This window comes from Bos javanicus, chromosome 15 (assembly GCF_032452875.1).
Source record: "Bos javanicus breed banteng chromosome 15, ARS-OSU_banteng_1.0, whole genome shotgun sequence".
Classification (NCBI taxonomy): domain Eukaryota; kingdom Metazoa; phylum Chordata; class Mammalia; order Artiodactyla; family Bovidae; genus Bos; species Bos javanicus.
Window position 1 is genome coordinate 4,995,700 of NC_083882.1, and position 576,716 is coordinate 5,572,415.

Here is a 576,716-nt window from a genome sequence, read left to right on the forward strand (position 1 = left end):
TTAAATTTATTTATTTTAATTGGAGGCTAATTACTTTACAATATTATATTGGTTCTGCCACACGGTTTGAATCTTGCAAAGTCACTCTGTTTACAGATAAAAATGTTCATATATCAGCAATTTCCTGTGGGTCAACACAGTAACAGCTTATAGAGGCGCCCTGAGGAACTCACACTCAGACTGCTGAGAGAAGAGCATTATCGAGCTAGTACTGGAATCTCTGAGGGCCCGTGAGAGTGTGGTGGGAGTGTGAATAACTGAGATCTGAAACCAGCCTTCTCTGCTGGGAAAACGGTGGTCCCAGCCCTGAGAGAAACAAGGCGGCAACAGGAAGGAGGGCGTCCATCGGCCTACTCCACTCTTCTGTCTCCCTCTGGGGTCCTGTTGGCAGAACTGCACAGGGAGCCAAGTGACAAAGAAGAAGTAGTTTGCAGAGGCCCACCAGTCCCCAGTTCACAAAGAAATAATGGAAGGCTCGCCCTGGAGTCTACAAACAATAGCTGAGTGATGACGGTAAAGAGAAGAAAGCTCAAAGGACGCTAAGCCAAATAACAAGGAGGAGTGGCTCCTATGAAGTCAAAAATCAAGAGAATAAAAAGTAAGTAGACACACTGAAGATATTTACGTTGAGGTTCTCAAATAGAGAACACAAAAGACTTTCTGAGATTTTTAAAATACTTTATAAATTTTTAAAGATAAAGAGATTTAAAAAAAGAATGATCACTGTTGAAAAACTGCTGTACTATTCTGAAATTTCAAACAGAAGAAATATAGGACAAAAAAGAATATAAATTAAATGTCATAGAAAGCATGAGTGAAAAAGATAGGAGCATAAAAAACAGATGGTCCAAATAAATAAAATCAGAAGTGCAAAAGAGAATTAGCAACCAACACCACAGATATACATATAGGATTATTATATGCCAAGAAAATGAACAACCTAGAAAAAATTGACAAATTGCTAGAAAAGTACAATCTACTAAGATTAAATCAGGAAGAAATAGGAAATATGAGCATACTGATTTCTAGTAATGAAATTGATAAGTAGTCTAACAAAAAATTTCCAACAAATAAAAATATAAAACCAAGTGCTTCACAGGTAAATTCAATACAATATTTTTTAAAAAGTTAATACCTATCCTTCTCAAACTACTCCAACAAATTGTGGAAAAACACTTCTAAATCCCTTCTGTGAGGCCAACATAATCCTGATACCAAAGCCAGAAAAAGTATCACAAAAAAAGAAAATTACAGGACAATATCACTGATGAATACTGATGAAAATCGTCAGCAAAATATTAGCAAACGGAATCCAACAGTACATTAAATGAACCATACATCATAATCAAGTAGGATTTATCCCAGGGATGCAATAATGAATGATTTAATATCCACAATTTAAAAAGCCTATAAACAAAACAAAATTACTTTGCATAAAGGGAATATAAGAAATAAATACACCAGTATGTTTATTGTAATTTTGTGTTTGATTGTAATTTGAGTAGATTATTTTGCATCCATTTACAATTTATAATTATAAAAATGTGTTTAAATGTTTTCAACAATTTTAGATAGATAGGTAGTTAGATAGACAGGGGTCATAAAGGATGGATTTAGAAAAAGTAATATGTGAGAATAGAAGCTTTGGGGTACAGAGACACACAGTATACACAAAGAATGAATAGAAGAAAAGTTTCTAGAGCTGAAAAATGTGAGATTTCAGATGCATCAAGTCAAACAGAAAATAAGAAAATATATAGCAAAACCAATACAATATTGTAAAGTAATTAGCCTCTAATTAAAATAAATAAAATTTTTAAAAAATATTTAAAAAAACCTACCTAGATATCCTTTTCATACTGTTCATGGCGTCCGGTCCCATCATTTCATGGCAAATAGACGGGGAAACAATGGAAACAATGACAGACTATTTTCTTGGGCTACAAAATCACTGCAGATGTTGACTGCACCATGAAATTAAAAGATGCTTTCTCCTTGGAAGAAAACCTATGACCAACCTAGATAGCATATTAAAAAGCAGAGACATTACTTTGCCGACAAAGATCCGCCTAGTCAAAACTATGGTTTTCCAGTAGTCATGTATGGATGTGAGAATTGGACTATAAAGAAAGCTGAGTGCCCAAGAATTGAGGCTTTTGAACTGTGATGTTGGAGAAGACTCTTGAGAGTCCCTTGGATTGCTAGGAGATCCAACCAGTCCATCCTAAAGGAGATCAGTCCATATTCATTGGAAGGACTGATGCTAAAGCTTAAACTCCAACACTTTGGCCACCTGATGGGCAGAGCTGATTCATTGGAAAAGACCTTGATGCTGGGAAAGATTGAAGGCAGGAGGAGAAGGGGATGACAGAGGATGAGATGGTTGGATGGCATCACCGACTCAATGGACATGGGTTTCAGCAAGCTCTGGAAGTTGGTGACGGACAGGGAAGCCTGGCATGCTACAGTCCATGGGGTTGCAAATAGTCAGACACAACTGAGCGACTGAACTGACCTAGAATCCTGGTGAAATTCCTAAACTCCAAAAATAAAGAAAAACTTTTGCAAGTTTCCAACCAGTGAGAACGGTTTACCTACAAAGGTAAGAAAATTGGAATAGCATTAAATTTCTCATCTGCAACATAGCAAACTAGGATGCACTAACATTTATGAACTGTGGACAGGTTAGGAAAGATAGCCATTAAAATCAGGAAAAAATGAGGCAAATTTTACTTTTTGAGTTTGTGTGATTGTATATGTAACAAAATCTTGACAGCTCATCTGAAAGCCCATTAAAGGGAACATATCAGTGGGAGATAGGAGTCTACATGATACCTCCCAATGTCTAGAATGGACATTGTAGCAATAGTGTAGCAATATATTATAATGCAGTGCCTAGAATACATACCCATGAGGACATATTTATATAAGTAAATGGTTGTTTGATTGAATAAGTAAACAAAAAGAGAATAATCTTCTTTACAGAAGAATTACAAATAAGATATGTAGACACTCTCTTCAAAAAGATTAAGCTTAATTATCCTCCTTCTCCCTTGACTGTGGGCTGGCCTTAGCAACCTCTATCTAAAACAAACAAACAAACAAAAAAACAGTATATGGAAAGAGGTGAAGGGAGAAGCCTGGCAAACACTGTCTCAGCCAGATGATCAGGATCAACATCAGCAGCGATATGTCATGTTGACAGCATGTATCTCCTCACAGGAAAGGATCAAAAGGGCACCAACCCCAACCTAATCATGACAAAAACATCAAACAAAGGCACACTGAGGAACATTCCAGAAAATACCTGACCAATGTTTCTCAAAACAAGAAAAGGAGAAACACTTACAGACCAGAGGAGACTGGGAACACGACATCTAAGCATGACATGTTATCTTGGATTAGCTCCTACAGCAGAACAGGACATTCATGGAAAAACTAGTGAAGCCACACAAAGTCTGTATTTTGGTCAATAATAACGTCCCTATGTTAGTTTCTTTATTGTGACAAAGTACCGAAGAAAAGTTATGACCAACCTAGGTAGTATATTGAAAAGCAGAGACATTACTTTGCCAACAAAAGTCCATCTAGTCAAGGCTATGGTTTTTCCTGTGGCCATGTATGGATGCGAGAGTTGGACTATGAAGAAGGCTGAGCGCCAAAGAATTGATGCTTTTGAACTGTGGTGTTAGAGAAGACTCTTGAGAGTCCCTTGGACTGCAAGGAGATCCAACCAGTCCATTCTGAAGGAGATCAGTCCTGGGTGTTCATTGGAAGGACTGATGCTAAAGCTGAAACTCCAGTACTCTGGCCACCTCATGCGAAGAGTTGACTCATTGGAAAAGACTCTGATGCTGGGAGGGATTGGGGGCAGGAGGAGAAGGGGACGACAGAGGATGAGATGGCTGGATGGCATCACCGACTTGATGGACATGAGTCTGAGTGAACTCTGGGAGATTGTGATGGACAGGGAGGCCTGATGTGCTGCAATTCATGGGGTCACAAAGAGTCGGACATGACTGAGCGACTGATCTGATAAATAGAACTATTAAAATAAACCACATGTGGGAAAAGTGATCAAAGAAGGTCACTAAATAAATCAAAGGATAAATCCAAGAAGAATATATAAAACTATGAATATAATATGCACCCAAAACGGGAGCACCATAGTACGTAAGACAAATCTAAAAAGTATAACAGTAAAAATAACAATTAACACAATAATAGTGGAAGACTTTAATACTGACCACTTTACACCTATGGATAGATCAACTAAACAGAAAATTAACAAGGAAAGACAAACTTTAAAGATACAATAGAAAAATTAAAAACCTAATTGATATTTATAGGTCATTTCATCCCAAAACAATACCTTTCCAAGGCACATGGAACTTACTGGATAGATCACATCCCAAGCCATAAAGCTAGCCTTGGTAAATTCAAAAAAATAGAAATATTCCAAGCATTTTTCTGACCACAATGCAAGTAAGATTAGATCTCAATTACAGGAGAAAAACTATTAAAAATTCCAACATAAGGAGGCTGAACACACGCAATTGAATAACCAACAAATCACAGAAGAAAGCAAAAAAGAAATCCAAATTTGCATAGAAAAAACGAATGAAAATGAAAGTACAACAACCCAAAACCTGTGGGAGACAGTCAAAAGTTGTCCTAAGGGAAAGTTCATAGCAATACAGGCTTCACCTCAAGAAACAAGAAAAAAGTCAAAGAAATAACCTAACTCTACACCTAAAGCAAGTAGAAAGGAAGAAATGAAGAACCCCAGGGTTAGTAGAAGGAAAGAAATCTTAAAAATTAGAGCAGAAATAAATGCAAAAGAAACAAAAGAGACCATAGCAAAAATCAACAAAACCAAAAGCTGGTTCTTTGAAAGAATAAATAAAATTGACAAACCATTAGCCAGACTCATCAAGAAACAAAGGAGAAAAATCAAATCAACAAAATTAGAAATGAAAATGGAGAGATCACAACAGACAACACAGAAATACAAAGGATCATAAGAGACTACTATCAACAATTATATACCAAATGGACAACGTGGAAGAAATGGACAAATTCTTAGAAAAGTACAACTTTCCAAAACTGGAACAGGAAGAAATAGAAAATCTTAACAGACCCATCACAAGCCTGGAAATTGAAAGTGTAATCAATCTTCCAGCAAACAAAAGCCCAGCTCTCTAGAGGCTTCACAGCTGAATTCTACCAAAATTTGAGAAGAGCCACCTATCCTGCTCAAGACTCTTCCAGAAAATTGCAGAGGAAGGTAAACTTCCAAACTCATTCTATGAGGCCACCATCACCCTAATACCAAAACCTGACAAAGATTCCACAAAAAAAGAAAACTACAGGCCAATATCACTGATGAACATAGATGCAAAAATCCTTAACAAAATTCTAGCAATCAGAATCCAACAACACATTAAAAAGATCATACACCATGATCAAGTGGGCTTTATCCCAGGGATGCAAGGATTCTTCAATATCCGCAAATCAATCAATGTAATACACCACATTAACAAATTGAAAAATAAAAACCATATGATTATCTCAATAGATGCAGAGAAAGCCTTTGACAAAATTCAACATCCATTTATGATAAAAACTCTCCAGAAAGCAGGAATAGAAGGAACATACCTCAACATAATAAAAGCTATATATGACAAACCCACTGCAAACATTATCCTCAATGGTGAAAAATTGAAAGCATTTCCTCTAAAGTCAGGAACAAGACAAGGGTGCCCACTTTCACCATTACTATTCAACATAGTTTTGGAAGTTTTGGCTACAGCAATCAGAGCAGAAAAAGAAATAAAAGGAATCCAAATTGGAAAAGAAGAAGTAAAACTCTCACTATTTGCAGATGACATGATCCTCTACATAGAAAACCCTAAAGAGTCCACCAGAAAATTACTAGAAATAATCAATGACTACAGTAAAGTTGCAGGATATAAAATCAACACACAGAAATCCCTTGCATTCCTATACACTAATAATGAGAAAACAGAAAGAGAAATTAAGGAAACAATTCCATTCACCATTGCAACGGAAAGAATAAAATACTTAGGAATATATCTACCTAAAGAAACTAAAGACCTATATATAGAAAACTATAAAACACTGGTGAAAGAAATCAAAGAGGACACTAATAGATGGAGAAATATACCATGTTCATGGATTGGAAGAATCAATATAGTGAAAATGAGTATACTACCCAAAGCAATTTATAGATTCAACGCAATCCCTATCAAGCTACCAACAGTATTCTTCACAGAGCTAGAACAAATAATTTCACAATTTGTATGGAAATACAAAAACCTCGAATAGCCAAAGCGATCTTGAGAAAGAAGAATGGAACTGGAGGAATCAACTTACCTGACTTCAGGCTCTACTACAAAGCCACAGTTATCAAGACAGTATGGTACTGGCACAAAGACAGAAATATTGATCAATGGAATAAAATAGAAAGCCCAGAGATAAATCCACGCACATATGGACACCTTATCTTCGACAAAGGAGGCAAGAATATACAATGGATTAAAGACAATCTCTTTAACAAGTGGTGCTGGGAAATCTGGTCAACCACTTGTAAAAGAATGAAACTGGACCACTTTCTAACACCATACACAAAAATAAACTCAAAATGGATTAAAGATCTAAACGTAAGACCAGAAACTATAAAACTCCTAGAGGAGAACATAGGCAAAACACTCTCCGACATACATCACAGCAGGATCCTCTATGACCCACCTCCCAGAATATTGGAAATAAAAGCAAAAATAAACAAATGGGACCTAATTAACCTTAAAAGCTTCTGCACATCAAAGGAAACTATTAGCAAGGTGAAAAGACAGCCTTCAGAATGGGAGAAAATAATAGCAAATGAAGCAACCGACAAACAACTAATCTCAAAAATATACAAGCAACTCCTACAGCTCAACTCCAGAAAAATAAACGACCCAATCAAAAAATGGGCCAAAGAACTAAATAGACATTTCTCCAAAAGACATACAGATGGCTAACAAACACATGAAAAGATGCTCAACATCACTCATTATCAGAGAAATGCAAATCAAAACCACTATGAGGTACCATTTCACACCAGTCAGAATGGCTGCGATCCAAAAGTCTACAAATAATAAATGCTGGAGAGGGTGTGGAGAAAAGGGAACCCTCTTACACTGTTGGTGGGAATGCAAACTAGTACAGCCACTATGGAGAACAGTGTGGAGATTCCTTAAAAAACTGGAAATAGAACTGCCTTATGATCCAGCAACCCACTGCTGGGCATACACACTGAGGAAACCAGAAGGGAAAGAGACACGTGTACCCCAATGTTCATCGCAGCACTGTTTATAATAGCCAAGACGTGGAAGCAACCTAGATGTCCATCAGCAGATGAATGGATAAGAAAGGTGTGGTACATATACACAATGGAGTATTACTCAGCCATTAAAAAGAATACATTTGAATCAGTTCTAATGAGGTGGATGAAACTGGAGCCTATTATACAGAGTGAAGTAAGCCAGAAGGAAAACATAAATACAGTATACTAACGCATATATATGGAATTTAGAAAGATGGTAACAATAACCCGGTGTACGAGACAGCAAAAGAGACACTGATGTATAGAACAGTCTTATGGACTCTGTGGGAGAGGGAGAGGGTGGGAAGATGTGGGAGAATGGCAATGAAACATGTAAAATATCTTGTAGGAAACGAGTTGCCAGTCCAGGTTCGATGCATGATGCTGGATGCTTGGGGCTGGTGCACTGGGACGGCCCAGAGGGATGGTATGGGGAGGGAGGAGGGAGGAGGGTTCGGGATGGGGAACACATGTATACCTGTGGCGGATTCATTTTGATATTTGGCAAAACTAATACAATTATGTAAAGTTTAAAAATAAAATAAAATTGGAAGAATAAAAAAAAAAAAAAAGAGTTTTGTGAATAGGTAGTTTATAGTCTTATTACAGGCTTACATTAGATAGGAAGAACAGGATATTGATTATGAATTCACTCAGCATTAAAGTACGAGCACGTATTGAGTCCTAAGTCAAACACACCCGCAACGCGAGATCTATTCAGCCCTGCCTGACTCTGTCCTGCTATTGCTAATATTGCTAATACAACAGATACCTAGCAATATCTGCTAATATCCAGATATTGCTACAGGTGCCCATTCCCAGCGAATGGCACAATTGGCAGCACTGTGCGGTGGGCCACTTGCCTCCCTCTGGACCCAACGGTGGGACTCCCCAGGTCCTGCTCAGTGCCTAGAAATGTGAAGCCAAGAGTGCAGAGCAGTTTGCCTTCTGAAGATTGCACAATTTTTTATAAATATATATATTCTGTTGAAGTATAATTGACTTACAATGCTTCAGGTGCACAGCAAAGTGATTCAGTTATACAAATAGACATATATTATTTTTGAAATAATTTTCCATCATAGATTATTACAAGATACTGACCATGGTTCCCTAAGCTATACAGTAAACCTCTGTTGCTTGTTGCATATCTATTTTTAATTAGAAATCTAGCATTCTATTCATGCTAAGTCAAACAACTGGAATCAAAATGTCATAATTTTATTAGTTGGGCAAAAATTCATGTTTTCTAGAATATAATATTATACATATTTATATATATTTGTATACAAAAGCTTTTTAATACACTTGATAAAGGCTTGAGAAAGAACATTAAAAAAAAAAAAGAGAGATGGAGAAATTGGAGAACATATGAAATGGGAGCACTGAATATGAATTAGAAAAAGTGAAACTAGAAAAAGGTGAAAGATCATCATATCGTCCAGTTGTTTTTAAACATGCCTGCTCATTAGAAAGATATCTGGAGCTCTGCAGAAAAAAAGTAATACCTGAGCATTTATATTTTCCAAAAAATTTCATGCTAATTCTGATATGCCTCTGGATTTTAAAAAGTGATTACAGGTTTTCCTATTAGATCCTAGTTCTGGTGATATAGAGTTCTATTATTTTTCTGTTGACCAATCATGGCACAATGGTATTGAGAGCAATAGTTACATAATCACAATAGTAAAAGGTGTTCATCAGTTTTCACAATCAATATCTAAACAAAAAATAAAAGACAATTACAATTGCAAGCCATAATGGGAACATGATTAACTTAACAATATAAAACAATTACATACAGTTTTGTGGGTTCAAACAGAGTGATGTGGTTAACTGGAAGTGCATACACGCACATGTTTTCATTCACCCAGCCAGTTTATGTCTTTTCATTGGTGCATTTAATACATTTACATTTAAGGTAATTATTGATATGTATGATCCTATTACCATTTTATTTATTTGGGGTTTATTTTCAGTAGGTCTTTTTCTTCTCTTGTGTTTCCTTCCTAGAGAAGTTCCTTTAGCATTTGTTGTAAAGCTGGTTTGACAGTGACATTGACATTGAAGTCACTCAGTCATGTCCGATTCTTTGCAACCCCATGGACTGTAGCCTACCAGGCTCCACCGTCCATGGAATTTTCCAGGCAAGAGTACTGGAGTGGGTTGCCATTTCCTTCTCCAGGAGATATTCCCAACCCAGGGATCGAACCCGGGTCTCCCACATTGTAGGCAGACACTTTACCATTTGAGCCACCACCAAAGCTGGTTTGGTGGTGCTGAATTCTCTTAACTTTTGCTTGTCTGGAAAGCTTTTGATTTCTCCATCAAATCTAAAGGAGAGTCTTGCTGGGTAGAGTATTCTTGGTTGTAAGTTCTACTCTTTCATCACTTTAAATGTATCATGCCATTCCTTTCTGGCTTGTAGAGTTTCTGTTGAGAAATCAGCTGATAGCCTGATGAAAGTTACCTTGTATGTTGTCATTTTTCCCTTGTTGCTTTTAAAATTTTATCTGTCTTTAATTTTTGTCATTTTGATTACTGTGTGTCTCAGTGTATTCCTCCTTGGGTTTATCCTTCTTGGGACTCTGTGTGCTTCCTGGACTTGGTTGACTATTTCTTTTCCCATGTCAGGGAAGTTTTCAGCTATTATCTCTTCAAATATTTTCTCAGGTCCTTTCTCTCTGATTTCTACTTTTGGGACCCCTATAATGCCAGTGTTGGTGCATTTAATGTTGTCCCAGAGGTCTTTAAGCCGTCTTCATTTCTTTTCATTCTTTTTTCTATATTCTGTTCTGTGGAAGTGATTTACAGTATTCTGTCCTCAGGTCATTTATCTGTGCTTCTGCCTCAGTTATTCTGCTATGGATTTCTTCTAGTGTGTTATTCATCTCTGCTTGTCTGTTCTTTAGTTCTAGGTCTTTGGTAAACATTTCTGGCATCTTCTCAATCTTTGCTTCCATTCTCTGAGATTCTGAATCATTTTCTCTATCATTATTCTGATTTCTTTTTCTGTATGGTTGCCTATCTCTACTTCATTTAGTTGTTTTTCTGGGGTTTTATCTTTTCCCTTCATCTGGGACATAACTTTCTGCTTTTTCATCGTGATTAACTTTCTGTAATATATTTTTTGTTTTAGCCACTGTGAGACTGTGCTTCTTTTTGCATCTTCTGTCCACCCTCTGATGGATGAGGCTAAGACACTTGTGTAAGCTTCTTGATTGGAGGGACTGGTGATGGGGAAAAACTGGGTCTTGCTCTGGAGGGGGTCTGCCTGCAATGTAGGAGACCTGGGTTTGATCCCTGGGTCAGAAAGATCTCCAAGAGAAGGAAATGGCAACCCACTCCATTAGTTTTGCTTGGAAAATTCCATGGACAGAGGAGCCTGATGGGCTACAGTCCATGGGGTGGCAAAGAGTCGGACCTGACTGAGCGAGTTCCCTTTCCTTTTTCTGGAGGGCAGGGCCTTGCTCAGTAAAGCTTTAATCCAATTATCTGCTGATGGGTGGGGTTGCACTCCCTTTCTGGTAGTTGTTTGCCTGAGGCTCTATCATAGGGTTAATGGTGAATTCCTAGAGGATTTACACCAGTGGGGATTTTCCTGTTTCCGTGGTGAGCCCCTGCTGACCTACACCCCCAGGGGGAGGCCCTCCAACGCTAGCAGGTGGTTTTGGTTCAGTCTCCCCTGGGGTCACTGCTCTTCTCTGTGTCTTAGTGTGTGCAAAATTTTGTTTGTGCCCTCCAAGATCGGAGTCTCTGTTTCCCTCAGTCCTCTGGAAGGCCTAAAACCAAACTCCGCTGGCCCTCACGGGCAGATTCCCTGGAGATCCTCAATCCCTTTGTCGGATCCCCAGGCTGGGAAGCCTGAAGTGGGCTTCAGAACCTTCACAATAATGTGAGAACTTCTTTGGTATTATTGTTCTCCAGTCTGTGGGTCACCCACATGGTGGGTATGGGATTTGAGTTTATCATGATTGTACCCCTCCTACCATCTTACTGTGGCTTTTTCTTTGTCTTTGAATGTGGGGTGTCTATTTTTGGTTGGTTCCAGGATCCTCCTGTCAACAGTTGTTCAATAGCTAGCTGCAATTTTGTTGTTCTCACAGAAGATGAGTGCACGTCCCTCACTCCACCATCTTCAGCTTAAGTGAAGGTTGTAAATTTTACAAATAATTGACTGCTGGAAGATGCAGGTCAGCTGATTAAGGCTTTCTCCTTCATCCCTTCCCTGGACAACCAGCCTTTCCTTAGATGCAACCATTTGAATGACCCCTTACAAGATGCTTCCCCAAATGGAGTGATCAATGGCAATGGCAACGATTGCCTCCTCAGGAACACACTCTTCCATTGCTCTACTCCTTCCCTGCCTCATCCCTGGATCCTCCTCCCTGCTCCTCTGGAAACTTCCCACAAGGAAGCTTTTGCCTTAAACTCTACTTTCTCACATGTATCGATGTGAGAGTTGTACCATAAAGAAAGCTGAGCACTGAAGAATTGATGCTTTTGAACTGTGGTGTTGGAGAAGACTCTTGAGAGTCCCTTGGACTGCAAGGACATCAAACCAGTCCATCCTAAAGGAAATCAGTCCTGAATATTCATTGAAAGGACTGATGTTGAAGCTGGAACTCCAATACTTTGGCCAGTTGATTTGAAGAACTGACTCATTGGAAAAGACCCTGATGCTGGGAAACATTAAAGATGGGAGAAGGGGATGACAGAGGATGAGACAGTTGGATGGCATCCATGACTCGATGGACATGAGTTTGAGCAAGGTCCGGGAGTTGGTGATGGATAGGGAAGCCTGGCAGGCTGCAGTCCATGGGGTCGCAAAGAGTAAGACACGACTGAGTGACTGAACTGAACTGAGGTACTTTCTGGGGAATCTGGGCTAAATCTTAAACAGTTTTCTATGTTTGTGTAAGAAACCATTGCTAAAGTTAGTGCTTAAAGCAGCAATGATTACTAGATTTCACAATTCTGTGGGTTGGCAGGGTGCTAAAGCCTGAGTGAACTCATGAGGTTACATTCATTTGGCAGGAGAGATTTCAGTTAGTTCTCCTGAATCTCTTTCTCCATTGGGTCTTTCTCTCTGTGATTTCTCTTCTAGGCAGAGAAAGGAAGCTAGCCAGGCTGCCCATAGGCAGCAAAGACCTAAAGGAAGGAAAGAAGGAAAAAGGAAGCTATGCATTCTGTTAAGGCCTAGTTTCAGAAGCTGCATGACATCCCTTTGCTACATTCTATTGGTCAAAATAAGTCATGAGGCCAGACCAGATTCAATGGGAAGGTGATGGGAACAGGCTACCCCTCCTGATGCCAGGAGCAGCATATCGTATAGCAAAGGGGTGTGGGCACATGATCCACTGAGGGATACTGTAAAAATAATCTAATCCAAATCCTCTCACCCAAAATCAGTCTTCTGAAATATTTTCCCTGAATAAAATTTATTTTGAGAAAGCCATTCCCCACGGTAATTATGCAGCTTCTGTAGGAACACATGAAGCAGGATAAGAGGATGGATGGCCTGTTCAGCAGCCAGATCTGTCAGATCAACTCTAGCAGCAGATGGACAGGAGCTCTCACAGCCACATGACTCACAGCTGCATCCTAAAGGCTTATCGCGAAGAGATTTAACCATGTAGAAAGTGATATATTTTTTTGAATGCTCCTCACAAAGCTATGATTTTCCCAGTAGTCATGTACAGATGTGAGAGTTGGACCACAAATAAGGCTGAGCACTGGAAAATTGATGCTTTCAAACTGTGGTGTTGGAGAAGACTCTTGAGAGTCCCTTGGACTGCAAGGAGATCCAACCACTCAATCATATAGGAAATCAACCCTGAATATTCATTGGAAGGACTGATGCTGAAGTTGAAGCTCCAATACTTTGGCCAGCTGACTGAAGAGCTGACTTACTGGAAAAGACCCTCATGCTGGGAAAGATTGAGGGCAGGAGGAGAAGGGGGCAAGAGAGGATAAGATGTTTGGATGGCATCATTGATTCAATGGACATGAGACTGAGTAATTTAGGGAGATAGTGAAGGACAGGGAAACCTGGCCTTCTACACTCCATGGGGTCACAAAGGGTTGGATTCAACTTCAGTTCAGTTCAGTTCAGTTGCTCAGTTGACTCTTTGCGACCCCATGGACTGTCCATCACCACTTCCTGGAGCTTGCTCAAATTCATGTCCATCGAGTAGGTGATGCCATCCAACCATCTCATCCTCTGTCATCCTCTTCTCTTCCTGCCTTCAATCTTTCCCAGCATCAGGGGCTTTTCCAATGACTCAGTTCTTCCCATCAGGTGACCGAAGTATTGGAGTTTCAGCTTCAGCATCAGTCCTTCAAATGAATATTCAGGACTGATTTCTTTTAGGATTGATTGGTTTGCAGTCCAAGGGAGCCTCAAGGGTCTTCTCCAACACCACAATTCAAAAGCATCAATTATTCTGTGCTCAGCTTTCTTTATAGTCCAACTCCTACATCCATACATGACCACTGGAAAAACCATAGCCTTGACTAGTTCTTCACTTTCTGCCACAAGGGTGGTGTCATCTGCATATCTGAGGTTATTGATATTTCTCCTGGCAATCTTGACAGGTAAGCAGGGTACAAGCTGGATTCCAGGCCTCACCCCTCAGCCGGTACAGTCTGCACAATCAGAGAGGCAGTGGCCCTGGCCAGGTGGCCACGGATTGTCAAAGTAAGCTAGAGGGAGTGTGAGCAAGGAAGGAAAAGTAGTCCAGACGCAATGGTGCAGAGGAGACAGAAGGTGCAGTAACAAACCTGTATTTCTGCCAGTTCTAATCCATCACGTAGGTTTTCCTCATGAAATGGAAGAATAAAAACATTTAATCTAATGGAAATATCTACAGTCTGTATTTAGGGAGACAGAGAATAGCAACAAAGTTATGAAACAAGGACAAATTCTCTGATTAAACAAATGCTCATTGAAATTTTGAGTAGTAGAGCTAATGAAACAGAAACAAGTTAATAGAACTGAAAATGGACTCAGTAAGCACACACAAAACCACAGAAGAAAATAACAAAGGTGACAATTCAAGAGAGATGACAAAATTATAGATGACAGTGCATGAAGAAGCAATGTAAGATTAATTAAAGTCCCTAAAGGAGAACACAGAACAAGTGGAAGAAGTTTATCAGAGTGTAATTGAATAAAACTTTCCAGAACTTAAAAAAAAACCTGAAAAGTTAAAAACTTAAAATTGATATCTAGGTTCCAGTAGACAAATAATAAGCAGGCTCTAATGGCACTCCACTCCAGTACTCTTGCCTGGAAACTCCCATGGATGGAGGAGCCTGGTAGGCTGCAGTCCATGGGGTTGCTAAGGGTCGGACACGACTGAGTGACTTAACTTTCACGTTTCACTTTCATGCATTGGAGAAGGAAATGGCAACTCACTCCAGTGTTCTTGCCTGGAGAATCCCAGGGACGGGGAGCCTGGTGGGCTGCCGTCTATGGGGTCACACGGAGTCGGACACGACTGAAGTGACTTAGCAGCAGCAGCAGCAGCAGAACACATTATACTGGCTTTCTTAATCTTTAAGAAATAAAATCCTTCTTATCTTTGAGCTAAATGGAAGAAAAAAATTTTACAAAATTGCCTTTTTTAAAAGAAATCTTAACATACCTAGCTAAATTGCTAGAAGAAACACGTTTGACATTTCTGAGGGGAGAGTGTGACACCACAGTGCTATAGAAATAAAAATAAAGACATTTCTCAAAGTAGCAGAAAGACATAGATTTGTCAAAATATCCAAAAAAGTGAGTTACAATCTAGGAAACAATGTAGCATTTACCTGCACTGTTTTACAAAATTTTCTCTCACTAAGGACTCCAATAATCTCCTAAATGTAAAATCCAGTGGTCAGTTTTTACTCCAGGGTTTGACTTTTTAATGGAATTTGATTTATCTTTATAATTTGAAAGTATTGCTCACTTGTTTCTTGAGAATATATTCTGCCTTAGATTTATCAACACTTCTTCCTACTATCAGTTCAGTTCAGTTCAGTCACTCAGTCATGTCCGACTCTCTGCAACACCATGGACTGCATGCAGCATGCCAGGCTTCCCTGTCCACCACCAACTCCTGGAGCTTGCTCAAACTCATGTCCATCAAGTCAGTGATGCCATCCAACCATCTCATCTTCTATAGCGACTATCGTAAGAATAACCTGAGAAAGTCATTAGGAATTATTGATAAATTCCTGGGTCTCACTCACAGAGACCCTGATTATGAAGTTCTGATCAGGACCTAGGTTTCCGAGTTTTTAAATGAACAGGTACATCTGCAACCGTGGACATTCCTATGGATGTGCTGCTGCACTGCTACTTCTCACTCTGTTCTCTCCTGGGCTCCTCCACACCAGCCTCCTGAACACAGGTCGTCTTTGGGGTTCAGTGCTTACCCCACTGAGACTCCCCTCTCTTCAGTGGGACTCCACCGACTCCCATACAGTCAATGGCTTCTTGTGTTTTGGACATTTACACAAAAATATCCTGCTGTAACCTCAGAATCCCTGTATCCAAAGCCAGATTCATTAATATCACTCCTTTGAACCTGCTTCTTCTCCTGTATGCTCTGTCTCAAGCAGAAACAGCACCTGTCACCCAAGATGGACACCTCAGCTTCCTCCCCATCCAGCAAAGCCATCATCACATAAATTCCTCTTTGCCCGTTGCGTAAGTGCTACAGTGAATTATGCACATGAGAGAGCATGTGTTACAAGGAATCTAAGCCAGGCTGAGGGGCTACCTGGAAACATCTCACAAAGGAAGAGAGCCTGGGTGTGACTTTCACGCCCCTCACATTGCGGCTGCCAGGATGTCACGTGCCCGGCCCCACTCCGCCCAGTGCCTTCCGCTGCAGCACACACCCGCTCGGTCCACACGGCAGACTCGCCCTGACTCGAAGTTCCCTTTGACCGTGAAACCTGCCCTCTGTGGACGTGTCTTTCCCTACCTTTGACCTCTTCTTTCCTTGCTCTCCTGGGCAGATAACTGACTTTAGTGTCCTAAATTTTTTTTTCAATATGGTCTGAATCCACTTGTTTTGATTTTCTCTTAGTCACAACCCTCACCTTTTTCTCACTTGGTCTCCCTGACATCCTCATTGATGCTCACTGCTTTCCATTTGAAAAGATATAATCTTTTGACATGAAAATTGTTTGATTTAACATTATGACATGAAAATGGTTAAGTAGTATCCAAAAAAAAAAAAAGTTTTTCTTGTATTTAGAGAGTTTTCTTTGTAAGCTATGGACCAAAGAGCTAATTTGAAGTAGTTTGGTGACTTACGCATGACCAAACTAACCCATATTTGTAATAAACACATTTAATCATGTTGTTTTGCTTTAGCTCTCACCAATATTGTCCCTGGAGTTGAACCTTGAAAAATTGATGTTCCAGTTGAGAAAATTGTATTAAGTTTTAAGAAAATACCAATTTTAATTTGACCTGGACTGACATTCTTTGCATTTTGGCTAAGGCTGAAATAATGTTCCCATCAGGTTTTTGGGGTTTTTTTTGCATTTTTTTTTTTTCTGGACAGAAAAAGTTAAAATGCTTTAAAGTATCTTCTGGTTGTTGTTTCAATTGCAAGATATCTTGAAAGTTTATTGCTGTAATAACTGAAAAGTCATTCTGAGTTAGGCTGTTCACTGACATTGAAATAAAATATGCTTTCTAATCAGTATTTCTAGGTATTCCTTGGGGATAAAGGAAGGTAATGTGGAAGGCACTTAGACTTCCTGTCTCCTCTAATCCAAATTCTTACTTCTTTTGACTACAGCTCCTGTGCTTGGTGTCTGTTTTCTATATCTTGTCACCCTACTGGGCAAACCTTTGATCTCCACTCTCTTAAAAGTATACCTATTAAAAGAAACGTAGCAAACTTTGCTAAAGTTTTGGATAGGAAGAGAGTGAAGGGGGATTACATAACATTGCAACAAAGGAAGAAAAAAAGACTTTTGGGTGAAATTTTATTCAAAGGTATAAACATGTTCTATTTTCTACTTAGGTTATTTAGTGTGACCTTCCTCAGCAATCAATGCAAAGAAATAGAGGAAAACAACAGAATGAGAAAGACTAGAGATCTCTTCCAGAAAATTAAAGATACCAAGAGAACATTTCATGCAAAGATGGGCTCAATAAAGGACACAAATGGTATGGACCTAACAGAAGCAGAAGATATTAAGAACAGGTGGCAAGAATACACAGAAGAACTGTACAAAAGATCTTCACAACCAAGATAATCACGATGGTATGATCACTCACCTAGAGCCAGACATCCTGGAATGTGAAGTCAAGTGGGCCTTAGAAAGCATTACTATGAAAAAACCTAGTGGAGGTGATGGAATTCCAGTTGAGTTATTTCAAATCCTGAAAGATGATGCTGTGAAAGTGCTGCACTCAATATGACAGCTAATTTGGAAAACTCAGCAATGGCCACAGGACTGGAAAAGGTCAGTTTTCATTCCAATCCCAAAGAAAGGCAATGCAAAAGAATGCTCAAACTACTGCACAATTGCACTCATCTCACACACTAGCCATCTATGGGTCACACAAAGTCAGACACGACCGAAGCAACTTAGCAGCAGCAGCAGCAGCGCATACTAGTAAAGTAATGCTCAAAGTTCTCCAAGCCAGGCTTCAGCAATGTGTGAACTATGAACTTCGAGATGTTCAAGCTGGTTTTAGAAAAGTCAGAGGAACCAGAGATCAAATTGCTAACATCCGTTGGATCATGAAAAAAGCAAGAAGAGTTCCAGAAAAACATCTATTTCTGCTTTATTGACTATGCCAAAGCCTTTGACTGTGTGGATCACAATAAACTGTGCAAAATTCTGAAAGAGATGGGAATACCAGACCACCTGACCTGCCTCTTGAGAAACCTATATGCAGGTCAGGAAGCAACAGTTAGAACTGGACATGGAACAACAGACTGGTTCCAAATAGAAAAAGGTATATGTCAAGGCTGTATATTGTCACCCTGCTTATTTAACTTATATGCAGAGTACATCATGAGAAACACTGGGCTGGAAGAAGCACAAGCTGGAATGAAGATTGCTGGGAGAAATGTCAATAACCTCAGATATGCAGATGATACCACCCTTATGGCAGAAAGTGAAGAGGAACTCAAAAGCCTCTTGATGAAAGTGAAAGTAGAGAGTGAAAAAGTTGGCTTAAAGCTCAACATTCAGAAAACGAAGATAATGGCATCTGATTCCATCACTTCATGGGAAATAGATGGGGAAACAGTAGAAACAGTGTCAGACTTATTTGGGGGGGCTCCAAAATCACTGCAGATGGTGATTGCAGCCATGAAATTAAGAGATGCTTACTCCTTAGAAGGAAAGTTATGACCAACCTAGATAGCATATTGAAAAGCAGAGACATTACTTTGCCAACAAAGATCCGTCTATTCAAGGCTATGGTTTTTCCTGTGGTCATGTATGGATGTGAGAGTTGGACTGTGAAGAAAGCTGAGTGCCGAAGAATTGATGCTTTTGAACTGTGGTATTGGAGAAGACTCTTGAGAGTACCTTGGACTGCAGGAAGATCCAACCAGTCCATTCTAAAGGAGATCAGTCCTGTGTGTTCTTTGGAAGGAATGATGCTAAAGCTGAAACTCCAGTACTTTGGCCACCTCATTGAAGAGTTGACCTATTGGAAAAGACTCTGATGCTGGGAGGGCTACATTAGGGGCAGGAAGACAAGGGGACGACAGAGGATGAGATGGCTGGATGGCATCACCAAGTCGATGGACATGAGTTTTGTGAATTCCGCGAGTTGGTGATTGACAGGGAGGCCTGGCATGCTGCAATTCATGGCATCACAAAGAGTCAGACATGACTGAGCGACTGAACTGAACTGAACTGAACTGAACACTCTTAACTGTGATCCCTATTTATTCAATACTCTGGTGATTCTCAACCTCTGGTGTACATTAGAAGGATTTACTGAGCTTTTGGAGAATGGCATTGAAACATGTATAATATCATGTATGAAATGAGTCGCCAGTCCAGGTTCGATGCACGATACTGGATGCTTGGGGCTGGTGCACTGGGACAACCCAGAGGGAGGGTATGGGGAGGGAGGAGGGAGGAGGGTTCAGGATGGGGAACACAGGTATACCTGTGGCGGATTCATTTCGATATTTGGCAAAACTAATACAATATTGTGAAGTTTAAAAATAAAATAAAATTAAAAAAACAAACAAACAAAAAAATAAAAATAAAATAAAATAAAAGATATCAGTGCCTGGGGACCATCTCCACTGAACTGAGATGGGTACAGGAAAATATAGGACTTTTTAAAAAGCAAGTGATTCTAATGTGTAACCAATGCTTAGAGCCACTGTAGTATTCCTTCTTGATCTCTGAGTTTATAAAAATTTCCATTTCTTAGTCTTGGTATTTGTCAACTGTGGGCAGCAAATAGCTAAAGAAAGCTATTCTTTGTAAAGAAAGTGACCTCCTCAGAAGTCACCTGTGATTGTTATTATTGTTTGGTTGCTAAGTCATGTTGACTGTGACCCCATGGGCTTCAGCATATCAGGCTTCTCTGTCTTTCACTATCTCCCAAATTTTCTTCAAATTCATGTTCATTTAGTTGCTGATGCTACCTTGCTGTCTTATCCTCTGCCACCCTCTTCTCCTTTTGCCTTCAATCTTTCCCCACATTAAGGTCTTTTCCACTGAGTTTACTCTTCGGATCAGATGCCCAGAGTATTGGAGTTTCGGCTTCAGCATCAGTCCTTCCAATGAATATTCAAGACTAATTTCCTTTAGGATGGACTGGTTTGATCTCCTTGCAGTCCAAGGGACTCTGAGTCTTCTCCAGCACCACAGTTCAAAAGCATCAGTTCTTCAGTGCTCAGCTCTTCTTATGATCCAGCTCTCATATCCATACCTGACTACTGGCAAAACCATAGTTTTGACTATACAGACCTTTGTTGGCAGAGTGATGTCTCTGCTTTTTAATGCACTGTCTAGGTTTCTCATATTGTTTCCAAGGAGCAAGTGTCTTTTAGTTTCTTGGCTACAGTCATAATTTGCAGTGATTTTGGAGCTTAACAAAATAAAATCTGTCAATGCTTTCATTTTTCCCCTTCTATGTACCCCTTCTATTTTCCCCTTCTATATTTGTCATATATTAAGAAAAATATATAATCACTATGAGTAGCAAAACTAATAAAATGGACCCAGTACAAACCTGATGTGGGTTTCTCACCCATGTGCTTTGAGCACAAGGAGCAGAGTTGATTAAACAAGGATGTATTTCATCGGTGGGAGGGAAAACGTGTAATTTGGAAAGTGGCGGGTCTACGTGAGAGACTAGAGGGAGAAGGGGCCGGGAAGGACTTCCACACTCTGGTCCTGAAGGAGGGACACCCTTCTACTTTCTGAGATCATTCCTCAACCTTCTCTTCCCAACCAGTAGGTGGGAAAAGACAGGAAAAAATAAAAAATAAAGAAGATTTAGTGGCTTCTGCCTCCAAGGAGAGACATGAGCAAAAAGCTTGTGTCAGGGTTAACTAGACAAGTCCTTCAAGACTTCACATATTTGGGCACAGATGGAATGTTGCTATAGTTAAGCTTTTGGTTTTTAATCATTCCTTCACTCAGAAATTGACTTTCTTCAGAAATCTTAACAAACCAGCTCTCGACTTCTTACTTGCTACTTCTTTAAATTTCCAAATAATCTCTACTTCTCGTGTGACCCAGATGGTAAAGAATCTGGTCGCAAGTCGGACACGACTGAGTGACTTCACTTTCACTTTTCACTTTCATGCTTTGGAGAAGGAAATGGCAACCCACTCCAGTGTTCTTGCCTGGAGAATCCCAGGGACGGGGGAGCCTGGTGGGCTGCCGTCTGTGGGGTCACACAGAGTCGGAAACGACTGACTGAGCAACTAACACAGCACATACTTCTCACCATTTCCTGATTATACACCTTCCTTTTTCACCACCAAACCATCATGAGGGCATGACTCTATGCGTTTCACCCTATACCACTTGGATGCTCAGTGAAAGTTTGTTGAATGAAAGTACTGTATTAATTGTATAGAATCTTTGCTTCCACCAAGATGGAGTGGCAATTCATTTATTCTCCCATCTAAAACAACCCCCAAATGGACAAAATACATGGACTAACAGCCCTATGATTCCCCTATCTTACTGCCTTGACAGAGTTTCTAGGATACAGCGTAAGGAAAGAAACCCCAAGCAGAGACAACAAACTCTATAATTGCAGAGATGTTCCTGATGGTCAAGGTAGCCAAGTGCTCTCAGGACAGGGCACTGGGGAGAACAGAATGGATGAAAGAAAACCCCAGAGATATGTGAACAGTTCAGTATTCAGCTGAGTACAGGTCAGCTCATGTGTGTGAGCTCATACTCAAGGCCAAGGGAAAAAACAAAAAACACTCAAATGAATCAGAGGTAACAGTGCCTGGATGGTACCTGATCTCACCAACAAAGCTGGGAAAACCTGAATATTCACAGAGCATTTTGTAGAGCACATGCTGAAGAATGCACTGGCTTCAGTAGTGGGGAATAATCCGCCTTAGAGTAAGCAGCATTCTTTCCTACTCAGCAGATGTTAAAGTAGGATCTGAAAGTATCGAACTGTTTGCAAGTAATTTAACTGAATACCAAATAAAGTCCAAGAGCATTTACAGGAATTTTAAAATATCAAAACCCCAGAAGGTAAATTTTATGTCTGGTCTTTAATTAAAAATTCACCAGGCACGCAGATGAGTGTGAAAATATGACCCATGATCAGAAGCGATAGGAATAAAAAATGACACAGAATTGAGGACAGATGTTAGGATTTACAGATAAGTACTTTAACACAGTTAATGATTGTACTCACATGTTCAATAATTTAAGAAGAGATATGAAAGACATTAAAGAAATAAAACTGGAAAATACAAACAAGAACTTAAAAAACAAAAGCTACAATGTGTGAAATGAAACAGAGATGAACTGCAGATTAGATACAGCAGAAGAGATTAGTGAACACATAGCAATAGCAAATAGTGAAAATGAACAGAAAAAATAATGAAGAAAATAAACTGAAAAGGGCATCAGTGAGCTGTGAGACAACTTCAGTCTGCCTAATGTATGTGTAGGCAGTCCCTAAAGGAGAGGAGAAGGCCAGAGTAGAAAACAAATCTGAAGAACCAAAGGCCCATATTTTTCTAAATTTGATGAAAACTGTAATCCATAGATCAAAGAAGTTCAATGAACGCTAAGCACGAGAAGTGTGAAGAAAATAAAACCAAGGCATATCACAATATACCTGCTCAAAATCGGAGAAAAGGTGGAAATGTTAAGAGCAGCTAGAGAAAAAAAAGTCCTTCAGAGGAACAAAGAATAAGAATGCCGGCAAAGTCCTCACAGACGAAGTGCCAACAAGAGCTAGTGAAACACAGGTTTAAAGAACTGAAAGAAAAAAATGTACCAATACAGAAATCTGCACTTACTGGAAATTTCCTTCAAAAATAAGAGTGAAAAGGACTTTTTTTTTTTTTCCCCAGGGTTTTTTGGAGTTTTATTTTTTATTTTTTTTAATTTTATTTTATTTTTAAGCTTTACAATATTGTATTAGTTTTGCCAAATATCGAAATGAATCCGCCACAGGTATACTTTTTAACACTGGATTTCATTGTTGTTGTTGTCCAGTCTCTAAGTTGTGTCTCTTTGCGACCCCATGGACTGCAGCACGCCAGCCTTCCCTGTCCTTCACCATCTCCCGGAATTTGCTCAAACTCATGTTCATTGAGTCGGTGATGCCATCCAGCCATCTCATCCTCTGTCGTCCCCTTCTCCTCCTGCCCCCAATCCCTCCCAGCATCAGAGTCTTTTCCAATGAGTCAACTCTTCGCATGAGGTGGCCAAATATTACCATTGAATAATTCTGATAAATTAAATCCACTTATGTTCTCTTTGGGAAAAAATTGGTAGTACTGATGGATACCGTTCCCCAATATCTCTTACCTTTTTGATTATTCTCTGTAATAGTCCTGTGTTTCTTTGGCAAATTCCTCTTACACGGCCCACGAGCTGGTTCCAGAGGACAGGATTCATTTGGAGCAGATGAGTGATCTCACAGCAGCTTTGTATGAATTCTGTGCTTCAGCTGGGTTAGTGTTAATTCTCCTATTTTAAATATTTCTATCACTCTCTTTGATAAATAAATAGAAATTAACAGTCCACAGTGAATTATCTACTACATGGCCATAAGTCCCAAGCAGTTTTTTCCCTTCCTTGCTCTGAACAGAATATTAAAAGCCCTTTTAAGCTGGTGTGAGTGTTTCCCACCAGCCCCTCGCTTCAGTCTGCATAATGCATTTCTACTTCCTGTGCTGTTCACACTTGTCCTTAGTTAATGATGCCTCTTTCATCTTCTGGGTTTATTCTTGTTTGTTTGATTTTATGGGGTTTCTAAAAATTGGGTCCCTAAAGACAGTTTGTAGAACATTCAAACAGTGCAAATAGGTATATCTGAACTGAGAGGTGTGTCTGAGTTCTGAGGGTCACCATGGAGAACCGCACCAAGCAATGCCTCAGCTGACATTCAATTATGAGCACCTTCAGGTCTAACACTGCTTATTTTTTTAATTTTATGTTCCCTTTTTGAAATCTTTCCTCTGAATATTTACAAGGAAATGCGACTAATTCATTCTCATTTTGGTAAAGGAATCAAAGAATCAAAATATTGGTTATCTTATTATTTTTTAGTTATTTTTTGAAAAGATTTTCTTGGTTCCCATCTGTGACTTTGCTACATCAAACTAGAAAATTCTAAGTCTATATGCTATTTCTTAAGACCAAATCTGAAATTTAGATTAGATTAAGTCTAATTTAATCTAATTTAAATCTAATATAAATTTAATTAGATTTGAGAAAAATGTTTTTTCTGTGTTTTATGGTAAACTTATCCAAAACCACTTCTATATGTTAGCATGCATTTGTGACTAGGTATACAATGTGTCAAAAGAATGCTGCCTCAGTGTTCAGGGTGAAGAATGGGGTGGCTGTGGCAACTTCTTAAAATAAGACAAAATTAAGTTTGCTGTATTGATTGACTCTTTCATGAAAATTTTCTCTATAGCTTGCACTGCTATTTGATAGCATTTTACCTACAGCAGATTTATTTCAAAATTGAAGTCAGTTCTTTCAAACATTGCCAGTGCTTTACCAACTAAGTTTATGTAATATTCTGAATCATCTATTGTCATTTCAATAATCTTCACAGCATCTTCACCAGGAGCATATTCTATCTCCAGAAGCCACTTTCTCTGCTCAACCCTAAGAAGCAACTTCTCATCCATGAAATTCATATCATGAGATTATAACAATTCAGTCACATCTGCAGGCTCCCCTTCCAATTCTAGTTCTCTTGCTATTTCTACCACAACTGCAGTTACCTCCTCCACTGAAATCCTGAACCCTCAAAGTCATCTATGAGGGTTGGAATCAACTTTTTTCAAACTCTTGTCAAAGTTGACATTTTGACCTCTTCTCATGAATCACAGATGTCCTTAATGACATCTAGAATAGTGAATGCTTTCCAGAAAGTTTTCAATTTATTTTGCCCAAATCCATTAGATGAGTCACTATCTTCAGCCCTATAGTCTTATGAAATGTGTTTCTTAAATAAAAGGATTTGAATGGTGAAATTTTTTCTTTATCCAAGCGATGCAGAACAGATATTCTGTTAACAGGCAAGAACACAACCCAAATCTCATTGCACATCTCCATCAGAGCTTGCGGGTGACCAGATAGAGTGTCAATGAACAGTAGTATTTTGACAGGAATCTGTTTTCCTGAGCAGTAGATGTCTAGTAAACTGTTGTAAACAGCTGTGCTGTCATCCAGCCTTTGTTGTTCTATTTATAGAGCACAGGCAGAGTAGATTTAGCATAAATCATAATGGCCCTCGGATTTTCAGGATGGTAAGTGAGCTTTAACTTAAAGAAGTCACCAGCTGCATTAACCTTTAACAAGAGAGTCAGCCTGTTCTTTAAACTTTGAATCTGGGTATTGACTTTTCTCTAGCAAAAGAGCCCAGCTTCGTCCAACAGAAGACTGTTTTGTCTATATTAAAAAATCTGTTGTTTAGTGTAGCCATAGCCACCTTCATGAACTTTCTTTGCAAGCTTTTCTGGATAACTTGCGGCACTTCCCACTTTCCTACATCAGCACTTGCTGCTTTACCCTGCATTTTGAGGTTATGGAGATGGCTTCTTTCCTCAAACCTCATGAACCAACCTCTGCTAACTTCAAACTTTTTTCCTGCCACTTCCTCACCACACTTAATAGTCACTGAATTGAACAGAGTCAGGGTCTTGATTTGGATTAGACTTTGGCTTAAGGGAACGTTGTGACTGGTTTGAACTTCTATTCAGACCTCCAAAACTGTCTCCACACCAGCCATAATGCTGTTTCATGTTCTTATCATATGTTTACGGACAAGAGTAGCACGTATGACTTCCTACAAGAGTCTCCCTTTGCACTCACAGCTTGGCTAACAGTGCAAGAAGCACAGCTCTCATTCTGTCTTAGGGTTCTGACATGCGTTCCTATTCAGTTCAGTTCAGTTCAGTTCAGTCGCTCAATCGTGTCCGATTCTTTGCCACCCCATGAATTGCAGCACGCCAGGCCTCCCTGTCCATCACCAACTCCCGGAGTTCACTCAAACTCATGTCCATTGAGTCGGTGATGCCATCCAGGTTTCCTATTATTTCTCGCTTTTGATTTAAAGTGAGAGACCTGTGACTCTCCCTTCCTCTTGAACATGTAGAGGCCATTGTGGTGTTATTAGCTGGCCTAATTTCAAAATTGTTGTATCTCAGGGAACAGGGAGGTCCAAAGAGAGGGGAAGAGGTAGGACAGCTGGCAATGGAACAGTCAGAACACACATTTATTAAGTTCACCATCTTACATGATTTGTCGCACCCCGAACAATTACTACAGTAACATCAAGTATCGTTAATTACAGATCACCATGACAACACAATAATAATAATAATAATAAAGTTTGAAATATTATAAGAATTACCAAAATATGACACAGAGACTCAAAGTGAGCAAATGTTACTGGAAAAATGGAGCAGATAGACTTGCTCAATGGATGGCTGCCACAAATCTTCAATTTGTGAAAAATGCAGTATCTGCAAAGTGCAATAAAACAAGGTATGCCTATACAAGTGGTTGGAGCTTCCCTGGTAGCTCAGTTGGTAAAAAATCTGCCTGCCATGCAGGAGACATTCGTTTGATTTCTGGGTTGGGAAGCTCCCCTGGAGAAGGGATTGGATACCCATTCCAGTATTCTTGGACTTCCCTGGTGGCTCAGACGGTAAAGAATCCACCTGCAATGCAGGAGATCTGGGTTCTATCTCTGGGTTGGGAAGCTCCCCTGGAGGAGGGCATGGGAACCCACTCCAGTATTCTTGCCTGGAGAATCCCATGGACAGAGGAATGTGGTGCACTACAGTCCATGGGGTCCCAAAGAATTGGACATGATTGAGTGACTGCCCGAACTGAACTAAGAATATGAATAGGGTTATCAAAGAACTTTACTAGATCTCAGGTATCTTTATTGAAAAATAGCTAAACTCTTACATGTGCTGTGCTTAGTTAGAGCTGTCCATCACCAACTCCTGGAGTTTACCCAAACTCATGTCCATTGAGTCAGTGATGCCATCCAACCAGCTCATCCTCTGTTGTCCCCATCTCCTCCTGCCCTCAATCTTTCCCAGCATCAGGGTGTTTTCAAATGCTTAACATAGCTGCTATTTCTTCAGTTCCTGATATATACTAGAGACTTATCACAATATTATCTGTTATACCAACTGCAACCCTGAGCTGAGGATATTTATCTCTATATAACAGATGCAAAAACTTAAGAACAAAGAGCCAAAATGACCATCATGAGGCATACAGCTGTCACATAACAAAGCAAGAATTTGGGTTTATGTTTCTAACTAAAAACAAAAAGTTGATACTTTAGATCTGAAACCTACATGTTGTAAACATGTTTTTCTTCAGTTCAGTTCAGTTCAGTTCAGTTCAGTCGCTCAGTCATGTCTGACTCTTTGCGACACCATGAATCACAGCACGCCAGGCCTCCCTGTCCAACTCCCGGAGTTCACCCACAGTCAACGTCCATAGAGTCAGTGATGCCATCCAGCCATCTCATCCTCTGTCATCCCCTTCTCCTCCTGCCCCCAACCCCTCCCAGCATCAGAGTCTTTTCCAATGAGTCAACTCTTCTCATGAGGTGGCCAAAGTACTGGAGTTTCAGCTTTAGCATCATTCCTTCCAAAGAAATCCCAGGGTTGATCTCCTTCAGAATGGACTGGTTGGATCTCCTTGCAGTCCATGGGACTCTCAAGAGTCTTCTCCAACACCACAGTTCAAAAGCATCAATTCTTCAGTGCTCAGCCTTCTTCACAGTCCAACTCTCACATCCATACATGACCACAGGAAAAACCATAGCCTTGACTAGACGGACCTTTGTTGGCAAAGTAATGTCTTTGCTTTTGAATATACTATATAGGTTGGTCATAACTTTCCTTTCAAGGAGTAAGCGTCTTTTAATTTCATGGCTGCAGTCACCATTTGCAGTGATTTTGGAGCCCAGAAAAATAAAGTCTGACACTTTTTTTGTTAGAACATTTTATTTTTAAGACTATTATTTATTTCATTTTCTTTTCAGCTTTTGTCTGGGAGAAAATATAAAGCAATTAAAAAATTTTAATTTAATTCATCTGCAAAGTTGTACTGGTTTTCGCACACTTATGGGAAGTAGCGGTGGTGGTGACATCAGTGGGAATCAAAGTCAGAGACTCTCAAAGGGGAGGCTACCCTCAGTGGGATGATGTCAGTGAGTTAAACTCTTAACTTTTTTTTTTACATTTGGAAATAATAAAATCATTATTTGTTCAATGAAAGTTACAAAAATGATAAAGAACACACTATTTTTTCACCCAGATGTATCTATCATTAGTATTTTGTCCCATTTCCTTTCTTTGTGTGCAAACGCAAGTTTTTCTTTTTCCTGAACATTTGAAAATAAGTTGCATATATCATGTTTTTTACTCTTAGACAATTCCAGGTGCATTTCCTAAGAAAAGTAATGGTCTTTTATATAGCAATAGTTTGGTCATCAACTTCAGTGAACTTAACTCAGTAAAATGATGAAAGATAATCGTCTATTTCCCTTTTGCCAGTTTACCTACATGGGAATGTCCTTTCTAGCATTGTTCTCCCTCCAGTATAGGATGCAGCCAAGAACACACGCGGTATTTACCTCTTGTGCCTCCTTTAATCTGGAACAGTTCTCCAGCTTGCTCTGGCTTACAACATTAATATTTCTGAAGAATACAATCAGCGGCCCATTTTCTAATAACCCCTTATTTTCAAGCAGAAATTCTTTTTTTCAGAGCTTATCTTTGCTTAAACTTTACAGCGGTTTTACATACGGCCAGTTAGGACTGGAATCAAGCCAAGTATGTCGGTGCCAGAGATGCTAAGTGTACAGAGAAATTTTTTTTTTCATTTTAAAGAAGGATAATTGCTTTACAGAATTTTGCTGTTTTCTGTCAAACTTCAACATGAATCAGCCATCAGTTCAGTCGCTCAGTCATGTCCAGCTCTTCGCGACCCCATGAATCGCAGCACACCAGGCCTCCTGTCCATCATCAACTCCCGGAGTTCACTCAGACTCACGTCCATCGAGTCAGTGATGCCATCCAGCCATCTTATCCTCTGTCGTCCCCTTCTCCTCCTGCCCCCAATCCCTCCCAGCATCAGAGTTTTTCAAATGAGTCAACTCAGGTATACACATATCCCCCTCTTTTGAACCTCCCTCCCATCTCCCTCCCCATCCCACCCCTCTAGGTTGATCCAGAGCCCCTGTTTGAGTTTCTTGAGCCATACAGCAAATTCCTGTTGGCTATCTATTTCACATGTGGTAATGTAAGTTTCCATGTTACTCTTTCCATACATCTAACCCTCTCCTCCCCTTTCCCCCTGTCCATAAGTCTATTCTCTATGTCTGTTTCTCCACTGTTGCCCTGTAAATAAATTCTTCAGTGCCATTTTTCTAGATTCTGAATATATGCATTAGAATACAATATTTATCTTTCTCTTTCTGACTTACTTCAACCTGTATAACAGGTTCTAGGTTCAACCACCTCATTAGAACTGACTCAAATGCATTCCTTTCTATGGTTGAGTAATATTCCATTGTGCATATGTACCACAATTTCTTTATCCATTCATCTGTCGCTGGACATCTAGGTTGTTTCCATATTCTAGTTATTGTCAATAGTGCTGTAGTGAACAATGGGATACATGTGTCTTTTTCAATTTTGGTTTCCTCAGGGTATATGCCTAGGAATGGGATTGCTGGGTCATTTGGTGTTCATTGGAAAGACTGATGCTAAAGCTGAAACTCCAATACTTTGGCCACCTCATGCGAAGAGTTGACTCATTGGAAAAGACCCTGATGCTGGGAGGGATTGGGGGCAGGAGGAGAAGGGGACGACAGAGGATGAGATGGCTGGATGGCATCACTGACTCGATGGACGTGAGTCTCAGTGTACTCTGGGAGTTGATGATGGGCAGGGAGGCCTGGCGTGCTGCGATTCATGGGGTCACAAAGAGTCGGATACGAATGAGCGATTGGACTGAACTGATGGTGGTTTTATTCCTAGTTTTTTTAAGGAATCTCCATAGCATCTTCCATAATGGCTGTATCAATTTACATTTTCACCAACAGTGCAACAGTGTTCCCTTTTCTCCACACCCTCTCCAGCACTTACTGTTTGTAGATTTTTTTATGATGGCCATTCTAACTGTTGTGAGGTGATATCTCATTGTAGTTTTGATTTGCATTTTTCTAATAATGAGCACTGTTGAGCATCTTTTCATGTGTTGTTAGCCATCTGTATGTTTTTTTTGGAGAAATGTCTGTTTAGGTCTTTTCCCCACTTTTTCATTGGGTTGTTTGTTTTTCTGGTATTGCATTGTATGAGCTGCTTGTATATTTTGGAAATTAATCCTTTATCAGTTGTTTCATTTGCTATCATTTTCTCCCATTCTGAGGGTTGTTTTTTCACCTTGTTTATAGTTTCCTTTGCTGTGAAAAAGCTTTTAAGTTTAATCAGGTCCCACTTGTTTGCTTTTGCTTTTATTTCCATTACTCTAGGAGGTGAGTCATAGAGGATCTTGCTTTGATTTATGTTATGGAGTGTTCAGCCTATGTTTTCCTCTAAGAGTTGTATAGTTTCTGGTCTTACATTTAGGTCTTTAATTCATTTTGAGTTTGTCTTTGTGTATGGTGTTAGGAAATGTTCTAATTTCATTCCTTTACATGGAGCTGTCCAGTTTTTCCAGCACCATTTATTGAAGAGTCTGTCTTTGCCCCATTGGATAGTCTTGCCTCCTTTGTCAAAAATAAGGTACCCATAGGTGCATGGGTTTATGTCTGGGCTTTCTATCTTGTTCCATTGGTCTATATTTCTGTTTTTGTGCCAGTACCATACTGTCTTGATGACTGTAGCTTTGTAGTATAATCTGAAGTCAGGAAGGTTGATTCCTCCAGCTCCATTCTTCTTTCTCAAGACTGCTTTGGCTATTCAGGAACTTTTGTGTTTCCAGATGAATTGTGAAATTTTTTGTTTTAATTCTGTGAAAAGTACCAGTGGTAATTTTATAGAGATCATATTGAATCTGTAGATTGTGTTTGGTAATATAGTCATTTTCACAATATTGATTCTTCCTACTCAAGAACATGGAATATCTCTTCATCTGTTTATGTCATCTTTGATTTCTTTCATTCAGTTCAGTTCAGTCGTTCAGTCGTGTCTGACTCTTTGCGACCCCATGAATCGCAGCATGCCAGGCCTCCCTGTCCATCACCAACTCCCGGAGTTCACTCAAACTCACGTCCATCGAGTCAGTGATGCTGTCCAGCCATCTCATCCTCTTGCGTCCCCTTTTCCTCCTGCCCCCAATCCCTCCCAACATCAGAGTCTTTCCCAATGAGTCAACTCTTCGCATGAGGTGGCCAAAGTACTAAAGTTTCAGCTTTAGCATCATTCCTTCCAAAGAACACCCAGGACTTTTCATTAGTGTCATAATTTTCTGTGTACAGTTCTTTTGTCTCGTGGATAGGTTTATTCCTAGATATTTATTTCTTTTTGTTGCAATGATGAATGGGATTGATTCCTTACTTTCTCTTTCTGATTTTTCATTGTTAGCATATAGAAATGCAAATGACTTCTGTATATTGATTTTGTATCCTGCAACTTTGCTAAATTCACTGACTAGCTCTAGTAATTTTCTTTAGGGTTTTCTATGTACAGTATCATGTCATCTGCAGACAGAGAGAGCTTTACTTCTTCTTTCAGATCTGAATTCCATTCATTTTTCTTCTCTGATTGCTGTAGCTAAGACTTCCAGAACTATGTTGAATAATAGCAGTGAAAGTGGACACCCTTGTCTTGTTCCTGATCTTAGGGGGAATGCTTTCAGTTTTGCTCTGCCCCAGTGAGGGTTGAGCATGAAGGTGGCACAGCTGCTTGGCTTATAGGAACCCTGGAGGCACCAAGTGTGCTGGGACATGGAGTGCCTCTGCTGCAGGAGTTATGGACCCATCAGAGTCTTTTTTTGAGCCTCTTGGAGAAGCTCTTCTGAACAGAAGGACCTCTGACAATAAAGGGAGTGTGAATGGGCAAGGGGGCTGAAAAACTGAAGAGTATAAGTCCTCAGAGAGCAGGTATATATAGATAACTACACACACACACACACACACACACTTTTGATACAAGGCTTAAAGTTATTCATAGCACATTAAATGGTGTATGTATTGAATAGATCCTGCATATTCAGTCCTGTGTTCTCCAAGGGTTGACTTAAATTTCTTCTTCCCAGGAAGTCCTAAGTCCACAGTCTCAGAAAAATACGTATTGCTGGAGCAGTCCTCAGCAAACAGAGCTCTCAGAAGGAAGGTTCCTAGCTAGGGAATCAAAATCCGTTCTATTCATCCATAGGAGTAGCAGTGGCTCTTTGTCACTGGGTTCAGTGAGAGATAGAAGCATTTTAAGTTGATTTTACAGGCAGGAATTTTGGGTCCTGAGCTTGAACATTCAGCTCAACCCCCCCAAATCTCAGATTCTACAACTGGCTTGTAGTCCTCACAGGGTTGTGATAATGTATGTGAAAGTGAAGTCGTGTCCACCTCTTTGCGACCCCATGGATTGTAGCCCTCCAGGCTCCTCTGTCCATAGGATTCTCCAGACAGGAGTACTGGAGTGGGTTGCCATTTCCTTCTCCAGAGGATCTTCCTGACCCAGGTATAGAACCCGGTTCTCCCGCCTTGTAGGCAGACGGTTTACCATCTGAGCCACCAGGGAAGTCCTAATAATATACGTAAAATCACATATATAATGCTGCATAATTTGGAAAGTGCTTTACAGACTTTATCACAACCTTGTAAGGGTACAGGCCAGTTGGAGTACTAGACCTTAAAAATGAATTCTTGAGGGTCTCAGAGTCTAATCTTGTACAAATCTCTTCTTAAAGAGCCATTCTATTTAACCTCCTGCAAGTTCCTGGAGTTGGTGATGGACAGGGAGGCCTGGCGTGCTGCGATTCATGGGGTCGCAAAGAATTGACACGACTGAGCGACTGAACTGAACTGAACTGAAGGTCCCTTTGCCTCTGCCACGTGTAACCAAGTGTCCTGTTTTCCCAGCTTGGAGATACTGCCCCAGAGAAGTGAGCAGACACAAGACCTATTTTCTCTTAGGAAAAGGCCTACTTTGAGCCTAATCTCTTTCCTCATCTTTCCTATACCCCGAATTTGGGCTTGGACTGTTCAATTCCAGGGCCCCAAGTCCAGCCTGAGTTCACATGGGAAGGAAACCCTTGGGGAAGAGGACATGAAATGAAGCCGTGGGGTGAGGGCTAAAAGAGGTGTGGGAGGATGGGGTGAAGGGCCCCATGAGCATCACCAAGCTCGCCAGGACCTCCAGGCCCCACTCTTCTCTTGGCTGGAGCGTCTGCCTTGTTCCCTGCAGCGGCCTGGGCAAGCACACTATGGAGAGCGGCTCTCCACCACAGTTCTACTTTCAGCGACAGCCTGGACTAGAGGCATCCGGAAAGTTCCTCCCGTTACCCTAACTGTCATATAATCCCCTTATTTTGTTGTCACTGCATCACAAACTTCCAGATTTAACTTTTATACAGGAAGCCTTGCTCATGAAAGCACAAATCTGCAGTTCAACTCTTGGACGTGATTAGGTTTTTCATTTCTTTGGCTCTTGGATAATTGTATGTATTTTCAGTACAACTCTAAAGACTTTTGGTATTGTAAGACACCCTATCTAAATTTCCTATCTAATGATGATGAACAGTTGAGATTGGTGGATTCCTAAACTATGCACATATTTGTTCTATAGTGATAACGAAAAGACCTTTGAAGTGACAAAGGAAAAGACACCTGCAGACACCTACATATAGGTGACACTTGAGCTTGCTCAGTCGCTCAGTCGTGTCTGACACTTTGTGACCCCATGGACTGTAGCCTTCCAGGCTCCTCTGTCCATGGGACTTTACAGACAAGAATACTGGAATGGGTTGCCATTCCTCCTCCAGGGGATCTTCTCGACACAGGAATTGAACCCAGGTCTCCTGCAGCTCCTGTGTTGGCAGGTGGATTCTTTACCGATGAGTTCACCTGGAAAGCGTGGGTGACACTTGGCAAGACAGCTTTCTTTCTCAGAGGAGTGACCAGAATTAGTAGCAAAACAGACTGTCAGTGAGTTTATGATTATGCAAAGTCTTATCTTTGCATAATCTTCTTTGCACTTATCTTCTAGACACATCCCTTTATTCTAAGCCTAATTTGAGCCCAAAGCAATTTATGATTTTGGCTTTAAAACTCTACACGAGAAATCTTCTCCCAAAGCTTATCAACATAAAACATCCACATTGTGTTTGCGTGAATCTCCTGACCAGCAATTAAAATCCTGTCTAGAGCTCACTTTGTATTAGAGTTTTAATTTCTCCTTTAACAGATATTAATGGACTTATACCCTTCCATTCTTTTAGAACTATGTGTTACAAATATCAAAAAAGACAAGCAACTAAATTTTGGACCTGCACATGGCTTTATCTGACTTAAAGTTTCTATTTGAGATCATTTTATTAACAAAAAACAAACCTTTGAGCTGTACGGGAAAAAAGTTGTCAGTTGAATGACCTTGTTCTGGAAAAACAAACCAGACAAAAGACTGAAAAATTCTACTGCATTTCAATTAAAAAAAAAACTTTTGTGCATCAAAATAAAATGCATGAAAAGATAACTCAATAGGAAAAACTTGGGCAAAAGGTGAAAACAGCATTTCACAGAAGAAAAGTTATAAATGGACAACAAAACATAAGAAAAGTTGCTTAACTTTATTTGTAAATAGGGAAATGCAAATTAAAACTATCATGTAATGCCATTTCATATCCATCAGATACACAGAAATGTTAAGTACTGAATAAGGATACAGAATGACAAGAACTCATACACCCTGCTGGTGGGACTGTAAATTGGTTCAACCACATTCACATCTATGATTATAATAAAACTAGTGCGAGCCCTCTTTCAAGTGCTTCATGTATGTTAAGTCATTTAATCACCTGCAAAATCACTTGGCATTATCTTATTAAGTTGATGGTTTTTCTCTGGAGACTCAGTCACTCCCCTTCTAGGTATGGCCCTAGAAGAAGTCTTGTAAGTACATGTCAGGAGACATACCAAGAATATTTTACATCAACATAATTTGTAAGAAAAAATGACAATTAAAATGTTCCAGAAGAGACTGCATAAGCAAATTTTGTTCAATTCATATTGAAAAAACAAAGGCCACAAGATAGATGTCATTCACATAAAAATAAAAAACAAGGGAAGGCAATGCCAAAGAGTGTTCAAATAACCATACAATTGCACTCATTTCACATGTTAGAAATCCTTCAAGTGAGGCTTTAGCAGTATGTGAACTGAGAACTTCCAGATGTACAAGCTGGATTTAGAAAAGGCAGAGGAACCAGTGATCAAAAAGCAAGGGAGTTCCAAAAAAAATCTGCCTCTACTTCACTGACTATGCTAAAGCCTTTGTCTGTGTGGATCACAACAAACTGTGGAAAATTCTTAATGAGATGGGAATACCAGACTACCTTACCCACCTCCTGAGAAACCTGTATGCAGGTCAAGAAGCAACAGTTCAAACCAGACATGGAAAAACAGACTGGTTCCAAATTGGGAAAGGAGCACGTCAAGGCTGTATATTGTCTTATACCCTGCTTATTTGACTTTTATGCAGAGCTGTTGTTCAGTCCCTCAGTCATGTCTGACTCTTTGTGATCACATGGACTGCAGCATGCCAGGCTTCCCTGTCGTTCACCATCTCCCCAAGCTTGCTCAAACTCATGTCCATTGAGTCCTTGATGCCATCCAACCATCTCATCCCCTGCCGTCCCCTTCACCTCCTGCCCTCAATCTTTCCCAGCATCAGGGTCTTTTCCAATGAGTCGGCTCTTCGCATTAGGTGGCCAAAGTATTAGAGCTTCACTTATCATCAGTCTTTCTAATGAATATTTAGGATTGATTTCCTTTAGGATTGACTGGCTTCATCACCTTACAGTCCAAGGGACTCTCAAGAGTCTTCTCCAACACCACAGTGCTCAAAAGCATCAAGTCTTCTTTATCATCTAACTCTCCCATCCAAACATGACTACTGATAAAACCATAGCTTCAGCTATACAGACCTTTATTGGCAAAGTAAAGTCTCTGCTTTTTAATACACTGTCTAGGTTTGTCATAGTTTCTGTGCAGAGTATATCATGCAAAATACCAGCCTGGATGAAGCTCAAGCTGGAATCAAGATTGCCAGGAGAAATACCAACAACCACAGATATGAAGATGATACCACTTTAATGGCAGAAAGTGAAGAGGAATTAAAGAGCCTCTTGATGAAAGTGAAAGAAGAAAGTGAAAAATTTGGCTTAAAGCTCAGCATTAAAAAACAAAGATCGTGGCATCCAGCCCATCACTTCATGGCAAATAGTTGGGGAAAAAGTGGAAACAGTGGCAGATTTTCTTTTCTTGGGCCCCAAAATCACTGCAGATAGTGACTGCAGCCATGAAATTAAAGGATGCTTGCTCCGTGGAAGAAAAGCTATGACCAACCTAGACAGCATATTAAAAAGCAGAGATATCATTTTGCTGACAAAGGTCTGTCTAGTCAAAGCTATGGTTTTTCCAGTAGTCATGTATGGATGTGAGAGTTGGACATCCATGAAGAGTCCCAAAGGAATTATAAAAAGGGTTATTTTCTTGAACGCAGAGTAGGATATGAGATACTGAAAACATATGAAGGAGGTTAAGCGGTGCTAGTTAATGTCCTTTCTTAAAGCTATGTTAGTACAGGCAACCATTCTGTTATTCTTTATGCTGTATATGCCGTGTATACTTACACTGTGCATATCTGTATGTCTGACATATTTCACAGTGTTCTTTATAAGAAAAATAAAAACATGGTCTTGATTTCATTATCGCTCTTATATCACGAAGGGAAAGCCCTCAAGGCCCCTTGAACTGTACTGTGCATGCAAAAGATACTCAGAATTTGGAGTATAGACTGAGAGCTGAGTTCTGAGAGCTGAGTTCACAATTCAAAATATTTCCTTCCCATATTCCCTTTCTAAGTTTTATGGAGGTGACTTTTCAATGAAAATACATAATGTAACAAGTATTTTGACTGGTACTGTCAATTCTTCTTATCTTCTTGCCAGAAACTCTGCTGTAGCAAATATTTGTCAGGTTGAAGAGCTGACCAACCTGTGGTGCTGAAGTGGCCCTGCTCATTCCTTTTCGCAAACTCGCCAAAGAATTCAACTTCGCTGACTTTGTTCTTTCCTTGAGGGGAGGGAGTGCTGAGTGAGTTTTCTCCCTTGCATTTTACCAGTTTGTTAGCTGAGCAAGTCACCCATCCTGGCCTTGTTTTTCTCATTAGGAAAATGTTCATCATAAATGAATATAATTACCTGTCTATTTCTCTTTCGTCTATCAATCATTCGGAGCAGTGCTCAGCTTGCAGTCAGTGCTAAGTCTTAGTTATTGTTATTATATTGATACATTGGTCATATAGACTTGGTTTTGAACAAAATGCTACAGATGACAGTATCTGATTAAACTGTGGTGCATCTTGTGAACACAAAATGGATTTTTAACACTGGAAAAATAGTCACAAATAAGCCAGATAGTGGAAAACTTGAGAATACTACAATTAAGTCATTCTCAGCTTGTTATTTCTAAGTAGCAAATTAATGGTTGCATAGATTGTGATTTATAATTTATTTTAGCATTTAAATTCACATCCAGTATCAAGATGTTAAAACAGTAACTCAAAGTTAAATTTATACTAGTTTATATAATGTTATGATGTGACATTTCATTTGCTCTCCAAATTACACTTTGGAATGGGAACAGTGATTCACATCTCATAAATGAAGAAACCTAAGCTCAGAAGGATCCAGTATCTTGGCAAATTTGGGGTAACCTTAAGACTGGCAGCCTGGGGTCCTAACCCCACGTCCAGGACTCTTGCCACTCTGTAGTTATATATAAGCCTTTAAATTGACTTCAGTAAACTCTCCCTTGACTCACCACTTCTTTTACCACTATAGATATTAAACTTTAAAGTTACATACATATCTGATTGCAGCTATATGCAAGGTAGAAATACCCTGTTTTTGATTTAAAATAATTAATCACATGCCAGTTATATACAAATCCCAATGAACCTATACTTGAGGTTATAAAAAGTTAAATAAAATAATTTCTACAGCAACAGTACTACAAATAGACTAGAAAGCTTGCAAATAAAGAGACTCTGAAAGGAATTATCTCAGTATGTGAAAAGCTAATGTTCACACATTGTTTCATTTATATTTTTATTTCCTTTCATTTTAAAAACCTAGTGTTTTAATTATGAAAACAATACAGTCTCAGAGCATTTGAAAAATGTAAAAATATACCCTGTGTAAAGCAAAAATTACCTATCATTCTACCCAGAGATAAATATAATTAAATATTTTAAATACCTCCCTCTCAGAGATATGCCATATATACATGTTTAACTCATTAAATTATATCATATAACATGGTATATCTTTTCCCACTATCATTATGTCATAAACATTTCTTTTTTTAATTATCATACAAAGACCAAACACAATTTAGTCCAAGGATGCTTATCACAGTCACCATGGATGGTGAGTTGAGGCTGGCCTGAATGCCTTCCAGGGCCAAGAAGGATGTCATTGATCACTTCAGCTGAAGATAGAACATATTTCCTACCACCATTTGGAGAAGGCAGTGGCACAACACTCCAGTACTCTTGCCTGGAAAACCCCATGGACAGAGGAGCCTGGTAGGCTGCAGTCCATGGGGTCGCTAAGAGTCGGACACGACTGAGCGACTTCACTTTCACTTTTCACTTTCATGCACTGGGGAAGGAAATGGCAACCCACTCAGGTGTTCTTGCCTGGAGAATCCCAGGGATGGGGGAGCCTGGTGGGCTGCCGTCTACAGGGTCGCACAGAGTCGGGCATGACTAAAGCGACTTAGCTGCAGCAGAAACAGCAACCACCATTTAGTTAGATGACTCCCCATATAGGGAAAACTGTCCACAAGGAGCACATAAATAATGAAGCCGTTATTCTCCACTAAGTAACCCTAGGCAGTCTCATTTTGGAAAGATCCACAAAGACCTTGTGGATCAGATAAAGATCCACTGTCTGAGGGATAAATGACCTACAGGCAGTGCTTTTCTATATACTTGCAGTTCTCCTAGGCAATGGAGCCCCACTCCAGTACTCTCGTCTGGAAAATCCCGAGGACAGAGGAGCCTGGTGGGCTGCGGTCCATGGGGCCGCTACAAGTCAGACACAACTGAGCGACTTCCCTTTCACTTTTCACGTTCATGCATTGGAGAAGGAAAAGGCACCCCACTCCAGTGTTCTTGCCTGGAGAATCCCAGGGACGGGGGAGCCTGGTGGGCTGCCATCTATGGGGTCGCACAGAGTTGGACACAACTGAAGTGACCTAGCAGCAGCAGCAGCAGCAGTTCTCCTGTGGCCACCCAGAAAGTGGCCAGAAGTTCAAGTGCCTTTGGAGGGAGGCAGGTTAATGTCTGACTTTCACATGAGGAGTGCAGTCCCAAAGGTACCCCTGGTGTCACTGGAAAAACAGGTTTGTTTACAGCCGTTGCCCACCCAGCTGGGTCCTGCCTCAGTCAGAGAGCTCAGGTCTTTAAGTGCTTCCAACTCAGGGTTCTCAGTTCAGTTTGAGAGTTAGAGTCAAGTCCTTGTTTTTGGAGGGACTATCTGAGTCCTGTTCTATTTGTCCATGCCACTCGTCAAGTGGCTTTTATACACTCCATCGAGGGTTTTATACACTCCATCATTTATCTCTCTTGATAAATGAAGTAAATGAAGTGCAGAGTGAAATGGCTCAGGGACAGCATCTACTCTCCAGTAAGAGAACCAGGGTCCTTTCGTGTTGCTGCTCTGCCTGTTGTGGCCATAAACACGTCTCAAGATGAGAGTGGCCCTGTGCCCGGCAGAACAGAGGAAGAAATGAAGTGAGAGAATGACATATTGATCGTGTCCTATGCAAAAGGCTCTTAGAAGTTGCAATGTGATATCTGTGCTCACAATCTTTTGGGCAGAAGTGAGTCATATGATCACACTTGAATCTAAGAGAAATTTGGAATTGATTTCAATCTGAGTACCCTGGGATAAACATTGAATTATGGCAATCAGTTCAGTTCAGTCGCTCAGTCGTGTCCGACTCTTTGCGACCCCATGAACTGCAGCATACCAGGCCTCCCTGTCTATCACCAACTCACAGAGTCCACCCAAACTAATGTCCATTGAGTCAGTGATGCTATCCAGTCATCTCATCCTCTGTCATCCGCTTCTCCTCAGGAGAATAAGTAGCAGTCTCTAACATGGGAAGAGTTGTGATTGATATTATAAACCAGTTAGCAAATGCAGCATTGTTAAGGATATAACAACTACAGCAGAACCAGCTCTGTTCAGCCAAATTCCTATTTTAATAACTGGTTGATATTTCAAATGGAAATAAAGCAACTACCAAATCATATGGGTGTCACTGACTTTAATAAACATTCAGATTCTATATTTAGGCTATGATGTGATTCCATTATTCTTTCTGTGTGGTTTAAGTCGGTATCTTCATTGCCACGTGAGCTTTCTATAAAATGCAAACTTCATGTTTTCTTCTCTACCTTTACTTTGCTAACCAATAACTAGTCCCCTTTGAAAACAAGGAGAAATCAAAGATTATCTATCCATCCACCCTCCTGTCTCTGCTTTTCTCTTAATTTCTACTGATGTGTTCTTGCCTGGAGAATCCCAGGGAAGGGGGAGCCTGGTGGGCTGCCGTCTGTGGGGTCACACAGAGTCGGACACGACTGAAGTGACTTAGCAGCAAACTCTTTTGAAATGGTTTTCAGGAACCGTTTTCCTTCAGGAAAAGAGAGAGGAGGGCAAATTAGACATAGAATAATCAGAAGTAATAAGACCAACACAGTACTTTGGCTTATACTTGTTTTTCCCTTTCCAGGTAAAAAAAAATGCTGATCATCATGTATGGAAATTACCAACATAAGTAGAGACGTTTACTCTATCTCAACAGGCTCTTTTTTTCCCTTAGCTTAGGCTTGTTTTTCTTGTCCTTCTACCAATGACTTAACTATTTGAATATGTCTTGTGTGAGAGGTTTGCAGTATCAACATTTGGAAGAGCTTCAGATAAACTAAGAGGTGACCTGGTTTGAGGTTTTGGGCCCTGCCAGGTACACCTCTACTCCTTATAGCAGATTCTCTGGTGCCAACCACAGAACCCACCTCACTCATGATATTAATTCTCCTCCTAGCTGCAACGTTAGAAAATCTCAAGTTCCCAATAAACGAAAAGCATTTAGGAAGGTAGGACTAGGAAGCAAAACTAAAACAGCATAAACAAAATTCCAACCAGTCTCTCCAACAAGTCTTATCATTTCTGAAGAATTTTGATTTTAAAACTACATATCCAAGTAAGTTATCTTCTTCATAGTTATATAGGGAAATTGAGGCTACCCTTGCTCAAATATTTTTAGAACTTCTCGCTCAAATTTCCTGAAGGACTTTTGGATAGTCTTAACTATCGTTAATGATGGGAAATACACATTGTTTGAGCATGAGTTTGATTTTGCGAACAATCTAAACTTGAGACATACCTGATGATTAAGTCGTCTGGAAGTGGTTTCAGTCACTGATCTAGTAAATATGTATTGAGCTCCAGTGTGAACAAACCCGGCAATGTACGCAAAGTACACTTCCTGCTCTCGAGATGCTTAACGTGTAAGAAGGCCAAAACCAAGGTCAAGGTGGCGGATTTCGAGTCTAACGTGCTTCCTTCTGTCTCTGGTGTGTCCCCGGGGCCCTCTGCAGTCTTGTCCTGGGCATGTTTGGGAGCTTACTGGTTAGATCCCTTTGTACTCACACTTTCCTGAGGAGATGGGTGGCAAGTAATAATTTATACACATTTTATTTTGGCAAATGGAAATGAGTGAACGGAAGTCAAATGTTAGAAACTCTCTCAAAAAACAAACAAACAAACAAAAAAACAACAAAAAAAGAAACTCTCCACGTGTCTCAATCACGTGGAGTGATTGTCATTTCTGTTTTCTTACATCAGTCTCCATCTGTCTTTCAGGACTTACAGCACAAAGCCTCAGAACAGAAAAATAAAACGTTCACAGATTTCTGGAGAAACGCTTAACACTGTTAAACTCACAGTTTCTGCACTTAAACTTTTATTTTTGTATGTCCAGGTGCTAAAAATTACAAAAATTAAGAGATGAGCAGAGGACTGATGGGAGGGAGGGGGTGCTGTCTTCTTCCCGAGCATACTTTTCTCTTACTTGCTTTTTCCCTTTTAATTCTGCCTTTATTTTCATTTCTGCTATTGTCTTGTTTCTAAGCATGGCTTTTGTTTTTTCTTATTTGCTTTGACTTTTCAATTCCACTTTTATTTTTCTTGTCATTCTGTGCTGGTCAGGATCTCTGAAGAATTTTGAACTGACATGGTAAGCTGTATCTTATCTTAAAGAGAATGTTTCTATTTCCCCATTAAGAATGACCTTTGCTGGTTTTTTCTTTTTTCCCCATAGATATTCACTATCCATGAAAAGAAGTTCCCTTCTATTCCTGATTTACTGAAGTTTTTATTTTTACAATCATTGTCCTGATTGGGCCATTCCACCATCTCTGGGCCTGGGAATCTACAACTATTGTTTGTTGCTTCTACTGATGAGAATTTCACTTTGTTTTTCTGACGTTTCAGAGTTCCCATTCATTAAAAAAAAAAAAAAAAACCAACAACTTCTCCTGTACTGTTTTTGGCCATACATTTTGTCATAATACTAATGGCTTGCATACACAACGAATCCATGCCTCTGAACTGGGAAAGATGAAAACGCGACTGTTAAAGGAACATGAAGGGTTTCACTGCTTTAGAAATTGTTTAAAATTTTAAAAATTCTTTTTTTTTTATTTTGTTCTTTTAATTTTTATTTTTAAACTTTATATAATTGTATTAGTTTTGCCAAATATCAAAATGAATCCGCCACAGGCATACATGTGTTCCCCATCCTGAACCCTCCTCCCTCCTCCCTCCCCACACCATCCCTCTGAAAAAATCTAAAGCGAACACCACAGCGTGCTATTTGTTCATTTTGGAAGACCAATAAATGTATTTTCTATCCTTTGTAACTTAAATTTTCAAAGTTAGTTTTCCAGAAAGAAAGGAGCTAATTAATTAGCCCAGTCTTGATAAGCTTTGATTAAACAACATACATAGTAGAATTAGTCACTCCATCCTCTGAAATCCTATAACCCTTTGCTGGTATGTCACATAATAGATTTCATTGTACTATAATTTTTTTCTATATTTTCTTTTTATGTATTATATATTAAATACAAAATATGACTGGAGAAGGAAATGGCAACCCACTCCAGTATTCTTGCCTGGAGAATCCCATGGACAGAGGAGCCTGGTGGGCTGCTGTCCATACGGTCGCACAGAGTGGGACACGACTGAAGAGACTTAGCAGCAGTAATATGACTATCATTAAAAGAATTTACAGAGACATTGTTTTTACCTCTCACTATCTTATTAGGTCTTAAATCTCTCAAAAGCACGGACAGTGTATCCATCTTTGTATTCCTGGGATCTGGCCAGTGTCTGGATCATGTTATCTTATTGCTCAAAGTGTTACAATTCACAAGCACAAGGTTTGGAATGAGAAGATCAATTAAAGGCCTTATGCTTCTTTAATGTTTTTTCAGTCCTCTTATGCCTTGTCTTGAAGGCATTTTAGGAGTGAGCTTTCTCTGCTGGATGGGAGGGGGCAAGGACAGCTAGCGAGCCCCTCCCTGCTTCCCTTCTGAGCTCCCAGCTAGACCGCATTTCCCACGCCCTAGAAAGCAGGTGCAGCCACGCGATTCAGTTCTCTGTAACACAACATAAACATAAGCTGTGTGTGACATTTCCAGACACAGCCCACAAAGCCTTCCCTGTATACTCCTTCCTGCTTCTCCCTTGCCGTTTATTTAAAACTTTCAGCCATTGTAGAATTTTACTGTTCCACAGAAACACAATGGAAAGCCACATACAGGAGAAACTACAACTTTTCATCATTTAATTATTCTATTTGTAAAATTCTTATCCTGGATTCTGTGCAATTATTCCTCATTCTTTTCCATTACTTTGAGATGCTGGGTTATTTAACTATAATGCATCCTTCAATGTTTAAAAAGACATTTTACATAATATATGTACATATATGCATATATATATATATGTAAAACCATGAAAGACTGAAACATTAATATCTTATATGTCATTAAATAATGATACAAAAATTATAGCCAAAATATTAGATTTCCTAAATATTTAAAAACTCTTATTAAAACATTAAATTTTTGAGCCACTGAAAGTAAAGTGCCTCACAGAAATGCTTAATACAGTAAGTCTTCTACATGTGAACCTTCAAGTTGCAAACTTTTAAAAAAGCAAACATGTGTTGCATCAACGTCAGGCGTGAGTGAAGTTGCAGTTTGCCCTCCGTCTCCTCTTGCTGATGATCCTTCAGCTCTACCGTCTCCCACCTCCTCTTCCTCACCTGTAACATAGCTTGCTGGTTCACTTGATGCCAGCCCTATATGCCAGCCATCATGATGGACTACTGTGCTTCTCAAGGTACTACAGTATATTAAAAATGTCTTCTCTGTTTTGTTTTTATGTATTATTTGTGTGAAAGTATTATAAACCTATTACAGTACAGTACTACATAGCAGACTGTGTTAGTTGGGGACCTGTGCTCTGGGCTGAGTCGCTCAGTCGTGTCTGACTCTTTTTGACACCATGGCCGCCAGGCTCTGTCCATGGGATTCTCCAGGCAAGAATACTGGCGAGGATCGCCATGCTCTCCTCCAGGGGATCTTCCCAACCCAGGAATCAAACCCACGTCTGCCACGTTGCAGGCGGATTCTTTTACCATCTGAGCCACCTGGGAAGCCCAAGAATACTGGAGTGGGTAGCCTGGGCAAACTCTGTTGGACTTATGAACCAACTGGACTTACAAATGCACTCTCAGAATGGAACCTGACTGTATGTAGGGGACTTATTGTGTTATATAAGGAATACTCTATTCTAACGTTGACTTAAGTTATTACTTTAAAAGGTACAAGGTGCTATCATTATCCATTAAAGTAAAAACTCGAGATAAACGACACAGGACAACTATATGCTAATATTGTGGGCCATGACTCATTACATATTTTATTCAAAGCTTAATTAATAAATGTTTCTTCTTGCTAAGACAGCTTTTACTGACATTAGGTTCTACTGGTTTTTGAGAAATAGAGCTGCTCCACACTGAATCCACTGGTCTTGGTTGCCTCCACATGGAATGCTGACATTGATCACCACACGATCCCTCTCAGCACTTGTGTAAACAGGCAAAGATATGCACTCGTCAGGGGAGTACGGACCATACGCAGCCTGTTTAAAAGAATTAATTTTGTTTTAAAATACAGCAGTATACTGTTGAAGCAGATTAGTAGATAACCAAAGATATAAACATAAAACCCTCCCAAATAATACGATTTATTTAACATTTTATTATAAAATGTTTAAAATAAAGATTAGCATAATAAACCCCATCATTCAGCTGCAACAGTTATCAACTCATTGTATTTCATTTACAACCTTCCCCCAGCAACAAATATTACAGTATTTTGAACCAAATCCTACACAAAAAATTCACCTTAAATATTAAAATGTCTATGAATAAAATATAATCACAATAATATTATCACATAAAAATATGAACAATAATTCCTTAATATCACCTTATATCCATTATCTCATTAACCCATACTTTTAAAAAGACTTTTTCTAAGAACAGCGGTTCAAACAGAGCCTTCATTCTGTGGTCTGCTATGTCTCTTACATCTCTTGAATTTACAAGTTTTCCCTCCTTTATTCTTTGCAATTTGTTTGCTAAAGTACTATACCAAAGAGTTTCCCACATTCTAACTTTTGTTGGCTACATCCCCGAGGTATCTTGTCCTTTTGTTCTCTTTACTCTTGTAAAGGGATCTGGAGGTGAGTTCAGACTCAGATTACGTTTTTGGTGAAAACACTGCATAGGTAACAGTGTGTGCTTCATTCAAGAACAAATAGAGTGTGGCTGCCTCTCGTTTTTTATTGAAGGTTAACTGCTTTACAGAATTTTGTTGTTTTCTATCAAACCTCAACATGAATTAGCCATAGGTATACATATGTTCCCCCTCTCTTCAACCTTTCTTACATCTTCCTCCCCATCCAACCCCCCTAGGTTGATACAGAGCCCCTGTTTGAGTTCCCTGAAACATAAAGCAAATTCCCATAGATATTAGGTACCATTGATGATGATATAAATCTTATTTATATTTAAGATTACAAAATGATGATCTAATTACATTATTTCTTCTTCATTTCCAAATAGAAACATATCTATAAAGAAGAAATTCCACTTATCAATCATATGATTACCATGGAGGGAGGAAAGGCTAGATAAATGCTATCTAATTTCCCTTTATGTGCTTTTAGAAAAATGAATTTTTTTCCTGTTATACTGAAAAGGTGATCAGTGACTACCTATTTTTGAAGTATCATTATGAACTTGTAGATTTAAACATATTCAATGTGTTTCAATGTAATGTAACCATGATTTTATTGGTGTTCAAATTGTCAATTTTTGTGCAATGGGAACTCATTAATTTGGCCCCTGAGGGTTTTGTTTCTACATGTATCTAATCTTAGGAAGCATCCCTAGGGCCTTAGGAAGCATCACTACAAACAAAGCTAGTGGAGGTAATGGAATTCCACTTGAGCTATTTCAAATTCTAAAGATGATGCTGTGAAAGTGCTGCATTCAACATGCCAGGAAATTTGGAAAACACAGTGGTGGCCAAAGGACTGGGAACATCAGTTTTCATTCCAATCCCAAAGAAAGGTAATGCCAAAGGATGTTCAAACTCCTGTACAACTGACTCATCTCACACGCTAGCAAAGTAACGCTCAAAATTCTCCAAGTGAGGCTTCAACAGTATATAAACCGAGAATGTCCAGATGGTCAAGGTGGATTTAGAAAAGGCAGAGGAAGCAGAGATCAAACTGCATACATCCATTGGATCACAGAAAAAGTAAGAGAGTTCCAGAAAAACATCTACTTCTGCTTTATTGACTACACCAAAGCCTTTGACTATGTGGACCACAATAAACTGTGGAAAATTCTGAAAGAGATGGGGATACCAGACCACCTTACCTGCCTCCTGAGAAATCTGTATGCAGGTCAAGAAGCAACAGTTAGAACTGGACATGGAACAACAGACTAGTTCCAAATAGGAAAAGGAGTACGTCAAGGCTGTATATTGTCACCCTGCTTATTTAACTTATATGCAGAGAACATCATGCAAAATGCCGGGCTGGATGAAGCACAAGCTGGAATCAAGATTGCCAGGAGAAATATCGATAACCTCAGATATGAGGATGACACCACCCTTATGACAGAAAGCAAAGAAGAACTAAAGAGCCTCTTGATGAAAGTGAAAGACAGTGAAAATGCTGGCTTAAAACTAAACATTCAGAAAAAAAGAAGATCACATCATCCAGTCCCATCACTTCATGGCAAATAGATGGGGAAACGATGGAAACAGTGAGAGACTTTATTTTCTTGGGCTGCAAGATCACTGCAGATGGTGACTGCAGCCATGAAATTAAAAGACACTAGCTCCTTGGAAGAAAAGCTATGACCAACCTAGACAGCATATTAAAAAACAGAGACATTACTTTGCCAACAAAGGTCTGTCTAGTCAAAGAATTGCTGCACTTGAACTGTGGTGTTGGATAAGACTCTTGAGAGTCCCTTGGACTGCAAGTAGATCAAACCAGTCAATTCTAAAGGAAATAAGTCCTGAATATTTATTGGAAGGACTGATTGATGAAGCTGAAGCTACAATACTTTGGCCATCTGATGTGAAGAACTGACTCACTGGAAAAGACCCTGATGCTGGCAAAGACTGAAGGCAGGAGGAGAAGGGGATTACAGAGGATGAGATGGTTGGATGGCATCACTGACTCGACGGACATGAGTTTGAGCAAGTTCCGGGAGATGGTGATGGACAGGGAAGCCTGGCGTGCTGTCCACGGGGTTGCAAAGAGTCGGGCACGACTGCATGACCTAACTGACTCTCTTATGTCCCTGCTGCTGCTGCTGCTAAGTCTCTTCAGTCGTGTCCGACTCTGTGCGACTCCATAGACAGCAGCCCACCAAGCTCCCCTGTCCCTGGGATACTCCAGGCAGGACACTGGAGTGGGTTGCCATTTCCTTCTCCAATGCGTGAAAGTGAAGTCACTCAGTCGTGTCCAACTCCTAGCGACCCCATGGACTGCAGCCCACCAGGCCCCTCCATCCATGGGATTTTCCAGTCAAGAGTACTGGAGCGGGTTGCCATTGCCTTCTCCGTCTTATGTCCCTAGTCATCTTCAAAAGCTTTTTTTCCTTCTAGTGTCTCAAGACGCTGTAAGTTCATCTTGTTTATCTGCTGTCTCAGAAATAAAGGACAGTCATTACTCTGAAGATCCTCAGATCCTTTAATGAAAAAATGGTGCCTGCATGCATGCTCATTTGCTGAGTCCTGTCCAACTCTTTGTGACACCATAGACTATAGCCCGCCAGGCTCCTCTGTCCGTAAGATTTTTTTCCAGGCAGGAATACTGGAGTGGGTTGCCATTTCCTCCTCCAGGGGATCCTCCAAACCCAGGGATCACACCTGCATCTCCTGCATAGTAGGTGATTCTTCACTACCGAGCCACGTGGGATGGTTCTAGGGACCACAGTCTGGGTGCTAGAAATGATCTATCATTTTCCTTCTAGGACGTTTTAGTGATTGAAGCTCAGAAACACGTATTTTTTAAAGAAAATCATCAGAAGTTCCTAATAATTCCAGTTCAAATTTAGGATTAATGTTATTTATTGAATATATAATTTTATTTAAAGTATGGATTATGTTTAGAGTTAGAATGAAACATAAGACAAAGTTGGACTCATTCTAAAATTTTACAAATGATAAATTAGAAACTTATGGAAAAATTTTCATAACTTGGTTAAGCAAGTGGCAAAGTTGTCATAGGTAGTACAGTTGAAAAAAAAAAAAAATGGCATTTGAATACCTGCTTGTCTAGGTGCTCCTGACCCTACAGTGTAGATTATTCTCTGACTATCAGTTTCCCTATCATCAAAGGGACATAAACAACACCTGAATCCAATGATATATTTAGGAGTGGAAAGTATTATTTATCCACATACCTTCAAATCTTAGGACTACATATGCATACATTGTCTTTAATTCTTACTAACTGTAAAATCAGTTTAAGAAAAGTCCCAGCTTTTTACCATCTACTACATGTCATGGATGGTGCTAGGATAGAGAGAAATAAAAATATTTTTGCTTCATGAAAAAATTTAAAACATTCTGTTTTTAAGAGTGGTATCATAGATTACTTTGCCAACAAAGGTTCGTCTAGTCAAGGCTATGGTTTTTCCAGTGGTCATATATGGATGTGAGAGTTGGACTGTGAAGAAGGCTGAGCGCCAAAGAATTGATGCTTTTGAACTGTGGTGTTGGAGAAGACTCTTGAGAGTCCCTTGGACTGCAAGGAGTTCCAACCAGTCCATTCTGAAGGAGATCAGCCGTGGGATTTCTTTGGAAGGAATGATGCTAAAGCTGAAACTCCAGTACTTTGGCCACCTTATGCAAAGAGTTGACTCATTGGAAAAGACTCTGATGCTGGGAGGGATTGGGGGCAGGAGGAGAAGGGGACGACAGAGGATGAGATGGCTGGATGGCATCACTGACTCAATGGACATGAGTCTCAGTGAACTCCGGGAGTTGGTGATGGACAGGGAGGCCTGGCGTGCTGCGATTCATGGGGTCGCAAAGAGTCGGACACAACTGAGTGACTGATCTGATCTGATCTGATCATATAGAATTTTGATTATCTTTTTCAAGCCTCATCTCTATTACTCAAACAAACATGAAAATAATGTTCTAACTTTTCTAAGTCCTTGATACAATTCAGTTAAGTCTCTTTAAAACTCATTCATTTCTAAACAATAACATAAGAAATGTACATGAGAAAATGTATTCTTTTTGAAGAATCATTATCTAAATAGATAAAAAAAACCATCTGCCTTGAATCTTTCTAATTTTTTTCTCTATGTTTGTATTGATGATTCTGTCAGTTACTCATCCACTCATTTACCAGCATTTATGTGCTAACATTGTCCCTGGAATTATAAAGGTTAAGAATTTCAATATATATTCAAATAGGGAAAAGAATAATCATCTTTGAAACTTATAATTTAGTTTGCTGCTGCTAAGTCACTTCAGTCGTGTCCGACTCTGTGAGACCCCATAGACGGCAGCCCACCAGGCTCCCCTGTCTCTGGGATTCTCCAGGCAAGAACACTGGAGTGGGTTGCCATTTCCTTCTCCAATGCATGAAAGTGAAAAGTGAAAGTGAAGTCGTTCAGTCATGTCCGACTCTTAGCGACCCCATGGACTGCAGCCTACTAGGCTCCTCCGTCCATGGGATTTTCCAGGCAAGAGTACTGGAGTGGGGTGCCATTGCCTTCTCCATAATTTAGTTTAGGAAACAGCATACACATCAAATATTTAGAATGCAATTTCTGGGAAAATTAGTACTTTACAAAATCAAAGTAAACTACTACTCTGGGATATATTAACCTAACAAGGATTAATGGAGAGAATGAATCCTGAGTGGGGCCTCAGAAAAAATATGGAACTTGGTGTAAAGAGAATTTTCAACCATTTTTAGTCACTGCCTAATCTCTTCCCTCTTTTCCAATTCTGCTTAAATGGCAAAGCTTTAGGATTCAGAAATTCCTGTAATTTTCATAACACCTCAGCCGTTCCTAAAGTTAGTACCTAGTGCAAGCTTTCTTTAGGTATTGCCTTTAAATTCTTCAGCAAAGAGCAGACAAACATTACATATTTGTTGAACTGAAATGATGTGAATCTTTGAATGTCTATTTATAATCCCAGGAAAGGTCTTCAATTATCTTTCTCTGCCACCTGATATTTGCTTTGTTTCATCTAACTTCTATGGTCAAAAATGAAAATAAAACATCACACTGAAATGTTTTATAATGCTATCACTTTCTATTCAGAAGATTTCTTTATATCTCTTCATTTTAACACCAAGCAATTTTCTCTTTAAATCAATAATCTAAGAATAATGCAAAGTTGATTCTTTGAATATTCAGTATCAATTTACTAGTGTTTGTATATATTTCCAAATCCTTCCAAACCTGCTTTTGGTTGTAGGCTTTATGTTTAAGTGAGGGTACAAATCTCCCCAGCAAAAACCCACAGTATTTTAAAAGCAAAGTACCATAGTTGCTTCTTAACATTTAACTGTTCAAAATCTTGTACATGGTAAATGTTAAAACCTCCTGTAAAAAAGTTAAATGGACTTGCTCTTAGGTAACCAATAAATAAATGACCAAAGTAATAGAGCTAAGTGCTTTGTCATTTTCACTCAGCATATCTTATGCAGACAGAAGTTTCATAAATATTGTTAACTGAATTAAATTCTTATGGCACAACTCCCTCTTTAATATGTTTATCTTAATAGAAAAAGCATAAGACCCTACTGGGCAGAAATATTTGGATGAAACTAAAATTTTATTAATTATTAATAAATATACTAAGAGCTCAATGCAAAAAAAGAGATACATTAGAAGGACTTCAAATATTTCATATTACATAAACAACTTAGTTTGAAATTATTAAAATTAAACATATAAAAACCTATATATTGTGATTACTCACACTCATGCCTAGGCCCTAGGGAAAGTGACTTAAAAGTATATACATACCGCAAATAGAAGGCAACATGCTAATAAGTAAAAGAAGCTATTTACAAAGTCAAATGGTGATACTAGGTATCACTTAGCCAACAAACCAAAGAAAATAACAAAATAAAATAACACCAGAGAACAAACAAAAAAACACCCAAATTAACCCCAGGTGAATCATGATAACTATTTTGCCAATATCAATTCAAATTTCACTCTAATAAAACATGTGAGGGCAAACTTCACATGATGAGAAATAGCTTTATGCATAAGGTCCAACTTATTTGTGCATAAGGTCCAACCAACTTCTATTATGAACCAAGTCAATGAACAGCTATTCGCTTTAGAAAAGAAGATGTGAGGAAATCAGAAGTTTAATGTACATAAAAATGGCATTATGAGTAATGCAACCCTGAAAAAAATAACTATTTCAGAACAGGAAATTAAACAACCTGCCAACAATAAATATTTTGAAAGACTCTGTTCTGTCAAGAATGTCTAGCTACTCTTTAAAATGTACTTTGGTAGAGAACTACTTCACTGTTTTTCAATAATACAATGCTAACAACACTGCTTTCAGAGTAAGTCCTTAAGAAAAAAAAGTCACATAGAAAAAATAGTACTTTTTAATATTTTTAAATCAGAGTATATAAAAGGCAGAGTTTTCAGCATATATCATTTTATACTGTGAGGGGTATGTGTAATCATTTTATAGTCATAATTTCCCTGGGAATGAAATGGTTTCTAAAGTTGAACTGGCAACTGTGACACCTCTTGGAAGGTATAGGCCTGTGGGGTTCAGGCTGGTCCAGAATTTCTATGTTACTGTGGGGCTGACAGACCCTAAGTAATGCTTTTCACTGGAAAAATAGATGAAAGGCAAACTGACTTCCTATGGAATTTAAGAACAGGGCATTATAAAGACTGACCTACCTAACTGTTATGTGGAACACTAGATCCTGATTGAGGTGGGGTGCAGGTGCAGGAAAAGGGTTGTTTGTTAGGAAACTTTTGGGAATTCTCAGTTTTTAACATTCTCAAAAACACCATGAATTTCTAAATTTAAATTTGTATACTGAACAAGTTTTCTGAGAACCATTATGGAAAAATGCAGTGTAGAACACTTTGGAGAAAGTGAATGCTTTTTTGGGTAAAATCCCTTAGGGGAATCTTAATTTGGACCTATGTTAATTTAACCCCCAGTACTGAGCTGGAACTGGAAGAACCTTAAGAATCTGCATCATGAATGAATGAATGAATGAACGCTTAACTGAATCATGTGAGTGTAGGGTATATTACTTGCTGAACATCAATAATGGTAAACAGAAACACTAGGAAAACAGCACCAGCGTTTCACTACCTTTTAATTCTTTTGGACATTCCTACTTAGAATTTTGTTAGCTGACAAAGTACATTACATATAACAGAAGCAATAGTAAACCTCCTACTTTCCTCAATAAAAGTCTTAAGAATTAGCTGTTCATATCCTTTGTTATAAGGGTGGTGTCATCTGCATATCTGCGGTTATTGATATTTCTCCCAGCAATCTTGATTCCCGCTTGTGCTTCTTCCAGCACAGCGTTTCTCATGATGTACTCTGCATATAAGCTAAATAAGCAGGGTGACAATATACAGCCTTGACGTACTCCTTTTCCTATTTGGAACCAGTCTGTTGTTTCATGTCCAATTCTAACTGTTGCTTCCTGACCTGCATATAGGTTTCTCAAGAGGCAGCAAGGAGATCCAATCAGCCCATTCTAAAGGAGATCGGTCCTAGGTGTTCTTTGGAAGGAATGATGCTAAAGCTGAAACTCCAGTACTCTGGCTGCCTCATGCGAAGAGTTGACTCATTGGGCAAGACCCTGATGCTGGGAGGGATTGGGGGCAGGAGGAGAAGGGGACGACAAAGGATGAGATGGCTGGATGGCATCACCGACTCAATGGACGTGAGTTTGAGTGAACTCTGGGAGTTGGTGATGGACAGGGAGGCCTGGCGTGCTGCAATTCATGGCGGTGCAAAGAGTCGGACATGACTAAACAACTGAACTGAACTGAACTGAACTGATCCTTTGTTAAGTATTACCATGTAAGTTCTTCGGTCTTTCACAACCTAAAATGCTCTTTTATGATGTAAACACCATGCACCTCACAGCAATGCTGTGCAAATGACTGGCTATGCAAATGACTGGGCCTCTTTCCACTGAAATAGAGTTGTTCAGGACTTTCAGATGTCAGATGCACATGTGCACGCACGCTCAGCGCTGTCCAACTCTGTGCGACTCCAGAGACCGCAGTCCGCCGGGCTCCTCCGTCCATGGGATGCTCCAGGCAAGAGTACTGGAAAGAGTTGCCATGCCTTCCTCCAGGAGATCTTCCCAAACCAGGGATCAACCTGTATCTCTTGTGGAACCTGCACTGCAGGCAGATTCTTTACTTTTGAGCCACTGGGGATGCCCTTCTTTCTCCTTGTTGCTGCTGCTGCTGCTGCTGCTAAGCCGCTTCAATCGTGTCCGACTCTGTGCGACCCCACAGACGGCCTCCTACCAGGCTCCTCTGTCCCTGGGATTCTCCAGGCAAGAACACTGGAGTGGGTTGCCATTTCCTTCTCCAATGCATGAAAGTGAAAAGTGAAAGTGTGTAAGTGTAACACACTTAGTTGTGTTCTCTTAGCAACCCCATGGACTGCAGCCTACCAGGCTCCTTTCCAGGCAAGAGTACTGGAGTGGGGTGCCATTGCCTTCTCCGTCTTTCTCCTTAGGTATCAGATAGTATGATGCAAATAGTTTGTGGAATAACCTTATTCAGGCCCAAAAGGAATTAGCTACCAAAGTTCTGAACTTCCGGATTTTATTTAAGCTTACTACATGATTCTGCACTTTCTGCAATAAAGTAGCTGTAAGAGCAAGTGGGAAAAGAGCTCGTTTACTTGTTTATGTGAGTTGATGTTGATGCTTCCTTCGATTTTATATTGGTTCCTACCCTCTTGGTAAAAATGCATTAAAATATGATGATCCCCACCAAATTCTGAAAAGCTTATTAAAGACAGAGATAGCTGGCATAAAAAATAATTTCTTGAACAAAATAATACTTAACTCAAGCAGAAGTTGGAGAGTTTGACAGTTTATACAGAGTCAGCAAACTTTTCTGTAAGACGCCAGATAGTAAATAATTTCAGGATTTATGGGCTATATGTCTTGGAGGTAACTATATCTTTAACTCCACTACAGCAGTCTGGAAGCATCTACATAAATGAGCAGAGCTGTTTTCCACACAAAATTTTCTTCATGGACACCAAAATTCACTTAATTCATTTCAGTTAACTTACATGTCATAAAATACTATCCTTCTGAGTTTTGCATCTATTTAAAAAGATACAAGTCATTCATGATCACATTACTGTGGGCTGCACAAAAATAAGCAGTGCACTGGATTTGGCCTGTGGACTGCAGTTTCCTAAACACTAGTTTATACTATAGGTTGACTCAGTATCAGGCCCAAGATTTAAGAGAAATAACCTGAATTTGAAATTTACTTGCCTACCTTGATCAAGCTACACAGTCTTTTAAACTTAGGTTTTCTGAGTTTACAAAGGAGATGATCACATTTTTAATGTTTTAAAATGTTTTTATAACAATATTTTCCTATTTCAGTATTTCCTATTTCAAATATTTTTGGAAGGTCTATCTTATGTTCTAAACATCCTGTACAGTGTTTGACACATAATCAATACAGATAAATATTCATTGCTATTATTCAAACACTAATGCTACTATTGGGGGACCTATAACAAATCACTTAGTTTACCAGATTTGCAGTTTCTTCCTCAATAAAACATAGAGAAAAACTGCTCTACCAAACTCAGAGGATTACTGTGAAAACATATGTGATTGTATTTCACTCTATGTCAATCTTCAGTTCTCTCAGTGCTACACCAATTTTCTAAAACTAAAAATCTGATCTTACCACACACCTGTTCTGCATTCTTAATGACTTTCTATTGATCATAAGGCAGGCTCAACTCCTTGGCATGGCTCCAAGGCTTGTCATACTTGGGCTCAGCTTTTTTTTCTGACTACATCCCCTATCATTCTTCGATGTGAACCATTCCAGTACATTCCAGATGTACTATACTTGCACTTCCCAGAACAACCTAAATTCTTTTCATATCTCCATGCATTCAAAACTACGTCCCCTTCTATAGAGAATGCATTTTTGAATTTGTCCTTGAACTTTTCATACTTCTATTGTGAATACAGTTTGGGGAAGATTCTTCCTTTCCCTGTGAGATCATCAGACTTTCCCTCTTCTGCTTACACATGATAGAGCTGAGGTCTCCTTCATCTGCCAAAACATTTTATGTAATCCTCCATAAATGTACTTCTGTAACTTTGAACTGAATAGTTTCTCTTCCCCTTTGTCTCTACTCAACAGAAGATTCTTTGAAGGAAGAAATTTATTTTGTTACCCTACTCTTCAGAACATGGTATATAACAGGAACTTAAGTATTGAACGATGATTGAAAGCACTTAGTGGAGAAGGCAATGGCACCCCACTCCAGTACTCTTGCCTGGAAAATCCCATGGACAGAGGAGCCTGGTAGGCTGCAGTCCATGGGGTCGATAAGAGTCAGACACAACTGAGCGACTTCACTTTCACTTTTCACTTTCATGCATTGGAGAAGGAAATGGCAACCCACTCCAGTGTTCTTGCCTGGAGAATCCCAGGGACGGGGGAGCCTGGTGGGCTGCTGTCTATGGGTTTGCACAGAGTCGGACACGACTGAAGCGACTTAGCAGCAGCAGTGTACTATAGTGTACCATATGAAATAATTATCATATTATTATAAAAATATTTTAAAATGTTCACTTCAGGATAAGTCAGACTTACCACATGTACTAAGTAACCATGTAAGTTAGTAACTTACCCTGGTGAGTACTTCACAGATACAGGGGCTCAACATGGTTCTATAGGAAACACCAGTCTCCACTTTCAAATGAGGCTCATTGAGACCAGGCAATTAGCCCCAAATCACCCAGATCATAAGTTTGAGAGCTGAGAATGGGATTTAGTCTGTTAGACTCCAAAATTCTGTGTTCTGAAACATTTAGCAACATGTCCCATATTCTCTCTCCTCTTAGTTGATCCAGGAGAGGCAGTCAAAACAGTAAGGTTATATGGGAAAATGAGCCTCACTTAAGGGAGGAGGGGAAAAAAGAGGTGGGGAAGCACCTTAAATCCTTCCATTATGTGTCAGGAAACAGTGCAAAAGTCTTGGAGGAAATCCCTTTTACAAAAATAATAAATTCATCTTATCTTTCAATAATCTCTTTTATTGACTATGCCAATTCATTTTATCTCTCTTTACATGAACTATTTTTTGAATTAAATTATTTTTAGCTTTCCATCCCAGTTCTTTTTTTTAAAGTATGGTAAATAAAATGGTATAGAAATGATACTCAGACCACAGTGTTGTAGAAGGATAAATTCCAAGTCTTACAAGGTTATGTTGCTTTTTATACAGCCCAGTACAACACTGCATTTTTGATTTGCATTCAGATAATGGTCAGTTATGTGGGTACTGCTTGAGGTCATTGTCTTCTGCATTTATGCCTACTCAGGTCTTCTCCATGCTCTCTATTTTATTGCTGGGATTTCTCTATAACTGAGGAGAAGGCAATGGCAACCCACTCCAGTACTCTTGCCTGGAAAATCCCATGGATGGAGGAGCCTGGTAGACTGCAGTCCATAGGGTTGCAAAGAGTTGGACATAACTGAGCGACTTCACTTTTACTTTTCACTTTCATGCATTGGAGGAGGACATGGCAACCCACTCCAGTGTTCTTGCCTGGAGAACACTGGGCAAGGGATGGGGGAGCCTGGTGGGCTGCCATCTATGGGGTCGCACAGAGTCAGACATGACTGAAGTGACTTAGCAGCAGCAGCAGCAGCCCCATAAGGGAACCAGTTTATACATGTCCTACCTTTCCTCTTCATCAAGGTCACCATATGGCTTTTAATTTTGTTTGCCAAAGAATTAACACTTTACATAATTAAAAAATTGGCATCATATACAACTTTATATGTTATCTTAACCTTAACTTTTATACATAACTTTCAATATGGTTCATACACCTCATGTGCATAATCCATAATTGATTGATATACCAATTTCTTACATGAATCAATAGCTTGATAGAAATAAAATAATTTCACTTTCTCTCATTTCATAAGAGAAAATGAAGCTTATATGGCGGGGGGAAATGGAGAGTTTCTCAGAAATGTATGTTCTTTTAGGTCAGAGGATGCTCTTATATATCTCTGAGCAGTAACTGCTATGGTTTTATTAGTTTCTATTTTAAAATACATATTCTTATTTTTTTATTTTTTTTACTTTACAAAAGAAATTATAATAATTAGAAAATTCAATGAAATATTTCCCAACTATAAAATTATTTTTCTTATAGTAAACAGTATAAGAAATTGTTTTGTTGGTGAATATATATACAATCAAAATTTTAAGCTTACATGTATTCATACTTACATTTAAAAATTCTACTGTTAAGTAAAAGTTACACACTTCATCTACAAATATGTCCTACTTTAAAGACAAATATCCCTCAAGTTCCATTGTTAAAAAATTGAAGGTTTTAAAAGGGAAAGTGAAAGTCACTCAGTTGTGTCTGACTCTTTTGGAACCCATGACTACACGGTCCATTGAATTCTCCAGGCAAGAATACTGGAGTGGGTAGCCCTTTGTTTCTCCAGGGGATCTTCCCAACCCAGGGATCGAACCCAGGTCTCCCGCATTACAGAAGAATTCTTTCTTTACGAGCTGAGCCACAAGGGAAGCCCCTTAAAAGGGAAAAGTTAACTTAGTAAGTCTCTGTCAAGACAGTTTTCTTCATTTGCCAATCAGGACAAGGTATGATATGAAAGCCAGATGTGTATTAACATCGTGCTGCTTTCGATTTCTGCATGCTTAGATATACGAAACACATTTAAGTTATGTGACTACATATTTCCTCATTTAAGCTATGTGAACACATTTCCACATTTGAAAACAGGAATAATAATATCCACCTTTCAGGGCTACTCAGAAAAGTATATAAGGTAAAGTATACAAAGCATTTAGCACATTGCTGAAAGTAACAGGAACATTGGTAGTTCACATAACCATTCAGCGTTTTTTTCTTTTCAGACTAAAGCTTATTTAGAAATTATGATGTTATTCTTTTCATAACAAAATAAAGGCTTTAAAATGTCCTATCAGTTCAGTTTAGTCACTCAGTCATGTCCGACTCTTTGCAACCCCACGGACTGCAGCACGCCAGGCCTCCCGGTCCATCACTAACTCCCAGAGATTACTCAAACTCATGTCCCTTGAGTCGGTGATGCCATCCAACCATCTCATCCTCTGGCATCCCCTCCTCCTCCCACCTTCAATCTTTCCCAGCATCAGGGTCTTTTCAAATGCATCACCTCTTCACATCAGGTGGCCAAAGTATTGGAGTTTCAGCTTGAGCATCAGTCCTTCCAGTGAATACTCAGGAGTGATCTCCTTTAGGATGGACTGGTTTGATCTCCCTGCAGTCCAAGGGACCCTCAAGAGTATTCTCCAACACCACAGTTCAAAAGCAGCAATTCTGCAGCACTCAGCTTTCTTTATAGTCCAACTCTCACATCTATATATAACTACTAGAAAAACCATAGCCTTGACTAGACAGACCTGTGTTAGCAAAGTACTGTCTCTGCTTTTTAATATGGTGTCTAGGTTGGTCACAGCTTTTCTTCCAAGGAGAAAGTGTCTTTTAACTTCACGGCTGCAGTCACCATCTGCAGTGATTTTGGAGCCCCAAAAATAAAAGTCAGCCACTGTTTCCATTGTTTCCCCATCTATTTGTCATGAAGTGATGGGATCAGATGCCATCATCTTAGTTTTCTGAATGTTGAGTTTTAAGCTAACTCTTTCCCTCTCCTCTTTCACTTTCATTAAAAGGCACTTTAGTTCCTCTTCACTTTCTGCCATAAGGTGTCATCTGTATATCTGAGGTTATTGACATTTCTCCTGGCAATCTTGATTCCAGCTGGTGTTTCTTCCAGCCCAGAATTTCTCATAATGTGCTCTGAATATAAGTTAAATAAGCAGGGCGACAATATACAGCCTTGATGTACTCCTTTCCCAATTTGGAACCAGTCTGTTATTCCATGTTCTAACTGTTGCTTCTTGACCTGCATACAGATTTCTCAGAAGGCAGGTCAGGTGGTCTGGTATTCCCATCTCTTGAAAAATTTTCCACAGTTTGTTGTGATCCACAAAGTCAAAGGTTTGGCATAGTCAACAAAGCAGAAGTAGATGATTTTATTAAACTCTCTCGCTTTTTCTGTGATCCAATGGATATTGGCAATTTGATCTCTGGTTCCTCTGCCTTTTCTTTTTTTTTTTAAATTTTATTTTATTTTTAAACTTTACATAATTGTATTAGTTTTGCCAAGTATCAAAATGAATCCATCACAGGTATACATGTGCTGCCCATCCTGAACCCTCCTCCCTCCTCCCTCCCCATACCATCCCTCTGGGTCGTCCCAGTGCACTAGCCCCAAGCATCCAGTATCGTGCATTGAACCTGGACTGGCATCTCGTTTCATACATGATATTTTACATGTTTCAATGCCATTCTCCCAAATCTTCCCACCCTCTCCCTCTGCCTTTTCTAAAGCCAGCTTGAACATATGGAAGTTCATAGTTCATACACTGTTGAAGCCTGCCTTGGAGAATTTTGAGCATTACTCTGCTAGCGTGTGAGATGAGTGCAACTGTGCGGTAGTTTGAGCATTCTTTGGCATTGCCTTTCTTTGGGATTTGAATGAAAACTGACCTTTCATGTCCTGTGGCCACTGATGAGTTTTCCAAATTTGCTGGCATATTCATTCAGTGAAGGACTTCAACAGCATCATCTCTTAGGATTAAAAATAGCTCAACTGGAATTCGATTACCTCCTCTAGCTTTGTTCATACTGATGCTTCCTAAGGTCCACTTGACCTCTCATTCCAGGATGTCTGGTTCTAGGTGAGTGACCACATCATCATGGTTATATGGGTCATAAAGATCTTTTTTGTATAGTTCTTCTGTGTATTCTTGCCACCTCTTCTGAATATCTTCTGCTTCTGTTAGGTCCATACCATTTCTGTCCTTTATTGAGCCCATCTTTGCATGAAATGCTCTCTTGGTGTCTCTAATTTTCTTGAAGAGATCTCTAGTCTTTCCCAGTCTATTGTTCTCCTCTCCTTCTTTGCATTGATCACTGAGGAAGGCTTTCTTATCTCTCCTTGCTATTCTTTGAAACTCTGCATTCAAACAGGTATATCTTTCCTTTCCTCCTTTGCCTTTCATTTCTCTTCTCTCAGCCATTTGTAAGGTCTCTTCAGACAACCATTTTGCCTTTTTGCATTTCTTTTTCTTGGGGATGATCTGCTCCTTGTCTCCTGTACAATGTTACAAACCTCCATCCATAGTTCATCAGGCACTCTGTCTATCAGATCTAGTCCCCTCAATCTATTTGTCACTTACACTGTATAATCATAAGGCACTTGATTTAGGTCATACCTGAATGTTCTAGTGGTTTTCCCTACTTTGTTCAATTTCAGTCTGAATTTGGCAATAAGGAGTTCATGATCTGAGCCACAGTCAGCTCCTGGTCTTGTTTTTGCTGACTGTATAGAGCTTCTCCATCTTTGGCTGCAAAGAATATAATCAATCTGATTTCGGTGTTGACCATCTTGTGACGTCCATGTGTAGAGTCTTCACTTGTGTTGTTGAAGAGGATGTTTGCTATGACCAGGGTGTTCTCTTGGCAAAATTCTGTTAGCCTTTGCCCTGCTTCATTCTGTACTCCAAGGCCAAATTTGCCTGTTACTCCACACATTTTTTGACTTCCTACTTTTGCATTCCTGTCCCCTATAATGACTGTGGGCAAGAATCCCTTAGAAGAACTGAGTAGCCATCATAGTTAAGAAGTGTCCAAAATGCAGCACTTGGATGCAATCTCAAAAACAACAGAATGATCTCTGTTCATTTCCAAGGCAAACCATTCAGTATCACAGTAATCCAAGTCTATGCCCTGACCAGTAATGCTGAAGAAGCTGAACGGTTCTATGAGGGCCTACAAGACCTTCTAGAACTAATACCCCCCCATAGAAAAAAAAGTCCTATACATCTTAAATATAATAAAGGACACAGTATTTTCAGTATAAATTTGTTCAAATGCAGGTGAGATTAAAAAGTAAACAAAAAATTCATAGGCCAAGAACATCTTATTAAAAAGATTTAATCCAAAAATGTATTGATTAAAGCTGTCCCTGTTAAAAATGTATTACCTGTGGAATCCAGCCCATAAAACAAGGGAGAACTGACGATACACTAGGAGAATCATGCTGATTTTCACAAAGTCGATTTCCATCAAAACTGCATCCTTCCAGCAGTAAGCCACTGATCTGCCACGGAGATATACAAATCATTAAAATACATATTACAGTCTGAAACGACAGGAGTTACTCTATTATATCTTCAGAAGGAAGGCGACAATTTCCATTGTAACTATACATTTCAAACAGTGTTCAAACAAAGACTATGGTATTTTATCTGAGAATAATGAAGGAGAAGGCCTGGACCAGTGTTCACTATGAGCTTTAGGCTTAGTCCTGAATTTTAGCAAACAATTGAGAAAAAAATACTTATAAATGTCATCAGTTATACAACTGCATGTGCCTTGGCACTAGAATAATAGAAATATAATGACAAAAGCCAAAATGTTACTCTTTTTCCAGGAAGGGGAAAGATAAGCACAAAGCACACTAGAGAAAAAAACAAGTGCTCCTTGCTTGGAATTCTGACATCATTTTCTAAAGAACAGAACAAAATTCAGAAAGGTTAATGCAAAATAATTTTTAGCAAGTCACACACAGCTGAAAGAAGAATTTAAAAAAGGAAAAAGAAGAGTTCATCTCCTGGGGACTTCCCTGGTGGTCCACTGGTTCAGAACCTGCCTTCCCCACTGCAGGTTTGATGCATGAAGCAGGGCACCCAAAGCCAGTGCTCTGGGACAAGCCAGACGGATAGGGCGGGAGGGAGGTGGGTTCAGGAAGTGGGGACACATGTGCACCTGTGGCTGATTAATGCCGAACTATGGCAAAAACCACCACAATATTGTAAAGTAATTATCCTCCAATTAAAATTAATAAATTAAAAAAAAAATCTGTCTTCCATGGGTTCAATCCTTGTCAGGGAAGTAATTCCACGTTCCACAGGGCAACTATGCTCACATGCCTCACCTAGTGTAGGTGACAGCAGCTCAGTCACACCCGACTCTTTGCGACGCCATGGACTGCAGCCCACCAGGCTCTGTCCATGGGATTTTCCAGGCAAGAATGCTGGAGTGGGTTGCCATTTCCTTCTCCAGCTGCAACTAGAGACACAGCCAAAAATATATTTAAAAAAAAAAAAACAAACAAAAAAAGGAGTTCATCTCTAAATTATTAGTGTAAATTTATGAAATTACGAAAAAAAATATAAATATTTTGATAATGTTAGCTTCATATTTCTTAAGTTCATTCTTTCAGTTTCTGATAAGAAATGTAGAGTCTGCATTTTAAATCCAGATCCATATCTATATTCTCATAATTTGAACTTGATAGAAAATAAAACAATCTTATAAATATTGTTTAGTGCCTTTGAAGTTTTAACATACTATAGAATTTTAGAGGTAAGGGAATGCATGAAGTTCAAAGAGCTGAAATCATTTTCAACTACATTATAGTTAGAGGATGGTTATGGGAAGAGTACTAGTAGAGTATGCCTTGACAAACAGTTCTGATTAGTTGCTTTACCATAAAAACATAAACAACTTGTTTGTCAGTGAACGAGTTGGGATAAAAACAGAATTACTGAATCCCTAAGTTCAATATTCTTTCTGTACCACTGATATGATGTTATAAGGCCACTTTAAGGGTTGCTTAAGTATCAGACCAGATCAGATCAGTCGCTCAGTCGTGTCCGACTCTTTGGTATAGCCTTGAAAAAAAGTAAATTAAAATTTTTTTAATTAATTTAATTGGAGGCTACTTTACAATATTGTAGTGATTTTTGTCATACATTGACATGAATCAGCCACAGGTGTAGATATGTTCCCCATCCTGAACCCCTCCCTCTTCCCTCCCTATCCCATCCCTCAGGGTTGTCTGAGTGCACTGGCTTTGAGTGCCCTGTTTCATGCATCGAACTTGGACTGGTGATCTATTTCACATATGGTAATAAATATGTTTCAATGCTATTCTCTCAAATCATCCCACCCTTGCCTTCTCCCATGGAGTCCAAAAGTCTGTTTTTTACATCTGTGTCTCTTTTGCTGTCTCGCATATAGGGTCATCGTTACCATCTTTCTAAATTCCATATATATGCATCAATATACTGTATTGGTGTTTTTCTTTGACTTATTTCACTCTGTATAATAGGTTCCAGTTTCATCCACCTCATTAGAACTGATTCAAATGCGTTCTTTTTAATGGCTGAGTAATACTCCATTGTGTATATGTACCACAGCTTTCTTTATCCATTCATCTACTGATGGACATTTAGGTTGCTTCTGTGTCCTGGCTATTGTAAACAGTGCTGTGATGAACATTGGGGTACACGTGTCTCTTATAGTTCTGGTTTCCTCGGTGCGTGTGCCCAGCAGTGGGATTGCTGGGTCATATGGCAGTTCTATTTCCAGTTTTTTAAGGAATCTCCACACTGTTCTCCATAGTGGCTGTACTAGTTTGCATTCCCACAAACAGTGTAAGAGGGTTCCCTTTTCTCCACACTCTCTCCAGCATTTATTGTTTGTGGACTTTTTGATAGCAGCCATTCTGACCGGCATGAGATGGTACCCCATTGTGGTTTTAATTTGCATTTCTCTGATAATGAGTGATGTTGAGTATCTTTTCATGTGTTTGTTAGCCATCTGTACGTCTTCTTTGGAGAAATGTCTGTTTAGTTCTTTGGCCCATTTTTTGATTAAAATTTAAGTGTTTACTAATTTCAGTGCTCGAAAATTCTTCCCTATCTAGCCTATCCCTTCTCCAAGGGATCTTCCCAACCCAGGACTCAAACCGGGGTCTCCTGCATTGCAAGCAGATTCTTTACCAACTGAGCTATCAGGGAAGCCCTAGGAAGTCCCTAGGCAACATAATTCTTCTAAGGCCTCTTTCAGAAATTTCACTGAGGTTTGAGCTCAAGTGGTCTCTGTAGAAATTTGTAGAAGCAGTCCCCACAGACAGTGTCACAACTTGACTATGTAATATGCATAGTACATATGCTATTGTCGGTGTTCCATCACTAAGTCACGTTCTACTCTTTGTGACTCCATGGACTGCAGCACGCCAGGCTCTTCTGTGTGTTACCTCCCAGAGTGTGCTCCAATTCATGTCCACTGAGTTGGTGATGCTATCTAACTATCTCATCCTCTGCTGCCTCCTCTCCTATGGCCTTCACTCTTTCCCAGTGTCAGTCTTTTCCAGTGAGTTGGCTCTTTGCATCAGGTGGCCAAAGTGATGAAGCTTCACCTCCAGCATCAATCCTTCTAATGAATATTCAGGGTTGATTTCCTTTAGGATTCACTGGTTTAATCTCCTTGCTGTCCAAGGGACTCTTCTCCAGCACCACAATTTGCAAACATCAGTTCTTTGGCGCTCAGCCTTCTTTATGTTCCAACTTTCACATTTGTACATGACTACTAGAAAAACCATAGCTTTGACTATATGGGCCTTTTGTTGATAAAGTGATGTCTCTGCTTTTTAATACTGTTCAGGTTTATCATACCTTTCCTTCCAAGGAAGGAATTTACCTTTAATTTCATGGCTTCAGTTACCATCTGCAGTGATTTTGGAGCCCAAGAAAATACAATTCGCCACTGTTTCCACTTGTTCCCCATCTATTTGCCATGAAGTGATGTGACTGGATGCCATGATCTTAGTTTTTTGCATGTTGAGTTTTAAGCCAGCCTTTTCACTTTCTTCTTTCACCCTCATCAACAGGCTCTTTAGTTCCCTGTTATATTGCTATCACCTGCAATATGATATCTGAGATTGTTGATATTTCTCCTACAATCTTGATTTCAGCTTCTGACTCAGCCAGCCTAGCATTTCACAAGATGTACCTTGAGTGCATGCGTGCTCAGTGGCTCAGTTGTGTCTGACTCTTTGTGACCCTTTGGACTGTAGCCCACCAGGTTCATCTGTCCAAGGTATTTTCCAGGCAAGAATACTGGAGTGGCAACTGGACAACTGACAAGTGGAGTTGTCATTTCTTATTCCAGGGGCTCTTTCTGACTCAGGGTTTGAACCCATGTCTCCCGTATTGGCAGTGGATTCTTTATCACTGAGCCACCTGGGAAGACCGGATGTATTCTGCATTTAAGCTAAATAAGCAGGGTGATAATTACAGCCTCGTCATGCTCCTTCCCAAATTCTGAACGAGTCTGTTGTTTGATGTCCATTTCTGTTGCTTCTTGATCCACATATGGGTTTCTCAGGAGACATGTAAGGTGGTCTGATATACTGCCACCTCTTTAAGAATTTTCCACAGTTTGCCGTCATCCGCACAGTCAAAGGCTTCACGGTAGTCAGTGAAGCAGAAATAGACGTGTTTCTGAAATTCCCTGGCTTTCTCCATGATCCAAGGAATGCTGGCGATTTGATTTTTCAATATGCATATACAGAGATATAAACTGAGATATATATTGAGTTTTGAGCTCAACTGGACTCTACAGAAATTTGTAAAAGTAGTCTCCACTGACAGCATCACAACTTGACTATGTAATATGTATATTGTTTTAGTGAAGTCACTAAGTCATGTCCAACTCTTTGCAACCTCATGGACTACACAGCATGCCAGGCTCCTCTATCCTCCACTATCTCCCAGATTTTGCTCAAGTTCAATTGAGTTGGTGACACTATCTAACCAAGTCATCCTCTACCACCCCCTTCTCCTTTTCCTCTTTTAATCAGGGGGTTTGTGGGGTGTTAAATACTGTCCTTTAGAGCCTTATTTCAATAACTGACACTACTGACCATGTAGTTGCTTGATCAGACACATGGGAGACATTCTTGGTTCCATCTTCTAAACTTCCGATATACTATCAACTGCCAATGGCTGTCACCACCTCTAATAAAATCACCACCTCTAATAAAATCCTCTAAATTTGTCCTTTTCTCTCTCATCCTCTATCGTTCTCCAACTCCAGAATTTAAAGAAAATTAAAACATGGACTTTCAAAAAGCAATAGCTATTGTTTATATAATAAAATGATAATATTGATATATCAGAGATTGGAGTGGTATCAACAAATGGAACCCTGTTTCATCTGTAATTCTGCATCAATGGAAAGAGACAAAGCAGAGAGGCCTAAAATACTACTTTTTTTCCTGGAAAAAGATAGTTTGATGGATGTGATAGATCTCCAGGCAAATGTACTTGCTAATACCAAACACAAGAATTTGGAAGGCTTAACTCCTAGTTATGACAGTACTACGCTAAGGAGCCAGCTACACCAGATGCAGGGACTACCTTGAAGGGGCGGAGCAGAATATGTAACCCAAGAGAAGAGCATAGGAAGGCACAGTATTCAGCCCTGGGTTCCTGACTCAAACTCATAATCAGATAAAGTGACACCTTTCCTGGAAAGGGAGGAGTCAGGTAGAAGGTAGAGAGTGTCTAGGAATATGAACATTAGTAAATATTCCTCCACATGGAAAAACTACAGGAAAGGGAAATAAAAGTTCTCCTCTAATATCATATTTAAAATACTTGGAAAAATGCCTGATATACAGTAAGTGCCCAAAGAATAGCTATTGCTATTCATTTAAGCTAATCCATCTACTAGTTTCTAGACATTATCTTATCTTATCTAGAATTATCTTACATAGTGCATCCATTTAAATAAGACAAAATAAAGGTTTTACTGGAAATTATTTGGATATGCCAGCAAATTTGGAAAACTCAGCAGTGGCCACAGGACTGGAAAAGGTCAGTTTTCATTCCAATCTCAAAGAAAGACAATGCCAAAGAATGTTCAAACTACTGTACAATTGCACTTATTGCACATGCTAGCAAAATAATGCTCAAAATTCCCCAAGCTAGGCTTCAACAGCATGTGAACTGAGAATGTCCAGATGTTCAAGCTGGATTTAGAAAAGGCAGAGCAACCAGAGATCAAATTGCCAACATCCGTTGGGTCACAGATAAAGCAAGAGAATTCCAGGAAAATATTATTCTACAGCAGAGGTGACCTTGATTCTGTAACAAACAGTGGTATGAAATAAAAAGATGAACTTGATCTAGATGTGAAAAGACATAAGGCACGCAATAACCAAACACAGTGTCTAGACTTTGACCCGAATCTGAACACACTATTGGAAATTATTTTTTTTTTTAGACAGTGGTAAATACTGCTGTGAACTAGCTATTGCCAAGGAATGATGCCAAGGAAATATTGTTAATTTTTGTATGTGTGACAATATATTATATTTATATGAGAATTTTTTTTTGAGAAATGGAGAAGTAAAATGCCTGGACTTTGCTTTAGCAAAGACAATAAAAAAAGAGAAAAAGAAGAAATATCTCTAAATCTTGAAAACTTTGAGTATAGAGATTCATTTACTATTCTTTCCTCTTCTGTATTTTTTTGTTTAATAAGAAAAATAACTAACAATGATTGGGAATAAACTTGAATGCCAGAAAATGTTTAATTTTCTCTAGGGAATTACCTTCTCTCTTTAGAGCTACTGTTCAGTACAGTAGCCAAGGTCACATATGTTATTGAACACTTGAGATGTTACAAGTCTGAAATGAGATGTGCCATAAATACAGAATATATGATAGATTTTAAGGACTTTGTATAAGAAAAGAGAAAGTAAAATATGTCATTCATAATTTTAAAATATGTATTACGTGCTGACGGAGAAGGCGATGGCACCCCACTCCAGTACTCTTGCTTGGAAAAATCCCATGGACGGAGGAGCCTGTTAGGCTGCAATCCATGGGGTCGCACAGAGTTGGACACGACTGAAGTGACTTAGCATAGCATAGCATAGCATTACATGCTGAAACAACAATATGTTGTATATATTAGGTAAAATAAAATAACACTAAGAATATTTTTATGTTTCCTTTATATTTTTAGTGTCACTACTAGAAAATATAAAATTATGTATGTGGCTTGATGTAGGTTGAAGAAAGGAGAATATGCTAGGGACAGTTATATTCCAGTAAGAAATACAAACAGGTTTCTTAAAAGTTTTTGAAAGCTGGGGAAGGACTAGAACAGTTAATGGAACTTAGTACATAATCCCAGCACTTTGAATCTTTTAGGTTTTAGAGTAGAGACACTTTCCAAACAGGAAATTACAGCCAGTTCTCAGCCTCCTACTGTATTTGGAGGTCATGAGAAGATAGCATTAAGTTGGCCAGGCTATGAAACAGTATAGTCAACTAAGAATTAAAAGGCTTTATTTTTCTTTTTGAGAATTTTTATCCACTTATTTATTTTTGGCAGTGCCGGGTCTCTGTTGCTGCATGGGCTTTTCTCCAGTTGTGGCAAGCGGAAGCTACCCTCTACGTGTGTTGCGCAGGCTTGTCACTGCAGCCGCTTCTCTTGTTGCAGAGAATGGACTCTAGAGCGCGGGCTTCAGTAGTTGTGGCACGTGGGATCAGTAGTTGCAGCTCCCAGGCTCTAGAGCGCAGGCTCAACAGTTGCGGTGCGTGGGCTTAGTTGTTCCCTAGCATGTGGGATCTTCTGGGATCAAGGATCAAACCTGTGTCTGCTGCACTGGCAGGCAGATTCCTTACCACTGAGCCACGAGAAAAGCCTCTGAAAGCCCATTAAACTGGTGTAAATATAATAAGACACTCTAAGCACTTAATGCTACAAGAATATCAGATTTAAAACCTTTGATTGCTGCAGTCATTTAAGTTTTTAAGAAAAATAATTTTTTGTTGACCTAGTTTTATATCACATTATCTTGCAAACACCAAATCATTTTAGAGATTGACTTTCAGAGAAAATCATATTGCTAAGCATTCTTAAAGTTCCCCCATGATTTAAAAATAATATCTACTTGATAATGACAATATAAGGATATTCACATAAGTGCTCAGTTTTAAAAATGAAAACTATTAGAAATATATGTCTTAAAATGACAAAAGCAAACAAGTGGGACCTCATTAAACTTAAAAGCTTTTGCACAGCAAAGGAAACTATAAGCAAGGTAAAAAGACAACCCTCAGAATGGGAGAAAATAATAGCAAATGAAACTGACAAAGGATTAATTTCCAAAATATACAAGCAGCTCATATAACTCCATACCAGAAAAACAAACAACCCAATCAAAAAGTGGGAAAAGACCTAAACAGACATTTCTCCAAAGGAGACATACAGATGGCTAACAAACACATGAAAAGATGCTCAACATCGCTCATTATTAGAGAAATGCAAATCAAAACTACCATGAGATATCCCCTCACACTGGTCAGAATGGCCATCATCAAACAGTCTACAAATGATAAATGCTGGAGAGGGTGAGGAGAAAAGGGAATGTTCTTAGACTGTTGGTAGGAATGTAAATTGATACAGCCACTATGGAAGACGGTATGGAGATTCCTTAAAAAATCTAGGAATAAAACCACCATGTGACCCAGCAATCCCACTCCAAGGCATATATGAAAAATTGAAAAAGACCAAAATTGAAAATGTATCCCATTGCTCACTGTAGCACTGTTTACAACAGCTAGAACATGCAAAAAACCTAGATATCCATAGATGGATGGATAAAGAAATTGTGGTACATATACACAATGGAATATTACTCAACCATATAAAGGAACATTACTCAACCATAGAAAGGAACACATTTGAGTCAGGTCTGATGAGGTGGATAAACCTAGAACCTATTATACAGAGTGAAGTGAGTCAGAAAAAGAAAGATAAATATCATATTCTAACACACATACACAGAATCTAGAAAAATGGTACTGAGGAATTTATTTACAGGACAGCAGTGGAGAAAGAGACATAGAGAAGACTTATGGACATGGGGAGAGGGGAGGAGAGGGTGAGATGCATGGAAAGAGTAACGTGAAAACTTACATTACCATATGTAAAATAGACAGCCAATGGGAATTTGCTGTATGGGTCAGGAAACTCAAACAGGGGCTCTGGATCAACCTAGAGAGGTGGGCTGGGGAGGGAGATGGGAGGCAGGTTCAAAAGGGAGGGGATATATATATACCTATGGCTGATTCATGTTGAGGTTTGACAGAAAAGAGCAAAATTCTGTAAAGCAACTATCCTTCAATAAAAAAAAAAAAAAGAGGTCCTGTCACTGAATACTGGTTGGTCTATTTGAGTGGAAAGATGGAGAGAGGTTGTATTTTGTATTTTCCTCTGGACTATAATTATCATATTTGGTAGACATAAGGCCATAGTAATGCCAATAAACTATTTCAAAATGTCAGTTAAAAATAAAAGAATTATTTAAGGGTTTTTTTTTTGGTCAGGGGGAGATAAGTTTTTCACTGCTGGACTGATAAGCTACAACTGGCAGCTCACACTCATTTGGGGAAGATGTGTCTGAAGCTTGTAACTCCTAATTCTGATGAGCCCATTCTCCTCATGAAACCTCAAATGTCTAAATCTCCAATTTCCTCATTGTTTTAACTTTTATTTCCTAGTAAGCTCTAAAAGAGAGGGAGTTGAAATACAAATAGTATACTAACCACTTGGTAAATGGGCCAACCCTAGCCTGGCATGAAGCAGCCCAAACGACCTGGCAAGCATAAGTGGCTTTAATATGCTACTAGGTCCCAAAGGAGCAGCAGCTTTCAGGTATCTCAGACAACTGTGCATTATTAACAAGAGTATAACGTGTTTAATAAGCCTGATTTGCCAAGGTAGAAGACTTGATTTTGCCCTTTGTGTTTGGCAGCATTGCCAGTCAAGGAGCGAACTGGAAGCGGCCCAGGTTTGCCAGAGCCAAACTTTCACAGCCTTGGGCAAGATCAAGCATGCAGGCTGAACAGGTGTTTGATTGATGCATTTTCTGGTACTAAGTTTCAGAACTGCTGTTAACAAGTAACAAATCAATAATGGAAGTGAGGAAATTTTAGAGGGCCACATTCAGGATCTAAAAAAATCAATATACATACATATTCTCTTAAGCGGGTCTAAGGGGTTTGAGATATTGATTGATGTGGGAACTATATAGCCTTGCTTGAAGATTTCACTAGTTGAATTCAGTTTAGGGTGGTAGAGACTGAAAAAATTTAAAGCCAGTTAAGTTTTACAGTGACAATAAAATTCAAATATAATTCAAATCCAAAATTTTCCTATCAAAACAATCCTTTCATTGAAAATTTGATTGAAAGGAACCTAAATCAATTATTTAAAACTTACTGATTATGCCAACTGCAGTGAGGGGTTGCAGTTATAACTATAAAAAGTTATAAAAACTTTTAATCTGAGAAATATAAACTGCAGGTAAGAAATTAGGAAATATGCTCCTATTGTTTACATGAATGAGGGGCCAGAGAGGAAAAATTCTGTTGAATCAACTCAAATCCCATATGAAGGGACTTTTTTTAAAGTTTAAGACATAATTCTATAAAACTTATTCCTAAACATACTGACCAACAAATATTTTAGTATTTAACAATAAAGTTGCTTTTATAAATTTCAAATGAAAAATGAAAGAATTCTGCTTTACTAGATAAAAGCAGAGAACTTTATACTAAAACATACTTTTGTTTCTAATTAAAAACACACACACTGCCTAATAAAACCTAATCCAAATCTAGAGAAATAAATAAACACACACACACATATATAGGTTTTCAGAGACCTTGTAATAAACATGTCAAGGAAATTATTATTTATATCCATGATAAAAGAGACAACAAAGGCTCAGACTGCTCTATTAATTACTTTAAAAAGTCACATGGCTCTGTTTTGGGTGACTTAAGATTAGAATTGTGTTTTATGTCAGCCTCCCCTCCTCCCATTTATAAAACAAAACATATACACTTGGAGATTTTCTGATTGTAGATAATTTTATTTCATTTTGTAAGAACAGGGGGATAATAGTTTGGGAAATATGAATACACCTTGACACAGAGTAAAATAAAATTTGTTCCCCTTGTTTTTTATAGTAGTTTACCTAAATAACGATACTACATTCTATGTGTATGCTAAGAGACCACACAATCAGGTTAAGTGCACGGTTCACGGGTTTCCTCCTTCTCCTTAATGACTAGGCCACAGTTTATGTATACCAATAACAATTAAGGTAGCTTTTATGGGCTAGAGATTAAGGTTAAAATGCAAAGGATGAACAAGAACCTGCTAATTTTGCTTCAAGGGAGAATGTTTCTGTAATCTATAAAGCCAAAAGGGAAAGACCTAACTTATTGCCAATGATCCAATGTCTGGCACACTGTACATCACAGTTGATGTTAATAAGGCCGGTTATAGTGCCTCTCCTATTGTTGGTCCTCCACTCAACAATTCAACTAGAGTATAATTAGTGGTTATTATGTATGAGGTTTCGCTGGAGGTATTTGAGATATAAGAAAACTGAAAAAAAAAAAAAAGACTATTCTCATGGGGCTTACATTCTAATAGAGTAAGACAAACAACAAATAACAAATATAATAAATTATACAGTATGTTAGAAAGTAGTAGTGATATGAAAAGAAAATCGTTGGCCTGGAAACTAGGATTATGAAACAGAATTTCTGATATGTCAGTTGCATAAGGTTAACTAAGTTAAAGAAATATAGTCTTACATTAATTGTGTGTGTGTGTGTGTGCGCACGTGCACATGCTCAGGCATGTCCGACTCTTTGTGACTCCACGGACTGTAGCCTTCCAGGCTCTTCTTGTCCATGGGATTTCTCAGGCAAGAATATTGGAACAAATTGCCATTTCCTCCTCCCAGCAGATCTTCCTGACTCCAGGATCAAATCCGCATCCCCTTTGTCTCCTGTGTTGCAGGCAGATTCTTTACCCACTGAGTCATCAGGGAAAGCCCTTACTTTAATTATGTGTTAAAACACTGAACTAGATGCTAAGGATCTGAGGATAGATAAGACAGTCTTCGTCTTCAATGACATTTCAGTCTTATAAGACAGACCAATATATAGAGATAACCATACTAAAACATGCAGCATCACGTACTGCTGTTCAGTCACTAAGTCGTGTCTGACTCTTTATGACTCTAGGAACTGCAGCATGCAAGGCTTCTCTGTCCATCACTATCTCCCTGAGTTTGCTCAAACTCATGTCCAGTGAACCAGTAATACCATCCAACCATCTCATCCTCTGTCATCCCCTTTTCCTCTTGACCTCAATCTTTCCCAGCATCAGGGTCTTTACCAATGAGTCAGTTTTTCGCATCAAGAAGGCAATTCTATGTGTGAGAATGTGAAAAAGGAATGGTACAGATGTGAAGAAGATGATGCAGAAGAAGGCTGGAGTTGCTGGGGAAAGGATTTCATTAGTTTTGTCATTATATTTGAATGGATATTATTATCTATTATTGCAAGAATAATGAATGCACTTTTATCAGTAAAGCTGCTATGAAAATTTATATGGCAAAAGATGGTTTAATTTTTTTTTAACATGGTAGGTTTGATTTTAGCAGACACCTAATGCATTAACAAACTGTAAACTATCTAAGGACAAGATTTAATTTAAAATTTTAATATACATTTACACGTACTTTGAAAGTGACAGTTGCTCAGTCGTGTCTGACTCTTTGCGACCCCAAGGACTATAGTCCATGGAATTCTCCAGGCCAGAATACTGGAGTGGGTACCTTTTCCCTTCTCCAGGGTATCTTCGCAACCCCACATTGCGGGTGGATTCTTTACCAGCTGAGCCACAAGGGAAGCCCAAGAATACTGGAGTCGGTAGCCTATCCCTTCTCTAGTGGATCTTTCAGACCCAGGAATCAAAGTGGGGTCTCCTGGATTGCAGACGGATTCTTTACCAACTGAGCTATCACATACTTTACTGTATAGCAAGTATTTATTACCTTGAATGTTGGAAGAGGTAATAGAACTTCAAGATTTATATCATTTTTTAATGAGTTATATTTTCAAATATGTTATATTCCCAATATTCTTATTTTTGTATTAGAATAGGTTGTATTTTGTATAGCTTGCTTCATGTTAAATCTTAACTTACTTTGATTTTTCACATAGGTAATACAATCTATTTCTTGTGACTTTGAGACTGGAGGAGAATTTCTTTATCATAGTTGGTACTTATATAATCTTTGACTCAGATAAATATGTAAAATCAGTCTAATACCTTAATTTGAAGCTTTGCTTCCTGTAGGCGACCTTTCCATGATGCCACAAATTTGAGGCTATCCACAGAACAGACCATAGCTCTGTAAAAGTGAAATGTCAAATGTCAGAAAGCAGTAATTTTCAGGAGCTATAGAATATATTGACTATCACTCTTAATGCAGGTATATGAGGGGGGTTCAATAAATGTTTACCAGCTCAACTGAAATATTGATATTTAGAATAAGATCTCAAGGTGCAACAAATTTGAAGATCCCCTAAAGCACAAAAAACTACATTTTTTCCCAGTGTATTTTTGGAAGGGTCTCTTTCATTACATTCCAATTTGTCTTAAAACAGTTTGATCTTAACCATCAAATACTGTTTCCCACAAAGAAGCCTAGTCAGCACTGTCTAAGAGAAATTTCTACAAAAAAGATGAAAATATTTTCATTCAGTTCAAAATGGCAGTCACTACTCACATTCGGCTATTGAGAACTACAAATGTGGCTAGTATACTGAGAAATCATATTTTTTCTTTGACCCCTTTTTATGGGATTGTTTATTTCTCCTGATATTAAGCTGAACAAGCTGTTTATATATATATTTTGGATACTGACCCCTTGGCCATTATTGCACTGTTTGCAAATATTTTCCCCATTCCATTTTGTTGATGGTTTTCTTTGTTGTACAAAAGCTTTTAAGCTTAACGAGGTCCAATTTGTTTGAGACCCTCTGTATTTCCTATACTTGGATATCTATTTCCTCTTTCAGGTTTTTGAAGTTTCAGCATAATTTCCTCAAATACATTTCCATTCTTCTCTCTTCTCCTTCTGAAGCTAATATAATGCAAAAGTGAGGATACAATGTTCTCAGAGATATTTGTTTCTTGAATTGCTTTGTTTTCCTTTCTGGTGTTCTGACTGGATGATTTCCATTATTCTATCTTCCCAGATTGCTTATGTGTTCCTCTGTATCAGTTAGTCTGCTATTCATTCCTTTTAATGTTTTTTTTTTTTTTAATTTCAGCTATTGAATTATTTTTGACTGGGTCTTTATATTTTCTGGTTCCTAGTGAAGAAGCTCATATTTTAGATCAATTCCTTTTCCTAATTCAGTTAACATTTTCACTTCCAATATTTCCAATAATTTATCTGATAAATTGTTTATTTCTCTTTCATTATCTATTTTTTCAGGGGTTTTCTCTTGCTTTTTTCAATTAGGAGTAGCTCCTCTGGCTTTTTCATTTTACTTACTGTTCTCTGCCTCTATGAATTTAGGTGAAACAGTTACTTATTACATCTTGAAGGGGTATTCTTATGTGGGAGTATCTTGATGTAGACCCCATGTGCTCAATGCTTTTGATGGAAGAGCTAGATCTGATGCGGGTGCCAGTCACGTCTTTCCTCAGAGTGTGCTGTCAGCTACCACTTTGGTAAGGCTTGAATCTGAAGACAGAGTTGGCCTGGGGTTTGAGGCAAAACTCCCTCTGTGGTCAGTAGCCATCCATGCCCTATTAAGGGAAGGGTCTGATCCTCTGGCTGGAGTGGAAGACCTGTGCGTCAGGCATGAGCTGGCTCCATTCTCATTAAGCCTATGTCTTGCTCTCTCCCCACACCAGGAATTTTGTCTCTGGAGGGGAGTGCTGAAGCAAGTGAGCTTCCTGTGCTTAAAGCTGCCCAGTGTGCTGACTGTGTAGGCATCTGTGGTTCCGCTCAGATACAGCGCACGGTCAAGTCATTCCTGCTCACATCTGCCCAGATCCAGCGCTGTGCTGAGGCATGGACTGAGGGACGCCAGAGTGTTTGCTTAGCTTGGGCTGTGGCGTGTGATGAGGTCGTTGCATCAGACCATGCACCCGCTACAGCAGCCCTCTCTCTGCCCTGTGGTGGGGGCAAGGCCTCTGTGTCTCTCACAGCTGATCACATCTTCAACACCTCTATGTTCCACAGGGGAGGCAGGGCCTGTGTGGTTTTCTTTCACCCCCATGGGGTGGGAAGTTAAGCCATAGGATACAGTAGCTGCTCTCATAAATCCGGGATGCTTCTGGGGCACCAATCGAGTAGGTGCCAACAATGGCCACCACAGACCCCCCAGAGTCCAGCTCAGGACCGAGTCCCCTCTGCCTCCTAAGGCATAGTCTTTTCCTAGGTCCTGGTCACCTCAGATCCAGGGCCACACTGTGGCACGGAGCGTGTGGGGCCAGAGATTTGCTTGGCTCAGGCCGGGGTGTACAATGAAGCAGTCACGGGAAGCCCAGCAGCTGCTCGAGCAGACCTCTGTCCACCCTGCCTCAGGGCTAACCAGTGTGTACACACTTGTCTTGCATGGAGTCCCGCCTTCCTCATGCTTTCTGTCTGTCCCAACAGTCCTCCAACCAGCAAAGGGGGTTTGTCTCCTCCATGCAGGACCCCAGGAATTGGATGCCCAGTCTGTAGTTCGATGTAGTATGAGGGTCTGCCCATAAAATCCCCTTTTCCCTGAGTCTCCCTCTCAGGGTCACAGGTCCTGACTTGATTGCTTTTCTTTCCTTCCTACCCAATTATACGTGTTTTTTTCTTACAGCCTTGGTTATAAAGGAGTTCTTCTACCAGTTTCCAGTGAGTTTTCAGTGAGAATTGTTCCACACGTAGATTATTTTTGAAGTGTTCATGGGGGGATGTGAGGTCCACATCCTCCTACTCCACCATCTTGGTCTCCTTGCTGCTGCTGCTAAGTCATTTCAGTCGTGTCACACTCTGTGCGACCCCATAAATGGCAGGCTTAATCTTATTTAAATTCATTAAAATTTAAATAGCTCTATTTAACTTCTGCCTACCATACTGGACACAATAGGTCTAGAAAGATAAATGACCAAAATGTTAAAAATCAGAGTTTGTTTGTTTGAATTCTAATAAAAAATCACATCATATTTCAAAAGCAATGTTCTCTAAAAGTTAACTGTTATTAACAGTAAAGTACTAAGAAATAACACAAATATTTGGATTCAACAATAAATTTATTTCTTGACAATCAAGCAAATGTGATCAGAAGTGAACAAAGTGTGCAATTAACCTCTCAGACAAATAAGTACTTCACTCTATTTACCTTGCAGTTTCCTGGCGAAGAGCGTTGAGAAACGTGTCTGGATGGAAGAGTTCTGATAGGTCAAGTGTGTCAGAGAGAAGAGTCTGTTTTTCAGCTCTCTCTACCCAGCTCTAGAAGGAGGGCAATACACAAATACACATTTAAAAACTCTGCAGATTTGAAAGATAAATATCTATTAAAGAATAACTATGCAGAAATCATTTTCAGTGAGGAAGTAATGAAATTTCCAAATGCTCTGAAATGATGTGTAGGGAAAAAACTTCCACTGTATGTTATGAAATCCACTGCAGCTTTTTGGCATAATATCCATCTATCACACAAAAAAGCTTCCTTGCACAACCTTTCGTCAGTACTTAGTGTGAGTTGCGCAGTTGCGTCCAACTCTTTGTGACCCTGTGGACTGTAGCCCATCAGGCTCCTCTGTCCATGGAATTCGCCAGGCAAGAATACTGGAGTGAGTTGCCATTCTCTTCTCCAGGGGATCTTTTTGTTAGTAGAGATCTACTCAGAATAAAAAGTGCAAAATATGACATTTAATCTCCTATACGGCATTTAAGTCTGGACTAGTACTTCTTTTACTGATGACTCACCTTTCAAAGTATGCTCTGGAGATACTGAGCATCTAGGTCTAAAACTAGAATTCCCAAGGTTGCTAATTCTGGATTTGTGTTCAAGATTTAATAGTAAATTTGCCATTTTACTAAATCAAGTATTAGAGTGGACAGTAATGTCCAAGAAAAAATAATTTTTTTGTTAAAACATGTTTTTTTAAATAGTCGTTTCTACTTATCTGCCACTTCGTAAATCAATTTATACTCCATTTGGAGAAAGAAACATTATCATAAAGTATGTCTGATAAGTATAATGAAAGATTGATATTTGGAACAAATAAAAACAACAAAGTCGAGTGCAAATTTGTTATATGCTTTCCATGTATTGGCCAATTTTATGCTTACCACAGTCCTGAAGTTGGTTAATATCCCCATTTTACAATCAGAAAATGGAGGCATGGTGAGCTTAAGGGCATGCCCAAGGTCACATAGTGTTGGGAGTCAGATAATAAACTCAGATGATTTGTTTCTCTGTAATATTTCCTGGCGGTGCTATTGTGCCTTAAGAGATAGATAGCTTTACTGACAATTTCTTAATCAGTTTGCTATTTCAGCTGGTACACAGTGATGGTACTGCAGCAACTTTCCGAACTCTCATTTACTCAGTAATTAATTTTGCATGATTTATAAAGTCTAGGAAAAATAATTTATTTAATGTATTACTGTGTAGTGGAGAAGGGACTCCTCCACTGGGACCACTCTAGTATTCTTGTCTGAGAAATTCCATGGACAGAGGAGCTGGTAGGCTACAGTTTATGGGGTTGCAAAGAGTCAGACATGACTTTGCAACTACAAGATTATTGTGTAGACAGGCTGTTTCATATCCTATAACACTCTGTTATCCATCCAAGCATTTATATCTGTCAGCAGGTCTAGAGTAGGAGAAATTAAAATCTCCAAAGCTAGTGTGCTTGCATTAATTAATATCTTCATGCATTTGACTATTATTCCTACCCTACAATGAGTAGAAAAAATGTTCCTATGTCCATCCTACCAATTGATAATATGTTGATTTTAAAATGAGAAAAGACTATATTTTTCTTTTTAAATTTTTATTGGAGTACAGTTGATTTATAATGTTGGATTAGTTTTAGGTGTACAGCAAGGTGAATCCTTACACATATACTATATATATCCACTCATCTTTTTTTAGATTAAAAAAAGCATAGACTTCACAAGTTATTACTAAAAAAGACACAAACAGAATATGTGACAAAAATATGTTCAGAACCAATTATGTTAATGGTTAAATTTAAGATTTTGAACTACTACCCATATAAAGTTAATTATGAGGAATTATTTAAAATTTTAAAACATTTGTTACTAAATCATTCAATCAAGACAAATTTACAGATAAATTAATTATCTATTTGGGAGGAAAACATTCTTAGTTAAAATAAAGCCTAAAGCCTAGATTCATTTCTATTCTATTATTCCTCAACTCCCCCAAATACAAGTATAAATAGATATATATGGATTTTTTAAAATATAGAAATGATTAAAAAGATATCTGTTTAACAAAGTATAATTATTTTTTCTTAGATATTACCCTTTTAATAATGACACTTTTAAATAACAGTCCATAAAGTAGATATACCATAAAGCATTTACTTCTCAATTAAATAATTTAAAATTATATATAACAAAGATTATTTACTCCTTATCAAATATTTTATATCTGCCTTCTATTTTCATTACCTAACCACAGACAACAAATTATGCTTCCATGGTCCATTTTTATTGTAAATATTAATTCCTATTATCTTAAAACACTATTTTAAAATAATCACTTACTGTATAAATATATCAAATTATACTATTATTTCAAAAAATCCTTTAATTTTTAATTAAAAAACTCCAAGAGTTGTTGCTAACAATGGATGTGCATGGGTTCAAATTAATTGAAAGTTAGAGTGTGGCTGATAATCAGAATTTTACTTCATTAAAGTTTCAATTAAAATAATTAGTCAAGAATAAGCTTCTTTAGTAAAAATGTTTTTATTAATCTATAGTAACAATAACCTGTAAGTCTATTCAACTAAAGCAAAGGTATATTTGACAAGATAAAGTTTAAATAAAAAAGATTCTTTTAATGTATAATAATATCTTTGAACAGGAAACTACACAAAATAAAGAGCCAGTACAGGAGTGAGTAGCAGTTCCCTTCTCTAGGGCATCTTCCCAACCCAGGGACTGAACTCAGATCTTCCGCATTGTAGGCAGATTCTTTATCAGCTGGGCCACTGGGAAAGCCCTTTAAATTTTTAATAACTACATTAAATCTGCTCATGAATGTTTATAGAAGCTCTTATTCATAATCGCCAAAACTTGGAAGCAACAAAAATATATCCTTTAGTAGGTGAATGGACTCATCAACTCTGTTATATTGTGATAATCGAATATTATTCAGTACTAAAAACAGATGAACTATCAAGCCATGAAAAGACATGGAGAAAACTTAAACACATACACCTAAGTGAAAGAAATCATCCTGAAAAAAACTTTACATACTATATGATTCCAACTATATAACATTTTGGAAAAGGCCAAATTGTGGAGACAGTAAAAAGATCAGTGGTTAGCAGGGATGAGGGAGCAGAGAGAGATAATAAACAGGAAGAACAGAGAATTTTTAGGGCCGTGAAAACACTCTGTATGTTATTAAAATAATGGGTATATGCCACTGTATGTTTGCCCAATGCACAGAATGCTAACCATCGAGTGACCCCTACGGTAAACCATGGGCATGGGTGATTAGATGCGTCAACACAGATTCACCCTTGGTAAAAATGTACAGTTCTTCAGAGTTGATAATGAGGGAGTCTATGCATGTATTGATGCAGGGAATATATGGGAAATCACTGGACCTTCATCTCAATTGTGTTGTAAGCCTAAGATTGGTCTAAGAAAGAGTCTTTTTTTAAAAAAAAAAAAAAAGACATTTATATTCATTTAAAAGAACAGAAATAAAGACAATTAAACAGCATAATCTTTAATGAGCTTTGGACTGAGCTTTCAACAAAGTTACAGATATTACTGGTAGTTATTTTCCAGTAAATGTTTCTCCTTTATTCCACTCCAGATTACAAGCCGTGCTCTTTTTAAAGGACAATGCTTGAGACTAAACATAAGACCTGTGCCTCTCCTATGAGACTACATATCTATAATTCTTCAAATGCTATATAATAGAGGTAAATATGGATGTAAGCAAACAAATAATAGAATTGAACAACTTATTGGGGTTGGACAATTTCTTAAATATTATAAACACACACACACTAAGATTCATAGACAGAAAAACTTCTAAGCTGGATGAACCACAGAGATCATTGACATTTCCTTACTATAATATATAGAAAAAGATTTTTCCAAGGTGATACAAGAAAATTTAAAAATACTGCAAGATTTTATTTTAAAAAGGCTAATGATGAAGCAGAATGCATAAACAGAAAGGGCATTCCTTCACTCATTCAGAAACACTTGCTGAAGGCAAGGAGCTTATCAACTAGTTAGGAGAGACCAAACATGCATAAATCGCTGTGCTTAAAGAAGTAAGTGGAAAAATCATACTAGACATGAATAATGTATCGTGAATGATCTGCTCCTATGGACCAAAATATATAGAATTTTGAAGGAAAAGGCTGTTCTGCTAAGAATTTAACATCTAGTTAACTTACCGTTCATTTGTAAATATAGATGAGTATCATTCTTTATGCCAGAGTTCAGAAAATAAATAAACCATACCTCTGTATCTTTTTTTCTTGTAAATACTACTCAAAAATGTTCTCCAACTGTTCTATATATTACTCAAAATTAAGATTTTTAAAGATGTAGGAGTAAGTTAAATCATTTAAATACACATATAAATCTAAATGGTGGTTATCATAGACCACTGGGGAATGGAAAAGTTCAATAAACAGTGCTGGTGGAAAATGATTAACTTTTTGGAGGAAAAAAGTTTAAAATTTAATTCTTATCCAGCTTAAATTTATGTTAATTGCATTCAGAGTTGAACTAATATTGAAAAAGAGAAAGCCAATTTAAGACAAAGGAAAAATAAGATTATGTCTGATTAGAAAAACAGATTATAAAAAATTCTATATATAAAAATTATCATAAAAAAGGTAAAACCACTGAAATTAAATTTGGAAAAAAATTTTCCACAAATATGGAAATGAATTCAGTTCAGTTCAGTTCAGGTATTTAGTCGTGTTTGACTCATTGAGACTCCATGAATTGCAGCATGCCAGGCCTCCCTGTCCATCACCAACTCCCAGAGTTCACTCAAAATCACGTCCATCGAGTCAGTGATGCCATCCAGCCATCTCATCCTCTGTCTTCCCCTTCTCCTCCTGCCCCCAATCCCTCCCAGCATCAGAGTCTTTTCCAATGAGTCAACTCTTCACATGAGGTGGCCAAAGTACTGGAGTTTCAGCTTTAGCATCATTCCTTCCAAAGAACACCCAGGACTGATCTCCTTCAGAATGGACTGGTTGGATCTCCTGGCAGTCCAAGGGACTCTCAAGAGTCTTCTCCAACACCACAGTTCAAAAGCATCAATTCTTTGGTGCTCAGCTTTCTTCACAGTCCAACTCTCACATCCATACATGACCACAGGGAAAACCATAGCCTTGACTAGACGGACCTTTGTTGGCAAAGGAATGTCTCTGCTTTTGAATATGCTATCTAGGTTGGTCATAACTTCCCTTCCAAGGAGTAAGCGTCTTTTAATTTCATGGCTGCAATCACCATCTGCAGTGATTTTGGAGCCCCCCAAAATAAATTAGTAACATTAAAATAACTATAGATTGCATACATGCTTATTGAAACATAAAAGATAGTATCATTCTTAATAGTTATGTTAATTTAAAAAAGTAAGATATGCTTTTAGTCCTTCAGAATAGCAGAATGACAAATGATAAAGCTCAAGTGTTGGCAAGTACACTACACAGACAAAATTTTTGTGGAGTATACACTGGTGCAATATTTTTATAAGTAATTTGATTAATGTGCCAAAAGCTTTAAAAATATTCAAGCCATATTACTCAGTAATTCCTTTTCTTGGGATGTAATTAAGGAAATAATCAAGAGATTATTAAGGTTTGCTTATTTAAGATTATTTGCAGTATGAAGAAATTCGTTGTTGTTCAGTCACTCAGTTGTGTCCAACTCTTTGCAACACCATGGACTGCAGCATGCCAGGCATCCCTGTCCTTCACCATCTCCTGGAGCTTGCTCAAACTCAAGACCCTTGAGCCGGTGATACCATCCAACCATCTCATCCTCCGTTGTCCCCTTCTCCTCCTGCCTCCAATCCTTCCCAGCGTCAGGGTCTTTTCTAATGAGATGGTTCTTTGTATCACGTGGCCAAAGCATTGGAGCTTCAGCATCAATCCTTCCAATGGATATTCAGGGTTGCTTTCCTTTAGGATTGACTGCTCTGATCTCCTTGCAGTCCAAGGGACTCTGAAGAGTCTTCTCCAACACCACAGTTCAAAAGCATCAATTCTTTGAGGCTCACCTTTTTTATAGTACAACCCTCACATCCATACATAATTACTAGAAAACCATAGATTTGACTAGATGGACTTTTGTCAGCAAAGGAATGTCTTTGCAGTGATTTTGGAGCCCAAGAAAATAAAGCCTGTCACTGTTTCCATTGTTTCCCCATCTATTTGCCATGAAGTGATGGAACCGGATGCCATGATCTTTGTTGTTTGAATGTTGAGTTTCAAGCCAACTTTTTCACTCTCCTCTTTTACCTTCATCAAGAGGCTCTTTAGTTCTTCTTCACTTTCTGCCATAAGGGTGGTGTCATCTTCACATCTGAGGTTTTGATATTTCTCCCGGAAATCTTGATTACAGCTTGTGCTTCATTCAGCCTGGCATTTCTCATGATTTACTCTGCATAGATATTAAATAAGCAGTGTGACAGTATACAGCCTTGACATATTCCTTTCCCAATTTTGAACCAGTCCATTGTTTCATGTTCAGTTCTAACTGTTGCTTCTTGACCTGTACACAGGTTTTGCAGGAGGCAGTTAATGTGGGCTGGTATTCCCATCTCTTGAAGAATTTTCCACAGTTTGCTGTGATCCACATAGTAAAAGGCATTAACGTAGTTGATGAAGCGTAAGTAGATGTTTTTCTGGAATTCTTTTGCTTTTTCTATGATCCAACAGATGTAGGCAACTTGATCGCTGGTGCCTCTGCCTCTCCTAAACCCATCTTGAACATCTGGAAGTTTTCAGTTCAGATACTGCTAAAGCCTAACTTGGAGAATTTTGAGCATTACTTTGATGGCATGAAAAATGAGTGCAATTGTGTGGTAGTTTGAACATTCTTTGACATTGCCTTTCTTTGGGATTGGAATGAAAACATACCTTTTCCAGTCCTGGGGCCACTGCTGCGTTTTCCAAATTTGCTGGCATATTGAGTGTAGCACATTAACAGCATCACCTTTTAGGATTTGAAAGGAATGCATGTACACCTGTAGCGGATTCATGTCAATGTATGACAAAACCAATACAATATTGTAAAGTAATTAGCCTCCAATTAAGATAAATAAATTTATACTAAAAAAATAAAATAAAAATAAAGATAGCAAAGTAAGAAAAAAAAAAAAAAGAAAGAGCTCAGCTGGAATTCCATCACCTCCGCTAGCTTTGCTCATAGTGGTGCTTCCTAAGGCCCACTTGACTTCACACTCCAAGATATATGACTCTAGGTGAGTACAACATTGCGGTATCTGGGTAATTAAGACCTCTTTTTGTATAGTTCTTCTGTGTATTCCTGCTTCCTCCTAATACCTTCTGCTTCTGTTAGGACCATACTGTTTCTGTCCTTTATTGTGCACATCTCTGCATGATATGTTTCCTTGGTATCTCTAATTTTCGTGACAAGATGTCTAGTCTTTCATATTTGATGTTTTCCTCTATTTTTTTTCCTTTAATTAAAAATAGAAATTATATATAACATATATGTGCTGTGCTTATTTGTCCAGTCATGTCCCACTCTTTGCAACCCATGGCCTGAAGCCCGCTAGGCTCCTCTGTCCATGGGATTCTCCAGGCAAGAATACTGGAGTGGGTTGCCATGCCCTCCTCCAGGGGATCTTCCCACCCAGAGATCAAACTCAGGTCTCCTGCATTGTAGGTAGATTCTTTGCTGACTGGGCCACCAGGGAAGCCCTTATGATAATGTACATAAAATAATATAAATTAGCTAATTAAATTATGGTACATGAATACAATAAAATATATAACAATAAAAACTAGTGTTTGAAAAATATTTGATGACATTGGAAAGTGTTCATTACTTAATATATTTATCAGAATGTATACATAGTATTAGCCTAATTATGTAAAAATAATTGAACACATAAAAAACATTGATGAAAGTCATAATCAACTTACATCATTTCAACTGGGTCTGGCCCAAACTCTACTAACGACTGTCTTTATTGATATTTTATAGCAATTATTTGGTATAAGATGAAATACATTAGTAAACTATGACATTTTTATTTTGTTTTAATGAACTGTGTTTCTTCAAAAAATGGTTTAAGACAAATAAATAATTCAGGCAATTATTTTTCTCAGTGTGACATCTTTTATGCTTCTTCATCTTTTCTCAAAATTACTTAGTATAAATTACAGATTTAAGGATTTGAGAATAAATTCATCTAGAATTAAAATCTAATATATCTGGAATGAAATTAAGTACAACCTGTCATTAACTGGAGTAAACAACACATTAAAAGTGATTAGCAGGTGGACGACTCTGTACATAAGAAGTTTCTCAGTTTATTGGACAAAAAGATAGTAATAAACTGCAGCTCATCAACAGGTAGATTATCAGGAATTATACTGGAATTAAAACTTCAGAATTAGTTTAATGACAAATAACATAGTTCTTCCTAGGAAGATTTGCTATACCAACTTCAAAAGGTAGTGGGTGTACTACGAGATATTTGCCATTCTTCAGTCTAAATTTTTCCTAAATGCAAACCTAGGTTTGCATCAACATTTATCAAATCTTATACATTAGTACTAGTAATATAAGTAATATACTAGTAATATAAGTAATTAGTACTAGTAATATACGCATGGGAGAAAAGATAAATTAAGCAAGCTCCCCAAGTTTCAATTTCAAGTCATTACTTTAAGTACCTTGTGAGACTGAGATGTAAAACCTGGAGTTCAAGAGAATAAGACTGATTTGGACAAGTTTTCTGGAAATCTAATCATTTTGAGTTATGATCCTTAAAAAGATAATTTCTTGCCTCATGTACTCCACTAATAAAGTTACCTTGCATATCAACTTTAGAGAACTCTTTTTCTAAAAGTGTATTAAATGTGCTGCAGTTAAGATTCCATCCATTTATATTCTGCTAACCATTTACATTGATTTTAACTCTTCATAGTATCTTAGAATTTTGATGTACTGTGTTTTGATTTTTACTCAGCTAAATTAATTTCTAATTTTCTTTTTGATATCCTCTTCTCCCATCAGTTCAGTTCAGTTCAGTTCAGTTGCTCAGTCATGTCCGACCTGCGACCCCATGGACTGCAGTATGCCAGGCTTCCTGGTCCATCACCAAATTCCAGAGCCTATTCAAACTTATGCCCAGCATGTTGGTGATGCCATCCAACCATCTCATCCTTTGTCATCCCCTTCTCCTCCTGCCCTCAATTTTTCCAGCATCGGGGTCTTTTCAAATGAGTTGGTTCTTTGCATCAAGTGGCCAAAGTACTGGAGTTTGAGCTTCAGCATCAGTCTTTCCAGTGAATATTCAGGACTGATTTCCTTTAGGATGGACTGGTTGGATCTTCTTGCAGTCCAAGGGACTCTCAAGAGTTTTCTCCAACACTACAGTTCAAAAGCATCAATTCTTCTGTGCTCAGCTTGCTTTATAGTTCAACTCTCTCATCCATACATGACCACTGGAAAAACTATAGCTTTGACTAGACGGACCTTTGTTGGCAAAGTAATGTCTCTGCTTTTTAATATGCTGTCTAGGTTGGTCATAGCTTTTCTTCCAAGGAGTAAGCGTCTTTTAATTTCATGGCCACCATCACCATATGAAGTGATTTTTGGAGCTCAAGAAAATAAAGTCTCATTGTTTCCATTATTTCCCGTTCAAGCTGCAATGAAGTGATGGGACCAGATGCCATGATCTTAGTTTTCTGAATGCTGAGTTTTAAGCCAACTGTTTCATTCTCCTCTTTCACTTTCATGAAGAGGCTCTTTAGTTCTTCCTTGCTTTTAGCCATAAAAGTCATGTCATCTGGGTATGTGAAGTTATTGTTATTTATCCCAGCAATCTTGATTCCAGCTTGTGCTTCATCCGGCCCAACATTTCTCATGATGTACTCTGCATATAAGTTAAATTAGCAGAGTGACAAAATACAGCCTTGACGCACCCCTTTCCCAATTTGGAACCAGTCTGTTGTTCCATGTCCAGTTCTAACTGTTGCTGCTTGACCTGCATACAGATTTTCTTGGGAGGCAGGTCAGGTGGTCTGGTATTCCCAACTCTTGAAGAATTTTCCACAGTTTGTTGTGATCCACACAATCAAAGGCTTTGGCACAGTCAATAAAGCAAAAGTAGATGTTTTTCTAGAACTCCTGCTTTTTCTATGATCCAGCGGATGTTGGTAATTTGATCTCTGGTTCCTCTGCCTTTTCTAAATCCACCTTGAACATCTGGAAATTCATGGCTCACATACTGTTGAAGACTGGCTTGGAGAATTTTGAGCATTACTTTGCTACTTGGTGAGATGAGTGCTATTGTGCAGTAGTTTGAGCATTCTTTGGCATTGCCTTTCTTTGGGACTGGAATGAAAACTGACCTTTTCCAGTCCTGCAGCCACTGCTGAATTTTCCAGATTTGTTGGTATACTGAGTGCAGCACTATTATAGCATCATCTTTTAGAATTTGAAATAGCTCAACTGGAATTCCATCACCTCCTCTAGCTTTGTTTGTAGTGATGCTTCCTAAGGCCCACTTGACTTCACACTCCAGGATGTCTGGCTCTAGGTGAGTGATCACACCATCGTGGTTATCTTGGTTATGAAGATCTTTTTTGGATAGTTCTTCTGTGTATTCTTGTCATCTCTTCTTAATATCTTCTACTTCTGTTAGGTCCATTTCTGTCCTTTATTGTGCCCATCTCTTAGCATGAAATGTTTCCTTGGTATCTCTAATTTTCTTGGATAAAATTAGGGAAAAAAAAAAGATACTAGTCTTTCCCAGTCCATTGTTTTCCTCTATTTCTTTTCATTGATTGCCGAGGAAGGCTTTCTTATCTCTCCTTGCTAGTCTTTGGAACTCTGCATTCAAATGGGTATATCTTTCCTTTTCTATGTTGCTTTTCTTTTCTTTTCTTTTTTTTTTTCTAATTTTATTTTATTTTTAAACTTTACATAATTGTATTAGTTTTGCCAAATATCAAAATGAATCCGCCACAGGTATACATGTGTTCCCCATCCCGAACCCTCCTCCCTCCCCATACCATCCCTCTGTTGCTTTTCATTTCTTTTCTTTTCACAGCTATTTGTAAGGCCTCCTCAGACAGCCATTTTGCTTTTTTGCATTTCTTTTCTTCAGGATGGTCTTGATCCCTGTCTCCTGTACCATGTCACGAACCTCCATTGATAGTTCATCAGGCACTCTGTCTATCAGATCTAGTCTCTTAAATCTATTTGTTACTCCCACTGTATAATTGTAAGGGATTTGATTTACACCAGACTGGGAAACAGGCTCTTGGAGGGCACAGTCAACCATTTTGCCTTTTTGCATTTCTTTTTCTTGGGGATTGGTCTTGATTACTGCCTTCCGTAAAATGTCACGAACCTCCATCCATAGTTCTACTCCCATATTTTATTTAAAAGTAGATATTTATTTAAAAGCAGATATTTAACTTTCAAGCATTTTAAATTTCCTAAAATCTTTTTGCTACTAATTTCTAACAATTATAAATACTTATAGATTATTTAAGACAAGTTTGATCTATCTGCTGCTGCTAAGTCACTTCAGTCGTGTTCGACTCTGTGAGACCCCACTGACGGCAGCCCAATCCCTCCTCCGTCCCTGGGATTCTCCAGGCAAGAATACTGGAGTGGGTTGCCATTTCCTTCTCCAATGCATGAAAGTGAAAAGTAAAAGTGAAGTCGCTCAGTCGTGTCCAACTCTTAGCGACCCCATGGACTGCAGCCTACCAGGCTCCTCCATGATTTTCCAGGCAAGAGTACTGGAGTGGGGTGCCATTTCCTTCTCCTTGATCTATCTACATTAGTATAATTCTGTGTGCACTTGAAAAGATGTGTACTATGCTGTTGTAGAATGTAATCAAGTGATCGAGGAAATCAGTCCTGAATATTCACTGGAAGGACTGATGCTCAGGCTGAAACTCCAATACTTTGCCCACCTGATACAAAGAACTGACTCACTGGAAAAGATCCTGATGCTCAGAAAGACTGAAGGCAGGAGAAGGGGACAACAGAGGAAGAGATGGTTGGATGGCATCACCAACTCAATGGACATGAGTTTGAGTAAACTCCAGGAGTTGGTTATGGACAGGGAGGCCTGGTGTGCTGCAGTCCATGGGGTCACTAACAGTTGGACACGACTGAGTGACTGAACTGAATGAATAGAGTAAGCTCTCTGCTTTGCTTTACTATTTCTTGAAAATTAATATCCTAATATTTATACATTAAGTTAATATTTTCTTCCTGTTTAAACCCTTGGCATAATGAACACAACCTATCTCCATGGATGTAAAAAAGAACATTTCTTAAAGATTCTCCTATAAGAGACCTGTTACTTGTTAGGCATTCTTTATAATTATGCCTCTAGTATATTAAAAGAGTAAGGTTTATTGTCTCAGTATTTATCGGACAATTGCAAATAATATAAAGAATGAAAACAAAACTTTACAGTATTTTGGATTCCACCTTACAGGTCATTATCTGAATTGTCAAAAATATCAAAATAACAAATCTTGAATTAACAAAGTACAGAATAAACAAACCAAAAAACCTTACCCAGATTATTGAGATACACAGAAAAATGAAAACTTCATAGCAAACCTGGTGCTTATAAAACAGAGAGCATGCTATATATTTCTCATTGCTTAAAAAACTTAGCTACATATCTATGGCAAAAATGGCCGAATAGGAAGGCACTGAGCTCAACACCTCCCATGGGAACAAGAAAATTATAACTATTTACAGAAGACTTATCTACAAGAATGACTTGAAGACTAACATAAGATATTCCACAAGTAACAATATAAAGAAGCAACCACAATGAGACAGGTAGGAGCGGCTGAGATGCAGTTTAGTCAAGACCCACATGACCATGTAGGCGACCCATAACTGAGAAGATAATAATTGCAGAGGTTTGCCAAATAAATGAGGGGTCCAAATTTCATACTGGCTTTCCAGTCCATTGGTCCTGCAAATTGAAGAGGAACCCCTAAATATCTAGCTTTCAATACCAGCCAGACTTGGGGATGGAAGAACTAGAGGTTTACAGGAAATAAGTGTCTGCTCTTAAAGGGCACATGTAAAATCCCACACACTCTAAGTCCCAGCACAGAGGCAGTAATTAGAAAGGAGCCTGGTGTGAACCCACTTGCTGATCTAGGAGAGCCCCCTGGAGAGGGAAGAGGTAACTGGGATAACTCCTGGGTACACAGACATTGGCAGCACCATTTTGGGGGTGCCCTTTCTACCATGGAACACTGCTGGGAAGCTCCATATTGGAGAACTCTATCCCACCTATTATTGCCACAAGGTTACATGCCATCTTGGCAAATAAATGGCAATGGAAACAGTGACAGACTTTATATATTTTGGGGCTCGAAAACCACTGCAGATGGTGACTGCAGCCATGAAATTAAAAGATGCTTGCTCCGTGGAAGAAAACCTATGACCAACCTAGACAGCATATTAAAAAGCAGAGACGTAACTTAGACGACAAAGGTCTGTCTAGTCAAAGCTATGGTTTATGCAGTAGTCATGTATGGATGTGAGAGCTGGACTATAAAGAACTCTGAGCACTGAAGAATTGATGCTTTTGAATTGTGGTGTTGGTGAAGACTCTTGAGAATGCCTTGGACTGCAAGGAGATCCAACCAGTCCATCCTAAAGGAAATCAGTCTGAATATTCATTGGAAGGACTGATGCTGAAGCTCAAACTCCAAAACTTTCGCCACCTCATGCGAAGAACAGACTCATTGAAAAAGACCTTGATGCTGGGAAAGATTGAAGGCAGGAGTAGAAGGGGATGACAGAGGATGAGATGGTTGGATGGCATCACCGACTCGATGGACATGAGTTTGGGTAGACTCCGGGAGTTGGTGATGGAGAGGAAGGCCTGGTGTGCTACAGTCCAGGAGATTGCAAACAGTCAGACGTGACTGAGCGACTGAACTGAACTGAACTACATGCCATCAGTGGCTGGCACCAGTCCTAGGACCCACTGGCTAGTGCAGTCACCTGTGCAGGGTCCATTTATTGGCCACCATCAACACTGGCAACTACAGTCTGAGATAGGGCTTGGCAGCCAACCAGGCCAGAGCCACTCCTGCACACCAGCATGTCCACAGTAACTGGTCCTGACACAGTGAAGGATCCAGAAGCCCATACACAGGGCACCCTAGAGCATCTAACTCTGATGACCAGAAAGGTATCTGTTACTGGGCCCCACAGAACATCTACTTTATAAGGCCACATCTACAAGATCAGAAAATGTAACCAGCATAGCTAATACACAGAAATAAGCATAGAGAATCAGGTAAAATGAGGAGACAGAGGAATATGTTCCAAATAAAGGAACAAGGCAAAACCTCAGAAAGAGAACTAAAGGATGTATAAATAAGCAATCTAAGAAAGGATCACAAAGATGCTCAAAAAGATGCAGAAGAATGGAAGAACACAGAAGTTTAACAAAGAGTTGGAAAATATAAAAGGGAATCAAACAGAGAAGAAGAATACAATGAGTAAAATAAAAATAAGATAAAAGGAGTCAACAAAAGATAAATTGATACATAGAAACAGAACAGTGAACTGTGAGACAGAGTAATGGAAATCACACCATCTGAACAGAAAAGAAGAAATTTAAAAAATGAGAATAACTTAAGACACCTCCGAGACAACATCAAGCATACAAGCTTTCATATTACAGGGGTTCCAGGAGTAGAAAAGAGAGAGAAAGGGGCAGAGAACTTATTTGAAAAAATAATAGCTGAAAACTCCACTAACATGGCAAAGGAAAAAAGCACCCATGTCCAGGAAGGACATAATCACAAATAAGATGAGCCCAAAGATAGTCATACTAAAAATTAACACAAAATGGCAAAAATGAAGATAAGGAGAGAATTTTAAAAGCAGCAAGAGAAAAGCAGTTAGTTACACAAAAAGGAACCATAAGTCTATTTGTTAATTTTTCAGTGGAAACTTTGCAAGCCAAAAGGGCTTAGCATGATGTATTCAAACTGATGAAAGAATAAAACCTACAATCAAGAATACTCTATCTGACAAAGCTATCATCCATTATAAGGACCGATAGAGTTTTATAGAAAAGCAAAAGCTAAAATAGTTCATGCACCACTAACTCAGTGTTACAATAAATATTGAAGGAACTTCTCTAAACAGAAAAGAAAACACAACTAGAAACATAAAATTATGAAAGGAAAAATCTCTTTGGTAAAGGCAAACATGGAATAAAGGCAGTGGATCCATCACTTATAAAGCCAACAGGAATGTTAAAAGACAAAAGAAGTAAAATCACTTATATCCACAATAAGGAGTTAAAGGACATACACCGAAAAAGATGCAAATATGAATTTAAAAATGTTAAATGGCAAAAGGAGAAGGGGAGGCAGAGGATTAGATGGCTAGACAGCACCACCAACTCAATGGACATGAATTTGAGCAAGCTCCAGGAGTTGGTGATAAACAGGGAAGCCTGGCGTGCTGCAGTCCATGAGGTCGCAAAGATTCAGACTGTGTGACTGAACTGAACTGAGAGGCAAATAAAAAGTGAAATCCAAAATCTATTAAACACAGCTAAAGTAATTTTAAGACAGACAAGTTTATAGCAATACTAGACTACAGCAGGAAACAAGAAAATCTCTAATAAATAATCTAATCCCACACCTGAAGGAACTACCTAAAGAAAAACAGAAATCTAAAGTTAGTAGAAGAAAAGACATCACTAAGATTAGAGCAGAAATACACAAAATAGAGACTTAAAAGAAAACAACAGAAAAGATTAATGAAACAGCTTGTTTCTTTGAAAAGATAAATAAAATTGATAAATTAGCCATAAATATCAAGAAAAAAAGAGAGTGTATAATCAATAAAATAAAAAATGAAAACAGAAAAGTTACAACTGACACCACAGAAATACAAAGGATCATAAGAGGTTACTAGAAACAATCTTATGCCAATAAAATGAACAACCTAGAAGAAATGCACAAATTCCTGGACTATGCAATCTCCCAAGATTGAACCAGGAACAAACAGAAAATATAAACAGACCAATTTCCAGTAAATGAAATGGAATCAGTGAAAAAAAAAAAAACCCTACAAAAACAAAACTCCAGAACCAGAGGGCTTCACAGGTGAATTTTACCAACCACGTCAAGAAGAGTTAATATCTATCTTTCTCAAACTAATCCAAAAAATTGTAGAGGAAGGAACACTTCTGAATGCATCATAAGGCCAGCATCACCCTGATATAAAAAATCAGACAAAGATACCACAACAAAAAAGGAAATTACAAGTCAATATCACTAATGAAATCTGAGGAAACCAAATCCAGCAATACATTAAAAGGGTCATACAGTATGATCAAATGGGATTCATCCCAGGATGCAAGGGTTTTTCAACATCTGCAAATAAATCAATGTGGTACACCACATTAAGAAACTACAATAAAAAAAACCATATGACAATATTAGTAAACCAAGAAAAATCTTCTGACAAAATTCAACATCCACTTATGATAAAAACTCTCAACAAAGTAGGCAAAGAGAGAATACCTCAACATATTAAAGGCCATATATGACAAGCCCACAGCTAACATCATAGTCAATGGTAAAGATCTGAAAGCATTTTCTCTAAGATCTGGGGCAAGACAACAATGCCCATTCTCTTTTATTCAATATAGTATTGGAAGTGCTACACACAGCAATCAGACAGGAAAGAGAAATAAAAGGAATCCAATTTGGAAAAGAAGGTAAACTGTCACTGTTTGCAGATGCCATGATACTATATATAGAATATGCTAATAACACCCAATAACAACACCAAAACACTGCTAGAAGTTATCAATGAATTCAGTAAAGTTGAAGGATACAAAATTAATATGCAGGAATCTATTGTGTTTCTATGCACTTCTATAAAGTATCAGAAAGAGAAATTAAGAAAACAATCCCAGTTAAAATTACATAAAAAAGAATAAAATGACTAGGAATAAATCTAACTAAGGAGGTAAAAGACTTGTACTTGGAAAACTAAGACACTGATGAATGAAACTGAAGACAACAGAAACAAATGGAAACAAATATCATTCTCATGGATTGGAAGAATTAATATTATTAAAATGATGACAAAACCCAAGGCAATCTTCATATTCAATGCAATCCTTATCAAAATGCCCATGGCATTTTTTTTTTTACAGAACTAGAACAAAAAAATTCTAAAATTTGTATGGAAACATAAAAGATCCTGAGTACTCAAATCAATCTTGAGAAAGAAGAATAAAGCTAGAATTATGATACTAATTTAAAACTACACTACAAAGCTACAGTAATCAAAACAGTATGGTACTAGCACAAACCAGACACATAATTCAAATGCAACAGAATAGAAAACCCAGAAATAGAACAGAAAAATCTAAGAACTCACACTTACATGGACAATTAATCTATGCCAAAATAAATAATTGAGAAAAGACAGCCTCTTCAGTAAACAGACAGCTACATTCAAAAGAATCAAACCAGATTCTACTTTCTCATACCATATACAACTCAAAATGGATTAATAACTTAAATACAAAGCCTGAAATCACAAAACATAGAATAATACATAGACAGTATGCTCGTTGATATCAGTTTTAGCAGTACTTTTTGGTCTATCTCCTCAAGGCAGGGAAAACAAAACTAAATAAATGAGACTACATCAAGCTAAAAAGCTTCTGCACAGTAAAGTATCAGCAAAACCAAAAGGCAGCCTACAGAAAGGAAAGAAAATATTTGCAAATGATACATCTGATAAGGGATTATTGTCCAAAATATACAAAGGACTCATACAACCCAACATAGAAAAACTATTTTAAAATAGAAAGAGAACCTGAATAGACATTTTCCCAAACAAGATACAGAGATGGCAAGTGGACATATGAAAAGATGCTCGATATTTCTAATCATCAGGGAAATGAAAATAAAAAAACTACAATAAGAGGCTATTGCACACCTGTCAGAAAAGCCTCATTAAAGAGATAATGACTGGTGATGAGGATTGGAAAAAATGGGAACACTCATGCACTGTGGGTGGGATTATAAATTGATGCAGCCATTATAGAAACATACAGAAACAGTGTGAAGATTCCTCAGAAAAGTACAAACAGAACTGGATGTGAAAAAGTGAAAATGTTAGTTGGTCAGTCATGTCTGACATGGCCTGTGACCCACCTGAATCCTCTGTCCATGGAATTCTCCAGGCAAGAATACTGGACTGAGTAGCCATTCCCTTCTCTGGGGGGTCATCTCAACTCAGGAATCAAATTGCAGGCAGATTCTTTACCATCTGAGCCACCAAGTAGCACCAGAACTGCCATATGATCCAGCAATTTCACTTCTGGGTATTTATTCAAAGGGAACAAAAATGCTAATTCACAGAGATATTTGTACTCTAATGTTCACTACAGGAATATTTACAACAGTTAAAGATATGGAAGCAACCTAAGTCCATCAAGAGATGACTGGATAAAGAAGATGTGGTATGTAGAGAAAATGGACTATTACTCAGTCATAAAAAATGAAATTTTGCTATTTGCAACATGGATGGATTTAGAAGGTATTCTGCAAATTAAACATGTCAGGTTAAGAAATATAAATACCACATTTTCTCACATGTAGAATTTAAAAAGTAAAACAAATCCAAATAAAACAGAGCCACAGATACAGAGAACCAGTAGGTGGTTATCAGAAGGGCAGGGGATGAGGTAGTGTGTAAAACAGGCGACTAGAATTAAGTGGTACCACCCACCAGTTATACAATAAATAAATGACTTGTCTATAATATACACCATATGGAATATATGGTCAATAATACTGTAACCACTTTGGATGGGGACGGAGGATTACTAGACTTATCATGGTAGTTTCATTATGTATACAAACATATAATATGTGAAAATAACATATTGTATGCCACCTATATTTCAACTAAAAAAAAAAACTTAGCTGCAATAAAACTTTTAGAAAACAATATCTGGCCATGTAGTTTGGTAATGGATAAAGATTCAGGGACAAACTACTTTCAAACATGAATTTGGTAAGAGCATAATGGGGCTTCCCTGGTGGCAGTCATAAAAAAGCCGCCTGCCGGTGCGGCAGACGCAGGTTCGATCCTTGGGTCTGGTAGATTCCCTGCAGAAGGAAAAAGCAACTCTCTCCAGTATTCTGGCCTGGGAAATCCCATGTGCGAGGAGCCCTGAGTGCTACAGTTCAAGGAGTCACAAAGAGTTGGACACAGTTAGTGAATAAACAACAGCAGCAAAAAGAATTGCATGACAGATATCTAGAGGCTTACTTCTAACTCTATAAAGTCAACCAGGCTAATTTTGAAAATCTGAATTGCTTTCTAACCGGGTTCTACTCTAGTCAAGGCTATGGTTTTTCCTGTGGTCATGTATGGATGTGAGAGTTGGACTGTGAAGAAAGCTGAGCACCGAAGAATTGATGGTTTTGAACTGTGATGTTGGAGAAGACCCTTGAGAGTCCCTTGGACTGCAAGGAGATCCAACCAGTCCATTATAAAGGAGATCAGTCCTGGGTGTTCTTTGGAAGGAATGATGCTAAAGCTGAAACTCCATCCAGTACTTTGGCCACCTCATGTGAAGAGTTGACTCATTGGAAAAGGCTCTGATGCTGGGAGGGATTGAGGGCAGGAGGAGAAGGGGACGGCAGTGGATGAGATGGCAGGATGGCATCACCAACTCGATGGACATGAGTTTGAGTAAACTTTGGGAGTTGGTGATGGACAGGGAAGCCTGGCGTGCTGCAATTCACGGGGTCGCAAAGAGTTCACGACTGAGCGACTGAACTGAACTGAACTGAATGATCCCTCACATGTATATGTGACTTAAAAACAAAATTCAAGGTGTATAAACATGTAAATGAAACTAATCTCTATAGTCATCTTGAATGAAATGATACTGCTAGCTTTTTAAACTTAATTGAGTTAACAGACATGGTCCATCAGAGAGTAGACAGAATGAAAAACACAATCACAGAAAACTAACCAAACTGATCACATGGATCACAGCCTGGTCTAACTCAATGAAACTATGAGCCATGACATGTAATGCCACCCAAAATGGATGAGACATGGAGGAAAGTTCTGACAAAACATGGTCCACTGGAGAAGGGACCACTTCAGTATTCTTGCCTTGAGAACCCCATGAACAGTATGAAAAGGTAAAAAGATATGGCACTGAAAGATGAACTCCACAGGTCAGCAGGTGCCCAATATGCTACTGGAGAAGAGCAGACAAATAGTTTCAGAAGGAATGAAGAGGCTGAGCCAGACTGGAAACAACATCCCAGTTGAGGATGTGTCTGTGGTGAAAGTAAAGTCCGATGCTGTAAAGAACTGCATGGGAATCTAGAATGTTAGGTCCATGAATCAAGGTAAACTGGAAGTGGTCAAACAGGAGATGGCAAGAGTGAATACTGACATTTTAGGAATAAGTGAAATAAAATGGATCAGAATGGGCAAATTTAATTCAGGTGACCATTATATCTACTTCTAAGAATCCCTTAGAGGAAATGGAGTAGCCCTCATAGTCAATAAAAGAGTTCTAAATGCAGTACTTGGGTGCAGTCTCAAAAACAACAGAATGGTCTCCATTCATTTCTGAGTCAAATGATTCAACATCCCAGTAATCCAAGTCTATGTCCCAATCACTAATGCCAAAGAAGCTGAAGTTGAATGACCTACAAGTTGAATGACCTATGATGACCTGTAAGACCTTCTAGAATTAACACCAAAAAATTATATCCTTTTTATCACAAGAGACTGGAATGCAAAAGTAGGAAGTCAAGATGTATCTGGGGTAACAGGCAAGTTTGACCTTGGAGTACAAAATTAAGTAGAGCAAAGGCTACCAGAGTTGTGCCAAGAAAATGCACTGGTCATAGAAAACACCCTCTTCCAACAGCAAAACGGATGATTCTACAAATGGACATCACCAGATGGTGATTACTGAAATCAGATTGATTATATTTTTTGCAGCCAAAGATAGAGAAACTCTATACAGTCAGCAAAAACAAGCAGGATCTGACTGTGGCTGAGATCATGAACTCCTTATTGCCAAATTCAGACTTAAATTGAAGAAAGTAGGGAAAACCACTAGACCATTCAGGTATGACCTAAATCAAATCCCTTACAGTTATGCAGTAGAAGTGACAAATAGATTTAAGGTACTAGATCTGACAGACTGCCTGATGGACTACAGACACTGTAGAGGAGACAGGGATCAAGACCATCCCCAAGAAAAAAGAAATGCAAAAAAGTAAAATGGCTGTCTGAAGAGGTCTCACAAATAGCCGTGAAAAGAAGAGAAGTGAAAAGCAAAGGAGAAAAGGAAAGATACAAGCATCTGAATGCAGAGTTCCAAAGGACAGCAAGAAGAGATAAGAAAGCCTTCCTCAGCAATCAATGCAAAGAAATAGAGAAAAACAATAGAATGGGAAAGACTAGAGATCTCTTCAAGAAAACTGGAGATACCAAGGGAACATTTCATGCAAAGATGGGCACAATAAAGGACAAAAACAGCAAGGACTAAACAGAAGCAGAAGAGATTAAGAAGAGGTGGCAAGAATACACAGAAGAACTATACAAAAAAAAAGATCTTAATGACCCAGATAACCACAATGGTGTGATCACTCACCCAGACCCAGATATCTTGGAGTGCAAAGTCAAGTGGGTCTTAGGAAGTATCACTAAGAACAAAGTTGGTGGAGCTGAATGAATTACAGCTGAGTTATTTCAAATCCTAAAAGATATTGTTAAAGTGCTAAACTCAATACACCAGCAAATTTGGAAAACTCAGTAATGGCTACAGGACTAGAAAAGGTCAGTTTTCATTCCAATCCCAAAGAAAGGCAATGCCAAAGAATGTTCAAACAACTGCACATTGCACTCATTTCACACGGTAGCAAGTCAGCTAGCTCATTTCACATTTTCCTAAGCCAGGCTTAAATAGTATGTGAACCAAGAACTCTTAGATGTTCAAACTGGATTTAGAAAAGGAAGAGGAATCAGAGATCAAATTGTCAACATCTGCTGGATCACAGAAAAAGCAAGAGAATTCCAGAAAAACATCTCCTTCTGCTTCACTGACTATGCTACAGCCCTTGACTGCATGGACCACAACAAACTGTGGAAAATTCTTAGAGATGGGAATACCAGACCACCTGACCTACCTCTTGAGAAATCTGTATGCAAGTCAGGAAGCAACAGTGAGAACTGGACATGGAACAACAGACTGGTTCCAAATCAGGAAAGGAGTATGTCAAGGCTGTATATTGTCACCCTGCTTATTTAACTTTTATGTAGAGTATATCATGAGAAACACTGGGCTGGATGAAACATAAGCTAGAATCAAGACTGCTGGGAGAAACATCAACAACCTCAGATATGCAGATGACACCACCCTTATGGCAGAAAGTGAAGAGGAACTAAAGAGCCTCTTGATGGAAGTGAAAGAGTAAAGTGAAAAAGCTGGCTTAAAACTCAGCATTCAAAACACTAAAATCATGGCATCCAGTCCTATATTTTCATGACAAATAGATGGGGGAACAATGGAAATAGTGAAAAACTATCTTCTTGGGCTCCAAAGTCACTGCAGATGGTGACTGCAGCCATGAAATTAAAAGATGCTTGTTCCTTGACAAACCTAGAAATTTGCAGAGACACTCTTTGTCAACAAAGGTCTGTCTCGTCAGAGATATGTTTTTTCCAGTAATCAGGTATGGATGTGAGAGTTGGACCATAAAGAAGGCTGAGTGCCGAAGAATTGATGCTTTTGAACTGTGGTGTTGGAGAAGACTCTTAAGAGTTACTTGGACTGCAAGGAAATCAAACTAGTCCATCCTAAATGAAATCAGTGAAGCGCCAATACTTTGGCCACCTGATGCAAAGAACCAACTTATTGAAAAAGACCCTGATGATGGGAAAGACTGAAGGCAGGAGGAGAAGGGGGCAAGAGAGGATGAGATGGTTAGATGGCATCACCAACTCGATGGACATGAGTTGGAGCACGCTCAGAGATGGTGAAGGTCAGGGAAGTCTGGTGTGCTGCTTCCATGGGGTCACAATGAGTCAGACACGACTGAGTGACTGAGCAACACACAGACCAGGGACTCCCTGATGTCAATGGCTAAGACTCTGTACTTCCAACACAGGGGCTCTGGTTCAGTCAGGGAACTATATCTCACATACCACAACTAAGAGTTAGCATGCCACAACTAAAGATCCTGCATGCTTCATGAAGAATGAAGCTTCTGTGTATCGCAATTAAGACCCAGCATAGCCAAATAAATAAATTAAATTAAAAAGAAATAGAATAGACCTCCCCTTACCTTTGAAAAGGGATTCCCTGGTGGCTCAGGCAGTAAAGAGTCTGCCCTCAATGCAGGAGACCTGGGTTCTATCCCTGGGTCAAGAAGACCCCTTGGAGAAGGAAATGGCTACCCACTCCTGTATTCTTGCCTGGAAAATCCCATGGATGGAGGAGCCTGGTGGCCTATAGTCCATGGGGTCCGAAAGAGTTGGAAACGACTAAGCGACTTCACTTAAAAAGGGATATCTTTACTCTTCCCCTACCCTTAATATATCTGTCTTTTAGAATACTGGGAAGTCTATTTAAATCTATAGTATTTTTTAATTTGAAAAAATAGAAACCATAAATCTGAGTTTCTAGGCTTAATATTTGACCCAAGGAAGTGTTATTTTTCAATAAAATCTCATGGTTTTCTTTTATACTCTTGTGGAGAAAATTTTGGAAACTATAGTTTGATTATCTAACATTTTTTCAATCACTGATGGCTTCCCCTGTGACTCTTCCAAAGGCAGGATCGAGTCAACTCTTACAGGATTCAGGCAGAACCTGAATTACTGTGAGAAACAAGGTCATCTTTTACATATACTTATTTTTTAGTGTGGCAAGCCAGGAATTTATTAATAATCAATTATAATTTATAGTTATTCTAAGTTCTTATTAAGACCAATCCTTCACATATACACAGCAACCAATTTCCTCCTGTCTTTCCAAGAACTGTACTTCTTAAATTATTTCCTTCCTTCTTGCACCATTATTTTTTCTCTTATATGGGATACCGACATGATGAAACAGGTTCCATTAAAAACAAACCAAAAAACACTCCCTTGGTCTTTCTCCTCATCAGCTACTATCCTATTTATCTGTGCCACCTCATAACAAAGCTCTCTAAAAAAACTGTCTCATCTCCTCTGTAGTATTTGAGATAGCTGATGACTTGGACCTTTTTAAAACACTTATTTTCTTGGCTTCTCCATCACTGCAAGCACCTCTTCTTTTTCTGTCTTCCTGACTGTCACTTCTTGGTGTCCGTGATTGGCTCCTCTTCCTTTCCTGGACTTCCTGATACTGGAGTGTTCTAAGGACCACTCATTCTACAGTCTTAAAGATTAGCTTTCTATGCTCATGACTCCCACTCCTACCTGTTTCCTGTCACTTACTTTTCTGACATTTCCACCAGGATGTTTAAAAGGTATCTAAACATGTTCAAATCAGAACTCTTAACACGCAAGACCACCTTCCTCTTCCCTAAGCTATCTGCTCTACCACCAGAATCCTTCAGCTCAGTGAAAAATTCAACTGATTGTTCAGGCCAAAACCTTGCAATCACTTTTGCGTCTTTCTCCTATGTCCCACAGCCAAAATCACAGATCTGATATAAAAATCTTAGCACATCTTCATTTCCACAGCCACCATCTTGATCCATAACACCAACATAATATCACTTGGATTACTGCAATAACTTCTTAACTAGTGAGCCTGTTTCCTGATTCAGTTGATTTTCCCTTAGAAATGTTCATGGTTTGCTTTCTTAACTTCATTCAAGTCTCTATTTAAACATCACCTCCTAAGAAAAGCCCTACCTGACCACTCATGCTGAAGTCTCACCCTCTTCAACCTACTTCCTTTCTAACATCTTTAATCTTTATCAATTTACTCTATAACATCTTGATACTTATTAGAAATAAAGTTCAGTTCAGCTTCAATATTTAGCCAAGATCTACTATTTGCCTTCATCTTTTGGTAGGCTCAATAGACAAATGCTTACTTTAAAACTGTCTTGATATTTCCAGAAATGAATAATATAAACAGATGTTACTACCCTATCTAATAAGTGTAACAACATTACAAATGCCAAAAAGGTATGATATTTAGATAAATATTAGATTACATACTATCACATATAATTGGGCATTTTATATGCTACTTTGAGTGAAAATAACTCTTTATGTGCTCTGTAGGTTGAAATTCTTTTAGTCTAAACTGTAAATATGTATTAAGAGTAATGTTTTACAAATAATCATGAAAACTGAAAATTTAGAATAAAAAATTAAGAACTCTATAGCTTAATAGAGAAATTAAAAATTACAAATATTAACAGAGAATATATTAATAATAGCTAGAAAAGTTTAAGGAAAAATATTGAAAGCATTTTCATCAAAACACATTAATAAAAATTAAACTAATGTAAAGTATATTATACATATTTGACTATCTTAAAATCTAAATCTTTGTAAAATTGTTTGACATATTTGCATTCGTGCACTAAATAAAATTATTTTTAAGAACAAAATTTAATTGTAGGTTATTTAATAGTGTTTAAACATGAGTCCTTCAAAGGGAAGTCCTACTTGGGAATACTTTCTCTCTTGTGAGAATGGAATATCATCTATGCCATCTTGAATTTTCTCAAGAAAAAAAAAATGCCCTATTATCATTTACAAAAAAATTCAATATAAATTATCTTTAATCAAATTTTTTAAAATATAGAAAATAAATTATATAATCAAATATTTTTCACTTATACAGTTTCAAAACAATAGACATTAAAAGAAATATTTATTTAGGAACAATTTTTCCTTGAGGTTTTGAATTTGTGAAGTTTAAAAAAAGCTTGACAAAGTCATTAATATAGATTAACAATCATTTTCAGGACATGAAGGACAAGGGGTTTTGAGATTTCTTTAAGCTGTGGTTCTTACTTTCAAGATTCTTCCTAAAAAATATAATACTGAAACATATTTTCCTAAACTATTTTTACTATTCACAAACAAGCTAATATTATTAGAAGTATCATTAAGTATACTTTAATATTATGTGCAATAGACAAGTTAGTACATATATGCACAAAACATATGAAAGTTCTTTTAAAGTATGACAATATGTAAATTAGCAATGAAACCAATCGCTGCTTTTCTTGTTTGTGAAAACTTTTCCAGTTGCAGATAGCTAACAGAAAAGTGAACCTGACAGAAGATATATTACCAAATGGAAAATCAGCATCCAATTATCACTGACAATGGAATACATGTGGTGAAGACTATGAATGATTTAGGAAACAAAAGTACACATGTTTTTTTTGCAATTTTCCACTAGGTTTTCAGAAATAATACCAATATTTGATAGGACAGACATTAACTACAGTAGAAAAACTGTCAACTACTTTCACTGTTCTTTAACCAAAGATAAAACTATACGACATAAAAAACCTTTTGCAATTGTCTTACTATATATTACTAAACTCTGTTCAAACAAGATGTATTAGAACTCTTTAAATGGTAAAAAATGGCTTCATGAACCAAGGAAAGCCTTGAAACATTGTTTTGAAAATAAGGGTACCAAGAGAGTAGATCTTACTATCACTGGTTACTTGCAGAGAAAAAACCAAACTGTCTTCAGAGTTTAAATTCTCTGCATGTTTTCAGCTGTAAAGATCCTCCTACTATGATGCACCAGGAAGATGCTGAAATTGGTATGCATGTAATAAAAGCTGAGATGCAGATAAAAATTCAGGGAAGATTCTGTTATCTTGAAAGCCAATTATGTTGCTATATTGTCACATGGTTTATAGGACTGCTTCTATAAAACCACAGATCATCATAGACTACTGTTTAGTATTCCAAATGTGCAAGACAGTTGACTGCAGGCAGAATTTATCAGATGACAGCATTGAGAAATTACTGTCTTCTACAAAATTTGACTCCTAAAATTCTATAATTCTACTGCTACAGTAACAGCTATATTTCAGTGGATAAAATTTCAGATATACTATATCCTAAGTTCATTCTATAATGGTGATAAGCCAGTTTAAAGTTTGGCTGTATATTAATCTTACATCTCAGAATTTTGGCAAAGGTATATTTTTCTATGCTATTAAAATTTAATGTAATTATTTATTATATATCTCCTTCACTATGCAGAAATTCTTATGGGCAGAACAATAAATGGCACATAATAAAAACTCAGTAAATGCTCACTGAATGATGAACAAATTAATGAATATGAATAAAAAACATCCATAAGGTAGCTCTTTTAGGTGAGTACAGTACATAAAAATAAAGATGCTGGAGATTTTTGACCACATACAGAATACTTTTTCAGTTTTGTTCATGTTAAGTCTTACTGTCACTTCCATGGTGGCTCAGACGGTAAAGTGTCTGCCTACAATGCCAGAGACCCGGGTTCAATCCCTGGGTCGGGAAGATATCCTGAAGGAGAGAATGGCAACCCACTCCAGTGTTCTTGCCTTCTCCCCACCCCTCAAAACACGGACTCAATGCGACCGACCACGCAGAAGCTCACCAGCTGTGACGGACTGCGCAGAAGCGTGGCTGAGAGGAGCTACCCCTTGCCCAAGGTCAGGGGTGGCGACCGACAGTGTCAGGCTGCATCGGCACAGGAGCAGCTGAGAGGAGCTACCCCACGCCCAAGGTCAGGGGCGGCGGCCAAGAGGAGCTACCCCATGTCCGAGGTGAGGGGAGGTGGCCAAGACAAGCTGCCGCACGCCGGAGGTCAGGGCATGGCCAAAAGGAGCTACCACAGGCCCGAGGTCAGGGGCAGCAGCTGAGAGGAGCTACCACAGGCCCGAGGTCAGGAGCGGCAGCCGAGAGGAGCTACCCCACGTCCAAGGAGTGGCAGCTATGCAGGCGCAGGAGAGCCGAAAGGAGCTACTCCACGTTCAAGGTCAGGAGGGGAGGCTGTGAGGAGATACCCCTCGTCCAAGGTAAGGAGCAGCAGCTGTACTTTGCTGGAGCAGCCATGAAGAGATACCCCATATCCAAGGTAAGAGAAACCCAAGTAAGACGGTAGATGTTGCGAGAGGGCATCAGAGGGCAGACACACTAAAACCATAATCACAGAAAACTAGCCAATCTGACCACATGGACCACAGCCTTGTCTAACTCAGTGAAACTAAGCCATGCCCTGTGGGGCCACCCAAGACAGGCGGGTCATGGTGGAGAGGTCTGACAGAACGTGGTCCACTGGAGAAGGGAATGGCAAACCACTTCAGTATTCTTGCCTTAAGAACCCCATGAACAGTATGAAAAGGCAAAATGATAGGATACTGAAAGGGGAACTCCCCAGGTCAGTAGGTGCCCAATATGCTACTGGAGATCAGTGGAGAAATAACTCCAGAAAGAATGAAGGGATGGAGCCAAAGCAAAAACAATACCCAGTTGTGGACGTGACTGGTGATAGAAGCAAGGTCCGATGCTGTAAAGAGCAATATTGCAGAGGAACCTGGAATGTCAGGTCCATGAATCAAGGCAAATTGGAAATGGTCAAACTTGGAAGATGACAAGACTGAACGTGAACATTCTAGGAATCAGAGAACTAAAATGGACTGGAATGGGTGAATTTAACTCAGATGACCATTATATCTACTACTGTGGGCAGGAATCCCTTAGAAGAAATGGAGTAGCCATCATGGTCAACAAAAGAGTCCGAAATGCAGTACTTGGATGCACTCTCAAAAACGACAGAATGATCTCTGTTCGTTTCCAAGGCAAACCATTCAATATCACGGTAATCCAAGGCTACCTCATGCAAAGAGCTAACTCCTCGGAAAAGACTCTGATGCTGGGAGGGATTGGGGGCAGGAGGAGAAGGGGACGACAGAGGATGAGATGGCTGGACGGTATCACTGACTCGATGGACGTGAGTCTGGGTGAACTCCGGGAGTTGGTGATGGACAGGGAGGCCTGGCGTATTGCGATTCATGGGGTCGCAAAGAGTTGGACATGACTGAGCGACTGAACTGAACTGAACTGAACGCCTACACCCCAACCAATAACATGGAAGAAACTGAAGTTGAATGGTTCTATGAAGACCTACAAGACCTTTTAGAACTATCACCCGAAGAAGATGTTCTTTTCACTATATGGGATTGGAATGCAAAAGTAAGAGGTCAAGAAACTCCTGGAGTAACAGGCAAATTTGACCTTGGAGTACGGAATGAAGCAGGGCAAAGGCTAATAGAGTTTTGCCAAGAGAACGCACTGGTCATAGCAAACACCCTCTTCCAACAACACAAGAGAATACTCTACACAGGGACATCACTAGATGGTCAACACCAAAATCAGATTGATTATATTCTTTGCAGCCAAAGATGGAGAAGCTCTATACAGTCAGCAAAAACAAGGCCGGGAGCTGACTGTGGCTCAGATCATGAACTCCTTATTGCCAAAAAACCACTAGACCATTCAGGTACGACCTAAATCAAATCCCTTATGATTATACAGGGTAAGTGACAAATAGATTCAGGGGACTAGATCTGATAGACAGAGTGCCTGATGAACTATGGACTGAGGTTCGTGACATTGTATAGGAGACAGGGATCAAGACCATCCCCATGGAAAAGAAATGCAAAAAAGCAAAATGGCTTTCTGAGGAGGGCTTACACATAGCTGTGAAAAGAAGAGAAGCGAAAAGAAAAGGAGAAAAGGAAAGATATAAGCATCTGAATGCAGAGTTCCAAAGAATAGCAAGAAGAGATAAGAGAACTTTCCTCAGCAATCTATGTAAAGAAATAGAGGAAAACAACATAATGGGAAAGACTAGAGATCTCTTTAAGAAAATCAGAGATACCAAGGGAACATTTCATGCAAAGATGGGCTCAATAAAGGACAGAAATGGTGTGGACCTAACAGAAGCAGAAGATATTAAGAAGAGGTGGCAAGAATACACAGAAGACCTGTACAAAAAAGAGCTTCACGACCCAGTTAATCACAATGGTGTGATCACTGACCTAGAGCCAGACATCCTAGAACGTGAAGTCAAGTGGGCCTTGGAAAGCATCACAACGAACAAAGATAGTGGAGGTGATGGAATTCCAGTTGAGTTATTTCAAATCCTGAAAGATGATGCTGTGAAAGTGCTGCACTCAATATGCCAGCAAATTTGGAAAACTCAGTAGTGGCCACAGGACTGGAAAAGGTCAGTTTTCATTCCAATCTCAAAGAAAGGCAATGCCAAAGAATGCTCAAACTACTGCACAATTGCACTCATCTCACACACTAGCCGTCTATGGGTCACACAGAGTCAGACACGACCGAAGCAACTTAGCAGCAGCAGCAGCAGCGCATACTAGTAAAGTAATGCTCAAAATTCTCCAAGCCAGGCTTCAGCAGTACGTGAACCATGAACTTCCAGATGTTCAAGCTGGTTTTAGAAAAGGCAGAGGAACCAGAGATCAAATTGCCAACATCCGCTGGATCATCGAAAAAGCAGGAGAGTTCCAGAAAAACATCTCCTTCTGCTTCACTGACTATGCTAAAGCCCTTGACTGTGTGGACCACAACAAACTGTGGAAAATTCTGCAAGAGATGGGAATACCAGACCACCTGACCTGCCTCTTGAGAAATTTGTATGCAGGTCAGGAAGCAACAGTTAGAACTGATCATGGAACAACAGACTGGTTCCAAATAGGAAAAGGAGTACATCAAGGCTGTATATTGTCACCCTGCTTATTTAACTTATATTCAGAGCACATCATGAGAAATTCTGGGCTGGAAGAAACACAAGCTGGAATCAAGATTGCTGGGAGAAATATCAATAATCTCAGATATGCAGATGACACCACTCTTATGGCAGAAAGTGAAGAGGAACTAAAAAGCCTCTTGATGAAAGTCAAAGAGGAGAGTGAAAAGGTTGGCTTAAAGCTCAACATTCAGAAAACGAAGATCATGGCATCTGGTCCCATCACTTCATGGCAGATAGATGGGGAAACAGTGGAAATAGTGTCAGACTTTATTTTTTGGGCTCCAAAATCACTGCAGATGGTGACTGCAGTCATGAAATTAAAAGACGCTTACTCCTTAGAAGGAAAGTTATGAACAACCTAGATTACATATTGAAAAGCAGAGATATTACTTTGCCAACAAAGGTCCGTCTAGTCAAGGCTATGGCTTTTCCAGTGGTCATGTATGGATGTAAGACTTGGACTGTGAAGAAAGCTGAGCGCTGAAGAATTGATGCTTTTGAGCTGTGGTGTTGGAGAAGACTCTTGCGAGTCCCCTGGACTGCAAGGAGATCCAACCAGTCCATCCTAAAGGAGATCACTCTTGGGTGTTCATTGGAAGGACTGATGCTGAGGCTGAAACTCCAATACTTTATCCACCTCACGCGAAGAGTTGACTCATTAGAAAAGACTCTGATGCTGGGAGGGATTGAGGGCAGGAGGAGAAGGGGATGACAGAGGATGAGATGGCTGGATGGCATCACTGAATGGATGGACATGGGTGTGGGGGAACTCTGGGAGGTGGTGATGGACAGGGAGGCCTGGCGCGCTGCAATTCATGGGGTCGCAAAGAGTCGGACATGACTGAGAGACTGAACTGAACTGAACTGAAGTCTTCCTGAATACCTAGTATGTGTAAAACACTATAGAAATGGCTGTGAAGTTACTGAGTTAGGAAAAAAAAAAGTTTCCCTTTTCAGGAATGAGACGGATTCAGGAATGAGACAGATTCAGGAATGAGAGACTGAGATGGTTGGATGTCATCACTGACTCAATAGTCATGAGTTTGAGTAAACTTTGGGAGTTGGTGACGGACAGGGAGGCCAGGCGTTCTGTAGTCCATATGGTTTCAAAGAGTTGGACACGACTGAGCGACTGAACTAAAGCACTGCAGAACCTTACAAAACAGATTAAGACATCTCAGAAAGTGAATAAAAAGGAAACATGTACTCTAATAAGATTTCTTTTAAAGTTCAGGATCTTAGGAGAAAGTGAAAGAAGTCTTCAAATGTTAGATGGTGGAGTAGATTATAAAGTTAAACTATAGTGTTTATTAGGTAGATTTAGACAGCTAAATCTCAGAAATATATCATGGGTACTACAAAATACATCTCTGCAGGGTTAATCATGATGATTGGGAAACACGAAAGAGATTTATGTTACTTTGATTGAGAATAACCCAAATATTGACTGAATCAGTCATTTATTCAGCAGATATTTAGTAAAAAAACCTACTTGTGTAAGCCACTATTCTACATGCTTAGACACAGCAGTGAACAGACAACTATCTCTGTCCATTCAAGTTTCCATTTTCATGGAGGGGTACAAATAAACAAATAAATAACAAAGTAAATATACAGAATACTACATGAATATATATGCTATGAAAAAAATTTGAAAGGGAAACAGGATGAAAAGTATCATGGAAGGGGAAGGTTATGATCTGAAATAGCATGTCAGGGAAGGCCTTACTGAGAAGGTGATATCTGAGCAGAGACCTGAAGGAGATAAAGAAACTTCCTCATACACACACACACACACAAAAGAAAAAGAAAGAAAGAAACAGAACTTCCTTGTAGACATCTGAGAGAGAGCATTCCAGATAAAAAGAAACAGCAAGAATAAAACTCCTTTGGGGGAGTGTATCATGCTATTCACTGAAAACTATAGTTGGAGCAGAATAAATTAGGGGGCAAGAAGTAAGAGAGGAAATCACAGAGGTAATAGGCCAGATCTTGTCAGGATTTTGTTTCTCTGAATGAGATGAGAAATCATGGGGAAATATCCAAGAGAGGAGTGATATCATCAGATACATCAGCCAGGATATTTAGACTGCTGGGTTGGGAACTGACCAGACAGGAAACTAGGGTAGCAGCAGGACCATGCAGGAGGCAGCTGACGTCAGTCAAAGTAGCAGCAGCCAGAGTGGTGAGAAGTGTCTCTGAATATGTTTTGAATATGTAGCCAAGGTAACTTTTCTGACCGCCTGGATGCAGTGTACGAAAAGAGCCCTCAATGATTCGAAGACTCTGGGCCTATGCCACTAGAAGGGTGCAGGTGTCATTTACTTTTAAGGAATGGCTGCAGATAGCACAAGCTTTGCAGTAAAGGGCAGGAGTTCAGTTTTGAATATGTTAAGTTTGAGATGTTTATTAAACATCCAAGTGAAAATCTGAGAATAACAAAAGTTTAGATGGGATTCAAAGTCATAAGATCACTTTGGGAGGAATACAGATGGAAAAGATCACAGGGCTGTGCTCTCCGGAATCCAGTTAGGGATGAGGAAAAGGAAAGCCAGAGAAGCAGACAGGTAAGGAAAAAACAGAAGTGTGTGGTGACCCCAGGCCTAAATTATAAAAAGGTTTCAAGGGATACAGAGTGACGATCTTTTAAAAATGTTGCTGATAGCTGTGATCAACAACTCTGGATGTTATTATAGAAAGGGGACTTCAATATAAGTTCTGCCATTTATCATATACATTTTGCAAATTATTCTAGAATATGGGGCTTATGGCTTACTTTTCCCATCTTTAAAAATGGAAATCAAAGTATCTACCACATATGTTAAATATTTCTGCTGCTGCTGCTGCTAAGTCACTTCAGTCGTGTCTGACTCTGTGCGACCCCACAGACGGCAGCCCACCAGGCTCCCCTGTCCCTGGGATTCTCCAGGCAGGAACACTGGAGTCAGTTGCCATTTCCTTCTCCAGTGCATGAAAGTGAAAAGTGACAGTGAAGTCACTCAGTCTGTCTAACTCTTAGCGACCCCATGGACTGCAGCCTACCAGGCTCCTCTGCCCATGGGATTTTCCAGGCAAGAGTGCTGGAGTGGGGTGCCACTGCCTTCTCCGTTGTTGCTGCTGCTGTGTCGCTTCAGTCGTGTCCAACTCTGTGTCACCCCATAGACAGCAGCCCACCAGGCTCCCCCAGCCCTGGGATTCTCCAGGCAAGAACACTGGAGTGGGTTGCCATTTCCTTCTCCAATGCATGAAAGTGAAAAGTGAAAGTGAAGTCGCTCAGTGGTGTCCGACTCTTAGCGATCTCATGGACTGCGGCCTACAAGGCTCCTCCGTCCATAGGATTTTCCAGGCCTGACAACCAAAATGTGATCACTTCATATAAATCTTCATTTCTCTTTCTATCCTTCACTGGATCATTTAAAAAGTTTGAATATATGTTTGAAGTGGCACACCAAAAGGAAAGACAGTGATCTGAAGCTCAAATACAGTTAACTAGTATATTTTACTGCTAGGGAAGAGAGAAGAGCTATTTAGATGAATTCCAAAAGGGTGTAAAGAGCCACATTTCTAGATTTAGAAATTGTAGTCTGACATATTAGTGATAATTAAGGTTAAAGGGGAAGAAATAAGAGCTAGAGGCTCACAGATTTGTTTCAATGGAGAACTAGTTTTCTGGAAGTGGGTAGAAATAAAATGTATGTGAAATGTTAAAGTAATCCATGTTGTCAAGGCAACAACAAGCATTTTTACAGACATGCAAGAAACTATGTATCTGTATCTGTTTAGTAATGTTCATTTGTTGGCTGTGCTGGGACTTCCGGGTTTTCTCTAGCGAATCTTCCTGTGGATCAAACTCAAGTCCCCTGCACTGGCAAGTGTATCCTTAACCACAGGACCACCAGGGAAGTCCTATGTACTTGTATATTTGAAAGAAAGATGGGAAGTAGCTAAAATGATTTTCAGAAAATCACACAAGTAAAGGAGGTGTAGGAGCTGATGCCTATAATAGGGAAAATTACACTTCCCAGCATTCCATGGTGGAAGGGGTTGGAAGGAGACAGAATTTTTAATTGTTAAATGATGAATGTAAGAAATTTAAATTCTGTGAGGCAGAAACTGTATCTATTTACCAACCATTGTATCTCCAGTACTTCACTCAGAGCTTAGCATAAAGTTGCTGCTTACAATATGTTCAAATCACAATAAATGAATGCCACCTTGACCCTAGTCACTCTCACCTTATTAGCACAAAACCCCTGTAATGAACGGCACTATATGTAACACTTGGAGAAGACAATGGCACCCCACTCCAGTACTCTTGCCTGCAAAATCCCATGGACGGAGGAGCCTGGTAGGCTGCAGTCCATGGGGTCGCTAAGAGTTGGACATGACTTCAATTTCACTTTCATGCATTGGAGAAGGCAATGGCAACCCACTACAGTGTTGCTGCCTGGAGAATCCCAGGGAAGGGGGAGCCTGGTGGACTGCCATCTACGCGGTCGCACAGAATCGGACACGACTGAAGCGACTTAGCAGCAGCACCATATATAACACTTGCAGTAACTTATTCTATTTCTTATGTTATGCCTGAAATTAAAGGCTCTGGGATTTTAATCTATGGTTGGAACTGAGCTCAACCTGCTTCATACCTGTTTGGAAGCAGTCTGATCATTACAACTGCACAAAAAAACAAAAGCTACCATTTTCACAGATATCTGAAAATAGTACTTTGAATTTTCCCTGCCCTCCCGAAATTCTCAGTCCTTTCTTACCCACCTAAGGAGCCATACTGTTCCGCTCAACTTTGTGAGTTGCTCTGGTTACTCCTCTGTGAAAAATAAAGGGCACAAATAAAATCAAAGAACCTAGAAGATCCTTGGAAAAACTAGATGGAAAGTGGATCCCAACATTAAAGTTTATCTCAGGGAAATGGATATCTGTACATTTATAACTAAAAACAAAATATTAAGGCAGAAAAACCATAGAAAGCATGTCCTTAAGTGGTTATACACTTATTGTTGTTCCTTATATAGGAATTTAAGATAAGCTATGGCCAAGCTGGAAAATTATCCTGAGGGTTAAGAGGATATTTCATCATTAAGGCTGAAGCGAAGTGAAGTCGCTCAGTCGTGTCTGACTCTTTGCGACCCCATGGACTGTAGCTTACCAGGCTTCTCAGTCTATGGGATTTCCAGCAAGAGTACTGGAGTGGGGTGCCATTTCCTTCTCCAGGGGATCTTCCTGACCCAGGGATCGAAGCCCCGTCTCCCGCATTACAGGCAGACACTTTACCCTCTGAGCCACCAGGGAAGCCTAATTAAGGCTAAATGCCTATAAAGCTTTTAAGAAAATCACACAGTGAAAAAGTTTTCAGTTTTGACGACCGGTATACAATATACTTAATAATCAGGCCAGAAATTTGTAATAAATTATGTAAACTGTTTTAAATGATATTAATTTCAGTATCAATGATACATTTATTGTCACATGTACATAGCATAATTATTAAGCACACTTATACATACAGTATAATAAGAGCTACCAATCTGCAGCAAATAAAATTTTCTGCCCTCTACAGAAACAATCTAATGTGAATAATGCATATACATAATATATACATAACGTATAAAATAATAACAAATACATGAAATGGTGAAGAATCACAGCCATGCAATTACAACACACCAAGGACTTCAGGGCATTTCCATATCTTTATGACAGCAGTGACGGGCTATCTGTCCTTCCTCTCCTGCCTTCTCTATCGTTCCCTCCATTCTTTGGGCTTCTATTGATAGATCAGATAGATAGGTAGACAGAGAGCAGCCCATAGAAGATAAGTAAATCTGAGTCTTCTCTACCTGATAATTTTAATTTCATTTTCAGATCCTGTAATTTCTTCTCTAATAATCCTACAACTGAGAGATGGATTACACTAGAAGCCAAACAAACATTCAGATGAGCCCTGACCCCTCCAAAGGAGTACCATTTGCAGACTGGCAGGACAGAGTAAGAAGAGATGAAAATAAAGAACAAGGCAAGGCCCCCCTGGAGGAAGTGTCTAAAGACATGAGAGCAGATGAAATCAAGTAGAAACCTCTAGGGATGAGCTTCAAGAGCAGAAGGTCAACTACTTTTACATTAGAACAAAGATGACGGGTGTGAGTTTAGACAAATTTGTAGTGGGTCAGGGTAGGCCTTTGGAGAAGGAAATGGCAACCCACTCCAGTATTCTTGCCTGGAGAATCCCAGGGACGGGGGAGCCTGGTGGGCTGCTGTCTATGGGGTCGCACAGAGTTGGACATGACTGAAGAACTTAGCAGCAGCAGCAGCATATTCCATAGCTTGAATTTTCTCTGTAAAGTGAAAAGCAGGGTGTTCTGCTAAGGGAAAAGTTAAAGATGTGGACAGGTGTGTGCACTACTGAAAAAAATGGAATGAAGATTACTGTATCTAGAAGAACACTGATCAAGTTTCTCATAATAAGTTGTAATAAGTCGATGTGACAAAGAAGATTATTTTTGAAGCAGTGTAACAAGCAGAGAAGAAGGCAGTAAGACAGTGCAAAAACCACACAGGAAAAGGGGTACATTGCATGTACCAACTGACTATTTGTTATTACTTAAAAAAAAAAATCACCCTGTCTTTATCCTTCTATCTCATCCCTTATTCTGTTCAATTTTCCTTCAGTTATCTGACTGGGTCACTCTGAAAACATCTGATCAATTTGGGAAACAAACAAACAGAAAAAGCAGCTCCCTATAAGGGGGATACACCCTAAAGCAATTAGTCACAGTCATGAGTGAGTTTCAGTTGACATCTCTATGTTCCATCTAAATTAAAATTGTAGGCTTTTTCTCTAAATTCTCACAGATTATGAAAACCCACACTACACAGAGAGAACAATTTTTTGTTTTTGTTTTTGTTTTTTGAGTGCTATATAAAATCACAGATGACAGAACAAGAAAGGAATATATGGTGTTTTGTGTACAAAATCATAATACTCTCACTAGTTGCTAGCAGAATGGTTAACAATATGAAAGTTTATAATGTAACTGCCATATAGTCATATCATACAATTACTAAATAATTTCATCTTACCTGTATTGCAAGGGCACGAGCTACAAGACCTCTAAGGTACTGTAATGGGTCTTCAGGACCTTCCCATTTGCTTTGCCATGTGAGAGGACACTGCAATTTTGAAAGGATAAAAATTAAGTTTATACATTATAATATTACATATAGAAGACCTTTCAACATTTGTGTGATGGGGAAAATATTTTGGCATAATTCATATTATGTGTATCATGAATTAATTTCATTAAGATATGTCTGTTTCTTTGATCTTATATCATTAAAACTGAATGATATATAAAGTCAGAACAAATTAATCTGTTTTCCAAAAAGGAAATATTCTGAAGTAAAAATTCTTAAAAGAATAAACAAATGAACTTCAATGAGTATATTGAAAGTAGCAAATCATGTTTTCTTGAAATAATAGTTAATGCATAATAAAATGAAACTAAATTTGACAAGTTCATTTTATAAGTGATAAAAGGCAAAAAACAACCAGTCTTGTGTCCCTACAGAATTTAAATTATAACAAAAGCATTGTAATGGAAATTTTATCTCCCAAAGCACACCAAGATATATTATAAAAAGAGAATAAAAAGAAAATAAATATTATAATTAAAAGCTTTCTAAAAAGTTATCTTTTAAATATCTGATCTTCTTTTAACTGGCATTCTCCATTAATACATTCATTACAATACACCTTCTTTGTGAAAGCTTATGTTAGTCGCTCAGTCATGGCCAACTCTTTGTGACCCCCATGGACTGTAGCCCACCAGGTTCCTCTGTCCATGGGATTCTCCAGGCAAGAATACTGGAGTGGGTTGCCATTTCCTTCTCCAGGAGATCTTCCCAACCCAGAGATCAAACCCAGGTTTCCTGCATTGCAGGTGGACTCCTTACCATAGTCTGAGCCAACAGAGAAGCCCCATTAGAGTTTTATATATTATCCAAATATTATGCAAATGTCATTCAAACTTAATATTTACTTTTCTGAAGTGGAAATAATAAGGAGAAGCCATCAATTTCTTAACCCCAAACACTGTCTGATTACATAGCTGAACAACTAACCCACACTAGAGTATATCAACAATGTATGGAAAATAGAAATTATAAGATAACAAATCTTACAGTGGAAAGGATCTTAGAAAACATCTAGTTCAATACTCTCAATGAGTGAAGTAATCTTTCTTAGGAATATGTAGCTAAGTGCTGTGAACTGAAACAAGTGTGGTGTTTTATTTATGTTTAAATTTTTTAAAATTTATTTCTAATCAGAGGATAACTGTTTAACAATGTTGATTTCTGCCATCACTTCTGCTACATTTACAGGACTGCATATAGATGTGGTAATTTTAAGACATGACCCCAGAACCTCTGACACTGCCTGTGAAGACGAAGTCTGCTCTCCTGAAATAAGAGTCCTGTGAATGTAACAGAAGTGATGGGGTGCCAGTTACCAGGTCCAGGTCTTAAGGAATTAGTTTCTTATTATTACCTGTCTTTTGAGATTCTTGACCCTGGAGTCTGTCCAGCATACTGTGAAGCCCAACTTGTGGAGAGTTCCATGTGGAGATGAACTGAGCTTCCCAGTTCTCGGGCAGCACTGATTTGCCAGTCCATGAGTGAGCGGAGTGGAAGACACAAGCTTTCTCTAACAAGGTGTACCCAAATTTCAGATATGGAAGCTTAAATGATTTTTTGAAAATTATGATGTTTTAATCTACTAACTTTTGGTGAAATCTGTTGTACAGTAAGACTTAACTGCTAAAGTTCTTTGGTCTCCAGAAGTAGGATCCTACCTTAACAAAAACCTAAAACACATGGCTTTGGATTTGAGATTAGGTGGTCGGCTGAAGCTGGAAGGACCTTCAGAAGAATATAAGTGGAAACCTAAAGGACTTCTAAGAGAATAGTGGAGGCATAAGGGACTGGTTACAAATAGGAAAAGGAGTTCGTCAAGGCTGTATATTGTCACCCTGTTTATTTAACTTATATGCAGAGTACACCGTGAGAAACGCTGGACTGGAAGAAACACAAGCTGGAATCAAGATTGCCGGGAGGAATATCAATAACCTCAGATATGCAGATGACACCACCCTTATGGCAGAAAGTGAAGAGGAACTCAAAAGCCTCTTGATGAAAGTGAAAGTGGAGAGTGAAAAAGTTGGCTTAAAGCTCAACATTCAGAAAATGAAGATCATGGCATCCGGTCCCACTACTTCATGGGAAATAGATGGGGAAACAGTGGAAACAGTGTCAGACTTTATTTTTCTGGGCTCCAAAATCACTACAGAAGGTGACTGCAGCCATGAAATTAAAATACGCTTACTCCTTGGAAGGAAAGTTATGACCAACCTAGATAGCATATTCAAAAGCAGAGACATTACTAGACAGACAACAAAGGTCTGTCTAGTCAAGGCTATGGTTTTTCCTGTGGTCATGTATGGATGTGAGAGTTGGACTGTGAAGAAGGCTGAGCGCCAAAGAATTGATGCTTTTGAACCGTGGTGTTGGAGAAGACTCTTGAGAGTCCCTTAGACTGCAACGAGATCCAACCAGTCCATTCTGAAGATCAGCCCTGGGTTTTCTTTGGAAGGAATGATGCTAAAGCTGAAACTCCAGTACTTTGGCCACCTCATGCGAAGAGTTGACTCATTGGAAAAGACTCTGATGCTGGGAGGGATTGGGGGCAGGAAGAGAAGGGGACGACAGAGGGTGAGATGGCTCGATGGCATCACTGACTCATGGACGTGAGTCTGAGTGAACTCCGGGAGTTGGTGATGGACAGGGAGGCCTGGCATGCTGTGATTCATGGGGTCGCAAAGAGTTGGACACGACTGAGTGACTGATCTGATCTGATCTGAAGGGACTTTGAGAATTTAAAAGGAGGAAACAATCCCAGACAGACAGAAGTACTCTCAGCACCTAAAGGTCATGCCCTGGACACTCTTAAGCAAAAAAGCTTCAGCAAATCTTAAGGGTGTTGTGCCACAGCCAATGCACAAGAAGCCTAAGGTAGAAAGAAAGACTTGTCATGATGAGATTTATGGTCACGGCTTTTGTCTAATGTTGTGAATCTCAAGTGAAAGTCAAACTCTTAAAGATTTTAAGAAAACTGTTCTAAGCTTCATCTGTTTGGGATTAATGGCGAAAAGAGAGAGCAATTAAAAGAGAATTTAGAACCCCAGAATCGCTATAGGCAAGAAGCAGGCTGAGAAAACCACTCAGCCGCAAACATGGCTCCATCTTACCAAAACGTATGCATAATTAAGAGGCAAGGATCAGCAGCTCAAAGCCAAGAGCTGTGGACAGTCATACCCAGTGAGCAACATGGAATCCTAACAAAACAACTGAAGACATAAGCTTGCTTGGATTTCTGAATTGCTAAGGACACATGAGCCTCCTATTTCCTCACTTTTTAAGTGAGAATGACTATTGCAGTTACCTGTCCTACCACTCCAGTACTCTTGTCTGGAAAATCCTTCCAGGACAGAGGAGCCTGGAAGGCTGCAGTCCATGGGGTCGCTAAGAGTTGGACACGACTGAGCGACTTCACTTTCACTTTTCACTTTCATGCATTGGAGAAGGAAATGGCAACCTACTCCAGTGTTCTTGCCTGGAGAATCCCAGGGATGGGGGAACCTGGTGGGCTGCCGTCTATGGGGTTGCACAGAGTCAGACACGATTGAAGCAACTTAGCAGTAGCAGCATCTTAACATTTTGTATTGGATTTGTAGGGGATAGATAACTCATCTGTGCAGTCCACAGGTCCTCAGGTGAGAACCATACTTGAGAAAGAGCTTTTGAGGAACCACACCTAAGAAGCCTCATCCATCCTTCCACCTGATCTAGATGACATCTGGCCTGAGCCTGAGGCTGGAATGGAATGAGACATTTAGGGAAACTTAAAAGGAGATGACTGCATTTTACATGGGGGAGAAAGGCAAACAATTTGTGCCCAGAGGGCAGACTGCAGCAGCTTCAAAGTATGGCCCCCAAATAACCTGGCACTCTTCCCATTGAGAGGTGAGGTCTGTGTCCTCTTGCCCTTGACACCCTAACCAATACAATGAGGGGGAGTGGCACTGTGTAAGTTGTCAGATCTAGGCCTTAACAACTTCACATCTTTCATGTCCTCTTTCCTGGGGTATACACTGCTAGAACCAATATATCATGTTGTGAGGTAGCCAAGCAGTACATACAGAGAGGCCCAAGTGGAGACATCTAGAGAGCAACCAAGGCCTCTAGTCATCAGTCCCGATGAGTACCAGCCAATAATCGGCACCAACTAGCCAGTGCTGTGACTGAGCGCCTGCTAAGTAGATCCTGCAGCTCTAAGATGAGCTTTTCCAGCTGGTGTCACATGGAGAAAAGACGAATCTACTGCACCAGATTGTGCCCAAAATGCACACGCATGAGCCAAATAAATGGCTGCTCTTGTTTTTAGCCATTAAGCTTCAGGGTAGTTTATTACACAGCAATAGATAGCTGATAGATCAGGCTTTCACAGTCTCAGTTTTATGCTTCTCCTGTTATAGAAAGATAGCTCCTTTGGAGTTTATTAGAGACAAAAAGTTACTGTGGTGTGCGATTGGTCCCAACGATCCCTGCCACTTGGTATTCATGTCCGTCCTTGTGAAATTCCCTCACTTTGAGTATGAACTGCTTCTGGGGACTTGCTTCTAATGAAAGAATATGGAAAAGTGATGAGAAGCCACTTCTGAGGGTAGGTTACAAATACTGTGACATCTGTCTAGCTCCCTTTCTCTGCATCTCTTCCTTGTTCACTTGAAGTGGAAAAGTTGTATGCTGTGAGCTGCGTTATGGAACGCTCATGTAGCAATGAACTGGTTTGTCCAGTCAACAATCAGTGAGGGCCTGAGGGCTGCCAATAGCCCTCCCACATGTGCTCCGAGAGGCTCCAGCAATTGCAGCCCTGGTGACACCTGACTGAAGGCTTGTGAGCGACCCTAAAACAACATGCCCAGCTACGTTATACCTGGATTCCTGACTCACAGAAACTGATGTGATAAAGTTTTGCTGTTTATGTCACTAAGTTCTAGGGCAATTTATTATGCACAATAGATAATAACAGAGCTATCATATATTAGTGTCTGATGTAATACATTCATGCCATAAATATTTAAATCCTCATTGTCCATTCATTCAGCATTTACTAAGAGCTTATAAGGTGCAGGCATTATAAGGTGCTTGCTTTTATGGAACCTACATTTTACTGGGGGATAAAAGCAAAACTGTATTATAAGAAAAAGATGACATAGTGTTAAACCCTATGTAGAGAATTATAACAGTATCTGTGATATGAGATTCTTTGAGATTCCTCTGGTCAGCAAGGAGATCAAATCAGTCAATCCTCAATGAAATCCTGAATATTCATTGAAAGGACTGAGGCTGAAGCTCCAATAATTTGACCACCTGATGTGAAAAGCTGACATTGGAAAAGACCCTGTTGCTGGGAAAGATTGAAGGCAGGAGAAGAAGGGGATGACAGAGGATGAGACTAGATAATATCACTGACTCAATGAAAATGAGTGTGAGCACACTCCAGGAGACAGTGAAGGACAGGGAAGCCTGGTATGCTTTAGTCAACAGGGTCCTAAAGAGTCAGACATGACTTAGCACTGAAAAACATGTGGTATGATGGAAGAAATATGAAATGATAGTGATATGATAGAAGATTAGAGGGAATAAAAAATGAATAAAGTATATTCTTTATCCTAAAGAGCATTAGCAACCAATAAGAGATAGATGGCTAAAGTCCCTAATGGTGTTTTATTTTTTTATTTTTTATACGTTTCAATGCTATTCTCCCAAATCTCCCCACCCTCTCCCTCTCCCATAGAGTCCATAAGACTGATCTATACATCGGTGTCTCTTTTGCTGTCTCGTACACAGGGTTATTGTTACCATCTTTCTAAATTCCATATATATGCGTTAGTATACTGTATTGGTGTTTTTCTTTCTGGCTTACTTCACTCTGTATAATGGGTTCCAGTTTCATCCATCTCATTAGAACTGATTCAAATGTATTCTTTTCAATGGCTGAGTAATACTCCATTGTGTATATGTACCACAGCTTTCTTATCCATTCATCTGCTGATGGGCATCTAGGTTGCTTCCATGTCCTGGCTATTACAAACAGTGCTGCGATGAACATTGGGGTACACGTGTCTCTTTCCCTTCTGGTTTCCTCGGTGTATATGCCCAGCAGTGGGATTGCTGGATCATAAGGCAGTTCTATTTCCAGTTTTTTAAGGAATCTCCACACTGTTCTCCATAGTGGCTGTACTAGTTTGCCTTCCCACCAACAGTGTAAGAGGGTTCCCTTTTCTCCACACCCTCTCCAGCATTTATTGCTTCTAGACTTTTGGATCGCAGCCATTCTGACTGGCGTGAAATGGTACCTCATAGTGGTTTTGATTTGCATTTCTCTGATAATGAGTGATGTTGAGCATCTTTTCATGTGTTTGTTAGCCATCTGTATGTCTTCTTTGGAGAAATGTCTATTTAGTTCTTTGGCCCATTTTTTGATTGGGTCATTTATTTTTCTGGAATTGAGCTGTAGGAGTTGCTTGTATATGTTTTAGATTAGTTGTTTGTCTGTTGCTTCATTTGCTATTATTTTCTCCCATTCTGAAGGCTGCCTTTTCACCTTGCTAATAGTTTCCTTTGTCGTGCAGAAGCTTTTAAGTTTAATTAGGTCCCATTTGTTTATTTTTGCTTTTATTTCCAATATTCTGGGAGGTGGGTCATAGAGGATCCTGCTGTGATGTATGTCGGAGAATGTTTTGCCTATGTTCTCCTCTAGGAGTTTTATAGTTTCTGGTCTTACGTTGAGATCTTTAATCCATTTTGAGTTTATTTTTGTGTATGGTGTTAGAAAGTGTTCTAGTTTCATTCTTTTACAAGTGGTTGACCAGTTTTCCCAGCACCACTTGTTAAAGAGATTGTCTTTAATCCATTGTATATTCTTGCCTCCTTTGTCAAAGATAAGGTGTCCATATGTGTGTGGATTTATATCAGGGCTTTCTATTTTGTTCCATTGATCAATATTTCTGTCTTTGTGCCAGTACCATACTGTCTTGATAACTGTGGCTTTGTAATAGAGCCTGAAGTCAGGCAGGTTGATTCCTCCAGTTCCATTCTTCTTTCTCAAGATAGCTTTGGCTATTCGAGGTTTTTTGTATTTCCATACAAATTGTGAAATTATTTGTTCTAGCTCTGTGAAGAATACTGTTGGTAGCTTGATAGGGATTGCATTGAATCTATAAATTGCTTTGGGTAGTATACTCATTTTCACTATATTGATTCTTCCAATCCATGAACATGGTATATGTCTCCATCTATTAGTGTCCTCTTTGATTTCTTTCACCAGTGTTTTATAGTTTTCTATATATAGGTCTTTAGTTTCTTTAGGTAGATATATTCCTAAGTATTTTATTCTTTCCATTGCAATGGTGAATGGAATTGTTTCCTTAATTTCTCTGTTTTCTCATTATTAGTGTATAGGAATGCAAGGGATTTCTGTGTGTTGATTTTATATCCTGCAACTTTACTATAATCATTGATTAGTTCTAGTAATTTTCTGGTGGAGTCTTTAGGGTTTTCTATGTAAAGGATCATGTCATCTGCAAACAGTGAGAGTTTTACTTCTTCTTTTCCAATTTGGATTCCTTTTATTTCTTTTTCTGCTCTGATTGCTGTGGCCAAAACTTCCAAAACTATGTTGAATAGTAATGGTGAAAGTGGGCACCCTTGTCTTGTTCCTGACTTTAGAGGAAATGCTTTTGATTTTTCACCATTGAGGATAATGTTTGCTGTGGGTTTGTCATATATAGCTTTTATTATGTTGAGGTATGTTCCTTCTATTCCTGCTTTCTGGAGAGTTCTTATCATAAATGGATGTTGAATTTTGTCAAAGGCTTTCTCTGCATCTATTGAGATAATCATATGGTTTTTGTTTTTCAATTTGTTAATGTGGTGTATAACACTGATTGATTTGCGGATATTGAAGAATCCTTGCATCCCTGGGATAAAGCCCACTTGGTCATGGTGTATGATCTTTTTAATGTGTTGTTGGATTCTGATTGCTAGAATTTTGTTAAGGATTTTTGCATCTATGTTCATCAGTGATATTGGCCTGTAGTTTTCTTTTTTTGTGGGATCTTTGTCAGGTTTTGGTATTAGGGTGATGGTGGCCTCATAGAATGAGTTTGGAAGTTTACCTTCCTCTGCAATTTTCTGGAAGAGTTTGAGCAGGATAGGTGTCAGCTCTTCTCTAAATTTTTGGTAGAATTCAGCTGTGAAGCCGTGTGGACCTGGGCTTTTGTTTGCTGGAAGATTTTTGATTACAGTTTCAATTTCCATGCTTGTGATGGGTCTGTTAAGATTTTCTATTTCTTCCTGGTCCAGTTTTGGAAAGTTGTACTTTTCTAAGAATTTGTCCATTTCTTCCACGTTGTCCATTTTATTGGCATATAATTGTTGATAGTAGTCTTTTATGATCCTTTGTATTTCTGTGTTGTCTGTTGTGATCTCTCCATTTTCATTTCTAATTTTATTGATTTGATTTTTCTCCCTTTGTTTCTTGATGAGTCTGGCTAATGGTTTGTCAATTTTATTTATCCTTCCAAAGAACCAGCTTTTGGCTTTGTTGATTTTTGCTATGGTCTCTTTTGTTTCTTTTGCATTTATTTCTGCCCTAATTTTTAAGATTTCTTTCCTTCTACTAACCCTGGGGTTCTTCATTTCTTCCTTTTCTAGTTGCTTTAGGTGTAGGGTTAGGTTATTTATTTGACTTTTTTCTTGTTTCTTTAGGTATGCCTGTATTGCTATGAACTTTCCCCTTAGGACTGCTTTTAAAGTGTCCCACAGGTTTTGAGTTGTTGTGTTTTCATTTTCATTCGTTTCTATGCAAATTTTGATTTCTTTTTTGATTTCTTCTGTTATTTCTTCTGTTATTTCTATCTGGTTATTCAGCAGGGTGTTGTTCATCCTCCACATGCTGGAATTATTAATAGTTTTTCTCCTGTAATTGAGATCTAATCTTACTGCACTGTGGTCAGAAAAGATGCTTGGAATGATTTCTATTTTTTTGAATTTACCAAGGCTAGCTTTATGGCCCAGGATGTGATCTATCCTGGAGAAGGTTCCATGTGCGCTTGAGAAAAAGGTGAAATGCATTGTTTTGGGATGAAATATCCTATAGATATCAATTAGGTCTAACTGGTCTATTGTATCCTTTAACGTTTGTGTTTCCTTGTTAATTTTCTGTTTAGTTGATCTATCCATAGGTGTGAGTGGGGTATTAAAGTCTCCCACTATTATTGTGTTATTGTTAATTTCTCCTTTCATACTTGTTAGCATTTGTCTTACATATTGCGGCGCTCCTGTGTTGGGTGTATATATAATTGTTATATCTTCTTCTTGGATTGATCCTTTGATCATTATGTAGTGACCATCTTTGTCTCTTTTCACAGCCTTTGTTTTAAAGTCTATTTTATCTGATATAAGTATTGCTACTCCTGCTTTCTTTTGGTCCCTATTTGCATGAAAAATCTTTTTCCAGCCCTTCACTTTCAGTCTGTATGTGTCCCCTGTTTTGAGGTGGGTCTCTTGTAGACAACATATGTAGGGGTCTTGTTTTTGTATCCATTCAGCCAGTCTTTCTCTTTTGGTTGGGGCATTCAACCCATTTACGTTTAAGGTAATTACTGATAAGTATGATCCCGTTGCCATTTACTTTATTGTTTTGGGTTCGAGTTTATACACTGTTTTTGTGTTTCCTGTCTAGAGAATATCTTTTAGTATTTGTTTGAGAGCTGGTTTGGTGGTGCTGAATTCTCTCAGCTTTTGCTTATCTGAGAAGCTTTTGATTTCTCCTTCATATTTGAATGAGATCCTTGCTGGGCACAATAATCTGGGCTGTAGGTTATTTTCTTTCATCACTTTAAGTATGTCTTGCCATTCCCTCCTGGCTTGAAGAGTTTCTATTGAAAGATCAGCTGTTATCCTAATGGGAATTCCCTTGTGTGTTATTTGTTGTTTTTCCCTTGCTGCTTTTAATATTTGTTCCTTGTGTTTGATCTTTGTTAATTTGATTAATATGTGTCTTGGGGTGTTTCGCCTTGGGTTTATCCTGTTTGGGACTCTCTGGGTTTCTTGGACTTGGGTAGTTATTTCCTTCCCCATTTTAGGGAAGTTTTCAACTATTATCTCCTCAAGTATTTTCTCATGGTCTTTCTTTTTGTCTTCTTCTTCTGGGACCCCTATGATTCGAATGTTATAGCGTTTAATATTGTCCTGGAGGTCTCTGAGATTGTCCTCATTTCTTTTAATTCGTTTTTCTTTTATCCTCTCTGATTCATTTATTTCTACCATTCTATCTTCTAATTCACTAATCCTATCTTCTGCCTCTGTTATTCTACTATTTGTTGCCTCCAGAGTGTGTTTAATTTCATTTATTGCATTATTCATTTTATATTGACTCTCTTTTATTTCTTCTAGGTCCTTGTTAAACCTTTCTTGCATCTTCTCAATCTTTGTCTCCAAGCTATTTATCTGTGATTCCATTTTGATTTCAAGATTTTGGATCAATTTCACTATCAGTATTCGGAATTCTTTATCAGGTAGATTCCCTATCTCTTCCTCTTTTGTTTGGTTTGGTGGGTATTTATCCTGTTCCTTTATCTGCTGGGTATTCCTCTGTCTCTTCATCTTGTTTAAATTGCTGAGTTTGGGGTGTCCTTTCTGTATTCTGGCAGTTTGTAGAGTTCTATTTATTGTGGCATTTCCTTGCTCTGTGTGGGTTTGTACAGGTGGCTTGTCAAGGTTTCCTGGTTAGGGAAGCTTGTGTCGGTGTTCTGTTGAGTGGAGCTGTATTTCTTCTCTCTCCTTTCGAAGACTTAGGTTGCTTTTCTGGGTGCCTGATGTCCTCTGCTGGCATTCAGAAGTTGTTTTGTGGAATTTACTCGGCGTTTAAATGTTCTTTTGATGAATTTGTGGGGGAGAAAGTGTTCTCCCCGTCCTACTCCTCCGCCATCTTCCCTAATGGTGTTTTAAAAATGACTTTATAACATGTTTCTGGAGCTTAGTGGAACAGTGACTTAATCAAGGAAGTATCTGTTAAGTTTTGAAAGTTGTACTGAATTTTGACAAAGGCAGACAACTGGACAGGACTGTTTAAAACAACCATTAATGTGTTAGTATCTGTGCTAAGTGCTGGATGGGCATCATCTCATATACTCCTCACAATAATCCTCAGAAGCAGATACTATTATAATTTCCATTTCACAGAGGAAAAAATACAGAAACAAAGAGAATAGCCTGTCCAAAATCACTGAGCTGGTAAATGACAAGTCTAAGATTTGGACCCATGTAATCTAACTCTAAAGTCTGTTTGCAGCATCAATACTGCCTCCAATGTATTTTATATTTCTGTACTGTACAAAGGCAACATTTGAGATCTGTCGACTGAAAAAGAATACACCACGTGAGAGTTGTGTGTTAAGCTTTATTTGTGGCAAAATGAGAACTACAGCCCAGGAGACAGCATTTCAGGTAGCTTTGAAAAACTGCTCCAACGCGTTAGGGGTGGAAGGTCAATATATTTCTGAAATTGGTGAAGGGGGAGTACATGGAATTGAGCACTTATTTTGCAAAAGGCTGCTCCTAGCCTCGGGAAGATTCAATATAAGACAATCACGCATTGGGAATTAAAGTTCTAATAATGGGGAAACTAAGGCTCAGAGTAGTTTTAATTAACTAAACTTTTTAAATAAATCTAAATGGTAGAGAACTTGAATCAAGGTCTAACTCTAATTTTGTTATCCCATGTTTTTCATGAAAGATGTCATAAAACCAAAACAGGATAAGAGCAGACTCTTTCAAGCATCAATCAATTAATTGATAACTCAGCAATCATCTGTTAAATAGCTGCTATTTGTCAATCATTTGTTAGGTCCTGGGGATACAGATATAACACGATCCTAGTGCTAGAGGTGGAGATGGATAATGAAAGAAGGCAACTACAGACAATACAGTGAGTTCCCTGATAATGATAAGCACTGTGCCTGTGAAACACGGATGTGAGGTACACCAAATCCACACTGTGCATAAGGGCAAGTCAGGAATGGCTTTCTAGAGGAGATAACGCTTCAGGTGAGACTCAAAAGATACACAGCATACAGTAGAGAAAGACATGGAAAGCAGGAAAAGGAAGGGGCATTAATAAAAAAGACATGCATGAACTAGGCTGATGGCCAGGAGCTTTTGAATACTAATACTGAGGAGCTTAGTCTAGAAAGCGATGATAAAACTGAACATTAATTAGGGAAGTGACATAATCATATTTGGATTTTAGAAAGATTATCCTAGTAGAAGTAGGGACAACAGGCACTAGAGTGAGGAAACTGAAGTCAGAGAGGTGAATTTGGAAGGTAGTGTAACACAGGCATGAATCAAAGGGGACATGCATCAGTGAGAATAAGGATAACAACAGAAACACTTCTGCAGCACTTACAAGTGCAGGCCTGTTCTCAGCATTTTACTTACATTAGCCCTTTAGACTTCAAATGGACCCTCTGAGATGGATACAGTTTTATTATTCCTGCTAGGAACATTTAGAAACTAAGGTGGTGGTGTTTAATTGCTAAGTCGTGTCTGACTCTTTTGTGATCTCATGGACTGTAGCCCACCAGGCTCCTCTGTCCATGGGATGTCCCAAGCAAAAATACTGGAATAGGTTTCCATTTCTTTCTCCAGGAGGGGGTTCCTGACCCAAGGATCAAACCCAAGTCTCCTGCATTGCAGGCGGGTTCTTTACTACTGTAAATTAAGGTAGAGAAAGCTTAAGTAACTTGCACCAGAAAACATTCCAGTATGTAATCTTCGATGTTTGATTTCCACTCTGCAACCTTAATATGTATATTATATGAACTTTAGAAAAAAAGGACCACCGTTAGTAACTCTTTTTCCTTTTCATTTAATAATGTAACTGTCTCTCCTACTGACAAACTCTACCCTACAGATTAAACTGATGTGCTGGCCTTCACACCTGAGTGGGATACTGGTAATCCATCATCCGCACACTGCTGAAGTTAAGCCAACACTGGCTTATAGTGTACGGAAATGAACTGACTCTCACTTGATTCAAGCTCATTGCAGGGTCTGAAACAGAGAGCAAGCTTTGTAATTGCTATTTATTTTGAGCACTAGAAGTTGCATTGGGATTTCACAGTATGTGGAAAGAAAAGAATTCAGTTTGCATATTTTAATGAAAAGGAGAAAGACAAAAGGAAAAACAAAAATATAATTCACTGTGATTTCAATTTTATATGAAGTGCTTAACCCATATGTACAGTTTATCACGAACTCCTAAACTACCCATAACTTACAACTTTCTACAATTAATTAAATTAGCTAAAATCCATTTCATCCACATATACATCATGAGAGAATATTTTTCAGAAGATTAAATATAGCTTCAGAGTAAAGCACTTTAATGATAGAACCCTTACCTTCTATACAGAAGAGAAAGTACAACTCAGAAGATAGCTTGTGATAAAAGAGAATACATTCTGATTTAATCTTTCTAAGACCTTTATTTAGCTCCAAGGATTTCAATTTTCTTACCCGGGAAACAATTTATAAACCATCACCAGAACCAACGAAGAACTTTCAGATCCAAGAGATTTAATTAATTGAACTACTTTCTTTTCAAATATGTGTTATTTTAAAAATCCTTTTATTTACGTCTTTTCTTTTAAAAGTCTCATATTATTTGTTTTCTCAGGACATGTAATTTCAGTTTCCCATTAAAAATTCCCTGATATCTCAGTTGGTAAAGAATCTGCTTGCAATGCAGAAACCCCAGTTCACTTCCTGGGTCGGGAAGATCCCCTGGAGAAGGTATAGGTTACCCACTCCAGAATTCTTGGGCTTCCCTGGTGGCTCAGCTGGAAAAGAATCCACCTGCAGTGCGGAAGACCTGGGTTTGATCCCTGGGGTGGGAAGATCCCCTGGAAAGGAGAAAGGCTATCCACTCCAGTATTCTGGCCTGGAGAATTCCATGGACTGTATAATTCATGGGGTCACAAAGGTTCATACATAACTGAGTGACTTTCACTTTCACACTTTCATTAAAAATTATAAAATATGTATAAGAGTATACATATGTATACTGGCCTTATGTATACACTAAGTTATATAAAAAGTTTGGAAAGGTAGAAGCAATCCATTGATGAATGAATGGACAAACGAAATCTGACACAGAACTAACTTGACCCAAAAAGAGTCTTGTCCAAAATAAACCCACTCCAAGTTGAAAATATCCTGTCGAAAATGCATCTAATGGACCTAACTTACTGAACATCATAGCTTTTAGCCCAACTTATTTTAAAAGTGCTCAGAACTCATACGTTAGCCTTCAGTTGGGCAAAGCCATCTAACACAAAGCCTGTTCTATAATAAAGTATATAATATCTCAAGTAATTTATGGAGTACTGCATTGAAAGTGAAAACAGAATGGCTGTATGGGTACAGAATGACTGAACTGTATCGGTTGCTCACCCTGATGACTGTGTGGCTGAGTGACAGCTGCAGCTCACTGCCGTTGCCCAGCATTTCAAGAGAAAAGTACCACGTATGCCAGCCAGGGAAAAGATCAAAATTCAAAGTATGGTTTCTATTGAATATATCACTGTTGCACCATCCTAAAGTATAAACCACCTTAAGTTAGGAACCATTTTCATATATGTACAATGGAAAAATTTTCAGCATTAAAAAGAAAGGAAATATACATGCTAAAAATGAATGAACCTTAAGGATAATATGCTTAGTGATACAAAACAGTCAAATAACTATGATTCCACTTGTATGAAGCACCTAGAATACTTAACTTCATAGGGATAGAAAGTAGAATGCCGGCTGCTGGAGGCTGGGTGGTGGGGGAACAAGAAGGTATTCAGTGGGTAGTGTTTCCATTCCATTTTGTAAAATGGAAAAGAGTTCCGGAGATTGGTTGCACAACCCCATGAATGTACTTAACTTTACTGAACTGTACACTTAAACTGGTTCAAATGATCAATTATATATGTATATTGGCACAATTTAAAAACTTCGTTAGAAAACATGCAAAAGGAAAAGAAGAAACCAGTTTCCTTCCTGAGTCTATGGCAGTATTGTGTGCTTGATAATTTATTTGTTACCCACACTGAGTTCACTGAATACAGAAACCATGCCCTGTGCATTTTTTCCTATCTCCAGGGCCCAGCATGGTATAGAGAGTCCATGGTAAAGGGTCAATAAACATTTGCAGAATGTTCTTTATATATCATTCAGTAACAACTTGAAATTGAGTTCATTTTAGGGCTTGAATCCTGACATTATTAGCACAAAAATTTAACTAAATGCAGAATTACCAAAAATAAATAAAGAAAGAAAGAAGACAAGCAAGGAAATAAAACAAAGTGGGTAATTTGTCAAACACAGAGCTGTTGTGATGACGGTACTGTTGCCATTCAGTTGTAAAGTCGTGTTCAAGTCTTCGTGACCCCACAACTGCAGCACACCAGTCTTCCTCGTCCTTCACTGTTTCCTGGAATTTAGTCAAACTCCTGTCCACTGATTCAGTGATGCCATTGAACCATCTTATCTCTGTCTTTCCCTTCTCCTCCTGCTTCAATCTTCCCCAGCATCAAGGTTTTTTCCAATAAGTGGGCTCTTCACATCAGGTAGCCAAGGTATTGGAGCTTCAGCTTCAGCATCAGTCTTTCCAATGACTATTCAGAGTTGATTTACTTTAGGATTGACTGGTTGGATCTCCTTGCTGTCTAAGGGACTCTCAAGAGTCTTCTCCAACACCACAGTTCAAAAGCATCAATTCTTTGGTGTTCAGTCTCCTTTATGGTCCAACTCTCACATCCATACATGACTACTGGAAAAACCATAGCTTTGACTAGATGGACCTTCCTTGACAAAGTGATGTCTTTGCTTTTTAATATGCTGTCTAGGTTTGCCATGGCTTTTCTTCCAAGGAATAAGCATCTTTTAATTTCTTAGCTGCAGTCACCATCCACAGTGATTCTGGAGCCCAGGAGAATAAAATATGCCACTGTTTCCACTTTTTCCCCTTCTATGTGCCATGAAGTGATGGGACTGAACGTCATGATCTTCGTTTACTCAGTGTTGAGTTTTACAACAGCTTTTTCACTCTCCTCTTTCACTCTCATCAAGGGACTCTTCAGTTCCTCCTCACTTTTTTCCTTTAGAGTGGTACCATCTGCATATCTGAGGTTACTGATGTTTCCCCTGGCAATCTTGATTCCAGCTTGTGAGTCATCCAGCATGGCATTTCGCATGATGTACTTTGCAGCTAAGTTAAATAAGCAGGGTGACAATATACAGCCTTGTCATATTCCTTTCCCAATTTTGAGCCAGTTTGTTGTTCCATGTCCTGTTCTAACTGTTGCTTCTTGATCTGCATACAGGTTTCTCAGGAGACGGATAAGGTGGTATGGTATTCCTATCTCTTGAAGAACTTTGCACAATTTGTTGTGATCTACATAGTCAAAAGCTTTAGCATAGTCAGTGAAGCTGATACTTTTCTGGAATTCCGTCGCTTTTTCTATGATCCAATAATGACTTAGTCGCTAAGTCGTGTCTGACTCTTGTGACCCCATGGACTGTAGCCTTCCAGGTTCCTCTGTCCATGGGATTCTCTAAGCAAGAATACTGGAGTGGGTTGCCATTTCCTTCTCCAGGGAATCTTCCCAACCCAGAAATCAAACCTGGGTCTCCTGCACTGCAGGCAGATTCTTTACAGACTAAGCTACCAGGGAAATATTTTAGGTTTAACAAATATCCCCAAAGATTGGACCTGGTATGACTCATGCACACATGCTAAGTTGTTTCAGTCATGTTCGACCCTTGCAACCCTATGGACTATAGCCTGTCAGGGTCCTCTGTCCATGGGATTCTCCAGGCAAGAATACTGGAGTGGGTTGCCAGGCCCTTCTCCAGGGTATCTTTTCAACCCAGCAATCAAACCCGCATCTCTTATGTCTCCTGCATCGGCAGGCAGGTTCTTTACCACTCGTGCCGCCTGTGTTTCAAATACTTTGGAGTAGGTAACCTTTCTCTTCTCCAGGGGATCTTCCCAATCCAGGGATCAAACTCAGGTCTCCCGTACTGTGGGCAGATTCTTTACCACAAGGGAAGTCCAAGAATACTGGAGTGGGAAGCCTGTCCCTTTTCCAGCAGATCTTCCTGATCCAGGAATTGAACTGGGGTCTCCTGCGTTGCAGGTGGATTCTTTACCAACTGAGCTATGAGGGAAGCCCATCCAATGGATGTTGGCAATTTGATCTCTGGCTCCTCTGCCTTTTCTAAATCCAGCTTGTACATCTGGAATATCTTGGTTCACATACTGTTGAAGCCTAGCTTGAAGGATTTTGAGTATTACCTTGCTAGCATGTGAAATAAGCACAATTATATGATAGTTTGAACATTCTTTGGCATTGCCTTTCTTGGGATTGGAATGAAAACTGACCTTTTCTAGTCCTGTGGCCACTATTGAGTTTTCCAAATTTGCTGCCATATGAGTGCACTGCTTCTAACAGCATCATCTTTTAGGTTTTGAAATAGCTCAGCTGCAATTCCATTACCTCCACTAGCATTGTTTGTAGTGATGCTTCCTAAAGCTTACTTGACTTCACATTCCAGGATGTCTGGCTCTAGGTGAGTGATCACACCATCGTGGTTATCCCAGTCATTAAGATGTTTTTTGTATAGTTCTTCTGTGTATTCTTGCCACCTCTCTTTAATCTCTTCTTCTTCTGTTAGGTCCATACCATTTCTGTCCTTTATTGAGCCCATCTTTGCATGAAATATTCCCTTGGTATCTCCAACTTTCTTGAAGAGATCTCTAGTTTTTCACATTCTATTGTTTTCCTCTATTTCTGTGCATTGTTCACTGAGGGAGGCTTTCTTATCTCTCCTTGCTATTCTCTGGAACTCTGCATTCAGTTGGTTCTCTCTCTCCTTTTCTCCTTTGCTTTTCACTTCTTTTCTTTTCTCAGCTATTTGTAAGGCCTCCTCAGATAACCATTTTGTCTTTTTGCATTTCTTTTTCTTGGGGATGGTTTTGTTTAGCATACCAAAATAATTTTAAAGGCACCTTGAGGCACCTGATGATCGAAAATGGCTATTGGTGGAGAACGATAAACTCTATTCAAAATGTACATACATTTTAAAACAAATGTTGTTCAATATCTGTCATTCCAATATGTAACAGACTCACAGTATCCCCAGCATGGCATACACATACACTTGCAAGTATTAAAACTATCTATAATGAAGTTTTGGGAAAGATGATTAAGCTTATCTTCAAGTATGTTCAGTACATAAAGTGATAGTCTAAAATTTTTTTCATCTAATAAAATCTAATAAAAGCAGATCAAATGTATATTTACTTCTGTGGAATTTATTTCAAAATAATGTTCAATAAAAAACTCTATGCTTTTAAATTCATTAAGATTTTATGATTTCATGGATACTTTCTGTATTGTTTCCTGTGATAAATTCATTTAGGCCAATGTCATGTTGGTGTAAGTAAATATATGTATATTTTCTTGATAAAGTGTCTATTCAAATTTTTTTCTCATTTATAACATTGGGATGTTTGTCTTTGCATTTTTGAATTGATTTCTTTTTAATATTTCCATACAAATACACGTTCTTTGGTTGGATGTATGTCTTGCAAATCTTTTCTCCTAGTCTGTGGCTTACTTTTCATTCTTAACAGTTAATTCTTAACAGTGTGATCAATTTGGGGATAATTTTTTTATATGTTTGGAGGTACAGGTGTATGCATTATTATTATTAGGCTTTTGGCTATTTAATTGTTCTACTACCATTTGTTAAGAGATTTTCATTTCTTCATTTAATTGCCCTAGAATATTTGGTGGAAATCAACTGATTATCTCTGAGTCTATTTCTGAACTCCTTATTCCATTTTACTGAGCTATACATCTATCTTTATACCATTAAGAATCCTGGTGGCTCAGAGATTAGAGCATCTGCCTCCAATGTAGGAGACCCAGGTTCAATCCCTGGATCGGGAAGATCCCCTGGAGAAGGAAATGGTAACCCACTCCAGTATTCTTGCCTGGAGAATCCCATGGACAGAGGAGCCTGGCAGGCTACAGTCCATGGGGTTGCAAAGAGTCGGACATGACTGAGTGACTTCACTTTCACGCATTGAAGAAGGAAATAGCAACACACTCCAGTATTCTTGCCTGGAGAATCCCAGGGATGGGGAAACCTGGTAGGCTGCTGTCTATGGGGTCGCACAGAGTCAGACATGACTGAAGCAACTTAGCAGCAGCAGCAGCACACCAGGTCTTTTGCATTTTATTTGAATCAAATTCTCCATCACTAAAAAAAAAAGTTCTATACAGGTTATTTAAAAATTTTTTTTTTATTGTGTCTGTGTGGAATTTCAGGATCAGTCTGGAAAAGACTAACATCTTAAGAGCACTGGGTAACCTGCTGTGTGAACACAGCACCCCTTTCAGTGCATGTTTCCCTTTATTTAGGTCTTTTTAAGTTTCAGTCATCAGTGTTTTATAGTTTTCAGTGTGTATACAAGCTTTACAAATCTTTTATCAATTTTATCCTGATATGTCATCTTCCTGATATAATTACAAATGATACTTTACATTTCAGTTTTCAATAGTTTTTTTTCCAGGATACACACTACATTTTTAATGTATTTACTTAAACTCTCTTCTTAGCCTTTTAGATAGCTTTTAGATTTCTTAAGATCCTGAGAGTAGTTGATCATATCCTCTGCCAAAAACAGACAGGCATCCTTCCTCCTTTCCAGTGTGCATGCCTTTTATTTCTTTTTCTTAACATGGTGCACTAGGCAGCCCCTTCAATGAAATGCTTAAAAGCAGTGAGACAGGACCTCAGTACCCTATGCCCAATCTTTGGAGAAAAACATTCAGTCTTTTACTCCTATATTAGCTATAGTTTGTTCATAGATGCCTTTTCTCTGGTTAAGAAGGTTCTCCTAAAATTCCAGTTTGGTGACAGGTTTTGTCATGACTGGATGCTGAATTCTGTCAAATGCCTTTTCTGCATCTATTAATAATGATTTCTAAAATTAATTATTAAAACGGTAAATAATATTGATTTTTCATTAACTCAAATTTAAGATAAACTCCACTTGGTTATCTGTTATTTTGAATTCAATTTGCTAAAATCTTGGTGACAATTTTAGTATCTATATTTATGAAGGAACTCAGTCTGTAGATTTCTTTTATTATGATGTCTTTGTTAGGTTTTATTATCAGGTAATGCTAGTCTCACAAAAAAGCAGGGAAGTATTCCTGCCTCTTCTATTTTCTGAAAGAGTTTACAGAATTGATATTATTTCTTCCTTATGTTTTTGTTAGATTTCACCAGTGAATTCTAGGTGTTCTCTTTGTGGAAAGGCTTTTTAATAACAAATTCAACTTCCTTAATAGAAAGATACATAAGTTACCTATTTCTTCTTGACTGAGCTTTGGTACTTTGTATCTTTCAAGGAATTTCTACATTTCATCTAAGTTCATCTAAGTATATTCTATTATGGCAAATGAAGGTTATAAGTTAGGGATAGGGTATATGAAGGCCCCTTGTTCTTACATAGATCAACAGGAACTGATTTCCATTTATTAACATAAGTACATCTAATTATTTTTTCATTATAAGTAAAGCTAGAAATGAGGAGGTGGGGGAATTCTATGCTAATATTTGGTAGGCCTTTGGAGATGAGTATGTGGAGTTCGTTCTTCATAAAGCTGATCACTGCCTCTCATAATAAAGACTACCATTTAGCTGCCTGGTCAAATTAACAAAACATTCAATGAGAGATGAAAAAGAAAGAACAGTGAGCCAGGAAACACAACATCAGGACTGCAGTATGGGCTCTGACGCTTTACCAGGTTAGCAACCCCTTTCAGCTCTGGTTTTCTAACAGAAATAAAAGGGAGATGATAAAGGCAGAGAATCAGTGTTACATGAAACATAAGCTTCAACTCCATTCTAATGGACAACTGCAAATTATTCAATATGAATAATTATCATTGGGTAAAATAGTTTGTATGTGACTTTTCTTAGAACTTATTTGTATAAAGGTAGGTAAATTTGAAAAGGGGGGCCTTTAAGAAAAGATGAGATCTCCAACCATTTAATACGAACCATTTAATCTTTTCCCCCAACGACTGGAAGATGGATAATGGAGGTCGCAGCACAGATGGTGACAGTGGTGTGGGGATGGCATGAAGGAGAGGCAGCACCTGCCACTGCCCTTTCTGATGAGACTGTCTACAGAGCAGCATTTCTGAAACCTCGGCATGCAGCCGGCCCTCTCAAGGCACTGACAAAACACAGACTGCAGGGCGACATGTTCAGAATTTATGACCAGTTAGTCTGGGGTGGGGCCTGAGAGTCTGTAATTTTACCAAGTTCTCAAATGATACTGATGTTATTGTCTGGAGACCCTACTTGAGAGACACTGCTTAAAGAAGACCATGGCAGAGAAAGGAGTGAAAGGAAAAACCTGTCTAGCAGAGGAGCTCGCAACTCTTAGAGGAAATCTTAATAAAGCTGGTGTGTGTGTGTGTGTGTGTGTGTGTGTGTGTGTGTATGCGTATTTTTTAAAAGTGTAGGTCTTTCCTTCAAGTTTTAGAAGTGTCACTAATTTGACAAAAGGTTAAACATCAGTTGTTTGGAAACTTAATGAGTCAAGATCTATTAGCAATTTTGCTGTACTGTTGAGTGACTCCTTGCTTTAAAGATTAAAAAGCTTTAGTGTTACCACCTAATATGTTAAGATAGACTGAAATATACAGGAAATACCTACACTGCCTTTAAAGGGATACTATTAAAATAATCTTTTCTAAAGCAATACAATCTATTAATTTCTGCAAAATGGTAATTCACGTAGTGATTATTTAGCAAGAAAGATGAGGTAATTTAGTGTTGTATCTTTCCAACTTTTGTTTATCTTCTAAATTATGATTAAAAGCCTATGTCTTAATACATAAAAGAAGAATAACAATATTTTACAATATCATGTCCTAACAAGCATATTATAAGTACGGTGATTTTTTTACAAAAAAGTTTCAGTAGATCACCAGAAATGTGTCAAGGAAAAAATGTCATAATTCTCCCTAGGAAAATTCTTACTTCAGTCATTTCAGAGACTGTAAAGAAAATGTCAAGTACTGAACTATTTCCTAAATTACATTAAGTCACATCACATAATTCAGAACTTGTCACATTCAAATGTAATAAAACATTAAATTTTTATCCTGAAATAAATGGGATAGTACTAGATTCAAATTTTTGGTAAAATGCATTAGAAAGTAAATGTCAGAAACTATTTTAACTGATCCTATCCCAGTGAAAGTCAGCCTTGCCTTATTTGAGTTTTACCAAACACCCTGAAATATTTCAAAGATACTATATGTGATATAATTTAAATGTGCTTCACAAAGCACATTTTTTATCCTTAGAAAGAATTTTAACAAATTCACTTTCAGGCAAATTATACAAATATTTTAAAAATAGTGATATTTTAAAGGCTATATTTCTTAAGTCAAAGTGTAATGTAGAACACAATAATTAACAATGAGATTGCCCATATCTTACATAAACATATTTTTAAGAAATAAGTCATCAGATCCTATATCAAGGACAGGAACACTTAGCAGAGCTTAATGGGCTGAAGTGAAGATAAGAAATGTTATAAATAATTAATAATCTAGAACCCTTCCCTAAAATATCATTCTTTGGTGTTATTCAAGGAACATGTTTCATATAACAAAACCATTTAGGTTTTTTTCGCTATCTTTCAATAAGATCTATTGTAAACCATATTACATTACAGTTATAAAAATAATTTATCCATTTTCTTGAATGTGTATGTCAAAGATAACTCAAATGGTTACCAGCAGAAACAAAACAAGAAATCACATTTGTCATTACCTTTCATATTTTTCACTAATATCACATAGTATCCTCAAGCACTTTATCCATGATAACAATTTAACTTTCACAACAATCACATGATGTGGGCCCCTTTATTATTCTCATCTGACACAAGAGAAAGTTTAAGAGGTTTAGGTGACCTGTCCAAAGTCACACAGCTATTAATTGGCAGAAAAGAATGAAACAGGCCGACCTATTCTGGAAGCCACATTCTGAGCTTCTTTATTACATTATATTTACATGAAAATATTCTTATTTCCTATAACATTTAATCCAAACTCTTTTCTTTGGCTTTAAAGACCTCAGAAATCTGATGTAACCTTAGTTTTACCATACTTCGTTGTATACCACTTCCACTGGACTTACTGTTCTCTTCTATACAGGTCATGTTCTTCCAGCATCACTGGTCTCCTCTTATTCTTGATGCAACTGTAACTGTCTATACCATACATTTTACCCATATACAGCGTGGAGTTGGATTTAAAGATATACACTCTCATGAGTATTTATCTTTTCACAAATAAATTTAATCATTTACATTTATTATGACAATCAGACCTGTCTAGATTCAAATCCTGACTGTGTAAATTACTCATTGTGTGACTGGTTAAATTATATAATGCTTCTGTGCCCCAGGCTCCTCACATTAAAATGGGGCTAACATAGCACCATCTCGTACTGTTAATGTGGTGATTAACTGAGTTAATTAATGTAATTTTAAAATTCTTAGAACACTTAACCACTGTTTCCTTCACTGTGTCATGATGCTTTCATGATTGATAATATATCTACTTTAAATTGGAAACAAATTAGTTACAATTTGTCATACAGAACAGTATTACACCACTCTGATTAATAGATTATTAATTATTAACAAATTACTGAAACTGGAGCCTATTATACAGAGTGAAGTAAGCCAGAAGGAAAAACACCAATACAGTATACTAACGCATATATATGGAATTTAGAAAGGTGGTAACAATAACCCTGTATACGAGACAGCAAAAGAGACACTGATGTATAGAACAGTCTTTTGGACTCTGTGGGAGAGGGTGGGATGATTTGGGAGAATGGCATTGAAATATGTATAATATCATATATGAAATGAGTTGCCAGTCCAGGTTCGATGCACGATACTGGATGCTTGGGGCTGGTGCACTGGGACGACCCAGAGGGATAGTATGGGGAGGGATGAGGGAGGAGAGTTCAGGATGGGGAACACATGTATACCTGTGGCGGATTCATTTTGATATATGGTAAAACCAATACAATATTGTAAAGTTAAATAAAATCAAATTAAAAAAAGAAAAAAATTATTAACAAATTAGTAACAAATTAACATTATTAACAAATGATTAATAGAGATAGTAATCTACACAAAAAAAACACAATGCAAAGCTGAGACTCTTTTTTCCAGGGTAAAGAAAAGAGGAACATACAGTTGATACATCTTTTTTTGAAATTTTTTAAAAAGTTTATTTAATTTGTTGATTTCTTATGTTGAATTTTTGGGGCCATACCCTGTGGCATGCAAGATCTTATTAGGATCAAACTTGCCCCCATTTCAGTAGAAGCAGGGAGTTGTAACCACTGGATCTTCAAGAAAGCCCCTGGAATAGATCTTTTTGTATATGTGAATAAAGAATTTTAAGATGGGCTGAAAGTTTCTATCCCCCCAAAATATGTATGTTGAAACCCTAGACCCTGCTGTCATGGTCCTGAAGCTAAGGTCTGGGAGAGGTAATTAGGTTACACGGGTGAGGTCTGGGGGAGGTAACTGGGTTGTAAGAGTGAGTGGAGACTTCATGATACAATTAGTGTCCTCAGAAGGAGAGACAGGAGAGAGTTTGCGTTTGTCCTCTATACCCTGTGAGGACACAGCGAGAAGATAGCCATCAGCAAATTAGGAAGCAGGTCTCACCAGACCCCAGATCTAACAGTAATTCAGTCTTCAACTTTCAAGCCTCCAGAATTGTGAGAAATAAGTATTTGTTGTTTAAGCCATCCATTCCATGTTAATTTGTTATAGCAGTCTGAATTAAAACAGAAATCTTTTTTATGTTAGGGAGTAAGATACAGGCAGTTCTAGGAAGACTATCTTTTATTTTCAAACAGAGAAGACTTTTATGTTGACTATCAGTTTCTCTATATTGAGGGTAAACAGCAGGAGAAAAAAAAAAAACACATTTTCTCTTTCTAAATTCCTATAGAGCCCTAGTGACATCTTTTCCAAAGGCCAGGTTCTGCAAAGTTTATATTCTCCAAATTAGCTAAAGTGAATCTACATAAGATACTCTGAATGCTTTGTTTTTACCCAAGAGATATGAAATAACATGGATTTTAATGTCATTTATAATGGTCCGATTACTCATCAAGAGATGTGTTGATTTTCTTTTCCTCTGCTTATGATGTTTCTACTTGGTACGTATCCTTCCCTTACTTGTAGTGTATGTATTACAGATGGAGCAGAATCTCTCCCATGGGAGATGCATTTGGCTTAAGCCCCAGCCAGTGAGACCTCTGCACAAGCTGCCCACAGAACTAGTAAAGGACTAGGCACAAAACACAAGCCGTTCAGTCTGAAGCAAAGTTAATCCCAAGATTTTTGCTTGAGTTGCCAGGAAACAGGCATTCTTTCTCCTGGACTTAGACGACATAAGACTTGAACTCCTGGGAGACCACCATGTGTAGACGACCCACCCAAAAGTGAAGTTGTTATGGAAGATGCATACACACACATGCACACAGACACACACACGATGACTAAAGAGGTAGATAAATAACACAAGCTGAGATCCTAATAACAACTTTAAGCTGCATCAAGCTGATTTAATGCTGCTACCTTTGGATCCTTCAGTTGCAACAGCCGATTAATTCTACGTGGCTTAAGCTAGTTTACCCTGGAAAAGGGAAAAGCCACCCACTCCAGTATTCTGGCCTGGAGAATTCCATGGACTGTATAATCCATGGTGTCACAGAGTCGGACACAACTGAGAGACTTTCACACTAAGCTAGATTAACTCGGATTTTCTGTTACTGTAAATTGTAAGACTTCTAACAAAGGTATACAAGATGGAGGAGTCACTTACATTAATGAAAATAAAACACATATATTTAATATCGGCTTACCTTTTGGTTTAATAAAGCACTTGCCAATTTTTGTACTTCTGAACTCAATAAGGTGGTTCCTCTGATGACTTTGCTGAGAGCAGCAAGAGACTGATGGACACTCTGTACTAAGCGGATGGCGTTAAATTGTTCAAGAATGATGAAGGATAATATTGGAGATCCTTGTCGATCATTAGGAGGCAACAATTTCTGATGAATCAGGTTTGAATTCTAAAAGAATAATGTATCATTTAATATTTGCTGAAAAGTAACACAAATATATCAAAACATTCAAAAGTTATTTAAACCTTCTGTTGGTATACTTGTTTTGAAATACTCTCTTATGAATGGCCAAATGTATTAAACCCATAAATACATAGGAAAAGAATTCTGGACTTCACCAACTTAAATGGGGTGAGAGTGGAAACTGAGAAGGGGAACGCAGCAGTCGATACGGCTGGAAAGTGTAAGAACGGCACACTGTAAGCCAACGCAGAGACAGCAGCACAGCTGAACTACAACTCGATCACTACAAGGAAACCAGAAGGAATCATGCCTTTGAAAAATATGTGAGCAAATACTTATTTCAATTTGAAAATTTACTGTATGTAAACTTAAAAAATTACATTAAAGATCGGTACCAGTGAATATTGTACCTTAGTATTTATTTCTACATCTACACTTTAAGAGAGGCTCTGATACATGGAACTTGGGGCTTCTCAAATTGTTAAAAAAAAAAAGTCAAGGAATCCCAGTCATTTCCGAACAGTCTACATAGCTAAGAAGAAAAAAATATATCACTTCATTAGTATTCTAAAAGTATCAAAAACCTGTCAAAGGGACAGCACTGGCAAGTCTGCACTCATACCTACTGTCCATTTTCCTGACTCCCTCTGTATGAACATATGAACTGTATGCTTTCAGTCCTAGTGAAGGGTCCCTTCTTCTTTTCTAGTGGTTGTCACACTCCCATATTCCATGAGAGCACTGTCTGGTTTTCATGTTTTTGGATGATTTAATATCATAATATGAAGATCTAGCCATTAAATAAAAAATTATGAAATAAATTTTACTGGCATGAAGTCATTCCTGAAAATAGATTCAGGCTATGAGTTCAAATTTAGGCATTTTATTTGTATTAATACTACATTTAAAATACTAAAGCTGTTGGAATCTTTGATAGACAAAAAAATGCACATAAATGTACCTATAAAAGTACACAGTGGTGAACTCTAAATCTAGAAGAGAAAAACAGTATATTGTTAAAATTAACTATAAATATTATCCCCTAGATTGGAATTATTTGAACCAGAGCATGAAATAAATAATACTTAACACATCTTCAACCTTAATCAAGTTATAAAACTGACATAAAATTTAGATTATAGACTTTCCATAATTCCTCATATTAAAAACCATCCCTGGAAGTGAATAATACGTGGTACTTAAATCTTTATCAATCTTACACTAAGACTGGTAAAGATTCAGTTCAGTTCAGTGACTCAGTCATGTCCGAAACTGCAATCCCATGGACAGCAGCACACCAGGCCTCCCTGTCCATCACCAACTCCCGGAGCTTGTTCTAACTCATCTCCATTGAGTCAGTGATGCCATCCAACCATCCATCCTCTTTTGTCCCCTTCTGTTCCCACCTTCAATCTTTGCCAGCATCAGGACTCTTTTCCAATGAATCAAATCTTCTCATCAGGTAGCTAAAGTATTGGAGTTTCAGCTTCAGCATCAGTCCTTCCAATGAACATTCAGGACTGATCTCCTTTAGGATGGACTGGCTTTATCTCCTTGTAGTTCAAGGGACTCTCAAGAGTCTTCTCCAACACCACAGTTCAAAAGCATCAATTCTTCAGCACTCAGCATTCTTTATAGTCCAACTCTCACATCCATACATGACTACTGGAAAATCCATAGCTTTGACTAGATGGATCTTTGTCAGCAAAGAAATGTTTCTGCTTTTTAATATGCTTTCTAGGTTGGTCACAGCTTTTCTTCCAAGGAGCAAGCATCTTTTAATTTCATGGCTGCAGTCAGCATCTGCAGTGATTTTGGAGCCCAAGAAAATAAAAGTCTGTCACATTTTCCATTGTTTCCCCATCTTTTGCCATGAAGTGATGGGACCAGATGCCATGATCTTAGTTTTCTGAATGTTGAGTTTTAAGCCAACTTTTTCACTCTCCTCTTTCACTTTCATCAAGAGCCTCTTGGTAAAGATTACTGAATAATAACTTAGTTTATAGATTTTTATCCATTCTATTAAACTGATGAGTCAAATCTGCACTGTTCACAGTTACTTTATAGAAGAAGAACACACAAAAATGGAATCTTAGATCATTCAAACAAGATTCCACTTATTTATGATGCACGCAAATAGAAAACTTAGTGTACTGAACTTTTTAAAAAGCTGATTTAAGAGAGTACCTATCAAAACTACTTAAAATTGAAATAGAGTTCATGTAAGAAGTATGGTCTAGAGATGTGCAGTAAGTGTAAAATACCAACTGAATTTCAAAGACTTAATATGAAAAGGATGTGAAATATCACATTAATAATTTTATATTGATCACCCACTGAAATGCTAATATTCTGAATATATCAGGTTAAATAAAATATATTATTAATTTTATTTCTTCATACTTATTTGAATATGGCTGCTAGAATATTTAAGATTACAATTATGGAGTCTATTTGTGTTTCACATTATATTTCTATTTTATAGTGTTGGTCTAGAAACTATCAAGTAAAATGATATGAGTTCATATGAGCAATAAGAACAGAAGAACATGGCAGAAAACAGCACACAGTAGGGTCTTAAAAAAGTGTTTGATTAATGAAAGATGAAAAAAATTAACAGTAAAAAGCCCCAAAGTGATATAAATTGTGATGAGAGAAATACAGCAGAAGACATCAAAGAATATTATATTTTATAACATAATTGATTTCCTACAAGCCTTCATAAAGCTTTATTAAAAAATTAATACAACTTTAACTATAAAAATATATTTTATACATTCTGAAAGAGTTAAGTATAGAGATTTATAGCAGTAGAAACATGTTAAAGTGTTACATTCATCTTAAAATAACCTCAAATTAAGTATTATTTATAATTCAAGTAGCTAAAACTGCCATAAGCAAATTACCTCACTGTAAGACATTTTTCAACGAAACTATCTAGGGATGGCAGTCATAGTTTTAGTAAATTGATTATAAGAAAAACTTTTTTATGAATAAATATAATTGGTTGAATCATGTACTTTGGAAGGACATCTTTCACATTTTAAAGTTCATCTTATCATTAAAAAAACTAAGTGTATTCATAGGGTATCATTATCTAATTATGAAGCTGCTGGAGAAGAAATGATTGGGGATTTTTAAAAACTGTTAAGCAAGAAATATCTTTTGGGCAAGAAAAAGACTAGTCTAACTTTGGTACAATTTAGGTATTAATCCAGAATTTTTGTGTTTTAACTAGAATAGTTTCTAAAGCGAGATACTAATTTAGACATAAGTAAAACAGAAGTACTACTCTCTCTGTTCTTTTAAAAATTAAAGCTTTTTGAAAATGATTCCTTCTCAGAAAGAATTTTTGCCACTAAAGGAAATTCAAGCAATGAGTAAAGGTTAGCAAGTTTTTCTATGAAGATTCAGATAGCAAATGTCAGACTTTGTGGGACATAAAATCTCTGTTATAACAAATCAACCCTGGCTGTTACCGTGTAAATTTAGCAACAGACAATACATAAACAAACAGGCATGGATGACTTTCAATAAATGTGTATTTACAGAAACTGGCAGCAGTTTAGACTTGGCCCATGTGCTGTAGTTTGCCAGCCTCTCAGGTACACTACCACTTATTCAAAGCATTATGGAGATTCACATACTGCTCTAGATAACATCGGAGTCCTTCCAGAGCTTAGTTCAATGAAATTAGTAAGATGTGAACTGTAGTTTTATGTATGTATTTACCTATGACTCATCGAACAATAATCAACAATTGGACACAAGTATTTTTCCTCTTGTCATATGATCATGTCTTTGTGGAAGATATGTTTTTTATGATAAAAAGATACTAAAAGACTTAACACAGTCATTTTAAAAAGCGAAAAAGGAAGTGAGAAACATCAGAAAGAAAGATGGGGTGGCTCTGAGTTATAGAAAAGGGGGAGATATCTTCATTTCCATGTGGCAGAAATTCTACTTATGCCCTCCAGTAATCCTTCACTCCACTTCAGATAATAATTTCCTAATATCTCTCTGGGAAGATCCCAACTCTAAGTCCAAATGGTTCTGGTAGAGTTGACTCTGGTATATGACTTGTGTGCACACTAGGTCCCTTCAGTCATGTCCGACACTTTGTGACCCAGGCCCTCTGTCCATGGACTTTCCAGGCAAGAACACTGGAGTGGGTTGCCATTTCCTTCTCCAGGGGATCTTCCCAACCCAGGGATCGAACCCGGGTCTCCCGCATTACAGGCAGCGTCTTTACCATCTGAGCCACCAACTTCTAAGTATATGACTTAGAAGTTAACTAATCAGAGCATTCCATTCCGGACCATAGTCACTGGTTGTGAGATGGGCAGATTACCAGAGATAACAAGACATAGTAAGAATTTTGCCTGCATCTTCTGATAAACAGATAATTCTTCCTTTTCACTATACTTGAACTGAAGAGATCATGAAGTAGAGAACCAATGCAATCATTTTTTGACAATAAAAAGAGAGGCTGTATAAAAAATGGAGCACACACACAAATACACATATATCATGCCAGTTTCAGTGCAGCATCAGCCCTTTTAGAATATACACACCATGTATATTATAATAATTATATATATGTGTATATGTGTGTGTATATATATATGTGTGTGTGTATATATATATATAATGGGTGTATATATAACGCCTCCCTGGTGGTGCTAGTGCTAAAGAAACCACCTGCAATGCAGGAGATGTGAGAGATACAGGTTCAGTCCCTGGGTTGAGAAGATTCCCTGGAGAAGGGCATGGTAACCCACTCCAGGATTCATGCCTGGACAATCCTGTAGACAGAGGAGCCTAGCAGGTTATGGTCCATAGCGTCACAAAGAGTCGGACATGACTGAAGCAACTTAGCACAATACACACACACACACATACACACACATATGTATGTGCATATGTGTGTGTATGTATGTGTGTGTGTGTGTGTATATATATATATACACACACACACGTGTATGTACGTGTGTGTTTATATATGTGTGTTTATATATACACACATATATCAGAGAAGGCAATGGCACCCCACTCCAGTACTTTTGCCTGGAAAATCCCATGGATGGAGGAGCCTGGTAGGCTGCAATCCATGGGGTCGCTAAAAGTCGGACACGACTGAGCGACTTCGCTTTCACTTTTCACTTTCATGCATTGGAGAAGGAGATGGCAACCCACTCCAGTGTTCTTGCCTGGAGAATCCCAGGGATGGGGGAGCCTGGTGGCTGCCGTCTATGGGGTCGCACAGAGTCGGACACGACTGAAGTGACTTAGCATAGCATAGCATATATAGTGGGATTTCTCTGGTGGCTCAGTGTAAAGAATCCACCTGCCAGTGCAGATAAAAGATGTGGGTTCAATCCCTGGGTTAGGAAGATACTCTGGAGAAGAAAATGGCAATCCACTCCAGGATTCTTGCCTGGGAAATCCTATGGACAGAGGAGCCTGGAGAGCTATAATCCATGGGACTGCAAAGAGTTGGACATGACTTAGTGACTAAGCAACAACAACTCTCTCTCTATATATATATATATATATAGAGAGAGAGAGAGAGAGAAGGAAGGAGAAAGAGAGATGCTGGTGACTAGCAGAGCAAGTAAGGTCAATGCCAAAAGATCTTATGGACTCTGTGGGAGAGGGAGAGGGTGGGAAGATTTGGGAGAATGGCAATGAAACATGTAAAATATCATGTAGGAAACGAGTTGCCAGTCCAGGTTCGATGCACGATGCTGGATGCTTGGGGCTGGTGCACAAGGACGGCCCAGAGGGATGGTATGGGGAGGGAGGAGGGAGGAGGGTTCGGGATGGGGAACACATGTATACCTGTGGCGGATTCATTTTGATATTTGGCAAAACTAATACAATTATGTAAAGTTTAAAAATAAAATAAAATAAAATAAAATACAACCCTTAAATAAAAAAAAAAAAAAAAAAGAAGAGGGGAGTACTTTGAGTTGCTACACTGAAGCTGATACTGTAAGCTATTATACCTTTCTAAAAGAAAAATTGAAATGAAGCTAGTAAGTGCTAATAGAAATAAGCTTTTGTATTAAATACAAATGACTTATTTTACATGCCTGAGAATTTCATAACTTTTACTTATAATATTGTGATGTTAATATATACCAAACACAGTACCCCTAAAGAGACAAGTATAGGATTGACAGTCATCACTCAGCAGGACCTTTAGATCTGTCTGTATCTTTTGGGTCTCTAATAGAAAGTCATTATTCATTTATAACTTGGGTATGTAAAACAAAATGGCAATTAAAAAAAAAAAACATGGATTAATATAGAAATGGCATATTAATAAAACCACATTTATTTCTAGGGAAGAACTTTAATAGGCTATCTGCTCCATAACTCCCACTCCAGTATTCTTGCCTGGAGAATCCAGTGGACAGAGGAGCCTGGTGGGCTGCAGTCCACAGGGTCGCACAGAGTCAGACACGACTGAAGTGACTTAGCATGCATGCATGCATGCATTGGAGAAGGAAATGGCAACCCACTCCAGTATTCTTGCCTGGAGAATCCCAGGGGCAGAGGAGCCTGGTGGGCTGCCGTCTATGGGGTCACGAAGAGTTGGATACAACTGAAGCCACGCAGCAGCAGCAGCTCCATAACTTGGTTACAGGAATGATTCTGCTGTTCTGTCAAACTACTAAGAAAAGAGGTAATTTAGTAGCATAAATTCTTCCTGGTTTGGGAAGATCCCCTGGAGGAGGGCATGGCAACCCACTCCAGTATTCTTTCCTGCAGAACCCCCATGGACTGAGAAGCCTGGTGGGGCTACAGTAGTCCATAGGGTCGCACAGAGTTGGACACGGCTGAGCTAAACACAGGGAGCACACAGCAGAATAACAGAGTAATAACAAAATTTCAATTTAAAAGATCTACACAGATCATGATACTTAAATGGAAAAACGAATAACATCTGAGAATACTATGTGCCAGGCACATCATGAATTTCATATGAAGCTTTTTTTTTTTAACAGTTTCAGCAATATAAAGAAAGGGAGTAAGAAGAGCAGATTATGAAGAATGTTAAGAAATGTCACAAATTTGAAAACTTATACCTGTTTAGAGGAAACACAAGAGCACATTTTATAAAATGGACCCACAATGAATAGTTTATCTTTCCTTCCATGTCATCCTAAAAAATGATGTATATATTTTCATGACAGTGGAATGCTTTCTGGCATTTCTGTGTGTTCAACTAACTGTTAGATAAAATGCAACAGCATAAAATGCTTCTGTGTATGTACGCGTGTGCGAGTGTGTTGCTTAAAAGTTTGAGAAGTGACCAACTGTTTTCATATAGTGAGCAAACTGGTTCATAATTTTAAGACTAAAAGGAACAGTCAGCATTTCAACAGTCAGTGCAGATATTCACTGAGGAAAAAAAATCTCTGAAGTCCAACACTGCATAATATTACTTAACAGAAAAAGAGAGTCTACAAAGCATAATCACTTTAGAGACACACGTTAACTTACAATGTTTTCAAAATCAGAAGCAGACTTTCAGCTTCTGTTTTTAGCAGAGTTAAGATACTGCGGAAAACAACTAAACATGTTTGGTAAAATAGTAAAGCAACTTCTTAAATACACTCAATTACAGCTATGATCTGAGAAAGGTGAAAGTGAGAGTGAAGTCACTCAGTTGTGTCCAACTCTGCGACCCCATGGACTGTAGCCTATCAGGCTCCTCCGTCCATGGGATTTTCCAGGCAAGAGTGCTGGAGTGGATTGCCATTTCCTTCTCCAGGGGATCTTTCCGACCCGGGGATCGAACCCAGGTCTCCCGCATTGCAGGCAGACGCTTTACCGTCTGAGCCACCAGGGAAGCCCATGATCTGAGAAGAGAGAAATAATTATTCAAACAAGTGAGTATTGGATTTTTAAACTTCATCTTTATTAATTTCATCCTGAATGTTAACACAAAGTATTCTGGATTAAAAAGAGATTATTTATCATCTCACAGCAAATAATGTGCTGCTCCTACACCTTTGCTCCAGGTCTTACCTTTGGGGTGACTAAATGACAGCCACACCCTGTGCAAGTAGCCACACACTCGGTGAGCAAGGTGTGCAAAGGATGGGTGAAGAGGTTATCCTCTGCTTATAAAGAGGAAGAAGGACGCTGCTGTGTTCCCCTCCAAAGAGGATGTCCTAGGAAATCTAACCAACCCTGTAGTATGTAAATAAAACTCTTTTCAGGAGCCAAATGGTCTACTTGTTACTCAGTCGTTCAGTCATGTCTGACTATGCTATGCAATGGACTGCAGTACCCCAGGCTTCCCTGTTCTTTGCTATCACCGGAGTTTGCTCAAACATGTCCATCAAGTTGATAATGGCATCTCATCCTCTGCTGCCCCTTTCTCCTCTTGCCCTCAATCTTTTTCAGCATCAGGGCTTTTCTAATGAGTCAGTTCTTCACATCAGGTGGCCAAAGTATTGGAGCTTCAGCTTCAGCATCAGTCCTTCCAATGAATATTCAGGACTGATTTCCTTTAGGATGGACTGGGTGGATCTCCTTGCAGTCCAAGGGACTCTCAAGAGTCTTCTTCAACACCACAGTTCAAAAGCATCAATTCCTCAGCGCTCAGCTTTCTTTATAGTCCAACTCTCACATCCATACATGACTACTGGAAAAACCACAGCTTTGACTATACAGACCTTTGTTGGCAAAGTGATGTCTCTTGTTTTTTAATATGCTGTCTAGATTGGTCACAGCTTTTCTTCCAAGGAGCAAGCGTCTTTTAATTTCATAGCTCAGTCACCATCTGCCCCAGTTATTTTGGAGTCCAAGAAAATAAAATCTGTCACTGTTTCTGTTTTTTCTGCATCTATTTGTCATGAAGTGATGGCACCAGATGCCATGATCTTAGTTTTCTAAATGTTGAGTTATAAGCCAGCTTTTTTCACTCTCCTCTTTCACCTTCATCAAGACGCTCTTTAGTTACTCTTCACTTTCTGCCATTAGGGTGGTGTCATATGAATATCTGAGATTATCAGTATTTCTCCCAACAATCTTGATTCCATCCTGTGTTTCATCCAGCCTGGATTTTGCATGATGTACTCTACATACAAGTTAAATAAGCAGGGTGACAATATACAGCCTTGACAGACTCCTTTCCCAATGTTGAGCCCATCCATTGTTCCATGTTTGATTCTAAATGTTGCTTCTTGATCTGCATACAGTTTTCTCAGGAGGCAAGTAAGGTGGTTCAGTATTCCCATCTCTTTAAAAATTTTCCACAGTTGGTTGTGATCCACACAATGATCTAGAGATGTTTCCAAGTCTGGGCTTTATCCTTCTGTCATGGAAATACCTATGAAGATAATGCTCTAGTCTTGCCAGTGCCCTGAGGCTTAGAAGGAATTTACAGCTATCACATATGTTGCTCTCAGAGAGATAATACAAGTTTTATTATCCTTTTTGATTATAGCACTTAGCTAGATAAATAGTTACAAAGTTAATTTTCCTAGTATATGAAGAGTCACATAAGGCTGGGGTTTTTTTTATGAGAATACAAGACATCCAGAAAGGTTTTTATTTCTCCATACTAAGAATGAGAGAGTAGCAAACAAGCCACTGAAGTTCAAAGACACTGGTGAACCTGAGCTTTGGTATTCATATACATGGCTTGGGAGACCAGGGATAATGTCCAATATCTGCTCAAGGTGGAGAGGTAAAAATGATACATCTAAAAAACGTGAAACCCCAAATGATTACATCCTTGATAAAAGACTGAAATAGAAACAACCTGCCTTCCACCCATCACCTGTGCCTCAGGGACTACAGGAAAACTGCCTCCACTGAAATCTGGTACTAACTGGAGTGGGGAGTTTATGCGTCGGAATCTCTTGTCAAAAAATAGCCACAATCACGTATACCCCAATATTCATCGCAGCACTGTTTATAATAGCCAAGACATGGAAGCAACCTAGATGTCCATCAGCAGATGAATGGATAAGAAAGCTGTGGTACATATACACAATGGAGTATTACTCAGCCATTAAAAAGAATACATTTGAATCAGTTCTAATGAGGTGGATGAAACTGGAGCCTACTATACAGAGTGAAGTAAGCCAGAAGGAAAAACATCAATACAGTATACTAACGCATATATATGGAATTTAGAAAGATGATAACAATAACCCTGTGTACGAGACAGCAAAAGAGACACTGATGTATAGAACAGTCTTATGGACTCTGTGGGAGAGGGAGAGGTTGGGAAGATTTGGGAGAATGACATTGAAACATATAAAATATCATGTAAGAAACGAGATGCCAGTCCAGGTTCGATGCACGATACTGGATGCTTGGGGCTAGTGCACTGGGATGACCCAGAGGGATGGTATGGGGAGGGAGGAGGGAGGAGGGTTCAGGATGGGCAACACATGTATACCTGTGGTGGATTCATTTTGATATTTGGCAAAACTAATACAATTATGTAAAGTTTAAAAATAAAATAAAATTAAAAAAAAAAAGAAAGAGAGAAAAAAAAAATAGCCACAATCAAAACTTTAATGTTAGTTTGTATGCACTCCCTTGGAATTTCCAATAAATTTCAAGAATAAAATTTAATTTATATGGTTCCAAACTAGTGCTATCGCCAAGTATTTGAAAGGAGCATAATCCTTATCTTAACACAAACCAAAGCCTACTCCTACACTCCAAATTGAAAAGGAGCCTGGCGGGCTACTGTCCATGGAGGTCACAGTCAGACATGACTGGGCGACACGACTTTCACTTTCACTACTTCCAAATAAGAGAATGCCTATTCCTCAGTGCCCAATCTTAACTTGCTTAGTTTAAAATATGATTTTTTATGGGAATTATTATGCAAATGATAAGTCCATACTACAGAAATATGAAGAGGGAAATGAGTAACAGCTGAAAAGGCTTCTGGAAGCTGCTGGGACTTTACCTGCCCATCCCTGGTTTAGCACAGCCAGGAGATTCCAGTAGAAGGAAACAGCATTTGGAAAGTCCTCATAGACAGAACCACTGAGGTCTGCCTCACTATGGAAAAGGCTTACAGTTTAGGTTGGATATGGAGCCATGTTGTGAAAAACGATTTTCTTTAGGAAAACTAATGTTATAATCTGAAATATGACTTTGAGGATGGACATATAAGTAGAGTCAAATTTGCTGTTTTCTGCAATAATATGTATGAGAAAGAATAAAAGCCTGAATTATGGCAATAGCTTCAGGAAGGAAATGGGAGAGATAAAAAAATAAAACATAACAGGATGAAGCACAAGATATTTGCAAGATTAATTTGACTATAAAATATTATATGAATACAATATAATAATAACTATCTTTTAATGAGTCTCGGAGAAGGCAATGGCACCCCACTCCAGTACTCTTGCCTGGAAAATCCCATGGACGGAGGAGCCTGGTGGGCTGCAGTCCATGGGATCGCTGAGGGTCGGACACGACTGAGCGACTTTACTTTCACTTTTCACTTTCATGCATTGGAGAAGGAAATGGCAACCCACTCCAGTGTTCTTGCCTGGAGAATCCCAGGGACGGGGGAGCCTGGTGGGCTTCCGTCTATGGGGTCGCTGAGGGTCGGACACGACTGAGCGACTTTACTTTCACTTTTCACTTTCATGCATTGGAGAAGGAAATGGCAACCCACTCCAGTGTTCTTGCCTGGAGAATCCCAGGGACGGGGGAGCCTGGTGGGCTTCCGTCTATGGGATCGCACAGAGTCGGACACGACTGAAGCGACTTAGCAGCAGCAGCAGCAGCAACTATCTTTTAATGAATCTATATTTATCTTACAAATAAAAGTTAAAATGACATTTTAAAAGTTATGCTTGTTTCTGGACAAAATGGGCAACCTATCTCCCACTTCTGCATTCTGTCTTGGACAAAACAAGAGGATACTGAACCCAGAAGATGGCACAAAAAGAATGGAAAACATCTGGGAGACAGAAAGTGTTTGGGTAAGAGGCAAGTAGAGAATATGGTAACCTATAGCTGAGGGCTGGATGCATGGCTGGGGTCAAGCTAGGAGAATTTTGGGTTGCAAACCTATCTTTTCATGTTTCCCTGGAAAGAATACTGCTCACCATCTTACCATTTCAGGGCTGAAAATAGCAGTATTAAGCGCCCACCAATGACAGCACAGTACTAGATATTTCACAGCATGCAGCCCAGCTATTGAGGAATACATTGAAACAGGTATAGCTGGGAAGGCTGGCTTTTGGAATTGCAAGTTCTCAGAGTATCAAACAGAATAGATGCAAAACAAAACAAAATCTACACCTGTATTTAATGTGGTGAGATTTAGGGAAATTAGAGACAAAATATTCTAGCAGGCAAAAAACTAATGAGTTACAAAGAAATAAGAATCAGATTAACAGCAAATTTACTCAATAAATTTGTATAAATTTGATTTTAATTTAAAGTATAAGCAAAGGCTGGTTTAAGAAAAAAAAAGAAGGTTAAAGAATAATAACTTCAACATGAATTGATACGAAGAATGGAAATCAGGGCCATGACTTCATGGTCAGGAATCTGTGCAATGTGGTTACTTGTATGCCTCAGGCACAAGTGGAGAGCCTGGGTTTGGAACGCCAAGGGATGCAGTGTATCTTTTCACTCTCTAATTCTTCCTCAAGCAAGTTTTATCAATCTGATAGTCTAAATAAAGTGGCAAGTCCAGTTAGCTGAGGTCATTATTTATTCAGACACCCAACAATCACCAATTGTTGACACTAAGAATAACTTGAAAACTGTAAGATTTGAGGGTTTGAAATTTTATAGGTCCTGAAATAAGCCTAATTTGACTTCCCTTATTGGAGAAGGCTATCAGTATATAAACATTTTTATAGCATTACTAAACATGAGTTGTAAAATTATATTTTTTAATTTCAGAAAGCAAGTCCTTATTCAATTAGAACAGCAACCATTAATACTGTAATGGTTTTGCCTAGAGAGCAAGCAACCATCTATAATCTATAACTGTTCTGCAATATAGAAATAAGTCAATTCTAGTCGATGAATTGCTTTTTCTAAGCACTTGGATTCCTTTGAAAAATTTCACATTTAAGAGCAGTCACTGACTTTACAGAAAGAGGGAAGAGAAGACAAAGAGTGAGCAAAATATGCATCAGCCACAGAGGACGTCACAGTACATTACCAGGATAAGACAAATCACACTGATGACACTACTTCTTGGGCTGGTCTCCTTCTGTTACTATTATTTCCTCCATCTTTTTCCAGGATACTGCACACATTAAGGGCACATCAATGCCAAAATTTACCAACATATTTATCAACATGGACAATTTGGAGATAAAACTCGAGGAAAAAAAGGATATGGAGAAAAAAGAAAATACAAAGGAAGAATGTTCTACTACTAACCTGATTTAATTTCTTCCAGAGATTGAGGACAGGAGAAAGTTCGTTAGACCAGATTTCTCTATCAAATTTGCAACCAGCTGTTACGGATCTGCCTAAGATCTTCAACTGTGAAATAACCTGAATGAAGAAAATAAAAAGCAATAAATGAACATGACCATTCAGTAGGATACAAAAATAGCCATATTTAGCCTATAGTGTGTGTGTGTGTGTGTGTGTGTATATATATATATTTATGTACATATTATAATGACTCTTCATTTAAAAAGCTACTTCTTTAGTTAGATCCATTCTTAATAATCTATTTGCTCACTTCTGAAATAAAAATATTTTTCAATTGGAATGATTTAAATCGCATAACCTCAAAATGCTGATATCATTTTTTGAAAAGATGAAATGACAGAAAAGATAGTAAAAAGTATGAAAGTGAAGTGAAAGCGTTAGTCGCTCAGCTGTGTCCTACTTTTCACGACCCCATGGACTGCAGCCCACCAGACTCCTCTGTCCGTGGAATTCTCCAGGCAACAATACCACAAAGGGTATCCATTCCCTTCTCTAGGGGATCTTTCCAAGCCAGGGATGGAACCAGGATCTCCTGCATTGCAGGTAGATTCTTCACCATCTGAGCCACCAGGGAAGCCCAGTAAATAGTATAGCAAACTATGAAATAGTAAAACAATTTTAAGTAACTACTGGTATTCATTACAATAAATCTAAGCTTTTAGGATTCTATATTGATTTTAAGTTGCCATCTCAATGTTTCTTCTATATGTAAGAGTCAAATGAAAGAAGTTATAGATCAATTAGTAAAAATCAAGCAAAATAAATTCTTCTTTCCTACTTAGGGCTTTCACTTCTGTGAAAAGTGTCTGATGGCTCAGACAGTGAAGAATCTGCCTGCAATGCATGAGACTTGGGTTCGATCCCTGGGTGGGAAAGATTCCTTGGAAAAAGGAATGGCTACACACTCTAGTATTCTTGCTTGGAAAAATTCCATGGGCTGAGGAGCCTGGTGGGCTACAGTCCCTGGGGTTGCAAAGAGCCAGACACAACTGAGCAACTTTAACTTCACTTCTGTAACTTTCAAGTTATCAGCTTCTCTGTCACCATTCTCTGGAGAAGAAAATGGCAGCCCACTCCAGCATTCCTGCCTGGAGAATCCCATGGACAGGCCATGGGGTCACAAAGAGTTGAACTCGACTGAGCGACTAACACACACACACATCCTCATTCTCATCAAAATCAATTCACTCACATCTTCAACACAGTGTATAATGGCTTCCATTTCAATAATAAGTCTTCTTAATCATTTACTAAGAATGATCCAGGATATCACTGAGTATTCTATATATTATATTATAGATATTAGAGCAGGTGTATAAAATCAGTTAAGTATCTTTTGATGGTTCTTCATAAATATTTCAACTGAATATTAAAACTGTGCTAGCTCATTGCTTATCTGACAGAAACAAAATAAATCACCAAATCCAAACACTGTGTTTTCCTAAGCTAATATTTTATACATCAACATTTGCCGGGTATCAACTATTTTTTCTCTTTTACTTTTTGAGAAATATAAGCTGTTTTTCCTTTTTAATAGATTCTGGGGGTTCTTATACTATTAAAGTTCACAATAAAATAAGGACCATAAATCTTTCACAATAAATGCACTAATTAACTGATAAACATACAGATTCCTGCTGTTGAACTCAAGTTCCTTCTAGAGTTTTTTATTGATTCTCTAATCTAGAAAAAATTGTGGTGATTCATTGTTTCATTTTCTTTGTTTTTCTGATAAATTATTTTCATTTGCTCTAGCTGAACCCTACAACAGCATCTAATTCATCAGCTCTGCTAGACCACAAAACATCACTAGTTGGCAGCCAGAAGAAGTGCTATTTTGACTCTGGTAACAATTGCTATCACTTATTTGTGTTTAAAATTTGTCAAACATGACAGAAAACAAAATAAGAATGCAAAGAGATGTCTAAAGGAAAAAAGGTTCAAATATTTTTCTACACGTGATGTTTTTTAGAGTTGATGTTAAAAACTATTTTAAAATAAAATGTTTACCAGCCCAAAAAGGTTTTCTTCCCAGAAAAATAACATATGAGCACTGCTTTTCATAGTAACACAATTATAATCTTTAATGAATAAATAGTAATGAAAAGGGAGTTCAAATGCATAATAAAAATGCTGTATAACGAGGATGGGGTTATAACTTGTAACAACGGATCGTCTATTGTTTTTATAAAATCTGACACATTTATCTTTTTACAAAGTACAGATGATACAATATCTTTTCATTACTCATGTGTTAAACCAATTAAAAATACTTTTCTCAATGATAGTCCTTTAAAATGGTGTCAAAGGGAATGAAATTTCCCATGAAAAGCACATCACTTCTTCCATGTGCTAACTGTACTGCACAGCTCCCACCATGCCCCTGGCACGCTCCGGGGCAGCGGCAACGCTGTGGGGCCGGCAGGAGGCGCCGCCACTGCTCTCCATCGGCGCTCACTAAAAACAACAGAGACACCTCGGGAACGCCTAGGCTTCTCCTTAGCAGCTGTGTCTTTATTGCAGCATACTAAATCTTACAATTTTATTTTTCCTTTCTTTTCGATGTTGTAAAGCACACAGAAGAATTTCTAATCTAACAACATCTTTACAGAACCTGAGAGCATGAGTTGTTGTTTGTCTTCTTTTGGCATAAATTGTTTCCCTAGTTTTCATTTCCTAATTTTCTCTTTGATTTCCTCAACTATTGATTTTACACAAATAGATTATTTTTATTTCTGTAAGTCACTTCCAGTAAAGTCCTTCTTGGAATGAGAAAGAATATAGACTTTACAAATGAATACTCATTCTCAAATTACAGGTGAGAAAATGGATTTGTCAAACAAATTAAGCAAATTACATGTTTGTCTCGGGGTATATGCAGCAGATTAAATACCTGCAGAAAATTTTATAACAGTGCGATTTAAAATTATGCATAAATAAAAATATTAGTAACAAAAAAACGTTTAAAATTTATCACTGAAACGCGAGGGAAATCGAGTTTGGAAAGCGTTAAATGGTAGAGCCAAAGAGGCAGAGCGGACCTAGAGACCGGGTGGGCTCTTAAGCCAGCATTTACCCTGGGGTATCGGCCTAAGGGGCCTACAGCTTGATTGGTTTGTCTGTTTACTTTTCACTGTGAACTATTTTTAGATTTATATAAAAGTGGCAAAAATAGTACAGAAAATTCCAATTGTACACTTAACCCCTAACGATAGTAACATCTTACATAATCACAGTATAATTAACAAAACCAGGAAATTAACACTGTACAATACTATTAACTAACCTACTACAAACCATGTTCGAATTTCACCAGTTTTCCCACAGATTTCCTATTATTCTCTCAGGAAAATAACACATTGCATTTAGCTGTTATTTATCACAGTCTCACCCAAAACTGTGACAATCATTCTTTTTCCTTCTGACCTTGACACTTTTGAAAAACATTGGTCAATTACTTTGTAAAATGGCCCTCATTGAGTTCATAAGGTTCAAATTTTCAAAGAGAGAAAACAGAACTCCAGAACTTTCAATAAAAGTACTCAATAGGCTAGTTAGAAAACAAACTGCCTTACAGAGGGAAAGAGCAGGGACACTTGCTGTTTGTTATCTTGGCTTTTGGGTGATAATGTGATCTGTCTAAATACAGTGATCAAAACTCAAACTACACTCCACACACTGCATCATGAAAATTCTACAAATCAAAACTGATAGAACTACAGTGAATGAGATTCATAGAGGAAAATTAAAGCAGAAACCACTTATGTTCAAACAGAAGCATTGCTGAAAACCAAGCCAAATATAACAACTTATAAAGTTGAGAATGTAGATGGAAGAAAAGAGTAAGACCAAAATTAATAACATAGAAAACAGATATAAAAGAGATCAGATTTTTTAAAGTAACTAAAGATAATAAAATTATGAGACTTCTAACTAGATTGAATGATATATAGCTACATGATAAAATAAGAGAAGGCAAAAATGTATTTAAAATTCGAATTTTATAAGGAATATAATTAGACATGCTGTGTAGGGCAATCCAAGATGGGACAGCTCATGGTGGAGAGTTCTGACAAAAGCTGGTCCACTGGAGAAGGGAATGGTAAACCACTTCAGTATTCTTGCCTTGAGAACCCCATGAACTGCATGAAAAGGAAAAAAGATATGATACAAAGATGAAGTCCCCAGGTGGGTAGGTACCCAATACACTACTGGGGAATACTGGAGAAGTAACTACAAAAAGAATGAAGAGATAGAGCCAAAGTGATAACAATGCCCAGTTGTTGATGTGACTGATGTGGAAATAAAGTCTGATGCTATAAAGAGCAATACTGCATAAGAACCTGGAATGTTAGATCCATGAATCAAGGTAAATTGGAAGTGGTCAAACAGGAGATGGCAAGAGTGAATGTCAAAATTTTAGGAATCAGTGAACTAAAATGGACTGGAATGGTTGAATTTAATTCAGATGACCATTATATCTACTACTGTGGGCAAAAATCCCTTAGAAGTAATGGAGCAGCCCTCATAGTCAACAAAAGAGTTCAAAACAGTACCTGGGTGCAATGTCAAAAATGACAGAATGATCTCTGTTGGTTTCCAAGGCAAACCATTTAAAATCACAGTAATCCAAGTCTATGCCCCAACCACTAATGAAGCTGAATGATTCTATGAAGACCTACAAGACCTTCTAGAACTAACACCAAAAAAAGATGTCCTTTCATTATAGGGGACTGCAATGCAAAAGACGGAAGTCAAGAGATACCTGAAGTAACAAACAAGTTTGGCCTTGGAGTACAGAATGCAGCAGGGCAAAGAGTAACAGAGTTTTCCAAGAGAACGCACTGGTCACAGCAAACACCCTCTTCCAACAACACAAGAGAAGACTCTACACATGGATATCACCAGAAAGTCAATACCGAAATAAGACTGATTATACTCTTTGCAGCCAAAGATGGAGAAGCTCTATACAGTTAGCAAAAACAAGACAGAAAGCTGACTGTGGCTCAGATCATGAACTCTTTATTGCCAAATTCAGACGTAAATTGAAGAAAGTAGGGAAAATCATTAGACCATTCAGGTTGACCAAAATCAAATCCTTTATGATTATACAGTGGAAGTGACAAACCGATTCAAGATATGAGATCTGCTAGGAGTGCCTGAAGAACTATGGACTGAGAGGTTCATGACATTGTACAGGAGACAGTGATCAAGACCATCCCCAAGAAAAAGAAATGCAAAAAGGCAGGCAAAATGGTTGTCTGAGGAGGCCTTACAAATAGCTGAGAAAAGTAGAGAAGCAAAAGGCAAAGGAGAAAAGGAAAGATATACCCATTTGAATGCAGAGTTCCAAAGAATAGCAGGGAGAGATAAGAAAGCCTTCCTCAGTGATCAATGCAAGGAAATAGAGGAAAACAATAGAATGGGAAAGACTATAGAGATCTCTTCAAGATAATTAGAGATACCAAAGGAACATTTCATGCAAGGATGGGCACAATAAAGGACAGAAATGGTATAGATCTAGCAGAAGCAGAAGATATTTAAGAAAAGGTGGCAAGAATACACAGAAGAACTATACAAAAAAGATCTTTACGACAACAATGCTGTGATCACTTACGCAGAGCCAGACATCCTGGAATGTGAAGTCAAGTGGCCTTAGGAAGCATCATTACAAAGCTAGTGGAGGTGACTGAATTCCAGTTGAGCTATTTCAAATCCTAAAAGATGATGCTGTGAAAGTGCTGCATTCAATATGCCAGCAAATTTGGAAACTTCAGCAGTGGCCACAGGACTGAAAAAGGTCGGTTTTCATTCCAATGCCAAAGAAAAGCAATGCCAAAGAATGCTCAAAATACTGCCCAATTGCACTCATCTTACACACTAAGCAAGTAATGCTGAAAATTCTCCAAGCCAGGTTTCAACAGTACATGAACAGTGGACTTCCATATGTTCAAGCCGGATTTCATAAAGGCAGAGGAACCAGAGATCAAATTGCCAACATCCATTGGATCACAGAAAATGAAAGAGAGTTCCAGAAAAATATCTACTTCTGCTTTATTGACTTAGGCAAAGCCTTTGACTGTGTGGATCACAACAAACTGTGGAAATTCATAATGAGATGGGATACCAGATCACCTTACCTGCCTCCTGAGAAGTCAGTATGCAGGTCAAGAAGCAACAGTTAGAATTGGACATGGAACAACCGACCGGTTTCAAATTGGGAAAGGAGAACATCAAGGTTGTATATTATCACCCAGCTTATTTAACTTATATGCAGAGTACATCATGCGAAATGCTGGGCTGGATGAAACATAAGCTAGGATCAAGATTGCCAGGAGAAATATCAATAACCTCAGAAACTCAGATGACATCACCCTTATGGCAGAAAGCAAAAAATAATTAAGAGTCTCTTGATGAAAGTGAAAGAGGAGAATGAAAGAGTTGGCTTAAAACTCAACATTCGGTGTGGGGAGGGAGGAGGGAAGAGGGTTCAGGATGGGGAACACATGTATGCCTGTGGCAGATTCATTTTGATATTTGGCAAAACTAATACAATTATGTAAAGTTTAAAAACAAAATAAAATTAAAAAAAAAAATTAAAAAAAAAAAAAACTCAACATTCAAAAAACTAAGATCATGGCATCCAGTCCCATTACTTCATGGCAAATAGATAGGGAAACAATGGAAACAGTGAGAGACTTTATTTTGGGGGGCTCAAAATCACTGCAGATGATGAAATTAAAAGATGCTTGCTCCTTGGAAGAAAAGCTGACCAACCTAGACAGCGTATTAAAAAGTAGAGACGTTACTTTGCCAACAAAGGTCCATCTAGTCAAGGTTACGGTTTTTCCAGTAGTCATGTATGGATGTGAGAACTGGACTATAAAGAAAGCTGAGCACCGAAGAATTGATGCTTTTGAACTGTGTTGTTGGAGAAGATTCTTGAGAGTCCCTTGGACAGCAAGGAGATCCAACCAGTCCATCCTAAAGGAGATCAGTCCTGAATATTCACTGGAAGGACTGATGATGAAGCTAACTCCAATACTTTGGTCACCTGATGGGAAGATGGGAGTCACTCAAAAAGATCCTGATGCTGGGAAAGATTGAAGTCGGGAGGAGAAGGGGATGACAGAGGATGAGATGGTTGGATGACATCACTGACTCGATGGATATGAGTTTGAGCAAGCTCTGGGATTTGGTGATGAACAGGGAAGCCTGGCATACTGCAGTCCATAGGGTGGCAAAGTGTCGAACATGAATGAGTGACTGAACGGAACTAATCTACACAAAAATATCTAGTAATCCCCAAACACGCTAAAAGCCATTAAACGTATACATATTGGAAAGAAAAATAGCTAAATCATCTTTTCTTCCAACAACAATTTACAGAAAAAGAATTTATCATACATTTCATATAATGTGTAACATTTTATATGCATACGTTATATTTTTCCATTTGTATTTGAAATAAATATGAATTCATTAGATAATATTATTTTTTTAATTTCAGCTCAAGTATTATTAATATTTCCTTTTTCAATAGCTATTTGGGTGCCTGTAAAAGTTTACTTAGCCCATATTTTCTCTTTCACTCACTCCCAGACATTGTCATCTTCCCTCTGGGTGCCTGGCTAGGTACAATATGTTTCACTGTGTTACCAAAAATATCAGGATGTAACAAATTATATTAAATCTTGCTGCTGCTGCTGCTGCTGCTAAGTCGCTTCAGTCGTGTCTGACTCTGTGAGACCCCACAGATGGAAGCCTGCCAGGCTCCCCTGTCCCTGAGATTCTCCAAGCAAGAACACTGGAGTGGGTTGCCATCTCCTTCTCCAATGCATGAAAGTGAAAAGTGAAAGGGAAGTCGCTCAGTTGTGTTGGACTCTTAGCGACCCCATGGACTGCAGCCCACCAGGCTCCTCCATCCATGGGATTTTCCAGGCAAGAGTACCGGAGTGGGGTGCCATTGCCTTCTCCATAAATCTTGCTACATACTGTAAAAGGAAAACAGTAGACTAACCTGTTAAAGTGAGATAAAGGAGAAAATCCAGAGGTTTATCTTTCTAATGTTAAAATATGCAAGATAAAGGGTGAAGAATCCTTTCTCTATGCCCCTCTTGTGCTCAATAATAATATTTATGCAGGTCACATTCAAGACCAAACTGTAATTTATGTTGGTGATTTGACAGATAAGATTGCACTCAAGATCCAAAGTGAAATGTGAAGGCAATCTAACATGTCAAGTACTCACATCACCATTTTTCTCTCATATTTCTAAGCAATATATTTAAAGCCTGAAAATAAATATAAGGAGATCTCCTAGCTTTTTCAATTTTAACAAGCAAATTAAGAATGAATTTCTCATCAAAAGACATTTAAGTTTTACTAAAATTAGTTATATCAGTTTTCAAATACTGGGGTATAAATTATTTGGAGTGATGGCCTGAACACTTTGGTATAAATCATATATATCGATGTTTTATGTATAACTCTGGTTAATATTAAATAACTCAAATCTGGAATTAATCATTAGACTATATGAAATGTTTGGAACCATCTCTGCCTTGTAGAGATATAATCATGATGTTTTGTAGAGTGATAATTTTTTGTATAATCATAAATTTTCATATAATTAGTGGTTCTAACAATCCAGCTTGCTGGGGGTAAAACTGTACTTTGTTATTTTTTAGACAGACACAGAATATATGAATGCTTTACATCACATATACATACCTAAACATACAGATATAAAAGACTTCATGTTTCCTAATACTTTCATATATTTATTATGAAAAATTTATTAACTGACACTTAAACACAGTTTGGAAGTTTATTAAAAAGTAAACATGTACCTATCATATGATCCAGCCATTCACTCCTAAGTATTTGTCCAAGAAAAATAAAAGCATGTGCTCATAAAAAACAGAAAAGGTTCAAATGTTCACAACTTAACTTAATCTTAGTAGCCTCAAGCTGGAAACAATATAATGTCTTTCAAGAAGTGAATGAATAAGCAAGCTATAGTACATCCATACGATGGTCTACTAATAAGCAATTAAAAAACCCATAGTCCCAGTAAAATCACATAGATGAATCTTATAATAATAATGTTGAATGAGAAAGAAACCAAACCAAAAAGAGTACTTAACTCTCACTCTTATGTAAAACTCTAGAAAATGCAAACCTCACTCAAACTGACAAAATAGAAATCAGAGTTGCCTGGGATAGGGGAGGGAAGAGAAGACGAAGGGACTGTAAAGTGTGAGGGGAAACTTTGGGGGTGACGGAAATGTTTGCTATATTGTGATGCTCTCACAATGCAACACATGCCAAACTTCATCATAAAATCATAAAAACCAAACATGTGCAGTTCATTAAATTAACCACCATGAATTAAACACCCTCTTAAAACAACACAAGAGAAGACTCTACACATGGACATCACCAAATGGTCAACACTGAAATCAGACTGATTATATTCTTTCAGCCAAAAGTGGAGAAGCTCTATACAGTCAGCAAAAACAAGACCGGGAGCTGACTGTGGCTCAGATCATGAACTCCTTATTGACAAATTCGGACTTAAATTGAAGAAAGTAGAGAAAACCACTAGACCATTCAGGTATGACATAAATCAAATCCCTTATGATTATACAATGGAAGTGACAAATAGATTCAAAGGATTAGATTTGCAAGACAGAGTGCCTGAAGAACTATGGACCTAGGTTCGTGGCACTGTACAGAAGGCAGTAAGACCATCCCCAAATAAAAGAAATGCAAAAAGGCAAAATGGTTGTCTGAGGAGGCCTTACAAATGGCTGACAAAGGACAAGACACAAAAGGCAAAGGAGAAAAAGAAGGCTATACAGACATGAATGCAGAGTTCCGAGGAACAGCAAGGGGAGATAAGAAAGCCTTCCTCAGTGATCAATGCAAAGAAATAGAGGAAAACAATAGAATGGGAAATACTAGAAATCTCTTCAAGAAAATTAGAGGTATCAAGGGAACATTTCATGCAAAGATGGGCACGATAAAGGACAGAAATGGTATGGACCTAACAGAAACAGAAGATATTAGAAGGGATGGCAAGAATACACAGAAGACCATTCCAAAAAAGATCTTCATGACCCAGATAACCACGATGGTGTGATCACTCACCTACAGCCAGACATCCTAGAATGCAAGGTCAAGTAAGCCTTAGGAAGCATCACTAAAAACAAAGCTAATGGAGGTGATGAAATTCCAATGAGCTATTTCAAATCCTAAAAGATGATGCTGTGAAAGTGTTGCACTCAACATGCCAGCAAATTTGGAAACCTCAGCAGTGGCCACAGGTCTGGAAAAAATAAGTTTTCATTCCAATCCCAAAGAAAGGCAGTACCAAAGAATGCTCAAACTACTGCACAGTTGCACTCATCTCACACACTAGCAAAGAAATGCTCAAAATTCTCCAAGCCAGGCTTCAAGAGTATGTCAACTGTGAAATTCCAGATGTTCAGGCTGGATTTAGAAAAGGCAGAGAAACTAGAGATCAAATTGCCAACATCCACTGGATCATCAAAAAAGCAAGAGAGTTCCAGAAAAACATCTACTTCTGCTTTATTGACTTCGTCAAAGTCTTTGTGTGAATCACAACAAACTGGAAAATTTTTACAGAGATGGGAATACCAGACCACCTGATCTGCCTCCTGAGAAATCTGTATGCAGGTCAAGAAGCAACAGTTAGAACTGGACACGGAACAACAGACTGGTTACAAACCAGGAAAGGAGTACGTCAAGGCTGTATATTGTCACCCTGATTATTTAACTTATATGCAGAGTACATCATAGGAAATGCTGGGTTGGATGAAGCACAAACTGGAATCAAGATTGCTGGGAGAAATATCAATAACCTCAGATATGCCAATGACACCACCCTCATGGCAGAAAGCAAAGAAGACCTAAAGAGCCTCTTGATGAAAGTGAAAGAGGAGAGTGAAAAAGTTGGCTCAAATCTCAACATTCAGAAAACTAAGATCATGGCATCCGGTCCCATCACTTCATGGCAAATAGATGGGGAAACAGTGAGAGACTTTATATTTTGGGGCTCAAAATCACTGCAGATGGTGACTGCAGCCATGAAATGAAAAGACACTAGCTTCTTGGAAGAAAAGCTATGACCAACCTAGACAGCATATTAAAAAGCAGAGACATTACTTTGCCAACAAAGGTCCATGTAGTCAAAGCTCTGGTTTGTCCAGTGGTCATGTATGGATGTCAGAGTTGGACTATAAAGAAAGCTGAGTGCCGAAGAATTGATGCTTTTGAACTGTGGTGTTGGAGAAGACTCTTGAGTGTCCCTTGGACTGCAAGGAGATCCAACCAGTCCATCTTAAAGGAGATCAGTCCTGAGTGCTTATTTCAGCTAAAGCTCAAACTCCAAGACTTTGGCCACCTGATGCAAAGAGCTGACACATTAGAAAAGACCCTGATGCTGGGAGGGATTGGGGGCAGGAGGAGAAGGGGACGACAGAGGATGAGATGGCTGGATGGCATCACCAACTCGATGCACATGAGTTTGGGTGAACTTCAGGAGTTGGTGATGGACAGGGAGGCCTAGTGTGCTGTGATTCATGGGGTCACAAAGAGTCAGACACGACTGAGCGACTGAGCTGAACTGAAGTGAACCTGAACCATGATAATCATTAAAACAATGTTTGGGAGTTCACAGAACAGGAAAGTAGAAAAGTTGACATTTAGGGCCAGTGAAAACATGGGTTATTTCAGTCAGAATAAGTAAGGAAAAGCTGACTCTTCTGGTGCACACAGAGGATGTGAATTTTCTCACTCTCCTCTCTGGCCTTGGCTCAGGAACCAGAGCTTGCCTCAAGTGCCCCTGCCTCCTTGATTCACCAGATCTGTGCTCATAGGCTGCTGCTCGTGCCTGCCATGCCTGTGCTCCAGCTGAGAAGTGGGCTCAGAATATTTGCTTCTTCCAACACCTAGCTTGGAGTGACCTGCTGCCTACTATTTTTTGGAGGTAAGTACTGAAAGCTGTCTCCATTTTAACTGGGTGACAAGGTGAAGAAGACCAATAAATATCTATCACATTTATTGAAACTTTGTACAATTAATTTTATTGTGGACATTTTCAAAGATATACAGAAGTTTATTTTACTAAGAATATTTTTAAAGATACCTATCCAGATTCAGCTATGGTCAAGATTTTCCTGAATTTGCTTCTCTAATCTCTAACTTATTTTCTTTTACTTTGGCATTATTCCTTAAGTGTTTTCAAACAAATTCAAGGACTTCCCTGGTGGTCCAGAACCTGCTTGTCAATGCAGGAGACCCATGTTCAGTCCCTGATCCAGGATTCCACCTGCCACAGAGCAACTAAGCCCATGAGGCCCAATCACTGAGCACACGCGCCACAACTCCTGACGGCCGCTCAGCCCAGAGCTGTGCTCTGCAACAAGAAGCCCACCACTGTGACCACAGAGGGCCCCCAGTCCCACAGCTAGAGGAACACGCCCAGGTGCGGCAACAAAGACCCGGCAGAGCCGCAAAACAAGACCCAGGGCATGTTATTTATTTCTCTTATTTTCAATATGCAGCAAAAAAAAAAAAAAAGAACATAATCAGAACACTGTTATTTCACCTAAAATGTTAATAAAAAACCATGGGTGTATATCATACACAGCCCATATTTAAATTTCCCTGATTGGTCTCAAAAGTTGTTTAAATTGGATTGTTCAACTCAGTATCCACAGAAAAGGTATGCAATTGTTCTGTATTTTGAGTCTCTTTAATGCAGAGGAGTCTCTACCCTTCCTCTTTTGCATGCCCTCAACTGCTGGTAAAACCGAGTTATCCTGCACGATGTCCCACAATCTGGAATGAACGGTGTCATTTATACTGTTCTTTTGCCCTCTGTGCTTTCTGTTAGGTAGAAATTACTTCTAAAGGCTTGATTAAACTCAGGTTCACTTTGCTGAAAGACTATTTGTGGAAAGCGCTCTTCACAGTGCATCACATCAGGAGGCACAGAGAGTCTGAGAACTTCCTCTTGTGATGCAAAGACTGGTCGCTGGGGACACGCGGTGAGAGTTGATCCCTCATGCACATTTCCCCATCAATTTTCCATCTAATGGTTTCAACCTTTGATAATAATTTTCTGAATCAGTTATTAGGGTTGGTAAAATAGTGACTTTTCAACTTCTTCATTCCTTTTATATTTATTATGTAGAATTATTCAATAAAGAAAAATTTTCTGTTATCAACTTTTCTTTCATTGCCATAAAATATAATTCACAAAGGAAAGAGGAAATAATGCTTAATTCTTTCCCTTTAATTGCCAGTTTTTCAAACTAAGAGACATTTTTGTTTTTTAACTAAATGATCAATTATAGAAGTAAAAACTTAAGTATACAATATTAGTGACCTCATATTTCCTTATAAGCACTCCGAAGTAATAAATACAAAATCATTGTGTATGCTACAAAATTAAGCAGACTGATAAAAGTCTCCCAATCCACTTGTTTTTGTCTTGCTGTGGTCATAAAACTCAAAATGTTACAAGTATTCAAACTTAGATTTGCTTACAGTTAGAAGCCAGAAGGTTACATATACACACTGTATAAAAGTACATCTGTATTACTTCTTTTTGCCAGTGGTGCTACTGGAAAAGCTGTAAATCATAAATGCTCCTGAAATGTGAGTTAATATATTCAAATAGAAGGATATCTGCAAGAAAAGATTATCTTAAGCTTCCTGATTTCAAAAAATGAATTTACCAGGAACTTGTGACTTCTCTAATAACTGATGCAAAACCATTTGAGTCAGGATAACTGCAGCTGCTGAGTCTGAGTAACCACAGCTGCTGAGTTCATAAAAGCCATTCAACACAACGTTGCTAAAATTATTACACTAGCAATTAATCCTCCATCTTTGGCAACAGAAAAGCCATCGTTACATTTTAAGAATAAATATAACACATTTTAAGATTTTGCTAGGAAACTACTAGTGAGTCTGTGAAAAAAATAATAAACTTTTAGAACTTCAAAGTATGGTTTTTAGAAAAAAAATAAGTGAATATGTAGCTTTAATAGAAAAATAAAAGTTACTCTTACAGAACTTCTTGTTTACAGAAAAATTAAAGCAAACAAGGAAAATGATTAATAATAACTGCTTCCACAAATTCGCTACCATTTTTGAGCAATACAGCAGCCTACTGCAATTGTTTCTAACTTGCTTCAAGTCTTCAACCCCTTGTCAATTCTCTGTAAGTCACACAGCCCCAGACTGACCTCGTCATTACCGCAGCTCACTCATGAGGCTCGGCGTTATCCAGTGCCCCCTACCCCACTGACTCTACCCACATCATACCCGCATTCTGCGTCTCCCTCACTGTGCTTCAGCCACAGCTCTCACTGTTGTCCCTCCAATTAAAACAGCAGGGATGGCCCACAGACGTGTGAAAGGATGTTCAATCTCATTAGTTATCACAGTGCAAATTAATACTACAGTGAAATACCATTTTAACTCAGTAGATTGTTAAATATGAAGACATTTCAAAATACCTAGTACTGGCGTGAATAAAGGATGTAGATATTACCTACTTCTCGTGATAGAGTAAATTAGTACAGTTACTGAAGACAGTTTGACACAATTCTCTTCCTAAGTATTAACATATAACCAAGAGAAACTCTTTCCCAGACGTTCCAGGAGACAAGCACACAAATGTTTACAGTAACAATATCTGTAATAGCCACAACCCCCAAAAGTGTGTTATATTTATACGATGAAATATTAGCTAAACTGACAACATGAACAATCTTAGAAAAATAAAGTGGAATGAAATAAATCCTAGAATATCAAACATAATATACTGTTTTATAAGGTTCAAAAATGAAACAATGAATTTTTAGGCACAAATGTGTCTATGTAAAAACATGCATGGCACACAACGATTAAAAAAGTATAAAGCTGTAAAAAAGTTGTAAATAAAAGTCTGCTCCATTAGCAGAAAGGTTGGGGGATAGGATTGAAGAGATTAATTTGATACAAGTTTCTATATCGTTGAGTCATTATTGGCTCAATTTTCATTATATCATCATGCTCTTAATGTTTACATATATTAATATTTAAATTTTAAATCTATTGTCTCTTACATGTATCAAAGATTGCATTTTGAAAGAGAAATATGTAAAAGTCCCATTGGATCATAAATCCTACGGCACATTAAGTCTTAAGAAGAAAAACAGGTTAAGGGAATAAGCAATAAAAACTGTTGAGGCAAGTGGCTGCTTTATGTAAGTGGTCAAGAAAGGCCTGTTTGAAAAGTTAACAGTTAGAGACCTAAAGGGAGTTAAGAGTAAACCAAGCAGATATCTAGGGGATAAATGCCCCAGGCAAAGGAAACAGAAGGCAGAAGCTCAAGACAAGTGAGATGAGTGTGGCCGTCCTTGAGTGAGCAAGGAACAAAGGATTCAAAGACAAGGCAGAGAGGGAGGAGAAGGCCTGAGCAAGCAGGTGCTGGGAGACCTTTGTAATGAATGTTCTTCTTCTGAGTTAGGTGGGAAGGGATCATAGGAAAATAACCATTGCCATCACCATTCATAAAATAGGAAAATGTCCTTCCTTTTGTTAGAAGACCTTATTTTCCAGCTAGAGTTGGACTGGCCTAAAATAAGGAAGTATTTTTCTAGAAGCCAACCCTTATTTGACCATATCTAAAATCCCCATCCTGGAGGAGAGCATGGCAACCCATTTCAGTATTCCTGCCTGGAGATTCCTCGTGGACAGAGGAGCCTGGTGGGCTACCATCCATGGGGTCGCAAAGCGTTGGACCTAACTGAGCGACCTAGCACACACACATAAAATCTCCATAGAAAGATTCAGGAGTTTGTGTAAATGTGAATTCAAATGACTTTTAAAACTTTCTGAATCATGTGGGGTATTGACCAGATGTACAAAAGTGAGAATTATTTGCACCAAACTTTCACATGATTATCTCAGATTGCTCCAGAGATTCACTGATTTCTAAAGAAATTCATGGTGTGGTTTTGCTGAAGACTACTTTAAGAACTGCACTTTACCATTTCCCTGAGTTTATTAATTCTATAAATCACAGCTTAAAATTGTTGAAGAGGAAAGTCTTAAATACCAGATTCAATAAAGAGTTTTTCTATTATAACCATGGAATCGAATCACAAACTCAGGAATACTTTTATTTATCTATTTATTTTTTGGTTTTAAATAGAAGAATGAAACTGGCAATTACCAAACTTAGGAATTCCTATGCTTAGCAACTCATTTCAGAAAAAAAATATTTCTAACGAACTGAATTCTTGAAAACAAAATTTTCCCTTACGGGGGGAATATAATAATATAATAATTTAAGAAACTTAAAATTAGAGTAAAATTATACACTGCTTACCAATGTATAACAATAAGAACTCAGTATCTCTCTAAACAAAGTTTTGAATAGGTTATTTCTAAAGTCTGTTCTACTAGTATAAGGCCTTAGCATCTGTTTTGTTTTTTAAATTCTGAGTTTAGAGTCAGGTAAGAAATGTGACATTGCTTTGACCAGCTTGTAAAAAAGAATATGATGTGCAGGCTTCAAGTCATTTAGGATACCAAAACGACCATACAATGACTTAACAAGTAAGATAAGAAATCTGATAAAGGACACCTATGAAAAACTCTCTGCTCACGTCATATCTAATGGTAAGAATGCTTTTCCACTAACATATGGACAAGGCAAAGTCTATTCTGCCTAATCAACATTTACTGGCAACCCCCGTCACATCTGAAAGGCAAAAATAAATAATAAATAAAATACATACAGATTGAAAAGGAAAAGTCAAGCTGTCCTTATTTGTAGAAAAGATAATTGCTTACATATAAAAAGCTAAGCGTTAGTCACTTAGTTGTGTCTCTTTGCAATCCCATGGACTGTAGCCCGCCAGGCTCCTCTGTTCACAGAATTCTCCAGGCAAGAATACTGGAGTGGGTAGTATTTCCTTCTCCAGGGGATCTTCCCAACCCAGGGATCGAACATGGGTCTCCTGCACTGCAGGCAGATTCTTTACCATCTGAGCTACCAGGGATGCGCATTAAAAGCTACAAAAGAGGTTGTTAAAAGGGTGGGATGATTTGGGAGAATGGCATTGAAACATGTATATTATCATATGTGAAATGCATCACCAGTCCAGGTTCAATGCATGATACAGGATGCTCGGGGCTGGTGCAATGGGATGACCCAGAGGGATGGGTTGCGGAGGGAGGTGGGAGGGAGGTTCAGGATTGGGGAACATGTGTACACCCATGGTGGATTCATGTCAATGTATGGCAAAGCCAATACAATATTGTAAAGTAATTAGCCTCCAATTAAAATAAGAAAATTTATATTTTAAAAAAAGAGTTTGTTAAAATGAGTAATTTAGCTTAGCAAGGTCACAGAATAACAATATCATTTAAAATCACATCAGAAAAGATAGGTAAATTCAAAAAGATCACAGAAATATATTTTAAAAGACCTAAAACTTGAGATCGATGTTTTTCTGGAACTCTCTTGCTTTTTTGATGATCCAGCAGAGGTTGGCAATTTGATTTCTGCTTCCTCTGCCTTTTCTAAAACCAGCTTGAACATCTGGAAGCTCACGGTTCACGTACTGCTTAAGCCTGGCTTGGAGAATTTTGAGCATTACTTTACTAGCGTGTGAGATGAGTGCAACTGTGCAGTAGTTTGAGCATTCTTTGGCATTGCCTTTCTTTGGGATTGGAATGAAAACTGACCTTTTCCAGTCCTGTGGCCACTGCTGAGCTTTCCAAATTTGCTGGCATGTTGAGTGCAACACTTTCACAGCATCATCTTTCAGGATTTGAAATAGCTCAACTGGGATTCCATTACCTCCACTAGCTTTGTTCGTAGTGATGTTTTCTAAGGCCCACTTGACTTCACATTCCAGGATGTCTGGCTCTAGGTGAGTGATCACACCATCGTGATTATCTTGGTTGTGAAGATCTTTTTTGTATAGTTTCTTCCATGTATTCTTGCCACCTCTTCTTAATAGCTTCTGCTTCTGTTAGGTCCATACCATTTCTGTCCTTTATCGAGCCCATCTTTGCATGAAATGTTCCCTTGGTATCTGTAATCTTCTTGAAGAGATCTCTAGTCTTTCCCATTCTGTTGTTTTCCTCTCTTTGCATTGATCACTGAGGAAGGCTTTCTTATCTCTTCTTCTTCTTTGGAACTCTGCATTCAGATGCTTATATCTTTCCTTTTCTCCTTTGCTTTTCAATTCTCTTCTTTTCACAGCTATTTGTAAGGTCTCCCCAGTCAGCCATTTTACTTTTTTTGCATTTTTACATCTGCTGGATCATTGAAAAAGGAAGAGAGTTCCAGAAAAACATCTATTTCTGCTTTATTGACTATGCCAAAACCTTTGACTGTGTGGATCACAATAAACTGTGGAAAATTCTGAAAGAAATGGGAATACCAGACCACCTGACCTGCCTCTTGAGAAACCTATATGCAGGTCAGGAAGCACAGTTAGAACTAGACATGGAACAACAGACTGGTTCCAAATAGGAAAAGGAGTACGTCAAGGCTGTATATTGTCACTCTGCTTATTTAACTTCTATGCAGAGTACATCATGAGAAACGCTGGGCTGGAAGAAGCACAAGCTGGAATCAAGACTGCCGGGAGAAATGCCAATAACCTCAGATACGCAGATGATACCACCCTTATGGCAGAAAGTGAAGAGGAACTAAAGAGCCTCTTGATGAAAGAGGAGAGTGAAAAAGTTGACTTAAAGCTCAACATTCAGAAAATGAAGATCATGGCATCCGGTCCCATCACTTCATGGGAAACAGTGGAAACAGTGTCAGATTTTATTTTTTTGGGCTCCAAAATCACTACAGATGGTGACTGCAGCCATGAAATTAAAAGACGCTTACTCCTTGGAAGAAAAATTATAACCAACCTAGATAGCATACTGAAAAGCAGAGACATTACTTTGCCATCAAAGGTTCGTCTAGTCAAGGCTATGGTTTTTCCAGTGGTCATGTATGGATGTGAGAGTTGGACTGTGAAGAAAGCTGAGCACCGAAGAATTGATGCTTTTGAACTGTGGTGTTGGAGAAGACTCTTGAGAGTCCCTTGGACTGCAAGGAGATCCAACCAGTCCATTCTAAAGGAGATCAGCCCTGGGTATTCTTTGGAAGGAATGATGCTAAAGCTGAAACTCCAGTACTTTGTCCATCTAATGTGAAGAGTTGACTCATTGGAAAAGACTCTGACACTGGGAGGGAATGGGGGCAGGAGGAGAAGGGGATGACAGAGGATGAGATGGTTGGATGGCATCACCGACTCGACGGACATGAGTCTGAGTGAACTCCGGGAGTTGGTGATGGACAGGGAGGCCTGGCATGCTGGGATTCATGGGGTCACAAACAGTCGGACACGACTGAGGGACTGAACTGAACTGAAAACTTGAAAGATCCTCTATGTATAGGTCAGTAAAACTGATACTAATATTTTGATTCTCCTGAATTGATCTCAAGTTTCAATGTAATCCCAATCAAAATTCCAGTAAGTTTTTTTGTGTGGAAACTGACAGCAACTGATTCTAAAATTTCTATGGAAAGTCCAGTATTACCCAAAATAATATTTGCGAAGAAAAAACTTAGAGAATTTTAGATTATCAGATTTAAAGACTCACCGCAAAATTACAATATTAAGAAGTTGTTTTAACATACCAGTAGACATATAGATGGAGAAGGCAATGGCACCCCACTCCAGTACTCTTGCCTGGAAAATCCCATGGACGGAGGAGCCTGGTAGGCTGCAGTCCATGGGGTCGTTCAGAGTCGGACACAACTGAGCGACTTCATTTTCACTTTTCACTTTCCTGCATTGGAGAAGGAAATGGCAACCCACTCCGGTGTTCTTGCCTGGAGAATCCCAGGAATGGGAGAGCCTGGTGGGCTGCCATCTATGGGGTCGCACACAGTCGGACACGACTGAAGCAACTTAGCAGCAGCAGCAGACATATAGATCTACTGAACAGTATAGTACTGAGTTCATTAAATATATGGTCAACTAATTTTCTACAAAGGATCCAAAGTAATTCAATGGGGAAAACAATAAAGAACACTTACAACTCAGTAGTAAGATAACTGATAACTGAATTTTTTAAAAATGTGCAAAAGATTTGACCAGACATGCATATTAAGGTTATGCATATTAAAGTTAGCATATTAAAAGTCACTCAATATATTTGTTATGAGAAAAGTATAAATTAAAACAATATTGCAATATCATTTCATATTCACCAGAATGGCTAATACTAAAAGACAGGCAATACTAGTACATTTAGAGATGAACTTTTAATACATCTCAGTAGCAGGATAATTCAGGTAAGCACTAAAATTGTCTATATATAAAATTAAAGCTAATGATCCAAAAAGATTAAAAATATCTTTATCATCCATTAAGTACTAGACAAAAAGTAGACGTTAACAACAACTAGATAAAAATTAGATATTTAAGAAAGGAAACAGGATAACACATTTCACTACAAATTCATGCTATCTATTCTCACTGAACATTATCTGATGCATCACTGATTCTTTCTGAAAAAACCCTGAACACAGACACTTATCTAAACTTTTCCCACTTTCCTAAACTTCTAACCTTACGCTTTAGTGAAAAGATTCAGAAAACCAAGGACATGAGAATCCTCAAATTTCTCCTCTCTGCTTCAAAACACCTCATTTTGTGACCTGTGTTCTTTTTCATCTCATCTTTAAGGAACAATTATCTTTTCTATTTTTACAAGGCTAGCATACCTGCCCAAGTCTCCTTGTTCGCATGTATCAACCCATTTCTTGCACATCCAATCTCCACCTCTACACTGGTTGCTTTAATCTCAGTCATCAAACACGTTTAAGTTGCCCATCACCTTAAAATTTGTCGTAAACCCATAGCTTACTCAAGACACATTCACCACTGATATTAACAAAAGAGTATTGCGGGGATTCAGGACACTACCCCTAAATATGGCACCTTGGCATATCGGGTATTGTAAGTTACAGGCATCTGAGAAAGAGCCTGTACAGGATGGACTTTCTTCTCTTGAACAGTGATAACACCCTCAAGTGAGAGGTATCCTCACTATAATCTGGAGAAAAGGTGCATACTTATCTTTAAAGTCAGAAGGACACAGAGAAATCTTAACAAGCAGGCCATGCTAAATTTCCCCCAGCTTGTAATTCTTAGCTCATACCACTCTGTCCTATTCACATTTTTCCATGACCTTCCACCCTTCCTCAGACCTGGCCTAAAATCGCTCAAGTTTAACAGCTTCTCTGTTTTCTTGTGAAGGTTCCTATGGTATGTAAAACATGAATTTGCAGGCTCTTCTCTTGTTAACTTGTATTTTCTAATAAAGTCACAGCTGAGAATCTAGAAGATTTGGAAAAAAAAATTTGTTTCCTCCCCTATAGTATTATACATACAGTTCATTCTGTACATCACATTATTTGCACTCTGGATAAAAATATTCTGTTCTCAATGGTCATAAAATATGGTAATATCTAACTCTAATCTTCAATTGAGCACTTCTGTTAATTTATCTCCACATTACTTTTTTACAACTTCTTTAAAAAATAGTGGTTACCCTACAGTTTATACTCTACACCTTTAATTAATCAGTGTCAGCCTTCAAATATTATTATACTGCTCCACAGGACTTCCTTGGTAGCTCAGTCAGTAAAGAATCTGCCTACTATGTGGGAGACCTGGGTTCGATCCCTGGGTTGGGAAGATACCTTGGAGAAGGGAATGGCAACCCATTCCAGTATTCTTGCCTGGGAAATCCAATGGACCGAGGAGCCTGGAGGGCTACAGTCCACGGGATCACAAAGAGTCAGACACAACTGAGCAGCTAACGCACATACTGCCCCACATGTTCTCTAAGGAAGTTAAACTGTATACTCTCAATTCCTTCCTCCTAACTTGTGTGCTTTTGTTGCTGTCTGTTTTATTTTTACATACACTATAGACCATCAGGAGTTTGAAACTATTAATACTTTCTGTTTTAGGCTGTTAGTTATCTTTCAAAGAAATCAAAATAAAAATTTAGTTTAACTCACTTTATTCCATGTCTAGAGCTCTTCATTCGTTTGTGTCAAACCAACATTCTGTTCGCAACCACAGCTCTTATGCCTGAAAAACTTCCTGTAACAATCTTGTAGAGTAAATCTGCTAGCAATAAATTCTGGTTTTATTTAAGAAAAACTTCAACACTTCAGTTTTGAAAGATATTTTGCTCGGCACTGATCTCAGGGTTGAAAGTTTTTTCATTCAGCACTTTACAGTCACTATTCTACTGTCTTCTGCCTTGAATAGCTTCTGAGAAAAAGGCAGCTCTATTACTTCTCTTTGTTCCTTTATATGTAGCGTGTCTTCTCCCCCTCTCACGGTCTTCAGTATTTTATCCTTTTGTTTTCAACAGTCTAAATATTCTATGCTTAGGTGGGCTTGTTTTTGTTGGTGTTAGTAGGATGGGGATTTATCCAGCAAGGTGTTCTTTGACCTTCATGGATTTGTGGATCCCAACTACATAATTGTTACACTGCTCCATATTATTCCACAATATTGGATGCTTTCTTCCATGGTTTTTTTCACTTTTTTCTCCTCTGTTTCAGTCTGGGTAATTTTTATTGATTTACCTTCAGTTTCAGTGATTCTCTCCACGGCTGTTTCAAGTCTATTGATTATCTTGTCAAAGACACCCTACACCTCTGTTAGTGTAGACTGTATTTCTAGCACTTCCATTTTATCAGTTTATAATTTCTAAATCACAGTTGAAACCATCTGATCTGGCATATAAATAAGTACAACTAACAGTCTTAGGTAGACACTGTGTCCCTGGGTCTTAGAGACGTGGCCTTCTCAGAGCCCCTTCCCTCGTCCCAGCTGTAGTTCTGCACAGATTCCTGCCCCTTCCCACAGGGGTGGAGGATTTTTTCTGTTTGCCAGAGTATCTCAGAGAGGGTCTGTCTGCGTTGATGATAACCTCCTGGCACTGAAATCACTGCTACTTCTTTCTTGATGGTGGAGAAGGGATGACAGCATTCTTGTTGTCCTGATTTGACCTCAGTCATAGGTGGATATTGTGCCCACAGAGCTCAGGGATGTGGCCCCTCTGAACTATAACTCAGGCATACATTCCCTTCCCTAACAGAGGGGTAGAGAGTTTTCCCTATTCCATTTTCCTAGTTGAGTTTTATTCAGTACTATAAGGTCAAGAGCAGCTTTCATCCTTCTCGTTGTGTTTCTTCGTATCTCCCCACAGATGAAGGCTCCTGCCCCATGAAGTATACAGGGACAGAGTTCCAGGCCTCTCCTTCTTACCAGCTGACACTCTTCTCTGCCCTTGGGCCACCCACTGCAAAGGAAGCGTTTTAAGTACCCTCACCATATAGAGGACCATGAGTAGAACTCTGTTATTTGTGGCCTTCATCCTCTACCAGCCTGCCTGTGGCCTTGACCAATTCACTAAGCTTAATTCCTACAAGTCCCTGCTTGCACCTGCTCCAGGTAGACAAACCCTTGTATCTTATAATCACCTGTAGGCACCTGTCTTTCCTTAGATTTCAGTTCATTGTTCTTCAAACTCATCTCTCCAACAGGTTCAAGAAAAGTCATGAACTTGGTTTGGACTCTTTTATTGTAAGCATAGAAATAATGCTCTTTTCATCGCTCTGTCTCTGAGGTTAATCTATTATTGATCCTTCTTTCACTCCATGTATGGCCATAATCAACAACAGATTTTTAATATTCCCATTTATCTAATCCAACGAAAAGGCCGCCTGTTTGGTCTCAGCATCTAAATATTAATCCAGGGAAAAAATGAGTGACTTTGCTGATGTACCTCCACCAAGGATGTAAGAGAACTGTTTTCTGCTCAGTTTTGGTTTGAGGGGAGAAGGGATGTGAAAGAGATGGATGGAAAAATGGCATTGTCATTAACAGTTCTACCAAGCAAAATAATGGGATCGACAATTTCCTGAGTGCTATTTTAAGTGTATCATGTATCTGGACAGACAAAAATCAATATATGTCCCCAAAAGATACCGCCTCACCTTGGTAAACAAGGACACACACTAATGATAACAATTTAGGGACTTACTGATTAAAGAACATGATTTTAAATATTTATTTGTTTGACTGGGTCAGGTCTTAGTCGTGGCACTGGGATCTTTCACTGTGGCACATGGACTCTCTAGCTGTGGCGCATGGGCTCTGGAGCTGCTGCCTACATGCCCAGCTGCTCCACTGCATGTGGGATCTTTGTTCCCTGACCAGGGGTCAAACCCACATTCCTTTCACTGCAGGGCAGATTCCCAACCAAATGGACTATGAAACAAGCCCCAAGAACATGATTTTAAATGTTAAACTTAATTATGTTTAGCTTTCATTTTCTCATATAAAAAACTTTTGTTTAACAAAACAAACTGTATCAACTAGAACTTATTTTTAACAATAAAAAAGATAAAATTCAGCCATAAAAAGGACAAAATAATGCCATCTGTAGGAACATGGATGGACCTAGAGATTGTCATACTGAGTGAAATAAGGCAGACAGAGAAAGATAAATATCATATGACATGGCTTTTACGTGGAATCTTAAAAAAAAAAAGGGTATAAATGAACTTATCTATAAAACACAAATAGAGTTACAGATGTAGAAAACAAATTTATGATTTCCAGAGGATGATACTAGTTATCTATTTTATTATTTATAAATAAAATAAGGATGATATTAGTTATCTATTTTATTATTTATAAAATAGATAACTAATAAGGACCTACTAATATATTAATAGCACAAGGAACTCCACTCAATACTCTCAGCTTTCTCAGTCTCCTTTTTCACTCTGCCATTAGAGTGGTAACATCTGCATATCTGGTGTTATTGATATTTCTCCCTTCAATCTTGAGTTCAGCCTGTGAGTTTTCCAGCTTGACATTTTGCATGATGTACTCTTCATTTAAGTTAAATAAGCAGGGTGACAATATACAGCCTTCTACTCCTTTCCTGATTTTGAACCAATGTTTCATGTCTGGTTCTAACTATTGCTTCTGGTCCTACATACACGTTTCTCAGGAGGCAGGTAAGAGTGAAAAAGTTGGTTTAAAACTCAACATTCAAAAAACTAAGATCATGGCATCCAGTCCCATCACTTCATGGCAAACAGATGGGGAAACAATGCAAACCGTGACAGACTTTATGTTCTTGGGCTCCAAAATCACTGCAAACAGTGACTGCAGCCACGAAATTAAAAGATACTTGCTCCCTGGAAGAAAAGCTATGATAAAGAAAACCTAGACAAGCATATTAAAAAGCAGAGACATCACTTTGCCAACAGAGGTCTGTCTAGTCAAAGCTGCAGCTCTTCCAGTAGTCACGGATAGATGTGAGGGTTGGACCATAAAGAAGGCTGAACACTGAAGACCTGATGATTTCCATTTGGTAGTTTCAGGTATTCACTCAGTAAGTCAATGTTTGTTGAAAGCCTACCACATTCCTGGCAGTAGCTAGCAACTTAGTCTTATACATATGTCCCTCTGTTCCTGGGGAAATACACATGGAAACAGTTAAAAATCAATACAGAGCAAAAGCTCTATTGAACTAAGAACAGTATACCACAGAAACAAGTGAAAGTGAAAGTGAAGTCACTCAGTCGTGTCTGACTCTTTGCGACCCCAATGGCCTGTAGCCTGCCACACTCATCCATCATGGGATTTTTCAGGCAAGGATGATGGAGTGGGTTGCCATTTTCTTTCTCCATGGGATCTTCCTGACTCAGTGATCAAACCCAGGTCTCCCACACTGCAGGCAGACTCTTTACTCTCTGAGCCACCAGGGAAGCAAGTCCAGATTTGAAGGGATAAGGAAACATCTTCTAAAGGAAGAAAAATCTCAGTTGAACCCTGAATTTAAAATAGGAGGCTGCTAGCTGAGTGCTGCAGAATAGATGCCTTCAAATAGTGGTTCTGGAGAAGACTTTTGAGAATCCCTTGGACTGCAAGAAGATCAAACCAGTGGATCCTAAAGGAAATCAACCCTGAATATTCACTGGAAGGACGGATGCTGAAGCTGAAGTTCCAATAATTTGGCCACCTAATGCAAAGGGCCGACTCACTGGAAAAGACCCTAATGCTGAGAAAGATTGAGGGCAATCTTTGAGGAGCAGAAGAAGGTGGCAGAGGATGAGATGGTAAGATAGCATCATGACTCAATGGACATGAGTTTGAGAAAACTCAGGGAGGTAGTGAAGGACAGAGAGGTCTGGCATGCTGCAGTTCATGGGGTCACAGAGTCAAACATGACTTAGGGACTGAACAACATTCACTTGCACAGCTTCCCCTCTCTCCACCTCCCCAAACACTGTAATTTGATATCTATCCTCTAAATTTCTACAGGAAGAGGCTCTAAAGAAGTCTTGAAAAACTGCTCAAAGCCTGTGTGTGTGTGCATGGTATGTGCTCAGTCATATCAGACAGACTCTTTGCGACCCTATGGACTGTAGCCCGCCAGGCTCCTCTGTCTATGCAATTTTCCAGGCAGGAATATTGGAGTGAGTTGCCATTTCCTCCTCCATGGGATCTTCCTGACCCAGAGATCAAGCCCTCAACTCCCCTATTAGCAGGCAATTCTTTACCACGGAGCCACCTGGGAAGCACATGACTTACTCTCAGTTCTAATCAACCTTTACCACTGATAATTCCTCCTCCATTCTGCTTAAAACTCTTGCCACACACTACCATCACCTTGGAACCTGCCTTTAAAATTCTGATTGATTGTCTTATTTTCCGACTGCAGTTTACTCTTGCTAAAATCTTTCCAGGTTCACACATATGTTAAATGTAGGTATTTCCCAGGGTTCTACCCTCAGGTATCTTCGCTTTTTGCTCTATCAATGTTTTCTAATAATCTCTGATTCCCATGACTTCCTCTCCCACAAACATGTTGCTGTTTGTCAACCCCTTTTAAATCATATCTATATCTGAATTCTCTCCTGTGTTTATTTAGTCAAAATTCCCAGTAGACATTTCAAACTAGATATTTTACATGGAAACTTCAAATAAATATTATTAGAAATAATATTCATTTATATATCAAATTAATATATCAAGATGATGTCTTCCCCTCCCCATCATCAAAAATAAAATGGTATGATCATATATGATCATCTGTACCATTTTTCTAGATTCCACACATAGGTGTTAATATATGACATTTGTTTTTCTCTGACTTCAGTCTGTATGGTAGTCTCTTGATCCACTGCTATACAGTAGAAACTAATACAATATTGCAAAGCAACATTATTCCAATAAAAAATAACTTAAAAAACAATGTAAAATAAAACCCATAGTTTCTTCCTTTTGGGGTTTCCTAGTGGTCCAGTGGTAAAGCATCTGCCTACCAGTGTAAGGGAAATAAGTTCGATCCCTGGTCCAGGAAGATGTCACATGCCATGGGGCAACCAAGTGTGCAGACCACAACTGCTGAAGCTGCCTGCGCACCCTCGCTCCACAACACGGAAAGCCAGGGCAATGAGAAGCCCGCACACGGCAACCAGAGGAGCCCCGCTCACTGCGGTGAGAGAGCCCACACAGCGATTGAAGACCTGAGGCAGCCAAAATCATAAACCAATTAGAGAATTTTCTTCCTTTTGACACTCACCATTTGACTACTGCTACAACATCCGTACAGTATTTATAACATGGTGGGAGAACTGAAGGAAAAAGGGACAGTGTAATAGCTAGTGTCGATGAAATACCTTATTGTGGAGATACTGCAACAGATTAAAACAAAAAATCAGAAAGGTGACCGCCAGCCTCATGGAAATATGACTCACTCCTCTTTTTTCTCCTTTTTGATTTACAACTAATTGGACATCTCTAAATGAAAAAAAAAAGAAAAAAAGCAACTCCGCACATCACACTGTGACACTTGTGAGACCCACACACATGTGCACCGGAAGGGAGCAGACAGCAGAACTAGAGCTCGGCTGTGGCAGTGAGGTGGCGCTAGGAGGGCGGAGATGGCGGAGGTGGCGCTGAGGTGGCGGAGGTGGCTGAGGTGGCGCTGAGGTGGTGGAGGTGGCACTGAAGTGGCAGAGGTGGCTGAGGTGGCGCTGAGGTGGTGGAGGTGGCTGAGGTGGCGCTGAGGTGGCAGAGGTGGCGCGGGGATGAGGGAGGTGGCTGAGGTGGCACGGAGGTGGTGGATGGGGCCCTGAGGAAGCGGAGGCCACGTGGCGCTGAGGAAGTGGAGGTGGCGCTGAGTTGGGAGCGCAGCGTCAGGCAGTGGAACCGCGTGACCTTCCTGGTGAAGGAGGCGGAGCGAGCGGAAGGCTAGGCGGCAAGCGCCTCACGCTCTGCAGCAAGAAGAGCTCACCGCTCTCTGAGGACAGAGGGCAGTGACTGGGGAAGGGAGACGGAGGCAGCCGACAAAGAGATACGAAGGAAGAGCTTCCTGCTGTCTGCCCCAGGATGCTGGCCCTAGAACTGTTGGGAACCCTCCGACTGAAACGAACCCTACTGGGTCATGGGTAAGCCAAATACGCAAGTGCTAAGGACACACTTCCTCCAACTTGAGTGAGTGAAGTCGCTCAGTCATGTCTGACTCTTTGCGACCCTGTGGACTGTAGCCCACCAGGCTCCTCCGTCCATGGGATTCTCCAGGCAAGAGTACTGGAGTGGGTTGCCATTTCCTTCTCCGGGGGATTTTCCCAACCCAGGGATCGAACCCAGGTCTCCCGTGTTGCAGTCAGACGCTTTAACCTGTGAGCCACCAGGGAACCCCAACTTAGCTGCCACCTTTTTACATTTTTTTTAAAACGCATGCTCTTGTCCCCCAGCTTAGCAGCAGCCAAGTCCTCGCTAGTAAGAAAAACCAAAAACTTGTGCTCTACTGCCACCTTCTGGCAAACAAAAAGGCTCCTAATTACCAACCTATTGAACAGTTAGAACCACAGTAAACAAACTCTTGCCTAAGTGAGAAAGATATTCACTAACTCAAATTTGATGGCAAAGGCACTTTTCATCAAACACCATGAAAAATTCCAGCAATAAAGTATTACGAAAAGAAAAAAGCAATTTTCTAGCAGCCAAACCTAAAGACACAGAATATTGCAATTTAACTGATAAAGAATTAAAAATAGCTGTTATGAAGAAATTCAGTGAGCTACAAGAAAACTCAAAATGACAATACAATGACCTTAAGAATAAAATAAGGAATATTTTACCAAAGAGGCTGAAATTCTAAAAAAGAACCAAACTGTATTGTACTCACACAAAAACAGACACATTGACCAATGGAACAGAATAGAAAGTCCAGAATTAAATTCCAGTAGATAAAGTCAACTAATATTTGACAATAGAGCCAAGAATATGCAATGGGGAAAGAGTAGTCTCTTCAACTAATGGTGCTGGAAAACTGGAAAAATACATGCAAAACAATGAAATTATACTCTCTCATGTCACTTACAACAATTACCTCAAAAAAGATCAAAGACATAAGACTCGATAACATAAAACTCTTAGAAGAAAACGTAGGGAAGAAGCAATGTCTTGGCAGTGATTTTTTTAGTATGACACCAAAAGGACAAACAACAAAAACAAAAATCAACACATGTGACTACATCAAAATCAGAAGTTTCTGCATAGCAGAACCAGCAATTAACTAAATGAAAAGATAACTTACAGAATGTGAGACAACTTTTTCAAATCATATATCAGATAAAGAGTTAACATTCAAAATGTATAAAGAATTTAGTCAACTTCATCACACACACAAAAAAAGTCCGATTAAAAAATAGGCCAAAGAACAAGAGGCAAAGAGTACATCAAAATGGTCAACAGACACGTGAAAAGATGCTCATCACTAATCAGAGAAATGGTAATGAAAACCACAACAAGGTATCACCAAACACCTGTCACAATGGGTATCATCAAAGGCAAAGAATAACAGATGTTGGGAAGGGATGTCAGGAAAAGGGAATCTTCATGCACCATTGGTGGGAGTGTAAACTAGTGCAGCCACTGTAGTAAACAGTATGGAATTTCCTTAAAAAATTAAAAATAGATGTATTATACGATCTTGAAATTCCACTTCTAGGTATATACCCCAAAAATGAAAATAGGATTTCAGCAGAATATATGCACTCTCAACAAGTGCCCATCAATGAATGAATAAATAACAAAGATGTAGAACGTATACACAATGGAATATTATTCAGCCACGACAAAGAAGGATATCCTTCCATTTGTGACAACATGGATGTACATTAAACACATTACGCTATGTGAGATGGGCGTCCCAGATGGTGCTAGTGATAAAGAACCTGCCTGCCAATGCAGGAAGCCTAAGAGACATGGGCTCAATCGCTGGGTTGGGAAGATCCCCTAGAGGAGAAAATGGCAACCCCCTCCTGTATTCTTGCCTGGAGAATCTCATGGAGAGAGAAGCCTGGCTGGCTACAGTCCATAGGATCACACAGAGTCGGACACGACTGAAGCAACTTAGCATGCACACATGCTATTTGAGATGAGTCAGACAGATAAGTCAAGTTATTGAATCTAAAAAGTCAAAATGAACAACAGAATAAAATGACTGTTACCAGGGGATGAGGGTGGCGGAGATAAGAGTGTTTAAGGGTACAAACTTACAACAAGTACTAAATAAGCTATAGAGATCTAATGCACAGTATAATGAATATAAGCAATAATGTGCTAAGGCACTTCAGTTGTGTCCGACTCTTTGTGACCCTATGGACTGTAGCCTGCCAGATGCCTCTGTCCATGGGATTCTCCAGGCAAGAATACTGGAGTGGGTTGTCATTTCCTCTTCCAGGGGATCTTCCCGACCCAGGGATCAAACCCACGTCTCTCATGTCTCCTGCATTGGCAGGTGGGTTCTTTGCCACTAGCACCACCTGGGAAGCCTCATAAGCACTAATATCATACTATAAATATGTAATATAATAAATATCCCTATCAGCAAAAAAAAAAAAAAAAAAAGCTAGTAACAGCTGACTCACAGCACCTGTAAATAAGTATCACTAACACTGTTGTAAACCAGATGTGGTAAATGCCTAGGAGGGATGCACTCAGTTCATTTAAAAAGGCCAAGTCATCAGATACCTGCTTTAATATCAGTTCCATATTCCTGAACTTGTATATGATCAATAAAGGAATTGTTACATCTATTCAGTGTCAGTCAGGCTTCTTCATATCTGAACATTCACTTTCAAGAACAAGCATTCTAAATGTGGCTACAAATGTGACTTGTAGTCTAAAAGCTCTAAATATGCTCTAAATATAGAAATTTTTTTCAGTTTACATATAAATGTTTATAATTATGAAGAAGAGATGTTGCAGTAATTGATGTACTCTGAAAGCTGTTTAAGTATAAAAATTATAATTAAGAACTTTTAAATAGTTAAAATAAATTAACAGTAAACCAGACTGACAGTTAAAATATAAATATTAAGAGAGTATGTCACCAAAAAACATCAAGGAAGAACATGTTATCCTCTTTTCATTTCATAAATATTTATAAAAATTTAAATACTAACACAAGAAAAAACACCAGAGATTAAATCATAGTAAAATAACTTTACGAGAACTATTTTGGTATACTAACTAGAATAAGTAAAAAGCAAAAATGAAGCCTATGTTGTCTCAGGACTATCTGGGAAAATGAGATTGGGGTCTATCTTCCTACAGTACTGTGTTAAGTTGTTTCAGTCATGTTCAACTCCATGCAACCCTATGGACTGTGGCTCGCCAGGTTCCTGTCCTACTTCCCTAGAAACCACAGAGTTAAGATAAATGTAAAATGTTCGTCTGCCTAGTTTACTTTGAAATCCCTAATTCTTGAGATTCCACTTAGACTGATGAACTTCAGGTTAGCATAACATGCATACCCTGGACCTGTGTGACTAAAATGTAATAGAAGATTTGTGTAAGTGACTTAGCAGCAGCAGCGAGGCTATGATTGGGCTGCCCCAGTGGCTCAGATGGTAAAGCGTCTGCCTGCAATGTGGGAGAACCAGGTTCAATCCCTGGGTCAGGAAGATCCCCTGGAGAAGAAAATGGCAACCCACTCCAGTATTCTTGCCTGGAAAATTCCACGGACTGAGGAGACTGGTAGGCTATAGTCCACAGGGTCACAAAGAGTCGGACACGACTGAGCAACTTCACTTTCACTTTTCAAGGCTATGATTTAGTGCCAAGTCCACACACTCTGAGCTCTCATCAGTGGCAGCCATCCATGGTCCAGGAGAAAAAGAAGGTACAAAAAGAAGATGGTTGGTGGGCCCTTCCATACGATGAAGATGCTCAGTATTCTCTATTTCTTGTCTCCTATCCTTCCCTGACGTCTCCAAGGCTACATCTATCCTACTTTACTCTTTCCCTTCATTAGACATTTGATCCAAGCAGAGCTAAATTAAATTCTTTCAGAAGCTGAATGATACTGAGAAAGAAGTTGTGAAAGCCATGTTATGTTAATAACAGGAAGTTAAAGACAGACTCTTGAACTTCTATTTATAAGGTTCCTAAAGCAAATACTCTCTTGGATTCTATAAAACAAACTTTTATTCTTTTAATGACCTTTTAATTCTTTTAATCTTTTTTGCTTAAGCATTGTAAAATTATACACAAACACATATACAACACACACACAGGCTCAAATGTATGTACACAATTCTTATGTTATTGGTGGACTTGTTAAAAAATAACTATTTCAGGTCAACAAAAAGGATGGAGGGAGAAGAAAAGAGTGTAATCATGTATGTTATGAAGCTAAGGAACAGGTAGGAGTTGATATTCTCTTGTGGACTATCTGACTTAGCACTTTGGATGACAAAGGGAAAAGGAACCAGACAGTGTCTTCAGCTAGCATAGGTGAAGAGAGGTTGTTAAGATCTCATTTGTTCCAGAAAACAGTTATACATATTTATATATTATGCAAATGAGTATATATTTATATACTCGAACATTTTTTACAAACATGTGAAAATGGACATTAAAATTCCACAAGGAACATTTCAGCGAATAATTTGAAGGAAAAAAATTAGTGAATAATGAGAGAAAACTATCAATTTTATAAATGTTGGCTGAAATAGTAAACAAATACAAAACTGTGGAGCTAAATATGATAACATAATCTAGCTAGGATGCCCATAAATTACCAAAAGTAAACTGTTAAGAGCCATAAGAATTTCCCATACACTGACCCACAATGAACCTACGTAACAGTTCACAATTCGGTGCACATAGCTTAGCAGTACAGTAGTGCCCGAGGAGCAGTTGGAGAGGCCATGTCTTTACTCAAAGACAATGTAAATATCAGTCCTGCCTCTTGTTGGCTCTATGATCTTCGGTAAGTAACTTAATTCTCTCCACCAGTTTCCTCACATACTGAGGGAAAAGTGATAGATCTTACCTCATAGAGTTTATGAAGACTAAAGTTTCTGAGTATAAAGCATTTAAAACACCAGGTACACACTTAAATGTCAATAAATGTTAGCTCTTATTTGACCAACTTATTCTTGGTCCAAACAGAAGCTAGACTGTACAGCGTTCTTGGCTTATGTTTTTCTGTGTCTCAATAATTTAAAAATCCATATTCCCTCAATGTTTTGCAATATTCAATCATTAAATAAATATTTATCTTTTATCAAACAATACACAAATGATGATTTTAAATTTAATGATATATTCAATTTCTTAAACTAAATTTAAAATACCCTTAATAAGATAAATTCCAGGAGTAAAACCAATATATTTTGGATAAAATGCATAGTATTCACTGTTATTTTACTAATTTTAACAAATGTATTAAGATAGAAACATTTTAAATTCATTTAAGACAGAATCTATTATATTACATAAAATTTAAAAACTAAATAAAACATGTGGATCTGTACTATTAAATAAAATGTAATGTTTCTTTCAGGCTCAGTAGCAACATTTTTTCTAAAATGTAGATCTAATTTATGTTACCTGAGAACTGATCATGCGCTGAGATGAGCGAGCAATGTTAGCAGGCAGACCAAAGAAACTAGGTTTGTCATCCTCTGGAAGTTTCTCAATGACAGCACGATAGTCCTAAATATAGAGAAGTAAAAAACAGTTTTTCACTAAAAATCAAGTTTACAACCACTGAAATCAGAAAGAACCAGAATACCAGTAAGTATTAAATTACTAGTTATTCATGTCACACTTTCTAGATAAACCTCACTTTCAGTGTGTATAGTATTAATTCAGTTATCTAATGGAAATTCTCTTTGTCATGACTTCATTATACTTTCTTATCTGACATTTCTCATAATTGAAGGGACCCGGAATTGATTAAAGCAAACATATACGAGTGGCTATGCCTGTTGTTGTTCAGCCGTTAGTTAGGTCGTGTATGAATATTTGTGACCCTATGGACTGTGGCACGCGACGCTTCCCTGTCCTTCACTATCTCCCAGAGTTTGCTTGAGTCAGTGATGCCATCTCACCATCTCTCTGCTGCCCTCTTCTTCTTTTGCCTTGTATCTTTCCCAGCATCGGGGTCTTTTCCAATGAGTCGGCTCTTCACATCAAGTGGTCCACGTATTGGAGCTTCAGCTCCATCATTAGTCCTTCCAATGAATATTCATGGTTGATTTCCTTTAGGATGGACTGATTGGATCTACTTGTAGTCTAAGGGACTCTCTGGAGAAGGCAATGGCATCCCACTCCAGTACTCTTGCCTGGGAAATCCCATGGATGGAGGAGCCTGGTGGGCTGCAGTCCATGGGGTCGCGAAGAGTCAGACATGACTGAGCGACTTCACCTTCACTTTTCACTTGCATGTATTGGAGAAGGAAATGGCAACCCACTCCAGTGTTCTTGCCTGGAGAATCCCAGGGACGGGGGAGTGTGGTGGGCTGCCGTCTATAGGGTCACACAGAGTCGGACATGACTGAAGCGACTTAGCAGCAAGGGACTCTCAAGAGTCTTCTCCAACACCACAGTTCAAAAGCATCAATTCTTCAACACTCAGCCTTCTTTATGGTTCAACTCTCACATCCATACACGACTATGAACCTTTGTTGGCAAAGTGATATCTCTGCTTTTTAATACGCTGTCCAGGTTTGTCATAGATTTTCTCCCAAAAAGCAAGTGTCTTTTTAATTTCATGGCTGCAGCGCCATTCAAGGTGATTTTGGAGCCAGGAAGTGATGGGACTCAATGCCATGATCTTCGTTTTTTTGAATGCTGAGTTTGAAGCCAGGTTTTTCAATCTCCTCTTTCACCCTTATCAACAGGCTCTTTAAACTGGAAAGGCAGTCACTCCCTCACCCATCACAAATGGCATATGGGGAACCTGGTGCTAAACTATTCGTAGACGACCTGTTTTTAGGTCAGGGTTTCATAGGTAGCAGAGCAGCTTCCTCACTGCAATCTATTGAAAGTCAGCCCTTGACACAAGGGTTTGTAGAAGAAAAAAGTTTATTCTTTAAAAATGAAAAATAATTTAAAAACAGCAAAATGAAATTTTAAAAAGAGGCTCTTTAATTCCTCTTCACTTTCTGCCATTATATCTGAGGTTGTGGATATTTCTTTGGCAATCTTGATTCCAGCTTGTGAGTCATCCAGCCCAGCATTTAACATAATGTACTCTGCATACAAGTTAAATAAGCAGGGTGACAATATACAGCCTTGTCGTACTCCTTTCCCAATTTTGAACCAGTCTGTTGTTCTATTTAAGTTTCTAACCCGCATACAGGTTTCTCAGGAGACAGGTAAGGTGGTCTGATATTCCCATCTCTTTAAGAATTTTCCACAGTTTGTTGTGATCCCATATAGTCAAAGGCTTTTGCATAGTCAATGAAGCAGAAGTGGATGTTTCTTTTCAAATTCCCTTGCTTTCTCTATGATCCAATGAATGCAATTTGATCTCTGGTTCCTTTGTGTTCAGTTGCTTCAGTCATGTCTGACTCTGTGTGACCCCATGGACTGTGGTCTACCAGACTTCTCTGTCCATGGAATTTCCCAAGCAAGAATACTGGAGTGGGCTGCCATTTCCTTCTCCAGGGAATCTTCCCAACCCAGGAATCGAACTCTCATCTCCTGTGTCTCCTGCACTGGCAGATTCTTTACCACTGTGTGGTACCTCTGCCTTTTCTAAATCTAGCTTGTACATCTGGAAGTTCTTGGTTCATGTACCGCTGAACCCTAGCTTGAAGAATTTTGAACATAATCTTTTTAGCATGCAAAATGAGTGCAACTGTATGGTAGTTTGAGCATTCTTTGGCACTGCCCTTCTTTGGGACTGGAATGAAAATTGACCTTTTCCAGTCCTATGGCCACTGCTCAGTTTTCCAAATTTGCTGACATATTGAGTGCAGCACTTTAACAGCATTATCCTTTAAGATTTTAAATAGCTTAGCTGGAATCCTGTAACCTACCAAAGACTAATCAGCAGAGTATAGCTCTGCTTATAATGAAATAAATACTCTAACAATCTTTTTTTTTTAAACTTATAGAACCCTCAGAAACATACATACACACAGTCTGATGTACAAGAACTGCTTTGTAAATTGCTTTACTATAAAGCAATTCCAGTTAGTCTTAACTAGTGAGGCGTGATGAAATGCATCAATAATCCTATCCTTTCATCTCAAGACTTACTGTAAGCACTATAAAGGCTTGATTTGTCAAGCATTCACCCAGTTTCCACTTCAGATGCTAGACAGGAAACTAAGAGTATATCAAGATGATTTATTCAGTTTGGTCCAAAGATGGGAATTGTTTAGTTTGTCTTCATGAAGATACAAGTTTATTTTAAGGCAGGTATTCTATATGCATCTAAACTATTCTTGCTGAAGTGGGATAAACTGTTTTTAATGGAGCAGCCTCATCTTCTGCCCCTACCCTCTTCATCCTTTCTCATCCTTTGCAGCTGCCTCTCAAGAATTTCCAAGACACAGGTGCTGGAGTTAAACTCCAGGAAGTATGTCAAAGTTTGAAAAGAAATGCTGTTCTCTGAAATTTTTTCTCTCCTATAGCACAGTAAACTTCCTTAAGGTGTTCAGTCACATCATATTAATAGATATGCATAAATATATATGTATTATATGTGAGTGTATACTTGTGTATATGCATGCATTTGTGCATGTGTGTCTGTATGTCAAAGTGTTCTCCTCTCCTGGGAAACTCTGGCTTTCTCTTTCTATGTAACTCAATTAAATAGAAAGCTAAACATTGACTCTAGTGAATCATCTTATAATTTTTAAATTAAAAAAAAATTGTTTTCTCTTTTTTTCTTTTTATCATCTTTTTTGGCTCTGCCTTGCAGTATGTGAGATCTTAGTTCCCTGACCAGGGATTGAACCCATGTCCGCTGCCTGTGGAAGCATGGAGTCCTAACCACTGGACCACCAGGGAATTCACATAACCATCTTACAATTTTAAAACTACCGTTTTCTTTGTATTTATACACTTGGTTCATTTTTAAATATCTGTGAAACTTTCTCATTGAGACTGGGGAATCTTCTCTACTTTGGACATGTTTCCTAAGTAACAGACCTCTACATATCCAAACAGATATATTCTCACTTGGACACAAAAGAATGTATACCAAATGATATCCTTTACATGAAGTAGAGAGAGGCAAAACTGAACACAGGTTGTTGGAAATTAGGTTAATGTATCCTGTGCGAGGAGATTGTAACTAAAAGGGGAAGGACTTCTGGGGAGCTGATAATGTTGTTTCTTGATTCCAGTGCTGGGTATATTCATGTGTTCAGTGTACAAGTATGCACTGAATTGTGCACTTATGACGTCTACTTTTATATATATATTTTTTATTTTTCAATTTAAACTTCAAACAATAGATACAAAAGACTTGTCAGGGTATGCTAACATGAGTACTATATATTTATCAGAAATAAATATATAATAATAAATATCTGTGATATTTCTGTCTGCACACTGACTCCAAGTTTCTTCTACTAAAAAGTAAACTCTACTGATGCATCAAGAGATCCACAGTTCTTGAACAGGGTTATTATTGAGCAAATGTTCAATGAGTATTGTTGAATGATTAAATGAATGGAAACTGAAAAATAAAATAGATGGAATACTCAAAAAAACAGATAAGATATTCAATAAGAGTAAAATATTTAATATTGGTAGTCAAGATTTTGTTTTTTGATTTATGTTACTAAAACAAAGGCATTTTCTTGAAAAATATTTGAATGAGAGAAAAGGCACAATACTGAAAGAAATATATAATTAAATTTATGTATATTTTGTAATTCATGAAGAAACATGTAATTTAAATACTCTAGGCAATAAAAACATTTTTGGGGGGCATTTACACAAATACAAATTGGTAGCAAAATAATTGAAATCTTTGGGCTACATTTTGTACTATTTTCTGGAAAAGATGACTGCATTCTAGGAAACTTCAATAAAATGACTCAAAGCAAAAAGCTACAGTGAAATAAAATAAATTCATATAAACAAAAATGTTGCTATGAAATCTTTTTAGGTTAATATTTCTCATAGCTTTAGAACTACTTTAAATTTATAAGCCAGAGTATGAAATAGACATCTGTTGAATAATATTTGCTTTTTTCAAATTTACTGTATCAGAGCACTCTCATAATTACAAACAAGTAGTATACCCTCCCATTCCAGATCTTCACAGCTGCCCTACAATTTAAAAATTTTCCTAGGCCACTGCTTTCAAGATTTGTCTATCTATCAACACTACTATCATCAATCAGTGCTCCCTAAGTATCCAAAAGCAATAGGACACCTAACTAGAGTTTAGAGAATCGGGCTGCATATTGGCATAATAAATAATAATCCGTATTTGTGATGACTGCTTGTACTTGTGAAAAGAAGCAACAACATATTTTAACAATGTAATAAATTATGCAAGTTTCAATCTGGTAATAAATTGAAAACAATTAATGTTACCTACCAAAATGCTGCAGGATTTTGGCAGAGATATGGAGTATGGAAAAACACTTTTCTTGTTCCTTTCGCTTAATACATCAATTATTGAAGAATTAAAAAATTGCTTCAGGTATGATCGAAGAACTCTAAGGTCAAAGTAGTTATCTATGCGTCCTCCATAAATAGCATTTTCAAGCAAACCATGTACAAATTCCCACTGTACATCTTTGGAACCTATAATTTAAAAAAAAATTTTGTTTCATTTCTAAGATATTAGAAATTTTCTAAAAATATTCTAAAATATTAAACAAATTTCAGGTTCTAGCTATATTTATAGACTATAATAATACATATTTAAAGCATTTAAATTATTCCTTAAGGCTTGATATTAACATTAATGCTCATCAATATTAGGGCTTCCCTGGTAGCTCAGCTGGTAAAGAATCTGCCTGCAATGAGGGAGACCTGGGTTCAATTCCTGGGTTGGGAAGATCTCCTGGAGAAGGGACAGGCTACCCACTCCAGTATTCTTGGGCTTCCCGTGTGGCTCAGGTGGTAAAGAATCCACCTGCAATATGGGAGACCTGGGTTCGATCTCTGGATTGGGAAGATCTTCTGGAGAAGGGAACATCAGCTGGAGAAGGAAATGGCTACCCATTCCAATATTCTGGTCTGGAGAATTCCATAGACTGTATAGTCCCCACGGTCACAAGGAGTCGGACATAACTGAGCAACTTTCATTTTCCGGCCTTGAAATTAACATTAATGTTCATTAATATTATTAATATAATCATAGAGAACCAATTCGAGGAAGGGAGTTATCACCATAGATAAGTACAGTATGAACTAGATATGGTGGTCAGGAAGGAACCTGGCAAAGTCTTTCAAATTTCCTCTCTGTTTCCCACTGTCTTTGCATAACCCAGCGATTTCCTTCCAAACATTTGCTTTTTTGCATCTCCACATAAACTGCCTTCCTCCTTTTGAAAGCTAAAGCCACTACCCCCACTTCACTACTTTTTTGTCTTTAGTTGAAGATGGTATTAAGAGCTTCAGCCATTATAGCAGGTTACTTAGTTTTCTAGGATCTCTCACATATAAACATATTATTAATATTTTTTTTTGTATATTTGTTGTGCTGTGCTTACTCACTCAGTCATGTCTGACTCTCTGCAACCCCATGGACAGTAGCCCACCAGGCTTCTCTGTCCATGGGATTTTCCAGGCAAGAATACTGGAGTGGTCTGTCATGCCCTTCTCCAGGGGATCTTCCCAACCCAGGGATCAAATCTGCATTACAGGCAGATTCTTTACCACCTGAGCCACCATCTTCCCTTATTAATTCATTTTATGTCAATGTAATTCTTTGACCAGCCAGAAGAACCTATAAGGGTAGAGGAAAATTTCTTCCTCCATGACAGCAGTAAATGCAGAAAAACTATTTTAATCTACCTACTTAAGATCACTGATAGTATTACTAGCTTAGTTCTATTTCATTACTATAAAATTCAATGAACTTTTCCCCATTTTTACATTTAATTCTCCAGATGTGGAAGTCCCTTAATATCAGGAAACTTTGTAACTATAAGATTATATAGCAAAGACTTTTATCATAAGATTCAATGTAATTTTAAAGCATCTTACTTTCACAATAATTTCATTGGTATTATATATATATATATAAATCATATGATGTTATTAATTAATCCATCATAAGCTGGAAACATGACGATAAACAAATCATTCACTTTCTCTATGCTTTGGTTTCCTCATCTTAAAAGGGTACTAATAATATATGCCTCATAGTGATATAATAAAAATAAATAAATGTTCAAAAGCCTTTTGGAAAATTACCAAGTTTCTAAGCAAGATAAAATACTAGTAAATATCCTCAAAAATATGTTTTAAAATAAACTTTAAAACAACTCAAGTAATAAAATTAATTGCCCCTTAGCACAAAATGGGGAAATGCTGCATCATGTGTAGAAAAGAATGAGGGAGATGCTTCCAGAATGCTGGTAACATTCTATTTATTGATTTTGGACTAGTTACAAAGGTTCACTTTTTGAAAATATATTGAATTGTACATTAATGTGTACTTTTCTGATGTATAATTTTAAAAAATTTAAATAAGCAAGAAAATCACCTGGAATACTATTTGGCATTAACTAACAATGGGGAACAAATACATTAATATCCTATCTACTGCTAATACATACATGACAGAAATATATTATACCTGACAGAAGACATAGATTCTCAGAATGGCATACTATATAGCACTGAGAATAAATGGACTATAATTGATATGTAACCATATGGATGAATCTCTCAAATACAACATTAGCTGAAAGAATCTAAATATTAAAGAGTACATGATGTATGATTTCAATTTTATAAATACAGGCAAACCTAGTCTATATAGGAAGGTACTGGTTTTATCACAGGAATAAGGGTGAGGGAACCTGGAGAACAGTAGTGGCTGAAAGGCAGCATTAGAGTATAATCTGAAGTATTGGTAATGTTCTGTTTCTTGATTAGACACTCTCACCTCTTTTATTCAAAATAGCTTAGAAATTCATAGCCACAGAAAAGAGAGAAGAAAAAGAAATAAAAGGAATTCAAATTGGAAAGGATGAAGTAAAACTGTTGCTGCTTCCACATTACATTCTATACATATAAAATCCTAAAGGTGCCACCAGAAAACTACTAGAGCTCATCAGTAAGTTTAGTAAAGTTGCAGAATAAAAAATTAATATATAGAAATCTGTTGCACTTCTATAAAATAACAACAAAATATCAGAAAGAGAAATTAAGGAAATAACCCCATGTACTATCACATTAAAAAGTATGTAATACCTAGGAATACACCTACCAAAGGAGGTGAAAGACCCATACTCTGAAGATACAAATGAAAGAAACTGAAGACAGCATAAACAGAAGGAAAGATACCCTGTGTCCTTACATTGTAAGAATCTATATTGTTAAAATGACCATACTACCCAAGGCAATCTATGGTCTCAATGCAATACCTATCAAATTACCATTGGCATTTTTCACAGAACTGGAACAAAAACAAAATGTTTAACTATGGAAACACAAAAGATCCTGAATAGACAAAGCAACCTTGAGAAAGAAGATGGAGCTGGAGGGATCAAACGCCCTGACTTCAGACTATACTACAAAGCTACAGTAGTCAAAACAGTGTGGTACTGGCCCCACAACAGACACCTAGATCAACAGATCAGAAAAAAAGCCGAAGAGCAAATCCACACACTAAGGGCCAATTAATCTACAACAAAAGAAGCCAAAAATATACAATGGAGAAAAGACAGTCTTCAGTAAGTGGTGCTGGGAAAACTGGACAGCTATATGTAAAAGAATGAAATTGGAACATATTCTACCATGAAATACAAAAATAAGCTAAATATGGATTAAAGACTTAAATGTGAGACTGGATATTATAAAACTCCTAGAGGAAAACATAGGCAGGATATTCTTTGACATAAATCATAGCAATATTGTTTTGGACCTGTCTCCTAAAGAAAAATGAGTAAAAATGAAAAAGTGAGACTTAATTAAACTTAAAAGTTTTTTACAACAAAGAAAACCATCAACAAAAACAAAAAGATAACGTATGGAATGGTAAAAAATATTGGCAAACAATGAGACCACCAGGGGATTAACTTCCAAAATATACAAATAGCATTTTGTATACAAAATATACAAATATAATTCAATATAAAAAAAAACAAAACCCAACCAAAAGAACAGATAGAAAACCTAAATAGACATTTCTCCAAAGAAGACATACAGATGGCCAACAGGCACATGAAAAGATACTCAATATGCTAATTATTAGGAAAATGCACATGAAAACTACAATGAGGTCATAATGGCCGTCATTAAAAAGTCTAAAAACAATAAATTTTAGACTGTGTGGAGACAAGGGAAGCCTCTAGCACTGTTGGTGGGAATGTAAATTTATACAACCACTATGGAGAACAGTAAGGAAGTTCCCTAAAAAAACTAAAAATAGCGTTACCATATGATCCTGCAATCCCACTCCTGGGCATATATTCAGGGAAGATGAAAACTCTCATTAAAAAAGAAACTTGTAATCAACGTTCATACAGCACTATTTACAATAGCCAAGACATGGAAACAACCTAAGTGCCCATCAAAAGATGAATGGATAAGGAGGAAATGGTATATGTGTAAATATATATATACCTATCTATCTATCTATCTATATATATACACACATATATCTATATATACACATGCTCACGTGCACGTGCACACACACACACACAGAGTAGAATACTACTCGGCCATAAAAAAGGATAAAATAATACCATTTGCAGCATATAGATGGACTTAGAAATTATCATAGTAATTCAGAAGAGAAAACAAACAAACAAAAAAATATTGTAAGATATCGTTTATATCACTTTGCCAACAAAGGTGTGTCTAGTCAAGGCTATGGTTTTTCCAGCAGTCATGTATGGATGTGACAGCTGGACCATAAAGAAAGCTGAGTGCCGAAGAATTGATGCTTTTGAACTGTGGTGTTGGAGAAGACTCTTGAGAGTCCCTTGGACTGCAAGGAGATCCAACCAGTCCATTCTGAAGGAGATCAGCCCTGAGATTTCTTTGGAAGGAATGATGCTAAAGCTGAAACTCCAGTACTTTGGCCACCTCATGCGAAGAGCTGACTCATTGGAAAAGACTCTGATGCTGGGAGGGATTGGGGGCAGGAGGAGAAGGGGACGACAGAGAATGAGATGGCTGGATGGCACCACTGACTCGATGGATGTGAGTCCCAGTGAACTCCAGGAGTTGGTAATGGACAGGGAGGCCTGGCGTGCTGCGATTCATGGGGTCGCAAAGAGTCGGACACAACTGAGCGACTGATCTGATCTGATATAGCACTAGGAACTATATTCGATATCTTGCCATAATCTCTATAGAAAACAATCTTAAAAAGAACAGACACACATACACACACACATATATATGTACAACAGAATCACTTTTCTGTACACATGAAACACAGTAAACCAACTATACTTCAATAAAATTAAAACAAAAAGAAGAAAACTTCAAAAAAATGGGATTGGCCACATGCTAGATGTCTATCCTTATCTTTTTGTGGAAAACAAGTTACATAATAAATTCTCATGCCATTAATTTAACAAACAATAACAGTGCCTATTACCATGGGATATGCCCTGCTGCAGGTGTTAAGGAGATAAAGAGTAAAAAACATAGTCAGAGACCTTGCTTAATATAGATTAAACTCTAGTTTAAAGAGAGGAACAAAATTTTAAAAATAAATGAATAAATAAAGCACATCTAATGTAGTAAAACAATAAAGCAGAACAAGGGAATAGAGAACAACTAGATTACTTTAGATTTGGCGATAATAAAAACTTTTCTGAAGAGGACACCTCTAAGCCAAGATGTGAATGAGAAAAAGGAGAAAACTACATAAAGGTCTGGAAGAAGAGCGTTTCAGACAAAAGGAAGGATACCTATCAAAACCTTCAGGTAGGAACAAGCCTGGTTTGTTCAGGGAACAGAAAGAAGATAAATGTGGCTCTAGGCTGTAAAAGGAAATTGTCTGCTTTACTTTACTTTTGGCCTCCCTGGTGGCTCAGCTAGTAAAGAACCAACCTGCAACACGGGAGACCTGGGTTCAATCCCTGGGTTGGGAAGATCCCCTTGGAGAAGGGAAAGGCTACCCACTCCAGTATTCTGGGCTGGAGAATACTATGGACTATATAGTCCATGGGGTCACAAAGAGTCGCACACAACTGAGCGACTTTCACTTTCACTTTACTTTTCTAAAAAATAAATTTGGTTACTCTGTGGAGAATTTTTGAAAGAAGCTATTGCTTGAACCACCAAGGCACTGATGAAACTGAAAAAACTGAACCGAATCTTGATGTGATTTGGACATGAAGGGGACAGAAACTGCCAAAGCACTGGATGTCTGACGATTAGAAAAAGAGAAGAATCCAGGGTGACTGATGGGTTTTGAAGCTGAACAACGACATGGATGGTGGTACCACTTACTGGAATGGGGTAGACTCAGGGAAAAGTAGTTTGGCAAGGCTGCAGGGTGGGAGGGAGAGACAAGAATCTAGAGTTCTGTTTGGGATGGCTTTAAGCTACATACTCTTCTCAAGTACATAATTCTTCTACACTCTGGTGTCCCCTTGAGTTGGCCCTGAACAGTGACACTCAGGGATTGGACCAGTCCTGTCTTCAGGAGGCAGCAAGCTAGGTGGTCTCAAGGGATCTTATTATATGGTTTTGTTTGCAGTCCTATTTTAGTCTATTATTTGTACCTTTATTCCTAAGTTTACTTAATCAAACAATTATGATTCTACAGATTCTTAGTCTACCATATTCCTGAATTTTAATAGCTCCTTTGAAAATTATTAATAATTCAGTTATGAATAATTCAGTAAAAGCCTGAAACTGCTGAAGGCCACAAAGTAAAGACAAGGTCTTATTCTAGCTTTCTGCTTCCTGGGAGCTACAGATCAACCAGAAATCTAACAGAGTATATCAAAGCCAATGACCACAATCGATAATATAAAAACTTTCACAAGCATAGAATTCAGAGCACAAAATAAAAAGCAAGTTTTATAATAGGAAGTCAAGTCACTCTTGAAAAAAACATATTTTTAATAAGACCTCAAGCTTTTTCATTGACACCAGATATCAAAGTTTTCATCATGAGAACTTACCATCAAAGAGTCTGTCAATAATGTTGTACCCAGCTCTAAGATCTGATAAAGAAAACTCATAAAACTTGGTCCAACCCTATCAAAACAAATTTAAAAATGTTAAAGAACTATAAGCAGTATTCAAAGATATATATGCATGTATAACTGTCCTTACAATCTTAAAAAGAATATTCAATATAAGCTAAAAGAAAAAATACAGCCCCTGAGAATTAATAAAAATAATAAGATAATACAGCTAAACTTTATTAAATATTACATAAGATATATAAATTTATATAGCATTTTTGAAGGACATCCAAGAAATGGTGAAGAGTTGGTGTCTTGGGAATATAAACTGAGTAGCAGGGGATAAGGAAGGAGGAGACTGAATTTTAATTTGGAAGCATTTTCATTGCTTTTAAATTTATACTATGTATCACAATAAAAAAATGAAATCTAGCTTTGTTTTTAAAATGTAAGTTTTGTTTTCTCAATAAAAGGTATCACTAGTTTTCATGTATCCATCAGGATTAATTGGTACAATTGTCACAGAAATTAGGGAAAAAGGCTTTAGAGGAAGGTAAGCCTGGCTACTTGCAAACTCTACAGCTTTTTAGGTATGATTCCTTCAGCAAGTTAATCATCATTGAAATTCAATGTCCCACACCTTTGTAAAATGAAAATAATAAGCATACCCTTTGATAAGTATCATACATAACTGTATGAAACAACACGCTTCTGTTATTATTTACTCTTCCACTGGTCTGATAGGCACTGGGTTAAACACTTCTAAACACCCATTTATTTCATTTAATCCTTACAATGAAGGTAGTTATGATCACTGTACAGTCAAGGGAACTGTTGCTAATCAGGAGTTAAAGTAATTTACTGAAGCAAGGAAATTCTAGAGTCTGGACTCAAACTGCAGAACCCTTGTTCTTATTTTGACATGTAACTGAAATATAGAGAAAGGCTCAAAGGTGGGCAGGTGAGGAGGGCAGTTTGGGGAAAGGGTATCCCAAGAGAAGTAGACAAAGTTTAACAAAGAAGACAGGAAAAGTTTAAAGATGGAAGAGGAACGAAATTTGGGGCTAAGATAGGCATTTGGCGAGAAAGTGAGAGCATGGTGCCAGGTAGGACTGCCATAGCAATGAAAGAACGAGGTCTATTGATAGTTTAACAAAAAAAGCCAGAGGCTATAGTGAGAATACTCAACGGATTTAAAGACCATAAAGAAGTCTCGTGTGACTGAGGCATAGAATACAAATGGGAAGTGTAGGGAGGCTATGGATAAAACACCAAATCAAGAATAACTCCCATGTTTCTAACTTAAGTAAACAGGTATTAATGCCTATTATTGAGCAGGCTATACTGAAGAAAAAACAGGTATGAGAATTCAGTTTCTGAACACTGAGATGACTGTGAGAATTTAACCATAAAAATAATACCTTAACAATGATGGCTTATGATGGTACACACATCGTTCTCAACACTTTAATTCAAAATTATGTGAACTAGATAGCTATATACAGTCCAGAAGATTAACAGAAAAGATGGAATTAGAGATAAACATTTATAAACCATGGGGCCTCCCTGGTGGCTCAGATGGTAAACAATCTGCCTGCAGTCCCAGGTTCAATTCCTGGGTCAGGAAGATCCCCTAGAGAACAGAATGGCTACCCACTCCAGTATTGTTGCCTGGAGAATTCCATGGACAGGGGAGCCTGGCAGGCTGCAGTACATATGGTCACAAACAGTCAGACATGACCAGGTGATTAACACTTCACAAATCATGAATCAAATTAAGACATAATATTTAGCTACTTATACTAAATTGTAAAAATATTCTAATAAAAAACGTTCACCGTAGAATATATCCAAGACATGTTCCTACTTACCTGTGGAATGTAATTTCTTCTTTCTTGGCATGCAGCATGAAACCATGCAAAACTGAAGAGAGCATGAGCTCGATGTACATTATCTTTTTTGCTAATTTGCTCAGGAGTCCAAGATTCATAAGTACGCATTAAATTCTTCTTTAAACCGGGAGGTGACTAGAGAAAAAATAATGAATTTATTGTTTAAAACCTTACAAATAAATCAGTATTTAACATATTTAAAAACATATTTTAATGAAGAAATTTTTCATCATTACCAAGATTAATAAACTATTTTAATTTAATAACTATTTTAATGTTAACTTCAAAATGTATAAATACAAGTTTTAAAATCCTTACACCTAATAGCCCATCTCAAAATTCCCACATAATTTTTAAATTAAAAAAACCTACATAACCAAATTGGTTCCAAATACTGTCACTCTGCTTATTTAATTTATATGCAGAGTACATCATGCAAAATGCCAGGCTGGATGAAGCACAAGTGGAATCAAGATTGATAGGAGAAACATCAACAACCTCAGATATGTGGATGACACCACCCTTATGGCAGAAAGTGAAGAGGAACTAAAGAGCCTCTTGATGAAAGTGAAAGAGGAGAGAGAAAAAGCTGGCTTAAAACTCAACATTCAAAAAACTAAGATCATGGCATCTGGTCCCATCACTTTGTGGCAAATAGATGGGGAAACAATGGAAACCATGACAGACTTTATTTTCTTGGGCTCCAAAATCACTGCAGATGGTGACTGCAGCCATGAAATTAAAAGATGCTTGCTCCTTGGAAGAAAAGCTATGACCAGTCTAGACAGCATATTAAAAAGCAGAGGCATTTCTTTGCCAACAAAGGTCTGTCTATGGTTCTTATTGAAAAAAAAAAAACAAAGCTATGGTTTTTCCAGTGGTCATGTATGGATGAGAGAGTTGGGCCATAAAAGAAAACTGAGCACCAAAGAATTAATGCTTTTGAACTGTGCTGTTGAAGAAGACTCTTGAGAGTCCCTTGGACTGCAAGGAGATCTAACCAGTCCATCCTAAAGGAAACAGTCCTGACTATTCATTGGAAAGACTGATGCTGAAGCTGGAATTCCAATACTTTGGCCACCTGATCCGAAGTGCTAACTCACTGGAAAAGAGATGGTTGGATGGCATCATCAACTTGATGGACATGAGTCTGTGCAAGCTCCTGGAGTTGGTGATGGACAGGGAAGCCTGGCATGCTGCAGTCCATGGGGTCGCAAAGTCAGACATGACTGAGCAACTGAACTGACTGACATAACCAGCAATATTCAAAATAACCAAATAAGTTTTATATGACTACTAAAGTATTTTACTGAAACATTCATTTACATTACAAATATGATACTGATTATTAAAAGGCAGGAGTTTTATAGTTCAATATGTCAGTTCTTTCTCTCCAGTACTATTTAAAATTCCAGGAGGATTTCAAATTACTCTTTACAATATCAACTAATCTTCCTTGAATATTAGTCCACTTTACTAAGTGCTTATTACCTGACCTTGCTAGGTTTATAACACAAACTGAAACCCAGGAACTGAAATTGTACATTAGACAAATACTACTCAAAAAACACTTGTCCACATGTCCAGAATCCATTTATACTATATTGTTAAATTATAAAAATGAAAGAAGAAAAATTATGAATTCTTGGAAAAAGAACAAAATAAACCCATTTCAAAAATTAGCTTGTTTTAAAAGTAAATTTTCGTTGCACTTTTTCTTAAATAAAAACTTTAAATTAAAAGAAAAAAATACCCAAGTATTTTTACTAAGTACATTTTCAAATGTACCCTTTTAAAATGAAAATGTTTTGTTTATGAAACAGTTTCTAAAAATTCTCATAGAATAGACCATATTTCCTGAGCACTAAGGGAACTGAACAATCACTTACGGTTTTTAAAGCCCTATACTAAAGATTATGCAAAATGAATAAACCATATACAATTTCAGAGAAAATCATACACAAATAAAACTATCAGAAAAATGACAAAATGTAAATGGCAACCCACTCCAGTATTCTTGCTTGGAGAATTCCATGGACAGAGGAGCCTGGTGGGCTCCATAGGGCAAAGTTAAGTCCATAGGGTCACAAAGAGTCGGACATGACTGAGCAACTAAACAAAACACCAGTATGGCAAATTATAAGATAAATTAAAATATATACTCAACTGAAAATTCACAGGCTTAAAATAACTGAAATTATTTCAAGTTAATATAAATAAATTAAGCATTCCACATAAGAAATTAGAAATAACAGAAGCCAATACAAATCTAAGGAAGATATAAGGAAAAAAAAGCAGGAAATTCAGTGATTAGAAAATAACAAGAAAAAGTAAATCAGTAAGTATGACATTGATTATTTGTAATAAATTTTAAAACAACTCATCAAAAAGATTAAAGATAATAAAATGAATATTTAGCAATTTTTAAATACAATAATATATGTGTACACATATATGCACATATACAGTAATAATTTTGAACACAGTGAACTATACTATTTCTGTGAATAATTAAAATCTTTTATACTGATTTAAGAAATACAAAAAAAATTCACCAATAATTTAAATGAAACTGAAAATCTTCATAAAATAAAAAAGGATACTGAAAGAGGCTGTACAGTAAGTTAAAAGGGACCTCTGATATACTGCATGCATGCATGCTAAGCAGCTTCACTCATGTCCATCTCTGTTTGACCCTATGGACTGTAGCCTGCCAGGCTCCTCTGTCCATGGGATTCTCCAGGCAAGAATATTGATATGGATTGCCATGCCCTCCTCCAGGAAATCTTCCTGACCCAGGGGTTGAACCCATGACTCGAGTCTCCTGCATTGGCAGGCAGGTTCTTTACCACTAGCGCCATCTGGGAAGACCTGATACATTAACTCTTCATTTACTGAAATATTACTGCATTCTTCCTACATGACAGGTGTTATATAAGTTTTAAAAAAAAAAAAAAGGCAAGAAAAACATAGCCCTTGCCTTTATGGCTTGCACAATACAGTTCTTCAATATAGTTCAGTAGAAATCATTGTTTCTTATCAGACATTATAATTGACATTCATTCAATTAACATATTTTCAAGTATGAAATCATTTTTGCATTCTCTGGATTCTTAGCCTTTTTCCTCCCTACATGAGACTGAATGCCTTCAGGTGAAAAACAGAAGTAGTGATATAAAATAGCAAGTAGTTATAAATACTAACAAGACATTTTCACTTGAAAAGAGATTATATTCTACAAATTGAGAGAAGATGCAAGTAGAACGTTTCAAACCAGTTTTTTTTAAGTTTTAATTCAGTTTATTATTTTATTTATGATTTTTACCAGTTACATCATACCATTACTAACACATATAATTTTGGATATATCATGTTTGGGGGGAATCTGTCAAAACATGTTAGAAGGATGGATGGATGGAAGGAAGGAAGCAAGAAAAAACAGAAGGAGACAAAGAATGAAAATCCAACATATATTTTTCAAAAAGCAAATGATATGAAAAATAGATATCCAAGTACAAAAGAATGAAGTTGGACCCTTTACATCAAATACAAAAATTAACTCAAAATAGATTTAAGACCTAAACCTAAGACCTAAACCTAAAATTTCTACAAGAAAACATAGAGAAAAGGCTTCATAACACTGGATTTGGCAATGACTTTTTCTGGGATGTGCCATGAAAAGCACAGGTAACAAAAGCAAAAACAGACAAATGGGACTATATCAAACTTAAAAATATCTATGCAGCAAAGAAAATAACACAATCAAAAGGAAGCCCTATGGAATGAAAGAAAATATTTTTAAGCTGTATAAGCGATAAGGGTTTAATATGCAGAAAACCTAAGAAACTCGTAAAACAACAATAAAAAAAAAACCAATTAAAGACGGGCAAAGAATTGACTAGACATTTCTCCAAAGCAGATATACAAATAGCTAACAAGCATATACAAAGATGTTCAATAGCATTAAATTGCATAGAAATATAAATCAAAACCATAGTGAGTTATTACCTCACAATATTAGGATGGCCCCAATAAAAACATAAAAACAGCAAATAACAAATGTTGGTAAGGATGCAGAGAAATTACGTGCTCTTGGTGGGAATGTTAAATGGCACACCACAAGGAAACAGTATGGATGTCCCTCAAAAAATTAAAAACAGGGTTACCATATGATCCAGAAACCCCACTTGTGGGTATCTAAATGTTTGTGGATGAATGGCTAAGAAAATGTAGTACACACATACAACGGGATATTATTCAGCCTTAAATGAGAAGGAAAGCCTGTCATATGCTACAACGTGGATGAATCTTGAAGACACTACGCCAAGTAAAATAAGCCAGTTACAAGATAAATACTGCATGGTTCCACCTACGTGAGTTATCTAAAGTAGTCAAACTCATAGAAACAGAAACAGAACGGTTGGTGGCTGCGAGGGTGGAGCAGGAGCAAACAGGGAGTTGCTCTTCAGGAGATACAGGGTCAGTTTTGTGAGATGAAAAAATTCTAGAGACAAGGTACATATGGTTAACACTACTGAACTGTACACTTGTAAACGGTTAAGACAATAAACTTTATATTATGTCTTTTACTACAACAAAAAACACAACATTAAATAATATTTAAAAGAAAGATGTAAAAGCATTGTTATAAATGTTGTATCAGAAGTTTTTGAATGTTTTGTATAGTAGACAGTTGTCTATAGGACTTCAGAAGACTTGCAAAGGTTACTGCACTTACACAACTAGTGACTCATTTTAAATCTTCATACCTCGTATGTTATCTTCAAACTGGACTGTAATAAAATTGGAGTAAAGCTGGGATGAACTTCCGCAGTGAGCCAAAGACGAAAGGTATCTTTAGGTTGAAGAGTATTCAATTCCTTGTTTTAAAAAACAAGAATAAAATTCTACTTAAATACACACAAAATTTCCATTTTATAAATAAATATACTATTAATAAGTAAGTATCTTAACTAAATCTTTCTGTGACATTCTGATATGTTTCTTAATGTTCTGAGTATATTCCCTTTAAATTTTTATCTTGTCTGTTACTGCCGCTGCTGCTGTTAAGTCACTTCAGTCGTGTCCGACTCTGTGTGACCCCATAGACGGAAGCCCACCAGGCTCCGCTGTCCCTGGGATTCTCCAGGCAAGAACACTGGAGTGGGTTGCCATTTCCTTCTCCAATGCATGAAAGTGAAAAGTCAAAGAGAAGTCGCTCAGTCGTGTCTGACTCCTAGCGACCCCATGGACTGCAGCCCACCAGGCTCCTCCTACCACATGTAAAACAGCTGGCTAGTGGGAAGCTGCTGCATACACAGGGAGCTCAATCTAGTGCTCTGTAACAATCAAGAGGGGTGGGACAGGTCACAGGTGTGGGGAGAGGTTCAGGGGGAGGGGACTTATGTGGACTTGTGCCTGATTCATGTTGTTGTATGGCAGAAGCCAACAACAATATTGTAGAACAATTACTCTCCAATTAAAAATAAATGAAAAACAAAACAAAACCAGAAACAAACTCACAGACAAAGAATCAGACCTGTGGTTGCCAAGGGGGAAGGGAGAAAGAGAGAGACGGATGGGGACTTTGGGGCCAGTGGATGCAAACTACTGTATTTAGAATGGATAAATAACAAGGGCCTACCATATAGCACAGGGAACTGTATCTAATCTCCCGGGATAAACCATAATGGAATGTATGCATGTACAACTGACTCACTCTGCTGTACAGCAGAAATTAGCACATGTGGATAAAAACCAATGCAATACTGTAAAGCAATTATCCTTCAATTAAAAATAAAGTTTTAAAAATAAATTAGCACCACATTGTAAATCAACTATACTCCAGTTTTTTTACTTGTCTGCAGAATAAAAAAAGTTCCAATTAAGATTTGCTTCCAAAATTACAACTGCAATTGTATTTTACATAGATTAATAGCTATCAAGCTATTATTTGGAACAGAAAGCAGGATTCAAGTATTCACAAGTCTTCCTTATATCTTTTAAAACATATATCATTCATCACACATGAATTCTGTATTTTATACATTAGTGTTACAGAAACCTGTAGGAATTACTTGAATATTTATATATACCTTCCTTTGACTATAAATAATGAGTCATCACGGTCTATCACTTCATTCACTCAATCATTAACTCATTCATCAAAGATTTATTTAATCTACCTATTTAACTACCTATTTTATCGAAATACACATTTTACATAATTTAGGTAGCTTTTAACTACCTATTTTATATAGTTGCCCATTTATTTTCAACACATTATACAAATTTTCAACATTATAACTAGGCTACAGCCTCCCACTCTGTTCTGTTTGGCTCTACTTCTCCTGCCAGATTAATTGATCAATTAATTAATTATTAACTCCCCTGCTAACAAGCTCCTTTGATTCTGTGTTCTAGGACAAAAATTCTAAACACTTGTGCCGTATTTCCAGGGTATTCCATAACCTCGCCCCTTCCTAGCCATCTAACTCTATTGGCCCACAGCACTCTGCTTGGCCTTTCAGTACAGTTAAGGACATCTCCATTCTTTGTACTAGGAAGCCACACTCTTGCTGTTATGTTTCTACTTGTGCTGCTAGAATCAACCACAAACTTTCTCCCCCTACATTCAGCTAAATCCCATATGGCCATCAAGAAACATCTTGTCTTAGGAGTCATCTCTAACTACCCAAGACCATATTCATCTTTCTTTAAAAAGTCCTAGACTTAATTCCAGGTTTACATTTAAAAGCGATCCATCAATTTGTTCTGTCTTAAGGTTATTTTCATGCTGGGGCCATTTTAGTTAAATAAAATGAACTGCTTAGCTAAATAAAATGTTTATTTAGTTACATAAATATTAAAAATTAATATCAAAAAATAATATTAAATAAATATTTAGTTAAATAAAATGCAAACTGCTTCAGTTTACACCCCAGCTTCCTCAGCAGCAAGGAAGTTCTGCAGTTCCCTCTTACTCTTCTATATCTTTTCTCCCTATACAGACACAACAAAACAAAAGCATAAAGAGAATTTAATATTAAAAACAGTCTTCTACAGTTCTTTAAAGCATTTCCCTAATTTTCATCTGAAAGATTTCTCTAAGCCCCCCTTCAGTCCTGATTAATTTTTTGACTCTCCCTAAATGCCTTTTAAAAAGGAGACTTTTATAGATTTCTTACTAAAAAATCCATTTTGGTTTGTACAAATGTACATATATTAAAGAAAATATAGATTTTAAATGATTCCCCATCAAATACTAATTCTTCAAAAACATCATAAATAATGCACAACATATCTTAATCCTGTTGTTCCTTGGAGACTACTGAATTTAGTATGTGAGATATTATCTGTGCCACATTGATCTGAATCTACCTTTTCCAGAACTGGCAGCCAAGATACCACAAGATGTAAGTTCTTCAAACAGAGCCAGTCTCCACTGCGGGCACATTCTTTCAGCATTTGAACCGCTAAATCAGCTTGACCTTGACCCATGGCAATCTGCAAAACAAAAACAAATTAAAAAAATAAAAAAAAAATTCTGATAACATGTTGTCACATAAGACTTTCAATTATCCTGCCATACCTACTGAACTAATTCAAGTACTGTAATAAGGCTTTTAAATTTTTACTAAGAAATATCGGACTCTTGCTGTTTACAATTGTCTTGCTTTTGTCCTTACATCAATGGCAGATTTATAATATTCTTCTGTTTAGTAGAGATATTATCATTACAAGTTTTCAAGTTACAGAATAAAGAATTATTCAACAGTGTTTTTGTTCCTCATCTCACTATTTCCTGCACTTCTTTCTCTGAAACATGGGCCTTTAAAAATAAATAATTTTTTATGACTGTTCTTGAACCGCTTGAGGGATTAAACATTAACAATACCACTTCTTTGAATTTATTTTCTCTTTTAAAAAAACTTTCTCTAACGTTGCATATATTTGGCTCTCAAGCTACTTGGTCTATTGAACTGTGTAATTTTCCAAGCCCTTCATCATCTAGAAAATCCTAATATGTTGTTGGGTCTCAAGACTCTACACTTAACCCTCTGTTTTTCTATTCATTTTTAGAGAGAGGAGGCAAAAAGAGGGGGGAGAGAGAGAACATGAGAGGGAGTGGGGAGAAAAAGAGGAGAGGGGAGAGGAAGGGGAAAGGCGAACCTGATCTCACTGGACTTCCACTCCAGCACTTCTGATCCCTATCATCTATCTGCACATAGTATACTGACGCAGTATGACAGGTCACGTTATAAAACAGAAACTTCCAAGCAGAAGCCAAAGACCCCAGAAAATGGCTTCAGTGTGTAAGACGTCTGTATCTGAATGGTCAGGTGACCACCTGGCGGCTCAGGCAGTAAAGAACCTGTCTGCAGTGCACGAGGCCCGGGTTCATCCCTGGGTCGGGAAGGCCCCTGGAGGAGGAAAGGGCAACCCACGCCAGCATCCTTGCCTGGAAAATCCATGGACAGAGGGTCCTGGCTGCTCCAGCGCAAGGGGTCACAGAGGTGGACATGACTGAGCGACTAGCACTAAGTCTAAGATTCTATAAAAAGTTTTAGTCAAGAATCTAAATGGTTACACGTTTAAACTCCTTGATATGTTTTTTTACGGATAATTTATGTAATATTTATGTATCAGTACAGCTGTGTCTGTCTTTGTATATATGACATATATACCTGTATTGAGAGCCCTAGCTCAAATATTTTATTGAGTACGTGGTCAAAACACTTTGAAGAGAATTGTTACAGATTACTTCAAATCACAGTGATTTCTCTTTTCATAAAGAATACAAGACAGCCTTTCATTGTTTCTTAGATGACTTTCTTAAGTATTGATTTTGTTTCTCAATTAGACTATAAAGTCTTAGTGGGAACCATGTGTCTTAAGCAGGTAACAAACCATGTAATAAATACTAATATATATTTCTTTTTAATTTTCAAGATCTAACCCAGAACTAAGCAAATAGAAGGGATAAAACAAACACTGGTTGAAATATTTAGAGGCACATATTAGTTTGCCATTATTAAAATACAAAAATCCCCAAACGGAAGGCATGTACAAGAAAATCAGAGGGAGAAAAAAAAATGTTTGCCGAACTGAAATGGTAGCTAAAAACAGGAACTCGAAATTTTCTATAAGGCATAAACTGTGTGAGAACAGCTTAAAGGTTCATGAAATCTTAGAAGAAAAAACATTTACTATAAGAAAAAACATTTAAAAAGCACAACAGGAAACTGTCAGGAAGATGGTTAACCCCCATACATAAAACCGGGGTTATGTAACCCCCTTACATAAAAAAGTAAGACACATCAGAGTTTCTTGAAATAAAAATTGTTTTTTACATTAACAATATATTATTATTCTTAGCATATATATTCAGCATAAGAACAAAACTTTTAAAGTAACAGATTTATGAATATCTGTATCTGTATTTAAAGGTTTTACAGTATTAAAAAATTGTGCAACACAAAACTCTAGAAATTTACATAGTTAAACTTACAATGAGTGTAAGTGCCAAACTCAGAGCTAAGAGATACAGCCTGTAGAACAGAGCTCCCTTTCCCCAAGACATCTCACTGACAACTCAATGCTGTCCTGATGTATGAACACACTATAACCAGGATTGAAGGAAACACCCTAGCGTTAGTGCAACGCCTAAGTGCAACTAAGCCAAACTCTCTGCTATTTTGCTATTTTCTACTTAACATTTCTCATAACATTCTCTCTTTTCAATTTTTGGTTTCTTTTAAAGTAGTTTGCTTTGTTAATCATTATTAATTATCTTCCCAATGAAAAAGATTTATATTTTGATGTCAAAAATTGAGGGTAAATTAATACACTTTAAAATGTGTATGCAAACTGAACTGAAAAAAGGTGCTAATCTGAATAAACTAAAACTCAGAAATTTAGCTCAGGACAAAAAGACATTATATTAAGCAAGTTTATTATCTTATCGGACTTGTGGAGTTGAGAATCCCACTAATCTATTGCTCTAAGGTGATACTACAGGGCTGTTCTTTCTAGGGGCTGTAGGAGAGACTCCTGTTATCTTTTCTACCTTCTACACTGCTTTGCTTGTGGCCCCTTCTACCGTCTTCAAAGCCAGCAGCATAGCATCTCCTCACCTCTTTGACCTATGCCTCATCACATCTGCCTCTTCCACCTTCATTCTGCCTCTTCTACCTCCTTCTTAAAAGCACCTTTATGATTATATTAGGCTCAACCGAATAATCTCAGATAACCTCTCCATCTCAAAATGCTTAACTTAATTATATTTGCAAAGTTCTTTCTTCCATGTAAAATAACAAATTCATGGGTTCTGGAGATCAGAATGTGGACAGTTTTCAGGGACATTAGTTGCCCTACCATATAAACAAAAAACTGTTTTACTAATACAGTCAAGTATTCCAGTACTCTTGTCTGGAAAATTCCATGGACAGAGGAGCCTGGCAGGCTACAGTCCATGGGGTTTGTAGCCCCAAAGAGGAGGACACAACTGATCCACTGAAAGCACACACAAAGACACACACACACACACACACACACACACACAGCAGGAAGATCAATAGCTGGAACAGAAACAGCAGAGTAATGTGCACTGACCTGGTGATAACACTCCCCACTTCTCTCAGCATTTGCAAGCTCTTGGAGTTCCTGAGAAGGATCAGCACCCGGGGAAATGATTATCAAGATGGGTTCAATTTCTAGCGTCTCTTTGTACAAACGTTTGAGATTTAGAGGAGGTGGGGACAGCTCTTTTAGTCCTAAAAGATATATTAAATGCATTAAAAAAAAAAGCACTGTGAACCACAAGAAGTCTATTAAGACTAATTACATTAAACAGAATAACTAGGTGAACTACAATCCCATACATATTAAAGTTTTTTTACTCTAAAATCATTCACGGACTAGTAAGAACATTTACTGAATGCTTAAAGTGTCAGGCATTTATCTCAATGCTCAATATCTATGATATCATCTAATCCTAATAACAACGCTGCTGCTGCTGCTAAGTCAATTCAGTCATGTCCAACTCTGTGCGACCCCATAGACAGTAGCCCACCAGGCTCCCCCGTCCCTGGGATTCTCCAGGCAAGAACACTGGAGTGGGTTGCCATTTCCTTCTCCAATGCATGAAAGTAAAAAGTTGAAAGCAAAGTCACTCAGTCGTGTCCGACCCTTAGAGACCCCATGGACAGCAGCCCACCAAGCTCCTCCATCCATGGGATTTTCCAGGCAAGAGTACTAGAGTGGGGTGCCATTGCCTTCTCCGAATAACGATGCTAAGGAGTAGGAACTCTAATTACCACATTCAACAGATGAAGAAGCACACAATCAGCATTGTGTTAATATATAATTCTCTCCCTATAAGAGAAGACTGAACCCAACAATCTTTCCATACAGGTTTTCATTCATTTATATGATAACTGAGTGCCTACTCTGTGCCACAGATTTGGGGAATCAGATTTCCACAAGATCTGGTAAACAATATCACCGTCATGATAAAGGATAAAAAAAAATATTTTTTATGTCCATGCATTAAGAGGGAAGAAAAAGTTGCTTAGTCTGGAGACAGAAACATATAGATTTCAGTTTATGCTCATTAGCTAAGAGACGCTATGCAAATCACTAAAATGTATTATGCCTTGATTTCCTCAATTGTAAAACAGGGATATAACAATTCATAGGTCATTTGGAGGTAAAATACGATACAAAATAAAAACAGATCCCATTTATTCATCATCTACTCTATACTAAGCATACTCAAGGAAACTGAATGCCTTCCCAAAGACCACCCAGTTGCTAACTAACTGTATTCAAGATAATTCATCTGTTCTTTTTTCTATTCTGAAGCTCTTCAAAAAATATAAAGTCCCATACACATACGATTTCTGCTAAAATTTTAACGTTTCCATTACTGTATTTAGTAAAAACCAAGCTAAAGATGACCAACTTTAAATAAAAATAAAAAATATACATGTCTGAACTGAGCTAAAAAGACTATGACACAGAGTTTAAAAACACAGGATTAGAATGTAACAGAATGAGTACAGAGAAAGGAAGGCTTCCTTATACCTTCTACTATAGAAAGGAATAAATAATATTGCACCTCAGAAATCCTAAATATAGCAAGAAAAGATATTCTTAAGGACTTCTGTAATGATCACTTTAAAATACGAATTTGATGCCACAAAAATGGGCTAAAACAGGCATTTCTAGATGACCATCCTGAAAAAACAAATTTCACACCTGAACTACTCCCCTCTAGTCTTCACAACAGCAACCAATAATATTAAGAAAGGATTCTCAAAAGCATAAATATTCCTAATACTAGGTGAAATTTACCCTAAAAATGGGTCAATTACTTCTAGAGGTATATTTTATGAATTTTGCTTTTAACTAAACTTAAATTGGTAACACTCATGCTTCCTAATAGAAAAGAATTCTTATACTTGTAGCAATGTAATAAGCATTTTTATCTATTCAAATATTCCTTTACTTATTCATAAAGTCTCATTAGCACTCTAGGCCAACCAAGTGTATCATGATATGATAAAATGCATCAAAAGTCTTTAAAACGCACACTGCCTTTGACTCAGAAATTTAAGTTACACTTAAGTTACAAAATTATTCAGAATATGAATGTAGACATATGCAAAAGAATTTTCATTTTAGCTGTTAATTTTAGTTTTAAAACCTGGGAGCAATAAATTATTTTAAAAAACAGTAGTTTTATAAGTGATATAACAGAAGTTACAAAAATGGTGAAGTAAAAGAAAATTTACTTAAAGACAAATTAGCAGTGCTTGAAGAGAGCATCCTAGGATGCTCTCAATCCATTTCAAGTTGCTTTCTGCAACTTCCTTGATGGTACAGTGGATAAGAATCCACCTGCCAGTGCAGGGGAAAGGGGTTCAATACATGGTTTGGGAAGATAACACATGCCTCAGGGCAACTAAGCCCATACACCACAACTACTGAAGCCCGTGGGCCTGGAGCCGGAGCTCCGCAACAAAACCACGCACCGCGATGAAGAGCGGTCCCCACTCACTGCAACTAGAGAAAGCCCTCACACAGCAGTGAGGACCCAACGCAGCCAAAATAAATGAATTCAGTCAGTTCAGTTCAGTCGCTCAGTCGTGTCCAACTCTTTGCAACCCCATGAACCACAGCGTTGCCAGGCTTCCGTGTCCATCACCAACTCCTGGAGTTTACTGAAACTCACGTCCATTCAGTCGGTGATGCCATTCAACCATCTCATCCTCTGTCGTCTCCTTCTCCTCCAGCCTTCAATCTTTCCCAGTATCAGGGTCTTTTCCAATCAGTCAGTTCTTTGCATCAGGTGGCCAAAGTACTGGAGTTTCAGCTTCAGCATCAGTCCTTCCAATGAATATTCAGGACTGATTTCCTTAAGGATGGACTGGTCGGATCTCCTTACAGTCCAAGCGACTCTCGAGAGTCTTCTCCAACACCACAGTTCAAAAGCATCAATTCCTCGGTGCTCAGCTTTCTTTATAGTCCCAACTCTCACATTGATACATGACTACTGGAAAAACCACAGCTTTGACTAGATGGACCTTTGTTGGCAAAGTAATGTCTCTGCTTTTTAATATGCTGTCTAGGTTGGTCATAGCTTTTTTTCCAAGGAGCAAGAGTCTTTTTTAATCTCATGGCTGCAGTCACCATCTGCAGTTTTTTGGAGCCCAAGAAAACATGGTCCCTCACTGTTTCCATTATTTCTCCATCTACTTGCCATGAAGTCACAGGACCAGATGCCCTGATCTCCATCTTTTGAATGCTGACTTTTAAGTCAGCTTTTTCACTCTCCTCTTTCACTTTCTTCAAGAGTCTCTTCAGTTCTTCTTCACTTTCTGCCATAAGGGTGCTGTCATCTGCATATGTGAGGTTACTGATATTTCTCCCAGTAATCTTGATTCCAGCTTGTGCTTCTTCCAGCCCAGCATTTCACATGATGTACTCTGCATATAAGTTCAACAAGCAGAGTGACAGTATACAGCCTTGATGTACTCCTTCACCAATTTGGTATCAGTCCATTGTTCCATGTCCGGTTCTAACTGTTGCTTCTTGACTTGCATACAGATTTCTCAGGAGGTAGGTAAAGTGGTCTGTATCCCTACCTCTTAAAGAATTTTCCACAGTTTGCTGTGATCCACACAGTCAAAGGCTTTAGCGTAGTCAATAAAGCAAAAGTAGATGTCTGGATTTCTCTTGCTTTTTCTATACCAACGGATGTTGGCGATCTGATCTCTGGGTCCTGTGCCTTTTCTAAATCCAGCTTGAATATCTGGAAGTTCTCGGTTCACATACTGTTGAAGCCTGACTTGGAGAATTTTGAGCATTACTTTACTAGCGTGTGAGATGAGTGCAATTGTGCGGTAGTTCGAACATTCTTTGCCATTGCCTTTCTTTGGGGTTGGAATGAAAACTGACATTTTCCAGTCCTGGGGCCACTGCGGACTTTTCCAAATTTGCTGGCATATTGAGTGCAGCACTTTCACAGCATCATCTTCCAGGATTTGAAATAGCTCAGCTGGAATTCCATCACCTCCACTACCTTTGTTCATAGTGATGCTTCCTAAGGCCCACTTGACTTTGCATACCAGGATGTCTGGCTTTAGGTGACTGATCAGACCATTGTGGTTATCTGGGTCATCAAGATCTTTTTTGGATAGTTCTTGTGTTTATTCTTGCCACCTCTCCTTAATATCTTCTGCTTCTGTGAGGGCCATACGGTTTTTGTCCTTTATTGTGCCCATCTTTGCATGAAAAGTTCCTTTGGTATGTCTAATTTTCTTGAAGTGATCTCTGGTCTTTCTCATTCTGTTGTCTTCCTCTATTTCTTAGCACTGATCATTGAGGAAGACTTTCTTCTCTCTCCTTGCTGTTCTTTGGAACTCTGCATCCAGATAGGTAATTTACTGCAGTTTCTAAATCAGCATTTGCTGCTGTACTCTGCACATTTGTGTTCTAAGGTTAGCCTCTTTACTTAAAGTTCATTAACCGTTCTCTGCTAGCTTCACACTGTTCTCCTGCATCATCCTCATCTCTCTCGGCCTTCACGGAATTGAAGAGAGTTAGGGTGTCTCTTCAGATTGTTGCTGTTTAGTCACCAAGTTGTGTGGGACTCATTGTGACCCCACGGACTACAGTCAGCCAGGCTGTCCCTGGGATTTCCCAGACAGGAATACTGGAGTGGGCTGCATTCCCTTCCCGACCCAGAGACTGAACTCAAGTCTCCTGCACTGGCAGATGGGTACTTGACTCATGAGCCACCAGAGAAGCCCTCTCCTGTTTAGGTTTCAGTTTAAGAGAATGTTGTGGCTGATCTGGTCTATAAAGACCTTTAAAACTCCTTCCATATCAGTAATAAGACTGTCTCACTTTCTTATCAACCACGTGTCCACTGGAGTAGCACTTTTTAAAAACCTCTTCCTTGGTATTGGGGTATCGCTGACTAGCTGTACTGTGACAATTTCCAGTGAACAGTGAAGGGACTCAGTCACACACACACACATCATTCGCCCCCAAGCCCCTACACCATCCAGTCTGCCACGTGACAGTGGGCAGAGCTGCACGTGCTGTACAGTATGTCTCTGCTGGTGACTCATCTTATACACAGCATCTGCACATGGCAACACCAAAGTCCCTAATTAGCCATTCCTCCGGCAACCATGAGTTCGTTCTCCAAGTCTGTGAGTTGGAGGAGCACTTTTAATTTCCTTCAAGACCTGTTCCTCTGTAATCACAACTTGGCTAACCATTTGGCACAAGAAACCTAGCTTTCAGCCTGTCTCAGCTTTGGACATGACTTCCTCACTAAGCTTAAGGAGAGACGTGTGACCCTTTGCCTTGAGGCCGTTTTAGTGTTATTAACTGAACTAATTTAAATTTGTTGTCTCGGGGAACAGGGAGGCCAGAGGAGAGGGGGAAAATCAGGAGAGAGCCGGGCATCAGAGCAGTCAGAACACACGACAGTTATCACTTAAGTTCAACGGCTCGTGTGAGAGTTATTTGGCACCTCAAAAATAATTATAAGACTAACAGCAAAAAATCACTGACCACAGATTACTATACCAAAGAATAATGAAGCTTGAAATATTGTGAGAGTTACTAAAATGTAACACAGAGACACAAGTGGAACAAATGTTGTTTGAAAAATGGTGCCAAAAAACTTGCTTGACACAAGACTGCCACAACCTTCAACTTGTAAAAACTATAGTATTTGCATGCATGCACGCTCAGTGGCTTCAGTTGTGTCTGACTCTTTGTGACCCTATGGACTGTAGCCCACCAGGCTCCAGGGAAGAATACTGGAGTGGGCTGCCGCACCCTCCTTCAGGGGATTTTCCCTACCCAGGGATTGAACCCAAGTTTCTGACATCTCCCGCACTGGCAGGTGGGTTCTTTAACAGTAGCACCATCTGGGAAGCCCAAGTGCAATAGAACAAGGTATGCCTGTAGGGGGCTTCCCAGGTGGCACTAGGCGTAAAGAATTTGCCTGCCAATACAGGTAGACATAAGAGACAAGAGTTCAAACCCTGGGTCAGGAAGATCCTCTGCAGGCGGGCATGGCAACCCACGCCAGGTTTCTTGCCTGGAGAATCCTATGGACAGAGGAGCCTAGTGGGCTACAGTCCACAGGGTGGCAGAGAGTCAAACACAACCGAAGTGACAGAGCACGCATGTACGCATGCCCGTACTGACTGAAATATGTGTTTTATTTGGAAAATACATGAAATATAGAAATTATCTTTAAAAAGTGAAAATAGTTCTCATTATCATTTCTTTCTTTAACAAATACAACTTTAAACTCCATAAGGCAGGAATTGTATCTGTTTTTCTCACCATTTGGAATCCAGAGCCAAGTATAAATGCAATTATTATTTCTAATGTTAAAGATAAATATATGTGCATTAATTTATTTTATACAATGAATTGTCAAAAAACTGGAACATTTTAAATTAGACGAAAAACTCATGAGAAATATTTTACCATTTAAGATAACACAGGTGACACTCTTATTACTGGGAATTGCATGTTAGCCACTCCACCCAATAAAACTCCAATGAAAACCACATGGCATTTCATATGAACTTAGTTTTATTAATTGGGTTTTAATAACCCAATTAATTTTGACTCATGATAGCATTTGAACTGTCAGTGTCAATCATTCAAAACTATTCAGTAATGGTAAAGAGCCAAAAATGTTCATTGCATTGTGAATTTTCATAGTTTAGAACTAGCTGTAAATCATTGGGATCTTATATTTTGACCTTGACAGTTAAAATATACAAATTCTTCCAAAAGAAAAAAGGAACTAAAAGTAAGTCAAAGAAATCACTTTAACCTTCATTGTATTTTAATTACTGAGATAAAATATTAAGATGTTAAAAAAGAAACAATTTGCAATTTAAAAAGGAAAGAATATTACTCCTATAATTTTCAGGTACAGGTAAAGAAAGAGTAAAGTAAGTAAAGAGTAAAGAAAGCAGCAAGTTAATATCAAACTATTATAAGTAGTAAGTATAACTGATTCACTCTTTCTCATTCATCTCATTCTCCCTAAAAGACAAAAAAATTACTCTTCCTTTAATAGAGAGAAAAGACAACTAAAAAATGTAACATAAATATCAATAAAAAGAAGGAAAATCATCAACCACTAACTAGCCTAATACACATCAACCAATTAAATAGGAAGACAATCTTTAGAAATGGAATAATACTCAAGCCAGGAAACAAACAAAAAATGTCATACATTTTGTGGCAGTAAAATTCCAAAAATATTCAGGATTCTACCCTCAGTTGTTCAAACACTAACCTAGGTACTCCTGTCAAAGGATTTTGCAGATGTAACTAAGGTTATGGATCTTAAAATAAGATTATCCTGGATTAGCCAAGGGTGCCAATTTAATCATTTAAGCCTTGGAAAGCAGAAAACTTTCTCCAGCTTAAAGTCAAAGAGATGCAGCCTGAAGGAGGGGCAGGAAGCTGAGGGAGAGGGGCAGTCAGAGAGGTGAAGCTGAGAAGAAATCAGTCTCCACTGCTGGCTATGAAGAAGGAAGGAGGGGCACAAAGTGAATCAAAGAACGCAAGAAGCTTCTAAAAACTGAGACAGGCTTCTACAACCTCCAAACAACAGAAAGAACCTTGGCTCTCCAACTGCATGGGGCAAATTCAGCTGAATGAGTTAGGAAATGGATTCTTCCCAGAAGTTCTCAGTAAGAGTCCAAGTGACCAATACCTGGATTTAACCCTGTGTGACTTGGATCAGAGAAACCAGGAGCGCCTACCAGACTTCTGACCTATACAGTTAGGAGATAACAAATGGGGGTTTCTCTAAGCTGCTAATTTGTGGCAATTTATTACCATAGCAATAGAAATGAACAAACATTTCCTAATGCCAGTGAATAAGAGAAGTAGACAAGTGTAAAATAAGGAAAAGTTTCAAGGCCCAAAAAGACTTTTTGATGAAGAAACTTTTACATCATCTGTGAACATATCTCTTTAATACCTCAATACAGACAGCATAATATTGTAATCAGAATAGTTATTAAATCAGAATTACAGAAGTTAGAATATCTGCATCTGGCAACTGCTATTTTTAAAAAGTAATGCAGTAGATTGTGCCAGTATACAAGGCTTGGTTTGTAGGATTATATTGAAGCTGGGAAGCCCTACATTAAAGCAGAATGCCTGAAAGTTTTAAGGATTGCTCTGCTAACTTAAATCCTCAAAGCAAAACTACTTTCATAAGCGCATCTTTATAAGTTACTATTTTAAAGTTTATAGATTATAAAGAGCATTGCTAAAACTTAATAAAAATTTTTCCATATGAATGATGCTCGAGAAATTATACTTGAAATCAAATCTCTAAAATTTGATTAAAAAGATAAGTGCTTGTCATTTTCCAGCAGTATGAACTTTTAAAACTTATTCATGAAATAAAGTGCACCATTTTATATAAAAACTGCATTAATAAACCACTTGACCAAATAGTCACCCAGCCGTACACCAGTACATATATTTGTTTAGAAATAGAGTATAATTTTAGAAGCATATTAAACTTTCAAAGAATTTGAATATGTGAATATTATGAGGTTTTTCACTTCATGTCATTAAAACTTAAATATCATTTAACCTAGAGATGACATAGTATAATACAGAAGTACTCCAGAGGACAGACAGAGGGTCAAATGACAGATTCAGTGAGAAAGGTCATGTGCAGTGGGGCAAAGAGAGGATATTTTCAATGACTAAACGGGCAAGGGAAGAAGAGTCTACTGAGAACCCTTCTGCAATTGCATTTTACTTAAACCTGTATTTCACTTACACGAACAGACAGAAAGTAAATAAATGAGCAAGAAAATGTCAGTTAGTGTTAAGAAGTGGGTAAAGAATTAAAGCAGGTAGATGTGCTGGTATTGATTAGATGACCCAGAAAAGCCTCTCTGAAAATGTTAACATTTGAATGATACAGAGGAGACAACCATTTAAAAAGAAAGGAAAAAAGCAGCAAGTAGACAGGACAACTAAGATCAAGGCATCACTTCATGGTAAATAGATGGGGAAGCAATGGAAACAGTGAGAGACTATTTTGTTGGGCTCGAAAATCACTGCCGATGGTGACTGCAGCCATGAAATTAAAACATGTTTGCTCCTTGGAAGAAAAACTATGACCAACCTAGACAGCATATTAAAAAGCAGAGACATTACTTTGCCAACAAAGGTCCATCTAGTCAAAGCTATGGTTTTTCCAGTAGTCATGTATGGATGTGAGAGTTGGACCATAAAGAGAGCTGAGCACCGAGGAATTGATACTTTTGAACTGTGGTGTTGGAGAAGACTCTTGAGAGTCCCTTGCACTGCAAGGAGATCCAACCAGTCCATCCTAAAGGAAATCAGTCCTGAATATTCACTAGAAGGACTGATGCTGAAACTGAAGCTCTAAATACTTTGGCCACCTGATGTGAAGAACTGACTCATTTGAAAGGACCCTGATGCTGGGAAAGACTGAAGGCAGGAGAAGAAGGGGACGACAGAGGATGAGATGGTTGGATGGCATCACCAACTCAATGAACATGAGTTTGAGTAAGCTCCGGGAGTTGGTGATGGACAGGGAGGCCTGGCGTGCTGCAGTCCATGGGGTCGCAAAGAGTCAGACACGACTGAGCAATTGAACTAAACTGAACTGATTTATAACTCTTACAGCAGCCAGATTCTCAAAATGTACTTTACAAATTAATGGCTCAACTATCAAATTACTTAAATATGAAAATCAGCTACAACAGATCATATGCAATTTGACTATGATGGGTACCTACTGTTTTATACCTGCAACCCTTCCCCTCATTTCTGAGTAAGCCCCACTCTACCTGTGACTTCTTTGGGGGAAAAATCCTGTGTCAGATATTACTGTTGGAATTAGCTACAGAGGTGGATATGTTACCCAAGCAAGAAAATCAGAGTCCTTCTGTAGAGTTTTTTACAGTAAAATTGGGAAAGAAAGTTTCTTTCACTACAAGCTTTAAACTACATGCTGAATCAGTAGGCTTATCCTTCAGCATATATATGAACCATGAGATTAAGGGCAACACATAAGCAGGAATCAGAGAGACAGAAAAAAAAAAAAAGAAAGAAAAAGGAAAAGACAAAGATAGGGAGAGAGAAAGGAGCAGAGACGTGCAGAGAGAAACTACAAGGCGGGGCAAAGGAAGGAAACCTTCTGCTGTTATCAGAGTCCATGAAACCAGCTGGCCCAGAGGCCACCCCTACTTTTTCTAACCAAGAGTTAGGTGGATAAACACTCTATCAGATATGAGTAAAAAGTACCTAGCAAATAAACATTCAACAGGGATGCATAAATAGGGATATTTTCTCTCCATGCTAAACAAAAGGAAAGCAAAGAATATATCCATAGACATACTTTGACATATTCTTCACTAACCAGACAAGTGACCATTCTAAATGGAGCCTCAAAAATATGTGCGTGCATATGTGTGAACATGTGTGCAAGTACACCCACAGGGATAAAGGACATCTTGCCAAAACAGAAAATAGCCATTATGTTAAACACTGGGTTAGTGAGCATAATGGGTTGAAATGTAGCCCCCAAAAAGAGACATGCTGAAGGCCTAATCTCAGGATCTCAGAAGATATAATTAGTTAACTTCAGACGAATTCAGACTGGACTAAGGTGAACTCCCAATTAAATATGACTGCTTTCCTTATAGGAAGACAGCTGTGTGAATTCTGAAACACACAGGGCAAATGTCAAGTGATAATGAAGACAAATATTCAAATTATACACCCTTACACGCCAAAGAACACGGAAGATTGCAAGCAAACCACCAGGATCTGGGAAAAGGCAAGGAAGGATTCCTCTACAGGTTTCAAAGGCCTTGCCAAAATCTTGATTTCAGACTTCTAACTTCCAGAATTATGACACCATACACGTCTGTTGTTCTAATCCACCCAGCTTGTGGTCCTGAGGGCAGCCCTGGAAAACTGATACTGCTAAGAGTGGAAATGGAGGTGCATATGGAAAAACTTCATCTAAGGTTGAGGCAAATTTTTTTATGTTAGCATCTGCCAAGAACATCTCTCTAATCTGAGAATAAATCTTGAGTCCTTCAGTATTTAAAGAGCACAGACTTTGGAGCTGGGTTTGAATTCTATCATTTAGTTGTGTGATCTTGTTTCCTCATTTTTAAATGCATGTAAAAATAGCCTCTCATATGGTTTTTGTGAAGATTAAATTACACAGCACTTATGACTAGTACCTGGCATAGAGTAAGAGCTATTAAAATATTAGCAATGATTATTATTGTTATAAACATTCACGTTTAAGGAAAGAATGAGTTCACTAGGGTAAAATTAATCCTTTGAGTTAAGAGATAATTTTTCAAATAATACTGTGATACATGTGAATATAATAGTTTTGCATATTGAAAACAGAATGATTATTTGGTACTGTGAAGTTTTTCAATGTTAAGCATGGAAGGCCCAGTATATTTTTCAATTTCATAAAACATTGTGCTAGCTTATTTATATGAGAAATTCAAATATAGAGAAAAACATGCATATGTTAGGTTTACTTGATTGAAATATACATAAGCTTTGATTAAACACAGTTTATATATAATATTTCATATATATTATATGGAAATATTAAATATAAATGGAGAGTTTCTAGAAAAAATTGTCAGCATGCTATTTTAATTGTGCCAACATATTTCCAACATAATTCTAAAACCGCCTGTGGTTTAGAATAACAAAAATCCATTATTCTTGGATTACTGAGCTTCAAGTAAAATTGTTTTCATATTCTCTTTGAAATAGTTTTTCCAAACTTTTCTAGTACAAATGTTAATATGGTATGCTATTTCAAATGAGTGATAACTTTAAATGCTTCCTTTAAAACTAATTAAAAGGCTTAACAAATATGTATTGCACAGATGTTTACAAACTAAAGATATACAAATTATTTTTGTTTTACAGCAAAAATAACTCATTTTGAAGGCTTTATTATCTAGGACTCTGGGACTTCTAAGGTGGTGCTAGTGGTAAAGAACCCTCCTGCCAACGCAGGAGCTGCAGGAGATGTTGGTTTGATCTCTGGGTCAGGAAGATCCTCTGGAGAAGGAAACAACAACCCTCTCCAGTATTCTTGCGTGGGAAATCCCATGGATAGAGGTTCATATGGTCACAGAGTCAGATATAACTGAAGTGACTTAGCACATACACATGGAATCTGTATATTTAATTTTATCTAAATCATACATCTGATGCCCTGCTTTGAAATTCTGATCATAGATGAATGTCTAAAAATCTAAAGTGTTTCCATAAGAAAAGAATTTTTAAAAGTTCAAACATCCTAGCTAGGTATAGGGTGTCAATTATGCGTCAAATTTAACACAAAATTAATTATGGTCATATCCAACACAAACAAATATTTCTTTAAGCCAAGTAGAGTTATAAGACAACTAGGATACAGGAGGAAAGTGTATAATCTTTCAAAACTAAGGTCAGCATAAAATAAAATGTAAAATAAAAACAAATAATTTGGATCTTCTGCCCCAAAGAAAACATACAGATGGCCAAGAATCATATGAAAGATGCTCAGCATCACTAAATATTAGAGAAATGCAAATCAAAACTACATAAGGTATCATCACGTCACACCAGTCGGAATGGCCATTATCAAAAAATCTACAAACCATAAATGCTGCAGAGAGTGTGTAGAACAGGGAATCCTCCCACACTTTTGGTGGGAGTGTAAATTGATACAGCCACTATGGAGAACAGTATGGAGATACCTTAAAAAACTGAACCAGGGCCACAGTATGATCCAATAATCCCACTGCTGGGCATATGCCCAGAAAAAAAATTCAGAAAGATATATGCACCCCAGTGTTCAATGCAGCACTATTTACAACAGCCAGGACATGAAAGCAAGCTAAATGTGGATCAACAGAAGAATGGATAAAGAAGAGGTGATACATATATATATAATTAGTCATAAAAAAATGAAATAATGCAATTTGCAGCAACATGGATGAACTTAGAGATTATCATACTGAGTGACATCAGAGAAAGACAAATACTATATGATATCACTTATATGTGGAATCTAAAAAGAAAAAAATGGCTTAAATCTACTTATTTACTGAGCAGAAATAGAGCCACAGGTGTAGAAACAGAAATTATGGTTACAAAGGGGGGAAGGGGGGAGTAAACTGGGAGACCTGGGCTGATACACACACTGTGCATGTGCTCCCATCGTGTCTGACTCTTCATAGCCCCATGGACTATAGTCCACCAGGGGTTTTCCAGGCAAGAACACTGGAGTAGCTTGCCACTTTCTACTACAGTGGGTCTTCCCAACCAAGGGTCAAATCAGTGTCTCCTGCATCTCCCGCAGTGGCAGGTGGGTCGTTTGCCACTAGTGTCACCTGGGAAGCCCATGTACACACTACACATAGAAAATACATAACTAATAAGGACCTGCTGTAGGGAACGGAAAACTACTCAGCACTCTGCCATGACCTACACAGGAAAACAATTTTTTTTTTTATAGTTCATCAATTTATATAGTTGTATTTTATTTTTAATTTTATTTTTAAACTTTACAATATTGTATTAGTTTTGCCAAATATCGAAATGGATCTGCCACAGGTATACATGTGTTCCCCATCCTGAACCCTCCTCCCTCCGCATACATCCCTCTGGGTCGTCCCAGTGCACCAGCCCCAAGCATCCAGTATCGTGCATCGAACCTGGACTGGCGACTCGTTTCATGCATGATAGTATACATGTTTCAATGCCATTCTCCCAAATCTTCCCACCCTCTCCCTCTCCAACAGAGTCCATAAGACTGATCTATACATCAGTGTCTCTTTTGCTGTCTCGTACACAGGGTTATTGTTACCATCTTTCTAAATTCCATATATATGCGTTAGTATACTGTATTGGTGTTTTTCTTTCTGGCTTACTTCACTCTGTATAATAGGCTCCAGTTTCATCCACCTCATTAGAACTGATTCAAATGTATTCTTTTTAATGGCTGAGTAATACTCCATTGTGTATATGTACCACAGCTTTCTTTATCCATTCATCTGCTGATGGACATCTAGGTTGCTTCCATGTCCTGGCTATTATAAACAGTGCTGCGATGAACATTGGGGTACACGTGTCTCTTCTGGTTTCCTCAGTGTGTATGCCCAGCAGTGGGATTGCTGGATCATAAGGATAACAATTTTTTAAAAAGTGGATATATGTATAACTGGTTCACTTTATTGTACAGCAGAAACTAATGCAATACAGTATATCAACTATACTCCAATAAAAATTAATTAAAAAAAAAAACAAATAATTCAGGTCAGTGATCTAGGTCTAGGAAAGAAGTGTACTTACCCAGAGTTTTACATGCAAATAGGGCCATGGCACTTTGCAGTCTGTCTGGTCTGAGAGTCTGTACCACAAGAACCTTAAAATATAAGTGCAGAGTATTTTTAAAAAATAAAGTTCCCACAACAACTATAATTGAAGAATGATGCTAATTAATTTAAAAAATGCTTACCACAGTATTTCCTATGCCTATAACTGTCATAATAGGTATATAAAAATACATTTCTTTAATAGCCAAAATATTACTAAAATCCATCAGATCTATTGCTGTTATTTAGTCTCTAAGTCGTGTCCAACTCCCGCTGCCTCTTGGATTGTAGCCCACCAGGCTCCTCTGTCCATGGGATTTCCCAGGCAAGAACACCAGAGTGCCATTTCCTTCTCCAAGGGATCTTCCCAACCCAGGAATCGAAACCGCATCTTCTGCCTGGCAGGCAGGTTCGTTATCGCTTAGCCACCTGGGAAGCCCTCAGATCTATTATCAAAGGTAAACATCAGCATGTACTGGTCATAGTGCTAGCTGTCTTCAGAAGCTAACAAAGGGCCCAATGACAAGTGAAAATAAGAGTCTGTAGCTGAGGCATTCCTGGTGACGACAGCGCAGAGACAGAAAACTCCTGAATTTTTCAAATCACCAATTTTATGCTGAATCATGTCTAATTCTAGATGCTTAGGTTTTCAAATGAAGTTTTTCTTTTTTTTCTTTTTCTTAAACACACCTGATGAAACAGAACTTCAAAAGGAGAAAACAAAGGGGACAGAACCAAAACCAGCAGCATGGTGAAGAGAAAGGGCAGAGTGATAAAGAACCCGCCTGCCGATGCAGGAAATGCAGGAGATGAGGGTTTGATCCCAGGTCCGGAAGATCCCCTGGAAAAGGAAATTGCAACCCACTCTGGTATTCTTGCCTGGAGAAACCAGTAAACAGAAGAGACTGGCGGGCTGCCATCCATGGAGCCGCAAAGAGTTGGACCTGACTCAGTGCTGAGGATACGCGCACACATAAACGGAAGGGTCATCTCCTGGAGCATCAACTCCCCTGTCCTCTCCAAGGCTAAGGTTTGGTCTAGCCAACAGGGACACAAGCTCCCTGTTCCTTAGCATAATGTCTTTTTTTTCGTTAGACAGAACCCTGGGAAATGTGTGAAGAACCTGAACAATAAATACCTTAATCACTTTCTATACGGATACTCTATTCCAAGATCCTCCTTGGGTCGGAGGCAGGGGGAGTAATAAAAGCTTGGTGGGAAACACACTGCCCAGAAACACTGTCTGGGATTTCCCTGTCTGGATAGGGTGGCAAGACCAGAGAGCCCTTTCCCACGTACACCCCAAGGTTAAGTGACACCTTAGGGCAAAGCTTTCATTTAAATGGCTTCTGAACAACAAGAGAAACATTTAATACTTTTATGCATTTAGATAATTTACCTGCTGAAATAAAGAAACTTTCTTTATAAGACTAGATGGAAACTCTTGCTCACACATTGAATTATGATAATAGGTACGCCACAAAGCTACATCTTCAAAGCACAGGGTCTGATAAAGACTGGGAAGAGCAATCTAAAAAATAAAAATAAAAATATATAGTGAGCAACAAACAAATATAAATACAGACATACAAACATACATACTAAATACATATACACACATGCATACTAAAAAACAGTAAGTGGAAATTCCTGATAGATATTATGTTTTCTAACTCATGTTGGCTTATTCAATCATGTCTAAGTCAGAAATAGTATGGTGGATGTACCTAATCCAGAATTAAAAGCAAGTATTTCTAAAGTAATACGACATCAATTCTTGTACATTAACAAATCTTTTCTCTATGTAAAAACATGTGTACCTATCTCCACCTTGTGGAGAAAAGAAGACTTTCACTAAAACCAAGTACAAACTTTAAACACTGCCACAATAAGAGTTCCATTTTAGAGTGTAAAAATATGCCTAGTTACAACTTCAACTCTTTATTTTCTAAGTGACCATAAGTGATTATATCATTTTATGCCTTAGCTACTTCATCTGTGAAATGGGTAACAATGTTGAAAATATATAATGAGAAGATCCATTTTTAAATTCTGCATAATACCTCGAACATAAGAAGGTGGGGAGGGGAAAGAAGAGAGGGGAAAAGAGTGGGAAAAATCCCACTATATTTGGAAAACATATATCAAAGGCATGGACTGTGGTATCAGAATGCTCAAATTAAAATCACAATTTCAAAACTTCCCAGCTATTTGATCTTGGGTAAATTATTTAACTTGTCTACACCTCAGCCTGCCCTTCTCAAAAGCAAGCATAATTATGACCTCTTGAATATGTTATCGTGATAATAAAGATAATACATCTGAAGCATTTAATATGATGCCTGGCACATAACAAGTCCTCAAAAATATGTATGAAATTTAAGTGAAAATTCAGGTTCAAGCATTTAGCAATTCACTGCATAGATTCTCATTTCTTATCCATAAAAAGAAAGTTAATATCTCCCTTTTAAGATTTGTGTGATAATAGTTCATTTGAAAATGTTTTATAAACTAAAATGATAATAAAACATTAATATATATTATAAACATTCTCTGAAAAGGAAAGCTGCCTTTCCTCAATGTTTTGCATTTCTTTACTTAACAAGAAATTAGTATGTGAAAAAAAATAACTATACTTTAATAGGTTAATACAGTTAAGGTTTTTCGCCAAGAATAACATCTCAGTAGATCAATTGTTCAAACAATTTTAACTGTACCATAAAGATTAATATTAATTTTCCATTAGGAGCACATGAAATATTTCACAGGTCCTGCCCAATAATCCAGAAATTCTTTTTATAATTCTATTTTTTATAATTCTTCAAATTCTATTTTTTATAATTATTTTTTATAATTTTTATAATTATAATTTTATAATTAAAATTATAATTTATAATTAAAAGTTGTTTAAAAAAATATGTTTCTTACCATAGGTGAACAGTTGAGTGCAAAAGATATTAAAAGGTGAATAGAAGTGAGAGAGATAATTTGATTTTGAAACCTTTTCAACATAAGTATCATACTGCATTCTATTACTGATCCTAAATTACTCTATTAATAAGGTATCCACATATCATATTAGAGGACATTTCATTTACTTATCTTTCTATTCCCTATAGGTATATAGCACAGAATCTTGACCATGTGGAGATTCAATATGTTATACAGTGAATGATAGATTCAATTAATTAATTATTCATCACAGTGTTAATCAGAATAATTCTTGAATATTCTTTTACCCACAGATTTTACGTCATTTTCACAGAAATATCAACACCAAGTATGAAGTGGTAGAACATAAAAATATAAACAGAAATAATGCAACTATTAAAAAATTAAATATCCTTCAAAGTAAGAAAGGAATACCTTTAATGTTGCCACTGCCCAGCTTCTTTCCTGATCTATCCAAGATGGAAGTTGATCACGTATTCTTTGCTGAGAGTCCTTTTTAAATTAGAGCAATTACTTCCCTTGGTACATTTGGTAAAATTCAGACTTTAAAAAATTTTTGTTAAACTGACCAGCTAATTTTATGAACACTTTTTGGTTTTTAAGAAGAACTTCATTCTATGTATTTTTTATTTGTATCTATTTTACAAATCAATATGGTAAAATTCTACATAAGGTATAGATAACGATTCAGAAAAATGTAACATTTATTTTCATAAAGCTTATTCCTTTGTAAAACTTCAGAAAAACTCAAATGTAATATGAAATTACTATAAAACTGCATTATTTTAATTATATCTTGCATTTCCAACATAATCTAGGTTTTGCATTACAGTTTGGATAGGCTGCTTTGAAGAATAATTTTATCCATTACCTATCGAGGTAGAAAATTACTGGAAAAAAAAGTTAATTTGAATAAAGTTTCAAAAGATAAGTGAAGTAATTCTTAATTTCACTTATTTAAGAAAATTTTCCTAGCTATACTACAAGATTTGATTTTCTTAGAGTTACAAAATACATATACTGAAAAAAGAAACCATATTAATTTTTTATGTTTAATTAAATATTCTCAAAAAAAATATGCCCTCAAGGACAAAAAAAATATATCAGTCCATTTTATATTAGGGCAACAGAGGGAAGGACATATTCCTCTAATTAAAATATAATTTCAACAGTAACTTAAAACTACTCTGAAGCAAATTATATTTCATGAAGTCAAAACCAGAATTACTTTCCCTAAGAATGAAATAATAATTTTAATTACTCCAACTTACAACTTTCCGCAACATGTCTCCAACAACCACACCTGTAAATGTATCCCATTCCTATTTAACAAAAATATGAGAAACACACAAAAGATAAATATTCTAACCATTTAACAAATCTTTTTAAATTTCCCCATAAGACAGCTTACAATTTAGCTTTCTAAAATACATGGAGGAAAAAACTCCTTTCATATCTTCCCAATTCCTCATATATTATGAGTTTATGTACCTTACCAATATAAAACATTATATTGGTACCATACCAACATTAAAATGAAATCTATTAGAATAATTATAAGAAAAAATATAAACACATTAAACACATGTGAGTCTTAACATCTAAAAATTAAAATGTCTATACAATTAGCATTTGTCATTATCTTTAATTTGTCCTATTACATGCCATTCTTCACTAATATATAAGAAGTAAGATGCATCAGAAGTTTAAAAATTGTGTATACTGGGAAAAATAGAGAAAAGTCCCACCATTAATTTATCTTTTCCAACGTATAGGGAGAAGATGGCCATTGCTACTTTTTTTTTCCTAATTAACTCATGGAATCAAAATTGATCAAGTTGTTACAGAATCTAGAGCTCTTTGAAAACCTATGTCTTCACTCTGGGTTATCCGATCAGATAATTATGGGCACTACCATTTTATTTGTTACACATTGGCCAGCATAAGAATAATAAAATTTGAGTGCAATATGGAAAAAGTACCAAAGCAACATACTACCTCCACTCACTCTTCCTACTGGAGTTATACAGTCACAAATAAATAAAATGCAAATTATTACTACTATTTTATGTGAGTCAAGGAAAAGTGTTCTTTTCCCAATGATAATTTATTTATACTTCAAGAAGAAAAACTAAGTCTCATACAACAGAGCTTATTGATCATGATGAAAAGTACACAGGAAGAGGGAAATGCATCAAAGTAAATGGTATAAATAAAAGTAGCCAAATTAAAATCAGGAGAAATTTATACAAGTCAACCAGAGTATTTGGAGTTAGAAAGAAATAGAGAGAGAACAGTCATATGGAATGGCACGTATTCAAATAAGCAGAACCAAGAGCGTAGTTCAAGTCTGATCATACTGTTAAAGGTTACCAGGTCACCAGGTCCGAGTGCACTGTCCGTATACTATTCCCTGCCGCTCTGGCTACTGCAAGCCCATTTTAATGAAAATGGCAGAATAATGAGGAAAATCACTTACAAAAATTTTTTAACATTAGAAGTAAATCAGAGATGGAACTTAGCCCTATCTTAAAGGACATTTCTTTCAAGTCTGAGAGGAGGTTATATGGCAGACCAGAAATGAAGACATAAACAAAAGAAGATAAATTATACATTAGAAGATTAATATAAATCTTCAGATTCAAGAAGGAGGTTTCTGAGAACGACCCACTCTTGTTTCACGTGCTGATTCTAAGCATGCCAATGTAAATAAATAATGTACTGGTATACTCGTATAGCTTCATATTTTTATATTTATCAGCCCCACTGCTTAGATGAGGAAAATAAGAAGGCTGATTCTTCTGGTGTCCTGGAAAAGTACACTTGTGTTCAGAAAAATCTTGGTACTATGGCAACTTAAGAGTTCTTTCGCTGCCTTATCATTCCTTCAGAATATCTGGCTCAACCACAGGAGAGTAGAAGTGGAAATCAGCATCATACACTAAATTTCTAACTAAGTAAAAAATGAATAGGTTGATATGGAATTTCCAGCCTTAAGCAATTTCTAATCTAACCAAAAGTCCACCTGTTACCAAATTTCCATGCAACTCATAATATTTTCCTCCTTTTCTTCCACTTACATTTTCTTGAAAAAGTTCAGGATGCATGCCTCTAATGAAATGCAAAGCAAACATCAACTGATCAGCCTGAAAAGAATAACAGATATTATTTTGCTTTTTCTAAATGTCTGTTTTTGGAAAAGCATAGTCCTTAAATTATGGCTCATAAATTCTATACTCTATCATCTAATAATTTACTTTTATCAATATAAAAATGACTATTCAGATGGCATCTACATAGGACAACGCTTCTAAGTTGGCAGTGGAAGTATAGAGACCAAATATTTAGAAACAGTGCTAAGGAATAATCAGTGTATACATCTCATTAAAACAACAACAACAAAAACTATTTAACTAGATGAAATCCAACTGTGAGGTTTAGATTAGACATTATTAACCAGATCAACCTCTTGCATTCAGATCAGATCAGTTGCTCAGTTGTGTCCGACTCTTTGCGACCCCATGAATCGCAGCACGCCAGGCCTCCCTGTCCATCACCAACTCCTGGAGTTCACCCAGACTCACGTCCATCAACTCAGTGATGCAATCCAGCCATCTCATCCTCTGTTGTCCCCTTCTCCTCTTGCCCCCAATCCCTCCCAGCATCAGAGTCTTTTCCAATGAGTCAACACTTCGCATGAGGTGGCCAAAGTACTGGAGTTTCAGCTTTAGCATCATTCCTTCCAAAGAAATCCCAGGGCTGATCTCCTTCAGAACGGACTGGTTGGATCTCCTTGCAGTCCAACGGACTCTCAAGAGTCTTCTCCAACACCACAGTTCAAAAGCATCAATTCTTTGGCGCTCAGCCTTCTTCACAGTCCAACTCTCACATCCATACATGACCACAGGAAAAACCATAGCCTTGACTAGACGAACCTTTGTTGGCAAACTAATGTCTCTGCTTTTCAACATGCTATCTAGGTTGGTAATAACTTTCCTTCCAAGTAGTAGCTTCTTTTAATTTCATGGCTGCAGTCACCATCTGCAGTGATTTTGGAGCCCAGAAAAATAAAGTCTGACACTGCTTCCACTGTTTCCCCATCTATTTCCCATGAAGTGATGGGACCGGATGCCATGATCTTCGTTTTCTGAATGTTGAGCTTTAAGCCAATTTTTTCACTCTCCTCTTTCCCTTTCATCAAAAGGCTTTTGAGTTCCTCTTCACTTTCTGCCATAAGGGTGGTGTCATCTGCATATCTGAGGTTATTGATATTTCTCCCGGCAATCTTGATTCCAGCTTGTGTTTCTTCCAAACCAGCATTTCTCATGATGTACTCTGCATATAAGTTAAATAAACAGGGTGACAATATACAGCCTTGACGAACTCCTTTTCCTATTTGGAACCAGTCTGTTGTTCCATGTCCAATTCTAACTGTTGCTTCCTGACCTGCATACAAATTTCTCAGGAGGCAGGTCAGGTGGTCTGGTATTCCCATCTCTTTCAGAATTTTCCACAGTTCATTGTGATCCACACAGTCAAAGGCTTTGGCATAGTCAATAAAGCAGAAATAGATGGTTTTCTGGAACTCTCTTGCTTTTTCCATGATCCAGCAGATGTTGGCAATTTGATCTCTGGTTCCTCTGTCTTTTCTAAAACCAGCTTGAACATCTGGAAGTTCACGGTTCACATATTATGGAAGCCTGGCTTGGAGAATTTTGAGCATTACTTTACTAGTATGTGAGATAAGTGCAATCGTGCAGTAGTTTGAGCATTCTTTGGCATTGCCTTTCTTTGGGATTGGAATGAAAACTGACCTTTTCCAGTCCTGTGGCCACTGCTGAGTTTTCCAAATTAGCTGTCATATTGAGTGCAGCACTCTCACAGCATCATCTTTCAGGATTTGGAATAGCTCAACTGGAATTCCATCACCTCCACTAGCTTTGTTCGTAGTGATGCTTTCTGAGGCCCACTTGACTTCACAATCCAGGATGTCTGGCTCTAGGTGAGTGATCACACCATCGTGATTATCTGGGTCATGAAGATCTTTTTTGTACAGTTTTCTGTGTATTCTTGCCATCTCTTCTTAATATCATCTGCTTCTGTTAGGTCCATACCATTTCTGTCCTTTATGGAGCCCATCTTTGCATGAAATGTTCCTTTGGTATCTCTGATTTTCTTGAAGAGATCCCGAGTCTTTCCCATTCTGTTGTTTTCCTCTATTTCTTTACATTGATTGCTGAAGAAGGCTTTCTTATCTCTTCTTGCTATTCTTTGGAACTCTGCATTCAGATGCTTATATCTTTCCTTTTCTCCTTTGCTTTTTGCTTCTCTTCTTTTCACAGCTATTTGTAAGGCCTCCCCAGACAGCCATTTTGCTTTTTTTACATTTCTTTTCCATGGGGATGGTCTTGATCCCTGTCTCCTGTACAATGTCACGAACCTCAGTCCATAGTTCATCAGGCACTCTATCTATCAGATCTAGGCCCTTAAATCTATTTCTCACTTCCACTGCATAATCATAAGGGATTTGATTTAGGTCATACCTAAATGGTCTAATGGTTTTCCCTACTTTCTTCAATTTAAGTCTGAATTTGGCAATAAGGAGTTCATGATCTGAGCCACAGTCAGCTCCTGGTCTTGTTTTTGCTGACTGTATAGAGCGTCTCCATCTTTGGCTGCAAAGAATATAATCAATCTGATTTCAGTGTTGACCCTCTGGTGTCGTCCATGTGTAGAGTCTTCTCTTGTGTTGTTGGAAGAGGGCGTTTGCTATGACCAGTGCATTTTCTTGGCAAAACTCTATTAGTCTTTGCCCAGCTTCATTCCATATTCCAAGGCCAAATTTGCCTGTTACCCCAGGTGTTTCTTGACTTCCTACTTTTGCATTCCAGTCCCCTATAATGAAAAGGACATATTTTTGGGGTGTTAGTTCTAAAAGGTCTTGTAGGTCTTCATAGAACCGTTCAACTTCAGCTTCTTCAGCATCACTAGTTGGGGCATAGACTTGGATTACTATGATATTGAATGGTTTGCCTTGGAAACGAACAGAGATCATTCTGTCGTTTTTGAGATTGCATCCAAGTACTGCACTTTGGACTCTTTTGTTGACCATGATGGCCACTCCATTTCTTCTGAGGGATTCCTGCCTGCAGTAGTAGATATAATGGTCATCTGAGTTAAATTCACCCATTCCAGTCCATTTCAGTTCGCTGATTCCTAGAATGTCAACATTCACTCTTGCCATCTCTTGTTTGACCACTTCCAATTTGCCTTGATTCATAGACCTGACATTCCAGGTTCCTATGCAATATTGCTCTTTACAGCATCGGACCTTGCTTCTATCACCAGTCACATCCACAGCTGGGTATTCTTTTTGCTTTGGCTCCATCCCTTCATTCTTTCTGGAGTTATTTCTCCACTGATCTCCAGTAGCATATTGGGCACCTACTGACCTGGGGAGTTTCTCTTTCAGTATTTGTCATTGTGTACGTTATATGCTCATGAACATCCTATGTTCCCATAAATCAAGAAATTGCATTTCTAGAAATTTGCACAAAGAGATGACAAATGTACTCTACTCTAAATAAAAAATGAGGGTACTCATTGCAAGGCTTTTTACAGTGGAGGGAAAACTGAAACAATATGAATGTTCAAAAGTCTATCATGAATAATAGTCAAATTGAAGTATACAGCATAGTTCATATTGTTTATTTAAACAAATATTTTTTATATAAACAGACATGCATATATATCTGCAAAAGAAATTAGAAATAGATAATAAAGTTATAAGTGATTTGATATTACAGGTTATTTTTGTTTCTTTATTTGATGTATTTTGCAAATTTTATAAGCTTCTGTCATTTCTGTCAAAGAAAGCAATGAGTTTACCAATATAAACAAAACCATCTGCTAAAGCACCATGTTTCCTACAGAAGTCTAATATAAACTTTATTTAGCTTTTTTCATATTGTAAATCATACTTTATTCATATCTAATATTACAGGTGTGTATGATTATAAACCTACAAATAGAAGGATATTATGATACAATATATATAAAAGATACATTCAACAACAACAACAACAAAAACACTCTCCTGTAATCATTACCAGCAAGTAATCTTGCCTGCAAGAAAACCACCCTCAGTTGGAAAGAGGTAAGCAATCATCAAGGTGGCCCAATGTCAAGATACCATGCCACAGATAACGGTACAAGAGATACCATATGATCTAGGCCAGGCCAACCAGGATATAATCTTCTATTATTTTCCAACTGGGAGATGGCAGAAGAATGCTGCTTATGGTAGAAATCTGGGTGCCTAGCTGTACCAACATACCTTTAACCATCAGAATTTAACAATGATTTTATAAAGAGGAAAAACAATAATTCAAGAATAAACTTAAAATTACAGTTTACTGACAGAGAACACATTATTTCCAATTATACAGAAGCAAAATCAAGAATGAATTTAATCAAGCTTAAGAGTTTTCTGAATACTTTTTTAAAAAAAAACAACTGTAAATAACCAGGGATTAAAAATATTTTGTACCTACAATATCCTTGGATCTACACAGCTTATGAGTCAGAAAACGTGGGTGTTTTACTTTAAGTTAAATTTATATCAGTTTGCTTGGGATCTGTTACAAAATAATTTAATATCAAGAGAATACATAACAAGCAAAATTTCAACTGATCATCTACAAAATAAACTAGCTGAAAGAAAAACAGTAAGAAAGTAGGCCACTGGATGATACCACCATGCCAGCACACAAACTCTGGTAAAAATTCTAGAAGAGCCTGTTAGAACAGGATTAATACAATATGAGGGAATCTCAACGTTTACTTTACAGCCGATAAAAAAAAAATCACATTTCCAGATATAATGGTTTGTTTTAATGACATCCTATTACCAAGACATCTTTGACATCATGAAAAATGGGTTTGAATTCTAGCTACAACACCTACTATATCTGAGCACCCTAGAGAAAGGTTAAATCTCTATATCTTGGTTTCCTCCCTTATAAAACAGAACTGGTGAAGGAATCAATTAACAATATGTTAAGGCACTTAGTTCCTGGAACACTGTAAATTTTAAAAGGCGACAGGTAAAAACTATCTGCTTTACAGTAAAAAGATATACTACATAATATTGGAAAGGAAATTTATTTCAAAAATATTTCATAAATCCCATAAATCTCAGAGACTAGTAAGAAGTGGAAAGCATTATTCATTCATTTGATTTATACTTTATATATCATTTCTTTCAAATATGTTTAATGAAAAGATGTTACCATATGAAGAAAAGTCTTGTTTTAATCTCAAAGAAGTTGATACAGGATAGATCTTAGGCACTCACAAGTGCCTAAGTTTGTGCCTGAACCTAAATCACACATTTTAATAAAGCAGTCCATGCACATTCACCTATACCTCCAGAAATTCTAAAGTATTATACATAATACTATAAGTTTTTAAGTTATCAAAGCAGAACTATCTAAATTATCAAGTCATTTAATAGTCACAGGTTATATAGTTTCTAAACATGCAACCAGAGAATTTCCACATTGTAAGAAAACTCATTTTTATAGAAAAAATGCAATTCAAATTAAATGATATGTAAGATAAATACAATCATGACATGCTATCAATATTCAAAATCAATGAACTAGCAAATTCATTTGAAGAAAGAGACTAGGTAGGCTGCATAAGCCCAAGCTTAGAAGCACTTTCCTTGAAAAACCTTTTAATCATTTATCACCAGACAGTCTTCCTATACCATTTCAGATCTTTTAGAAATACTTCCACAAGGACAGGGAAACACTAAAAATCATATGCTCCCCCAAAATTTCCTTAAACTCTTTTCCATACTCATACCCAGTAGAGTTGGAAATTATTTAACATTCCTACAAATTCCATTATTTTGTATCTATTCCAAGCAATAAACTGTGATGAAGAAATGATGTGTAAAGGTACTAACTTGGATACAGTTTTGCTATAATCATCATAAGTTTGGGGGAGTCAAATGTGTTGCTCATCCTATAATTACTAAAATAAACACTTTTGACCTCATGAAGAAAATAAAAGAAAAATACAGCAAATAATCAAAACTGAATGTACTAGACAATTTTCTCCATTTGGCTTATAGTTTATTAAAATTCTAAATTTTCTACTACAAGTCAATCATTTTTCTGTTCCATGTCAAAATGCTTTCAATTCACTGTGATGTGAATACTAACAATCCTCTATTTCAAGAGTATATTGTTGTCACATTACCATCACTAACACAACAGCAAAATGAGCATGAGAGAAGCTCTGGCACTAAGTTTAATGTGATGCTGACTGCTAAAAACCCCAAAACTTTCACTCGAATATGAAACGGTTTCCATCCTAAGTAAGCTTAGAGTGCTAAATCTTGAGGATGTTTTACGACCTCATTTTTGTAATTGCTGTGCTTTCTGCATTTTTATTCACCACTGAAACTATGGAATGCTGACTTCACTATGAATAGATTTAATATCATTCATACAAAAATAAGGACTTTACAAAACAGATATTCCATCGTCAATTAAAAACCTGTCTTAAGAATTACAGACTACGGCCCTTTTTAAAATAATTTCAACTGCTCACAACAAAAAGTATAACTCAAGACAGCTAATGAAAAATTCTAGTTGGGTACTAAATGCTGAGGATAGTAAGCCTATAACCCCTCTGGTAGTGCAACAAAATGCTGGCTTTAAATCATGTTGGCACTGAAAAGCTTACTGTATCACTCTCTAATTACTTTGTTAAAATATGACAAAAAGGTTCAGATCTCATCAGTAAATATATTACTAAAAGTAAAATAAAAACATATATTCCCTGGAAAATACAAAGGATTACAGCTATACTCAGGAAGAATTGCTAGGCCCGGCACCCAGGGCTGCTGTGGGTGCTGGCCCTCTATATCCCTCAAGTGCCCTTCACCTCTTTCACACTCCCTCCTAGGGTAAGACACTACAGCATGAACTGCTGTACCAGGAGCCCCTTACCCTCTTGGTGACAGCACCAGAAGCAATCAAGTAACTCCGTGTTTCACTGTCCCTGGGCAGTCACCACTCTAACCACCCCAGGCCATCCGGGGCCCCCTGCAGCCAAGCCTCTGGCAGAGTCAAGAGAAACAAGAGTGGCCAGATCAGGAAAACTCAATGCACATCGACTACTGAAGAGCAAGTGTGTGAGCACAGACGTTCAGACCAGCCCTGCTAGACATGAAACTGCATTGCATTTGGCTCAGATTCTGAGATGAATCATTAAGTGAATGAGGATGGCAGAGTCTCTGGGAAAAGTCCTTCTGCTTAGGCATGAAGAGAGGTGAGAGAAGAGAACACAAGTTCAGGGTATTCCTAAACTTGGTGGGGGAAAAGGAGGGGAGAGGGCTAAGGGAGGAAGGGGGACAGAATGGGCATTTTAAAACACACTCTGACAACATGCATGAACCTTGAAAACATGCTAAGTGAATAAAGCAGTTACAAAGGACAAATACGTACATGACTGAACTTATATGAGATACTAAGAGCAGTCAGACTCATAGAAAGACAAAGTAGGCAGTGGTTGCCAGGGGCTGGGGGATGGGCAATTGTTTACTGGGTAGAGACTTCCAGTTTAAGACAAAAAGTAATCATGCAAATTAAATAATACAGAGATCAAAAATAAATCAGTGATTAAAAATAAAATATTAAAAGAGTAATTAAAATAGACATTCTATAAAGCAAAACTTATTCTTTAAAACACAAATAGGCAAATATGGCAAGTAAAGAAGGTACAAAATAAACAACCTTAAAAATAAGGAGAAGGAAGAAAAATAAGATATTATTTATAAATCACAAAATTAAGAACAGTGGTAATATCCAGAGTTGACAAAAATGCAAAGAAGATACCTTTACTCTATCAGTAGGAGTATTAACTGGTTAATAAAAGCTGGTGTAGTGGTAAAGAATCTGCCTACAAAGCAGGAGACTTCAGGGGATGTGGATCCCATCCCTGGGTCGGGAAGATTCTCTGGAGAAGGAACTGGCAGGCAACCCATGCCAGTATTCTTGCCTGGAAAATACCATGGACAGAGGAGCATGGTGGGCTGCAGTCCTTGGGGTCGCAAAAAGTCAGACATGACTGAGTGACTGAGCAGACATAAAAACCTTTTAGAAGGTAATTTGATAATGCGCAACAAAATTTCAAAAGGTTCGATCCTTGGACCAGCAATTATACTTACATTGAGAAATCTTGTTCAAGACACTGATACTGGAAGATCCTGAACTCACTTTCTCCTGTGGACACAGAGACTACAGCTAAATATGGAACACTTTCCTCTGTTAACTACCTAAAGACTGACTGAGCAATTACCACACACTGGGCGAAGGAGAAGAAAAGCATATCAAAGTGGGAGAGACTGGGAACAATCCTGCCATAAAACCCAGCCCTGGAACAGTGACCCAAAATCAGGAGGAAAACGCAAAACCCAGACCTCTTCTTAAGGAATGAAGGGTATGATGACCCCATACTAGGTATCTCAGCTTTAGAGACCTACACCTGAGTAACAAGGTCCCAAAATATCTAGCTTTGAAAAACAACTGGGCTCACAACACGGTGTCCACAAGACTGTACTCCTCTGCTCAGAAAAGGCCCCATGCAGGAACCTGTCCCTCCCAGGGCTCAGCTGAAAAGCAGTGACTGCGATCAGATTTTAAGCCAAAGAGCTTCCCTTGGGTAGATTAAAGCGCTGGCCTGAAATGCGGGCGTCTAATTTAACATGTCAAAGAGCCTGCCGGAATGCTCTGGGCACACACAACGGTGGGCACCATCTTAACCCTCTCCCTCCGCCAGCCTGCCGCCAGCCAGCAGGCGCCATCACTGTCCTCCCTTTCTCTGGTGCGGCCATCGCTCCGCAGCTCCGCCTCGCTGCCGGCACCAGGCGCCACGTTTGCACTCTACCTCTGCTGTACTCCAGCCAGCGGGCGCCATCTTCCTCAGTTTTTTCCTTTTCTGGAGAACGCAGTCTTTATGCTCCCCGGCTGCCGTCTTTATGCTCCCCAGCTGCCGCCTTACAGCCAGTGAGCTACATATTCGTACTCTCCCTCTGCTGGGCTCCAGGGCGCCAGGGTATCGCTCAGAAGTGAACTTTACATATCTCTGAAGCCCTGATTTTTAGACCTACAGCCAAGGGGACATCCCTTGATCATCTGGCTCTGAAAGCCGGGAGAGCTTGCATTCCTGGGTTCTTGGGACAGTAACAGAGAGTTTTTGACAGGCTATGAGACTCACTCCCATCTTTCTGTGAAAGAAGCCTATTTGCTCGTACTGGAGCTCTGGTCTGAGAGGCAGGTTAAGGTTTGGCACACACCTAGGGGCTACAGGACTTTCTTAGGGATCAGGGTCAGTGAAGGCCACCTCTGCCCCCTTCTGTTCATCGGTATCTCCCAGAAAAAAACCTTAAACACTTGTCTGAAAGTGAAAGAAAGTGAAGTCGCTCAGTCGTGTCTGACTCTTTCAACCCCATGGACTGTAGCCCTCCAGGTGCCTCCGTTCATGGAATTTTCCAGGCAAGAATACTGGAGTGGGTTGCCATTTCCTACTTCAGGGGTTCTTCCCGATCCAGGGATCAAACACGGGTATCCCCCGTTGCAGCCATCTGAGCCACCAGGGAAGCCCATACACTTGTCTAGAGCCTCTGTTCTTGCAACTGACACTCAGGAAATCACCTGGCTCCAGGTGCCTTCGTCCATTGGACTTCCCAGGCAAGAGTACTAGAGTGGGTTGCCATTGCCTTCTCCTTGCAGTCCCATAGGACTGTATATATTTTCATACTTTAGAATCTGCTCCTTAGGCATATGGCTGCAAATCATCCTGAATCTACTGCTGACTAAGATTTTCCTCTACAGGATACTGACAGGTCACGACACACCGTCAACTATGGTTGGCTAATAAAAATATAGTAGGCTGCTTGGACAATCACAAAGGTATAAAAGGCAACCAAGAGTTAGGGTAGGATTCAATGATAGGTTCAACAACCAGCACACTGGTCTAGCAAGCACCATTTTGGAGTCCTTCCTCTGGTGGCCCATTGGTAGGAGCTGGGGAGGCACTTCACTGGTGGCTCAGATGGTAAAGCATCTGCCCATAATGCAGGAGACCCAGGTTCGATCCCTGGGTCAGGAAGATCCTCTGGAAAAGGAAATGGCAACCCACTCCAGTACTCCTGCCTGGAAAATCCTATGGACGGAGGAGCCTGGTGAGCTACAGTCCATGGGGTCGCGAAGAGTCGACTGAGCAAAGAGTCGGACAAGACTGATCGAATTCACTTTCACTTTCCTCTAGCCTAGTAATGTCAGAGGCTTACCCACCCATCATCAGTGGACAGTACCAGAGCCAGGAGCCCCCAGCCAGCCAACCCAGGACCCGACTCTGCACACCAGCAGGCCAATACCAGCCCCAGCCTCCCCAGCTCCTACCAATGGGCTGGCATGCCCCAGAATCTGGCCCTGGGCCAGGACTATCAGGTCACGTGACCAGCCATGCTGACCAGCCTGGTGGCCCAACCACCAGGGCCTGGCAGTCAATACATGAGATATGGCCTAGAAGCCAACTAGGCCAAAGAACACTCTCGGTGACTAATACAACCACAGTAGTTGGCCCTGAGACAACAGAAGGGTCTACAGAGCCCACATAAGGGACAACCTTGGAGCATATAGCTCTAGTAAGCAGAAGGGAGTATGCTGCTGAGAGTCATAAGACCTTTCCCAAGTAAGCCACTCTACAAGACCGGAAAACATACTTGGCCTACATAGTTCACAGAAATAAAAATAGAGAATTCGGCATAATGAGGAGATAGAAGAATATATTTGAAACAAATGAAAATGACAAAACCCTAGGTTTTGCTTAGATAAAACCTAAGAAAGGTAGAGTTAAGCAATCTATCCAGTAGTGTTCAAGTTAATGGTAATGAATCAGCTCAGTTCAGTTCAGTAGCTCAGTCATGTCCGACTCTTTACAACCCCATGGACTACAGCATGCCAGGTTTCCCCATCCATCACCAACTCCCAGACCTTGCTCAAACTCATGTCAATTGAGTTGGTGATGCCGTCCAACCATCTTATCCTCTGTCGTCCCCTTCTCCTCCTGCCTTCAGTCTTTCCCAGAATCAGGGTCTTTTCAAATGAGTCAGTTCTTCACATCAGGTGGCCAAAGTATTTGGAGCTTCAGTTTCAGCATCAGTCCTTCCAATGAACATTCAGGACTGATTTCCTTTAGGATTGACTGGTTGGATCTCCTTGCAGTCCAAGGGACTCTCAAGTCTTCTCCAACACCACAGTTCAAAAGCATCAATTCTTCGGTGCTCAGCTTTCTTTACAGTCCAACTCTCGTATCGATACATGACTACTGGAAAAACCATAGCTTTGACTATAGGAGCTTTGTCAGCAAAATGATGTCTTTTTTTTTTAATACACTGTCTAGGTTGTCACAGCTTTTCTTCCAAAGAGCAAGCATCCTTTAATTTTGTGGCTGCAGTCACCATCCAAATTGATTTTGGGGCCCAAGAAAATGAAATGTGACAAAGTTTCCACTTTTTCCCCATCTATTTGCCATGAAGTGATAGGAGCAGATGCCATCATCTTCATTTTTTTAATGTTAATGTCTAAGCCAACTTTTTCACTCTCCTCTTTCACCTTAATCAAGATGCTGTTTAGTTCCTCTTCACCTTCTGCCATTAAAGTGAATTTTCTAGCTTTTTCCATGATCCAACAGATGTTGGCAGTTTGATCTCTGGTTCCTCTGCCTTTTCTAAATCCAGCTTGAACATCTGGAAGTTTTCAGTTCATGTACTCCTGAAACCTAGCTTGAAGGATTTTGAGCATAATCTTGCTAGCATGTGAAATGAGTGCGATTGCACCGTAATTTGAACATTCTTTGGCATTGCCTTTCTTTGGAATTGAATTAAAATTGACCTTTTTCATCCTGTGGCCACTGCTGAGTTTTCCAAATTTGCTGGCATCATGAGTGGAGCACTTTAACAGCATCATCTTTTAGGATTTGAAACATCACAGCTGGTAATCCATCACCTGCACTAGCTTTGTTCATAGTAATGCTTCCTAAGGCCTACTTGACTTCATGCTCCAGTATGCCTGGCTCTAGGTTAGTGACCAGATCATCATGGTTATCTGGGTTATTAGCTTTTTTGTGTAGTTTTTTGTGTAGTTCTTCTGTATATTCTTGCCATCTCTTCTTAATCTCTTCTGCTTCTGTTAAGTCCTTGCCATTTTCGTCCTTTGCATGAAATGTTTCCTTAGTATCTCCAATTTTCTTAAAGAAATCTCTAGCCTACCCCATTCTACTGTTTTCCTCTATTTCTTTGCATTGTTCACTTAAGAAAGCTTTCTTGTCTCTCTATTATTCTCTGGAACTCTGCATTCAGTTTAGTATATCTTTGCTTTTCTCCTTTGCCTTTTACTTCTTTTCTTTTCTCTGCTATTTGTGAGGCCTCCTAAGACAACCACTTTGCCTTCTTGCCTTTCTGTTTCTTGGGGATATTTTTGGTCAGTGCCTCCTGTACAATGTTATGAACCTCCGTCCATGACACTGGACAGGCACTCTGTCTACTTCAGGCACTCTGTCTACCAGATCTAATCCCTTGAATCTATTTGTCACTTCCACTGTATAATCATATGGGTTTTCATTTAAGTGATACCTGAATGGCCTAGTGGTTTTCCCTACTTTATTCAATTTGAGCCTGAATTTTGCAATAAGAAGCTAATGATGTGAGCCACAATCAGCTCCCAGTCTTGTTTTTGCTACTGTATAGAGCTTCTCCATCTTTGGCTTCAAAAAATATAATCAATCTGATTTTGGTACTGAGCATCTGGTGATATCCATGTGTAGAGTCTTCTCTTGTGTTGTTGGAAGAGGGTGTTTGCTATGACTGGTGCATTCTCTTGGAAAAACTATAATTACTTTAAATGTAAGTAGACTAAATGCTCCAATTAAAGGCTGTAGAGTGGCCGAATGAATAAAAAAACAAGGGCCATACATATGCTGCCTACAAGAGACTCGCTTAAGAACTACAGACAAATAGACTACATTGAGGAGACAGAAAATCTATTCCATAAAATAAAGCTGAACTATCTTTAAAACATAATTTTACAGACTTTAAAACAAAGACTGTAACAAGAGACATAAAGAGACATTGTATGTGTGTGCTGTCTCTTCAGTCGTGTCCAGCTCTTCATGATGCTATGGACTATAGCCTGCCAGGCTCCTCTGTCCATGGGATTCTCCAGGCAAGAATACTGGAGTAGGTTGCCATGTTCTCCTCCAGGGGATATTCCTGGAGGAATATCCCAGGGATCGAACCCACGTCTCTTATGTCTCCTGCATAGCAGATGAGTTCTATACCACTAGCATCACCATAATGATAAAGGGATCAATCCAATGAGCAGACATAATAACTGTAAATTGTTATTTAAAAATGGACAGATGATGTAAATAGACATTTTTCCAAAGAAGACAAATGATCAACAGTCACATGAAAAGATGTTCAACATCACTAACCACTGAGGAAAGACCAATTAAAACCACAAAGAGATACTACCTGACATCTGTCCAGAATGGCTATGATCAAAAAGACAACAAGTAACGAGGGTTCACAAGGATGTGGAGGAAACAGAACCCACACTGTTGGTAGGATTGTAAATTAGTACAGCCACTATGGAAAACAGTATGGAGGTTCTTCAAAAGCTAAAAAATAGAACTGTCATAGGATACTGCAATTGCACTTTGGGGGTATTTTTCCCAAAAAAATAAAAACACTAATTTGAAAAGATATATGCTTCTCTATGCTCACTGCATCATTATCTACAATAGCCAAGACATGGAAGCATCCTAAGTGTCCATCCAAAGATGAATGGATAAAGATGTGTTGTGTGTGTATATATATATGTATATAGGTGGGGGGATGGGGGGGGCGAGGGGCACACGCTCAGTTATGTACAACTCTTTGCAACTCCATGGACTGTAGCCCATCAGGCTCTTCTGTCCATGGAAATTTCCCGGCCAAGAATACTAGAGCAGCTTTCCACTTTCTTCTCCAGAGGATCTTCCTGACCCAGGGATTCAACCTGTGTGTCTCTTGCATCTCCTGCACTGGCAGACAGATTCTTTACCAGCTGAGCCACCATTTGCTATATATGTGTATGTATGTATACATATTTGCATATATGAATATGAAGAGAGAAGAAACAGACTATAAGGACATATCAAATGTTAAAGTGATTTATTCTAATGAAGGACTGAATTGGAGGAGAATAAAATAAGTGTTTAAAGATTTTTCTATATGGCTCATTAAATCTGAAACATTTTCTGAAAATATTTTTAAATTTTATATGAGATAATGAATTATAAAAAAATGTTTAAATATCTTGTTAACCTATAACCAATGAAGCTACTGACATATCATCCTTATATCTAGGATGATAACCAGTGACAAAATGGGCTTTGAGATTATTCTCTTACAATTCCTCCTTTTATACAAACTAAAATTGAAGGCGGAATGGCTGATTTTTAGAATGACAGTAAACTATGAGACCTTTCAAAAATATATATATATCCACAATTTTCATTAGAGAGGGAATTCTGCAGAAATGCTCAACTATAATTCTTTGAATTTCCAATAACATTCAATGTCAATAAACTCTTTGAAGGGTTTATTCTCTGTCTAAAGTAAACATGTTCAATAAACTCACTCTAATCATAAAAACTACTATCTCGTGCTGAAGAATATAAAAAGTGTATCTTTTTCAGGATCTTCTAAGAAGTCTATATAATTGGACCATAGTAACTCTATTTCTCTCTCATAGTTAACTGCCTTTACAAAGTGCTTTTTTTAAAATCATGTCTCAAGCTATTCCCAAGGACTGATTTTTTTTTTCATAAAATAGTCCTATGTGAAAACCTTCTGTACTTTCTATAATATTGTAAAATTTCTTAAAATGATTCATTGTTTATTCCTCTGGGTGCCTTATAATTTGAAGACATCTATGACAGATTTCCTTCAAAACACAGAATCATGTATTAGTTTACCTTGTAATACAGGGAATAGGAAGTTTTGTTCCCCAGCCCAGGGGACATCCGGCACTGTTGAGGTATTTTTGATCGTCATAATGGGGAAAGGGAATGCTAATGGCACAACAAATAACTATGTGGCCCAAAATGTCCTGAGTACTAAGACTGAGAAACATCTGCTAGAAGATGATCTACCTAACCCACTCTCCTTCCCTCTTTCACTGGTCACTGACAAGTGCAGGGCTAAGCCAGCTAGTGAAGCTGTCACCTTTCTCTCCACTACATCCTGAGTACTCGAAGACATTCTAGAAAAATATCAGAAATGTCAATTCTAATACCTTTCCAGTAGGTAAAAGGTTATGTACAATTTAATATAATTTAACCTAATACTGTATTAAATAAAGGTTCAGGTAACATTTTATAAGTGAAAACACAATATTTCTTACCTTAAATAGACAACGACAAATATATTCATAAACCATATGTTTTAATGAGTTGATAAGAGACTTAATCCTCTGTTCTGTATTTTCAGAATCCTGCAGATGACAATTTGAAAATGGAGAAACCATTAGGAAACTCATTAACATTTAAAAGGTACCTCACAGTTTGATCATGCTTAGAAACTGTTGTCCCACACTCAAAACTGATTCTGGAGCAATTATCTTCATCAGTCAGACTCAAGGGACTAAACAAATAAATGTACTAAAATTCTACATTAACACAATAAAAAACTGATGTATTTTTTAATGTACAGAGTTAAAGCTTTCAATAAATGAAAATTATAATCAATTACAATATGAATTGAATTTGACCTACCATTTTTAATTTCTACTGGCATTAAAAATACTACATCAACCTGGGTTAAACTCATTTAATGACGTGTATTACAGTTACCAATCCAGTCTCAAAACAGTATGACCAGAACCATATTATAAAGAATTTTCTTATCCCCAGCATAAGCATTTAAATAATCTTAAATCTTGCTCATCTTTCATGAATTTGAAATTTATGGTGTCAAAATTCGTACAAGTTTTAGTTTTTTACCTATTTTTGTACTTTCACTGCATATAATTGCCATGATTTGAAAAATATCACTAATGGCTATGTTATGTGATTAATGAAAAATGGCTTGGGTTAGGAATAGTGGACAGGGATGGTATAAAAGCCTGCCTTTTCCCTAACTGTAATATGAGTGTTACACCTCACTTTATTCAGGGTACATTTGGAGAATACATGCCTTGTAAAATTCAATCCTGGTATAACATTTAGACAAAATTTGCTTACTTCCTTATGATGATAACAGACAAGAAAAAAAAAAAAGAAAGGAACAAGCAAAATATTTAGAGAAGTACAACCAGAATGAGAAATAAAATGTGTGAAATGAGCAGAAAACATTGTGACCTGGTACACAGATATATCAAACATAGGTTTCTGACCTTGGTTTCAAGCTTCTGGTTAGTAGCATGTTCTAACCAAGAGAGCTCATTATTCACAGTTCACATCACAAACACTCCTGTTAATTCTACTATTTAATAACAAAGATCATTTGTGAAATTAAAACTTGGATCCACTAAAAAACAAGCTAATGTGAGACAGAATATAGTACCTATAAGATAGAGTAGATTTTCAAAACAATGGAAAACAAAATTTAAGATTATATTACTTTTTAAAATAAACTCAAATGCCCACCTAAACACACAGGTGCAAATACAATACATACCTATTCAAAGGTAAATGTTATTCAATGGCCACATTATCACAGAACTATTGTCACTGACAAAATACAAAGCTATAAGCTTTTCTAAACAGTATAAAATAATCAGTATTTTTATTAAGTTTAGACCTTGTAATGTATTTTTTCAGTTCTTATATTTTATGTGATCACTGAATTTTAACATAAATACCTTTTTACTAAAAGATAAAAATCAATTTTAAATGAACTTCTTACTACATACTCTCAAGTTTTATACAAAATTATTAATGCAAAAGAAGTATAATATAAATGACTCTTTAGTTTTACTTGTTGATACAAAAAATTAGAAATAAGATGAATATGTCATGAATGAGCACTCACAAACTTCACACTGTTGTTTTTTGTATAAATCTTCTACCAACACAATATTATAAATGGTATAACTAGAGTTAACAATTAAAATTAAAAATTTTTAACACACAAGTATTCTGCAGCCCAACCCTGCAACTTGAAACCTAGTCTTTGTCCAAAGGACATTATGAATATATGTGGGAGAAATGCTTATCTTATTTCCCAGGAGTGATACAATAGATTTTACCAACAACGCCTACCTCCAAAATATAAGTTCTTTGTCAGCTGTCATTTTATTTCAAATCTGAATGTGAGAACTTTAGATGATTTATTTTAGTGGAAAAGACATTAGTAAACCTTAATCACTGTACTCAAAGATTTTCTGAAATAATTTATTCATGAAAATATTAATTAGCCCCTGCCAATGAAGACAATACTTTTTCTTGATTTATGCTCCAGTATATCACCCGTGCACCTAGAAAATGCCTGCCATATGCTAAGTTTGCAGTAAATATTAATTGAATGTCTTTCCTCAGAAAGACAGACTTAAGTAAGCCTACTTGGATATGAAATTTTGCTCCCTAATTTATCTAAAAAAATAAATTTTTTGCACCCAAAATATAATCCTAAAAACACTTATATTAGTATTACATCAAACATAAAAACTATAAAAAACAATTTGATGAATTTGGTTTCATAAAAAATATTACTGAAATAAATTAAAAGCAAACAATTGGCCTACAATATTAGCAACATATGACAAAGATTTAATGTCCTTAATATATAAGAATCTCTTATAAATCAAATTTAAAAATACTAATACAATAGAATATAAAAAAATCATAATTCACCAAAGAAAAAACACAAATAATCTGATATCTATTCTACAAGTGATTTTATCTTACAAATGACTAAAGACTTTCAAATATAGTGACATATTTTTCAATACCTAATAGGCTAATTATTAAAAGATATATAATATCCATTTTTGCTTAAAGAAAGTGTTAGTCATTCAGTCATGTCCAACTCTGTGCAACCCTATGAACTGTAGCCTGCCAGGCTCCTCTGTCCATGCGATTCTCCAGGCCTGAATACTGGAGGGGGTTGCCATGCCCTTCTCCAAGGGATCTTCCCAACCCAGGGATTGACCAATATTCTGGTTCTCCTGTATTGCAGGCAGATTCTTAACCATCTGAATAAGGAATGATGGAAAAAGGTCCCTGTTGTTGTATGATTTTAATACACCAACAGCATATATTTCCAAAGGATGATTAGACACTATATGTCTAAAGGCTTACATATATGCATTTTTGTCCCAACTATCCAAGTCTAGGAAGTTAACTAGGAAAATAATTAGAGAAACAAAACACTAGGGAAAAACAATCCTATAAGTATCTAGCTATTTAAAACATAACCTCCAAATTCTTTGACATTCTGTCAGGAGGTGAAGTCCCTTTCCCCTTCTTAAATCTGGGCAGGCTCTGACTGCTTCAACCAAAAGAATACAGCAGAAATGACCCAAGGCTGGGTTATAAAAAACAATTCAGCTTCTGTCTTTTCCACTGGAATACATGTTTGGTATCTCAGTGTGCAATATGAGCAACTCACCTACTCTGCACTGTGAGGAAACCAACTTCACACAGAGGTGCCGCAGTCAGTAGCCCACCATCAGGTCCACCCGCCCCCATCACCAGTGGGCCTCTCTGAACCCACTCCCTCTCAGTTCCTCCCAGCGAAGCACAGACCCCGTTAGGCAGCGGTAAGCCAGCCCGGCCGGGCCCTGACCAAATTCCCCACAGAATCGATGAGCATAAAAGAAACACTGTTTCATCTGCCAAGTTTAGATGTAAAAACATATTCAGCAGAGATAACCAGAACACTCCATGCTGCTGCTGCTGCTGCTGCTGCTAAGTCGCTTCAGTCGTGTCCGACTCTGTGAGACCCCATAGACGGCAGCCCACCAGGCTCCCCGTCCCTGGGATTCTCCAGGCAAGGACACAGGAGTGGGTTGCCATTTCCTTCTCCAATGCATGAAAGTGAATTCGTTCAGTCATGTCCGACTCTTAGCGACCCCAGGGACCACAGCCTACCAGGCTCCTCTGTCCATGGGATTTTCCAGGCAAGAGTACTGAAGTGGGTTGCCATTGCCTTCTCCAGAACACTCCATAGGAGGTAGTTAAATAAAGGATACAACTTCAAAGGAGATGGAAATGGCAACCCACTCCAGTACTCTTGCCTGGAAAATTCCATGGATAGATGAGCCTGGTAGGCTACAGTCCATGGGGTCGCAAAGAGTCAGACACGACTGAGCGACTTCACTTTCTTTCTTTCTATAGTTCCTTTTGGAGAAGGAAATGGCAACCCACTCCAGGGTTCTTGCCTGGAGAATCCCATGGACAGAAGAGCCTAGTGGGCTACAGTCTGTGGGGTTGCAAAGAGTCGGACATGACTAAACAACTAACATACACACACACAGCCTCAAAAGTTCTCAAAAACATCATGTAGGTTTATATTTACGGACATGAAAATTGTGTACAATATATTTTTAAAGCACAGTATAGTACTCTTGCCTGGAAAATCCCATGGATGGAGGAGCCTAGAGGGCTGTAGTCCATGGGGTCGCTGAGGGTCGGACATGACTGAGCAACTTCACTTTCATTATTCACCTTCATGCATTGGAGAAGGAAACGGCAACCCACCCCAGTGTTCTTGCCTGGAGAATCCCAGAGACGGGAAAGCCTGGTGGGCTGCCGTCTATGGGATCACACAGAGTCGGACACAACTAAAGTGACTTAGCAATAGCAATTATACCTTTTACGTAAACTTATGTGTATTTTTTAACATATTCCCTCCATTAGAATACAAACTTGATAAAAGAGTGTATATTGCTCTATTTCCATTTTCTAGAATGATACCTGTAACATACTACAGTCTCAAACAACAAGTGCGTGCTCAGTTGCTCAGTCGTGTCGGACTCTTTGCGACCCCAAGGACTGTAGCCCATCAGGCTCCTCTGTCCGTGGAATTCTCCAGGCAAGAATCGCTTTGCCGTACCCTCCTCCAGAGGCTCTTTCCAACCCTGGGATGAAACCTGGGTCTCCTGAATTGGCAGGCAGGTTCTTTACTGCTGAGCCAAAGGGGAAGCCCCCAAACAACAAGGGTATATTATGAAATTTTAAATGTTGCTTCCCCAGGTAATGAGATTATGTGGTTAAATTCTGATCTTCCAGGTTTTTTTATGATCATCTTAGAACATCATCATTTATTAATTTATAATCATAAATCATTCCCATTAAGAGGGCTGTCACATTGGGACAGTTTGTTAAAAACACAAAATGCAACTAAGGAACCAGCTTCTTTTAAATATAGTTTAAAGGTGCTATATATGGTCTTGTGAAATGTAATTCTAAGCAACTTCACTCAAGAAATTATTATAAATTTAGCACCTAATAAAGCGATCTCTCTTATTCAGTCTCAGCTATGGGGTAACCACCAGCATACCTGTTTGTTTTGCAGAGCTCGCTGGAAAAGTCGGAGAAATGAAGCCAAGCTAAAGCGATACATGTTGTTAATTTTGGACAAGTCAGAGATAATGAAGTACATCTTGCTGGCACTCTCAGCCAGAGGGAGATAGGCATCCCGTTCCTGTGGAACAATGTGGGGGGGAGGGAGGGATAACACCTTAGTACCAGTGCTCACAGCCACCTGCAGGCTCCTGTGCACATCCTTACTCTGCCAACACACAGACAACGAATACAGATGAACCACAGAAGCCCACAACTCAGACATCATAATCCAGCTTTTATATTTTTACACTTTTATACTTTTTAAAATCCTAAGATGATATATTGGTTTTATACTTTTATGAAACTACATCAGTGTATTCTAAATACATCTCTGCTCTGATTATAGAGTAGTACAAGGGATGGTTTTACTGAAGACCAAGAACACTTGTATCAGGAGAAAGAGGTAAACACTTGTATTACGGTAAGACAAAATGATAAACAGTTGTGATGAGAGGTCACGTAGGTCATGTGAGACAGCATGGCACTACAGCTATCCCTGCAGTGGAGCAAAGTCAGGACGAGGAATGTAGCATGTGGGACTGGTACCAAGAGAACACTGATGGACGCAGAGGTAGAGAAGACGACTGCAACTGAGGGTCCACATTAAGATATCAACAGAGCACCTAGCATTGTTCAACATAAGCATAAAATGAACCAATAAGCACAAGGGCTTTCGTTCTGACTGAAGGTAAAGGACGATAAAGATGAAAGAATCATAGGATTAAATGGCCTTGAGGTTATGAACTGAACTCTGAGAAAGTTATCTATGCCACTCTGACCAAAGAAACAGGATTACAAATATGATATTGGCAAAATTATGTGTGTGACTCAGGGATGCCTACTCAGAAAGAGAATGCACAGAAAGGTCAAAATCCTTCTGGTGAGAATAACAGTTATGACATCTGCCTTTTTAGTAGTGGTAGATAAGGTGGGATGACTAGTTTGAAAAGAAGCTCTAAGCCTGTTGTAATTCTGGTTTCAACAGAGCACTTTCTCAAGGGAAGAAAGAAATCTATGTATGTGAAGAATTTGAGCAAGAACTGAAAAACATCTAAAAAAAATTTGGAAAAGTCATTCAAGGAAATAGGGAAGAATTACAGGATGTCAGTAAGGGGCCACGTCAGGTTGGAGACTGAGAATTCACAGTATCATTCATCTTTATTGCTTTTCTTCAGCAAATCTCTGTCGCCAAATATAGAAGAAAAAAAGATTCATTGTACTGACACAGGGTTGAAATTTTACTCCAGAAAATGTTAAAATAATAAAGTAAAAAGGATTTTAACTATTTGTAAGAAAAGAGCTCAGTCATCACATTCACAGGATAGAGGATGAAAAGGGAAGAAAGATGTTTTTAATGGAAAAATAACTTTTAACTCTTTTATTAATATACTTAATTTGCCTTAAGAAAAGTTTCAGGAATGGCAAAGATGCTTAATAGTCATTAAACACAAAAACACATTCAGTTTCAATTTCAATACAAATTTACAGCAAAGGTCTGTCTAGTCAAGGTTATGGTTTTTCCTGTAGTCATGTCTGGATGTGAGAGTTGGACTATAAAGAAAGCTGAGTGCCAAAGAATTGATGCTTTTGAACTGTGGTGTTGGAGAAGACTCTTGAGAGTCCCTTGGACTGCCAGGAGATTCAACCAGTCCATCCTAAACAAGATCAGTCCTGGGTGTTCATTGGAAGGACTAATGTTGAAGCTGACACTCCAATACTTTGGCCACCTGATACGAAGAGCTGACTCATTGGAAAAGACACTGATGCTGGGAAAGATTGAGGGCAGGAAGAGAAGGGGACGACAGAGGATGAGATGGTTGTATGGCATCAACAACTCAATGGACATGGGTTTGGGTGGACTCCGGGAGTTGGTGATGGACAGGGAAGCCTGGTGTGCTGCAGTCCATGGGGTCACAAAGAGTCAGACACGACTGAGCAACTGAACTGAACTGAACTGAGAACTTTAGTGTGCATGAGTGCTCAGTCATGTCCGACTCTTTGCAACCCCATGGACTGTAGCTCACCAGGCTCCTCTATCCAAGGAATCCTCCAGGCAAGAATACTGGAGTTGGGTGCCATTTCCTCCTTCAGAGGATCTTCCTGACCCACAGACTGAACCTGCATCTCCTGTACTGGCAGGCTAATTATTTACCACTGCACCACCTGGGCTTCCCTACGACTCTAGATAACATGCCAGAAATCAGTGACATTCAGCAGGGGACAAAAATGACCAACACTCTTTACCCTTGATATGCTCAACATCTATCACTCTCTCCATAATAACAAGAATTAGACCCCAGGACCTGGCATTTTTGATTAGCTTTCTTTTTTGCAGTCATCATTCCCCTGAAGTCTTGATACTTTGATTTTTATCATATTAACATGAACATTTAAGAAAACAATATAAGATCATAAAGAAAATATTTACTTGATCAAGAGAAATTTGGAGTTTGTAAGATTCTTTAAGTGACTCCTGAATAAGTGCACTGCTTGCTTTTGTCTGATTCAAAGATTCAATCAAATCTTTATTTTCCAAAATATTACCTTGAGATGTGGCAAGTGTCTGTAGAAAAATTAATAAAATAATATGAACATTATTACATATACTAAAATGATCCATTAAAGGAAGTCCAAGTTAACTACTATTAATTTGATGATATTTATGGGAACTTACATATTTTAAAAGAATTTCAATATTTTACAGCCTTGTATATGAAAAGATACTGCAAATCACTAGATGATACTGTATCATTAAAGCATTGTATATATATTAATTTTATCAATTTAATAAAAATAAAAACCATTTAAAGTTACAGATCAAATCATAATTTCATGCTTCTTTTGAATGTTATTCTGAGTATATAATTAAACATTAATGAAATACAGTGTAAAGACAGTATTAGTTAAAAATCACTTGTCTTAAACATTACTCCCAAGTTTCATATTCCAAGATATCTACCCTTCTTCTGTTTGAATTTTTATTTTAATATATATATTGATATTCTTCTGATACAACCAAAAACATGCTGAAGGTATTATAACCTTTAAAAAAACAGCATTTGATTTTAATCAAAATATGTAATATGATCAACATCCTGAATAACTAAATTTTACCTCTAAAAGAGATTCTTCAAGCTTAGCTAACTGAATTTTCTTATCTTCTTCCTGTTGTAATAGTTTTGTTTTCTGTTCCTCTAAATCAGGTTTCTCATGTTGAATAGTTAATGCCAAAAGCTTTATAAAAAAAAAAAAGGCCAAGATTATTCTAACAATAAAGGTCAAGCAAGACAAACCAAAGCGAAAACTTCCCACAAAGAGACCTTATGTTTGATTGGATATTACAAATATACTACTCTGTATACTTCATTCTTTCTAGTTAAACATATGAGACACCTCCACAATTATTTCTGACAAAAGAGGCAAAATGAATAGTGAAGCTAACTGATAAAATGTTACATATTATAAAAACAGCTGTAAGAAATTGCATCATTTAACATATCAGCATCTAATATTCAGTTCTTAGATTATATATAAAAACTATAGAAGCTAACTTTCTCATGGTAATTAGTCACAAAAATAAAGAAAGAGATATCTAATCAAAATCACAATGAGAAACCATATCATACCTATTAAGATGGCTACAATTAAAAAGATGAATAATAATAAATGTTGTAACTATGTGTAAAAAGAGAAACCGTCATACACTACTGGCAGGAAACTAAAACTGTATAGCTACTTTAGAAATTTTTTTCTATTCCTCAAAAATTTAAACATATTGTTACCATAGTGAAAATCACTCAGTCGTATCCTACTCTTTGCGACCCCATAGACTATACAGCCCATGGAATTCTCCAGGCCAGAATACTGGAGTGGGTAGCTGTTCCCTTCTCCAGGAGATCTTCTCAATCCAGGGAATGAACCCAGGTCTCCGCCTTGCAGGCAGATTCTTTAGCAGCTGAGCCACTAGGGAAGCCCAAGAACACTGCAGTGGGTAGCCTATCCCTTCTCCAGGGGATTCCTTCCCAATCCAGGAACTGAACTGGGGTCTCCTGCATTACAGGAGGATTCTTTACCAGCCGAACTACCAGGCAAGCATTGTTACCATGAGACGCTGATACCATAAAACCCAGAAATTCCACTAAAAAAAAAAAACAAAAGAAAACTCTGAAACGTAAACTTTCAAGGGTCAATCATATGATACATGAGCTGAATCTTAATAAAGCTGTTGAAGACTGCTACGTCAAAGTCTTAAATTTAAAACTTTAAAATAGGGAACGACATTTGCATGTCATAAATATTCTAATTTAAAATCTATTGTATAAACATGTTCAATTAGTTCTCATTAAAGTAATACCTAAATAGCCCTTTTTAGCAATTACAGTGGAGAGCTTTTATATAGAGGAAGCCATTCTGTCAAATTCTGCCAACTTTTGAGTAATTTGGACTTTGTTTTATTTATGACAAGAATCATCAAGGCTATCAAAAGACACTGTTGATGAAAATATGCAGTTAGTCATCTAGTATGGTAAGAAAAATATTTAAAAGGAGAGCTTTAAAAATTACATAAAGTAAATTAAAAAATCACAGCAAATATATATGCTACCATTTGAATCAAAAGAAAAAATATATACTATTGTTAAGTGAGTAAAAAAACAGGATGATACTAAAAAATCAACAGGATATTTTTAAAAAGGAAATAAAATGAGTAACTGAGTGTGTAACCAAAAGTCTGTACATGAAAATTATTTTGCAGTTCATGCAATAATTATAAACTGTAATAAGCCATACAAAGAAAAAGAGAATTCAAACATATAAATGTTCTGGTCAAAAACAATGTTGGATTTGGAATCAAAGATACTCAACTAGCTGAATAAGTCAACTACATGCAGTTTTAACACTTAAGCTTCAGTTTTCACAATTAAAAAAAAAAATAAAGTTACTAATCTTAATGTGTATGATCCTTCTAATTCTCAAATTCTAACAAATATAAGTAGACTGTAAAATTAAAGTTTTACTGGAAGAAGTAGCAATTTGACATTAGCAACAAATATATAATTCTAACACTAATGGAAAATGAAATAAACCCAAATGTGTTGCTGATTTCCAAGTATATTTCCAAAATCATGAGTTTAAATGCTAATCAGTTTAACAAAATAGCTTCTCAAAGTATTTCACAAGTATACAAAGAAGATTTTGAAGATTTCTAAGGCAAATTATGATTGCCCATATATACCTGTCCTCGTAATCCACTTCTTGTTGTAGTAAAGTTAACCTCAGTAACAATGGAAGCTGCATCCGGTGGAATAAAGGGATTTGGGCTTCTTGTTGACAAAAACAGGCGAAACTCTTCATTGTAGTCGATAATTTTGTCACCGATTTGTACCACATAACGTGGTCCTATTTTTTAAAATGACATAATTAGCTGGTCTGAATATTCAGTATTTTGCTACATGACATTATAAAATACTATTTTTTAGTACCTCTAAATAGTTTTTACTCAAGCTTTTCAATACAGTCCAAAAGACAGCAACAGTGAGGCTACCCAAAAGACCGTTAACAAGAATGCTCTACTAATCAGTCAGCACTTAGGCAAACAAAGATAAATAATACTTATTAAGACAATCCTAGGATACTGAAGCATCGAAAGAATATCTACTTATATTTAATATGTGCTCAGTTATGTGCGACTCTTTGTGACCCCCATGAACCCTCTGTCCATGGGTTTTTCCAGGCAAGAATGCTTACTGAAGTGGGTTGCCATTCCCTTCTCCAGGGATACAGTTTTAACATTAACTATATGTTTCATATTATCAAATTTTCTGAAATGTTTGATTATAGATGACAAAAATGGAAATGCTTAATTATTCTCTACTTCAAAATTTACCAGTTTCAAAGTGTTTATTGTGCTAGTATTTAAGATGTAACACTTAAAAACAGAATGACCTGGTAAAACCTGGAAAAAACAACATATCAGTAATTGCAAAGAATCCATTATTAATGTCAAAAAGGATTTATTCAGACTGTCATGCACAGGAGCTTTGCAACAAGTGAAACTGAGAAAAAGTAAACTTCTGCCTCATAAAGAAGCTTTTTATATTCTAATATAAATAACAATGATTTTAATTATATATCATATACAGAAAAATCAATCAACTATTACACCCGTTATTTATGACTTCAACTGATAAAAGTAGCTAATATTTTAGGTAAAAAACCACATTATCAAAGATTATTTTCTAATGTTACAAAAACCAATGTAAAGAATTTTTGAGACTCCTAGAATAGATTTTAAAAGAATTCAAAACACACTTTATGAAAGAGGATATTCAAAGGATCAAAAAGAAATCAAATTAATATTGAAAGAAAAGTACAAATTTAAAGATTCAATGTAATAACTATGTACCAAATAGAATGATTCAAAACAATACAAGCAGAATAAATGCAAAGAAAACTAATCTAAGGATATCACAGTAAAATCACTGAAAACCAAGGACAAAGAAAAATTATAAATTACCAGAGAAAAATGATGTATCACTTACAAAAAAGCAACAATAAACCAGCAGGCAATTTCTCAATAGGGATGACATAAGCTAGAATACAATGCAATAAGAACCTCAAAGTGCTACAGAAAATAGCTGTCAACCTAGAATTCTGTTAGATACAGAGAAAAAAAATCACTTAAAAATGAAAAAAAAAAAAAAGCTTGTTTTCAATAGATCTGCACTATCTGCACTAAATGAAATGATAAGGAAATTCTTCAGACAAAAAAAAAAATAATCCCAGAGGAAATGAGACAGTGGAAATACTGGGAGAACACCATAAAGGTTAAACATGTATAAATACAGATCTTAAAATCAGTAATTATAACATCATATGGAGCATGATAATGCAGCACAATAATGATGCAAAAGCAAGTATGGGGTGTATGGAATTAAAGATCATAGAAAAGCGGCAAGCATTTATCTATATTAATAAAGTTAAGTCACAGATGCATATTGTTACATACAGAGTAGCCATGAAAAACAAACATCTGATTAAAAAATCAATCAGGCTCCTTAAAAAACAGTATTAGTTATTGCAAGAATTGGTTATTTAAATTATACATACAAAAAAGTAAGATTTGTCTCATGAATAGAAATAAAAAACCAAATGATACACTATTTATGAGAAACACATTTTATAAAGAAAACCAACAGAAATTTGAAAGTAAAAGAATTCAAAAATATTCCAATACCAATCTTCAAAATTAGTGTAATTATACTAACACCAAATTCTAAAACTTGAGATATTTCTAGAGACAAAGGACAGTTGATAATGATAAAGAAAATAACCAAACAGAAAGACAGCACATATCCAAATATGTATGTATCCAAACACGTAGCTTCAAAATATTTAAAATAAAAATTGACAGAACTGAAAAGCAAATCCAAAATCATGAGACTCTTTTTCTCAGTATATAATAGGACAAATAGAAGTAAAAAGTAAAGATATAGAAAGTCTAAGCAATACAATTAACAAACATTTATGAAAATGAGCCAATCCCAGATCATAAAGAAAACTTCAATAGGACTTAGAAAACTGAATGTTTCAGAATAAGTTTCCTGACCACAATGGAGTTAATCTAGAAACCAACACAAAAGAATACCTAGAAAATATCCAACTCCTTGAAAATTAAATAAGAAAGCATTAAGTAACTTATGAATTTTTTAAAAAATACAGACCAAAACTTGTGGTATAAAGCTAAAGAAGGGCTTAGCAGAAAATTTATAGACAGAAATGAATATGTTAGAAAAAAGAAAATATTGAATTATTAGTACTTTTTATTTCTATTTCAAGAATCTAGGAAAAAAAGACAACCAAACAAAATCTAAGGAAAATATTAGGAATAAATAAAAAACAAAAATTGAAAATACAATAGAGAAAATTAACAAAGTTAAAAATTGATATCTGAAAAGATCAATAAAACTGATATACTGTTATCAAGACTGACCAAAGAAAAAGAGAAAAAAAATATCATTATTGATAAATGACACATCATTGAAAACCTCACTGAAGTTTTAAAGTTATAAGAATATTATATAAAGATACACCAATACATTTGACAAATTAGACGCAATAGAGAAATACCTAAAAAAATTAACCTAAGTTGACATACATACAAAACACAGAATACAAACAAAACAACATTAACCCAGGGATAAAAAATCCAAATGGCAAAGGAAAAGGATGCAGAACACATCAAAAATATGTCTACATGTGAAACAATCCTCACTGAAAACCAACTGCAGCAGAACTAGAAGATGTAAAAACACAGATTTGGGTAAAAAGGTGTGGAAAGCGATCAGGTCTGTAGCTGTGTCCCTAAGAGACGACTCAGAAGAGGGATCACACAGGCAGAGCTCCTCCTGAAGGAGTAGGTGGTCTGAGTCACAAACCATGCAAAGGTCTTGTCCAAAGGTCTGACACTGAGAAATGAGTCTCTGCGCTGCCTGGAGGGCTGCTGGGACTAACAGGAGGACCATGAGCAGCCTGGACGCCATTCATGAGGAGCCACAATACATTCCTGCTTACTTCTAAACCAGGGGGAGAGACGGGATTAAAGCTGCAAGGGTGGCTGACTGTGTTCCTGTGAAGGCTTCGGCACATACCCAATCTGAGTCCAGCAACCGCTCAACTGGGGTGAGGGCTGCTCCAGATGAGGAGAAAGCTCAGCTGGGAAAAAGAAAACTCAGGCCTAAAGAAATGTCTGAGCAGGGTGGGAACAGCTATTACAGGTACTTACACAGGCAGCACCTCAGAGCAGCCGCAACTTCTTATCTCTGGTAAGACATCCACAATTTGTACCCAGGCCAATGCCAAGTGCCCATCCAGCCCCTCTTATCCAGGCACGGCTCCCCTCCTGGGAAAGGAGGCTGGTGCCACATTGGGGAGGGAGCACACTAAAGGAGATGGAGCCAGCTCAGACCCAACCTTCAAAACTTCTGCTCCAACCACTTGGGAACAGGCCCTATCCGCCAGTGATGGCCACGGAACAGAGGACAAGCCCCAGAAACACCTGACTGTGAACGAGCAACTCCATCTCCAGCCCAACCTCCTACAAAGCGACAGCTGCCAGCAAACCAGAGGAAAGGCAGGTGTGGGGTTACGTCAGTTTCAGCGCTCCCACGGAAGCCTCTGGGCACAAGCAGACTGCAGGGGGACACTCCCGCACAAAGGCACCCACCAGAGACTGCAACAGAAGCAATGCAGGCCCACCTCCAGAAACAGGGAAAATCTCAAATAAACAACCTAACCGACCATCTGGAGCACTTAGAAAATAAAAAACAAATAAAGCCCAAAGTCAGTAGAGACTTTGAGGAGGAACTATACCTTGTTCTTTTGGATCAACACATATTTGAAGTGATTTTTGAACTGTATAAATTTGAGGAGAAGTACATTCTATTCCTATTATTTGTACCTGTTTCAACATCACTATGCAGAAATGCAGTTTATATTGCTTAGATTAAGAACACAGGGATATAAATGAACTGGGACCTAAGCTTTGCTTTATGTCATTTTAGGACAACCATCCTCTGTCCTCAGCAGAAACGTACAGTAACAAATGACTATTCACGAGGAACGCAAAACTATGGAAAAGGACAGTGTGAAGTATAATCAAAAGGGATACAGACTTCAACTGAAGTCATATGAATACATCCAACTCTGGACTGAAGGTGGAAAAAGTAGGGTAGGGTCAGACTTTAACTGCCTTTTTCTCAATGAAATGAACAGAAATTAACAAATTCACCCAAACCAGCCCTGAACAGTGGTTCATCACGTGAACCAATCATGACATAGAATATTATCATTTCTCAGCAGATTCCATTTTAGGGGACCTTGTCAAACTCCACTCTCAGACAATGAAGCAGATACAGTTAAGACCTAACACCAGTCAGAGCTCATTGAGACAAATTTAATGAGCCCAAGGGACAACATATAGACTATAAAGAGAGTCAGATTCAGATGATCAAAAGATTCCTTTCCACTTCCTTTAAGACAGTATAGCAAGAGGTGGTTCAACAGATCTGAATTAGCTTTAGTAAATAACACACTGAGACCAGAGATTGAACTCTGGGAGGTAACTTCAGGTTACACCAGCAACAGTCCCACTCCTAGAGTTCTTTCCATAATTTACCAACCACTGCTCAGCCAAGCATAACTATTTGTAGGATAAAAGGTGATCAATAGATAGTGCAGGCTTTGCTATTTCTTCACTTTGCCCCCAAAACTCCAATTTTCTAAACTCTGTGGTGCTAGCAAAGTGTGTCGTGCCAAGTAACTACGTATTTATATATAAGTACATGTCTATGTATGTCCACATATACACTTTGCACAACATGCAGAGTTTAAGGGCATTACTTCCTAATATCAAAGTCTGGGTTAGGTGCCTGAAGTGACGTAACATTCTAAGACCAGTATTCTTAGGGAGACCAGCTTGCAAGGCCCTTAACAACCGTCTGGGAATTTGGGATTTTGTTAAGGTTCTTATGTTTACCAGAACAGGAAAGAGCAGCTCACTGTGCTTAAACTGTTGTACAAACAAAATGGTGTATGCTGAACACCTGCTTTCCTTTGGGAAGTCTGGAATTTTGCTCCCTGCTAGGTAGACTATGCTTACATAATAAGCCCCATTGAAAACTCTGCATCTTCCTTGGTGTGTAGACAATTTACACACGTGTTGTCACAACTTGTCCTGGGGGATTTAAACACAGCCTGAGTGACTCCAATGAAAGAAGACTCGGAATGTGCACTTGGTTTCCTGACTCCTGACTTCACCTTACGTGCCTTTCTCTTTGCTGACTTTGCTCTGTAGCCTTTTGCTCCAATAATATAAGCCATGAGTGCACCCGTGTGCTGAGTCCCTTGAGCCTTCCTCGTAAGACACTGTACCTGGGAATGGTGTGGGAGACCCTGATATGGCCCTTCTTGTATAAACACACTTTAATTAAAGGTTTCTTAATTGCTATTACTATTAGATTCTGACATTACTATCATCCACCCTCCAAAAAGTTTTCATATCCTCAGATTCAGTGGAAAGACAAAAAAAAAGTCAAAGTTAGTTGTTGAAGTTAAATAGCTTGTATTTAAAAAATAGTTACTCTCTGGAAACTGTCAAATATTCATTTACCTTGAGCAACCAGATCTCGTCTCAATAGTGGATAAAGTACAGGTTCTACACCATCCATTTCTTGTATAATAAGGGTTTTCCCAAAACGTACTGCCAACTCAAGAGCAGTGATAAAGTTACTATCCTAAGAGAATAAATAAGAATACATATGAATTCCTTTATTACCTTAGATTTACAAAGGTCATATAGATATTGAAAATATTAACAGGAATAATACAAACATTTTAAAATCAGTATGTTAATAACATAAATTATTCATAATTATCTTCATCAACTTCTAAGTATTTGATCATGAACCAAGTTGATTGGATAAATTATCAAATAAATTCATAAATAATTTAAATATATACATTAGAAAAATAAGATTTTAACATTAATAATAAAAACAGCCTTTAAAATTTTCTAGAATTTCAAATTGATGCAGAAAAAAATTTTCAAATTCTATATGCAATAATTTACTCATCTATTAATAAAAACTATTTATATTCAATATCAAACATTGAATGGAGTAACAAAGACAAGCTGATGAATTCTAGTAAACTTATCTTGCTGTGATAGTTCTAATTATTTTGAAAAGAAACATTTAGACAAAAGTTTATAACCATGCAAGAATTTTTAGGCTTTCTGAGTAGGCAAAAAGTCACTTTAAATACCACTCCAATTCTCCAACTTTGTTTTAAAAAATTAAATATTTGGATAATAATTATTATCTAAATATCCTACTACAACCATAAGTGACATGAAATATTTTATATATTATATAAATAATTACATATTACAATTATTCTTAAACACAAATGAGTTAGATATCCCCATTTGATAAGTGAAGAACATTTTAAAGAGGTAATTTTTCAAGCATCTGAATTAAAATGATTAAAATTTGATTAAATTAAAAAATTGACTAAAAAATTAACCATGCATTAGGACTTTCTCAAAAAACATGAAAAATAATTTCTTTGGCAAGATAAACATGACTGCGAGAAGTCACTACACAAAACACTGTTATACTTCATTGACCAATTGTCAAATCTCAGGACACAACACAAATGATCACTGCTGAGTTACATGAAGAGGAAATTTAAAAGTCCAGGGGATTTTCCTAAGTCCCTAAGTAACTTACTTCTATAGCACCCTTCTATAGCACTTAACTTTAATCATAATTTGGTATAAATGCTTATTTGTTTAGTGTAACTAATTACTCAACTGTCATCGCCATAAGGGCATGAACTGTGATTACTAACATAAATTCCTGGGCTTAGATCAATACCTTGCATACAGAAGGAATCAAAGATTCTTATTCCTTTTTACAAATTATAAAACGAAAGCTAAGAAAGCTACATTTCTTTCCCCAGGGCCCATGCCAGGTAAGTTATAAGAACTCGGTTTGAACCTATGTTTTCTGATTACAGACCCAGAGTTCTTGTCACCATAAGATGCCATTACTCCATTACTACTTGGTATCTAAATTGTAAGTAATACACACCTGCTGGTTAATAACTTCCAAGCGTGAGTCTTTCAAATGTGTCTTTAACCATTCTGTAGCTTGGGAAGAAGGGTCGATAAGAAATGGGCATACTCGACTCTAAATAAAAAAAAGAAAATTTATAAGCTTTCATTAAAGGAAAATCATTTCCTAAAAATTATTAAACAATTAATGAGTGAGTTTTTCTCTAAGGTTTTGAAGAACACAAATATAAAACTATAGTGAGGAAATGAAGGTTGTTTTTAGCTCCACTGGAGGCTAAATTAATAAATTTTATCAGAAATTAATATTAGGTTATTAAATTTAACCAGAGTAAAGTTAGAACACAGTTTTATTTACAATAACACAGAAAATGTACATTAACAACACAGTAAGCAAGCATTCTAGTCCTAAGTAGATGCCATTTGCACTTCTCTTCTTGGTTTTAAAATACACAAGTCATTCCCTAAACTTTAGATATTCTTTGGTTGAATAAATGAAATAAGAGCTAATCATAAAAGTATTGCTGAAATAATCAGTGATATAATTATTTATATTTTAAGACTAATTTTTCTAAAGTAGTGTACATAATTACTACTACAAAAGGATTATCCTAGAAGAGAAAATTACATAAGATGATTGGTTAAGATCTAACAAACTATGAACTAAATTCATTACTTCACACCTTGTGCTAATTAAACTCTGAAATAAACATAAAATTAGAAAACTACATACACATGCCATTCAGAAAATGAAAGGAAGCCAATTATATATTTATATATCTTTACATATATACTTACCTATATAAAGCCAATTATATATTTATGTATATTTACATATATTTAAGTTGATCATATATCATAAATATATGATAAATTTTAAACCATCTAATAGTCATTGTTACCTAGCAAATCAGATTTAAATAACAACTGACCCAATTTTTCTTAAATTTTCACATTTATTTGAAAAACATAATTCAGTTACAGGATATAAGCATAAGATAACACATGAGGGATGGTATGGGGAGGGAGGAGGGAGGAGGGTTCAGGATGGGGAACACATGTATACCTGTGGTGGATTCATTTGGATATTTGGCAAAACTAATACAATTATGTAAAGTTTAAAAATAAAATAAAATTAACTGTAAAAAAAAAAAAAAAGATAACACATGAGGGTAACAGTAAAGACTTAGAACTGGGGTAGTTCTAATAAGGACACGGATTTTTCCTTACTGGCATCTCAAGGGGGAGGGGGATGGTGGGATAACATGCCCTGGAGATCAACAGCATTTATCTGCGATGATGCTGAAAACTGCCAACACACAGTTATAATAAAGAGTTGACTGACTCTAAAACAGCTTTATTACTGTTTTAAAATTCTCTCTAAATATTGCAGCCTCTTTTTACCTGTATCCAGAGGGGAGCACTAACACCACGAATCCCCTAGTGTTACCCCACTATATGATCTTCACCCAGCATCCACTTCTGGAGGCTTCACTTACTGCTGTACCACATACATGTGCAATTGCAAGAAAAATAACATGGCTAGTAAAGCTCTTAAGTATTGCACACTAGGTTTTAGATGTCATTTTATGCCAGCATTCAATAGCAAACATTCCACAAGTAAACTAGATTTTGCTTAACTACAAAAATAATTATTTTAAATTTTAAAAAGTTCTTACCCATGATTTCAAGCCAATGATCTGAAGCAGTTAAAAAGAGAATAAGATGTTTCAAAAAATCATGTATTTAGCACAGAAAATACACCTAAGAATTTCAAAGAATAGTTACAAGTTTGTGTTCATCTTATTTATACTTCTTCAGAGACACAGAGAAGACCTCTAAGGAATATTTTAGGTGTGTGTTCCATGATTAAATGTGGTCAAATTCTACATTTAACAAATTATAGATCCAAAAATGCTGAGCTTTCATTCATTCATGCTATTCATTCATCTACCATATAATGCAGGGGATACAAAAATTAACAAAATACATTCCCTCACCCTTACTGGCTACCATCCAATAAAGAAGCAAAAAATGAAAAAATTTTTTAAATCAAAGATAACTCAAAATTATATAAGTGGATAGTAAGTGAAGTTAAGGGAAGCTGCTGGGAAGCAATTCAAGTCAAACTAGATTAAAAAAGATAGGACTTAGCCAGGCAAAGAAGTTAAAAAATAAAAAGCAAATTTGGTCCAGACAACAGCATGACTGAGAGAAGAGTGAAAAGCCTGGGAGTATCTGGAAAACCACCAGTGACTTAGTATAGTTGGAGTAAAAAGTACAGGTATTTTTGTTATTTTTGAAATTTTATACATTGACTCTTTTGGCTTCTTGCAATAAATTATCAATATAAATAGTGATGGCCAAAAAAAAGTTTAGGCAAAGATGATGCATATAAAATGGTAGGAGTAATCAGAGGTCTTTCTGATCGTAAAGATCATGCCATAATGAAATTTTTCTTTGCAGGTAATGAGCTGTCACTGAAATATATTATTCAAGGAATTGTTATGATCAGATTAACATTTTAGGAGAATCAGTCCAATAACAATGAAGGAACTGATACTGGGGGCAAGGAACCAACTGCTATTATGATATATTTACCACAACATGAGGTAGGCCTGAGTGAAGCCACTGGCAGCAGGCGTGGTTGCAACAGAATGAATTCAGGACACATTTGAGAGATAGATTTGAGAAGACTGGCTGAGTAATTAACTGAATGAACAATTAAAGAGACATAGCCAAGAATGATTTGCAGTCTGCATTACTAGACCAAGACAGTGACATCTCCAGCGTTAGCAAACAGAAGAGAAGCAGGTTATAATAAGTCAGGGAGGAAGAGAAACAATTATTAGAGAACACAGCTACCTTTACCTAGCATGCATGCCCCAATCATGCATTTCTCACGGGATTATCAATCTTCCAGAATTGCATACAAGGGGTGAGCAAGTGATCCAAACTAATCAATAAGAAACTTTTGTTAAGGACTGACATAAATAATGGAAAGGATGGGAAGCGATATCTTTAGTCTGAGAACATAAACTGTGATAACGGTAAAACTCACAAGTCACCAATGTCTATCAATAACACATGGCAGAACCTATCTAAGAATAAATCCATCTAAGAATATTGAAGAATAAATCCATCTCTTAAGATGGAGGAAAGAGAGAGAGAGATGTCCTGGTAATATCATTTGAATCCTGAAGCTAGTTTTAAAAAGTTATATTTACACCTACAAATATGATTGCAAAGTGGATTTTGGCTCATGTAGTGTTAAGGGTATTGCCTGAAAATAGTGGAAATCAATGTACAAATCCTCCCATGATAGCAAATACAGCCCCTATTGATAGTACATAATGGAAGTGTGTGACAACATAATGTGTGTCATGGAGAACAATATCAAGGGAAGAGTTGGCTAGAACAATTTGGGTCAAGCCTCCTACTGTAAAAAGGAACCTTTTGAACATCTCAGTTACTTTAAAGCATAAATTACTTTTTAAAAGTAAAATGTATTATATATACTTGGCCACTGATTCTAAACTTAAAAAAAATTTTTTTAATGATTAAAGACAAAGTTTGAACTGCATACAAAAGTCCAGAAAATAATATCTAATAGGAAATTAGAACTACAGATCAGGAGCTCAGAACAGAAGTCAAACACTAGAGACACATGATATCAATTTTAATTCTTCTCTTCTTGGGGGAAAAAAAGATTAGTTAGGGGACATTTTTGAAAGCGATTTTTTTCTTCCACTTTTACTGAGATATAATTGACAATCATGTGTAAGTTAAGATGTACAAAACAATGATTTCACTTACATGTATCATGAAATGATTGTCACAGTAAATTTAGTGAATATCCATAATATCATACAGGTGCAAAATAAAATAATAGTTTTTTTTTCCTTGCAATGAGAACTCTTAGGATTTCATCTCTAAGCAACTTTCATATATAATATACAGCAGTGGTAATAATATTTATCATGTTGTACATAATGTTCCTAGTGCTTATTTATTTTATACTTGAAAGTTTGTACCTTCTGACTTTCATCCAATAAGAAAGAAACTACTTTTGAAACATTTATAAAACTACAACTTTATTTTTATTTTAATAACCACAAGTGGGGTAAGGGTAGAAATATTTTGTAAATATAACTAAAATTCATCTTTTGATAACATAAGGAGAATTACATTAATGGAAATAACATGAAATAAATAAGTTAAAACATATACAGAACCATAAACACATATCTCTCAAAGGCAATCTTACAGCATAGACTGGCTAGGCAGCAATGCTTGAATCTTGGCTTTACCTTTAGACAGCTCTGTGACCTTAAACAAGAAACTTAACAACTGACAAACAACTAATCTCAAAAATATACAAGCAACTCCTACAGCTCAACTCCAGAAAAATAAATGACCCAATCAAAAAATGGGCCAAAGAACTAAACAGACATTTCTCCAAAGAAGACATACAGATGGCTAACAAACACATGAAAAGATGCTCAACATCACTCATTATCAGAGAAATGCAAATCAAAACCACTATGAGGTACCATTTCATGCCAGTCAGAATGGCTGCGATCCAAAAGTCTACAAGCAATAAATGCTGGAGAGGGTGTGGAGAAAAGGAAACCCTCTTACACTGTTGGTGGGAATGCAAACTAGTACAGCCACTATGGAGAACAGTGTGGAGATTCCTTAAAAAACTGGAAATAGAACTGCCATACAACCCAGCAATCCCACTGCTGGGCATACACACTGAGGAAACCAGAAGGGAAAGAGACACGTGTACCCCAATGTTCATCACAGCACTGTTTATAATAGCCAGGACATGGAAGCAACCTAGATGTCCATCAGCAGATGAATGAATAAGAAAGCTGTGGTACATATACACAATGGAGTATTATTCAGCCATTAAAAAGAATACATTTGAATCAGTTCTAATGAGGTGGATGAAACTGGAGCTTATTATACAGAGTGAAGTAAGCCAGAAACAAAAACACCAATACAGTATACTAACGCATATATATGGAATTTAGAAAGATGGTAACAATAACCCTGCGTACGAGACAGCGAAAGAGACACTGATGTATAGAACAGTCTTATGGACTCTGTGGGAGAGGGAGAGGGTGGGGAGATTTGGGAGAATTGCATTGAAGCATGTATAACATCATGTATGAAATGAGTCGCCAGTCCAGGTTCGATGTATGATAGTGGATGCTTGGGGCTTGTGCACTGGGACGACCCAGAGGGATGGTATGGGGAGGGAGGAAGGAGGAGGGTTCAGGATGGGGAACACATGTATACCTGTGGCGGATTCATTTCGATATTTGGCAAAACTAACACAATATTGTAAAGTTTAAAAATAAAATAAAATTAAAAAATAAATAAATAAAATTGTGTAAATTCAAAAAAAAAAAAAAAAAAGAAACTTAACCCTTCTGCATCTCAACTTCCTTATCTACAAAAGGATAATATGTGTACCTAAAGGACAGAAATGGTATGGACCTAACAGAAGCAGAAGATATTAAGAAGAAGTGGCAAGAATATATGGAGGAACTTTACAAAAAAGATCTTCATGACCCAGATAATCACGATGGTGTGATCACTCACCTAGAGCCAGACATCATGCAATGTGAAGTCAAGTGGGCCTTAGGAAGCATCACTACGAACAAAGCTGGTGGAGGTGATAGAATTCCAGCTGAGCTATTTCAAATACTAAAAGATGATGCTGTACTCAATATACCAGCAAATCTGAAGAACTCAGCAGTGGCCACAGGACTGGAAAAAGTCAGTTTCCATTCTAATCCCAAAGAAAGGCAATGCCAAAGAATGCTCAAACTACCACACAACTGCACTCATCTCACACACTAGTAATGGTCAAAATTCTACAAGCCAGGCTTCAACAGTATGTGAACTGTGAACTTCCAGATGTTCAAGCTGGATTCAGAAAAGGCAGAGGAACCAGAGATCAAATTGCCAACATCCACTGGATCATCAAAAAAACAAGAGAGCTTCAGAAAAACACCTACTTCTGCTTTACTGACTATGCCAAAGCCTTTGACTGTGTGGATCACAAAAAAACTGTGGAAAATTCTTAAAGAGAGGGAATACCACAACACCTGACCTGCCTCTTGAGAAATCTGTATGCAGGTCAAGAAGCAACAGTTACAAGTGGACATGGAACAAACGATTGGTTGCAAATAGGGAAAGGAGTATGTCAAGGCTGTATATTGTCAGCCTGCTTATTTAACTTATATGCAGGAGAAATGCTGGGCTGGATGAAGCACAAGATGGAATCAAGACTGCATGGAAAAATATCAATAACCCCAGATATGCAGATGACACCACATTTATGGCAGAAAGCGAAGAACTAAAGAGCCTCTTGATGAAAGGGAAAGAGGAGAGTGAAAAGTTGGCTTAAAACTCAACATTCTGAAAACTAAGGTCAGGCATCTGGTCTCATCACTTCATGGCAAATAGATGGAAACAGTGGAAACACTGACAGACTTTATTTTGGGGGACTCCAAAATCCCTGCAGACAGTCATGAAATTAAAAGACGCTTCCTCCTTGGAAGAAAAGTTATGGCCAACCTAGATAGCATATTAAAAAGCAGAGACATTACTTTGTCAACAAAGGTTCATCTAGTCAAAGCTATGGTTTTTCCAGTAGTCATATATAGATGTGATATTTGGACTACAAAGAAAGCTGAGCACTGAAGAATTGATGCTTTTGAACTATGATGTTGGAGAAGACTCTTGAGAGTTGCTTGGACTGCAAGGACTGTCCATCCTAAAGGAAATCAGTCCTGAATATTCAATGGAAGGACTGATGTTGAAGCTGAAACTCCAATACTTTGGCCACCTGATGCAAAGAACTGACTAACGGGAAAAGACACTGATGCTGGGAAAAATTGAAAGCGGGAGAAGGAAGGGGACGACAGAGGATGAGATGGTTGGATGGCATCACCAACTCAATGACATGAGTTTGAGTAAACTTCGGGAGTTATTGATGACAGGGAGGCCTGGTGTGCTGCAGTACCTGGGGTCATAAAGAGTCAAAACGCGACTGAGTGACTGAAATGACTGACTGACTAAATAGGGCTGATTTGAAAATTAAATGAGTTAAGTATTTAAATGCTTTACTTTTATTAATTTTTAAATAATAATATATGAACAAAATGGACTCCCCACGTGGCTCAAAGGTAAAGAACCCTCCTGCCAATGCAGGAGACAGAGGAGATGCCACTTGGATCCCTGGATTTGGAGTATCAAAGGAAATGGCAACTCACTGCAGTATTCTTGCCTGGAAAATACCATGAACAGAGGAGCCTGGCAGGCTATAGCTTATAGAGTGACAAAGAGATGGAAGCACCTGAGCAACTGAGCACGCACAAGCAACACAGTAAGTATACGAAAGTGTTGATTATTATTATGTATCGGGGATTTAATGACAAAGGTTTGTCTCAATGTAATTTACCTTTACAAGTCTATATTCTTTAGACTAATACCAAATTAGCTTGCATTTCCTCAACACACAATAAATGGCAGGAGGGCAAAACATTCTCAGAAATGTGTAAGTGGTTTAAAGAAAACTAATTTGACACTGAACTGTCCATAAACAACAAAAAACAAATACCTAGTACATGTCTCCACAAGAAAAATTTACAATACTGTGAAATTTAAACCAAGAAAAATTTATAAACTGTGAAATTTAAATGAATCATATTTTCCATCTTCTTTCTGGATGCTCTTTACTCACACCTCTCCACAGTGTCTAATAGACATGTGCGTGCACGCTCAATCGCTCAGGCATGTCCTACTCTTGCAACCCCATAGACTGTAGCCACCAGGCTCCTCTGTCCACGAGATTCTCTAGGCAAGAACACTGGAGTGGGTTGCTATTTCCTTCTCCAGGGGATCTTCCCAACCCAGGGATCAAACCTGCGTCTCCTACGTCTCCTGAACCGGCAGGCGGATTCTTTACCACCGTGCCACCCTGGATCTCATACTCTCCATTTATCCCCTGAGTTTCACAAAAGTAGGAAGATCATAAAATCATCCAAAACAAATTTTTTAAATAATTACATCAGGATAACAGATGTAAATCATAGTCCAAGCAATCCAGGACATATGGTCACCGTGACCAAATTCTTCCCCTGCTCATCAAGGACACAGTCATAGAAGCTTTCTGCTAATGTAACAGAACTAATGGCCTTTGTTACAAGGCCACTGCTAGATAATTATTTGACTATTTCCTCACCCAGACAACACATGTACTTCAATAGTTAACTGAACACAAATATGAGAACTCCAAAGCACCCTTTGTGATAACACAAAGGAATAATTTTGAACATACAAGGCACAAATAAGTAGTTAGCTTATAAGTGATGGAGTGGCTATAAGCCTTGAAACTGGGAAAGAGTGCCCTAAGAAAAGAATCTCTGAAAAGCTTTTTTATAGTTAAATGATACTTAATTCATCATATCTTGTCATTTTTTCTCAGAAAATACTCCCAGAACCACATCTTGTGAACACTGAGACATCTAATTTCATATCACATGGTAATGTTAATGAGTAGATGTTACAGAATTGTACTATCCAACCACACCCTCAACTACAACAGTTTATTTTAAACCTACTCCACTTTAGAACTCAGACAGAATGTTGAACACAATGGTAAGCTCATTTCAACAAAATAATTAATTAACTCTAACAAAATTTTCCAGATGGTTTTGTTTTGTCATGCTGTTTTAGTCGCTCAGTTGTGTCCAATTCTTTGTGACTCTATGGACTGTAGCCCACCAGGCTCCTCTGTCAATGGGGATTCTCCAGGTAAGGTATCCTGAAGATAAGGTAAGATACCCCCTCCAAGGTATCTACCCAACCTAGGGACTGAACCCAGGTCTCCTGCATTGCAGGCGGATTCTTTACCAGCTGAGCCACCAAGAAAGCCCAAGAATACTGGAGTGGGTAGCCTATCCCTTCTCCAGGGGATCTTCCTGACCCAGTAATCAAACTAGGGTCTCCTGCATTTCAGACATATTCTTTACCAGCTGAGCTACCAGGGAAGCCCTTTGTTTTGTCAAATAAATGCGTATGTGCCTATAAGAAAGCTGGCAATATTAAATACAAAGTGTACTAAGCTTGTTATGAAAATTAACTCCAAAGACAATATTTACCAAATTTATCATGAAAGACAAATTCAGAATAGAAAAGTAAATATTTTCACTTACTATTATTAGAAAAACAAAAAACAATTGTGATAAAATTTTTTTCTAAAGATCTCTGATTTCTTATGGAATAAGAAAGAAAAATCTTAATCTTTTAAAATCTTCAAACAACTGCTTTCTTGGAATACTGAAAATGAAGAAGCAACTATGAAACCTTGGGAAAAGAATACCAAACATGATAAAAAGTACTAGGCTATAATGAGTATATACACATTTAGAGTTCCAGATTTGTAATTCTAGTGTGAAAAATGATAAAAATGTTTAAAAAATAAAGCCAAATATAATTAAAAGAAGGTAAAATTGTTTAATATTTGTTCAGTGACTCTTATACTACTAGTAAGACTCCAATGTAATGAGTCAAAGTAGAGTCAGTTGATAGGTGAATAAAACAATAAATTACATGGGAATAAACAGGGACCCCAATATGAATCTTATAATAATATGACTTACACTCCCTAAGGAGAAGCATTTAGGATAAAGAAATGGTGTGTGGACAGAGAAAAGAGTTGTAGAGTAAAAGAAAATACTAGTAATATAAACTATTCAGATAAAAAGAATAGAAAAAAATGAAACATATTTTCAAGAGGCACAAGTTATCTTTCAAATTCTATATCAGAAAGGTAAATTAAATCAATGGTAAAAATTCAACTTCATACAAAGAAATGATTTGCTTGTACACAAGGTTTTGAATTTAGTTTTCACATTCACTGCTAATTGAGGCATAATAGTTTCAATTCTAAATAATGACTTCTGGGAAACACACACTATAGAAAAGGAAAATTTTCCAAAATATGCACATGATCATCTTCAATTTATAACCCAAACTTACCTATCTTCATTCTGCATAACTTTGTTTATAAAACAAAATGAAATAAAAGTATAAAATTTTTTTAAAAATATACTTTAGATGGAAGAACTATACAGCCAAATAAATCAAGTATCCCTAAAATGTTTCTATTCATATTAGGAAGTTCAATTAATAATATTCAGCCATCAAAATAATACCATTTTAATTTATAATTTTATATGAGATAAAAATAAATTACACTAAAAATTGTAGAGTTGCTAACTGAATCATAAATGGGTTTTTGTTAGGAAAATATTTTTACTTTTAGGTAACTAAAGACTAACTGTGAAAGCTTAAGGATTTTAAGAAGTTACTTCCTGGAGCAAGCTTCAAAAGAAACATTTCTAATGAGAAAAGTTAAGTAGATTAATTACCTGTAAGATAACAAGAGCATTTTCTATGGAAAGGTCATCTGATGGTAGGCCCTCACTTTTCCAAATTAACTGTTCACTTTCAGTACAAAGAAATCTCCTCAGATCAAATTCTGAAAAATTAAAGATATCAGTGATACTAAATAATAATCTTGTGATTGATGAAGAAAAGAGAATAAAACTATTTAAAATATACTCCAACAAAAGTCCAATGATCATTCTTAATATTCAATCCATCCTTCTGCATTTAGTACCAGAAGTTAAAGAGAAAAAAAAAATTAATGATGTAAAGAAATGAAACAACTGAATTAGTTTTCTTCTATTAAATAAATGTTTCACAACTATATTAATTTATAAAAAAACACAAAATTCACAAAGAATTTTGGAATTCCTACATCTCATTTTACCATATGAAATCGGTGTAAAAATTAATAAATTTGTTTAAGTGCATTCATACAATATCAAAATAATTCAGTGGTCTCAGTTTGAAAAGTGATTTTAGGGGGACAAGAGTCATCATAATAGATCGATTCTCAGAACATTCGTAGAATTTAGCAAATTAAGCACTTATGGTATCCATTAACTTACAGAAAGTTTTCCTAATCTTAAAAAGAGTAAAATGACAAAAATCAAAAGATATGCTTTTCATATACTGAAACTTCAAATTGATGATTTAACTAAATACAAACTTTCAAGACCAGTGAACTTGGTCCATGCTTCCAAACAGGTTTTTCTCAGACCCTCAGGAGCAGCAGAAAGATATGTAATAAAGGCAGCAGCTAGTTGAGCTCTTTTAGGAAGAGTAGCTAATTCTTCTGTGATCTCTGCAACCTGAAAAAGAGAGAGAGAGAGAGAGAGATGGATATGTCCTAAGAGGAAAAAAAAAAAAGCTTCAAAAATTCAAGCTTCGTTACTAGGAAAAAATCATTCATTGGTTTAAAGTAATTACCTATCTTAAATACAATTTTCAAAATATAAAAATACCAGCAAGACCTTAGATCTTGCTGTGATATTAAAACAATGTATGATATAAGCATCTGAATGCAGAGTTCCAAAGAATAGCAAGGAGAGATAAGAAAGCCTTCCTCAGTGATCAATGCAAAGAAATAGAGGAAAACAACAGAATGGGAAAGACTAGAGATCTCTTCAAGAACATTAGAGATACCAAGGGAACATTTCATGCAAAGATGGGCTCGACAAAGGACAGAAATGGTATGGACTTAACAGAAGCAGAAGATATTAAGAAGAGGTGGCAGGAATACACAGAAGAACTGTACAAAAAGATCTTCATGACCAAGATAATCACGATGGCGTGGTCACTCACCTAGAGCCAGACATCCTGGAGTGTGAAGTCAAGTGGGCCTTAGAAAGCATCACTACAAACAAAGCTAGTGGAGGTGATGGAATTCCAGTTGAGCTATTTCAAATCCTGAAAGATGATGCTGTGAAAGTGCTGCACTCAATATGCCAGCAAATTTGGAAAGCTCAGCAGTGGCCACAGGACTGGAAAAGGTCAGTTTTCATTCCAATCCCAAAGAAAGACAATGCCAAAGAATGCTCAGACTACTGCACAACTGCACTCATCTCATACACTAGCAAAGTGATGCTCAAAATTCTCCAAGCCAGGCTTCAGCAATACATGAACCGTGAACTTCCAGATGTTCAAGCTGGTTTCAGAAAAGGCAGAGGAACCAGACATCAAATTGCCAACATCCGCTGGATCATCAAAAAAGCAAGAAGAGTTCCAGAAAAACATCTATTTCTGTTTGATTGACTATGCCAAAGCCTTTGACTGTGCGGATCACAATAAACTGTGTAAAATTCTGAAAGAGATGGGAATACCAGACCACCTGATCTTCCTCTTGAGAAACCTATATGCAGGTCAGGAAGCAACACTTAGAACTGGACATGGAACAACAGACTGGTTCTAAATAGGAAAAGGAGTACGTCAAGACTGTATATTGTCACCCTGCTTATTTGTACTCTGCTTATATGCAGAGTACATCATGAGAAACACTAGACTGGAAGAAGCACAGGCTGAAATCAAGATTGCCGGGAGAAATATCAATAACATCAGATATGCAGATGACACCACCCTTATGGCAGAAAGTGAAGAGGAACTAAAAAGCCTCTTGATGAAAGTGAAAGTGGAGAGTGAAAAAGTTGACTTAAAGCTCAACATTCAGAAAACGAAGATCATGGCATCTGGTCCCATCATTTCATGGGAAATAGATGGAGAAACAGTGTCAGACTTTATTTTTCTGGGCTCAGAAATCACTGCAGATGGTGACTGCAGCCATGAAATTAAAAGACGCTTACTCCTTGGAAGAAAAGTTATGACCAACCTAGACAGCATATTAAAAAGGAGAGTCATTACTTTGCCAACAAAGGTCCGTCTAGTCAAGGCTATGGTTTTTCCAGTGGTCATGTATAGATGTAAAAGTTGGACTGTGAAGAAAGCTGAGCGCCAAAAAATTGATGCTTTTGAACTGTGGTGTTGGAGAAGACTCTTGAGAGTCCCTTGGACTGCAAGGAGATCCAACCAGTCCATTCTGAAGGAGATCAGCCCTGAATATTCATTGGAAAGGACTGATGCTGAAGCTGAAACTCCAATACTTTGGCCACCTGATGCAAAGATCTGACTCATCTGAAAAGACCCTGATGCTGGGAAAGATTGAAGGTGGGTTTAGAAGGGGACATCAGAGGATGAGATGGTTGGATGCATCACTGACTTGTCGGACCTGAGTTTGAGTAAGCTCCAGGAGTTGGTAATGGACAGGGAGGCCTGGTGCGCTGCAGTCCGTGGGTTCGCAGAGTTAGACACGACTGAGTAACTGAACTGAACTGATCTCCCCTAACTAAAAGAGGAATGAGTTGCTTTGTCTAAAATCCATCCATATAAAGGTATTGCGCTTAGAGATTAATTCACAACAGGGCCATTAATCTAGATCATTTATCCTAAGCCGACTAAAAGTTAATGGATATTTTTCCTTTTCATTTTTGTTAGCAAATACATCGTAGATTTCCTGTGTCTTAAACAATGCTTCTTTATGGCCATGGACTGTATCATGGGGTCGCAAAGAGTGCGGCAGGACTGAGAGACTTTCACTTCACTGCGTGACCGCAGACAAACCTGTGCATTCCATCTCCTGTGTTCTCTATCCAGCTGATTAATTAAGACTTCTGCAGCTTTAATTGTTTCTTGTGCTTTGCTTACTTCAGCTTCAAGTTTGGCAGCTTCTGAAGTCCTGCTCTGAAATCTATGAAAACATTAAAATTTAATTAAAGACAATCAGATTTAAGATAGATTTAATACATTATGCTTAGGTAGTAAAGTGAACTTTTATACTAGAATTTTAATTAACTATAATATTGATAATATTTGCATATAAAATATCATTAATATAATAGACATGATACCAATGCTTACATTTAAAGGGGAATATTCTCACAGGGCTGTGATATCCTGCTACATTATGTATAAACATCAATATGACATTCAAAGTTCCTGTCATAAGATTGATCTAATTTGTCTTTTCAGTTTTATTTGATTTTATTTAGTCCAGTAAAACTAGATGTCAACATCAGAAGAATTGTATATTCTCAAGCAATGCACTATCTTTCATCTGCCATGACTGTCAATGGGCTGTTCCATCATCCAGTTCCTTCCTTATACCTACCTCACCCCTCATTCTAACTCCCACAAATACACACCTATCAAAATTACAAATAAAATTTTAAAACTCACATCAAATATTCATCCCATTAGATATATTCTCTCCCTATGTGCCCAACTGCCAAAGTTTAAAACTTCTTTTTATTTTCCTTAAAAATACTTGTACAAATTTATTATTTTACTAAATATAATAGCAGATTCCATATGATTACTTAGTCCTTCAACAAATATATACGTGCCTTCAAAATGCCGAGGACTGGGCTTCCCCGGCGGCCCAGTGGTTGAGAATCTGCCTGCCGATGCAGGCGACACAGGTTCAGTCCCTGGTCCAGGAAGACCCCACATGCTGGGAGGCAACTAACCCTGGGCACCACAGCTGCTGAGGTCCACACACTCCACAGCCCACAGGCCGCAACCTCATCACAACTAGAGAGCAGCCCGTGCTGGCTGCAACTGGAGAATCCCACGGATAGCTACAGAGACCCAGCCCGGCCACAGATAAATAATACATAAAAGAAAACACACAGGACTGTGCTGATTCCAGGAACAGTTCAGAATAAGTGCTATAATCCTCTTTTTATAAATATGGAGACTTGGATACAAACAGATTATTGCACAGGTCTTGCCAGTAGTAAGTAGAGGACCTAAAATTCACATATGGGTGTGCTATTAAGTTGCAGGCCCTCTATTCTTTATTGCCTCTCTAAGTGCCCTGTTCTTCCCTCCCCCAGAAATAAGACTCTAGGAGTCACTTGTCCAATATGGCAGCCATATGTGGCTATCTAAATTTAAATTAATTAAAATTAAAAATCCAGTTCCTCAGTCATGTTATCCACAGTCCTCAATCATATTATTCAGGAGGTTTTCATAATAATCCTCCCAAAATACAAGTAATATGATGCAGTGACTAAGAAAAGGAACTTAAAGGAGTCAGACAAATATAGGATCCAATGCTTGCTTAGTCATTTACTACTTGTTCAACTTAAGCAAACCTTTCTAATCTTTAGCGTTCTAATCGCAAATTATGTAAGAATATCCACCTCTCAATATTGTTCTAGATGCTAAAAACATGTATATGTAAAGTGCCTAGGACAACATCTGACACGTGCAAAGGGCTAACAAATGGAGTTAAAACACCGGTACTATAAGCTAACTACTCAATAAATATTTGATAATCACTTCAGTATGATTAAGTACTGATTCTGAGCATGTAATATTGAAAAGAACATATAATTTTCCTTATCCTGCTCTAATTAATTGGGGCTTCCCTGGTGGCTCAAATGGTAAAGCGTCTGCCTGCAATGCGGGAGACCCGGGTGTGATCCCTGGGTCAGGAAGATCCCCTGGAGAAGGCAATGGCAATCCACTCCAGCACTCCTGCCTGGAAAATCCTGTGGACAGGGGAGCCTGATAGGCTATAGTCCATGAGGTCGCAAAGAGTCAGACACGACTGAGCGACTTCACTTTCACTTTCACTCTAATTATATACCAGGAGGGAAATTATGTGATTTAATATCTATATGTCTAATACAAAAACATTCAGGAATATTAAAAACATTGAATTTATAACTTCCACTATAACTTTAATTTATGTATATTAAGTAAATATGTATAAATGTAAATAGAGATGATTGTTTCCTGACTATATATAGAAAAAAAAATTAATAGATTTTAGTCTAATGGAACCTTTTCTTGGTACAATAATGTGTATTTCTTCCATAAGAAAAAAAGGAAATGTAATACATGACTTAAAGAAAGTAGCAAGTGATAACATATGCTATAGTTAATGACATGTTCTCCAGTTTTCCAATCTTTACAATTCTTAAATGAAAATGTTTCCATATTTGTAAGTCCCATACCAGTATTTTTTTTGTCCTATATTAAAAACAATCACAGGAACAAAGAGGTACATGAGGGCTTTAAGATTAATGCCTTTTATAAACAGTTTTTAGATTTGAGTATATTTGCATGAAGGAATATTTTTAATATCAAAAAGAGCAAAATTAAAAAGATAAAACATTTTTAACACGATCATGTACCATTCACAATTCCAGACTATGGAATAAGTAGTACTGTAGCATGATCTGCAACACAGAAGTCTAAAATGCTGAGGTCAAAATAATAAAGAAACAGGAATACCAAATGTAAACACTCCCAGCATTAACACAGTACATTCACTTCTTCCTTCTCAGTTTTCCATTGCTTAGAAATATACACAGTGATAGTTATACAAATGGAAACTTATAATATTTTTGTTCTCATTAAACTTTTTAAAAGGAATACACTATTATTTTATATTATTTACCATTTTAAAGCGATAAATCAAAAAATTAATATATTAATTATAACAGTTTTTTAAAACTTTAGTATCAACTGTGGTAGGTTTTCAAATACTCAAAATATATTTCAAAACTTAACTTACTTTTCTTTGAGTTCTGATACTTTCTGACCAACAGAATTAAGAAGTTCTTCTAGTTTCCTTTTTCTATCTTCAGTTTTCCGCAAATTTCTAAAATATAATTCAATTTCATAAAAGTCACTCTAGTTATCAACAAAAAGCAGGAACAGCACTGTAAAATATAATCTTGCAGTAAACAAATGACAATAAAAATTGTCAATAATTCACTAATTTTAATACTTTCATTTAGAACTTTATTTGAAAAGCAATGCTAAAATTAAAAGTGTATTCTCTGACCTAACCACATCACTTCCAGGAATCTACATTTTAAAACACTTGTGCAAACAGATTTCTGGATAAAAATGGCTGGATGGCATCACCAACTCGATGCACGTGAGTTTGGGTGAACTCCGGAAGTTGGTGATGGACAGGGAGGCCTGGCGTGCCTGCAATTCATGGGGTCGCAAAGAGTAGGACACGACTGACCGACTGAACTGAAGAGAATGTTAAAATGAACACAGATTCCAAATATGTTTTAGCTTCTGATAGACTGTGGATAAGTATGTGACACAAAAACAGAAAAGAAAAAAATCAACTGAAAAAAAAGGCAGTTATTAAGAATAACAAATGTATACAAGAAAGGAAATATACTCACAAAATAGTATTCAAGTTATAAAAATAATTAATCACAATAATATAAATAGTATGATTTGACATGAAAATTTCATGTATTATATTAAGAAAAATAAGAGACTTATTTAAGCAGCTAATATCTTCTTGTCTAGAGTAAGAAAGAAAATACCAAAAATTGAACAATGAAGAAAATGACATACTTCTTAGTTCACATTCAGAACAAATGAGATAAAATATAACACTAACTCAGTAGCAAATTGAAAGTTTAAGCCCCTAAAGTCATTAAATTTTTCCAGCACCTGCCAGATAATATTTTAGAAAATATATGCTAAAAATTTTCAAAAACTTAGAGAAAAACGATATATTAGCACTAAATTTCTAGACAGCTCTTCAAGAATATTAGAGATACCAAAGGAACATTTCATGCAAAGAAGGGCTCTTTATTTCCTGCAAACGAATGACAGAAATGGTATGGACCTAACAGAAGCAGAAGATACTAAGAAGAGGTAGCAAGAATACATAGAAGAACTATGCAAAAAAGATCTTCATGACCCAGATAATCACGATGGTGTGATCACTGACCTAGAGCCAGACATCCTGGAATATGAAGTCAAGTGGGCCTTAGGAAGCATCACTACAAACAAAGCTAACGGAGGCAATGGAATTCCAGCTGAGCTATTTCAAATTCTAAAAGATGATGCTGTGAAAGTGCTGCACTCAATATGCCAGCAAATTTGGAAAACTAAGCAGTGGCCACAGGACTGGAAAAGGTCAGTTTTCATTCCAATCCCAAAGAAAGGCAATGCCAAAGAATGCTCAGACTACTGCACAATTGCACTCATCTCACACACTAGCAAAGTGATGCTCAAAATTCTCCAAGCCAGGCTTCAACAGTATGTGAACTATGAACTTCCAGATGTTCAAGCTAGATTTAGAAAGTTAGAGGAAGCAGATCAAATTGCCAACATATGCTGGATCACTGAAAAAGCAAGAGAGTTCCAGAAAAAAAATACTACCTCTGGTTTACTGAATACGCCAAAGCCTTTGGATGGATCACAACAAATGCTGTAGAAAATGCTTAAAGAGATGGGAATACCAGATCATCTCACCAGCCTCCTGAGAAAATGTATGCAGGTCAAGAATCAACAATTAAAACTGGACATGGAACAACAGACTGGTTCCAAATTGGGAAATGAGTACGTCAAGGCTGTATATTGTCACCCTGCTTATTTAACTTCTATGTAGAGTACATCATGTGAAATGCTGGGTTGGATGAAGCACAAGCTGGAATCAAGATTGCTGGGAGAAATATCAATAACCTGAGAAATGCAGATGACACCACCCTTATGGCAGACAGTAAAGAAGAACTTAAGAGCCTCTTGATGAAAGTGAAAGAGGAGAGTGAAAAGGCTGGCTTAAAACAACATTCAAAAAGCTAAGATCATGGCGTCAGGTCCCATCACTTCATGGCAAATAAATGGGGAAACAATAGAAAAAGTGAGAGATTTTATCTTCTTGGGCTCCAAAATCACTGCAGATGGTGATTGCAGCCATGAAATTAAAAGACGCTTGCTTCTTGGAAGAAAAGCTATGACAAACCTAGACAGCATCTGGTCAACCACTTGTAAAAGAATGAAACTAGAACACTTTCTAACACCATACACAAAAATAAACTCAAAATGGATTAAAGATCTAAACATAAGACCAGAAACTATAAAACTCCTAGAGGAGAACATAGGCAAAACACTCTCTGACATACATCACAGCAGGATCCTCTATGACCCACCTCCAAGAATATTGGAAATAAAAGCAAAAATAAACAAATGGGACCTAATTAAACTTAAAAGCTTCTGTACATCAAAGGAAACTATTAGCAAGGTGAAAAGACAGCCTTCAGAATGGGAGAAAATAATAGCAAATGAAGCAACCGACAAACAACTAATCTCAAAAATATACAAGCAACTCCTACAGCTCAACTCCAGAAAAATAAATGACCCAATCAAAAAATGGGCCAAAGATCTAAATAGATGTTTCTCCAAAGAAGACATACAGATGGCTAACAAACACATGAAAAGATGCTCAACATTACTCATTATCAGAGAAATGCAAATCAAAACCACTATGAGATACCATTTCACACCAGTCAGAATGGCTGCGATCCAAAAGTCTACAAATAATAAGTGCTGGAGAGGATGTGGAGAAAAGGGAACCCTCTTACACTGTTGGTGGGAATGCAAACTAGTACAGCCACTATGGAGAACAGTGTGGAGATTCCTTAAAAAACTGGAAATAGAACTGCCTTATGATCCAGCAATCCCACTGCTGGGCATACACACTGAGGAAACCAGAAGGGAAAGAGACACGTGTACCCCAATGTTCATCGCAGCACTGTTTGTAATAGCCAGGACATGGAAACAACCTAGATGTCCATCAGCAGATGAATGGATAAGAAAGCTGAGGTACATATACACAATGGAGTATTACTCAGCCATTAAAAAGAATACTTTTGAATCAGTTCTAATGAGGTGGATGAAACTGGAGCCTATTATACAGAGTGAAGTAAGCCAGAAGGAAAAACACCAATACAGTATACTAACGCATATATATGGAATTTAGAAAGATGGTAACGATAACCCTGTATACGAGACAGCAAAAGAGACACTGATGTATAGAACAGGCTTATGGACTCTGTGGGAGAGGGAGAGGGTGGGAAGATTTGGGAGAATGGCATTGAAACATGTGAAATGTCATGTATGAAATGAGATGCCAGTCCAGGTTCAATGCAGGATGCTGGATGCTTGGGGCTGGTGCACTGGGACGACCCAGAGGGATGGTATGGGGAGGGAGGAGGGAGGAGGGTTCAGGATGGGGAACACATGTATAATTTTTTTTAAATTAAAATTGAATAAAAAAAAAAAAAGAAAATAAAAAGCAGAGACATTCCTTTGCCAACAAAAGTCCGTCTAGTCAAATTATAGTTTTTCCAGCAGTCATGTATGGATGTGAGATTTGACCATAAAGAAAGCTGAGGGCTGAAGAACTGATGCTTTTGAACTGTGGTGTTAGAGAAGACTCTTGAGAGTCCCTTGGACTGCAAGGAGATCCAACCAGTCCACTCTAAAGAAAATCAGTCCTGATATTCATTGGAAAGACTGATGCTGAAGCTAAAACTCCAATACTTTGGCCACCTGATGCAAAGAACTAACTCATTTGAAAAGACCCTGATGCTGGGAAAGACTGAAGGTGGGAAGAGAAGGGGACGACAGAGGATGAGATGGTTGGGTGGCATCACCTCCTCAACGGACATGAGTTTGAGTAAGCTCTGGGAGTTGGTGATGGACAGGCAGCCTGGTATGCTGCAGTCCATGGGGTTGCAAAGAGTGGGACACTATTGAGTGACTGAACTGAACTGAAATTTCTAGAATTTACTTTTTGTACCTGAACTTTACAAAATAAAGTATTCCTTTACAAAATTTTGCTCTTGCTAAAGGAAATTCTCCCACTTTATCTATCCAACAACTTAATAGTAGGAAGAAAATGAGTTCATTCTGCTATCCATCTTTTAATTGCTTTTTCTTCATATTTTTGGTCTAACTCTTCACTTATTCATTTTTTTTCCTTTTCCTCTAATGATAAACAGTAACAACACTGTGTTCCTTTCAAGTGTACAGCACAGTGATGTCTCTAATGATATACAGCTAAAATACTGTGTTACTTTCAGGTGTATAGCACAGTGATCCAGTTATTTTTTGCAAATTATATTCCATTTTAGTTTACACGATATTGAATAAAATGTCCTGTGCTATATAATAGAACCGTTTGCTTGCCTATTTTATGTATGATTGTTTGTCTTTTAATAATGTACTCCTCATCTGTAAATAGTGCTGCACCCCAGTGCAGTAACAGGACCAGACGCGTGATCCTACATGATCCTACATGCATCTGGTCCTGTGCTTATAGGATACGTGTGGCATGTTTCTACATGTTTCTGTTGCATGGCAATAGAAAGGGAGAAGGTGGAAATGGTGACAGATTTCCTCTTCTTGGGCTCTAACATCACTGCAGATGGTGACTGCAGCCGTGAAATCAGATGATGTCACAGCTCCCGTGATGAGAAACCTAGACAGAGTACTGAAACGCAGAGACATTACTCTGCTGACAAAGGTCTGCAGAGTCAAGGCTATGGTCCTCCCAGTGGTCACGTACAGCTGTGAGAGCTGGACCATAAAGAAGGAGGAGCACCAAAGAATTGATACCTTTGAACTCTGGTGCTGGAGAAGACTCCTGAAAGTCCCTTGGACAGCAAGAAGATCAAACCAGTCAATCTTAAGGGAGATCAACCCTGAATACTTGTTGGAAGGACTGATGCTGAAGTTGAAGCTCCAATATTTTAGTCATCTGATGTGAACAGACGACTCACTGGAAAAGTCCCTGACGCTGGGAAAGATTGAGGCAGAAGAAGAGGGTGCCAGAGGATGAGATGACTGGATGGTGTCGCTGATGCAACAGATACGAACTTGGGGAGACTTCAGGAGAAAACGAGGGACAGGGAGGCCTGGAGCGCTGCAGGCCATGCGGTCACAAAGCATGGGACATGACTGGGCTACTGAAAAACAACAACCCAATTATGTACAGATCTTTCTCGCAAGTTTTGTTATCTAGCTCTTCTGCCATTTTCTAATTAGTTTTCCATGATAATAGTTCCACGTGGAGATGTGGTTTTGATGTGTCTGTGGTTTAGATGAGGTGAACTCTACATTCTCCACTCCATTATCTGGATCTACATTCTTAATTTGTATTTAAATGACTCAGTGTTGTCAGCTGCCTTTTTAGATACAGACAATAAATAAATCCTAATAATATGTCATCAATTGATGAAAATGAAGGTTAGGGTTGTTTATATTTTATATTTAACTTACGATTCTAATCCTGCCTGTTCCGTTTCCAAAGGCTGAATTCGTTCCAAGACATGGGAGTACTGGACATTGGCTTTAACCCAGGCAGCTAAGGGAGCAGCTGCAGTACTGGCACGCTTAGCATTCTGAAAAACACATCAGAGATTATCCCACATCCTAACTTCATTTGAAATAAAGGTAAGGTTAATTCCAGTGTATTTTCTTTAAGCATCTGTTTAATAATTTAACCCAAATAATGAAGTTTTGGGTTTACAGCAAAAATAAAAATAAAGTGAACTGCTGTTTTGATTAAGTAAAAAATATATAAACTATTTTTCCTTAAGAACAAATCTTTTTGAACCACATACAATCTTTAATATAACTCTATCATTCTATTGACATAAATAATTATTAGCCACATTTGTAATGAATACATGTGCCATCCACAACAATCTTCAAGCTCCATTTCTTTCTCTTCAATACAAAGAATAGATCTTTATTAGATAAAACCACTGCTGAAACAACTGCTATCGGCATCAAGAAGTACATGACGTTTTGAATAAAAGATCTAAAAAAGACAAGAATCATGAAATTTAAACTGTTTCCTGAATTAGATATAAGCATTCCAACAGAGAGATGTGTTATTATATGACTAATATACAAGAAGAAATAAAAGCATACAGGCAAATTGGAAGTTATGACTGTTTAGGAACTTACCGATGAGATCAGATCGTAAGACTCAAACACCACCTGAGATAATAAACCTGTCTCCAACCCTCTAGATTCTAGTTTACCCAATTCTTCTGGCAAATACTTCCCAGCTATAACAGCTACAACTTATTATAAAAAACTTTTACTTTTTTAAATAAACTAAAAAACAAATAATGTAAACCATCACATTTTGACAAGAAGAATATAACAAGAGTATGGAAATGGAATTTAAGGTATCTGTTAAAATTACCTTTGGATCAAAAGATCCTTTATTTGTAAAAAGAAGTTCTTCAACACTCTCTCTTATTTCCTTTGGAATATTTCGTGCATCAAAGGTTGCTATGTCTTCTCGCACCCCTCTCTTTGCAAGGAAGCTAGAAATAAAGCATATTATTAATTCAAATGAGGCTAAATATAGTTTGCTATTTTTAACAAAAATATCAATTTAACAGAGTGGTATATACAATACTTTCAATCTATTAGTTAACCACAGAACAGAGTAATTTTAAAGTACTTAAGTTTCTAAAGTAACATTATTTCATCGGTTTTTATAGACAAGGAGCTCCAGAAAGGTGCACAACAGTTTTTCTAAGGTTCTGTGAATACACTGAAGCAATACAATGAAGGAATTATAACACTGAACTCCATCCACATCCCTTTATGTGAACTCCTGAGTAATTAATACATTATAGGATATGCAAGAAAATATTCTGACTCCTTTATAAGAAAGATATTTTACGGGCTCTCTCAGTTGAAATCTCCTCCCCCATTTCAGACTGAAAAAGAACTCTACTATCAGAATGAATACCAGCACAAACTATAATGCCATTGCTATACTGTGAAATCTAAAGCTCCACATTATATACTGAGTTAACAGTCAGCCTTTTCTCCTCTGGTTTACATCCCTTTTATATTTTCATGGGGCTCTCACTTGCTCTCTGTGTCTCTCTGCCTCTGCCAAGAGTGAAAAACTCTTTGAGAACAGTGACTATATTTTCTTCATCAGTACACCACAGTAAATACATTACTCTGTACCAAGTAAGGACTAAATCAATATTTATGTTTATTAAGATGTTCTTAAACACTTGAAGGCATTCGTCTTCTCCTTTGACACTTTTAACAATCACTTATAGTGGAAGGAAAATATAGTTCTTGAAATATGATTACATAGACCATCCTGAAATATTAGGGGAAAGTGTGTAATCCCGTACTTAGATGAAGTTCAGTTTGAGAAACAATATAAGACATAATAAAAATCTGAAACAATGTATAATTTACGCATAAAGTAACATTTTTCACAAATTCAAAAACTTACCTTTTCATGCTCACCCAAGATGTGTCGAAGATACCCATTAATCTCAAAACGCCTTCAAGAATGTCTCTGATTACATCAGGAGGCATACGCAGGGAACGGATTTCTGAAAGAGATTCTGGCTTAATGTTTCCAACTGCTAGTTTAGCTTCATTGACTAGAGGCTAGAAGACAAAAAGGGTATTTATACATTCAAAAATATATATGGAAATATACTAACTCTTTACAAATTATCTAATATTGCCATTTTATTTAAAATAACCAGTTATTAATACCCTTTCTCTTCCAATATAAAAATGCTCTAAAACACACAAAGTACAAAATGTTCAAGTGGGGAAAGCTAGAGTTTCTGGCACCATAACTGCCACAGTCTAATTTGGAAAATCTAATCTGTGTTGAGACAATCTGCCATTTTCAAGAGGTCCTTTCTTTTCTAATACTTGCTTGCATATTTAATCAAGTCTCAAGAAAAAAAAAAAAAAAGCCTAAGACTTTGTCTTAATTTATCTGCAAAATATTTACTTCTACAGTGTAAACAATATGATTCATGGAAAACAAAGATTATTTTTAACAACCATCGGCTAATTTGGTTACTTCTCCTAGCAGACTTTCCTTCCTGTTTCTCTTTTATAAACAGTATTAAGTGAAAGCCACACTGGTAATACTATTAGGAAATAACTTATGAAAAAAATGTTTAAACTCCAATGTAAAGTTGAAAATCAAAACTAAAAATGGCTCTTACAGTGTTTGCTACTTTTATCTTACCTGTACTTCTCTTAATTCATCATCAATTTTGTTCTTCCTTTCTTCAATTTTAATGACTTCTTCTGCTATTCTGTGCTTCAGTCTTTCAAGTTCTGTCTTTTGCTCACTAGCATCCTACAGGAATATTAAAGCAGCATTCCAATTGATTTTAATGTACTCAACATTTAAAAGCATAATACCAAAAATGTTATTTTAAAAGCACTATTAAATGCTTTTCTAATATTAATTGACATGAGAGTTTCTAACATGCCTTAGGAAACTGATGCTATAATTTATAGTAATTATAATTTATAGTAATTTATATAATTTATAGTGATTTATAATTTACTCTATATTTCTATTAGGAAATATGCTTTAATTTTTCTGAATAGCAAGCAATAAATGTTTACTATATAAAAATCAAACTGTCAGAAATGCGTAATTTAGAAAATGATCATAATAATATACATTTAACACTTGCAACAACCCCAACTATTATGCCCATTTCATAAACAAGAAAACTAAAAATTTTTCTGAATAGCAAAGCAATAAATGTTTACTATATAAAAATCAAACTGTCAGAAATGCGTAATTTAGAAAATGATCATAATAATATACATTTAACACTTGCAACAACCCCAACTATTATGCCCATTTCATAAACAAGAAAACTAAAAATAGAAGTCTTCTCTAATTCTAATAGTGGAATAGTGATAATTCTTAGAGATAAGCTATAGTATTCTAAGATTTTGTTTCTATATTTTAGACAAAAATTAATTGAAATTATTATACAATAATATGCTAATATATGAACAAAAATTAGTTAATATTCAAAAAGCACAATGATATATTAATAACACATGATGTTTTTAGTCATGAATTCAAAAATCAAGAGTCCCACATATATAAACATGCTTTAACATTATGAACGTTTGTATTTATTTATACTATCAAAAAACCAAGGAGGAAATTTTTCAAGAAACCTTCCAAAAGTTCTAATAACAGAAATTCTCAACCATATTATAATCATTCAAGGAGTTTTAAGACTAATGTTTGGTGTCCTTTCTACACATATTGTGACAAATACATCACATTACATACATAAACAGAATCATAATCTTGTACACTTGAAACTAATAAAGGGGTGTGAGTCAATTATATTTCAATTAAATCAAAAAGAGACCAGAGTCCCCTCCCTCTCACTCTACCTGAATTGAAAGAAACAAATTTGCAGTTTAAGCTGGCAACAACAACAAAACTAATGCCTTGCGACCTATTACCATATCCTTCAGGAACCTGACACATGAGCTCAATTAAAATTTTCTATATTCCACAAATGTTTCTACCTGTGTATCTCTGCTACCAGTCCTCAAGGGGGAAAGTTCTTTTCTCAAACTCCACAGTATCAAAATATTCCCTAAAGGCCCTACTCATGTGCTTCACGTTTTATTAACCTACTTTTCCAATTGAAAGTTACAGCTATTCTGAATATGTACTTTAATATGTACATATTATTATACATATTTAATATGAATAGCATTTAATATGTGTCTTCTTTCTCTAGGTCACAAACCTAGAGTAGCAGGCTTTGAAAGTCACACAGTTTAGTGAACTTATGGATGAGGGGGGCAGGGACAGATAGGGACTTTGGAAAGATCATGATACACTGCTATATTTAAAATGGAAACCCAAAAGGACCCTTTGTAAGCACATGCAACACTGCTCAATGCCAGCCTGGATGGGAGAATGAACACATGTATATGTATGGCCCAGTACCTTTGCTGTTCACCTGAAACTACCACAACATTGTTAACCGAAAACATCCCAATACAAAAGGCTTTCTGCTGTCAAAAAAATTAAAATCAAGAAAAAAAACAGTTGCACAATTTGGTATTTGTCTATGCCATCAGTTCAGTTCAGTTCATTCTCTCAGTCGTGTCCAACTCTTTGTGAATCCATGAATAGCAGCACACCAGGCCTCGCTGTCCATCACCAACTCCCACAGTCCACCCAAACCCATGTCCATTGAGTCGGTGATGCCATCCAACCATCTCATCCCCTGTCGTCCCTGTCTCCTCCTGCCCCCAATCCCTCCTAGCATCAGGGTCTTTTCCAATGAGTCAGCTCTTCGCATGAGGTGGCCAAAGTATTGGGGTTTCAGCTTCAACATCAGTCCTTCCAATGAACACCCAGGACTGATCTCCTTTGGGATGGACTGGTTGGATCTCCTTGCAGGCCAAGGGACTCTCAAGAGTCTTCTCCAACACCACAGGTCAAAAGCATCAATTCTTCAGCCCTCAGGTTTCTTTATAATCTAACTCTCACATCCATACATGGCTACTGGAAAAATCATAGCCTTGACTAGACGGACCTTTGTTGGCAAAGGAATGTCTCTGCTTTTGAATATGCTATAATATGCTAAAATAAGCATATTTTAATTTCATGGCTGCAATCAACATCTGCAGTGATTTTGGAGCCCAAAAAAATAAAGTATCTCACTGTTCCATTGTTTCCCCAACTATTTGCCTTGAAGTGACGGGACCAGATGCCATGATCTTCGTTTTCTGAATGTTGAGCTTTAAGCCAACTTTTTCACTCTCCTCTTTCACTTTCATCAAGAGGCTCTTTAGTTCTTCTTCACTTTCTGCCATAAGGGTGGTGTCATCTGCATATCTGAGGTTATTGATATTTCTCCCGGCAATCTTGATTCCAGCTTATGCTTCTTCCAGCCCAGCATTTCTCATGATGTACTCTGCATATAAGTTAAATAAGCAGGGTGACAATATACAGCCTTGACATACTCCTTTTCCTATTTGGAACCAGTCTGTTGTTCTATGTCCAGTTCTAACTGTTGCTTCTTGACCTTCATACAGATTTCTCAGGAGGCAGGTCAGGTGGTCTGGGATTCCCATCTCTTTCAGAACTGTCCACAGTTTATTGTGATCCACACAGTCAAAGGCTTTGGCACAGTCAATAAAGCAGAAATAGATGTCTTCTGGAACTCTCTTGCTTTTTCGATGATCCAGGGGATATTGGCAATTTGATCTCTGGTTCCTCTGCCTTTTCTAAAACCAGCTTGAACATGTATGTATGTATAAAATAAATGTATGTATGTATAAATAAAAATAAATAAAATACAATAAATAAAATAAATGTTATGTATAAAATAATAAAATAACAAACGGAAATGTCATATATTTATCATTACTAACTTATAATACAAAATGCCGAGTTATTTTTCTAGGTCTAACCTAGGTAATCTAGTTAGCCACAGTCTTAGAACCTCTCTTCCCAGAACAGCCCAGAGAAAAGAGTAGCACAGCACACAATGTATCTTAACAATATTCACTAGTTTGGAAGTACACAGGCCCACAGAGTACTGAGTATTTTCCTTTGTTAATATACAGCTATCAATGATATTATGCTTTATGGAGTTTTTACTGTTTTTCAAATTACTAGTTAAAGGTTAAGTAATCCAAAAGTGTTCCAATTGCAACAACAGAAGTTAGAAGAATATGAAACAAAGCTTTCAACTTCCTGAAAGGAAAAAAACAATATATATTTTTATAATAAAAATGACTAGCTGCTTCAGATAAGTGTTTATATTACTTTGTTTCTAAAATTCCTTGAGAAAAAAAAATATGCTAAAGTTTTACAGTATAAAAATTAAATTGATTTTCTGATCTGTTACTTCCAGGCCAGGTAGTCCATAAATGTATATTGTAAACACTGAATGTGAACATAATCATCAGTTATCTAAAAATACTATTGCTCCTGAAGATTTTCCATCTGCCAACGAATTAATTTTGACATGCCGGGTGAAAACTTTTTGCTTATGCCATCAGTTCAGCCCAGATCATCCTCTTGTGAAGTTCACAGACAATAAACTTCCTTTCCACGCTCATACAGCTTTGGTGCATAAAGAATTATTCTTTAACTAAGTATAAAGCAATCATGTAAGAAAAAATAATAATAAGACATGTTCAAGAAAAAGACACCTCCATGAAATTGCCCCCGAGGGCTAGTTGCAGATGCTGCAACAATGAAACCACAAGGGGCACTACTGCCAAAAGGAAACATCTAGAGATTGTTTTACATCTCCTGAGAAACAATATAATAAAGATGAAAAACTGAATAGGAGGGTTAAAAGATAAGCTTTAAGAAATTTTAAAGAAAGTAGAACAAATATAAAGTGAAAAAATATAAGAAAGTTAGAGAACCAGACTAGTAAGCCCAAAGCCCAAATAAGAATTCTAATAACCAAGAACAGAGAAATAAAGGAAAAGGAATTATCAATAAAATAATTTAAGGAAATTTCCCAGAACTGAAGGAGGCAAATTGTTAGGTAGTAAGAACTCATACTGGACACAGTGGATGAAAATAAACCTAAACCAAGGCAAATCACTGTAACTTTAGAACAATGAAAACCAAGAACTGAAAAACTCTGAAGGAAAAAAACAAACAAACAAACAAAAAACAGGTTATCCAAACACAGATCAAAAATTAAAATAGTGTTTTAATCACCAACAATGGAAGCTAGGAGAAAACTGAACAATGCCCTCAAAACCTAAACAAAACATAAATATTCCACCCTAGAATACTATTCCTAGCACACAACCAACCAACCAAGAACACAGCAGAACGTTCATATACGCTAGACCTCAAAACTTATCTTCCATGTACCCTTTCTCCAGAAGCTTCTGGGGCCAGGCTCCAGACATGAGGCAGTAGACCAAGATGGGAAAGAAGGAGCGCAGGACAGCAACTGAGACCAGGCAGAGAAGGAAGCAAGCCACAGGTCTTCAGGAAGAATGCTACAGGGGCTGAGGAAAACTATAAAACAGCTGAGGCTTGGGGAAGTCTTCACAGAATATTTAGAACATACTTTTAAATAGGCAATTTGTGGAGTCATATTACCACTTCCATTCCCAACTACCAGAAGTCAGGGAAAAAAAGGTTATTCGTCTGAGAAATCAAGTCAAAGAAGCTCAAGATTTGGAATTACCAGGCCGAGGACCACAAAGCTAAGGTCGAGAACAAGATTTTCATACGAAAAACAAGGGCATCACATTTCCTTGCTGATTAATGATGTTGGGTATCTTTTCATATATTTGTGAAACATATGACCCCTTTATATAAGCATGTTTTCATGAAAGGCCAGTGCAAATCTTTTGCCTATTTGCAGACTGAATTGTTCGTTTTACTAGTATTGACTTGCAATCATTTCTGTACATGTTGGAAACAAGTTTTTTTTTTATCAAATATACATTTGTCAATACTTTCTCCTAGTCTGTGACATGCCTTTTCATTTTCTTTTTTAATTTCTATGAGGTTCAAGTTCTCATTTATTTTCCTCTTCTACTTTGTTATCATATCTAAGAAATCCCTGCTTTACCCAACATCATAAACATTTTCTCCCTAATTTTCTTCTGAAGTTTTATAATTTTATGCTGTACATTTAGGTCTATGTTTCATGTCAAGTTATTTTTCACACATCTGAGGTTTTTTTCCTCTCTTCATGGATATCTAAATATTCCAGTACCATTTGTTAAAAGGATCATCCTTTCCACATTTAAATGATACTGTTGTATGAAATTAATTGACCATGTATGTGTAACTCTGTTTCTGGATTTCACAGTGTTCCAGTAATCACTATGCTTACCATTACACCAGTGTCACCCGACCTTGACTACTGTAGATTTATAGTAAGTCTTTGTATCATAATAAGCCCTCCAACTTTGTTACTTTTAAGACTTCTATGCCATTTACTTTTATTGAGATATATACACCAGTCTGAAAAAACACTGAAATTAATTTAAATAAAAGAGGCATTAGACTTGTGAGAAATGCTGGGCTGGAAGAAGCATAAGCTGGAATCAAGATTGCCAGGAGAAATATCAATAACCTCAGATATGCAGATGACACCACCCTTATGGCAGAAAGTGAAGAGGAACTAAAAAGCCTCTTGATGAAGGTGAAAGAGGAGAGTGAAAAAGTTGGCTTAAAGCTCAACATTCAGAAAATGAGGATCATGGCATCCGGTCCCATCACTTCACGGGAAATAGATGGGGAAACAGTGTCAGACTTCATTTTTTTGGGCTCCAAAATCACTGCAGATGGTGACTGCAGCCATGAAAGTAAAAGACACTTACTCCTTGGAAGGAAAGTTATGACCAACCTAGATAGCATATTCAAAAGCAGAGACATTTCTTTGCCAACAAAGATCCGTCTAGTCAAGGCTATGGTTTTTCCAGTGGTCATGTATGGATGTGAGAGTTGGACTGTGAAGAAGGATGAGTGCCGAAGAATTGATGCTTTTGAACTGTGGCATTGGAGAAGACTCTTGAGAGTCCCTTGGACTGCAAGGAGATCCAACCAGTCCATTCTGAAGGAGATCAGCCCTGGGATTTCTTTGGAAGCAATGATGCTAAAGCTGAAACTCCAGTACTTTGGCCACCTCATGCAAAGAGTTGACTCATTGGAGAAGACGATGCTGGGAGGGACTGGGGGCAGGAGGAGAAGGGGACGACAGAGGATGAGATGGCTGGATGGCATCACTGACTCGATGGACGTGAGTCTGAGTGAACTCCGGGAGTTGGTGATGGACAGGGAGGCCTGGTGTGCTGCGATTCATGGGGTCACAACGAGTCGGACACAAGTGAGTGACTGAACTGAACTGAAGGTTAACATCACCCACATGGACATGGTGAAACATATTTAAGACACAATCGTGGATGTAAAACTAACAGAATTTAAGGATTCTTTAGATGCATGGATTAAGGGAACAGAGTGAGTGAGCGAGTGAAATTCGCTCAGTCGTGTCCGACTCTTTGCGACCCCATAGACTACACAGTCCACGGAATTCTCCAGGCCAGAATACTGGAGTGGGTAGCCTTTCCCTTCTCCAGGGGATTTTCCCAACCCAGGGATTGAACCCAGGTCTCCCTCATTGCAGGCAGATTCTTTACCAGCTGAGCTATCAGGGAACAGAAGTCTAACACAATTTATAAATTCTGTTTTGAACAATTAGCTATATTGTAGTGCCATAACTAAAAAAAAAGGAATACAGGAAAGGAAATAATTAGTTTTGAACCTGTTTTGAGTTGTAAGGCTTATAGGACTTTCAAGAAGATGTATCTAACAGATTATTGATGATCTGAGTCTGAAGCTCAGAGGAGGAATAGGGTTGAAGGACAAAAAATTATGGACTTAGTGGTAGTGAGTAAGTAATCAGTACCAAAAAACAAGGTAATGGGCAGAAGCATACAGAAAAGGTAGGCAAATGTGAAAGAATACCCTGGCACGGGAGAACAAGATGGCAGAGGAATAGGTGGACGTGGAGTATATCTCTTTCCATGGATACATCAGGAACACACCTTCAGACACAGAAGTGCATGCAGAACACAGGCTGAGAGCAGACAGGAGTACCTGACCAGCGGAAAAGAATATATAGAACCACACAGAACTCGGTAGGATGAAGGAACTAGAGCGAAAAACAGGAGTGTTAGTAGGACTGGACATGCCCTCAGCAAGTGGGGGGACTGAAGCAGGGGTCTGATCCCCACGTCGGGACAACTGTCTGGGTTAGAGGAGAAACATTTAAGGCTGAGAGTGAAACAGCTGATCTGTGGCAGCCTAAATGGAATGAGAATCAGACAGTCCTTGCCACAGCCATACACACTCTGGACAGGAATGCAGGGCCCCTAGAAGGCGCAGCAGCTGGGAGCTGGAGTTTAAGGATTGTGGAGCAATCCCAGGGTGAGGGCTGCTGTTGACTGTAGAGAGACGGATCCAGGGGATGTGAGGGAGGAGACTGTGGAGGAAAGCCAGGCAGCCACGGAAGCAAGGTGATACTGCTGAGTCATGCGTAGGGGGTGAAGCCATCACCATAGCCTCTCTCCCCCCACACACCAGCATCAGCAGCTGAACAATACAGAGGCTGGCCCATCAATCGCCTGATGGCCTGAACTAAGTGCTCCTTTAAGTGCCTGACCCGTCAATCTACAGAGCAGTACCCTAGCCAAGCGGGGCCCTCTATGTGCTTGACGCCCTGAAAAACAGAGAAGGACCCCAGGCAAGGGAGCCCTCTAAGTGCCTGAATAGGCAAAGCTATGGAGAAAGACTGGCCAAAGAGGCCTTCTGATCTTCAGCTACAAGAGGCATGAAAAAAGACTCTGACAGGGCCATAACTCCTGCAGCTGAGGCAGCCCATGTCCCTGCACACTTGGTGCTGCCAGGGTCCCCACAAGCCAAGCAGCTGTGCCAACTTCACCTTCAACCGTCACTAGGGCAGAGCTGCCACGGGCAAAAAAAAGTCTTGCGTCTATGCACACAGGGTCACTTGGGTCCTGTCCAACTCTGCAACACTGTAAACTGTGGCCTGCCAGGCTTCTCTGTCAGGAGGGTTCTCCAGGCAAGAATACTGGAGCATGTTGGCGAATACTGGTTACCATACCCTTCTAGGGCACTATATTTCCTGCTGCACTAGCCGCCAATTCCCTGGTGCTGCCAAAACCCCCAGGACCCAAGCAGCTGCACCAGCTCCACACCTGGCCCTCACAGGGGTAAACCCAAGTCCTCCAGGGCAGCCTCAGGAGCAAACCCCAGTGGACAACCCACATGCAGAGGTGGAGATAAAACCACAATTGAAACCCAGGGGCAGTGTGGCTAAGGAAGAAGACCCAAAACCTTCCCAACCAGCTGTACAAGGTGCAGATTAAATCCACACAATCAAATAGGTAGACTCTGTCTATATTAAATATAAAAGGCCACTGAGAGCTCCCGCAAAAGAAAACACACTAGTTATGATAGCTGTGCGTATCAATTCTTTCTTTCTTCTCTTTCTTTCCTCTCAACATATTAGTTTTGTTTTGTTTTGTTTCTCCATTTGGCACCATACTTTAGTTTTGTTTCCCAGTTTGTGCTATAGTTAGTTTTGTTCTTAACTGGTAAATATAATTTTTTATTTCCTTTGTTTGCTGGATCAATCTACTGTACTTTATTTTTGTTGGACTGTTTTGACTTTGCTCATGGGTGTATATGGATATGTGCATAATTCCATTATTTTAATTATTATTTGCCTGATTTCTAACTACCATTTGTCTGGGGTTATTCTTTGGTTTCTTGTTTTGGAGTATTTGTTTTAATCTTACTTAATGCCATAACAAACCACATATTCCTGACCAGATATCAAGCCCTGAGCCTTTGGAGTGGGAACACTGAATCCAAGACTCTGGACTACCAGAGAACTAACCCTAGGGAGTATCAGATAGTGAAAACTCACACAAAGGAAATGACTTGAATACAAGACCCAGCATCACCCAACCACCAAGAGCATCCTGTGCAGGACACCTCATCTACACAACAAACAAAACAAAAATACAAACCCAATAATCACCATAAAGGATTACCATCTCTCTCAGCCTTGCCCATCAGAGGAAAAACAAACAAACAAAACAATTCAGCACAAATCTCGCCCTGTACAAAGCTTACACAAATCACTGAACCAACCTTAGAAAGGCTGAAATCAAGAAGAAGAAAGAAATCAACCTTGAAGACTGGGAAAAGGTGACTTCAAACATAATAATTAAAAAGAAAATAATGAAAAGGCAGAAAAATACTACATACAAATGAAGGAACAAACGAGAAGCACAGAAATCCAAATAAATAAAGAGGAAATAGGCAAACTACCTGAAAAAAATTTCAGAATAATGATAGTAAAGATGATCAAAAACCTTGAACACAAAATGGAGAAAATGCAAGAATCAATTAACAAAGACCTAGAAGGATTAAAGAATAAACATACAAACAACACAATTACCAAAATTAAAAATACTCTAGAAGGAACCAACAGCAGAAAATCTGAAGCAGAAGAATGAATCAGTGAGCTGGAAGATAAAATGGTGGAAATAACTTCTGAAGGGCAGAATAAAGTAAAAGGACTGAAGTAAAATGACTGAATAAAGTGAAAAGAACTGAAGATAGTCTCAGAGACCTCTGGGACAATATCAAACACACCAACATTCGAAATATAGGGGTCCCAGAAGAAGAAGAGAACAACAAAGCATATGAGAAAATTTTTGACGAGATGATAGTTGAAAATGTCCCCAACATGAAAAAGGAAACAGTCAATCAAGTCCCAGAGGCACAAAGAATCCAACACAGGATAAACTCAAGGAGAAACATGTCAAGACACATACTAATCAAAGTAACAAAGACTAAACACAAAGAAAGAATATTAAAAGCAGCAAGGAAAAAGCAACAAGTAACGTACAATGGAAACCCCAGACACTTAAAAGCTGAATGTTCAGCAGAAACTCTGCAGGCCAAAAGGAATGGCAGGATGTACTTAAAGTACTAAAAGGGAAAAATCTACAACCAAGATTACTGTACCCAGTAAGGATCACATTCAAAACTGATGGAGAAATAAAAACTTTTCAGACAAGCAAAAGTTAAGAGAATTCAGTACCAAAACCAGCTTTGCAACAAATGTTAAAGGGACATATGTAGTCAGGAAATACACAAGAAGAAAAAGATCTACAAAAACAAACTTCAAACAATTAAGAAAATGGCAATAGGAACATATATATCAGTAATTTCTTAAATATAAACTGTTTAAATGTTCCAACCAAAAGACACAGACTGGCTGAATGGATACAAAAACAAGACCCATATATATACTGTCTTCAAAAAACCCACTTCAGACTTAAAGACACATATAGACTAAAAGTGAGAGGAGGGGAAAATATATTCCATGCAAATGGGAAGCAAAAGAAAACTGGAATAGCAATCCTCATATCAGACAAACTAGACCTTAAAGATTACAAGAAATAAGGAAGGATACTACATAATGATCAAGGGATCAATCTAAGAGGAAGACAAAACAACTGTAAATAACTATGCACCCAACACAGGAGCACCTCAATACATAAGACAAACACTAACAGAAAAAAAAGGAGAAACTGACAATAACACAATAATAGTAGGAGACTTTAACCCCATTCACATCAATGGACAGATCATCAAAACAGAAAATTAATAAGGAAACACAAGTCTTCAATGGTATATTAGACAAAATGAATCTCACTGATATCTTCAGGACATTCCATCCAAATGTAGAAGAATATACCTTTTTCTAAAGTGCACATAGAATATTCTCCAGGATAGACCACATCTTGGGTCACAAATCAAAGCTCAGTAAATTTAAGAAAACTGAAATTGTATCAGGCATCTTCTCCTACCACAACGCTATGAGACTAGATATCAATTACAAGAAAAAAAAACTGTTTAAGAAGCACAAACACATGAAGATAAACAACACATTTCTAAATAACCAACAGGTTACTGAAGAAATCAATAGGGAAATCAAAAAATTTCTAAAACAAATGACAATGAAACATGACAACTCAAAACCTATGGGATGCAGCAAAATATTTCTAAGACGGAAGTTTATAGCAATCAATCTTACCTCAAGAAACAAGAAAAACATCGAACAGACAACCTAACTTTACACCTAAAACAATTGGAAAAACAAAGACAAAAAAAAATTAGTAGAAGGAGTGAAATCATAAAGATCCGAGCAGGAATAAATGAAAACAAATGAAAGAAACAATAGTAAAGATTTATAAAACTAAAAGCTGGTTCTTTGAGAAGATAAACAAAATTGACAAACATTTCGACGAGACTCATCAAGAAGAGAGAAGAATCAACAAAATTAGAAATGAAAAAAGAGAGGTTACAACAGACAATGCAGAAATACAAAGGATTATAAGAGACTATCAAGAACAAATATATAGCAATAAAATGGATAACCTGGAAGAAACGGACAGATTCTTAGAAAAATTCAATCTTCCCAGACTGAACCAGGAAGAAATAGAAACTATGAACAACCCAATTATAAGTACTGAAATCGAAGCTGTGATCAAATCTCTCTCAAAAGACAAAAGCCCAGGAACAGATGGCTTCACAGGTGAATTCTATCAAACATTTAGAGACGAGCTAATGCCGATCCTTCTAAAACTCTTTGAAAAAACTGCAGGGGAAGGAACACTTTCAAACTCATTCTATGAGGCCACCATCACCCTGATACCAAAACCAGACAATGACAACACAGAAAAAGAAAACTGCAGGCCAGTATCACTGGTGAACATAGATGTAAAATTCCTCAGCAAAAGTTTAGCAAACAGAATTCAGCAACACATCAAAAACCTCATACACCATGATCAAGTTGGGTTTATTCCAGGGATGCAAGGACTCTTCAATATATGCAAATCAATCAATGTGATATACTATATTAAATGGAATGATAAAAATCATATGATAATCTCAACAAATGCAGAAAAAGCCTTTGACAAAATTCAGTACCCATTTATGATTAAAACTCTTCAAAAAAAGGGCACAGAAGTAACCTACCTCAATATAGTAAAGGCCATATAGGATAAGCCTACAGCAAACATTATTCTCAATGGTGACAAACTGAAAGCATTCCTCCTAAAATCAGGAACAAGACAAGGGTGTCCATTTTCACTACCATTATTCAACATAGTTCTGGAAGTCCTAGCTACAGCGATCAGAGAAAAAAAGAAATAAGAGGAATCCAGATCAGAAAAGAAGTAAATCTCTCACTATCTGCAGATGACATGATACTGTACATAGAAAACCTTAAAGATACTATCAGAAAATTACTATAGCTAATCAGTGAATTTCACAGTGTTTCAGGAAACAAAATCAATACACAGAAATCACTTGCATTTCTATATACCAACAATGAAAAATCAGAAAGAGAAATTAAGGACTCAATCCGATTCACCATTACAACAAAAAACAAATATCTAGGAATAAACTTACCTAAGGAGACAACAGAAATGTTCACAGACAATTATAAGACACTGATGAAAGAAATCAAAGATGACAAGAACAGATGGAGAGATATTCCATGTTCCTGGGTAAGAAGAATCAATACTGTGAAAATTATTATACTACCAAATGCTATCTACAGATTCAATGCAATACCTTTCAAATTACGAATGGCATTTTTCACAAAATGCCTAAAAACAAAAAATTGCACATTTCATATGAAAACACAAAAGATCCTGAATAGCCAAAGAAATCTTGAGAAATAATGGAGCTGGAGAAATCAACATTCCTGACTTCAGATTATACTAAAAAGCTACATTCATCAATACAGTATAACAGAAACAGAAATATAGATCAATGGAACAGCTACATGTAAAACTGGACAGCTACATGTAAAAGAATGAAATTAAAACACTTCCTAACACCATACACAAAGATAAACTCAAAATGGATTAAAGACCTAAATGTAAGACCAGAAACTGTAAAACTCTTACAGGAAAACACAGGCAGTACACTTGATGACATAAATCAAAGCAAGATCCTCTATGACCCACCTCCTGAAGTAATGGAAATAAAAACAAAAGTAAACAAGTGGGACCTGATTAAATGTAAAAGCTTTTGGCACAGCAAAGGAAACTATAAGTAAGGTGAAAAGACAACCCTCAGGCTGAGAGAAAATAATAGCAAATGAAACAACTGACAAAAGATTAATTTCCAAAATATAAAAGCAGCTCATACAACTCAATACCAGAAAAACAAACAACCCAATCAAAAAGTCAGAAAAAGACCTAAACATATTTCTCCAAAGAAGACATACAGGTGGCTAACAAACAAATGGAAAGATGCTTAACATGGCTTATTATTAGAGAAATGCAAACCAAAATTACAATGAGATATCATCTCACACCAGTCAGAATGTCCATCATCAGAAAGTCTACAAAGAATAAATGCTGGAGAAGGTGTGGAGAAAAGGGAACGCTCTTGCATTGTTGGTGGGAATGCAAATTAATACAGCCACTATAGAAGATGGTATGGAGATTCCTTAAAAAGTCAGGAATAAAACCACCATATGACCCAGCAATCCCACTCCCTGAAGAAAACAAATTGAAAAATACTTGTATCCCATTGTTCATTGCAGCACTATTTACAATAGCTAGAACATGGAAGCAACCTAGATGTCCATCGAAAGATGAATGCATAAAGAAGTTGTGGTACATATACACAGTGGAATATTCAGCCATAAAAAGGAATGAATTTTAGTCAGTTCTAATGAGGTGAATGAACCTAGAACCTATTACACAGAGTGAAGTGAGTCAGAAAGAGAAAGATGAATATCGTATTCTAACACACATATGCGGAATCAAGAAAAATGGTACTGAAGAATTTACTTACAGGGCAGCAATGGAGAAGGAGACATAGAGAATAGACTTATGGACACGGGGAGAGATAAGGAGAGGGTGAGATGTAGGGAAAGAGTAACGTGGAAACTTACATTTCCACATTTAAATAGATAGCCAATGGGAATTTGCTGTATGGCTCAGGAAACTCAAACAGGGCTCTATATCTACCTAGAGGGAAGGGATGGTTCAAAAGGGAGGGGATATATATGTACCTATGGCTGATTCATGTTGAGGTTTGACTGAAAACAGCAAAATTCTGTAAAGCAATTATCCTTCAATTAAAAAATAATTAAAAAAAAAAAAGAATACCCTGGCAATAAAGAATGCAGAGAAATCTCTCTTGTGATGGTTCAACCAAAGAAAGGCAATGTAAAAAGAAGATACAATCAAAATATTAAAAATATCATGAAAGTATAAACAGAATGAATAAAGACATTTTATAAATCCTAAGAATATAAAAAACAGGCTTGAAGCCTGAAGGAGATAATATTAAGAAAATAAAAGAAAATATTAACTAACAGAGGGTAAACAAAAGCAGTTACAGACAAATCTATACCAATCAAAATGTTTATACTTTTGTATTTTATAGGATTTAGATAAATTAGCGTATGAGCAACTGAGGAGACTACAGTTGTGATTTTAAACAATATGGGAAAATAATACACTCTTTCCAAAAGTTCAAGTACACAATACTATCAGTCATTTCAATACAGACAAGCAATACTTTTTAAATCCACTTGAGTAAAATCGTTATTTTTCAGTGAACGACAGCCAGGTATAAATGGCCTTCCTATTGTTTGCATCTCTGTGCTTCCTCTAAATGTTACCTGCATTGATACTGTGATCTCTTGAAGAGCAGCATCTGCTTCATCTTGCTTAGTTTTAAGTAATACACTTTGTTCTCCAGCTGTTCTGTTCAATTCAGCCACAAGAGCTTTAGCTTCATTTAGTTTAGATACACCAGCCTACATTAATAGAAGAGACCAACAATATTAAAAGAATAAGAATGTTATATACGTAAGGGTAAACAAAGTCTGTAAGAATGAATGAAAAAAATACAAATGTGTACAAATACCACATCTGCAAGTGAACTTGGGCTTTTTCTTATTGCTCATTATAACAATTTAGTCAACTGTTTATCCATTAAGATGTAAAAAAAGACTTCACAAAGGCTTTAGAGAAAAATGGATCTTAAAGCATCACAGTAAAGCTGAATACATTAACACATATTAATTAGCTTAACCAGTGGGGTTTTACTCAACTGCATTAGACAGGAAAGAAAATAGAAAAAAAAAAAAAACAGTAAACCTTTCTAATTTTTCAGTCTCATTAATTGAACAAAAGCACCTCAGAGACCACTCTTTTTATACTGGACATGCCTTGGTTTTGCTTGTCTATTATCCAACTATTTTACAAGAGACTGCCTTACATAGGGTGCTGATTAGCAATCACTCCAAATGCTTCGGCTATTCTTTGGGCAGGGTGGCGGGGCAGGAGTGGTGACCCTGGTCTGGCCATTAGAACACTCCATTCCACTGTCCATCAATAATCCAAGGAATGAACATGAAAAATATTCTCTCTGTTCTTCCATACAATTGCATTTTTGTCACAAAACAAATCAGAAGAAAGATAGCAATGGCAAAAAAAGGGAATGTAAACTTGGTGGCTCAGACGGTAAAGCTTCTGCCTACAATGTGGGAGACCTGGTTCGATCCCTAGGTCGGGAAAATCCCCTGGAGAAGGAAATGGCAACCCACTCCAGTACTCTTGCCTGGAAAATCCCTTGGACCGAGGAGCCTGGTAGGCTACAATCCATGGGGTCGCAAAGAGTCGGACACGACTGAGCGACTTCACTTCACTTCACTTCAAACAGTATTTATTGAGCACAGCACAGAGGACAGGCATCATGCTGGTTCTTGACATTAGCATTTTATCTAATGCACACACGACAATGACCCAATAAAGCTATAACTCAGGAAATTTATTTACCTCAAATACAACAGAGAACTAAATCAGGAAATTAACTCTCTAAAGCATGTGCAGTTAGTGGCTTAATATAAATGAAAGTAAATCAGTAGAGAGAAGGATAAAGATAACTCTGTCAATTAATGTTCCTGGTTTCCTACCCTTACAAAGGGAAGCAAGAACTCTGGACAAGGAATGCTCTCTGACAGAATCTGAGGGTAGCATTCTAACAGCGCACTTAAGCTGAAGCTCTACAATAATAGAAATACAAAGAGTTCCAAATGTACTAAGTGACATAAATAAGAATATAATAAATTATACATAATAATGAAATATATATAATAAAATATACTTTTAAGAATGTTTATAAAATATAATTATATAGTCTACTATAAAACATAATATTATATATTATATTTTAATTAATAATAGGCATGTCTGATTTCTAAAATAAGTTCATGTGAAAAAGACATTTAAAGCCAGCACAATAAGCTATCAAAAGCTATCAAAAGCACACAAATAACATGTGTGGTGAAGAAAAGAAATAATTATTCAACCAAAAAAAATACAAAACCATTACTATAATCTAGTGGGCAATACAGATAGGAGAGACAGTTTTCCAGGATTATTTAATACAGTACAATATTTATTTATGGCATTGTGATTTACATAATCCTTGTCCCCTACACATAAATAAAATAACTTTAGATCACCAATAATGTACCTGCAAATGACTTTGTCTTTTTAATAATTCCTCTTTCTTGCTGCTACTAATGGCAGAATACACACGTAAAAAGGTCATGTATCGGCTTGGTGTAGCACCATATGCTTTACAAGACTCATGGATTAATAAAAAAGATTTTAGAAACTCAGGATCAACTAGAAAGAGAAAAAAAATGACAATGTAAGTATGGTCCATTAAGAACTACAGAAAATAAACTTAACTATCTTTTTCTACTCAATGAAATTATGAGATAATATATTTGCTTAAAGGTGAACAGTTATTCCTAGGTATCCATGCATAGCTTCCATTTTTCTTATTAATTTGCATTATTTTTTCCCGTGGTCTCTACACTTCAACTGTATGTATATACCTTTCCCTGTATTTCCCCTGACAAGTTTTACTGCTGCAAAAAAGATAAATCTACAGTTTCCCATGTCAATTAATTGGGACTACGTAACATGTAGTCTGAAAGTAAGCTTACTAAAAGCTGTATGAGTGGAAAAGATATACCAAACCAAATAACACCTATCCCCTCCTATGTACATGGGAAGAAACAGGGCTTCAAAAGTCAAAAAATTAAGAACAAGCTCTCGTTAGATTCAATATACACAAGTGTGCTCAGTCGCTCAGTCATGTTCAACTCTTTGCAAACCCATGGACAGTAGTAGCCCACCAGGCTCCTCTGTCCATGGAATTTTCCAGGTAAGAATATTGGATTGGGCTGCCATTTTCTCTCCAGGGAATCTCCTGACCCAGGGATCAAACCCACATCACCTATACCGGCTGGCAGATTCTTTATTACTTGAGCCACCTGGGAAGCCGATATATACACGACCAAACACAATTATCTCCCTCTTTGTTGTCTCAACCTATTCCCGTCTGTATTCTCTACCCAAGTGAACAAAATCAACTTCTAATAAATTTTTCCAAGCAGAACCCTGAGAAATATTCTTGCATCCTTCTTCTTCCTTGCATACAGCAGCCATTATATAACCAAATCCTCTTTAGATTACCTCCTGCTGCTGCTGCTAAGTCGCTTCAGTCGTGTCCGACTCTGGGAGACCCCATATACGGGAGCCCACCAGGCTCCCCCGTCCCTGGGATTCTCCAGGCAAGAATACTGGAGTGGGTTGCCATTTCCTTCTCCAATGCATGAAAGTGAAAAGTGAAAGGGAAGTCGCTCAGTCGTGTCTGACTCTTAGAGACCCCATGGACTGCAGCCCACCAGGCTCCTCCATCCATGGGATTTTCCAGGCAAGAGTACTGGAGTAGGGTGCCATTGCCTTCTCTGAGATTACCTCCTAATACCGCCCAAGTCCATTCCTTCCTCTTAGATTAGAAGGCATAGCCTTCTATACTGGTCTATAGAACCCCTGTTTCTCTGTACACCATTCTATTTCTAATATCTGAAAAAACAGGTGGATGCAGAGACTTCTCTTTCTAAAACAAGACTCTCGTTACATCTCTAACAAAAACTTGTCAATTATCCCAAATCACTAAGAAGTCAGAATCCAAATTCCTTCTGTAACAGGACATGGAAGGCTCTTCATTACTGACCCTGATTACCTTACGACATTAGAAAACGGCAATTATTTCATCAATAACAACCAGGTAAAATCAATTTCATCAAAATACTACCTGATTTCTTTTTCTTTTCTTCTTTTCTTTTTTTGTCACTATATCTTTCATCACCACCCATTTCACTGAGTAACATTTCAGGTATCTAAAACAGGAAGAGCATTTCTTTAAACTTCAATTCAGTATGAAAAAAGTTTTAGTAAATTCAGTATCAGAGGTATAAAAACACTTAACACAACACATAAAAAGTATCAGTTGGACTTTTCTTCTAGGATTCCTTCCAGACTAAGAAAAAAAAAAATAGTACATCAGTCTTCAGAAAACATTTCCTAGTTGATACTTTTGACACATGTATCAACCATTGACTGGAAATTAATAGCACACAGGAAAAGCTTCAGCATCTCACTTGAAAAATGATTAGACTTTATGAAATGAAGAAAATAACCATTTTGATTGAATTAGAGAATAATCACGATACCATTTAAAATCACAAAGTAATAAAATTAAATGTTTTATTTGGTATCAAACTACTAAAATGCCTTCATGACATAAAGGAACAGGAAGGATTCTTAGATTTCTTAAATGAGAAATAAGGAAATAAATGAATAAATAAAAATAATTTCATAATTAATCATAATTAATCAAAATAAATGAAAATAATTCATAATTGATATCAACATAATTGATAATGCTAAAAACTATTGTGTAGTCATGGCAATATTTTTGCCACTATCACAAATAAGAAAATTAAGTAATGAACAGATATTAAACTATATTAAAAAAATTTTAAACCCTATTTCTGGGGAACAAAAACTAAGTAGAACTCCAAAATTTTAAAATTAAACCAAAAACCTCCAACTTATTTCACCTGATACAGTTCACATGCCTAATAAGAACAAGTGCAAGTAATCCAGGTAATTAGGTCAAAAAGCATCTTTTTCTTCTCAGACTGAACAAAACATTAAGACAGAAGATCCCTTAACTAGTGGAGAGTTTGAAAGTGCCATGATTCTTGAGCCAAAGAATATTTTTTTTTCTCAAATACTTTCACTGATTTCTGAAAATATACTGAAGCAACTGAGAGAATATTTTAAACACACACTTTTAAATCAACGAACATTTCTTTGGAAACTCACTTTCTTTAAAATACTCTATCCCTTAGGTCAGTTAGCTTGATTGTGCTAATCATTTCACAACATAAAATAAACAAAAACATGATGTACACCTTAAACACATACAATTTTTATGTGTCAATTATACCTCAATAAAGCTGGGAAGGGTGGGAAAGAATCTATCCCTAAATAATATACCACATTAGGAAAGTTTTCTTGCCTGGTTTCAACCACATTCCACTTTGCTTCCACTCTACCTCCCAGGAGATAAAAACAGCACTTTGGAGTTGAATGAGTATATTAACATTATTCATTCTTACTAATACCTTGACCTCTCAATTCCTTGAATTCTCCTCCTTCTGTTATCTATCACCTTTTCCCCAGCCATTCTCCCCTACCATGTCAAATGGTCACATCCTAATACCTTGTCATTAACAATAACTGCAACCATTTCATAATCTCACTTGCAAACATCCCCCTCTTTTACCATTACATTCCTGTCTAACCAGCTCATTCCTTTTGCAATGCAAATAATCCTCAAATTTCACCAAGACCTGCAGTCTATTCGTTCAACAACCATGATACTGTCATCCACCGTCTTCTTACCATAACTCCTCAGCTTCCTTGGCCTTCCCCTACTTTGTCGTACTCAGTCAGTCAGTCAGTCATTTCAGTTGCTCAGTCGTGTCCAACTCTTTGCAACCCCATGGACTGCAGCACGCCAGGCTTCCCCGCCCATCACCAACTCTTGGAGCTTGCTCAAACTCATGTCCATTGAATTGGTGATGCCATCCAACCATCTCATCCTCTGTCACCCCCTTCTCCTCCTGCCTTTCCCAGCATCAGGGTCTTTTCCAATGAGTCAGTTCTTCACATCAGGTGACCAAAGTATTGGAGCTTGAGCTTCAACATCAGTCCTTCCAATGAATATTCAGGACTGATTTCTTTAGGATGGACTGGTTGGATCTCCTTGTAGTTCAAGAGTAGTTAGTTGAACTACTACTGTAGTTAAAGAGACTCTCAAGAGTCTTCCCCAACATCACATTTAAAGTGTCAATTCTTCTACGCTCAGCTTTCTTTTTATAGTCCAACTCTCACATCCATACATGACTACTGGAAAAACCATAGCTTTGACTAGACGGACCTTTGTTGGCAAAGTAATGTCTCTGCTTTTTAATATGCCGTCTAGGTTTGTCATAGCTTTTTCTTCCAAGGAGCAAATGTCTTTTAATTTCATGGCTAGAGTCACCACCTGCAGTGATTTCGGAGCCCCAAAAAATAAAGTCTCTCACGGTTTCCATTGTTTCCCCAACTATTTGCCATGAAGTGATGGGACCGGACACCATGATCTTAGCTTTTTGAATGCTGAGTTTTAAGCCAGCTTTTTCACTCTCCTCTTTCACTTTCATCAAGAGGCTCTTTAGTTCCTCTTCACTTTCTGCCATAAGGGTGGTGCCATCTGCATATCTGAGGTCATTAATATTTCTCCCAGCAATCTTGATTCCAGCTTGTGCTTCATCCAGCCTGGCATTTTGCATGATGTAATCTGCATATAAGTTAAATAAGCAGGGTGACAATATACAGCCTTGATGTACTCCTTTCCCTATTTGGAACCAGTCTGTTGTTCCATGTCCAGTTCTAACTGTTGCTTCCTGACCTGCGTTCAGATTTCTCAGGAGGCAGGTCAGGTGGTCTAGTAATCCCATCTCTTGAAGAATTTTCCACAGCTTATTGTGATTTACAGTCAAAGGCTTTGGCGTAATCAGTAAAAAGAAGTAGATGTTTTTCTGGAACTCTCTTGCTTTTTTGATCATCCAGCAGACATTGGCAATTTGATCTCTGGTTCCTCTGCCTTTTCTAAATCCAGCTTGTACATCTGGAAGTTCACAGTTCATGTACTGCTGAAGCCTCACCTGGAGAATTTTGAGCATTACTTTGCTAGCGTGTGAGATGAGTGCAATTGCGTGGTAGTTTGAACATTCTTTGGCACACACTCAAGTAGCAAAGCAAAGCCCCAATCCTGCTTAAATGCAGGTCACCACTATTGCAGGTCTGTAACCCTGAGTGCACACGTGACTGGAGAAAAAGCACACAACTACACTGAATGGCTTCAGCTGAACTTTACAATCATTAGCCTCATGTGAACCCATAATGCTATCTAGCTATATCATATTCCATTCTCCTAAGCCTTTCACTCCTTCCCTCTTCCAAAACACTATTTTGCACATCCTCTTACATCTCTTCAAGATTCCAAAATCTCTTCCCTCAACTTTTCTCTCAAGTGATTAATCTTAGTTCCGATTTCACTCGGAAAACAGAAACAACCAGAAATGTCTAAAACTTCCCAATGCTACTCCTGCCCACCTGCTTTACGCAGACCCCTGTACTCTGCTTCCTTTCCTGTTGCTACAGATGACGCTTCCATTCTCCAAGAAAAGTGAAGTGACAGTCACTCTGTTGTGTCCGACTCTTTGTGACCCCATGGACTATACAGTCTGTGGAATTCTCCAGGCCAGAATACTGGAGTAGGTAGCCTTTTCCTTCTCCAGGAGATCTTCCCAACCCAGGGATCAGAACCCAGGTCTCCTGAATTGCAGGCAAATTCTTTACCAGCTGAGCCACAGGGAAGCCCAAGCAAAGGCTTGTCCTCAATCCTTTCATTTATGTAATAGGCCCACATGGTGTCTAGACCCAAGGACATTGCTCCAGCAATTCCTGCTCTTTCATATAAAATATATGTTTTGTTTCCTTTCTTGCATTCCCAACGGCATATGAGTATGCTCCAGTTTATCCCATCTTAAAAAAATTTTTTTAAAGAAAAAAACTATTTTATTCCCACTTCCTACAGTTACTGATCCATTTTTATCTTCCACTTTATAACAAAATTCTTCAAAAGAGGTGACTATATTCACTCTCCACTCTTCTCATTCTTTCCAAAACACATTTCATTACAGTATTTTTTTTCCACTACTAACTGAAACTGCTTCATTAAAGTCACTAAGGGACACAAGTTGCTAAACCTAATGATCACTTTCCAGCCCTCATGGACTTCCATGTGTTCACCCTTCCTTGCTCCTTCAGAATGCTGTTTTCACTTGGCTTCCAGGCTTCACTTGTACTCGCAACTCCTGTTTTCCTATTTCCCTAGCGGTCCTTCTCAGTATCCTTTGCTGGTTCTTGTTCATCTCAGCCTCTTAATGCTGAAAGTGCCCCAGAGGTCAGCCTTTGGATATCTCCGCTTTCTGCCAACATTCAATCCTTTAGTAGGATTTGTTCTCAAAGCCTTAAATGCCACTTAAACTCTGATAATTCCGACAATTTTGCCTGTATGCCTGACCTTTTCCCCTGACCTTCTCAATCTTCCAACTCGGATGTCCGACACACCTCATATTTAATAGATCTAAAACTGAAAGCTTCATCTTCTCTTCTCAAAATGTTCCTCTCATAGTCTCCCTTCAACTGACAGGTATTCCAGTCTTTCCAGGAGCTCAAGCCAACAGACTGACAGGTATCCTCAACTCCTCGCTTCCCCTAATAACTTACTACAATCTGTCAGCAAACCCTATCATTTCTACTGCAAAACATACCGAGTATCTACCAGTTCTCACCACCTCTACCACTATATCCTGAGACAAGTCATCCTTGTCTCTCTCCAAGGTTACTTCAATAGCTTTATAACTGCTTCCTCCTGGTCTTCTACAGTCTATTTTCAAACAGAAGGCAGTGTAATCCCATAAAACATCAGAACAGTTTTGCTCCCAAGCCTCCAAGGAGTCCCTTACTGGTTTCCAGAAAAGTTGAAATCCTTATAATAGCATCCAAAGCCCCACCCTAACTGTTCTCTTAATCCCCCAACCTCATCTGCAACTACTCTCTGCCTTGATCACTCTGTTACAAATGAACTGGCCCTCAAATCACCAGGCCTGCTCTCATCTCAGATTCTTCCTGTAGAAAGCTTTCCCTCCAAATATCCCCCAAAAGAATGTAAACTCCATGAGGCAGGGACTTGTGTCTCTCTTTTCTCTGCTATATCCCCAGTATATAAAAAAGTGACACATATTAAGTATCCAATAATTACTGCTTCTTAATGAATACCTCTTGTTCATGTAGCCTCTTCAGACTGGAATAACTTTCCTCTATCTACTTACTAAAATCTATTTAAAGGATCATCTCAACTGTAAAATGTTGTCTATTATCTCAAATTGCGCTTCCTTCTCTGAATCATGATAGGCAACAGTTTGCACATCTACTATACAAAAATAAATCAATGATTGGAAATATGAGCATCATTCAAGGAGACAATATTGAAAATTATTATTTATTCAAATGAAGCAATGTAAAAGGCTTCCAGTCGAGATGGTTTTTGAGTTCACACTTTAAACTCATACCCCTCCAAACATATATCATAACAATGACAGATTTTTTTAAAAGGCACCTAAACTTTAATTGAAACAACTGCTAAAATTATTGCTGTGATATTTAATCATAAGCTAGTCTATAATGGACTAAGTAATTAAATTTATAAAAATTTTTAAATATAATAAACATCTCTGTGGTCCTTAATTAAGAACATAATCTTACACCTAAAATTTTGTAGTCAACTAATCTGTCAAGTACAAGAGTATGAAGAAAAGACAGTTATTTTCAAATATATGAGAGATGCTCAGCACCACAATTAAGGATTACAATAAACACCAAGGGGAAATTGTAACAATTAGTAACTTTAAAAAGAAACTGAAAGTGAAAGTGAAGTCGCTCCATCCTGTCCGATTCTTTGCGACCCCATGGACTGCAGCCTAACAGGCTCCTCCATCCATGGGATTTTCCAGCCAAGAATACTGGAGTGGGTTGCCATTTCCTTCTCCAGAGATCTTCCCAACCCAGGGATTGAACCCAGGTCTCCCACATTGTAGGCAGATGCTTTACCATCTGAGCCACCAGGGAAGTCCTTGGTGTCTTAAAAAGAAAATGTGCTTATTTTTTATTTCCGTATTTAAACATTAAACTTACTTTCTTCATACTGCTATCTGACCAAGCCTCCATCCACAACACCTGGCACTTCTTATGCAAAGCAGGATTGCTCTCACAGTTTATTATGAAGTTTAAATTTGCAGAATCCATTATCAAAACAATATGCAAGTTTTGTTGCACTCCTAAAAAAATAGGATAAATAGAGTCATGGAATATTACAATAACAATATTTGAAGAAATCCATACATGGTCTTGTTTTATGAAATTAAAATTTTCTGAAACTGGATGGCAGAAGCTCTTTAACAAAAGAGCAAGCTATGAAACAGAGTTATACCCTAAGTGAAAAATCTGCCTGCAATGCAGGACACAAGAGATTCGTGATCGATCCCCTGCTTGGGAAAATACCCTGGAGAAGGAAACAGCAACCCATTCCACTATTCTCACCTGAAAAACCCCATGGACAGAGAAGCGCGGCAGGCTATAGTCCAAAGGGTCACAAAGAGTTGCACACGACTGAACGGATAAGCACGCCTGCAATGCACATATATGTGCTATGTTTGTGCAAGGTGGGATAAAATATCCCCAAAAGATATGATATTGCTGTTACTTTTCAAATGTCATACTGGATTCTACTAAATAATTTTTTCCTTTTTAGGATTTTTGTTTCAATATTCAGAAGCAAAACTGATCTCTGGTTTTCCTTTAGGAGAAGTATTTTTCCAATTTCAATGTTAATATCATTTTCCCTTCATAAGAAGGGATTTAGAAACTCTCCTTTATTTTCTATGTTCTGAAGTAGTTTTTAAAATAGCATTGAGATGGTCTGTTTCTTAAAGGTGTGGTAGAAATTCCCTCTAAACTTAAAGGAGAGAGAAGGGAAGGTAGCTCTTTAACAACTTTCTTTGTTTCATCAATGATAAATGTTCTTGTAGAAAAATAAAGATGATCACTGTAATAGCAGTGCCTGGGTAGTGTCACTATTACCTTATTTTTTACTTCCCAATTTTAGCAGTACACAAAACTGCTTCTATAATAATATGTTTCTTTAGTTTCAAAGAAACTACAGCATGTGAAGTGAAGTGAAAGGCACTCAGTCATGTACGGCTCTTTGCAACCTCATGGACTATACAGTCCATGGAATTCTCCACGCCCGAACACCGGAGTGGGTAGCCTTTCCCTTCTCCAGGAGACCTTCCCAACCCAGGGATGGAACTCAGATCTCCCGCATTCCAGGCGGATTCTTTACCAGCTGAGCCACAAGGGAAGCCAATAGCACTGAACCGACATTGATTTCTCTGCTGGACAAATGTACTGCAGCTGTCACAGTACGATGCCAACATGAGGGGAAGCTGGGTGAAGGCTACACAGGGACTCCCCCGACCATCTTTGCAACTTTTCTATAAATCTATAAGTATTTTTTAAAAAAATCATGAAGAGGTGACATGGAGCAGAAAGCTGAGAGCAGTGAGGGGCCCAGGCTGATGGAGTGAATGTATGTTCCGTACTATGTGAGTCTAGGGCGGGGAGGGGGAAGGCCACCCCTCCCCCACACCAGGACTTAATAATCAATCCGGGCTTAGCTGATCTCTCCCCTTCTGATGTGGCTTCCTGGGAAAGAGGAAGGACTCCTGTGGTTGGTTTCCCTGGCAACCAGCCCCCACCCCTAGGTGCTGGCCAAAAGTCATCTCATTAACAAAAGTCACCTCATTAACAGAATGTGGCACAATCTAAATAATTCACGAATTCTCTAAGATAGGTACTAAGTTTATCACATGGAAACAAAAGCAGCAAAGTAAATATCCCAAAAGACATTACCATACTTTCATCCTAACCTTTTGCTAAAATTTTACTTAACATGTTTTTATTATACGTTAGCTTTTAGTCTACTTACCAGCTATTTTCTAAAAGTTCTATAAAAAAGAAAAAATATAAATTACCAAATGGACCCAAAATTTAAGATACCTTTGCAATCTAATGAGAAAATAAGGTAGATTAAACGTATTTCACATGAAGCACAGTTAAATTACTGAGCTCTATCATACTTACTATACGTGAAGTAGTTGAAGACTGGTCCAAAAAATCCATCCTGCGAAGCCTGATCTTTAAGAGGTAAGAGTAAGGGCTCTAATTCTTCGAGAGTGTAGAGTCCAGGAACTTCACCTGCAGAACATTATATTTCTTCTGAGATTTAGCTACATTACACTAAATTCAACACACATTTTACATACACGATGCTTCTTCTATTTTTATATTAAATAATCTGATGTTATTCAATCTTTGTTTCCAAAACAAGCAAGCCCTATCACCTCTATATTATTCACAAATATATACCTGTAACCTTCATTCAAAAAAATTCAACTCCTCCCACTAACCGTTCATCTATCTGCCTTTCCAAGTCCTTCTCTACTCTCTTCCAAGACTTTGTATTCTAACCTCAGTAAACTTTTTTGTGTTCTAAAACTTTAATGAAATATTTCCTCTTCCTGGAATACATCATACCACAGTCTTGCTCTGCCCCAAATCTTCCACTAAAAATATTGTTTATCCCTCAAGATACTACTTTGCCAACTGCCACGCCCATGAGCCTTTCCTGAATACCAACATATTAGGGAAAGTACTCTTTTCTCTTGAATATAATATCCAAACATCACTGTTTGGCATTTATCACATCATTTAATAATAAATGAATAACTTCTCTCTGCCCACTTAGATTCTAAATTCCCAGAAGGCAAATATTTAATTATGATCAATATTAAACTTAGGACATTTCTAGCAAAGAATCTAAACCATAAATATTTGTTAAATAAATGAATGAATAAGCTTGTTACTAGAAATCAGGAGAACTAGTCATGGCCTGCTACTACGCAACAGAATGATGAAAATCAAATAAAGGTGGTAAGACTATAAGAATTTGATAGAGAGCTTGTTCACACCATAAATCCAGTTATTTAATAAATATGTATTAAATCAACATATTTGTAGTTCACAAGAAACTGTAAGATTGAGTGAAAAATTTTTTTCTGCATTCATGAAAAGTCCAACACAGTCTAAATTACTACTTTTCTTTATGCTCATCTCAGAGGTACCAGATCACGACCCAGCCATCAGCCATGTACATATTCAAACACAAGCACATACATGTAAATATGCTCTATGTCTTTCTCTAAATTTGAGCTGTACCAAGATACCCTTGTATCCTTAAATTTAATAAAGAAAGTTAGTTCTATTTACATACTCAATAGAGAATAAGAATTTTAAATATATAAAAGAGACCAAAGGGCCTACTAAGTACTTTCTCTGAAAGTATGTTTCACATAAATATTTTTGCCAAAAAAAGCTAGAAAAATTAACAACCAAAAAAATTTAAGTTTATAATTTTTGCTGTTATATGTTGATAATAAAGACCAATTTATCATACAATAATTACTGGGTTAATGCTTATCTGAATGTTTGCTTTCACAAATTAAAACAAAAACCCTGAATATCTGGCCTGCTACTTTACATCAGCCAAAAGAAACAAAGTCGCCATCTAGTGACAATTTTGGAGAAGGCAATGGCAACCCACTCCAGTACTCTTGCCTGGAAAACCCCATGGACAGTCCATGAGGTCGATAAGAGTCAGACACGACTGAGCAACTTCACTTTCACTTTTCACTTTCATGCACTGGAGAAGGAAATGGCAACCCACTCCAGTGTTCTTGCCTGGAGAATCCCAGGGACAGGGGAGCCTAGTGGGCTGCCGTCTATGGGGCTGCACAGGGTCGGACACGACTGAAGCGACTTAGCAGCAGCAGCAGCAGCAGTGACAATTTAAGCAATATGCAGGAATAAGAACTTTAAAAATCAAAATGAAGTGAAAGTGAAAGTCGCTCAGTCTTTGCGACCCCATGTACTGTCCATGGCATTCCCCAGGCCAGAATACTGGAGTGAGTAGCCTTTCCCTTCTCCAGGGGATCTTCCTGACCCAGGAATCAAACCAGGGTCTCCCACATTGCAGGTAGATTCTTTACCAACTGAGTTATCAGGGAATCCCTAAAAACAAATAGGTTATTTACAAAAAAGGCCTAGTACTTTCACTATACCATTACCTCCACTTTGACAAAAGTTGATGTACTACTTGTCTAACTAGAGTCTCATTTGGGCACTACAGTGTAGACTCCTTACTTTATAAATAAAATGTTTTCTTCAACCAAAGCTATTAAATTCTGAAAACAAAAAGACTACTTCATGCAGAGTCTACCTAGCAGGATTCAAAACATGTATTATATAAAAGCACAGTGGAACAAGAGCATCATGTAAATTTGTCCTCAGTCCCTGGAGTGGAGCAACTCAGAGAGCTGAAACTAGATTTAACAAGGTTTATTTTATACTTTAGTACCAAAACACTCTTGGTCCAAGTTCAAAACAAAGCTGTGTCATGCTTAGTTGCTCAATCGTGTCTGACTCTGTGACACCATGGACTGCAGCTCACCAGGCTCCTCTGTCCACAGGGGATTCCAGGCAAGAACACTGGAGCCATACCCTCCTCCAGGGGATCTTCCCAATCCAGGGATTGAACCCAGGTCTTCCACACTGCAGGTGGATTATCTACCAACTGAGCAACCATGAAAGACTCAAAACAAAGCTATCTCACACTGATTCTATTAACAATGATTATACATTACAAACAGATTCTAATAACCTTCATAAATTCTGCAGAAAAGGAAGAAATGTAGGAAACTGCAGGTATTTTCCTCAGGGACTCACCAAAAAGATAAGCTGGCTCCAGAGACAAGAGTATACCACAATTCAAGAAATATGAAATCTAATATATCTGAAATATATCTACTATTATATAGCCATATTTAAGGCCATATTATAATTATTAAATTATTCCACTAATGATGGACAGTGAGGTTCTAGCATATTTCTTATTTCTTACATATTTCTTTACAGTTCTTTTATTTCTACAAACTAAATTTCTACAATTTAATATAATGTTTATATCAAAGGATATAGCACATTTTTTAAATAAGTACTGGTTGATAACTTTCCCAAAAGGTTATATATATTATCTAATAGTCCCACCAAAAGTGTTTAAGAAGGCAAATTATTCAGTATATTTACCAATATCAATATTTAATCATCATTTTTATATAATTCCACAACCTCTTGGTTTCATAAAAACAGGGTTTCTCAGTTCTCCTGCTCGGAGCATGTTTAATGTTTAATCTTCTATCACTTTAGCAGAAGCTATGCCAAATATTTTCTGAAACATAATTTTATATGAGATAACTTCACTTGAATAATATTTATTTATTTTTCTTTAAATAAAACCCATCCACTTGCCTGAAGACAAAAGGCTATTGATCATCTCCAGAAATGTCGGATGTACAAACTGGTAATCCTCAAGAAGTAAAACTACCTGCTGGGCTTCAATACCGGCAAGATGCAGCACCTGCACAATGAGAAAGCACATTCCGGAACCCACTGAATATTTTTTGGCAAATATTGGTAAAAATTTTCATTCTATAGGTAAACTAAGTTATTTTTATTGACTTATACTTTATTGAGTAATCAAAATATAGTTTGGAAAGTAAATTCAGTTCATAAATACTACTGGGAGAACATTTAATTGTTTTATAGGTAGATCTTTAAAAGCTAGAGAATTATTTTTAAATACACCCACATATGTCTTAAATTCTACTTTTTGTTTATCTTACCAAGTCATATAACATCCCATAATCTGAGGTACTGAGAGCTAAAAACAATTTTGCAAAATGATGAAGAAAACAATCAACAAAAATAAAAGACTATATTCTATATCAGAGTCTCAAAGGCCATTAAAGCCTTTTAGAGTAATAAATAATTAGGATTTAAAACCAAATAAAGTAAAAGACTGTGAGGCACTTACATATTTGAGATCATTCTTGAAATGCTTCAGGTCATATCCCCTGGAAATCTTTGGTGAAAACAGCACTGCTCCATGCATGTGACTGACTAAAGAAGTGATGGTCCGACGACCCACACCACTGCGTCCTGCTAGCAGAAGTGAACCTCCAGGAAAACTCAGCACTCTGTCAATCCTAGACATATATTCCAGGACTTCTTGGAAAAGCAAAATATCTAAATTCTGGTTATCTCGTCCATAATGAATAAGACCCTTTTAAAAAAAAAACCACAAATAATGTTACATAATTAATGAAATTCTCAATTATATAACAAATTGTTAATTATCTAGATTAAGATATTATATTTTTGGTGCAATCAAGAAAAGAAGTTAAGTAAATATGTGTTGTCTCACACTCTCTTATCTATCTAGTAATCCAGGTGCATGGCGCTTTCTAAGGAAAAATTTACATGATGTCAAACAAGTGCGTAAGTCCACAACAGTCAGTTACTTTTGAATATCTTTAATATAACTAGTAAAAAGCAGTATAAGATAAGCATGTTGTAAAATACTTCAAACTATCCAATTTTTACCACTTGTTACCAAGGGAACATTTCATGCAAAGATGGGCACAATAAAGGACAGAAATGGTATGGACCTAACAGAAGCAGAAGATATTAAAAAGAGGTGGCAAAAATACAGAGAAGAAACTATACAAAAAAGATCTTCATGACCCAGATAAACACGATGGTGTGATCACTCACCTAGAGCCAGACATCCTGTAATGTGAAGTCTACTGGGCCTTAGGAAGCATCACAACAAACAAAGCTAGTGGAGGTGATGGAATTCCAGTTGAGCTATTTCAAATACTAAAAGATGATGCTGTGAAAGTGTTGCACTCAACATGCCAGCAAATTTGGAAAACTCAGCAGTGGCCCCAGGACTGGAAAAAGTCAGTTTTCATTCCAATCCCAAAGAAAGGCAATGCCAAAGAATGCTCAAACTACCGCACAATTGCACTCATCTCACACACTAGTAAAGTAATGATCAAATTCTCCAAGCCAGGCTTCAACAGTACATGAACTGAGAACTTAAATATGTTCAAGATGAATTTAGAAAATGCAGAGGAACCACTGATCAAACTGCCAACATCCACTGGATCACAGAAAAAGCAAGGGAGTTCCAGAAAAACAACTACTTCTGCTTCATTGAATACACTAAAGCCTTTGACTGTGTGGATCACAACAAACTGGAAATTTCTTCGAAATTGGGAATACCAGACCTCCTCATCTGCCTCCTAAGAAACCTGTATGCAGGTCAAGAAGCAACCATTAGAACTGGACATAGAACAACAGACTGGTTCCAAATTGGGAAAAGAGTACATCAAGGCTGTATGTTGTCACCCTGCTTATTAAACTTGTATGCTGAGTACATCATGTGAAACACGGGGCTGGATGAAGCAAAAGCTGGAATCAAGATTGCTGGGAGAAATATCAATTACCTCAGATATGAAGATGACACCACCCTAATGGCAGAAAGCAAAGAGGAAAAGCCTCCTGATGGAGGTGAAAGAGGAGAGTGAAAAAGCTGGCTTAAAACTCAACCATTAAAAAGCTAAGATCATGGTGGCATCTGGTCCCATCACTTCATTGCAAATAAATGGGGAAACAATGGAAACAGTGAGAGACCATTTTCTTGGGTTCCAAAATCACTACAGATGGTGACTGTAGCCATAAAATTAAAAGACACTTGCTCCTTGGAAGAAAAGCTATGACAAACCCAGAGAGCATATTAAAAAGCAAAGACATTACTTTGCCAACAAAGGCCCATACAGCCAAAGCTATGGTTTTTCCAGTAGTCACGTACAGATGTGAGAGTTGGGCAATAAAGAAAGCTGAGCCTGAGGAATTGATAGTTTTGAACTGTGCTGTTGGAGAAGACTCTTGAGAGTCCCTTGGACTACAAGGAGATCCAACCAGTCCATCCTAAAGGAGATCAGTCCTGGGTGTTCATTGGAAGGACTGATGCTGAAGCTGAAACTCCAATACTTTCATCACCTGATGTGAAGAGCCGACTTATTAAAAAAGACCCTGATTCCGGGAAAGATCGAAGGCAGGAGGAGAAGGGGACAATAGAGGATGAGATGATTGGATGGTATCACTGATTCAATGGACAAGAGTTTGAGTAAGCTCCGGGAGATGGTGAAGCACAGCCTGGCGTGCTGCAGTCCATGGGGGTGCAAAGAGTCAGACACGACTGAACAGCAAAACAACAGCACATGAAGTCAGTGTGCACAGAGTATAAGACAATTTCCAAACTCTCAAAACGCAGTGCCTAAATGAAAATATTTTGTGAACCCTCATTTTTATGTACTGCTCGGATACAAATCAAAAGCCTATAAAGAGGTAGCATGCCCTGCCAGGAGCCATTGATAGAGGGAAGGGAGAGAGAGAGGACAACTTTCACACATTTAACAACATCTGCATATTCCCAAACTTTGCAATACCCATTCCAGTCAGATAAATCATTTTACCAGACCATGAAAAACTTTTCTTGGTATAAAATCCATACTAACTTCCATACAAATATTAATCTTTGAAGCAATCATATGTAATACAGTTGCTTCTTATTACAATTAATAAAAAAAAAAAACACTCTGTAGGACAGTGCTGTTAAAAGTTTCAGTGAAACAGCAAAATCAATATCATTTAGGAGCCCATCAAAAATTTGGATTCTTTTCTGATTTTTTTAAGTTCAGATTAGCACCTATCGAATCAGACTTCTAACGAGGGACACAGTCATCAATATTTTCCGGTACTCAAAGTGATTCTGCTGCTGCTGCTGCTGCTGCTGCTGCTGCTAAGTCGCTTCAGTCGTGTCCGACTCTGTGCGACCCCAGAGATGGCAGCCCACCAGGCTCCCCTGCTCCTGGGCTTCTCCAGGCAAGAACACTGGAGTGGGTTGCCATTTCCTTCTCCAATGCACGAAAGTGAAAAGTGAAAGTGAAGTCACTCAGTCGTGTCCAACTCTTAGCGACCCCATGGACTGCAGCCTACCAGGCTCCTCCGTCCATGGATTTTCCAGGCAAGAGTACTGGAGTGGGGTGCCACTGCCTTTTCCAAAAGTGATTCTAATGCTCACTAAAGGCTAAGACTACTGCTCTAGGATGAGCAGTTAATAGTACACTAACTGTCAATAGTATATTAACAGCGGTATTTCCCAATTAAGTCTTTTTAATAGTTCCAACCTCAGATACCTTTTCCCAGCATGTATCTTAGCCATTTTCGACTTATCTGTGTAAGTACATGTGCTTCCGGTTAGATCTGACACACTGGGCTGTCTTCTGTAAGACACAAACCAGTTTCTCCTATTCTAAGATCTTTCACTTCATGCCCTCAGAAAGCTTGCAACAAATATTTTGAAAACGGCTTTAATCATAATCAAATCCCAATTCAAATTCATGATTCATATCTTACCTTTTTAATAACATCCTTAAGATCTGAAGAATTTAGTTTTCCAAGTGGTTTTCCATGGGGAGGCAAAGGTTGTCCCGGGACTGACCTTGTTCCTGAAGTATGCTGGGCTCCCCACGTAACATAGAAATTATCTGTAGACATGAAAGATATTTTTTCTTCATATGTGTTATTTCTAATGGGAGTATCAGTAAATATATTTCACACTAAACCATTTTTAACTGTATTAGTCCAAATAAGAACATCCCCAAAAAGGCAAAGATTAATTACTTTGAAATGGCAAATAAATAAAACAATCTCAAAATTATTCTTGAAAAAGAACAGATTTATAAATAATATCAAGAGCCCTATCTTTTAAAATAAAAGAAAAATTAATCAAATTATAATTAGAAAATAAAAACACGACAACTTTTCTTAAATTTATCTATAGCAGTGTTCCTATTACCATATAAGGAAAATCTGTTCACCATTCTAGTGAAACTTCCCACTCCCAATTCCTCTGGGAGACTGTTCCATCAGTCTTCTTGTCATATAGCGCATTCAGCAACAGCCCTCCCTTCCCTAGACTCACATTCTTCTTTCTTTCTCCATCACATTTCTCACATTTTCTACTTAGCAAAACCACTACCTAAACTCGTATTTGGGAACAACAATACTGCCGTAAGTGCCAAATCCAAATCTTACAGTCATTATCCTAACATGACTTGTGTGCATCTCCTTAAAGGAGCTGTTTTCCTTGAATCTGTACTGGGCTCAAGTCACTACCACTCTTCTTTTCAGCTGTCCACTTATCACTCATATTTTTTAGTTTCATTGGGACCCGAAGTCAGTCTGTTATGCTTTAATTTTATAATAAATATTCCCTTGGAAATATTTAATCTTATTCTGTATATTAAACTATCAACTATCTAAATATATACCAAAATCTGATTCATGATCTATAGGCAGGTCTCCCAGCTCTAGTCTAGTCCCGTATTTCCAATTGCTTAACATACATATAACTCACGCATTCATTCATTAAACACGTATCTATCACAGACCTGTATTTAAACACTGTACTTTGTTAGAAATAAGTAATGAATAAGACAAACCTAATTTCTCCCCTCATAGAGAGGATAAACTTTATGTAGACTCCCAAAACACTTGAAAAACATTCAAACACATGTAAGAAACAACTCATTATCTTCGTATCTCATCATTTCTCAACTATAAGAACATGCTCCTAACTCATATTCCTGCTACAAGCCTCTGCCCCATCAAATGTATCCTCACTGCTACTAGAGTAACAAACACAAAACAAAATCTGCCAGTGCCACTGCACTCCAATATCACAGAGCTTCCCACTGCCTTAAAACATTTTCCTAATCAAGGTAATTTGGCTACAATTTGGCTTCACTGACTGCTTGAATCTCTTATCTTTCTCTGTACTACATACTCCAGTTTTCTCAAACCTTTGATTCTTTGCATATTCTTTTTCCTTTGTCTAGAATGCCCTTCCTCTCTTCTTCACTTAATATAGTCATTCTTTAAGATACAGCTTGTATACAGCTTAATCACCAAGTCATGTCCAACTCTTGTGACCCCATGGACTGTGGCCTGCCAGGCTCTTCTGTCCATCAGATTCTCCAGGCAGGAATACTGGAGTGGGTTGCCATTTCCTTCTCCGGGGATCTTCCTGACCCAGGTATCAAACCTGGGTCTCCTGAATTGCAGGCAGATTCTTTATTGACTGAGCTACAAGGGAAGTTCAAGATACAACTTGGTTTTCTGCAATCTGCTCAAAAAAAATTAAAATCTTAGGTGTTAATCTAACAAATATGTTATAGGACATATGCTGAAAATCATACAACACTAACGAAAGAAAGCAAAGAGTAAATAAATGAATAAATATGTTATATCCATGGATTAGAAAAATCAACATAATAAAGAGGTCAGTTTTTCCTGAAACCGATATACAGAACTAATACAATTCCTACCACAATCTGCAACACTGTATATACAGACAAGATTATTCTAAAATTTATATGCAAAGGCAAGGGAACTGAAATACCTAGAATGATTCTGAGAAAGGAAGAATAAATAAGGAAACAGTCAATTGAATTTTAAGACACTAAGCTACAGCAATCAAAACTATGTTATTGGCAGAAAGACTGACATACATCAAGGAACAGAATTGAGAACCCAGGAACAGACTTATACAACTAATTTTTTTTTTATCAGCTCTGCTTTTATTTTTTTATTTAAATTCATTTATTTTAATTGGAGGCTAATTACTTTACAATATTATATTGGTTTGCCATACATCAACATGAATCCGCCACGGGTGTACACATGTTCCTCATCCTGAACCCCCTCCCTCCTCCCTCCCCGTACCATCCCTCTGGGTCATCCCAGTGCACCAGCCCCAAGCATCCTATATCCTGCATTGAACCTGGACTGGGGATTCATTTCTTACACAACTAATTTTTGAAAAATGTGCAAAAGCAATTCAAGGCAGAAAGGTAACTACTTAACAAACAGTGCTATAACAAGTGGACAACAACAGGCAAAGAAATGAACTCTGACCCAAGTCTCGCATCTTACAGAGAAATTCACTCAAACTGGATCACTGATTTAAAATACAAAACTATAAACTCTTTAGGGGAAAACGGTAGGAGAAAATCTTCAAAATCTAGGACTACACCTAGTTCTTAAGCTTGACACCAAAAAAACCTTTGAAAAATTAATAACTTGAGCTTCATCAAGTTAAAACCTTTTTATCTATAAAAGACTCTATTAAGAAGATGAAAATACAAGCTACAGAGTGGGAGAATATATTTGCTAATCACATATTTGATAAAAGAATAGTATCTAAAATACATAATGAACTCTAAAAACTCAATATTTAAAAAACCCAATTAGAATGTGGGCAAAAGACACAGAGACATTTCACTGAAGAGGACATGCAGAAGACACTCAAAGCTCAACCTCATTGAACGACTTCATTTTCAAGACACAAAACAAAACCACCACGACACATCAATATACACTTATCAGAACGGCCAAAGTAAAAAACAGTGATGCCACCCAATGCTGGCAAGGATGTGGAGGAATTGGATCACTCAGATATTACTGATGGGAATATAAAATGAAATACAGCTACTCTAGAAAACAGTGTGGCAGTTTTGTTATTTGTTAATTAAGCATACAAGTACCATTCAACACTGCAACTGCATTCCTGAACATTTATCTCAGAGAAACAAAAAAGTCCACAGAAAACCTGTACATAAATGGCTATAGCAGCTTTCCTCCTAAGAGCCAAACACCAAAAACAATTTAGATGCCCTTCAACAAGTAAACAGTGAAAGAAATGGTAGCATTTCAAAATACCTACTCAGCAATAAAAAGGAATAAACCACTGAAACACTTGAGAATCTGCATATATCTCCAGAGAATTATCCCGAATGAAAAGTAAAATACTTGAAATGGCAAAATTAAACACTGAAAAGATGGTCGTTTCCAGAGGAGGGGAGAGGAGTTGGTCCATTTTAACTGTACCAGTGTCAATACCCTGGTTGTGACCTTGTACTATAGTTTTGTCAGATGCTACTGCTGGGGGGAAACAAGTACAAAGTTCACCTTCTCTCTCTCTCTCTCTCTCTCTCTCTCTCTCTCTCTATTAGTTCTTATAACTGTATGTGAATCTACAATTATCTCAAAATAAAAATTATTTTAAAAAATTTCAAAGTAACTTCCTCAAAAAAGGAATTAGTCTCTAATCTGCCATACCCCTAAATTCCAGCATTTATCCCAAATATATTCAGAATGTATCTAGTTTAAGTATCTAAAATTAAAATTTTCTTAATAAACTAATATTCTACTATGTGAAAATCCTATTTGCCAAGATCTAACAGATATCAAGTCTGTTTTTTAAAAAAATACAATCCTTTATTTAAAAGTAAAATACTGAGAAAAGACATTATGTATTGAGTCCTACATGAGACCCTAAAAGATACAAACTGTAGAGAAAAACACACTAATACTATCTAATGTCCAAAGGATATATCATTTTCTTCGCAGGAAGAGACATTATTAACTCAGTTTTTTGATTGAGAAAAGTGGTAGTATTTGAGAACAAAGTTCTCCATGCTAAGCCATGAAAGCTACAGTACACAATGACATAAAACCTCACTCAAAATCAAGTCAACTTTGAACTATAATCAGGCTTCTCTTAGCATTTCATACTGTCTTATTTCCTGATTCTAAAACTCAAGCAACACCTAGAAAATTCCTTCTATCAATCTTAACATCCCTTTCTTCTTTAAGACTCCCCCTCACTTATGTCATTATGATCCTGGAACCAATAACAAATGCAGAAAGATACAATATAATGTACTACATGTAATATTTTTGAAGCCTAGCTTTACACTCTAATACAACAGAAACTCATTTTATAGCTTAAAAGCAGTTGTATTACGGAATAGATTCAAATGACAGTCTTCTGTCAAAGTCCTTTCACCATGCTGCTTTTCCTATTACATGCATCACTCCCACAGCATTTTCATAATACAAGTTGGTCATTAAGCAGGAACAGTTGCAAACGTAACATAGCTCCTTGGTGCTATGCTTTGTTTATCATAACAATGGGTAAAGCTGCTAATGGGGTGCATGTTCTGTGCTAATGACACTAACAGTAGAGACAGGAATGAGAATTGCCATTATTCTCAAATGAAAGTTCATTATAATTAAATACAGATCTTCACTATGACCTTTTAAGTATCACACATATATGGTTATTTTTATTAGTAAAAGTCCTTCAGGAAATACAATTTTGAATTGCAAATATAAAACACTTGCAGTCTGAACAACTGTTTCCAAGAAAAAAATTACCATCATTATTTTGTTTGGAAAATAACTACTGCAATCTAGTAAAAAAGACAAAGCAACTTCTTAGGTTAAAACATTAAAATTATCCAAGGTTTTAGGGCTTTTCATTTTATTTTACTGAAGCATAGTTGATCTACAATGTTGTATTAATTTTTACTCCACAGTAAAGTGATTCAATAATACCTAAATTATCCAAAGTTTTGATTTGTTTAGACATATGAAATCATACTATTAGAAAGAAAAATAATTTGAAAGTTCTCATAACATTTATATATTTACAAAAACTCCGTAACTATATTACCTGCCATATTATCTAGTACATCTGAGCCCCAATCTCCTTGAAACACTGATGTTAAAATGCTGTCAAATAAATGAAGTTCCTTTGCACCAACAATTTTGTCACGGAATAAGCGCCGTGCTTCATATGCTACAATTTCTAATACATAATCTAGAGGATGGTTTGAGGATCCTAAAAAAGACAAAATTTTCTTTACTTATAGTAAAATTCAAATGATTTAAAAATGGGCTATTTCAACATAATGTTAGAAAGAATTAGAGAATGAGAATCTACATACCATAATTTTGGCATCAGATAAATAGAAAAAAAAAGGGGGAAAGAGTTAAAATTCATTTTATGAATAAGCAGGTAAATTTTTTTTATTATTTAAAGGATATGTTAAACACTATTATCTCTAGTAGTTTAATAAAAATATCAATCCCTAAAAGCATATTAAACTTGCTTTGGCTGTAAAGAATAATGATTACATTTTTTCTCAAATCAAGTTTTAATAGTGACAATCATAGTTTAGAAAAGGACGTGTACTAAAATATCACAATTTTCATATCATGTTTAAATTTAATATCAACATTATTTCAATTATAATTTTTAAAATATTATCATTACAATACTCACTTATCTATTACAAATATAATACACAGCATAAATACACACAGAGAGACACACTATGACATTCTAAAGAAAGATAAGTGATTTGAAATCATAAAAGCAAAACTTACCTCCTTCTAAATCATATCTGAATAAGCCAAGAACCCACTGGGTAAGGATGCAAGGAGTAAAGAAATAATGACTATAATCATCAACTGTAAATTTGGCCCGCACCTGAAAAAAAAGGCAAATGATTTGTCCTATTCTTTTAAATTTATAATCATGATGTAAATTTTTCAGTCACTTTAAATTTACAGGAATGTCAGTTTCTACCAGTGAGTGGAACCATGTATCAACATTACTGATTTCCTTAGTTATCTTGTATTTTATGCACCTAAAAAACATTATCTAAGATAGGTTGTTCATAAACTTTAATAAGATGATAAAAGGTTGTCCATGCAAGAAAACAAAATAAAAAGTTAAAAAGTCCTCCTAAAGAAAGGAATTCAAGGAAAGCCAGTTCAGTTCAGTCACTCAGTCGTGTCCATCTCTTTGTGACGCCACGGACTGCAGAACACCAGGCTTCCCAGTCCATCACCAACTCCCAGAGCTAACTCAAACACATGCCCATTGAGTCAATGATGCCATCAACCATCATCGTCCCCTTCTCCTCCTGCCTTCAATCTTTCCCAGCATCAGGGTCTTTCCCAATGAGTCAGTTCTTCGCATCAGGTGGCCAAAGTATTGGAGTTTCAGCTTCAGCATCAGTCCTTTCCAATGAATATTCAGGACTGATTTCCTTTAGGATGGACTGGTTGGATCTCCTTGCAATCCAAGGGACTCTCAACAGTCTTCTCCAACACCACAGTTCAAAAGCATCAATTCTTCAGTGCTCAGCTTTCTTTATAGTCCAATTCTCACATCCATACATGACTACTGGAAAAACCACAGCTTTGACTATATGGACCTTTTTCGGCAAAGTAATGTCTCTGCCTTTTAATACGCTGTCTATGTTTTTCATAGTTTTTCTTCCAAGCAGCAAGCGTCTTCTAATTTCATGGCTACAGTCACCACAGGCAGTGATCTTGGAGCCCAAGAAAATAAAGTCTGTCACTGTTTCCATTGTTTCCCCATCTATTTGCCATGAAGTGATGGCACCAGATGCCAAAGGAAAGCCAACCTAAGTATAAAATGGGAGCTATAATTCCAAGGTGCTCATGGGTTTAAGACAGACCCACTTTATAACAGCAAGACCGACAGAGCTATCTTATGTTCAAGAGGTCACAGAACTTTGAACAAATCAAAGTGCCACAACTCATATATATCAGCAACAAGTGTACAGCCTGTGCCCTCCTCCCTACAGACGGGGCCACTTCTCTTGCTCCGGCCTTGATCACCTAACATATGAATTAATTTATAAAAACATAGTTTTTTCTTTCCTCACTCTGGGCTTTCTGTGTGGTGCTAGTGGTAAAGAACCTGCCTGCCAATGCAGGAGCTATAAGAGACACAGGTTCAATTCTTGGGTCTGGAAGATCCCCCGTAAAAGGGTATGGCAACCCACTGCAGTATTCTTGCCTGGAGAATTTGACGGACAGAGGAGCCTGGTGGGCTACAATCCATAGGATCACAAAGAGTCAGACATAAATGAAGCAATAGAGCATTCACGCACTTCTACTCTAATACTATTAAGAGCATCTTCCACAAACACTTTCATAACTTTCACATGCTATTCCCTTTATCCAGGAAGACCCTCTTTCATCTTAGGTCACTTTGTGAATTTCTCTTCATTTTTCAAAACTTAGACCACATTTCCTCTTAAAAATCTACCACACACAACAAAGTTACTCACTCCCTCTTTCATGCTGTCTCTGTAACTAGTACATACTGCTATTGATATACATATTGTGTGCTCAGTCGCTCAGTTGTGTCCGACTCTTTGTGGCCCCATGGACTGTAGCCTGCCAGGCTCCTCTGTCCAATTTTACAGGCAAGAATACTGGTGTGGGCTGCCATTTCCCACTGCAGGGAATCTTCCCAATCCAGGGACTGAACTCACGTCTCTTGTGTGTCCTGCATTGAGTTTACGTATATGATCAGGTCCCTCATTAGTGTGTGCATGCTCAAGGAACAGTGACACAGTTATCTTTGTATCCTTAGGACCAGCACTGGAAAGAGGAGGTACTCAATAAATATCTTCTACATCCTTACTTTATCAGAGTATTTTAAACATTTCTTCAAAGACAGAAGGAAAGAAACAAACATCAAAAATTACTCTCAGGTTTGAATCCTGGAAGACAGAAACTGAAAGAAGTCAGGAGAAAGATCTAGTTTTAGAAAGAAAACAAACTGCATTGTAAATATGCTAAATTTAAGCTCAAAGCAGAATAACCACTTACCCACTGATGTGTTTTTTCAGTATTTGTTGGGTGTCTATTAGAAACTGTGCCAGAAGATGTAATAGTGAATGAGGTACACACAAACATCTACCCTCGAGAGTTACTCTCTAGGAGAAAAGTATAAATGGCAGGAAAATAAAACCTGAGCATCAACACAGGTTAGGATTAAAGGCAGCCCTCTGGAAGTGATACTAATAGACATGAAAACTACAATATAAGTGAATATATACCTGTTCATACACTTGTACCATAGATCCTGCTAAGAGATAAATTTTTGAAGAAGAACCCCAAACAGAATGATTCTTCAGATTTTTATGAAGAACTGGTTCCAAATATGCTCCATAAATTGTTTGTAATTGCTCTCTTTCTGGGTAACTAAAAAAAAAATCATACAAGAAGTTGAAATAAATATTCTAAATTATTATTTTAATGTTAAGGTATAGAACTGATTTCCAAACTGTGTGGTTTTCAAACTGTGAGGCCTAGACACCTCCAAGGTTTACTCAAGGGCTTAAGCCAAACTCATGGTCCTTATTCTTACTTCAACTCAATCAGATCCCTAATTATCTGTTGTCAAATACTAAGGATTCTAATACAGGATTCTAATGAAATTACTTAAAAACATAATTGTTTAAAAAACCACTGATTGTTGGAAAGGGCCAGAGGAAAAGTTTGCTTAAGAAAAAGCATTTTCAATTAAGTATAGTCTATACAAAGAACAGTAATCCACTTTAGAACTACGCAAGTAGAAAACATCAAATAAAATCAACCTTTCCTCCCAAACCAAAATCTATTTCAATACAGCTTAATTGGTGGCTGTAATATTCTAAAAGAAGAATGTTAATGGATGGGAGCAGTTTAGCACGACAGCATAAAAAAGATTTGGAGGACTTCGCTGGTGGTCCAGTGGTTAAGACTCCATACTTTGACTGCAGAGGGGCTCAGGTTCAATCCCTGGGCAGGAAATAAGATTCCACATGTCATGTGCTGTGGTCAAAAAAAAAAACAAACCTAAAATAGTACTGTGGTTACTAGAATATATATGGATAATTGTTATGGCATGTAGTTATACTTCAGTAAAGTTATTTAAAAAAAAAAAAAAAGGTTTGTAAAACGAAATATAACCAAGGATACAATGTCATAAAATTGCAGTTCATGTAACAATCATGGACCAGGGAGATGGATGGGTATAACAGGATTAATATCTGTTGTTGTTGTTGTTTAGTTACTAAATCAGGATTAATATTATAGGACACTAAATGATCTAACTCTACCTTGTTCAGATATAAATTCTCTTTTTAGTTATCTCATAAAATTCGATTTTATGTTTGCTTTATATAACCCATAAAACAGTTAAGCCTAAAACTCACCATTCAGAGTCCTGACACTGACATTTAGAGACAATGCAAAGTAGTTCTGTTTATTGCTATCACATAAGAAGCACTGGTTAAAGCCTTCATCACCCTAACCTACTTCTTACAGTTTAGGAAGGGTAGGAAAAAAATAATGTCAGAGCTTAAGTTGGACTATTTTTATATTCTACATTTGGAAGTAATATCATTAAGACTTTCACAAAATGCAATATATAAGATGTCTCTCCACATCAAAAACAAAATTTTAATACAATGATACATACTCTATAGCACAAAGACGAACAATAGAAGTAAATCTGGTAGTAAGCTGATGTCTTCCCAGTCTTCCTCCAGCTGACATAGAAGCCACAATTTGAATATTTTCTAAACCAACCCATTCTAAATTTTCATCATAAAATCCTTGATATGTCAGTACCTATTTAAAAATAAATATGTTTAAATGTTTCATGCTTAAGATTTTATAATCATAAAATATTTTGCATAAAACAATTTTCTGAATGAAATCATCCTCTAACTTAAAAATTTGACTGAAATATACTTTAATTTCTTATTTCATTAAAAATAATACTGTTCAGGATTCTGTGTTCAATGTCAAAAACAAATTTATGGTTGCTGGCGAGGTGGTAAGATAAACTGGAGGTTGGAATTGACATACACACTGTATACACACAAAATAGGTAACAAGTAAGCATCTACTGCCTAGCACAGGAAAGTCTTCTCAATACTCTTTAATGGCCTGTATGGGCAAAGGATATAAAAAAGAGTAAATATGTTCCACATAACAGACGCACTAACGCATAGCAAAACACAGCATGTCAATCAACTATGAGCCAATAAAAATTTTTTTAATTTAAAAAAGACTCTGTTCAGTTTATGTTAGCTGAACTATGCTCATTTTTAAAATGCTTTTCAAAATAAATATTAAAGTCCAGATCATACTATTAATATAAATCTACTTGCAATTATCCAAAAAAAAGTGAAAAATACGGAAAAATATAAGGAAAACAGTTTGGGTTTTTTCTATACTTTTTTTTTTTTACATTTTTTTATTATTATTTTTTACTTTACAATATTGTATTGGTTTTGCCACACATCAACATGCATCCGCCATGGGTGTACACGTCATGCACACGTCTATACATGTTTTAATATATTCAGCAGTTACACAGAAAAGCAAAATGTGAACCTGATTATCAAGCTCTAATTTAGAATTTAGCATTCCCAATGTGATATAAATCACATAAAAAAAAACCTTCCACAATGACTGAGGCATGCCTGAGGAAATATATTAATATAACTGTTTTTGGAAGAGTGCATACATAGAAAAATGAAGCCAAAACTTGTGCAACTCTAACAACATCCTCAGCTTCTGTTTTCAGGAATGAAGGGCAGGTAAACAGTGTGGGGTAACGGCTGTTTTCATTCTTTTGAAACAGCGGCTCTATGTAATACTAATTTCTAGATGTAGGTAGCCCTGGGGTAGGAATAAGGTGCTTCAGGAGTTTAATTTCCATTTAATTTCCACAGTGGTCCTAAGGAGGGAAGCAGATTTTCTATCTATAAGAAAAGTTAGTGAAATTAAATTGGCTCCAATTATATCAAAACACTTCAAGTGATAATACCCACCTGCTGCAGGAAAGCTATCAAAGTACTGGTGCCCCATTTGTCCAGCCTGGGTAGGTTGATGTCTTTTAAGTACAGAACGAGTCTCTCACAGTCTTTCGGTCTATACACTCGGCCAGTGTTAGTACTGATGACCATGCAAGTCTGGCTCAGTTTCTGCAGGAGATGCTGGGAAGTCGTCTGTGTGCTACAGTGAACTGTGGCGATGTAAGTTGACCGGAGTTGGGAAAATGCATACCTGAGCAGCATCCTATGAAAGACAAAACACTCGACCTCATAAATGCAACCAGAGAAATACTCTTCATATTTAAAATACAATTTCTATTATTCAGTACATATGTACTTTTGGCTGTGCTGAGTCTTCACTGCTGCACGTCCTTTTCTCTAGCTGCAGCAAGCAGAGACTACTCTGCTTTTGCAGAGTACTACTCTGGTTTGCAGGCTTCTCTTCGTGGGGGCTTCTCGAGGCTGAGCTTTTGCAGAGTACTACTCTGGTTTGCAGGCTTCTCTTCGTGGGGGCTTCTCGAGGCTGAGCACAGACTCTGGGACGCACAGACTCAGCAGCTGTGGCGCAGGGGCTCCGTAGGTGCGGATCCCAGGCCCCAGAGCACAGGTTCAGTAGTTGTGGCACACAGGCTTAGCTGCTCTGAAGCATGTGGAATCTTCCTGGACCAGGGATTGAACCTATGTCTTCAGCACTGGCAGATGGACTCTTTACCACCAAGCCACCAGGGAAGCCCCCAAGACTTCTAATTCTAAATATTTCCATTTCTAAATTATTTACAATGTTGTTTAAGGAAAAAGTAGTAACAATAGATATGATTTCTTCAACTATCCATAGCTACTAAACTCGATTTCTAAGTTTTAGAGTGGAAAAAAAAATAAATTCATATTTTAAGGCATTCTTGAGACCCAGCCAAAAAAAAAAAAAAAAATCAAGGTTCACAAAAAGTAAGTTTAGTTTGAAAAAAGTATACATAAAAACCATTTATGTATACATAAAAAGTATACAAAAAAATTGTGACAGATTTTCATATACTCTAGAGTATGTGAAATTTTAATTCTTTAAAGTAAACGCTCCAAAAAGAATCATCTTACTTCTAAAAAAAAATGCTCAGTTAAGTTCAGTTGAGTTCAATCACTCAGTCGTGTCTGACTCTTTGTGACCCCATGGACTGCAGCAAGCCAGGCCTCCCTGTCCATCACCAACTCCCAGAGTTTACTCATATCCATCCAGTCAGTGATGCCATCCAAAAAAATGTTCACAGGTACTAATCATTTTGTTGTGATTCTATGCACAGATTTTTTTTAAGGGTATCTTCTCAGATTTCTCTGATTCCATCAGGAAATACATAACTTGGCAGGAAAAAAAGGACGTATTTTTCCCTATAGTAATATTATTTTTACAAATAGTGACAATAAAGAGTCCTTCATGAAAATGTACCTGCCATTTTAACCAAAAACATGTAACAAAATCTGTTAAATCATTTTAGAACAGGAGAGATGCATAAATCCCTTACAGGCATCTTGGGTACTATTGTTCTCCTCTTACCCTTTGCCACATCCTTCTGGTCCAACAAGAATAAATGGCTGCTTAGTATCAGGACTTAACCAAGGTCTGAAATAGTCTAGACCTCGCTGCATGTCAGGAGTCTGAATAACTGGAAGAGTGTGGCTACTGCTGAAATCATCAGCAGTCAAGTTTTCTGGCTTCTTCAGCACATAAGATGCTAATCGTCCTCTACTTGAGTCATAGTACGTGTCCAGTGGTTTGTGAGGGTCTGGAGGAGATTGTCGTGCCCAGTTAAAAACCTTAAGAAGAAAAAGTTATGAAAGATTTTCATATACTCCAAACAGAATATGTGAAATTTTAATTCTTTAAAGTAAATGCTCCAAAGAGAATCATGTTACTTCTTAAAAAAGTTCACATACACGGCTGCTGCTGCTGCTAAGTCACTTCAGTCGTGTCCAACTCTGTGCGACCCCATACCCTGCAGCCCACCAGGCTCCTCCATCCTTGGGATTCTCCAGGCAAGAACACTGAAGTGGTCTGCCATTTCCTTCTCCATCACATGCACTAAACTTACTAAATATCCTTAATAATTATAGTAACATTTTATCTCACATATTATTCTCTAAATGATCATTCAAGCAAAGAAATAAAATTCATCTAGGGCTGCCATCTATGGGGTCACACAGAGTCAGACACGACTGAAGTGACTTAGCAGCAGTCCACACATATATTGTACAAACATATTCAACTTCCCATCGAGTTCTTATGAAAACTAAACTACAAATAACACAGTGTAGGGCTTCGAGACCCGTCATTTCCAGTGTAACTGTCCACGGCACTGTCACCACTACTGCTCCCAACCTGTTCCTCTTTCCAAAACTGTCATCTATACAGAGGCACAGCAGGAGTTAACCCTAATGCAACTCAACACCTTTACTGACTTTTATTCTGTACAATAAGACATTGAGTGGTAACAGTAAGAAGCATCTGGCAACAGAGGCAACAGATGGGCTACGGAAAGAAAAACACAACAGAGAAAATAATAAAGGGTGGTATCAATGAAACAAAATGACAAAAATGCAGAAACTTAATGTTGGAACCAACCCCAATGAATATGTGCTCAATTATTTCAGTGGAGGTCAATAGGAAGAAATTCCTTAATATGTAGAATTTGGCTTCATAAACAATGTAGCTGAAATGACTTTTGCACTAAATAAAGATCTATAATGATTGTTCCATCTAAGCATTTATAACTGGAAAACTCTTCTGGTTAAAAAAATGATTAAAATTTTGTTACTTTAAGATTAAAATGAATAAAATAACTATATTTATTCATATAGCTAAGAAGGTACAAAAATATCTAACAAAAAACATAGTCCAGACTTTAGCCTATTAAAAAATCTTTCATAATTTTATTTTTTAATCAAAGGATAACTGCTTTACAGACTTTTGTTTTCTGTCAAACCTCAACATGAAGCATCCATAGGTATACATATATCCCCTCCCTTTGGAACCTCCCTCCCCATCCCACCCCTCTAGGTTGATACAGAGCCCATGTTTGAGTTTCCTGAGCCATACAGCAAATTCCCATTGGCTATCTACTTTATATATGATAATGTAAGTTTCTATGTTATTCTGTCCATACATCTCATCCTCTCCTCCCCTCTCCCCATGTCCATAAGTCTATTCTCTATGTCTGTTTCTCCATTACTGCTCTGAAAATAAATTCTTCAGTGCCATCTGTCAGTACCATTCTTCAGTACCATCTTCAGGATATATGCATTAGTATATGATATTTCAGAGAAGGCAATGGCACCCCGCTCCAGTACTCTTGCCTGGAAAATCCCATGGACAGAGGAGCCTGGTAGGCTGCAGTCCATGGGGTCGCTAAGAGTCCAACACGACTGAGCGACTTCCCTTTCACTTTTCACTTTCATGCCTTGGAGAAGGAAACGGCAACCCACTCCAGTGTTCTTGCCTGGAGAATCCGAGGGACAGAGGAGCCTAGTGGGCTGCCGTCTATGGGGTCGCACAGAGTCGGACACGACTGAAGCGACTTAGCAGCAGCAACATAGGATATTTATCTTTCTTTTTCTGACTTACCTCACTGTGTATAATAGGCCCTAGGTTCATCCAAATCATTAGAACTGACACAAATGGGTTCCCTTTTATGATTAATATTCCATTGTGCATATGTACTACAACTTCTTTATCCAATCATCTGTCAATGAACATCTAGGTTGCTTCCATGTTCTAACTATTGTAAACAGTGCTGCAATGAACAATGGGATACATGTGTCTTTTTCAATTTTGGCTTCCTTAGAGTATCTGCCTAGGAGTGGGACTGCTGGGTCATATGGTGCTTTCATTCCTAGTTTTTTAAGGAATCTCCATACCGCCGTAGTGGCTGTATCAATTTACATCCCCACCAACAGAGCAAGAGGATTCCCTTTCCTCCATACCCTATCCAGCATTTATTGTTTGCAGATTTTTTGATGACGGCCATTCTGACCGGTGTGAGGTGATATCTCATGGCAGTTTTGACTTGCATTTCTCTAATAATGAGGGAGGTTGAGCATCCTTTCATATGTTTGATAGCCATTGGTATGTCTTCTTGGGAGAAATGTCTGTTTAGGTCTTTTTCCCACTTTTTCAATGGGTTGTTGCTCTGGTATTGAGTTGTATGTATATTTTGGAAATTAATCCTTTGTCAGTTGTTTCATTTGCTATCATTTTCTCCCATTCTGAGGGTTGTCTTTTCACCTTGCTTATAGTTTCCTTTGCTGTGCAAAAGCTTTTTAAGTTTAATCAGGTCACACTTGTTTACTTTGGTTTTTATTTCCATTACTCTAGGAGATGAGTCATAGCAGATCTTGTGTTGATTTATGTCAACTGTTCTGCCTATGATTTCCTCTAACAGTTTTATAGTCTGTGGTCTCACATTTACATCTTTAATCCCTTTTGAGTTTATCTTTGTGTATAGTATTAAGTGTTCTAACTTCATTCTTTTGCATGTAGCTGTCCAGTTTTCCCAGCACCACTTATTGAAGAGGCTGTCTTTGCTCCATTGTATATTCTCGCCTTCTTTGTCAAAACTAAGGGACCCATAGGTGCATGGGTTTATTTCTGGGCTTTCTATCTTGTTCCATTGGTCTGTATTTCTGTTTTGTGCCATTACCGTACTATCTTGATGACTGTAGCTTTGTAGTATAACATGAAGTCACAACAGTTGATTTCTCCAGCTCCATTCCTCTTTCTCAAGACTGCTTGAGCTATTCAGGGTCTTCTGTGTTTCCATATGAAATGTGAAATTTTTATTCTAGTTCTGTGAAAAATGCCATAGGTAATTTTCATAGGGATCACACTGAAACTGTAGATTGCATTTGGTAGTATAGTCATTTTCACAATATTGATTCTTCCAACACAGGAACATTCAATATCTCGCCATCTGATTATGTCATCCTTGATTTCTTTCATCAGTGTCTTGTAATTTTCTGTATATATTCTTTTGTCTCCTTGGTTCAGTTAATTCCTAGATATTCTATTCTTTTTGTTGCAATGGTGACTGGGATTGATTCCTTAATTTCCCTTTCTGATTATTCATTGTTAGTATATAGGAATGCAAGTGATTTCTGTGTATAGATTTTGTATCATGTGACTCTGCTAAATTCACTGATTAGATCTAGCATTTTCTGATAATATATTTAGGGCTATCAACTTCCCTGGTGGCTCAGATGATAAAGCGTCTGTCTACAATGCAGGAGACCCAGGTTTGATCCCTGGGTTGGGAAGATCTGCTGGAGAAGGAAATGGCAATCCACTCCAGGACTATTGCCTGGAAAATCCCATGGACAGAAGAGCCTAGTAGGATATAGTCCATGGGGTCGCAAAGAGTCGGACACGACTGAGCAACTTCACTATATCCCTATATCCCTCTATGTATAGTATCATGTCATCTGCAAACAGTGACAGCTTTACTTCTTTTCTGATCTGGATTCATTTTATTTTTCTTCTCTGATTGCTGTAGCTAGGACTTCCAAAAATATGTTGAGTAACAGTGGTGACAATGGACAACCTTGTCTTGTTCCTGATCTTAGGGGAAATGCTTTCAGTTTTTCACCATTGAGAATAATGTTTGCAGTGGCCTTATAATATATGGTCTTTACTATGTTGAGGTAGGTTCATTCTATGCCCATTTTTGGAAGAGTTTTAATCATAAATGCGTGCTGATTTGTGTCAAAGGCTTTTTCTGTATCTATTGAGATTAAGAACAAGCTGGAATCAATATTGCCTGGAAAAGTATCATTAACCTCAGATATGCAGATGACATGACCCTTATGGCAGAAACCAAAGAAGAACTAAAGAGCCTCTTGATGAAAGTGAAAGAGTGAAAAAGTTGGCTTAAAACTCAACATTCAGAAAATTAAGATCACAGCATTTGGTCCCATCATTTCATGGCAAATAGATGGGGAAACAATGGAAACAGTGACAGACTTTATTTTCTTGAGCTCCAAAATCACTGCAGATGGTGACTGTAGCTGGGAAATTAAAAGACGCTTACTCCTTGGAAGAAAAGTTATGACCAATCAAGACAGCATATTATAAAGCAGAGATATTACTCTGCCCTCAAAGGTCCATCTAGTCAAAGCTATGGTTTTTCCAGTAGTCACTATGGACATGAGAGCTGGACTATAAAGACAGCTGAGTGCTGAAAAACTGATGCTTTTGAACATCAATGGTGGTGTTGGAAAAGACTCTTGAGTCACTTGGACAACAAGGAGATCCAGCCAGTCCATCCAAAAGGAAATCAGTCCTAAATATTCATTGGAAGGGCTGATGCTGAAGCTGAAACTCCATTACTCTGGCCACCTGATGCGAAGAACTGACTCATTAGAAAAGACCCTGATGCTGGGAAAGATGGAAGGCAGGAGGAGGAGGGGAGGACAGATTATGAGATGGTTGGATGGTATCACTGACCCAACGGACATGAATTTGAGTAAACTCCGGAAGTTGGTGATGGACAAGGAAGCCCAGCATGCTGCATGCAGTCCATGGGTCGCAAACAGTCGGACACGACTGAGGAACTGAACTAAACTGAACTGAGATTATCATATGGTTTTATCATTCAATTTGTTAATATGGTATTATCACATGGATTGATTTGTATATATTGAAGAATCCTCACATCCCTGAAATAAACTCAACTTGATCATGGTGTATGAGCTTTTTAATATGTTGTTGAATTCTGTTTCCAAAAATTTTGTTGAGGGTTTTTGCATCTATGTTCATCAGTGATACTGGCCTGTAGTTTTCTCTTTGCCTGGTTTGGGTATCAGGGTGATGGTGGCCTCATAGAATGAGTTCGGAAGTGTTCTTTCCTCTGCAATTTTTTGAAAGAATTTTATAAGGATAGGCATTAGCTCTTCTCTAAATATTTTAAGGAATTCACCTGTGAAGCCATTTGGTCCTCAACTTTTGTTTTTTGAGAGATATTTGATCACAACTTCAATTTCAGTGCTTGTAATTGGGTTGTTCATAGTTACCATTTCTTCCTGGTTCAGTCTGGAAAGATTGAATTTTTCTAAGAATCTAACCATTTCTTCCAGGTTATCCATTTTATTGCCATATAGTTGTTCATAATAGTCTCTTATATTCCTTTGTATTTCTGCATTGTCTATTGTAACCTCTCCTTTTTCATTTCTAATTATGTTGATTTAATTCTTTTTTTCTGGAAGAGTCTAGCTAAAGGTTTGTCAATTTTGTTTATCCTCTCAAAGAACCAGCTTTTAGTTTTATTAATCTTTACTATTGTTTCTTTCATTTCTTTTTTCACTCTGATTTTTATGATTTCTTTCCTTCTGCTAATTTTGGCCGTTTTTTGTCCTTCTTTCCAGTGGTTTTAGGCATAAGGTTAGACTGACTATTCAATGTTTCTCTTGTTTCTTGAGTTAGGATTGTATTGCTATAACCTTCCCTCTTAGAACTGCTTTTGCTGTAACCTTGAAAGAAAAGCTATGGCCAGCCTAAACAGCATATTAAAAAGCAGAAACATTACTTTGCTAACAAAGGTCCATCTAGTCAAAGCTATAATCTTTCCAGTAGTCATGAATGAATCTGAGAGTTGGACTATAAAAAAAGCTGAGCACCGAAGAACTGATGCTTTTGAACTGTGGATCTTGAGAGTCCCTTGGACTGCAAGGTCAAACCAGTACATCCTAAATGAAATCAGTTCTGAATATGCATTGGAAGGACTGATGCTGAAGCTGAAGCTCCAATACTTTGGCCACCTGATGCAAAGAACTTACTCCTTGGAAAAGACCCTGATGCTGGGAAAGATTAAAGGCGGGAGGAGAAGGGAACAACAGAGGATGAGATGTTTAGATGTGATCACTGATTCGATGGACATGAGTTTGAGCAGGCTACAGGAGTTCGTGATGGACAGGGAAGCCTAGCGTGCTGCAGTCCACGGGCTCACAATGAGACGGACACAAGTGAGTGACAGAACTGAATTGATAAGTTTTGAGTTGTCCTGTTTTCAATTTGTTGATTTCCCTTTTAATTTCTTCAGTAATCTGCTTATTATTTAGAAACACATTGTTTAATCTCCATGTCTTTGTGTTTCTTACAGTTTTTTTTCTTGTAATTGATATCTAGTCTCATAGCATTGTGGTAGGAGAAGATGCCTGATATGATTTCAATTTTCTTATATTTACTGAGGTTTGACTTGTGACCCATGATGTGGTCTATCTGGGAGAATGTTCCATGGGCACTTGAGAAGAAAGTGCATTCTCCTACATTTGGATGGAATGTCCTAAAGATAACAATGAGATCCATCTCATCTAATGTATAATTTAATACTTAATGTTTCCTTATTAATTTTCTGTTTTGATGATCTGTCAATTGGTATGAGTGGAGTGTTAATGTCTCCTACTATTATTGTGTTACTGTCAATTTCTCCTTTTATGTCTGTTAGTGTTTGTCCTATGTACTGAGGTGCTCCTATGTTGGGTGCATAGATACTTACATTGTTGTATCTTCCTCTTGAATTGATCCCTTGATCATTTTGTGGTCCTTCATTATCTCTTGAAATATTCTTTAAGTTCTACTTTGTCTGATCTGAGGACTGCTACTCCAGCTTTCTTTTGCTTCCCATTTGCATGGAATAACTTTTTCCATCCCCTCACTTTCAGTCTATATGTGTCTTTACGTCTGAAGTGGGTTTCTTGTAGACAGTATATATATGGGTCTTGTTTTTGTATCTATTCAGCCAGTGTTTTTAGGTTGGAGCATTTAATCCATTTACATTTAAAGTAATTACTGATATGTATGTTCCTACTGCCATTTTCTTCTTTGGTTTTTGCTTTTGTAGATCTTTTTCTTCTATTTCCTGACTATATAAGTCCCTTTAATACTTGTTGTAAAGCTGATTTAGTAGTATTGAATTCTCTTAACTTTTCCTTGTCTGAAAAGCTTTCAATTTCTCCATCAATTTTGAATGAGATCCTTGCCAGGTGCAGTAATCTTGGTTGTAGATTTTTTCCCTTTCAGTACTTTAAATATACCCTGCCATTCCCTTCTGGCCTGCAGAGTTTCTCCTGAATGATTAGCTGTTAAATGTATGGAGTTTCCCTTGTATGTTACTTGTTGCTTTTCCCTTGCTGCTTTTAATAGTCTTTGTGTTTAGTCTTTGTTAATTTAATTAGTTTGTGTCTCGGTATGTTTCTCCTTGGGGACATACAGTTTATACTGTAGGGGACTCTTTGCATCTCTTGGACTTGATTGACTATTTCCTTTTCCATGTTGGGAAAACTTTCAACTATAATCTCTTTGAAAATTTTCTCATACCCTTTATTTTTCTCTTCTTCTCCTGGGACCCCTATAATTCAAATATTGGTGCATTTGATATTGTCCCAGACGTCTCTGAGACCATCCTCAGTTCTTTTCATTCTTTTTATTCTGCTCTTCAGAAGTTATTTCCACCATTTTACCTACCAGCTCACTGATTTGTTCTTGTGCTTCAGATATTCTGCTATTGATTCCTTCTAGAGTATTTTTAATTTCAGTAATTTTGTTGTTTATCTCTGTATGTTTACTCTTTAATCCTTCTAGGCCTTTGTTAATTGATTCTTGCATTTTCTCCATTCTGTTTTCAAGGTTTTTGATCATCTTTACCATCATTATTCTGAATTCTTTTTCAGGTAGTTTGCCTATTTCCTCTTCATTTACTTGAACATCTGTGCTTCCAGTTTGTTCCTTCAGTTGTGCAGTATTTTTCTGCCTTTTCAGGTTTTTTTAATTGGAGGCTAACTAATTTATAATATTTTAGTGGTTTTTGCCATACATTAACATGAATCAGCCATGGGTGTATATGTGTTCCCCATCCTGAACCCCCCTCCCACCTCCCTCCCCATCCCATCCCTCTGGGTCATTCATCCCAGTGCACCAGCCCTGAGCACCCTGTCTCACACATCAAACCTGGACTGGTGATCTGTTTCACATATGATAATACACATGTTTCAATGCTATTCTCTAAGATCATCCCACCCTCACCTTCTCCCACAGAGTTCAAAAGACTGTTCTATACATCTGTGTCTCATTTGCTTTCTCTCATATAGGGTTATTGCTACCATCTTTCTAAATTCCATATATATGCATTAGTATACTGTACTGGTGTTTTTCTTTCTGACTTACTTCACTCTGTATAATAGGCTCCAGTTTCATCCACCTCATTAGAACTGATTCAAATGTATTCTTTTTTTTAAACTTATTGTGTTTGAGGTCTCCTTTTCCCAGGCTTCAAAGTTCAATTCTTTCTTCCTTTTGGTTTCTGCCCTCCTTAGGTTGGTCTGGTGGTTTGTGTATGCTTCATTATACAGTGAGATTTGTGCTGAGTTTGTTTTTTCCCCTCTGATGGGCAGGGCTGAGTGTGGTGGTAATCTTGTCTGCTGATGACTGGGCTTGTATTTTTGTCTTGTTTTTGTTTGCACAGGGTGTTACTGGTGGTTGGTCTTATATTCAAGTCGTTTCCTTTGTGGGAATTTTTAATATTTGATACTCCCTAGGGTTAGGAGTTCTCTGGTAGTCTAGGTCTTGGAGTCAGTGCTCCCACTCTAAAGGCTCAGAGCTTGGTCTCTGGCTGGCTGTCTTCTTCCCACTGATCCTCACTCACTTCCTCAGGGTTTGAGGTGTGTGTGTGGCTGGCTACAGGAAGGTCTGACACGCTTGGGCTCTTTGGCTCTTCTGGATTTCTCCTGGCAGCCAGACTTGGATTCTTCAGCTCCGGACTGGTGGTTTATGATCAAGGACACAATCCAGGAAGAGACGGCCAAGTGGAAAAGACGTACAGGGCAGGGTGTATGAAAGTCCCACTTCTGTCCAGGATACCAGCCTCCCTCCACTGCCACATACTCAAGGGAGCTGCTCACCAAACACCACCCCCAATTATTGTCTAAAATGTTAATAACACCATAAAATACCATAAACCAGTTCAAAGAAGAAAATAAATATGTATGTACCTATGTACTTATACAGATGGTCCCCAACTTACAATGGCTTTACTTATGATTTTCCATGTTTACAACAGGGAAAAAGTGATATGCATTCAGTAAAAACCATATTTTGAATTTTGATCTTTTCCTAGACTAGTGACATGTGGTATGATACCATCCTGTGATGCTGGGCAGCAGCAGTTGAGTGGAAGCAAACTGCAGCTCTTAGGCAGCCACACAATCACCAGGGTAAACAAGCGATATACTTAAAACCACACTGTCTTTCACTTTCTGCATAGTAGTTGAGAAATTACACACTATTCAACACTTTATTATAAAGTGAACTTGGTGTTAGATGATTTTGCCCAACAGTAGGCTAACATTCTGAGCACTTTGAGACAGACTGTATGAAGTCATGATATTTGATAGGTTAGAGGAGGTAAATGCATTTTCAACTTAGGATATTTTCAACTTATGATGAGTTTATCTGGCTGTAATCCCATCATAATTCAAAGAAAATCTGTATATAAATGTATTCATGCATGCTCAGTGGTGGTTGTGTCTGACTGTTTGCGACCCCATGCACTGTGGCCCGCCAGGCTCCTCTGTGGGATTTTTCAGGAAGAAATACTGGAGTGGGTTGCCCTTTCCTCCTCCAAGGGATCTTCCTCATTCAGGGATGGAACCCTCATCTCCCACATCTCCTGCACTGGCAGGCAGATTGTCTATCACTGAAGCACCTGAGAAGTCCATACAAAACAGAGTGTGAGCCTTCTCAATCTATAACTTTATTCACATTTGACAGGCCAAAGTGCACATGTGGAAGCAGCAGATTTCAAAATACGCAGTCAAGAGAGCTAGAGACTCCTTTGAGGTTTCTCAGAAGTGATAGTGGCAGTGAGAGAGAAAGACTTAGGAGCTTCCTACTCTACCTGGAGCATGTCAGTTTGCTCTGTTTTATTAAATATTGTGCTTTTAAGTATAATTTCTTTTGAGAAAGAATCCCACCACTTAGTCTTATTAAACAGTGGTTTAAGAGAATCAAATAATAATACATAGTATTTTTGCTTCATAATTTTTAATTCTCTTTCTCAAAAAAAAAAAAAAAAAAAGAGTCCTTCGTATGAACTCAAATTGGTCCACTTTTTTTTAACTTTTTATTTTATATTGGGATATAGCCAATTAACAATGCTGTGATGGTTTCAGGTGAACAGTGAAATGATTCAGCCATATATATAGATATATCCATCCTCCCTCAAACTCTACTCCCATCAAGGCTGAAAATTAGTCTACTTTTAAGACAGGTACTGCAGCCAACGTTGCTGTTTATTACTTGTTTCCAAGTGCACTTTACATTGATCATCTCATTTAGTCACATTTAACATTCCTCTGAAGAACCATTTCACTATAATACTGTCGTTCAGTCACTAAGTCATATCTGACTCTTCTGAGACTCCACGGACTGTAGCCCACTAGGCTCCCCTGTCCACAGGATATCCCCAGCAAGAATACTGGAGTGGGTTTCCATTTCCTTCACCAGAGGTTCTTCCCAATCCAGGCATCCAACTAGCTTCTCCTGCATTGGCAGGCAGTTTCTTTACCACTGAGTCACCAGGGAGGCCAAATATAAATGTATTGTTATTGTATTAAATGCATAACTTCAAAATGCTATACCCAGGTCTTCCCGGGTGGCACTAGTAGTAAAGAACCCACCTGCCAATGCAGGTAGAGGTAAGAGACGCAGGTTCGACCCCTGAGTTGGGAAGATCCCCTGGAAGAGGTCATGGTAACCCACTCCAGTATTCTTGGCTGGAGAATCCCATGGACAGAGGAGCCTGGCAGACCACCTCCATTGGGTTGCACAGAGTCAGACACGATTGAAGCAACTTATTAGAACGCATGCATGCACACACCCAGGATCAATGATAATTAAAAAAAAATGTTGACTAAACATAGGCTTTAAATGTGTACTACCTCTTTGGTGAATTCCAGACGTGACTTCAAGTTCAGATTTCCACCAAGACCCCTTATGAGATTAATAATAAATTGATCATGATCTCTGCATCCATGTAGATGTGACAATCCATTCATCACAGTTCCAACCAAACTTGTTTCTACCACATAGTCATTCTGTTGATTAAATCCATATTACAGACAAAGGGAAAATATTAACAAGTAAATTAGCACCATACACAGATTGTTTACTCATCTTTTCAAGGATCATATTTAAATTTATCCCACTACTCAAGTTGTAGAAAGTTTAGATTTCAACTTATACATAAACATTGAATATAAAAAGTAATAATAAAAATACAATTGTGTATTTTTAGCCGTGAGTCCTCAAATAGATACATAGTTTGTTTACTTCCTAAACCTGAAAAAAAAATTTTTTTAAAGGTAAATCAATGAACATCAGTCTAAATATAACAGTTCCTCATTTCCTCTTGATAATTAAAAAAGAAGCTAGACACCTCAACTAGAGAGTAGCCCCTGCTCAACACAACTAGACAAGGCCCATACACAGCAACACACAGCACAGACAAAAATAAAAATAAATTAACTAATTTTTTTAAAAAGAAGCTAGAGGCAAAGGCTAGATTAACGGTTCTGGACCAAAAAACGTTGGTAAAGGCAGGCTTAAAAACAATTTGGAGCTTTTCCTCTATACAGAATTTTAAAATGAAACTTTTGGACTCAGGTGGTATAGATTATTAAGATCCGTGGGCCTCTGGGGCCCAATGTAGTTAACAGGGAAAACCAGTTATGGTTAGAATCTGTATGTAGTGTTAGGTAGCTTTTTTTTAAAGAAAGAATTAAACAGAGAATTAAACTGAATTGGGGAAGGCGATGGCACCCACTCCAGTGCTCTTGCCTGGAAAATCCCATGGATGGAGGAGCCTGGTGGGCTGCAGTCCATGGGGTCTCCAAGAGTCGGACACGACTAAGCGACTTCCCTTTCACTTTTCACTTTCATGCATTGGAGAAGGAAATGGCAACCCACTCCAGTGTTCTTGCCTGGAGTATCCCAGGGACGGGGAAGCCTGGTGGGCTGCCATCTATGGGATCACACAGAGTCAGACACAACTGATGTGACTTAGCAGCAGCAACAGCATCTTGTTTTAATGGAAGTCAACTCTAAGAGACATACTATGCTATGTTAAGTCGCTTCTGTCATGTCCAACTCTTTGCAACCCCATGGACTGTAACCTTCCAGGCTCCTCTGTCAATGGGATTTTCCAGGCAAGAATACTAGAGTGGGTTGCCATTTCCTTCCCCAGAAGTCTAATAGAGGAAATGGTTAATTCACTGTGGTAGAAGTTATAGAGCAGAAAAAGAGACTGTTTTGAGAAAGGATAACTCAGGTTGGGGACTCAAGATGTTCTTAAGGAAGATGACAATTGCTAACATTTGAAGAGTGAGACCTATCTGGCATACTTAGAACTCAGCATATGCAATGGTAAGCAATGGGCACACTTAAGGAATTAAAAGAAGCATATTCCTGAACAAGCAAAGGCAGAGTGATTCAAGACAGAGAGGCAGGCAAGGGCCAGAGTATGTGGAAATGCACAGGCCATGATAAGGAGTGCAAATTGTATCTTCAGTGCCTTTAAACTTTAAGAGAATAAAATGACTAAATTTACATTTTAAAAAATCTCTCTGCCTGAATACTAAATAATTTTCAAAGAACAGAAATAGGAAGGGAAAAGGGGGAAAAACAGAAGGAGATAGAGAGAAATCCAGCAGCTTAGGCCATACTGAGTTCTAAGCTTTAAAGGCAAGACAAAGGAAAAGGAAACCAACACATTTTCCTCTAGATTGTCTAATCTGCTAAATATAAGAAAGTAAAGCTCTACTTATAAATAAAATCAACACTTGACTAGAGCATTCATTATGGTGTATCTCTCAGAATCTGAACATGGTAAACAAAGCACAGAATAAAGAAAGAAGGAACACTCAACACATACAATCTCAAACAAGAACAAGGACCTGAGGATAGAATCAGTTTATTTTCTAACTAAATCGTTGGTATCACTCTACGGCTTAAAAATATTATTCTGTCATCATGTCTGTAGTCACAAATCCCAAATAGGGGAGAGTCAAAGAGTCAATGTATTCTATGCAGTGCTACATCTCTCATTCTAACACCTAACAGCATGCAAGCTGAGGACTTCAAGGCATCTGCACTGGAAAGCATGGTTAGGTTTGTATGTTTTATACTCACAAAATAACAACACATCTACTGAAAAGGTGTTACAAACATAGGTATCAGTTATTTAAGCTCATATGTTCATTTTTCTAAGTTTTTTTTTTTTTTTTTTTGATGTGGACCATTTTTAAAGTCTTTATTGAATTTGTTAAAATATTGCTTGTTTCATGTTTTGTGTTTTTTTGGCCATGAGGCATGTGGGATCTTACTTGGCTTTCCAAGCAGGAATCAAAAGTACACCCCTTGCACTAGAAGGTGAAGTCCCAACCACTGGACTGTCAGGGAAGTCGCAAGCTCGTATACTCTTATTCACCATGCTGTTATTACCAAACTTCGCTTCTGGGTATACAATAAGGAGTACAACAGGCTTAATCTTTGCCCTCAAGGTGCCTGCAGTTTCATGAAAGCAATTATAGTTGAAAGACATAGTACACTGCTGCAGAAGCACAAGGAGGCCGACAGCTCAGTCAGACTGAGGGCTGGGGGGAGTGGCTCTTCCCTCAAGTCTCCAGGGAAACCTATCTCATTTGTGTCATTTCGCCCAAATCCCTAGTCCTCCACCATTCATCTTTACAAAAGTCAGAAAAGAAAAAAGATTAGAAAACTAAAGTGAAATTGCCATTTCTCTATATGATTTGCCCAACTCTGAAGTACTGACCTCTAAATTAAGTTCACAATCACCTTTAAAAAAAACTCATTGCTATTTATTTTCTCTATTTTTTTTTCTTTTATTATATTTCAAAAAATCAAATAATGATCCTTGATATAGAGAGAAGAGTATATAAATGTGTGTTCATATTTAGAAGGTGTGGATATTTTGGGGGTTTTTTTTGTTTTTTTGTTTGTTTGTTTGTTTGTTTTTTTCCTTGCCTGTGGATGTTTATTTTTTTTTATTTTTTTTTTTTTAATTTCAGATATACACATGCTCCCCATCTTGAACCCTCCTCCCTCCTAACCTCCCCATACCATCCCCCTGGGCCTTCCCAGCGCACCAGCCCCAAGCATCCAGCATCGTGCACTGAACCTGGACTGGCATCTCGTTTCATACATGACATTTCACATGTTTCAATGCCATTCTCCCAAATCTTCCCACCCTCTCCCACAGAGTCCATAAGACTGTTCTATACATCAGTGTCTCTTTTGCTGTCTCGTATACAGGGTTATCGTTACCATCTTTCTAAATTCCATATATATGCGTTAGTATACTGTATTTATGTTTTTCCTTCTGGCTTACTTCACTCTGTATAATAGGCTCCAGTTTCATCCACCTCATTAGAACTGATTCAAATGTATTCTTTTTAATGGCTGAGTAATACTCCATTGTGTATATGTACCACAGCTTTCTTATCCATTCATCTGCTGATGGGCATCTAGGTTGCTTCCATGTCCTGGCTATTATAAACAGTGCTGCGATGAACATTGGGGTACACGTGTCTCTTTCCCTTCTGGTTTCCTCGGTGTGTATGCCCAGCAGTGGGATTGCTGGATCATAAGGCAGTTCTATTTCCAGTTTTTTAAGGAATCTCCACACTGTTCTCCATAGTGGCTGTACTAGTTTGCATTCCCACCAACAGTGTAAGAGGGTTCCCTTTTCTCCACACCCTCTCCAGCATTTATTATTTGTAGACTTTTGGATCGCAGCCATTCTGACTGGTGTGAAATGGTACCTCAGAGTGGTTTTGATTTGCATTTCTCTGATAAAGAGTGATGTTGAGCATCTTTTCAAGTGTTTGTTAGCCATCTGTATGTCTTCTTTGGAGAAATGTCTATTTAGATCTTTGGCCCATTTTTTGATTGGGTCATTTATTTTTCTGGAGTTGAGCTGTAGGAGTTGCTTGTATATTTTTGAGATTAGTTGTTTGTCCGCTACAACATTCGAATCATAGGGGTTGCAGAAGAAGAAGACAAAAAGAAAGACCATGAGAAAATACTTGAGGAGATAATAGTTGAAAACTTCCCTAAACTGGGGAAGGAAATAATCACCCAAGTCCAAGAAACCCAGAGAATCCCAAACAGGATAAACCCAAGGCGAAACACCCCAAGACACATATTAATAAAATTAACAAAGATCAAACACAAAGAACAAATATTAAAAGCAGCAAGGGAAAAACAACAAATAACACACAAGGGAATTCCCATAAGGATAACAGCTGATCTTTCAATAGAAACTCTTCAAGCCAGGAGGGAATGGCAAGACATACTTAAAATGATGAAAGAAAATAACCTACAGCCCAGATTATTGTACCCAGCAAGGATTTCATTCAAGTATGAAGGAGAAATCAAGAGCTTTTCAGACAAGCAAAAGCTGAGAGAATTCTGCACCACCAAACCAGCTCTACAACAAATACTAAAGGATATTCTCTAGACAGGAAACACAAAAATGGTGTATAAATTCGAACCCCAAACAATAAAGTAAATGGCAACGGGATCATACTTATCAGTAATTACCTTAAACGTAAATGGGTTGAATGCCCCAACCAAAAGACAAAGACTGGCTGAATGGATACAAAAACAAGACCCCTACATATGTTGTCTACAGGAGACCCACCTCAAAACAGGGGACACATACAGACTGAAAGTGAAGGGCTGGAAAAAGATTTTCCATGCAAATAGGGACCAAAAGAAAGCAGGAGTAGCAATACTCATATCAGATAAAATAGACTTTAAAACAAAGGCTGTGAAAAGAGACAAAGAAGGTCACTACATAATGATCAAAGGATCAACCCAAGAAGAAGATATAACAATTATAAATATATATGCACCCAACACGGGAGCACCGCAGTATGTAAGACAAATGCTAACAAGTATGAAAGGAGAAATTAACAATAACACAATAATAGTGGGAGACTTTAATACCCCACTCACACCTATGGATAGATCAACTAAACAGAAAATTAACAAGGAAACACAAACTTTAAACGATACAATAAACCAGTTAGACCTAATTGATATCTATAGGACATTTCATCCCAAAACAATGAATTTCACCTTTTTCTCAAGCGCACATGGAACCTTCTCCAGGATAGATCACATCCTGGGCCATAAAGCTAGCCTTGGTAAATTCAAAAAAATAGAAATCATTCCAAGCATCTTTTCTGACCACAATGCAGTAAGATTAGATCTCAATTACAGGAGAAAAACTATTAAAAATTCCAACATATGGAGGCTGAACAACACGCTGCTGAATAACCAACAAATCACAGAAGAAATCAAAAAAGAAATCAAAATTTGTATAGAAACGAATGAAAATGAAAACACAACAACCCAAAACCTGTGGGACACAGTAAAAGCAGTCCTAAGGGGAAAGTTCATAGCAATACAGGCACACCTCAAGAAACAAGAAAAAAGTCAAATAAATAACCTAACTCTACACCTAAAGCAACTAGAAAAGGAAGAAATGAAGAACCCCAGGGTTAGTAGAAGGAAAGAAATATTTTCTCTATTTTTATGTTTATTTTTTTATACAAGCAATGACATGAGAGAAATCAAAATCTGAAAAGATCCTGTAAGTACATGAATATTGTCTTCTTTGCATGCTAAACTTCTATTCATGCTTCAAATTCAAAATTGTATGTCATTTCCTTTAAAACTCTCCTGGAAGGCAGCAATTCTCTCTTCATCCTGTTATATTGTGATTATCTTTTTCCATGTCAGTTTCCTCTGTGACACAAACCCTTCTCAGTGAAAGGGACTGTCCTATTAATGTTCACCTGGCAAAGTTTCATCAAGGGCATCTATCTGATAAGCAATTAATTTTTGCTAGATAAACAAATGTATGACTTCAGGCTCTACTACAAAGCCACAGTTATCAAGACAGTATGGTACTGGCACAAAGACAGAAATATAGATCAATGGAACAAAATAGAAAGCCCAGAGATAAATCCACGCACATATGGACACCTTATCTTTGACAAAGGAGGCAAGAATATACAATGGATTAAAGACAATCTCTTTAACAAGTGGTGCTGGGAAATCTGGTCAACCACTTGTAAAAGAATGAAACTAGACCACTTTCTAACACCATATACAAAAATAAACTCAAAATGGATTAAAGATCTCAACGTAAGACCAGAAACTATAAAACTCCTAGAGGAGAACATAGGCAAAACACTCTCTGACATACATCACAGCAGGATCTTCTATGACCCACCTCCCAGAATATTGGAAATAAAAGCAAAAATAAACAAATGGGACCTAATTAAACTTAAAAGCTTCTGCACATCAAAGGAAACTATTAGCAAGGTGAAAAGACAGCCTTCAGAATGGGAGAAAATAATAGCAAATGAAGCAACCGACAAACAACTAATCTCAAAAATATACAAGCAACTCCTACAGCTCAACTCCAGAAAAATAAATGACCCAGTCAAAAAATGGGCCAAAGATCTAAATAGACATTTCTCCAAAGAAGACATACAGATGGCTAACAAACACATGAAAAGATGCTCAACATCACTCATTATCAGAGAAATGCAAATCAAAACCACTATGAGATACCATTCACACCAGTCAGAATGGCTGTGATCCAAAAGTCTACAAATAATAAATGCTGGAGAGGGTGTGGAGAAAAGGGAACCCTCTTACACTGTTGGTGGGAATGCAAACTGGTACAGCCACTATGGAGAACAGTGTGGAAATTCCTTAAAAAACTGGAAATAGAACTGCCTTATGATCCAGCAATCCCACTGCTGGGCATACACACTGAGGAAACCAGAAGGGAAAGAGACACGTGTACCCCAATGTTCATCGCAGCACTGTTTATAATAGCCTGGACATGGAAGCAACCTAGATGTCCATCAGCAGATGAATGGATAAGAAAGCTGTGGTACATATACACAATGGAGTATTACTCAGCCATTAAAAAGAATACATTTGAATCAGTTCTAATGAGGTGGATGAAACTGGAGCCTATTATACAGAGTGAAGTAAGCCAGAAGGAAAAACACCAATACAGTATACTAACGCATATATATGGAATTTAGAAAGATGGTAACGATAACCCTGTATACGAGACAGCAAAAGAGACACTGATGTATAGAACAGGATTATGGACTCTGTGGGAGAGGGAGAGGGTGGGAAGATTTGGGAGAATGGCATTGAAACATGTGAAATGTCATGTATGAAACAAGATGCCAGTCCAGGTTCAATGCACGATGCTGGATGCTTGGGGCTGGTGCACTGGGACGACCCAGAGGGATGGTATGGGGAGGGAGGAGGGAGGAGGGTTCAGGATGGGGAACACATGAGAAATAAAGGAATAAAAAATTAAAAAAAAAAATTAAAAAAATAAAAAATAAAAAAGAACAATAATATTATAAATAATTCATCATGTTTCTCTACTTTAATACTGTCATTATATTTAGCATGATATATAGGCAGGTATTTGTTGACATAGTAAAATGGGGCAGAAAGACAAATCATTTTGCTAGTAAAACGTCAAATGGCATTCCAGTTTTCAAGATTTTTAGGTAAGTGTTGCAAGGTATCATGGATGGAAGAATTAAAGTATTTTAAGACTTAACACAATAAAAGTAATACCATGAAATACAGTGGGAGAGCAGTGAAGACACCTACCCTTCCCTACACCCCCACATTCTGTCAGAACACTACTAAAAGGTGGTTAAATGTAAGCAACAGTCAGTTATCATACTTTTTGCCTAAATAATTATGAATATTATAATTGTCTTACCTGTTTTAGAACCCATTGTAATGCCTTTTCAAAATAATCCCCAATCCAGTTTTCAAGATTATTCCTATATGTAGGAGGCTGATTCCTCAACCAAGATTTTATCAGAGAATTAAGATCTGTCTCTTCATCACTGAAACATATTAACAGACATTAAAAATTGTTTAGGAGTAAATCATAAATTTACTTTCAAAATAAATTTCTGCTCCAATAAACATTATTCTACATATGCACCTATCTGCTAGTATACAAGAGTTCATTTTAGTTACTTCTGTATACGTATGTGCGTTTACACTACTTCTACTTATATAACACAAATAAGTGTGTGTACATATATAATGTCATTTTCTATAAAACAAACCAAATAAACCTCACCTCTATCGTTGTAAGTATAAATTAAAGCAGAATTACACATCCACAAGTTAGCCACAAAGTGGTCTAAACCATTCCTACCCAAAGTGGGGTCTACAGAATCCCAAGTACCATTCTAGACCTAATGAAGCAAAATCTTTGCTTTAACAATATCCCTAGGTGACTCAAATGCACATTAGACAAGCTGCACTGCATCTTAATGCAGATCTTTAAAAATACTTTTTGTTTTTCTCTATCTCCAAAAAAGCTGACTACCTAAATTCCATGCCACTACTGAAACTTGAAAATCACGCTAAAGTAAAATCTAAATTTTTTAGCAAAGCACTTAATTATTTGAGTAACATCCAATGTTTGAAATTATACATAATATTGACATCTTATTCAAAATTACATGTTGCTGCTGCTGCTAAGTCACTTCAGTCATGTCTGACTGTGCAACCCCATAGATGGCAGCCCACCAGGCTCCCCCGTCCTGGGGATTCTCCAGGCAAGAACACTGGAGTGGGTTGCCATTTCCTTCTCCAATGCATGAAAGTGAAAAGTGAAAGTGAAGTTGCTCAGTCGTGTCCAACTCTTAGCGACCCCATGGACTGCAGCCTACCAGGCTCCTCTGTCCATGGGATTTTCCAGGCAAGAGTACTGGAGTGGGGTGCCATTGCCTTCTCCGAATTACATGTTACACATTTACAACTTATAGACTAAGAATTTTAGAAGTTACAAGGGCCCACAATTCTGTCATTTCTCCTGTCCTCTACCAGTGTTTCACAGTAACACGAGTAAATACTGAGTCCTTGAATTTCTCCTCTCACATTTCTATCCAGTTTAATAAGGAAAAGAAATAAAAGATCAAAGGTAAATATGTAAATTACATTGGATACACTCAAAACAGACAAAGGAAAGCTGCTAAACTCTTTTCAACATAAAGTCTTTGCTGTCAATGGTGGTTTAGTGGCTAAGTCGTGTCTGACTCTTGCAAACCATGGACTGTAGCCCGCCAGGTTCCTCTGTCCATGGGATTTTCCAGGCAAGAATACTGGAGTGGTTTGCCATTTCCTCCTCCAGGGGATCTGCCTGACTCTAGATCAAACCCAGGTCTCCTGCACTGCAGGCAACTTCTTTACCAACTGAGCTACTAGGGACAACTACTGTTGTCAACAGTATCTCCTTAGTACCTATGGCAACTACACGTCTTGGTTTGTCTAAGACAATCTTGATTTATATCAGTTATCCCAGCATAATAAATGGCATCCTCTTTCATTATTAAAAGGTCCTCATTTGGCCTACTGCAGAGCAAGTGCAAAATATCTGCTGAAGAAATGAATAAAACCTAAAAATCAAAGTTAATCAAAAATAAACTAAAAATAACAAGTATTTGTGTTTTACATGAACTCACAAATACTCATTATGTCTCTCACAAACAATATGTGGTTCACCAACAATTTTCAAATCATCTACAGCAACGAGTCTTTTTTCTGATAAAAAGCAATGGCATTCTGCTGCTGCTGCTAAATCGCTTCAGTTGTGTCTGACTCTGTGCGACCCCATAGATGGCAGCCCACCAGGCTCCCCCATCCCTGGGATTCTCCAGGCAAGAACACAGGAGTGGGTTGCCATTTCCTTCTCCAATGCATGAAAGTGAAAAGTGAAAGGGAAGTCGCTTAGTCGTGTCCGACTCCTAGCGACCCCATGGACTGCAGCCTACCAGGCTCCTCCGTCCATGGGATTTTCCAGGCAAGAGTACTGGAGTGGGATGCCATTGCCTTCTCCAAATGGCATTCTACTTAACCTTTATTACATTAACATTCTTGCTTATAATTGCTGTTATATTTATCTATCTCCTCTATGTAGACATATGCTCTATAAAAATAAGCCCTGCAAAAATACAAGCCCTTCATAATTGCTAGTTTTACTCCTTTATTGCTGACTCTCTTAAAATGCCTAAATTCGTACCATACATGTAACAGGCATTCAATAAATATTTTAAAATTTAATGATAAGCTTTCCTTTTATCCTATTTTTCTCACAGGATTATGAGAACACATGAATAAATGAGATAAACTGTGAGATACTGCTACAAAAGCTATAAACGCAATGCCATATTATTGATTGGGAACACGTGTACACCCGTGGCAGATTCATGTTGATGTATGGCAAAACCAATACAATATTGTAAAGTAATTAGCCTCTAATTAAAATAAATAAATTTAAATTAAAAAATAATAATTAATCCCTCAAAATATTAATTGGGAGTTTGTGGCTAGTTTAATATAAATTCTTCCTACAATATTATCAAAGAAGTAAGCAATTAAATAATTTTGGAAATATTCTGGATCAATTCGATAACAAAAGTCATTTCAAATGATTCTAAAAGAGTAGAACATTGTAGACTGATAAATATCAAATTCTAAAACATAAATTCAAAAAGTAAACTTTTTAATAATTCATTCTGGGAAATGAAATTGGCTCAAATATGCCACTATGTTTACTACCGTTGATGAAATCTAAAATTAGTTTACTTTTGCTCTTCAAGTCTCTTCCAAATACACTCAAGAAGAAATGAAATATTAAATAAAGAGGTTTCCAATTTGCAAAATGAAAGATCAGGCCATTTAATAGGCCCTATTTAAACTTGTTCAATAAAATACAGTACGAGGAGTTGACAGCTACACACACGCATCCACAGCTTAAACTACAGTGATTCCAAACTGCAGCCACATAGTTCTGCCAGGGAAAGAAAATAAAAAACAAGTGTTGCGTGTTCCCCAATTCACTTTTTCTTTCTCTTTTTAAACACTTAATGTTGTTTACAAAGACTACTAATGCCAGAACAGGGCCAGCCACAAACAGTCCTACACCTTCTCTGCCATATAAATACAGATTTTTGTTTACACAGTTTTATCCCAAGTCTGAAAACATCTGCTGCTATCTGCTACTGCTAAGGGCTACACCGTCTCAGCCTGGCCCTGGACCCACAGCTTGGCCACCTCCAGCCCGCCTTGAGCCGGTCCTGGGCCTTCTCTCTGGGTGAGCTTGGTCTTCACCTTGAGGGAGGGGGACTCCAACCCAGCCTTCCTCACGGCCCTCCCCCTCTCCTCCTTGTCGCTCTCCTCCTGTGCAGCATCGTCCTGCTTCTCAATTTTGTGCTGCCTGCTGCTGAAGACCGACCACCAGATGATGGGGTCTTCATATATCAGGACGTCCTGCCAGCTGAAGGTCTGCTGGTTCTGGCACAACAACATCATGTCCTTCTCCAGATTGTTGAGGCTGTGGTACTTATGGCTGCTGATGCACTCCTTTATCCTATTAAATCTTTAACCTATTTAAACCTAGGTTAGCTCTGCTGCTGCTGCTAAGTCGCTTCAGTCATGTCCGACTCTAAAAGTCTATAAATCTAAAATTCTATGATTAAAATATTGCTACTCAGCTTTAAATTATTAACCTCCAGCTTATAAGTAGTATGTTCACTTCTCTGAACTCATTCATAATATTTAAAGAAAAGTTATAGAAAAAAGAAAAACAAATATTAATACTTGCTGTTTCATTTATGCAAACAAAAAGTAATTATTTAGTAATTGTGATACCACTACTGCTGCTGCTGCTAAGTCGCTTCAGTCGTGTCCAACCCTGCGTGAACCCAGAGATGGCAGCCCACGAGGCTCCTCCGTCCTTGGGATTCTCCAGGCAAAAACACTGGAGTGGGTTGCCATTTCCTTCTCCAATGCATGCATGCATGCTAAGTGGCTTTAGTTGTGTCCAACTCTGTGCAACCCTATGGACAGCAGCCCACCAGGCTCCTCTGTCCATAGGATTCTCTAGGCAAGAATACTGGAGTGGGTTGCCATGTCCTTCTCCTGTGATACCACTATACTGCTGAAATAATTCAACTAAATAAACAGGAACTCTGAATGAATAAAAATGTAACAAAGAAGTTAATAAACAATGAAAAAAACAAATATTCACATATTACTCATGTATCACTTATGTCACTTAGCTATGAAACCAAAATAATAATTGGAAATATTCTAACACAATGTATGCAAACGCACTTACCTAAGAAAGATCATTCCCATTCTAGATATTGTAGCTGGTGAGGCACAACTTAAATCGTGAGTTTCAAATAAGAAGTTAACATTTTGGCCAAACTGAATCCTTTCTCCACTGGGCATAGTGAGTAATCGATTATCATCCAGAACAGAATTCAGAGATTCTATCCATTCAGGATCAATATCACCATCACAGATTATCCATGAGCTAACATCTATTTTCAAACAAAAACGTAGACAGCAAAATAAACGTAAGGAGAATAATATTTAAAAATAAAGAATAAAATAATTATCTATTATTCTTTAGAAGCAATTTTCATATTATTTTATATTTCTGAAGCCAAATATAAAGAACAAAGAGTTGAACAAGTTGAAGTTTTTCATATGAATTTATACTACAAATGTGTGGAGAACCCATAGGCAATCCTGGCTCAGCTGGACAAAGACCCAGTGATATACTCCATGGTAAAGGCTGAGTGACTGAACTGAACTGAAGGCTCTATTTATTTAATGAACATACAGAACTGAAATCTCAATAAAAGAAAACATGGTTTGCAAGACCTTCAGTTCAGTTCAGTCGCTCAGTTGTGTCCAACTCTTTGTGACCCCATGAACCACAGCACAACAGGCCTCCCTGTCCATCACTAACTCCTGGAGTTCACCCAAACCCATGTCCATTGAGTCGGTGATGCCATCCAATCATCTCATCCTCTGTTGTCCCCTTCTCCTCCTGCCCTCCAACTTTTCCAGCATCAGGGTCTTTTCAAATGAGTCGGCTCTTCGCATCAGGTGGCCAAAGTATTGGAGTTTCAGTTTCAACATCAGTCCTTCCAATGAACACCCAGGACTGATCTCCTTTAGGATGGACTGGTTGGATCTCCTTGCAGTCCAAGGGACTCTCAAGAGTCTTCTCCAACACCACAGTTCAAAAGCATCAATTCTTCAGCGCTCAGCTTTCTTTATAGTCCAACTCTCACATCCATACATGACCACTGGAAAAACCATAGCCTTAACTAGACAGACCTTTGTTGGCAAAGTAATGTCTCTGCTTTTGAATATGCTATCTAGGTTGGTCATAACTTTCCTTGCAAGGAGTAAGCATCTTTTAATTTCATGGCTGCAATCACCATCTGCAGTGATTTTGGAGCCCCCCAAAATAAAGTCTGACACTGTTTCCCCATCTATTTGCCTTGAAGTGATGGGACTGGATGCCATGATCTTAGTTTTCTGAATGTTGAGCTTTAAGCAAGACCTAGGTATTTCTATTTCCACAAGCTTGTGAGATATTCTTTACATTTTGTCTTCCACCATGTCATTAGAATGTATGAATGCTTTCTATGTAATAGTGCTTTAAGAAAATATGAGAAAGCTACATTTCAGTGTCCCACATGAGAAGTAAAAAATACACCACTGTCAAATCTCTTTTATATATAAAAGGGTAACTTCAAAGGGGAGAAGCAGTGAGCAAGTTGTTAAATTGTGACCTAACAAAAAGTAGGGAGTCTTCTTAGATTTCGACTAAAAATTCTGTTAAATACCAAGCCAAAAATTTAGACCAGAAGCCTACTATCATAAGACTTAAATTTTCAAAATTCTTGAAAGCAGTGTATTCAAAGTGGTAAGTTCATGTACACACACAAATTTTAATCCCAAATAAAAATTTGTCAATTTGCTTATTTATGAGGCATTACAATATCAATTAAGCAAAGATATTATATTTATTCAATAGATTAATCTAGTTATGAACCACAATTTACCCAGATTACTTGGGAGTTTCTATTATAATAAAAGTTTTGCTATAGAATACAGATAAAAACGATAACATGTCTTTGGACCCTCCAAAGTAAAATATCAATGTAGATCATGATACAGCAGGTTATAGTCATGTATAAGACTCAAAAAAGACAGAATTACAGACAAGTTCTAACATCCTCTAAAAATAAATCAATGAGTCACACAACAGAGACCAACCTTGAGGTTCTCGAACTACTTGACGAGCGCTATTTGTCAAAACACCATCAGACCATTCCCTTGTATCCATGTCAATATGGCCTAGTAACTGATGTCTAGGCATAGCTTTGGGATTCATGGTATACTGTTTTACCACTCTGCCGGTTTTACAAAGTGCTGCCCTTAACATTCTCCAAAGAGTAGATTTTCCAGCACCACTTGGGCCAACAATAACAACTCCCATCCTCTGGCGTAACTGTTCATATAATTCTAAAGCCTTCTTGATCTAGTAGAAAAGAAATATGTTCATATACGATTTACCATGTACAATCATACACAGCTTCACTTTTAATCTGTAACAGTTGTTCTATTTCAAACATATAAATTAAACCTTTTATTTCTTCAATGGAGGATAAAGCCTTAAATAAAAGAACCATGAAATAAATCTGAACACACAACATGATCTTTAATTTCATATTTCTTTAAAAGAAGCAAGTTATCAAATGTTCACTGTTGTCTTCCCTCATTTATTCAAACAAAATATATTCAATATTTTATTCACTTTGCTAATTCATTCATTCATCTATAACCTCTCTCCAAAAAAACAAAAATCCTGAGGAAAAGATATTCATTTTGAACATTCATTTTTGCTTCATAAAAAGACCTACTAAAGTGAAGTTCTTCTAAGATACTGTCAAAGTTTAAATCATATATAATCAACTATCAAAAATACATATGATGGATCTATTGATATTAGTGCCAGACTCCATTATAGGCACTAGGAATAAAATAGTAAAAAAGACATGGATCCCACTTTTCATGGAGACAACTATCTGGTGGGAGAGAATCAATATTAATCATTCAATTGAACATTAAAATGTATATATTACAAAGGTAAAGAAAACACACAGCAAGGGGATCTAATTTAGATATGAAAATTAGGGAAGGCTTCAAAGAGTGAGTAAGATTTAAACTGAAAGATGAAAGATAAGCTGAAAAATAAAGGATAAAGATAGTTAATAAAAATTAACCAGGAGAAAGGATCAATATATTATGAAGTATTCTTGACAGTTACCTGATTGGATATGATTTCATAATTGGCCTCCTCAAAGACTTGCTTTAGTGCAGCACTCAGTTCATCATATTCTACTTCTTTAAAGTCAATTCCAGGAAACACATCTTTAATCAGTGCATCAAACCGAGTGCAATCAGCAAATGTAAACTTTGACATTGTATTAAGTCTCAGTGCTTGTACCACAATATGACTTTCATTAACTAGAAAAAAAGTTTCATTTTAAAACTAGTTATGAATCTAATGACTGTAAAGTTTTTAAGTGCCTTGATACGCATTATTAGTAATTAACTTACGTACTAGAATTTAGTAACATTTATGGTATATGCTATTATGTTAATTAGCAAGCTTACTCAACTATCTTTTAACTGCTGAAAAACAAGTATTACTGAGTTATGAACACTTTTCCATAAAATCTGAATTCCAGGGTACCCAGACTTTAATTAATAAAAACAAAAACAGACTGAGAAACTGTCACGGAGCAGAGTACACCAAGGAGACAGGACAACTTAGTGCCACATGGCACCCTGGAGTCAATCTTGGAACAGAAAGAGGACGTCAGTGATAAAACAGGTGAAGTGCAAATGAAGTCTGAAATTTAGTTAATACTCATGTATCAGCCTTAGTTTCTCAGTTTTGACAAATGTACCACAGTAAAGGCGGCATCGTGGTAAAGATCTGCCTGTAATCCACCTGCCACAGCAGGAGACACAGGTTCAATCCAAGGGTCAGGAAGATCCCCTGAAGAAGGAGATGGCAACCCACTCCGGTATTCTTGCCTGGAAAATTCCATGGACAAAGGAGCCTGGTGGGCTACAGTCCACAGGGTCATAAAAAAATCAGACATGATTTTGCGACTAAACAACAACAAATAAGATGAAACAATGGAAATGCCAACTTTGCAACTTTAATAAATCTAAAATTATTCTTAGGCTGAAAGGCATTTTTTTGAAATCTTAAAATATCTCTTTAAAAGGATAATTTTGTTTGGTATACTATCTCCTTGAAAGAGAAAATCTCCATGTTTTTCTAAGGTTTCTGTTCCTGTTTTAAGACTATATAAATTTTCAGACACTATTCCAGACTTACCAAATCAGGAACTTTGAGGGTAGGATCCAAAAATCTTTGTTCTAACAAGCCTCTAGGTGCTTCTAATTCACATTAAGGATTGAGAACAAGTGGACTAGACTATTCTTCTATATACTGCAAATGTTTAAGATTTAATGCATGTTTAAAAGTTATGATGGGACATGAAGTAAAAATCATGAAAAATCTGGATAAATTATGGACTTTATTAAAAAATAATGAATCAACATTGGTTCATTAGAATTACTAAATGTATCATACTAATATGTTAACACAGGAGAAACTGGAAGGGCATAAAATTCAGAAGCCCTCTATATTATATGTATACCTTTTATATAAATCTAAAACTATACTAAATTAAAACTTACTTTAAAAAGTGAGATTATAATTGAAATAATGAATCATACCATTTTGTTTAACACTAGTTTTCTTCAGCTGTCTAAGAAGATTTCCACTTCCTCTCAGAACTGTTTTCAAAGCTCTCAAACCCCAATCATAATGTTGCTGAGGTGTCAAAAGTTCCCTTAAGTAAAGACATGGAAATCATAAAGCATCAAATAGCTATAAGAAATTCATTTTATTATCATACTAAAAGATACAGAATCCAACTACTAACACATAGAAATCAGAAAATTAGTTTAGTAAATCAGAAATTTAGTTTAGTTTAGTAAATATCATTTAACTAGAGTACTCCATTAAATATGTTTTACAGGAAAAAAGTGAAATTAAATCAATAGTATTTAAAAACAAGTACTTTTGAGCCAGACATTTTTGTTATTCAAACTAAAATCTTTCCTATCTATACCTGAGGTACAATATAATTAGACAAATGTGGAAAATGGTCATTAATAACCATGACCAATCATTGGAGACACAAAGTATTTCAAAATTTAAAAGAAGAAAACTCACCTGGATAGATTGAAGATAGCTACCAATTTTCTGCCCAACACTTTAGCATCTTTAAAGCCTTCTGAATAGAGAATAACTTCTGCAATAAGCTCATTGTCTGGACGAGACATGGCTACTGGCCTAAAAAGTTGTTTAAGATTATCAGGCAGTTTTTGTCTTCCACCATAGCCTTTTCCAGCAGGATTCATAGTGATAAAGATTCCAGAATTAGAATTTATTTCTACCTGAAATATTAATTTAAAACACAGGCATCAAGTATTTGAAACTGTAACTATAAAATATATTGCCAATAGAAGTTTTATTGTGACATACTTCTACACACACATCTTATACCTTAGCAAAAAGTAACCACTAGGGTGCTAAACATCTACTCAACATATAATAAACTCCTTAGGAACTATACTACTTTATAGAGATTCTTTATAATCAGTTTTTTGAGGCTGAAAAGTTTCAGTGACGGTAACCAGTTTGACTGTCCATTTATTCAATATTATGTCTACTAAAAGCCTTCCTTGTGTTAGGTGCTTTCTTAAGTACACAGAGACAACACAACTCTGAATTAAAGTCAGTAACAGTTCATGCTCTTTTGGAGTTTATAGTCTATTGAATACTACAGTCAAGCAATTATAGTTAATATATGCTATGACAGTGAAGAGTAAAATATCTTGAGAGTATCTAGTGGGAGTATTTTCAACTAAGCAGTAAGAATAGAAAATTAGAATTATAATGTGTAAACAATGAATGAACAACAATGAAGCAGAAATACCTAGAGTAAAAAATCTGGCTATAAAGGAAAGAAAAGAAAAAGAGAATGGTGGAAGAAAAGATGAATTAAGGGAAGGTTTGCTTATGTTTTGGGCTTCCCTGGTGGCTCAGATGGTAAAGCGTCTGCCTGCAATGCGGGAGACCTGGGTTCGATCCCTGGGTCGGGAAGATCCCCTGGAGAAGGAAATGGCAACTCACTCCAGTATTCTTGCCTGCAAAATTCCATAGACTGAGGAGACTGGTAGGCTACAGTCCATGGGGTCATAGAGAGTCGGACACAACTGAGCAATTTCACTTTCACTTTGCTTGTGTTTTAATTATACTAAATAGTATACTACAGTATTAGTATATATAATATTGTACATCATTTAGAAGGGAAATTATGTGATTATGTTTAAAGCCAATGAGACATGGGAAGAAGGAGGACAGGAATAACTGAAGAGAAAGTCCGGGGGAAGCAGATCCCAAAGTATAGATGGAAAATTTAGCTTGGGTTGGCAAAAAGGACAATTTTTCTTTCTAAGAGGAGGAAATGACAAAAATGAACAGGGGAAAAAATAAATTTTGATGGTAAAAGGTTAAAAACTTAATAGTTTCTCTTTTCTTTGTGAAGAAAGAGTTTAAACATTTAAATTTTACTCCTGTAAACTCAGAAGTTACAAGAAATTTAGAATTGGTTCTACTTGGCCTACCCTGAAAAACTTGTATTGTGAAAATGTCATTATGGAGAAGAGGATAATTTCACAGTTCTTTCCACGTCCAGTGTGTTCACCATTACATATAGAGAGAGAAATCTATATTTTATATACAAATAAGTTTACATTCTAATGACATGAATGTATATTTCCTATGTGGAGAAGTAAGCAGCAGCAGAATAGTTAAATGTTTATTAAGATTCATATAGAATAGTGATTAAAAACATGAATTTCAGAATTAGACACAGACCTGAGTTCAAATTCCAGCACCACTATTATGCTAACTTACCAAGCTGTAGTTTCCTTATCCATAAAGTGAAAAAAATATAACAGTACCTAACTCAAAGAACTGTGGTGAGTATTAAGTAAAACAAAATATAAAAGCATTAAGCACAGTGAGAGCATAGAGTGTTTGATAAATGTTAGCAAATATTATTATAACTGGATTATTCAATACTGAAAGTTTGAAAGTAAATAGTGGAAATGGACCAAAAAAAGGTGAGAAATTCAGAGACAATTCACAGGTAAAAAGGTTTAACACACTGGTCACAAATTAGAAACAAGGGTGCCAGAAGCAATAAAGACAGACTATTTGCCTGAGTATGGGTAACACAAAGTCTTATAAAATATTTTAATTCTTTAAATTTCTGATGTAGCTATACCTCCTTGCCAAGCAGCTCACACACAGTTCTATGATTCTTCAAAGCATCTTGAATTGTCTGGATTTGCATAGAAACTGCAGACAGAACAGATTCTTCCAGTCTATTGAATTCATCAAAACAACCCCAGGCGCCACACTTTACCAAGCCAACAAATATTCGTCCCATTGACTTCACATCGATGCCCTTAAAAATAACAATTAAAATTATATTCATTAAACATAATTAAAAACTCTAATAATAATCCAATACTTTATATCATTTAGTGAGAAGATGATCATTTCACCCATCTATGCCTCTTTGGTTCTTTATTAATAAATAGCTATTCTTTCAAAAACTAGGGTGGTTTCAAGGAATAAACAAAATAATTCATGTGAAAGCATTCTTAAAAGCACAAGAACTAAAGATTTTGTTTTAGTTATTCTTTAAGTCAAAATATAAATCCTACACATGCTCTGAAAATGGTACTTTTAATAAATTTAAGATTTTCTCCTCCTATCTTCACTATTCTCCTTACAAAAAGTGTTTTTCTACACTCTAACATAAATCTTCATTCAATATTTAAAATTATTTCTTGTAATAGTTATCTTTAGAAAAGTTTTTAGACTATTCTGTATGCAACCTCTCTCCATTTAACTTCTCAAAACAAATTTCATTTTCAGAAGTATAGTGATTTAAAATATAGCATTTCCTATATATAAATATGTAAAAACTATTTCAAACATCTAAGACACTATTACATAGTTTGACAATTATTTATTCTACCTCATCACAATTGAAAACTAAAACTTGTCTTCCAAGAAGTCCACCTAAAGCCTTTACTGATTCAGTTTTTCCAGTTCCAGCTGGACCATAAGGATTTCCTCCAAGTCCCATCTTCATGGCTTGAGTGAGAGTTAGGTAGCACTTGTCTGTCAGAGGAGTATAAACCAGCTTGGGAGCATTACCCTATATAAGAGAAATATAAATTTCAAACATTCATATTCTATTCAACATTACAAATATCATATAGTGAGAGATTCTAGTTAAAAAGTCTAAAAGGCAACAAAAGTTTAAAGTTGTTTACTAAAAAATACTTTAGTAAAGAAACTTTCTAAAGCACAAAATGGAATTAAACTTAGTTATTTTAATTTAAGCATGCATTTTATTCTATCCTCAACTGATAAACTGTTAGGTTTTCCATATAGTCTCTCAAGTTCTTTTTTGTTTTTTAACACCAAAAAATTTTGTATTGGGGTATAGCCAATTAACAATGTTGTGACAGTTTCAGGTGAACAGTGAAGGGACTCAGCCATACATACACACACACACACACACACACACACACACACACACACACACCACGTATATATCCCCCAATCAAGTTCTTGATAATGTCACAAATATATACCTCGAAGGCAAATAAATTCAAAAACTGTATACAATTACACAGTTTCCAATACAACTCAATACAATTGCATACAATAATCATTCTATTTTGTATTTTAAAATTCCTTGAATCTTACAATCTTCACAAATCAGAACTACTTTGGAAATCTCAAAGTATAATTAATTTGAAAAATTCCTTATGAAATTAATAATCTTAAATTATCAAATAATTCTCAAAAAATAGATTCAAATTCAAATTGCATTTTATAGTTTTTTCCTTAATTTAAGTGGACAGATTTGGGTCTCAAAATTCATTTCCTTTTTGAAAGAGCCAGCAGGCAACTCTCCTGACATATGCTTATGAACATAAATGTCAAATGTATCCTGATGACTGATTCACTATGATGGAAAAAGGCAAAGAGCATACAGATGGATTTTTTGAGAATAGATTACATTATTTGTTTTAAAATTCTTTTACCTTGCAAACTGAAGATATTTAACAAACATACTTTAACATATTAACTAATTTTGGCCTCGTAAAAGGAGACACAAACCAAATTGCTTCTACCGAGGTTGCCTAATATTCACTTCTCTTTGGATTAGAGATATATTTCAGTCTACATAAATAAATACTACTTCAAGAAATGGCACATTTAGAGAAATCAGCACAACACTGCCATTATTTTAACTTTTTTGTAAATAGAATTTTTCCAATATAACATCTTTCTAATTATAATGAAATAAAAGACAATAACACAAACAAAAGTTACAACTAAAATTAAAATAACTTTTTCATTCAATAGCAAATTTCCTTTAAAGTAAATAATTCCTAACTGGAAAAATTAAACATTTCTACCACAACACATACCTGGTATTCATAAGTATACTGAAGTTCGGAATCCACCATTTGAACATAACATGTGTGATCACTTTTCATATAGAATCTAACTTGTTTTTTCCAAGCCCAGTCTTCAGTTGTATGAATTTGCACTTGGTTTAACTGCTTCACCACATCAATATTATGGATAATATCAAGAATAAGTGCTTTAAGTTTAAGCTCCAAAATGCCAGATTCTGTACACAATTAAAATAATTGGTGAAAACGTTGCCTGTGATTTATGTACTTTAACATTTTATATGTATATATATGAATGATTCCTTAGCAAATTTACATATATATGATTCCTTAGTGCATTTAATTTCATAATCCATCTTAATAGTACAGTAACATACATCATGCAACTCAAAAGAATGTCAAATGCACCAATAAGAACAGTGAGTGTAAAAACTAAGGTATAAAAATTCAGTGAAACAGGGGTTCTGGTTCCTTCTTCAAGGGAGTAAGGACTCAGCCTGGATTTCCCTCTGAATGCAGGTATAAAACACAGACAACCTGCATTAAACAGCTTTTTAGAACTCTGCAAAAGTAGAGTATCAGGCAAATTGGGGAAGGGCAGAATCAGAAGTACAACCAAACCAGTGGTAAGTTTACCTTTTTCCTTTTTTCTCTCTTATATGCATGGACCTGGACTCAGTGTTGCCAGAAACCATAATGGTGTAACCAGATAGATTTCAAGGACAAGGCCTCTACCTCCAAGTTGAAAAGCAAAAATGGAGTCTCCCCGTAGCCACAGCGCTGGCAGCTGAGTCCCAGAAATGCCTAAAACTCTGAAGGAAGAGAACCGCCCTCTCAAATTAGAGGAGTCATGACCCCAAGAGAGGGAGGCAAACCCAAACTGCTCTTTTGTCTCTTCTCTCCATCAGCTGGTCCAAGACACGGGCCCAGTCACAGGAAGCGTGTGGGAGAGCACACGGAGGCCCTGCTCTCTGACCGGAAGTCAAAAGGGTAGCCCGAGGGAACAACAGAACCCTGGGGAGTTCACGGAGCAGGAGGAGCCTGGGGAGACGCCCCGGAAACTTCTTCAGGAGAGAACTGAACCCAGCCTGAAGCGCAGATTAAATCGGACTTTGATGACTGGCCACTAGGCGGCACACATGTGGGAAAGGTCCGAGGATCTGAAGAACACAGCACAGACAGAACAGACGTGGGACCCACAGCCCAGAGAAGGCTGACTGGAACTTGGGGCTGAACCTAACGAGAGCACCTGCTCACAGAAAAATATCAACACTATCCGGAAAATTTAAATAACACTAAGATTACTGACTTCCCCGGTGGCTCAGAAGGTAAAGCGTCTGCCTACAATGCGGGAGACCCGGGTTCAATCCCTGGGTCGGGAAGATCCCCTGGAGAAGGAAATGGTAACCCACTCCAGCATTCTTGCCTGGAAAATCCCTTGGACTGAGAAGCCTGATAGGCTACAGGCCATGGGGTCGCAAAGAGTCGGACACAACTGAGCGACTTCACTTTCACTTTCAAGATTTTTGTAACGCAATATTCAAAATGTCCAGGATACAATCTGAAATCATTCAACATGAAAAGAACCAAAAAAAAAAAAAAAACCAACTCACATCAGAAAAGATAATAAAGGTGAAATGAAGACAATTCTCAAGTGAAGGAAATATGTAAGATTCATATTCAGCAAACATGCTATAAAAGAAAGACTAAAGGAAATTCTTCAAACAAAGATAAACACCGGAAGAAACCAAGATGAAGGATGGCCAACAGAAATGGTAAGAATCTAAATACAATAAACTATTCTCAGGTCCTCTGAAATACAGGGGATGGTTAAAGGAAAAGTTAGACTCTCATGGAGTTTTCAATGTATATAGATAAATACCTATATATATATATATATATATATATATACACACACACACATACACATAGATAAATATATATCCAATATATAATATATAGATATAGATAAATATCTATACACATTGAAAATAACATAAAAAGGGGAGGATAAAGAAATCTATACAATGGTAAGATTTCTACATTCCATTAAAAATAATAAATTATTGATTCCAAGTACAAGATAAAAGTTAAGTATATCTATAATTCCTAAATTAACCTCCAAAATAGACAGATTATTGACTGATTGACAGACAAAAGCACAATAGATAAATTAAGATAGAATACTAAAAGAAATGTTCAAATAACAAAAGTCAGGAAACAATGGAACATTCTTCCATACCAGTATTCCCTGGATCCTCAGAACTTGTATCAATGTTAGTATAGTGCTCCAACTTATTTACCAGCTGTGTTTCAATCTGATGAAGACTATGATCTTTGATAGCATTTTCTACATCTTCAGTGAATTTAATCTGTTCTGCCAAGCATAATATCTAATGAATAAAGAGAAAAATTATTTTTAAAAGGTGAATTTATTTAGAAATATTTTATAAATGTAAGGAAAGATACCCCTTTCCAAATTTCCAATTACATATTGGATCTCCCTACATGAATGTCTTACTGGACCTCAAATATTAATAGAGTAATACATTTGTAGGAAAAGCACTGTGTGATGCAGCTGAAGCCTACTTCTCAGAAATCATCTCTCACTATTCTTCTGTAGGCCTATTTTTGGGCCTTTGAACCCACTAAGCTTATTATAACCTAAGTGCCTTTGTACTTTCTTCCCCTGACTCTCTTCATAAATGGCTTCTGTTAACCAGCAAAGATATCAGAATATTTAATCCTATTTAATAAAAAGAGTAATCTTGTAGCATTCGAAAATAATCTCTCAGTATACCACTGAAGTCTACAATTTCAAAATATCAATTTTATCTTAAAACAAGATTTGTATTAATCATTCAATCTAATCCCCATAAATAGACACTAAATATAGATCATCTTCATGTTCACATAAAACATGAACTATTAATGCTGTTTGATTTCTGTAATATAATTTATATAGCAAGGTTACTGATAAAGCAAATGATACATTTAAATACCAGATTTTGAAACCATATTTTAAAATACTTTGATACAGTTCTTAGATGGAAAAGGACCCTCCTTTAAACTAAAGACATGAACCATTCATCATCATATAAAGCACAAAACTTACTGACCAATTACTACTAAACAGATTGTCTTTTTCTTATATTTACCTTTTAGCATCCAGAAAACATCATTAAATGCCTCTATTTCTCAAATGAATTCATTATCTATATAGACATTTTAAAACAATATAGCAGGCTAAGCTGCTGTTTGCTCTAAGTCAGAACATTATATAAGTACCACATCAAGTTCTTTAACAAAAAAGAAAATCAATTAGTAACTTTCCAGGGCAAAGTCATCTCTCATACTTTGTAGTACAAAACTCACCAGCTTCTTTAATCAAGTATATGGTAAAACATTTAATTAATCAAGTATATGGTAAAGCATTTACTTTGGCCATCTGATGTGAAGAACTGACTCACTGGAAAAGACCCTGATGCTGCGAAAGATTGAAAGCAGGAGGAAAAGGGGACGACAGAGGATGAGATGGTTGATTGGCATCACCAACTCGATGGACAGGAGTTTGAGTAAGCTCTGGGAGCTGGTGATGGACAGGGAAGCCTGGCATGCTACAGTCCATGGGGTCGCAGAGTCAGAGATGACTGAGTGACTGAACTGGACTGGAAAGTATTTAAACAAATCCAAATTTGCTTTGTAAGAAAAGACTCTGCTTTTTAATTTTCATATGAAAATGCTCACATGCCACCTCAAAACTAATATGTATATATATATGGATTTTCATTCAGGCAGTACTACTGAATTTCTGTGTTATAAATAAGTGCACATCAATATCTCAATTTTTAACAGTCTGCTATACAATTTCTATGAGAGACTAACACAGAAATGATACTCAAGACATTAGTCTTGACTAATTCTCATGTCACATTACCATTCAGATACCTGAACAGACACTAAGATTTTAATTGCCTAAAATATAATGGTCACTTTTCATGCATTGGAGAAGGAAATGGCAACCCACTCGTGTTCTTGCCTGGAGAATCCCAGGGACGGGGGAGCCTGGTGGGCTGCCGTCTATGGGGTCGCACAGAGTCGGACACGACTGAAGCGACAGCAGCAGCAGCAGCAACGGTGCTGCTCCACTAATAAAATCTAACCTTCAAAATGAGTTGCCATGGAGGTGTTATTACACCGTCTTAACTAAGTGGCCAAAAGAATCACTCCAAAGATAGGATTCGAACCAAGGTAAGTCAGATTCTTTCCACTTTATTATGCTGCCTCCCTCCCAGACCAGAAAGTGCTTTCTCCACCTGATTATTTCAGGTCCTCACAAAGATGTCTTTAGAGAACTGAATAAACAGTACACAGTAACCTGTCCCAGACATTCATGTAGCCAATTATACTATTCAATCCATTTATATACAGTCTCCTGAGATAATTTTTTCTTAACATTAACTGCTAGTAAACTAGAATTATTTTCTAAATACGGTTCAGTAGTTCACATTTTTACAGAGCTAATGAGCTATTTACATTTTAGTAATTCACATATTTCTTGATTGCTCAGAACCCAGAACTGTTTCATGCTCAATTCAGCAACCTTCTTTAGCCTGTAACCCCTAATACATCTCCTGATAAAACTCTCATTTCCTCAATCTAATTCTTTTTTTTTTTCCTCAATCTAATTCTTATGCAATTCTTACTTTTGTATACTTTTTAATATTGTGTCTTTTATTCTGCTGCTGCTGCTGCTGCTGCTGCTGCTAAGTCACTTCAGTCGTGTCCGACTCTGTGTGACCCCACAGACGTCAGCCCACGAGGCTCCCCCGTCCCTGGGATTCTCCAGGCAAGAACACTGGAGTGAGCTGCCATTTCCTTCTCCAATGCAGGAAAGTGAAAAGTGAGAGTGAAGTCGCTCAGTCGTGTCCGACTCTTAGCGACCCCATGGACTGCAGCCCACCAGGCTCCTCCATCCATGGGATTTTCCAGGCAAGAGTACTGGAGTGGGTTGCCATTGCCTTCTCCAAAAGTCAATTTAAATCCTACCTAGAAATTGACAGAATACTAGGAAACATTTCCAGAGGTAATAAAACACTTTAATTCTAGCTTTGCAATGGCATTATTTTATTCATCAATGATTATTTTTATTTTTCTCTAAGAACTTAAGATTTTTTTAAAACATATTTTAGCTTGACTTAAACTGCTAAAAGATGCAACTGATATAAATGGTAAAATAGCTAAGTCTAAAATGTTGCAAGTTTCCTATCTAACTTCTCATGCTTTAGAAGAACATAAAAACCTGTTCCAATAGCTGTTGAATGTTTTAATTTGAAAAACAAAAAAAAAGGTAGACTCTCCTGTGAGAAATCACAGATTATCTCAATACCTGCCTTTCATTGTCTCTAAGAACTAAAGTTCCTGATACCCTACCTGTATAGTGTTAGTCTCAACCAGCAATAAAACTAATCCTGAACAAGGCAGGATATTTAATCCAAGTCCTAGTGCTATACTTTAATATGGGTCAGAACAAGTTTTGTGAGAACAAGTTTTGTGATACAATATCCAGTGTTTCAGAAAAAAGTTGCTATGAACACTGACCTCCAGCAATATCTATATCAACTTTGCAACCTAGCTCTTTTCTTTGCTGTCAAAGTTCTAGTTCAGGGCTATGATTATTTCAGACCTACACTTCAGTTCAGTTCAGTCGCTCAGTTGTGTCCAACTCTTTGTGACCCATGGACTGCAGCACGCCAGGCCTCCCTGTCCATCACCAACTCCCAGAGTTTATTCAAAATCATGTCCATCGAGTTGGTGATGCCATCCAACCATCTCATCCTCTGTCGTCCCCTGCTCCTCCCGCCTTCAATCTTTCCCACCATCAGCGTCTTTTCCAATGAGTCAGTTCTTTGCACCAGGTGGCCAAAGTACTGGAGTTTCAGTTTCAACATCAGTCCTTTCAATGAACATTCATCCTTTAGGATGGACTGGTTGGATCTCCTTGCAGTCCAAGGGACTCTCAAGAGTCTTCTCCAACACCACAGTTCAAAGCAGGAGGTTACTATTATCTTCATTACCTCCACCATAGTTTGAAGTGAAGAAGTGAAGTTGCTCAGTCGTGTCCGACTCTTTGCAACCCCATGGACTGTAGCCTACTACACTCCTCTGTCCATGGGATTTTCCAGGCAAGAGTACTGGAGTGGGTTGCCATTTCCTTCTCCCATCTTCCCAACCCAGGGATCGAACCCAGGTCTCCGGCAGTATAGGCAGATGCTTTACCATCTGAGCCACCAGGGAGGTCCACCATAGCTTGGCCCCAGGTAAACAGCAGGGAGGGAACACAGCCCCACCCATCAACAGAAAATTGGATTAAAGATTTACTGAGCAGGGCCCCACCCACAGAACAAGACCCAGTTTCCCCCTCAGTCACTCTCTCCCATCAGGAAGCTTTCATAAGCCTCTTATCCTTCTCCATCACAGGGCTGCTGCTGCTGCTGCTAAGTTGCTTCAGTCGTGTCTGACTCTGTGCGACCCCACAGACGGCAGCCCACCAGGCTCTGCCATCCCCGGGATTCTCCAGGCAAGAACACTGGAGTGAGCTGCCATTTCCTTCTCCAATGCATGAAAGTGAAAAGTGAAAGTGAAGTCTCTCAGTAAGTGTCCGACTCTTCGTGATCCCATGGACTGCAGCCTACCAGCCTCCTCCATCCGTGGGATTGTCCAGGCAAGAATACTGGAGTGGGCTGCTATTGCCTTCTCAACAGACTGAAAACCACCATCACAGAAAACTAACCAATCTAATCACATGGACCACAGCCTTGTCTAACTCAATGAAACTATGAGCCATGCTGTGTAGGGCCACCCAAGATGGGCAGGTCATGGTGGAGAGTTCTGACAGAATGTGGTCAACTGGAGAAGGGAATGGCAAACCACTTCAGTACTCCTGCCTTGAGACCTACACTAACACTCTGCTAAACTTCTGCCAGCTCCAACCTCCTATATGAGTTTATGGGAAGGGTGAGAGACAAAGTTATAGAGCCTGTGATTCTTCACCAGTGAAGGACTAAGCATCTGGAACCAGGAAAGTACTACATCACTGATTCTGCCTCCCAATTCCACCCCCCACTGGCTTGATAGCTGCAATGTCAACAGGTTTCTACTTTGAAAGCATCCAAATTATAGCAAACTAATGGAGCTAGAAGGGAATTTCACTATCATGCAGTTCCTCCCTCACATTTTACAGTTGAGGGACTGAGGAAGGTAAGCAATGTGTCAGATGTTCACTGCTAGATAAAAGGACAACAAAGATCCCAGTTGTGTAAGCCTCCTGACCTCTAGATCAGGGCTCTCCCACTGATACCATGCCTATTTCTACTGAAGACATTCCCTTACCTGTGAAGGGAAAAAGGATGGGTCAATTGCACCTTGAGAACTTCGACCTGCAGTAACACATTCTGTCAACAGCTCTTTCAAAGTCTGCTTCATTTCCAAGGCTAAATCATTTAACCAGGTCTGAAAGTAAGATTAGAAAATGTATTTCTTATTACACCAGTCATAAAACAAAAACACAACCTAATGACTCTATTTTTTTATTTCATGAAGGTTATAATTTCTTACTGACTCTCACATTCCAAAAATGTGCTAAATGGCATATATTTTTTTAATAAATTATTTAAATAAATTGAAAATAACTATTTTTTTCACCTCTTGGGATAATGGTAAGTGTGAAACTCAAAAATGTGTAGTTAGTGATCACTATCATCATCCATACAAACCAAAAAAACATGAACATTTAAAAAGTAACTCATTCATTTCGTCATTATGACAAACCAAACTAGACAGCTGGGCCAGTAAATTAGAGCCACACTGACTGGCTAAGTCCCCTGGCTCATGCTAACCTGATGATCTCATGTTTAGAAAACTGTAACTATAAGAAGAGATTGCTTCATTAAGGTGAACTATATTATTTAAGGAGTTAAGCTCCCTCTTCAAACAAAATTAATTCTATTTCAAGGTCAAAACAATTTTTCAATTATTTAATTATAGATAAAAGAATAAAAGTTAACTAAAGTCAAAATAAGAATGATAATTTATCAAAAGAGCAATGAATATTTAAGAATCACTATTTAACTTTAAAAAACTGCATCATTCTCAACAAAATATAAGGACAAAACTGCAAGCTTCAAAAGCTTTTCATCATTACCTATTTTAACTCTAAGTTCTAGCTTTTTACTATTTATTTTTAGAGTGTTTTCCAGTATTAAAAAGAGTACAAGCTTTTGCCCAGTTCAAAAGCCACTGCAGCTAAAGAGTAAGAGCTCTCAGTACAAGGCTGCAGACACCTACTCTGCTACCATCACAGGAGCTTCCAGAGTTCTGTGCTATCCCAGCTGCTAACAGCTTTTTCTCTGTGTGTTCCACCAGTCCTAATAAAATTACAAGAAAGGAAAACAACAGCAAAAACAATAAAACCCTTCACCAAACATGATAGCTACCTAACAAATCTATGCTTACAGCCACCTGATTGATACACTCCATATCCAACAAGATATAGAGGCCCAACCAAGAATGGACATTTTGTAAACTGTACAGATATACATATGATAAGGCATGGACCTGACCTGCAGTTGGAAGATAACTTTGGAACTTAAAAATTATAATTTGATGCATACATCCTAATGCTATTGGCTTTATCTGTGTAACTGTAATAGACACTTGACAGTTCACTTCTAGTCCAATAGAACGAATTAATCGATAGTTGTAGTATAAATGCACTAGTTTCAAGTTTACTTGTTCACTTAAACCATCTTATACAACTCAGATGCTGAAGAAAAAAAGAACAAAGACTTATTGAGAACTTATATTCCAAACACTATCGTGTGCGTGCGTGTGTGCGTGCTGAGTTGCTTCAGTTGTATCTGATTCTGCGACCCCATGGACTGTAGCCTGCCAGGCTCCTCTGTCCATGGGATTTTCCAGGCAAGAATACTGGAGTAGACTGCATTGCCCTCCTCCAGGGGATCTTAAAAGACCCAGGGATCAAATTTACATCCCTCACGTCTTGTGTATTGGCAAGTGAGTTCTTAACCACTGGTGCCACTGGGAAGTCACACTACAGTGTACCTAACACCAATTATCTCCTTTAAGTGTCAATGAAAGGCTTTGCAATAGCTAGTAGGACTTCTCATTCAATACTTAAGAAAACTGAGACTCACAGTTATTTATCTAATAAGTTGTGGAGCTATAATTAATATCCAAGTCTTTTGACTTCAAAGCAAAAGTTCTTTTCAAAGTTACATGCTGCATTCCAAAAACTAAAAATTCATAGTCTCCTTAATATCAAATCATTGTGAACTTTACAAAAAAAATTATTTTTAAGATATGAGAAAGGTTTCTAAAAGGCCTAAATTAACCAACTTACTCTACAAATTGACCAAATTACTTCTGATACAAAGTTCATACTGTTAATTTTTTTATACTTTCAAATTTGAAAAAGAATTACTTACCTCTACATTACTGGACAGAAGAACTTTATTTTTAAAAGGTACAACTTCTCCTTCTAAAGATTTCATTGCAGTTATATGTTTTAATTCCTCATCAAAACAGACACTGTGTATGCCTATATTACAAAAGAAACAATTTAAATGCAAAGCTTCCTTAAACACATAATTATTAGATATTACATATGATTACAAAATGTATACTTTGTAACATATTTATATATTAGAATTATATTAGTTCAGTTATATAACATAAAAGAACAGCTTTTCATCACCAAAAACTAGAAACAAACCAAATACCCAAAAGGTGAATGAGAAACTGTGATATATTTGCACAACTATTTTCAGCAAAGAAAGGAATAAAATATAGTTGAAAATATTATGATGATTGAAAAAAGCCAGGCACAAATGAGCACATAAGAATACATACTGATGATTCCACTTATGTGAAATAAAAAGATAAGAGCAAAGGGGGAAAGCAAACAACACTTCCTTTTCCCAAAATTTACACTCACTTTATGGTATAAAAAACAGACATGACCCAGTTTGGATCTTCAGAAAAACTCCATAAATTATTATTTACAATTTAAAGAAAGAAACTAGATTTCAGGGAGGTAAACTAATAACTAACATATAATAGAACTTGAAAGCAAACTTTCTGATTAGAAGAACTCTTTCTACTATCTCCACAGGCCAAATCAGTTATAGATATAAACACTTTAAAGCTTAGGATATACAATGGTTAGTAAATACTTCTGTAAAACAACGAAGAGTAAATATTTGAGGTTTTTACGGTCATATCTCTTTGTCAATCACTTAAATCTATGCTTGTAGTACAAAAGCAGCTACAGACAATAATGGGCATGACTGTATTCCTTTCAACAAAAGCTTCTTTAAAAAAAAAAAAAAGATAGTAAATCCGATTTGGCTTGTAGGCCTAATCCCTGAATATAAGTGAAGATGAAATTTCTTTTTCCAACAAATAATATTTTAAGAAAATAATAACAATCACTGTTTGTGTAGCAAACCAACTCCAAATGCAATTACTTAACTTAAATGATTCAACAACATCAAAGCACATGGCACTATAACTCTCCACTTTACCAGGTAATCCCTCCTATTCCTATAACCTAATCATCATTTATGGGCTTCCTGGTCACTCAGTGGTAATGAATCTACCTACCAATGCCAGAGACACAGGTTTCATCCCTCAGTGGGGAAGATCCCCTGGAGAAGGCAACAGCAACCCATCCCAGTATTCTTGCCTGAGAAACCCCATGAACAGAGGAGCCTAGTGGACTATAGTCCGTGGGGTCACAAGAGTCGGACACAACTTAGCTAGTAAACGATTATCATCTCTACACAGATGACTCCCAATTTTACATCTCCATTCCAGGTACCTCTGCTAACAATAATTGCCTATTGAGTATATCCACTGGGATGATACTCAGGAGACCTTTAAACTCAGTAATGAAGGGACACGTTCTTCCTCACTTCCAGACCTTATATTGGGCTTCCCTTGTGGCTCAGCTGGTAAAGAATCAGCCTGCAGTGCAGGAGACCTGGGTTCGATCCCCAGGTGGGGAGATCCCCTGGAGAAGGGAAACGCTACCCAATCCAGTATTCTGACCTGGAGAATTCCATGTACTGTATATAGTCCATGGGGTCACAAAGAGTTGGACATGACTGAGTGACTTCCATTTTCACTTTCAAGACTTATGTTTGGAGAAGGAAATGGCAACACACTCCAGTATTCCAGCCTGGAGTATTCCATGGACAGAGGAGCTTGGCGGCTACAGTCTATGGGGTCACAGAGTCGGGCACGATTGAGCGTCTAACACTGAGACATATATTCTTCAGATCTCACTCGAGATGTCATCTTGACATATGCAAAACTGAACTAAATGATTCAAAGATGTTTCATGGACGCAGCTATAACACCACTGCTTACGTTGATCATAGAAATTTGTCAACTTACTAGTTTGCCCCACCACTAAACTGAGTTCTTCGAATACATGACCTGCATTTTATTCAACAGTCTGCCTAAGAGCCTAACATTATGCTTGGAAGATAGCTGAAACTCAATAAATATCTGCTGAATAAATGTTGAATCTTACCAGCAAAAAGCTTCTTAAGGTGAGACTGAATCACTGATGGATTAGTAGACTGGCCCAGTATTTCTAATAAATCATCATCACCAATAAAGTAAAATCTTGGGAATGCTGAGCGTTTTTCCTTAAAAATTAAAAACAAAAAGAAAAAACTTATCTTTTCAAATAACTAAGATACTAAAGCACTTTGCAATTTATTATACAAGGATTTAAAAAAAAATACCTCCAAAAATTCATTTAATGATTTCTGACATCTTTGAAGCTGATCAAGTATCGTTAATAGAGAGTTTCTGATTCCGGCATGAGTAGTTAATGTTGTGACTCTATTATCTTTCTTGATGTCAAGCATTATTGATCTGCAGAAGAAAAAAACTTACTTTCACATCTGTTTTAATAGTCTTTGGCTGAAAAAGGGATATATAGGCTTTTCTTTGTCTGCTTAAAACAAACTAGTAATACCAGTATAACAGTAATACATTATTATAAATCTAGTACACAATCCTTAAAGTTAATAATAACCCATTACCATTTTTAATCTCCTTTATTGCATATTCTCTTATTTCATCAACTCACTAAACAAATATTAAGCCTTACCTCATAGAGATAATGGCCCAGTGACAGATAAAGAGACTAAATAATTTCTCTGAATATTCAAATAAAGTTATGATAAATGCTAAGAAAGAAAAGTACAAAAATTTGTTAAAGTGGTTAATGGGAAAATCCCTAACCTATGAGTTATCTGAGGAAGTAATTTAAGCCGAGATTTAAGTAATAAAGAAAAAGGCAATGAGTAGGAGGGAAGCAGTTTCTGGCAAAGATCATGAGAAAGAGCTCTGTATGTTAGAGAAATGGGATAGGAGTAGATGCTCAGATATGTTTTATCCTTAGAGCTATAGAAAACCATTTTAAAGTTTTACTTAATAAAGGAAACAAGTAATGCAACTTTTTTTTTTTAAGATTACTCTGGTTTCTGTGTGAAAAACATATTGGAGAAGAAGAGAACAAGTCAAAAAATTATGCAGTAGTCTGAAAAGTTTAGAATACTTTAGAATAAAACCAAAGAAGTAGAGATATAAAAGATGTAATAAAATAGATAAGTATGTTACAATCAACAAAACTTGGTAACTGGACTTGGAAATGGGGAGAGGGGTCAAAGATATCCATTATGCTTCTGCTTTGAGCAGTTAGGTGGTACCATTTATTGGGAAAGAAATGACAGAGAAAATACTTGTGGGAAAGGGATTTGAAATAAAGTTATGAATTTAATTTTGACATGTTGAGGATATTTAATATATTTGGAGATCAGAAAAGAAAGATAGGCTCAATAAACAAGTTGAGGAGACCTCAGCAACTAGATGAGAATTGATTCTGAAAGAAGTTCAGCTCATTAAACAAAGAATATGGAGAGAGAAAACCTACAGGCAGAAACCTGGAGAATGTCTGCATCTAAATATTTAGAGAGAGCTGCAGACTAGGAACCAGGAGGAGAACCAGATAGTCAGGCAGAAAACCAACAGGACAGGATCACAGAAGCCAAAGGAATAGACTTCCTAAGAAAGAAGAAATGCTCAACTCTATCAGATACTAGTCAGAGATAAAGTAAAAAAATGTCCATCAGATTTACAGTGGGAAAGTAACTGGCAATTTTAGGAAGTGTATATTAGTAATATTACTATAATAATACAGTAATATTATTATAATAATATTCATATTGTTGTTGTTTAGTCCCTCAGTTGTGTCTGACTCTTTTGAGATCCCATGTTCCATAGTCCACCAGGCTCCTCTGTCCATAAGATTCTCCAGGCAAGAATACTGGAGTGGATTGCTATCAACTTCTCCAGGAGATCTTCCTGACCCAGGGATCAAACCTGCATTTCTTGCATTGGCAGGTGGATTCTTTACCACTGAGCCACTTCAGAATCCCCAATATTAGTATTATATAGATAATAATATTACCTATATCACATTAGACTTCTCTTGTGGCTGACAGTTAAGGATTTGCCTGCAATACAGGAGACCCAGGTTCGATCCCTGGGTCAGGAAGAGCCCCTGGAGAAGGAAATAGCAACCAACTCCAGTAGTCTTCCCTAGAGAATTCCATAGACAGAGGAGCCTAGTGAGCTACAGTCCATGGGGTCACAAACAGTCAGACATGACTGAGCAACTACACACACACACACACACACACACACACACACACACACACACATAATATTAATATAGGTAAAGTGGTAAAGATAGACACCACATCAAAATGATTCAAGAAGTAAACGACTGAGAGAAAATAGTTTCTCAAAAGGAACCAAGGAAAAAAAAAGTTAAAGACATAGATAATACTAACAAGTAAAAGTAATTAGCTTGTATTAAGTACCTCACAATATGAATAAAAATGCATCATGTGTGTCCTCTTTTTTATGTACAGTACTGACCTAAAATCTTCATCAACTCTGTTGAAGCGTGTCTGTTCTTTTGGCAATGCTCCATGGCCAAAAATGGGTTCCAAATATACCCACTTTCTCTGAATGTGGTTTAAATTCTGTAGATACTCATCTAAATCTGCAAGTTTTCTTTCCCAAATCGACACTTTATCTTCAAACCCTTTATAATAAGGAGAATCCTTTAAGGATTGAAGAAGGCATCTATTATCTCCAACTTGATTTACTATATCTTTCCAGTCTTTAATCAGCTTGATGGTTCGACTTTGGCTGTCTTCATAATCAACCAATGTAAATACTGCTCCAACTCCCCACAGATCAAGTTCACGTAAAGCTTCTCTGATTGTAACTTCACCTTGTGCCCGACTATTTAAATCCTATTTAACACAAAATATCCATATTTATTATTTCAACATACAAAATAGGTAAGCTATATCTATTTTATAAGAAGATATATATTTACTTGACTTTTCACTATAAAGCAAAAAAGAAAAAAAGTAAGTGGATATATTTTAGATGCAATCCAAAGAATTACTGGCTAAAATATGAAGGGGTGTCTGGTTCACATAGTCAAAATATATACAAAGTTCTGCCATATGCTTTTTACTTGTAAAAAAAATTTTAAACATCCATTGCAAACCAAACCACAAAAATATTTAAATTTTGCAGAACTCAGCAGTTTTTTTGGTAACTTAACTGTAAGTACCAATACATCTAAAATGATTAACAATCATCTAGAGTTACCTCCTATAGAAGTCATGCTTTATAATCTTATGATTATCTACATATGTGCCAGGGTAATCAGCAAAGATGAAAACAGATGTATTAGATAGAAAAATAAAACAACTTAACATCAAAAGTCCTTTTACAGGCAGAACACAAAACAGAAAGTCTACTACTTGCAACATAATTGTGCAAGTTTTACTTTTTACCTGAGACCTATGCTAAAACTGATCAGCAAATTGGTTCCTTCTTTAGTTCTCTGGATTTTTGTATCCCTGAGCTTCTACTTATAATATACCCTATGATCTTAAGTGTATTTCATGTAAAATGCTTTGTAAGAGTCTGCTGACTTCTATCTTAAAGTAAGACATATATTATTTCAGATTTTTTCCTCTCTCTCAAGGAAGGCTATATTGTTTCTATAGCCCCATCTATAGATTCAGATATACTAATGGAAGAATAAAGCAATAGTGGAACACTGTCACTATTTTTAAGGGAAGAAAGAAATTTAACTTGCTGTTTTAAATAAAATATAAAGCAAAAATACCTGTTAACAAAGGTGAGACCTATGGGATACTTATAAAAATGATTCTTACTTTAAGGTCTGAAGCTTTGGCAACAACGGTATCAGCTACTCTAAGCAGATCACCAAATAGTAATTTCTCTAAACTAGTTCCCCTCGGAAGGCCAAGAAGACGAAAAAGGTCAAGCCAGTGATCTGGAGAAAGATGCTCCCCTCTCACATATTTCAAGACAGGAATGGCAATCTGTTAAAAAAAAAAAAAGATACGCATGTATATATATATTAGCAAAATGCAAAATACTATTTAATTTTATTACAATTATGTATAAACATTTTAATAACTATATTATCTTACTTAATAATCTTGAAATGATTAAAAAGAATTGTATAATACTTTTTGTTAAACATTGATGTGGATACATGCAAATTTCCCTTTGTAACTTGATATATTTTAAAACATGACCTAAAATATTTCTATTTTTATAAATTTAGAAAATGACCCATATCCTAAATATGCTAAATGGCCCACATCCTAATTGCTAAGTTTCAAATACTCCACTTTATAATAAATTTAACCATAAATTTCTTACTTTTAACTTATTTCACATTGAAGCAGAAATATCAGTAACTTTGCGGGTTTACTCTGTACTTTGTATGTTTTGTGTGTAATGGAATCATTAAAAATAGATACACTAAAATTACAGTCTGGGCTTCCCAGGTGATATCACTGCATAATAAAAAGATACATCAACACTGCAAACATCACTTTTAAACAACAGCATAAGTAAAACTATCTTACTTTATATTTGTCAACCTCTGATTGTAATTTCACTGTCATTGCTGAATGTTCTTCGATCTTTCTTAATCTGTCATGCCAATTCATCAAAAATTCCTCAAACAGATAGGTCTTAGTCCTGTAAAACAGTAGAAAAATATCTTAAAGTTTACATCCCAAAAAATACTACAAAACTATCAGAATGTAAATATTATTTATGAATCAAACCGAAAAGTAATCCAGTCCTCATTGGCCATTTCTTGAAATCCTTGCTGAAACTCTTCATAAAGGGCCCAAATTTGTGCACAGCTCTCAATATCCTTAGAGATGCTATATGCCAAAGAGAAGTTGGGCTCTTCTAGGCCAAAATGATGGCAATCATCACTGTAGAAACAAGTAGTGAAATATCAGTAGATTTTTACAAAAGAAAAACTGTTAAATGTCAGTAAGTTAAACTAACAATTTAACTGCATTCCCCGTGTATGTGTTTGTGTGCATGCACCTGACAGTGGAGGTAGACAGTAGGAGGCTATGTCTACTTAACATGAGAATTTTACTTTAACTACTTATCAATGGGCTCCTCTAAATTCATTAATATGCACTTTTTCCAAAGGAGTCAAAGTAAAATTGGTAATATATCAATATATTTTATATACATGATATAGATCATATATAACAAATGTTTGCTGCTGCTGCTGCTAAGTTGCTTCAGTCGTGTCCGACTCTTTGAAGTCGCTCAGTCCTGTCCAACTCTGAGCGACCCCACAGACTGCAGCCCACCAGGCTCCTCCGTCCATGGGATTTTCCAGGCAAGAGTACTGGAGTAGGGTGCCACTGCCTTCTCTAAGAATAACACAAATTTGTGGATAAATCTGAGAATAGGTTAAAGAATATATCCATTAACATTCTTCTTGGTTGAAAGAATTAGTTTCTAGAATGCAAGACTGTTGTTGTTTAGTTGCTACGTTATGTCCAACTTGTGCAACTCCATGGCGGGCAGCCCACCAGGCTCCCCTGTCCATAGTGTTTCCCAGGCAAGAATGCCATGTCTTCCTCCAGGTGATCTTCTTGACCAAGGGATTGAACCTGCACCTCCAGTATTGACACGCAGATTCTTTACTGCTTGAGCCAACAGAGAATGAAAGATATTCCTCACCTAATTAGTGTAATGTCACTTAATAAGCATGGTACTAAAGCCTCCAATCATCTATGAAAGCAATTAATATATGGATGCATTTGCCTAAACAGACCAAACATATCAATTTTTATGAACATTTAATATTTTAATTCATTTTTATTGGACTATAGTTGCTTTACAATGTTGTTAGTTTTATTGTACAACAAAGCAAATCAGCTATATGGATACATATGTCTCTGCTTTATTGGATTTCCTTCCCATTGAGGTCACAACAGAGCACTGAGTGGAGTTTCCTGAGCTGTACCGTAGGTTCACTATGAACAAAGCTAGTGGAGGTCATGGAATTCCAGTTGAAGCTATTTCAAATCCTAAAAGATGATGATGTGAAAGTGCTGCACTCAATATGCCAGCAAAGTTGGAAAACTCAGCAGTGGCCACAGGACTGGAAAGGGTCAGTTTTCATTCCAATCCCAAAGAAAGGCAATGCCAAAGAATGCTCAAACTACCACACAATTGCACTCATCTCACATGCTAGCAAAGTAATGCTGAAAATTCTCCAAGCCAGGCTTCAACAGTACGTGAACCATGAACTCTGATATGTTCAGGGTGAATTTAGAAAAGGCAGAGGAACCAGAGATCAAATTGTCAACATCCACCAAATCATCGAAAAAGTAAGAATTCCAGAAAAACACACTACTTCTGCTTTATTGACTATGCCAAAGCCTTTGACTGTGTGGATCACAACAACCTGTGGAAAATTCTTCAAGAGATGGGAATAGCAGACCACCTGACCTGCATCCTGAGAAATCTGTATGCAGGTCAAGAAGCAACAGTTAGAACTGGACATGGAACAACAGACTGGTTCCAAATCAGGAAAGGGGTACATCAAGGCTGTATATTGTCTTATTTAACTTATATGCAGAGTACATCATGAGAAATGCTGAGCTGGATGAGGCACAAGCTGCAATCAAGATTGCAGGAAGATATATCACTAACCCCATGACACCACCCTTACGGCAAAAAGTGAAGAACTAAAGAGCCTCTTGATGAAAGTGAAAGAGGAAAGTGAAAAAGTTGGCTTAAAACTTCAACATTCAGAAAACTAAGATCATGACATCTAATCCCATCACTTCATGGCAAACAGATGGAGAAATAGTGGAAACAGTGACAGACTTTATTTTGGTCAATCACTACAGATGGTGATTGCAGCCATGAAATTAAAAGACGCTTGCTCCTTGAAAGGAAAGTTATGACCAACCTAGAAGTGAAAGTGAAAGTGAAGTAGCTCAGTCGTGTCCGGACTCTTTGCGACCCCATGGACTGTAGCCCACCAGGCTCTTCTGTCCATGGGATTTTCCAGGCAAGAGTACTGGAGTGGGTTGCCATTTCCTTCTCCAGGAGATCTTCCTGACCCAGGAATTGAACCCGGGTCTCACACATCGTAGGCAGATGCTTTACCGTCTGAGCCACCAGGGATGAGCAACCTAGACAGCATATTAAAAAGCAGAGACACGACTTTGCCAACAAAGGTCCATCTAGTCAAAGCTATGGTTTTTCCAGTAGTCATATATGGATGTGAGAGTTGGACCACAAAGAAAGCTGAGCACTGAAGAATTGATGCTTTTGAACTGTGGTGTTGGAGAAGACTCTTGAGAGTCCTTTGGACTGCAAGGAGATCCAACCAGTCCATTCTGAAGGAGATCACTCCTGAGTATTCACTGGAAGGACTGATGTTGAAACTGAAACTTCAATACTTTGGCCACCTAATGTGAAGAACTGACTCGTGTGAAAAAGACTCTAATGCTGGGAAAGATTGAAGGCAGGAGGAGAAGGGGACAACAGAGGATGAGATGGTTGGATGGCATCACCGACTTGATGGACATGAGTCTGATTAAACTCTGGGAGCTGGTGATGGACAGGGAGGCCTGGCGTGCTGCAGTCCATGGGGTCACAAAGAGTCAGACACAACTGAGCGACTGAACTGAACTAACTGACAGTACATTCTCATTAGGTATCTATTTTATATTTTATAGTATCAGTAGTGTTCTTGCCTGGAGAATCCCAGGGACGGGGGAGCCTGGTGGGCTGCCGTCTCTGGGGTCGCACAGAGTCGGACACGACTGAAGCGACTTAGCAGCAGCAGCAGCAGTGTATATATATAAATCCCAATCTTCCAATTCATCCCAACCTCCACCCTTTCCCTCCTTGGTGTCCACACATTTGTTCTCTACATCAGTGTCTCTAGTTCTGCTTTGCAAATAAAATAATCTATACCCTTTTTCTAGATTCCATGAATATGCATTAATATACAATATTTAATGCAATTATTAAACTTAATATTTTATTATTATAACATAAAACAATGAATGTTTTTAAGTTTCATCTTTTCACTAGCTTCAAAAGCTTTCAAAAGCTTCACTTTTCCAGAAGCTCTAAAAGTAATTTTCCATTAATTTTATATATTCCATTTTCAAATACAATGAGATCATATAAAGCAAGTATATTCCAACTCCTTAATTTAACTTTTAAATAAATTTAATTTTCTATTATTATTTAATTTGCTATTATTACTTCTATTATTTCTATTTCTAGGCCTAACCAGAAACTTGGTTTTATTTGCTTTTCTCTTTCCTAATAATAATTCAACAACTCCTAAGAAAACAGTAGCATGAGCACTTAATACTGGTATTTTTTAAACTGCTGAAGCTTATAAAAAGACATTAATATAACAGATACAGGTACATTATTAGCTTAATATATAAACATAAAACTTTTTTTCCAAAATGAGCACTATCAGTTTTAAAGAATAAACATACAGCAGCTTTTTTCTTATGACTTCAAGATCATCAAATTCAACTTTCTTCTCTTTTATTGACTTTGCACTTTGATCAAGAGTACTCAGCTGGCCTGTTTCAATAACATCATCACCAGGCTTTAGTTGGTCCCAACGAGCTTTAAATTTTTCCAGTTCTTGATAATAAATCTGAAGACGTGATTTGACGTTTCCTTTCATCACTTCAATCTATAAGTCAACAGAGTATACATAATTTAACTCAATGTAAATTTCTACTTTATATTCACATTTTTACTTCCAATATTTTCTATTTAAAGGTCAAAAAACATCAATATCAACTTTTCTAAAGATTCTTATTCATTATTTATTTCAAGTGCAATGAATTTACTCAAAAATAAATTAGACACTAAATTTCCAATAACAAAAGATATACTGCAGACATCAACATTACAAAACCATTCACGTGACTAACAGCATCTGTGAAAACTAGCAACAAAATTAATACGATGAAAAAAGTTTACTCAGTGACATCCAGTTGTTCTACCTGATTATACAGCTGCTTAATAAAGAAGGGCATCTCCCAGTCTCCCATGCAGCTCACCACCAGAACACTAGGTTCTGGTCAGTAGGATATGAGCACAATAAATGCACACAGCTTCCAGCCTGGACTCTTACAAGACACCTCACACAGTAGGTAACAAACCATTCATAAGAAAGTCTGATAATACTGTCACATATATTCTTGCTATGGCATAAATGAAGGTAAATTCTGTGACATGATCATCACTTATACAAAATATCTTATTACATAGAAGTGCTGAGGGAGATCAATTCCATCAATAATATAAAATTCTTATAAATGTGAGCTATAATGAAATAAAGACAAGAAATTGTAAATGAGGGAAAAAACTGTTCTCATTTTAACAAAGAAAGCTTCTTACCTGGTCTTTAATCATAAGTTGGTGACTTTCCATCATCAACTCAAATTTATCCCACTTAGCTTTCAGATTACTAATTGTTTCTAAACCTCCACCTGCCACAGTCCGTAAAAGTCTGTTTTTATCTTCAGCCTCTTGAAATAAGGGCAAAATCTAAAAGTTAAAAAACAGTATGTGAAAAACAACATACTTTATCAAATTTATTAAGATTCCATTTATTTAAAATTGTTTTATGATTTGCTTTTTAAATCAGGATTTTTGCTTTTATATAATTTGTTAAATTTCTAGATATAAAGTTTCTAATATATATTATTACATGCAAACTCAAGCACTCAAACATCAATTAAAAAGGATAATAAAAGTGGTAATATGAAACTAAATTAAATCATGATTATAGGAAGACAATACTATACCTGTTCAAAGTAACATTATTATACAGGTTCCACTCAAAGAAAATGCTGGAGACTTTTATGGTTTGCAATTATCTTTTTTGTCTGGCTATTGATTGTGAAATCTGAGAAACATCTTTCACTATTGTGATTATGTAGCAATTACCCACTTAATATCATTGTATCATGATTGGTCAACAAACAGAAAAATTATAGAATTCTAGAAGACTCTTGAGAGTCCCTTGGACTGCAAGGAGATCCAACCAGTCCATTCTAAAGGAGATCAGCCCTGGGTGTTCTTTGGAATGAATGATGCTACAGCTGAAACTCCAGTACTTTGGCCACCTCATGCGAAGAGTTGACTCATTGGAAAAGACTCTGATGCTGGGAGGGATTGGGGGCAGGAGGAGAAGCGGACGACAGAGGATGAGATGGCTGGATGGCATCACCGACTCAGTGGACGTGAGTTTGAGTGAACTCCGGGAGATGGTGATGGACAGGGAGGCCTGGCCTGCTGCAATTCATGGGGTCGCAAAGAGTCGGACATGACTGAGTGATTGAACTGAACTGAACTGAATATCACCAAAACTACCATTTAATAGAAAAATCTGTAATCACTTTTTACAATCCAGATGCATATCAGAATTATCTTGAAATTTTTTGAAAAATGCAAATGTTCAAGTATTGCTTTTTTTCTCCAAAGTTCCAGATATGTTTCTATTGAGCAGTCATGTTCAAAAACAACTGGACTATATGATGATCTTTTATTTTTATCTAGTTTGTTTCACTTTTTCTATTTCATATTCAATGCTACCATTTCATTTAGTTTATGTTTTCCAATTTTTGTTGCAACAAGCAACAAAGGTTTACTGTATAGCACAGGGACCTACAGTCAATATCTTGTAATAACCTATAATGGAAAATAATCTGAAAAATAATATATGCATATAAATGAATCACCTTCCTGTGTACCTAAAACATTGTTAAGTACTATACTTCAATAAAACATATATATATATATTAAGAAAAAAATGAAAGAAAGAGAAAGAAAGGAAAAACTGAAGAATCGGAATCAAGCTCCTATATTTAGCTTCTGCCTGAAATGCCCTGAGTTGTATATAATGAGCAGTCCTTTAAAGAGCCCAGGTGTAGGTCAATAAGTGCTAAACTGCTCAAATTGCTTCTAGATCTTTTAAAGCACCATAAAACAATAGTGTCCTATAATTTATAACTGTACTTCTGCTACTCATCAAAGCAGTAAAATCCATTGAAAGATATTTAAAAATCATTGTTTACGTAACAGACAACAACAACAAAAAATCAAATATATCTCAATGGCCAGTTTGCAATTCCTGAGAAACAGAGAAACAATTAACCAAGAATCCATGTTGTACTAGGAACGTCAGTGAGAGAGAAGACAGAAAGTGAAAGTTGCATCTGACTCTTTGGGACCCCATGGACTCTACAGTCCATGGAATTCTCCAGGCCAGAATACTGGAGTAGGCAGCCTTTCCCTCCTCCAGGGGATCTTCCCAACCCAGGAACTGAACCGGAGTCTCCTGCATTGCAGGCAGATTCTTTACCAACTGAGCTATCAGTGAAGCCCTAAAGAGAAAACAGAGTAGGATTCTCATTTCCAATGTGAAAAGAACTTAAGCCTGTGAAGACATTACAAGTTTCCAAGTTTGTATCGTGCACGTAAGCGAGCTAAGTTGCTTCAGTCGTGTCCAGCTCTTTGCGACCCCATGGACTGTAGCCTGCCAGGTTGCTCTGTCCATGGGATTCTCCAGGCAAGAATACTGGAGGGGTTTGCCACTTCATCCTCTCGGGGATGTTCCTGATCCAGGGATCAAACCCATACCCTCCTGCATTTCAGGAGGGTTCTTTACCATTAGTGCCACCTGTAAGCCAGTTTCCAAGTCTATCTGCATGCAAAGATACCCCACACACCAACAGGGGTACATACCAAAACACAATTCTGTAACATCTTGCCGCTGAAAACCCGGCAGTGACTCCTCAGTGTCCACAGAATCGTGTGGCTACCATGACCTGGATTCTGCCTAGCTCTTTATTCGGTCTCGTGCCACACCCTGCCTCACATGTAGTTCCCAACCTACATCTATTTCCCTTAGTTTCTGTGATGATATGCTTCATGTCTTTCATTCCACGTCATTATCAATCTCCTTTGCTGCCTCCATCTATACTTGAACTCTAAATTTTGAAATGCTCAAACCTGATTCTATACCCTCTACAGTTTGTCAATCACAAGAGCTAGTTCAATTCTATGGCTTTAAACATCATGAATGTTAAAATGATTTCCAAATGTATATCTCTAATCTTCACCTTTACTCTAAATTCCAAATTCCTCATTCTACATGGCATGTCAATCCCTGCTACCTTCAATCCCCAAACAACTCCTCTCTAGTCATCCTCATCTCAGTAAATGGTACCATTAGATTCCTAGCTGCTAAAGCCAAAAACCTAAGAGACATGTTTCTTTCTTTTCCTCTAATCCCCTGTCTACTTCTAACGCATCAGAAGACCTTGGTTCTAACTCTAAAATGCATCATCACTTTCTCTGGTTCTCTCCATCTCCTCTGCTATTCCATGGTATAAGCTTAGATCATCTTTTGTACACAAACTGGAATATCCTACTAACTCTCTGCTACTATTGTCTCCCTCCAATCCATTCTCCACGAAGCGGCCAGAGTAATCACTTCAAAATGCAATCCACATTTATCTTCTCATTGCTTAAATCCCTCTAAAATTTTTCTACTACTCTCAAAAAAGAACTCGAACTCCCTAGGATTGTCTGAAAGTCCCTTCCTAATCTGGCCCTTGCCTACCTCTCCAATTTCACTCAAACCACTTTTTCCTTGAATAATATGGCTTTCTTGATAACTAAGTTTCTTGACAATATTTACACCTATCTCACTTCCTTAAGTATATCAAGGTCCGCTACCTTAAGATTAACAGTGTATCCTTAAGTATATCAAGGTCCTCTCCCTTAAGATTAACTGTGTATCCACTGTTCCATCTGCCCTCTAAATCTCGGAATGGTTGCCTCCTTACCCTGCAGGTCCCAGTACAAACAGATGTCATCTGTCTGATATGGTCTCCAGGATCACCACCCTGAGAAACATCACGCAGCTGGGCACACTCATCATCTTACTAATCTAGCTCCTCATGTTCCTTTCTTCCTCTCCGTCTCTATCTCTCTCACATGCACACACAACACACACTTACACATGAATGCAGATTTCAGTAACACAGAGCAACCATACTTGCAATCGCAGTGCCTAGCACAATGCCTGCAATATATCAGGAGATCTGTAGTCTGTCCGACTCTTGGCAACCCCATGGACTGCAGCACACCAGGCCTCCCTGTTCATTGCCAACTCCCAGAGCTTGCTCAGATTCATGTCCATCGAGCCGGTGATGCCATCCAACCATCTCATCCTCTGTCGTCCCCTTCTCCTTCCTTCAATCTATAGTAAGTATTTGTCAAATAAATGCCTCCATGATTTAGCTAACTGCCACAGTTCATAATGCTATTCTTTCTTTAGTTACTTCCTTCTACAAGACATGTACACTATTTTATTTGCCTTTAAACCCTCTTTATACCTTTAAGCCTACCATATAAAAGTTTATAATTCATTCTACCATGAAGGTATATTATTTCTTTCACCTCTAATCTATCTTGTAATTTTCAACCTATCCTGAAAGAGGAATACATAAAAGTTTGTATCTATTTTGAATTATTTCTCCTCTTTCCTCCAAACATAACTAAGATCACCTATAACATGTTCTACAAATTGTGGCTTGTTTATTCTACGTTCTAGCCTTCTGAATACAGTTTTTATGAATCTTTAACCACCTTTTTATCTTTGTCTCTAATTATGAGCTCTTCCATCGTGTGTGTGTGTGTGTGTGTGTGTGTGTGTACTCCTAGTTCAGCACTAACTTCATATTTAAGCATCATAAAAGTACAACCTTGGAAGTAACAGTACGAACTATTTAAGTTTAGTCTAATATTCTAATAGTCTATTAGTCTATAGTCTAATAGAATAGTCTAATAGTCTATTCTAATAAGCCACATCATAAAAGGTCACAAATACTTCCAAAAACAATATATATTGTGGTTACTGTTTCATTACAACAACAAACATCAAGTCCAATCATAAGCAGACTAATTTTATAGACTTCCTCATAATATTATAATTATATGATATTTGCAGTCACATATTACGATTTAATCATTCCAGTACAGTTAAAAAAAATAATAAATTACTTTGTGATTCTTACCTCTGGCTTCTGTTCTTGTAGCTTACTATATTGTAAATTTGCATTACCTATCTCTTCCACAGACTGGGGCATAATTGTTAAGACTTCCATAGCCTCAGTAACGAATGTGTCAATTTCATGTAAATGAGCTGAAAAGGAAACATTGAAATATAAGAAATGTTATTATCATCAAAAAAATGCAATTACATAATTTCTAAACCATGTAATGTTAGAAGTAATCACTATATGAAATACAGTAAGTCCTAAGTTGTCATTTGCTTTCATAAAGAAAAATTCAAAGTATAGAATAAGCAAAAAAATTTCTTCTCATGAAATTGTAATTGCTTTATATAACATTTAAAAATTTTTAGAAAAAAGTGAAAATGTATTTACTCACTCTTAGCAAGTTTTACTATAAGTTGGCAACTTTTTCAGTCTTTTAAATAATATGCTAGAACATATTTCAGTTTAAATGAAAAAAGAAACAATGATATTTTGGAAAATAGTACAGGCATTCCTCATTTTATTGTGCTTCATTTTATTGTGCTTTGTAAATATTGCATTTTTTACGAATTGAAGGTCTGTGGCCACCCTGCATGGAGCAAGTTTATCAGTGCCATTTTTCCAACAGCATTTGCTTGCTTCAAGTCTCTGTGTCACATCTTGGTAATTCTCCCAATATTTCAAACTTTTTCATATTGTTACATTTGCTATGGTGATCTTTAATCAGTGATCTTTGATGTTACTATTAATTGTTTTAGAGTACCATGAACCACACTCACATAAGACAGCAAACTTAATTGATAAGTGTTGTATATATTCAGACTGTTCCACCTCTCTAATTCCCTCAGACACAAAAATACTAAAATTGGGTCAATTAATGGCCTCTTAAGTGTTCAAATTAAAGAGTGACACATCGCTCACTTTAAATCAAAAGCTAGAAATGATTAAGTTTAGTGAGGAAGGCATATCTAACGATGAGATAGGCCAAAAACTAGGCCTCTTGCACCAAACAGTTAGCCAAGGAAAAGATCTTAAGGGAAATTAAATGTACTACTCCAGTGACTACACAAATGATAACAACGTGAAACAACATTATTGTTGATCCAAAGAAAGCGCTAGTGATGCGGGCAGAAGACGAAACCAGCCATCAGCCCCTTATGCCAAAGCCTGATTCACAGCGCGGCCCACCCCCCTTCAGCTCTATTAAGGCTGAGAGGCGAGGGAGCTGCAGAGGAAAAGCTTAAGCCAACACAGGTTGCTTCATAAGATTAAAGAAAGAAGCCATCTCCGTAACATGAAAAGTGCAAGATGAAGCAGCAAGTGCTGATGGAGGAGCTGCAGCAAGGTACCCAGATAATCTAGCTAAGATTGTTAATGAAGCCTGCTCCACTGAACAGCAGACTTTGAAGGTAGATGAAGCAGCCTTCGATTAGAAGACATCATCAAGGACTTTCATAGCTAGAGAGAAGTCAATGCCTGTATTCGAAGCTTCAAAAGACAGGCTGACTCTCTTGTTAGAGGCTAATGCAGATAAGTAGACACCAATGCTCGTTTACCATTCCAAAACTCCTACTACCCTTCAGAATTATGTTGAATCTATTCTGCCTGTGCTCTTGAAATAGAACAACAAAGGCTGATGGAAAAAAAAAAAACACACACACACACACAAAGCCTGACAACATCACATCTGTTTACAACATAATTTAATGAATATTTTAATCCCATTGCTAAGACTTACTACTCAGAAAAAAAAGATTCTTTTCAGGATACACCTGCTCACCGACAATGCACCTGGTCACCCACGAGCTCTGATGGAGATATACAACAAGATTCATGTTGTTTTCATGCCTGCTGACACAACATCCATTCTACAGCCCATGGATTAATAAGTAATTTGAACATTCAAGTCTTATTATTTAAGAAATACATTTCATAAGGCTACAGCTGCCACAGATACTGATTCCTCTGATGGGTATGAGATAAGTAAATTGAAAATCTTCTGAAAAGGATTCACCATTCTAGATGCCATTTAAAACATTCATGATTCATGGGAGGAAGTCAAAACCTCAGTGTTACCAGGAGTTTGGAAGAAGCTGATTGCAATCCTCCTGGATGATTCTTAGAGCTTCAAGCCTTAAGTGGCAGAAGTAACTAAAGATGTGGTTTAAAAAATAGCAAGACACCTATAACTAGAGGTGAAACCTAAAGATGTGAATGAATTGCTGCAGTCTCATGATAAAACTTTCACAAATGAGGAGTTGCTTCTAATGGATGAGCAGAGAAGTGGTCACTTGTAATTTTGAGACTTTGGTCCTGCTGAAGATGCTACGAAGATTGCTGAAATGACAACAAAGGACTTAGAATATTACATAACTCAGTCAGTGAAGCAGTGGAGGGTTTGAGGAGACTGACATCAATTCTGAAAGAAGTACTACAGTGGGAAAACACCATCCAACAGCACTGAAAGCTACAGAGGCACTGTGCATGGAAGGAAGAGTCAATCAACGCAGCACACTTGACTGTTCTTACTTTAAGAAACTGCCATGGCCACTTCGACCTTCAGTAACGCTACCCTGATCAGTCAACAGCTTCAACATCAAGGGAAGACTCTCCAACAGCAAAAAGATCATGACACACTGAAGACTCACCTGACGGTTAGCATTTTTAGCAATGAAGCATTGTTCAGCTAAGGCATGTATATTATTTATTTGCACACAATGCTTACTGCACAGTTAAGAGACTGCAGTACATGTAAACATAACTTAAACATGCACTGGAAAACCAAAAAGTTCACATGACTCTGTCACAATAATCCTTCTACTGCGGTGGTCTGGAAATAAACCTGCAATATTTCTGAGGCATGCCTGGAGTCCTTCGAAAAGCTAAGGACAAATACATTATACCAGAATTACCCCCTTTCTCAGTGAAATATGCAACAAACTGATACTAGCTCACACTGCAGATAATAGAAAAAAGTCTTCAATTTTTAGACCTCATGGAGTTTCCTACTTTACTAAAATTATCATCTTAAGCTGATTTTTATTTCATACAATTCTCTAGATTGCTTTTTATTTTAATCATCACTGAGACTCATTTTCATAACTAAAAACAATTAACAAGTGTATTTACCCTGGATGGACTTCTTCAAAGAAAGAACAAGCATGTCAAATAACTTCTGGATGAAATCATCAATCACAGTCTTCACAGGGTTACAATTAATATTTAAGCAATCTACCTTGACAGCACTGAAAAATGCCAAAGGACATATTTTGACATGAAAAAGGCTAAGTGGAAGAAAAGAGTGTCATTATGATCTTGCGTAATACACCCAAAATTATCATTGTGATCCTTAAGCACGTTTAGATTTTAACAAAAATGCCTTACACATACTCATACATAATAGCTTTTCATTTAACAATGGTTCTGTTATAATACTACAGTTTTTAATAATCCAATGTATCATATTTTAAAAAGTAGCACATTATAAAATACTAAAGTATCAACATGAATATATTCAAATTTTTAAATGTTTTACTTGTCACAGTATGTAACATACTTATTTAAAGATTTATAAAATAAATTATTATCCTGGACTCAAAGCACAAACAACGATAGGAGAAATAAAACAAACAGAGAAAGTGAAGATAGATTATGAATACACTAAAGCAATAAAACCATTTTAGACCTAATTCACAAAAATTGAATAAATTATTAATTCAGATGTTCAATCATATGGGCAGAGAACTCTCAGTACTGTTGGTCAGAGTATAAAATCATACAATTTTTGCAAAGGGAAATTTAGCAATATTTAACAAATAGTTTTAAAACAGGTATATTCTTTTATCTTAGTAACTCAATTTTTTGAATTTATCCTAAGATTTTCAGACTCCAAGATTTACCTACAGGTATCTTGTCAAGGTATTAAATACAGTCAAAAATTAGAAATAAACTAAATACAGGAATGGCTAAATAAGTTATTATATATCCATATAATTTAAAATTATATTTTTGAGGACCAGGTAATAACATAGCAAAATACTAATGATTAGTGTTAAATAAAAATAACAGGTTATAGTATAATCCAAATTTTGTAAGCAGATGTATGAATATGTCTAAAACATCAAACACTAACAGTAACTGTCATTGTGTTTTTTATATTTTAAAAAATTTATAAAACAAATTACTATTTTAATAATCAGAAAAACGCATGTATTTTTAAGAACACTAATTCTTTGCATGGTACTCTGAATGCAAATTATAACACTGACAAATATTATTAGAAGTTGAACCAGACTCATTCATCTAAGTAAAACCTCGTATTTATCTTAAATTATATAAAGTTTAAAAATATCTGGAGACTGAGGAAAAAGTTATTTAGAAAGGCCCTTTTTAAAACATAGAACCAGGTGATATTCTTAGAAAGCAAGTTATAAGTGTTAAATACAATTTCATTATAAAAGTACAATTTTCTCTTACAAAGTTTTACTTATTTATTTCAGTCACCCATTAACTGGAGAGGTTTAAATGCCAATTCTTAACCATAACACACAAGAGGCAATTTGTCTTATATTAATACATGAAGTTATATGATTTTTGAAATTCTAACATAAAATTTCAAAATTTCTAATATTCTAATATTTCAAGTATTTCTAATATTTGATATATGAAAATCTTGGTAAACCTGAAAAAATTATACCAGATTTTTAGTAATGAATTAACACATAAAGTAATATGATTATACCAGAGTAGTACTCACTGAATCTTGTGGACAAGACTAATGTTCACCTTTTCAATTGAAAATATTAATAACATGCAAATAAGGTCTCATTTAGCCATAGATAGAATGGGATAAACATAGATAGCTTACCCAAAAAGTATATCCTTACTTGCATATCTGAAATACATCATTAGAATATGGCTTATCTAATCTTATAGCATATTTCCCAAAATACCCATAATATAAATATTTGTGCGTTTATGTATGTGTCCACTCACTTAGGTGAATACATGTTAATTTACCAGCAAGAAAGAGAAAAGATGAAATATGGCATGGAGGACAGGCATCCTTTTTGTTTTGTTTAGCTTTGGCAGGGATGGATAAACAGGAGAGCTGTCTATAGAAAGGAACAAACAGTAGTAGCGATCTTGAACAGTCAGGTGACGGACAGCATAGTCATACTAGATGGGCAAGAAAGTGCTCAAAGAGAGTATCCACAGAGAAGAGAAACATCACAATGGCATTATCTTTTCCTTACTTCAAACTAACATCAATGACACTATCATTATCCCAGTCATCCAAACTCAAGCCTTCAAGTCATTTGTCTCTTCTCTATTCCTCATCCCTTATCTGCCTTCGAAAATAAGACATCTTGGGGCATCCCTGGTGGTTAAGAATCTTGGGGCTTCGCAGAGGTTAAGAATCTGCCTTGCAATGAAGAGACGTGCGATCAATCCCTGGCCCAGGAACTACGATGCCACAAATGGCAGAGTAACTAAGATTCTATGCTTCTATGAAGATCCTGCATGCTGCAACTAAGACCACACTGTGAAATAAAAGAAAGACCTCTTGTGAGAGTCGCTCAGTCGTGTCCGACTCTGTGACCCCATGGACTATACAGTCCAGGGAATTCTCCAAGCCAGAATAGTGGAGTGGGTAGCCGTTCCCTCCTCCAGGAAGACCTCTTAACACCTCAGAATATTTCCTCCTCCTTATTTGGAATACCAACAACTAAATTCAATTAGTCCTAGTCTTCAGGATGAAGACAGGCCAACCTCGCTTCCTCCAGGACCTCTTGATTCCACCACACGACTCATTATTACCAGACTAACATTCCTAATGTATAGCTTTGGTACTGACACACTTCTCTTTAGAAAGCTTCAACAACTAATCGCTCTAACATAAATAAAATCCAAATCACCTGTTTTACAATTTAAGACTCTCCCAAATCTGTTCTTTATCTACTACTTTCCAGAAATATTTCTTCTAGTCCCTAGCAAAAAATTAACTCTAATCAAACTGGGTTTCCCTGGTAGTTTAGCTGGTAAAGAATCCACCTGCAATGCGGGAGACCTGGGTTTGATCCCTGGGTTGGGAAGATCCCCTGGAGGAGGACACGGCAACCCACTCCAGTATTCTTGCCTGGAGAATCTCCATGGACAGAGGAGCCTGGAGAATCTCCATGGACAGAGGAGCCTGGTGGGCTACAGTCCATGGGGTCTCAAAGAGTAGGGCACGACTAAGTGACTAACTTTCGAAACTTTTCATCTAGTATTAATAGTAACAATTAATAACAACTAACACTGAGAATTTACCTTCTAATTTATATGCAAATTACTCATTTAATCTTCAAAACACTGAAATAAATGATATAGCTGTAACTATTTTAAAGTTGAGGAAACTGAGGTTAACAGGGTCTAAGTAACTGTCAAAGTCATGCAGCTAGTAAGAACCATCTAACTCCAGAGCCCACTCTCTCAACCCCTCCAGGTACTTGACTTTATCATCAAATACACTTGTCTTATTGTACTACTGGAGAGCAAACGATTTCATCTCAGGAACTCTGTCATCTTTCTACTTTCATAGGACAAGGTTTCACATACTGGAAATGATCAGCAAATATTTATTGAAAGAATAAACAAATGGCCACCTCATGTGAAGAGTTGACTCATTGGAAAAGACTCTGATGCTGGGAGGGATTGGGGGCAGGAGGAGAAGGGGACGACAGAGGATGAGATGGCTGGATGGCGTCACTGACTTGATGGACGTGAGTCTCAGTGAACTCCGGGGGTTGGTGATGGACAGGGAAGCCTGGCGTGCTGCGATTCATGGGGTCGCAGAGTCGGACACAACTGAGCGACTGATCTGATCTGATCTGTTATTACCCTTTATAGGTAATATATGTACAACTCAACAAGGCCCTTCCTTCCTAGAGCTCATTGCATTGAGTGGTCTCACTGATATGAATTTCAGAGAGTAAGGAGGATATTCTGGGTTATGAAATGCCCCTCAGAGGGTTTTCTCCGCATTTAGGACACTACCTAGATGCAGCACTGTTTTGTGTGCTTCCCGGGGCATTCTGAAAGCCAGAGCCATACAAAATTAAGGTCAAATGTCCCCCGGTATGCTCCCTCCAGTAGCTTCTCACAGTTCTTAGACTGTGCCCGGGCACATCAAACGTTAGATCTAAGAGAAGCCTCCTCCCCAGTCTATTCTATCCAACTAGGTCTCAGCCAGCAGAACCTCTAGAAGAGGTTCTCTTAGTCTCAGCAGTGCTCTACTCAGATGAATCTCAAGCATTATAGCTGAGCTCTGGAGAAGGTAAGACAATAACTTGTCTTCAGTACCACTAAGTGAAGAGTACCCATCTATACCCTTGGTAAAAACTGCTACTATGTTAAATATTACTTTAACTGCTTTAACTTCTGTATTATACCTTGGAAGCCGTTCTACTTCTTTTCCTTTTATTTTCAGTGCTTTAAAATTTTTCTCCCAATCATGTACCGTAGAAAGATGCTTTTCCACTAGAGCTTCCATATCAACTTGCCCAATTACAATCCACTCCTATTTAAATGAAAAACATATTATTTTAAAAACTAGAGCTAATAAATGAAGATTTAAAAGATTAGAGTCCAAATATCAAGAACAATAAAAAGAGGCAAAAGAGAAGTTTCAGGTAAATTTCAACTTAAGTTATGTACATATAATCATTACCATAAAGCCTAAAAATTGAACAGGGAAAATATATATATATATAAAAATGCAGTAATCATAAAACTTTTTTGAAGAGATTGCAAATAAACTTTTCTTTACATTCTCAAGTTTGATGTATACAAAGGCAAAACCACTTCTACCAAGCCAAGAGCTACTATAGGTTACAAATCTGACATTGTCCAGATTCAATTAATTCTAGAAAAACAAAATGCAGAAGCACTGCAGTGGCAGTTAAGAAATTTACTGAATTCTCAGTCACTCCTCAGGATCAATAAAATGAACTAATAAATATAATAAATATAAATTAGAGTTTATTTCTGAAGAGTTAGTATGATGCACCCATAGCTCAGTTCGTAAAGAATCTGCATGCAATGCAGGAGACCCAGTTTGATTCCTGGGTTGGGAAGATCCACTGGAGAAGGGATAGGCTACCCACTCCAGTATTCTTGGGCCTCCTCAGCAGCTCAGTTAAAGAATTCGCCTGCAATGTGGGAGACCTGGGTTAGATTTCTGGGTTGGGAAGATCCCCTGGAGAAGGGAACGGCTACCCACTCCAGTATTCAGGCCTGGAGAGCTCCATGGACTGTATAGTCTGCAAAGAGTCGAACATACTGAGCAACTTTCACTTTCACATTTATCTACACAAAAGTAAGAAATTAAATCATGTCAATTTCATTAATGTAGAAGGCTTCCCTCCATGGCATATTTTCAATCCAAAGAATGAAGAAAAGGATAAATGTTTCTATATATTTTCCTGAAAGGAACTAAAAATGACACAAGAGAGTCATATCAAATTCCAAGTTGATTCAAAAGAAGAAAAGAAAGAAAAAGTAGTTTCTCAATCTTCAAATAGTCAAATTTGTAGCATAAATCTAGATTTTAACAGAATCCTCAACTTTGGCCCTCTGGTTTGCATATTTTTATTTTATGCCACACAATATCAACTATTGAGTTGTACATTTAATACTAATTCAATCAGATGAATATTATAATAGGACAATTTCATGTCCCATACCTTATGCTGATGTAAAACAGCTGACAATCTCCTAAACAGATCTTCTGCTTTGCTGAAAATAGTCAGAAATCCACTTGCATTTCTATCAATCATAATAGAAAAAATAGATTCATCTCCTGCTTCACCCACTCCCTTAAACTGATTAGGAATGCTGATGAATCTCTTCATTTCTCTATAATATTTAGCTCGAATTTCTTCAAAAGGAGGCTTGAATTGTAACCGTCCTTGTCTGAAAGCAAATAAATAACCTTAAAATATAAATTACTGAAAAATTATATACTGAAAACTAAATTGGGTTTTAAAAACCTTACTTGTATATTAAATCTATATTTATTTCTGGCAGATTCTCATTAAGTGCTTCCAAGCCCATCTGATACTGATGCTCCAGAGCTTTGTACACTTGATGATTCCAGTGCTGTTTCCACGCATGCATGTCACTTGCTTGAAATCCCTAGTAAATTACAGTCACATTTTTTTATTTAATAATTAGGTGGTAGAATGGGTTTTCATTTAATGCTTTTATATAACATTTGGTAAAATTATAAGCAAAAAATCCCTCATCTTAAATATCTTAAACATATATTAATTGCTACTTGTATATCTAAAGTCAAATATGAAAATCTCTAATCTTTGTGCTCATAAATAATATACAAAAGACCAGCAAAATTTTAAAAATCAAGTTACTAGTAAATGAATTTTATATGTGGACTTTATTTTATGATCCTATAAAAACAACAATAATAACAAAAACCATATCTTAAAATTTCTTAGCCCTTTTTCAAAATTCCCATCAAATATAACTCTTCTATTCCCTTCCCACTCCCTAAATAATCCATTGCACATTAAAAACATGATAACTTTAAAATATGAGAATGCTCAGAATACTTTACATACTTTTTCTGCTTCCATATAACCATAAACATATAAATTCTAATACTTAAATTTTTATTTTTTAAAGTTTGAACTGAAAAATATATGTAAATGTTTAAAACACCTACCTCATATACCACTAACATCTCAAGGTAGATTCTGTGCTAACTACTTTTACACAGATCATCTATTATCAAAATATATGTGGAAATGACATTTTACTGAAATACAACAAAAAAAAAATTCTGAAACAGAGTTATTTCAGTAATTTGACTTCTGCCTACACTTAACTTTGTCACAACAGACATCACCTTTTAAAAGAAAACTAATGAATGATAGATATTTAAGCACGAAGTCAGAAAAACTGTTTACTGAGTCCAAATTGAGGGATTTGGCATTCCGTAAGACAAACAAAACTTGTACTTTTACTTGTAAATGTGCTGCTAATTTATGGTCTTTATACATAATTCAGTTAAATTCTAAATTTATGAGCAATTCATTAGCAAAGATTTACAGATAACCTTTATGAACTTTTCATCAATTCATATATTCAAATTCTGAAAATTTCATATTTCAGAGTGTAGACATAAAGTAAAACACACTTTACCTGCGCCTCTACACTTGCTAAGCCAGTTCTCAATTCCTGTAATCCATCTTTCCACCGCTGTTGCTGCCGAAGCAAATCAATGTTCATAAGAACTACCACCTGTAAAAAATTAGAACACAAAAATTTCAGTAGAAAAACTTGACAGGCACCACCTTACCCAAGTGATCAAAATTAACTCAACCTATAATAACACATATCAATATCTGATCAATGTACTGAGAAAGGCAAAATATCACTTTTGTGGTATTCCTATTAAAACCATATAATCTCAATCTAAAAATGAGAAGGCATCATACAGAATCAAGTCAACAGACAAAATAATTGATCAGTACTCATCAAAAGTATCAAGGTCATGAAACACAAGATAAGACTCAGGGAGAAGAAACTATAGAACCTTAAAATGTAAATACAAGGTGGGATCTGGGATTGGACCCTTGAAAAGAAAAAGGACTTCAATGAAAAAGTTTTAAAATTCGAAACAGTTTATTTCCTAGTTTTGATAAACACACTATGGTTACATAAGTTGTTGACAATAGGGGAAGTTGGGTGAAGGACAACTGTGAACTCTTTATTTGCAACTTTAAGTCTCAAATTATTCCCAAATAAGAAGTTATTTAAAAGTATATCCAAATTACTTTTTAAATAATACTATTCATAGCTTATTAAATTTTATAAATAAAATATACCTTTTCACAAAATGTAGTGTGCCATTTTCTCAGTTTCCTATTTTCAGTGGCAAGTCGTTCAGCAGCATTTTGGAGTTTTTGGATGTAGCCTTCTAATTCTTTAGGATTATCCCAAGTAATGTGTGACTTTCCCCCACTTCCTGCTTTTGAATTCTAAGGTACAACAAATGACAGTGTTCAAATATAGTTCTTTTTTTTTGAAAAGATTCAATATTCTACGTCATTAGTACAACTGTCCTTAACACTAACCTGCAATAAAAGAGCACACAGTAGTTTTTCCATTTTATAAACGATAAGGCATTCTGGGCAGGATTGAGCAGCTCCGTTCCTTCCAAGTTGTCCCTCTTACAGCTAAAAAACCCAGACATAACACACCAAACAAGCATAGGAAGACTAAAAGATAGAAATAAGGAGGTGGACAGCCTAGAAACATCGGGAATTAAGGACAACACACCAGGATTTCCTTAGTGTGTCCCATATATCCCGGACAGGATGCTGGAGAAGTCTACAACCTGGAACCACCCCCAGAGGCAGACAGAAAAAGGCTCCAGAAGAAGCCTGTTCCCTCTAGCCACAGGACCAGGAAAACAGTGGCTGAATGAAAAAAAAAAAAAAACCTTTTTATGATACACACCCTACTCCTGGTGGGCTACAATCCATGGGGTCACAAAGAGTCAGACACAACTGAGCGACTAAGCACACACACACACCCCCTACTCCAACCCAACAGAGTAGAAACCCAGCCACTTCTGCAGTTTCAGGGGACCAGAAGAGGCACTTCTCCTCCATCCCCTGCTAGGTCAGTGGCGCCTGACAGAGGCGGGGCAGCCACCTTCACCAGCCTGCAACAGAGCGTGTGCACCAGCCCTCCGCATCCTCCCACCAGGTCCCAGAGCTCAGCGGGGAGTAGGGCGGATCCTCTTCATGGAGGCAATAAGACACCGCCAACTGGCATCCTGCTTTGGTGGGAAGTCGTCAGTGGGGCAAAAGGGGACACTAGACTTCCACTGCACCCAGCTAAAAAGGAGGCAGTGTGAGGCAGTGCTCCACTTCTGTCAGGATGGCATCTGCAGACACAAGCAGAAATTTAATATATACACTCACCCTGTCCTCCAGCTATACCTCACTGTGTCAGAGAGAAAGAGTCACTTAGAAAGGAATGAAAATAGCAGCAGATTTCTTAGCTGAAACCCTGAGGGACAAGAGGAAGTGGAACGACACTTTCAAGTTCGATGCATGAAGCAGGACACTCAAAGCCGCGCTCTGGGAAAACCCTGAGCGGTGGAGAAGGGAGGACGTGGACTGGGGGTCAGGATGGGGGAAACGTGCACCCGTGGCTGAGTCATGTTGATGTACAGCAAAAATCACAATATTGTAAAGTAATTATCCTCCAATTAAAATTAATTAATTAAAAAATAATAAATGATAGAATGTGGAAAGACAAGTGCTAAGAAAACCCTGCCTCCAGAAAACAGGAAATGCCTTAGGATTGTAGGTCCATGGCCTCATTACAAATGACCAAAAGTTTAATTATGAAAAACATACTGTAATGTACTAATTGCTGCTTATACTATAAGGATATATGAATAGATTAGAACAGCAATTCTGGAAAGCTTTTTTTTTAAATGTAGCATCTGAATAGTCAGTTGGGGGTAGCGTTTGAACATTTGTGTTCTGAGTTCAAGTCCTACGCATTCTGCTTGCTAGCTGCATGAGTGAGCTTGTAATCGAACCTCTTAAAGGCATGGGTTTCATGTATGAAACAGAAATGATGAAGATATGATGAAATTATAACATATACCAAAAAAATCTATAAATGTATGTGTATCCATATCTGTGTATGCATGTATATTCATACAAATAAAGGACTATCTAATAATTGAGTTATTTTATACAAATCATTTAGCATAGTATGTACTCCATAAACGTTTGCCATTATTACTCATGTGTATTTGATTCTGATTTATTTTAATATGTTAACTACTTCTTAGTATCTAAATTTAAAAAAAAAAAAACACTCAAAAAATAGTGCTAAAAGAAAACAACTGCCAGTTGTGAACTTTACACTTGCTGAAAACATCCCTCAAAAATGAGGGAAAATAAAAACATTCTCAAAGGAAAACTAAGAGAATTTGTCACCAGCAAACCTACTCAAGGTATGGCTAAAGAAAGTTTTCTCAATAAGAAGAAAATGATTTTTTTAAAAAGCATAGAACTTCAGAAAGGAAAAGAGAATGTTAGGATGCAGAAAATGCAAATAAAAAAATAAACTATCCTTCTTCTCATAAATTTCTTATTGATATTTGATGACTGAAGCAAACTCCATCTGATACAGTGTTCTTTGTGTATAGAGGATACTAAATAATTAAGATGAAATAAGTGAATGGAGTAAAGAGACCTAACTACAAGCAAAGTTTCTACACTTCACTTGAACTGACAAATGGTAAGACCAAGAAAGTCTCTGCCATACAGTAACCTTCAATAAATAGCTGATGAATGGTGAAACTAAACAACTATAATATTCAACAGAATATGCAGTGAATCCATTCAAAGATTTACTGAGCAATTACATACACTATTTGGTGTTGTACTGACAGAATATAAAAGTAAATAAATTAGAATCCCTAGAGTGAGTGGCAAGGGGAGTACAAGGAACTTTAGCGTTCCTTTTCCTCCCATCTCAGTTTTTGTCCCCTACTGTGTCTCATTTAACATATGCTAATTATAATTATTTCGCCCTCATGGAAAACAGCCTCGTACTGGCTTGCATAACTCAATGAAGTTATAAGCCATGCTATGCATGGCCACTCAAGATGGATGTATCATACTGAAGAGTTCTGACAAAATGTGGTCCACCTGAGGAAGAAATGGCAAACCACTCCAGTATTCTTGCCAGGAGAAGCCCATGAATAGTATGAAAAGGCAAAAAGATAGGACACCAGAAGATGAGAACCCCCAAGTTGGAAGGTGTCCACACTGCTACTGGGGAAGCGTGGAGGACAATTACTAATAGCTCCAGAAAGAATGAAGAGGCTGGGCCAATGCGGAAATACGCTTAGCTGAGGATGTGTCTGGTGGTGAAAGTAAAGTCCAATGTTATAAAGAATAATATTGAATAGGAACCCGGAATGTTAGGCCCACAAGTCAAGGTAAATTAGACGTGGTCAAATGGGAGATGGCAAGACTGAACATTGACATCTTAGGAATCAGTGAAGTAAAATGGACAGGAACAGGCAAATTTAATTCAGATGAACATTATACCTAATGCTGCGGGTAAGAATGCCTTAGAAGAAATGAAGTAGCCCTCAATAGTTAACAAGAAAGTCTGATGCATTATTTGGGTGCAACCTCAAGAAGAAAAGAATGATCTCAGTTCATTTCCAAGGCAAACTATTCAACATCACAGTAATCCAAATCTATCTCCCAACCACTGATGCCAAAGAAGCTCAACTTGACCAGTTCTATGAAGAACAACACCTTGTAGAACTAACGACAACAACAAAAAAAGATGTCCTTTTCATCACAAGGGATTGGAATGCAAAAGTAGGAAGTCAAGAGATAACTGGAACAACAGGCAAATTTGGCCTTGAAATACAAAATGAAGCAAAAGCTAACAGAGTTATATGTCAAGAGAATATGATGGTCACAGCAAACACTCTTTGCCAACAACGCAAGAGACGATTCTACACATGGACATCATCAGATGGTAAATAACGAAACCAGACTGATTATGTTCTTTACAGTCAAAGATGGAGAAGCTCTATACAGTCTGCAAAAACAAGACCTGGAGCTGACTGTGGCTCAGACCATGAATTCCTTATTGCCAAATTCAGGCTTAAATTGACGAAAGTAGGGGAAACCACTAGGCCATTCAGGTATCAGTTCAGTTCAGTTCAGTCACCCAGTCATGTCCGACTCTTTGCAACCCCATGAATTGCAGCATGCCAGGCCTCTCTGTCCATCACCAACTCCTGCAGTTTACCCAAACTCATGTCCAAGTCGGTGATGCCATCTAGCCATCTCATCCTCTGTCATCCCCTTCTCCTCCTGCCTTCAATCTTTCCCAACATCAGGGTCTTTTCAAATGAGTCGGCTCTTCACATCAGGTGGCCAAAGTATTACAGTTTCAGCTTCAGCATCATTCCCTCCAATGAACACCCAGGACTGATTTCCTTTAGGATGGACTGGTTGGATCTCCTTGCAGTCCAAGGGACTCTCAAGAGTCTTCTCCAACACCTCAGTTCAAAAGCATCAATCAAATCCCTTTTGATTATACAGTGGAGGTGACAAACAGATTCAAGGGACCAGATCTGGTAGACAGAGTGCCTGAAGAACTATGGATGAAGGTTTGTAACACTGTATAGGAGCCAGTGACCAAAACCATCCCAAAGGAAAAAAAAATGCAAGAAGGCAAAGTGGTTGTCTTAAGAGGTTTACAAACAGCCGTGGAAAAAAAAGAAGTAGAAAGCAAGGGAGAAAGGGAAAGACATACCCATATGAATGCAGGGTTACAGAGAATAACAAAGAGAGGTAAGAAAGCCTTCCTCAGTGAACAGTGCAAAGAAACAGAGGAAAACAATAGAATGGGAAAGACTAGAGATCTCTTCAAGAAAACTGGAGGTGTCAAAGGAACATTTCATGCGAGAATGGGAAAGACTAGAGATCTCTTCAAGAAAACTGGAGGTGTCAAAGGAACATTTCATGCGAGGATGGTATGATAAAAGACAGAAATGGTTAAGGACTTAAAAGAAGCAGTAGAGATTACAAAGAGGTGGCAAGAATACATAAACTATACAAAACATTTTAAATGACCCAGTAACCATGATGGTGTGGTCACTCACCTAGAGCCAGACATCCCAGACTGCAAAGTCAAGTGGGCCTTAGGAAGCATCACTATGAACAAAGCTAGTGGAGGTGATGAAATTCCAGCTGAGCTATTTCAAGTTCTAAATGATGATGCTGTGAAAGTGCTGCACTCAATATGCCAGCAAATTTGGAAAATTCAGCAGTGGCCATAGGACTGGAAAAGGTCACTTTTCATTCCAATCCCAAAGAAGAACAAAGTCAAAGAACATTCAAACTACTGTACAACTGAGTTCATTTGACATGCTAACAAGATTATACTCAAAATCCTTCAAGCTAGGCTTCATCAGTACACAAACCAAAAAATTCCAGATGTAGAAGCTGGGTTTCAAAGAGGCAGAAGAACTGGAGATCAAATTGCCAACATCCATTGGACCATAGAAAAAGCAAGGGAATTCCAAAAAAAAAATCTACTTCTGCCTCTTTGACTACGCTAAAGCCTTTGATTGTGTGGATCACAACAAACAGTGGAAAATTCTTAAAAAGATGTGAGTACCAGACCACCCTACCCATCTCCTAAGAAACCTGTATGTGAGTCAAGAAGCAACAATTAAAACTGAACATGGAACCAGTTCAAAATTCAGAAAGGAGTATGACAAGGCTATATATGGTCATCCTGCTTATTTAATTCACATACTTACTATATCATGTGAAATGCCAGGCTAGAGGAATCATAAGCTCAAGTCAAGATTTCAGGGAGAAATATCATCAGCCTTAGATAAGCAGATGATACCAGTCTACCAGAAAATGAAGAGGAACTAAACAGCCTCTAGATGAGGGTGAATGAGTGAAAAAACTGACTTGAAACTCAGCATTCAAAAAACTAAGATCATGGCATCCAGTCCCATCACTTCATGGCAAATAGAAGGGAAAAAAGTGAAAGCAGTGACAGATTTTGTTGAGCTCCAAAATCACTGTGAACAGTGACTGTAGCCATGAAATTAAAAGACCCTCCTTGGAAAACTGGACAGCTACTTGTAAAAGAATGAAATTAGAACACTTCCTACCACCATACAAAAAGATAAACTCAAAATGGATTAAAGACCTAAATGTAAGACCAGAAACTATAAAACTCTTAGAGGAAAACACAGGCAGAACACTCGACATAAATCAAAGCAAGATCCTCTATGACCCACCTCCCAGAGTAATGGAAATAAAAACAAAAGTAAACAAGTGGGACCTGATTAAATGTAAAAGCTTTTGCACAGCAAAGGAAACTATAAGCAAGGTGAAAAGATAACCCTCAGAATGGGAGAAAATAATAACAAATGAAACAACTGATAAAGGATTAATTTCCAAAATATACAAGCAGATTATACAACTCAATACCAGAAAAACAAACAACCCAATCAAAAAGTGGGAAAAAGACCTAAACAGACATTTCTCCAAAGAAGACATACAGATGACTAACAAACACACGAAAACAAAAAAATTCTGTAAAGCAATTACCCTTCAATAAAAAAATAAATTAAAAAACAAAAAGACACTCCTTGGAAGAAAAGCTATGACCAACCTAGACAGTGTATTAAAAAGCAGAAACATCACTTTGCCAACAAAGGTCCATCTAACCAAAGCTATGGTTTTTCCAGTAGTCATGCATGAATGTGAGAGTTGGACCATAAAAAAAGCTGACTGCCAAAGAAACGATGCCTTTGAATTATGGTGCTGAAGAAGACTAGAGCCCCTGGACAGCACAGAGATCAAACCAGTCAATTCTAAAGGAAATCAACCATGAACATTCATTGGAAGGACTGATGCCGAAGCTGAAGCTTCAATACTTTGGCTGCTGCTGCTAAGTCGCTTCAGTCGTGTCCAACTCTGTGTGACCCCATAGACGGCAGCCCACCAGGCCCTGCCATCCCTGGGATTCTCCAGGCAAGAACACTGGAGTGGGTTGCCATTTCCTCCTCCAATGCATGAAAGTGAAAAGTGAAAGTGAAGTCGCTCAGTCGTGTCTGACTCTTAGCAACCCCATGGACTGCAGCCTACCAGGCTCCTCCATCCATGGGATTTTCCAGGCAAGAGTACTGGAGTGGGTTGCCATTGGCTACTTAACGCAAAAAGCCAACTCATTTTCAAGATCCTAATGTTGAGAAAGATTGAAGGCAAAAGGAGAAGGGGGTGGTAAAGGATGAGACATATGCTACAGACAGCATCACCAACTCAATGGACATGAATGTGAGCAAGCTCTGGGGGAAAAAAAGAGTTCTTGTCATGCTTCAGTCCAAGGAGTCACAAAGAGTCAGACACAACTAATTGTTTACTCCTCATGACTCAAATCCTCAAAATAAGCTTTGTCTTTAGAAATATCAACAGATATAATTTTGAATATATTTATTATAGAAGAAAGAGTTCTAAACACTTGGATTTAAAACATATAGCCTTAGATCAATGGCCATGGTAAGCTCAGGAGTATACTAAAAACCAACAAATAAGAAACACTTTACATGTAAAATCTAATTATAATAATATAAAAAGTCCATTTACCTTAATTATCTGTTCAAACGCTAAGGCAGATTGTAACATCATTGGTCTCTGACTTTGAATCATCTGTTGATCAATAGAATTGTAAAAATGTGCCACCTACAAAGGAAAATTCCAATTAGCAATAATTAATAACAAATAGCACACTTAATATTCAATTCTTCATTTTTAATTATTTGAAAGGAAATATTAACCCTTCTCAATTATAAAATTTAACAAAAAATTAGTTTATCATCTCCAATAGAGCATTTATGCATGTACTCATGTACAAAAGCAACAAGTGTAAGTATGTGCTGAGTTCCTCTAATTTGCCAAGTCATGTTCTAGGGGCTGATTAAACAAAGACTATAAAACCTAGTCCCTGAAATCAAGAATTTCACAGTCTCATAGGGAATCAGAGGAAACCATAAAGCATGCTAAAGTGCTAAAAAAAATGAACTCTTCCTGCAATTCTTGAAACCAATTCCTTTGTCAGTATATAACACAATGACTTATCCATTTCTCACACCAAAAAAATCTTTGAGTTGTCCTTAATTCTTCTCTCACATCCCATATGAGTAGAAGTCTATGCTTCCACTATGAGTAGAAGACTATACCTTCAAAATATATGTTTTGAATATACGTTTTGAACATATATTGAATTGAACCCCTTCCCCACCTCCATCAGTATCACCCCATTTCAAGCACCCTCATCTCCTGGCAAGACCAGTACAACAGTTTCCTAACTGGTCATTCTTTCCAACTGTGGCCCAATGGTCTAGTCAAAGTATTCAAAGTAGCCAGAACAGTCCTTTTTTAAAACATAAATCGTATCTTTTACCTACTCAAAATCTTCAAATGAATCCCCAATACATTTGAGAATAAAATGCAAAATCCTAAAATTCTTACCTTAAAACCTGCAATGGTTTGTCAACACATTTAAGAATGAAACCTAAATCTAAAATCATACCCTGGTACATGATACACACACTGGCCTTTAGTCCTGCACAATCCCCTCCTGAACTGCACTGTTGCGAACCGGGCCTGCGTGTTGTTTCTCTAACTCTAGTGAGTCTTCTTCCCTAAGAAACTCCCCACGTCATTCATTCCCTCTGCCTGCAATAGTCTTCCTCCAGATATCTGCATGGTTCTGTCACTCGATTTGTCATGTCTTATTACCTTTTCATTAAGGTCTCCCCTGACCATTCTGGATAAAAGGGCAGGATCTGTCACAGTCCTCTTACAATGTTTTCTTTTTCTTCAAATATGTGCTCATTACTACCTTATACTGTATTACTCAAGCATTTGCTATTTCCCATAATGGTGTCACAGGTAATAGTGTCACACGTTTGTCACATGTTTGTTGAATTAATCAATGAATCAAAAAAAAAAATAGAGATGCCTACAAGGAACAGTGGCGGACAAAAGAGGACACTGCTAACTCTGTCAGGGGCAAAGCACAGGTTCAGGAAGAAGATCGAGGGGACACTGTGGAGCGAATTTAATTAAGGACTTTAAAGACACGGTCTTAATTTTTGTATTCCCAGCATGTCACAAAATTCTTGGCACAGAGCAGGTACTTAAAAAATATTTAACTAATTTTATAGCAAGTCACTTCTTTCTTCTTACATGCATAAAAATGCACTTGGGGAATACTCACTCTACTTATTCTGTATCATAATAGTAGTTCCAGAAAAAGCCCAGTCAGAAAAAACAGAAGCAAAACAATACAAAAAATTACAGCAATCTGGCCAGACTATTACCTGTCAAACATCCTACTGCATACTCCGCACTCTAGCTAAATGTGTGCTCACGAGTAAAGGTATATCTACAGGGGACTTTCCTGGTGGCCCCGTGCTTAACAATCCACCTGCCAATGCAGGGGACACCAGTTCGATCCCGGGTCTGGAAACGTCCCACATGCCACAGAGGACTAAGCTCGAGCACCACAACTACCGAGCCCATAAGCTCCAGAGCCCTGCTCCACAACAAGAGCGGCCCCAGCTTGCCGGCAGCTGGAGGACGGTCACAGGCGGCAACAAAGACCCAGCACAGCCAAAAATAAACAAGTGAGTAAAGACAAACACAACAGATTCCTGCAGTTGTTCTAGGAGTAAACACACATACCGTATGACCATTCACTCTTCCTCTGGGATTTTATTTTATTACACTAAATATTTAAGATAGAGAAGTCGGCAAGCTTCTCAGCTTTTAGAATATAGAGTCCCTCTCTCTGAAATGCTCACTCACTCCACCTTGTGCTCCTGAGAAAACATATGTATACTCTTTCAAACCCACATCAAACATCATTCCTCTGTAAAGATTTATCTGATACTATCCCTACCCTGGGCTTCCCTGGTAGCTCAGCTGGTAAAGAATCTCCCTGCAATGCAAGAGACCCCAGTTTGATTCCTGGGTTGAGAAGATACCCTGGAGGAGGGCATCGCAACCCACTCCAGGATTCTTGCCTGGAGAATCCCCATGGACAGAGGAGCCTGGAAGGATACAGTCCATCGGGTCACAAAGAGTTGGACATGACGGAGAGACTAAGCCCAGTAGCACATCTCTACCTTACCCAGGAAAATAAATAAAAATTCCCACCTCTATTCTTTCACAGGACTTTCTGAAATCTATCTGTAATACTGTTGCTGTTTTTTAGTCACTAGTCGAGTCCAGCTTTTTGCAACCCCATGGACTGCAGCTCAGCAGGATGAAACAATAAACGAGAAACGAAATACACAGAAGATACTGGTCCTGTCCTCTATTAATCAAGTGAGAGAAAAAACGTAAAACTCCAAAACTACATAAAACTGTTCTAAGAGTCACTTACACACTGCATACAAAATAAAGAACCATCAATTAAAAGAAGACACAGCAAATAAAGTGTTGAGCTGCGAGTTAAAGGATTACTTGGAATTCTTCAACCAGAGGGAACAGGAATCAGTGCAGAGAGACAGATTCAGAGGAGAGCCAAGGTTCATATTACCAAAGCAAGCGTGCAATATGAGGGGGTGAGTACCCGCCACGTTCAGTAACGTCAGCTAGGGCATGATTAAGAGAGCCCTTGGATACTATGCTAAGGAGACAGACAATGAGGTAATAATAGCTGGTTTTAAACAGGCAAATGATTTGATGACAATGTGCTTCAAGAAGACCAAGGAAATGAACAAAAACAGAAACCTGTCCATCAGCTGGATACTTTTCTAAGAATCGGCCCCTAGCAGACAGACAGAGGGCTCTTAATTAGAAAGCCCTTTAGGATCCATGATAGTAACATGAAAGAAAAAAGAAAAAAAGACAAAGAATAATATTCTATTTTTCCAAATGCTTTGAGAATGAAAAGCAGTAACAGTAATACCTCAAGCTAATAAAATTCCCACATAGAGGATTACAAAGCAGTTTGTAATGCAGTCATTTACAAACTATAACTTCATAAGACTTAATGGTGCTATTCTATTAGCCTAATAAAATCAAAAGCAGAAAACAAAGCCCTTAAAATATTCTAATGTAATAAACTCAGAATAGCCATGTTTGCAAAAATATCATTTCATACTTGTTTCAGAATAATTGCTTGCTTGCAGAATTTCTGTGCAATGTTTGCAACTTGCTGTATTTTGGCAGGAATGACAAAACCAAGTGCAGAAAGCTGACGAACTTCTCTCAGAAGAATCACCAACCGATCTGAATAATGCACTTTTAATGATCCATCATTAGGATCCAACTCCATAATTCGGCTATTAGCCTCAATACTACAAAACAAAATAAATAACTTTTTGAATTTCAAAATTTCATGTTCTCACCCTTTGGACTGATTAAAAACATAACAGTTTTTACAACTTTGCTGTAAACATAAAATTGTTGCTCTTTAGTCACTAAGTCCGGAGAAGGCACTGGCACCCCACTCCAGTACTCTTGCCTGGAAAATCCCATGGACAGAGGAACCTGGTGGGCTGCAAGTCCATTGGGTCGCTAAGAGTCAGACACGACTGAGCGACTTCACTTTCACTTTTCACTTTCATGCATTGGAGAAGGAAATGGCAACCCACTCCAGTGTTCTTGCCTGGAGAATCCCAGGGACGGGGGAGCCTGGTGGGCTGCTGTCTACGGGGTGGCACAGAGTCGGACACGACTGAAGTGACTTAGCAGCAGCAGTGGTAACTAAGTCATGTCCGACTCTTTTGCAGCCCCATAGACTACAGGGGGTTGCATAGACTATATGTAGACTATCTATAGCCCATGAGGCTCCACTGTCCATGAGATTTTCCAGGCAAAATTACTGAAGGAGGTTGCCATTTCCTTCTTCAGGGGATCTTCCCCACTCAGGGATTGAACCTACATGTCCTGCATTGGCAGGTGGGTTCTTTACCACTGAGCCACCAGGGAAGCCTAACAAACAAAATTAACTTAAGTAAAAAACAGTTTTTAATTATATTTTTCAAATTACATTTATTTCACATAACATCTCACAATTCAGATCTTGATAACAAACTGTAATATCCAAAATATACCATCATATTAATATTTCAACCAAGCAGTCTTTGAACTCAGAAAAATCAATCTCTTAAAATTCAGCTAAAACTCAAAATAGACATCAAATCCATCATAATTTGATTCATTTTCTAAAATACATTTTAGATTTTTAGTCAGTCTGATTCTTTAATACTTTTATTAAGGGATCAATAATAAAGAATATTCTGGAGAAGGCAATGGCAACCCAAACCATTACTCTTGCCTGGAAAATCCCATGGACGGAGGAGCCTGGTAGGCTGCAGTCCATGGAGTCTCGAAGAGTCGGACACGACTGAGTAACTTTCCTTTCACTTCTTACTTTCATGCATTGAAAAAGGAAATGGCAACCCACTCCACTGTTCTTGTCTGGAGAATCCCAGCAATATTAGGAGTTCCGTTCAGTTCAGTCACTCAGTCGTGTCCGACTCTTTGCAACCCCATGAACCACAGCATGCCAGGCCACCCTGTCCATCACCAACTCCCAAAGTCCTCCCAAACACATGTCCATTGAGTCAATGATGCCATCCAACCATCTCATTCTCTGTCGTCCCCTTCTCCACCTGCCCTCAATCTTTCCCAGCATCAGGGTCTTTTCAAAAGAGTCAGCTCTTCACATCAGGTGGCCAAAGTACTGGAGTTTCAGCTTCAACCTCAGTCCTTCCAATGAACATAGAGATATTCAAATACTTGATTCCTCTACTCTTTGTTTCACTATGTAAAGACTTTTCTTTCTGATTCTTCTAAAGCCACAATAGCAAAATTTACACTGGGACCCTCAAGTCTCCCTCGATTGTGAAAACACTGAGATAAATTAAATTTAAATTTAAAGTACTACCTTTTTATGATCCTTCTTTCAGGATCGGGTTTATATAATACTCTTTCTTTCAAGTCACTTTCACAGTTAGGAGAACTTGCAGGTCTTAGAAAGTAAGCTACTGAAAAGCAAAGAACTAATCTATTCAGTCTACTTAATAACACATAAAACAAAGCACAATAAAAACCAGATATTTTAAAACGGCTTAAAATAATAATTTAGCCCAAACTGTCCCAACTTCCCAGGTGGTGCAGTTGTAAAGAATCCACCTGCCAACGCAGGAGACACAAGAGATGCAGGTTCAATCCCGGCGTTGGGAAGATCCCGTGGAGAAGGAAATGGCAACCCTACTCCAATATTCTTGCCTGGAAAATTCCATGGACAGAGGAGCCTGGTAGGCTAGAGTCTGTGGCGTCTCATAGTTGGACATGATTGAGTGAGCACACACACAGAAAAACTGTCCTACAAGAACGTAGAGCCTCTCAGAAAATTATAACAGTGACACTGTTTGCCTTTATTTGAAACTAATATTCAAAGTTAGTTTCTACATTCCAGCATATACTGAAATATGTTCCAAAATACACTTATTTCTATGTGACAATTATGGGTTTACCAAAAAAAAAAACAAAACAAAATGAGAGTCGGGAGTTTCATCACCAAATAAAGAAACAGGTTGGACAAAGTTAGACACGGTTTTTTACTGCAGATCTCAACCCTTTTGATACACTATCTTATACAGTGGATCTCCACCAAAGCTGTAGTGATAAACGTGCTAATTCTCCAAAAGCAACTGACCAAAGAACTCTTTACTTTAGGTGAAGGGGGCAAGGTAGAGCCACCTCTCATCTTTTAGGTTCAGGGTAGAAAGGGAAAGAAGTCAATGGCATAAAGTTATAATCATTATGCTTTAGCACCTTTAGTTCTCTAATTCTTCCAAAGCCAAAATGCAAGATAAAAGAAAAAAAATCATTCATTTAGTTTAGGAAGCTACCACTTTGGCCTAATTATTTGTTGCAGCAATAAAGGCAAAACAAACAGAATTTCATATTATGCCAAGGTTACTTTTAAAAAGTACCAAGTTTCTAAAAATGAAAACATAGCAAGTTTTTAAAAATACGGACAATAACACACTAGGGAAAGTTGACCTGAACAAAGAAACAATGGTTTTTTTAGGCCATCCTTTTTAGATACCCATTAGAATAATAAGGTTAACCAATTAAATTATATTCAATATAGCTTAATAAATATTTACAAACCCTTACTATATTAGACACCAAAAAGAAACATTCTTCATCTCAAGGAGCTAAAAAAAATTAAATTTTCATTTACAATGTCTGTATGTGGGATATATAACATTAATGTAAAAAGGTAGGAAAACATTCATATACCAGTAACAAAAAACCATGGAGCATGCAAGCCTAATTTCAAACTAAGAATCTGCTGTTCTGGGGAACAGATACTAGAAGCAAAGGAAAGGGGGTCAAAGTTTCCAACTTCAATGACTTAAAAGTTGATCATCAAAAACTAACCAAACAGAAAACAATCTTGTCACTGAATTAATAATATAAGAAAAAAGATTCTTATGTAGATTTCACTGTGTAGTATACTTACACTTACCACAAACCAGATTTGGAATCAGACAAACCAGACTGAATATCCCTGGACCAATCATCAAATTGTTCTTGTTCATATAGTTTAAACTGGTCTAAGAGATCTTCAGCACTTCGATGGAAAGATCGAAACCCTGACAAGTCAGATAAAAGAGCTTCTGCAATCTTGATAGTATCATCCACCTTAAAAAACCAAATTACAAGAATATTTATTATTTAAATTCCAACAAAATTAGCATAAAATCAGCAGGTCTGTGATACAGAAACTATTTTCCCATTTACCCATAAACAGTAAAATAGAAGATTTTCCAGTGAATTTAAGAATATCAACTGCTACTGTGCTTCTGAATTACACCACCTCAGAATAGCAAAACACAGACGATAACACATACAAGGCATAATTTGAAGGGTACGATAAAGGAAATTTAGAGGAGACTCCAAGAACTCAACAATAGTGTTAAATATGTTATGTAGTAATTTAAGCTCTTTATTACATGCTCTGGTTAAGAGCTCAAACAATAATTAGGTCAATTTGGAGGCCAATTAAAGAATGCCTTTCCTCCACAACTATACAAAGAACAATGCAGCACTTTGGAAAGTTGACTGACAAAATGAAGGAGAGCATTAGAGAAAAAAACATCAAAATATAAACTTGAATAAGTAGAATTCTCAAATATGCTAGCCTTTATAATACTACTACTACTAATTTGCTCACTCTTAATCATATAACCAACAAATATTTATTACATGAGTCAAATGCAAGACATTGTACCACACACGAGTTAGTAAGCATATAAGATTCTTAGATCAACTTTGATAATATTAAAATAATAGTCCTTTAAATCTATAAATTGCTGCCACTACCTTAAGCAATACCATAATTACCTTTCTCTATTCCTTTAACTTCCTTTCAACCTAGGATGATTTATTTATATAAACATACTTATAAATATATACTTTGCACCTACCAGGATCCTGCAAAAATACACCTCAAATAATTTAAAAATCCTTTGAAAATTATAGATTTTTCGTATTTTTCAGTTTTTCAGAATTCTAATTATCACACGAAATTAGATGGAAATGTTTTCTTAATGTTTTCATTACGGTTCTAGATTGCCTTTACATTAATTTAGCACATTTCACAATTTGTGTTCTTCAACTTTTATTTAAATGAATACCTTCAGTTCCAGCTGGCGAACCCAAACTATATTATTGACAACTTCAGAAAGGTTTTTGCCAGCAAGTGGTCCGGATGCATCACCAGGAATCCCACGGCATCGATTTTCAAAATCTAATCGAAAATCTATAAACATTCAAATCATATAAATGATTACATACATTCAGCAAAGTTTTCCAAAATGCCTTCTATGTACCAAACACTATGTCAAATATTGTGTATAGAAGAATAGTAATAGTCATCCTCAGGGACCTCATCATGTATCAAGTGAGAAAAAGGAAATAACCAGCTAATTCTAAAAGCCTGTCATCTATTACAGAAACAATGAATTAATCTTCAACATATAAATGTCATAAAAATACTTAATCAAAAATGGTACACAACAAAAGAAAAGTAATCTAAAAAAATCATTTTCAAGCAAACACTATAATCTCTGTTAACTTTTACCTTTAACTGAGTCCATAAGTCTTGCCAGTAAAGTTTCTCTTTCTAGCATCAATTCTTTGCTTATGGTTGGACGCTTCACCAACTCTTTATATTTCAGAAATGCTTGAAGAAGCTAATATAAAACAAAATAAGTACATGTTCATCTCAAATGAATCAACTAGGTAAAAACGTGCATATCTCCTCAAATAGTTTAAGAGAAATGTTAAAAATTAAATATTTCAATATTTTACCTGTTGTGGACTGTCCTGAATTTCTGAAATATAATTTTTCAATTTTCCTGCTATTTTTTGTTCTGCAGGTGCAATAATTTTTTCATACTGAGACACTGCAGCTTTCCATAAAGGCTAAAAAAATAACAATACAGTTAGACTTTAATATTTTCAAAATTTGCCTTTAAAAAGAACAACACAAATAGGAAATTATGCAGACAAACATATATATACTCCACCTCGGTATATGGATTATATTGCACAGGATTCAAGCCAGAAAAAGGTTCAAATACTCGAGCCAGGCATATGATTTTCTCATCACTGGCAGGTGAAAAATAGAGAAGTTTCTCATGAATTGTTCTAACAGCCAAGACCTAAAACATAAAATATTAAAACAATAAATTTACTCATATCAATAAATCTACACAAAAATAAATAAATCTACACAAATAATCCAAAAGCTAAAGTTACTGGGCAAGAGTATTTTTAACCTCGGTTTCTTGAAATCAAAAATAAAACTGAAACTATAAACTTGATAATTACTATTCATCAATACTCAATCAGATCAGTCGCTCAGTCATGTCCGACTCTTTGCGACCCCATGAATAGCAGCACGCCAGGCCTCCCTGTCCATCACCAACTCCCGGAGTTCACTCAGACTCACGTCCATCGAGTCAGTGATGCCATCCAGCCATCTCATCCTCTGTCGTCCCCTTCTCCTCCTGCCCCCAATCCCTCCCAGCACCAGTCTTTTCCAGTGAGTCAACTCTTCGCATGAGGTGGCCAAAGTACTGGAGTTTCAGCTTTAGCATCATTGCTTCCAAAGAAATCCCAGGGCTGATCTCCTTCAGAATGGACTGGTTGGATCTCCTTGCAGTCCACGGGACTCTCAAGAGTCTTCTCCAACACCACAGTTCAAAAGCATCAATTCTTCGGCGCTCAGCCTTCTTCACAGTCCAACTCTCACATCCATACATGACCACAGGAAAAACCATAGCCTTGACTAGACAAACCTTTGTTGGCAAAGTAATGTCTCTGCTTTTGAATATGCTATCTAGGTTGGTCATAACTTTCCTTCCAAGGAGTAAGAGTCTTTTAATTTCATGGCTGCAGTCACCATCTGCAGTGATTTTGGAGCCCAAAAAAATAAAGTCTGACACTGTTTTCCACTGTTTCCCCATCTATTTCCCATGAAGTGGTGGGACCAGATGCCATGATCTTCGTTTTCTGAATGTTGAGCTTTAAGCCAACTTTTTCACTCTCCTCTTTCACCTTCATCAAGAGGCTTTTGAGTTCCTCTTCACTTTCTGCCTTAAGGGTGGTGTCATCTGCATATCTGAGGTTATTGATATTTCCCCCGGCAATCTTGATTCCAGCTTGTGCTTCTTCCAGTCCAGCGTTTCTCATGATGTACTCTGCACAGAAGTTAAATAAGCAGGGTGACAATATACAGGCTTGACGTACTCCTTTTCCTATTTGGAACCAATCTGTTGTTCCATGTCCAGTTCTAACTGTTGCTTCCTGACCTGCATACAAATTTCTCAAGAGGCAGTCAGGTAGTCTGGTATTCCCATCTCTTTCAGAATTTTCCACAGTTTATTGTGATCCACGTAGTCAAAGGCCTTGGCATAGTCAAAGTGATGCTCAAAAACACACTGTACTATCAATCAGTGTGCTCAAATCTAGTGAATACATATAAAAGCTAAATATTTTTAAACTGATTTTAATGCTTATTTTAAGTAAAGTTTTAGTCTCTCCTCCTTACTATAGCAAACCTTCTGATTTTCATTAGTCTGCATTAAATTTGCTCTTCTAATAATGAAACAATATGCTAACAACAGAGAAGGCAATGGCACCCCATTCCAGTACTCTTGCCTGGAAAATCCCATGGATGGAGGAGCCTGGAAGGCTGCAGTCCATGGGGTCGCTAAGGGTCGAACATGACTAAGCGACTTCACTTTCACTTTTCACTTTCATGCATTGGAGAAGGAAATGGCAACCCATTCCAGTGTTCTTGCCTGGAGAATCCCAGGGATGGCAGGGCCTGGTGGGCTGCCGTCTATGGGGTCACACAGAGTCGGACACGACTGAAGCGACTTAGCAACAGCAATAGCAATGCTAACAACTCCATTATGTATAATTTACAAACAGTTGGAAAACATTTCATTTTGTATTTAAATTTTCTACCAACCATCAAAAGGAATTAAAAGGCTAAGTAAAAATGCTATAATCTTTCATTTGTGTTGAAAATATCAGCACAAATTCACGATTTATTTTTCTCTTGATAAAAACAAAAATACTGATTTAACAATGCTGTCTACTGAGAAAGCCTAAAAGCATTGATAGTTAAATGTTTACTACTTCATCAACCAGATTGTTGTCACTAAACTCTATTTTCCTCTAACAAGACCTTTGGGGAAATGACTAATTCCGTATACAAAATGGAAAATGTAGAATATGGGTCAGTACATTTTGAGAGGTCTGAATGTAAAAAAGTTACCAAAGAAATACTGGCTTCATATCAAAATGACACAGACACAACTTAAAGGGGTATTCTTTGCACAAGGTGGGACAATTTGAGTATAGTAATAATAACTACAATAATAAATACAACACGTTGAAATATAAAAAAATCATAGGTTCATAATGACATTATTTAAAAAATCATTGATTGCCTATGAAACTTATGATACTAACTTACTATGCATTGTTCTAAAAAGTGATAAAAAGAAAAAAGTAATTGTCTATATTGCCATTCCTATACAAACTATATTTCAGGTACCTAAAAAACTGATAAAAAGTTCTTCCATCATCACTAATAAATGCAGAAAGAACAGAATTAAAACACCATCTCACAATCAATCATTAAGAAAAAGTTGGTGAACAGCATTTTAACAGATTAATCAGATTAATCATACATGAACCCACAGATCAAACTTAACTCATGAAAAGCGGGAAAACCAGACACCTCTTGCCTCCTTTAATGTACAAGAACTATATGCTACTGCCTACGAAGCAACCTGGTTCAAGTAAACTAACATTTAGCAACTAAAAATATTTCTGAGACAATCAGTAAACTTGTACATTGATTACATAAATAATGATATTAAGAAATTATTCTCATTTTGTTGGGTGTGATATTGATATTATGATTACCTTTTAAGAGTAAAAGTACAAGATTTCATGGATTGGCTTTAAAAATAGTTCAGCAAAAAAAAAAAGAAATGGAAGGCAGGGAGGACAAAGATGGAACAAGAGCTGAACAATGCCAGTGGCCACTGAAACTGACATTCATTATACCATGCTACTTTTATGTATGCTTGAAGTTCCTCGTAAGAGGTTAACAACAACAGCAGCAGGAATTCCCTGTCAGTCCAGTGGTTAGGATTCAGCACTTTCACTTCCTGGGCCTGAGTTCAGTCCCTGGTCCAGGAACTAAGATCCTCCCAGCCACACAGCACAGGCAGAAAAAAATGAAATAAACTACCAAAACAACAACAACAAAAAATTCCCAAAGAACAACAGTTCCCTTAAGCACAGAGGGAAAAAGTCAGCTCTGCAATCTTTGCCTGCCTCTTCAAGTTAAGTATATAGTTCTATACTGAAACTCTAATTTACAAAAATTAGGCAGCTATTTCAAATATTACCACTGAATACTCCCTAAAATACTTTATCTGCTTGCAAAATAATTTCAGTGGCCAAGAGAAAGTCTGACAGCTCCCATACACAGACAAGTGGGTTATCTTTTTTATAACAAAGGACAACAAAATAGAAGTTCATGACTTAAAAACTGAACAGCCACACATCAAAGAAAAAGGAAGGATGTGGACACCAGCACTCAGTGCCCACTGGGCACCTGATATTGTGCCACACAGCCACACAAATCATCTCACGTGAACGTGAGCTCTTCTTCTCTCCCAAAAGTTTAAATAATTTCCATCCGACGCATAGTTCTTAATGATTATAAAATGCATTCTCAAACAAGTGAGAACCTACTTCACACTTAAAAACAAAGATCAAAATGAAGATACCTCTTCAAGGCGTTTGCCAAGCTTGTCAAGTGTTTCCGGAAAATATTTTTCATTTTTCCACGGGTGAGGAACATAGCGCTGCCACACCTGACCTGTCAGATGACTACAGGCAGTCACCCACTGTTCACACACTGAAATACCAGCTTTCAGATTTTCCTTCACAAGGTAATAAGGATCTTCCCAGAGGTTCAACGTTCCCAACTTCTTCTGAACAAATCTTCCAAATGAACCACCTAATAAGGTGCAAAACAAACTTTTTAATGAACATATCTTTTAAGCAAGTAACTATGGAATACATGCTTTTTATGAAATTAAAATGATATAAATTAGCAAGTCAACAATCTATGAAATACCACATCCACCTTTAGACAAGCACTGTTAATAACAAATATTTTTTAAAAACACACACGCACACATGTATTTGTATACTGGCATCTTTCATTATATCCTGTATATCTTTGAAGCATAGAAATATACATAGAATTTTTTAAAGGCCTCAGTCAGTCCCACAGTATGGATATGACATTACATAATCAGTTCTCAACTGCTATTTGTTTCTACTCTCATTGTACAAACAATGCTGTAATAAATGTCCTTTTATGTACTTGTCTGGTAGGTCCTTAGGATAATAATGATAAAGGTATATTCTAAGTCAAAAAGTAAATTTTTTTTATTGACAGATAATCCAATATACATTAAACTTTTCAGTTGGTTAAAAATAAAGTCTAAACTAATACATGCATTTTTTACATACATAAAAAAAATCTGTTAATTTGATTATCAAAGAAATTGACACTGTGATTTAAATTAACTATGTACAAACATCTACTTAAATAATCCTATATAATTTGCTCTAAGAGTTACTTTAAGCAACAATTACTCTATTAAGGAGCATTTCAGAGAAGGACTCAAAGGAAGAAATAGAAAATAAAATAAGGCAAGCTTCCAAAATTTCAAAAGTGTATTTCTTTACTAGTACCTATAATATCTAAGAGATGTAACATTCGTGATTCAGGATAATGATCATGTTCTGTTTGTCTCCACACATCATCTACAACATCCCGAGTTGTCTCCACCAAGTCAACCACTTCCAATAAGGACAGACCATCCAAGTTATAAAATTCCTAAAACCAAAATGCATTCATGTTTAAACATAATCGTATTTGCACCTGGGGCAATATAAACAAAACGTTGCCAGAGTTTGTCAATGCTACGATTCTAATATCTGCCATTATTTTCTCCTCTTCTTCTACCAGATTCTATATAACTTCTTTATGCAAATACCCTATCTGATCCTTCACAAACATAAATTTCATAAAAGCCAGAAGAAAAAATAAGATCTGCATAAACCCTATAAATTTATTTTTACCCTTGGCCTAACTTCCTCTAAGTTTGGATTCATTTCTTTTATTTATACAATAGAGTGTTTATTTAACACTATATACATACTATCTTTTTCACTTCATTTATCCTTATTCATTCATTTCCTGGTTTGCACAATGTTACCAATAGTACAAATCTAGTACATGATTTCATTACTGCCACAAAAAAAGTTTTAAACCACTTCAAACACTTCATTCAAATGGCAATAATGAAATAATACTTAGAATGAACAAAAAAATTACTAAATATTTATTTTGAAAAGAACAGATTTTTGTAAAAAAACAAGATGGTCACTTATTTAACCTTTCCATAGATGTATCAAGGAATAATCAATCTAATAAAGTATCAAACTAAGACTTTTTATATTTCAGATTCCTCCAAACTGCTAATTTGAAAAAAGTGAACAATTTTCCAAAAGAACGTATTATCTCCACATGGACAAACCTCTTAATATTGGGCTTCTCATTTTTTTCTATCTGCATAAAAGTAATTATATTTTTGAGAAAAATATCTTCTAGTGATTAGAATTTAACTTTTTCAGAAGTTTGGACTTCTAAGTTGTACTCATTTTAAATACATATCTTAAGTAAACTCTGTTACATCTGAAGAATATATTTTGTCCAAAGCTATCAAATAATGATTTTAAAACAGAGATAAAGTTAATAAAAATTGAATGCTACAGTATTTCTATCAAAACCTGATATATAACTATATATGAATCACATACTCTTGCAATTGTTTCAAATAATTCTTTAAAATAACTGGCTCTTTCTTTGGTAATCTGTTTACTTCCACGATGAGCTTGTTCTATCCAAAACTGGAACTCATCACTTGGTGTAAGAATACCTGAAAAGTGAAAGGGAAAAATAAGAAATATCAACTATTATCATGGTCGCCATTTTGAAATGTAAAGAAATAATGAAATACTATATTTGGTATACCAGGAACTAATATTATTATAATAATATTATCTTAAAGTAATTAAATATAAAAATATTATAATATAATTAATATATTATTGTAAGTCAATTATAACTTCAAAATCTCACAAACAAATAAACTAATATAAAAAGAGATTAGACTGTTGATTACCAGAGGTGGGGAATGAGGAGAGACAGAAGTGGATGAAGCTGCTCAAAAGGTACAAACTACTAGTTATAAGATTAAATAAGTACTAGAGATATAATGTACAATATTATAAATGTAAATAGTGCTGCTTTATGTTATATATGAAAGTTCTAAAGACAATATATCCTAAGGTTTCTTATCATAAGGGAAACTCTGTTTAACTTTGTATCTACAACATAATGGATGTTCACTAAACTTACTGTGACAACCATTTCATGTCACATGCAAGTCAAATTACTATATTATACACCTGAAACTTATATAATGCTACATGTCAATTATCTCAATAAAACTAGGAAAAAGAAGGAAACAATTAAAAATAAAAAGCCAGAAAGTAATTGGTTTCACTTGCTGATTTTGCACATTTCTGTATTATTCACCAAGTACAGAAAATGAATTTTACAATTTCTATGAACAAAAACGAACAACAAAACAACCCCTAAGCAATTAACAAAATGGCAATCAGTACACACTTATCAATAAGTACTTTAAAATGCCTGAATAGATATGAAAACAAAATCCATATATATGTTGCCTCTTGGAGACTTGCTTTGGATCTAAAGTCACACTGAGACTGAAAGGGGATGGGAAAAGGTATTCAAAGTAAATAGAAATCAAGAAAGCAACACTTATGTCAAATTAAAACAATAAAGACTGTCACAAATGATAAAGAAGGACATTACATATTGATTAGTGATCAATTCAAGAAGATATAACACAATATAAATATATATCCAACCAACATAGGAACGTCTAATACATAAAGCAAATATTAACAGACACATAAAGGGAAAACCTGACAATAATAAATTCATAGTAGGGAACTTTAACCTCCCACTTACACCAATGGACATATTATTCAGACAGAAAATGAATAAGGAAACAATGGCCTTAAACAACACATTAGACCAAATAAACTTAAAGATATAGGACATTACACCCACAAGCAGCAAAATATACATTTATTTCAAATATATATAGTACATTCTCTAGGACAAATCCCATGCTAGGCCACAGAAACAAGACTCAGCAAATTTTAAAACCTGAAATCAGATCAAGCATCTTTTCTGACTACAATGCTCCGAGACAAGTTATCAACTAGCAGGGAAAAAATTGCAAAAAAAAAATCACAAACAAGTAGAGGCTAAACAACATGCTACAAACAAACAATGGATCATAGGAAAAAAAAATTTTAATACATGAAGAAAAATGAAAATAAAAACACAACAATCTAAAATCTACATGATGCAGCAAAAGCAGTTCTAAGAGGGAAGTTTATAGTGATACAGCCTATTCCACAAAACAAGAAAAATCTCAAACAACCTAACTTTACACCTAAAGTAACTAGAAAAAAAAGAATAAATAAAACCAAAAGTTAGCAGAAGGAAAGAAGTCATAAAGATCAGAGCACAAATAAATGAAACAGGAACTAAAAAGTAATAGAAAGATCAATGAAACTAAGAGCTGGTTCTTTAAAAAAATAAACATCATTGATAAACTTTGCCACACTCATCAAGAAAAAAGGACAGAGGGCCAAAATCAATAAAATCAGAAACTAAAAAGGAACTGACACCGCAAAAATTTAAAGAGTCATAAGATATTATTAAGAACAATTATACACCAATAAAATGGACAGCCTAGAAGAAAAGGACAAATTCCTAGAAATGTACAATTTCCCAAGACTGAATCAGGAAGAAATAGAAAAATATGAGAACAACTACCAGTCATGAAATTGAATCAGTAAAAAACAACTCCCAAGTACTGCAGTCCAGGACTAGATGGCTTCACACATCACATGGTTTGGTGAAGTCTACCAAATATTGCAGAGAAAAGTTAACACCTATCATGCTCAAATTATTCCAAAAAGCTACAGAGGAAGGCATCCTTCCATACTCATTTTCCAGGGCCAGCATCTCCCTAAAATCAAAACCAGACAAAGAATCACAAAAAAGGAAAATTAAAGGTCAGTATCACAATAAATATGAGTACAAAAATCCTCAACAAAACATGAGCATACCAAACTCAACAATACATTAAAAGGACCATACACCAGTCAAGTGGGATTTATCCTAGAGATGTAGACGATTCAATATCCAAAAATCAATCAGTGAGATACCACATTAACAAACTGAAGAATAAAAATCACAAAGTCACCTCAATAAATACAGAAAAACTTTTGACAAAAGTAAGCATCCATTAATGATTAAAAACTCTCAGCAACAAAATGGGGTATAGAGGGAACATAATCAAGGACATATGTGATAAGCCCACAGCTAACATCATACTCAAGGTGAAAAGCTGAAAGCATCTCCTCTAATATCGGAAACAAGACAAGGATGGCCACTCTCACCCACTTTTATTCAACATAGTATTGGAAGTCCTAGCCACAGCAATCAGACAAGAAAAAGAAATAAAAGGAATGCAAACTGGAAAGGAAGAAGCTCCGCTGTCACTGTTTGCAGATGATACTATACATAGGAAATCCTTACAATGCCACACACACACAAAAAAAGTAGATCTCATCAATGAATCTGGTAAAACTGCAAGATACTGGCAACACCATGGACTGTAGCCTGCTAGACTCCTCCATGGAATTCTCCAGGCAGGAATACTGGAGTCGGTAGCCATTCCCTTCTCCAAGGGATATTCCTGACCCAGAGATCAAACCCAGGTCTCCTACACTGCAGGCAGATTCTTTATAGTCTGGGCCACTAGGGAAACCCAGTAAGGTGGGGAATGAGGGTTAATATTCATAATATACAAAAAATTCATATAACTCTATATCCAAAAATAACATTGCTTTGTTATTAAAATTTTTTTCAAGTAGGCAGAGGATCTGAATAAACATTTTTCCAAAGAAAAGAAACAGATGGTCAACAGGCACATGAAAAATGGAAGGGAAAGTAGAGCAGCCATTATGGAAAACAGCATGGACATTGCTCAAAAAATTAAAACTAGAACTATCATATGATCCAGCAATTACACTTCTGGGCATTTATATGAAAAAAACAAAAACACTAATTAAAAAAGATATATGTTCTCCTATGTTGACTGCACCATTATTTACAACAGCCAAGATACAGAAGCAACCTACATGCCCATAAACAGATGAATAGAAAAAGATGATGTAGTACATATATACAATGGAATATTACTCAGTCATAAAAGAGAACAAAATCTTGCCATTTCTGATAACGTGTATATGCCTAGATGGCATTACGCTAAGTAAGTCAGGCAGTGAAAGACAATACTGAATAATCTCACTTATATGTGGAACCTAAGACACAAAACAAATGAACAACAAAACAAAAGCAGAGTTATAAAGAGTTGGCACCACCAGCTCATCGCCAGAGTGAGGCACAAGCTATAGGGCCACCATGTGCTTACCAGTGCCCACCCGCCATGCCTGGCTTCAACTACAAGTTCCTGGAGAAACCCAAGCTTTGTAACGGTCCGTTACAAAATAAATGAGTCACTGGTATCAAATGTATACCATTTGATATAGTATAGGGAATATAGGGAATATATTTAAGGGAATATAGTTAAGAAATATGCACTATCTTTCCATGGTAACATATTATAACTACACTCATCATAGTGAATTGAATGAAGGTGGTTAAAAGATACAAATTTCAAAAGATAAATTAGTAGGGATGCAATGTTGTTGTTGTTGCTGTTGTTGTTCAGTCACTCAGTCATGTCTGACTATTTGCAAACCCATGGACTACAGTCCTCAGGATCCTCTGTCCATGAGGTTCTCCTGGCAAGAATACGGAAGTGGGTTGCTATTTCATTCTCCAAGATATGTTCCCAGACCAGGGATAGAACCCATGTCTCCTGCACTGGCACGCAGATTCTATACCAATGAGCCAACAAAGAAGCTATAACATGATAAACATTAAATAGCACTGATATGTTATACATGAAAGAGATAAGATAGCAAGTAAATCCTAAGAGTTCTCATCACAAGAAAAAGATTTTTTCCTATTCCTTTAATTTTATATCCATATGAGGTGATGGATATTCACTAAACCTATGTGATAATCATTGTTTGATGCATTTTAAGTCAAATCGTTATACTATACACCTTAAACTTTTACACTGTTGTATGTCAATCATATCTCAATAAAACTGAAAGAAAAAATAAAAGTTTAAAAATAGTTTTAATTAAATTAAAACAGTTTTCTTTAAAATTTGCATTTAAATTTCCTAATGAAATGGACAATCTCTAGTTGCTTAATCACATGCTGGAAGTAAATTCACTAACCTTTCTGGTTGTATGAGATTCAGAAAGGATTTAGAAAGGATTTATTTTACTATTCAAGCAAAGTATAAAACTACATCTGATATTTTAAACCAATGATTTCTGTATGTCATAAATTTCATCTTAATTGTTCTTGGAAATAATTTATCTATGGCCACAAAATTATAATCAGCTTCGGAAAAAAATACATTTTAAAAAACAGTCACTGGTTTATTATCTTTGCAAATATACAATTAGTATCAATCCTCATTACTCACAGATTCTGGATTTATGAAGAATCTACTCATTAATATTTATATGTATCCGAAGTCACTACTCTCAGAGCACTCATGGTCATTTGCAGACACACAGAGCTGTGAGAAATTTTAGTTGCCCAACACCTATGTTCCCAGCTAAGGTTGCTTGGACTGCAAGGAGATCCAGCCATTCCATTCTGAAGGAGATCAGCCCTGGGATTTCTTTGGAAGGAATGATGCTAAAGTTGAAACTCCAGTACTTTGGCCACCTCATGCAAAGAGTTGACTCATTGGAAAAGACTCTGATGCTGGGAGGGATTGGGGGCAGGAGGAGAAGGGAACGACAGAGGATGAGATGGCTGGATGGCATCACCGACTCAATGGACGTGAGTTGCGTGAACTCCGGGAGTTGGTGATGGACAGGGAGGCCTGGCGTGCTGCGATTCATGGGGTCGCAAAGAGTCGGACACGACTGAGCGAATGAACTGAACTGAACTGAAGCCTGAACAAAGCAACAATGCTTGTCTTTTTCCTATCGTGTTTTTCATAGTTTATGTAGCGTCATAGTTTCACATTTTGTGCTTCTTGTTGGTGGTTTTGCTATTTAAATTGACCCGGAGCGCAGTCAGCAGTGCTGTCTCCCGTCCCCAGCACTAGAGCACTGTGATGCGCCTTAAAGAGAACACGCTTCTGTTAGACGAACTTCATACAGGCATGAGTTACAGTGCTGTTGCCCACGAGCTCAATGATAATTCAGCAACAATATATATTAAATAATGTGTCTAAAAAACACACCTAAAATCAGTTGTATGTTGAGCAGCTGGTGAAAATGTTATGACCAGAGGCTCACAGGGTCCTAGGCACAAATTTTCAGTATTTACTAATTCAGTGTTCACAATGACTTAATAAAACAGAACTACTGAAAACAATGAGAATCAATCATATTATTTCCATAAACTGAACATTAAAAGAGATTACACTTTCCCCTTCTCCAAATCCATACATATATCTATACATTTAAAATCAGCTCAAGCTCAGAGACGAACCAAAGGTGCAAAGAAATATTTGAAAAAGTGTATTAATTAACTATGTACTAATAAGGCAATGGTTTTGACTTTCTTTGATAAAATTATGGCTAAATACCTCGTGTGTCATCTTCCTTAAATTTCAGTTTTGATAAGTTAGTATCTGATCTTCGTAGAACTATACCCAAACCAGCTTCTAGTTCACTCAAAAGGTTCTGAAGTTTGGGATCAAAGTTTCTGCTCCATTCCTGATCCTAAATAAAATCAGACAAGAGCACATGATGATCAATATCTTGCCAAACAGGCTTCCTAAAACCTTGTCAAAAACTAAGTCCAAATATACTTGTTTCACTCAAAGCCTGGCACTACCTCCATCTCTTAAGAGAGGGATAAAAGTCCTTTCAACAGTTAAAACTTTATAAAGGTCATTTACTATCACAATTTAAGAATGGATGTAGATTGCATTTTACATCTTTTCCAATTTCTCTATTTGTCAACAAATTTAATTATTTTTTAATTAAAAAATATTTTAATTTCTAATATTACCAATAAATAAAATAATAAATATTTATATTTGTGTGTATGAAAGCATTTATCCAAAGACTTAGGCTAAAATCAACAATCATACAAGCTACTTTAATTTACTCACCTTTAGTAACATTGGTGCAAATACTTGCCGGACAGCTTGGTAAAGGGAATTAATAGGTGATTCTAACATAGATGAAACAAGAATATTATTATGTAGATTTTGATCAGTAATTACTTCGGGTCGCAGCTTGAAAAACACCAGCACTTTATCTTTTGTGTCAGCAAAATCAATCTAAAGTGATAAACAAATGATTTTTAAGGTTATTTTCATAAAGTTAATATTTGAAAATATTACCCTAAAATGTTGTACCTATAATTTTATCCCTTGGTAAAAGTATACTTTAGAAATAATTATAGTATATTACAATCAGTCTGTCTTTGCTCCGTAAGAAAACCTGGGTTTGAAAATTGTATCCCCACTTATAGGTGATTGTATCATAAAGCTACTTTGATCATTGATAAGTGATTATAAACAAAAGCACTACATAACTATTATTGACATACACTGCTAACTACTCCACTCCAGCCAGATTCATTAATACTACAAATCAAAGCTGTGTGCCCCAGGTACATACTGGTGAATAGTATAATTTTCCACCCTACTCCAGAAACTCTGTAACAAGGATGTGTATTACCCTCTTGCGTGCATAACTAAGTCACTTCAGTCATGTCCAGCTCTTTGGGACTCTATGAACTGCAACCCGCCAGGCTCCTCTATCCATGCAATTCTCCAGGCAAGAACACTGGAGTGGGTTGCCACGCCCTCCTCCAGGGCATCTTCCTGACCCAGGGATCAAACCTGCATCTCTCACATCTCCTGCACTGGCAGGTGGGTTCTTTACCACTAGGGCCACCTGGGAAGCCCAATTACCCTCTTACCCAAAACTAAATTCTACATAAATAGACAACCTAAAAGCCAAAAAAAAAAAAAAAAAAACAGGTTGTCTATCTCCTAAAATCATCTTTACCCGAACCAGTGTTTTTCGTGTAAAGTATCTGAGCATCAAACTTTATTACTAAATTGTCATAAACCTAGATTATTTAAAATTAAAACTGTCTGAGCTAAACTGGAATTCACTAACCCAACCATGCTTAAAATAGGCCACTTCACAGCAATTAGTTCATTAGCTGTAAAGTATACCGCCCAAAAGAAGTTTTTGCATTATACACATATTCACAAAATTGTTCTCATTTCTTTTTCCAGGAAGAGAAGTCTATGCTGTAAAAAAAAAAAAAAAAAAAATTCAAACAAGTTCACTGTTGTGCGTGAAGAAACACGCTAAGGATGAGTGAGCTTTTGTGCTACTTTTAACCTAATCATTGTATCTGTTTAGCCACTAGGAAAGAACTGTCATTTACTTGGCATTACTGCTTTTCTCAAACTCTCATTTTCGCCCATTAGAGTTCTATGCTAGTATGATCATTTTATTCCCTTTACAAGCAAGTGAGAACTGCAGACTGCAGTAAGTAATTTGAAAAATTCATTCCTTAGTAATTAAATAGACCATACACTTGAACTTTTCTACTCCCACCTATGTGAAGAAAGAATATTCACAAAATACATATTTTAATATCATACTTTGAAAACAGTAACTATGTCACTGGCCAAGGTGCTGCGGGGCATCAGGACAATGAGCTTTGCCTTAACCACAGTCAGAGTTACAGCAAAAGGTAAGGCTGCTACAGCTGTTCCTTCCCTGAGTAAAGAATCAGCACTCCTAGCCTAATCTTCCAGTTTCCCTATCATCAGCAACTGCTATTTACTCTTAACTTACTCTAATCTGATAATTACTAAGGTATACATTGGGCTTTCTAGGTGGTGCTAGTGTTAAAGAACCTGATTGCTAATGCAGGAGACATAAGAGATGTGATGGATCCCTGGGTCAGGAAGATCCCCTGGAGAAGGAAATGGCAACCCACTCCAGTATTCTTGCCTGGAGAATCCCATGGACAGAGGAGCCTGGAGGCTACCATCCATAGTGTCAATGGACATGACTGAAGCACTTAGCATGCAAGCAAGGTATAATTTGTTCTTTTTTGAGGTTGCAAAATGTCTCTATCACCTCCTGGGATCCATCAGGGATCAGCAGACTACAACCTTCTGCCTGTTTTGTACAGTTCACAAGCTCAAAATTATTTCTACATTTTTTTAAAAATCAAAAGAATAATATTTCATGATATGAAATTCAAGCATCAGCGTCCATAAATGAAGCTGAATGCAGTCACACTCAGTCATTCACATATTGTCAAGGTTGCTTTCTCACGTCAATGGCCAAGTTGTGACAGAGACCTTACAATCTGCCCAAGCCCAAAATATTTGTTATCTGGTCCATTATAGAAAAAAAATTTGCCAACTTCTATCCTATAGCATAAACCAGATCACATCTCTCTTGCTTAAGACTACCAACAACTTGGTATTTCAACCTAAATGGTGTACAAGGTCCGAAATGCTCAGTCCATATTTTAAACTTCCAGTCTTTGGGTTATTCATTAAACTTCAGCAATGACTGTGTAATTTTTTTTTTCCCAGCCCCCTGAAACCAAGATGAGATCCAGCTCAAGTTGTGTCTGAATCTTTGCAACCCCATGGACTATAGCCCTCCAGGCTCCTCTGTCCATGGGGATTCTCCGGGCAAGGATACTAGGTGGGTTGCCATGCCCTCCTCCAGGGGATCTTCTCAATCCAGGGACTGAACCCAGGTCTCCAGCATTGGGGGCAGATTCTTTATCTTCTGAGCCACCAGGGAAGCCCCTCCCTAAATCTGCCTACAACTAACTCACCATTCAAATCTCATTTCAAAGGGCTCCAACCCAAACAGGCATTCCCTCCTTCCCTATTTTAATGCAGTTCCTCACCCCGCCCCAATCACTACTTTAACATGACTCTATTTTTACTGGCAGCACTTATCAATACCTAAAATTATGTTACATTACATATCTGTGTGGATGAAGTGAAGTGAAGTTAAAGTCACTCAGTCGTGTCCGACTCTTTGCAACCCCATGGACTTGTCCATGGAATTCTCCAGGCCAGAATACTGGAGTGGGTAGCCTTTCCCTCCTCCAGGGGATCTTCCCAACCCAGCGATCGAACCCAGGTCTCTCATATTGCAGGCGGATTCTTTACCAGCTGAGCCACAAGGGAAGTCCCGTCTGTGTGGATGTGTTTAACCAATTTTTGTCCATTCAAATGTTACTCCTTGAAAATAAACTGACATATTCATGGCTTTATCCCTAGTAACCAGGACAATACCAGACCATAGTGGGTGAATTAATATTTGTTAATTTGTTAAATCATGCTGACTGTCAGACATCTAAAGTACAACTTAAGATACAGAAAAACATTTTCAAATATGACTAAGTATCTGTACTGTGATGTATGACTGTATATAAAATACACTGTTGGGCTCTACTAGCTTAAGTATTAAAGTAAAAAAGTTATAGACTCAATTTTCATTACACAACCCAAGATATATTTTTACAAATCCAAACTCCTCATCTTATTTTCCCATTACACTCTATCTAAACTTTCAGATCCTGAAGGAAATCAGTCCTGAATATTCATTGGAAGGACTGATGCTGAAACTCCAATATTTTGGCCACCTCACACGAAGAACTGGCTTATTGGAAAAGACCCTGATGCCGGGAAAGATTGAAGGCAGGAAGAGAAGGGGACGACAGAGGATGAGTTGGTCAGATGGCATCACCGACTGGATGGACATGAGTTTGAGCAGGCTCCAGGAGTTGGTGATAGACAAGCAAGCCTGGTGTGCTGCAGTCCATGGGGTCGCAAATGGTCGGACACGACTGAGTGACTGAACTGAACTGAAACTTTCAGAGGCATTTACAGCACTGTGCTTGATTTTATCATTTGTTGAGTATATGTCATTCTAGGTCATCCAGAGTGAGGCTCCAGAAGGCAGAAGCAGGGGGTCTTATTGTGAATTATATAATACTAACTTATGGGAGCAGGCCTCCTGGTGGCTCAGAGAGTAAAGAATCTGCCTGCAACGCACAGGTTTGATCCCTGGGTTGGGAAGATCCCCTGGAGAAGGGAATGGCAGCCCCTTCCAGTAGTCTTGCCTGGAGAATTCCATGCACAGAGAAGCCTGGTGGACTACAGTTGTCAACTATGATTATCCATGCTTTTTACATCTTTGTAAACTTACTAAACCAAAGAAAGTGCCTTATATATAGTGAGTTCGAAATACAGCGACTGAATAGAATTGAGTCAAATCCAAGACTAAAGATTCATAACAGGGTGAATAATCCAATCATCCTACAAAAATGCATTCAATGTTTGCTGTGTATCAAATACTCTGGTAGACCTAAGGATATGGATGAACACCAGAGAAAGAGGTTTAAAAATATGACTGTGATTTGTTAACTTTCATCCATTTACTGAGCCCCTTTAACATGTAAGGCAATTTTTTCTGTATATTACTCTGAGTGCATGTGTGTTTATCTCCTGTTTGCAGGTGCACCCATTTCTTAAACAATCCTGCCAGTAGAAGCAGCAATGAAATAAATATTAATGTCAATACATCACAGGTTGTACAACAAAAAAGAATTTAGACTATCTTATCATTCCGTAAAAGATTTTAGTTCCTAACTATTCTTTCCCTCGAGTAAATTTAAACTCAGAATATAATATAAAAAAAAAGATACACTAGAATTTGCCCCCAAAGAACTTCAAAAGGGAGAAAGAAAAAAAAAGTTTAAATAAATAAATTTCGTGTTTTTAGTTATAACGTAAATGTAGTATTAAAAAAAAAAAAAAACTAGAAAGACTGTAATTGTTCTCTGCCAGTGAGCGGACTGGGAGCTTCCTTCGGCCAGGAGGGATGCAAGCTTGGAAACCAAGTGAAGCGAGAGGCCCGCGCAGCTCGTCGGGAAGGGACAGCCACGGGCCCTGGAGGAGGACTCAAGCCAGGAGGCTCCCAGGGACCCGGCATCCGTCCTACTGAGCCCGGGACGGAAAGGTAGGCCGGGGCGGGGTGCAGGCAAGCATACCACGTTGGAGAAGGCGATGCCGGAATCGGATCGCTGCACTCTGAGGAGCATCTGGTTCCCGTCGTCCAAAAAGTTGTTGATTTCGGGGCCGTTGCCCAGCAGCGCCTGGTCCCAGGATTCCGACACCAGCCCGAAATAGTTCCGAGTAGTGGCGAAAATGAAGAGCTTCCGCACGTCCCCGGGCACGCCGGCCATGACTCCGGAGAGAAGGACCGGAGAGGGCGGGCGGCAAGAGCGAACGACGGATAAAGCCGGAGGACGAAGGCGAACGGAGGCGCGGACAGCCCCAGCCGCTAGCTCGCCCGCGGCCTGCAGGGCTTCGCGGTTGCCAGGGGCAGTCGCTATGGCGACGGCGCACACGTCCGCGCGTGGCGGCGTTACCTCCTCCGGCACGCGCACGCCAAACTCAAGGGCCGATCGACCACCTCGGCGCTCCTTAGCTGCTCGCCGCCGTCATCGATTGCAGGGGATTCGGGCAAGAGTGGGTCAGGTGGCGAAGCCCGCCTTTAGTGCTTTCTGCTGACTTCTTGAAATGGCAACTCACTCCGGTACTCTTGCCTGGAAAATCCCATGGACGGAGGAGCCTGGCAGGCTGCAGTCCATGGGGTCGCTAAGAGTCGGACACGACTGAGCAACTTCACTTTCCCTTTTCATTTGCATGCATTGGAGAAGGAAATGGCAAACCACTCCAGTGTTCTTGCCTGGAGAATCCCAGGGACCGGAGAGCCTGGTGGGATGCCGTCTATGGGGTCGCACAGGGTCCGACACGACTGAAGCGACTTAGCAGCAGCAGCAGCAGCAGCTGACTTCTTGCAATGGCAACTCACTCCAGTACTCTTGCCTGGAAAATCCCATGGACGGAGGAGCCTGGCAGGGTGCAGTCCATGGGGTCGCTAAGAGTCTGCCACGACTGAGCAACTTCACTTTCCCTTTTCATTTTCATGCATTGGAGAAGGAAATGGAAACCCACTCCAGTGTTCTTGCCTGGAGACTCCCAGGGATGGGGGAGCCTGGTGGGCTGCAGTCTATGGGGTCGCATAGAGTCGGACACGACTGAAGCGACGCAGCAGCAGCAGCAGCACCTGACTTCTTACGACGCATTACTAGGAGACATGCAACTAATCTTCAAGTGCAACAGGATGGCGTGGATTTAGGAAGGCTAAAGGAGTTCTAGGGCTCCCTTTTCCCCTGCACTCATTAGCAAACCATTCTGTCAGCATCATGTTCCACACCTGTAAACTGGGGAAATATTATCTAGGTTGTAGTGAGGATTTTAAGAGAATATTATTTAAACATCGCTTTTTGCCAAATTCAGACTTAAACTGAAGAAAGTAGGGAAAACCACTAGACCGTTCAGGTATGACCTAAATCAAATTCCTTACGATTATACAGTGTAAGTGAGAAGTAGAGTGCCTGATGAACTATGGATGGAGGTTCGTGACATTGCACAGGAGACAGGGATCAAGACCATCCCCAAGAAAAAGAAATGCAAAAAAGCAAAATGGCTGTCTGAGGAGGCCTTACAAATAGCTGTGAAAAGAAGAGAAGCAAAAAGCAAAAGAGAAAAGGAAAGGTGTAAGCATCTGAATCCAGAGTTCCAAAGAATAGCAAGGAGAGATAAGAAAGCCTTCCTCAACGATCAATGCGAAGAAATAGAGGAAAACAACAGAATGGGAAAGACTAGAGATCTCTTCAAGAAAATTAGAGATACCAAGGGAACATTTCATGCAAAGATGGGCTCGGTAAAGGGCAGAAATGGTATGGACCTAACAGAAGCAGACGATATTAAGAAGAGGTGGCAAGAATACACAGAAGAACTGTACAAGAAAGATCTTCATGCCCCAGTTAATCACGATGGTGTGATCACTGACCTAGAGCCAGACATCCTGGAATGTGAAGTCAAGTGGGCCTTAGAAAGCATCACTATGAACAAAGCTCGTGGACGTGATGGAATCCCAGTTGAGCTATTTCAAATCCTGAAAGATGATTCCGTGAAAGTGCTGCACTCAATATGCCAGCAAATTTAGAAAACTCAGCAGTGCCCACAGGACTGGAAAACGTCAGTTTTCATTCCAATCCCAAAGAAAGGCAATGGCAAAGAATGCTCAAACTACCACACAATTGCATTCATCTCAACCGCAAGGAGATCCAACCAGTCCATTCTAAAGGAGATCAGTCCTGGATGTTCATGGAAGGACTGATGCTAAAGCTGAAACTCCAATACTTTGGCCACCTCATGCGAAGAATTGACTCATTGGAAAAGACTGTGATGCTGGGAGGGATTGGGGTCAGGAGGAGAAGGGGACGACAGAGGATGAGATGGCTGGATGGCATCACCGACTTGATGGACATGAGTTTCAGTGAACTCCGGGAAATGGTGATGGACAGGGAGGCCTGGCGTGCTGCAATTCATGGGGTTGCAAAGAGTCGGACACGACTGAGAGACTGAACTGAACTGAATTGATTTTTTTTTAAAGGTCTGATAAAGAATAGGAGCTTAATACAACGTTAATTTACTTCTGCTCATTTCTGTGCTAATTTCCCACCATTAATTTTGTCATCCTATTATTAATTTCTGAAAAATTTAACCAGTTTTTTCATCACAATCAATCATCATCAGAACACAGAACCATATTTGTAAAATAACCAAAACAGTGTATGATACTTGTTAATTTGTTTTATAATAGCACAACCAAATACTTAAGAAATACAGAAGTGAAATTAGGCTTCATTTTCTACTCCATGGCATCACTACAAACTACTAAACTGCCATTTATCTCAATATTCATCAAAGACTCTGAATTCAATAATTATCTTCTAAAGATGTTTACCACATGCTCCTATATGCCATGTAATGAACTAGGCCCTCGAGGCTACAGTCTCTGCCCTAAGGGTTTTTGGTGTACTCAGTCTTCTCAGCCCTGATTTGAGCCATTACCTAGGGAAAAGGACACTAATTTTTTATTTGTATCGAATAATCACAACTGTATTCTTTTAGAATTAGAAAGGTCATTTTATCTCCTGAGCATCTTGATTGAGTTCTGGGAATGGAAACTAAAGAAAGCTGAAGTCCTTTAAATTATAAAAGGAAATGAGTTCAGATTCTTACAAAACAGTTTGAAAAGTGGGAGAGGAGTCAGTGAGGTAGAATGCTGGAGACTCCAAATAGGAACCCAGGGTGACTGGGTAGCCAAAAAGGCCTTTGAAACAAAAATGGCTAATAGGGATACAGAGATTCTTGCTCTGTGATGGGCATAATGACCCTTCCCAGGATCTTAAGGAAAGCTTCCATAACTCACAAATGGTTAGTCTAGATGAGTTATTTTGGTGGGAATGTATAAAATGTCTAAGTATCCTTGGTAATATGAATTAAAATGAATGAAAAGGCAATACATGTAGGGACATGAATAAAGAAAGCTGTTGAGATCATGAGAATCTCATCCTCCCAGAAATATTTAAAATCTTGATGCCCTTTGGACTTCCGCAAGATATGAAATTTGAGTTTTCAATCCATTTTAACCCAGATGTCAAAAAAAAAAAAAAAAACCATATTAATCTAGATGTCCAGCTGACATGTAAACCCAATGAGGGTAAGGATGTTGTGTATCTTGTTCACAGCTGTTTACCCAGACTTAGGCCTAGAGTGGAAAATGACTCAGGAAGCTTGAATAAAGAATAAAGAATCTCACAGATAGTAAGTTACAGAATGAAGATTTATTCCAAATCCTATTGACTCAGTCTCCAGACACTCTATCACAATGATAGACAGCAGGTTAGCCTCTAACATCATGTCTCCCCTTTCACAGCTAAGAAGTACTTACCATCCAGGTGTGGCCATTAACTAATTCTCACAATTAGTGGGCAGAAGTAATGTGTGCCACATGCAAGGCAAAGTTTCAAAGAAGTAACTATACCTTTACCCTTTGCCAGCTGGATGGAGCTAACGAAGCAACAAGAAATGGCAGAACCATGAAAAAGTTAGAACCAGAGCTCCTGAGTCAGTGTGGAGTACAGCCAGCAATTGTTAAGCAAGGAATAACCTTTATTGTGTTTGAACCATTTTATATTATGTAGTGTGGGCCTATTTTTAAATAGCAATTTAGGCCACACTAACTGAAGAGTAGGGCTTGCCAGGTGCAGCTAATGGTAAAGAATCTGGCTGCCAAGGCAGAAGGAATAAGAGATAATCCCTGGGTTGGGAAGAGCTCCTGGAGGAGGGCAGGGCAACTCACTCCAGTATTCTCACCTGGAGAATCCCATGGACTGAGGGCTACAGTCTAGGGTTTTAAAGAGTCAGACACACCTGAAGCAACTTTGCACACACACACAACCAAAGAGTAATTGATATCAGCCATAGGGTGCTCTTTAAAAAAAATGTTAGTGTGGAGCATTGATTTAGAAGTTAGCCAGCAGGTGACATTCAAACAGTGTGAGCCAGAGGTCAGGGGCCAAAATCTTTCTGAACCAAGGATTCCAATTTTTTTAAATATTTGCATTTCTCAAAACTGTTGGTCTCAGGACTTCTTCATACATTAAAAATTTACTGAGGCCTTTAGAAAAAATTTGTTTCTGTGCATTATTTCTGTAAAAATTTACTATCAGTTCAGTTCAGTCTCTCAGTCGTGTCCGACTCTTTGCGACCCCATGAATAGCAGCACGCCAGGCCTCCCTGTCCATCACCATCTCCCGGAGTTCACTCAAACTCACGTCCATTGAGTCGGTGATGCCATCCAGCCATCTCATCCTCTGTCATCCCCTTCTCCTCCTGCCCCCCAATCCCTCCCAGCATCAGAGTCTTTTCCAATGAGTCAACTCTTCGCATGAGGTGGCCAAAGTACTGGAGTTTCAGCTTTAGCATCATTCCTTCCAAAGAACACCCAGGGCTGATCTCCTTCAGAATGGACTGGTTGGATCTCCTTGCAGTCTAAGGGACTCTCAAGAGTCTTCTCCAACACCACAGTTGAAAAGCATCAATTATTCGGTGCTCAGCTCAAATTTACTATAGTAGTCATTCAAAGTGAGACAGATTCTAAAATATGTATTTATTCATCCAATTAAAAATAATAAGCAGGACTTTCCTGGTGGTCCAATGGTTAAGAATTCACCTTGCAATGTAGGGGACATAGACTCAATCCCTGGTCAGGGAACTAATTTCCCATGTGCCCTGGGGCAACCAAGCTCAGACAGGGCAACTACTGAGCCTAAGTGCTCTGGAGCCTGAAAGCCAAAACCAGAGAAGCCCTCAGAATTCAACAAAAGAGCTTGCATGCTGCAACTAGGATCTAATGCACCCAAATAAATAAATATTTTTAAATATAAAAGTAGTAAGTTAACATGACTTGTTAACATAAATAATATATTTTGATGAAAATAATTATAATTCCCAATATAAAAATAAATTTGGTCAGAAGAGTGGTATTGTTTTACACTTCCACAAATTTCTTTAGTATATAAATGCCTTAGTAGGAGGCAGTTATTTAAATAGATCTTCTATCTACTATTGTGTTCATCCCTTGCAATATGTTGTTTTGGTTGAAGTATGTGGAGAACACTACAGACATGTAGTTAGAAAACAGAAATATGTGTAGCTGGAAAACAGAAAGAATTTTATAGTCTTTTCAGATAGCTGTGATACTAAACCCAAACTCCACAAATGGTAGTTTCCTTCTTTGTGTGTGTGTGTGTGTGTGTGTGTGCGCGCGCATGCACTTATTTTGACCATGCTGCATGGCCTGTTGGACCTTAATTACCAGACCAGGGGTAAAACCCATGCCCCCAGCAGTGGACACACAGAGCCTTATCGACTGGACCACCAGGGAATTCTCCACAAACAGCAGTTTCTTGAAGGACAGTTGAAATTTAGAATCTGGAACCATATCAATAAACATTTCATACTCAGTTACATTAAAACCCATTGGTTATCTTGCACTCTGAATGGATATTTTGCCTGTACATAACTGTAACTTCATGTATTGATCATTTGGAAAACATTTGAGCTATGTAGATCTTCCAAATGTGGATACATTTCATTATACAATATCATAAAATCACATTCCTTAATAAACCACTGATACCAGAAGAAAAAGTCTGTGTATGGTGAGGTTGTCAAGCTTACAGTAGTAGAGAATTTAAGTTTTCCAAAATTCTACTTTTTCATGAAAGCCTGAATTTCATCGTTGGCAACAAATATTGTTCATTTTTTCCTTGAAATGATAGACTTATTTAATTCATTTTTGAGGAAAAAAAATGTCTGCCAAATACCCAAGTCTTAAGAGTAATAGTTTGTCATCTATTCAAGTAAAAATTTTCTTCAGTGATAAAAGCTGATACTGCTAAGTCACTTCAGTCATGTCCGACTCTGTGTGACCCCATAGACGGCAGCCCACCAGGCCCTGCCATCCCTGGGATTCTCCAGGCAAGAACACTGGAGTGGGTTGCCATTTCCTTCTCCAATGCATGAAAGTGAAAAGTGAAAGTGAAGTCGCCCAGTCGTGTCGGACCCTCAGCAACCCCATGGACTGCAGCCTTCCAGGCTCCTCTGTCCACGGGATTTTCCAGGCAGGAGTCATGGAGTGGGGTGCCATTGCCTTCTCCAATAAAAGCTGCTAGTTTTGATCACAACTCAAACAGTAACACAAGTTCCTGGTTGTTTTTTTGTTTGTTTGTTTTTTTCTTTTCCTTAAGGCAACCACTGTACTTCAGTATTCAGCGTAAGTGCTTTTGGTGTTTCATCCATCAGAACATTAAACTGACTTGAACTCAAGATTTGAGGTTTGACTAAATTATTTACTCTATTATTGAAGACATTCTTAAATGAAACTGGTATCTTTTCCTTTGAGTACATGGAGGAGAAGAAAGGATGTCTACTAGAACATTTCAGTGTCCCAGCCTTGATTTGTGCAAAGATGCCAGCAGTTTAGCCACACTGGGTTAGTTTTCCAGGGCTGTGTCACAAATTGCTGCAAACTCAGTGGCCTATAAAAACCCTCCTTTATTAGCATTCAGTTCTGTCCATTAGTAGTCTGCGAACTGCATCTCAGCCTCTACTAATAGTACCACAAAGTTGAGTTCAATATATTGCCCAGGCTGAGTTCTAATCTGGACCTTAGGGTCCTTTTCCAAGCTCATTTTGTTGTTCAGTTGCTAAGTCATGTCCAACTCTTTGCAACCCCATGGATTGCAGTATGCCAGGCTCCTCTGTCCTCCACTACCTCCTGGAGTTTGCTCAAACTCATGTCTAAAGAGTCAGTGATGCTACCTAACCATCTCATCCTCTGCTGCCCCCTTCTCCTTTTGCCTTCAATCCTTCCCAGCATCAGGGTCTTTTCCAATGAGTCAGCTCTTCACATCAAGTGGCCAAAGTATTGGAGCTTCAGCTTCGACATCAGTCCTTTCAATGAATACTTAGGGTTTATTTCCTTTAGGATTGACTGGTTTGATTTCCTTGCAGTCCAAGGGACTCTCAGGAGTCTTCTCCACCACCACAGCTTGAAAGCACCAGTTCTTCAGCACTCAACCTTCTTATATTCACTTCCATACAAGCTCATATAGCTGAGACAATTAAATTCCTTGTAGCTGCAAGACCAAGGTCCCCATTTTTTTGCCAACCATAAGCTGACATTCTTTACCTTCATCTTCAAAGCCAAGGATGGAGAACTTTATCACACAACAAATCTCTCTTATGTTTCAATTCTTTAAGGGCCCCATTCCTTTCAAGAATTTACCTAGCCCAGAGGATAACCTCCTTTATTAACTCAAAGTCAACTGAAGCATGGAAGTGATAGCCCACCATATTCACAGGTTTTGCCTTCATTCAAGGTTAAAAGGTTATACAAGCTGTGCCCACCAGGGAGTGGAAACCTTGGGGCTGTTTTAGAATTCTGCCCACCATTACTTTTACACCATCAAATGTCAAGCACAATGAAAGAGGCACAAAATGTCTATTATTGTGGAAATAGTTTGACATTAGAGACCCCTGAAAATATTTCAAGCTTCCACAGGGGATCATTTGTTCTAGACAGTCTCTACATTACCTATATCTATTTAAGAAAATGAATGTAAAAAAAAGGGTTTTTAAGTTTTATCCATTATGGTTGACAAATATTGGCAAATTATATTGAAAACAAAATGCCATAGAATTGTTATAATATCATTTTTATATTAAAGTATAATAATCATCTAGTTATTATCCTTGGACAATGTTGGGAGAGCTGTACATGAAAGGATGTAATTTCAGAACCTCTTCTTCAGACTCAGAGAAGCTGAAACTTACTCCGAGGCATAATTATTTACAGATTTCAATCACCAGCACAATGAAATGTACATTCTCATATGACATTTAATGTTCAACTCAAATACTTAAATATATTTACCTCTATACATTTTTATGTGTCCCCAAGGATTAATAGGAATTCTATTTCTTCAATTTCTGTTCCTAAGTCAGAAAAGAGTCTCTAACCATTACCCTGGAGTCTAGTAAGCAGTCGATGCTTCCTGTAGTCATTTGTGTTGAAAATATAGGGGGTGAGAGGAAGGAGCCATGTGAGTAAAGGATTTAGTATTTATTGGGTCATATGCATAACTGAAGTTTATTCTTTCATCTGCACTTCTGTCTACCTCCAATCCCCCAACGAATCCTGGGCATGATGGTGGAACAGCAAGAAATGTGATAATGTGGAGTTGATTTCTCCCAGTCTCCACTAACAAAAACAATCAAAAGCTGACATTTGGAGGAGAACAAAGTCAAAGTTTGGAACTCCTTGCAGATAATACTTTTGGATTTCACTATGAGAAAATGCAGACACTATGATTAAACAATTTAGATAGTTTGAGTCTTCTATCAGATGTTAAATACTATTTATTTGAATGCTAGTGCTTTGTTGAGTTCAGTTCAGTTCAGTTCAGTCGCTCAGTCGTGTCCGACTCTTTGGGACCCCACGAACCGCAGGACGCCAGGCCTCCCTGTCCATCACCATCTCCCAGAGTTCACTCAAACTCACATCCATCGAGTCGGTGATGCCATCCAGCCATCTCATCCTCTGTCATCCCCTTTTCCTCCTGCCCCCAATCCCTCCCAGCATCAGTCTTTTCCAGTGAGTCAACTCTTCGCATGAGGTGGCCAAAGTACTGAAGTTGCAGATTTAGCATCATTCCTTCCAAAGAATACCCAGGGCTGATCTCCTTCAGAATGGACTGGTTGGATCTCCTTGCAGTCCAAGGGACTCTCAGGAGTCTTCTCCAACACCACAGTTCAAAAGCATCAGTTCTTTGGTGCTCAGCTTTCTTCACAGTCCAACTCTCACATCCATACATGACCACCGGAAAAACCATAGCCTTGACTAGACGGACCTTTGTTGGCAAAGTAATGTCTCTGCTTTTCAATATGCTATCTAGGTTGGTCATAACTTTTCTTCCAAGGAGTAAGCGTCTTTTAGTTTCATGGCTGCAATCACCATCTGCAGTGATTTTGGAGCGTAAAAAAATAAAGTCTGACACTGTTTCCCCATCTATTTGCCATGAAGTGATGGGACCGGATGCCGTGATCTTCATTTTCTGAATGGTGAGCTTTAAGCCAACGTTTTCACTCTCCTCTTTCACTTTCATCAAGAGGCTCTTTAGTCCTCTTCATTTTCTGCCATAAGGGTGGTGTGATCTGCATATCTGAGGTTACTGATATTTCTCCTGGCAATCTTGATTCCAGCTTGTGCTTCTTCCAGTCCAGCGTTTCTCATAATGTACTCTGCTGCTGCTGCTAAGTCACTTCAGTCGTGTCCAACTCTGTGTGACCCCATAGACGTCAGCCCACCAGGCTCCCCCATCCCTGGGATTCTCCAGGCAAGAACACTGGAGTGGGTTGCCATTTCCTTCTCCAATGCATGAAAGTGAAAAAGTGAAAGCGAAGTCGCTCAGTCGTGTCCAACTCTTAGCGACCCTATGGACTGCAGCCCACCAGGCTCCTCCGCCCATGGGATTTTCCAGGCAAGAGTACTTGAGTGGGGTGCCTTTGCCTTCTCTGCATAGAAGTTAAATAAGCAGAGTGACAATATACAGCCTTGGCATACTCCTTTTCCTATTTGGAACCAGTCTGTTGTTCCATGTCCAGTTCTAACTGTTGCTTCCTGACCTGCATATAGGTTTGTCAAGAGGCAGGTCAGGTGGTCTGGTATTCCCATCTCTTTCAGAATTTCCCACAGTTTATTGTGATCCACACAGTCAAAGGCTTTGGCATAGTCAATAAAGCAGAAATAGATGTTTTTCTGGAACTCTCTTGCTTTTTCGATGATCCAGCAGATGTTGGCAATTTGATCTTTGGTTCCTCTGCCTTTTCTAAAACCAGCTTGAACATCTGGAAGTTCACAGTTCACATATTACTGAAGCCTGGCTTGGAGAATTTTGAGCATTACTTTACTAGCCTGTGAGATGAGTGCGATTGTGCGGTAGTCACATATTAAAAATTAAATGTGAAAGTTAATTGTAAACTTTGTGGTAATTTTTTGCTCTACCTTTTGAACTTTGTTATAAATCACCTTATGTAAGTGTTCTCCTGAATAGTCACAATTGTTTTAATTGACAATGTATCTTATTGGTATTGAGAAGAAAGAAAACTTGAGGCTCTAAAAATTTATCTGAAAAGAGTTCTAATGACTATCATACATTCTAACATCTTTCAAATTAAGAAAAAAAATGTTGCTTGGACTAAGCAAAATAAAATATGTCTTCTTTTTCCTCTGCCATAGTAACCAACAATGTTCTAGACATTTGATGACATTCATGACTTTTGATGGATATGTCAAATTTGGATAGATTTGTTCTAATGACAAAGAACAGGGTCCCCAGCTGACCCTGGACCAACTCATGAGAGCAAGTGTTTTAAACAACTGAGTTATTGAATTCTCTGTTGCTCTGTGCTAAGCTAACTCATCCAAACTGCAGATAGGGTGTGTACTCAGCCACCCCATAGTCTCACACCCAGACCAGTTTAATTTACATAGCCTACTTTACCCTGTAGGTGTGTGAGCTTGTAAAGCTGTTTTACAGAATGCTGTCTTAATGAAGCCTGTTGCATACATACCAAATTATGTGATAATTACTTGTCTAATAAATACAGAGCTTTTAATTTTGCCTTTCAGTGTAATAAGGTATGCTGCCTGCCTGCTGCTAAGTCCCTTCAGTCGTGTCCGACTCTGTGCAACCCCATAGACGGCAGCCCACTAGGCTCCTCTGTCCCTGGGATTCTCCAGGCCAGAACACTGGAGTGGGTTGCCATTTCCTTCTCCAATGCATGAAAGTGAAAAGTGAAAGTGAAGTCACTCAGTCGTGTCTGACTCTTAGTGACCCCATGGACTGCAGCCTACCAGGCTCCTCCATCCATGGGATTTTCCAGGCAAGAGTACTGGAGTGGGGTGCCATCACTTTCTTCGAGAGCACAAGGCTAAGTTCTTGTCTAATACTTAGAAATGAATTGTGAATTCACATATACTGACAAAGCAAAAGACTTTTGGGAAGGGGCACCTTGGCAGAGAGCAAATAAGGTAAGGGAGCCCAGGAGAGAACTCTGCCATGTGCCTTGCAGTCTCAGGTTTCACGGTAATGGGGTTAGCTTTCCAGGCTGTCTTTGGCCAATCACCTTGCTTGCTGCCAAATTTGGTCTGGCTCAGGGTCTTTCCTAGTGATATGCACCTCTCTCAACCAAGATGGATTCCAGTGTGAGGGCTTCTGGGAGGCTGACGGGGCTGGCATCTCCTACTTACTCCTTTGTGCACCTCCTGAATTCTTTCAAGCTATTTTCATAAGACGTACCTGACTTAGCAACTGAACAACAATTCTAGACCGATATCTCCTCCTTCCTTTCAGCCCCTCCCAAATTCTCCTGGTTAGTTTCCAATGTTGGTACCACATTCTTTATCTGAACCTCCTGTTGTGGGAAAGCTCAGGCAAGCAAGTATCATCATATCTGGTTAAGGCAGACAGTTTCGGTTTACAGTTCCTTGACATGACACTGATTTCTCTTTTAGATGCTGTGATGCTTACTGTGTGCAGGATCTGGCTTAAAAGGAAACAGTCTTACTCAGATTTGCAGCTGAATGCCCTTTAATGTTATTTTTAAAGTATGCATAACCACTGATGTAAAGTGCTAAAGGGAAAGGAAAGTTTTATACCATGGTAACCATTAATTAAAAATGTTCACATAAACTATTATTTTGAGTTTTTTATTTTCCATTGCTATTTCCATTTTTATTTACATAAAATGATTGTAAATAACATGTAATTAAATCAGAGCTTTCTGCTTCAGAGCCTAACATCTCTTTAAAAAATAAATTCTATGATAGAATAACCCTCTAACATCACAGCTTTTTGCTTTAAGACTAGAACATCAAAACATTGGCAGCATCAATTTACTCAGCAAGGTGGCTTAGGATAAATTTAAAGAAAAGAAAGTGAAAATATTAGTCACTCAATTGTGTCCAACTCTTTGTAGCCCACTAGTCTGTCCATAGGATTTCCCAGGCAAGAATCCTGGGGTGGGTGGCCATTTCCTTCTCCAGGGGATCTTCCTAACACAGGGATTGAACCCAGGTCTCCCACATTGCAGGCAGATTCTTTACTGTCTGAACCACAAGGCAGATAGGGTAGGGGGTCCCTGGAGAAAGACAACCAGGCCTGGCTTTCTTGACAGAAGAACCCATTTTGCTCTAAGTCATTTTGTGATCTAGGCCTGGCCATAATGCTTGTTTGTGAACATGCCACATAATTAATGATCTTAAGGGAAGGAAGGCAGAAAGTAAGACACAATAGTCAAGACACAATAATGCAGGCTTGAGCAGGGTCCTGGTTCCTCAAGGGATATAAATAATAATATAGCTTTGAGTTCTACAGAAGATAAGGCCAGTACTGAGATGGAGGATGGAATGATGATGTTGACCTTCCAGTCTTCAGTCAATTAAAGCTTGTCTGTCAACCTCTGCCCCAATTCAAAGCTGAATTTTCCTCCACTAAAGCCACCTCATGAATATGCATGTACCCTTAGCCTAAAACTTCCTTGAATTTTGCTGTTAGGGGACAGATCCCCAGTATTCTCCTTACTTGCTGCAAGTAATATAACTTTTTTTCTCCTGATCTTTGGCTTTGTTTTATCTAATGGCTCACACTCACCAAGAGATGAATCCACTTTTTGGGTAATAGTAGCAATTCCCATTTTTTCAAGCATTACCTTGACACCGTGAATCACTAAAGATATCTAATAACGTAAAATTTGGAATTTTACACCACTGTGAAATATATTCACTGAAATGAGAGGGAAGGTGGCAGGGCACAATCTTTAAAAGAATGGCATAGCCATTGAGGATATCACAAACACTGGTTAGAACCAACTAGGTCCAAGATGGTGGAAGATTTGAGGTCCAGCTGACCTCGAGCTTCATTATATACTCATTGTAATACAAGTGACACATGTAATAATAATGACACAGCACACTAAATGACACACCAGCCATGACGTATTTCTAAGGCCAGCCATAAAAGGCCAGAAAATGGGAAGTGGCCAAAATCCTGGAAATCCTCACCTTTTCTCCAAAATAGTTGGAATAATCTTTCCACTTATTAGCCTATGAAATTAACCAATGCATCAAAACTAACCACCCGATATTGCAGGGCTACTCTCAAGCCTTTTGAGATGGACTGTATTCTGTCTATGGAATGTGTATCCCTCTAAATAAATCTACTTCTTACCTATCATTTTGCCTCTCACTGCATTTCTTCTGTGTTGAACCTCATTAAGCTTCATTAGATCTGACAGAGTGCCTGATGAACTATGGACGGAGGTTCGTGACATTGTACAGGAGACAGAAATCAAGACCATCCCTAAGAAAAAGAAATGCAAAAAAGCAAAATGGCTGTCTGAGGAGGCCTCACCAATAGCTGTGAAAAGAAGAGAAGCTAAAAGCAAAGGAGAAAAGGAAAGATGTAAGCATCTGAATGCAGAGTTCCAAAGAATAGCAAGAAGAGACAAGAAAGCCTTCTTCAGTGGTCAGTGCAAAGAAATAGAGGAAAACAATAGAATGGGAAAGACTAGAGATCTCTTCAAGAAAATTAGAGATACCAAGGGAACATTTTACACAAATATGGGCTCGATAAAGGACCGAAAAGGTATGGACCTAACAGAAGCAGAAGATATTAAGAAGAGGTGGCAAGAATACACAGAAGAACTGTACAAAAAAGATCTTCATGACCCACATAATCACCATGGTGTGATCACTGACCTAGAGCCAGACATCCTGGGATGTGAAGTCAAGTGGGCCTTAGAAAGCATCACTACGAACAAAGCTAGTGGACGTGATGGAATCCCAGTTGAGCTATTTCAAATCCTAAAAGATGATGCTGTGAAAGTGCTGCATTCAATATGCCAGCAAATTTGGAAAACTCAGCAGTGGCCACAGGACTGGAAAAGGTCAGTTTTCATTCCAATCCCAAAGAAAGGCAATGCCAAAGAATGCTCAAACTACCACACAATTGCAGTCATCTCACACGCTAGTAAAGTAATGTTCAAAATTCTCCAATCCAGGCTTCAGCAATACGTGAACCATGAACTTCCAGATGTTCAAGCTGGTTTTAGAAAAGGCAGAGGAACCAGAGATCAAATTGCCAACATCTGCTGGATCATGGAAAAAGCAAGAGAGTTCCAGAAAAACATCTATTTCTGGTTTATTGACTATCCCAAAGCCTTTGACTGTGTGGATCACAATAAACTGTGGGAAATTCTGAAAGAGATGGGAATACCAGACCACCTGACCTGCCTTTTGAGAAACCTATATGCAGGTCAGGAAGCAACAGTTAGAACTGGACATGGAACAACAGACTGGTTCCAAGTAGGAAAAGGAGTATACCAAGGCTGTATATTGTCACCCTGCTTATTTAACTTCTATGCAGAGTACATCATGAGAAACGCTGGGCTGGAAGAAGTACAAGCTGGAATCAAGATTGCTGGGAGAAATATCAATAACCTCAGATATGCAGAATGACACCACCCTTATGGTAGAAAGTGAAGAGGAACTAAAAAGCCTCTTGATGAAAGTGAAAGAGGAGAATGAAAAAAGTTGGCTTAAAATTCAACCTTCAGAAGACGAAGATCATGGCATCCGGTCCCATCACTTCATGGGAAATAGATGAGGAAACAGTGGAAGCAGTGTCAGACTTTATTCTTCTGGGATCCAAAATCACTGCAGATGGTGACTGCAGCCATGAAATTAAAAGATGCTTACTCCTTGGAAGGAAAGTTATGACCAACCTAGATAGCATATTCAAAAGCAGAGACATTACTTTGCCAACAAAGGTTCGTCTAGTCAAGGCTATGGTTTTTCCTGTGGTCATGTATGGATGTGAGAGTTGGACTGTGAAGAAAGCTGAGCGCCAAAGAATTGATGCTTTTGAAGTGTGATGTTGGAGAAGACTCTTGAGAGTCTGTTGGACTGCAAGGAGATCCAACCAGTCCATTCTGAAGGAGATCAGCCCTGGGATTTCTTTGGAAGGAATGATGCTAAAGCTGAAACTCCAGTACTTTGGTCACCTCATGCGAAGAGTTGACTCATTGGAAAAGACTCTGGTGCTGGGAGGGATTGGGGGCAAGAGGAGAAGGAGACGACAGAGGATGAGATGGCTGGATGGCATCACTGACTCGATGGATGTGAGTCTCAGTGAACTCCAGGAGTTGGTGATGGACAGGGTGGCCTGGCGTGCTGTGATTCATGGGGTCACAAAGAGTCAGACACGACTGAGCGACTGATCTGATCTGATCTGATCTGATTTTGAGACTGTAAAGACTGTGTCAAAGACTGTAAAGTCAGTAAAATAATACATGAAAAACAGTTTAATTTTTTTCCCTTTGAAAATATGCTCTTGAAACTTCATGATGGTAAAAAATAAAATAAAACACAACTGAAAATCAGTACTTTTAATTTTTATGAGCCATGTATTATCCTTAGCGACAAGAAAGTGAAAGTGAAGTTGCCCAGTCGTGTCCAACTCTTTGCCACCCCGGTAACTGTAGCCTACCAGGCTCCTCCGACCATGGGATTCTCCAGGCAAGAATACTGGAGTGGATTGCTATTTCCTTCTTCAGGTGATCTTCCCAACCCAGGGATCAAACCCGGGTCTCCCGCATTGGAGGCAGATGCTCTAACCTCTGGGAGACAAGAGGGCCCTTTCAAATCAAAAGTGCAGGTCTGTAAGAAGCAAAGTATAAAGTTTACACTGTAATGAATGGCCCGAGAGGGATTCAAGAGATGAATAGGGCTAAATCTTGTAGGAGGTCTCTGAAAGGCTGGAGATGAGGGAGTGGATCTGTGAGGAAAACCAGAGAGGAGCCGACTCAGCATTAAGGGACCCCAACACTGTCAGCGCCAGTGAGCAGAGCAGTGTGGGGGCCAAGGAAATGTCTGAGACTATTTCAGATCATGTACGCCTTTCTAGGAATCGCTGCCCCCCGACTTTGCTACACAGTCATGTCAACTCATCTGCTCTGTACTGAGTTGTGAAGGCTGTCAGTAACTGCCCATTTGTTGCCTCTGGATTTCCAAAGAAGTGATACCTAACCAAAGCCGAAGAATTTGCTAAGTCCTGTTCAAACTGCCCTGTGTAGACAACCCTATTTTTGATGGCTGAGAACATGGTTAAAATTCTGGTAACTATACACAGGTTGATATTCAAATTGGGATAGGGAAGGGAAAGCACCAGTATCAGAATTTGGGTGGAGGAGGAAAACAGATCAACTCACTACTTTCACGGGCTTTCTTCTTTGAAATCCCTTCCTTGGAGTCTGTGTACTACCTTTATTTATTTATTAAAAATATGCATTCTAGACTAGTAAAACTTGATTTATTGTTGGGTGTGCCCTAAGGACTTCAGCTGATACATAATTATGTACTCCTTAGTAGTTCTGATACAACCTTCATATTTTTTTTACTTTTTTTTTTAATAGGCTGCTTCCCTACCACGGATGAAACCTGCACCCCTTGCAGTGAAAGCACGGGAACTTAGCTACTGGACCACCAGGAAAGTCTCTTACTTTTTCAACAATACAATGCTGTGATGTCTAGATAAAGCATATAGTATTGTTTTATCACACAGATGGCAAAACTGAATAACAACTCAAGTAAATGTATTATCCAAGGCTGCAATGTTTAAAAAGCCGAATACATCAGTTTAATGGTGGTTCTCATTTTAAGAAACCATTTCCAATATATGTCAATTTTCCAAAATACAAGTTTGGGAAGTATACAGTGTAACAAAAACACAACATCCATCTATGCTTAAGACTGTGAAAATGCACATAAGAACATACCTAAACACAAGCTGCCTGCACTCACTTGTGGTTTTCTCTGCCATTCATCCAAAGCCATGGGTTCACTATGTTTTCCTTTCCCTCTGTCGTCATAAGAAGGAATTTTCCAGATAGTGGCTACTCTTGCAGTCTGAGCCCTGGAGTGGATGAGAGTCTCTGTCAGGCTGTAATTGATCTGCTCAGGCACACTGCTTTTAATGGCATTCTTGATGGTTCAGTGGGTGAATTACCCGCCTGCAATGCAGGAGACATAGGAAACTCAAGTTTGATCCCTGGATTGTCAACATTCCCCTGGAGAAGGAAATGGCAGCCCACTCCAATATTCTTGCCTGGAGAATCCCAGGGACAGAGGAACCTAGCAGGCTACCATCCATGGGGTCACAAAGAGTCAGACATGACTGAGTGAGGCCAGTATAGCTCACAGCACACTGTTTTAGGATGTAAGGGGATACAGCACATGCTACATAGTTCTGCACTGCAGGGCCTCTTGAAAACACCAGAGTTCTTGTGGGCTTTACTTAAGCTCCAAAATAGGAAGTCCTATTTTATCATCCAATTTCTACCATTTTCTTTTTCATTTTTTTTTTCGTATTGCAATATAGTTGATTTACAATGTCATGATAGCTTCAGGTGTATAACAAAGGAAATCATTTATACATAAACACATATCCACTTGTTTTTAGATTCTTTTTCCATATAGTTCATTACAAAGTACTGAGTAGAGTTCCCTGTGCTACACAGTAGGCCATTATTAGTTATCTATTTTATATATGGCAGTGTGTACGTGTTAACCCCAAACTCCCAATTTATCTCTCTCCTCCTTATCCCCTGGTAACCATAAATTTGTTTTCTACATCTATAATTCTATTTCTGTTTTGTAGATAAGTTCATTTTTATCCCTTTTTTTACATTCCACACATAAGTAATATCCTATGATATTTGTCTTTCTATGTCTGACTTACTTCACTCAGTATGACAATCTCTCAGTATGACTCAGTGAGTTCATCCATGTTGCTGCAAAGTCATTATTCCATTCTTTTTTATGGCTGAGTAATGTTCCATATGTGCCACATCTTCTTTATCCATTTCTCTGTCGATGGACATTTAGGTTGCTTCCATGTTCTGGCTATTGTAAATAGTGCTGCATTAACATTGGGGTGCATCTGTTTTTTTGAACTATGGTTTTCTCTGGATATATGGCCAGGAGTGGGATTGCAGGGTCAGCTGGCAGCTTTATTTTTAGTTTTTTTTTTAAGGAACATCCATACTGTTTTCCATAGTGACTGCACCAATTTACATTTCCACCAATAGTGTAAGTGGGTTTCCTTTTTTCCACACCCTCTCCAGCATTTATTGTTTGTAGATTTTTTAATAATGGCCATTTTGACTGGTGTGAAGTGATACCTCATTGTAGCTTTTATTTGTATTTTTCTAATAATTAGAGCATCTTTTCATGTTTGTTGGCCATCTGTATGTCTTTGGAGAAATGTCCGGTATTTAAATCTTCCACTCATATTTTGATTGGGTTCTTTGTTTTTGTATTTAGCTGCATAAGCTGCTTTCAGATTTTGGAGATTAATTCCATGTTGCTTGCTTCGTTTGCAAATATTTTCTCCCATTCTGAGGTTTGTCTTTTCGTTTTGTTTTGGTTTTCTTTAATGTGTAAGAAGTTTTAAGTTTAATTAGGTCCCATTTGCTTTTTTTTTTTTTAATTTTCATTATTCTAGGAGGTACATTAAGAAAGATATCTTGCTGTGATTTATTTCAAAGAGTATTCTGCCTATGATTTCCCCTAAGAGTTTTATAATATTCATTCTCACATTTAGGTCTTTAATCCATTTTGAGTTTATTTCTGTGTATAGCGTTAGGGAGAACTCTAATTTCATTCATGTAAGTGTAGAAGTTCAGTTTTTCTGGTACTACTTATGAAGAGACTATGTTTTCTCCATTATATATTCTTGCCTTCTTCATCATAGATTAGGTGACTGTGGGTGCTTGGGTTTGTTGCTGAACTTTCTATCCCATTCAGTTGATCTATATTTCTGTGTTTGTTCTTTTGCTTTTGTTTTTTTAGCTATGCACCATGTGGGACCTTAGTTCCCCACAGGTGGCATGGGATCAATTCATGCCACCTGCAGTGGAAGCATGGAGTCCTTACCACTGGACCACCACCCAGTACCATGCTGTTTTTATGACTATAGTTTTGTGGTATAGTCTGAGGTCAGGGAGCCTGATTCTTCCAGCTCCATTTTTCTTAATATTGCTTTGGCTATTTGTGACCTTTTGTGTTTCCATACAAATTATGAAAATTTTCTGTTCTAGTTCTGTGAAAAATGGCATTGGTAATTTGATAGGGATTGCACTGAATCTGTAGATTGCTTTGGATAGTATAGTCATTTTCACAATATTGATTCTTCTAATCCAAGAACATGGTTTATCTCTCCAGCTGCTTGTGTCATCTTTTCATCAGTACCTTTTAGTTCTTTGAGCATGGTATTTTTGCCTCCTTAGGTAGTTTTATTCCTGGGTATTTTATTCTTTTTGATGTGATGATAAATGTTTTTTGTTCTTGGTTTTTCTTTCTGATCTTTCATTGCTGGTGTATAGGAATGCAAAAAAAAAAATTCTGTGCATTAGTATCTTGCAACTTTACTAAATTCATTGATGAGCTCTAGTATATTTTAGTACCATCTTTAGGATTTTCTATGTGTGGCATGCATGGCATATGCAAACAACAACAGTTTTACTTCTTCTCCCATTTGAATTCCTTTTATTTCTTTTTCTTCTCTGATTGCCATGGCTAAGACTGCCAAAGCCATGCTGAATAATAGTGGTGAGAGTGGATATTCTTATTTAGTTCCTGATTTTAGAGAAAATGCTTTCAGTTTTTCACCATTAAGAATATTTGCTGTGGGTTTCTCATATATGGCCTTTATTATGTTGAGGTATGTTCCTTCTATGTTCACTTCCTGGAGAGTTTTTATCATAAATGCATGCTGAATTTTGTTGATTAGGTTTTTCAGCATCGAGATGGTCATATGGTTTTTAATCTTTAATTTGTTAATATGGTGTATCACATAGATTGATTTGGGTATATAGAATAATCCTTACATCCCTGTGATAAATTTCAGTTGATCATTGCGTATGATCCTTTTAATATATTGTTTGGTTGTTTTCAAGTATTTGGTTGAGATTTTTGCACCTATGTTTGTCAGTGATACTGGTGGCCTTGCAGAATGAGTTTGTGAGGGTTCCTCCCTCCGCAATTTTTGGGAGAGTCTGAAAAGGATAGGTGTTAGCTCTTCTTTAAATGTTTCATAGAATTCTCCTGTGAAGTCATCTGGTCCTGGACTGTTGTTTGTTGGAAAATTTTTCATTTTGTTTTGTTTTGGTGAAATAAGTAAACTGTTGATTAGGAGGAAAAAGGTTACAAGTGACTAGACACACAAGCAGACTTGGAGAAAGACTGTTGGAAGATTTTTAATCAGTTTCAATTTAAGTACTTGTGTCTGTTCATATTTTCTATTTCTTCCTGGTTCAGTCTTCCTGGTTCAACCTTTCAGTTAGAAAGCTTGTACGTTTCTAAGAATTAACCTATTTCTTCTAGGTTGTCCATTTTATTGGTGTACAGTTATTTGTAGTAGCCTCTTATGGTCCTCTGGGGTGTCTGTTATAGCTTCTCCTTTTTAGTTTCTAATTTTATTGATTTGAGTCCTCTCCCTTTCTTTCTTAATGATTTTGGCTAAAGGTTTATTAGTTTTGATTTTAGAACTTCAGAGAACCAGCTTTTAAGTTTCATTGATCTTTGTCATTGTTTCTTCATCTCTATATCATTTATTTCTGCTCTGATATCTATGACTTCTTTCCTTTTACTAACTTTGGGTTTTGTTTGTTCTTCTGTCTGTAGCTGCTTTAGGTTTAATGATAGGTTGTTTCTTTGAGATGTTTTTGGTTTCTTGAGATAAGATTGTATTGCTATAAACTTCCCACTTAGAAGTTCTTTTGTTACATCCCATAGGTTTTGGATTGCCATATTTTCATTGTCACTTGCCTTTCTATTGTTTTCCTAGACATTGTTTTTTGTTGTTGTTGATGATACTGTCCTGTTTCATTTTTATGGGATCTTAGTTCCTTGAGGCAAGGATTGACCCCATGCCAGAGACTGAGCAGTGTAAGTGACAAGTCCTAACCACTGGACCACCAGGGAAGTCCCATAGTTTTCTTTCTCTAGGTTTATATGTACAAAAATATTTTAGAAAATTTTTGCTCATAAGGTTGTTTTGAAAGAATAAATGCTAATGTATGGAAAGGAAAGTATTTGTATAGAACCAGGACCACAATAAAGTGATATCTCACAAATCACTTAATTTCTGTATTGTTTATTTTTCTGGTAAGTTGAAATGCTTTATTTGAAATAAGGATTAAGAAAAAAATAGACTACGTACAGGATATATGAATTAACACATTTTACGACACTATTTTTAGCTGCTTGGATATAGATGCAACTATATAAAAAGATTTTTTTCATGGCTTCATTCTATAACCCCAAAAGCTAAGGGATGAATTTATACCCAGGATGTCAAATAGATCAAAGCTATGGCTCAGTCTTGGTCCTTTTGCCTACTGCCCTATTTGGCATAAATATATGCCCTCTGTCTTTATATATGGATAGTATTCAGTAGCTTTTTTTTTCTATAGCCTTCTATGTAACAGTAGAATATGATGAAAGATAAAAGAAGTTGTGTCTTGCCTAAAGTCACTTAGTGTCTTCTTTGGCTCTCAAACCAGAACACATGAGTTCCTATTTAAGGTAAACGCTTCAATGCACCCTTTCCTTCTCACTGACTTTTATTTTTAAAAAAAGCATAGTACACAACAAAGAACGATAGTACTGTCATAGTTTATATATCCATTCCAGGTGCCTTCTTTATGAAAAATAAGGTATATCTGTATATTGGTGAAAGGCAAAAAAGATAAAAACTGCATAACTAGGCAATTCTATACAACTCACAGACAGTGATGCTATCAGTATGCTCCATCTGTTAACTGTAATTGGAGTAAGGGAATACTCCATTTGAGAATGGAGGTGTAGTGGTGGTATTAGGCACTGATCAGGGAAAGCATCCCATGGATGGAGGAGCCTGGTGGGCTGCAGTCCATGGGATCACTAAGAGTCAGACATGACTGAGTGACTTCTCTTTCACTTTTCACTTTTATGCATTGGAGAAGGAAATGGCAACCCGCTCCAGTGTTCTTGCCTGGAGAATCCCAGGGACGGGGAGCCTGGTGGTCTGTCGTCTATGGGGTCGCACAGAGTCGGACACGACTGAAGCGACTTAGCAGCAGCAGCAGCAGGGAAAGCAATGAAGAAAATGGTCTAAGTGATTCCCAGGGAAATCACCTTCCCTTTAATATAACTGACAAGCATAGGTTATTGACCTTATTTGTTCATAAAGTTCTCTTAAATGCAAATGGGCTACATATATTTCCTCCTCCAAACTGTAAGCTTCATGAATGCCGGAGTCATGCCTGCCTTTTATATCCCTAAATCCACCAATTCTTGGGTTAAGTGATCACTTATTGTTTGAGTAACTGACTGAATGAGTTGATACTCTACATGGACCCAGACTTGTGTCTCTTCCTCCAAGAATTATATAGATGCAGGTAGTCTCCTATCCAGTCACTACATTCTGCTGAATCTCCAGAATCTCCAAGAATGAAAGGACTTTCTTCCTTACAGAGGGAAGTGGTTCTCTATCATCCAGTGACATGTAAACTCAGAAACAATTGTCTTTCCCCACTGTCATGCAACAAACAACAGTGGAGAAGGGACACAATAACCACAATAAACATTCCTATTTATGCCTATGTGTCTGATGAGGGATATGTTTTTAAATGTACAGTTCAGTGAGTTTTAACAAGTATATATACCACCACTTCAATCAAGACTTAGAATATGACAATTACCTAAAAAGTCCCCTTGGAATTCTGCTCACTGTTATGTGGCAGACTGGATAGGAGGTGAGTTTGGGGGAGAATGGATACATGTATATGTGTGGTTGAGTCCCTTTGCTGTTTGCCTGAAAGTATCACAACATTGTTAATTGATTATACTCTAATTAAAAGTTAAAAAAAAATTCCCCTGGGCCTCTTTGCAGTCAAGTTTTCCACCTCCATCACCACCCCAACCCAGTTCCCAAGCATCAATGATACCTGTCCTACACATAATTTTGACTGTTCTAGAATTTTCTGAACTATCAGCTAATGTTCAATTTTCCAATTGTCCCATACGTTGGGACAAATATGGGACAAAATATTGTTTATGTCATTTGAATAAAGACTCAAGTAAGAATCACATGTGAAAAATGATTTATCTGTTTTTTAAACATCTTTTACAATTTCCTTCTTTCTCCTTCACTCTAATACTTTGTTGTTGAATCTCTGTCATTTTCTTGTACATCTTCTGATAGCCTAGATTTTACTGATCACACTGAGTTTTAACATGTTTCTCTGTCCTCTACTTGCCAAAGAATACTCAAACTACCACACAGTTACACTCATCTCACACGCTAGTATATTAATGCTCAAAATTCTCCAAGCCAGGCTTCAGCAGTACGTGAACCGTGAACTTCCAGATGTTCAAGCTGGTTTTAGAAAAGGCAGAAAAACCAGAGATCAAATTGCCAACATCCGCTGGATCATCAAGAAGGCAAGAGAATTCCAGAAAAACATCTATTTCTGCTTGATTGACTATGCCAAAGCCTTTGACTGTGTGGATCACAATAAACTGTGGAAAATTCTGAAACAGATGGGAATACCAGACCACCTGATCTGCGTTTTGAGAAACCTATATGCAGGTCAGGAAGCAACAGTTAGAACTGGACATGGAACAACAGACTGGTTCCAAATAGGAAAAGGAGTACATCAAGGCTGTATATTGCCACCCTGCTTAACTTTTATACAGAGTATATCATGAGAAACCCTGGGCTGGAAGAAGCACAAGCTGGAATCAAGATTGCCGGGAGAAATATCAATAACCTCAGATATGCAGATGACACCACCCTTATGGCAGAAAGTAAAGAGGAACTAAAAAGCCTCTTGATGAAAGTGAAAGAGGAGAGTAAAAAAGTTGGCTTAAGGCTCAACATTCAGAAAACGAAGATCATGGCATCTGGTCCCATCACTTAATGGGAAATAGACGGGGAAACAGTGGAAACAGTGTCAGACTTGATTTTTTTGGGCTCCAAAACCACTGCAGATGGTGATTGCAGCCATGAAATTAAAAGACACTTACTCCTTGGAAGGAAATTCATGACCAACCTAGATAGTATATTGAAAAGCAGAGACATTACTTTGCCAACAAAGGTCCATCTAGTCAAGGCTATGGTTTTTCCAGTGGTCATGTATGGATGTGAGAGTTGGACTGTGAAGAAAGTTGTGTGCCGAAGAATTGATGTTTTTGAACTGTGGTGTTGGAGAAGACTCCTGAGAGTCCCTTGGACTGCAAGGAGATCCAACCAGTCCATTCTAAAGGAGATCAGTCCTGGGTATTCTTTAGAAGGAATGATGCTAAAGCTGAAATTCCAGTACTTTGGCCACCTCATGCAAAGAGTTGACTCACTGGAAAAGACTGTGATGCTGGGAGGGATTGGGGACAGGAGAAGGGGACGACAGAGGATGAAACGGCTGCATGGCATCACCGACTCGGTGGACGTGAGTTTGAGTGAACTCTGGGAGTTGGTGATGGACAGGGAGGCCTGGCTTGCTGCAATTCATGGGGTCGCAAAGAGTCGGACATGACTGAGTGACTGAACTGAACTGAACTGTCTTCTACTTACAAGCGGTATTTCTTTATAGACACTTGATTTTGTTCAAATTTGGGTTAAAAAATAACATTCTTTTGGTTCTAGTGACAGAGAACTTAATTGCATAAGCAAAGCAGTGAGATTTATTTGCTCAAGTATCTCAAAATTCTAGGGTACAGCACAGACTCATATCATAAAATGTCTTCTTGATTTTTCTTTCTGCTTAATTCAGATCTCTTCTGAGTTTTGGCTTCATTCTCCACCTCCTTTCAGGTTCAAGTCCATAGGAAATAAAGTTGCTTCCCGATGCTTCAGTTTCACATATCCATTCTGAACCAATTAATGGCATTCTGCAGAGTATTAGTGGTATCCTAAGACATTTTGGGGGGGATTACCATCAGTATTAAGGCAGATTGGAAGCTTCGTGAGAAAAGTCGGGATAGCTTTGACAACTAAAGGCGGTCAACCAGTCAGTAGCCCTCAACTTCTCCATTGGAGGCGGCCTCACTGAGTAACTGGGCCAGGCAGAGAGGAGCCACACCCCTCCCGAGCCACGCCCCCTGGCGGCTGTCTCTGAGCGCGTCACTTCCGGCTTCGGGCGATCCGCATCCGGGTCAGGCTGCACCTCTGGCTATAGGAGTGTGTGACTCGCGGTGGTGCCGCGCCGTCAGCGTTCTGTCGCCAGTGTGATCCGCCAAAGTGCCTACAGGCGGGGACCCCCCGCGGCTTTGCGCTGAGAAGGACGGGCAGGGGACCTGGGAGCGAGCGGCGGCCGGGCTGCGCCGCTCGGGGGCGGGCTGGCGGCTCTGCTCCTTCTCTTGCTGCTGCCTCTGGGAAGCGGGAGCCAGCCCTGAGGAGTCCTCAGCAAGCAGCGACCCCCTTCCCCGGCTCGCCTGCCCGCCCCGCAGGGGAGGGCGGAAGATGCCGGTGAAGAAGAAGAGAAAATCTGGGGTGGCAGCGGCAGCGGCGGAAGACGGAGGCCTCAAAAAGTGTAAAATCTCCAGGTACCGCTGCCCCCTGCCCTTCAGTCTTTTCTTTTTGCTTCAGGACCGAAAGAGGAGGCGGCCGGGCAGGCCTCGGGCCGGGGAGAGGCGAGCCCCCTCTGATAAACCGGGGTGGCAGGCGCCGGACCTCGTGAGTCTGTGCAGGGCTCCACCTCGTGTTGGGTTGTGTGCTCAGGCGCCGCTGAGGGACTCTTGAGAGTCGCTTCCCGTCCGACTCTGCGTGCCGAGGAGGGTGGGGGAGACGAGTACCCCACCGTTCCCTAAGCCTCCCCCGCCCTCAATTCAGACCTGGCAGTGTACAGATCCGTGCAAGGGTCATTTCTAGAATTTCTCTGTAGACTGTGAAGAGAGGAGCAGAGCGCGAGAAATTTCGTCCTGACTGCTGCTTTGGGAGTCATAGAAAGAGAAGTTCCTTGTGCTGGAATTGGCCTCCAGATTTAGTATTTGGAGTGATCTAACCCGGACCATCCCAGCAGGAGCCCCATTTTCTGGAAGCATAGTGTCTCCACCTGCCAAATAAAGTGCCTGGCTATAGTGCCTCCATAGCTAAGTCGCTGTGTGCAAAGTTGAAAAGGCCCTGCATGCGTTTTGTTGTTTAGCCATCAGGATGTTGTTAGCTCTCAACATAAATATTAATAATTTGAGAGCTATTATACTCTGCATCTTGGAGAAAAAGAAAGCAAGGCAGAGTTGTAGTTGTATAGCTCTTTGGTTCCGTTGTAGCATGTCATTAAGGCATTACAGCAACACTATGCTGCAAAAAATCAGTGCGATTTACGTGTGAGAAGTGGGTTTTTTAAATCTCCTTATTGGATGTCTTGACTGTCTTACTGGTTGGCACTTAAAGTAAGAACTTCAGATGCTACCATTTCAAGTAGCCAGCATTATTAAGAGGAGATAATGATAGAGCTCTCCTTAAAGAGAAATCTGCTTAAAATGTAAGGTAGGTGACCTCTTTAGTCTGCTTCATCTTTTTTGTAATTGGTTGGATTTTTCCTCTTATTACTGTGGTTGGCGGAAGAGCCCCGAGGGTATTTGACTATTAATGTGAAAGATACTGCTGTATTCTTATACCTCTTAATAACTCATACTAGAATTTGACATATACTCCACTAGCTCATATTTGTATGACGCATGCAAATTAATTCCTTTTACTTTAACTTGTAGCAATCTTAAATGTATAACGTATTAAAATTATTTGAATTAAGCACATTAAAACGGCTGAGCCGTTAGTATTCTTAGCACTCAGGTGATACTTTGCTCTGTCAACTTAAAATTTTAATTTGGCACCCTTATGTTATATTACATTATTCAAAAACTATTACATAGTTGCAGAAGTTAGAGCATTCCTGTCACTGTGGTAGTATAACTGAGCTTGAGAAAAGTTTCTCTATTCGTTAAATCTTAGAGGCCACTTACGAACTTTATAAATTTTAATAATTTTATGAAAAAGATAGATCCTGGGATTAAACTGCTTTGGCCCAATTATTTGAACTGGTATGATCTATTAGAGTTTTTTTTTTTTCTTTCTTTTTAATCTGTGGAATCTAATTATACCTTTAAGTCCTATATTATCTTTTATCTTTAAAATGTTTAAGTTTGGTAGATGGTAAATAAACAACTCCTAATATATAATATTCTGAAATATTGATTCACTGGGTATCAAAATATACTTTGTAAAGTTCATTTTCAAATTATACACATACAGAATTTTTATGCAAATCAGCAGAATCACTGTAAAGATTTACATTTTCTCAACTACCAGTCCTGCATTGAGACCATTAGGTTGAACTTCTATGTGGATTTTTGAAATCTGGGAGCAATAATTTTAGTGATATTTTTGGTATTTGATAGTGAGCAAAGTAGCATTTGGGCTTTGTTAGCCAAAAATTTTTGTGTGTAGATTACTGTTTCAAATTGCATATATTTAACAATTCCAGTTTTTCCCTATAACACCAACTGTAAAAAAAAAAAGAAAAGAAAAAAAAAAAGACTTTGGTTTGAATTGAAGTAGTTCATATTGAACTTAGCTTTTCACTAAAAGTTGAGACTTGATAAAATTCTTAGGCATTTGTGTGTTTTCTAAGCTATTGCAGATCCCAACCCCCTGCTAGACTAATAAGTGGAGAGGAACATTTTTCAAGCAAGAAGTGCCTGGCTTGGTTTTATGAGTATGCAGGTAATGAAATTAATATAAGAAGATATCAGTCACATGCTTTAAAACTTTTTTTTTTTTTTGGTTCATTCATTTAACAAGTATTTATTGCAGGCCTGCTGTGTGTTAGTGCTCTGTGCTGAGATCAGGGTCAAGACTGAGGATTATGGTTAGGCTAAGAATTTGGTGCCCTTTCAGGCTGATATCTTTTTAAATATGTAATTCAGTATATGTTTAGTGGGTAGGGTGAAGCTCATTTACTGTTAGCAAAATTTGTAAATAGATTCATTATTGGTTTATGTCCATTGGCTACAGTAGAGTTGGTATTCTGGAAAACTATGTGTAATAGAACATTTTATACTTTATATGGTTCTTGTTTTTCTTTTCAGTTTTCTTTGAAGTTTTTCTGAACCATAAGCTTGTATTTTCTGAAACTTTTTTTTGTGAAACTTTTGGGAAGATATAGTAAAAGATTTTAAACTCATATATCATTCCATGACAGTTTTACCCTTTAATACAGTCATTTATTTAGCCATTCACTTCCACTGGAGATGCAATAATAAATAAGAAACTAAACAGACTGATGTTAGTATAGTATTCTATATGCTATTAATATATTAGGAAGATGCACTGTGAGAGTTCATGGGAGGAGTGTATAACCCAACCTTGAAAGTGTCAGTGAAAATTTCTTGAAGAAGCTGGTTTAACCTGCACTAAATCTTAGAGGAGGTGAATGAAAAACTCTAGGTCTAGGATGAGACTAGTTCAGAGGTAAAAGTCAAAAGCCTGGGATGAGGCCAGAGTTAAGTATATGAAAAAGGAACTTGTTTCTCATTTATTATTAACTTCTAAGTAGCAGTTAAAGGGGAGATTAATTCATATTAAATTTTATACATTTTTCCCCCATAGAATCGTTAGAATGATTAGTTCTTTTTGGAATTATTGATTTTAAATCTGCCCTCCACTCCCAACTGTTTCCTTGTTTTAACCTGCCTCCCTGGTTGGGTTTTTTTGGGGTTTTTTCCCCTTTTACCTATCATCCTCAGAGTGTTTGTGTAGAATAAAGCACTGTATATGCAGTCATTGTCTTATATTTAGTGATAATAAGGCATAGATCTTAAGGGAATTTTGAACTTAAGATTTAGTTTTAGGTTATGTATGGAAAAAAAGACTATTTTGAGAGACAGTAACTTCACTGTTGGTATCCTCTGAGCAATCTCAACAATATAATTTGAAAATTGTTTAGTAACAGAACAGATTCTTTATAGACGAGAAAAGCTGCTATTACTGGCATCCCAAGACAACCACTAACCCAAATTAAATAGAGGGAATTCATTTTCTTTTGACCTCCATTTGAAATGTTGACCCAATATTCAAAATGCCAGTTTTACTGGTATGCATGGTAAGGTATAGAATCAAAGGCTGGTCATCTTATTTTACCTATAAAGGGTACGAGATACATAAAATTAATTAGTCTTTTTTTTTTCTTGCTTGCTTGATTGTTTTACTTCTCATAGGGACTTTCCTGGGTAGCGTAAGATTAGATTTCGTTAACCATTTATTTTCTATGCCAACATTTTTTAATAGCCAGCAAACTAATTGCTATCTTTATTCTTTATTATCTAATTTTTTCCTGTGACCATTCTGCTAAGTAGGTGGTGGTATTCTTGTTTTATAGGTGAGAAACAGGCTTAGATCAAGTAATTTGCCCAAGATCATACAATGACAAGAGCCTGGGTTCAAACCCCGGTCATTCTGACCATGTAGCCTATGCTTAACTGCTACTTTCTGGTTTTAAAATTTGTACGTGGCAGCCAGTTTTCCTTTTCCAAAAAAAATATTAGTAAGTATACTTGAGGTTAACTTATTTTCTGTCATTCATGGAATGATGCATATTTATGGAGCACTTGTATCCATTTGTCAGGCACTGTGCTGAGTGCTGGGAATATAGTGGTGAACAAGTTAGACAAGATCCCTGCCCTTTGGGGACTTGCCTTCTAATGGGGAAGACACAGTAAATAAGCAAGATAATTACAGATGGTGGAAGATTATAAAAGTAATGTGGTGTGATGCAGGGATGGAAAGTAGAAAGTTGGGATAGACTTTCAAATAAGGTGACTAGGGAAGGCCTCTCTGGAGATTGCTTCAGTCAGAGACCAAAACGATGAGGAGGTGCTAGATGTTTGTCAGTTAGAGTAACTGAGATGTCCTTGTTTAAAATGGAGACAATAATTGTGCCTTCTGAGATAAAACATGTAAAGAAAACACTTAGTACTGTACCTGGTATGTAGTTAGAACCCAATAAATGTTAGCTTTTATTAAAACAGTGATAGTATTGCAGCATCAGATTTACTGGTTATATATTTTTACAATACTGTTCCAAAAAATTAACAGTGTAGCTCCTATGTAGCTTATGTTTAAGGTGCTGTGTCATGCTTTGAGCAGATTTTTTTTTCCCCTCAGCATTTGCTCTGGCTGGCATTGTTTTAGACCCTGCAGATATAGCTGGGAACTATATGGTTATTAAACCATCAGAAAATTGATTTTCTTTTAAATTTTAAAAGCGTTTCCTGGAGGAAGAAATGGCAACCCACTCCAGTATTATTGCCCGGAAAATCCCATGAACAGAGAAGCCTGGCAGGTTGCAGTCCATGGGGTCTGCAAAAGAGTCCGACAGGGTTGAGCGAAACAACTGCAACAAAATGTTTTACTACAAATCTTCTTAATAAGATGTTGTAGGTCATAAGTGGTGTGTGAAAAGCCTGATAGTTTTTCCCCTTCATAAGACCTCTCATTTTGAGTGATACTTGCATTGGCAAGGATTCAGGAATATATTAGGCCTGTTGTTGAAGAAAGGTGTAGGAAGTGAAAAGGCATTTTAAAGTCTTAGAAAGAATCAAAAAAGGAGGGATAGAATTGCTTAGTCCTAGTAAAGTAACCAGCTGGTAGAGTGAACTAAATCATTTTCATAGCTTCTTAAGTTGAGTAGAAACCCATATTGTGCCTGAAATAGTTAAATTCTACTCCAGAGGTTTTACCCTGGAAGTAGTTTTATTGGAAGAGTTTGTTTGAAGAAGCATAATTGATGTTATGTGATCTGGGGAAAAGAACATTAGTATAGACTTGGTTTTAGATTTAGATTGTTGTTATTTGTTTTGTGAAAGTCACTTGACATTTACAAAAAGGTCTTATATGTATCTTATATATCTTTATATAACACAATTTAACTTGGTTCTTATCAAATTTTAATCAGTAGTCTCCCATTTTCCAGGGAGGCTATTTTTTATGACAGTAACTGATATTTCTTGATATGACTCTTCAGCTTTCTCTCATAATTACTAGTGATGGCAGTGTGGAGGGCAAGTTTGCTTTCTTGCTGCATTCAGTTAAAATATATTTCAATCATGACTTAAAAAAACTTTGTTTTCTTCCATTCAGTTTTTTTATCTGGTTTTTATTTCCATCCAAACCACATATAAGGATGCACATTCAGTTATTTTTTTAACACCTTAATTGTGTATGTGTGCTTTTAAAATTACGTAATTAACACATTTTCATAAAAAAAGTCTCCAAATGTATATTAGGAAGTGAAAGTTTCCTATAATTATCACCCCTTAACCTTTTAACATTTCACTGTATAAAAAAGTATAGTATTTATTTAGACCAAAGAGTTTTTAAAACATTTGGTTTCAGATCATGTTGTTAATATCATCTTAGTAGTCTGGACCTCATCTGAGACAATAAAAGCTTAACTGGTCCCATACTGGGTGGTTACATTTTTCTACTGAGAAAAACTGTAGTACATTGGCCCCATGTTGTGCTTATGAACTAATGATGGTGATATAAAATGCCACCTGAGCAGCCTTGGTCTAGTCCATGACATATAAGCTGGAGTATTTTTAGTCCTTAAGAAAGGAAACAAGTTTCTCTTAGCTACTTTAATATTTGAAGACTGTGTTTTCTTTCAAAAACCAAGTGTGGTAAACATATTTGTATCATATCTAGTTTTAAAATTTATTTTAGCCTTTTAAATTGAGGTATATCATTATATTAATTTCAGGTGTACAACATAATGATATATGTTTTTATCACAAAATTATTACCACCTGTCACTACGCATGGCTACAAATTTTGTTTTCTTGTGATAAGAACTTTTAAGAATTTACTCTCTTGCTGCTGCTGCTGCTGCTGCTAAGTCGCTTCAGTCGTGTCCGACTCTGTGCGACCCCAGCTATGCCATAGCTGGCAGCCCACCAGGCTCCCCCGTCCCTGGGATTCTCCAGGCAAGAACACTGGAGTGGGTTGCCATGTCTTTCTCCAATGCATGAAAGTGAAAAGTGAAAGTGAAGTCGCTCAGTCGTGGCCGGCTCTTCTCGACCCCATGGACTGCAGCCTACCAGGCTCCTCTGTCCATGGGATTTTCCAGGCAAGAGTGGGGTGCCATTGCCTTCTCCGGATTTACTCTCTTAGCTACTTTCAAATACACGAAATAGTATTATTAACACTATATTCCTCCTGCTCCATGTTACATCCTCAGGACTTACTAAGTTTGGAAGTTTGTACCTTTTAACCACCTTCACTCATTTTGCCCACCCCTGCCTCTGGCAACCACCAATCACTTCTCTGTATTTGAGTTTGATTGTTTTTGGTAGATTCCTTATACAAGTGAGCTCACGTCGTTATTTCCCTTTCTCTGACTTGTTTCACTTAGAAAAATGCCCTTGAGGTTCATCCATGTTGTCACAAATTTGTTTTATCAAGTCAAAAGATAACATAAAAAATAGGAGAATTGATGTACTGACTTATGTTTAGTATTACTAAGGGAAAAAATAGGAAAAATGTCCTTAATTTTTGAACTAATGATAGACATAGCTAATTGAGGGATTAAGCATTTATTTCTACATTAAGATTACATAATATTCATGCTTTACTAGGAAAATATCTCATTCTGGAATCTCAGTGTAGCCATTTCTTATATCATTATTGTTCTATCTTTAAAAAAGTATTAAATTTTTATGGATATATTTCAGAAGGTTAATGAATGACCATCTGTTTTAGTAAGAAACAGATAGTCTCCTCTGTTTACTGTCTTGAATTGTGGGTTGGTACTGGCACGTTCTAGTAGAATAAGGAGCTCAAACCTTCTTGTGCTTCTTTATATTGATGCATTGTCAAAAAATTTCTTCAGAGGAAGCTCTCAGTAAATGTATTTTTAAGGATAGATTCAAGTGATTGTACAACCTAGTGATTGTCATTAATGTTTGTTTTTATGTCCTTAATTATATTTTATAATGTGTTCAAAGAGGATTTCAAAGTTAAAAAAAAAATTTAATCTGTACAAATATTCATACTTTATCAAAGGTATGTCAAAATTCAAAGTCAATTATTCACAAAAAAATGTTATGTATTCATAAATTCCTTTAACACAGTGGCTTCTGTTTTATGTTGATATAAAGTTATAACAATAAAATATATAAATTATTTTTGTCTTTGAAGGTCCTGATGAAGTTGTAGGGCCAGAAGGAATGGAAAAATTTTGTGAAGACATTGGTGTTGAACCTGAAAATGTATGTTTTATTTTTAAGTAGAATGGAATGCAAGTGGGGTATAGCATATTCATAAATTTCTAAAAATTGGAACAGTTTAATCTTATAAGAAAATTTTGTTTCTTCATGAATATTGCAGATTTTCATTTAGGTTTTTTTAAGTGAATTTAACTTGGGCATGTATTATCTTTCTTGATATAAATGTCTTTTGTGATAGAGTAAGAGAGATTCTACCTTCAGAAACTGTTAGAATATTTTGCTTTTAAGAAATTGACCCATCTAAATTTCTTTACAGTTAATAATTCCAGAGATTGTACTCTTTAATAGTTGAAGGATGGAAATAGTTGTATAAAAAATGCTCTCCATGATAAATATAGACATGATAATCTCTGTGCTGACTTCTCCCCTATCCTTTATGTTCTGTTCTTTCCAGATTATTATGTTAGTTTTAGCGTGGAAATTGGAGGCTGAAAGCATGGGATTTTTTACCAAGGAAGAATGGTTAAAGGGGATGACTTCATTACAGTAAGAAATTTTTTTAAAAAACAAATTTGATGGCCTATTTGAAAATCTTAATTGATATTTTGTGCTTCGTAATTTCAGGAGTAAGGCTTCACCTTAAATTAGTAGGATTGAAAAAAATTATATTATGGTCTTTGGCAAATGAACAGTTACTCCATTTTTCATATTTTCTAAGAAAGAATCTTTAAGCAGTTCTGTTAAAACCCACCTATTCTCCTGATGCATGAATTAGAGCTTTATGATAAAGTTATTTACTCATGGAATGTTTGAGCAATGAGGGACTTCTTTCTCAGAATACAGAATTCTACTACGGGAGTAGTTTGTTCTTCCGCAGTTCTGAGCCTCTGGGGCCTCCTCTCTCTTCAGTTTTATACTTAACTTAAAAAAGAAATTTGAAGTGAGTTACATGACAGTTTTAAAGAATAAAAGTAGAAATATTGTTTGGCATTAATAAATAAGTGTGCAATCTTTAGCCATTTTATAGTTGTATACTTTCAGATTGTATGCTGCTTTTGAATGCTTTTATAAGTTATAAAATTGCTTCTTTTTCACAAAATTGCTTCTTTATAGAAATAATTTGATTTTGGCTTTCCAGAGTAAAGTGTGCTTAGTTTCAATTGGTAATTGTATGTAATTTTATGTCATATTCCTGATGTTCATCCAGGAAGTAATTAATAATCAACATTCTAAAATAGAGCAAGCACAAATTTATAATATTTGTGGAGCCCCAAACTGGAGGTTAATTAGTTTCCTGTTGTATGTTTTTAATTAATATGCTTAACTGTTCTTTACTCTTTGTTTGCCTATCCTTAACTTTCAGAATACCTGTTTTTTCAAGTGTATTTGTTCATATGGAACTTAAATATTTTTGAATTTTCAGTGTCTAATATTTTCTAATTCTCCTTTTAAACCAGCATTAACATTTAGATATTTTATGTGTGTATCTACACTCGCGATAAAGAAAAGAGAACACACTCTCACTTTTATTATTTATAGGTGAGATGATTCTGAAATTCAGAGAGGTGAAGAACATTTTTGCCAAAGTTTACATAGTTCCTGTGTAACTAAGAATAGCAGAGCTAGAATGTTAATTTCCTGATTACCAGTCTACCATACTGCACTTCCTATTGTGTCATTCCTTTGTTAACACTCTTTATAAAATAGAAGGCCATTATCAACTTTTAAAATCATAGTGTTTATAACCAAGACCACAAATTCTGCCATTCATCTAGGTGTCATAACATGCCAGATTAAAATAATGTTGCTTCTGAAATTCTTTGAGCTGTTTGCCACCATTTAATTAATTTTTTAGAGAAAGAAAAACTATACAGGAGTATGCAAAGAATATAAAGAATTTTATACAGCTCAGTCTGTTTTATTAAAACCTGTATTGGTTGTCACATAGCTCATTAATTGTGAGACCTTTTATTTGACATTACAGTTGCTTTTTGTACTCTTCTGCTGCTGCTTTTGTCCTACTTTTTTCAATATCTCAGCTAACAAGTGTTTGCATATTTTTAAACCAAAAGTTTCTAATTGCTTTTGAATAACTTGATATTATATAAGGAGCCTCTGTATAACATATATAAACAAAAATGTTTCTAGTATTTACATATGGCTTTAGGTATATGCTAGGAAAATTGATGAACCCATGAACATGTTGATTATTAGGAAATCTTTCCAGTAGGAAGTTCACAGGCTTTACATAATAAAAGCAATATTTAGCACTTAAAATTGACCCAGAGGTTTTTGTTTCACTCATGTATTATCCCCTACCCATTTGCCTAGAGCTCTATATTGTAGAGCCTTGAAGTTACTAAAATTAGGCAAGCATTCTTGACTGGGAAAATAGTTTTTTTCCTCTGATGATCTAGATTGCTATGTGATATACAAAGTATCTTTTCTTAGTTGGCTAAGTCTTATTATCCCCTGAATATTCTTATAAGGAACTTGTATAAAATAGTTTACAAAATAAACCAAGAGAGACCGAGCTCTTAGTTTTTTAAAAAATGTATAGTTTTCTAGTATACTTGGTTTTATATAATTATAAAGTATAAAATTTTACAGACTTGGTTCTTTTTATAGTTGTTTATATTTTTAGGATTTAATATAATCTGAACATAGTTATTTGATGATTCCTGAATCACTGTAATGTAGTTATCAGCTGTTTCAAATTAATTAATTTTAACCCTTAGAACACTTGAGTAGAGCTCTGCCAAAGAATAGAAACAGTCTGATAGTTATGCTATGCTAAGTCACTTCAGTCCTGTCCGACTCTGTGGGACCCCATAGACGGCAGCCCACCAGGCTCCCCCGTCCCTGGAATTCTCCAGGCAAGAACACTGGAGCGGGTTGCCATTTCCTTCTCCAGTGCATGAAAGTGAAAAGTGAAAGTGAAGTCGCTCAGTCGTGTCTGACTCTTAGCGACCCCATGGATTACAGCCTAACAGGCTCCTCCGTCCGTGGGATTTTCCAAGCAAGAGTACTGGAGTGGGGTGCCATTGCCTTCTCTGACATTATGGTAAAGAATAGTAGAATATCATAATCATGGTTAATTAAAATCTGTAATGGTGTAATACTTAACTGTTTTTAGAATACTTTTTTTGAAAACATTTATTTATTTTAAAGCTGTTATTCATACAGACTTTCCATAACTGAATTGTCATTTTCTTTTGTGTGAAAGAATTTATGGGTATGACTTTGTACATAATTGGAGTAGAATGGTCATTTTGTAAGTTTTGGGGATGTGATTGCCATATCCTTTCCAGATATTTTGCTCTATTTTGTTTTCATTGTTTTTTATTAATAGTCAAATTTCCCTTCAAGTCAGATTTAATTTAATATATATTTACCCTTATTTTGTCTAAAATACTGTGCGCTTACTGGTGATCACAGTGAGGCATGGGACACAGCTTTTACTTAGTTACATTCTAGCAGGGCAGGGAAAGTGTTACAATACTGTAAACATAAATAAATCTCCAGTGGCTCAGCGATAAAGAATGTGCCTGCAATGCAGAAGATGTGCGCTCCATCCCTGGGTCAGAAGGGCCCCTGGAGAAGGAAGTGGCAACCCACTCCAATATTCTTGCCTGGGAAACCCCATGGCAGAGGAGCCTGGTGGGCTACAGTCCACGGGGTCTCTGAAGAGTCGGATACGACTGAGAAACAAACCATAGATCCATGTGGGATGGGACAGATGCTGAGTAAAAGTAACAGATACTGTGAAAGCACAGCTGCTAAGGGGATGAATTACCACTGAGTAGACAGGCAAGTCTTTGCTATAGGTGTGGCATTTGAACTAGACCTTGAACAATGATTAGGATTTTGATGGTTGAGGATATAGAAAAATGTTTCAAGAGAAAACTGTGAGCAGAGCCTTGAGAAGGAAAAACGTATGTCTAGTTTGCTGGAATCAAAAGGTACATAAAAGAAACTGACAGCAGTTTTAAACTCCAGATAGTTGAGATATGGCTGCATTATGCAGGACTTTGACTAATATGTTGAGAGAGTTTGAACCATGTGTTTTAGCTTGAGAAGGCACCATGTTACTGAGCACAGGAATTATCAAAGATTTGGGGGATGATTTCAATAGCGTTGATTTTCCTTTTTTAAAAAAAATGTTTTAAGATCATACACTCTTGAAAATCTTAGGAAAACTGTGAACCTTATCCCCGTTAAAATGCACAAATGTTGCTACACACAAAATGTTGCATATGGATCTTCTTCCTTGCATCTATAGCGGCAAGATTCCAAGGATACTTGAAAATTTTATTCTGCCATACTTACTGGAGCAAAGGACTTTTCTCATATGTACCAGCTGAAAGTTTGTTGTTGGAGCAAAGATGAGTTACCATGCTGCTAGAGAAAATTGTGGGCATAGATCTTTGAAAAGAGTATACCTGATTATGATCATGAAGAAAGAGGGGAAAGAACAGCATCTGATGAGAACACTAGTACACTAAGCTGTCTTCCAGTAGCCTACAAATTGTACACCTTCTGGTCTCTATATTGAGCTCTGTACTTTGAAGAGTAAAGGCTTGACGGACTTTACTTTCTTAAAGGATTTAGAGAGGAATGGGGAACATTTATATAATTTTTTTTGGTGAGAGTAGAAGAGTAGATTGTATGCTATACTGTGTGTGGCATATGATTTATCGTTCACTTAGCATTTGGGGCCCAAGTACCATTTGTCGTTGGTGTGGTTCTTCCCCTTTGCTCTCCCGCAGAGTCACCGTGACTCTTTCAGAATGTCCCCTCTCCACATTTCCAGGTGCCTGCAGAGGTGGATTTTTTGTATTGTTGTGGTCAATAGACCTGATTCAGAGAATGTTCTAAATCCATAACTTTGTGAATAAAATTCTTCCTGTTATAGCATCAGTGTGTCACAGCATTCTTATTGGGACTTGAAGATTAAGGAAGAGAACCTCACTTAGACCTAAATGAAAATTTTCTCTCATTTTAAAGGTCATTAATGAAGCAGAAATTAAAGTCTCTCTTGTTAATAGAATGTTTAACAATATTCAGGAAATTAATCCCCAAGCCTTTATGTTGAAATTTAAACCCATTTCTATTCATTCTAACAGCAGTGGCTTTGAAGATGATTATTGTATTGTGCCAGTGTTCCCTGAAAAGTATAGTTTTATTTGATATTCAAAAATAGACTATTCTTATTTTCCATGCTATACTACTTATAGTATGTGTTTCTTTTTAGTTCAGAAGAAATATTCTTCCTACTTTAAGAGGTATCAAGATTATTAACTCCTGTGAGTCTATTTTGGAGCTAGATTAAATATCAGAATTGTGTGTTAATAACAGCTTGGGCGTGTTTACTGGTTTTGCTGGGTTCAGCCATGTCTTTATGATGTTCGTGATAAATGTGGAAGTTTGTGTTCTAATTTTTTTCACTTTTCTCTAAGAAGAAACATTGACTGTCAGTTCTATTAAATTCTTTCTCTGCTGAAGGTGTAGAGGAGCCATTAGGAATGATAGTTTGGAGAGAGCCACCCATGTGAAGATGCCTGTTAACTCAGCCTGTCAAGCTAAGAATTGTGTTACACATTTAATATATGACCCTCATTAGTAACCTTATGGCTGTCTCATTGTTTTTGTGGTTTTAAAATGAGAAACAGACTGGAAAAGATTAACTTACCTAAAGCCACATGGCTGGAAGTGGAAAACTTGGAATTTCAATTCTCTGTTTGACTTGAAACTTTGTTCTTTATCTCTGTATTATTGAGGTCTCATCCTAAGTAATATTGTTACTTTGTGTATTTCCCTGGAGAACAAAATGGCAACCCATTCCAGTGTTCTTACCTGGAAATTGCATGGACAGAGGATCCTGGTGGGCTACCTACCATCCACGGGGTCACAGAGTCAGACATGACCAAGCAACTGAGCACACACAACTGTGGAATGTAAAATATTTGGAAAGGACTGTAATCTCTTAGATTATCTCCTAGAGAGAATTGTCAGTCACTACTTACATGCTTAACAATTCTGTTTGAACTATAGTTTTCCACTAACCTTTTCCCAGATGGGTATTTTGAAACCTTTTGTAATTCATCATCTACTTTGTGTTTTATTTTTGATATTCATACCTTTATTTAACAGACAGTTTTGGAATGCTGGGGCCTATATGCCAGGCCCCATGTTAATACTATAAGGACGATTTTTGAATTCTGGAAGTATTGAGAGAAAAAAAGCTTTTAAAGTAGGGAGATATCCTTTAACTTGTTTTCCCTCCGGAATCTCAAGTCTGTTAAGATTTTGTGTGAAAATGTGAGTCACATCATTAAAAAAAGTGTGAAAAGCTGCTTGAAGAAGCTCTAAAGATGTGGAAAACTAGGCCCCTACTTAAAGGTAGGTCCTGGTGGGAACGGGAGCACCTGTGACTAGTCACTTCTAGTACTAGGACCTTCGGAACATTCTCAGTTGACAACTCTGGAGATACTGAAGTTTTGAGATGTCCCAGTTTTCAAACACTATTATAATAGCATGTAATCTCAGAATTTGTTTCTTTTGAGTATTCTTCTGGTAGAAGTTAACTGCATTTTCAACTTTCATTAAAACTTTTTCATAGAATGAAGAATGTTTGCACTAGTAGAAGCCATTTATTGAAATAGTAAATAATAAATTTCTCATAAATGATAATAAATTTTTCTTATTTCTTCTTGAAACATTTTGTGTACTTATTCATATGTAAGGAAGTAGGCCCCAAACAAATTAGATGATTAACTTATCCAAACTTTGATTTCCATTTCTGGCAGTTACGGCATCCTAAGTATGCAAACAAATCATTTCCCATATTACACACCTAAATGTTGGTTAAAATATGAAACATCTTTTAAAAAACATACTTGTACTTGACTATAGAAAAATAAATCAGAAGCCAAAAATTATGAGAGATGGTAATTCCATAGGGCTCTATGGAGCTGGCATTTACCCTGAAGATACCTGCCTGTTCTTAGTCAGCTAGGTTAACCTTTTATGCCTGTTGGAAACTGTAGACAAATTGCATTGAGAATCATGTTAAAACCTCACACATTTAGTTATTGATGCCAAAGCTATCCAAAAGATGACTTGTTTGCTTGGGCTTGGTTTGACATATGCAGTTGGAGACAAAGGGCTTCTAGTAGAGAGAATTCCTAACTAAAAGTGCTTTTTGGGGAGTTCCCTGTTGGTTAGGATCTCAAGACTTTCACTTTCATGGTCCTGGCTGGGTTCAGTTGCTGGTTGGGAACTGAGATCCTGCAAGCTGAGAGGCATCATCAAAAAAAGGAGCTCTTTGTCATGAGGATGTAGACACAATCCAAAAATGCATTTTAGTCTTGTCTCAGGTAATTAGTACTCCCATGTGTTTAGTGGAAGCAGTTCTGTACAGGAAAGCATTTTAAACAGAAGCCTCAATTTCTTCAGAGAAAAGTTCAGTGATTGTTAACAATCAAAAATCACTAAACAAGTTAGGAAACAGATCTTAAACTTCAAAATAAGACTCTTTAAGGCTAGTATTTTGAGTTACTACAATTTCAGTATAAAATAACTACATTAATGTGTATTAAAAAAGAATGGTCTCAGATGATCAGATTTCAGATAATTTCTAAAAGCGAAATATATAAAAGATTTAAAACTCAGTAGATGAACTAACTGCAAAGGAGATGGATATAAATGATGACCTACCATATTTGAGGAAAACAGAAAATAGAAAAGAGGCTAAGAGCTATAGTGGATTGATTTTTTAAAATTAATTTTGAGTCTGTTTTGTGAATTTTGACTGTGTTCTCTATATTCTAGATTTAAGTCCTTCATTGAATATGTGGCTTGAAAATGTTTTCTCCGTGTCTGTAGCTTGTGTTTTTATTCTCTTACAGGGACTTTTATACAGAATAAAAGTTTTAAATTTTGATGATGTCTGGTTTATTAGTTTTTTCCTTCTTATGTGTTTTAAGTGTCAAGTCTAAGAATTCTTTGCCTAGCCATGGATCCTGAGGATTTTTCCTTACTTTTTTTTCCTAGAAGTTTTATATTTTTACATTTTACTTTTAAATCAGTAATGCATTTTGAATTGATTTCTATCAAAGGTATGAGACTTAGATTTTTGGTTTATTTATCTGTGGATGTCCATTTATACCACTACCATTGGTGCAGAAACTCTTTCTCCTATTGAATTTTACCTTCATCAAAAAGCATCTGGCCTTACTTGTGTGGTCTCTTCTGGGTTCCCTGTTCTGTTGATCTTCTTCCACGACCACACAGTCTGCATTACTATAACCATGTACTCAGTCTTGAAGTCAGGTAGACTGACTGATCTTTTCTCGAATTTTTTTTTAGCTACTACAGTTTCTTTCAACCTCCCTTTTTCTTTCTTGGTCACACTGTATGGCGTGTGGAATCTTAGTTCCCCGACCAGAGAGTAAAACCTATGCTAGGAATGGAGTCTTAACCACTGGACCACCAGAGATGTCCCACTACTACAGTCTCTTTGCTTTTCCAAAAATTTTAGAATAATCTTACATATTTACAAAAAATCTTACTGAGATTCTTGTTAAAGTGCATGTGAATTTGAGAAGAATTGACATCTTTGCTCTTTGACTCTTCCAAAAATAGATATGTCTCCATTTACTTAGGTGCTTGGTTTCTTTCATCATTTCTTTGTAAAACATGGACGTCCTGTACATACATGTATTCTAAGAATTAAACCTAAATAGTTTGTTTATTTCAGTCACTATAAATATTGTGTGTTTAATTTTAGCATCTGATGTTCATTATTAATATACAGAAATAGAATTAATTTTTGTATGTCCTGTATCCTATGAACTTGCTGAACACACTTATTGTAAGATTTTTGTGTGTGTGCTCTTTGGGTTTTCCACATGGACAATTGTGTCATATGATTATGACACAAAATAGGGCCAGTTTTATTTCTTTTCTGGTCTGTACATCTTTTATTTCTTTTCCTTGACATATTGCATTGGCTAGAATGTCTACTATTATGTTGAATAAGTGTGGTGATAGTGGACATCCTGTTTTGGTTCCCCATGTTAGAGATAAAGATAACAGTTTTTCACCATTAAGTATTGTTATTGGTAGGTTGTTTGTAGGTTTCTTTTTTTCTTTTTAAATCAAATTGAGCAAGTTCTCTTTCTGTTTTTTTTGTGAGTTTTAAGGTGAATAGATATTAAATACTTTAAATACACTTTCTGCATTAAATCATATAGTCATGTGGTTTTTCTTTTTTTAGCCCATTAATGTGCTTATGTTAATTTTTTTGTGAGTACTGAATCAGTCTTGCATACTTAGAATAAATCCCACTTGATCATGGTATATAATTATTTTAAATATTGCTTAATTCTATTTGCTAATATTTTGTTAAGGCCTCATGAGGGATATTGGTCTATAACTTTATTTTCTTTTTCTTATTTATTGCGTTATAATGGACATAAAATGTTATATTAGCTTCAGATGTAAAGCATAAGGATTCAATATTTGTATATATTACACAATTAAGGACTTCCCAGGTAGCTCAGTGGGTAAAGAATCCATCTGCAATGCAGGAGACATAGGTGACATGGGTTTGATTCCTGCAATACTATCACCATAAGAAGTCATTAACATCCATCAGTATATATAGCTGTAAATTTTTTTTCCTTGTGATGATTTTTTTTTTAATTGTCTTTGATTTTAGGGTAAAGGTAATACTGGCTTTATAAAATAAATTGGAAAGTTTTTGCTTATACTTTATTTTTTGAAGGAGGTTGTAGAACTGATCTTCAAAGATGGTGAAATTCTCCAGTAAAACCACCTGAACCTGTATATGTCTTTTATAGATGTTTCTAACTTTTGAATTCAGTTTATTTAATAGTTCAATAGTTACACAACTCAAATATTGGTCCATGTCACCTGTTTTTGTTTTTGGCTATGTTGGGTCTTTGTTGTGTTGTATTGGGGCTTCTCTTGTTGCAGAGCATGAGCTAAGTCGCCCTGCAGCATGTGGGATCTTAGTTTCCTCACCAGGGATCAAATCCGCCTCCTCTACATTGGAAAGTCAATTCTTTAAAAAAAAATTTTTTTTTTTAATTTATTTGTTTATTCATTCATCCATTTAGGGCAGTGCTGGGTCTTGATTGTGGCAAGGACTTCTCTCTAGTTGCGAGGAGCAGGGGCTGCTCTCTGGTTGTGTGTGGGCCTCATTGTGGTGGCTTCTCGTGCAGAGCCGTGCACGTGTAGCTCGTGGGCTCAGTAGTTGCAGCTTCCAGGCTCTCGAGTTGTGGCGCATCGGCTTAGGGCTCTGACGCATGTGGGGTCTTCCTGGATCAGGGATCGAACCCATGTCTCCTGCATTGACGGGTGGATTCTTGACCTCTGAGCCACCAGGGAAGTCCTGGAGAGAGAATTCCTAATCACTGGGCCACCAGGGAAGTTCTGAGTCTGTTTCTTCTTAAGTTATCAAAGTTATATCCTTTTGATACCTGCAGGTCTAATGATATACTTTGTTTCATTCCTGATACTGATAATTTAATTATTTACTTTTCCTACTTGCCATAGATTCAGTCTGGTCTTTTTCAGTAATCTAAGCTCCTATTTTTGGAATCTAGATAAGATTTCAAAAGCAGGAGCTTAGATTGCTGACTGAGACTGTTTTCTTCTTTAATGTTTGTATTTATATTTAGTGCTATAAATTTCCCTCTTAGCACTGTTTTGTATCTCAAACAATTTGATATATGTTTTCATTTTCATTCAGTTCAGTATATTTTTTGGTTTCCATTCCCATGGACTGTTTAGGAGTTGGCTGTTTAATTTCTAAGTTTTACTTTCTAGTTTGGTCTCGTTGTGGTCGAAGAACATATTCTGTGTGATTTCAATTATTTTATATCTGTTAAGATTTGTTTTATGGTTTAGGATTGAAAAGAAGTATTTTGTTGCCATTGAGTAGAATGTTCTTTCCAAGTCCATTGGATCCTGTTGATTGTTGGTATTGAATTCTTCTACATGTTTACTGATGTTCTGTGTTGTTCTGTCAATTGCTGAGAGAGAGAGATTGAAATCTAACTGTAATTGTGAATTTGTTTATTTCTCCTTATATTTTGCAGCTCTTATCTGGTGCACATGTTTGGGATTGTTCCATCTTCTTGGTGGATTGACCTTTGTCATTATGTAATATTCTTTGCTCTGAAGTCTGCATTAGCTGATACTAGTTTAGCCACCTCTCATTTCTTTTAGTTGTTTGTACAGTATATCATTTTCTATTCTTTTACTTTCAGCCCGCCTATATTGTTATATTTAAAGTCAGTTTCTTCTGAACAGCATAGTTTACGGTGTTTGTTGTTGTTGTTCCACTCTGTCAGTCTCTAATCTTACAATTGGTTTATTTAAAACACTTATATTTGATGTAATTACTGATGTATTAGGGCTTAAGTCTGCCCTGTATTTTACAGTTCAAGAATTGTGGTTCTTTTGTTATATATTTCTTTCCTTAGACTTTCAGTTTCTTTGCTGATAGTTTCTGTCTTTTCATTTGTTTTAATTTCTTCTTGATTGCTTACTGGAGCATTTTTATAACTGCTTTAAAATCTGAGTTGAGTGATTCTAAACATCTTGAGCATTTCAGGGTTTGCATCTATTGATTGCCCTTTTGCTGTTTGAGATCTTGGTTCTTGCTATGGCAGGCAATTTTTTTTTTTTAATTGAAACCTGGAAGATTGGAGTATGATTTTGTTATGAAAGTCTGGATCTTACTTGAGGCTTCTGTTTTAGCTAGCTTCCTCTAACACCACTTGGGCGGGAGAGTTGAGGGCCTCATTAGTTTCAGGCGCCCATAGAAGGTGAAGTTCCTCTCTGCATCCTTGACATCTGGGGAGGAGTCCTCATGACTGTCAGCGGAGGTGAGAAGCCTCCACAGATGCTTGATCTCCACTGACACTGCTGGAGTGATGGCCGCGTTCCTGGGTAAAGCTGACAGCCTTGACTCGACATCCTCCTCTGACACTTGCAGAGTGGAGGAGGAGTGTCTGCTTTTCACTGCCTGATGGAAGTACCCCTTGTGGTTTCCGCTGACACTGCAGAATTTGAGAGGGCGGCCTGCTTATATCCTAGTGTTTTGTTTGTTGTTTAGTCCCTAAGTCGTGTCTGACTCTTTTGTGATCCCATGTACTCTAGCCTGCCAGGCTATCTGTCCATGGCATTCTCCAGGCAAGAATACTGGAATGGGGTGCCATTTCCTCCTCAAGGGGGTCTTCCCAAATCAGGGATCCAATCCAAGTCCCTTGTGTTGGCAGGAGGACTCTTGACCACTGAACCCCCTGCTGCTGCTGGGTTGCCATTTCCTCCTCCAATGTATGAAAGTGAATAGTCAAAGTGAAATCGCTCAGTCGTGTCTGACTCCTAGCAACCCCGTGGACTGCAGCCTACCAGGCTCCTCCGTCCATGGGATTTTCCAGGCAAGAGTACTGGAGTGGGGTGCCATTGCCTTCTCCAACTGAGCCCCCAGAGCGCCCCATATCCTGGTGAGGGTGGACCATTCAGTTCCCCCCATTCAGGCTTTGCTGGCGTTGGTAGGGGTTGAGCCAGTTTTCTCTTTGGTGTTTGACTAGAGAAGAGTGGTTTGTTGTTTTTTTCCCTTAACAATTTCTGTCTTGCCAGATTGCTTACTTTGGGCTAGAGGGGGAGAGCAGGCTTTTGTGTTTGTTTATTTTTTGTCTGCCCTCGTTGGCATTTCTGTTTTGCTGACTCCTTCAGCTCCAAGCTGGGATAGATGAGGCAAGAAGAAAACCCAGGGAACAGGCTACTGTATCATTTCTCAGATTCTTTCAGAGTCTTTTTATGTTTGTTTTGTATATAATGTAAGGCTTTTAATTGAATTAACAGGAGAGACGTGAAATAACACTTCATCTTCTTAGAAGCAAGTTGTTTCTCTTATTTTTTCTTAAAGTGAACTTTCTGCCTTCCTTCCCCATCGTACTCTACTGCCTCTTTTCTCTGCTCCATTTTAGAAACAGATTCTTTGAAAGCAGTTGTCTAGGCTTCTTTTCTCTAGTTTCTCCTCTTTCGCTCTTTTAAACCTATTCTAGCAAGACTTTATCCTTATAGCTCCTCCGAAATCACTCTTGTAAAGGCCTTATTTACAAGTGAATAATCAAACCAGTTAATACTGACAAAGCTTTGGGTGAAGCTAAAATTGTAGAGGGAAGTCTGTAGCATTAAATATTATATTAAAGAGGGGGAAAAAGTCTAAAACCAAATGAACTGGTATCTAATTTAAAAGGATTAACCCAAAGAAAATAAAGGAGATAAAAAGTGTTCCAACCCTGGTAAAACAGAAAAAAGATACAATTGAGAGAATTAAGAAATTCTGACAAGGTAATCAAGAAGAACAAAAAAAAGGAAAAAATATATAATAATCATGTTAGAAAATATTGTAAATATTTTAATTGGCATATTTAAGTAAAATTATATGTGAAATAAGTAATCAGAAAAGTGTATAAATGACCAAAACTGATTCAAAAAGACATAAAAAAATCTGACTGGTCTAATAACCATTTAAAATGCTGATTTAGTAGTTTAAAGGTTTTTCTTTTCTTAGTAAAAAGGCCCAGGTGGTTTTTCAGCTGCTGAGTTTGTTCATATCCTGAATCCAATGTTGAGTAAACTTTTTTCGGAAAACAGAAGAAAGTGTACCATTTTTCATTTTGTTTTTTTGAGGCTTATGCTATAAGCTTGTTACAAGACTAGCAAAAAAAAAAGTGAAAGAATGAAATTTACAGCCAGTCTCATTTATGAACAGCAGTGTATAAAACAGGTAACATGACCAAGTTTGGCTTGTTCTAAGAATGCAAGTGTTAAGCAACACTAGAAATTTATTCAGATATTTTACACATTAATAAAATGATAAGTTACTACACATCACATTGTTGATTCAGAACAGTGAAAGGCTTGGTTAAATCTGAGAATGCTAGGTGTATTGTCATGAGTACTGAAATCAGTTTTGCGTGGAAAACTATTGGTCACAGTAGATGGCACAGCTAATTTGATTGAAGGGAGTCAGATGATCTCAGAGAGGACAAACTGTGAGTTAGTTCTGATGAGAGATTTTTTGACAAAATATTAGAAGGAACAGCATATCAAGTAGATAAAATAATATGTGCTTAAAGCATAGATATGGCATTTGGGAATGGTAAGTGAATTATAACTAGAGCACGGTTACATTTTAAGGATATTGGGCCCTGGCTGGAGATGAGATTGGAAGTTTATGCCAATTGTGAAAGGCTTTGCCTTATTTCTTGCTAAATAGTGGAGTAAATCAACCCAGGTAAAGTCAGAAAGCCAGTAATACTTTGGAACATCCCATCTCTTTAGTTCCTTATATTTAGTTAGTTGTACCTTTAGAGATAACATCTATTGCTTGTTTGCATTCTTTTGTATATGTACCTGATGTAAAGTTAGGTGCTGTCACTGATATACTTTGATTTTTTGTTTACTAAAAATGTAGTGATTGAATCACTAATATAATGTATTTCCTCTGGATTACCTACTAAACTTTTAAAAGCAATCATGGTTAGTCTCTTTCACCAAGATGGTGCCTGAGAATTTGTGTCAGAGGCCTGATTAATTTTATTTGTTCTGTCATTTTAACTTTATTTGTGGTAAAAGCATATATCTTAGTATGTTTCTTTTTACCAAATATTTGTGATTTTATTCGAGGTTATGCTTGAGTTGTGGGTGTTTTTTTTTTAAAGAAAAGTTATTGGAGTGACGTTTCATAGATTGCCAGGTTTTCTTTTCCCTTTTTCCCTTTTGCATTGTATTGGTAGGTAGAAGGCAACAGTTACTCTAAATTTGTGAATCAGAGATTTTAAACCTAAACTAACTTCATAAATGTGCTCACTTTTTTACTTAATGCATTCATTCTAACCCCCAAAGATACTTTTATTTAATTTTCTTAATTATATAACATTTGATTTTTTAATTTAAGGTGTGACTGCACAGAAAAGTTACAGAACAAATTTGACTTTTTGCGCTCACAGTTGAATGATATTTCTTCGTTTAAGAATATTTACAGATATGCCTTTGATTTTGCAAGGGTAGGTGGAATTTCCATGTTTGCAATTTTAATATTTTTTTTATTATCTTGAAACCACACTTAGGAAAACTTTTTTATCTTTTGTTTTAGGATAAAGATCAGAGAAGCCTTGATATTGATACTGCTAAGTCTATGTTAGCTCTTCTCCTTGGGAGGACATGGCCACTGTTTTCAGTATTTTACCAGTACCTAGAGGTATGTATATATTTTTATTTTTAAAATAATATTTAAAAACTTCAGCTGAATGAACAGCATACCTTTGAATGAATAAAAACAAAAAGACTGTAGCTTTTTAAAAAATCTGTATAAGTGGTTGAAAATTTGTTTAAATGTATACCTATCTGCTCTCATTTAGACATGAGTTCATGTTCATTAATATATTTTGTGCATAAGCCGTGTATATTCCTTTCCTCACAGCTCTTCTCCCTTCGGAAAAAAAAAAAAAACAAAGATAAATCTTCAAAAAAACAATTTTAGCACAAATGCCCTTAATGTAAAATTAGTTTCTTGGGATTTTTCAGGAGAGAATTGATGCTAGTGTACAAATCTCAAGCTTCTAAATCAAGTTTCTTTCTATATACAGAATATTAGACTGAAAAAATCAATTTAAAAGAACCAATTTTAGTATTAAAGCTTAGGCTCAATCTAAAGAATTAGAATAAACTTTTTATCTTGTTGTTGTTTGTTGCTCAGCTGAATCTTACTCTTTGCGACCCCATGGACTGCAGCACGCCAGGCTTCCCTGTCCTTCACCATCTCCCGGAGCTTGCTCAAACTCATGTCCATTGAGTCGGTGATGCCATCCAACCATCACGTCCTCTGTTGTCCCCTTCTCCTCCTGCCTTCAGTTTTTCCCAGCATCAGGGTCTTTTTCAGTGGGTCGGTTCTTCCCATCAGGTGGCCAAAGTATTGGAGCTTCAGCTTCAGCATCAGTCCTTCCAATGAATATTCGGGATTGATTTCCTTTAGGATGGACTGGTTTGAGCTCCTTGCAGTCCAGTTGAGTTGAGTTGAGTTCAGTTCAGTCGCTCAGTTGTGTCCGACTCTTTGCGACCCCATGAATTGCAGCACGCCAGGCCTCCCTGTCCATCACCAGCTCCCAGAGTTCATTCAGACTCACGTCCATTGAGTCAGTGATGCCATCCAGCCATCTCATCCTCTGTCGTCCCTTCTCCTCCTGCCCTCAATCCCTCCCAGCATCAGTCTTCGCATGAGGTGGCCAAAGTATTGGAGTTTCAGCTTTAGCATCATTCCTTCCAAAGAACACCCAGGAATGATCTCCTTCATAATGGACTGGTTGGATCTCCTTGCAGTCCAGGGGACTCTCAAGAGTCTTCTCCAACACCACAGTTCAAAAGCATCCATTCTTCAGCGCTCAGCTTTCTTCACAGTCCAACTCTCACATCCATACATGACCATTGGAAAAACCATAGCCTTGACTAGATGGACCTTTGTTGGCAGAGTAATGTCTCTGCTTTTGAATATGCTATCTAGGTTGGTCATAACTTTCCTTCCAAGGAGTAAGCATCTTTTAATTTCATGGCTGCAGTCACCATTTGCAATGATTTTGGAGCCCAAAAAAATAAAGTCTGACACTGTTTCCACTGTTTCCCCATCTATTTCCCATGAAGTGATGGGACCGGATGCCATGATCTTCGTTTTCTGAATGTTGAGCTTTAAGCCAACGTTTTCACTCTCCACTTGCACTTTCATCAAGAGGCTTTTGAGTTCCTCTTCACTTTCTGCCATAAGGGTGGTGTCATCTGCATATCTGAGGTTATTGATATTTCTCCCAGCAATCTTGATTCCGACTTGTGCTTCTTCCAGCCCAGCATTTCTCATGATGTACTCTGCGTATAAGTTAAATAAGCAGGGTGACAATATACAGGCTTGATGTACTCCTTTTCCTATTTGGAACCAGTCTGTTGTTCCATGTCCAGTTCTAATTATTGCTTCCTGACCTGCATATAGGTTTCTCAAGAGGCAGGTCAGGTGGTCTAAGGGACTCTCAAGAGTCTTCTCCAACACCACCATTAGAAAGTTTAATATTTTATGTCCCCAAATATGAGAATGTACTTAGATATAGTAATTACTGAGACATATATGCTGAATTTATAAAGGAAGTATTCTTTTAGAAGAAAGGCTTTATTCTTACACCTGTTGTTCAAGGTAAGATTCTAAGAAGATACTGTCCTTTTTTTCCATTTCTTGCTTTGGTAGTGTTTTTTTGTTTTTGCAATTTTGTCTTTTGTTTTGGTGTACTTCTTACCATTTCTTGAATATAGATGCTTTTGCTTTGAAAATAATTTCTCATGAAGCTGATTGTTTATCATAGCAAGTTCCCCAGATTAGTTTTGTTTAAAGCTTGTGATAAGAGACAGTAATATAAAAAGGTCTTATTTGCACACTTAAATCTTTTAGCCTAATAAAGCAGATTAGTTGATGGATATTACCTATCTTCCTCATATTAGTAATTTGGGGACAGAGATAAATATTCCTTGTAAAAATATTCCCATGTAAAAGTTGCTGAGAGAACTAAATATTTTCAAATGTTTGTTGTGTGGAGGGTATTTAACATACATTATCTTTTTAAATCTTTATAACACCATTTTGAATTATGTTTTATTTTTACTTAGCCAACGAGTAACTTTCCCAAGGTCACTCAATTAAGTAACAGAAGTAAGATTTGAACCCAAGCCTGAAAAATGCCAACTTCAAATGTGGCTAAAGATTTGAAGTTGCATAACCTTATGCAAAGAAACAATTTAATGAGAAACAGCAGGAGGGAGTTTACTGTGTATATGAAACATTATATAGCTTGATCTCACTGGTGATTACACAGCATATACATTGGTAAAAATTTATTGAGTTTTACCCTTTTTGTTAGTGCCCTTGATGCTGTGTTATTTCTCAGGAATAAAAAAGGAAAAAATAAATTTGAAGATGTTAACATCTAAATGACCCTGAAAATTCTCTTAGAAACACAAATAATTAAAAGAGGAATAACTGTTTTAGGAAAGACTAAATCAAAACAAAGTTACAACTATGTTTATTGAAGTCAAATCCTAATAGATATTGCTTGTTCTGTAATCCAAATGTTTATATCGTTTTCTGCAGCAATCAAAGTATCGCGTTATGAACAAAGATCAGTGGTACAATGTGTTAGAATTCAGTAGAACAGTCCATGCCGATCTTAGTAACTATGATGAAGATGGTGCTTGTAAGTATATAATACAATGTTTTCTTACCAAAATATAGTTCTTAAAGCTATTAAATGAGAACGTGGATTTGTGTAGCATTACTATAAAGGATTTAAACTTCCTAATAGACCTTCTTGTTTTAATTGTGTGGGAAGTGTAGCGGGGAGGCAGGTATAGAAGGTAGAGAACTTAGATTGAGCACCATTATAAAATGTGTGCTAGTAAATGAAATATTTTCAATTACTTGGTAGCAGAGCACTATAGCTAAATTCAGAATGTAATTTCTGCAGCTAGAAGCTAAAATTCTGCTTTATTCCTGGCTTTCCTGGCATTTTACTATGTAAGAAAAGTGCAGTCATGATTTTAAAAATAGGAAAGCAAAACAGCTATAGTAGCAAAAGCTTTAATATCATAATATCCATTCACAGTATGGCAAATAATGTCAAAGTAACTTCCTTCAGAAATTATTGAGTAAACAGTCAATAAACTATGATTAAAATATCTGTCAGTCCCCTTGAGTGGAAAACCCAGGATGCCATAGGTGTTGGAGGCAATGATGAATTTTTAGATAAGCCAGATGAATTTTCTAGAGCTGTAAGTTTTTCACTCCCATCACAAGTTTGGCTGCATGTGTTGTTTTCATGTTGCAAAGCATTGTATAGAAAAGATTGTTATTGCTGTTTGGTTGCTAAGTCGTGTTGAACTCTTTTGTGACCTCATGGACTATAGCTCTCCAGACTCCTCTGTCCATGGAATTTCCCAGGCAAGAATCCTGGAGTGGGTTGCCATTTCCTTCTTCAGGAGATCTTCCCAACCCAGGGATTGAACACGGGTCTCCTGCATTGGCAGGCAGATTCTTTACCACTGAGCCACCAAATGTAAACTGAGGTTAATGGACTTTTGTGACACTGAAGAAACAAAATGCTGAAGAAAGGATAACTTTATTTCTTTCTGTATATATTGTGTCTTCCATTTACAAAATAGTGTAAAATTTAATATTTTTATAAATAATACCTTACAGCAGTAAACTGGCAGCTCAAGGACTATGTCTGTCCTGTAGATATGTATTTTCATGTGCATTTGAGTCAGCGTTTTAACTGAGAGGTTTTGAATAAAAATATAGCTTCTAGATTTGTTTGAAAAATTACAAAATCTGACAGAACTGTTCCTGTGTTCTTCTATAGGAATTCGGTTGGAACCACGTAGTGGCTTATGTTGCACTTGCTTTCTGGTGTGCTGGTCCACAGTATGACAACATCTAGGTTGCTTTTCAGTTGTCATTTATTATTATGCTAGTCTCCTGTTTTTCTTACAGTAGAGAAATATCCATTAAAAGCGAGAGAAAAAGTGAGCTCACCAGAGGGTTGTAAGAAGAATAGGGCAAGCATATTTCTTTATGGCAATGAGTTTTCCCTACATTTCCAAACAATAAACGGTGAGGTTTAAATATTGCCTATCTGACTTCTATAAGTAAGTAAATTTGAACTCCCTGTAATATAAAAATATCTTTTTACAATAGTTCTTAATGCAGGTGTTGATATTTATTAGGTACTTGCTTTGTGTTCAGATCTATAGTAGGTCTTGTACCTGGAACAGTATATGGCCACACCTTCAGTACACTTACACATTTCTTGGTAAGGTAACAGAAATACTACGTTAAAACACTTTTCAGATTATTTAATAATTAATTGGCAGAAAGCCATGGGCAGTTAGAAAAAGGGAGAGGTTAATATTGACCGAGTTATCAGAGAGTTCATGAAACACTTAAATCTTGAGAATGTGGTTTGTACAAATATCCATTGTGGAAAGTCCCTTATGTTTTATTTAAAAAAAAAAAAAAACAAATGGCCAAGAAAGCACCTATTAAGTAGAAGAGGGAGTCTGGAAGGAAAATACCTAAAGAAGGGAAAGGTCAGTTCCCTATTGTCACCATAGAGTTTGTTTTATATAATTTAAGAGATAAGTTCACTGAATTCTAATAAAAGTTGTTTCTTTTATTTCTAGGGCCTGTTCTTCTTGATGAATTTGTTGAGTGGCATAAAGTTCGTCAAGCATCATAGCAAGAAGTATTGTGAAGAAAGTGCAAACCTTTTGATCCTGACGTGTGTACAGGCTAATGAGATGAGAGGGGAAAAAACCTAAGGGGTGCATTTTCATTCATATGAAAGACTTCTCATAGTACTTTTTTTTTTTTCCTTTTTTTTTTAAAGGACGTTTTCTTGTTACATGTTATGGGCGTTGAGCCACACCTCTTCTGAGACTGAATATTGAAGTTTTTGTTTGAGTTATGTTTATAACATTTATTTCAGAACAATAAAGATTCAGATTTGTGACAAAGGCCTTAAAGTGAAGATGTCCGTTGAGTGTCAAGAGTGGTATTTATTTTTGTAAATTTTAATTCTTGAATTTTAGAAGTCTGTCATACCAGAAATTTGTGGAATTTTAAAGGTTTTAAACAGTCTTAATATTTGGCAATGTACTCTGTTCATGGTATAGCTCATATATTCATCTCTGCACAATCAGAAAGAATATTTATTGGTCTTGACTTCTTGGGTAATTTCTGATGCAGCTAATAAAATACGTTTCTGGATATTGGGCAAGTTTAGCTGTGGTTTTCTGTGAAAGTTGCCAACATATTATGCATATTCTTTATCTGAAAAGTTTACAGTTGGAAAGATTATTGTGTTGTTACTTTGTTTTCTAACCATTAAATAGTATTGTCAATAAGTATAAATCAGCATCGTATGTATACTCTTAATGTGAATTTTACGTTTTCTGTATTCTATCAGTTTAAAATTCCATTATATTAGAGCAAGTTTCATATATTAATGGTCTCAAAATCAGTTAGCCTTATGGGAAAATTAAGACCATTATTGAAGCTGTATATCATCATTATTGTTGTTGTTCGTGACATATATGTGATCTTTTTAACTATCATTTCGTGATTTGGGGAGTTGTGTTGAGGACCACTCCATCCCAATCCCCCTTCTTTTTGGTTATTTGAGAACCTTAGCTCTGATGTTGTGGATTTAGTTAAAATATGTATTAGAAAAACGAGAATACGGACTCATGGGAGAATTCTGGGTGTAATTGTGCACAACTCAAGGGTACCATTTACATTGGTACAAATTACATTGCTAATTGTCACAATTCTCTGACCGTTGGCAGTGAAGTTTCCTGAAGACAGGACCGTCTTTTTTCTAATTCACACAAAAGGTGTCTTTTTGGACTAGCAGCAGGGCTGTTTTTACATTCCTCTTAAACCATCCAATATCCCAGTGAAATGAAAACCGTGTTCACATTTACAGTCAAGTCACAGCTTCAGGAATGTAATTCCTAATTATATGGAGAAAAGCAAATAGGTTGCTTTTCCATAATAACATTTCTATTGGGATTTAAGGTAAAGGTTGGTTTTTGGTGGTGAATTTAATGAGTGATTACAGTAGTGATTACTTAGGGAGAATAGCATTTTAAATAATTTTATGTTTTTGCTTTTTTTTTTTTGCTTTTTGGTTGAGAAAGAATGATTGCCGTTTTTATTTCTTCATGACATCACTATGTACGACTTTGTGAAACACTGATATAATAATGGAAAACAGTTTTTCCCTTAAATGTCTGATAAGGATAATTTTCCTGGAATACTGTGTCAAGTATTAGAATCACTGAATTATTGGAACTGAGCATACTGACAGTGAGTGTTACGACATTATGACTGGTGTTTTAGTATTAAATGTATTATAAGTAGTGTCAGTCCTCGAACAACATGGGTTTGAACCGTGTGGTTCTGCTTATAGGCAGATTTGTTTTCAGTAAATACGCAATCAACTCTCTGTGTCTGTGGACCCTGCATCCGTGTATAACAGGACCTGTGGGATAGAGGACCAACTGTGGCTCTTGAGCATCTGCAGATTTTGGTAAACTCGGCAGCTGCTGGAGCCAGTGTCCTTTACGTCCTGCGGGATGACTGTAAAGCACTTAGGTTTTAGACATTTGAATCTTTATGATATGACTCTTCAGGGAACAACTTGTGAATTTGAAGAATATTGCCCATCTTTATTTAATTCCAAAATATATAATTTAAATGAAATTTTATAAGTTGTCAATTTATGGCCTGAACAAAATTGTTTTGTCTTTATAAGAAACATTTAAAAATTATAGATGCCTTTTAAAGAAATAAAATATATGAAACAATTTACTTTGCTTACTTATCCAAAGATTCCTTTAAGACTTTGAATCTGGAAATTTAAATGAAACTTACTTTATCCTGAAGTCAACAGCCCCATTTTACTCAGTCTGTGCTTGGTTTACTCTGCTCTTTCTAATTCTCCAACCTTCTTAGAGTCATAACTCAACTTATTTTGGAAGCAAACTTAACTCTGCCTCATTCATCTCAGGATATGGGCTTGTCCCTTCTGGTCATTTCTTTTTTAATTAGTATTTGAACATAATTTAATTTATTGGAACTAATGATCAAGAGGTTAAGTAGTGTAAGTAAAGAGGATAGTATTAAGGAGCCAGCAGTATGAATAACAAATCTTCTGTTGGGGCTCTTGTTTTAACTAGTTAGCTTTAAGTGCCTTCCCAGGAATCCTGTTGTAAAACTTCCTTTAATGTGGAATAAAATTCACTGGTGCTTTATAATTAGAAACTACTTTCTTCTTATAGAATAACATACAGATGGAATACTACTGGAAGAAAGTAGAGCCAGGTGTTGATTCTGAACTGTGAGTGGATGGAGAGGTTGTCTCCCAACCCCTTGAAGCCAGTGATTTATTAACAAGGCATAGTATCTTTAGGAACTTGCCAGTTATTCAGGTAACTTATTTGAATAGGAGATAGAAAATGGTGTGTTGTGGGCTTATCTGACTTTATTGCAATGTTATCTCTTATTGTCTTACAATGTCTTCTTTTTTGACTGCTCACAGTAAAATTCTTGACGTAATCCATTTTTGGTTGTAGTATTTTTATGTGTAATGTACAGGTTTTTTGACTTGAGTTTTACTTTGAAGTACTCTAGTGTTTCTTAAAGGGCTCCCTGGTGGCTCAGTGGTAAAGGATCCACCTGCCAAGTAGGAGATGTGGGTTTGATCCCTTGGGTCTAGAAGATCCCCTGGAGAAGGAAATGGCAACCCACTCCAGTATTCTTGCCTGGAAAATCCCATGGACAGAGGAGCCTGGTGGGCTACAGTCCATGGGGTCGCAAAGAGTCAGACATGACTTAGCGACCGACTACACACAAGTATTTCTTAAACTGGAATTTGAGGGCCTTCTATGGGAATGTTAGATTGACCCTGAATAGTACTTCTCTTAAATTCAAATGCCTTTTTCATCTAGTGAGCCAAAAATTTATCTTTAGTAGAATTAATGCCATCACTTTGTGTGGGGAGGTGAGTAGGATAGTAGAATTTTAAAGCATAGTAGTTAATGTAGAGTATTAGCAATGAAACATTTTACTTTGAACAAATGATTTCTTTGTCAAAACATGTCCTTTCTCCTTAATTGATGATGTGAAGTTATGAAAGCATTTATTTGAAATATATTACATACTCAGCTTGATAAACAAGAATACTGACTTTTTTTTAAAAACTGCTTTCTTGAAGGGTACTTAAAACTGTTGTGATCATTCCTAATTCAATAAAGTTTTGTTTGGGCTCTCAAGGCTCTTAGGGCCTAAAGTTTTGTAGCACATCTCATGTGCTTACTAAATGTCTAAAGCATCAAATAAGTTGAGGACACTTTAATTTACATAATTTAAATGCATTTCTCTGTTAAACTAAGAGAAAAGGCAAAGCCATCTCTTAATCGTACTTCTAAAGAATTCATAAAGAATTCTCTTTTTCTTGAGATAGTATATTTCTTGAGTGATATTAGGAATCATTACGTGGAAACATTTCAAGGTAGTGTTTATTTACTCTTCAGGAGAAAAGAGAAATAACAGCAAAATATCTTTGATTTTGTCAGGAAAGGCTGGTCTGGATTATTAAATATTCTAGATCATGTAATTTTTTAATGAATATAGTTTTATAAATATTTGTTAACAACCAGACAAGTTGCTTAAGATCTGGTCTTTTTTGTTGATAAACCTGGTTACCTATAAGTAGTAATGTGGAAGCCTAAACAACAGTCTGACTTTTATGGTCAAATTTATATAGATACAGATTATGAAAAGGTAAATTCCTGCCCCAAACCTCAGGTGAATTATTTCTAATTCACTGTTTATTGTAGAGGCTTTTCTAGTGGATTTTTACTTCACTGAAGCAAATCTTTAGCTCTTTTAAAGCACAATTTATTTACTTTTCGTCAAATACCAGTCTTAATAAAAAATAAATTTGCTATCTCCATCTTACAGTCTTTTGTGTCCTGTACAGATTGTGCTGCTTTGTTCCTAGACCCGTTGTTCATTTGATCATTTTCTTTTTATTTTGTGTGCTTTTATTTATTAAACCTTTTATAATATGGCTTATTTTTACATGGGTTCTGGTTTATCATGTGTTAAATATTCTTCAAAATATATCCAGTAAAAGGATTAGACTTTAACATGAGTATGAATTCTTACCTTAGAGTGCCAGTTTTTTTGGAGCTTTGTTGTATTTTATGGATCTGTGCTCCACAAATGTAAAACGTATATTAAAAATTTCTTAGTTTTCCCCCAAATTATATCATGTTGAAGAAGTTTTATCACTTGCAATTTTGTTTTTCTCAGCTTTAGAGTAATAAGGAAAACTGCCATACATGATGGATTATTTTAAGTATGAAGTAAAATTGTGGGTATTATGAAATATTCCAGTATGAGACAATTATTTTTAAAAGCCAACAAAAATAAGCAAAATGGATATATATAAAACCAGCTTTACCCAAATCGCTATGTGTGTAAGTAAATTGTATATCACCCATAATTTGTTTTTTCATGTAGAAAATAGCGTGGATAAAAGTTTTCACATATTTTGGTGAAAAGAGAATTTGCTTCCATATGACTGCTGTCAGTTGCATTTGAAGAGGAAATGTGCATGTGAAAGAGGAAAGATAAAAGATAAATTATTTCAATAACTTGTTGTTAGAGACTTAGTATTATTAATTTACCAAACTTAGCAAAATTATTTTTTATGAATATTACATTAAGTACAATTAGTTTACCCTTAGTTCTTTCCTTGTATTATTCTGTCATACAAATCAGATGACTTATAGCAAGTTTGTACACTTTTACTTTTATCTACAAATGCAGAAACTTTACCTGTTTTTGGATTTATATCTTTTCTTGAAACTGCTATGAATATTGAGAAAGTTTATAGAAGTAACATCAGAGAAGCCTGATTTGATCTCCTCTTTGCCACATCCTTGTTACGTCAGTTTTAAACAAGTCACTTCTGTCATCTTCAGTTTTGTTGTCTGTAAAATAATATACTTACCAGTACCTTTAGGAACTTCAGAACAGTGCCCTATCCACAGTGCTAAGTAAATGTTGAATGAATACACCTAGATAATTAAATAGAAAGCAATTTGTTGTTGTTCAGTCGCTCAGTCATGTCTGACTCTTGCCCCATGGACTGTAGCACATCAGGCCTCGCCCAAACTCATGTCCGTTGAGTCAATGATGCCATTCAGCCATCTCATCCTCTGATATCCCCTTCTCTTGCCTTCAGTCTTGCCCAGCATAAGGGTCTTTTCCAGTAAGTCATTTCTTCACATCAGGTAGCCAAAGTATTGGAGCTTCAAAATCAGTCCTTCCAATGAATATTCGGGATTGATTTCCTTTAGAGTGGACTGGTTTGATCTCCTTGCTGTCCAAGGGACTCTCAAGAGTCTACTCCAGCACTACAGTTCAAAAGCATCAATTCCTCGGCGTTCAGCTTTCTTTATGGTCCAACTCTTAACAACTGTACATGACTACTGGAAAAACCATAGCTTTGACTAGATGGACCTTTGTCGACAAAGTAATGTCTCTGCTTTTTAATACACTATCTAGGTTTGTCATAGCTTTTCTTCTTAGGAACAAGCATCTTTTAATTTCATGGCTGCAATCACCATCTGCAGTGATTTTGGAGTCCAAGAAAATAAAGTCTGTCACTGTTTCCATTGTTTCTCCATCTATTTGCCATGAAGTGATGGGATTGGATGCCTGATCTTCGTGTTTTGGATGTTGAGTTTTGAGTCAGTGTTTTCACTCTCTCACCTTCATCAAGAGGCTCTTTAGTTCCTCTTTGTTTTCTGCCATAACAGTGGTGTCATCTGCATATCTCAGGTTATTAATGTTTCTCCTGGGAATCTTGATTCCAGCTTTGTGCTTCATCTAGCCCGGTATTTCGCATGATGTACTCTGCATGATTTAAATAAGCAGGGTGACAGTATACAGTCTTGACATACTCCTTTTCCAATTTTGAACCATTCTGTTGTTCAATTAACTAGTTTTTTTTTTTAAACAAGTTTTTCCATCCTGTGTAAACCGAAATAGCTGAAATTTTTGTTTTATTTTACCACTAATCAGACTTAATTCCTCTTGAACTAAATATTGGGTTGGCCATAACGTTCATTCAGGTTTTTTCGTATCAGAAGAAAAGCTCAAATAAACTTTTTGGCCAACCCAGTGTTTCAGAAAATCTCAAGCATCTAGTATGTTTTAGGCCCGGATACAGCAGGACACAGAATAGACAATTATTTTTGAGCCTTATGGGATTCGGCTTTTAATTGATAAAATACAAAATTTATCATATGGTCGCATGTTATTAAGGGAAGATAAGTTGAGGAAAGGGTCTGGAGAGTGAGAATAGATAGGGTTGCTATTTTAAATAGTGTATACACTGATAATGTGGTTCGGAGCAGAAATCTGAAGAAAATGATTAAGCCATATATATAATCAGGAGAAGAGCATTCCAGGCAGGAATTTAAATTCTACTGTTCTGAGCTGGTAGTCTGCATAGTGTTTATAAGAAATGGCAAGGAAGTCATTGCGACAGTAGTGAGGAAGACGAGCTACTAGCCGGGTTAGAAGTGAGGTTAGAGAGACTGGGAGTAGAGTGCCTGATTATAGTTAATCTTTGAAGGGCATCATAGACCTTCCTACAGACTTAGACTTTGAAGTGGGAAACAGAGTGCTGATCAAAGCAAGGATGAAAATCAGTAGACTTAGTAATCTACATGAGAAGTGGGGTAGTTTGAATTAGAATGAAGGCAGTGGAAATAAGTGGTCAGATTCTGAAAATACTTTGAATAAAGCCAGTAGTATATGCTCATGGATTGGATGTGGGATATGAGAAGAATCAAGAATGGCCCCAAGATTTTTGGCTTGAAGAAGGCTAAGAATGAAGCAGCCATATTTGATACTAAGGAGAGGAAGGCTCAAAGGAGGAGGTTTGAGGGGGAAACCAAGAATTTAGTTTTCGATATGTAAGGTAGGCCTTTCACATGTCACTTCCCAGAGGAAGTGTCAAGTAGGCAGTTGGGTACTTGAGTCTGAAGTTAAAGGAACAGAGCTGAGGTGGATATGTGTATGTGACCTCAGTATATAGCCTCAGTTTTAAGTCAGGATGGGTGAGATCTTAGTAAGGATAGCCAGAGAATAGGATTGGATTGAAAATACGTGATTTGTGAAATTTTAAGCCAGCTTTTGTGGTTTTTCAAGTAGAAATGTAATGTTAGCGTTTTCTACTACACACAAAATCATTAATGTTATGGAAGCTGTGAGATTTAAGAAATAAGATTAAGAATATATAAGCATATGACAAATTTAAAAGGGGAATGCCATTTTATTCTTTTAATGAGGCTTTTTGTTTTGGGATAATGATACAGGTTTACATTTTAATGTCTCTGAAATGCTAGTTCTTTTTTTCTGATAGTTGGAACTTGCTATTCTGATTGCGTTTGTGAGTTTGAGCACTAGAGGGCAGACTTGCCTCGAGACTGTAAGGTGCTGTGAATGGATGTAGCCAAATGTCTTAACTATATTCAGTCCCAATTAATGGATAGATTTGTCTTGCAAGTGCCCAGTGTCCTATCTACTATGTTTTTTCAGCTCCTGGGAAACCATAAAATTATGATTTTATCCTATGATTGATTTTAATATCCTAGATTTTAATCTAGAATCAGTAGTTGATATTAATATGTATTTGCACATGAAGTCCCAAGAAATATACCTGTAGCTTACTACAGTTATATTAAGATCTTATATAGAGCATCCACACATACATTAACATAAGAGAATTTGAAGCCAGTCAGAAGAAATATTGGTCATGAAAACATTTATTCAGGAAATGTATTGAGCTGTTAACTTTGTGTTATCAATTGTGATAAAGAGTTGGGACTACAAAAATAAGTAAAATACAGTCCCTGCTTACATAAGCTTTGGTGTAGCATATTATAGCACTTAATAGCTTGTGTTGTGTTTATTTAGATATCTTCCTTCAGTGGTAGAAGTCCTGACTCATTTATTTTTGGTACTTCCAAGTGCCCATCACAGTGCCTGGTACTTAAGTTAGTTCATAGTGTATGGATAAATTAATGAGAAGAGACAGAAAAAGAAAAAAGAGGACTTTTGCAAAAATCTTATTTTCTTTTCATAGTTTTTCCCTTGCAGAAAAGCCCTCCTGTTAACAAAACAAAAATGGTTATGGAGATTATTCCAATACTCCATCTGCTCCCACTCTTGCTAATAGTCTTCATCTCCGCCCATGGTTAAGAGCTATGAATAGAAATATTAATGTCCTCCTTAGAACCGCTGAGAGACTTCAGAGCAGCAGAGGGGAAAGATGCTGTCACCCCCCGCTTCTGACCAGCGCTGGGATCAGTCACGCTCAGGAGTCTGGTGCCTGCACTGGCAGCGGAGTATCTTCCCTGGTACCTGCCTAGCTAAGGGGCTCCATGGCTGCATGACACGACGCCCCATGCAGCCGTGCTTCTGTTCCTACAGTAGGGTTCTCTTTACCTTTGGTTTCCTACCCGCCTCAAACACAACTTAATTTCTAACCGAATTAGTATGGCACTAGTTATGCGCTATGTGCTTAAGATCCTTTATTGTGATATCCTGTGGATTTAAAAACTTTAATTCCATCTTTTTTCCCCATCTGCCTTATATTTCTCACCACCCTGCTTGTCAATCTTACAGTCAGATGAGCACTATTAACTTAAATATGAAGTTTAAAAACGAAAAAAAAAAAAAAATTACCTTCATAGAGAATGGAGGTCTAGCCTTTTTATAGTCCCTGAAGTGGAGAAGAAAGAAAAATGCGGAAGATGGATGACTCCTATCTGGCTCTTGTCAGTCTGAGAAGTTTGAAGTGAGACAGTTTTCTGGAATGAGGGCACTCTTCACCCAGTAAGTTTGTCCACACATGATCGTGCTCCTTAGACCTTTTAGGGTCCCTACTTCTGCATGCTAGTTCCTCAGTTTTCTTACTGAGAACAGAGTAATATTCCTTCCCTCGTAAGATTATTTTGAGGATGAAATGAAATAATCCGTGCAGTAAACATGAGTTACTCCGGTGTCTGGACAGCAGACCAGTTGGACTTGGTAGGATGGATTGGTGTTCGTTAAGTGTCATTTATTATATAGTAGAATTAAGTCATGGTTCTCAGACAGGAAAGGATCTGCCTGCAAATGCAGGAGACTGGGTTTGATCCCTGGGTCAGGAAGATCTGGAGACAGGACTGGCTACTCACTCCAGTATTCTTGCCTGATTCCATGGACAGAGGAGCCTGGTGGGCTACAGTCCATGGAGTTGCAAAGAGTTGAACGTGACTGAGCAACTAACACTTTTACTTTTTTTTTCAGAATTAAGTAAATGGCAAAAAAAAAGTTGATCCACTAAATCAGATGCGTTTAGAGATGCAAATCTTTTAACAAATTAGTCTCTAATGTCAGTGATATACAGTGACTTGTTTTATTTGCTCCATTAATGTGGGGCATTATAGTGAAATTGTTCTTCAAAGAGATGTTGCTGCTGCTGCTGCTAAGTCGCTTCAGTCGTATCCGACTCTTTGCGACCTCTGAGACGGCAGCCCACCAGGCTCCCCGTCCCTGGGATTCTCCAGGCAAGAACACTGGAGTGGGTTGCCATTTCCTTCTCCAATGCATGAAAGTGAAAAGTGAAAGTGAAGTCGCTCAGTCGTGTCCGACTCTTCGCGACCCCATAGACTGCAGCCTACCAGGCTCCTCCGTCCATGGGATTTTCCAGGCAAGATGTGACTAAATGAGATAGATGATCAATTTAAAGTGTACTTGGCACCAAGTAGTAAGCACTCAGCAATGTTAGCTCCTGTAGCTGTCTTTAAAAGTGGACCAATTTGATCTTACAGGAAGGACTCTATTTTTTTTGAGACAAATAGTTAAAAATTATAAAGCCAAAATACTATGTATTATTATTTGACTCTCTTAAACAATTGTTTAATTAAGTAGCAGGATTCTTTTCCAAAAGAACTTGTACTTAAAAGCACAGTATTTAAAGCAGAGCAAACTGACATGCTCTGGTTGAAGTAGGAAAAGTCCTCTCTCACCACCCCCACTGCCGCTCTCACTTCTGAGAAACCTCAAAGGAACTCCTAGGTCTCTCACGTGCATATTTTGAAATCTACTGTGCCCGCATTTGCATTTTGGCCTGTCAAACGAATAAAGTAATAGAATGAGAAGGCTCGGACTCTAGAAATTTCTATTCTCTGCATAAAAGTAAAAATGTGGCTGACATTGTTTTAGGATGAATTAAGATGAGATGTATTTCAGCGTCATTGGAAATGTTTATACTAGAATGATAAAGTGTATGATCATTCTGTTTTAGGTTCGTTATCTAGAGTTCATGGCTTCCCAGGTGGCGCTAATGGTAAAGAACCCACCTGCCAATGCAGGAGACATAAGAGACACGGGTTCGATCCCTGGGTTGGGAAGATCTCCTAGAGGAGGAAATGGCAACCCACTCCAGTATTCTTGCCTAAAGAATTCCATGGACAGAGGAGCCTGGCGGGCTACAGCCCATGGGGTCACAAAGAGTCAGACACGACTGAGCGATTTAGCACATGCGTATCTAGAGTTGGTCTAAAAGAAAGTGATATGTATGAACTGCAAAGAGAGATTTGGAACTGATATAAGCGTGATTGGCTGAGGCCTCATTCACTATAGTCCCTTATTACTTATAAAAAAGTTTAATTCCTACTCTCTACTTTTGAGGATTATCTTTAAAGGAGAAACAGCTCCGTTAACAGGGACAGTTAGTCATAAGTGTTCCTCACTCAGTGTCCATACGTAATAAGGGCTTAATAGATGTTTATTGAATGAATGAAAACATTTACATGTCTGTCTTCTTTCAAGTTACTTGAAAGGCCATGTTTTATCTTTTTTGTGCCCAGTGGTAGCACATGGCCAGTAAATGAGTGAATGTACACATATATACATAAAAATTTTACGTATCTATATTCCCATTAGACTAAGGTTCTTGAGGGATGAAACCATGTCTTAGCCTAGCGCCTCACTAATAGCAAGTTGTCAGAAATGTCTGTAGAACTGACTAGAACTTAAATTTGAATAGTACCAGAGTAGGTTCACAAAGCCTGACACCATGCCTTCTGAATACACGCTAAAACTATTTCATAATTGAAGACAGAGATTCCACTAAGCATTTTCTGAGTTAGGGCCAGTTGGATGACATGAGCAGCAAGCTGTCGGAGCTCAGAGGAGTGATAGTTCTTCTTAGAGTCGGTGCAATTTGATAAAGGTGGGTGGTCTTTTGGTTTCAGAACATGAATTAGACAGCTGGAGAGGAGAGAGGCTGGGAACAGGGAGACCGGTAAGGAAGGCATGATGTGGCAAGAGCCCTGGGCTCGGACAGAAAAGATCTGTATTCTCAGTATCCACTTTGCTGCTTACTGGCTGTAGAGCCTTGAGATGACTGTAGTTTCCTTTTCCTCTTCTGTGAAGTGGAGGTAGAATTCTTGTCCTTGTGGTATTGTACTTCAAAGTGTTTGTAACATGCTAAGTAAGCCATAATGCTGTGCTTTGAATGCAGTGGGTTCCAAATACATGTTTGTTGAATGACAAAGAAAAAGTGGTGTTGATTAATGAAAAGAATGGAAGCCCTGGAACCTCAGCTCCTGCCTGCAGTCTGCCAGGGATTTGTTGACTCTAACAGGAAGAAAAGTAAATATCCGAAGCCACCAAATCTCATGATCAGAAGAAAGACTTTCTGGATCAGTTGGAAACTCCTAGGGGATGCTAAAGTTATGTCAGAGGTGAATAAGTCATGAGGTTTTCATGCTGACATTGTTTCTAAGATTGCTCCCATACTGAGGAGACAAACCACAAGGTACACCATGCAGAAGAACTTTTATGGAAAAAAAAGCTTCCTGAGGGATAAATGCTTCATTTGCTTTAACTGCTTGCATCTGTACTTACTAATGAGTCATTTTTTTCTTAATTGGTAATTTATCTTAAATTGGTCATAAGATATTACATCAAGTAGTCTAATGTTACACAACAATTGAAAAAAGTTGACAGGCCTCCAGCTGAATGAAGGAAAATATGATTCTTTTTGAGCTTAAAATGTATGAATTGGTAATAGTTACCTTGGTCTTTATGTTGTAAGATTGGATTTATTGAAACTTCTCCCTTATGTTCAAAAATCAGAGCCCCTTTCTTTGCCTCTGAAATCTCTTCTGCCTCCTGTACTCATTGAGGGTTCCACTCCTTATTTGGGGTCTGCTTATTTTTTAAGATATATCCTTTCTCCCTGTTTTTGAACTATTATAAATTTTGTATATACTTTTATTAGAGTTAACACCTAATTTACATGTTTGTTTTCTTAACTAAGCTGTGATCTGGAGAGTAGGGATTGTGTATTTTTGCCTTTTATTTTTCCAGTGTTCAGAACTATCCACAGTATAGGAAAGCACTTAATAAATGGAACAAATGAATAAATCAAGATGGACAGATAAATAAATGATTTTGCTTGTATAAGGTATCTGTCTTTTGTCTCTCTTTTTCACTGTATGGCAGAAATTCCAGTACAGCCCTATTGTTAATGTTGATCTACTATTAAGGTTATTAAGCAAATGTAAATTGAAATAGTAAGTTCATCTTAATACAATTATAACATTTTTGCCTACTAAATAGATACAGATTTTTAAACTGATAAGACCCATTGTGGATAAGGGTACAGGGAAATGGAAATTTTTATATTTTGCTGAAAGAAATGTAAATTGGCAGATCTTTTCTGGAAGGTATTTAGGAAAATATATTCAAAAGCCTTAATAATGTTCATATCCTTTCAACAATTCTATGCTTAGGAATTTATCCTATACAATAAATTAGACATTGGCAAAACATTTAAATCATATTTTACTGATAGAAAAAAGGAAATAAATGCTTAACCATAAGAAATTGGTTATATAAATTATATTCATACAATGAAGTGGGTTGCCATTTCCTTCTCCAGGAGATCTTCTTGACTCAGGGATAAAACCCATGTCTTCTTTATTGGCATGTGGATACTTTACCACTGAAACACCTGGGAAGCTCAGTGATAGAATTACCACGAGGTTTTATTTTTGCTTCATTCTTTGTATTTTCTGCATTGAATATGTTCAATTACTTATTAATTTTAAAACACTATAGAAAGAAGCACACTTTCTCCTTTGCTGACTATACCCATCCTCCCAAGGAAGAAAGAGAGACTAACCTTGTAACAGGAATTCCACCAGGACCCAGTGTGGCAAACCATTTTCTCTACCTGTTCTGCCCTGATGCGCTGTGCATGGTAGTCATAGCTTACAGTTGGAGCCAATACAGAAGTAACATTGATTGATTCATTCAGTCAGGAAATATTTGTTGATACTACTACTGAGCCTTAGAACTTGGGATAAAAGGGTATCAAATCCTTGAAAGCTCATTGTATTTTGAGGTTTAATTTTTAAACTAGGAATTTAATAAAGAAAATCTAGTTCATTCCTTTCTGTTTGGAGACAGAGAAATAGATCCTAACAAAATTTGCCCAAGATTGAATGGATAAAAGTGGCACATGTAGACTTGAATCTAAAAATTCTCTTTCTACTCAAGTGCTCTTTCTGGTCACTTAGGCCCCTCATTTTATAGAACTCTAATCTGTAAACTGTAGATTCTCAAAAAGAAATCTTATACTTGATGCTTGTGTATCTTCTACAAAATCTTTCATTGGTAGCCTTAAATCATTTTGCTTTGTTTCATAGAACTTGTAGTTAACAAAAGTTTCACATCTAAAATTTCTGAATTAGTCATTAATTTTTTGCTCATGTTATACTTTTATTTTTAACCTCATCAATAAGTTTGGATAAAGCCAATTAAAATCTTTTGCCCCATCTTTATAAATGCATTGGTCCTTACTCTTGGGGAGAGGCCATTCGATTGGTCAGTAATCCATCTACCTGGCATATTATGCACAAAGATTATCTGCGATATGGATTTTGTCAGCTGGCAAAATATAGATACAGCATGCTTATATCACACCACTGTATGCCTGGTATTTACCAAATCCACTGCTTCACACGCTGCTCTCACTGTTGAAAGCATCCCCTGGCTGACACCCATCCTTTGAAACCCCCAACCCCAGGGTAGGCATTGCTTCTTCTGGGAAGGCATTGCTCACCTGTACCTGTACCTGTACCTGCTCACCTGTACCTGCTCTTACCTTCTGAATATAGCATTGGTCATGTTACATTGTATTATCTTGAGCTCCTTGAAACCAGAGATGTGGTCTTTTGTGTTCCTAATGGATTTAGTTCACCACGAGACCCATAGCAGGTACTCAAGCATATATTTCCTTGTTGATAAGATGAAGAAGTGAATGATGGCATTAACAAATGCATTTCCTTACCATGTTAAAAAGTAAAGAAAGCTTACTTTGGATGAATTGTTCTCTATGCTGGTTCCTTGTGGTCACCTCTCCTTTATTCTTTAATCTAGTGTATTTTTCTCCTGAGTTGAGATAAAGATCTCACAAGGCTGCAGCTAGGAGAAGCCACCTTCTTTACTTCTGAAAAGTCAGGAAAACGCATGCCCATCCCTAATTCAGAATTTGAGCCTCTTGTCCCCCACCTTTCCCGTAACATCAGATGGTGCCTTGGTTATCACACTGTGTATTCACTGAGAATTCTGAGTCCATATATTTGGATTCAACTGAGAACAGCAATGTGATGTGATGGGATGACCATCACACAGGGAGATGAGGAGGTGATTCTAGTCCAGATGGAGCCCCTGATGTGCTAGGTGATCTTAAACTACCCATGTATTTTTCAAGTGTTAGATTGGTTTATTTCTCTTCCTTGGTTCTTGTCTCATCACAACAAAAATTTGGAACAACAGACTAAAGGGTTAAAACAGCAGAAAAGTTACAGCTCAGTTTAGCTCAAGCAGACAGATTTCTTACTAGACAACTCCCAAGACATGGGAGCAGGCAGACCCCAAAGGAGTCCTTCTCCTGATCCCTCTTGGCTTCCCCGTGTGTACATGCTGTCTCCTCCTTTCAGGTGTGCCCTGTGCAAAACAGAGCTCGTACCCACCACCAATCAAGAAAGAGAATGCAAATGGTCATACGCTTAAGGCTGTTTGACAACTGCAAGTTATATAACAGCAGGGTGTGTTGTATATATCTTCCTATAATTCAGTCTGTTATAATCAGATGTATATATGTATAGAATATGTATGAACTCTTAATGGGCTCCTAGCAGTAAGATTACTTGAGAAAGCCCCTGTGGTTATTTTGTATCCACCGTGTCCCTAGGGTGCATGCGCAGGAGTTGGAAAAGTCTCTGTGGTTATTTTTGCAGTATATCCTGGAGCTCTCCTGGGTGTTTCTGGGATGGGGTTTAGAGATCAGCTTGCATCCTTTCCGGCTAGGTCACCCCTTGCTCCTCATGCCTAACTTCTACTTAACATGAAGTTTCAGTTTCTCATTTGTAGAGCGAAAGTTCTGGATTCTATAATCAAGGGCTTGGAAGGACCCTCTGCTGTAGTGCTTGCCCCTGAACAAACATCTTGAGCAACAAATATTACAAAGAAACCATAAAGGACTGAAAATTGCTGCATGCTTGTGCAATTGGGCAAATTATGGACAACAAGATAGAAAAAGAACAAACTCCCTCCCTTTACCCACTCTTCCCCACCAATCGCCACTTCTAAAAGAACTGGGAATAAAAACAGCATGTCCGAGAAAAGCAGGGCACTGCCCATGCCCTGTGCGCTCAGCACCACCAAAGGGGTGGGCGGACCACCTAAAGCTGTAATTCCAGCTGGACTCCTGGACTTGCCCCTACCTTCACCCCATACAGGAAACAAGCTTGCCCCCACTGCGCGGAGCAAACCAAGGAATTTTATTTGTTTTCACTCCCCCTTGCTGCAGCAGGGGTCCCAGTAAGCCTTGCCTAAATTTCTCTAGCCTCTTAATTTCTATTGATTGGGGAAGGCCAAGAACCCTGGTCAAAATCAGTTTTCCTCTCCAGTATTCTCAAAATCTAGTATGCTCTCTTACAGTATGGTGATGTGATCCTTTTGTTGTTGTTCAGTCTCTCAGTCATGTCTGACTCTTTGTGACCCCATGGACTGCAGCACACCAGGCCTCCCTGTCCTTCACAATCTCCCTAAACTTGCTCAAACTCATGTTCATTGAGTCGATGATACCATCCAACCATCTCATCCTCTGTCATCCCCTTCTCCTCTTGCCTTCAGTCTTTCCCAGCATCAAGATCTGTTTTAATGACTCGGCTCTTTGGGTTAGGCAGCCAAAGTTTTGGAGCTTCCGCTTCAGCATCAGTCCTTCCAATGAATATTCAGGATTGATTTCCTTTAGGGCTGACTGGCTTGATCTCCTTGCTATCCAAGGGATTCTCAAGCATCTTCTCCAACACCACAGTTCAAAAGCATCAATTCTTTGGCACTCAGCTTCTTGGTGGCCCAACTCACACCCATACATGACTACTGGAAAAACCATAGCCTTGACTAGACAGACCTTTGTTGGCAAAGTAATGTCTCTGCTTTTTAATACGCTGTCTAGGTTGGTCATAGCTTCTCTTCCAAGGAGCAAGCATCTTTTAATTTCATCACTGCAGTCACCACCTGCAGTGATTTTTGAGTCCAAGAAAATAGTCTGTCACTGTTTCCACTGTTTCCCCATCTATTTCCCATGAAGTGATGGGGCCGGATGCCATGATCTTCGTTATTTGAAGACTGAAATTTAAGCCAGCTTTTTCACTCCTCTTTCTTTCTTTTTTTTTTTTTTTTCACTCCTCTTTCACCTTCATTAAGAGGCTCTTTAGTTCCTCTTCACTTTCTGCCCTAAGTGTGGTATCATCTGCATATCTGAGGTTATTGATATTTCTCTGGGTGATCTTGACTCTAGCTTGTGCTTCATCCAGTCCAGCATTTTGCATGATGTGATCTTAGCTTTCAAAGAACCTGAAGTATTGGACTTGACTTTGAAGGTCAGTGCTCTACCCAATGCAGGTGTTATCTCTGTATATCTCTGACTTATTCAGGCTCTGCTTGACTATTTTCTGTAGTTTGATCTTACTTCCGCAAAGGACATCCCATTCTGTTTGAAACAACAGTCACTGCAAATGTCATTGCATCCTTTGCAAATACTTTCTGCCCTTCTGTAGGTTATTTTTTCATTTGTTTGTGGTTTTCTTTGTTATGCAGAAAACTTACATTAGGTCCCATTTGTTTATTTTGCTTTTTTATTTTGCCTTAGGATACTGATCCAAGAAAATATTTATTTCTGTGATTTATGTCTGAGGATGTTTGCCTGTGTTCTGTTCTAGGAGCTTCATGGTGTCATGTCTTATACTTAGTTTTTTAGACCATTTTGAGTTTATTTTTGTATATGGTGTAATGGTATGTTGTAATTTCATTAATTTACATGTAGCAGCCCAGTTTTCCCAAAACAACTTATTAAAGAGATTATCTTTTTTTCCATTGTGTTTTCTTGCCTCCTTTATAATAGATTAACTGATATCACTATGTGGACTCTAAAAATAATACAAATAGCACTATATAGAAAATAGAAACAGACTCACAGACAGAAAAAAACAAACTTTTGGTTACCAAAGAAAGTCAGGGAGGAGGGATAAATTAGGAGCATGGGGTTAACAGATACAAAGTACTTTACACAAAATAGATAAACAAGAAGGACTTACTGTATAGCCCAGGAAACAATATTCAATATCTTACAATAATCTATAATGGAAAACAATACGAAAATATGTATGTATGTAATAACTAAGTCACTTTGCTGTATACTTGAAACTAATACAATATTGTAAGTCAACTATGCATCAATAAAAATTCTAGTTGAACACTTCTCATATAACAGGTTCTGTTATGAGAGATGAAATTGTCTTTTGTTCCTGATGCAGCCTGTTTGTGCATTTACACCTCAGTGACTTTGCACATGCCATTCTTCTGCCTGCGTTACCTTCATTCCTTTTTCCATACACTGAATTACTCACTTTTTAGGGCACAGTTTAAACCCTTCTTTCAGTCAGAATTTTAACTCTGTCCTCTGTGCTTCATAGATGCTTTGTTATACTTTACAGACTTTTTACTACAGTGATTTTCACACTGTATTCTAAGTGTCTTACATATCCGTGTGTTCTGTGATAGCTGAGACCATAACTGATTTATCCACAGTGCTTGGTACATGATGAGCATGCGTGAGTGAGTGAGTGAATGGATGAATATATTTTCTAGCATATAATTTAGGTTCTTACGTATAATAGCTGCTCAACGAGTAGTTATTGAAGAGTAAATGAACTTATAGATGAACAGTTGAATATACATTGATTGATCTTTGAGTTATCATAAAATATTGAACCTAAAAACAAGCATAAAACTCCAGCTTGATACAACCAGCTCAGGGTGTAGAGGATTGTCTACTCACCTCATTCTTCAAACTATCTTCTTTTTATGTCAGATGCACATTCACATCAACAGGAGAGAAACTAAACTGGGAGCTAAGCAATTGTGTTTTCTCTCTGTACTCAATGTGGCATTCCTGCCTTTCCCCATTCTCTTCACCGTAACCTAACTGAAGAAGTCCCCAGCAGTTTCCACTGTCTGCGTGTTACTCTGGCTCTTCTCTTAGCTCTCTGAGACATTCTTGCTTTTGTTTTTCATTTTTGTGCTTCCTTCTGTCTTTCGTGCTTGTCTATGCAAAACATTCTTGCCTCTCTGTCTTTATTTATAACTGATTGTGCTTATAGTGCAGTAACTTCATTTTTAAGATTGTGATATTCATCAAACAGCTCTCCTTAACATAAGTATCTGTAAGATTTTTTTTTTAAGTGATTATTTAGAAATCTGGTTATGTTTAAAAGTGATATAAGCTTCCTTAAAAACAGAAGTTATGATTAAATACAGTCCACAGTATAGATTTATAAACAGTTTGCCCAGAACTTCATAGAATGTTATTTCCTTCCAGTTATTAAAATACAGGTGTCTTCAATAGCTTCCGTATGTTATCTGTCTAAGCAAATGCCTAAGGATACAGGTGGCCGTCACTGATTGGATCAAGATACAGAAGAAGCAGCAGTATAGGCTCTACGTTTATGTGTGGAAGTGATGGAAAAAGGCAAAGTGCTGAAGTGACACCAGCTACTGCTGCAAGTGCCTTGAACTGTCTGTCCTGTGTCTTTGGGGGAAAAGGCATGAAAAGAAGCCAGGAAGGCCAGGAAAAACAGGAAACTGTTCAGACTTCTTATATATGTAAATAGAAAGAATGGAAAAAAGCAAAACAGGAAGTACTTCAGAAGCATAAACAAATACTTATTGTATTACTTCATTGGGAAATTGTAGATTCTCCACAGTCCAATAATCGGAGAGTACCTAAATGGAAACAGTGACCACCAGGAGGAAAACCACCATGAGCCAGATTCTAACCATGAAAAGGCTTTCAGCCACTTAACATGTGAATTTAGAAAATCACTCAACCTCTGAAAAATAGAAATGGTCAAGAAAAATCCCAATAATATCTAAAAGTAAATGAGAGATCAGTGGAAATCAATATTCCATTCAGTAACTACTTTAAATATAAAACTCTGTGTACTTCTAGGAGAATGGTCTGTCCATGGTGAATGAGAAGTATGTCGGCGAATCTGTATATCCATTTTGTGGAGTTGGTCTTACCCTTCTAAAAATCAAGTTGAAGGAGACCAAATCAGTATAAATTTGAAAACCTGTATAAATTTTAAAACCAGCATAAATTTAAAAACAGAGAGTTCATTGTTCTCTTGCCTTTCCATAACACTTATTTACTAGCAGTAGAAAGAATAGAAGTATAGCAGTAGAGTAGTAGACTAGTAGTAGTAGTAGACTAGAAGCCAGATGACTTGTATAGATGATTTCCAGAGTTTGTCATAAGGTTCTAGTAAGATAAGGTATGACAAAGCACGTTATAGACTCTAAAAGGCTATGCAGTAATTTCAAGTGGTATGAACAAATTCAATGATTATCTGAAATGCATGTAAGTAGTAGTAAATTTATAGAACTCAAAATTACATGATTGGAAACTACTCCAATAAATGTCACCTTAAATTTGTATTGGACTTCCCTGGTGGCTCACACAGTAAAGCATCTGCCTGCAATGTGGGAGACCCAGGTTCAATCCCTGGGTTGGGAGGATCCCCTGGAGAAGGAAATGGCAACCCACTCCAGTACTCTTGCCTGAAAAATCTCTCGGACAGAGGATCCTGGTAGGCTACAGTCCATGGGGTTGCAAAGAGTCGGACACGACTGAGTGACTTCACTTTCACTTAAATTTTTTATACAACTATGATTAACATATTACTAGCTATTTAACTACCTTTTAAATCCACTTGGTGGTTTGAGCCGATTTAGTCGATGAAGAGACAGCTTGCTTGGTATATGGGTGTGTTCACTTGCATCCACGCTGGGTTGCTCAGTCGTGTCTCATGGGGATAGTAAGTTTTCAAGAACGCATTCTTCCTAAGGTTAAAGGGAAGTTTATAATTGCTAAACAAGGGTGGACTCTGCATTTACATTTTTAAGTTTTGCTCAGTAAATTTGGGAGGAGATCAGAGATGTTTGAAATTTTAATTTTACCCAAAAGAGTCACCATAAAATGGTGCAGTTGCAAAAGAAATCTATTGAGTTTCCTGAGCTGCTGGGAAGTTTAAGCAATAGAAACTGTAATTCTTAAACCACTTGACTTGTTGATAGAATTGGTCTATTACCATAAATGCAAGATTACAGTAAATACATTTTTCCGTTAGGTCACTTGTTTACTCTGTTTGGTCTTGTTTATTAAATTAAGTGACTTTCTTCTGATATTGCCCTTTGTGCTTCCTCTGTTCACATTAATTGACTCCTCATTGTCTTAGACTGAGGTAAAAGTTTTTGAACTTATGTTCATAGTTTAAAGTGTATACATAGTTTAAAAATGTGTATGTAAGGCAAAGTTTGATTGAACATTCGATGGAAATTTCCTGATTTTAACTCTTAAAATTCACATTTCAAATAAGTAAATATACTAATTTGCAGAAAATAAAGGTTATTTTCCTAAAGCAAACTTCTCTAAGGTACAAAAATTAGAAGTAATGAACATGAACAAATGAAATCAATCTTTGATTTAAAACTCCTTGTTCAGGAAGGTGATGGGCTAAGAATTCTGATGCCATAGTGAAAGAGTTGCTACCTTACTCTTGGTTCTTAGGAGGACTAAATGAACTCATACAGATAATTATTTGGAACACTGTCTGATACATGATAAGTGCTCAATAAATGTTTGCAGTTTTCTTTAGATTATTACATAAAAAAAAAGACAGGGATAGTCAGTGAAGAAATGTGTTGTCTGCTTAACAATTGAAGTTATTCTTCTTAATTGGAATTCAGCGTCCCCTTTATCCCTATCTTATTCTTCTTGCTCTTCCTGCCTCTCTTTGTTTTTGTTGTTTAGTTGTTAAGTCATGTCCGACTCTTTTGAGACCTCATGAACTGTAGCCCTCTAGGCTCCTCTGTCCATGGAATTCTCCAGGCAAGAATTCTGGAGTGGGTTGCCATTTCCTTCTATAGGGCATCTTCCTGACCCAGGAATTGAACCTGCGTCTCTTTCACTGGCAGATTGATTCTTTACCACTCAGCCACCTGGGAAGCCCCCTGCCTTTTTTTTTTTTTTACTGGTTTGAGGACCTCAAAATGACTGTCAAAGTCCCTTAGCCAGCATTTTGTATCCCTATTTAGCAGCCTAAACGAAATAACTTGCTATGCTTTTGCTGATACTGTTATCCTCTTCTAACAATCCAAATTCTACCCCTCCTTCAGACTCTAACCCCTTGCGCTTTTCCTAGATCCATCTAGAGTACATTAAGGTTAATTGAATTAATCCAATGTGCATAGTCTCTACCATACATTTATTGTTTTGCATACATGTGCTTTATGTATTTTTGTATTTTCTCTTAAGTAATATTTTAGGCTTATGTTTCACTTAGGCAGTATTCCCATCTCCTTTCTTCATAAGGTTGTACACATGGCAGAGTCTCCTAAGCAGATACTCGATGAGAAGAATCACCTTTTCTCATTCAAATGGTTGTTTTGATATCATGTGGTTATAACCTTTGATACCAGGGAAAAACTTTTATTTAATAATTCATTCTAAGATCCAAATTATACTCTTTTTATCAGAAAATTTCTCCTGAAAATGATCCTAATCCACTCCTTTTGCTGTTATCATCTAGATGAAATGAAAGGAGGAAATGTGATAATAATCATAGTTATTTGGATTTAAAAAAAGTTATTTCTTTCTTTGAGTTATTTTCTTAAAAGAAATTTTTCTTGGAGTATCATTGATTTACGATGTGTTAGTTTCAGGTGTATAGCAAAGGGAATCAGTTCTACATATACATGTATCCACTCTTTTTTAGATTATTTTCCCAAATAGGGCAATGGAATATTTCTTGGCCATAAAAAAGAATGCAATAATGCCATTTGCAACAACATGGATGGACCTTGAGTTGTTTTTTTTAAGGAATTTGTATTTTTTGTTCAAAGAGTTTTAAGACTTTGATGTCTGTGATTGAAAAAGCTGTATCCCATTCTTTCTAATTTTTATTCCCCTGGTAGAATAATTCAGTATGGGACCTGTATAACATCTGAATCAGAATCACTTGGTTTGTTTAAACTGAAGAGTTCAGTGCCCCATTCTAGAACTGCTGAACCAGAAGGTCTTATTGTGAAGCCAGGAGCCTGCTTTTGGCATGCTGCCAGGTAACTCTTAGATATTTAGGAGCTGATAATTATTTTATTTAGTTTTCAATATGTGATAAAGTGAATCTCTGTTTTGCTTTCCTTGTTAAACTTTTCGTTATGTAATTTTAAAGCTATTCATCAGTTAGGGTGTTTTGTGGCTTAAGACAACTTTTTGTGAGGGCTGGAACTTTCTCTCTCTACTCTGTACAGAGACACACAATCTTATCTTCTGATAACCTCCTAATAGTACCCTAGTCCTAAGCACTAGTGAAACTTGTACTGTTATTACAAGTTTGTCTATATCTGACACCCTCCACTTCCACCAGATTGTAAATTTCTTAAGCATGAGGGTGCACAGTATACAATAGGTTTGTTATACAATAAATGTTTCTTGTTATGAATACCAAATACCTTTTATATTGCTGTTTAACTGCTTCATATCTGTTAAACATATATTCTCAACATGCGAGAGCACCTAAGCATAGATTTACTTATAGTTCTTGGTATCCTTTACACTTCTGGGTACATAGTGAGAGATGAATGTGAGTAAACCACTTCACTTTACTCACAATATGAGTAAATAAGAATTCATACTTTTAAAAATAATTTAATATAAAACTGAGCAAATTTAATTTATATATTGAAGCAAAACAGGAAGAAAAAAAAAACCAAGCCTTCACTTAGTCATTTCTGGAAGAATAGCTCAGCAGGGCTGAGTGACATTGTGTTTACAAACATGGTTTCCATAGCTGAGTAAGCTTTTGCATGACCAGCTGAGCCATTGTCTCCTGATGCGTTGTTATTTCTAGCAAGAGCATGAGGTTGGCAAAATTATTCAAAATATTACATCCCAGATCATTCTAGATACAGCCGAGAAGCTTGGTTTTCAAAACAGGAATGTGTAACTAGTAAAACTAAGTGGAAACTTTCTTTGTTTTAGGCAGATGATTTCTTTTTCTCTAATTAAAAGCACATTTAGATGGATATTGTTTGGGGATATATGACTCTCTTAAAACAAGTTTCCTATTTCTGTTTCATCTCTGAAACAGACAGAACTTTTCTCCAGTTCTGTCTGAGAATAAGTAACTAATGCAATTTGTTCAACAGTGTACAAAAATCAATGAAAAGAAATAAATCTTAGATTGAGAATAATGTTTTGCAGATAATTGTACTTAGGCTTCTGAATTAACAAGCTATCCTATTTTTACAGGGTTAAGCCTGAGTGATCACCCTCAGATCAGCTTAATGTGATATTTTGTTTGCACCCCACTTTCTCTATATCCAGGTTCTATCTATTGTCGTATTCAGTTCATAAAACTATCTCATAGCAACTTCATGGCACCCCTCCTACTTCATGGAAAGAAGGGAACTAATGTTTTGAGATTCTGTTATGTGCTTAGTACTCTAAAAATCTTATCTCATTTAATCCTTAAAATTCTTGAGGTGGATTTTATAATCCTCAGTTGACAAATTTAGATTCAAAAAGTCACACAGATGATAACAGAGTTAACTAATGCTTAATACCAAGATTTTTATTTTCATGTCTGGTATTCTCATTACTGTTTGAGAAACTAGTACTGTGTAGTAAATGGTCAGTGAACTTTGCTGAGTGAATGAATGGATTCCATGGATGACTAATATCTTTCGAATATCACCTCGAATCTCTCTGATGCTTCTTTTTTTCCTCCTCCCTCCCATTCCCACTGCCTCTCTCTGGCTCTCTTTCTTTCTTTTCCCTATGGCAAACATTTATTTGAATGAATTTGGGGGTCACATGACCCACCCTCTTCCGTGTGTAGAAGTCACCTCCACAATATGTCCTTGACACAAAGCCCTCCATCCCTTGTTGGCTTTGTTCTGGAAAACAAAGCTCATTAATTTGTGAGGCAGCCTGTTTCATTCTTGTGTGGTCCTTATTAGAAAGACTTTCCTTGTACTGAGATAAAATCTGATTCTAAGTGGGAAAATAGCATGGCAGGATGGGGAAAGCATAGGTCTTGGGTCAGAAAATTGGAATTTGGACCCCAACATTTTCACTTTAGGCAAGGGCCAACTTCTCTGGACCTGCTGCCTCACCTAAAAAATGGTGGTAGTTGGTAGTGCCTGCATTGCCTAACTCTTGGGGTCATTATGAGAGCCACATTTTGTGGTTCACAGAACATGGGACCATTCTTTCCAAAGAACGGAAGTGAAGTGGAAGTGTTAGTTGCTGAGTTGTGTCCAACTCTTTGTGACTCCACAGACTGTAGCCCACCAGGTTCCTTTGTCCATGGAGTACTCCAGGCAAGAATACTGGAGTGGGTAGTCATTCCCTTCTTCAGGGCATCTATCCAACCCAGGGATTGACTTAGGTCTCCCTTCTGCGTTGCAGCGGATTCTTTACCATCTGAAGCACCAGAGAAGCCCCGATAAAAAGTTAGTTGTTCCTGTTTCACCCTCAAGGACTTCATAAAATAATTCTACTCATTGTTAATGAAAACAATAATGTGTTTCACTACATCTTCCTTTCTTTAGACTAAAGAACTCTATTTCCTTACACATATTCAAAGATACAAGATGAACGGGTTTTATATAAAAATCCTCCTGGTTTCCTCCTCCTGAATTCTCTCTATTACATCAAATGCTTCTTCGAAGGGTGCCCCAGAACTGGATCCCACACTGCAGAATCATCCTTACTAGCATAGAATGCAGTGTCGTAATAGTCCTTGGCTTGGATATGCTGCTTTGATAATGCAACCTCAAATTACACAAGTGTTTTCACCCATTACATTTCACAGCTAAACTATATTGAGTTTGTGTTTGAGTAAGAGTCAAGTTTTATATTGAGTTCAGTTCAGTCGCTCAGTTGGTCCAACTCTGCGACCCTGTGAACTTCAACACGCCAAGCCTCCCTGTCCATCACCAACTCCGGAGTTTACTCAAAATCACGTCCATCGAGTCAGTGATGCCATCCAGCCATCTCATCCTCTGTCGTCCCTTTCTCCTCCTGCCCCCAATCCCTCCCAGCATCAGAGTCTTTTCCAATGAGTCAACTCTTTGCAGGAGGTGGCCAAATCACTGGAGTTTCAGCATTAGCATCATTCCTTCCAAAGAAATCCCAGGGCTGATCTCCTTCAGAATGGACTGGTTGGATCTCCTTGCAGTCCAAGGGACTCTCAAGAGTCTTCTCCAACATCACACTTCAAAAGCATCAATTCTTCGGCACTCAGCTTTCTTCACAGTCCAACTTTCACATCCATACATGACTACTGGAAAAACCATAACTTTGAGTAGACGGACCTTTGTTGGCAAAGTAATGTCTCTGCTTTTGAATATGCTATCTTGGTTGGTCATAACTTTCCTTCCAAGGAGTGAGCATCTTTTAATTTCATGGCTGCAGTCACCATCTGCAGTGATTTTGGAGCATAAAAAAATAAAGTCTGACACTGTTTCCACTGTTTCCCCATCTATCTGCCATGAAGTGATGGGACCAGATGCCATGATCTTAGTTTTCTGAATGTTGAGCTTTAAGCCAACTTTTTCACTCTCTTCTTTCATCTTCATCAAGAGGCTTTTTAGTTCCTCTTCACTTTCTGCCACAAGGGTGGTGTCATCTGCATATCTGAAGTTACTGATATTTCTCCCGGCAATCTTGATTCCAGCTAGTGCTTCTTCCAGCCCAGCGTTTCTCATGATGTACTCTGCATAGAAGTTAAATAAGCAGGGTGACGATATACAGCCTTGACATGCTCCTTTTCCTATTTGGAACCAGTCTGTTGTTCCATGTCCAGTTCTAACTGTTGCTTCCTGACCTGCATATAGGTTTCTCAAGAGGCAGGTCAGGTGGTCTGGTATTCCCATCTCTTGAAGAATTTTCCACAGTTTATTGTGATCCATACAGTCAAAGGCTTTGGCATAGTCAGTCAAGCAGAAATAGATGTTTTTCTGGAACTCTCTTGCTTTTTCCATGATCCAGTGGATGTTGGCAATTTGATCTCTGATTCCTCTGCCTTTTCTAAAACCAGCTTGAACATCAGGAAGTTCATGGTTCACATATTGCTGAAGCCTGGCTTGGAGAATTTTGAGCATTACTTTACTAGCGTGTGAGATGAGTGCAATTGTGCGGTAGTTTGAGCATTCTTTGGCATTGCCTTTCTTTGGGATTGGAATGAAAACTGACCTTTTCCAGTCCTGTGGCCACTGCTGAGTTTTCCAACTTTGCTGGCATATTGAGTGCAGCACTTTCATAGCATCATCTTTCGGGATTTGAAAGAGCTGAACTGGAATTCCATCACCTCCACTAGCTTTGTTCATAGTGATGCTTTCTAAGGCCCACTTGACTTCACATTCCAGGATGTCTGGCTCTAGGTGAATGATCACACCATGGTGATTATCTGGGTCGTGAAGATCTTTTTTGTACAGTTCTTCTGTGTATTCTTGCCACCTCTTCTTAATATCTTCTGCTTCTGTTAGGTCCATACCATTTCTGTCCTTTATCGAGCCCATCTTTGCATGAAATGTTCCCTTGGTATCTCTAATGTTCTTGACGAGATCTCTAGTCTTTCCCATTCTGTTGTTTTCCTCTATTTCTTTGCATTGATCGCTGAGGAAGGCTTTCTTATCTCTTCTTGCTATTCTTTGGAACTCTGCATTCAGATGCTTATATCTTTCCTTTTCTCCTTTGCTTTTTGCTTCTCTTCTTTTCACAGCTATTTGTAAGGCCTCCCCAGACAGCCATTTTGCTTTTTTGCATTTCTTTTCCATGGGGATGGTCTTGATCCCTGTCTCCTGTACAATGTCACGAACCTCCATCCATAGTTCATCAGGCACTCTGTCTATCGGATCTAGTCCCTTAAATCTATTTCTCACTTCCACTGTATAATCATAAGGGATTTTATTTAGGTCATACCTGAATGGTCTAGTGGTTTTCCCTACTTTCTTCAATTTAAGTCTGAATTTGGCAATAAGGAATTCATGGTCTGAGCCACAGTCAGCTCCTGGTCTTGTTTTTGCTGACTGTGTAGAGCTTCTCCATCTTTGGCTGCAAAGAATATAATCAATCTGATTTTGGTGTTGGCCATCTGGTGATGTCCATGTATAGAGTCTTCTCTTGTGTTGTTGGAAGAGGGTGTTTGCTATGACCAGTGCATTCTCTTGGCAAAACTCTATTAGCCTTTGCCCTGCTTCATTCCATATTCCAAGGCCAAATGTGCCTGTTACTCCAGGTGTTTCTTGACTTCCTACTTTTGCATTCCAGTCCCCTATAATGAAAAGGACATCTTTTTTGGGTGTTAGTTCTAAAAGGTCTTGTAGGTCTTCATAGAATGGTTCAACTTCAGCTTCTTCAGTGTTACTGGTTGGGGCATAGACTTGGATTACTGTGATATTGAATGGTTTGCCTTGGAAACGAACAGAGATCATTCTGTCATTTTTGAGATTGCATCCAAGTACTGCATTTTGGACTCTTGTTTACCATGATGGCTACTCCATTTCTTCTAAGGGATTCCTGCCCACAGTAGTAGATATAATGGTCATCTGAGTTAAATTCACCCATTCCAGTCCATGTTAGTTTGCTGATTCCTAGAATGTCAACATTCACTCTTGCCATCTCCTGTTTGACCACTTCCACTTTGCCTTGATTCATGGACCTGACATTCCAGGTTCCTATGCAATATTGCTCTTTACAGCATTGGACCTTGCTTCTATCACCAGTCACATCCACAACTGGGTGTTGTTTTTGCTTTGGCTCCATCCCTTCATTCTTTCTGGAGTTATTTCTCCACTGATCTCTAGTAGCATATTGGGCACCTACCGACCTGGGGAGTTCCTCTTTCAGTATCCTGTCATTTTGCCTTTTCATACTGTTCATGGGGTTCTCAAGCCAAGAATACTGAAGTGGTTTGCCATTCCCTTCTCCAGTGGACCACATCCTGTCAGACCTCTCCATCATGACCCACCCATTTTGGGTGGCCCCACATGGCATGGCCTAGTTTCATTGAGTTAGACAAGGCTGTGGTCTGTACAATCAGATTGACCAGTTTTCTGTGATTATGGTTTCATTGTGTCTCCCCTCTGATGCCCTCTTGTAACACTTACTGTCTTATTTGGGTTTCTCTTACCCTGGATGTGGGGTAGCTCTTCCCGGCTGCTCCAGCAAAGTGCAGCTGCTGCTCCTTACTTTGAACGAGGAGTATCTCCTCACCACCGCCTCTCCTGACCTTGAACGTGGAGTAGCTCCTCTCGGCCCTCCTAGGCCCACGCAGCCACCGCTCCTTGGACCTGGGGTTGCTCCTCTCGGCTGCCGCCCCTGACCTTGGGCTTGGAGTAGCTTTTCCTGGCCGCCACCCCTGACTTCGGGCATGGGGTAGCGTTCCCAGGCCACCGCCCCTGACCTCGGACGTGGGGTAGCTCCTCTCGGCCACGCTTCTGCGAGGTCCTTTGCAGCCGGCACGCTTCTAAGTTTTATATTAGATGCTGTCAATTTAAGTTTTTCAGGTCTTGTATTCATGTGATTATGTTTTTTAACCCAAGTGTAGACCACTACATTTATTTATTTTTATTTAATTCATCATGGCTTTAGTCCATTATTACAGCCATTGTAACTTTTTTGACTTCTTATTTTTACCTACTAATGTATAGCTACCTCTCCAAATTTTATGACATCAAGAAAAATGATAAACTAGTCCTTTCTGGTCTTAGCCACATTATTGGGAAAAAAGTTCAATAAGGTAAGCTTGAGAAGAAACTTGTGTCTTTTCACTAAAGATTTCCCTCTAATTTTAGTTACTGAACAGTTTATTGCAGTTATCTGTGATAGAACTGCTTCTCCCTTGTAGACCATTCCGTGGTCTTCTTCAGTTCAGTTTACTCACTCAGTCATGTCCGACTCTTTGCAACCCTATGAATCGCAGCACGCCAAGCCTCCCTGTCCATCACCATCTCCCGGAGTTCACTCAAACTCATGTCCATCAAGTTGGTGATGCCATCCAGCCATCTCATCTGTCGTCCCCTTTTCCTCCTACCCCCAATCCCTCCCAGCATCAGAGTCTTTTCCAACGAGTCAACTCTTTGCATGAGGTGGCCAAAGTATTGGAGTTTCAGCTTTAGCATCATTCCTTCCAAAGAACACCCAGGACTGATTTCCTTCAGAATGAACTGGTTGGATCTCCTTGCAGTCCAAGGGACTCTCAAGAGTCTTCTCCAACACCACAGTTCAAAAGCATCAATTCTTCGGCGCTCAGCTTTCTTCGCAGTCCAACTCTCACATCCATACATAACCGCTGGAAAAACCATAGCCTTGACTAAACGGACCTTTGTTGGCAAAGTAATGTCTCTGCTTTTCAATATGCCATCTAAATTGGTCATAACTTTTCTTCCAAGGAGTAAGCGTCTTTTAATTTCATGGCTGCAGTCACCATCTGCAGTGATTTTGGAGCCCAAAAAGATAAAGCCTGACACTGTTTCCCCATCTATTTCCCATGAAGTGATGGAACCAGATGCCATGATCTTCGTTTTCTGAATGTTGAGTTTTAGCCAGATTTTTCACTCTCCTCTTTCACTTTCATCAGGAGGCTTTTTAGTGTATCTAAAGGTTGTCAACTACAAATTGGCACTTGCCAAGAGTCATTTGCCAGCGACTGAACAACAACAAGGGCATTTGCCATCTGCCTCTGTTGAGATTGAACCTTGTGGTGCTGCAGCTGTTGACCTTCGACACCCCTTGAGGGAGTGCAGGGTGGAGTGAGGCACTGTCTCAGTTAGGAGTGAGGCACACTCCTAACTATCTAACTCTCTTTAGATAGGTATTTTCAGGAATTGATTTCATGATCCCAACTCTTGCGTCTCTTCATATCTAGAAAAATCACTAAATCCCTTCATGGTGGCATTAGCTCCTCTTGACTAGCAGAAAACGTTTTGTAAAGTAAGTGCTTGATTGCACTGAACTCCCCCTTCACCAAAATCTTATGTATTGACCTTCCCCACTGCCTCTTTGGAGCAGGCTCTCAGGGCTATCTGAGGTGCTGCCTCCTGGGCTGCAGTCCTCATTTTGCCCCAAGTAAAACTTAATGGACAACTGTCAAGGGGTGCATCTTTCTTTCTTGACAGGCTTAACATAGTGCCTGACAAATAGAAGCTGCTCTAAGAGTTTATAATTGGAGAATTAACAAGTGAATGAATTAACATATTAGGCAGTATGCTTTGAGTTAGGTTATTCAGCTAGATATCTACCCATCTAACCTAGCCAGCATCCAACTTACATTTTCCTTTTTTTAAATTCACAAATGTACTAAGACAGTTTGTCAGATAGACCCTAAATCAATAGAAATCTTTCCTTGATCTATTGATTTAATAACCCTATTTTAGAAGGAAATTAGATCTGCTGACAAGACTCGATTTTGGTGAATCCATCCATACTTCCCAGGACAGGGAAGCCTGGCATGCTGCAGTTTATGGGATTGCAAAGAGTCGGACAGGACTGAGCGACTGAACAACAATAATCCACACTCATTGGTAGTTAACGCCTATTTCTTCTTAAGTATCCACATAGTTTCTGGAAGTTTCTTACTTCCTCCAGACTTTGCTTCGTGGTCTCCTTACCTAATTACCATCTGTTGTGGGATGTACATCTGGGCAAGTACTTGCTCCTCCATCACCTTCCTATCCCTTCCCTGCTCCCTATTTTTCTACTTTCTCTGCTCAGTCATTTCAAGGCACACAGTTTTCCTTACGTGCACTATTGAGAATAGACTCCTCTTTGCCTTGAGTTCTCCTATTTATCCCTCTCCTTTCCTACCTGGATTCTTTTCTTTAGACTAAAATTGTAAAAAAGTAAATTTATAACTGTGTTGAATAAAATGTTGTATCCCAAGATTGCATTTTTTAGAACAAATATGAAAGAAATACATTTTATCTCTACCTAAACAAAACTAAAATTCATGCAACCAATACAAGTACATTTAAAAAAAAAATCTACTGACAGATGAGTGGGTCAGTGGTACTCAGATGGAGAGGAATTATTGCAGCTTGGGTGATCAACAAAGATCAAAATAGAAACCTTCTGAATAATCATGATGTGTGGTATTTTATAAGGCTAGTTCTGATTCCTTCAGAAGACTAAAATATTCCATTACGTCGTTGTGAATTCTGTTTTACTTACCAATCTAACTTACCTCTTGAGTCATAGTTTAGATTTTGTCATAAGGACAGGTTTGGCTTAGGTTGGTTTTCTGGGAATAGAGTTAAATGAGGTCATTGATGTGTATTTATGTTTGGCTTAAGGAAATAGCCTCTTGTTTGCTGAAAGCATATACACAATCCTCTGCTATTTCCTGTATTTTGATAACAAGTAGTATTTTCTGGAGTGGAAAATATGTGTTATTCTCTTAAAGGTTTACTGTAATCTTAATCTGAAATTAATTAGTAGCTGCATTTCTTTACGTTTATTCACATATTTTGCCAATCCTTTTTACTGCCAAGTTCAAGGGTATCATTTTGTTCCACACGCCAGCTTTTCCAAAAGTTTATCCATAATGCTACTATCTTTTTCATTTGAGTTATTTTGAAGGCTGCTTTTTATTTTTTTATGTACGAATTGTATGATTTTATACTTAGAATGTTGGTTTACGCCATTTGGTAGTTATCATGTAACAAGATATAATCTCTGAGCTTTTAATTAGTAGAAAAAAAATATACAAGTCAGAAAGCCTAGGAAGGAATGTAAAAGAAGTCTTAAAATGCAGTCCCATAAGTACTGTCTCAATCAGGAACTAAATTACCATGTGATGTAAGGATTGTGTCTATTTCTTGTTCAGTCGCACAGTCGTGTCTAACTCTTTGTGACCCCATGGAAGCAGCATGCCAGGCTTCCCTGTCCTTCACTGTCTCCCGGAGTTTGCTCAAACTCATGTCCATTGAGTCAGTGATGCCATCCAACCATCTCATCCTCTGTTGCCCCTTTCTTGTCTTGCCTTTAGTCTTTCCCAGCATCAGGGTCTTTTCTAATGAGTCAGTTCTTCACATCAAGTGGCCGAAGTTTTGGAGCTTCAGCTTCAGCATCAGTCCTGCCAATGAATATTCAGGGTTGATTTCCTTTTAGATTTTGATCTCCTTGAAGTCCAAAGGACTCTCAAGAGTCTTATCGAACACCACAGTTCAAAAGCATCAATTCTTTGGTGTCTAATTCTAGGGGCACACTGAGGATCTCAATGAGTACTGACATAACTACAACTCATGTTAACTACTGTACTTCCTCTAGGCTACCACTGAAGCTTTATTAAATTCATTTATTTATCTATTTTTCCTATTAGACTGTGTGTTCCTTGAGTGCAGGGTCTGTGAAAAGCATTTCAGTTCAGTTCAGTTCAGTCACTCAGTTGTGTCCGACTCTTTGCGACCCCACGAATCGCAGCACGCCAGGCCTCCCTGTCCACCACCAACTCCCAGAATTCACTCAGACTCATATCCGTCGAGTCAGTGATGCCATCCTGCCATCTCATCCTCTGTCATCCCCTTCTCCTCCTGCCCCCAATCCCTCCCAGTATCAGAGTCTTTTCCAATGAGTCAGCTTTTTGCATGAGGTGGCCAAAGTACTGGAGTTTCAGCTTTAGCATCATTCCTTCCAAAGAAATCCCAGGGCTGATCTTCAGAATAGAAGCAGAGTAACTAAAAGTATGGTTTAAAAAATGCCTCTGACAGAACACTTTCTAACACCATACACAAAAATAAACTCAAAATGGATTAAAGATCTAAACGTAAGACCAGAAACTATAAAACTCCTAGAGGAGAACATAGGCAAAACACTCTATGACATACATCACAGCAGGATCCTCTATGACCCACCTCCAAGAATATTGGAAATAAAAGCAAAAATAAACAAATGGGACCTAATTAACCTTAAAAGCTTCTGCACATCAAAGGAAACTATTAGCAAGGTGAAAAGACAGCCTTCAGAATGGGAGAAAATAATAGCAAATGAAGCAACTGACAAACAACTAATCTTAAAAATATATAAGCAACTCCTACAGCTCAACTCCAGAAAAATAAATGACCCAATCAAAAAATGGGCCAAAGAACTAAATAGACATTTCTCCAAAGAAGACATACAGATGGCTAACAAACACATGAAAAGATGCTCAACATCACTCATTATCAGAGAAATGCAAATCAAAACCACTCTGAGGTACGATTTCACACCAGTCAGAATGGCTGTGATCCAAAAGTCTACAAGTAATAAATGCTGGAGAGGGTGTGGAGAAAAGGGAACCCTCTTACACTGTTGGTGGGAATGCAAACTAGTACAGCCACTATGGAGAACAGTGTGGAGATTCCTTAAAAAACTGGAAATAGAACTGCCTTATGATCCAGCAATCCCACTGCTGGGCATACACACTGAGGAAACCAGAAGGGAAAGAGACACGTGTACCCCAATGTTCATCGCAGCACTGTTTATAATAGCCAGGACATGGAAGCGACCTAGATGCCCATCAGCAGATGAATGGATAAGAAAGCTGTGGTACATATACACAATGGAGTATTACTCAGCCATTAAAAAGAATACATTTGAATCAGTCCTAATGAGGTGGATGAAACTGGAGCCTATTATACAGAGTGAAGTAAACCAGAAGGAAAAACACCAATACAGTATACTAACGCATATATATGGAATTTAGAAAGATGGTAACAATAACCCTGTGTACGAGACAGCAAAAGAGACACTGATGTATAGAACAGTCTTATGGAGTCTGTGGGAGAGGGAGAGGGTGGGAAGGTTTGGGAGAATGGCATTGAAACATGTAAAATATCATGTATGAAACGAGATGCCAGTCCAGGTTCGATGCACGATACTGGATGCTTGGGGCTAGTGCACTGGGACGACCCAGAGGGATGGTATGGGGAGGGAGGAGGGAGGAGGGTTCAGGATGGGGAACACATGTATACCTGTGGCAGATTCATTTTGATATTTGGCAAAACTAATACAATTGTGTAAAGTTTAAAAATAAAATAAAATTAAAAAAAATGCCTCTGACAAACTGTAATTTTGAAAAATTACTCTTTTGATACCAGTGTAACAAGCTATAGAAGAGTAACAGCAGTGTCCTCTTTGTAGTTTTGTAGTTATCGTAAAGATAAAATGAAACACTGTAGGTAAAGGTAAAGTAATTTGAAATGTAAAGAATTTGTCTAAAAGGAGGAACCATGAGTGAAAAGGCTCAAATATTTGCCCATAAACAAGATTAAAAGGTAGATGGAAAATTGGGCAAAAATGTTGGTGATATACAGGCCAGATGAAACATTGTTAAATAAATAAAATAATGGCACCCCACTCCAGTACTCTTGCCTGGAAAATCCCATGGACGGAGGAGCCTGGTAGGCTGCAGTCCATGGGGTCGCTAAGAGTTGGACATGACTGAGCAACTTCACTTTCACTTTTCTCTTTCATGCATTGGAGGAGGAAATGGCAACCCACCCCAGTGTTCTTGCCTGGAGAATCCCAGGGATGGCAGGGCCTGGTGGGCTGCCGTCTATGGGGTCGCGCAGAGTCGGACACAACTGAAGCCACTTAGCAGCAGCAGCAGCAGTGACTCAGATGGTAAAGAATCTGCCTGCAGTGTGGGAGACCCAGTTCAGTCCCTGGGTTGGGAAGATCCCCTGGAGAAAGGCATGGCAACTCACTCCAGTATTCTTGCCTGGAGAATTCCATGGACAGAGGAGCCTGGTGAGCTACAGTCCATGGGGTTGCAAAGAGTCAGACATGACCGAGCAGCTTTCACTTTCACTTTTTCCCAAGGTCACAGTGCTGGTAGGCTGGTTTCACTGCAGGGAACATACGACATTAAAGGTTGGCATGGTTCTTTTCAGGATTTAGCACACTTGAAGAAGTTACATCCAACTCTCAGTGGCATATCTCTTCATCAGTTTAATTTAAGAAGGATCCCCTTGGCCAAAAGCCCATCTTCATCCAGCCTCTATCCAGCCTCAAGGTGCACAGCGGGGAGACAGTTTTCATGCCAGGGTTTCTGGAATTCCCAAGCCAGAAATCCAGTGGTTTCATAACCAACAATATCAATTCTACCAACAAAAGATGTAGTTTTCCACTTTGAGGAGTCCAAAAGATTGGCTTTAATGCTTATAGTTGATGCTTACTCAGAGCATGCTGGGTAATACTGTTGCAAAGCAGCCAATAGTGCTGGGGAAGCCACTTGTGCAGCTACACTCACAGGGACTCCAAAAGGTAAAGGAAGCCCACCTTGCTTCAAAGACTTTGACCTGCTTCAGCCCTGCTCCTCCCACTGTTACTAATGAGAGTCTCTGCTGTGTGTCTCAGTGCATACTGTGGCTGGTCCATCATTTACTAACAGTTCCCCCTAAGTCCTCAACTATGGTTTAACCAATATACTTGAAATCTCACTGAAGTATGTGTTCAGGGCATTACACCAGTTATTATTTGGGAAGATACCCCTAGAGGAGGGCATGGTAACCCACTCCAGTATCCTCACCTGGAGAATCCCATGGTCAGAGGAGCCTAATGGGCTACAGTCCATAGGGTTGCAAAGACTTGGATACAACTGAAGTAATAGCATACACAATGAAAACATATGTCTACACAAAAATTTCTATATGAATATTAATGGATTTTCTTTTCAGTCATTATCATCAAAACCAAGAAATAATAAAAGTTTACATCATCTGGTGAATGGATAAAAACACTGTGGATATGCATAGAATGAATACTATGAAAGGATAATAGAAAGGAAAGCAATAGAAAGAAGAAAAAAAAACCTGATACATGGATATATCTGAAATGTATTCAGTTCAGTTCAGTTCAGTCGCGTCTGACTCTTTGCAACCCTGTGAATTGCAGCACGCCAGGCCTCACTGTCCATCACCAAGTCCCGGAGTTCACTCAAACTCATGTCCATCGAGTCAGTGATGCCATCCAGCCATCTCATCCTCTGTCGTCCCCTTCTCCTCCAGCCCCCAATCCCTCCCAGCATCAGAGTCTTTTCCAATGAGTCAACTCTTCACATGAAGTGGCCAAAGTATTATACTAAGTGAAAGAAGTCACATTAAAAAGGTTTCATACTGTATAATTTCATTTATATGAGATTTTGGACAAGGCAAAACCACAAGGACAGAAAAAAAAAATCAATGATTACTAGGGAGAAGAGTTAGGGGGAAAGAGAACAAGATGGAACTTTTTTTTTTTTTTTTTGCCACACTATGCAGCATATAGGATCTTAGTTCGCAAACCAGGGATCAAACCCGTGCCTCTTGTATTGATACCATGTAGTTTAACCACTGGACCACCTGGGAATTCTCAAGAGAGAATTTTTTAGGGTGATAAAACTACTCTATATTTTGACTGTACTGATGATTGCAATAATAAAGAGGTGTCACAGCGTTGGACACGACTGAGCAACTGGACTGAACTGAACTGAACTGATGGTTGCATGAATGTGAATGTGTGCATGCATGCTAAGTCTCTTGAGTTGTGTCTGACTCTTTTCAACCCTATGGATCATAGTCCAATAACTTCCTCTGTCCATGGGATTCTCCAGGCAAGAATACTGGAGTGGGTTGCCATGCCCTCCTCCAGGGGATCTCCACGACCTAGGGATCCAACCCCCGTCTCTTAAGTATCCTTCGTTGGCATTGGCAGACAGGTTTTTTGCCACTAGCACCACCTGGGAAGCCCTGCATGAATGTATCTTTTGGTTAAAGTTCATAGAAAAGGGAAATTATCACTTTAAAAATATAATATCTTAATTACCCTTACTGTGTGTGTGTGTGTGCTTAGTCGCTCAGCCATGTCCAACTCTTTGCAATGCTACGAACTGCAGCATGCCAGGCTTCCCTGTCCATCACCAACTCTGGGAGCTTACTCAAACTCATGTCCATCGAGTCAGTGATGCCATCCAACCATGTCATGCTCTGTCATCCCTTTCTCCTTCCACCTTCAATCTTCCCCAGCATCAGGGTCATTTCAAATGAGTCAGCTCTTGGCATCAGGTGGCCAAAATATTGGAGTTTCAGCTTCAGCACCAATCCTTCCAATGAATATTTGGGACTAATTTTCTTTAGGATTGACTGGTTGAATCTCCTTGCAGTCCAAGGGACTCTCAAGAGTCTTCTCCAACACCACAATTCAAAACATCAATTCTTCGGTGCTCAGTGTTCTTTATAGTCCAACTAGCTCAGTTGGTAGAGAATCTGCCTGCAATGCAGGAGACCTGGGTTTGATCCATGGGTTGGGAAGATCCTACTGAGAAGGGAAAGACTACCCACTCCAGTGGTCTGGCCTGGAGAATGCCATGGACTGTATAGTCCATGGGGTCCCAAAGAGTCGGACACAACTGAGCAACTTTCACTTTCACTTTCTCACATCCATACATGACTACTGGAAAAAGCATAGCTTTGACTAAACAGAACTTTGTCGGCAAAGAAATGTCTCTGCTTTTTAATATGCTGTCTACATTGGTCACAGCTTTTCTTCCAAGGACCAAATATCTTTTAACTTCATAGCTGTAGTCACCATCTGCAGTGATTTTGGAGCCCCCCAAAATAAAGTCTCTTATTATTTCCCCGTCTATTTGCCATGTAGTGATGGGACTAGATGACATGATCTTCGTTTTTTGAATGTTTAGTTTTAAGCCAGCTTTTTCACTCTTCTCTTTCACTTTCATCAAGAGGCTCTTTAGTTCTCCTTCACTTTCTGCCATAAGGGTGGTGTCATCTGCATATCTGAGATTATTGATATTTCTCCTGACAATCTTGATTCCAGTTTGTGCTTTATCCAGCCCAGTATTTCCCATGATGTACTCTGCATATAAGCTAAATAAACAGGGTGACAATATATAGCCTTGACATACTCCTTTCCCAATTTGGAACCAGTCTGTTGTTCCATGTCTGGTTTGAGCCACAGTCAGCTCCTGGTCTTCTTTTTGCTGACTGTATAGAGCTTCTCCATCTTTGGCTGCAAAGAACTAATCAGTTTGAGTTCACTATTGATATCCATGTATAGAGTCCTCTCTTGTGTTTTTGGAAGAGGGTGTTTGCTATGACCAGTGCATTCTTTTGGCAAAACTCTGTTAGCCTTTGCCCTGCTTCGTTTTGTACTCCAAGGCCAAATTAGCCTGTTACTCCAGGTATCTCTTGACTTCCTACTTTTGAATTAGAGTTCCCTGTGATGAAAAGGACATCTTTTTTGGGTGTTAGTTCTAGAAGGTCTGGTAGGTCTACATAGAACCATTCAACGTCAGCTTCTTTGGCATTAGTGGTTGGGGCATAGACTTGGATTACTGTGATATTGACTGGTTTGTCTTGGAAACAAACAGAGATCATTCTGTCATTTTAGAGATTGCACCCACGTGCTGCATTTTGGACTCTTTTGTTGACTATGAGGGCTACTCCATTTCTTCTAAGGGATTCTTGCCCACAGTAGTAGATATAATGATCATCTGAATTAAATTTGCCCGATCTAGTCCATTTTAGTTCACTGATTCCTAAAATGTTGATTTTCACTCTTGCCATCTCCTGTTTGACCACTTCCAATTTGCCTTGATTCATGGAACTAACATTCCAGGTTCCTATACAATATTGTTCTTTACAGCATTGGACTTTACTTCCATCACCTGTCTCATCCCCAACTGGGCGTTGTTTTTGCTTTGGTTCCGTCTCTTCATTCTTTCTGGAGTTATTTCTCCACTCTTCTCCAGAATCATATTGGCACCTACTGACCTGGGGAGTTCATCTTTCAGTGTCATGACTTTTTGCCTTTTCATACTGTTCATGGGGTTCTCAAGGCAAGAATACTGAAGTGGTTTGCCTTCCCTTCTCCAGTCAAAATGTTATTTAATATATGCAAATTTTTATAAATATATAAGAAAAAGGCAAACACACTAATTTATAAACATGCAAAGGATTTACACTAACAATTTACAAAATAAAAATACAAGTAGCCCATTAACTTAAAGATGCCTCACTAATATAAAAGACTGTGGAGGGAAATTGGCCAAAACAGTGGAGTAGAAAGACCCTGATCTCACATTCTTGCCAGGCATACCAAAATCACAACCATTTGCAAAAAAAGAAAAAATAAATCAACGAAAAAGACTGGAAACTACTGGAAAAGATCTACAACTAAAGACACAAGGAAGGAACCATAATGAGATAGATAGAAAGGGCAGACTTTTGATATAGTCAAGTCCCATAACCCTGGGTGGATAAACAATAAATAGGAGAATAATTACAAGAGGTTCTCCTAAAGGAGTGAGTTGTCTGAGTCCCAAGTCATGCTCCATAACCTAGGGGCATTGGCTTTGAAGGGGTTTACTTTCAGGAGCCAAGAGGGCTGGGACAGTAGAAACTTCACTTTTAAAGGGCTTATACAATATCTCACACACTCTAAGAGCTAGGTCAGAAGCAGTAATTTGACAGAAGCCCAAGTCAGACCTACCTGCTGATTTTGGAAGTCTCTTGAGAGGCAGGAGGCAACTGGAGCTCAAACTGGGGACATAGACACTAGTCTACCACCAGGGGGCAGGCACCAGCTCCAGAATTGCCCTGGGCTCCAGCCCCGTCCTCCAGGAAGCCTGTTTGTTCCTTGGGACCAGACTCACCTATAAGAGCACAAAGACAAGCCACAAAAAAACCTCAGCCCTGTAGCTTGCAGACCTAGACCACACACTAGCAAGCCAAATCCTGCCCTGTGACTAGCTAGGCCCTGGCCCCACCTACTAGCAGGCCAACACAAGCTTTGGGACAACTCAGACCCTGCATCCAACCTGGTCAGGAACTAGCCCCACCCACCAGTGATCCAACACCAGCTCTGGGATTCCTGGGCCCTGCAACCAGACTTTAGGATGTAACTCTGCCTATCAACACTAGCCCCAGGAAATAGCTTTACCCACTGTGGGCATTCTTGCCTGGAGAATACCATGGACAGAGGAGCCTCATGAGCTACAGTCCATAGGGTTGCAAAGAGTTGGACATGCCTAAAGTGACTTAGCATGCATGCATTCACACCAGTGAGCAAGCAACACCCCCAGGGACTCCTGGACACTGACTCCACCAATCTGAGCCAAAACTAGCCCTGGGGCCCCCTAGGGTTCCGTAGTCAGATGCCATGTGACCTGGTCCTGCCAACTTGTGGTCAACAGCCTTTGCACAAGGCAGGGCCTGGCAACCAAGCATACCAAACCACTGACATAGTCTGCCACAACAGAAGGACCCAGGCAGCCCCCATAGGGGGACGCCTAGAGCATACAGCTCAGCTGACTAGAAGGGAGTGTGTTGCTGTAACATATAGGACATCCCCTACAAAAAGTCACTTCTCTAAGGCTGGGAAAAGTAACCAAGTTACCAGATACATAAAAATAAAAATAGCAACTTAGGCAAAATGAGACAACAGAGGAACATGTTCCAAAGGAAAGAAGAAGATAAAATCCCGTGACTACTGGTTTTTCCAGTATTCACATACAGATGTGAAATTTGGACCATAAAGAAGGCTGATTGCTGAGGAACTGATTCTTTCAAACTGTGGTGCTGGAGAAGATTCTCAAGAGTCCCTTGGACTGCAAGAAGATCAAATCAGTCAATCCTAAAGGAAATCAACCCTGAATATACATTGAAAGGACTGATGCTGAAGCTGAAGCTCCAGTATTTGGCCACCTGGTCCAAACAGCTGACTCATTGGAAAAGACCCTGATGCTGAGAAAGGTTGAGGGCAGGAGGAGAAGGGGGTAACAGAGGATGAGATGGTTGTATGGCATCATTGACTCAATGGACATGAGTTTAAGAGAGATAGTGAAGGACAGGGAAGACTGGCATGCTGCAGTCCATGGAGTTGCAAAGAGTCAAACACAACTTAGCAACTAAACAACAACAACACAATTCCAGAAAAAGAGCTAAGTGAACTGGAGAGAGACAACCTACTGAAATAGGGGTCAGGGCATTGATCATCAAGATGACCAAAGACCTCAGGAGAAGAATACATACACAGAATGAAAACTTATAAGTGTTTAATAAAGAGTTAGAAAAAGAAGAAGCAAACAGAGATAAAGAATACAAAAACTGAAATTTAAAAATACACTGAAGGAATGAAGAGTAGATTAAATATTACAGAGGAATGGATCCACAAGCTGGAAGACAGAGAAGTGGAGATTACTGATAGTGAACAGAAAAAGAGAAAAAATAATGAAAAGAAATGAGGACAATTTAAGAGGCTTCTGGGGCAACATGAAGCTTGCAAACATTTATATTATGGGGGTCCTAGAAGGATAAGAGAGCTATAAGAGGGCAATGAACATATTTGAAGACAAAGTAGCTGAAAACTGCCATAACTTGGGAAAGGAAACAGACATTTAGGACCAGGAAGCAAGGAGAGTGCCAAACAAGATGAAGTCAGAGAACCACACCTAGATACATTGTAACTAAAATGACAAAAATTAAAGAGATATTACTAAAAATAGCAAGAGAAGAACAGCTAGTTACAGGATTTCCCTGGTGGAACAGTGGATAAGAATCAGCCTGCCAATGTAGGGGGCATGGGGTTTAATCCCCAGTCTGGGAAGATTCCACATGCCTCAGAGCAACCAAGTCTGTGTGCCACAACTACTAAACCTACTACTACTAAACTACGAAACCTAAACTACTGAGTCTGCATAACAACTAATGAAGCTTGTGCCCCTAGACCCTGTGTTCTGCCACAAGAGAACCCATGGCAATAAGAAGCCCTTGTGTCGCAACAAAGAGGGGCCCCTGCTCCCCACAACTAGAGAAACCTGTGTGCAGCAACAAAGACCCAGCACCACCAGAAATAATAAAATAAAATATCTTTTAAAAAAAGCTAATTACAAACAAGGAAACTCCCGTAAAATTCACAGCTGAGTTTTCAGCAGAAACTCTGTAGACCAGAAGGGAGTGGCACAATGTATTTGAAGTGATGAGCGGGAATAATGTACAACCCAGACACTCTACTCAGCAAGGATCTTGTTCAGATTTGGTAGACAGATCAAAAACTACAGACAAGCACAAGCTAAAAGAATTCAGCATCACCAAATAAGCTTTCCAAAAAATGTTAATGGAAATTCTCTAAGCCAAAAAAGACAACAACTAGAAACATGAGTATACAAAGGGAAAAATTTCATCAGTAAGGGCAAACGTAAAGTAAAAGTAGGAAATCATCCATGCACAAAGCTACTTGGAAGGTTAAAAGCAAAAGTAGTAAAATCAGCTATCTCCACAATAATCAGTTAAGGGAAACACAAAACAATTAGATGAAAAATCTAATCAAAACAATAGTCTTGAGGGGAGGAGAGTACAAATGCAGAATTGGCAAAATGCATCTGAAATTAATAGATCAGCAACCTAAAATAATCATATGTATTTTTATAAACCTCATGGTAAACCAAAAATCCATAATAGATACATATACAGAAAAAGAAAAATGAATCCAAACATAATACTAGAGATAATCATCAAATCACAGAAGAAAAGAAACAACAGCAAAACCCCACAAACAACCCCAAAACAATTAACAAATGGCAGTAAGCACATATATATTGATAATTAATTTAAATGTAAGGTGAATTACATTTAAATATAAACAAACTAAATGCCCCAATCAAAACACATAGAGTGAATGAATGTATACAAAACTCGTATATATGCTGCTTACCAAGAGATTCACTTCATATCTAAAGTCACACTCAGACTGAAAGTGAAGGGATGGAAAAGGTATTGCATGCAAATGGAAATGAAAAGAAAGCCAGGATAGCAAAACTTACATCAAATAAAACAGAGTTTAAAATAAAGACTGAGAGGACTTTCAAGATGGCAAAGGGATAAGACAGCGAGATCACTGTCCTCCCCACAAATATATCAAAAATATATCTGCATGTGGAGCAACTCCTACAGAACACTTCTGGATGCTAGCAGAAGACCCCAGACTTCCAAAAAGGCAAGCTAATCTCCATAGAATGAGGTAGGGCAAAAGATATAAGAAAAAATAAACAAAGGATTTGGAATGCACCAGTGTCTCGGGAAGAGAGTTGTGAAGGAGGAAAAGTTTCCACACACTCAGAAACCCCCTCACAAGTGGAGACAGAGGAGAGCTTCGGAATTTCAGAGAGGAACAGAGCAACAGATGTTTGGATGGAAGCAAAATGGACAGAATTCATCACAGAAATTGTTGCCAACATGCACTTCCCAGCGCCCTCGGTGTTTGCATGTCCCCCGTGATAAGTGGGGGTGGGGTGCTGAGGCTCAGGCTCCGACGGTTGGAGCCCAGGCAGAAGACCGGGATTGGCTGTGTACTGTCTGGAAGTGGCAGTATGGCACAGATGAGGGGGCCAGGAAAAAGCCTGGCCCTGCCAGGAAGGCAGGAGATGATTGTCGCTGGAACCCTCTAACTCCACAAGCTCGAAGGGCCGCGCCCTCATGCGTGCCATAGGTAGTACAAGCCTTGGCTGTGGACCGCGACTCCAGAGACTGATATGCTGCTGGCTACCACCAAAGCCTGTGTGAGTACCAGAGGCATGGACAAAACACCGACGTGGTCCCAACCCCAAAGGTAGCAGCTGCCACCAACCTGTGAACAAGCACAGGCCACTGCCCACAGCTCCCTGGGAGCCCGAGCAGCCTGGCTCTACCAAGGGACTCACAGTCTGGGGGCAACTCCCCTGAGGCGGTGCACGAACCGCCTCAGACTGCAGTAACCTCCCACAGACCTCGGCAACAACAGGCAGTCCCCACAACCCCCAGCTGTTGCTGCTGTACTCCCCCATCTCTCCAGCCCGACTGTGCAAGTGAGTCCTTATAAACTGCTACTTCTGCGCCCTTTTGTCTGGGCAGGGAACAGATCTGGAGAGCGGCCTAAAAACAGAAGGGAGGTCAGATCGAAGCTGAGCAGAGGCTGTGTGACCAAAGAAGAGGAAGGGAGTTGGCTCCTGCAGTCATAGGCGCATTGGTTAAATCCCCACAATTTGCCTAAGACTGTGGACTTTGCGGGTAACTGTGGACTTTGGAAAAAAGTACAAGCTGGAGTAAGGCCAGATCTGAGTCTGAGCTGACCTCACAGCAGCCGCAGCAGGTCCAGAGACCTTCCGAGAAATTGGAGGACTTTTGGGGTGGGCAGATTGGCTGGGGCTTGAGGACACAGCCAAGGACAACGGAGGACATTCTTCTTACTACAACTCTTTCTCTCTCTCTCTTTTTTTTTTTTTTTTTGTATTTTTTCATGTTCACATTGTCCTATTGTTCTTTTTCATTATTCCTTTAATTTTTATAATTTACTTTATCTTTTTAAAAAGTTTTTCTTTTAAATAAATTTATTTTATTCTGTTTTTTCCTATTTTTGCAGTACTCTTTAGTTATTTTGCATTTTCCCATGTTTTTAATTTTGTATTTTGCTAGTCTAGTTTTTAGTATGAGTTTTCACTTATAGGTTTGTTTATTGGCTTGACTGTACTCTTCTTTTTTGGTTCCTGTTTTTATTCTTTTTTTTTCTTTTTCTTTTTTCCTCTCTTCATTTCTCTCTGTGACTATGTGTTTCTTTGGGTGTTCTTGTCTGCTGAGTGTTGCTTTCACCATTTGTCTTGGAGTTTTATCTGTCCATTCCTTTTCTTTGTTTGTTTGTTTCTATGTTTGTTTGAGTTTCTTTTCTTCTTTTTATTTTTAAATTCTTTTTTCTCTCTATAATTTTTTCTGTCTTTCTTTCTCTTTCTCTTCTTTGCTGTGTGGCTTGAGTAGTCTTGGTGCTACAGTTAGGGGTCAGGCCTGAAGCTCCAAGGTGGGAGACCCAAGTCCAGGATGGTGGACCACCAGATAACTCCTGACCCCATGAAACATTAATCAATGAGAGCTCTCCCAAACGCTGCCAACTCAACGCTAAGACCAGGCCCCACCCAAAGGTAAGCAAGCTACAGTGCCAGAGGCTTTATGCTAAACCTTGCAGCAAAATAGTAACACAACACTGCCCACTAGCAGATAGGCTGCCCAAAGCCATAACAAGCCCACGGACACCCCAAAACACAGCACTGGATATAGCACTGCCCTTCAGAGAGAGAAGATCCAGGTCCACTTATCAGAACAGAGGCACCAGTCCCCTCAACCAGCAAACCTTCCCAAGGCACTGGTACAATCCCATTCACAGGGAGGACTGTGAATAAAAGGACTAAAGACCTGAAACATGCAGAAAGGCTTCAAACAGTAAATTAAACAAAATGAAAAGAAAGAAAAACATGTAACAGATAAAGCGCATGTGTGGGTGCTAAGCTGCTTGAGTTGTCCAACTCTGTGCAACCCTGGACTGTAGCCTGCCAGGCTTTTATGTCCATGGAATTCTCCAGGCAAGAATACTGGAGTGGCTTGCTATGCCCTCCTTCCAGGGATCTTCCTAATTCTTCCAGGGATCTTCCTAATCCAGGGATTGAACCTGTGTCTCTTATGTCTCCTGTATTGGCAGGTGGGTTCTTTACCACTAGCACTGCAAGGGAAGCCCAACAGATGAAGGAACATGGTGAAAACCTAAAATATGAAACAAATGAAGAGGAAATAGGCAATTTATCTGAAAAAGCTTTCACAGTAATGATAGTAAAGATGATCCAAAATCTTGGAATTAAAATGGAGACATAGATAAATAGAATGGAGGCACAGATTGAGAAGATATAAGAAATATTTAACAAGGACTTAGAAGAAATAAAGACTAGACAATCAGCAATGAGTAACACAATAACTGAGGTTAAAAATACACTAGAGGGAACCAACAGCAGAATAACTGGGAAGAAAAGGAAGCTGGAAGATAGAATGGTGGGAATAACTGAAGCAGAGCAGAATGAAGAATGAAAAGAAACGAGGACAGTTTTGGAGACATCCAGGACAACATTAAATGTTCAAATTATATGGGTCCCAGAAGAAGAAGAGAAAAAGGATGTGAAAAAGTATTTGAGAAAATTATAATTGAAAACTTCCTTAACATGGGAAAGGAAATAGCCATCCAAGTGCAGGAAGCCCAGAGAGTCCCATACAGGATAAACCCAAAGAGAAACACACCAAGACACATATTAATCAAACTAATGAAAAATAATAAAAAGAAAAATATTGAAAACATAAAGGGAGGAGCAACAAATAACATATAAGGGGATCCCCATAAGGCTAACAGGAGATCTTTCAACAGGAATTCTGCAGTCTAGAAGGGACTGGCAGTCTAGAAGGGATTGGCAGGATCACTTCAAGTGATGAAAGGAAAAAACCTACAACCAAGGTTATTCTACCCAGCAAGGATCTCATTCAGATTCAGTGGAGAAATCAAAAGCTTTACAGATAAGTAAAAGTTTAGGGAATTCAACACCACCAAATCAGCTTTACAACAAATGCTAAAGGAACTTCTCTAGACAGGAAACACAAGAAAAAGAAAAGATCTGTAAAAACAAACCCTAAACAATAAAGTAAATGGTAATAGGATCATTCATATCAATAATTACCTTAAATGTAATGGAAAAGACAGACTGGCTAAATGGATACAAAAACAAAACCCCTGTATATGCTGTCTACAAGAGACCCACTTTGGACCTAGGGACACATACAGACTGAAAGTGAGGGGCTGGAAAAATTATTCCATGCAAATTGAAATCAAAAGAAAGCAGGAGTAGCAATACTCTTCAGATAAAATAGACTTTAAAATAGAGACTGTTACAATAGACAATGATAAATTTTACAATTTATAGCCGGGGAATATAGCCAATACTTTATAATAAGTAGAAATAGACTATAACTTTTAAAATTGTGAATCACAATGTTGTACACCTGAAATTTCTGTAATAATGTACATCAACTATATCTCAAGAAAAAATATACAAAGGACTGTGAATTTAAGTGCTGTATCATTTTTACCTATTAAATCAGCAAAGATTATGGAGTGAAAGTCAAGTTGCTCAGTCGTGTCCGACTCTTTGTGATCCCATGGACTGTAGCCTACCAGGTTCCTCCGTCCATGGGATTTTCCAGGCAAGAATACTGGAGTGGGTTGCCATTTCCTTCTCCAAGGAAATAGTAATTCATGATTGAGGGTGCAGGGAAATGCCACTCTCACAACCTGTTGATGATGGTATAAACTGATACTTCCTTTTTAAAAAATTTACTTATTTTTAATTGAAGGATAATTGCTTTACTGATACTTCCTTTTGAAATCCAATTTAGCAATATGTTTTCAAAACCTTAGTTTTACAACCATTTTGGCAAGAAAGTTCACATCAAATTTTTAAAATATTAAAATAAATATTAAATTAAAAACATTAAGAATGTTTACCAAGATTTTCTACAAGATTTTTCATGAAACCTAGTAATTGGTTGAAATCTAATGCTGACCAATAGGGCACCAGATATATAAGTTGTTTATTGATACAGTGGATTACATTTTAGTCGTTAAAAATAATGTTTTAGATGGGTAGTTATAGGAAGATCTTCACTCTATATTTTTAAATTTAAAAAGTGAATTATAACACAGTATGATTACCACGACTCCATTTTTATAAACTGATTTATGTAAAGACCTAAAACATATGTATATATATCACCAGTTGTTTCTAAGTAGTGGGATGACTTTGACTTCCATGACTATGATTTTTAAGGTTGCCTTCTTATGTAAATTTAAAAAATATACTATTTTTATCATGAATACAGTGGAGCTGGCACTTACATACACTAACAGGAATGTAAAATAATACATTCAAGGGTGTCAATGGGCAATATGTTTTACAATTATTAAATTGTGTGTATATTTTGGCCTAGTCATTCTAATTCTTGGAATTTATTCTAAGAATTAGTCATATCTATGTATAAAGATTTGTATGCAAAAATTTTCATTGGATTTTATTTATAGTGTCAGAAAATTGGAAATAGCTTGAAAATTGAACATAAAAGGGTTGGTTAAATATGTTATGGCACAGGAATCTGAAAAAGATGGCATAGATAATCTTCTATACAAAGCAGAAATAGAGACCCAGACGTTGAGAACAAATGCACAGATGCCAAGGGGGAAGGTGGGGATGGGGTCAATTAGGAGATTGGGACTGACATGTATGTACTATTGATAATGTGTATAAAATAGACAACTAATGATAACCTGTAGTGTAGCAAAGGGACTCTGCTCAGTGCTCTGTGGTGACTTAGATGGGAAGGAAATCCAAAGAAGAAGGACACATGGTGATATACATATTTCTATGTCATTCTCTCAAATCATCCCACCCTCACCCTCTCCCACAGAGTCCAAAAGTCTGTTCTTAACAACTGTGTCTCTTTTGCTGTCTTGCATATAGGGTCATCGTTGCCATCTTTCTAAATTCCATGTATATGCATTAATATACTGTGTTGGTGTTTTTCTTTCTGACTTACTTCACTCCGTATAATAGGCTCCAGTTTCATCCACCTCATTAGAACTGATTCAAATGCATTCTTTTTAATAGCTGAGTAATATTCCATTGTGTATATGTACCACAGCTTTCCTATCCATTCGTCTGCCGATGGACATCTGGGTTGCTTCCATGTCCTGACTATTGTAAACAGTGCTGTGATGAACATTGGGGTACATGTGTCTCTTTCAATTCTGGTTTCCTTGGTGTGTATGCCCAGCAATGGGATTGCTGGGTCATACGGCAGACATAGATGTAAAGAACAGACTTTTGGACACTGTGGGAGAAGGTGAGGGTGGGGTGATTTGAGAGAATACCACTGAAACATGTATATTATCATATGTGAAATAGATCACCAGTCCAGGTTCAATGCATGAGACAGAGTGCTCAAGGCTGGTGCACTGGGATGACCCTGAGGGATGGCATGGGGAGGGAGGTGGGGTGGTGGGGGTTGTTCAAGATGGGGGACACAGGTACACCCATGGCTGATTCATGTGAATGTATGGCAAAAACCACTACAATATTATAAAGTAATTAGCCTCCAATTAGAAGAAATAAATTAATTAAAAAAATATATATATATATTAGAAAAAGAAAAATATAAAAAAGAAAGAGGATATATGTATCTGCATAGCTGATTCACTTTGCTGTACAGTAGAAATTAACACATTGTAAAGCAACTATACTCTAAAGTTTTTTTAAATATTATGGCACAGAAATTGGCTACATATATTATGGCCATTATAAACTGCATTGTATGTTCATTACAGCACTATTTACAATAGCTAGGACAGGGAAGCAACCTAGCTGTCCGTCAGCAGATAAGGAAGTTGTGGTACATTTACACGATGGAATATTACTTGGCTATAAAAAGGAACACATTTGAGTCAGTCCTAATAAGCTGGATGAACCTAGAGACTATTATACAGAGTGAAGTTAAGTCAGAAAGAGAAAGACAAATACCATATGTTAACGCATATATATGGAACCTAGAAAGATAGTACCGACAATGCTATGTACAGGGCAGCAAAAGAGACATAGACGTGAAAAACGGAGTTTTGCACTCACTGGGAGAAGAAGAGTGTGGGATGATTTGAGAGAACAGCACTGAAACATACACATTACCATATGTAAAATAGATAGTCAGTGTGCATTTGATGTATGAAGCACGCACCCAAAGCCGGTGCTCCGTGACAACCTGGAGGGCTGGCGGGGAGGGAGGTGAGTGGGGGATTCAAGGTGGAGAGAACACATATATACCTATAGCTGATTCATATTGATACATGGAAGAAGCCATCACAATCCTGTAAAGTAATTATACTCCAGTTAAATAAATAAATTTTAAAAAGAAACCATATTGTAGAAGAGTTTTTAATGTCACAAAAATGTTAGTGGTATGTATGTGTTATGGTAAGTAGAAAAATCAGATTTCAAATGATATGTATGTACAGAATGATTCTGATTTTGAAAAATAAATTATATTATTAAAAGTAAAAAAATTTCTTCTTATGATTTATCTGTATTTTATGCTATCTCTTCAGTGAACTGGAGATACTTTTGTATAATACATTTAATTTAAACAATATGAAGAATTATAAAAATGCAGCATATTTATGTTAGCATTTTCTAAAAAGACCACTTTAGTAGAGTTGAAGTCATGAGGCTAAAACATTTTTAATAATAATAATTGCTACTATTAATTTAATAGTTACTGCAGTCCAGACACTGCAAAATTCTTTGTATGTCCTTGTAGTAACACTACCAAATAGGAATCACTGTATCCTGACTTCAAGGATGTTGAGAGTGAGGCTTAGAAAGATTAAATGACTTGCTCATGGTCACCCAACCAATAGAGGATGGAGATAGGATTTGAATGCTGATTTGTCTTTTAGATTCATGCTCTTGACTTTATACTGCCTTCATTCTCAGTTAAGCAGTTACAGATTATTTTAAAATCAGTTATTTTAGTGCCAGTTATGTAATTTGGTGTATTATCTAGACCTCTTTCTTTGTTCTTTCTTCTCTGCTATCTTTTTACAAATCTTACTCCCCATGGTTGGAAAATTTGTTCTATGCTTGATACTCCTGTGAGAGATTTGATGCAGAGACATGTCAAAACTGTTTGTATTCAGGGTTTGGGTTATCCATTTATATTTGAATCCAGGTTATTCTTATCTCCTTTTATCAGTAGTCACTGAGAACACTTTTGTATCAAAAGCCTGAAAACACTATCTTTCTCTTATATCTCTTAGATCTATGTGATAGATTCTGATTTTTTCTCTTTTACATAAGCTTGATTTTGTTTTTTTTTTTCCTTCTGACTGTAATAGGGAAGAGCAAATCTGACTCCATATTGGATCTGTTCCTTTTACTTTAACCTGTGTATTCTATTGCTTTTGTTACAAGTTAAGAATGTTGCCTATAGCTTGAAATATACATGATAGTCTTTTCTCAAGGCTCTGATCTTTAAAGGTATAATACTCACCCACTCATATAGAGATAAAGAGTTGCAGAACAGAGAATAACTTTGTCTTTCAGGAGGTTTACAGGAGTATCATGACATGACCTACCTGGACAGTTGCAAGAACAAAGGATTCTGACACCAAAATATTTGCAACAACCAACCACACCCCCTCCACTTTTAGTATAAAAGAAGCCTGAATTCTAATTTGAGAAAGATGGTTCTTTGGGACACTAGTCCATCATTTTTTCAGACTCTGACTTTCTGAATAAATCATTATTCCTTGCCCCAACTACTTATCTCTGGATTTATTGGCCTGTCGTGAGATGAGCAGTATGAGCTTGGCCTTGGTAACATCTAATATGTGTTTACTTGTTGAAAAATTTCCAGCCCTCATATCAGTTTGAATTAGCTGAAATCGAGTGGCAGTGGAGAGTGGGGACATCGAGCCATGCATTTGTAAGTCTTGGCTGCAGTCCCTTGCAAGTGTTGACAGAGCAGTGAAACTTGGGGCAGCCTTATAGTCTGGAGCATCTGGAAGTCTATAAAGTGATGCTAAAGCGAGTAGCCACATCCTAGTTACTCTATACCCCTTGCTTTATTTTTCTTTGCAGCACTGATCATTACCAGTAATTATAGTTCCATATGTTTGTTAGTTTATTCTCTGTCCCCTCTCTGTCTCCATGGAAGCAGGGACAATCTTACTCATAACTCAGTCTTCAGTAGGATAAGTGGAATCCTACTAGGATTCACCTAGAAGAATGTCTGGATATAGTCTAGGCATTTAGTAAGTATTTATTAAATCAACAAATAAAAGAACTGTGACAATGAATGACACAGAGAAGAGATAAGAAGAAAGATTGTGAGGGGAGAAAAACTAGGTAGGAAGGTTATGGAGGTAGGTTTAAATTAAAGATTTCTCCCAAGTGAGTGTTCTGTCCATAAACTAGACTCCTGCAATATTTTCCCTATTTAAAAGCAACAAAGTCTCCATTAGCAAAAATGTAGTTGTGAAGGTTAAATGAACACAGTACACAATGATTTTACACAATTATTGTATCCACAAAATTGGAAAAAAAATCTTCAAAGTCCTTAGGTGACCTCAGCTATTGTATCACCAAATTCCAGTTAAGGCAAACAAATCCACAGCATGTCTCTGCCTGCTGGGTGGAATTCTCGTCTTCCTTCCCTCTTTGAGAAGTTCTAAAAATGTGTGATTAGCAGTCAAACTTCAAAGCAGAGAGCCAGAGGAGGGCTTGACAAGAGCAACTTGAAAAGTATTTGAAATCTCTCTGCCAGTAACTAGTTAGTATTTTACTCAATTAAGCTCTTTTATGTTCTTCTCCTATTACCTGCATTTATCCACAAATTGCAAGCATCATTTTAGTTCCTTTCTTTCTGTGTATTGACTTGTTCAGCTTCCTATGAGTCAGTTTGCAAAGGGAAAGGGGGAACCAACATTTCTGAACTCGTATTGTGCCAGGTATGGCACTGAAAACTTCATATGGATCATCCCATCTAATCTTCACAATACTCTGAGAGGGAGATGGCATTGAATCCATTTAAGAGATTAAAAAATTGAGGCTCAAAAGGTAACTGTCTTGCCTAAAATCACACAAATAATGACTGACAGAGGCAAGATGCAAATGAATTCTGCCAAAATAACACCACAGTTCTTATTGGTGGTGGTTGTGGTCAGACACTTCAGTTGTGTCTGACTGTTTGCAACCCCATGGATTGTAGGCCACCAGGCTCCCCTATCCCTGGGATTTTCCCAGCAAGAATACTGGGGTGGGTTGCCATCTCCTTTTCCAGGGGATCTTCCCAACCAAGGGATCAAAACCACATCTCCTGGATCTCCTGCACTGCAGGTGGATTCTTTGCTGCTGAGCCACCAGAGAAGCCCACAGTTCTTATTGGTTTGTGGCTATTTATGGGCCCTGTGCTGCACATCAGCCTTGCTTTGTTAAATGTTTTCTTGCTGAATAGTTAAATTTAACAGAGTATTATTGTAGATGTACCATTGTCTACTCTTTTGGTAATAGTTTTTCCTCCCCTTTTATCATATACATATATAGTCAGTCCTTTTCCTCCAAAGAATTCAGTGATCTTTGCACTTTTAAAATGCCTGAAAATTCCAGACAGAATATGATCAAATTATGAGACGTGGTATAGTCTAAAATGGCATTTCTGTCCAGTCTGATTCTTCCCCAGGTATGTGGGCCCGTGGGTGGCACTGGTACTGTGTAATGTTAGGGTAGCAAGGAGGTAAGTAGAGAGAGAGGTACGGATGGCTCTCTTAGGTAAACCTCAGCGTGGGATGAGGGGCGCTCTAAAGGACATCGCTTTCTCCCTACCTGTCCCCACACTGGTATTCCTCTGGTATCCCTGAGCAAAGCCTAGAAGAAGCTTCCCTGGGCTCAAGGACTAATCACTGACAGAGGTTTCCTGACTGTGCTCACCCACTGTGATGCTCTCCTGTCTCTTCTGTGCTGTGTGCTCCCCCAGCTCCACACTCTTATGTCAGGGTGGCAGGTTTATCAAAATATTTCTTACCTCCCCAAACCAGTGCATCCTTTTTGTGCCCCCTATAATCTGTGCGAGAAGCCTTCAAGTCATCCTGGACTTTCCTAATGCTCCAGTATTCAGTTAGTCACTAGCTTCTGTCATTTGTATTTCGTTTTTTACTTTTTATTTTGTATTGCTATATAGCCAATTAACCATGTTGTAGTAGTTTCAGGAAAATAGTGAAGGGACTCAGCCATACATATACATGTATCCATTCTCCCCCAAACTCTCCTCCCATCCAGGCTGCCACATAACACTAAGCAGAGTTCCCTGTGCTACACAGTAGGTCCTTGTTGGTTATCCATTTAAAATAGAGCAGCGTGTACATATTCTTCTCAAACTCCCTAACTATCCCTCCTTTTCATCCTCCTCCCTGGCAATCATGTGGACATTTGAAATTCTAAAGCTTGTACTGAGTCTGCCCCATCCATCCACCCAACCATCCATCCATCCAACCATCCATCCATTCTTGTGTGTGTCTGTTGTGTTCTAGATGTTGTATAAGATGCTGTGAATTCAGAGATGATTGAGATGTGGACCTAGTTTTCACTTTTACATTATAGCTCAAAACACAAGCCAAAATTTCATTACCTAAAAATTAAGTTTCTACACTTCAGTATGGTGGCGTTCAGGGTTCTCTACTACCAGGACTCCAGGGCCTCTCCAGCGTCCAGTCCCACACCTGTCTCCCCTCATGCGGTGTTCCCATCGGACTGTTCTGCGACCCTCCACACCTCTACACTTTGTCTGTGCCCAGACTGATTCCCCAAGACTTTACCTACTGAAAACCCTACTTACGCCCTAAAGCTCAGCTCAAAGGCCTGCACCTCTTTGAAGTTCTCTCCATCATCTACTCAGAGTTAGTACTTTTTCTTCTTGTTCTCACAGTGCTTGTGCCTCAAGAATAGGATTTACTTCAATTAGCTTGAGAAAAAGCATCATTATCATTGTTGCTCCCCTACTAGATTAGAGACATGTCTAAGGCAATAACTTGATTCATTCCACTTACATGGCTCAGTAAATCTCTTGTTGGCTACGACTGTTCAGCAAAGAAAAAAATTATGGTTATATGATATTCATATTGAATTATCTGATATAATTCAACTTAATTCTTAATTCTGTTCCTTTTTCCTCTACCTCACTTTCCTCTTAGTCCCTAGTTCCTCCATTTTTGGTGTATAAATTTGTCCTCATCAAGTGATTCTATTGAGAGAAATATTTGACTGCCACCGACCTTGGAAGGAGGTACCTCACATCATGTGAAAAGCAGATTCATCCTGGGTTCAAATCCTGACCCATCATGTGACCTTGAGACTATTAAGTTATCCTTTCCATACCTCAGCTATAAAAACGGTAGTTAATAAGGCTCACCTTATAGGATAGTTGCAAGTATTAACTGAAATATATATGAAGCATGTAAAATAGTGTGTGGAACATAGAAAGTACCCAATAAAGGTTAGACCTAATACCATTTCCAAAAAAAATGCTGTGATGACATTTAGATTTTATAAGAACACAAGGCAGAATAATAACATTTAGTAAGTTCCTTTGAGTGTATAAAAACATTTCTTGGGTAGTATGATTCAATTAGTGAATCATTTGTGAATTAATTTTCTCAGTATATTATACTTCAAACTAAATATTACTCAAGAATGATGACTTAAAGTTTGAAGCATTTGGCATTAACTTAAAGGCTTATTAAAAGAAAACTTACATATTTACTACTTACACCCTATAGCTCCTCTTCCTCACTTGTTTTTCTCATACCTCTATATGTCTTAGTCATTTATCCTAGTGAGGAAGTCTTTACTTTCTTTGCTGAAATCTATGTTCCTTATCAATTCTTCAGCGCTCAGCCTTCTTCACAGTCCAACTCTCACATCCATATATGACCACAGGAAAAACCATAGCCTTGACTAGACGAACCTTTGTTGGCAAAGTAACATCTCTGCTTTTGAATATGCTGTCTAGGTTTGTCATAACTTTCCTTCCAAGGAGTAAGCGTCTTTTAATTTCATGGCTGCAGTGAAGGAGGTTGAGTGCCTAAGAATTGATGCTTTTGAACTGTGGTGTTGGAGAAGACTCTTGAGAGTCCCTTGGACTGCAAGGAGATCCAACCAGTCCATTCTGAAGGAGATCAGCCCTGGGATTTCTTTGGAAGGAATGATGCTTAAGCTGAAACTCCAGTACTTTGGCCACCTCATGCGAAGAGTTGACTCATTGGAAAAGACTGTGATGCTGGGAGGGATTGGGGGCAGGAGGAGAAGGGGATGACAGAGGATGAGATGGCTGGATGGCATCACTGACTCGATGGATGTGAGTCTGAGTGAACTCCGGGAGTTGGTGATGGACAGGGAGGCCTGGCGTGCTGCAATTCATGGGGTCGCAAAGAGTCGGACACCACTGAGCGACTGGTCTGATCTGATCTGATATTCCTTATCTTTGGAACAGCCTGTTCAAACATTCTGTTGCTCCCAGAATTCTTTTCTGACTGATCCTACCTGACTCTAAAGGCCCAAAAGGTGGAAGCCCTAAGGAGCTTACATCTGCTGCCGCTGCTGCTAAGTCGCTTCAGTCGTGTCCGACTCTGTGCGACCCCATAGAAGGAAGCCCACCAGGCTCCCCCGTCCCTGGGATTCTCCAGGCAAGAACACTGGAGTGGGTTGCCATTTCCTTCTCCAATGCGTGAAAGTGAAAAGTGAAAGTGAAGTCACTCTGTCGTGCCCGACTCTTAGCAACCCCATGGACTGCAGCCTACCAGGCTCCTGCGTCCATGGGATTTTCCAGGCAAGAGTACTGGAGTGGGGTGCCATTGCCTTCTCTGGAGCTTACATCAGTTGTCACATTATTTAGCAATTGTTTGTCATACTATTTATAAATAGTTTAAATCAGTCTCATGTATGTTTTCCCTGCAATTAGATATTCAGTTCTCTGAAGGCTGTGTTATTTTGCCCCCAAGATTTTTCATCCCACTCTTTGCAGTGAGAAACTCTTGATGAGAAGATGCTGAAAAAACAAAAATTGTTTTTTCATTTTGTTTTGTTTTGAGTCTAAACTCCTTTAATTATTGCCTTTGTTTATAGTTGTCTCAGGGTTGGTGAGGACAGGACTTTGGATGGTGAGGCAAAAAATTTGTTCTCTTCTTACAAGACTGCGGGGAAGGCTCAGAGTTGGCCGGAAGCATGAAGAAGACTCAACAGAGTCAAGCGCCCACTGGGGAAATGTGGGGCCGTCTGTTGGTCTCCACAGTGTTTGTAATTGGACAAGGAAACCACCTGGGGGCTGGCATCCTCCCCTTTTCTTCCTGGGGAAAGATCTGGTCCTAAAACCCAGAAATGGCTCCAAGGAAGGTCTGAGATTGGAGTAATGCTCATCACAGAAGAGCCATCTTCCAGGCCTGGTCCTAGATAAAGTAACCATTCTGTATCAACGAACTGAAGAGGACTCCTCTTGACTGGGGTTTTATATTTCTCTTGCAACTCAGTTTCATCTCATCTTTGCTCTGTCGCTCTGTGGGTACCAACAGCCTTGGCCATCTTTGAGGAAGTGCACAGTACTATTATTTGCTCTGACTATTCCACACGAAGATTCCAAATAAAGATGAAGCAAAAACTTTGGCAATTATTCTTGCCTTAGACAGATGAATGGCTATAGTCCGCCTAGTCCCTTGATTGCACCTGTCTGTATCCTGACCACTATGAACATAGATGTTCAGAATATATGTTCAGGGAGAGAGCAAGTACCATGGTGTGGAGTTCCTCGGGTGGCTAACTTCTGTCCCTCCACATCAGCGTGTCCGGTCTGTCTATGCTCTTATTATGTGGCTTTGGTTCAGGATGATCATGCTGTGCCTGCTGTCAACCATGTTCACTGCCCAGCTTTTCTTGTCAAAGAGGCCTGTATGCCTAACGCAGTGCAAGTAGGTCCCATTGTCCAGATTCCTGTCCTTGTAAAGGGAAAGGTCAGTGTTGATGATAACAGATGCCTGTTTAACTTCAGGTTATACATCTGTATAACAACAATAAGGGCATACATGTTGGTGGCCACCAGAACCTTCTCTTTACCATCTCAGGCACTCAGTTATGGCAGCCCTCTGCTCCACCATCATTTCACCACATTTCACCTGGTTGCCTTCTTTTGAGAGCCCTGCTGTCAGCCAGCCACGTGTTTTAGGGGACTGGCAGCAGATGGTAGCTTAAGCAACGGTGATGGCCCATGGAGGCTACACAAGGCCTGCAACTTCCATGTCCATTGCTGCACAGCATGTATTACTGCTGCACGATGTCCACTGTCTCCTCCTTCCGCTTCACTTGGATGTTTGATTCTGGGACAAATTTCCATAGAGTCTTCAACAGTATTAGGGGAAAGCAGCATCTGGCAGTTGCTGGGTAGCATCCTTTGGATGCAGGTGCTCTGATCTTAACAGTGGTAAGTAGCTATCATCATGTCAACTTCATCCAGATCAAACCTTGATCTTGGAGTCCATGAACTTGAGCTTGTAGTACCAGTCCAGAATTGTACCAGGGATAAGGTGCTCCCTGATCTCTGACCCTGGTGCCCAATTTATTGTCTTGAACAGCATAAGCTATCTTGAGTTCAGGGAAGATTTTTCCTTCTGCTCAATCACTTTTCCCATTTGAAAGACCAGCTTATAAGTCCAGGAGAGGCACAGACAGTGGGGCATCCAACTGCACGACTAACACAAAGGCAGCTGTTTTAGCTGCTCCAGACTAAGACAGGGCAACTAAGTTCTGCAGGGCTTCAGCAAATGTCAAAGGCAGCGTGTTCTCTTGCATTTTGGATGGATAGATGAAGCCCATGGTATAGACTCCTCACAAGACTTACTGAGTGTAGGGAGGAGTTTGGATCTTGTTGTAGGTTTTCACCTGGTTTGTGTTATCAGTAGAGTTGCTTCTGATCAGCTTGTTGAGTAAAGAGGACAACTCTGGCCTCTTTCTGTCCTTCATCTGTCTTCTCTGCATCAGCGTTGCTCTTGTTTCCTGCTTGTCCACTGCTAGGGCCCACAAGGAAGCCTTGAGTGGGATGCTGGTGCTGTGAACTCGCCAGCTCATACTGCCTGATAGCTATATGGGGACAACATAAATTGTTTTCCAACAGAAATGGGAGAATATTATCACACAACTACATTAGAATGAGTGCTGAGGAGGTTTCTCACCAAACATAGTTTGGTTTATATATGACACAGAAGTAGAGAATATGAACTGAACTGAGGATGGAAAATGAAAACCAACTAAACTCTCGAGAGCCAGTTGTCTGTTGTATTCATAATTTGCTAACTCATTCATTCAGAATGTTTTCAGAACATATGACCCTAGGTTCTATGGCAATTCAAAATGCGTTAAGGCATTGTATACCCCTATAAGAAATATAATCGAGTGATGTTGGATAGGGGAAGAAAAACCAAGGGCCCACCAGGCAGTAAGAAAGAAACACTGTAGGATGCAACTTGACATACTTTTACAACAGCTGAGACTGATAAACCTGCTCCCGACACCAAACCTACTGCCTGCATTTGCGTCCCTATTCTTTGACTTACATGCATGTTACTATGGATGAAATTTACACATTCCTGTTTAAGCCAAGCCCCTTCATGTAGTAAATCACATCTTTTCTTGCCTACACGAGGACAGGACTCTAGCAATTTTCACTGTGTACTGCATCATTACTTTTTAAAACAGCTTTATTGAGATATAATTCACATACCATATAATTTATCCATTTAAAGTATATAATTCAATTTTTTTGCATATTACATTATTAATTTTTTAAATTGTGGTAAGATATATATATATATATATATATATATATATATATATATATAAAACAAATTTGTCAATTTAACCATTCAACTCAATGGCAGTGACTATATTCACAATGTAGTGCAACCATCCTCAGTCTCTATTTCCATGAATTTCCATCACTTTAGACAGAAACTCTATAATTTTGAGGCAATAACTCTCATTTTTCTCCACTCTCAGCCCCTGGAAACCTCTAATCTATTTTTTGTTTCTATGAATTTGACATCTATTCTAGATGTTTCATAAAAAAGGGATTGCACAATGTCTGGCCTTTTGTGTCTTGCTAATAGCGCGATGTTTTCAAATTCATCCATGTTATAGCATGTATCAGAACTTCTGTTTTGTGACTGAACAATATTTTATTACATACATAAGCCACATTTTCTGTATCTGTTCATCTGTTGATGAACATTTGGGTTGTTTCTACCTTTTGGCTATTGTGAATGTTTGACTTCCTGTTTTTAATTATGTTGGGTAAATGCTTAGGAGTGGAATTACTGGATAGAATATGGTAATTCTATGTATAGCTTTTTGAGGAACCACCAAAATGTTTTCCATAGTAGGTGTACCATTTTACATTTCCATCAGAAATGCATGAGAGTTCCAATTTTTCTCCATCCTTGCTACTGCTACTGCTAAGTTGCTTCAGTCATGTCTGACTCTGTGTGACCCCATAGAAGGAAGCCTACCAGGCTCCCCTGTCCCTGGGATTCTCCAGGCAAGAACACTGGAGTAGGTTGCCATTTCCTTCTCCAATGCATGAAAGTGAAAAGTGAAAGTGAAGTCGCTCAGTCGCGTCTGACTCTTAGCGACCCCATGGACTGCAGCCTACCAGGCTTCGCCATCCATGGGATTTTCCAGGCAAGAGAACTAGAGTGGGATGCCATTGCCTTCTCCATCCTTGCTACTGCTGACACTTATTTTTTTATTTAATTGATTGTAACCATTTTAATAGCTACAAAGTGATTCTGCTTATATTTCTTTAATGACCAGCGATGTTTAGAATCTTTTCACGTACTTATTTCATGTTTTTATCTTTGGAGAAATGTCTACTCAAGTCCAATATTTTTCAGACTGGATTGTCTTTTTATTGTTGAGTTATATGAATTCTTTATATGTTTGAGATATTAAACTTTTATCAGATATATGATTTTAAATACTATCAACCTTTAGCTTTTTTTTTTCACTTTCTTGATAATACTTTGATGCAGAAAATTTTTTAATTTTGAAAAAATTAAATTTATTTTTTCCTTTTGTTGCTTCTGCTTTTAGTATCATATCTAAGAATCCATTACCAAATCCTAGGTCATGAAGATTTACTCCTGGTTTTGTCTAAGAATTTAATGATTTTTATGTCACTGATCAATTATAAATTAATTTTTGTATATGATGTGAAGTAGGAGGTTCAACTTTAATCTTTTGCATAGGGTAAGTCCAACGTCCCACAACATCTGTGAAGAGATTATTCATTGCCATTGAATATATTTGGCACTCTTGTCAAAAGTCAGTTGACCGTAGATGTATGGGTTTATTTCTGAACTCTCAATTCTTTTCCATTATGTCTAAACTTATGCCATAATCATGCTGCTGCAATTACTGTAGCTTTGTAACAAGTTTTGAAATTGGAAAGTGTGAGTGCTCCAATTTAGCTCTTTTTCAGTACTTTTTTTTTGCTCTTTGAGGCTTTTTTCCACATGAATTAAAGGAATGACTTTTTAATTTCTGAAAATTAGGCTGTAGGAATTTTGACAGGAATTGCATTGCATCTGTAGATCACTTTTAACAATATTAAATTTTGTACCATGAACATAGGATGCATTTTTGTTTATTTAGATCCTCTTATATTTCTTTCAGCAATATTTTCTGGTTTTCAGTGTATCACTCATCTCCTTGGTTAATTTATTCCCAAATATTTTACTGTTTTAGATGTAATTGTAAATGGAATTGCTTTCTTAATTCCTTTACAGATTATTGCTAGTATATATAAACACAACTGATTTTTTGTGCATTGATCTTATACCCTGAAGCTTTGCTATATTCCTTTATTGGTTCTACTAGCTTTCTTGTGGATTCTTTAGAATTTTATCTATATAGGATTGTGTTATATGTGAATAGAGACAATTTTACTTCTTTCCTTCCAGTTTGGATGTCTTCTACTTATTTAAATTTTTTCCTCTGGCTACAACTTCCATTACAACATTGAATGGCTGGTGAAAGAAGGCATCCTTATTTTGTTCATGACCTTAAAGGAGGAAAGCTTCTAGTCCTTCAAAACTATTTTTTTTCCTAAACTTATGGGTCTTTCATAAATGTGCTTTATCATATGGAGGAAGTTCTAGTCTATTCCTAATTCACTCCCCTTCACTTCTTATCATGAAAGGGGGTTGGAGTTTGTAAAATGCTATTTCTGTGTCAGTTGAGATGATCAGGTGGGTTTTTTTTTCTTTCATTCTATTAATGTGATATATTACATTGATTAATTTTCTTTTGTGGAACCACCATTGAACTCATGGAATAAATTTCATTTGGTCATGGTATACAATTCTTGTCATAGTCTGTTGGATTCAATTTCCTAGTATTCTCTTGAGGATCTTTGCATCTATATTCATCAAGGATATTGATCTGTAATTTTCTCTTTTTCTGATGTTTTTATCAGTGTTTCACACTAGATAAAGACTAAGGTAGTGCTGTTTTCATAGTACAAATTAGAATGTTTGATCTGTAATTTTCTCTTTTTCTGATGTTTTTATCAGTGTTTCACACTAGGTAAAGACTAAGGTAGTACTTTTTTCATAGTACAAATTAGGATGCTTTATCTCCTCTTCTACTCTTTGCAAGAATTTGAAAAATGTTGGAGTTAGTTCTTTTTCAAATGTCTGGTAGAATTCACCAATAAAGCTGTCTGGTCCTAGATTTTTCTTTGTTAGGAGATTTTTTGATTCCTGATTCAATCTCTTTACTTGTTATAAGTGTTGAGATTTTCTATTTCTTCTTGAATCAGTGTAGGTAGATAATTTGTGTGTTTGTAGGAACTGGTTCATTTTATTGAGGTTATCTAATTTGTTGGATTACAGTTGTTCACAGTAAAGGATAATGATCATTTTTATTTATGATGACTGACAGTAGTGTCCCCATTTCCATTTCTGATTTTGGATATATACTTCTCTTCTTTCTCAGGATGCTATTAATTTTCACTCCTTCTCCTCCCCTGCATCCTCTTCCTTCCCTCTTCAATCCTTCTCACCCCCTCTTGCTTGCCTTGTTCTCCCCATCTTCTTCTATTTGCTTTTCTTCCTCCCTTCCTTCCTTCCTTTATTTCCCCTTTTCTTCCTCCTCCTTTATTATTTCTATCAGAAGGCAAACATACTGTAGAGTAGTCCAGCTTCAAAATAAAACCCTCGCTCTTGCCTGGAGAATCCCAGGGATGGGGGAGCCTGGTGGGCTGCCACTTATGGGGTCGCACAGAGTCGGACATGACTGAAGCGACTTAGCAGCAACAGCAGCTCAGCAACTTTGCCTCAAGTCCAGATCTGCCTCAAGTCTCTGCTTTGCTCTACAACAGAAGCCCTTGAAAGAGTGATCTGTACCAGCTGTCTCCAGTTTCTTTCCACTAGTTCTCTCTTGAAGCCATTTCAATTAGGTTGTCAGTGAAGCATCTCTTGTCTGATTCCCTAACAACCTCCGCGTTTAGTCATAATTTGACTGGTCTACATTCAGTACTCTGAACTCTCCCCTAACTCCTTACCTTCTCAGTGATCTTCTTTGACCTCATCACTTTAAACACCACCGATACACAGGAGACTCCCAGGTGACGTATTTCTAGTTCTGACAACCTCTGTTTTGAACTCCAGGATAGTAAATCCAACTCTTTGCAACATCTCTATTTGTATGTTTAACGTCTCACACTTAATAAGCCCCAGTCTTTTTCTTCATATCTCCTCTTCCTGTGGTCTTCATTTCAGTAAATGCCAACCTCAGGTTTACAGTTATTCTTGCCAAAAAAATCTTCAAGCTGTTCTTGACTTTTTTTTTTTCCTTTCAGAATCTGCATCTAATCCATTAGCAAAATCTGTTTGTCTTTTTAAATATACAGAATATGACCTTTCTCCCCATCTGGACTGCTATCATCTTGATCCCAGTTATCATCATCTCCCCTTATTGTAATAGCCTCTTTATAAAATAATTGATTGGGCTGGATTGGGACCTTTGTTGCATCGTGCAGCATCTTTCACTGTGGCATTCTGACTCTCTAGTTGTGGTGTTCTGGCTTCAGTAGTTGTGGCGCGCAGGCTCAGGAGTGGCGGCTTAGTTGCTCCGTGGCTTGTGGGATGCTAGTCCTCAACCAAGGATTGAACCCTCCTCCCCTGTACTGCAAAGTGGATTCTTAACCCCCAGACCACCAGGAAGTCCCTGTAAATAGCTTCTTAACTGATATTCTTAACTGATACAGCTTTTGTGTTCTCCTCACTGAACCAGAGTGTTCTTTTTGAACACTGAGTTGATTTATTCCTTTGTTCAAAATCCTCCAGTTTGTCTTATCTCTCCTGAGTAAATGTTAAAGTCCTACAAAGCTTTATACAATCTGTCCTCTGTTAAATCTTTGGGTTTATTTCCTGCTACTCGCCACCTAGCCCACCAGCTGTAGCCCTCGAGTGTTCCTATGGTTCCTAGTGATTTTGGTGCTTGCCGTTCCTCTGCTGGAGGGCTCCATTTCTCACAGCCTTGGCTCATTCCTTCTATTCAGGAATGTGCAGCACCCACCCTCCTACCCCCCACCCCTTCCTGAACGCTCTGTGTGTTGTGCCTGCACTTTTTCTCTACAGAATTTGTCACCATCTGTCACGCTACTGTTGTTGTTCAGTGGTTCAGTCGTGTCTGACTCTTTGTGACCCCACAGACAGCAGCATGCCAGGCTTCCCTGTCCTTCACCATCTCCTGGAGTTTGCTCAGACTCATGTCCATTTGGTTGGTGATACCATCCAACCATCTCATCCTCTGTCATCCCCTTCTCCTCCTGCCTTCAATCCCTCCCAGCATCAAGGTCTTTTCTAGTGAGTAGGCTCTTTGCATCAGGTGGCCAAAGTATTGGAGCTTCAGCTTCAGCATCAGTCCTTCCAATGAATATTCAGGACTGATTCCCTTTAGGATGGACTGGTTTGGTGTCCTTGCAGCCCAAGGGACTCTCAAGAGTCTTCTCCAACACCACAGTTCAAAAGCATTAGTTCTTTGGAGTTCAGTCTTCTTTATAGTCCAACTCTCACATCTGTAGATGACTACTGGAAAAACCATAACGTTGACTAGATGGATCTTTTTTGACAATGTAATGTCTCTGCTTTTTAATATACTGTCTAGTTTTGTCATAGCTTTTCTTCCAAAGAGCAAGCATCTTTTAATTTCATGGCTGCCGTCACCATCTGCAGTGATTTTGGAGCCCCAGGAAAGAAAGTGTCACTGTTTCCATTGTTTCCCCATCTATTTGCCGTGAAGTGATGGGACCGCATGCCATGGTCTTAGTTTTTTGAAGGCTGAGTTTTAAGCCAGCTTTTTCACTCTCCTCTTTCACTTTCATCAAGAGGCTCTTTAGTTCCTTTTCACTTTCTGCCATAAGAGTGGTGTCATCTGCATAACTGAGGTTATTGCTATTTCTCCCAGCAATCTTGATTCCAGCTTGTGCTTCATCTGCATATAAGTTAAATAAGCAGGGTGACAATAAACAGCCTTGATGTACTCCTAGTCCATCATTCCATGTCTGGTTCTAACTGTTGCTTCTTGACCTCCATACAGGTTTCTCAGGAGGCAGGTGAGATAGTCTTGTATTCTCATCTCTTTAAGAATTTCCCAAAGTTTGTTGTGATCCACACTGTCAAAGGTTTTAGCATAGTCAATGAAGCAAATGTAGATGTTTTTCTGGAATTCTTTTGTGTTTTCTATGATCTAATGGATGTTGGCAATTTGATCTCTGGTTCCTCTGCCTTTTCTAAAACCAGCTTGAACATCTGGAAGTTCTCAGTTCACATACTGTTGAAGCCTAGCTTGGAGAATTTTGAGTATTAATTTACTAGCATGTGAAATAAGTACAATTGTGTGGTAGTCTGAACATTCTTTGGCATTGTCTTTCTTTGGGATTGGAATGAAAACTGACCTTTTCCAGTCCTGTGGCCACTGCTGAGTTTTGCAGATTTCCTGGCATATTGGGTGCAGCACTTTCACAGCATCATCTTTTAGGATTTGAAATAGCTCAGCTGGAATTCCATCACCTTCACTAGCTTTGTTCCTATTGATGCTTCCTAAAGCCCACTTGACTTTGCATTCCAGGATGTCTGGCTCTAGGTGAGTGATCACACCATCGTGGTTATCTGGATCATTAAGATCTTTTTTGTACAGTTCTTCTGTGTATTCTTGCCACCTCTTCTTAATATCTTCTGCTTCTGTTTGGTCCATATCATTTCTGTCCATTATTGTACTCATCTTTGCATGAAACATCCCATTGGTGTCTCTTTCTTGAAGAGATCTCTAGTCTTTCCCATTCTATTATTTTCCTCTTTTCCTTTGTATTGATTACTGAGTAAGGCTTTCTTATCTCTCCTTTGTATATTCTTCGGAACTCCTCATTCAGATGGATATATCATTCCTTTTTTCCTTTGCCTTTCACTTCTCTTCTTTTCTCAGCTATTTGTAAGCCTTCCTCAGACAACCATTTTGTCTTTTCGCATTTCTTTTTCTTGTAGATGGTTTTGATCACCACCTCCTGTACAATGTTATGAACCTCCGTCCATAGTTCTTCAGGCACTCTGTCTATCACATCTAATCCCTCAAATCTATTTGTCACTTCCACTGTATAATCATAAGGGATTTGATTTAGGTCATACCTGAATGGTCTAGTGGTTTTCCGTACATTCTTCAACTTAAGTCTGAATTTGGCAATAAGGAGTTCATGATCTAAGCCACAGTCAGCTACAGGTATTCTTTTTGCTGACTGTATAGAGCTTCTCCATCTTCAGTTGCAAAGAATATGCTCAATCTATTTTGGTATTGACCATCTGGTGATGTCCATGTGTAGAGTCTTCTCTTGTGTTGTTGGAAGAGGGTGTTTGCTATGACCAGTGCATTCTTTTGGCAAAACTCTGTTAGCCTTTGCCCTGCTTCATTTTGTACTCCAAGGCCAAATTTGCCTGTTACTCTAGGTATCTCTTGACTTTCTACTTTTGCATTCCAGTCCTCTATGATGAAAATGACATCTTTTTTGGGTGTTAGTTCTAAAAGGTCTTGTAGGTCATCAGAGAACTGTTCAACTTCAGCTTCTTGGCATTTGTGATTGGGGCATAGACTTGGATTGCTGTGATATTGAATGGTTTGCCTTGGAAATGAACAAAGATCGTTCATCATTGTTGAGAATGTACCCACGTACTGCATTTTGGACTCTTTTGTTGACTATGATGGCTACTCCATTTCTTCGAATGGGTTTTTCCCACAGCAATATATATAATGGGCTCCCCTTTTGGGTCAGCTGGTAAAGAACCCACCTGCAAGGTGGAAGACCTGGGTTTGATCCCTGGGTTGGGAAGATCTCCTGGAGAAGGGAAAGGCTACCCACTCCAGCATTCTGGCCTGGAGAATTCCATGGACTATATAGCCCTCATCTGAATTAAATTCACCCATTCTGGTCCATTTTAGTTCACTGATTCCTAAAATGTCAGTGACTCTTGCCATCTCCTTTTTAACCACTTCCCATTTACTTTGATTCATGGACCTAACATTCCAGGTTCCTGTGCATGCTATATACTTCACTTATTTGGCTGATTATTTACTGTTATCCTGACAGAAATTTGCACTCCAAGAAAGTAAGAATATCTGCTTTATTTTTGTTTCTGCTTCCATACCCACACCTTGAATAATACCTGGCAGAAGAAATAAACATCAGCAAATGACTAGAAATTACATCCTCATGACATAATCTTGTATATTCTCCTGTTGCCTTTAGTGATTTTCTATTCCCTGCTTTTCACATATGACTTTATTATTTATTATTGCCAACGCATTTATTCATTGCTCAAGTCAACCATTTTACAATAAAAAAATGAGGCCTTGGGGTTTAAGACACTCACTTAGAGTTATGGGCGGATTTGGTGACAGAGCCTCAAGTACAAGCTGAAGCTCTTGACATTCATCTTCCAGGTGGTCTGTGTGACTCTTTCTCAAACTGCTTGGCTTCTAACCTCAAAAGAGGAAAATTGTTTGGGTTTGGCAGTTCAGACTCAATGCTCTGGTCTGATTCCTCACCCTCTGTCTTCTTTCTGTATTGGAAGTGATATGTTTTTCCAGCCGCAAGTAACAGGCCCATCTTTATGTTTCTCAATGGAGCATGAAACCTCTTTATGTTCTGCTGGTTTTCAGGAACACTTAGGCAATGCTGGGATGTTAGGTCCCAGGTCACTTGGAATCACGGAACTGCCAGAGTGAACAGGAACAAGAGGTTCTCCCAAGCCAGCTTTTATAGCTGAGGCTCCTGAAGCCCAGAGTTAGGGTATGGGGAGGCAAGACGACACAGATTTGTATGACCAAAGTGGTTTCCGCATGTTAAGCTTCCTGCCAAGGGGGCGGTCCTAAGATGGTGGAGGAATAGGATGGGGAGACCACTTTCTCCCCAACAAATTCATCAAAAGAACATTTAAACGCTGAGTAAATTCCACAAAACAACTTCTGAATTCCGGCAGAGGACATCAGGCACCCAGAAAAGCAGCCCATTGTCTTTGAAAGGAGATAGGAAAAAATGTAAAAGGCAAAAAAAGAGACAAAAGAGGTAGGGATGGAGCTCCATCCCAGGAAGGGAGTCTTAAAAAGAGAGAAGTTTCCAAACACCAGGAAACACTCTCACTGCAAAATCTGTGCCGAGCCTTGGAAGCACAGAGGGCAACATAACAGGGAGGAAAAACAAATAAATAATTCAAACCCACAGATTACGAGCCCAGCGGTAACTCCCCCAGTGGAAAAGCAGCACAGACGCCTGCTCCCGCCACTAGCAAGCTGGGGCTGGGCAGGGAGGCTCAGGCTGCATTGCTTAGAGTGAGGACCGGGCCTGAATGCCCCGAGGGCGATCTGAGGGAACTAACTTGGGCTAGCAAACTAGACTGTGGGATAGCTACCACAGGAAAAGCCCTAACCTAAGACACCGCCAGGCCCGCGCACAGAACGAAGGACTGAACAGAACTAGCCGGCTGCAGACCATCCCCCTCCTGTGACAGGCAGCCAGGGCTGGAAGGGGGCAATCGCAGCCCCAGAGAGACATTATCTACCAAACTGCAAGCAGGCTTCTTTGCTAACAAAGATTTCTTGGGGTTCTGGACAGTCAACATCTGCCTGATAATGTGCACCAGTTGTACACCCAGAAAACCGAGCAGCAGGGATAGGGGAGGTGATAAGTCGCAGTGACCACGCTCGCCAAACACCTCATCACCTGAGCTGCTCAGACCTGGGAAGGACACAAAATGCAAGCGCAACCGAGTCTGCACCTCTGACAACTTCCCGAGTGCCTGAACCTGAGCAGCTTAGACGTGGGAGGTGCATGCAGCCCAGGGCAGGCCTCGGACGGTTTCTGGCGGAGCAACCTAGAGCCTGAGCAGTGTGGCCCGTGAGTGGGGGCAGGCCCAGTGTGGCTGAGACACTGCGAGCACACGCCAGTGTTATTTGTTTGCAGTGTCCCTCCCTCCCCACAGTGCGACTGAACAAGTAAGCCTAAAAACAGTGTCCACCACCGCCCCCCTTGTGTCAGGGCGGAAATCAGACACTGAAGAGACCAACAAAATAGAAGAAGCTGAAACAGAGGGAACTGCCATGGAAGTGACAGGTGCAATAGGTTAAAACCCTGTAGTTAGTACCGACTATGTAGGTAGGGGCCTATAGATCTTGAGAAATATAAGTCAGAACAAGGAACTATCCAAAAATGAACTGACCCCACACTGCCCACAACAACACCAGAGAAAGTCCTAGATATATTTTTATGATCATTCTTTTTTTTTTTTTAATTTTAATTAAAAAAAATTTTAAGTCCTCTATTACTCCTTTACAGAGAAGGCAATGGCACCCCACTCCAGTACTCTAGCCTGGAAAATCCCATGGACGGAAGAGTCTGGTAGGCTGCATCCATGGGGTCGCGAAGAGTCAGACACGACTGAGCGATTTCACTTTCACTTTTCACTTTCATGCACTGGAGACGGAAATGGCAGCCCACTCCAGTGTTCTTGCCTAGAGAACCCCAGGGACGGGGGAGCCTGATGGGCTGCCATCTATGGGGTCGCACAGAGTCGGACACGACTGAAGTGACTTAGCAGCAGCAGCAGCAGCGGCAGCAGCATTATTCCTTTAATTTTCATTTTTATAACCTACTATTACTTTGCCAAAAAAAGACCCTATTTTTTAAAGCAAACTTCATATATATTTTTTAAAATAATTTTTGTGACTTTTTTTTTCCTTCTTATTTTCTTTAATATTGTATTTTTGAAAATCCAACCTCTACTCTAGATTTTTAATCTTCGCTTTTTGGTATTTGTTATCAACTTTGTACCTTTAAGAACCCAATCTTCAGTACCCATTTTTACTTGGAAGTGAATTACTGGCTTGACTGCTCTCTCCCCCTTTGGACCCTCCTTTTTCTCCACCATGTCACCTCTGTCTCCTCCCTCCCCCTTCTCTTCTCTACCCAACTCTGTGAATCTCTGTGTGTTCCAGACAGTGAAGAACAGTTAGGGAACTGATTACTGGCTGGATCTGTCTCTCTCCTTTTGATTCCCCCCTTTTATCCTCCTGGCCACCTCTGTCTCCTTCCTCCCTCTTCTCTTCTCTGTATAACTCCGTGAACATCTCTGAGCGATCCAGACTGTGGAGCACACATAAGGAAGTGATAACTGACTAGCTTGCTCTCTCCTCTTTTGATTCCACCTCATCTCATTCGGGTCACCTCTAACTCCCTCCTCCCTCTTTTCTTCTCCATGTAACTCTGTGAACCTCTCTGGGTGTCCCTCACTGTGGAGAAACTTTTCATCTTTAACCTAGATGTTTTATCAACAGTGCTGCATAGAAGGAGAAGTCTTGAGACTACTGTAAAAATAAGACTGAAAACCAGAAGCAGGAGGCTTAAGTCCAAATCCTGAGAACACCAGAGAACTCCTGACTCCAGGGAACATTAATCTACAGGAGCTCATCGAACACCTCCATACCTACACTGAAACCAAGCACCACCCAAGGGCCAATAAGTTCCAGAGCAAGACATACCACACAAATTCTCCAGCAACACAGGTACACAGCCCTGAGCTTCAATATACAGGCTGCCCAAAGTTATTCCAAACCCATTGACATTTCATAACTCATTACTGGACACTTCATTGCACTCCAGAGAGAAGAAATCCAGCTCCACCCACCAGAACACCGACACAAGCTTCCCTAACCAAGAAACCTTGACAAGTCTCCCGTACAACCTCACCCACAGCAAGGAAACTCCACAATAAAGAAAACTCCACAACCTACCAAAATACAGAAAGGCCACCACAAACTCAACAATATAAACAAGATGAAGAGACAGAGGAATACCCAGCAGGTAAAGGAGCAGGATAAATGTCTACCAAACCAAACAAAAGAGGAAGAGATAGGGAATCTACCTGATAACGAATTCCAAATAATTATAGTGAAAATGATCCAAAACCTTGAAATCAAAATGGAATCACAGATAAATAGCCTGGAGACAAGGATTGAGAAGATGCAATAAAGGTTTAACAAGGACCTAGAAGAAATAAAAAGAGTCAATATATAATGAATAATGCAATAAATGAGATCAAAAACACTCTGGAGGCAACAAATAGTAGAATACTGGAGGCAGAAGATAGGATTAGTGAAGTAGAAGATAGAATGGTAGAAATTAATGAATCAGAGAGGAAAAAAGAAAAACCAATTAAAAGAAATGAGGACAATCTCAGAGGCCTCCAGGACAATATTAAACACCACAACATTCGAATCATAGGAGTCCCAGAAGAAGAAGACAAAAAGAAAGACCATGAAAAAATACTTGAGGAGATAATCGTTGAAAACTTCCCTATAATGGGGAAGGAAATAATCACCCAAGTCCAAGAAACCCAGAGAGTCCCAAACAGGATAAACCCAAGGTGAAACACCCCAAGACACATATTAATCAAATTAAAAAGGTCAAACACAAAGAACAAATATTAAAAGCAGCAAGGGAAAAACAACAAAGAACACACAAGGGGATTCCCATAAGGATAACAGCTGATCTTTCAATAGAAACTCTTCAGGCCAGGAGGGAATGGCAAGACATACTTAAAGTAATGAAAGAAAATAACCTACAGCCCAGATTACTGTACCCAGAAAGGATCTCATTCAAATATGAAGGAGAAATCAAAAGCTTTACAGACAAGCAAAAGCTGAGAGAATTCAGCACCACCAAACCAGCTCTCCAACAAATGCTAAAAGATCTTCTCTAGACAGGAAACACAAAAAAGGTGTATAAACTCAAACCCAAAACAATAAAGTAAATGGCAACTGGATCATACTTATCAATAATTACCTTAAACGTAAATGGGTTGAATGCCCTAACCAAAAGAGAAAGACTGGCTGAATGGATACAAAAACAAGATCCCTATATATGTTGTCTACAAGAGACCCACCTCAAAACAGGGGACACATACAGACTGAAAGTGAAGGGCTGGAAAAAGATATTCCAAGCAAATAGAGACCAAAAGAAAGCAGGAGTAGCAATACTCATATCAGATAAAATAGACTTTAAAACAAAGGCTGTGAAGAGAGACAAAGAAGGACACTACATAATGATCAAAGGATCAATCCAAGAAGAAGAGATCAGTTCAGTTCAGTTCAGTCGCTCAGTTGTGTCCGACTCTTTGTGACCCCATGAATCACAGCACGCCAGGCCTCCTTGTCCATAACCAACTCCCGGAGTTCACACAGACTCACGTCCATCGAGTCAGTGATGCCATCCTGCCATCTCATCCTCTGTCGTCCCCTTCTCCTCCTGCCCCCAATCCCTCCCAGCATCAGAGTCTTTTCCAATGAGTCAACTCTTCGCATGAGGTGGCCAAAGTACTGGAGTTTCAGCTTTCAGTTTCAGTTTTAGCATCATTCCTTCCAAAGAAATCCCAGGGCTGATCTCCTTCAGAATGGACTGGTTGGATCTCCTTGCAGTCCAAGGGACTCTCAAGAGTCTTCTCCAACACCACAGTTCAAAGGCATCAATTCTTCGGCACTCAGCCTTCTTCACAGTCCAACTCTCACATCCATACATGACCACAGGAAAAACCATAGCCTTGACTGGATGAACCTTTGTTGGCAAAGTAATGTCTCTGCTTTTGAATATGCTATCTAGGTTGGTCATAACTTTTCTTCCAAGGAGTAAGCATCTTTTAATTTCATGGCTGCAATCACCATCTGCGGTGATTTTTGAGCCCCCAAAAATGAAGTCTGCCCCTGTTTCCACTGTTTCCCCATCTATTTCCCATGAAGTGATGGGACCAGATGCCATGATCTTTGTTTTCTAAATGTTGAGCTTTAAGCCAACTTTTTCACTCTCCACTTTCACTTTCATCAAGAGGCTTTTTAGTTCCTCTTCACTTTCTGCCATAAGGGTGGTGTCATCTGCATATCTGAGGTTATTGATATTTCTCCCGGCAATCTTGATTCCAGCTTGTGTTTCTTCCAGCCCAGCATTTCTCATGATGTACTCTGCATATAAGTTAAATAAGCAGGGTGACAACATACAGCCTTGACGAACTCCTTTTCCTATTTGGAACCAGTCTGTTGTTCCATGTCCACTTCTAACTGTTGCTTCCTGACCTGCATACAAATTTCTCAAGAGGCAGAATAGGTGGTCTGGTATTCCCATCTCTTTCAGAATTTTCCACAGTTTATTGTATAAATATATATGCACCCAACATAAGAGCACCACAATATGTAAGACAAATGCTAACAAGTATGAAAGGGAAATTAACAATAACACAATAATAGTGGGAGACTTTAATACCCCACTCACACGTATGGATAGATCAACTAAACGGAAAATTAACGATGAAACACAAACTTTAAATGATACAATAGACCAGTTAGACCTAATTGATATCTATAGGACATTTCATCCCAAAACAATGAATTTCACCTTTTTCTGAAGTGCACACGGAACCTTCTCCAGGATAGATGACATCATGGGCCATAAATCTAGCCTTGGTAAATTCAAAAAAATTGAAATCATTCCAAGCATCTTTTCTGACCACAGTGCAATAAGATTAGATCTCAGTTACAGGAGAAAAACTATTAAAAATTCCAACATATGGAGGCTGAACAACACGCTGCTGAATAACCAACAAATCACAGAAGAAATAAAAAAAGAAATAAAAATATGCATAGAAACGAATGAAAATGAAAACACAACAATCCAAAACCTGTGGGATACTGTAAAAGCAGTCCTAAGGGGAAAGTTCATAGCAATACAGGAATACCTCAAGAAACAAGAGGAAAGTCAAATAAATAACCTAACTCTACACCTAAAGCAACTATAAAAGGAAGAAATGAAGGGTTAGTAGAAGGAAAGCAGTCTTAAAAATTAGGGCAGAAATAAATGCAAAAAAAAGAAAAAAGAGAGAGAGAGACAATAGCAAAAATCAACAAAGCCAAAAGCTGGTTCTTTGAAAGGATAAATAAAATTGACAAACCATTAGCCAGACTCATCAAGAAACAAAGGGAGAAAAATCAAATCAATAAAATTAGAAATGAAAATGGAGAGATCACGACAGACAACACAGAAATACAAAGGATCATAAAAGACTACTATCAGCAATTATATGCCAATAAAATAGACAACGTGGAAGAAATGGAAAAATTCTTAGAAAAGTACAACTTTCCAAAACTGGACCAGGAAGAAATAGAAAATCTTAACAGACCCATCACAAGCACGGAAATTGAAACTGTAATCAGAAATCTTCCAGTAAACAAAAGCCCAGGTCCAGACGGCTTCACAGCTGAATTCTACCAAAAATTTAGAGAAGAGCTAACACCTATCCTACTCAAACTCTTCCAGAAAATTGCAGAGGAGGGTAAACTTCCAAACTCATTCTATGAGGCCACCATCACCCTAATACCAAAACCTGACAAAGATGCCACAAAAAAAGAAAACCACAGGCCAATATCACTGATGAACATAGATGCAAAAATCCTTAACAAAATTCTAGCAATCAGAATCCAACAACACATTAAGAAGATCATACACCATGACCAAGTGGACTTTATCCCAGGGAACAAGGATTCTTCAGTATCCACAAATCAATCAATGTAATACACCACATTATCAAATTGAAAAATAAAAGCCATATGATTATCTCAATAGATTCAGAGAAAGCCTTTAACAAAATTCAACATCCATTTATGATAAAAACTCTCCAGAAAGCAGGAATAGAAGGAACATACCTCAACATAATAAAAGCTATATATGACAAACCCATAGCAAACATTATCCTCAGTGGTGAAAAATTGAAAACATTTCCCCTAAAGTCAGGAACAAGACAAGGGTGCCCACTCTCACCACTACTATTCAACATAGTTTTGGAAAATTTGGCCACATCAATCAGAGCAGAAAAAGAAATAAAAGGAATCCAAATTGGAAAAGAAGAAGTAAAACTCTCACTGTTTGCAGATGACATGATCCTCTAGATAGAAAACCCTAAAGACTCCACCAGAAAATTACTAGAGCTAATCAATGATTATAGTCAAGTTGCAGGATATAAAACCAACACATAGAAATCCCTTGCATTCCTATACACTAATAATGAGAAATCGAGAAATTAAGGAAACAATTCCATTCACCATTGCAACAAAAAGAATAAAATACTTAGGAATATATCTACCTAAAGAAACTAAAGACCTATATATAGAAAACTATAAAACACTGGTGAAAGAAATCAAAGAGGACACTAACAGATGGAGAAATATACCATGTTCATGGATCGGAAGAATCAATATAGTGAAAATGAGTACACTACTCAAAGCAATCTATAGATTCAATGCAATCCCTATCAAGCTACCAATGGTATTTTTCACAGAGCTAGAACAAATAATTTCACAATTTGTATGGAAATACAAAAAACCTTGAATAGCCAAACCAATCTTGAGAAAGAAGAATGGAACTGGAGGAATCAATCTGCCTGACTTCAGGCTCTAATACAAAGCCACAGTCATCAAGACAGTATGGTACTGGCACAAAGACAGAAATATAGATCAATGGAACAAAATAGAAAGCCCAGAGATAAATCCACGCACATATGGACACCTTATCTTTGACAAAGGAGGCAAGAATATACAATGGAGAAAAGACAATCTCTTTAACAAATGGTGCTGGGAAAACTGGTCATCCACTTGTAAAAGAATGAAACTAGAACACTTTCTAACACCATACACCAAAATAAACTCAAAATGGATTAAAGATCTAAATGTAAGACCAGAAACTATAAAACTGCTAGAGGAGAACATAGGCAAAACAATTTCCGACATAAATCACAGCAGGGTCCTCTATGACCCACCTCCCAGAATATTGGAAATAAAAGCAAAAATAAACAAATGGGACCTAATTAAAATTAAAAGCTTCTACACAACAAAGGAAACTATAAGCAAGGTGAAAAGACAGCCTTCAGAATGGGAGAAAATAATAGGAAATGAAGCAACTGACAAACAACTAATCTCAAAAATATACAAGCAAGTCCTGCAGCTCAATTCCAGAAAAATAAATGACACAATCAAAAAATGGGCCAAAGAACTAAATAGACATTTCTCCAAAGACATACAGATGGCTAACAAACACATGAAAAGATGCTCAACATCACTCATTATCAGAGAAATGCAAATCAAAACCACAATGAGGTACCATTTCCCGCCAGTCAGAATGGCTGCGATCCAAAAGTCTAGAAGCAATAAATACTGGAGAGGGTGTAGAGAAAAGGGAACCCTCTTACACTGTTGGTGGGAATGCAAACTAGTACAGCCACTATGGAGAACAGTGTGGAGATTCCTTAAAAAACTGGAAATAGAACTGCCTTATGACCCAGCAATCCCACTGCTGGGCATACACACCAAGGAAACCAGAATTGAAAGGGACACGTGTACCCCAATGTTCATTGCAGCACTGTTTATAATAGCCAGGACATGTAGCAACCTAGATGTCCATCAGCAGATGAATGGATAAGAAAGCTATGGTACATATACACAATGTAGTATTACTCAGCCATTAAAAAGAATACATTTGAATCAGTTCTAATGAGGTGGATGAAACTGGAGCCTATTATACAGAGTGAAGTAAGCCAGAGAGAAAACACCAATACAGTATACTAACACATATATATGGAATTTAGAAAGATGGCAATGATAACCCTGTATGCGAGACAGCAAAAAAGACACAGATATATAGAACAGTCTTCTTGACTCTGTGGGAGAGGGAGAGGGTACGATGATTTGGGAGAATGGCATTGAAACATGTATAATATCATATAGGAAATGAATCATCAGTCCAGGTTTGATGCAGGATACAGGATGCTTGGGGCTATTGCACTGGGATGACCCAGAGGGATGGTATGGGGAGGGAGGTGGAAGGGGGGTTCAGGATGGGGAGCACGTGTCCACCCGTTGTGGATTCATGTTGATGTATGGCAAAACCAATACAATATTGTAAAGTAATTAGCCTCCAATTAAAATAAATAAATTTAAAAAAAGGATAAAAGCAAAGTGAAAGATAATATAACAACAACAAAAAAAGCTTCCTTCCAGTGACCCAATGACCACTTTTGACTAAACGTCTTTTCAAACTAGAAATTTAATTTTTAATCTCCCAAATGCAGGTTATACATTTCTTATCTAGGAAAATGGATTTTGTTTCCCTTGAGGTATTCCTTCTGTGGCCAAGTCTTCATTAGTCCAGAAAGAATGATACATTTTAAAGATTTTGGGTTTTCCTGTACCCTATTCCTCAGGCCCTCATATAAAGGAGTGTAGGCCCCACTGCCAAGGGAGAGGCAGGTACAATAGGACCTCAGTGAGGCCTTCCTCTATGGCCATCATCAACAGAGCTACCATATAACCTACATAAATGGAACATGAAAATGTGCTATATCAAGAAAGTTGTCTGGAGTCACTTAGCTAGAGAATAGCAAAAGAAGGACTATAACTAGGGTTTTTACTCTAGGTTTCATTTTTTATGCAGAATATTTTATTTGTGTATTTGATAACTGTACAGATATCTCTGCCCTCATCTTTATCTCTGTATTCTTACTGAACCACAAAATTCCTAAAGAATGAGACTTGTATCTGTTTAACTCCATCAGATGTATGAACATCAGATGGTCCGGGTTTCATTTTTTTTTCCATTGCAGTGGAATTGTGGTATGTTTTGGACAGAATAATAGCTGGTTACCACAATTGACCAGAGAGCTGCAATATCAGTAGGGCCTTGTCATTCTGGACATTCATTTAGTCACATTTATTACATCCTTTCCATTGGCCAAACGTTTGCTAGGATCTGGAGATACAAAATGTATATAAGCCTTGCCTTGCTGATATTATTAAAGACAGACATGCCAACAAGTAAAAACAGCCATGTGTATTAAGTACTATCACAGAGAAATTATGGGAAAGAAACCCAAACCTAGGTAAGAACAAGTATGAATTCTTTAGATGAAATTGGAGTAATCAATAAATGAGGAGGAGAAAATATAATCCAAATAGTAGGAATTGCACATTCACAGACAAGCAGGCAAGATGAAGCCTGGCATTTTACCCAGAATCACATGGTATTCAGGTCGGAGTTCCACAGGGAGGAGGACATGCTGAAGATCACAAGTGAGGTTTTAAGGAAATTACTTGTGCAGTACACCATTAAAGACTTTGAAAAAAAAAAAAAAAGGACACAATTACTCACCAGGTTGGG

General features: G+C 37.8%; 2 protein-coding genes and 1 pseudogene across 6 annotated transcripts; 1 reads left to right on the top strand and 2 right to left on the bottom strand.

The window, feature by feature from the left end:
- Positions 1 to 45,357: 45,357 nt before the first annotated feature.
- DYNC2H1 (dynein cytoplasmic 2 heavy chain 1) lies at positions 45,358 to 443,360 on the bottom strand. Of its 2 annotated transcripts, XM_061440086.1 has the most exons (90): positions 443,166 to 443,360; positions 438,217 to 438,387; positions 437,686 to 437,821; positions 431,642 to 431,760; positions 430,511 to 430,655; positions 429,532 to 429,764; positions 425,740 to 425,874; positions 425,522 to 425,635; positions 425,292 to 425,403; positions 424,846 to 424,970; positions 423,675 to 423,850; positions 420,288 to 420,483; positions 416,759 to 416,854; positions 409,409 to 409,561; positions 408,723 to 408,821; positions 407,557 to 407,696; positions 407,246 to 407,474; positions 405,953 to 406,080; positions 401,649 to 401,764; positions 398,538 to 398,665; positions 393,847 to 393,996; positions 392,928 to 393,133; positions 389,202 to 389,357; positions 388,998 to 389,112; positions 388,272 to 388,442; positions 386,947 to 387,329; positions 384,741 to 384,873; positions 384,524 to 384,641; positions 382,413 to 382,525; positions 380,299 to 380,418; positions 375,149 to 375,299; positions 372,919 to 373,124; positions 371,448 to 371,630; positions 370,686 to 370,868; positions 368,564 to 368,787; positions 368,062 to 368,177; positions 366,572 to 366,771; positions 365,518 to 365,782; positions 363,554 to 363,761; positions 359,135 to 359,264; positions 351,216 to 351,371; positions 339,793 to 340,052; positions 338,244 to 338,490; positions 336,881 to 337,032; positions 335,475 to 335,619; positions 332,977 to 333,079; positions 332,261 to 332,428; positions 327,097 to 327,227; positions 323,645 to 323,893; positions 323,080 to 323,188; positions 319,798 to 319,911; positions 317,791 to 317,933; positions 311,729 to 311,813; positions 310,091 to 310,245; positions 308,229 to 308,366; positions 293,168 to 293,281; positions 292,406 to 292,566; positions 291,341 to 291,464; positions 290,404 to 290,525; positions 284,876 to 284,962; positions 281,911 to 282,037; positions 279,467 to 279,608; positions 278,781 to 278,890; positions 270,006 to 270,026; positions 268,346 to 268,444; positions 266,863 to 266,986; positions 260,929 to 261,092; positions 258,810 to 258,929; positions 258,124 to 258,258; positions 255,631 to 255,774; positions 250,532 to 250,621; positions 235,082 to 235,147; positions 233,273 to 233,323; positions 232,416 to 232,493; positions 230,449 to 230,580; positions 229,027 to 229,099; positions 214,696 to 214,856; positions 211,462 to 211,587; positions 208,851 to 208,961; positions 204,061 to 204,216; positions 202,184 to 202,259; positions 195,448 to 195,656; positions 190,485 to 190,589; positions 156,349 to 156,465; positions 142,720 to 142,929; positions 116,557 to 116,646; positions 78,505 to 78,614; positions 75,440 to 75,521; positions 62,415 to 62,531; positions 45,358 to 45,613 (listed from the first exon to the last, which is right to left on the bottom strand). In XM_061440086.1, the coding sequence occupies exons 1-90, from the start codon at positions 443,358 to 443,360 to the stop codon at positions 45,455 to 45,457; spliced, it is 12,945 nt and encodes a 4,314-aa protein (XP_061296070.1). In that variant the 3' UTR covers positions 45,358 to 45,454. The 2 variants fall into 2 exon arrangements, with proteins under 2 accessions (XP_061296070.1, XP_061296071.1); XM_061440087.1 differs by lacking the exon at positions 270,006 to 270,026.
- Positions 443,361 to 468,898: 25,538 nt separating this feature from the next.
- Positions 468,899 to 497,904, top strand: DCUN1D5 (defective in cullin neddylation 1 domain containing 5). Of its 4 annotated transcripts, XM_061440088.1 has the most exons (8): positions 468,899 to 469,309; positions 471,397 to 471,488; positions 476,961 to 477,031; positions 477,444 to 477,535; positions 491,997 to 492,105; positions 492,195 to 492,299; positions 495,222 to 495,324; positions 497,309 to 497,904. In XM_061440088.1, exons 1-8 carry the CDS (start codon positions 469,227 to 469,229, stop codon positions 497,362 to 497,364), a joined length of 711 nt encoding a protein of 236 aa, XP_061296072.1. In that variant the 5' UTR covers positions 468,899 to 469,226; the 3' UTR covers positions 497,365 to 497,904. The 4 variants fall into 4 exon arrangements, with proteins under 4 accessions (XP_061296072.1, XP_061296074.1, XP_061296073.1 ...); XM_061440089.1 differs by lacking the exon at positions 471,397 to 471,488 and having other exon boundaries at positions 469,222 to 469,309; XM_061440090.1 differs by lacking the exons at positions 471,397 to 471,488; positions 476,961 to 477,031; positions 477,444 to 477,535 and having other exon boundaries at positions 468,901 to 469,309.
- Positions 497,905 to 555,684: 57,780 nt separating this feature from the next.
- LOC133261166 (ATP-dependent RNA helicase DDX19B-like) lies at positions 555,685 to 556,756 on the bottom strand (annotated as a pseudogene).
- Between the last annotated feature and the right edge of the window lie 19,960 nt (positions 556,757 to 576,716).

Excerpts from the sequence above, each read along its gene's own strand:
- DYNC2H1 (XM_061440086.1), bottom strand. The coding sequence starts at position 443,360 with ATGGCCGGCGTGCCCGGGGACGTGCGGAAGCTCTTCATTTTCGCCACT. Across the intron at positions 425,875-429,531 it reads TTGGCAAACGCCTTGAAGAG|GTCTTGGCTGTTAGAACAAT; the intron begins GTATCTTCATTT and ends TTTATGTTTTAG. Across the intron at positions 235,148-250,531 it reads TTTGTCGTTGTCTATTTAAG|GCTGATCAGTTGATGTTTGC; the intron begins GTAAGAAATATT and ends TATTCTTTTCAG.
- DCUN1D5 (XM_061440088.1), top strand. The coding sequence starts at position 469,227 with ATGCCGGTGAAGAAGAAGAGAAAATCTGGGGTGGCAGCGGCAGCGGCG. Across the intron at positions 492,106-492,194 it reads ATGCCTTTGATTTTGCAAGG|GATAAAGATCAGAGAAGCCT; the intron begins GTAGGTGGAATT and ends CTTTTGTTTTAG. Across the intron at positions 492,300-495,221 it reads TATTTTACCAGTACCTAGAG|CAATCAAAGTATCGCGTTAT; the intron begins GTATGTATATAT and ends CGTTTTCTGCAG.